This window comes from Motacilla alba, chromosome 7 (assembly GCF_015832195.1).
Source record: "Motacilla alba alba isolate MOTALB_02 chromosome 7, Motacilla_alba_V1.0_pri, whole genome shotgun sequence".
Lineage (NCBI taxonomy): Eukaryota > Metazoa > Chordata > Aves > Passeriformes > Motacillidae > Motacilla > Motacilla alba.
Window position 1 is genome coordinate 33,262,996 of NC_052022.1, and position 565,054 is coordinate 33,828,049.

Here is a 565,054-nt window from a genome sequence, read left to right on the forward strand (position 1 = left end):
CCTGTCACTGGTGTACAATGTGGTTATTTTACAGGGTGATGCACATAATGCACATGTGACCAGGTATCATGGGATGTATAGAAGGGTTGATTAAAACCGTGCCTTTCCCATATCTGGGTTACATTGATCCTGAGAGAAAATATGCAGCTTAAAATCTCTGTGAATGATTAGCTTGACAAGTTGCTTCTGTGGTGCAGCTCAGCAGATGAGGAGGCAGGAGGAATAAACACCAAAGTTGCTTATTCACAAGACATGTCCTTCATTTCTGGCAGGGGTTCACTCATGGCTTTAATAAATCTGCTCTGGACATGTTAGCAGTGGCATGAAAATAACAGAGCTTGATTTCAGCCTGGGAATTATTATTTTTGAGTATATTTCCTGCCATTGAAGCCAATAATTATCAGAGTCTATAGGGTGAGAACAACATGCACATTTTGAGAAGAGCCAGTGAGAAGAGCACAGTTCAGTTAATCATGATTGTAGGACTAAACTGGAATCAGAGTTTTCTTTTTTGTGATAGTACAGTTGCCCTTTCCTTAGTGTAAACAGCAGAGCCTTATGCACAAGATGCATTCCTGAATGGTTGCTGTGCCACAGAATTAGGGAGGGAGACACCAAAACACATCATGGCCAGAAAACTGCTTCAGTGTCACTGACAGCACCAGTAGCACAGAGGTCAGCTGCAAAAGTCCTTGGGCTTGACCCTCTTTGTGAAAATGTTCTTGTTCTCTGTGTTTAGGGAAGAGAAGGGGGAAAATACATAGCTTTTTTCCCTGTAGGGTTGTTGGGTGAGATGCATTTGGCTGCCCCTCTGACTTGCCACGCAGGGAATTGCAGTTCCCTGTCGTGAGCACTGGGTTATTTAGTGCCTGGTTCTTCCCTTGCTTTTCCTCTGGAAAGCTACTGCCCGTGTTCCAAACCTGGAGCTGCCTCACTCAAAGCCTTCCTGGACATTTGCTACGCCTCAGTTTTTCAGGAGAAATATGTGTAGATGCAGAATTAGCTGAAGCCACCTTAGGAACAAGCAGCAGCTGTTTTGGTGGGCAGCTTCTCTTTGGTTGCAAAGTAGGGCAGACGAGGACATAGGAAATCCTGAGGCTGAACTACTCCCTCAGGATTTTTTTTTTTTTTTTTTTTACAAATGAGCCTAGCTTATGCTGTGAAACCCATGGCAAAGACTCCACATCAGCCCTGACTGAGCCCACTGCTGCAGTCCAGGTTGGGGATGGCAAACCAGGTCACTGCTTCCTTCACAGAACAGCTTAAATGCCTGCACGCAGCCCAGATAAGCCTTGTCATGCAGGAGAGATTACAGGCTCTGAATTAAACCTCCTCTGGCCTGTAGGGTGCTCTGGGCCAGCCAAAATGCCCCTCACCTACTTCAGGGCTTGGGAGGTTGGACAAGTGATAATGAAGGGAGATGAAGGAGGGATAGAAAAGGAGTTTCAGGACTAGAGCAGCAGAAGGAAGTCACTTGTGACCCTGCTCTTGTGCCCCTTTGCCAGGCAGGGCATTGTGAAAAGCACAGATATGTTACTGTATGGCTAAAGGCAGCATCAGGCTGTCACAGGTGAATAGGGGAGCTGAATGCATGTGTCATCAGCAGATCTCATATCAGCACTTGCTGGATTTTGCGTGCTGAACGCTGCAAATCTGACCTTCCCATGCAGTTATCTAGGGTTTGAAATAAGTCAGAAGATTGTGATCACTTTATCCTGTATGATCCATTTGGAAAAGTGATTGTCTTTGTCCTCCACATGGACCTGTTTCTATCCCAGGTGGTGTGGCTCCTTCTGGCCCTCTCTTTGCTCTTTGTAGGAAAACCTGCACCACCTTTTTTTTTTTTTTTTTTTTTTTGGTCCCAGACTGAGTATTTGAAAGTTTACATTGGTCACCAGGTTTTACATGCAAAATTCCATTTTTTTTTCCAGCATTAACCTCTGGGAGATTGTTTGTCTGAGTGGCAGGATAACCAGTCTCCATTGCCCCAGGGACTTCATGAAGAGGATCATAGTCTCTCTGCTGCCCTTCGCCAGCTTGTCCTGCTGCCCCTGGCCTCATGGAACCTTTACCACTTGCACTCTCACTCTGACATTTCCTGAGGGCTTTCTTTCTGATACAGGTACCCCTCCTGTTCAAATCTGGGCCCTGGTTTGCTTTTTGCCTTGCAGCTCTCCCTCTCTGCTTTCTGCTCCTCTGCACCCTGTGTGTTTCCTGGCTGCTTATCTCCTTTTCTTCCTCTCATTGTTCCCCGTTCCTGCAGCTAGAGCCAAGCCTCCTGCCACTGCCTGATGATGACCAGGGACATTTGCTTCCTCCCATTGCCTCACATCCCCTTCCAAAGGGGTCTGTGAGGATCAGTTACAGGGAAATTTAACGTATCTGTTGGAGAACTTCAACTGAAATGTCCAAGAGTTCTTGGTACGTTGTTGATTTAATGTAAAATTTCCCACACCATCATGATTTAAAGTCAAATTTCTCACAGCATCCCAGAGTGCCAAGAAATTAAAAGTGCTGGAGCTGCTGAGACAAAGGTCTGGCTTTTCCTTGCCTGTGTGGGTGGATGAAGTGTTCCTCCCTAGCTTTGCCCCTGGAATTGACTGTGTCTGAAATCAGAGCTGAACAAAACAACTCAAACAGCTGATATTTAATACTTCACGCTGTGCAACTGTGCATTTCCTAAATGTCTTGGTGCACGATTACAGATTGGAAATGGAAAGCTGAGTCTTATTAGAAGTTTGGGGCAGCCTTAAATCCCTTGGCTTGAGGCACCCTTTGAGGCCTAAATACTAAATACCAGGTAACCCATTGTGGACAGTTTCTTCTGGAGCCCAAAACATGGCACAGGGTGTTCTTAACACACTACTTGAGGAAAATCAAGGGCAAAAAAAAATGTTAGTGTTTTCCAGCTGCATTTCAGTCCATGATTTTAGCCCATTTTTTTCCTGTGAGAGGCTGAAAAGCAGTGGGGGTCTGGAGGGGAAGCAGAGGCCTGGAAAGAGTGCAGGTTGAAAAGGGATGGGAGGCCAAAGAAGCGTGGAGGACTGGAGGGCAAAAAGTGGAGGCTGAAACTTGGGGAAGAGGCTCAAGTACTGTGGGACACTAAAGAAATCTTTTTTGTGAAATGGAGTCTGAGAGGCTATTGAAAGAGTAGAGGAATAAGGAGAAAGCATTAAATAGAGTGGAGGCTCAATACAAAGCCCTAAAGGGGCTTTAATATGAGGCCCTAAAGGAATAGAGGGACAAAAAAAGAGTGGGAGACTGAAAAAGAACAGAAGGGTCAATGTAGAAGGTAGAGGGGGAAGAAAGTGTGGAAATGGAGTAAACAAGGCTGAAAAAAAAAGTGGAGGCTAAAAATGAGAAGGAGGCCAGAAAGGAAGTGAGGTAACAAAGAAAACTGGAGAGAAAAAAAGTAGAGGCTGCAAAAGAGTAAAACACACCAAGAAAAAGGTCAGTGAGAAATAAAAATGAGTCAAGAAAAAACAGAGGCTGGAAAAAGGTAAAAGGCCAAGAAAGGGTGGAAGAGAGGAAGAAATGCAGAAGCTGAAAGGACAGAAGGACACAACTGTTTTGGAAGCAAAAAACCCCAAAGTATAGACCAAAAATGTGGAAGGTGAAAAGCCAAAGGGAGAGTCTGGGGAGAGGAGGAAGAGAGGGGCAAAAAGAGGTGGGAGGCCAAGAAAGGGGAAACTGGAGATGGAGACCAGAAAAAGGTAAAGGCTGGAATGGGGAGAAAGGCTGAATAAAGGGTAGAGGCCAGAAAAAAAGTGGAGTCTGTGAAGTGGGGGGAGCTTAAATTGGAGTGGGAGGGTGAAAAGGGGTAGAAGTTTGGAAAGGGATACTAAGTTGGAGTGAAACTTTAGGAGGGAAACTGGAAGCTGATATGTGCTGAACAGCCAAAGAGGGTGAGAGGTCTGAGGAAATGTTTAGGCCAGGAAACAGTGGAGGTTGAATTTTGTGGAAGATGGAAAATTTCTGGGTGGCTGGAGCTTAAGTGGAAGCCAGGAAAAGGTGGAGGCTTAAAAGGAGTGGAGGCTAAAATGGTGTGAGAATCCAAAAAGAGGTGGGAGGCTGGAAAGCAAGAAGTAGCTAGATAAAGGTGGAGCCCTAAAAGTGATGGGAGGCCAAATCAGAGCAGGAGAGTGAAAGGGTTGGAAATGTGGAGGGGAGGGAAAGGAAAGGGGATGGGAGAGGCAAAAAAAAAGATGTGGAAGTTTTAAAAGAGATGGGAGGCTGGAAAACAAGATGTTGCCAAAAATGTGAAGCCCTAAAAGTGGTGGGAGGCTGGAGGGAAGTAGAGGGCAGGAGGTAGTGGAGGCTGAAAAGAGGGCAGAGGGCACAGAAAGGGGCAAGGTGAGGCTGAGGAGGTAACGGAGGGCAAGACAATGGAAGTCAGGCATGAGCAAGGCAAGGCAAGGCAGAATTTAAATTATCGTCAAAGTATTCTAACCTCACCCCTTCCTCTGGAGTGTAATTGGGTAATGAGAGAGCATTCTATTGGAATACCAGTAAATTGGATACTTTTTCTGGGTGAATATTACTTTCTGATTGACAAACTTAACTGGTGTTCTCCCGGCTGGCCTGAAATAGGTATTTCAGACAGTGGCTTCCCAGGTGTCAATTTAGGAACCTCTATGTTCAGTGCAATTTATTAACAGTTTTCTTTTTAAGGGGAAAAGTTTGCTTTTTCAGCTTGAAAGTATAAAAACTACCGAGACAACAGTTTGCTAAAATATTAATGTTAGATTTTCATTGTAGATTGGATATTTTTCATCGTAGATTGGAGGTATGCTAGCTTGTGCCAACACTGTGCTGTTAACCTGTGACTCCCAACAGCTGCCACAAAATACAGGTAATTCAGTCATTCAGTCTGAAGAGTTTCATTTAGCCATGCCATGCACAGAGATTTGTACCTGTGCAATTCACAGCAAATTGCTGTGAATAGTGAGGATTATTCAGTGTGAGAAGTATTTTCCATGCCTCTGCAGTGATAACAGAGCCATTGAAATACTACTTTTTCATTATTTTCAGGCTGTCTTAACAATTACAAGCAAAGTATTTTAAAAGCACTGTTCTGCCTGTGGGTTTTGATAGCTGGTGCTCTGCATTTGCTGCCTTGCAAGCCTACAAAACAGAGGGGTGTGGAAAACTCCTACTCTGGATTTACATTCTGGACCTCCAGTCTTGTGGCCCACCACCTGCACCATTCCTGGAGAAGGGGGTGAGGTCTGGTGGCCTCACTGAGGGTGTTTCCCTGTGTAGAATTTCCCTGTGTACAGGTATTTCCCTGTACAATCATGAGCAGCAAGAGTTGAGCTGAGCCCAGGATCCTGCATACTCTTCACACCAACTCCCAGACCATAAAAATTCTCTCAAACCTAGATATTAAAAACTAGAATCTTCCTGAAGCATGGGCTTTCTTTAGGTTACCTGTCTACTTTTTTTTTAGCAGGTCAACTGTTGTTTCTCATCCACTCTCACACTGAGAGACAAAAGAATGTGCCTGTCTATAATTATTAAAAAACAGTTATCAACTTCTAGCTGTAATTGCCTCCAAAATATCATGGCTAATTAAAGATATGCCCAAAAGTGAAGGCAGGGCTCCAGCTGCTGGGAGCAGTGAGACATCAAATGCCACCAGCTGTGGCCCATTTCTGGCCCTCCTAGTAGTCAGGGGAAAAAAAGGAGTAATTAGAGGAGTTTGGTAAAATGAAATAATATGGCATAACTGGGCTTTACCTGCTGCAATAACACAAAAAACTATTGTCTTACCTTGGGATGGACTATACTGATTTAGTTTTTGTTTGTTTGCCTTTTATTGTGTGTTTGGGCCATGTGCTTTAAGCAGGAGTAAAGGTCTGCAGGAATAAGTGTCCTCTGATAGAGATTTTATCAACCTTGCAAATGGAATTCTTGAAAGTTACCCAGAAATAAGCGCCAGTTCTAATCTCATTAAAAAAAAAATCACCAGGTTTGGCTAACAGCTGTGTGATGCCTTGGTTTTTCTTGAAAAAAAAATACTTAGTTCTGTGATTCTCACTCCTGGTGAGAGCTGTACTCAGTGCCAAAGGATCTGCGTGTGAGCACCAGAGCTGGGCCACCTTAACAGGGTCAGCTGAAGGTTTTGCTCTAAGTTCATGCTGCTGCTTACTTTTGTGACAGCATTACTGAATATGCTGAATTGGCATTTGAAAAAAAAAATACTTCTTGTACCTTTTCCAGGCCAAATCTCTGCTTAGGGCAGGTGTCTTCAGGTTAGAAATGCAAGCAGATACTCTGCATGGAGCAGGAGGTATTCCCCAGAGAATACAGATCTCCCTGATTCCCCTCAGCTTCAGAGCACTGAAGGGCAACTTTCTTCTGGCTCTTTCAAACAAGGTTCTCTATGTGCCCTTCTCTGAGTGCAAATACTGTTTTTTCAGCAAATGCCACATGAAATTGTAAAGTGTACCCTTAGGAACTTTCAAACCCAGCTCTGCATTAACACATACCAACAAAAATCACAGTGCAGTCCTGGTTTTAACTTTGCAGGGATCACTGGGGAGTTTTAGCTGTTATTGCAACAGTGGATCTTTGTTTCCAGATGTTTTTGAGGGTGGGAATCTTAGGAACAGTATAAAATCCTTATAGGAACGTGTTGATGGTAGAGAGTTGTGCTGCAGGTTTCATGTAGGAGTTTGCTTTTAGTAGGCTGCTGGTTGTGTAAGACTTATTGTAAGAGGAACAATGAGTTTTAATCTGCAGGATGCAAAAAGAAAAAAAAAAGGACGTTAATTTAGCATGAATTGATGAAAACTGGGTGCTTTGAAAGATGTAGAATGAGGGACAAAGTTAAGTCGAGTTGTCTGTGCAGTGAAACTGGTGCAAAAAATTAGTGCAACGTGCTCAAAGGAGGACTGTGTCTTCCTGGTGTGTTTCCCAGTATTCTCAAGTCAGATAAGCTTGAACTTCAAAAAAATCAAGACTATTTGAAATAATTTTAGAAAAACTTGGTCTTTGGCCTTAGCTTCTCTTAATGACAAATTCTTTTCTCCCTCTAGAGAAATCTTGAGTGAAAGTGGGTCAACAGGAATAGGTAGCATTGAAACTGGCAAATTATTATGAGGATTTATTTTGGGACCTTATGGGCATTAAACTGGCCTTCTCTAACAAAATGGGCATTCTCTAACGTGTTTGGCATTGCACTACCACAACTCCTACCAACACTGTGCTCCAGAGGATGCAGTTTAAGGTGCTTTAAGGCTCACATCACTTAGGTGACCAGGGTCTAAAGGGACTAAATAAATGCCAGCAGCTCTTATTATCATCATAGCTTGGTTAATAACTGATCTCTTTAATTTTGAAGTAGTACGCATCCTAGTGATGTGATAAACGCAGTGTCAGGACTGTGATAAAATGTGTTGTTGGAAAAAGTAAAGTGGGTAAGGAGTCAAGCAAAAATGGGTGATAATGACAATCTTTGATTAAAAAAAAACTTTAGGATCACACTTATGCCTGTAAAAGCTAAATGAAGTCTCTAGGCAGTCTGTAAGCTCTTTAAAATTCAGAGCAGAGTAGGAAATGATGGTATGAGGTAGTTAAAAATGCCATGGGTAATATGGGTCTCTAGGGTTTCGTAGGCCTTGGTGCCTAGAGCTGAGAATCGAATTTTATCGTTTAATGCAATAACACCCATTATTTAGTGAGAGGGGTTACACAAGGTCTCCGGGTTTATCAAAGCCACCTTGTTAACTTTTCTCAGGACACCAAATATCTGTGCTACAGATTGTGAACCACAAGGTAAGTTCCATATAAGCCAAGAAAAAAGGATGGTTTATAATATCCTGTTAGTGTATATTCTTCCTCTGTCTTCTTGATTACAGTTGTCACTTGTTGATGTTCATGATATTCTTGGAATAGTAGGGTTGAGTTTTCCAGGATGTTTTTTGCAGTACAAGTCTTTTTTTTAAATGCTGCACCCCATTTGTGTTCTGTGAGGTTTTTCTGTGTGTTTTTGTTTGGTTCGTTGGTTTTGTTTTAAATAAAGTCGGTCATACTGGGAATATTATGACTCTTAAATGAGTAGAAAGGACAAGGGTTTCTCCTTTCTTAACGCCCAGAAACATCCATGGATTTCTCCTTCTCAAAATTTGTCAACAGGATACATAAAAGATCTGCAACTTTTAAACAAATTGAGTAATATATTGGTTAAAAATGCATTTAAACTGTTAATTCCGTGCTGTATTATCTTCAGTGGGGAAATTAGCATATAAAGCAGAAGTGCCTCACATTTTCCAAGGTCTCATGAGATGCTGTTTATCTTGCTTCTTTCAGTTATATTTTGAAAGATTACCTGAGCCTTGATGTAACTCGTGTGGAGGCTCTCCCTGGCTCAAAGTGGTTTAGAAGACGAGTTGGTCTTTGTGGTAACAGCATGTCAGGTTGATAAGAGAGCACTTGTTAAGAAAACACATCTACTTTTTGGCGTGGGCATTAAAAATATGTTATCTGCACATTCCCAAACAACCTCATGAAAAGATCTGCCCTTTAGATATGAGGGGAAGACTGTGGGTTATGCTACCAACGAAGGGCTTTGTTTGGGAGGCAGTTTTCCAGGGAGAATGCCTACCTTTGTGTTTCCTTTTCCACATCTGCCTGGCTGCCTGCTCCTACATGTGTGATTCATTCTCCAGAGGAGATGTCAGAGCTTCATTATTTGCCTAACTCAATGGGAGTACAGCCAGATCCTCTTGCTTGAGTCATCCAGATGATTATATTTCATACCTCTGGCTTGTGACATGAGGGCTTGGAAGAGGTAGGGAAGGGAAGAAAAAAACCCCATGCTGAGTGCTCCTCGCCCTGATGGCCCTGCTAGGAGCCCATTCCCAGGGGTTTCTCCCTGCCTTGCTCTTTATAATGGGAAAAAAAAGTTGCAAAAGGGATTTGTCCCAACACTGAAAGGGGGAATTTTTGTAGTCTTGAAGAAATTTATTGGCTGACAGAAGTGTTTTGTACCAAGCTCTAGAATTGTAACATTGCTGATATATTATTGATGGGGATAGAGCAAACCACAAAATATTCTTTCTGAAAGAAATTGTGAGCTCAGTAGAGTCAGTCAGTGTTTCAGAGCAAAAGTCCTTTATAACTTGAAGTTAATTTTTAATTTATTGTTGTTGTTGTTGTTGTCATTAAGTTTGTATAAGAAATAGATTAACTTTTTAAATTTCACTTTCTTGGTTTGACCACAAAAGCAGGAGTTGACTGGAAGCCAAGGACTTTTAAACAGTTCCATGAATTGGGAAATTCCAAACCCCAAAAGCTTCTCATTCTTCATTCCTTTCATTTTTTCAAAAATAATGCAGATATGTCCCCAGTAAAGCAGCTTGTAAAGAATGTAAAAATCTCACTCTTGAGTACCAAAATAGGATGGCTCCAGAAATTTGCAAACACCTTGCCATGCAAAGCACCTCATTTTTTTTCCAACATACTCTACGAGGTTGGCTCAGGGATGAATCCAAAATGACATTTCTGACCTCTTTCATGCTGAATTATCCTGTTACCTGGTTTAGTACAAGGGTTAGGGTGATGGTATCCAGTCAGAAATGCAGTATGGGCATGAGAAGACCTAGGGTAATTATGGCAAGAGAAATTGGAAGAAATAACTTCTTCCAGGCTAAGAGTCACATAGAAAAAAGTTTTTCTTGAGTTTCTGACATTTTATGCAAGCCTTGAAGCTTCCCTCTCTCCCAAAATAAAGCAAACACAAAACTGGATTGATCTTCTAAAGCAGTGATGGGGATCATCACTATGGTTTGAGGGAAGTGACTACATTCAATGCACTGGAGAGCTGTGAAAGCAGCACGCTCCCCTCCTGCTTTATCCAAAAATAAAGCCTGAGTCAACATTGTGATGGCTCAAGGGCAGCAGCATTTAATGGAGCTGTACTGGATTTTTCCCTTAGTGCTGAGCAATGACATGTGGCAGGAGGAATTTGACACTGAGCAGTTGCTGAAGATCTACAGCTTTCCTCATTTATTCAGGGAAGAAAGTAGTAATTTTTAAAAATATGACTATGGCTTGGAAATTCAGCTATTTAAATGGAGATAGAAGATAGAATGGGCACATTAATACTTTTAAGATAACTTAAGGTGAAATTATGCAGACAAATGACAGGAGCTAAGGAGGATGAGGAAAACCAATCCTTCCAGTCTGTGACTTCTCTCCAGCATTTTCCAGATGAATTCTGCATTGAGCTGCTGGAATAGCTTCACCCTCAAAGCATGATACAGATATGGAAAACCCAAAAATACTGAGCACAGGCTATTTAGAATTTTGCTTGAAATATTTACTTCTAAAAAATCCGATGTTACTCTTTCAAATTTCCTTCACTTGCTTGCCTGTAGCTACATCTACAATTTAAAGTGATGGATCTAAATGAAGAGCCATAGGTATGAATATATTACAACATGCAATTAACAGCTTTGTAGCAGCTTTCAATGTGAATATTTTCTGAACCTCCACGGACCTGATTCTCTCTCAAGTGCTCTGTTTTCATGGCGTGCTGATGCTCCAAATGTCCTTGTTTAAGGATCTCCTAAATGTGGTAAAACAGGCGTCCAGCTCCTGCCTACTATGAAAGTGGGAGAATTAGATTTTTACAGCTGTTTTTGTCCTCTTCTGAGATGCCTTCTCTCTCTCTGCAGTGTGCTGTGGATTCTTTTCCCTGATGTTATTCTCACAACCCAGGAGATGTCCTTGCTTTCCTCTGCAAGGTTATGCTTTCCTGTTGCCCAAAAAGATGGTTTAGGGACTCTTCCAGCCTCCACTGCAGTTTATCTTCAGCAAACAAATGCTAAAGTCTGTGTGGATAAGTGTTAATTTTCTTGTTTGTTCTAGTGCAAGATTGTTTCATTAAACTGAACCATTGAAATATTTATTCATTGGGGTTTGCTGAAGTTTGCATGGTTGGTTTTTGCTTGGTTGGTAAATTTCAAAGGGTGGATGCATAGATCTTCTTAATGTCACTCCCTTGGTCTAATTGCTGTCCTGTGAAGGATGTCAGGTGCTGAGTCTGAGGAAGATGCAGCTCAGAACTCTGCATCACCCCAGTGTGAGCATTACTCCATGGGGGATGCATAGCTGCAAGCTCCATCTCCTAGAGTACTTTTTTCCACCATGTTTTTAAATGTGGCTTTTGTAAAAAGACTTCTCTAAACTCTTTAACACTTCTCAAAGCCTCTTCAGAACAAGAACAACAACAAACCCAAAAACACAACAAAAACCAAAAAACCCAACCAACCAACAACAACAAAAACAAACAACAACAACAACAAAAAACCCAACAAAAACCCCACAAACAAACAACAACAACAAAAAAGGTGAGTTTTGGAAAGTATTTTTTCCTCCCCAATACAGCTAGCATTTCACCCCACTTTAATCTTCCCAACAGTTTACTGAGTTTTAGGAAATATCAAACTCCTTTTAGAAGACAGAACAACAGATTTTATTTGACCTGAATAAGGAAAGGCAGAACAGCTCAGGAAGCTTCCCTGAGTGATTATTAAACTTTCTAATTACTGTTTAGCCCATATAAACCTCACAGCTAGAGTTTAAATATTTTGAGAGTTGAGCTGATAGTGGGAGATTAACTGGAACAAGTGTGTTATTAACTGTGGCTTAGACCCTGCATATTTAATAATGCAGTTAATGTCACAGAAATCATCCCCAACTCAGTCCTACAGGAAAAGCTCTGTAGGAGCTCTCTCACTTCACTGTTGAAAGCTGTGAAGAGGTGGGGGTGGAGGTTGGACATTGACAGAGAGGAGGAGTGTCCAGCTGGCAGGTGGGGCTCTACCAGCTCTCCCTGCATGATGCTGATCCCAAGGAAAAGCTCAGGGGGAAGCTTTTGGCACTGACGAGAATGAAGTGTGCATAAATCCAGTGAGAAGAAGGACAGGAAGACACTGACAGCTCCTTTGGCCAGAGCATGGCCCTGACCTTCCAAGGGTCACTCCATGAGCACCTGGCATTGCTGCTTTGACTCCTCTGGGGCTTTTTTAGCCTCATAGACTGAAGTTCCCACTCTTCAGGCTGTCTCTGTGTGCTACAGTTTCTCTAAATAACCAGTGGAGAGAAGATGTTTGTATTTGTTTAATCCACACATGTGGAGAATGCAGCAAATCTCTCTCCTGGTCACAGCTTACGTTTTAATGTTCATCTCTTGGCCCTGGTTGTCCCTTGTTTCCCCTTTCTCCTGAGCAGGCATTCTCACCAGTCATTATCTGAGGATTATAGAGGAGTCCCAAATGTGAAGCATTACCTGACATTATAGAAGAGTCCCAAATATGAAGCCAATCCAGCAGGTCAGAGGCTGGTTTCAGGCAACCACTGATGTTACTAGCCCTAACAGGAAAAAGTCAAGGTAAATTAGTGTGATCACATTTGCTCTTTAAGGATCTGGTCTATGAGTAGGTGTGAGAGGTGCAGAGAACATTACAATGAGTCAGTAGGACCTTTTTCCTTGGCACAAGATTACTCATGGAATCACAGAAAGCTTTGGGGTGGAAGGGACTTTAAATATCATCTCATTCCACAACCACAATTTCCACTCGACCAGAGCCAGTCCAAAGCCCCATCCAGCCTGGCTTTGAGCACTTCCAATTACAAGTGAAGAAGACAAAACAAGACAAAGAAAACCCTGAACTTTTTTTTACTGTTGCTCTACAAATTTCACGTTATCGTGGGTTTCTGCAAATTTCACTTCCAGTCTTCTCGCTGATGTGCTTTGAATGCCTTTTTCACTCTATGCACTTCATTCTATTTATGTGGTTCTCCCCCTTCCAGCTATTCTTTGAGGATGTCATCTCCTCCAGAGACTGCTTTGCCAGCTGACCATCCCCAGCTAGGACCAGAGCAGTGCTTGGGTCAAGTGGAAATTTACCACTGCTGTCATTACACTTGCCAGTGCTGTGTAAATATTTACTATATTTACTAAAGCTGCTTTACTATTAGGAAAAAATTCTCTGCAGGTGGTGTTCTGGAAATTACCTGACCAGTGTGTTTCCTGCCACCACCTCCTCCTGCTTCCACCCTTCAGCTATTAGCTAAAGCTGGGAGCCTCTTGCAGCTCTAAGGGGGATTTGCCCAGAAAGCTGAGTCACAGAGAGTATGTGTACATATCCCTTTTCTGTCTTGCAACATCTCAAGAAATTGTCTGCCTGAGCTTTATTTATATTATTTATGATGTGTAAGAAGGAATTCAAATCCTGACACCGCTCAGGTGCACTTCATGTGTAAGGAAATGTAATCTTAAATATTTAATGCAGCTATTTAAAAACCAAATTCATATTCATGTAGCGCCATCTGTCACCAAGCCTCTGCAGCTGCACAGGACAAGGGCTTTTTTTTTTGTTTAATTGAACTAACATAACTCTTGGCAGCACTTAAAAATTACTTCTTTAGGGGGAAAGAAAAGAAAAGGAAAAGGTTTCTTAGCTCTTATTTTACAGAGTGTTTTGTAATGCTGCATCCAGCTGTGTGAACAGTGAGTTTGGTGAAGCTTATCTGTGCATGTATGTGGAACCCAGACTCAAAGTGGGCTCAGCCAAGAAATCTGAGACTTCTTTTGCCTTGCTCAGGATGTGGGAACTCTTCACTTTGTCTTACCAGACTCAGGCTGGGATGGATGGAGATGGGCAACACATACCAAGCAGTCTTCATGACTTCAGTAGAGTGCCAGAATATCGTCAGTATATATTCAATATGTTGTCCCCAGTATCCACAGAGCAAAAAAACCCCTTTGGCATGAGTGCAGCAAAGGCTTTCCTGCTCCTTGTACCTTTCTGATCTACATGTTTACCAGCCTCAGGTTTGTTCTTATATTCCCAAGTTTTTATCCTGTAGACTGCTGGGCTGTGTGTGTCTCTTGTAGCTGGGGAGGTGGCTTCACCTGGGAGCACAGCCTGACTCTGCACAGCTCTTACCTGCAGGTTTGTGCCTCCTGACTTTCAGATCAATTCCCTGTGACTTTCCAACCAGGTTTTCCAAGCAACTACATGGGAGGCTTGTTCTCTGCCAGGTATTCATGATTGCATACCTAGTAAATGATTGGCATGGAGAACTCATGGGTGAAGTATTAACTCTTTGCTGTTAGTAATTTGGTGAATACAACTAGCAGTTCCAGATATTATATCCCCTGATTCTACAGATGCAATGTTTCCAGCAAAGCCACTGCAGCATAAAAATTTAGTTGTGGTTTGGTTTTTTTTTTTTTTTTTTTTTTTTTTTTTTTTGAAACCCTTCAGGTAATTTTGCCTGTGTAAGCATTATCTACCAGAAGTCATGTGAAGTTGCAGTTGTATTGGCTTGATCTCAAAATTGGAGCACAATTGGCAATTTTAATCTTTTTATCAATTGGTGCTGCTGTCGGGCTGGGGCAGCTTCTGCAGCTGCTACTTTTGTAAGTAGAGGCAAAAAAAGCCAAGAGGCAAAGGCTAGAGAGGGACTCTGCCTGAGGGCCTTGACTTCTAAAGAGCCCAATAAAAGTGGGATCAGCGATAGGGAACAGCTCCCACTCTTTTTCTTCCTGGATTTTCGGGTCTCTGGGATGAGGGAGAATCCCTGGATTTTGGGGTCCCTCATTCTTGAATTTTTGGGATTCAATGCCTGGATTTTGGGGTTCCCCATCTCTGGGTTTTAGGGTTCCCTATCCCTAGATTTTGGGGATCCCATCCCTGAATTTTTGGAATTCAATCCCTGGATTTTGTTTTCCTCATCCCTGCATTTTGGGGATCCAATCCCTGGATTTTTGGGATTCCCCCCATTCTGTTTTCTGGCCTCAGGGTCTTAAATAGACCATAATAAGTTTGGGCACAGACAGATAAGGAATACAATGAGCATTTTGGGTTCCTCGGGAAACACACCATTAAATCCAATGAGGAATTTCTTAGCTTTGCTGCTGAGGGATGGTCCTGAGGGGTGACTGGTGGCCCTTGCAGTGGTTTGGGCACCCTGGCTCGGGTCCTGTCCTTCAAGTCCTGTCCTTCAGCAGAAGCTTGCAAGATCTCCTCCCACAGCCTCACAACAGGCTGTGATTTTTCATTTCCCTCTGGAAAAGGCCTTCTGAACATGTGTGCAGAGATTTATTATGCAGACATCCACAGAATGAGAATAAACTAAATTCCCACAGCACCAAACAATGTACTGTTTGGGGTTTAATGAAGATTTCTTCTCCCTCCACACACCAAATGGATGCTATATAGTTTAAATTATGTATAAGTCCATAACAGAATAATCAGTGCTAAATACATATGCACACACAGAGCACAATAAATTATGTATCTTGCCTTAATATTTCATGAGGAAGAGCCATGGCATGTATTGATTTCATTTAGACCTAAGTTCAAGAGAGCATTTAAACACATTTCTATTTTTAAATCCATGAATCATCACAACAGGACTGTTCAGGTGCTTTCAGTTAGATGTGTACTTAACAACCAGGCTGAATTTGAGCCATAATGGTAATCAGATTAATATTTTGAACCAGTGCCCAAAGAAGCCAATGGGAGCCATTTAATCAATTTTACTAAGCTCTTGCAGTAAGATTCATTTTTTAAATATATTTGTATGCATATCTCTCTCCATATAGAGATATATAATGAAGGAAATGGAAGGTAGGCCTTTACTGAGAAACTGGAGTCTGTCTGAGCCTGCAGTCACATTATATAGTCATGAGTTTCTGCAGCCATCTGAGAAATCAAGGCAAGCTATCTGAAAATGCCACTGGCAGCCACTCACTCATTCCTGCAATGCCCAGGACATGCCACGCTGAAGGCTGAACACTCCCCTGCCCCTGTGAGTGAGCCAGCACCCTTTGGGTAACAGGAATTCATTTCTAACAATGAAATTGTTGGGATTTATTTTCTGTCCTGAAAGATATTTGGGGGGGTAAGGTTTAATGGACAAAATATTCAAAAGCACTTCCATAGCACAAGAACTTAAATCTCACTGGCAAACTTGGAGCTCTGATGGAATTGGGGGGATTGGGGGCTAGCCTGAACCACCTAGGGAGAAAGGTCTTCCAGCTGTTTTTCTGCACATAATGTCCATGCTGCTGGTGAATTAGCTTGTTTTGGGCACTTTTCCTATCTTGGTCTTCTCTAAGACAACTATTGAAATGCATTAATTGAGAGAGAGAAGTCAGAAAGGACCAATATATCTGATCAAGAAAACAGTTGCATTAAATAGAGCATTTAATTTTGGTCCTGATGGTAACACGCAAGAAACTGTATTTTCTAGAATGAATCTGCTACACAAACATGCTCACACATTATTTTCTTGTTTTTGTAGAAAAAATCAGGTCACAACACCTGTGGCTCTGCTCTGAGCCTTGCATTTCTTCTCCTGGACTTACCCAAAATTTCTCACTGGAGAATGTGGCTACAAGTAATACCATCATCTACAGGAAGACACAAAAGAAGCCCAAGCATAACCTAAAAGCCTAGTGAACTCATTTCCACTAAATTACCTTCTGCTTTCTTGCCCTTTTCCCCTCTCTTTCTCCCTCCAGGACATAGGCAAAGCTGGTGGTTTTGCCTTTAATACTTGCAAACTACAAGGTGACAGCTTTTCTCTTTAGGTTTTTGTCAACAAGCAGAAATAATATTCAATGTTTCCCAATGAAAGCATCCTATGTGAACTACCTCTTACAAAGCAAATTATATAGCCTGTGTTTTATCACTTTATTCTATTACCAGTATTTATTAATAGCACGGTGTATTGTGCTTTTGTTTATTTTTAAAGCACAGCGTTTGTAGTCAAATCTGTGTGCTGGCTCACACATTAATATGGAGGCAGATATTGAGCCATTCTGTGTAAAAAATATCACCTCTCACGGATCTTTAATACTGCTGTGCTTTGCTTCCACAGGGTGTTCTTGCAGTGAACTGAGAAAATGAGTCTGGACTTCACCTGTGGTACAAAAGTCTGGGAGTTGATTGCTTTTTCTGGCTGCTGGAAGAACCAGGTTAAGTTAAGGTGGTTTCTTGTGTGTTAGGAAAAGAGTAATTTTCAAATTGTGGCCATCAGATTCTGAATCTCTGACGGGTCCCAAACATTTTGCCTCAAAGTGCTCAGCTATAACTTCTGAATCCAGATTCAAACTACTAGGCAGTGGGGTTTTTTTCAGTTGGATAGGCCATGTGAATGGGATTTAAATGATGATATAGCAATGTTTAATCAATTTCCACTTCCACAGTCTTTTTATTTCCTTAGAAAACTCATATACTGCTACTTTTTGTCTCATCTGAAAATGGCAGAAAGCTGAAATGAATTATTTTTCACTTACCTGGAAGGGTTTGTAATGCGTGGAGTTCACAGGGTAGCAAACATTTAGTAGGTTCTCATGTCAAAATACAACTTTCTTCAGTTTGCTTCTGTAGACAAAAAGATATTGGTTTAGATTTTAAGGATTTATTTCATATGTCAGTATCTGTTAAATATCCTGTAGAAGAAAATCTGAGAAGACATCCATTTGTAGATACAGTCTTTTTTATCTGTAGCAAAATACAAAGACCTGCAAGCAAGCCAATATTTAATTGCATTATCTAATGGCATCAAAATTTAGTTATGGCTCTCTTTAATAAAATAAATTTGTAGTCTTAGATGATAATTCTAGAATTAGATCACGTCACACCTTATAGCTGTCAGTTCACTTTGTGAGATGAGCCAAGTCTTCCACACTCACTGCAAAAATGCCCTTCTGCTCAGAGGCTCTGAGTTGAAAAGGCTTTTTGAGAAATGGCTAAACTTGATGCATTGTTTAAATTACAATATTTTTTACAGTCTTCTTCCTAACAAATAAATTACTGTGGCTGTTTTAGACCAGCAGATGGATAATACAATGGAAAGTACTGAGTGCTTTGGGAAAGAGTATGAGAACAGAGAGAACTTTTGGAGGTCCTGCTCATGGCAGGACCATGGCACTCCAGGCTCAGAGATGCCAGGGAGTGATCTGACCCTGTGCCTGCAGCAGGTGCCAGTGCCCAGGAATTTGTCTCTGCCTTCTTTTAGTCCATGCAAGTTTTTCACCTTCACAGAGTCCTCTGCTGGCGAGTTCTGCAGATCAGCTGCATCCTTTCCAATAAAGGTGCCTCCAGCTAGGGATAAAATAGCCTGAGGCTGGTGTCACTGGTAGAGCCTGTGTAAATCCTGCTGAAAGCAGGGAGAGCTGCCCCCTCATTGATGCTACCACCAACTCCTAAATGTGGGCTTAAAACTCAAGCTTTAGCGTCTTTCCTGTAATGGGAAGATGTTGTGATTTCCACAGCAATAATTAATGTCTGAGAAGGTGAAAGGAACAAAAAACGAGCTCTAGAAAGCGGTGAAATAGGGTGTCAGATCAGAATCCTCTCTGTTTCTGCATCTGCCACCAAGTTTCTGACGTGCCCATCTGAAAAGGAGACAGAAATGCTATTATGGACCAAGAAGTGACAGAGATCCCAGCAGGTGGGCACAGGCTGCCTGGCACACTTTTGTCTTTGGCCTCACAGCTGCTTTGGAGGATAAGATGGTGGCTCAGTGCCCCTTGCTTCCAGCCTGGCATCTTTGTACTGCTTCTGCCTCTCCGCCAGCCATTTCCTAGGGCACTAGTGTGGCATTGATTCATAAATGTCTGCAAGTGCTTTTTAAGAGCAGAATGAAGATGCTTTAGAGAGAGGAACACTTGCCTGTTGGGCAGCAGCACCTCAATGCTGCAGTTTTATTTGATGGTGCATGTACTTTGCTTCAGGAAAGCTGCCAAATGGCATTTTATTCCTACCTCAGAGCTCTATGCAATTAAAAAAAAAAAAAAAAAGTGAATTTCCATGCTTTTTTTTTGGCCAACAAAGTGCCTGCAGGTTTTACACAGCTTTACCAGGCTGGGATCAAAGCCTGAGCTCAGATTAAAAAGCACCGTTGGGACTGATGATGTTTGTGCTTAGAGTCAGGGCTTTATCAAGCGGCTCAGACTGGGGTGAAGGCAGCCACCACCCAGCCAATTTCCCCAGAACCAAATGACAGAATTACAGTCTGATCCTCAGCCCAGGACCCCTGGAAGGGGCAGCTTTCTCCTAAACATTAATGTTAATAGAGGGGTTTTATTCATTCTTTGCCATGATTCCTCTTTAGCCTCCAAGCCAGGTGTGGCAGTCCTAGGACCAGCTGTGTTAGCTGTGTTTGAGTTGTAAAAAACTTACTCAGAAATATTTCTTTAATCTTGCTGATGCTCCTCCACTTTTCTTTCTGCAGCAAACGAAAGGCCATGGATTTCCTGCCATGCAGATAATTTTTTCTAGGTTTGTTTCTCGGTCAAAATGAGTGTAGACCTGTTGTCCTAACCTCACTGGCAGATTCTGAGCTCTTTTGGCATTGATCTGAAGCACACTGAGGGCCCTAGAGGTACTCCCAAGCTTCAGAGTGTTACTTTCCTTCTGAATTGCCACATTTCTGCCAGACAGCTTGCCCTCGTCACATCATTTGGACTGCCCATCTGTTGCTTAGCTACAAGAGTAATAATAAGAGCCCAAATGATAGCAGAGTGGGCACTGGAGCATTTCAAATATGACAAGACCCAAAGGATGCTCATCAGTGTTTGTGCAGGAATATTACATGTCCTGAATTCTGAGCTTTTAGTGACCATGACTGCTAGCTGTAACTTACACAGTTCTAGTTGCCAATAGCTTGGCTTTTGCTGGAGCTGGCTTGCTTGCAAGCTGTGGCCAGAGACATTGATTTTAAGGAAGGTGTGTGCTTGGGGGGAAATTGCTGAACAAAGGTCCTTGGAAGAGAGGAATAGGATAGAAGAGGAGCTCCTTGGGGGTTTCTGTAAGGGAAAACTGTGATTGTCAGGGTCAGGTCCCAGTTGCTGGAGTCAGGTTCTGCAATGCAGTATCAATGAGAACTGCAGAACTAGCCATAGCTGCTAGGGATTATTACTGATCTGTGGCCACAGCAGCAACACCTTTCAGCTCTTCCCTGACAGTTTGTGTAAGTTTTGATTCCAGTTTGTTTGTTAATATATAGCTTCACAAACTGGAATTGCATTTTTGCAGCCCTGCGAAAATGAGCGGCACCAATTGCCCAGGACACATCTTTGGTTCTCTCAGCAGCTGTGAGAAAGACACTGTGCTGTGCTTCCAGCAACATCAATTAATAGTCTGGAGGTGAGTGCTCAGCCCAACAGCTGAATTTAGTAACAGTTCATCTGCATGCAAGAGAAGGTTTCTCTGAACCTCCCAGCAGCATCTTGTAGGACTCATACTTCAGCTTTGTGGTGACTGTGGCTAGGGCTTGTATGGAGAGGTAGCCTGGGGAATGATTTTCTTGAGGTTCAGTGTGAGTCATCAACAGGAAAGAGAGATGAGAGCCATCAGCTGGACAGTGCTGGACCATCCCCAGAGCAAGGTCTCAAGGAGAGGTTGGAATGGCTTTGTGCTTAAGAGCTTTGTTGGAATAACTGGTTGTGTTGGTCCATAGCTCAAAAGCAACCAAATTCCTGCCTACACCTCCAGTTTGATGCCAGACCAAGGGGACTTGTGGGAAGGGCAAGGATTGCAGTTTTGGTTTTCTTTTTATCTTGTCTCCAAAGATTGCTCTTGGTGTTTGCATTGCAGATGTGAGCTTGAGGAGACACCACAGCTGACCCTAGAAGGAGCCAACTGCTTTTCCCATGTTTTAAGACACAGAAATTACATGAACAAAACCTGATCAGTTAAGAGGAGCTCACTATAAAATATTGTGTGATGGATTTATGGTTCATATGTGGTGACACAGTGTTACTGGGAAAACATGCACCACGGGTGATTTCACATTGCTGTTATTTCTTGTTGACAGCTTAAGCATATGTGTAAGTAACGAGGAACAAACCCCTCCTATGAAAGTGTTAGTGCTTTTTGACCCCTAAACTCAAAAGCAAGGAAAGCTCTTGGTGAAATAGATGGTGATGTGATCCCTTTGGAACAGCAGGGTAAAACCCCAAAACTTGTAATCAAGTGGGACAACGTTGTGCTGTTGCCTGATAAGGTACTGCACTGGTGGATGGAAATTCAGCTCACAGAGACTTGTGCCATGTACATGTGCAGTTTATGGGCTTGTTCTAACATCAAGAAAAGAGTCAAAGTTTGGAACACTGCCCAGGTTTTTCACTTGGTTTCCTGTGCTTTTGCTTGCCTGTCACTTCTAAACCTGTTTTGCCTCTCACTTAGCAGTGGAGTTGTGCCCAGATAAAGGCATTACCAGTTAAATATTAGTTTCACAACGCACACCTGTTGCTTAGTCCCAGGGTACCACTCAAAGCAAATTATTCTGCTGTGTTACATTGTCTGTAGATCACTCCTTTTTGCCTTTTATCCTTGTTGTTGTTCTTCCTGCCGTGCAGAAAGCCAAGGTGTCAGGCCATTAGGAAACTGAATTATTAAAACCTCATATTGATTTTTCTTGACCATATAGCTGACGTTATCATGCAAGGACCTTGCCTTGAGCTATGCAGGAGGGCTTTGGCTAAACACTTGACAGCTCCCCTCACTCCTTTTCTTCATCACCTCCCATCTCTTTCCTACCCCATCATTTCCAAGAGGAGGAGGTTCTGAAAACCATTATGCAGAGTCATTTCATTTCACTGTCAGGCTCCCTTTGCTAGCAGCCACACAAATGATGGGATTTTTCCTTCTCTTCACTCTGGAGGTACACAAACAGATCAGTCTGTTTGCTAAAAGCTTCAGCACACCACAGTGTCCATGGCAACACACCAGCCTGCGCAAGCATCTGCAGATGCTTCAAAAATCAGAAATACCAAGTGATGACAAGGAGTTGCTTCATACAATGGATGTTTACAGGTGTCACAACCATCTGAAATACTTCCTTTTCCACCCATCAGATCCTTGATTATAATGTGTTTTACGTTTTCCTTGCAGCTCCTTTGTCAGAGTCCAAGATTCAAGGCAGAAGTAATCCTTCTTTCAATGTTTATTTGCTTTGAGGTTTTTTTTAACATTTAGATCACTGGCTGAGGTACCTTATGGGAATGAGCACCCCAAGCAACACTGTTAACTTTCCTCTTTGAACTGAGTTGGAGTACAGGCTTTTCAAATGATAAAGATCCACAGTTGTAATCAAAAAGGAAGTGGTCTGTGTCAATCCAGCTAACAGAAGTAGCTGTGTGAGTGCTAGGCTGAGTGATGAATTTGACCCATCATGTTGCATGAATTACTGGTTACTTATAGTGATGACAGATTTAATAAGATCAATCACCCATTTTTTGGAAATATTTTAAGTTTATCCCCCCGCTGGCATGGCAGAGATTATGCTAGAGTGTTTACAGGCTCTGGTCTTCACTGAACCTGTGGTTTGTTCAGATCTGCTTTCAGGAGATAACATTCAGGTAGTTGCAGAACATGTATTGGTTCACTAGACCAAGCCTGCAGAAACCTCTGGAATTCAGAATGGGTAACTCATGTCACATCTCTAACTGACAGACACTGTTAAGAGTCTCATGCTGGTTGTGGCCCTGGCTAAGGAGCAGTTTTATAATATAGGAAACCAACAGGCAGTCTTCAGGTGTTCAGGACCACCCTCCTCAACTCAGGGAACTACTGCTGCCCCATGAAGATGCTTATCCATCAGGCCAGGGCCATTCTAAGCCCAAACTGGACAGCTGTGTTTGTTGCTCACACAAAGGCTTGAAGTTTGGTAATGGGAAAGAGCCCAAGTGCATACATGCTTAACCTCCAGCCACAGTTGTGGTGGGAAAAGATCCCCTTGTTCTGTCTCTAATGTTTCCCTTCTCTTAAGAAGTAACATCAGTATTTTATTCATGGTAAGGTGAAAGGAAATGTAAAGCCCAAACCCAAGATGAATTATGTTGCCCCATATTGTGGTGTTAACTTGACTAGGCTAATCTGTTTTCAACTGGTGATTAAAGCTTTAGGCTTTGGAAAATGCAGTAACATCTGCCTGTTTGAGTGTAACAAGAGGATCATATTAAAAGGCCTTATCAAAATTCCACCCTAATAAAACAAGCTATCAGTGCATCAGACCACTGGTGAGCTTCCATGTGCAAGCATCTCATGGATTCTTTCTCGGGTCTTCAATCCTCAGTAACTCCTGTTGGAACAATTCAGACTTTCCCCTAGAACAGGAAATTAAACCTCAAAAATAGTAAATTCCTTGTATTACCAGTTTGACTATTCAGTAACTTACAAATCATATTTATTTTGGAAAGCTAATTTTTCATGAAGTTTTGCTAGAGATTCAATGTGCGAAGAGATTTCACTACATAAAACTTCCTGTGTGTTCTGTTCATATTCTGTTTGGTCCTGTAAGTAGGCAGTGGGGTGTTTTTTTGGTTTTTTTTTTCATTCAAAGACCTGGTAAGGCTGAATGGTGCATTAGTTTTATTCCCCCAATTCTCAAGATAGATAAAGAAGGCAACAGTTGTAGTAATGAGAAGCTACAGATGGCAAAACAAGTAACCCAACCCGAAACTTCCTTGCAATCATCATTCTTTAACTAGAAAATGCCAAGAGCAACAAACCTTATTTTCTTAGAGAGTTTGGGTTAGGTTTTTTTTTTTTTTTCCTTGTTGTTTATATGGAAATTTAAGAGATGAACTATTCTTGTTCCCCAGAAAATGGGTCAAAGCAGTGAAAATTGGTTTAGGTTAAGAACTTCCTACAGCTGAATTGTGTAGGGATCAGTACTCCCCTTGCTTCATTTTGAATACATTTAAAAATGTTCTGTGAGATGTCACAACAAGTCTGACACCCAGCTTTCTTCTCTTCAGCAGAGGAATCAGACCCATAACCTAAATTTCACAAAGCTTCAAGAGCTGAGAGGAAAAAGTAGCTGGATTAGGTAAATGACAGGGGGAGAAGCTCTGCACATAACCATGAACCCTGTAAGGGAACCACTTCTGTCCATTTTTCACACTGGTTCACGGGGGACTCTTTCCTTTCAATCCCAGCAGTGAGAAATGAAGGTGTCTGCTGCACTGCACTCTCTACTGCAATTCTTATCTCCTTGCAGCCCCAAGAGCTGGTTGCCCAAGTATTTTGTACCCTCTCTCTGCTTTCAAATTATTCTGCTTCTAATGCAGAGACTGGCTTTTGACATCAAAAGCATTTAGCAAATTAGAGTGCAGCTCCCTGAAGCTAATTCTTCCATCATAATTCACATGGGTACTCAGAGTCCCTTGCACAAAAAGACCAAAGATAACTAAATCGACAAAGGCAGCACTGCTCTTGTACAAGTCCTTCCACTGGGCCAGATCTCCCCTTGGCTTAAAGCTTTCCTGTAGCAACCTGAGACATTTACATTTACAAACAGGTAGTATCTCCAAATAATGTTTGAATGGTAAATGTAATCAAATGGGAGACAGGCAGAAAAAGGAAGGCTTTTACATGGAAATGTTACTAAATGAGCTGATGAGATACAGCTGAGTTTCTTGTCAGAAAGAGAAAAAAAGCCTGAACGTAGTTTGTGATGCAAATGCAGGGATAAGTCCATTCTGGTTTCAGTGGAAGCTTTTATTTTGCTTAGTCGTTGATCAGCATTTGAAGCTCTTCAGCTCGCTTTTTCCCCCTGTTGGGCACTAGAGGGACCCCAGAGTTTTCCAACCCATGAAAACATCCCAGCATCGCCGAGGCGGGAGCCCTGCCTTTCCCGGTCACCTTAACCGAGGTGTTTCCGAGGAGAAAGGTGGGGAAAAAAACTGCTCAGCGTGCCCACAGACTGCAAATATGCCAGCGAGAGTAATGTGCAAGGGGACCGTAGCCATACTCCTTTGTTTCATTAACCTCAGTTGTGCTCGCAGCTCTTCCCATCATCAATAAATAAGAGCTGACTTTGTCTTGACTGCTCTGATTGCTCAGCTAATGTGGTGACATCGGCGCCAAGGCTTGAGTCATTGTGTTTTTGAGAAATTAAATGTTTCCTTCCCCCGTCTGAAGTGATGCCAAAATACCTAGGTTGCCACTACTGCATCCCAATAAACTCTCAGGAGAGCAGTGGGGAATTGTTACTTAACTATATAGTAAGAGACAAAGTACTGACACAAATTCCTTTTCAAACAGCATTCCCCAGACAGAGTTTCAAATTAATCTGTTCTGAAGACAACTATAGGCAATTTAATTCCTTTTTCTTTTAGTAGGCAGGCAAAAAATCCTCTGTATTTGACTTACGAGACTTCCATGCAGGGATCCACAATTCAGTATCTCAAAGCTATACTATAAAGCTCATGGTTTATGAGGTGATGCAAGATTTTTTTTTTCCTTTATACAAAAAGAAATCTTTCCCCACTATCGCTTAGTGGAACGATGCTTTCTGATCTCTGCATGAATATTTCTAACAAAAGTATGTGCATTCATTTTAATAGCTCTAACATGAATTAAAATATTTTTTTTCTGTCTTAAAACATCTAGTGTCAACACTGCTGCTGAATATTTCAAGTGAGGTATAATGTAATTTGATTAGATAATTATCTCAGGGAAAATGGTGACTGCCATTTTTTCTGTGCTTATTTTTCATCATCTTTGATGATTGTTTAAAGGAGAGATGCAACTGAATGACTAACTTCTAAGACTCACCTTCTCTCTCTCTCTGTCTCTCTCTGCAGGCTGCTGCTGAAAAGAGACAGGCTGCTGCTGTGCTGCATCTGAGCTAGAGGCGTTGATGCTCTGTCACACATGGAATATTCTGAGCATGTCTCTGGTTACTTACACCTCCCCTCTGATCTCTAGGAATGTTTATGGACAGTGCACGGTGTATTGTACGTGTGTCTTTCCATTAAGACATCTTTTCATCCTTTTCCATCATACCCACTGCAGTATTTGTTTCCAATGAAAGTATAGACCGTCCTTTCCCCTCCCTCCCCCCCTTTTTTAATATTGTAAGATTTAAATTAATCTAATTTCCATTTGGATGAAGTTTAACTTCTTCTTCTTGATCAAGTCAACTGCTCATTCCCTCTCAGGGCTGCTTCTGATTAGGCTTTATGGTAAGCCTGCATTCACTTTATCTCGGTGGTGAGAGGAAGGGCAAAGTTCCTGTGCTTGTGGGGAGAACTCCATCAAGGTCTTTGCATGGACACCTAGCCCTCCAAGGAGAAGCACAGGAAAAAAAACCCAGCAGGAGAAAGGCACTGGATTGTCTTCAGGGTGCTGCAGACACTGATGCACATGCCCTGAACCAGTGTATTTCCTCCTGGCAGCCTGGGAGAAAGACTGACTGCAGCAAATCCATTTTCTCTGAAAGCGTCTCTGGAAAGATGTACATGGTGAGTGACAAGCAGGGAACATGACGCCTTTGTCACTTTGGCAAAATCCTGCTCCCTTTGCATGGCACTGATTTCCAGATGAAATGTGAGAAAACAGCAGCGGTGGGAAGTTCTCTCAAACAGCTTGGGGAGGGCTCCGGAAAAGAACTGGAAGAAATGTTTGTAGTCCTCACTCTTTTAAATGAAAATTTCCTGATTTACAAATATATAAAAACACTTAACAAAGTAACTTGGCCTTCCCAAGTCACTTCATTAGCACTGACATGCCCTTAACATGGAATATATGTAGCAGTTACTGAGGGTATTTCTTTGTGAATGAAGAAACAGACGCAAGGGCGGGACCTCGGCTTTCCCGAACTGCATTTTGACCACTCAGTCTAAGACACAGATGGCCCAAATTACAGATATGAAATCTTCTAGATAACCTGCTAAAGCCCACAAAAAACCCCAAGTGCTCGGTACTCCTGAAAATCATGCTTGAAATCAAGCTGGCTACCCAAAATTAGTGGCATTTGGGAAAAAATGTGGATAACTTGCTCACAGTGATGCAGCAAAATGCAACGAAACTCAATTTAATGTTTAAAGTTTTTCCACTGCAGTATGGGTGCACTCTAGGTCCTCAAATATATTTATCTTCACTGAATCAAAATATGGTACCTTCAAAACGTTGTTACAGGCTAATACATACATGGCATACTCAGAATTTTTTGGTTAAGATTCTGACGGACTGACTTTTGCAGTCATGAATTATTAGCAAACTAACATTTGCTTAGGGAAATAGAGGAGGTAAGAAAGCAGCATTTTACTCTTTCATCCCCAGCACGGGTGGGTTGAAATGACGTGGTTCTGGCTGTAACAGGTGAGATGAGCTGATGCTGTAGCCCTACCACACCAGCGATGCTGTGGGAGGAATGACTTTGGAGTATAGCAACTGTAATGGACACCCTGAGGGGGACAGTTCAGTTGGAGAATGTGGTAAGTGACAAAGTAATAGGATATCTTTTATTGCCAGATGCCAGGAAATGGCTGGAAAGCCCGGCCCTACAAGTGAGCAGCAGCGCGGCGTCTGAGGGTGTTGTAGAGGCGTTCCTTCACCGATCTCACTATTATTTGCTCTCCTTCTCCAGATGAAAAGGAGGAATTAGACCGAGCCGGACTTGGAAGATCCAAACGAAATCAGGTGAGGGGCTTTCGGGAAGGTTTTCCCCCAGCAGCGGGGCAGGGCAGGGCTGGACGCGGCCACCCGAGCGGGCCCGCGGCCGGGCGCGGGCTGGCCGTCCCGAGCCTCGGCGTCTCTGCAATGCAGGGGCCGGGGCGGGGCGGGGCGCAGCGAGGGGCCGCTCCTCCACCTCCAGAGGCGCGGGGGCCCTGCGGGAGCGGCGGCGGGGCCGGGGCGGGGCCGGGGGCGGGTCCCGGGGGCTCGCCGCGCGCAGGCGGCCGCGTCCCGGCGACAGCCCCGAGAGCGGCGGGGCGGGTCGGCTTGAGCCGGGTGCCCCGCGTCCTCTGCGTGCCCGTCGGTGCCGGCAGCCGCCGTGGCGCTCAGGTGAGAACCGTGTCGAGCCCCGTCGGAGGAGGAGGAGAAGGGCCGGGCGGGGCGGGGGCGCGGGGCCGGCGCCGCTGCGGAGTGCAGGGAAGGGGGATGTGTGTGTGTGTGTGGGGGGGGCAGCCGCGCGCGCTTCCCGCCTTGCGGCTGTCGCGAGCCCTTTTTGGGGGCGCCCCGGTCCTGAGGGTGCTCCCCGTCCGTCCTTCCGTCCCTTCTCTGGGCCCTTCAGTCCCGGACCCAGCCCCGGAGTTCTCCGCGGGTCGCCCCCGCCCCACCTCCCGGAGGTAAAAATGGAGCGGGGCGGCCGCGCGGTAACGCCCGTTTCGCCTTCACGGGGGCGGCTGCCGCTGAGGGCTCAGAGCATCTCCGGGCTGTAAACCCCTCCGAGGGATGTGAACCTCTGTCCTCTCCTGCCCCCGCCCCTAAGCCTCTCTAAGGGGATCTGCGCGGCTGAACAAAGGACGTTGTGTGAGGCGAGGGCTGTAAGCGCTGTTTATTTGCATCGGGGGGGGGGGGGGGGGAACCAACGACCCACCTAAAAAAATGATTCCCTGTATTGCGTGGATCAGGGAGGAAAAACAGCCGTGCACGGGAGCCCGGCGGCGAACAATGCCTTTTTATGTAGGGAAAATGCTGTGAAACGTGCCTGGCTCGGATGGCTGCAGGTAGGAGCCGTAGGCGTGTGCCGCGCTGCGCTGCCGTGGTGCTGCACCGAGCCGCCGGATGAGCCGGGCTCGCCTGCATCTGCCCCGTGCCACCCAAAGGAGACACTCCGACCTGCCCTTTGGATAAGATGTGCTTTGTGGAGCACCTTCGGGAAAGAAGGGGGTGTGCCGCGTGCCGGGAGAATTGCTCTCCGTACGGAAAGATACCAACATGGTCAATTTCACTGGGTTAAGCAGGGACTTTCGGCTTTCCTCCGAATAAAAATGTTCTCTCGTGGTTTTGGTGGGTTTTCATATAGGATTCTCCCTGAGACAGAGTTGTAGGTTTCCACTTGTCAGTGAGCATTAGCATAGAGGATAGCATTTTAACATAGCTATTAACATAGCATTAACATGCAGTGGAATGAGATGTATGCACACATATGTTACAAGTCTTACTTATTCTAGGTCTCTAGCCTCGGTTTTCATAAGTTGTCATGTCTCTGTGGTCGTGCCAATAAATCATACTCCATCCTTCCTCAAAAAATCACTTGCTGTCCAGCATTTGTGCTGCTTATTGTTCAGAAAACCTGTCCCTTTTGTTTTCAGAAGGGTTCTTCCATGCGAGATTGAACCACACATTCTTTTGGTTCTGTTTCCTCCCATTTTCTCCACAAACCTTTGATTCCTCTCCATGAAAGAACCTGTTTCTTTTCACCTGTGCTGGTTTAGACTGGCAGGGAATGTCTGTACTACAGATCTCATAGCTGAAAGACTCAAGAATAGGCTCGGCTGCAGAATGTATTTATTTTCTATAGCTTCTTTCCCTTCCCTCCTGACTGGATGGCGTCAGCATTGCCTGGGCAGAGAATGTGCTGAGAGGGCACGGCATGGTGAAGTTGCCTCTGCGTTACGTCATAGATCACGAAGAGAAGTGATTAATGAACAGTGAAAGACTGGGCACTTCCCCTGGGCGTGCTACAAGCGCTCTTCAGTTAGGGTGAAGGCAGTCCAGTTAAGTTTGTGGATGGTTGTTCATTTCTCCCGCTGATGTTCTGAAAGGCTGATATGTACAAAGGAGCCCGAACTCACCTGTGTGGTGCCTAGGACTGGGAACCACCAATGCCTCACTGTCTCTTTCATTTGCAAGATACTGGTGGTGCACTCAGCAGTGGGCAAGACCTCAGTCTTCATGTGGTACCAGTTTCCTGGAGCTCAGGCATTTACAGGTGAGCTAAATAGCACACTGAAAATAACCCCAGTGGCTTAGTGAGGCCGTTCTGCGTGGTAATGAAACATGCAGGTGAGCCCTGGCACAGGGCTCTGGGAGGAGGGATGATCTCAGCAGTGGAGCATGATGCCATAAATTCTATCTCTTCTCATCTTTTCTTATCTCATCAAAGGACAGGATTTGGTTTTTGGAACTTTTCAGTTTGTTGCACCCATATTGCACATTTCCTGTGGGTGTTTGAGAGAAGCCAAAGAGCTGTCATCCTGAGAATTAGAAGTTGCTGTTCTTCTGTGGAGCGTTTTAGCACACTGGAGGGCAGGTCATTGTGCTTATAATGCAGTTTGTTACGTAAAGCAGCATTTGCAGCCTTGATTTAGAGGACTGATGTAATTATTATGGTATGTTATATCATACCCACTTAGCTGTGATCTTTAATATGTGTGGATAATAATGAAATAGTTGTCATTTAATGACCCCTGAGGTGCTGTGCTTAGGCAGGAGCGATCTGATCACAACAGTCCCTAAATGAATTGCTGCATTCTGTGGGTTAAGAATTCCCTTGCTGCCAGATGTTTTTTCCAGAAGCATACCTTGCCTTTCAGCCTGTCATGCTCCTTTCTGTACGAGTTACCCTTTGCTAAGCCATATACCTAAATTCACAGAGGAAGCATTTGCTATGTGTGCTGAGCTGACAGAGTGGGCTCTGGCCCCTCCAGCTCTGGCACTGGGCTCACTTAACAACTGTCTGTGGAAGCTGCTAGAAATATCTAACCACAGAAACAGGGCTGAGGCCCGTTGCAGATTCTGCTGGGCTGTTTCAGCTTCACCTCCCAATGTGGCATGTCACACACCTGTGTTGCAGACAGTTTTGTTTTCTTAATGGGGTTGGAAGAAGAAGAAGAAGTCAAAAAGAATTTAGGTTGTGAGTACTTTATGACGGAGGCTTTCTGAAAGTCACCTTTTGATTACTAATGTCTCTACAAAGGTACGACAGAGCTTGTAACATATCTGGAGCAGATGAAGGATCTGAAATCTGATCTGCCATGGTAGGACAAATGATAATCAGCTTAAGAAAGGAAAATAAAAGCTCTACTGGTGCCTAAAGCTGAGTTCCTTGCAGATCTTTTGCCTACAGTGCAGGCAGTGGCTGTGCTGAGAACTGATCTGGTAAAACTTCTGGCTCATAGTCAAGGAAAAAAAATCCACCCCTTGGCTTTATTTGGGTTTCAGAAAAGGCATTTCTGGCTGCAGGACACTGGAAGCTGAACTGAAGCCTTAACTAGGAAGGGATTATGGAGTGTTGCACTTAACATGCACACAAATAATGACCAGAAATTTGGAAAGGTGTAACAGGGGTCCGAAGACGAGGTGACTTCCTGAGGTCCTTTCTAAACTGAGTTTGGGTTTTGTGCTGTCTTCCAGCCCACGTGTGCACTTGATGAAGAAATAAAAGCAGGCATGTGCTGATAGGTAGAATTGTTCCTTAAGACTCAAGGATGCTTGTTTTGGTCCATCTGTATTTATTCAGTTCAGACACATGCCCAATTGTGCTTGAAAGTCAGCTTTAGGCACGTTTAAAAATTAAGCATGTTTTTACAGAAAAGAGAATGTTTTTTATGAAAAGAGAAAGGGGATAAATTCATGGTGTGTGGGCTCAGTGTTGTAAACCCCTTGATGACATTTAGAGACACCAAGTACTTCCAGAGAAAACATGGAGATGTGCAGTGTTCTCTGATATCATGACATGGCTTATCTCTTCCCAGACACACGTGCACACGCTAAGGCAGAGTATGGGTGGGTCTTGACATATTTAGGGTTGGTGCTTTTTCTTCCATCCTTCTGCTTCATGTACAGGTGTGCTCATTAGCAACAGTTCTGCACTGCATCTCAGTTAATAAGAAAAAACAGCACGAGACTTATTTCCATGGGGTGGAGCTGATTTAGAGGATTGCTGCTGGAAAACAGAGATGGTTTAAGCTGCCTGCCTCAGTAAAGGAAAAAGCTTTTATTTAGTGGGAAGGTTTAATAACAGGTTATGCTACTAAACCATACAAGGGTGCTTTAGAGGGGTGTTCGGTGTGACATTTGTGACTGCTTTCTAGGTATCAGAGGAAAGAATTGATGTATCCATGGGGTTAATTTGGATTGTTGTGACCACATGGGTTACTGTACTAACTGTTAAGAGGATTTGAGGTCTTGATTGACCCATTTTACTTTAACACTAATTGTTTGCTGTTGTATTAAGGAGAAAAGATGAGCTAATCCTTATGGTTTTACACTCACTGCTGTTTTTCTCTACAGCAGTCTCGCAGATGAAACTGATCTTTGTTCTTTTGTCTTGGTTGGGGAGGTGGCAGAAAGGGATAACAGACATCAGCTCCAGAGCGTTAGTGTTTGTACTCAGTAACCTGCATCTTTGTTAGGGTGCCAGTTTGAAAGGAATTATGGTGAAAAGGTGTGGCTTGGTCAATTCTCTTTGTTTTCTGCAGTCTGTGAGACAGGTTAGTGCTGGTTGATAGGCTTGATCAGTGTTATAATACGCTATTTCTCTTCTAGCGTTTTTAAAGTACACGTTTTTCCTAACTTTCTGTGATGTAATGAGGCTATTTATTTCACCACAGAAACAATTAATGTATTTTGGCACATGGTGGTTCCAGGTAAAATATATATGTGTTTCATAGAGTATAAGGGAGACAATGGCCTTATTACAACCAGCAGGGTTAAGTGGTGAAAATCAGAAAATCAAAAACCGTGATGAGTTTATTGAAGCTGTGCCTGACTTGCACCATCTGGGAAGAGACAATGCCATTTGCAGCTCTGTTTTCTGATTATCGAAAATCTGGGGTACTTTATGAATTCAGGGAAATAATCAGTTTACACCTGACAATTCTTGAGTTATGGATTTGTAGGTAGAATTAAGGTCCTCTAGCAAATTTTCCTCCTTCATTTAGGCTTGGCACTCATGGGTACGAGGAGGTGAGGAATATTTATTGTCTTGTGTCAAGCCCCCAGCAAGAAGTAGAAAGATTTCTTTCTTTTAGTACTTCTAGTAGCTCTAAGACAGTTAGATTGCAGTAGCTTCCAGTGAGTTGAGTCTATGAAAAGTTACTTTTCTCTCTGTGAAACTTGTCATTTTATTCCCTGAGAGAGTTTTAAATTAAATTTCAATAGCTGTTTGCAAAATTAGCTGTATTTAAATGATATGCAACCTCTGAATAAACAAGACAAAACCCCCCAAACAAACCAAATGCAGTTGTCCAATCATGTCAGCTAACTTGGCAGCATTTAATTATAGGACCTATTGATTAAATTAACCCTTTGTTTTCACTTTGTTTTCTGGAGAGAATGATAGTTTCTGATTTAGAACTAGGAAATGTCAGTTCTGTCTTTAGGAACATAGATTATCTCTTAGGACAGCTGCTTGGCTATGCAAAACTTGACGCTTTTCCTGAGATTCTGGTCTTGGATGAACAAAGCTAGGAAATGTCTCAAAATGAAAACGTATTATGAAGGTTCTGAACAGAGTTTGGGATGTGGTTTTGAAACTCCTGCCTCGGTCCAAATTTGAGCCAGAGATGAACAACAGAGAATGCTGTAGACATTCAAGAGTGGCCTGTGTGCTTCACTGCTGGGCCAGAATCCTGTATCTGCTGGCTGTGAGCAAGGATGGATTGGCCTCCTTCCCTGCGTGTCTCAACCATGGCTGTTCCTGGAGGAGCCTCAGCTGAGTTTGAGGTACAGCTGAGTTTCTCTCCTTTTGTTCTCCTCACTTTGTGTAGAAGGTACCTGAATAGCTTGTGCAGCAAGGGCAATTGCAAGGTGCCAGACATTAAGTGCCAGGACACCCTTTTCTCTGGGAAGGCTCAGAGTCTGAGAGGGACTGTGAGGAAAGCATTTTTTCTGTGTCTGCTATGAAATGGGCTGAAGGTGCATGTTCAAAACCCTTTGACTTTAAGGAGGGTTCGAGTGTGGATTTGAGTTCTGGTTAGCTGGAAATCTGGTCAGCTTGTTTTAGCTGACCAGATCTTCTCATGCCAAGTTACTCTGTTTTCCACAGCAGTCTCTCTGTGACTAGGTCTGAGCAGATAGATCTGATCCCCTCATGGGGACTTCTGTGCCAGAGCCTACTGCTAACACTTGCTAATGTTAACGTGCTTTTACTGTCCCCGGCTGATTGTTGGACAAAGAGACCCCATGGTCTTCTAATGCCCCTCCCTGCCCGATTCTTGCAGCTGATGTGTGATGTCTAAGGTGTGCCTAGGCATCCCTTCCATTTCTGACCACCTGATATCTCTCAGACAGCAAAGCTTCTCCTTGTGTTTGAAGTGCTGTGGCTGTGGCTTGATGACCAGCAGCTCTATGTTTGTGTGTAGGTTTCTGCTGACAGAGGACTCCTGCTGCCATATCCCTGGCTGCTGGTTCCTGCTGTGCTCTCAGGTGCTGGGCTGCTCCTCTTGCAGGCTGTGTTACAGGGTGTGCCAGGCAGCAGCCTGCCCTGCCTGTTTGCAGCAAGACTCTAGTCATGCGTGTAGGCATTTGTCTGCTTCCCTTGAGTATGCTGAAACTAATACTGGCTTTTGTTTCCATCAGCAATTAGAAGATTATTCAGGGAGGCTGAGGAAAAAAAAAACAAACCTAAGGGGTCAAAAAGGAGCCATGCAGGGGTGGAGCTGGATGGTTTGCAAAGGAGGAGAACAGACCTTGCTCAGGGGGTGGTCTGGATGGTCGATCATTCATATCCCATCTTTCTTGTCCATCTGTAGCTTGGGGTGGGAGGGCATCACAGATGAAGGCAGATGTGATGGCCCTAAGCTGCTTGGATATTCTATCATCCTTCAGTGCTCCCCTGCTACCTGTATTACAAAATACATAGTGCAGGGAGGTAGCCCCAAGAATAGAAGGCATATTTCTGAAATAAGAGTGTCAGCTCCTCCAGATTTGTATGAGAGTTCGTGGTTTGCACTGTTAGGGCAGTGTTTGGGCCAAAGGTTGCTCACAGCATGCTCAGAACAGACCTGGAGTCAGTGTCTCTGTTGCTAGGAGTCCAGAGCAGACTTAGGTATTTAGGGTTGTGGCTAAGTGTGTCTGGAAGGATGTGCCCATCCTCTGTCTATGGCGACATGATTGATTTGATGTGCTATAAAGAAAATCTCTTCTAGGAAAATGGCGAAGAAACATAAATCAGGCAGAAGAAATCTATATATTTATTTTGTTTTAGGGAGATAAAAAATATATATTTCTTGAAGTAGTGAAGGGAAATTTGGCAAATTTGTGAGAGTTGTCTTGGTTTGAAAGACAGGCGGGAACCTCCCTTGGAATAGAAAGTGTGACCCCTTTCTCTCCAAATTATTATAACTTTGAAATTAAGTGGCTTTCAGGCAAAGATATAGGAAAAGGAATAACAGTTCTTTACTAATACAAAAAAAAAAAAAAAAAAAAAAAAAGTATGACAAGGCAAGCAGCAGCAAACCCAGTCCCGGCCTCTCTCGGCTCCCGGGCGCTTCCCCTTGGCTGCAGTTCCCGTCGTGGCCGCCAGGGGCGCTGCCGGCTCCCGGCCGGGCGGGGCGGTGCGGTGAGTCCCCCGCGCCTGCAGGGGGCGCTGTGGCGCGGCTCAGCCGCTTCCTGGCCTGGGTAATGGCGGGCGAAGCCGCGGCAGGGGTGGAGGAGGCGCTTCCTTTACAAACCCATGGGGCAGCCGGCCCCGGTGCCCCTCTGGGGGGTGAAACGAGATGTAGCAGGAACAGCAGACTCAGGCACACCCCAGAGTGACCAAAAAAGCATAGCAGAAGCTCCTCAGCTGTAACAGGAACCGCGGAGTGTACTGGCAGGCAGAGGATGCTGAGTTGAAGTGTAATGGAAGAGCCCAAAGCAGCGGCAGCCAGGGCTGGGCAGCGGCAGCCGTGCTCCTGCAAGCAGCCAGGAGAGGCTCCCTCTGAGCTGGGAGGCGTTTGTGGTCCCAGGTTTTCCCCTGAGGCACCCCAGAAGATGGTGAGGGTCCTTTCCAGTGTGATTGGGTGTTACTGAGGTCCCAGTTCACTGGCTGCTCTTATGAGCAAAGGCTCACCCATGGTAAAGAAGAAGCAGTATGAGAGTCCACAGTGGCAGTGAATTCTCCCCGTGGCAGTGAATTCTCCCCATGGTAGCAGCAACTTGACCATTCCCCTCCGATCCAGGAGTGAGCCAGGAGCTGAGCCCAGCCAAAATCTCACCCTGTCTTTGCCCTTCCCAGGGAAAAAAAAAAACAAACCCAGCTAAGAGTAGCCAGCTGCACCCTGTCCCCCACCATGGCCACTTCTTTTGCCTCCTAAGAACCAATCATTATCATCTCTGAGGCAACAAACAGGACAAAAGTCCCTGAGAGAAAGAGAAAAAAAAAAAAGAAAAAAAATCAAAAAATCCTAACCTCCAACAAGAGTAATTAGAAAAAAAAAAAAAAAAGGCAAAGCAAACAAACCCCTGTGTGTGTGTCTGGAATGCTTAATAACCTGATTCATTCCGAAAAGTAAAGGGTAGAGTGTGGTAAATAAGCTTTCATTCCATGTTGTTCTGCAAAGTTAAGCTTTTTAGGCTGTAGAGAGCTGGTTGCGCATCTGAATAAAACGCAGCAGAATATTGAATCTAAAGTATTTCTCACTACTCAGGTGCTGTCTGTTACAGCATATAATAAATTTATGCTTAAACTTCTGATAAAACGCAATTTGTATTATTGCAAATTAATATATATATATAGTTTTATACTTTACACGTCGCCAAAAAGAGCAGAAGTGATTTATAGATAATACTTATTGTCTTTTAATTTAGATAATTTGTAATGGTGGGCTACTAGTGTTGCTTAAACCATTACCAGTATTTTGAATGCACTATTAAAAATTCTTCTAAATTTACCTTTCAATAGAAATAGTTGAGAACGTTTTTTTGTGGAATGCTTGATAATTACATGCACTTGGAAATTTGAAACACGTTTCTCATTTTACCTGATTTATGATATCGATAGTTCAGATGCTGGGATGTGTGTATATTTAGGTGGTAATGCTGGTATCGGGATGCCAGCGCTGCCCTGCATCATTGCCTGTCATTCCCGATAGGCACAGTCAGCCAGGCCTTTCCTGCCAGCCAGCCCTGCAGACCGTGAGTCTCTTCAGACCCTGACCTTCGGGTGGGTGCTGACTTGTGAAAGTGCTGCCAGTGTTGTTTGATGTGCACTGAGCAGCTATAATTATAGGGATTTCTGTCTTCTGATTCCTCTGGACTAAGACTTTAAACCCTGTATTGTAAGTTCAGGCTTTGTGACACTTATAGTAACTAGTATCTGCTGAAACAATGCTTCATTCAACGCTTTGAAATCTTTTTATGAACTCAATTCTACTTTTTTTTTTATTTTTTAGCACAAATGGATTGGTACACTGCTATTTATGAGAGAGTAGCCCTTGACTGTAATTAATTTGTTTTATAAAAGATGCTGACAGTGACAGTATTTAGTTGGTGAAAAGTGTGTACCTCTCTGAGCCAGCAGATGAAAATGCTACTGGCTATTTTAAGGCAGATTCTCCTTTTGGGTGGTGTCATCAATTTTCTGTTTTATTCAGTGATGGGAAAAGAGCAACTTGGTGAATGTGCAAGCTGTACTTAAAGTAACTTGTTTACCCTTTAAATTAAGTATTTTAGGACTGACTTCTTTTACCACCTATTGCAAGCAGGAGGAGGGAGTAAATACTTGGAAAAAAAAAATGAGCAAAACGAATGTATTCCGTACTTCAGGACATGAATGCATCTTTACTGCCAGGGTCAGAAAGACTTTCCTGCAGGAACTGTATTGCAGGTTTGGCATTATGGGGCTTTACTCTGAAATACTCTGTGGTTGGCACCAGGGGATTTGCCCTTACTGCTCTGCCAAACTCATGTGAATTTAAGTACAGAAGTTTCAGTTACTTGGAGGATTTAAGTTATTTTTGTTTCTAATTTGTTTTATATGCTGATAGAAGCGTTTAGTTTTTTTTTTTCTGAAGATGATGGAATTTTCTTCTGCATTTCAAGTTATTGCTGGGTCGGTCTCAATGACACTGCTTATTCCAGTGTGCAGTGGAACAAGTGAGTTGTTTGTCCTGGGACAGGGAGAGAATTAATGTTTTACCTCTATTTTGTGCTTGAGTTTTCTGTAGCAGTGTTTTTGGTGCCTTTTTCTTGCTTGCCTAAGGGAGAGGGAAGGTAAGTGAAAAATAAGCTTTCCTCCAGTGAGAAAGTGATCTGTGGGCACATTAAAAAGGCAGGAAAAAAGAGATCAGGGAAATGTGCTATATTTTCACTTGAAAAAACTAGCTATGGAGACTTGTTTCAGCTGTTGGAGGTAGGTTCAGAGCTGACAGGTCAGTAGGAATAGAAGTTGCCTGTTCCAGCAGCTGTTGAACAATAGATAAAAAAGAAGTGGCTATCTCCTTAGGTTCACCTCTTGTCACGATCCAAGCATGACATAATTTTCTTTAGGATTCTGTTCCTTTCATGCCTTTGCAGTTGGAAAATCTGGTGGATTTATCTGCCCTACTGCTCTTACCTGCAGGCAAAGGTTGATCTAGATTGAAGTGTAATCCTCCCAGATTAATGAATAAGCCCTGCCCCCTGTCTGTGTCACTAAGCAGATGAGTAGCTCTTTGAAGAATGTTTTGAAGCTTGTGAAAATAATTTCTAGCAGAAACTTGCATTTTAAAAGATATTAAAATATACAGATAGTAAAGTGAACAAGCAGGTAAGTGTGCCTCAAGAATAAAGGTACTATATCTCTAGCCACTTGTTAATATTTCCCTTTCTGTGATGGATTTACTTCGTAGCTGAACTTGAAAATCCTTCACAACTGGCGCTGGTGCTGGGCAATTTCCCCTTCCAGTGTAGGTCTGTCTGCATTTATCTCTTTTGGTTTGTTACCTTTGAGTTTAGTCACTCATTTTGTATTGAAACATGGCTCTGGGCAGAGCTCCACTCAACTACAAAACCTGCTGCAAGAAACTGTGGAAAAGGAGCATGTGATATTCTTCTGCTGGATTTTATTTTGAAATGAGATGTTGCTTGTTTTCTGAGGAGCTTGGGATCGTGGGCAAGACATCTGTGGGATGAGCAGTGCCTTTGAGCTTGGTGGGGCTCTGGGGTAGTGATGAGAGTTGCTGGCGTGTCCATCACAGGTGCGCTGTTGGTTTTGGTTTTAGGTTGTCCTGTTTGCTTAGGTCTTGATCTGCAGCTGAACTGGAGAAGCTCTTCTGGGCTTGGAAATTATTCCTGTTGCAATTTCCTGGGCAAATTTTAGCTTTGTATCCACCAATAAATCGATCAGGGCCTGTCATGTCCCCATAGGCAGTGAAGGCATAGGGTGGCTGTGGACTGTGCTGAGAACTGATGGGACAGTGGCTCCTCGGAGTGCTTGGCTGCCCAAGGCCAGCAAAGCAGATTCCTGGCTGCTGGGCAGAGCAGGCATTTTTGCCCTGAGCAGCAGCTGTTTCCATTTCGTAACCTGCTAATTCCCAAGCACAGATGGAGCATCCTGACTCTGTAGAGTTCCCCAGCACAGACTGCTTTTCCATACACTGGAGGAGTCACAAGGACTTTTGTCTTTGCTGTAAAAATGAGTTTTCCCTGTCACGTTTGAGAAATACTGACACAATTTTTCTGTGCGTGCCACTGACCCTGTTACTCGTACATAACCAGTCTGAAACATTCCTGAGAACTGACCACTGCAAGTAAACAAATAAATATTTTCTGGATTTGGCCTGAAGAGAGATAAGGTGGAACTGGGATTCAGGCTGTGAGATGCCCCTGCTGAACACCATGGCAGCAGAGAGAAGCTTGTCTCCACCTGACCTTGGGGGGAGGAGATGTGATGTGGCAGATGCTCTGCAGAGAGGAGCCTGGTGGAGGAGTGCTGTTGAGTCTGTGCAGTTAATTGTCACAAATGGCAGCTGAACAGGGACTTGAATGGGCAGCTAGTGGCTGCACCAGTGATGATGCTCAGCTGAACTTTACAGGGAGCTGAAACAAAGCTCTGAGGCTGAAACAAAGCCCATGGTGCTAGTTGACTTTTCTGCAGGATGGAGGGTAAGCAGCTGAGAATTATGGGGAGTGATGTATCCCAGGAACAAAAGGACGTCCCAAAGACGATGCAATTGATTTTGAAAAAGCAGGTCAGGAAAATTGAATCTACAGATTTGAACAGACTCTTGTTACGGGATAAAGACTGTGATCTGACTCTAAATAGCAGCAATGTTTTTGACCCTCAGACATGGGGTGCTTCAGGGCACCAAATTACGTGGGGTGACAGAGCGCTGGCACAGCTCTTGGGTCCATGGCGGGCAGCGTTTGAGGCGCCCATGGCACATGTGGCACCTGGAGACCAGAAAAAGGAGGATGCTTGTGCCGCCTCGACAGTCGCACCGGCCCCTTCTGCACCACCACTGAGTGAAACACAACCTTCTAATCATAAGCTTGTTGGGGCTGTGGAAGGAGAACTGGAGAATGGCCCCTTTGCCCCTCAATCCTTTTGATCCTGGGGGGCAGCCTGATCTTTTCCACCGCAATCTGCATGTTGATGGGCAGTGGTGAGAGAACGAGCTGCTGCAGAGGGGGATGTGGATTTATTGCATGCTTTTCTGGTCGTTTACCAGCCCAATCAACCACCTAGATGGAAAGGCTTACCTTACAGTGTCATAAAAGAGCCCGGCAGCACTGCATCCCTGCTCCCTGCACATGGCAGGATTTACCTGGGGAAGGGAAGAAGCACGACCAAGATGAACTGTATCCTGCTGACTGCCTGCATTGCTCTGATTGCTTCTTGTGATGGATGCTCCTGTAATAATCCAGATTTGAAAGTTGTCCTCTCAAGCTGAAATTACACGAAACCATTAACTCTTTTCTATATTGCTTATTTTCAGTTCGGGTCTATAGGCAGAAACATTTCCTTGTAATTTTGTTTCCCAAGGTTCTGTCTGTTAAATCACTGTCTCCATTCATGGGCAGGATGGTTACCACTTATTGGGTGTTTTGATCTGTCTGCCTGTTCATGGGGAAAATAACCTCTTGTGAAGTCATGTTATCTTGTGGAGAGCCTGGGCAAACTCCAGTGAGTGATGTGAGGGAGATAAATTACAAAATGCTAAGGAGTTGAAATGGCACATATATTTTACTTCCTCACCCTAGCTTTTGGGTTTTGCTGAAAACAGTGACATGTAAACTTAACACTTTAGGCTCTGGAGAGCTGGCAAACTGATGTTACACGTTTCCTGAATTTGGTAGGTTGAAATACGTTCATGTTATGATTGATGCCTTTTCCATGTGTAGTTTTGCTTCCACCCTGTCCTGGTTTCACCATACAGGTGAATGTGCAAAAGACATTCAGGCATTCAGCATCGTTTTTTGTCTGCTTTTGCAGACAGAACAGGTACTTGGAGTACCTCTCTCCATAAAGACCATTAATGGGCCAGCCTATACAACCAAACAGATAATTTTTAATTTGTGGGGAAGTGCTATGTCACGGGTATTCTGCATTCCCCTATGGGTCAAGCAATTGTTGAACAGACCCATAGGACTCTCAAGTCCATGTTGTTATTATAAAGTCCATTTTGAAAATAAAGTTCACAGGATCTAACCACGCTGATAGTGACAGGTTGTGTTGCTCCCTGAAAGAAATCAAATTACCCTGGTTGCCAGTCTTGCTTAGTACATTTAAAATCACCTGTTTTCTGTATAAATGGTACTATTATAAAAACTGCTCCTACCTTGGAATTTTTTTAAATTTTTTTTTTGTGAAGGACGCAAAGCATAGGGTCACAGTGAAAATGTTGCACTTCTTATTAACAGTCAGAAATAGTCCTGGCACAGTCTATTGGTGACAGTCACAGGGACATATGTGTGGTAATAAACAGCCCTTCTAGGCTTTCTGCTGTGGGCTCTGAACTTTGCTGTGCTGCAGCTGACTTGCTTGCAAAAAAAGCCCTTGTCTGTGTCTTTAATGAGGGACTTTCCTGAGGTAGAAATTGAGTTCCTTGGAATTAGGGGAGGAGGAGTGATGTGTATTGTGAAGAAAGGCTAAGCCAGGAAACACCTGGCAACCAGATGGCCCCTAGCATGCTGCACTGTACCCACACCTTCATTAAGGATTACTTTGCCTGTCTCTGGGTAATAGATTTAGAGGTTTGGGGTCACAAAGAATTAGAAAATTGTAGCCAGTTGCAATTAAACATGAGTTATTTTTAGAGGACAAAGAACTGAGCTGAAAGCTGAATTAGAGCTACTTGAAATGTTAGGGCTCAGATACTGGGGTGGTATGTTCTAGGTGACTGACAAAGGAGCCCATGCACTCCCATCACAGGCACAAAGCCACCCAGGGTGGTGACAGGTGGGCTAGAGATGGCAGAGCTGTGAGCAATGGCAGTAATGTGCAAGTGACAATGTTCTACTTCTTTAGGACAGCTGGCCTTAGGTACTTCCCTCTGAATATTCATGTGTGCAACAGAAAAAGGTTACTTAGACTATTAGTAGAACTGTGGTTTGCACTGTGATTTGTATAAGCCTGGCTCAGTATCTTACACTTATGTTTCACCTGCATTTAATTTTGTTTTGTGTTTCCCCATCGAAGTGCCTGCAGTCCAAAACAGGCAGGCTCAAGGTTATAAACATTTCAGGTGAATTATAAGAATATTAGTAGGGAAATAGACACCTGGGCAGAACAGTACACAACACCATTGTTTGCGTTGTTGACTACTTGGCAGCAGTTGGTGGCGTGTGGGGTCAGGAATTCAGGCTGCTCTCCCTCCTACATCCTCAGTACTCACCTGCCTACTCCAGCAGGTGAAAAGAGTCATGGCAGTACTGAGGTGTGAGGGTGTGTTTTGGCTGTCTCACAGCTGCTCCGGGAGATGCCTTTTCTTGAGGGAGCTGCTCTGTGAATAAGTGTGCGCACACAGTTTGTGGTGATGGGGAGTGGGGCTGCAGCCTCATCCCTAATGGGCTACAGCTGTGCAGGACAGGTGAATGCTATTGAAGGTAACGAGCCAGGGAGTGCCCAGGGGCACTGAGCAACCACCAAAGGGAGCAGAGGGCACCCAGGTGCAATGCATCAACAGGAGGCTATAAAAGGTTGGGCTGAAGAACAAGAAGGGCAGATGCTTGCAGCCTTCTGAAATGGTGAGGTGTTACTCTGTATGGACTGAAGCTTTCTGGAATTGTGTGGTGATACACTGTGTATGGTGGCTGTCTCAGCTGCGACATGTGCTGTGACAAGTAAGTGGCTCAGATCTCCTGGTTCTTGCTGCATCCAGGCCTGATTGCTGCTGCCTTGCAGCTCGCTTGCTCATTTACCTGCCTTGAAAGGTTTTTAGCTATCTTGGGAGAATAACACACCCCAAAGAAACTTTGCTAGTCCAGGGGCCATGTAAATGCAGGTTGCCTTCCTTACAAACACTTTGGAACATCTTCAGGAAGTTTGAAGGTTGTTCATTACTTTCATTCTCATGATGTTGATGCAATAATAAGAGCATTGCTGGCTTTTATCCTGTATATTCTTTTGAGCAGCTTCTTTGCAGGGAGTGTATCTCTTTGTCAGTTTCATGTTAAAATGTTTGTAAGCACAACTTGAAAACACTTGGAAATGGAACACTAATTTAATTACTTGCAGCATTGATATCAAAGCTTATTGTGAATTTATTGCAGTGAGTTCTGAGGAACCCAACTCAAAACCTTGCTTTTATGTATTGCTTCAGTTTTTAAGGGTTAGTTCTACAGCTGAAATCCTTGTTAAGGACAATCTTAACTTCCATTAAAACTGAAGTGTTTGTATTTTATTAAAAACAAGCCAATAGTACTCTACCACATGGTATGGGGCAGCCACATAAATATGGAACAACTGTCTTGAAAGGGTGGATCAAGTTATCAGTAAGACTTTCCATTTTCTTGTTTCCCTGAATCTGAAAGGCTAAAACCAAAAATATTCTTTTGCTGTGTGTTGATGGTGTCTTCAACCAGCGAAAACCCCACAGCAACAGCTTGGAAGGAAAAGCAGGGGGAGTGTGCCTGAAGGATTTACTGTGCTTCTTTTGGTTTTCCCTTGAGAAGAGCCCAGCTGTCTTGAAGTTGAAATTAAAATGTAAATCCTAAATTAGGCATAATTAGGGTACTTCCTTCAGACAATGTGTGATGCAGGCAGCTTTGGTTTTGGGAGTATGCAGGTTTTTTCAGCGTTTGAGCAGTGAATGAGGGAGGAGATGATTAGCAATTAGGATATTGTGTTGGTGCTCTCCAAAGTTGGGACAAAAACCAGAAGACGAGTTCTTTTTCCCCAGGAGTCCTGCTGCTAACGGTGTGTAAATCTGATGAAGACCTGTAATTCTAAATGTACAGAGTTCCTGCTCCAGTAATGCATTGGTATTAAAATGAGCAGAAGGTTGTGGTGTGGGTCTTTGTGAATTTTGTGTGCATTTTGCAGAGTTGGAATGGAGAAGTCGTGGGATGTCTTGCCTTGGTGGAGGTTACCCTGGGCCTGTCAAAGGGCTAAAGAGCTCTGTGAATTGGGTTGCAAGGTGGCTTGCCTTAGCTAGGAATCTTTACTTTGTCTCTGCTGGGCTCGGCTTAGTCCTTGGAAGAAGCACATTTTGCAGAAACATTTGAAGTGGTAACGCAGGCGCAATAACCTCATTGTTGTCAGGGAGCTGGAGTTATTTCTAACACTGTGTGGAACTTGCTGGAGGCATGAGCATGTATGAAGCACTAAGAGAGAGTTTTGGTTGGAATGGGCTTGGGGAAGCAGGCTGGGACTCATTCCCATCTGGAAGCTGAGTGACTGTGGTGCTTGTTATTCTTCAGTGTTGGGGTTTTGGCACCTGCTTTCACACTAAATCAGCTGTTGAGAATGTTGTAAAGGTCTGTAAATGCCTGCGTAAAGGTGCTTAGAGCTCTCTGCTTGTGTCTGATAACGTCAGGCTTCTCTTCCCTCTCCCTTTCCCTCTCCCTCTCTCTTTCTCCCCCCCCCCGCCCCTTTTCTTTCTTTCTTTCTTTCTTTCTTAACTTTTTTTCCCCAGAAGACTTGTGGTGTAGCGTAGGGGATGTAAATGACAAAACAGTTTCAAGGCTTCAAACTTATAACCAAGTAATAGTAGTAATTAGTGTTTACAATATTATTTTTGCTAGGGAATGTCATTAAGTTCTCTTTGAGGTGTGTCACACAGACATTCATTGTCTAAAGAGGTTGTAAGTGGTCTTGAGTTTTATGGCTAAGGCCAACATCATTTTTCAATCCAGAAAAAGACCTCTTTCAGCCTGGCTTTTAAATAGTGTTATAAAGTGGTCTTGTGTGTGATATAATCATGGTCCTGTATATTGATGTTTACTTTGATGGCTCAGAGACAAAAATAATATTATAGCAGTGCTTTAAAACAGTGTTTTTTCACATTGTTTAGCAGATTTTTCTTTTCCTTTTTCCATACTGAGAAAGCAGTTGTTCAATGTTGATTTTGCCATGTAGATTTTTTTTTTTTTTTGATGACAACTGGTGAAATCATGCTGTTAGTCAGATGGAAAAGTGCATCTTTATAAAATGTCATTTGAGATACTGGAAAATGCCTAGCTGGGCTAATGCTGTCGCTTATTCTAAGCTGATAGCTTAGATACTTCCTGCAATTTCCTGGAGTCATATAATGGTCTACTTTAAGTCCTGTATTTGTGAATCTTGAGCTATGACTCAGGGATTTAATTTTTCTTTTCAGTTTGGGACAGAGACTAAACTAAAGATGATTTTCTGCAAGTGAATCTACAATTTTGTAGAGAATTACTATGTTTCTGTGAAAGTTTTAAACCAACTCAGTCCTTTACTGGAGAGTTATTCCTGCTTCTTAATGCCATCTGTTGCTTAGAAAAATTGTTCAGGAAGTCTTTTTTTCCCTTCCGAAGTGCTAAGGATACTAAAAATTTCTTACAAAACTGATCTGCATTGCTGTGAAGCTGCCCAAGGATATTCCATACTGATCAGCACCAATCCTTTTACTGATTTGCAGAAACTTTTCATTGTACATCCTTACCCATAAAACCATTCATGCTTGTGCATGTCTATGTGTGCATGTATATGACTCCACTGAGCTGCATGGAATGCAATATCCAAATACTGCTGGAGTCCGATACTTGGGTTGTGTTAAACAGAAACAGGATCCACAGGAGGGACATGACTGCCAATATATGGGAGCTGTCACTGGACAGTTTTCAAGTGAAATATGTTCTACCTGCAATCAGTGCTACGTCGTTCAGTTTGCACTGATACGCATGAATCACAAAACCCTTCTGCATACTGCATTCACATGCCATGATAATAGCTCCTGCACATACAGAAAAACTCTAAACAGGAAGCTTTTCTATGGCAGCAATGACTTGCACAGTAAGAATAATGTAGTGCTGGATTGGGAAATGTAAAGAATGATAGAGTAACCTGTACATGTCTTTTGAAATATGAACATTCATATTATAACCATCTTTATGATCAATTGACAAGAACTATTAAATGATCTTATTAGATTCCTGTTTTATCCCACTTGCCATGCTGAGATGATTTCTACAGTATAAATTGATAAGTATGCCCCTTAGTGCTTTTCCCTCAGTTACTTGGTTGTATGAATCATAACTGTGAGAACCTTAGATGGAATAAATAGGATTTGTTTCTTCTGTAAAGGGCAAGGTTCTATATTCTGCTTCCTGATGCAGGAGAGGCTGATGTCAGCTCTGGTTGTGAGGTTCAGGTTCTTGATTGCCAGCTCTACTCTCCTTAAGGAAGGGAGCTGTCCTGCAGAACTTTACCAAGGGCCCTGGATATCAGGATGGGTCTGCTGTTTCACTGTGGATTCATGAGGAGAGCAGGAAAATAGGGTAGAAAAGTGATGATTTGTAATCTAGAGCCTGTTTGATTTACTGAAAAGAAGTATGTGTTGTTAATTATCAACTTCCATTGAAAGAGCTTCCAAAGGCAGATTAAATATTGTGGGGAGTTGTCTCCTACTGAGACATTCTTTACCTAGAATCCTCAGAAGAATTAAATTCTGCTTTATATTCAGTTGGGAAAGTTAGTACAGCATCCATTTTATAACAAGCCTATTGCTTTCATTTTTTCACAACAAAGCTTGTGGGTGGGACAGTAGTAAATTGGATGAGATTGTTAGTGATTTTTCCATCATTTTCTAGACTGTCCTACAAATGAGCAGCATAGAAACCTTGCAAAAAATTATGGCATAATTACTGATGTATTGGGATTTATGAAGGGATTCCTTGCAGAGCAAAGACAATGTGTAACAAAATTTATAGCCTGCCAGCTGTAGATCTTTTTTTAAAGGGAGAAAGTGGAGATCCTTCAGTGTCACTTGTACATTATCACATGTAACTTGTATGGTGACTTTTGGGAAGGATGAGGAAGACTTCCTACCTGTTTAGACCATGAACATATGCTGGCAACATATACTTTTAATCTAAAACCACAGCTATGTCAATATGCATGCAAGTGAGCATTCATGTGGGTTTTGTTCTGTCCTCATTGAAGCAGCAGAGAGAGAGAGAGATTAGTTTGTGCTGTTTGAAACTGCAGTGTTTCAAAGGTAAATGACATTTCTATTCACTATTCTACAGACTTGATAGTTCAACAGTTAAGCCTGGACTGTAATCTCTGGAAGTCTTTTTATGAGAGTTATTTTGCAGTAAAACAACATCCTTTACAAATCTTGATGTGTCAGTGGAAGGTCACCTGCTCTAACACCATCAATCAGGATTTACTCTCTAGGTGTAAGTGAAATCTGCACCTGAATTACTAATTGTTGGACATTAGATATTTTTTAGTTATATCAAAGTTTCATTTTGGCATTTTCCAGTCAAAGACAAAGTCTGGTTCTGGGTGTTTTTTCCCAGTTGTGATTGAGGTTTTTCTCCTTTAGCAAAAACCATGTATCTTGTGGCATCAATGCCAGCCTGTTCATTAGGGATAACAAGGAGCCTGTGCTTGTACACTGTTGCAGGATTAGCTTCTAAAGTGTAGTTATTCCCTTTCCTGCTCTCCAAACAGTGCGCGCCCTGCTGTGGCACTGTCCTTGGAGCTGTCAAGCCTTTGGGGCAAAACCCATCCTTTGCTCAGAACAACCTGTGTTAGGAGAAAATCTGTGGGTACAAATTTCAAAATTGTATGTGTATTATAAAAAACGCAGGTTTCAGTCTGCTTTGAAACTGACTCCTAAATATGCAGGGAGAACTGTGTTGATGCCAAGAGATCTAGAGAGGAAAAGCATGCTTGAAGTGAGCATTTTGCCTGTGTTCTGTGGTCCTGGACTCCTGTGTTACTGTCTGAGGTAGGTGGTTGTGTGTCTCTTTGGGCACTGCTGCCTTTTAGGAGAAACAGCACTTCACGGCCCCTCTGTCCTCCATGGATGTCTGGGTGATTTTGCTGTTTCCTTCATGGTTTTCATCTCAGGAGTATTATTTTGGTGCAGGTTCTTAAAGCCCTCACACTCTTCCCAGATATGCTGGTGATAACACCATGCACTGTCCATGTACCTGTACAGACTTCCTGATTCATAAATGTTCACTCGTTCATATCGTGGACATTAATCCATAAACCAGCTCCAACCAGCAGCTGAATTGGGGCCATATTTATGGGGGGAACCAAGTCTCTCTTTGAGCACAGGGCACCCAGAGGAGAAAAGGGCAGGTCTTAAACCAGTGTGTAATTTAATTGTTTTGGTTTTCTTGATGCCTTGAAGCAATGCAATGCAGGTTTTTGGAAGTTGACATAACAAAATACTGGGATATGCTGCCAAGTCCATGGGGGTGGAGAAAAAAAAAGGAGGTGTTACTGATTTTTGTAAACACTTGTGTTCTCAAGAAAGAAAGAAAAAAATGAACAGACTTTCCCAATGGTTCTCTGAGAGTGTAAATGCCACAAGTATTTTGGTTAACAGCAGAAATGGCATTTCCTGTGCTGTCTTTATTGCTCAATTGCCTTGTCCTAGTTACATAAGTTGTAGTTTATCAACTGGAGCAGATGCATAGAAAACCAGTTGGAGAACTCTACGAGTCATTCATCACTTTCTCACAATTTCCAGCTGAATTACTCATACTCACAGTTGCTGTGAAAAGAGAGCTCAGGTATTCTGCATCAAAGCCTTGAAGCTGCATCCTTTCACCTGTAAACTAAATATTTTTTGCCTTATATTTGATTATATATAGGTGGAAAACTAGAAAATAAGCACAGACATCTATTGTTTTCCACAGAGAGAAATCTCAAAAGTTTTTAGCAATTATGCCATTCTTTTTCATCCTTGATAAAACCTTATTTCTTGCAGTGGTTGGAGACAAATTAATTGTCACACTTATATTTACACCTTATGTGGTGAGGGATGCTTGTCACCAGCCTACATCAACCATTTGCTTTACAGCAGTATATTGATCAACCAATAAAAAAATAGAAAACATTATAATGTTTTCTTTATGTGACCAAATCTAAAGAAGATACTTTTTATCAAGAGATTCTATGTGTAGACAATTAATTATGACAGATGTGTAATTTACCAGTGTTCAGGTAATTTTGAGTTCTTTAAAAGAGGGCAGTGACTTTTAAAATATTTGGCAGTGCAGAGTGTGGCCTGGAAGTGGAGACTCTCTAGTGGGTGTTCACTTTGATTTGTAGGAGAAGAGGCTTAGAACTGCCTGGACTCATAGCACTGTTTGCTCTCCATTCTGGGCCTCTTGTTAGGCTGATACAAGATGGCCCTCTAAAGATGCTGAAGTTTTTATTAATCTCATTGTTGAGTGCACTCTACATTAAAAGAGTGCTTTGCTGTTCAGAGCTCTGAGGTGCTTCAGAGCTGGGGCAACATTACTTGAAAGAGTAATGACCAGCTCAGCTCCAGGCAATCAAAGGAAGGAGATGTTGGAAGAAAACAAACTAAAAAGTCTAGCCCCAAATGGAGCAGAGGACACAATGTTTAGAATAGCAGAAGTGTGGGAATCTCTGAGGCTCACTTTACATTGCATATCTCTGTTTGTGAGGGCAGGGATTTAAATTGTGTAGTGACTTTTAGTGAATTGGGATGTGAATGGAGGAACATGCTTGGTTTTGCCTCTTTCTGCAAGCCTGACCTGAACCTTCTTGCTGGTGGAAGCTGTTAGCTGTGGAGCTGTTGATCCCAGCAGCAAAACCAGCCTGTTGTACTAATCACGGGATCAGGCAGGGGAACTGCTGGGTCTTGTTTGCTTAAATTGGCCTGGTAGTGCCTTTCAATCAGTGGCACTAGAGTGAATAATAAACTCAAGATGTGTCCTGGTATCTTCATTGTAGGCCATAGGTCTTACAATGTAGGTTTTTAAATTACTGTAGATGAAACACCAGGGAGATTGGTTCTTGAGTCCCTTGGGGACTATGGAATTGCAAATGAACTCCTCACAATTTACTTAATCAGAGCATGTATTTATTTTTTTCAGAAAACCTTCTCTTGTGACAAAAGTTCATGGAGCAGCTAATTGGAACAGAGGTACAGCTGGGACTCTCAGCTTCCTTCCCAGAGCAGCAAGCTCCTTTTGTGCATTTCTGTGCCAGCTCTCTATGATCCACTGATATGTAAGGACTTTACACTGAGCCTCTGTCAGGGGCAGATGAGCTCAAAACTCCTCAGCACTCACTATGGAGGAAAGCTACTGTGCTGACAGAGTGCCTCATAGATAATGTGGCTTGCTCCCAGTTTCTAACATGCTCTTCTTTGTTCTTCTGAGAACTCTCCTGTTCTTCTTCTATCAATAATATTTTTGTTACTGTTAACTTGTGTTTCAAAAAAAAAAATTTTCTACTGTTTTGTGATATATCGTAAGGTGATACGTCTCCAAGTTCATTGGATCTGTGGTGTCAGCTACAGTTTGTATAGTTTAGATTGTAGGACAGCTTTAGAGCATGAGATCTTTCCTGCTAGACTGAAAAATCGAGATCCTCAAAGAAGATGAGTACAAATGTTTGGCTCTTCTGTGAAGTGATCTGTTGCCTTCCACATGCTTGCAGGTGTGGATGTAGGTGCCAAAACCTATCAGGCTGATATTTTCAAAAAGATCTGAGTGAAATGTAGTGGGAATTGGGATGCAAATCCTGGATTTCTTTGTACACAAGCCCAGTAAATCATGTGCATCCCATGGGGGCTGGCTGCTGCCCCTGTAATGTGTTCCCTCAGGTAATTCCAGTGGAATGCTTTCCTTCTGAGCAGCTCAGTGTCTGGGTGGGTGACTGCGTGGAGCTGTGTGAGGTGGACATTCAGGCTGCCCAGATGCCACCTGGCTGAGGAACTTGCTGTCCTCCTCCCAGTTGTCCCAGAGGACTTTGACCCTGATGTTGATGTCCTAATTCCCTCCATGCAGTGTAAGACCAAAGAAGATAAAAGCTCTTAGGTCTTGAGTACAGGGACAATGTTTGTCCTCAAAAAGTGTGTTGTTATTTCAGCTCAGGAGATGGAATGCGGGAAGAGGCTTTAGTAGTCTTAATAGTAAAGTTTTTGTTTTTAGAGAAAGAGAGCCGGAAGTGAACGTGTCACTCAGTTTGCTTTTCCTAATGCTCACTAAATTTAATCTTCAATGTATTTGCATTATGTTCAGGTTATCTAATGAACTTGCAGTTACTCCTTCTCTTTTTTTGTCCCCAATTCTCATCTCTGCTATCGTCACCATGAAGAAAAGCATTCTGTAGCGATAGGTTTGCTGCTCTAAATGAAGGGAGTTCTTTTAACAAAAGTTGATTTAGTGTCTGAAACCAGAAGAGCCATGGTTGGTCTCCTGGATCAGGTGGCTGTAGTGATGAAGACCAGCTGACACAGGAGCTTTTTGTTTTGTTCTTGGAGACAAGTATTCTTCTGATAAAGAAAGATATGCAACTTTAGGAAATCAGGAATTATAACTACTTTAACATCTGGTGTCAGCCAAAAAACGGAGTGTGCTCAAATATCAGAATATTATTTTTCTGTAGTTAAGACTGTGTTTCCATCGTAAAGACTTCTAGTATCTCTAGGGATTACAGGATAATAATAACTTGGCAATAAAAAAAAGAAAAGAAAAATTTGCCAGTTGAAAATTGGCTTCAGATATAGTCTCCTGAGTATATTTTTTTAACCATATCATAACAAAACCAAATTGTTATATTTAGATTATATCAGATAAAAAAAATTCCTAGCAGTCTGTCATCTGGGGTTGGTTCTTTGTGGTGAGAACTGCCATCTCAAAAGGAGAGGTTCTGTTTTGGTGTTTAAAATGCCTGATGTGGTCTTTTTTTTTTTCTTCTTTTTTTTTTTTTAATGTTTTGTTTTGGTTTTTTAATAACGCATACTTAGCTATCCTGTAGTTGCAAGCAATCTGTGTGCCTCCAAATTCTAGCTCTGCTGGAAGTGCTGGGAAGTGAGGTTCCTGGGTGGTGTTGCTAAGTCTTGGCACACACACGTCTGTTTGCCCCTGTGTCTCTAACACAGGTATGCTTAAAGTTGTGTCCTTGCATGCCATGGCTGTTAGTGAGGGCTGGCTTCTTCATCGTGCTGTGACAGTGCCATGTGGATGCATGTTCATGGATACAGATCCTGATCCTGTGCTCTGGAAAGAGCCATTCTGGTTCCACTGGGGCGCTTTGAAAAGGAGTGGATTGCTCTGGGAAGCTGTGACTCCTCAGTGGCTCTGCCTGCTCCACTCCCCCTTCTTCCTTTGCCTTGAGGGGAACCAATGCCTTGCACAAAACCTAGTGATTTTCAGGAAGTTATTCCAGTCTGCTTTGCAATAATTCTCTCTTTGAGTGAATTTGTTTGGTAAATTAGCAATAGTGTCTGACATACTGAGTGCAGAGTTTCCTGAAGGGAAAACAAATATTAATTTAATATGAAGAGTTAATTTACATGTTTCTGTTTTGAAAACAGATTTTTTTCACTGTTCTGGAAGCTGGATGAATAGTCCTGGAAGCACAGAGAAACAGGAATGGGAAACATGCAGTTTGAGTGCAACATTTGCCCTGTGCAGAGGCTGAGCTGGATACTTCAGCCTGGCACTTTGGAGTGGAACTGCTGAAACAGTCCTCTCTAAAGAACAGATCTTAGAGTTTGTTTTGCTTTTTTTGGTAATAAATCAGTTGTGAATCCTTGTTTGCATTATTCATCAGGCCTCAAAGATGGAAGAATAGCTTTTAATGAATTAATGTACTAATATTTTTCCATCAATACCTGAGTCAATTCCTGGAAGGCAAACATCTCTTTCCATTTGAGGTGTGTGACCATTCAGACCTTGGCATCGTTGCTGATGCTGCCACTGAAGAGGCCAGCTGCATGGATAATGGATCCCTAGGACCTGGCTTTCTGTCTGTCAGCAGCTGGATTGCACCATCATGGAATTTCATGCAGGCTATTTGCATAAGAGTTGGGTGAAGCAGCACAGTGAGTGAGGCCTGGGTAAAGATAGCTCAGATAGGCACTGCTGTGATACCTCCCAAAATAATAATTTTTTTGTTTGTCCTCTTCTTGGAGCACATGTGCTTGTGGCAGAGGTTACTGCTTCAGCCGCTGGTGCCCATTCCTGGCTGAGACAACTCTGCTGCAGGCTCCCTCTCCCAGTTTGCTGAACTCAGTAACTGTGCTAACTTAGCTTCAACGCATTCCTGTGAGTAGCTGGATTGACAGCTTGTGGGGAGGCAGCCCCAGAAGGAGATGGTGTGTTTGTGGTGATCGGGGAGTAGTAACTGGAGAGCTACCAATGCATTTTCTTTTGTAGGCGGTACGGGAAGGCCAGTTTTTTTTTATTTTTTAAAAACTGTGCAGTTTAAAATGAGCTCTCCGTTTGGAGCAAGTGTTTGCATTTGAGCCCTTGGAAGTGCTTGTGGTCAGAGGCACCAGCAGCACCTGCAAGTGGACACCTAGCTAATGCTTGGTCCCCTTTCAGTTTCGTGACATCTTGGGAAGGGAGATCAAAAGACTTGGGAAAACTGGTGGGAATGAGTGGGTGAATTGAAAAGAAAATTATTTGGTCCAGCTTCTAACCGGAGAAAGATGTTTTCCTCTCTTGTGTAGACAGAGTACTTTCAGGGCTTTGCCCTTGCTGGCTAGGATCCGTGGGCAATGTGCCAATCAAGGGCATTCTCTGCTGTTTTAGGCACACAGTGGATGGTGATTGGGAGTGGGGGCTCATCCCTAATGAGTTATAGCTGTGAGAAGCAGGTGACCAGTATTGAAGGTAATGAGCCAGGGAGTGCCCAGGGGCACTGAGCAACCACCAGAGAGAGCAGAGGGCACACAGGGGCAGTGCATCAACACGAGGGCTGTGAAAGGTTGCACTGTAGATGCACTAGAGATGCTTGAAGCCTTCTTTAGTGTCAGTTGTGTCTCCACTGTTGCCCCAACAGTAGACCAGTGGTGATTCATAACTGGATGGGACATTTAATTTCTTGCTGGCAGGTTAGGAATTTTTCCTGTAGTTTGTACCCTCTCTTGCTACTAGGCCTTCTCTGCAGATTTAGCCTTGACTTGCCCCTGTGCAGGGATGAGATGCTTGCTGGGAGCAACTGCATAGTTTGTGTGTGCAGGTTTGAGTGGTTGTCCTGAAAAGTCTGACAGAGTCAGATGGAATTCTTAGGTTTCACTGTCTGACCAAAAGATGACAGTGATTTGTTTAAAGATATTCTGACTGCTTAGTTACATACTTTATTTTTAGAGGATTCCAGTCACTTCAAGTGAGGGATCATAAATAGCTAAAATGTGTTCCTTTTCCAGACTGTTACGTAGCTAAATGGATTGCATGACACTAGACCAACCTCTCCAGCCATTGAGATGCTCCTGCTGCACAGAGACTCGAGTTTGTTTTCAGAAGCTAGTGAGGGTTTTGCCTTTCACTCAGGCTCAGTTTTCTGAGTCACTTAGTGAAGTTTTACTATGTTTTCTTCTTGGAAGGGAGTCCCGTCACTGAGAGTTCAAATGCTTGCTCCTTTTTGTGTGAGAAATATAGTCTGTCACAGCAAGCAGTGTGGGTAGACCTGAACTGCATTTCTGGGAAATTCCACAACAGTGGTATAATGTGCCATTGGGAGCTACTGTGCTATTTCCTAGTAAGATTTAGCTCTAAGCTGGAGTTATATCCATAAAATACTTTTGTTCAGATGTAATACACTGCATCAGGGTGTTTCTTGCTTTCAAGACAAGCAGTAAAGCATGGAATCTCCAAACTGCTTCACAATGGGAACAGAGGTCTCACTGCAACGTAAGTGAAGAGCAAAGGTTTGACAAAGTAAATCAGAATTTCTGGTAAGAATCTTTTTATATCTGTCTTTGGGAGTGCCACTCTGCAGAATTGTAGTGCTTTCCTGTCTCAGTTGCACACAGGTGCATTGTTTTTAGCTGAAACATGCTACAATCCACCCTTCAGACAGGTGAGCTCTGGAATCACAGCTAAGTATGACGAGGGCATGTTATGGGCAGTTTGAGGTTCTCCAGTGTAAAACCAACATTGATATGTACTGGAATGAATCCAGTGGGTGATTAAGGGGACTGTGAGGTTTGAGGACAGACACAGAGGGAAATGTTTTTCTCCCATCTGGAAATATTTTTTCTTCCATCTGTTGAGAGTGGAGGTTATTTGGGAGTTTCAGTGCTGCCTTTAGCAAGCTTGTGGGTTGGGAGGGTGTAGAACAGGTGCTGCCAGACTTTTCTTGAAGCTCATGATGAAGGAGCCAGGGCAAAGGGTGGATGTTGAAACAGGGTAAATTCCAGGTAGATATAAAAGAACCCCTTTTGTATCATGAGGGTGGTCAAACACTGGGACACAGACACTGAGGGGTTGTACGCTCTTTAGTCCTGGAGGTATTTTGAAGCTCAGCTGATGAAGTCTGGGTGAATGCTTGGGATGGGTGCATAGAAAAGAGACCTCAAGAGGCCCTTCCAGCCTGTCATTCTGTGATTCTAGATCTGTGTGAAGACTGTGGCCTCTTGAATGGAAACTGATGAGGAGGATCAGATGTGCTTGAGAGTAGTCAGCTCTTGTGTGACCCATGTGTTGAGTTCTGGCATTGACTTTGAGTGTTACAGGTACAGTAAAGCAGGTGTGCAAGTCCTCCTCTCATACTGGCTCATGCTCTGTTGCCATTCTGGTTTGGAGGGTTTGCTGTAAGCTGTTAACAATAATTTTGTGTAATTAAATACCTACTATTAGTAGATATTTAGACTAGAGACCCGACAAGGTAAAGGCCTTGTCAGGCCTCAAAAGGGGAAGAAATGATGCCTTAAGTTTCAGCTTTCACATTTTCCAGAATCTGTGCTGCCTAGGGGTGTATCTCTGAGCTTCATAGTAAGTGTTAGTAGGTTCTCTTCACAGGTAGGTAGACAACACAATCCTTTTCCAGCTTAAGACCAAGGACAACTGTTACCAGCTTCAGGCCGAAAGGTATAAACAATGGGGAGCTGAAGAAGAGCAGACAAGGAGGATGGGACTTCATAACCTGAAGCTGTAATTGGACAATAACTCCAGTGTGCAAATGGACCAAAACCTGTGTGAGACCTCGTGACCGGTCATGCATTTTGTGACCATTTTGGATCTATCTTGGGTGTAGCCCTGGCCAGGCTCTTGTACTGCCCAAGGTGTATCCTTTAAGGCCTCTCAGTAAATACCTACTTCGTTCCTTTAGCTCTGTCTAGTCTCTGTTCCAGGTTCAGCCTCTCAAGGCATCAGATGTGGTGGAGTTGTGAGGAACAGCAAAGAAACACCAGCAGATGCACAAAACTAGCAGAGTAGCTTTCTGAAGCAGACTAAGCTTTCCCCACTCCTATATTTGTGTACTCTAGCTGCTTATTAAAAGGACCCTCTCTATGTGATGTTCCTGGCCTGGCAAAGAATCTTTCTTAAATGCCACGGAAAGAAAGAGCTCTACTGCTTTTCCTCAAGAGAGAGAGGGCACAGCAGCCCAAATGGGTCATCAGAAAATCATAGCAAAGATAGGAAGAGGGTGGTTTTATTTACAACACTTAACAATTTGCCTGCTGAACCACCACATGGTCCACGGGCAAGTCATGGCCAAAACAGATGATTCTGCACAGCAGCTATTCTGTCCGAGCATCAGAATGTGTCCACTGACTGTAGGTTGCTTTTTTCCTCCTTTGGCTAGTATGTGGGAAACAAATGTTTCTACCAAGATCAAGCTGCTGGCTGTTTTTATAACTTGTGCCAAGGTTAAATGTCTTCTGCCTGGTTAAGATTAACTTTTATGAGGTAGGATGTGAAAAGTGAATGAACCTGGGAGAAAAACAGGAGCAATACCAGCTTCTGGTTTGTGTCTCAGTACCATCTTGGGAATCTGCTATGGAAATGTTTAGACTAAAAAATGTCTTTCTATAACAATTGAAAACATCTTTCAGAAGCTCTTAAAAAGTGTTTGAGATAAACAGCACCTTTCATTTCTGGCTAATATCAGACTATTATTGAGATTTATTGCTTTCACAGTGGTCTCTTCATTCCAGTGCATTACTGTGCTTGGGCTCTCTGCCAGATCTGAGCCCTGCACAGTGTCCCTTAGCAAATGAATATGGCGTGGGGACATATGAACGTGGGTTTGTGTGACCATCGCTCTAAGAGCAGAATTTCACTGACCCCTGAAATTTTATCTGGTAGGTTCAGATCAGACAAAATTAGTCAGTATAATTTCCCTGCTGCTGAAAGCTTCGCATGCACTGCAAAACGGAGTGTGAGATAATCTACCCTAATGTATTTCCTGAACAAATCTCCTTGCTTCTCTGTCTTGGGGAAGTGCCACAGTGATAATTCTCTAGATACATTTGCTTTCCATCTGTCTTGGTGAGTGAGAAAGGGAGATGGAGTTGGAGATGTGAACTTTGTTTTCGAGGTCTCCCAGGCACCGTTACCTGTAAGGCAATATGTTGTTAAACAACTCAGGGGCTGTACCACTTCACCTTTCTCAGTAATACTGTGTTCTTTGGGAGTAAAATATTTGTTTGTTTCTGCTGTCCCAGTGTTATTACTACACAGTAAAGCTTGATGTGTCTTTTGCATTTGTATTTACTAGATGGATCACATGTAGACAAGGAAACCAAACCAAAGCCAGCCAAACCAACAAGAAGAAAATGAAAACATCTGTGTCTGGGTAGAGAGGTTTAATTACTTCTCCCCTGTGGTCTCTTTCTTATCCTGCTAGCATTGCTTTGGTCAGTATCAAAACAACATACCTTGTAGTTTCCTAAATATGTATTTGGGTATTGCCCCACACAGCAGCTGTGGTGTGTGATTTGCTTGTGTGGGACAAGGGCCTGGGAGGTTTGGGAGGTGCCTGTGCGCCTGGATCTCAGCCTTCACCTCCCTGCAGGAACAGCTGGGAGCTGTGCTGCTCCCTTGGGAGAGCGGGGGTGTGTTTGGTGTCTTTGAATCAGAAACTCTTCTGAAGTTCTTAGAGTATTTCTGATGCACCATGACTCAGATGAGGTCCTGATTTCATCTGTGGCTCCATGTCATGTCTAGTATGAAAAAAAAAATTCACACTTGGTGAGTTGTTGCATACCACTAAGCTTTTCTTAACAGGATGTTAAGTTTATTTCCATTGATACTATATTAAGACACAAAAAGAACAGTATATTGCAGCCAGTAAAATTGGTCTGTGAATGGTAAACAAACCATAATTTTTTAATGTCATGATACTAAATTAATTGCATCTGTGTGGAATAATCCTTTATTTTCTGTATTGCTGTTTCTGGTTTGCTATTTCTTTCCTGCTATTCATTGCTTAGTCAGGTACGGTAGCTTTGTTTCACTGCCTTTGTACTACAGGTGAGGTTTGTGCACAAAATAATGAGCAATGAGTGGAACTCATTTCCTTTAGGATTTGTCTTTGCTTGCACAATTAAATATGTTCTAAAAGGCTGAAATACCTAGTATATTATTACTGCCACTACAAAGCAACACATGCTGCTTACATGTTTAAAAATCATTACTTAGGGCTAACTGAATGACAAATTTCTTCCCCCATACTGGGTAAAAGTCTGAAAATATTAGAGTGTTTATTACAAAAATACCCTGTGGAACTACTGATGGTTTAGATTTATGGTCTTTTAGAATGTTACTGATACCTTAAATAAATAAACTGTGTGACTGCACAGCTAAACATATGTTCTGCTGATAAACATATTTTTAGATGTTGATGTTCTTGTCTAGGACTGACAGAACTGCACCAAATATGCATCCCAAGTTTGTGAGAAGATTTATTGTCCAAGGAGATGGGTAATTTTCTTTGGGCCACTGTTACTTTGATCTGCTTGGAGCCTTAATACATGAAGCCAGTTGGGTTTGAGGGTGTAAATATTGCTGTAAATGAGGCAATAATACAATTCCTGTGAGAAACCTGATGGATAGTTGATGATCATTAATCAGTACTTTTTTTCTCGTTTCTAAACAGAGTGGAGAGCAAAGTAGAGTGTCCATCAAATGAGTACAGAAATTGTTGTTAATCCTTCTGAAGTGCCTTCTGGTGGTAATGAAAACTGGACACACAATTAAAAAGAACCAAAATAAAGTATTTGTCCAGATGAGAACTCATGAGGAAGACATAAACAAGGCAACATTAATGGGGCTGTCAGAATTGTCTGTAAGCCAAAGAGCAGAGAATAAAATAATTCTAGATTTCAGCAGCTAATTCAGGACAGAACATCACTGAGGGCGGCAAGCCCCAAATTTTATCAGTATTTAGGGTATGTTCTGATATGTCCCAGGGCATGTATTTATTTACTGTCTTTCTTACTGAACTTGAAGATGTTTAGCTCCTAAAGCAGAGCTTTTTAAGTTCAGCCATGTGGAAATCTTAGTGTGTGCAGAGAGTTGTCAAGTGGAGTCTGTGGAGTTGCAGCAAGGCTGAGAAACGTTTCAGTGTGATTCTTGAAATTGGTACTTAAGTTTTCCTGTGGCTTAAGTGATGCTGGAACTTAAGTGTCCTTGCTATAAAACGATTTAGCAGAAACTGTGTGTGTGTGCTGCAAGGCAAGCTGCCTGGGCTAGGCAGCATAATTACTTGTGGCAAGATGTTGTTCTGGGCATCAGAGTAGGACAAGGATGGAGGAGAGCTGAACACTCATCCAGAGTTACAGCTGTGCCCTGCTGTCCCCACACATCAGTAAAGCATCTGCTCTCCATTGTCCCCAGCCTGCACCTGTACTTCCCTTTAAGGAGGACATTTGCCTTTCAAGGGCTGCAGAAGGGGGATTCTCCCCTGAGCTGGTCTTGCTGTCAGAAGGGCTGAAATGTAGAACTTTGGCTAATGGTACTTATTAAGAAGTGGGCTGGAGCAGCTCCAGTGTTAATAGCAGAACTGTGAACTCTGCTCCAAATGACTGAGGACCAGGTGTGAGGTGTTTGTGTTAGCCTGGGTGGGTAATGAGGTATGATGTTGTACCAGCTGCTCACTGCACTGTACCATACCCATTCTCTCAAATTAACCCTTGTGGCGCATCTTTCTACTGAAATAATTCCTCGTCAGAGGATCTGCAGTAGCTGTTTCCCTTCTGCATTGAAATTTTTCACCTTTTTCTCTATGGACTGTTTTGTTTATTTGGTTGGGTTTTCTTACTATGTCATCTCCCTATTCCAGCCCCTTTCTTCCTACAATATTCGTTTTTTAGTCGCATCCTGTTGAATAGTCCTGGCATTCCACAGGCTGAGAAACATAGCACATGGCTGGATGCCCCTGAAAAGAGAGGTCAAAGAGTAATAAATGATGCACAGTAGCCCAAATATGCCAGACAGCCGTGGACACCCAAAGAGGACATTTATGATGTTATGATGTTTTAACCTATTGCAGGGTCTGATTAAATTAATGTCAGTCTAAAACAGTTGATATTGTATCTGCATTTGAAAGGGGAACGCTTTCTCTTTCAGACACTGCATTGAGTTCCTCGTGATCTTTACATCACGGACTTGCCTGAAACTGTTGACATCACCAGACACAGTATATGCTGGCAAACAAGAATGCTTTTTTTAAAAAAATGTAAATCAGACCAGGCTGATGGTTACACTTTAAGGGTGGAGAGAGAAAGGCAGTGAGACATCTGTGATTTAATCCCCTTATCATTGTTTTTGTGGCAGTGGGAGCTAGATGAGAAGTCAGGTTTGCAGGGACAGCTAGTGAAAAGTTGTGTGCGTGACTGGGTTGTTGCTGGGGTTTGCTTTGCACTGCCACAGCTAGTTTTACTTATGCACATGCCACTCGGGTGTGTGCTGGCCAAGACCACCTTCTAATCAAAAACAAATCCAGTTCCAAAGCTGGCATCAGCAATGACAGACTCCCTCCCTGTTACAATGGAAGCAGAGCTCCACATTATGCAGCAGATGTTGCCCACTGGATGGCAGATGCATTTAAAATCAATTGTAAAACTGGATTTGGGATTTTGCAAGTTAAATAGAGCAAGAACGCGTGCTGTTTGATGGTCTGTGTGCTTTAAGATGGAGAACAATATATTTTTGACAGACTGGAGTTCTGTGAAAGAGTAAAAACAAGTTTTGGAGCTCTGCTCTCTGAAATTGTACACTAAATTGCACCGGGTGCTGGAAAGACAGGTTTAGTCCTTGTTTTGTAAATAAACTCCACGTGGGTGATCGTATGCACCTACTTTGCTCTGTGATGCAAAGATCCCTGATATTGTCCAAGACCAAGAAGTGGGCATGTAAATGGAGAGGTGAAGACAATCAGGTTGTGAACAAACATTGCACTATTGCAGCTGTAGAGCTGCTGGGATGTCAGATGTGTTTCTTGTCCCTGTGATCAGAGTAGCCACCTTTGGATGCTGTCACACAGGACTCTGTGCTGGTCTATTCTGCTGCCAGAGTGACTTGGTGGCAGAGAGATAGCTGGTGCAGTTGTGCTGAGTTGGGATGTTACTTTGGTTGTGTTCCAGACCCAACTTTTGTGGTCATATCGGTGCCAATATAGATTATGTTGCAGTAGCACTGCTCTGGTTTTGGTTTTTTGTGGGTTTTTCTTTGTTTTTTTGGTTTTTTTTGTTTGTTTTTTTGGGTTTTTGTTTGTTTGTTTGTTTTGTGGGATTTTGTTTGTTTTGTGTTTGTTGGTTGGTTTGTTTGTTTTGTGGGATTTTTTTGGGTTTTTTGGGGTTTTTTTCCCTTTTTTTTTTCCCTTTTAGTTTTGGAGGTGTATGCTGCATGTAGGGGAGAAGTTCAGGCAAACATCAATGTCAGTTTTTGGGAATTGAGAGTTGAAACACTTTGTACTGGTACATTTCATTATTTCTCTGAAATAACACCTAAACTGAAATCAAACTTCTTAAAGAGTCATGTGCTGGAAAGACCATTTTAAGGTGTAAACAGTGACTGAAAAACAGGGCATATGCAGTACACAGTGCACTTCACACCAAGGCCTTGAGGTGGAATGGTGGTGTGGCATTCTGCCACTTCTTCTGTTTATTTTATCTTTTCAAGCAGCTGTTGTTCCTTGGAAATATTTTAATTGTGTCCTTTTGAAGTATGATTTTGATGATTCGGCGATAGGTGGAAATAAGATGCTGTACCATATTGTGGCTGCCTGAATGGCTGAGTGGCTGTGCTGGTGGGAAAATGATGGAAGGATCAAGAAATGACTACTAAGTAGAATATCCCAGCTGTCCCAAGCACTGAGACTATAGCATATGATAGAGGCAAAACCCCTGTGTGTTGCAGAAAAGCACAGAACATAAAAGAAGTTATCACTTAAATGTATAAAATATAAGATAAATACACTTCTAAGAGATGTCTTATCTTTCCTTACATTGCTTCTCATTTGAGAATGGGAAGGAAAACTGTGATCAGGTTCCCAGCTCTTCAGTGTTTGCTTTGAGGAATATCTGGTTCTTTCTGCTGCATTGTGTGGGTGGAGTGCCCTGCTTTGTCCTCACCTATTTCCAGCCTGGTAGAGATGCCATGAAAAAGAAGGCTGAGGAGTCATTATGACCATCTCTGCCACCCTACCATTGTACTTCATGGAGATATTTTCCTTTATAATATGCTACTGTATAATATACTGAAAATTCTCATAGGAAAAAAATATCCCAACCAAAGCGCTGACATCTTTTATAGTTTCAAAACATTCCTTTGGGAGAGAGGGCATGACAGTTGTCAAACATCTCTTTATGGTGAATTCAGTGGCCTCAAAACAAAGTGAAAAGAACAGAAGGAGTGAATAAAATGTCTTTCCCCAGAAGGCTGCTATTTGCAAAGGAAGCTCTTGTAATATATTGCAGATATTAATCTCCTTTTAATACTGTGATGTGTTTAAGAAAAGAAAGGGAGAGATTTCCATTAGGGAAACTTGAGATCTACAGAATAATTTCCAGGAATGGAATATAAACCAGAAAACAAAGATATACATCTGATCTGCACAAAACTGAAATGGTTGGGAATGTTTTCAGAGTTTGTCATGTTATCACAGGAGATAATTTAGAAAAGAATCAAAAATATTTGTGTCTGATGGACAAATTTTAGAAGTAGTATTTTATTATTTATTTTGTAATGTAAATTCTTTTTTCTGCAGCAGGAGGTATTAGTGAATATCTTCATTAAATGTTACCATATAGCATTGTTGCAGAAACTAATTTTAATTTTATTTACCTTAATGAGGATGGCTTGAATAATATAAGCAGACATTGAAAAGGATGGGAGGCTTTCACTACCAGAATTTAGAAGAAATTTTAATTTTTTTTTTCCCTTTGTTTCTCCTGAACTACTTACACACTGTTTGCAGTTTGAAATTCCAAATGTTTCAGTGTCTGGTGAAAGGAAATCAAGCGACCCCGAAGGATAAAGGAGACTTGACTCAAAATTGAAAGCTTTTTGCTGTTTTTATCCAATGCATTTTTCCAAGACTTTACCTGTTTTAATCTGCAGGCAAGACATAATTGAAAAAGAGTGTGTTCCCATGGTTGTTTCATTAATCATGATGAAATAAGATTTACCAAAAAATTAATCCTCTTGTATTTGCTTAAAAGTTTTAAATATGTAAATGGGCAGTAAGCCTATTCTGGAGAACACAGAAGAGGTAATATTTTTATGACAGCTACCAAGGCAGCTCTATTAATTAGCCTTCTCCATTACAGCAGGAAAATACTGAGCAATTTGATTTTTTTTTTCCCATGGTATCTGCAAAAGAAGTGTATTGTGCACTTTGTCACAAGGATACTTACAAGCACAGGTGTTGTTTTAAAAATAATAATAAACAGAATTAGGCCTTTTTTTTTTCCTGGAAAACAGCATTGAAGTTTGTTATTGTTGAACAGAACATAATATGAAAATTCTTTATTTCTCCTTGTAACATGCAGTTTGAATTGTCAACTTTAGTTATTCTGATTGTTTTTCCTTAGCTGTTGTCTAAATGTTTAATGGTGAATATAATTTGTCTTTTGGAAATTGCATATCAAATTTATAGGCTCCTCTTCCTCCCATTGTGAAGCATAATTCTTGTGTGTGTGCTTTCTTGCAATATCAGGTAATTTGAAAGTCTGTTCCTTGGTATGGAACTTCTACTTTAGTAGAAGGGTAAGGCTCTGGAAACTCGTGGTGAGGTATTTGCAATGAGAGAATGAAATCCAGTGATTTTTGTTGTGTTAAATATCTTAATAAGATAAATATCACCAGTACAACATTTTTTTAAATTGGAAGATTGCTGCTTTAAAATTAGTGAAGAATTATATATATTATAAAGTATTATATTATAAAGTATTATGAAGTATTATTTATATTATAAAGAAAAACTGACGTCTTTTTCTTGCAAGGTGAAGAAGAGAACAGAATTATCCACAAAATGGCAGAAGAAAAGCAGATTCAACTTTAAAATTTTTCACAAGAGCTGTGTGATTCTTACCAGCATTGCATACCACTAGAGAGCTGTTAAAAGTTTGTTTAATTACAGGATTATCCAGGCCACAAGGCCTAGATAACTCATTTTTATTTTCCTTCAGAGGCTCTTGCTCCAAGACAGAGCTGCCTTCCTGGGTGCTTTGTGCAGGTAAAAGTTGCTGCTGTGTGTTTTGCTGGACGGTTGTGGCCTCTGCTCTTGTAAAATCCATAGGGATTTTCAAGGCATCTGGGAAGGGAGGAGCAGAAAGGATATCTTGTGGTTCTTCTATAATATCTATCTATATAGTATCTGTTTATATCTATGTTTGTGCACAGTAACTCCTCAGTGGCTCATCCAAACTTGCTACATGCAAGGTAAAGATCCTTCACACAATTTCGCAGCACATTTTAGCTTTTTTCCTTCTTGGTTGCAGAAATTGCTTATATTTTGCTTGATGAAGGAATATGGTTTACAAGACCCAGTTCTGGGTCATATTTTATGTGTATCTTGTCCTGTTACCCTCTTCAAAAGGCACAGAATATTAGAAGGTGTACTTTTTTTTGGGAATTTGTATTCTGTGGTCTGTATATGCTACCGTGTTTTCAGAAATTCCTCCCCTAAAGCTAAGAAGTCTAAAGAATTGGTGTAACTTCAGCCATTATCTTGGAAAGCAAATGTCATTTTGTCTATTTATTTTCTAATCTGACAGGAAAAGAAATCCTTTGATGTATTCCCTATATGCCATGTTAAGCAGGTCTTCTCTAAAGGAATCCTTGTTGTAGCAGCTCAGTGAACAATTCACATGATTTCAGAGATAGGGATAGAATATGTGGGTGAGTATTTTAAGTGATGGTTGGTAACCAGAGCTGGTGTCCTGGATAGGTGTGAATGGTGAAAGCATTAGAGTTAACACTGTATAAGATGATGTGAATGGTTCCCTTGTAAAGATAAATCATGGAAGTGAAGAAAACCCTGAGCAATCACTGGGGTTTTTTATTTACCCATCTCTTAGTCTTCAAGAAAAGGACAAGTGAAAATGTTCCCTGATGGGGATGATGAGGTGTGTTCTCTTTGCTCATCTCATTTACCTTGGTTGGTGTTTTATTTATGGTCTCAAGTGGGAAGTTGTGTCTCGCCTCAAGGCAAGTAGTTTCTGAGCAAATGGGAGTGACAGAAAGCACACAGGCCATGGCCACACAGGCAGCTCAGGTGTGCTGACATCTTACTGATTGTTGTGCCTGCCTGCAGCTCCACTCAGTTCTGCTGCAGTGATGTTAGACCTGTCATGCTATTGTGGTGGCATCCTCTTCTGTGCTTGGCAAAGTAACTCACCTGTGCTTAACAGGATCTATCCGTAATGATCAAGAGACCTGCAGGTAACAGTGGGTGCTGAAGCTTTCTCTTACTAGAGCTATTCCAGCTTTTTCATCAGCCTTTACCAGATGTTCTCTCCTTAGGGCAGAATTATCCAGTGCTTTGGTTCAGTTACCATTATTGCTGGCGTATTTGCCTTTGAGCTAGGGGCATTGCAAAGGAGGCCCTAGCCCTACAGACATCATCAACTCAATGTACCCTTGTTTGTAACTCTGAGCGTATTTGACTTGAGTGATTTTTGCCAATTTCTGCATGGTCATTTGCTCTGTTGAATGTTCTTTCTTCCGTGGCCAAGTATAGAAGAGTCCTCTCTGAGGTACAGCCATGTAGGGCTTTAGCACAGATATTTTGCCTCCCTGATGTGCACATCCTGTGTCTGCCTGAGGACACCATGGATGGTAGGACTTTGTTGCAATCAGCTTCAGGGGAAAGCAATTTTTATAATGAGCTATGAGTGCTTATACCTTGAATTTTGTGAGGTGGAAAGTGGTTTTGTGAGATGAGACGTCAGGGCTAAGCAGAGAAATCATGGAGTTCTTGTGCCTTATCTGTTGGATGGTGATGATATTTCCCCTCAACTGTTACAGCACTTGGCTTACATCTGCCCCAGTGCACTGCTGCTATTTCAGTGGTGTAGAGGAAAGGTTCTTGGGGATTGCAAGAAGACAGTGGGAAATCAGAGGAAAATGTGCAGAGCAAACAGCTGAGAAGGGAATGCTGAGGGAGAAGTCTTGGAATAGCGTAGTTTGTCCAGGTGGATGATGACAGGTACTTCAGCACTGACTATCCTAGCCAGAGACACCTGATTTTAAGTACTGACATAAGGTGGAGCAAACATCCATATCAAGGTTAGCTGACAGCACATGTGCTTCCTGATGTATTCCATGTTTTTATGCAGGGGCCATTAATTCTACAGTATTCCTGGGGTCTGTGTGTCTGGGTATGATCTCACACTTAACACATGAAGGGAGGAAGTGGGAAAAATCCTAACACTTGGACAGAAGAGCCTGTGTTTATTTGCTCTGTTTAGTTTTCAAACAATTTGTCACTCTGGAGGCTCTTGACTGCGTGTCTTAGAGTGTGTCTGGCTCAGTTAGTCTTTACCAAAAGGGTCCAGCTCCCCAAAGCCACTGCATGTCTCACTAATGTTACTCAAGAAGACTGGTGAAAGGATGATAGTAGGAATTGGTTTGTCTGCTGAGAGATTGCAAAAGGCTGCACAGTAAATTGAGAATGGTGAAAGGGAGGGGAAGTGTAAAACATAAAGCCAGTATAGTGCTTTCAGAGAGAAACTGAAAATTGAATGATGTGACTTAGCAGTAAGAAGAGCGAATTCTTCTCTGAAGAACTGCAAGCTCACTGTATATAGCAGAGAAAAATTAGTTTGAAGTGTAGAAGGGGGCAGTGAGACTGCAGAGTCATTAAGTCATGTTTTCTGCAGCTCCCATGATACTGGGCTCTGTTCAGCAGAGTGAGCTGCTGGAGACAGACTGAGCAGCAGAACTGTGCCCCTGGTGCAAATGTCCCATGTCCACATAGCCGGCAAGAGAGTTTTCAGCCCTTGTAGTGTGAGGTGTATGTACCTAACTTTAGGGACTGGTATAGCACCTAGGAAGTGATTTATGCTTGCAGTGTGCTCTTACAGCTTGTTGGCTTACCACACCTCTGTGAAGCGCATGCAGGTGATTCTGCCTGTGGTTTGACATTGATGCTTCTGAGGAAATTGCAGACACTAGGCTTTGCATAGAAAGGATTCGGCATCCAAAGTCCTTTTCTTGTTGTGCTGTCCTCTGCATTGCTCTGTTAATGATCTTACTGCTGCTTTTTGAAACCTGTAATTAGAGTGGGCTTTTTGATTGATGGGAACCAGCATTAAGGGATTAATAGAGTAGAACTGAATATTTTGTGATCCTTGAAGTGTCAACATCAGCATGCATCGGCACATTGCTGATTAGCTTGATTTAGTAGCTGGCAGCCAGCACAAGGCTTTTTCCTGAGATCGTGTGCACTTCAGCCACTGCAGAGGGACTTGGTGTCAGAGTTACTATGCTACAGGATTAAAAAAAAAAAGAGAAATCCGTGGCTCCGTGCCTCTTCCATATCAATTGACACAGCAGAGGGCTCAGATCAGTGGTGCTCTTGGTTTCAGCTCAGAGTGGAAGGGGTAGTTCTCGTTCAGTGGCAGTCTTGTGCTTGTAGAAACCAGTGTTCAGAAAATAATTTTAGAACCTACTATAATTGAATGGGATGTTGAATTTTTAATATGTTTGCTCTTTAGATGTTTGTGTCCTGGTTAACTTTCATTTTCCACCCACTTTCCGTTATTCTTAAAAAAATAGTTTATGTAGTTACTTGGAGTGTGTGTGTATATATATATATATACACATATATATATATATATACACATATATATATATATATATATATATATATATATATATATACACAAATACATGCTAACACATCTATCCATGCACACCCAAATACTGAGGACCTGAACTTGTGTACTTATAAACAGTCTGCTCTCCTGCACGTTGATCCTGAATATAGTGACTTCAAGTGGTCTTTGCCTGTGTGGTTAGGTTAACATTGCACCACCTTCCCCCTCTTAAACCAACACGTTGTCTAGAATTTTGACAAGTGTATTCTAATTTATTTAATGCTGCAGCTGTGCTTGCCTGCTCACAAGTGCTTTCCTTGTATCTTTTGGAAAAAAAAAAAAAAAAAGGCTGTCAAAGAGATTATTCCAGAACCAAAAAGTGTTAGTGGAAATGTTGCATGGGATCCCTTCAGCCCTGTGCTTGGTATGTCTTGATTTTACGTGTGGTTATGTGATAAGACCCACGGAGGTTAGCAGGGCTGTTTAAGTGGTGGAGGGACTATTTTCATGAATCACAGCTTGCTGTGCTGCAGTCTAGTTTCCTGTTTTTTGCTTACAGAATTGTGGCCATCTTAGGGCTATTGGGGCAGTTTTCTGAATATCTGCTTTGTGTGACCAGTCCCTATTAAATCAAATTCCCCATTTTGAACTCCTTGAATGTTTGAAAATCTCTGTTCTGAAAAAAAAAGCTTAAGATGAATTATATATGTAGCATTTTGAAATGTACCTAGACAAGTTGTAAGCTCAGCACCTATAATTACAGTGTTCCAATCCTGAATAGAGGGTTTCAAAAGAAGATAACATTCAAAGCTACTCATTAATTGTGTTACTGAGCGTCAGCCCTTTTAATAAAAGAAAAAGTGCATTCTTCCTTCACTGTAATACAAATACAATAGAGATAATGTCACTTCCGAAGGAAGGATGATTTAGAACTAGAGTGATGCTTGTGCCTACTAATTAAAAGTTAATAAATCTGTAAAAAATGGGATTTCTAAGCCAGATTTGAAGGAGTTTGCCATTGTTACTTGTAATGCAGGTCCCTCTGGTAAGGCACACAGAAAGCCCTGTGTGTCCTTGCCTTCCCCTGTTAACCTTTTGAGTGGGTAATGTCATTAATGTGCTGTTTCTGTGATGCCACTCTCTTTCATATATGGTCTAGGAGGCCACCAAGGACTTTGTATTTATGTATTTTATTCAGAATTTAAACACCCTATTTACTTCAAAGGTTTTAAAATGAATTCTAAGTTCTGTGCACTTCCACATGTGTTTCTAGTATGGCTGTAGAAATAGACAGAGTGCTGGTCAGCCCTCGCAGCTCAGACAGTGCCTCTTTTGTCATGCTGCAGCACAAAATGTTACACAGATTCTTAATGCACTCGACCTCAGTCACATCAGATGATGTATCACAGAGCAAAAAAGGCTGTTAAAGGAACCTTTTAACATTGCTGAGTCAAATGGCTCATTTCAGGAAACACTGGAAAAAGGGGTGTTTGTGCAGTCTTTGTGGCAGCCTTCTGCATACATATTACAAAGCAGTCTTTAATTATGGGATCACATTATTGCTTGTTTCTGCAGCACTCTTGCCTCATTAAGCACATGTTCCTCCATTTGGGAACAGCCACCCGGTTTTTGCTTTTGCTTTTCTCCTGTATCTTCAGAACATGTCTTAATTCTTTCTGTTTTCTGCAAACTCTGTAAGACTGCCCTGAAAATACTGACTTTTCTGTATCAGTCATTCTTATATTATCTTCGGTTTAGGAATTCATATATTCGAGCCCTGCAGTGAATGGGAGGGCACTTCCACTGTAGAGGTGGAAAAAATAATTTACATGTAGGTAACCAGTGGAAGCTGCTTGGGGTCACTGTGGAGTCATGAGCACTGTGCTCTGGCTCTGTGTGAGTAATTTGGGCATGGAGAAGGGGTTGGTTACCAGAACCTGGCTAGAGGCTGGGAATGACACAGTTGTCTAAACTGTGCATCAGGAAACTGGAGTTTTGACTGTTCAGAAAAGTTAATTCTTTAACTTTTTCTTTTCTGGTATGGCAGAGTATTTTTACTTTATTCAAGATTAATATATCAACCTATTTGAGTATTAAAAGCCTAGGTTACCACAAATTGAATTGATTCATTATCTAATTAAAATAAGATTCCCCAAAGAAATCCTTCCTGTGACTGCATATGACATGTAGAAACTCCAGAACTCTCATTGATTTCTGATACGAATGTCTTAAATTGAACTTGATTTTTGGAAGTGAGTGTCACTCTTCTCTGTATTATTGAAGCTTTGCATTTTATTCTTTGATTTGCTGTTTGTTGAAAGGAAGCTGTCTATGGTGGTATTGAAAGAGGGGTTTTTTTAACTATTAAACCTTAACCAGTGCTGCTCCTTGACTTTTCAAAGTTGTGTAGCTGCCATGAGCCTGTTTGAGAGCTCTTAGCATCATCTGAGACTGTGATAGATGCCATCTGACTTGAGGTCTGTAAATGCTTCTAAAGACTTATATGGAACTTGCAATAAATCACTTAATTTCTCTGTGCCTCAGTAACTCTTCTGTGCTGGGATAACTAATCCTTTGCTGTATGGTGCTAGAATAGGGAAGGTGAAGATTATAGGCTAGGAGGTGTTGGGACATTAAAATAGTAGGAGCCTGTAAAGGGGAAGGGAGGCTGTTCATTTAGTACTTCCTCTTGAAAAGTTGTGATTGGCAGGGCTGAAGTGTGATGATGTGGTTGGGAAGTGGTGGTCAGTCGTGAAGCTCCAATTGACTTTGTGGGTTCAGGACCACATGTGAGAGTAACAGAAAAAATGCTTGAGGACTTTTTTAGGAACATGTAGAGTCTCAGCAAAAGAAAGCAAAGATACTTCTCAAGCATGTTTTCATCACTATGGAGAAAAGAATAACTCACTTTGTGGTTTCCCAGCACAAGTGTCCACGATGGATCCTTAACTCCTGTGAACTGGTGGCATTTCCTTAAATTTTTATAGAGCTATGCTGACCTGTCCTAGCTAGGAGTCAGGCCTTTGAGTGTGAAATCTGATGGAAGAAGAAAAAAATTTCAGGTAATTCTTTTCCTCACAGAAAGCTTCTGACCATGTCAACTCTTACAGTGTTGATGTCAATAAATTGAACAATTTTGAGAGCAGATACTAAGAGGCTTTGGTTTAATGTTACTTGCAACTGGATAAACTGAATAAACTCCTGGGAATCAGAACTGCTATGAGGAAGACATTGCCTGTGAATGAGTATGGGGAACAATTAAAAATTTGCAGGCTCTTACTAACAGAAGTACCTTGTCGTGAGGATAAAGGAATTACTCGACTAGGAGGAATGGTAACAACACTGATCTCTCTTCAAAGTCAGGGTTTTTTGTTAGTTACATGTTGTCTTGCACTGTCGGTACCCTTGCAGTGTTTTGAGTTGCACCCTTGAAAATGTGTTCAAACATTAAAAGAATGGATAACGGGATCATCTAGAAAACCAAACAGAAGCTCTGAGGCTCTTTCACTGCAGAAATGCCAACAGCGCTCGCTGTATTCTTTGTGTGAATTCCTGTCCCTGAGACTGGCAGATTAAAGTTGAAAGGGTATGTGCTCCTGGAAAACTAGGCTCTTGGCTTCCATTAAAAGTGTTCAATGTGTATCTACTCCCTTTTTGCACAGCAGGGAAGGTGCCCTACAGATCTGTTGTGTTACTGCTGCTTCAGTTCTGAGCCACAGATCATTTCTCATGTGTAAACAGTCTTAGATATTCTGGGGGTTTTAGAACTCATTAAATGTTCCATTTCACTAGAAGTGGTAGGAGAGGCTATCAAAAAGTACCATAGCAGAAGAGGAATGGTCTTAGGTCAGTTAGAGATAAAGTGAGCATTGAAATTTGTCTTTTTCAGGAAATGGAAGATTATTCTGGTCTTTCTTCGCAGAGACTGCCATGAGCAGGCTGCTGAGCCAGTAGGCTTCAAATGTGAACCCCAGTCCAAAATGTCATTTAGCTGAGTGTACCTTCAGGGCCAAGGCCTTCAGAGTGCAGCCACAGACAGCTCCTGCAGCGCAGCTTCATGGCCTGTGGGCAGGTGAACAGCCAAAATCTTGGGCTGTCCATTATCTTCAGTGAGCAGATCAAGGAACGGTAAATGCACAGGGCTGGAAGGAATTGTAAGAGATACAATGCAGATCTTGGTGGTGGCAGCAGGTTCCCATCAGAGGATATCTCCATCCTGTTAACCTGGTTCTTTTTTGCTGTCCAGTGAAGGCAACTGACAGCTTCAGAGGGTTCCTAATTTAGTTGGATTAGCCTAAATCGCCTTTGCAAGTCTTTCAGACATGTTGAACAACTGCTAGCTTTATACTTTGTAGGATTATCTCCTGGGCTAAGGCATGTCTGTGTGTCAGACAACACTTAGCAGTATGAGGCTGATGGCTCTGACAGAAGAGCTCTGGAGAACCTGTTAGGAGCAACCTCTTCAGTGGAGGCTGAATATTCAATTGTTCACCTTGCTATTACTGTGGGGTGTGACTTGCCTCCACCTAGGAGCCAGCACAGCAGAGAGGAATGTGGGCTTGCACTGGCTGAGCAGTGTTATGTACCTGGGCTCAGCCTGTTGGGTTTCAGATATGTTGGTGGATGAAGCTCTGTGTGGAAACATTTCCTTTTTGCTGCCTCTGCTGCAGCACTTTAGATCAGTGAGCTCCATGGCACTGATTTTGGATGATTTTGAATGTGATTAAATACTTGTGAAGTCTCTCAGCTCAGTGTTTTTCTGGCTGCTCACACAAAGCATTGCAAGAAAGTGAGCCTCAGGCTCACTAGCCCTACCCCCCTGAGCACACATTCAACCACCTCCCCCCCCCCCAAGAATATAGGATATATGTGCTGCCCTTTTCCAGTATATATGCTATATTGTAGCAGAAAGGTAGGTCAGACCACTTTGTTTTGGTTGGTTCTTTACGGAAGTAGATTTGCTGATGTGGACCATCTGTCTTTCAGATATTTATAACTAATTCACAGTTTGTTTTGGGAGCCTGAGTTAGGCTGACAGGTCTCCCAATTCCCTGTGTGGTTATCATCCTCTTTGCTTTTTATGGTGGTTGGTGGTTCTGTGCTTTGTTTTAGGCGGTGTTTTAGGTCTTCCCTCATTTCCTGTGAGTTCACTGTGTCAGTGGTTTCATCTATTAGTGAGTGTTGCTTTCAGTCTGTTGATTGCTGTTTTTTTAATGATAAAAAATTTTTAGTAAGATTTCATTTCAAGTTGACTTTCGTGCATAATTGCCTTCTTTAAACATATTTCTGTGGTCAACACTGTAGTCAGTTGATGTCCCACCTTTGTTTTACCATAAAATAAGTTTTCTCTGTATTTTTATTCCACTTCTAGCACTTTTCTGCATTTTGGCCTCCTCTGAAGCCTTACTGACCTCTGTGGAGTTGCTTAAAATCTGTCTTTTTTTCTTTGAGATTCACTGCCCTTAATCTGCTCTACTTGTTCCTTCCTTATATTTGAACAGTTGATGTTGTCATTTCATCATCCCCATTACCCAACCCATCTTCCACCTTCAGATTTCCAAACAGTTTCTCCCTTTTATCCAAACCAGCTCCATCTTCTGAAGTGAACTGTCCCCAGGGTGTTGGAAGATGTATCCAGTTATGCCAATGTATTTTTTTTGATAAGCTGAGCTATCATTATAGTATGTGCCCATCTCTTGGGGCAGGTGTATACTGGACGGTGGAAAACACTGGATAACTTTAATTTCCTGTGGGATCTTACTGGAAAGCAGTTAGTGAAAGACTTTGGTAGCCAGAGCTGTCAGTGTGGCTCCTTGCAGGAGCACCAACTTCACATAAAAGCTGACACATTAGGAAATGCCACTATAGTTGCAGGAAAATGGTAGATAGTTTTGTTCAGTGTAGACTTTAAAGACAGCTCCTGATTTTATCATCCAGCAAGTATTCAGAAGTCAAAATGCCAACGTGTCGCGGTGCTAATCTTGTTTTCTCTGAGTCAAGCAGTTGGCATGGTATTTTATTAGTAGTCTTTTCCAGAATATGTCCCCTGTTCACCACAGGCTGCATGAGTCAGGGCTGTGATTTGGAAAATCTTGATGTTTTTAAAGCGGAGTTAACCGAGTGAAACTGTAGCAGGAGTGTAAATGGGTGTCTGATTGGTGTTTCATGGCCATTTTAACAACCAGTCTGTTTCCCTTTTATTGTGACCACAGATAGAAAGATGAGTCTGGAGTCTCTAAGGAGTAAATAATTGTGGACCAAGCTGTAAAAATACTGGAAATTCTGCTTGCTGGAGGTGCTGGAGTTGTGTGCTTGTCCATCATTTGCTCCTCAGAAGCTTGAGAAAAGGGATCCTGCTGGTACCGTCTCTCCTTGTCTCTTGGTTTGGATGTGAACTGGGGAGCTCCTCAGAGGTTGGAGGGTGCTGAATGGGTTTTTGCTCAAGAGGGGAGTATTATGTATGAGTTGTTACCTGGTGGTGTTTTGCTGACCATTACTAACAGTGTCTGGATGAGTAGCATTTTCCTAAAGAATGCTCAGTCTTTGGTGCATGGCTCTGCACCTGGGGGTGGTACCTTAGATAAATATCATTTAGTGAGTCTAACCGGCTTACAGCTGATTTTCTTCTCAGACATATGGAATTAACCAAAGATAATAAGATCCATGCCTGGCCAGTATATTGTAAGAACTGACTTTTCATTTGCTGGTGTTGAGAGGAAAGAGGAAATAGTTGAGCTTGACTTCCCTTCTTCTCTTCTCCTGGCTACACCTCCATCTTCATCCTCAGTTATGACAGCAGTGTGCTGTGGAGACTTAAGTCTTTTTCTGCTTTTGGAAAGTTCTTCCATGCTTAAAAGAAGGAGGGAAGGATGGGATCCTTGCTTTCTGCTCATGATTCAGCTGCTGATTCCTGTTAACTTTGGCAAGACATTGAGTCTGTCCTTCGCTACCTTTCTGTGAAAGTAAATATTTTTCTTCTCTAGCTTTGGTGAAGTCAGAGATGAGACTCCCACTGCTTTCAGTGACACCCCCTATGCTTATGGATACAGAGAGACATAGTAAAGTTCCCTAAAAGTACAAGGTCCTTTTATTCCTGCTGACTTTTATCTTCTCCCTGTCTTTCCCTTGTGAAGCAATGAGTATCTTAAATAGCTTTGTCCAGCTGTGAGTTTTGTTACCCACATGTTGCAGAAGTTAGTTCTGTAGGTAGCGTTTGTGTTGATTGAAGATGATAGGCTGGAAAATGATCCATTTGTTGGCTGTTGACATGAAGCTGGGTAGGGAAGTCTGTACTTCTTCCTTCTCAGGCAATTCAATCCAATTTGTAAATGCCAACAAGTTTGCAGTTGATAGGTGCTTCTCCCTTGCCTAGCCATTCCCAGGATTTGCAAAGCAGTAATTAGTCCTTGTTTATGCTATTGTGATGATATTATACCCATTGTTAGATGTTTAGCAACTCAGGCACAAGGCAGTTAAGGAGATGCCCAGGCTCCTGCTGTAAAGCAGCTGTAGCACCAGAGAATTCTCTGTGACTGCTCCACAGCGCTTCCCTGCTGCAGATTTTCTGTGGTATATGATACCACGTTACCTGATACTGAATTAATAGGTCCCATCAGTCTGGTCTGCAGCTTGTAAGCACATCGTTTGTTACTGTGCAGTGTAACTGTGGGATTCCTGTCAACAAGGAAGCTTTTGGCAAATTAGGTTGTATTATCTGCATCGTTTGCTTGCTGACTCCTTGTACTTAGGGCTGTTGCTGTTAGCGTCTTTTCTAATTTTTGGCAAATCACCCCCAATGAATCTAGATACATGAAAGGTGTTCTGCCCTCAGATCATCTTGTTTCTGTAAAGAAGGAAGGGATTTAATTGTTTCAATGAAACTCTGATCCTAACAGACACCATAATGTAGCCTGTGCTTCAGAGGATTTAGCTTTTCCATGGATATTCACTTTATATACAAAAACAGGCATTCTGGAGGCCTGGGCTCTTTGGTAAGATGTGGTCTGATGCAAATCAAGGCATGGAAGCTATAATGGCAAGAGAGGTTCTAGCCACTGAAAAAGAGCATTTGGTGTGACTTTGTGCATGTTACTAAAAGCAGAGAAGGAAGGCATTTTCTTAGCAACATGTTGCAATTCATGAGTCTTTAATTCATATAATGAAAACAAAGCTTTTCCCTTTAACAGCTGCCACTAACTGAGAGCTTTTCTTTTGTTTCAGATTGTGGAAACCTGAAATAAAATATCCCGTGACTGACAAGGTGACAACAACACCGCAAGGTGGGTTCTCTGTTTTTGTTGGTCTCATATCAGTCATTCCAGGGCTCTGGAAATGCTGCATCTTAACTTTACTGGGATGGATTGCCTAATCAATCTCTGGGGCTTGTTCAAACAAACCCAAATAGTTTGACAGGACTCCTCCTATGCCTGCATGTACATTAATTATGTATTGTAATGGTGTTTTAAACCAAGGGAATACGTACATTTTCTGTGCTGCATGGTGAAGGTGTTTATGGCACAGATGTGGAAACAAATGAAAATAAAAACACATTTGGGGTTTTTGCCAACTTTTTTGTGTAGACATATTTTCTGTAGGAAATTTCCTCTTGTCATTGTGAGTTGAGCTATCCAAAAGCTGCTGCTGCTGAGCACAAGCACTGCAAGTTGAATCTGTGACGTGGCATTTTTTTCTTTTCACACTTCAAATTTAGAGTTCACAGTTAGCAAAAACTTCCCTGCAACATGTGCTGATCACTTGTGTGTTAGTCACCACATGCTCACCTTGTCTGAAGATTCGTTGCTCTGTTTTGTTGAAATGTTTTATTGAGGTTCTTTATAGGATATGCACATTTGCAACACAGCCCAGATGCAGAGAGATGCTGATCCCAGGATTTCCCACTTGCATCCCTGGTATTATCTGTTCAGAGAGGAGTTTGTGTAATGGGTGTAGACAGCTTTTAGTTATTTGAATTACTGAAGTGAAAAGCACAGAGAGCTGGTAAATACCATTTTCACTTTGTCCATTGGTTATTTGAAGAAGAATTACTTGATCATTCTTCTTCCAAGAAAAGTTAAGTTTTCAAGCACCTGGTTTATCTGGTGACACTGCACAGCCATGATGAAGTTGGATTTTGTTCTTGGGTTTGGTTTTTACCTTTTCTGTAGTTGGCTCTTTTCTGTCTAGGGTGGAGAACGGAATAAAAACTGGGACATGCGTTGCCTGTATCTGCGTGCTGGGGGTGGTTCTGGTGACAATAATGCTGCTCTTACTGCAGTCTCACATTTCTCTTTTGAAGGTCATAGTTTTTTCTTTTGTGTGAAGGCGTGAGTCTTTCTGGAGGATGTGTCCACAGCCAGAGAGTGAGCAGCAGTATTTCAGTGCAGAGCAGCAGTCTCTCTGCTGGGTATTTCAGAGTGTGTTTCTTGTCACCAGCTCTGAAATGCTGCATTATAGCTGTGATGGGCTGCAGTGCAGATGTACCACTTGTATTTCTCAAGATGTTTTAAAAAATTGTCGCAGTCAAGTAAGCCTCCTCTCTTGCAGTGGGAGAATCAGGGGAGATGTGAGAATTTAGCAAGGCTCCTGTTGTCATTGTTCTTGAGTGGGAACTGCCAGGGGCCCTGCTCATGATATTAATCCTTATCCAGTGAGAAGTGGTCTTAGCTTGTGTTTCAGTGAGGACATGAGGTTTCTTTTATCTGCTCCTTATCAGCCTCTGCATGTCATTGAACTTGATCATTGGGCAAAAAGTTAGATGGTCAGGAAGAGATATGTCTTTCAAAGCTGTAATAAGGTCAAATCCAAAAACCTAAATAGGAAGGAGCAATCGAGGATCTGAGCTAAGAGTGTAGACAGAACTGTTTGGAGGGTGCTCTTTGCAAAGAGCAATAGGGGAGTTGAGGAGAATTCATTCTGCATTTCACTGTGCTGGTCTGTTCTTCAGTAGTCTTTGTGGCAATGTTTGAATGTGCTGTCTGTTCTTACCAGAGATTTATTACAGCTGATGTGTGTAACCAGGAAAGTCAGAGCAGGCTGGTGAACTTCAGCTGAAAGGAGTAGGCAAACTCCTGTCTGCTCACAGAATTGAGCAGTAACCCAATTCTTCCAGCGCCTAGAATATTGGTACTTTCAGCTGCATTTGAGCTGCTCACAGTTTATCAATAGAAGCTGTGTTCTTGCATAAAGGGAGAGCAAAAGACCTTCTTGTAATTAAATGATCAGTTGTCTAAATCTCATTGTATTAAGCTGAACACTCAGTACAGACTAGAGGAGCAATCCTGCACCAAGGCTGTTTAAACACATTAAACTTTTTTAATTTTATTAGCTTTTGTTCTTCTCTTTCTGTCTTCATGTGAATCTAGGGCACATGCAGATCATGCTCAGTTCTCTTTTTCTGTCTTGCTAGTCTTCCTTATAACCCTCTCTTAGGCGTGTACACAACCCATATAATGGCACAGAGAAGCTCTTCACCTGTTTACTGGTCTCAGTCTGTTGCATCACTTTCTGAACTGCCCCAAAGCACCTTCTTTGCTCATCAGACAGCAGTGTATCTTGCACAAAGGAATGAAAACAAGACTGTTTGTCTTAGGCTTGTCTCTGCAAACTCGGGCATGTGTTGGACATAAATGTTACCTAATTTTTCACACTTGAAGGGCAATAAAACCCCAATCCTAAAAAGAAAATATTAAATGTAAGCAGAACTGTTGGGTTTTACTGAGAACCTGGGGGAAAAATAAAGGCAACAAAAAGATGGTTTTATTTCTTATCGGAATATTTCACAGGAAGAACCTAAGTGTACATAATGGTACCAAAGCCTGTACTTATTCATGGTGAATTTCTTTGTGGTATGAACAAAAAACAGAAGAGAATTTTATCAGAAGCCTGAAGACCTGAATTGCCTAGCCTAGTATTAGGCCCTTGTATGTCATTACTGCTTGCAAGCAGTGTGCTTACCCTGCTCACCTCCTGCAGAGAGCAGAGACTGTAGATGAGCATCTCAGGAAGCTGGGAAGGCAATGTGGGATTGAGCCTTTTTCTGAAGAACCTCTCTCATTCCACTGACTCTAGAAGAAGAATAAAGAATATGTAGAATGAAAAATGAGTGAGTTGGTGTTCTTAGAAGCTCTATAAGCAGACAGAGCTAGCCTTTGTGTTGTTTTTAACATTTGCCTTTGTGTTGTTTTTAAAATATACAAGAACTGGCATCACACTGTGGAGTCATTAATACTTCTGTCTTTAAATTGCTGCTGTTCTGGGCTGTTTCTCTTGTACAAGTGATCTGCTGTAGCCCAGCAAATAAAAAATTGTAATAAGGCACCTGATCTCTTGGAGAAATCTAAGTTTCATCCTACCAGGGTATACTGGTTCTCTAGTTCCCAGTGCAAGGTTATGCACCTCAAGTTGTTTTGCAGAGCTGCTCATCTGTACCCACCATTACCATTCTCTCCTGCTAGGAACAGATAGTGTAAAGGGATTCAAGAGTTCAAATTGCTCCCACAGCAGAGGCTCCTGAGGAAAACAATGTCACTTGTGTCACAGAGGAGTGAGAACAGTCCACATGGTCAAACAGCAGGATGCTATCCTTGGGCCCTACTTCTTTCTCTGTGACAGGTTTTCTGTATGATATTCTCCTTGTGCTAAAATTAAAAAAAATAAAAGAGAAAGCCAGACCTTCCTGTTGAAGGCATTGACATTACATCCAACATCCTTTGGAGAGAATCTCTTTGAGAGAGACTCATGTGAGGCAGAAGCTATTTAGATGAAGCCTTCACTATTTATGTTGAAGCAACTTGATCTTGCTCCAAATACCTGCCAGCATTCCAATTGATTGGAAGCGTTCCTTGTCTTGTTCTTCCAAGTTCTCCTCTTGTAAGAAGGAGCCCTGCAGTGGGGTGTGGGGCAGAGGGAGAGAGAGTTTCTCCATGCAGAGTTCTCCTGTGGTGTTTGCCCCCAGCAGCACTTTGCTGGGATGTGCAGCACGCTGTCTTGCACTCTCAGTGGACAATCCTGCTAGTCCTGGGCAGTGGGAGGGCTGTGGTCCAGCCAACATGCTGCTGAGTTAGAGAAACACATGACCTGGGCTGCATCCAGCAGTTCAGGATGGAGGCCATCAAACTGTGACATCACCAGCCCCAGCTTGTGGCCTTGCAGAACTGTGTGATGCTCCCTATGTTTGTAGGTGGAAAAGCAGGAAAGATGTTGGTGTGATGTCTTCTTCCCCAAAAGCTTGTGGATGGGATGGGGACCAGGGGAGGAGAAAAAGTGGGAGATGCTGAATGAAGCTGGTGGCTGTAGAATTTCTGCAGACAAACCAGTTGGCACCCATATGACTCTGAAGCAGGTGTGCTTGTGGTATGAGGTCTAACAGACCAGATTTCTCATTGGCATGGCTCTACTCAAGTCATCACAAGTATGTTGTTACTGCACAGCAGCAGAGCTGGCTTGTTGGTGTAGTTCTCTTTCAGGTGCATTTGGGTTACATGTCCAAACTCCACTTCCTGGAATAATCCAAAGCCTGAGATTATGAATGTACAGAAATAGGTTTTCTTTTAAGGGCCACTTTTCATTCTCTGAGATTAAATATGACACATAAAGATGCAGTTTTGTGAGTAATAACAGGTGCCTGGATTACCATTCTACCAAACACCAGATGTGAAACCCAAAGGCTAGCAAGCTATTTATTGAGTATCTAGCAAGCTGTTCTTATTGATGCCAGCAGCTCCTGAGTGCTAGTTAGTTAACCAAGTAAATGTTGGTGGGTTGTTTTTTAATGGCTAATTCCATTGCCAGCAGTGTCTTCAGAAAAAAAGAAAAAAGAAAAATGGAAGGAACAGGTGGCACACAACTTCCCTTTTAAAAGGAAACAGCATATTGTAGAACTGCAAGCATCTGCTTCTACTTAATGCTTTGCCTTCAGTCACTCTGAGATGCCATTCATTTATGTGGAATAAATTGCTATACCAGCTAGTAGGCCCTTACAGTACTCTTTAACCTTATTTTATTCTGTGGGGCAAAACCACATTCCTTACTACCTCCTGCAAATCATACCAGGAGGCTGGAAGGCAATAGGATAAACAGTTTCGATTAAATCCTTCTACAGAGCAGAAAATAGGAGTTTTGCTTTTGACTTCAATGGAAGTAGGAGCCAGATCTGTTTTGTGATGTGCAGCAATGATATCTTCTGAGACAGTCTTGAAGAAATGTTATGCCCTTTAATTCTAACCTGAAAGGTTTAAATTAAGCAAGATAAGTCTCTTTGGAGATTATTTGATACAGCAGGAACAACAGGTAGGTTTGCAGGTGAATGGTGAAGACCTGGATAACAGTTTCTATTCCTGAAAGATTTTTTGGTATGTGTTTTATTCTCCCTGGCCCCCCAGGTGTAGGAGATAAAGATAGTATCTACAAGATTTGCTTCACTTACAACCTTGGAAAAGAGTGGCTGTAATGCCTTTACATCTTCAGTGTCTTTTATTATTGGTGGGGAGAGAGCATTTCAGTGTGCGTAGCATTCAGAGGCAGAAGCTCTTCTGTTGCTTAGAGCCCCAACTCATATCCTGTTTGTAGATTTTTATCTCCATTTCTTATTTCTTCACAGGTTTCTGGACACATTACCACTTAACATTTGATATGTCAAAAGTATTTCTTCCAAAAAAGCCACTCATAGGTTTTTTTTGGTTTTTTTTTTTTCCCCTCCTGGTACCAGAAATAGTAGAACCAGGGTTACAGCTACTCAATCTGATAGGGCTGTATGAAGTGTCTCACTGGAGCTCTGCCTAAAGGCAATGTCAGATTTTCTGGTGTGGCCAGGTCTGTAAGATAAAAGGGTTGACATCCTGAGGAAAAAGAGATTACAGTCGTAGGAAGAATCAGTTATTTTTCTTCCAGTTCTTAAATGCTGCAGGCATAAACATGCCTCATCATCTAAAGGTAATGCAGTTTTTGCTTTTGTGTTGCTTCTCACCTTGGAAGCCTATGGTATTAATGGGAAGCCATTCACCAAATTCTTGATTTTCAGGTGGACTGTAGAAGTCACTTCATTTGTCTGAGCAATGCATCAATGCAGGAGTTACTGACTTTAAAACTTTTGTGTGAAACCCAACTGGTTTTGCTTGGCATGATTTTCTTTTGCTATTATAATACAGTGTGTATATATATATGTAAAAATATATGTAAATAATATATTATATCCAGTTGCTTTATTCTGTGAATGAAACATGTAACACTTTTACGAATACACAAATCATACATCCTCTATTACATCTCTGGATATTTTTGTGTAGCTGAAACAACTTTGTCACGTTTATAATTCCTAGGCTGTTAAGACTAGTGTCTCAAATCCTGATAAAATCAAGTCAACTCTACACTTCTAGGGGATGGAGTAAGGTTTTGATTCTCATTAAAAAAGAGAAAAATACTTCTTTAGAAGTCCATATGTTGTCCATATTTACCCACTGCTGGCACGCAGGGCTGCTTATGCTTTGCTGTGTTTCTCCATCCCCTAGGTTTGTAATCCCAGTGCTGTGAAACTTGGTGCTTTACGTTGCCAGGCATTGATAGAAATGCACTTTTCTCACACTTTATTGTTGTGGTTGCTTTGAGCTGAGCTTCCTAAGACCCATCATCTGAATAATAGTCAATAGGAATGAAAACATGAAAACCTCAATCCTTAGTTTTTAAGTGCATTCCTAGGAGAGATTTAGTTGTGGTATGGAACTGTAGGCAAGAATTCAACTGATTCATGTGCTTTTGGCAGAGCTGTCTCACTCAGACTGGTCTTTCTAAATATTTCAATGAGAATCTCAGAGATAGGGGAGATTCAGTGCTTCACAATGGTGCTGCATTTGAAATCCAGAGCTTTATAAGCTTCTGGTAATTTTTTTTTTTTTTTCTTGAGGTACCTGCTGAACTAAATAATAATCCTTCTATGGAAAAGATGATGGGAATATGTGTGACAGGGTTAGGAGCCAGGTGGGTGATGAGGCTCTGTGTGGTTAAATGTTTACATCTCAGAAAGGCTTTTGGACCTGGTTTGGAAAAACACCACTCAGGGAATAGAGCCTGAACAAAAATTCTTGCTATGGAGGTGGTGTGGGAGGTAAAGGTGCAGGAGTCACAAATGAGTTAGAACTCAGCCAAGACTGTGGGTAGAGGGAAGCCCCTGTTCTCTAGCAGTGTACAGTGTACAGCTCTCTGTCTCTGCTCACCTTGTGATGAGGAGGCCAAGTTTAGAAGCCAGAAAAATGCTATGTTACTCTTTTGTGCAGGTATTTTTTTCCATAGCTGGGGCAGTGAGGAAGGAGCATGCTTGGAGATCCAGTCCTGAAGTACAGAGTGTCTCCATTAGCAGGCTCTGTTAGTTTTTCCAGTTTGCATCTGAGGAAATGAGGAACATTAGGATATTAATGTTATTAATTAGTGCTGGCAGTAAGTAGGCAAGTCTGTGACCCAGCTGGGATCAGATTCCAAGCTCCTGAGCCTCATGCAGTGCTTTTTTGTTTCTTCCACCAAAGTGGCTTTTTCTGTTGTACATCTTAATTAGCAGCTTAGCCTGATCTAACAACTGAGAAATAGCTTCATAGTGCAAACAATAACAGTATGGGCAGATATGTGTATAAAATTGTATTTTGTTTCTAATTAGAGCAGGGGTGTGTGCCTGTGAGACACTTTACATTGTGCTCAGAAGGAGAACATGTGGACTCCAGCCTGTCAAGTAGGGAACTACTGCTTTGGATGAAAAGTTGATGCTTTTTTCGGGCCAATTCAAAGGCAAGCTTCATATGTGGGCCATGGGAGCTGGGCTAGAAAGCTTGGACTTTTAAGTACAATTCTGACTGACTCTGCCAGTGTTATGTATTGACAATTATGCATATTCATAATAAGCAGGAGGATTATTATGAAGCTGAAGCTCAGGATTGCTGTACTCAAGCTCTTCATGTTAGAATGCAATTGTGCATGTTGTATTTGTGCTAGAAGCCTTGAAGCAACAGGGCCAGATGCTTTTTTATCTCTGAAATTGCTGATGTCCATTGATTTCAATGGACTTGCACGCCCATGCAGTTACAGCCAGCAAAACCAGGTCCCGAGTCTCAGAAATACACCATGAAGATACTGAACAACATCTGTAGCATAGCAACAGGAAGGCCTTTATGCCTTTCTCATTTACAGCTGGTCTTGCACCCTGGCAGTAATAGTGAGCATATGGTGGAGGGTTTGCTTTCTTTTTGGTCAGGCTGGTCAAATTGTTTGGGAGTGCAGTGCTGACTAAGTTTAAAACAGCCAGGTATGGTGCAAGGACTCAGCTCTGAGGAACCTCATCTTTGGTTCAGTGCTAAGGTTTGGGAAGACTTCACACACCAGCATGACTCTATGACTTCTGCTTGCTCTCCGTGGCCTTAGCCCATCTCCTGTGTCAAGTTTGGCCTTCCTGATTCCATTAGAATTTGTGCCAACAGGGTCTGGCACATTTCCTCCTGGGCAGTGCTGTTGCATGCCATATGGGCAGCAGAAGGCCCAGGCTGCCATCCCATGGCAGGCCCTTTCTGGGAATGAAAAAAAAAAAAAAGTTCCTTTTGTGCACAGCAGAGAAGGAGGTGCTGGAACTGGGAGAATAATTGGGGGCTGTGAGCAGAAAATTAAGTGTTCCTTGGGACCAGCCTCTCTGCTTCTGATAATCAGCATTGAGACCTGAGATCAGTGTGGCACCTGCTGATGCAGCTGCTTTTTGCCTGCTGTCAGGTGTCTCAGAGTCTTATGCAAATAAACCATTTAAGAAAATGAATTCCTTAAGTCAAGCCATTCTGTAAAGAATGTCACCAGATTCTGTACCAGCCAGTCAGACACCTGAAAGATGTCCTATATTTACACAAATGTAGCAAGTGTGTTTTCCCCAGTATCTTTTGTGTTTTTTATGTTATTTGCCTTGAATTTCTTTGGAGGCAGAGTGGGAAATAGCATGAGTGTCATGACTATGTCCTGTAGTTATACAACCAAAAGAAGTAGAAAAAAGCCTTCTGTGTGTCTTCTGCTTCTTGGGATTTATTAGGTGTCCCTGTGCTAACAGAACAAGATGGGAAATTGCTTTCAGTTTTCATCTGTTACCATGAGACATGGAAAAAGCAAGTCTCACAAGAGTACTGTAGTGCAAGAACTTGGCTTTTTAGTTTCTGTTCATCATGGGCGATTCCCTCCCTTTGTTTAAAATGGTTTTTTGGTGTCTCAGTGAATCGACAAAAGCGATTCTGTTTTCATAAGTGCAGTACCAGGGAGAGCACCTTACATGCAAAGCGTTCTTCAGAACAAAATCTGGAGCTGAGTTTGAAGTGTTTGGGCTGTTCCTACAGCAGTGCTAATCATTAGCTAATAATAGAATAATTTGCAGTTCAGAGAAATGCTGTAATCTATTCATGCCTGTGGGAAAATATTACTTTCAATGTGTTCTTTGGGGCAACTGCAATCATTCGAAGGAAGAGAGGTTAGGAAAGTGTGCTGTGCTGCATGTCAGCTGAAGCAGCTCTTTGTTTTCTTGGCTTCTCCACTGATGTACATTACAAACCCCTCCATTCAGGAAGATGATAAAACCAAATGTGCAAACAGAAGCAGCCTGCCAGTCATCCTACCCAGTTGTGTGGATGAACTCAAACTGCCGGAGTGCTTGGGTTACCCCTGGCTAGAAGGGCCAGAGAGCAGTCAAAAGAGAAACCGGAGATGCCCAGACCCAGCTCCCTGCTGGTGGGAGAACACACTCCAGGACCCTCAGAGTCAAACTGTTCTGTGTCGTGTGGTTGCAAGGAGGGCAGCAGGTGTAAAGATGGGTGGGCCTTGCAGCCTGTTTGCTCAGGCAAGAAGGTTCATATTCTGCTGAGCCATGCATGGAGAGCCTTCTGAGCTGGAGGAGACCTGTGGGTTTCATGGAGAACCACAAGTGCCATTTAGACCCTGCAGGTTACCTGGACAAGCAGTGTGGTTGGTAATTTCTTTTGAAGTAGGGTCAAAGTCTGATATTTTTTAGCCAGAAGTCAGGAGCAAGATGTTAGTTTCCTTTATTGCTGACTTCATCCACCCTTCCTCCGTGAGTCCTCATGGCTGAGGAAAGGTCTGACTGGCACAAGGGGGCTGCTGTTGTGTATGGAACCATTTCCTGTATATCTCATTGAGAGGATGAGTTTTGAAGATGCAAGCACTCCTCTTTGGGAGCAGTATTCTTAGGATGGATCATGGATGCTGGCCACTGATGTAGTTGATGCAGTCTTTTTGAAATCTCAGTCTCTTTAGGCAGCTAAGGGATGAAGCTGCGGCTGAAGGTTACCCAGGTCTCCTCAAAGTTACAGAGTATATTTGCAGGAGAAGCAATCTGCACCTCATCTTTAGAATTAGTGTCAATGCAAAAGAGAGTAGGCAAGCCTCAAACAAGTCTATTGTGGTTATGAATCATGTGTCTGGGCACAGCAACTGTGATTTGTGGTTTGAGGGCATTTTTCAAGTGCATGACTCTGTGGATAAAACTTGCTCTTGCAAGGGGAGGAAAAAAAAGAAAAGGACATTTAGATTAAATGGAATGACTGAGACTTGGACCAGAAGTTTTAAAAAAAAGCAGTGGGGTACTTTTCTGTATTAAACATCAGTTTAGAGTCTTTGAGCAGGAAAGCCCAAGATTAACTGTACAGGTCTGGAAATATTGCTGGCCTGTCCCCAAATCCTGTGGTTTCCCTCTTGCACAGAGCCCTTGGTAGCCATAGCAGGGGATGGATGGCATTTTGCAGAACCTTCTATCAGTGGGCAGCATGACCCAGCCCTGCAGCCAGGTCAGTGCAGGCTGAACCTTTCCTGTGAGGTTAAGGGGGTGGTCAGTGCAGAGTGGACACTGTCCTGCCTCCACTAGGCTGTGTCTGCCTTCATCAGGAAGCAGTATTTGCTCCCTAATTAGCTATATACAGCTGTGTTAGTTGGAATTCAGGTATAAGTTCAGTCATGGCATATGTGGAATTAGAGATAGAGAAATGGGGTGAAAGTCTGAGTTTTGCCTTTGCAGGTGCAGTCATAACGAAGGGAGATGTAAGGCCAGAGTGTTTTTATACCAGCTTTCACAAGGGCAGCACATCTCAGAGGGCTGTTATCTACCCTATGAGTCTGAAAATTAGGCTCTTTGGAGCAGGGCATAAGCAAAAATGATGCTGTGTTAATGAAAGAGTTTGGGACCTGGTCTGGTTGCATTGCTCTGGGTCTGTTTTCCAGGCAGATAGAGAAAAATATTTTAGCTGTGAAATCCTAAGAAACAGCCTGCGAAATGTCAGTGCTTGTATTTCTAGAAAGGCTATTTTCTTCAGCTCTGGTTGATTTTTTTCTGCAAGTATGCTAAGTCTTGAAGGTTTATGTGAATTTGGTGTGTCTCAATACAAATGCCAGTAGACTCTTTGCATGGGAGCTGTCACATTCATCACTTTGACTTAAAGCTGTCTTTAATCTCCTGTTCAAATCTTGCTCTCCTCTGGAGATGTTTTCTGATTTCCCTTGATGAGCAAGTATTGCTGCGGACCCTGTTCTCCACCAGGGAGCAGTGGATCAGGGGGTATTGGTGAGTTGGGAAGTGGACACTGCTCTTGCCCCCATACACATCTTGTGTTTCAGAGACACACAGCCTATGTGTTTTATGGGGCATTGTGTCTCCTCTTGGTCTTGTGTAATGTGGTTGTGCTAGGTCATGCTTTTAAACCACAGAATTTCTGAGTGCTAATTGCAATTGCAAAGGAAAGATTGCTTGGATTATCAGCAGGAAAACAGTGAAAGACATGACCTTTCTTCTGCTCCTCAGGGTAAAGCAGAGATCCTTGTAGTGTTTCTGCTTTGAAACAAACTGGTAAATAGCAGGAATGTTTTGATCTATAACTGGTTAGCTGCTGAGGTTTTTGTGTGCTTCCTAGGTGCTGAAGGAGATGGAGTGGAAAAGACATTTCATAGGTATTAGAACTTGAAATGAAAAGTCGTGTAGAGATGTAGAAATAGCTTATTCAGGCAGGAGTAACAAAATCTAGGAAAGTTAGGCCAAATGAAGCGGTGCAGATGAAAATGTTGCCTGAGCTCAGAGAGCAGGCTGTGACTATTTACCATGATGAGGTTAGATGGGGATGGTGTGAGCTGCAGGGAGTGCAGCAGCTAGGAAATAAAAATGGCCAGAAGGTCAGTGCTCAGAGCCAGGTAAATGAGCCATGCCATAGGACAGGGCAGCGGCAGTGCCAGAGCTGCCTGGAGATGTAATTCCAGAGGTGACATGTTCTGGTGGTGTCCTTGTCAAGGAGAGCAGGGCTGACAGTGCCTGGCTGCAGCTTGTGTGCTAGTTTGAATTCAGAGGAGTTGGGTGTGATGAAGTTGCACTATGGTCTGCACATAAATGATGTCTTGAGAGGCTGCCTAGAACAGAGGCTAGACAGTGTTAGAGGAATAAAGCAGGTGTTTATTAAAAGGCCTCCAAAGGATACACCTTGGACACTACAAGAGCCTGGCTGAGGCTACAGCCAAGATGGACAATGGGCCACATGTTTTCACACTTTTATAAGTTTTGGTCCATTTACACGTTGAGGTTAATTGCCCAATTACAGCTTCAGGTTATGAAGTCCCATCCTCCCAGATTGCTCTCCTCAATTTGCTGTTATTTATATTTCTTGGGCCTGAAGCTGCAACGGTGTCCTGGGTTCTCAGGCTGAAAAGGGATTGTTTTGTCTGACTAAACTGTGAGGAGAACTTGCTAACACTTTATATGAAGTTCACAGTTATATACTAATGTGGTACAAAATCTTTGTGGAAAACATGAAAGCTAAAACTTAAGGCATCATAAAGAATTGGTGAAAAAGTTCAGGGTTCTGCCATGACCATCTTTTTTTACAGTTTTCATACTTTGCAGTACTCTGTAGCTGTGTATGATACAGGAGACAACTTGTCTCTCCAGGTGAGTGGGAGTCTAGCAGACATGAGCCTTGTGGGGGTCTGAAGGAGCCCCTGACCTGCCTGTTGATGAGCAGGGTGTAAAATTGTTTTAAAAACTCTTCAGTAGAGAGAGACACTATGTTCAGCCCCACATTTTGTAAGAGCATGTAGTGTAAACAGCATTGGTTTCAGGTATTAAACGCTACAGGTGAATAAAGGGAGAGACAATGTCTTGAGAATCTTGAACTTTGTCTTCTAGTAAACATAACTTTCAGATCCCCCTTTCTTTTTGCTGGCTGTTGGAAGATGGATTTCTGTTATCAAACATGAGTATGACCTGAGTATTCTTCCTGAGCTTTCAGTATTGATTTCACGACAAGTACTTGGGAAATACACAGTTCCACATGTTATGGGATACTTCTTTGAAACGTTTTTCTTTTAAAATAACAAATGGAGCAAGATACTTGTTAGAGTGCTATAGGAGCATTTGCTGCATGATTGTATTATGAAGGGTCTAAACTAGGCATAAAAATTACTTTAAAGCCTGGCTTCTGAGTTAGTGTAATTTTTGACCATTAGATAATTCTGAGTGTGAGCACCAGGAAGGTGACAACACCTCCACATTCAGGAAGTGAGTCTGACCAATTCGCCTACACTTCCTGGACTGGGTGTTTTATGTGTTACGTGTTTGAATTTGCAGTTTTATATAACTTCTTCCCCAGACCAGTCCTTGCTTATGGTCTGGATTTTGGCCTTCACACCTATGTCTGCAGCCCAGTAGACTTCTATAATTTAGCACTACTGCAGGTCCCTCACTGTTGTGCTGGCTGCAGGAGAGCCAAGCTCAGCTGCAGCATGGGATTTGCAGGACAGCAGTGGGAGTGTTGGGGGAAGAAGGTGCTAGTTAGTGTGTGTGTGTGGGGAGCAGAATATGGTCCTTAACAAGCACAGAAAAAAGTGCTGGGGATGGGGGAGTTACTGAGTTCCTAGAAAAGCTGATGATTGGCTTTTCTAGGAATGATAGTTTAGAGCCACGTAATGGAAGCAGTAGAACCAGCCTGAAAAATTGGCTCATTGAGGTCAGAAAAGCTCAGCAAGTGGTAGAAAAAAGTCCTAGGTTTTCTTGTTCTTTGTGAGTGTGGTATCAGGATTGAGTCTAAGTTTGCTGTGCATGTGTACATGTGTCTGTGACCACGACTGGCTTTGAACACAGTGATGCAGAGCACAGTGTGATGTCTCTGGATCTTTGTCCCCTGGCCAGCAGAAGGGGTGAGTGGGCTTCAGGCAGGCTGTGCTCCAAGCCCAGTTCTGCTCTTGATTTCCAAGCAATGTAACAATACATTTAGCATGCTGCAGAGCAATGCAGCAAGTCTGCTGTCCTTAGATGCACGGTAGTAGTGTTGCTGTTGGAGGAACTGGTTTCATAAAATAAAGGTTTTAGAGAAGAGTTGGCATGATTTGAGAGAAGCCTATGGTTTACTGCCTGCAGAGCACTGAGGAGTAAGTGGTAAAGCTGCTTGGAGTCCTAGCCAGATGATACAGCCAAATTGTCATTATCATTGCACATCACAAAAGCTGTTTGGGAGGAGATTTAGCTGTTTTCATTCATGGCTTAGACCAACAACAGCACCCTGCAATAGCAGCCACATTTGTGCAAACATTTCCTCATTCTGTGACAAAAGCACTCATTGGCAAGTTAGGAAATGTTTGTATTAAAAGGCTTTGCCTGTAGCTTCAGACCTGGTTAAGTAATATGCTATTAAGCTCAATTACAGTGGTACAGTGAAAATAGATGCAATATTTCTTCAAGGAAAGAGCATGTAAAGACCTGAATGAATGAGGTGTTATGAATAATGCCCCCTTATATGAGTAGAGCCATTGAAGTAAGGGGCTCTGCACCACCGTTTCATGGTGTTTCTGTTACTGTTTTGTTGACTGAAAGGTTTTGGTGTTTTTATTTTAAAACTCGGTATCTGAAACTTGCTAATGCAGATGAACAAAGTGGACAAAGCATCTTCTGGAATCCTTCATGCTTTGCTGGTATGAACTGGAAAAAGACAGCCTCTCTGTTCCCTTTCTTCCCAGCCATATAAGATTGCAAGTTAGGTTGTCCTGTGATAGCATGCCTTTTGGAGTGAGTGTAAAATCATCCTGTCCCTGCATGATGCATGTAATATGTGGGAAAAAAATTTCTATCTAGTAACTGAGGAGGACAATTTCCTGTAAGCCAGTTCTTGTGGTCTCTGGTCTCCAGCCAGATCTATTTTTACTGTCTTTTTATTTATTTTTTCCCCTTTCCCCTAATTTATTTTTTCTTAAGAAGAAAAAATTGTTGCTATCATGATTCTTACATGCAGACAGACTGCAATTCCAAAAGGCACCAACAAAGCCCTGAAGGTAACGTGTCTTCTGATCACCTTGAATTAAAGCTTTTGAGCCACATCATAAAGTCAGCACCAGTGCATGGGAGCAGAAGAGAGTGAACATTTGCCTGTGTTGTTTATCACTGTTGAGCTAAAGCCAGGTCCAATTAATTTGGTATTACTGTAGCCAAAAGTGTTTTGCTCCTGACACTTAGACTGATGCCCCATAAGGATCTAGGGGCACAGAAATAGTTGCCTGATAATTCACCTGACTAGTAAATAAAGCTGAGGAGACTTACTCTAACAAGAGAGATTTACACAAGAGGAGTCTGGCACTGTCCAGGCTGGTGTAAGTGAAGGAAGTCTGAATGTATGGAGAGAGCGAGCAAATTAAATGGGATCCAAATAAAAGCTTGGAGGGTAGAGATGTGAGAGGGGAGTAATTTAGAATAGCCATTTTCCACTAATGTAAATGGAAATCCTGGCTGCAGCTATAGAAATGCTGTGCTGCAAGTCATGTGTGTGTTTAAAACCAGTCTCAGTCTGTTTGAACTTTTTTCCCCGAGACTTAGGAATCTGTGAATCTTTCAAAAAACAGTTAGCATCAAGCAGGAGGGTGAGATATGAGTCTGTGATGATAGAAATTAGGCTTAAAAGTCATTCTGATAGCCAGATTCTTAGGAGTGCCAAAGGAGAAAGGCAGGGCAGTGCTGTGGCAGTTACTGTTTCACAGGTGATAGTGTCAGCTTTGGAGTGCTTTTTCCCCCTCTACTTTGTAAATCTCGTTTGTGGACTGGGTCAAGAAAGCTGCACATTCTGCAAGCAAAAAGGCAGAAAAATGCAATGTATGCATGGGGCAAAGGGTGGGTTTCCTAATCAAGAAGTGAGAATGTGTAAGTTGGTTCTTGAAAACAGGTGCCCTGGTTAGTACCCGCAGTGAGGTGATTATGTATTTAATTAGAAGTATGCCTACTTCCCCATAGGTAGTAACAGTTGACAAAAGACATGGAGAACTTAGCCTCATTTGGAGTCATTTGGAATCTGAAACACAGTTTGTACAAGTCAGATCTAGCAGTAGTTGGATTTTCCTCCCATTACATTTGTGTGTTGAATGGTTGTTGGTTATGTTTTAGATGTTAACCTGGTTACTCTAGCATGAGCACATCTGGTTCTCTGATCTTGGAAATGGGAAGTATTTAAAAAATTGCCTTCAGCTTTTTCCTGTGGTTTCTGGATACTGATCCTCAGAGCCACTGTGACACTTGTTAGTTTTCAGTGAACAAATGCTTTCATGTATTTTTAAGAAATAGATTATATTCAGAAAAGCATGAGCTGAAATGGCCTTTTTGTGAAATAAGATGTTGGCAAATTTTTTGTGCTACAATGACAATAAATCATCATTGGCAGATTCAAGAGGAGGTGTGACTTCTGCCCTCTTGACAAGGTGCCGCTATTGCTTTGAAACATTGCTGGAGGGTGGGAAGTGTGTTTCTGGTCTTCATTGGACACAGCTTCCACCTTCACAGCAATAGCACTGAACTAACATTTTGTTGCAGGAAATCATTTGGTTATTACATGTTACTCCTGACTTCAACTAAATACTGTTGGGTAAACTGGCAGTGATATTTGCTGTGAATCATCCTCACTAATGAACCTATTTGATAGACAAACAATAGTTATTAGCAAGGTGACATTTCTGTTCTGAATCACTATGCCTTTTTAGCTTTATTGTCTTCCATGCTCTATTTTGCAAATTACCATTGGGCTGAAGGGTCTCATTCTTTTCCTTCTGGAAACAAATATGTTGGTGTGATTGGAAAATACCTTTAATAACAGGAGGGGCTCATTGTTGATTTTGCACTCCAAAGGTGTTTGCTTCTGTTGTGTTTTTATTCTGTTTTAATTTCACATTTAAATAATCATGAATGACTGGCAAACCTTGAATCAGTGGTATTGGAGGTCCTGCAGGTAGACTGTTTAATGGTGTTTTTGAAGTGAGGAACATGGACATTAAACGATAACGTTGATACAGTTGTTTTGGAATGCTCCTATCTCCCATTACTTTAGGAAATGATAGGCTTCTTCCCTCCAGAAAAATAAGGAAATAGAGTCCTAATTTTCAAGTATCGATTCTTGAGGACTGTATGTAGGAATGAAGTTATTCTCTTACATAAGAGCTTTTTCCTAGGCTGTGGCCTGAAGCCTGAAAGATCAATGTTGCTGTTTGTCTGTCTGCTTAAACATCCTTCTTTTCTTGGCTCCTGGTTGTGCAGAATAGGTGTGAGTGAACTCAGTTCCTGTCCTAAGATGAGCCTCATGGTCAGTGAAAATGCTGAGTGAATGGAACAAAATGTGCAAAAAAATATTTAAAATGGAGATAATCTATTACATTGTCTGGAGTCCACTATATCTGAGGATGGGGTACAAGACTGGAGGAAGCACTGGTCATTCCAACAGAAGGTAATGCTTACATCCCAAGTATCACCCACGTGGTGCATTGAGAGCATAAGGAAATATGTTACTTTTAGAAAGACATCTCTCTGTGTAACCCAGATTGCATCCCTCTAGACAAAAAGGGTGCTTTTACCCCAAGGAAAGGAGTTTACAGCTGTTTAGCAACATGTCAGATACCAGAGACAGTTCCTTTCCAGTTGCAGCTGAAATGCTTGAAGCTTTGGGTGGGACATGCTTGGGGTGTGTACAGGTTCATCTATGCAACTTTGTTTTTCCTTGCAAAATTGAACTGCACGCTGTTGTCCCTATCTTTGGAAACACACTGATTCCTTGTTTGACTTTGGAATAGTTTAGCTGTAGCATTCTGCCCTGCTCCCCACTCTGATTTTAAATGTTCTCGATGAGGCAGAGGAACGAGCGCTCTAGGTAAGGCATACAGGATCAGTCCAGGAGATGCCTATGGATGCAGGTGTGGACCAGGCAGTAAAAGCAGATTCTTTAGAAACTTGAGAATTAGCAGAGGAATTAAAGAGGTTTTGTGCTTCTGTAAGTGAAAAGAAATTTGTGCTAGTACTTCCAGGGCTGTCCTAGTGGTGGTTTAACTCATGAGGAAACATCAAAGGCCTTGAGTAATTGCATTCTCCAAAGCTCCTTTCAAAAGCAGAAAACCATAATGGAAATGATGCCACAAAGGCTCACCCAAATGGGTGGTTTTATCTACGCAGTTTCTGGCCTTTAGGCAGCTGTCCTTCCAGTTTAATAATACTGAGTCATACCTTTTGTTTCTACCCTTCAAGTCACCAAGGAATCTCTCTTGTCCTCTTCTCATGCAAAGCAAGAAAGGATTGGAGACACTTTGCAGACAGGAGAGCAGGGAAAGTTTCATCAGCAAGGGGACCACTCCAGCTGGTGGTCAGTCTCAGAGCAAGGCATGCAGTGATGAGACCTGTGTGAGGAACTGAGTTTCTCAGCAGCAATGTGAATCACATCCCTGCTTTCCCAGTGTGTGTGGGGCACTTGGCAATGGGGTGGCTTTGCTGGCCATTTATTTGCTGGAGACTTTGCTGCTAAAGCAGAAGAGCTTAAGCCTGGAGTTTTAAAAATCACAGTCCTGTGTCCTTTTTATTTCATTATCTGCTATGCATCTTAGACTTTGTCTTGTATCCTTTTCCATTTTTTTCTATTTTCTTTCAGTTTCTTTTTCTCCTGATCCCTTTAATGGAAGGGGTATGTGTAGTAGTGTAAGTTTTAGCATTACTTCAGAAAACAGGTAGGTTTGCATTTGTATGGGAGACTTCTATCCCTTCCTTGTGGTGTTCTTGTAGTAGGACAGCAATTGTGGTTTAATAAATAGAACATGAAACACCCATGTTTTGCTCAGCCTTTAATGACATGCAGTGTTTTATACAAGCTATGAAACTTGATACTGCCTCTTTCATTTAGGTTTTGTGTGCTTGCTTTCTTTGATGTAATTCAGTTGACAGCAGTGGGGTTGTTCCTGATTTACACTTAGAGAAATGAATAGGCAGTCAAGAGCAGCGCAAGTTCACACCCAGTTGTGTGTTGACTCACTTGCTCATTGTCTTCTGTGTAGCAGAAAATGCTTTTAGGGTACCCCTGAGGAATGTATCCAAGTAGAGCCAAGTTTGAGATGAGGTGTGAGTTTAGCTGAGGGCTGTGCAAAGCCTGGGATTGTCATATGATTTGTAATGAAGGTGAAAATTGATGTTTTCATGTGGGAAAGGACTGACCATTCACTGACCTGATGAATTAACATGCAGGACTGTGGTTTTTAAAATTGCATTTCTAATTAAACTGAACCAAAGGGTGGTTTTAGCTGTCTTCTGGACAAAGAGTTGCTGCTATGAACATGTGCATCCCTGCTTGTGCACAGCAGTTGAACAAGGGAAATCTCTGGAGGCCCCTGCCAACCTCAACTGGTTGGTGGCTCTGTTCTGGAAATGCACAAGGACTTACACTTCTATTGGAGTAGTTTGCTTTTTGCTCTCCCTAGTTTTCTGACAGTGTGTTTCATTTGGAACATTTTCAATCTGTGAAGTTACCTCATCTCAAATTCCTCCTTGCCTTCTCCTTCCCTCTGCTGGGCGCTGATCTCAGATGTTGATGTTTCATCACTATGGTCTAGGAAACTGTTGCCTTTTTACGGTAGTTCTTGCACCTTAGTTCTGATTGATTTTGGAGTGTGAAATTAGATGCAGGATCTGGCACATCAGGCCTCACTGTGTCACACCAGAGCTTGGCTTTATGCCTGGATCAAAGCATCTGAAGTATGCTTAGGTGGAGCCATCTCCTCCAGTCTGCTGGTGGGCTGTCAGTAGCTTGCTTTACCTTTCCCATGTCAAAGCTGTCTAGATCTCATTTATAGTCTGGGCCTATGGCTAAGATGCTGAACATTACTAATCCCTTTGTCCAGAGAGCTTGGGCTGGAGCATCCTCTCATCCTCAGCCAGGGACTTACAGTATAGGTGATGGGTAAATCCAGTCTTGACAGCAGGCTCTTAAATGTTGGTGTAGCTGTGTGCTCAGTGTCTTCTGTTCTCTGGGACTCCCTGAAGACAGCTTGATCCTCCTCTGTGTCTTTGTGGCTGTTTTCTCTTCAGCCAATGCTCTGTTGTGTCCTAGTTAGCTTTTTCTTCTGTGTACACAAAAACTGCAGGGCTCTGAAAGAGAAACATCTTGCTCTCCTGTGTACAGCATTTCTGAGTTAATAAACAGAGATGTTGCCGTTGCTCATCTAGGGGAAGAAGTAGCGCTAAAACTGGTGAAGTAAGTTATTGTTTAGGGCTGTAATTAAACTTCCAGACTTTGGTGTATTGACCTTTAATTGCCTAAGGTTTGTGCCTGGGAATTCAGAGCCTTTTTTTCCCCCCTTTTAATTAAGGACTCTTTTGTTGTATGGTTAGATGAATGGGACCAGAAGCAACTAAACCAGCCAGCAAACCTGCCAGTGACTGATGGGTTTGTTGTGAAAACTGTCAAATAGTTGACACACAGCTCAGATTGCATACAGTGCTCAGTGCCAAAGTAAATCATATAGTCTATTACCCTTGGGGCCTGTAGAGGGTGAAATACAGAGCCTTGCTGGTTGGAGCACCTGTAGTAGCTCAACATATGGAGGTATATGTGTGGAGGAGGCTTCTAAATAAATGCCAAATGTCAGATTGGCTGAAGGGAATGTAAGGGAGAGGGGTAAGCATCTTATAACTTCAGCTGTGTTGCCATGGTGCCATGAGCCAACAAACTAGAGCAAACCCAGGAGTAATCTATAATTGAGAAGTATAGGAGAGGCAAAGTGGCATTGCTGTTTGCAGAGATTCAGGTGTATGATGCTGAACCTGATGCTACATTTGTTGTGCTCAGTCCTGCCCTCATTCTGAAGAGTACTTACAATTGACTTGCTGCTGGTTTTCAAAGGCTCCCTGTCCCTTGAAACACATTTGTTTCATTTAACAGCAAGTTGTTGACCCCTGCCAACAGCTGATCCCAATCAGGGGTTTTGGTGTACTGCACAGACAGGAGATACACGCTGCATCTGGTAACCATACTGCAAAAGCAAAGCAAATCTTGGTCTGGAACTTCTGGAACTGCTGGTTCTGTATTTCAGCTGCACTTTGGAAGCTGGATAGTCCTGAAAAGACATAACAGTAAAGCCTGGAGTCAGCGATGCCACCAAGCGCATGATTTAGTCTAAGTGCTTAAGTGCTCTAAGTGAGGATGGATAGCCCAAGTGCTTAAAGTTATACAGATGCTTAAATGCTTTGTAAACTTGGTGTTTAAGGGCTTTATCCCAAAGGATGCTGTAGAATCTTCCACTGAAGTGAGTGAGGATGAAGGAATCCTCGTGCAGTGCCAGCAGCTACAAGAATTGTGTGAAAGAAAGAAAGCATGTTATTGCTATTGTGTTTTTGCATGCTTTACCATGAAAAAAATAATCACCAAAATTACTTCTCGGTTTGGTTTTAGTTTTGGGGTTTTTTGGGGGGCTCAGGGAGTGCATGGCAGACTGGAGATGTACACTATGATAAGTATTTGGATAATTTAATTAGCATTAAAACTTATTTTAATTATAAAACCAGTATAGGTGGAAAACGGAGCAGAATTCCACAGCCAATCCATCCTTTTGAGGTCACGAACAGCCCTTTTAATTTACATAGGGTTTTACAAGAAGCGTTAAAATAGGAAGCAAGTATTTTCATTCAAAATCGTGTCTATGATCCATCCTTTACAACAATTTTCAAGCTGGTGTTAAACAAACCGGGGTACTTGCCTTTTAAATTACTTACAAATGTTAATGGAACTGTGCACTTTGTTTTACTTGTGTTTTAAACATGAGAGATACTTTACAACAAACAAAACATTCCTGGTATAAAATGTTGACTGCCCACCACATCTAGGGTTTTGCTCTCTAGCCCAAGTCATTTAAAATAATAAAATAATCTTCTGCTTTCATCAGAAGTTGCAGTATTTAAAGTAGTAGTCTCTGTCTAGAGAAATTGTGTATTTACACCATGTAAATGAGGAACTTTGTTGTTTTCCTCCCCATTTGATATTTAATGATGACTGAAACAGCAGACTCATTGGGACAGAGATCTTCCACTGTCTTTCAGTAATACTTGCATTTTCAGATATTTTTTTTGCCACACAAGTTGCTGCCCCATGAAAACAAGTGTGTATAGCTTCAGGCAAAGCAGCGTTTTTACCTCTCTACAAAAGAGTCCTGGAGTTGCTAGAAAATCTGTTTGTGATATGTTTTTACTGCTCATTTTCCACAAAAACATCACTGCTGTGTAACACCTGTGTATAAATATTCTTGCTGTGTGTTTGTACAAGGCAGACCCATTCTCAGCAGTTAGCTTAAACACTGTTGTGATCAAAATAAGCAGTAATGAGGTTTGTTTGAGGTTTTTTTAATAGGTGTAACCTTTCACAAAGCGGTGGTGGGGAGAAGCCTGGTCCTGGCAGGAATGGGAGAAGCTGTAATTGTACAGGGATTATAAAGAACATAAAATTCCAAGGTGCAATCACTTCTGCAGAACAACTGAGCACCAATAGGAGCTTGTTTGTGGTTGTATAGCTGGGTTTTTAGTACTGCTGCTGAGACATGTAGGCTGTGCCAAGCCTTGATGTATAGAAGGCAAATCAAGTCATTCCTCATTGAGCAAATCGTAACTCCACACTCCCTACAGGAATGTTTTTCACATTGGTGTGACTGGTTCAATGTGAGACATTTCAGGAGAGAAAAATTCTGTGAATGAACAAAATGTTTCAGCTTCATTGCAGTTTCTCTTTGATTTGGGGGGCAGGAGTAGCAAAACCCAAATAAATAAACGAGGAAAAGAGCTGAAAGTTTGTGGATGTTTTTATGCTTGCACTTTCTTTTCATGTTTTTCCCGTTCAGATACTGTGTATCCCTTGAACTCAAGTATTTACCTCTTTGTTTCTAAGGCTCAAAGTTATATGCAAGTGGAGGAAAAGGGCCCTGCATTTTCTTTCCCTCCTGCCCACCCCTCTGTACTCTGCTCAGTGATTTTCTGTGTTCCTACAGATAATAAACGTAATTGTTTTCCTTCTAACCTTACTGGAAAACAGCCCTCATTAAACTCCTTAGTGGGAAGAGGGTTGGCTAGGATGCCAGTGTGTTAAAGGGCTTCTCTGTCTGTCTGGGAGGTGCCTTATGTAAGGAGCTATCACACGGGGACAGACGGCGCCTTGGAACGTGACCCTCGCTGGGATCCCTCATGGAGATCGTGCAGCCACTCCGGTGGCCCTGGGAAAACAAAGTGCTGCTTCTTCCCCACCGTCCAAAGTGCATCTGTGCTCTCCCAGCTTGGAACTACGTGTTGGTGTGGCCTTTCTGCTGCCTGCTGGGGTGACATTGGCACAGAGCTGCCTCCAGCCCTTTTACTGCAGACAGGCAGTGCAAGGGAGACAGGACTTTATCTAATACCATCCCACTCCTTGAAGAAACGGCATATATAAAGTTTTTCTGATGTTCTCCTAGCTGCTTTTTCCTACCAAACAACCCTGCTAGTGCCTAGAAGATGTTCATGGGATTGCTTCTGAATTAAAACTTCGTGCAGTGGTGCACTTCTTGCAAAAGTACCATCCAGCAGACATGCACTGTGCTGCTCCTGGAAGCAGGATATTAGCTTGGAGGGAATGTAGCAGGACAAAATGATGGTGTATTAAATTGAAAATCACAGCAATGGAGGGGAGAGGCAGCTGTGTTGGGAGCTGTCAGAGTTGCAAATAAAATGATTTGGCTGGGTTAGGGAAGTTGGTTAGCCAGAAGTTAGAGCTTATTCCCCAGTCCCTTGGCTGTAGTTCAGAGGTGCAGTGCATAGAGTGGTGCTGCTGCTGCTGCTTAACTTTTGATTCGTTGTCCTTACTGATAGAAAGTTCCTCCAATACTATTTAGATTTTTAATGCTATAGTGACCTGTTTTTCATGTCCACCGCATGTGTTCTCTGTTGTGCATGGTAATCTTGTAAATATTTGAATATGGTACTTTAATCTCTGCTGTTATCTGAACTTGTGGTAATTTAGTCTTTCTGCATAGGTCTTGCTCTATTGAAGTAGAGCTATTTTCATTGCTGCAGCAAACTGGATAGCCAAAGGGAATGAACTCTAGATAATCCTCCCAGAGAAATGGTTCTTGGTCTGTGGTGGTCAGGGGAGGGCTGCCCTGGCTTTGACAGCTGTGCTGAGCAGAGCTGCAGCTGTGGGACACAGGTGAGGAGGGGATGCTGCTGAAGCACCAGTGAAATCAAGATGTGTCTAGTAATGGTCTGAAATCCCATCCTCAGCTGTGCTCGGTTCAGTGGTTCAGCAATTGATTGAAAATCTGAAGGGTTTTTCTGCCCTGTCAGCTTTATTCTTGGCCACATCAAGTACTCTGAGCAAGCTGCCTTGGAGAATTCAGCCTTTGGGTGCTTCTAATTCAGAAAACGGATTTTCTGGAATGTGAATAACATGTTTGTGTCCTTGTATTTCCCTGTGGTTCTGTCAAACTGAAGTTTTTAGTTTTTGGCTTAGAGAGGCAGCGAGAGGTGGAAGAGTTGAAAAAAAGGAAGAGCTGCATTCAGTTCAGGAAAAAATGTGGTCCTTTGCTCCATCCTGGAGTGCCCTGAGCAGTGATGATCCTGCTGCTTGTCCTGCAGCCTGACACAGGCTTTGGTGGGCATGGAAACGAATGAGCACTTGTTCACCATTGAGAGGCTTGTCTTTCTCTAAGAGGAGAATAGCCCTTCTGCGGTGTAGCAAACCAGCCTGGACTTGGGCATTAGGAGTTTTGCCCCAGGCTGCAATCCTTTTGATATTTATGGGGTTTTTTTTTATATCGACATGCCTCACTCTACTAGAGAGCTACAGGATAGCGATTTAACAGGAAGTAGGCTGTGTGACAATGTAGCACTACTCAAGCAAACAAGCTACTTTGCACTCCGTAGCAGTTTACTTTTTGTACGTGAATTTCACACAGAGTTCTCATGGTCTTACGCAGGGCTCTGGGGAGGCAGCAGAGGGAATCACAGGGCCACCTCGCTATGCTTCTTATGGTGGTGAGTTTTATGGGTTGAAGGCTGCTGGTGCATGTGTGTGTGGCTGTGGCCACGTCACTGTGAGCTTGTGGCAGTCTGGGCTTTGAGAGCAAACCTCAAAACCGTCTGTAAGTGAAAGGAAGTGTGTGTGTCCTGGGCGAGCAAGCTGTGGGGGCTGCTGCATGCTGGTGCAGCTGCACAGCCGTCACACCTGAGTGTAAGGGAAAAAGGCTGCTGCAACAAAGTGATTCACATTAATTTAGCAAGTGCTCCTGAGTAATTTGGTGGGCTGACACCAGATTGTGACAACACATGTTGAAGGGTTACTGGTATCATCAATCAGCTTGTGCTTGGCTCCTGCTCTGTTGTGGCTTCTCTTGCTCTAGTTCTCTTGAAGAACTGCATAGCTGTAGTAATTTGAAGTTTTATCTTTATCCTAACCACAGGAGATAAATGAGATGTGGTCAATATGACATGTCACATTCCCTTGGTCCCTTCACTGGCTTCTCGTTTGCTTTAATAATGGCTATAAATCTAACAGTTTCTGCTTCCACACACAGCATACACCTGTGTTTTCTGTCATCCACGGTTATAAGAAAACAGGTAGGTGAGGCCAAGATATAAAAGAGCAATTTATAAATGGCTGGTTAACAGATCTGTGTTTCTGTCATGAATTTATGGTGGTGTAAGAGTGAATGACAAATTTTGTTTGGTCCATAAAACATGAGAATAGAGCCAATTTGGACATGTAGCCTTGTAAAGCACATAATGCCACCTCTGAAAAAACACTGGTTTCTTAAACACATGTGCATAACGTGTGCTTCTGAAGCTGCTATTTGTACAGGGTGTTTAAGAAACTGTGTCAGGTATCTTCCTCAACAAGTTTAGTTTGTGTTCCTTACCCCTAAGTTATAGTGCTCTCATCTGCTAAAGTCTTAGTTAAGTAAGGGCAACTTTCAGTAAGGTTAGCTTTGCATTCAGAGTTATGGGTATGTTGATGCTCTTCTTGAAGAAGGAGGCTGTTTTTTTATTAATCCAGTGTGTTATGAAATACTCTTTTAGGCAGTGATGTAAACAGCCATTAGCTTTCAGTAGTAGTTAGAAAGAGAGGTAACACAAGTCTTTGCAAACTAGGGCAGGCACAGATGAGTGAGCTAAATTGAATGTTGGCTTATATGAAATGATGAGTGGAGAGTGCTGGTGTCCCATGCAGTCTGGGTCAAAGACACACCAGTACAAGCAGCTGTAGGGACTCTCCGTCATTTGAGATGACAGAAGTCCTGTGCTTTGAAGCCAAGGACTTGGAGTCCTGATTTTGCACCAGCATGAGAATGAAACATCCACGGTAATTTTATTTATCTGCCTGTGTGATGTTGATTCACAACGTTGGCATCAGGCTGTTGGAGTAAAAGTTGTTTGACTTTGGACACACTTTGTACTCCTGAGAGTACAGAGGTGCTGCTTCATGTGTGATTGTACAAATGGAACCCTGATGTGTCTGGGTGAAACATAAGTGTAGAGCTTATTTCTAACAGAAGTCAGGCTTCTGTAAAAAAAAAACAAAAACCAAACAAAAACTTACCCTGCAGAAATGAAAGAATCTGGTCCCGGGGTCCACCCATGAGAAGCATCCAACTGCTTTTCAGTAACATGATGGACATAGAGCATTTGGCATGACAGCCTGGTGTGAGGAGGCACTGCCTCAGGGAATGTGCTAAGTCTCTCAGCAATGGCGCAGGACTCTTCTGTGGCTGAAAACTCTGGAGAGAAGGAATAAAGCCAGTCAGAGTCACATGTCAGTGTTCTGAGGGTCCCTTCAGGTAAAGTTTATTTCGCTTTCTAGGAAGCTGCGGTATTTAATCTGACCTGAAGCAGCAAACAGATGGAGGGATGTATTCTGTCAGAGAAGAGAGCTGTATTTTTGGCTTTCACTTCAAGCAAGAGATTTGTAGGTGGCTTGCTTAGTGTTCTATGAATTTGATGCTCTCTATATTTCTAAACTGAGCCTATCTTTTGTAAGCAACATAATTTTACAACCTCCTTATGCTTAAACTACTTCTTTGCCCAGGAGTTATAAACAGGTTCCTTCCAAATTTGATTCCCTGTTAGACCATACGTTCTGCTGCTGCAGGGAGCAAGTCTTTCATGTCAGTCAGTCAACCCTTGGCTTGACTGGGAGTTACTTATATCCTCCAGTGGAACCATGTAGTTTACTTCACAGATGAGCCAGTGTATTCTGGTTTTGTGTTTACATATCTGGAAGGCAGGATTCTTTCAGGGTTCATTTCTTTATAAGGCTTTTAACTGAACAGAGGCTCTCTCCTGTTAAATTGAACTCAACTTTTACAAGTTCATATGTGTGCAAATTTCCCCTTCCCCCAAGACCATGGCCAGTTAAGAGGAGGAGAAAAGTGAACATTCTTGGGAATGTTTATTCTCCTTGTATAATAGCCTCTTATAAAATAGAAATAAAACTAAAATTGTTGCAATGCTGCTTACGTGAGTAACAGTCTAGGTTGGGGCTGAAAATAGTTGGTTCTCCCTTTTTTCAGGGTAAACTATTCAGCATTCCAAACTGACTTGTGCTGGGAGCAGACATCACCAGCAAGGTATTTCCTGTCTCCTTTTGCCAAATGCTAATAATAATAACAACAACAACAATAAAGATTTAAAAAAATATACTCAAATCAGAACTATGCCACACATGACTTCATTTGGCAGCACAGGGCTTGCTCTACATAACTTCTGGCTTTATTTTTTTTACTTATATGCCTGCCAGGAGCTTCTGAATTAATTTGCCCTCTTCCCACTCCCTGTCTTTCCCCCTGCTGAAGGGAAGGCATAGTGGATCAGACTCTGAGCCAGAGGAACATATGGGATGGGGGAGCTCCACCTGACCAGTTCAAGGGCTCTGCTGTCATGTGAGGGCAGTGCCTTGGTCACTGAAGCTGAGCTGTCTCTCCCCCTGAGCTTCATCTCAGGCATGCTGCCTCTCCCCAGCACTACTTCTCGAAGGTTTAATTTCTTACTGCCTTTTCTGGTGGTTGTGTCTCAACTTGGGCTTCCTTCCCAGTTGAGTTTGGCCACACTGACCATAAGAAACAGGTGCCCACTTCTTCTTCCCGAGCTCCTTTGAAGAAAGAAGAGTAGAAACCTGTTTTTTTTTTTTGTGGAGCACAGGGTGTCTATTCCTTTACATGGGTGCCTAATCCATGACAGATTCTAGTCGTGCTCTGAAATGTTTCAGATCCCTTGATCTGTGGTTAAATCAGGAGAAAGGAAATAAAATCTCTGGTACTGAGTGATGAAGAGAAAAGGGGGTTTGCCTGTAAAGAGTAAAAACCTGATACACAAGAAAGCACAGCCTTGCCAACAAATTTCACTGTCACTGGGAAAACCATGAGAACATTTCTGAAGTTTCAGTCCTGCAGAGAGTAGCCAGGAAGAAATGAGTGGGAATTTCTTTTTCATTGAGGGCAAAAGAAGTATGTGAAAGTATTTTATGTGTGAGACTCTGAACTGCCTCTGCGTGTGAAATGGTGGTACCCTGAAGAGGCTGGCTTAGATTTGTGGCACGTTAAAATGAAGTAACAGTTTCATGGTAGTTGATAGTAGTTTATGACACATCAGTTCCAGTTTCTGCTTTGTTAAACATTTTTAAAGCTGCTTCAGTGCACCCAGCTTCCCTTCCTTAACTACTGGGAACTCTGTGAATCCCTGGCTTGTTTGTCTCCAGCTACAGCTGGAAATGCTGGATAGGTCCCAGCATCCCATTTTGCCTAGGCAGCACCTGTGTTTTCTGAAGTAAAATCTAATATACAAATATGAATGTAATTTCTGGAATCAGAAGCTGTGCATCCACTGATCCTCTGTGTATGTGTGAATTGTTGGGTTTTTTTTTTCCTTGTTAAATTCGTTCTAGAAGAAAAAGTTTCCAGTGGAGCCCAGTTCTGATGTGCCTGCACAGGTTAAAAGGAAAGAAGTAGCTACTGTCCAAAATCACTTTCTTTTGGCATGTGTTGCCTCTAGTCCTTTGTGATCTCACCTGAAGGTTTTTATCTGATATTGGTTTTGGATTGAGTCTGCATTGTTGATGGTGCATTTGGCTGTAAAGATGAGGTTTGATTGATTTTCAAGGGTAGGAGAAAATGGTGTTCTTGATAACCATTGCAATTTCAGGTAAAGTATGCTGACACTGATGTGTGAGCAGCTCAGAGCAATAATAACTGGCTGACCTGACCTACCTTGGCTTTAAAATGTCTAATAAAACTTACTGTGGCCTTGTAAAGAGATTTTTCATTTTTGTGTCTGTATGCTAATGGATCTCTAATGTACATCTCCCTAGCTTTGCATCAGGATTAATAATCAACATCCATACAAATCAGGTTGCTCCAATTATTTCTCCTGTTAAGACTTGGACCTTATTTTTTTGGCTTCTTAGGGTGGAGGGGCTTTCAAGAGTGGGCTAAAAAGCCGTATACCTTCCCAGTTTGTACCAGAGGATGATAAAAACCCATGTAGACCCTTTTCTGTGCATTTCCAGGGGCAGCACATGATTTGTGTGTCTGCATGACATTTTATGAAAGCTCAGGGCAACAGCCCTACATGATTGATTACTAAATACCTTGGTAGCTTTGACAGGGAAAACTGGGCATCTCATGGCTACTTCAGAAGGGCAGCAGCAGGCTGGAAAAACTGCAGAGTGCTAACTCTCCCCTGACCTGCTGTTCCTGCAAAGTTTCCACCAAAGAACTCTCAAGGAAACTGAGTTTTATTTCAGAAAACCAAGGAAAAATATGGAAGAGTTTGGAGGTGTCAGTGCTGGAAGTGGGGCTTGCCAGAAGTAGTAACAGACCAAACTTGTAAGGAAAACAATGCTGCACAACGGACTGCCAATATCCCCCCATAATCTGTATCAAAAATAGATTTTGCAGGCTCCAATTTTAGCATGATCCATTCAGTAATTCATCTGGCATTCCCATATGTTAGGGTGAGAGGAAGGTGGAAATAGTGGGAGTCAGGGAAAAAGACACTGAGTGATCCTTATGCCATTTCAGTTCAGTTAATTGCATGTGTTTAAAATGTTGTAACGTGAGCAGATGGGGTGTTTCACAGTTATGTGCTCTGTGTCTGGATATATATATACACACACACACACACATATACATGAAGTTCTCTAGCACTTGATTCCTGCGCTGAGGCTTTACCAACAACAATGGGTGAGAGGATGGCATCAGTGGTGGGATGGGATGAGTGATCTAATATTGGTATCCCCAAAGCCACGTGACATGTGCACATGTTCAGTGAGCAGTCCCAGAGCTTGTGGCTTGCATTTGGTGACAGCCTCAAAGGTTGTCTTGTGTTTTCTTGTTTGAAGCCACACGGCTCTGAAATCAATAAACAATTTTTTTTTTCAGGAATCTGGGCTTCAAATGTGCCTAGTACTTTAATATCAGGGTAGTTTCAGTCTGGGAATAAGTTCTGGAAGAAGGAGTGTTGTCCCTGGAAGCTGTGTATCCTGCAGAGGTGCAGGAATGTGGGGTCCTTCCTCTTGCTAAGATTGCTGGAGCAGCCCGAGGGCTGCATGCCAGTCAGCTTGGGCAGCTCTCTGGTTTCATCTGGGATAGTGGGTGTTCTTCTGCCCTTGCTGAAATCCCTCTTCAGTCCTGACTCTGCAGCCTCCTTGCTCCCTTCTGCTGGCAGCATCAGTGCTGAGCCTGGGATGGGTCACCAAGTCACCTGGCTGCTTTCCTCAGCTCTTTTCTGGTCTCATTCCCTCACTTCTGTCCCTTTTGCCTGCCCTGCAGCCTGGCCCCTTCCACACAGATGCTTTTGGGGAAGGGGTAGCCTCCTCTCCCCACAGAGCCTGCCTTTCCTGTGCTCCTCAGCAGGAAGGTGGCAAACAGGCTCTGTTCCTCCTTGCTGCTACAGCCCTCGAAGGATGGAGTAAAGCAGATGGCAGCAGCATGAATGAACAGCCAGCAACTGAGGGAGCCTGTTTGTCAGCTTGGGCTTCGCTCTGCCTGGGTTTCCCATGTTTGCCAAAGCTGGGCTTTTCAGTTGGAGCCTCTGCTCCTGCTGGGATCTCGTTGGGAAGATGAGATACCCCTCCCCTCTCTCCCCAAACTCTGGTCGCTAAGATCAGCCTTGGCTCAGATCAGCTCTTCCCTGAGAGCAGCCAGGCTTGCAGCAGGACCTGTGCCTATGGCTGGGCTTCACTTCCTGTAATGTAATTTCTCTGAATCTTCAGGTAAGACACATCTTCTATTTAAAATCCACCTTTCTTTTCTATTTTTCTTAACAGATTATTTGGGGTAGTCTTTCACTTTTAAAAGCTTGAAGACACCTGGCTGAACCCAGGGGTTTTGCTTTCTTTCACTTAAGCGAGACTGGTAGAGGTATTCTTGGTTGATTTCATCATGAGCTGTAGGTGATTTGGACCCAGATGCTCTTTGCTTGTTGGGGATTTTTGTGTATATTAGTTCTAGGACCAGTCCATACAACACTTGCTCTCAGTTTTCAAGCTGCATCCTCTTTGCATTCTTTCCTGCTTCCCCTCCACATGGACTGGGAGGTGTGAGGAAGGATCTTGTGGCAGCCAAACCACTGTGCTGTTCTCAGAGATTCCTGTGTGATGCAATACCAGCTGAAAGTGCCTCAGCAGGTGCCCACTGAGATATCACCTGCAGCTGGCAGGTGTTGTCCATCTGTATCTACGCATGTGGCAGTTAAGTTGGTACAGGTGAATGCAGGACCTCAAACTCTGGGTTTGATCTGGAGCTGAGGTCTCAAGCTGCTGCTGTGTAGACAAAATGGAAACAATACAGTAACCTTCTGCCCTGCTGTTGGGTAAGAGAGGCCAAATGTGTAGTGAAGCTGGGTTGAAGAAATACTTCCTCACCCAGTTTCTGGAAGTCAGGGCAGAAAAGCAGGAGCTGGGCTGAGCTGTTGCCTCTGGTTCCAGGGAGCTACTTGGTGCCTTACAGCCCCTTTCCTCCTCCCACCCATTATTTTGTCTCATGCATTAATTTCTTAGCAGGTGCCCTCACACTGGGAGAGCTTTCAGTACTGAAGAGTCTTTGTGGGCTTCAGAAGGAAAATAAGAATAATTGACTGGGCAGTATAGGCAAGGATCAGCTGTCACTACCCTTGGTATACCCAGGGGAAATAAGGGGATTCAGTCCAGTGCCATTCAAGAATAAAAGATTAGTTCAGGATGAGAGAATCTTTTGGTCTTTTAAAGGGGCAAAACCTTGAGCCACAGAAATTAAATAGCAACGTGTAGAGTGGTAGTTGAATAAAAATAAAATGAAAGCACAAAAGAAAAAGCCTTAAGCTCTTTAGTTTATCTTACTCTCTAAGTTCTCTATCAGATGGCAAGCTTCTGGATATTAGGGGCATGCAGTCAGGAGATGTTTTATCTTCAGCTGATACCTGCCTTTGCACTCTGCCTTCCATTCATCTGCTGATCACATGTTGCAAGGTAGAAAGCATTTTCTGGTCACAGTAGCTTGTTTTTCAAGCTACTGAAGTGTAAAATCATTTCTACCGAGGCATTACAAAATAAAATAGTTTCCAGTTATTTCTGTCTTGGCTGCATGTTGGAGTCAATCTGAACCAATGTGTGTGTTTATATTTATTAATAAAATATAGCTTTATATAGCGAATGGTCCCACACTTAGTTTCTCCCTTGTTCAAGGGAATGAAAAGAGACAAGGAGAAAGGCTTTAAGGTAAGAGATGGATGAAAGCCAAAGTCAGAGAATTTTATAGATTTCAGCAAACAGGTTGAAGAACAAGGGAAAACAAATGGAAAAAAAAATGAAGTGTTAGCAATGTGAGTGTGTATTACACATTTATTTAATTTTAAATTTACTTACATTTGCTTCTATATTTATAGCACAGAAACATTTCAGAATTATTCTAAATCTCTGAGGAGAAGGCAATGTTTTCTCGCCTGAAAGCATCAGGTGTGACCCCTAGGAAGGGCCTCTAGATTTTCTTCTGCCGCTGTTCCCCAATCTTACATGCACAGATCTCTGCTCGGATCTCTTTTTCTGTGGGGTTCTGCCTCACCGCCTGGCTGAGTGGCTGTTACAGCTCCTGCCATCCTGCTAATGGCAGTGGGGGTATTCAGGGGATGGCAGGAGCAAAGCCAGCAGACCAGAAAATACCATCTTTGTGTGGAGCCGGGAAGAAGTCCCAGCAACGTGTGAAGGGTTGCAGGAGGATGCCCTCCTGCTCATGGCTTCTGTTCAGGTGGAGCTGCAGACAGGTTGAGCCATGCTCTGTTGCATTTTCTGTCACACCTTCTTGCTAGTTGCTCCTCATTGAGTTAGCTGTGGTGCGTGATGATGTTACAGCGTAAATCTGAAAAGTCCTTGATGGTTTGCATTGTCACAAGCCCCACACTGGGTCTTGGGAAGGTTTGCAAGGATAGCTTTAGGGCATCAGCAGTTAATTTGGAGTTGGTTACTCTGATAATGTGAGCTTTTGGTTCACACCAGGGTCCTAGTACTTTCTGGAAATGGTGTGGCATTGTGCATTGGATTTATGGGGTTTTTGGTTGCTTGGTTTTGTTGCTTTTTTTTTCTTTTTGTTTCTTTGTTTTTGACTTTTTCTCCTCTTGAGAAATTTATCTAGTCTGATGTCTTTCTGTTTTTGGAATTGTAGCTTTTTATTCTTTATGAGGAAAACAATCAATTTCAGTCTTACTCAGTTCCATTAACATCTTTCCCCTCGAATATGGCAGCAAGCCAGTGAAATTAATGTACTGTTTGTTTGTCTCTTAGTGCAGTTCATTTGCTCAAAAACTGTCTGATGCAGAACTCTAGGCCTTGAGCTAGAGGCTGACATGAGTGTGCCTGTCTCCACTGCTGATGGGCCTTTAAAAGTGGAAATTCCTGTGTACAAGATTCAGCTCCCAAGGAGGGATACCCCCCGTGTTTTGCTACTGATGTTGGTCCTGTCTTGGTCTGCAGGGCCAATTTCCAAAAGCAGTGAAAGCTCAAGCTCCCATCAACTATGTGCAGGGAATCATCAGTTAAGAAAGGCACAGAAAACTGGCTGCTTGTTGATATTCATCCTTAAATGATTTATGAGGCTAAAAAGAGTAAACAAGTGACACTTTATATTTTGTTACAGCAGTCTCTTATCCTTGTTTAGTATTATTAGTGGAGAGCTTGTGTCCAGAAGGGTGTTTGGTGACACCATCAGCTGAATAAGGTCTTTCAGATGTGTCTGTCTGCATTAGTAATGAGAATGCTTGCTCTTGTCTTACAAAGGAACCATTTCTTTAAAATATAACCTCCTCCTTCCCGGTCCCTCCGCAAATGATTCCGTCATCAGAATTCTCATTACAGCCGCCTTTCATCCCTTTAACGTTGGATGAAAATCTCTTTGTCTTCAAGTTCCTTCAATTATTAATGATTCAGTTGTATTCTTTTTGCCAATTGGTGCAGAGAGAACCTTGGAGCAAATGTGTATTAGTTATTCCATTTATTCTCTCCTCTTCATTCCTTCTGTGGTCTTTCTTAATAGTGCTCTTCTGCTGGTTCCTCACTCACAGGTCATGCATCATTGCATGGGTTTCTTTGCTCAGATATAGGAGCCATTGTGCCCCAAAGACTAACTTTATTTTTGAAACCTTCTAAAAAGAGGCAGGGAGCCTTCTTGCAAATGCTGGGAGCATCTTTATTTTTCAGTCTTTGTGGTGGTGTTAATAAGTGGTCAGACACCTTTATCTGAAGCAGTTGCACCCTATGGACCAGGTGGAAGTCTGGGGCATGGCAGGTCACAGACCCAGTAAAATTGTTGGTCCAGATCCTAAAGTACAATCTGAGTGGCATTGTGGAAAAGCAGGGGCCAGCCTTGGTGCTTTCTCCACCTCACTGAGATCTTGCAGCAGCAATGAGGGAAGGAGTAGATGGGGTTCAAGAGCTACAGGCCTTGTCCTCTGAGAGGCTGAGCTGATGTGGTGGCAGCCCTATAGGAGCTCCCCTTGGCATTCCTTTTCTGGCCCCAGTGTCCCTGAAGCTGTAGGCCCTTAATGGCAGATTAGGGCTGAGATTCCCAGCACTCCAGCTAGGAATTAGAAAGGTGTGCAGTGCTTTACTCTGCTTCAGCAGTTCTCATTAGGCTTGGGAAGGATGGAGAGAAGGCAATGTAGATTAGTCCTGTGGCCAGCTGGGTTTTGCTGAGCTGTACCAGTTGCCCAGTTAGAGAAACCAGATGCCTTCAGGACAACAGGATCCTTATTCTCTTCAAGGAGGATGCCAGCCTGTCTAGGCACTGCTCTTGGTGCTCTTTGTATAAGAATAAATAGTTTACCCTTCCTCAGTTGCAGGGGTTCTAATGACCACACACACAGATTTGCTTTTGATTAGCCCAGTGAATTACTCTTTTATTCCCCCTTCCTTGATCCCCCTCAATCATCCCCCCACTGATTTAGAATGCAATTGTTTTCTTCCTTTATCTTCAAAAATTATATTATCTGAAATATTTTTGTTACTGCTTGGGTTTTCTGTACTTTGGAGAAACCTATCTGACATGTGCTTTACAGGGAAAGATTAGAAGAATGTTTTCCCAAACTCTCCCTTTTGCTTATCTGGACTCTCCCCAGTTTGCCAGTAGCTATCTTACTGTGCAAACCCCACATTTTGGCATTTCTCCAGCTGAGACACCACCACCAAAGAACATGGAATAATTATCCCAGTGTTTTAGGGATAGCATCCCCATTAGGATAAACAAAACTGTGGTTTGTCTTTTTTTTTGCCTACAGTAAGCCTTTTCCTGTCAAACTAGTGCTGAGCTACTTACTCCTGATTTGTCTAGTTCTGTGTTCGAGGCCTTGTCTCTCAAAACGCTGTTCAGTCCTTTTTTTCTTGATTTCCTGCTTTTAGAACTGGGAGCTGCTGTGAACCAGTGATCTTGGTTTTGGAAGATGCTTTCCTGTGACAAACTCATCCTAACTTGGGGTAAAACCCAAATTTTATAAAAGCAAACTCAGGACTGGTGAGATTGGTTTGTTGGCATTTGTTATTGACAAACTGATATTGCCAGAAGTATTTTTTTAAGTTGTGCTCTTGCCCTGTAAGTATCCAGGTACTTGTAAACTGCTTGGTTTATTTTTTTCTAAAATCTTGCAAAGATGGCATTTAACTGATTGGTTTGTAGTTTTCCACAGCTTCAAGAGACCTTTCAAGAGAGAGTGTGGGGTTTGGGAAGATGTTTGTGAAGATAAAGCAGACTCTTGTCTGGTTTGTTCTGAAGTCTGAAATACTCTTCCTGGGTCAAGGAGGATCCACTCAACTTTCTAAGCTGCATCTGCCTTGTTCTGAGTGTTTATTAAGTCGCTCTTTCCTATTCTGACCTGAAGTTCTGCTTCTTTTTAAAACAATCATATGCAGTAACTGCACTGTTGCTCTTGTGAAAATTGAGCAATGTTGAGTATGTTGAGGTGTAGCCTTCTGTGCATCATCTTTGTTCTGCCTCTCTGCTGAGACATGGCTTGTCCAGCCTGCATTTCAGATCATACAGATTCTTCTTTTGTTGCCTTTTATGTTCCTGGCTAATCAAAATTCAGTTTATTCCTTAACTTTCCTGAGTATATTCCCATAGTTTTGCTTTCCCTTGTTTATGGGATTTGTCTCTGTTTTCTGCATGATTTTTATTTCAGTATTCAGGCTCTTAAAAAGCTTAGCATATTCTTCCTATGTTCTTGTAGAGTTTGTTAAAGCTGCTAAATACTCTTAGTTCTGCCTTTCCTTTCTAGTTATGTGTATCTCTAGAGCCTTGCACAGAGCATAAACCCTTATCTTTTGAGCTGTCTGCCAAACTGAATGGAAGTCTTCCAAAGAAACTCAGGTAGGATGGTAGAGAGCCAAGACTGGCAACTCCTCTCTCTCTCCATCCTCCCCTCTGCCTTTCCCCCTTGCAAATCCAGACCATATTCTCCTTGGTGCCCTAGAATTGCTGTGGGATCACTTCTCTGCTAAGCAGCCCATCCTTTGAAACCAGTGTCAATCAGTGTCTGGATGGCTTATGGTAGCAAGAAGTCCTGTGTCAGTCATTGAAACAGCAGGAGAAGTTTCCTGACTTCCTGGCCACACTGCCATTTGGGCCTGTCATCTAAAATCCCATGGATCAAAGTACCACTTCATCTGTAAGAAGGTTGCCTCCCTTGAAGTATATGAGATAAGTTCTAAGGTCCTTCCTTTATCCAAAAATCCCTTTTGTCTAATGACTTTCATGTTTTCTACCCTGTTCTGATAAACTGGATTTGACTATCATCATGTTACACTTCCCAAAAGTCTCCCTGGTGATGGTGATTGGATGTGGCACCCTTCACTTTGTACCCTGAGCTCATGGACAGTGTGAGTGCTGTGAAATAGCTACTGTCTCTCAGGGATCTACCTGGTCCAGACGAGAAAATTAATTTACATGTGGAAACAGCTTTAAAATATTTGTGGACAGTGCTGTGAGACCACGGTGAATGAAGGCTGTGTTTAAGTTGCCTAATCTAAGTCTCCAGTCATTAAACCCATTTTGATGTGGTAAGTGCTGTGGGGTCAGTGGAGCAGTGGCTGGCTTGAATGTGTATAAGCAAAGAGGGAATTGGAATCATTGTGTTAACCACAGGAAATCTGCTTTTATGATGATGAAAACAAGAATCAATCATAAGTAGCTAATGAATTAGCCTGCGGTATCTGCTGTGTTCATTTCACAGTAGATGTGATAGTCAGAATCCATTAAGAAACCCTTGCAAGGGGGTCCTCTGCAAAGGCACTATTTGCAAGGTGCAGTGCACGCTGCCAGCCCTCCTTACCTCTCTCTGAAACAGAGTGTGCAGTATCTACAAGACTGTGCATAAATACAATTTCTGATCCAGGTTGGAAGGGCTTCTGGTGGTTTTAGCAGGGCTTTGGAGGTTGGGTGGCTGCTGCCCGTGGTTGGTTTTACTGGAAATCTGCAGGCTGTGCAGGGCAGGCATTGGGCAGGCTCAGCCCGGCTGCCCATGTCAGGAAGGGATAAGCTGTTACATCATTCTGGCAGTGCCATGTCTGAGCCCATGTGGGTCAGGCTGGCGGCCAGCAGTGTGCTCATAAGGCTGCTTTTGTTGCCTGTCCTCTGAGGTGAGCAGAGAGCTGCTTCCCCTCGGCACGGCTCAGCTGCCGGGAGCTCTTCCATGGGTTTCTGCCTGACTGCCTTCCTTACATAAAGTGTTGTTAAGTGAGAAGCTGTTGAAACCAATTGTGCTACATGTTACTACATGTTTCTGCAATTTCCATTGCCTGTCTGGTTGGTTTTGCTGTCGAGGAACAGCAGTTAGCCGAGCTAACCAAATTAAAAAAATATTTCTTGAAGGGAAGTATGGACATAAGAGAAAATAATCATCTGGCAGCTTTTAGGAAGGCTGTACTTAGCTGCTAGAGAACATGGTTCTGAGAAAAGATTGATCTTTAAGTTGATCTAAATCAAGATTGAGTTGATCAATCTAAAGATTGATCTTTAAGCAAATACCTTTTCTCTGGAAGGGGTAACAGATACCAACCTGTTTCAGGCAAGCCTCTATTTTCAGTAGTGCATTGACTATATACGACTGTCCTATTGACTGAAAAAAACGTTTTCCTAAATATAAATGGTATTTTAATTGAAATACTATCCAAAACCTGTGATTAAACAGCTAAATCTGTGTATTTTGCATTGCAGTTGCTGCTTTATATGTCTTCAAGACCATGCCAGCTTTGTTTATATTTTACTTGCATGTTTTGCTAAATCTGCTTCAACAAATGATTCATTAGTTTAGAATATTTTATTTATAAATTCAGTATAGAATAATAGCTAAGGCTTCCATTAAACGTTATGACGTGACATTTAATTTAAAAGCATTAGGTTACCTGATTAAGTGAAGTGCAAACTGATACATTAATAAATTCTATTACAGTAGCTGTGATATTTTACAGTAAGCAAGTTTTTGCCTTGACTCATCACCCCACTGGTAGGCCAGGAGAGAGAAAAGGTGAGAACAAGTGGTACAGATTCTATCTGCAGTGTTTTCTTAGTCATGAACCATGTGATAGGATGGAGAAACAGTTGGTGTTTCTCTTAGATGCACAGCTTGTCACGTGGACACCCATCAGGACAAGGGCTGTGTGTTCACGGGTGTGATCTTTGAGCCTCCCACTAATGCAGTGCTGCCTGCACAGCCCTGTCTCACAGCCTTCAGAGCCACTCCTGCATGTGTGCGGTGCAGTCATCTGCTTTTGTGGGAAGTCACTCTCAGGTGGCATTGCTTTCTGCAGGAACAGTGACATCAAATCAAATTGCTTCTGATATTGGGGGAAACACAGACAATCGGCTGAAAATTTGGGTGGCCTTCCAGGAGCAGTGCAGTCACAAGGCACTTTTGGGCTGTACCACTTGGGACACATCAGATGTCTTCACAATGTTTCAGTGGTTCTCTGAGCTGGAGGTTTGCGTCTGCCCTGTCAAAATCTGGGGTGTGATTGCTCACTCACCTCTTTGCTTTTCCTTTGTGGATGGATTTTGAAGTTGGGGTGTTTGTTTTTACCCAGCTGTCAGTGACAGTAACACCCCAGAAACAGCAGGCTGAACAAGCAGTGAGATGAAGCTATTCCCCATCCTAGGCAGTACCCAGGACAGAGGGAATGGTTTATTTTGGGGTGACTATACAAAAACTCGTGTTGCAGCTGTTACTATTATCTCTGCCACATATACATACAAGATTTAGGGCCTAACAGACACATACAAGGAATTTTGCTTTCTTATTCTTTTGTTCTGACTGGTCTCTAAGCTAGAAATGAAGGGTTTCCTCAGAAAGCCAAAGAATTTGGGGCCTTCAAAGTGTTAAGTGCACTATTGGTTGTTCTGAAAAGCAGACCTGGGAGTATTTGCATATCCTACATCTTCCAGCTTGATTTTCGTGACACGCTGGCACAGAGAGAAATAGAAAATCCTTTTCTAGATATTCCACATATCAATTATTTAGTTGAGGAGAGTCAGCTAGGATTCACAAAAGAGAGATCATGCCTGAAAGTATCTGTCTGACACATTTAAAACAAATAAGCTGAAGTAGGAGAGAGAGAGAGGCCATAATATGCCTGGGATTTGAAGACTCATTTATAGAATCATGCTGCACAGAGCCCCATGTTTTATCAGCTGGTGTGTCAGTGGATGCAAGTGAGCTGGTCACAATAGGGGATGGTTTTGGCTGAATGCTGGGAAAGGGCAATGCCACCAGTACAGGCCTGTTTTATTGGTAGCCTGGGAGGAAGGAAAGATGAGTCCTGTAAAGTGAATGCTGGGAAAGGGCAATGCCACCAGTACAGGCCTGTTTTATGGTAGCCTGGGAGGAAGGAAAGATGAGTCCTGTAAAGATGTTGGCATCTGCTGTGGATACAAAGCTGGTGGCACCACTGGTGTAAAGGAAATAGTGTGATTGAAGGGCCCTGGGCCGGCTGCATGAGGTGGGCACATCAGCTCCTGCATGCTTGTACTTTGAGGAGAAGACTAAAAACAAAACCAGGGTCCTCCTGCATCCTGAAACTTTCTAACCTGCCTTGAAATCCTTGTTACCTGCAGAGGCTGCTAACTCAGCCTGTGGTTTTTCATTGCTGCTCCACATCATCCCCTGTTTTGTCACTAACCGCAGAGAGGAAGACAGTGACTCCAACCTTACAGCCTTCCTCACCACATGGCCCTGGTGAAAGAGCCAGTGTGCTAAACTGCATCTGCTTTTCTTGAATTAATTAATGCTCTTCTATTTTTTTTCCACTGCCTTGAGATGGGGAAAAAATAAACCCAAGTTTTTCCCTCAAATGGATGGTAAAATAGATAGTCTGATGTTTATTACTACTGCAGAAGATCAGACAATATTTATAGAGTCTGGTGAAGCATTTGTCTCCTCTCAAGCTCTCCAGAAGGCAGTCATCCCTGTTTCAAGTGCTAAGACAATAGTGAATAAAAAGAAAATTCCCTGTTCCAGGGCTATTTTTACCAGAGTGGTGCAGTTCCTGTTCAGTAGACCTATGCCTCTTAATCTACATCAGTGATGATATTGGAAGCTATTTTAGGCATTGCATAAAATGTTCATCCAGTCTTTGCTAAAAAAGAAGCAACCAACCCACAAGTCCTTTGTTAAACACTGGTTGCAAGGCTCCAGCAGTGATTTGGGTAGAAAGATCTTAGGCTGAGGTTGTGGAAGCATCTTGCTTTGTTTGGGAGCAGAGGTTGTGTGTGACCTTGGGAAAGCCCAAACTGATGATTGTTCTTTCCTCCCCCCGCCTCCTCATTATCCTGAAAATGAGAACACTACCTTTATCTATTTAGGGTTTTGGCTCTTCTAATTCCTAATGGCAGCTGTCCTCTGTTTTGCCCAGCATTTTGCACAGAAGGACCCAGTTTGCAGCTGGGCAGTAATGAAATTGAGTTCATTACCTTGTGTGAATGTGATAATGAAACGAAACGCACCTGAACCAGCAAAATCTTTTAGAGTTTAGGTCAGGCCTCAATCACAGTGGTGAGATTTACTGAGATGGTAAATGTCTTTACTCCTCTTTGAGAAGTACAATGCTGAAAATGTCATTTAATAATTTCCAGGATTTTGACTTGTCAACTTCCTTACATTTGTATTTTCACTGGTTTGGGATGCAGTGATTTTATGTGATGAGTTTCTTACTTCTGTGAGTAAGCCAGCTAAGCATGAGGTTAAATCTCAGACAGGGCTGAGTGTTCTCTGTGTTCTAGCATCTATCTGGGTTAGGCTCTTCATCCCTGTCTCCTCCTATGCCTTTTGTCTTGTTAGAAGTATTTTTACAGGTATAAAAACATGTATCTCAGGGCAGCCAGAACAAACTTGATTATTAAGATGGTTTTTATTTGCAGTGTCTTAAGATGAAACTATTTGCCATGGGCTGTTTCAGCAGCCACTGTGTCTCTGGAAACGCTGGCATGGGCAGCCTGAAGGTGATTTGGGTAGGTGGTTGAAGATCCATCCCTAGGCTCCAGGGTCTAGGACTCACGCTGGCAATGTGTATCCATCCCTTGTGAGCCACAGGAGTTCTGTTAGGAGCTTCTGAGAGAAATTACAGGACAGTTTTCAGGCCTTCTTATTCTTCCACCATCCCAGCTCCATGATGTTTTTGCTTCCCGAGCTCCTGGTTGCTTTGGACAGTGAAGGGGAGCTGGAGAAGTGAGGGGGAGATTGTAGCAAGGCTGTGAAGAAGCACCAAGTGGTAAATGGTGGAGCTGAGGAAGACGAGGCAGGATTAGAGTTTCCTTGGTTTCTGCAGAGGATGATCTTTGCAGTGCCAGCAGCAAGCACCCCTTCCCATGAGTCACAGGAAGCTTTTTCACAGGAAAGGTCTAAGAATTGCGTTAGTGCCACTCCAGCTTGTTTTCTGCTGCTCCTTCCAAAATGCCTTTTTGCCACCGTGTAGTACTTGCTCTACTGTCATGCTTGTCCCATGCAGCCTGCCTTCCTCCATTTCCTCATCCTCCTCACTGCTGTGGTGGTTGAGAGAGTGGGGGAAAACTGTCAGCTCAGGAAAGATGCTTATAAGTTACTAAGATCTGTTTATAGCAGTGAGGGTGGAATTTCTGCTTGATGCAACGGTTGATGGATGTGTGAAGTCATCCTGTGGTTGCGGGGGAAGGCAGAAGGGAATTGATTCCCTTTGTAGCCCACTGCCCCCAGAATTTTGGGAGACAACCCCTGGAAATCAATGGGGAATTTGTTACTCCTTCCTGTAAGCCCCTTGGTGCACTCAAGGGTAAATGGGGTTTGTTGGCCCTCTCCCAAATTTTGTGGTGGGGAGATGTTTCATTTTCCTGTTGACAGCCTTCCCTGTCAAGTGCTGTGCTGTCACAGGGACTGAGAAACACCAGGTTACTGCCGGGGAGTGAACCTAGTTGACTTGTGTGTCCTGAGTGCAGGGAAATTTAATCTTGTCTTCAGTCCTTAAGAGTGTGCTGGGCTCATTGGTTACTCCTGACTGACTGCTCCTTCGCCGTGTATGCTGTTTTATTACAAACTAAAAATGCTTGAAAACAAACCAGTTCATCTTTTAATTTTTATCATATTCTTTAAAAAAATTCAATTATGTTTCACTACCCTTTCTTGACTACCCCACCCAGCTCCTCGCAGAACACAGGGTGATTTCCAAGTTCACAGGTTCCTTTTCCTACTGAGGTTAATATTGTCCTAAAGAAAGCCTCGGAGTAAGGAGATGAGATCAAAGCAGACACAGCAACTGAATAGTGGCAGTAAAACTGAAGTCCTCACTTCACAAAGAACTTGTTTCTGAGCTGAACTGTGCAGTGAGCCCTCTTATACTCTTGTATTAGTCCTGAAGGGTCCTTGCTTGCCCCTGCAGTACTTCTGCATTTTCCCTGGTTTTATTTCCCCTCGGTGTGAATAAGCAAATACAAGGCTGAAATAGCAGCATAGTCAAACTGGTTCCAACACATGAATAGCACTAGATAAAAAAATAAAAGGGGGAAAGCCAATTGCCTTCTTGATCTGTAAAGCAGAAAATACAAAATCCTTCCAGACCTCCTTTTTGCCATGTACCATCCATAAACCCTGTTTGGGGTTTGGATCGGCATCACGGCAGAACCCGGCTGCGCTGCCGCCTGTGTGCAGTGCAGCCGTGTGTGTGTCTGGCAGCAGCACAAAAGGAACCAGCTGATGATATTCACAGCAATAAAGGCCCGATTCCTGGGGACACACTTGGTTGGATGCAATTAAAATGCCTGTCAGGCATTTGATACCAGCAGCCCCTTGACAAACAGCTTCAGCAGCCGCGAGGTGCAGCATCCTATTGTAAGTGGATGATGGCGGAGCTGGCTGCCTTGGCGTCGTTCTCGAAATTTCTGTGGCCAGTGAACTCCCTCTTCCTCTCCCACTCACCCTCTTTTCCTTTTCACCACTGCGGGGACTTCTGCTAATTTGCAGTTTTCCTTTCCCTGTCGTGCACATGGTAGAGACGAGCTGGTGGCTTGCAGACTGCGTCTGGCTGGAGACAGGCAGCGAGCCGATGGATAACAACACTCCGGGAGAATGATTATGCAGCAGTTATTTAAGGATAGGCTTTTGGGGTATGGCAGCATATGAGCTGGTAATGATTTTATTTCAAAAATGTCAGCTTTGTTTGCTTGTTGAGAATTTGAGAGAGTTGTACCTTTATGCTGAAGCTTTTTGGATTTTGTCTGCTGTAGATTAAAATCTGTAGCAGTGCACGCTGGATGAATTCAAATGAATAGGTAATAAACTTCTGTGGATTTGTTTGTACATTGATGCATGCATAGTATGTGTTATATGCAGACACACCTTCATATACTGTATGGATATGTTTATGCTTTTTTTTTGTCTTTCTATGATAGAAGAAAAACTTTTATCATAGCTAAAAACTGTTTTTAGCAAAAATCCAGTGTTTTCAGGGTTTTTTTGCCCCTCCCTTTGTTTTGTATTAGCAGATTCTTCAGTGTATAGTCTTGGACGCAGCGCGCTGATTGGAATCTTCTTGTTCAAAGATCGGAAAGGTAGGATGCCTCTCTTTGAATGTGGGAATGAATGTGGCACAGGGTGTGGGCTGCTCTTTGTTATTTTGTTTTTCCTTTTTGATTTAAACAATAGTTGGTGGTTTCGGGGGTTTTTTTTGCTTGTTTGTTTTTGTCAGCTTTGCAGAGATTTTCAAATTGTTGTGCCAGGCACTGTAAGTTATTTTTGATGTGTAAATATATGCTCTAGGTAACTAATTAGCCCTTTTGGCTGCAGCTACCAAAATGTGAGATACAAGCCAGGATGATTTTCTATTGTCTTGTGTTAGTACAGCAAGGATACAAGCTGCCCCCTGTCATTTGGGGTTGTCTTAATACTGATTTTAGCATCAGCAAGGACAGGGTTAATCTGGCAGGCTTGTTCCAAGCAGGTACAGTCTCTCCCAGGAAAGCAGCTCATGGTTCCAGCAGCCTGTCAGTGCTGGGTGAGCATCTGTCTGATGGCTTTTTCACATACCACTGGCACTTCAGAGATTATGTCTGCTATCAAAAGGAGGAAAGCAAGCTGGGTTTTTTGGCAATGTCATTGCTAATTTCCAGGAGTAGCAGTTTGTTGTCCTCTTCCCCTAGTACCTTTTGGCTGTGGTTGCTTTAAGCCTTTGCCTCTGTAAAGGAAAGAGGGAGGTAAAATGTTACAGAATACAATCTCTAAGTTACTTTGTATTGGACTTCCAAGTGTGTCAGGTAGCTAAGGAATACAGATTCCATTGATTTGCAGTGAGCACTGTGCTAAAAAAAAAAAAAAAATCCAGGCAGGATTGAAAATCTGCTCCCTTCACCTTGATGGAGAGAGGAAAAGGTATATCCATCTTGAATTAACTTCTCAGGTGCCAGTTCTCACCCAACACCTACCAAAGCAGACTTTATGATGATCTTCTCTGTTATGGTGCCCTACAGGTGATCATATTTCTTAGGTCTGCATTTAGACCTGGCGGGAATGTGTACAGTCACAATGTGCATGTGTCTTTTGTCTGAAGTTTTGGGGGGGGGCTTTTAGAAACCTGAAAAAAAAACCCACAGAATTTTTTTTCTGGAAAGGTGGTTGTGTTTCTCTCTTTGAGAAAGCCTGGGCTCCTGAAATGGCCATTGTGGATCCCCAGACAGGGAGGAATCCCAAGCCAGAACCTGGGCACTGGCAAAGGTGTGGGCCACTGCTAACAGCAAAGCATGCCTCAGAAAGGTGATGAATAATCAATATCATTGAACCATAGGACTGGTTGATAGATGCTGTTTCCTGAGGGAAAGCATTGTGAGTTTTTCCAGATATTCTCTGTCCTGTTTTCTTGCATACAATTCTCTTATTTGTTTCCCTTTTCTACACATCTTTCCATTCTCTTGGCCCTTGTAGTTTTTCTATCTTTGGCAGAAGGCTTTTACCTAATAGATTTTCCTGGCTGAAAGGAATTCTTTACTTGGTAGTTAATCTTAGCTGCTTTTAATACTGTTTCCTCCTGGTATCAGTTATCACTAGACTCATTGAAATAGAAAAGCCTGTCGTAAATAGTGTTTAAAATGCTTCAATTTGTGAAAAATGCATTCAGCTGTTTGATTTTAGCTAAGAGCAAGTCCCTTCTCTTCCCTCTACTTTTAATTTCACTTCCACTGTCCAAGGCAAGAAGCCAAGCTGCAGTCGCATTCTGATTTCATTAATGTTTTACAAACTGTCTCAAGGACTAATGTTGCTTGCTGGGCTTGATGTCAGAATCCAAGGTTTTGCTGCAGCATTGGAGAAGGGGAAAGGAAGGCTCTCTCACAAATAGAAATGTTATAATAATAGCATTGTTAGCAGGCAAGTAGAACTGCCTAGTTTTTAGGTGGATAAAGAGTCCAATTGCCAATTTTTTGGCAATGTGATTGCTTCAGATCCCAGCAGATTTTCATCTTCTATGGAAATGTCCCTTATCTCCTGTGCACAGCATCTTATCAGTCCTCTATGGTATCCTAAAAACAAAGAAAGGGCATCAGCTGGTTGTTATTAAATCAGAGTTGGTGGAGACTGGATTTTTTTACTATGTATAAAAATATGTGTATGTTTCTTGTACTTCTGATTCAGCAGTCATTTTGGCCTCTCCTTTAATCTGGGTTTTTAAGATTCATGTTACAAGTCTTTCCTTTGGGCTACAAAGAAGAAAATGAGATGTTATACTGGTAAAAATGGAAATTATTTCAAACAATGTAATTTTCCTGATGAAGAGGTAAGGAGAACTTAGGCTGTAAAAAGAGGTTTAATTCTAGATTGACAGAACTTAAAAATCCCGTGGCCACAGGAATCGGAATATCAAAAAGAGATCAAAGGAAAAAGAATATCAAAGGAAAAACATTTTGTTAGCTGATACAAAAGGCAACAGAAACCAGAGTGTGCAGCAGCAATGAGGTGTGCTGGATTAGAGTGTGTGGGCTCCGAGGCGTTCACCCAGGGTGACGTGATGTTTGGCACCCACCTTCCATTAAACATATGACATGGTGACCAAATGAGCCAAAGGCATCCAGAGGGAGCACGTGGTGCCAGTTTATCCCCTGGGCTCTCCTGCAGGGAGCAGCTTCAGGGATGAGCTTGGGCCTCTGTGTCTGCCCCTGCCCTGAGAATGGTGATCTGGGTTTTAACCCTGCTCCTCCTCACAGAGGAGGTAAGGAGGCTTTATGACTGTTCTAGGCTGGGTCTAAACATCCTTGCTTTGTTTGCTGGCCTTAGATCTCCAGGATTGGTGTTGTCTTGTCCTGTGATTACATGGAACAAACATGGTGGTTTGAGCATTGGACTGAATGGTGCTGACTTTGATTTATGTCTTGATTTTCCTGCTGTTTTACTGATTAGAAATACTGTCTCCTAGGCAAATAGTTTGGTGGCAAATAAGGGTTCTCTATTACGGCTTTTCTTTCAGCTGCCATGTGAGCAGGGTCACTTGCAGGATCTGCTTTTTCTGCTTGGTTGTCAGTTTTCATGGGACTTGTGAGAAGGCAGCTACCTGAAACAAAACAGGCTGAAATTGGTCAAGGGACTCAGAAGTTACTAGCTGCAGAGAACATAATCTACAACAAACTTTCAGTGACTAAGACTGGAGCTGATACATCCTGATGAAGGTTCTTTCATACGCATTTGCATCTTGTGTCCTCTCCTCTCATGCCAGAGCTTCCACTATTCCAGTTTCTGTGTGGCTGTGTGCTGCCAGCTGGGCAGGGCACAGCGTGCTCTAGAGCTGCTCTGGCCATTGTGTGTGTGTGTGCTGCCTGTCTGGAAGGTCAGAGGCACTGAGTGGTGAGGTTGTGGCAGTGCTTCATGCAGAGGAAGAATTCAGCTTAATTTTTTCTAGGAAGAAAAGTTTCCTTAATTCTCTTTCAAGCTACATTTAAATATTAAAAGCTAGGCATAGTTAGACAGCAGAAGTTTGGTTTAGTAATGTTAGAAAGGACCCTGTGTAACCTGTCAAGAAAGTAATCATTAAAGCACAATAATCCAATGGAGGATGAACTGGGCCAGGAGCTGGGCTGACATGGCCTCAACTGGAGGAAAAAGGTGCACCTGATTAGGTGCAGGCCTGTGGTTCCTGTGAATGGCTGTAAAACTGCCAGGTTAATTCCTGAAACTTTGTGTCCTCTTTCTCTTCCTTATTTTCTTTGTCTCTAAGACAAATAAATGCTAATGTATTTCTCAGGAGGACTATTCAGCTTTGCTAAATAATCGAGATCCTTGGCTACAGGAAGCTGTGGAATTTGATCATGAGACTTAGTTTGGTGTATTTTGTCTTGGCTGCAGTACCAAAGGTGTTTGTGGTGTTACTGCAGAAGCAGTAACAATAAAAAGATTAAAATGCATTTACTAAGATTTGATTTCTCCCAGCTTCATCCATCAACTTTTTCTTCTTTGCTGTATTGAATTACATGATGATCATAGAGGTCAGTGGTGACATTTAAGATGTTAATGAATAAATAGTAATCAATTAATCTGTCCCATTTCGTACAAAAGAATGGCTGTTTCCTGATGGACACTCAGCTGGCCTACCAAAGCTGTGAAGGGCAGAGTCTGTGTTGCCAGTAGCATGCTAGGAAAAAAACCTCTGTAGCAGCAATGCTGCTGACTCATGCTTTACAACCCTGGAACATTCCCTGACAGGCTGGAGGTGCAGATTAACTTCCTTTCCCCATCCTGGTCAGGGGACAATTCATTCCATTATTTGCCACCAAGTGAAGCCTCTAGATAGTTATGCACTGCTGCTGTTATCACTGACCTTTTATGGGGTGCATTAGCACGGAGCTTGCGAGAAATCACGGGCAATTTATTTTAATACTTTGGGTGTCAGTCGGTGCTAAATCACAGAAGCTATTTGCATTTATTTTCTGAGTCATCCCAGTTCTTGTGATAAGGTGATTTTTTTTCAGTGTATATGGTTAATAAACTGCATTTATCTCTACTTTTTCTTATTTAGTGTGTATATTTTGCTTAAAAATGCAAATGCGTGCCTTAATTGGCTAAAAAAATGAATCAGATATAAGGAGGTGCCTTTCTTTGCCTTTTCATTGTCAAGGGGAAGGGGTTGTGACTGCTGGAGACAGGAATAGAGAGCAGTGGGGGAAAGATCAGAGGTGTGTATTAAGTGACAGGATAAAAGTCCCTGTATCATCCAGTTGCCTCTGTCTCTGTGGTTCCCAAGTTTCTTCCTTCCACATGCCCAAAGGGACCTGAGCACGCTGCTGCTCCTCAGCATGGTAGCATTTGATACTGAGAAACTTGATCTTGTGGTAGAATTCACAGCCCTGAATTTGTCTGGGGAGAAGAAGATACATGGGACAGCTCTGGGGACCTGCACATCCTCAAACATTTATTTCAGGTGTTTGAAGTACAGATGTGGAAACAGGGTCACGACACATCTCTGTGGAAAGTTCCTTGACAAATCACTGCTGACTGCAAGTACAGGGCAGCACAGTCCAAGCATAGGTAGTACACCAGAGAGGAGATTCTGCTGAACTGGTTTCTCATTTTTGCTCTGGAGAGAGCCCCTGGTTCTTCCTGCTCTGTAGTGCCAGGAGCAGTGTCCACATGCCTGTACATCCCTGTGTAGCTGGGCTGTAGTGTTGGTCAGGGTGTTCTAAGGCTCCACGAGAGTTTCTGGCAGCACTGCACAGGCCAGGGTGATGCCTCAGGTTTTAGCTTTTATATTTTTCAGATTCTGTGCTGCTTTAGTGTGTAGTTCTGAGCTTCATATTAGGGCATAGTAAGCTCTCTTCACACAGTAGCTAGACAAAATAATTCCTTTCCTAGTTGGGCACCAAGGACAACTGATCCAAATCTCAGGCCCAAGAGCATAAACAATGTGGACTGAAGAGAGAAAAACAAGAAAGATGGGACTTCATAACCCAAAGCTATAATTGGACAATTAACTCCAATGTGCAAATGGACCAGAACTTCTAAAAGTGAGAGACCTTGTGACCAGTTGTCCATTTTGTGTCCATTTTGGTTCATGTTGGGTGTAGCCCTGGCTGGGCTCTTGTGCTGCCCAAGGTGGATCCATTGAGGCCTTTTAATAAATCCCTGCTTTATTCTTTAACTCTGTCTAGTCTCTATTCTAGGTCGGCATCAAGGGACTGCTGCTCTCTTGCAACTGTGTTCTGCACCTTCTCTGGGCATTGGGAGGGGCTTTATTGGCATTCCTGACCTGATAATTTGCAGTATAAGATGTCAGTGGAGTTGATTTGGAGTTTCACAGGCTTAGTCTCTCTTGCCAGGGAGGATTTTCTAGACCCACATGCCCCTTGCCCCTCCCATCCTTATTTTTTAAAATACTTGAGGCTGAGGTATCATGGAAAAAGGGCAGCAGAAGTGGAAAACACAGGGCTGTAATGACATGGAGATTAATCAGCTCTGCCTTTGCGCAGTCTAGTCCTTAAAACCAGCCTGCCCTGCTGGGCTTCAGCACTGCAGCCACAGTCCACCCCTGGCAGGGGCTAGAGAAGAGACATAACATTTCATAATTTAGGACAGAACTATCTGCTTTAGGATTTCCATAGTTGCAACAGTTTAACTGAGATCTGTTGAAGGGTGGATTTACTTTCATTGATCCAAACCCCTTCTCAGTGCTTTTTAGTGGGATTATGGTGGCCTGGTGGATGAATTGGCATTAGACTCCTCCATGCTGGCAATGGGGTGTAAACCAAGTTTATGATGAATCAGGATGGCTGATACCTGTACTGATAAATGCATATTAAATCTGGGCTTATTTGTTGCTGCCTTTCAGTGTATGCCAGCCAGACTGTGTTGCCAGGCCTTATCCTGGAGCTGCAGCCGGGTGTAGTCCTGGCCACCCACAGAGGGGCTCAGCCCCTCTCATGTCAGCTATCCAGTGAGGACAGACCCCTGACCCAATGACATTCTGCTCCAGTGGCTTCCCCAGGCTTCTGGCAAAGTCCAGTGTAGTCTGACTGTTGATCCTGTGTCTTTTTAAAATTTATAGGAAATTGGAAGTACACATACTTCATTTTTCAGTGAAAGGTGCAGTTGAATGTGCAGTGAGCTCCTCACTCATAATACATACTCTGCTAGAGCCAGTGTGCTGGTCCTATGTGTATCTCTGAATCTCTAAATGATAGGACAACCTTTGAGTAATCTTTTCTTGGGTTTAGCAAAATGATGATAAAACTGAAGGAACATTAGAAGCCAAAGAATGAGTCAAGATGGCACTCCTATATTTTTTTAATACACATAATAGAAATTACAATTGAGAACCTCAGTAATGTGCTGGATGTCCTCAGAAAAGATAGAAAACTAAGATTTAAATCCTGTGATCCCACAGTCCTATGCATATACAAAAAGGGCTGACCTCTCCAGAACCCACTGTGTTCCACAGAGATTTGTGCTCAGTGCCTGTTGCTGTGGGCTCGCTGTACTCAGAGCTGCCCTTGATGTCCCCTTGAGCAGAAGCTTGGTTCCTTCTTGGGTGGATGTGCAGTGCCTAGGAGAATTGAGTCCTCTTCTTGGACAGTTGCCATGAAGTATGGCTGCAGTGCAGCTAAGCATATTAACAATCCCTAAAGTAAGAATTGGTGCCATTATTTGTAGTGGTGGTGTTATATAATAAGAGCAGCAGTTACTTGTAAGGTCGGAGCGAGGCATGGGCAGAGCTGCTCACTGCACCAACCTTCCCTGAAAGAAATGCCCTTGAGGCTCTGAATGAATGAGCTCACTCTTAGGTTCGTGGTATTTAGTGTCCATTAGTAAACATGTCTTTCAGCAAACACTTGTGGAAGTCATTATGGAAAGGTAAATTCAAGGCTAATGTATACAACTACTAAAAGTAGATTTACAATTGTATTCTAGCTAGTGTGTGTAAAAACTTTAAATGCCAATGTGTGGGTAACAAGAGGGAAACTTGAGCACTTTAGTGATTAATTATAGAACAAAAGAGATGGAAACCATGCTCCATGACACAAGTAAGGCATCCATGCAGCTCATAGTTTGCAAGTCATAAATAACCCCCTAAAAGAGCTCACTAAAGAGTAAGAATCCCCAAAGAAACAAAATCAAAAGAGAAGAAAACAAACAAAACAAAGGCAGAGTTCTCTGTGGTTGCCTGGCACTATCATCTGAACTGATGCCTGTCTCTTGGTTCCCATTAGTTCTGCTGTGTCCCCTAGGTGTTGTGTTTTGCAACTCTTGGAGTGGGTGGGTAGGTGTAAGAGCAGAGTAGTCAGAGATTTTGATCTTCATAAACCTGTTAGTTCAATGTGGTGGGATGGCCCTTAGTTCATGGAACTGGCTAGGTTGGATTCTTGGGAGTGTCTGAGTGGGCAAATTGTTATTGTGGTGAAGTCCTGTTATTTTCAGTGTTGTTGTCCTGTAACTTTTACCTCAGAATGTTATTTACAGGTTGAGCAAAGCCTAGAGCCTCCCTTTCCTCATGTGCTGTCACGTCTCATTTTGTGCGTCCGTAGGAAATGCAATGTGTTTAATTTTACTTAGCATATTGAATGGAGGGAACCAGAGCAGAAGGGAGTGTTGAATCTAACAGTTCCTGCTCCTGGGCATTTGTGCTAGGCAGCCCAGGTGCAGGTCAGAAGGCTCTGCACAGCTGTATTGCTGTGGTTTGCCTGCACAATTTGAACATGGATGTCTTCAGGCAGGAGGGTCTTCAGATGACCAAGGAAATGCCTCCTGATTCTGCTTTGCCTGTGCTGGTGGTGATGTTCTCCACCACATCTGTGCCTTTTGCTGAAGGTCATATTAGTTTTTTCTTTTCTCAGTTGTAGAGAGATCTGTGCAGGAAAAATTCCTCTTAACTTCTGCTGCTGTGTTTGAAAAAGATTGCATGGAAGCTTAGGGCTTTTCTCATATCCTTTATAGGCAACTTGGCAGATGAGTGTGATTCTGCTTCAGAGATGTCTTGAGCACCATAGCCACCTGTGGTTCTGCTTCAGAGATGTCTCCAGCACCAGAGCCACCTCAGTTACCTTTTGGATTGTGATTTGCAACTGTGCTACAAAATACTTCTTGGCCGTGCAACTCAAAACTTTTTTGTTGTTACTGTTCTTCATATGTTAAAGGTTAATCAGAGCCCAGCAGGCCGACCATAAGTATTCAGCCATGGTGAATGGCTTTGAAAAATATTTGTGATTTCCCCCCTAAAATACCAACCTGTCACTAACAGTGGAGAAAAGTAGTGAGATGTACAAAAGGGGACACAGTCAAATCATTGCATCTGTGTCCACATGTTCACCTACACTTTTTTAGTGCTTGTGTTTGCATTTTTTCTGGAGCTCTCTTTATTACAGATAGCCCTTGTAATAACACTGTTGTGACCTACAAAATTCCTTTCTGCAGTATCCAAATGGGCACGAGAAATACCAAAACAAACTCTTCTATCTAATATCAATGAAGGAGTGCTGGACTTAGAAATATTTTTATGAGATCTGTTGCAGTAAAGTACCATGGACAGACTAATTCCTGGAACAAATAAGCTTCTTCTGTAACCACATATGTGTGCATATGTGTGCATAATCAATTACAATATAGAAATTTATATAAGACCACGGTGTCAGGAGAGGAAGAAAATCACTCAGTTTATAAAACCCCAGTGTTTGTAATGTTTTAGGGTGGTTTTTTTTAAAACTTTCTAACTTTCTACCTTTGTCAGAGGGGAGATGATCGTTTCTATCTTGTCAGTCAGGTTATTTAGGTGTTCTGAAATATTGTTACTGACCTAAATTTAAAAAATACTCTTACTGGGCCTAGAGTAGCAACTATGGAACTGACTATTGACTTGAAAAACTTAGACAAGGCTTGCAGTGAAGGATAATCCCAGATGCGAGCATCTCCTTTCCACATGTATTTCTGTTTGAGTAGTTTAATAAATGTAATAAAAAGCCCAAATTGTTCATGCATTCTGTCAAAAATATGTTGCCACCTGTTATGAACAGGTTTAAACACAGAAGAGCAAAGAAAGATAAGTCTCTGTGTAAAAAATGGAAAGAACTTTGAAGGTTCAAAATACTCCCCAAATCGAGATTAAAACCAAACAAGGCTAAATGTTGATGCCAAAAAAATGATATCTTTTTATTTAATAGTAAGAGAGGCAAAGAGAGAAGTAGAGACAAGTTAGAAAAAAGCCAAGGTTGGATAGGTCATCATCACACTGTACTTTGCACCAGTTTTGCCTTCCATATTATGGGCCTCAAGGTGAGCTACTCAGGGTCCATTACCTCATGTAGTTTTCAGATGTAAAGAGTGATGGTGATAGGCAGATATAATGATAATGAAAAAACACTTTTTGAAGCCTTTCAGGTGTTAAGCAGTCATAAGATAAAGGCTCCAAAAAGTGCTTTGTCATTATTATTAGGCTCTTACACCACCTTTGGATTCTTGTTATGATGCTGATATGCTTTCTTGCAGTTTAGCTCCTTCCTCCTTAAATCAAGAGAAAGAAATAGTTGTGCAATAATAAACTATGCTGTGAGAAAGTCATATATTATGACGAAGCTTAAAAAGGGTTTTGAGGATTTCCAGCCAGGAGTGTTTATGAGAACTGAACTCATTTTGATTTCCCAGCAATCCTGTTTGCAGAGATCATCAGGTATCTATAAAGATGAAGTGGTGCAAGGTGTCAGAAGGCAGGAAGCAGGGACCCTCAGCTCCTGCAGGAAGCTGCTGGCCGTGTGTGAAATGCTGACTGGAAGGGCTGTGGCTGATGGGCTGCCTGCCAGCACAAAGACAGTGGCACTGTCTCTGCAGGTTTGCTGTAGGAAGGTTAAGCCTATGGATTGAAGTAATCCTTACAATATTAAAAGCCCCAGTCTTGCAGTGTCTGTAGGGGAAGGGCCTGTCAGATAGCACAGAAACTTGCTGAGATATCTCTGATTTTCTCTCACCAGCCCCTCCAATGTGTCCCCTGCAGTTTTTTGGTTGTCTCTGGCTGTCGGTTTGTCATCAGCAGCTTTTCCTTTTGGTAAAATGCTCCCCCACAGCAGAAATTGGCCTTGGAACTGAGCCCTTTGGCTGCTTAGTGGAATTAAGTCTTTCACTGATCCACGTCAGTCAATATTCACTGCAGCCCACTGGCTCTGGCTAGCCCAGCTGACACTGGTTTCCTGGTCCTTTTGCCCTGCATCTGTCACTGACCCTGGATGTGCAGAAAGTTTGTATCTCTGAAGTGAAATGAGCTTTTTTCTTTTTTTTATTCGGTGCTCTGCTGTCCATGGCATCTTGTCTCAGAACCGCAGTGAAACACTGGGCTTGCCTGCCCCTTTTCCAACACAATGTGCCCCTGCCTTTCCCAGAGCTGGCCTGTTTTGTCCCTGGGTCTGAAGCATGTGTTTGCAAGGCACAGAGGCGTAGCTTATCGCTGCTGGGCAGGAGCATCTGTCCCAGTTTCTGCTCGTGGTGTGCTTGATGGAGAGAATGGTGAATTGCTAAATGAAAGCATGGAAGGAAACCCCATGACCTCTGCACCTGTTTTAGGTTAGAGGGCTGCATGGGACAAGAGCCAGCCTTTGAATCAGCATATCTCGAGCTGGGCTGGGCATAGGAAAACTACTTATCTGTTTAAATAGACTTGATGGCTATTGTGTGGCTGCCATCTGTCCTATTTCACACATGGTAACTTTGTTTTATTGTCACCTTTAACCATGTCTTACTAGGTCTCTAAACTGCCGGTCAGTCTGTATTCATTATTGAATAAAGAGGCTGCCACTTATTTTACCAGAAAATAATCTTACTACAATAGTGGTAAATGAGCCTTTTCGCCCCTATTTTGGCGTGAGTGCCTTTCTGCACAAGAAGTGTGATTGATAGCAGGGACCTCACTGCAGCATTTATCATCCTGATTAATCACACCACTTTAATAGGGCCCTTTGCTTTAAACAGAAGACAGTGGCCATCTAAACAATAGCTGGAGCATTAAGCATTGAAAGCCAAAATGCATGTTATGATTTTTCTTTTTTTATATTGTGGGGGGGGAGAAAAGCAGGATTTCAAGGAGAAGGAATGTTGGGTGTGGAGGATGCTTTAGGGAACGCTGTAAAAAGTTTGTTAGCAAAAGTTAAGAGGTTTGAAGGCGTTTTCAAGTGGGGTAACAGTAATAAAAATGTAATGGCAAATGTGTAATGCACCATAAACATGGTTTGTTGTGCCAGTTCAAATCATCTAATCTTGCCATAAACTCCTGTGTGTGTTTGTGTGCAGTCAGCTCTTAAAGGCTTGTCTGCATGTGAAACCTGTACCATTTCACCCATAGGTGTATTAAGGGGCTGCGGATAATTAAACAGGTGTGCACTTTCTTTGTTGTATGCCCAAGAAAGACTGAAGTTTTCTTCGCTCTGGGACCACACCCCTTCTCAGTCAATCTGGCTCTTAGGTCTGTAGAGATTTTGGTGGTATGTGACACCCATGTGGTATCACTTGGGTCTGATGGTTCATGTGGTTTCAGGTTTGACATACAAGTTCCCTTTTGGGAGGGACCTCCCTCCCTGGCAAAGGGGTAGGGGCTGGAGGTGGTGTTCAAATACTGAGCTGCATAACAGCATCCAGAATGGTGCATAACAGCATCCAGAATGGAAGCAAATGCCTTCTGTGAGGACTATCTCACATTCCCACTGTGCCTCTTCAGCTGGTAGCTGTCATTGCACTGTGCACAGCTGTAAACCAGCTTGGGATAGATTTCTGAAACCACCTCTGGGGTCCTAAACACTTCTGATGTAATAGAAAGATCCTTCTGAGCACCCTTTTCTGAAACCACCCCTTGGGCCCTAAACACTCCTGATGTAACAGAAAGATCCTTCTGAGCACCCTTTTCTTGAGGATAGGGGAGCCCCGGATTGCATAAAGCAGATTCTCCGCCTTTTCTCTCTGTGTTACTTGTGAGAAGTGTGTGATGCTGCCAAGAGAACATGGTTCAAAGCCCGCTGAAACTCAGGTGAGAACTTTCATCAGCTTCACTGAGTTTTGGATTGGTCACCTAAGGACCTGCTTTGATCAGTAAGGAGAGTGCACAGGGCAAGTTTAGGTACTGGCATGAGAAGTGCTGCTCTTGCTGTGGGGCTGTTTTCTGCTGAGGCTTGCAGGTGAAGACAGTGGCCCTTAGGGATCCCTCCCACTGCTGAGGGAAGGAGAGGCAGGCTGTCTGCAGGACACAAGGCAGCTGAGGAGGAAGGCATGCCAGATGCCAGCTCAAACAACATGCAGAGTGACTTGTACAAAGTGGAGCTTAGATGGCATGACCTGCTTGACTTAGAACACCACTTCACCTCAGCTGCAGTCAGTCTTCTTCAGGGGAAGATGGAGTAAACATGCATTTTTTAACAGGTGACAGGTGAGATAAAGATGAGGAAAGTTAATTGGAATTGTCACTGCAGAGCCTTTTGCCAGAGGCTGGCATTGTGCTGAAAAGTGACATTAATAATGTTGGCAGGATGGAACAATCTATTGTGTAATATTAACAACTAAAATTCACCTTCTAATTATTCACTTAAATTGAAGTAGGAGAGCTTTGGCTTGCTTTGCTTTCCAAACTGCCATTTCCTCCAAAGTGCTCATGACTGCCACAGACAGTACTTTAATACAGCCCTTACATCTGAAAAGCTCTCAGCATTTTGCTGGGGATGTCTGTTCCTTGGTTGATCATCTTCAGTGGAGTAAATTAGTATAATGACCCATACATTATTAATCAGCTAAGGTATAGCTAAGGTGCAGTTGGGTGTGAATGTAGAGGTGATTGAGTGTGTGCTCTTTGTATAAAAATTAAGGTGCTTTAATTAATGTATTTACATCATTATAACAAATACTTGGTAATTGTGCTGGACCTGGCTGAATGTTAAAGGTAAGAATGGTGGGGGAAAATACCAAAAAGGCTCTTTAAAATAAATTGTTACTTACAAGTGGTTTGATAGCAACACACGGCTGGGGTGGCTCAACCTAAAACTTAAATTTACACTGAAATGCTTTCATTTTTCTATTCAAACAAATTTGTATGGTTTTATTGACTGGTTGCAAATGGTACATTAAAGCATATGCAGTCAAAATGGTGTATACTTTGGGGATGGCTTTTAGCTTCCTTGTGTGTGTTTCAGTATTTCCTATCATGTTAGAAATTATTATTTGCATTTGGGCACCTTTTCAGCTGTTGGGAGAGGGCTGAAAATTAGTGCAAGTTTTGAGCTCATGGCATTTGTAGGGCAGGCCACAGTGAATATTTCCCCTCGTACTTCCTTGTGAGCTTCTTTAGCTGCTGCCACTTGAGGATGGTTTCCTGTTAAATTGCCTGTTTCACTTTTGGAGATGATTTTCCATGAGTTGGTACATTTAATGATCCATAGGAAGGAGTAATGTCATGGAAAAGACTTCTAGTAGGGATGCACATCTCATTTTCAGAGGTGAAGCCATAGCTGGCTTTTAAAGGCAGTCACTGTTTGTATACACATGTGCTGCAGTAGGAAATAGGCTTTTTGTGCCCTGGTGGCACTTAGTTTATCACCTGTGGAAGCCAAACCACATGCTAGCCCTCACCATGCAAGATTTTGCCTCTTGTGTAGTGTAGTTCAGTTTTTAGTTCCAGTAATAAAATATCTTTTGCAAGTTTTGTTGTTTTGTTTTTTTTTTTTTTTTTTTTTTTTTTTTTTTTTTTTTTTAATGTAACCGGCAAGATTAGGGTGGATTGTTTGTTTATTTTAACTAGTTACCTTATTTTTCCTGGGAATAACAAGACTGGAACAATTCACAGTATGCAGTTTATCCAAAAGAATAGGTCCCCTTTTCCAACCCCTCGAGGCATCTTAGCACCCGTTAGTCTCTTAGCATTAAATAGCCCTGTGGAGCAGTGTTAGCAAGACTGCTTCTTCATAGGCTGTTAACAACTGAAAAGAGCTGAAGCAGATTTATTACAAGTGTATTACACTTGTATTTATTTCATATAAATACAGTAAATTGTTCTGTACTGTTATTTTACATTTTATTTTTACATTTTTTACTTTTTTTTACATTTTTATCATTATATTACAGTGTAGTTATTACATATAAATACAGTAAATTGTTTTGTAGTATTCTTTTCTTGCCTTGAACAGTTACCTTCATACCAAGAACGTGTTTGGTCTTTACTTTGGCATTTCTTCATTTCACTTTTTTTGAGGTTTGGGCTAATTGGTTAAATCCTCTTGATCGTTTCAAGCTGTTACTGGTGAAGTGATGAGTAAAATATACCATCTCGTATATCCATCTGAATTGAAAATACCCTGGCTAACTTTACAGAGCAGGCCATTGAGATACTGGAATATGGCAAAATTGTCTCCACTAGTTACTGATACGTAAGGGGTTCTTTTCACCCAACTGTGCAGTTGCCAAGTAGAGGTTGTGTGACAGCAGGAGGATGTAGCCTAATTGAGGCAAATTGATTATTTATTTTGTGACACCGAGCACATATACTGGGTTACAGGGGAATCATTCTGACTTCAGTTTCGCAGACTTTATGGCCTCACTGTCCCACGTGTTCAGGATGAGTTGTGTCCGTATTTACTTCTGGTGGAGCCTGTTGCTGGGACACCATATGTCCTACAGAATTCAGACACACATTTTAGGTAATGTTATATTGGTGGCAGCTTCTCCTATCAAGTGCATTTTTTTTTCCCCTGAGTGAAGAGCACCTTGTTGTAGTTTTGTCGTTGTAAGTCAGACTACACTTGGTAGGAAGCCTTTGAACTTCTCTATCTCAGCCTTGGTTCTTGTGTCCTAATATCCCCATCATTAAATTGGGATGTGGCACAGCTTGGAGCCCCTGCCTGTGGGCTCTTTGGCCAAAAGACAAAGATTGTAGGTTCCCTCAAGCAATTTTGGGTTAACACCACCATGGGGCTGGGGTTTTGCATAGAAGACCATGATCATCAATAAGGAGAGCAAAATACAGCTTTAAAAAAATATGCTCAGCCAAGAGGCAATTCATTTCAAAAACTGCTTTAATTAGTTTGTAGGGGGGAGCTACTTCACATGGCATATGTTTTCTGGGAAATGGTCCAGCTCAGTATTAAGAGGCTACAAGAAAATTGGCACTAAACATATGTGGATGCAAGGGGCTTGAAGGAACGAAACCTTAATAAAGGCCAGTACTGTCTGATTTACCTCAAGGAGGCTCAGTTCAGGTGCCTTTTAGTTTCCAGGAGTACTGACAGTTCTGTTGCCTTAAATAAGTATGGTATTGGTGATCAAATTTTGAGTTCTACCTGAAGTGGTAGAACTGAATATGGTTTAAGGCCACGCTCTCATCTGACAGAGTCTAGAGTTGTGCCATTTAGGTCACTGTGCTTGTTTTGAGCTGAGCCAGGTCTGGTGACAATATACCTCTTTAGGAAGAGAGAGAGCACTGGCCAGGTGAGCGTAGAGACATGCAAGTGATAGGTGTAGCTGTACTGATGGGGCACAGTTGTATTCTTCTAAATCCAGTGATGTCATCACTGGATAGGGAATCACCCTTTCTTTGGAAGCTCAAACCCAGTCCTGTTCCTGTAGTCCTAGAGCATCTTCCCCAAAACACACTTAAGAGCTGAGGAGACCATGTCCCAAAGAAGGGAATGAGTATGTGTGCAGGGTGTATGTCACCTGACATTCCCCCTCCTTACCCAGCTGGGTCCTCATCCAGCAGGGAAGAGAAAACACACCATGCCATGGCCAGTCCCATGAGGCAGCAGGTGTGCTTTCTCTTTGGTGGAGAAGGTGCTGTTCAGCAAAATGCCCTAGTGTGTGTCTAGAAGGAAAAGTGAAATAAGGAGTGGCTGTCCATTTGTAATCGGTAACTGAGCAAAGTTTTCATTCCTTCCATACCACTAGTTTGGCTGTTGCCTCCTTTAATCTCCAGTCAATGTTTTCTGATCAAAATGCAGCTGAAGAGTGTCCTTCACTCTTCAAGAGACGTGGAAGGAGGAGGTGGACAAAGCTCCCTGCCACTCCTTTGCTCATTTCCTGTTTTTGTGTATTTCCCCAATTCCTACAAAACCCAGAGAAATCTGTTTCTTAATGCCTTAGAATAAGAAGGAGCAAAGCACTGGGATTTCTTAGTTTGCATCCAAAATACCATTTCTTCTAATCATCTCAGAGCAGCAGACATGAAAGCTCCTTCCAGAGAGATGTCACAAAGGTCACACGTTTTCCTTTGAACAATGAGCAGTGTTTTAAAGAAGCTTAAGATAAACTTCAGGCCTATGGCCCATATGATGTGTTTACTGCATATAAAGACTACAGCTCTTAGCTAAGCAGGAGAAATGATTATGTCACTAGAGCTTGGATTGAAACTCCAAAAATCTTGCATGTGCTTTCCTGATGTACCATAGAGCCTGTGCATGTTTTCAGGCAAGGCCTTTTATCTTACTTAGCTTCAATTCATAATCTTTAAAAAAAATGGAGACAATAGCACAGTACAACGCAGTTCTTAACTATTTTTGAAAATGATTCCACATAAAATCCTCAAAAATCAGAGGCAGGGAGCAGGCAATAGTGGAACAGCTGGGGAATGGAAGAACAAACATAGATGACTCTCCTCTTGTGTAACTTGCATCTGAATGTATTCTGCACTGATGCTGAAGGACAAGTTGTTTGATTATTACAGAGAGACTCTGCATCATAATACAGGTACACAGGAACAACTGGGGTTTCCTTTTCTCTCTTTTGTTTGTCTATATTTGGATATAAACTATTCAAGGATCAATGCCTTTTCTCAGTATGGGCACTGCCTACTTTTAAGGGTTGCCACTGTCAGCCACAGCCTTCGTGTGTTAAGGATGTACTTGGCATTTGGGTATAAACTAGAAATCAGTAGAATCAGATCCTCCAATGTTGTTGGTGCATGCTCTGCTGGTTAGAACCATAGAATCACAGACTATTTGGGCTGGAAGGGACCTTGAAGAGAAGTTGTTCCAGCCCCCTCTGCTGTGGGCAGGGACATATTCTGCCAGACCAGGTTGCTTCAAGTCCTGTCCAACCTGGCCTTGTACTCTTCCAGGGATAGGGCATCAACAACATCCCTCGACAACTTGTTCCAGTGCCTCACCACCCTCCCAATAAAGAATTTTTCCTAATATCCAATCTAAACCTCTTCTCTGATAGTGTGAAGCCATTCCCCCTTTTCTGTCACTCACTGCTCTTATAGATAGTCTTTCTTATTGGCTCCCTTCAGGTACTGCAATTAGGTCATCCCAAAGCCTTCTCTTTTCAAGGCTGAACAATCCCAGTTCTTTCAGCCTTTCTTCACAGGAGAGGTGCTCCAGCCCTCTAATCAACTTGGTGTCCCTCCTCTGGACTTGCTCCAACATTTTAGAGTTGATAGAGCTGTGGGATACAGAACTCGGAGGCAGTCTGCTGAAAAAAATGAAGCCTTTGAGGCCCTGTGGTTGAAAGGAAATCCTTTTTCTTAGAGTTGGGGTGCCTCAGTCCTGGTTCTGAGGTACAAAAAGACAGCTAGAAACAGGTGGGCTGGTTTGGAGTGAGATGGGGCTCAGTCTGCACAGGGCTGTATGACCTGACTCCAGCAGTGGTTCTCCAGCACTGCAGCTCTGTGCTCTCAACCAAGGGAATCTGTGGCTGTAGTATCTGGCAGCCATTGCCTGGCTGATTTGTTGCTGGGATCTGGTGGTACCTTTCATATGTACAGGAAAAGCTGCTTCCTTTAGCTCTGGAAGCATACGGAGCTTTCTGCCTTTGCACAGCAGCCATGGAAGTTTGCTGTTCCTCTTGGCTGAGAAGGTTTGCATGCATCACACACCTTGCTTATGTTTCTCCAGCACAGAAGTTTGCCCTCAGCAGAGCTCATTGCCTTACAGGTGCTCACCCAGGATCAATCCCTGAACTTTGGACTGAGAGCTGCAAGTGTTGTCACATCCTCCTGCATGTGACGTAAATGGCAGGACAGTTCTGGAGCTGAAAGTAAAACCTTTTCTTCTGGCGTCATGTTCAGCAGGGTGATCATCCTCTTCTTTTAAGGAGATCTATTATGTCTTTACATTTATGGAAATAATTTTTGAGCTATAGGGTGGGGTTATAAAATGTTAATAGCCTCAAAATAGAATGCATGGATTTTGATAGCAAATGCATCAGCGCAGAAATTGAGATTCTCCTTATTATGTTTTTCGTTGCTGTCAACAAATGTTTTTAAACAGCTTTTTACTTTAAACAGCAATGTAATGTTGTCTCCAGATCTTGGAAACCATTTTCAAATGTGTGAATTAAAAGCGTGGATTTGCAATGTAAAAAAAAATCTCCCAGGAGGGCAGAATTGCTGGTCTCTGTATAACTGAGTTTTCTTTTAAGTCTTCCCACTATGTGTGACTCATCATTGTGCTAAAGTACCCCAAATCCTTTGTTACAAAAGGTTGCAGCTCTTGTGCTCAAATGGGTCAGTAATCTTTGATTTCAGGCACTTTCCTTAATCTTTATTAAGGTATTTCTTAACAGAGCATAGTGTTTTAAGAAAGCTCTTATGTGCTTTTGAGTAATGGCCTTCTGCTTTCAAAGACCCACAAGTTTTGCATGCTAGCTCTAAAATAGAGGCAAGTTTGCTATGTGAATAAGGGAATAGAATGCTTATTTTGAAAATTGTTCCAACTGGTGTTAATGGCTTTGCTGTGATGCATAAAGTCCATAATCTTAAGGTCAAAACACTGGTTTTGACTTGCTCTGTCTTCATGAAAATGTTGCAATTGGTGTTGGCTTTTGTTGGAGAAAGCATGGCACTGTGAGGTACTGCTGCAGCCTGGTGCTGGCAATCTCCAGCAAGGGAAGTACAGCTTTTCACCATGCAAATCATTTCCCCAAGATTGGTCCACTTAGGGTAAAGCATTGTTATTTTAATGCATTTTGATACAATCAGAAGCATGTGGTGCTGAGAGAGAATAGTAATTTTCTTTATGGGGATTTAATTTCAAGAAGTTAGGAATCTGTATTTGTCCAGCTTTTCTTGTTGGCTTGCACTTGCTAAGTGTTTTCAGTTGCACCATACAGTTCTTTTAGGGGACCAAATAAGGCATCTTAATTCTTTCTATTGTGTTACCCCATGTTTTCTCATCTCCTTAGCATTGCCTGCTTGCTTAATCAAAAACAAATTAAAGTGCAGTACTGGAACACACTTTAGAACTGCTAATAAATGAAGGGAATTAGCAGAGAAAGGCTGATAGAAAATTAGGAGGAGGAACATTTTGGTTGGCAATATAAGCTGTGCCTCCTGCAGTGCTGGCTATCAGTGTTCCTGGTGAGTTTGTCTGATTTTGAGCCCTCAAGCTGCTCAGGAAGCTCCACACAGCTTCTGGCTTATAACAAAAGTAGTTAAGAGTTTGTGTTATTTTTTAAGTATGTGGGGGGGGAAAAAAAAGGACAACAGTTCCTCCTGAACTCACAATATAGTGGTGTTCCACTTCTGGCAGCTTCTAGTTATTTTAACTTTGTGAAAGATGTGGGGTATTTTATTAAAGTAAACAAAGCTATGTGAAATGAGTGCTCTAAAAGAAAAACACTCCTATTTTTCAAAAACCCTAAGCTTCAGTAAGAACACAGAAGTGTGCATTCTTTATGGGCACTCAGCTTGACCTCAGCTATTTCTTAGTAATATACATCCTGCTGAATTGGGTTTTATGAGTTATAGCTTAAGACATTAAATATAGACCATTTGGTTTCCCAGGAACTGCATAATTTTGAAATAAACAAGTGTTTTGAATATATACATTACTGAGGAGAGTCCTTACAGCAAACTCATCTCCCAGGTGGAAGCTGGTCAGTTTATTCTGTCTTGTCTCTGGAGAAAGTAAGAAAGGCCTTGTTTCCCACAATTAGGTTTGGAGTTGATGCTGAAATAGGAAGTGGAGCTTAATGGAATCTATCTACTCAAACAATTCTTTTAACAGAAAAAAAAAATCTATGTGTAAAATGCGAATTTTTTGAGGGGAAGAATTACTTTCAAACACTTTCTATTCCTGAAAATTCCTTCCCCTTTTTCTGATTTTAAAATGTGTTTTTCAGACATTTTGTAAATGGAGGAAAAAAATTCATTCTGTTTGGAATAGCTCAATTTTCTAAAGGAAATCTCGAAGAAGAAAAGCAAGTAAAACATAGCTGAAACATCTCATTTGGCCTAGTCTGAAATACTTAGGGTTTTTTGATATCTTGAGCTTGGATTGACAAAACATTTCTGAAACTGTAGAGGACCTGGCAAGGCAATCTCTGCCAGCTCTGGGCATTGATGAAGGAAACCCAGGGGATTCCTTCCTGGTTTAGTGCAGTAAGGAAACACCAGCTTGTGTTTCCAAAGGCCCCTGAGCCCAGCTGAAATCCTTCTTGTTTCAGCAAGGCTCACTGGCTCCCAGTGTGGGGTATGGAATGGGATTCTGCTGCTGCTGGAGCTGAGAGGGTGACCATAGTGTGAAGGGACCACTCCAACAGCCATCCATGTACCCAGCACGTGGACAAAACCAGTCCATGGTTTTTTAAGAAGTAAAAGAATAATAATTTAAAAAATATGATAGGAGAAAAAAAAGTTAACAGTCAAGTGGTTACAGGAAGACTTGTGTCTTTACCTGTATTTATGGGCGCATTGTTTTGTTCCAGCTCTGCTGCCTGCATCCTATGTAAAAAGAGCCCTGAAAATAAATAGGATTTCTTGTAAGAGCAGACAGGTGTTGGAAAATCCCAGGTCTACAGAGACTGGACAACTGAGAGGTGTTTTAAGAGATTTTATTCTGTTATCAGTCTCGTAGAAGGGTGAGACATGAGAGATGTAAAACTCAACACCAGTCTATCAGAAGCCACCCTATTTCCTGGTTTCAATACCTTATAAATATTTTTCAGCCCACTAGCTTTTGCCACACAATGCTGTTAATAATTCTAACACTAATCACCTATTATTTTACCACACATGGTCTTGCTACAATGCATCTTTCACAGTTCTAATTCTCCAAAATATCTGGTCTTTTTGCAAGGCCATCTTTTGGAACTTGTTTCTAGTTCAATCTCTCTCAACAATCTCATCTCTATTCCATGGCCTTCCCAAGTCAGCGCACCTTATCTCAGAGTTTGCATACAGATGTACAAGACTGTGTGAACTTTGTCAGATTTTGAGAATCCTTTACAAATCCATTTCTCACATCAGGCAGAACGGATTGATGGCAGGATGCACTTGCAAGTGACCACGAGCTCCAAACCCAGCTGAGAAGAGTGGTGGCTGCTCCAAGCCATGGGGCTGGCCCTGTGTTCCCAGACTCCTTGTGAATTGCATAAATGGAGGGTGACATACTTGCTGAGTATAACGGTGTAAACTCTGTGACTAGAAATTGTTTACAGATCTGTTTTGGAGAGAAGATTTGAACTGGGCCTTTAAAGCCTCTTAAGGAGCACTTATTGTCTCTTTTAGACCCTCTAGCCCACCTTGAAATTGTCTGTTATGGCATCCCTCTGCCCAATCCAAACATTCTATTTACAGATTTATTACCTGCATGTAGTAAGATATCTGTGCCTGAGTACTTATCAGCAGAACCCACCTTTACTGCAAATAGACAAGGGCTTCCATGAAACTGGGACAGCAGGAAAAGAGGCTTTGCCACTATTTTTCTTGTTTATTAGATACAAAAGTCAGAGCTTGGGGATTTTTTAGGGAATCCAGGGACTGAGGCTCTTAAGGATGGAGAGCTATCACACTGTAGTCTGTTTGGACAATTTTCCTGCTGTCACACCGCTGTGGCTGACATGACTGTGGCACTTGTGGAAGCCATGTCCCATAAGCATCAATCACCTTTCAATGAAATGAAATTTGGTATTTCTTACCAAATGCATGATGATAGGCAAATGTCACTTGAGTTTGCTGCTCTTAAGAGCTGAGCAAGGACAAGAGAGAAGACATGAGGAAGGAAGGGAAAATACTGAAGGAGGTAAGGCTGGATGTGGATGTGCTGGTGCCAGCCATCCTTTGTTCTGGGGGTGATAATGTGACTGCTGGCGAGTCCTGTTTCACAGTGGAAACATCTCTTCCTGGCTGATTCTGGTATCACGTTGTCTCTGGCATGGAGCACTGCTTATTTGCATAGGTCAGCAGCAGGTTACTACTTTTTCCACAAAGCAGGATGCTTGATAAGAGGAATTTTAAGGCAGGTGTAGTTGCTTCAGCAGTCCCTGGCCTGGGAGGGACACTGCTTTTGTGAGCATTGGCTTTGGTTGAGCAGAAAATTAAGTGATGCTGTGTTTCAGATGTGGCTTGGATGTGCTGTGAGTGGTGGTGGGCATTTCTAGGGACTCTCAAGGAGCAGACCTTCAGGCAGGCCTGGAGGAAGCGATGGCAGGGGATGTCTGAAAAACCCCCAACAAAGCAAGCAAAAAGCTTTCTGTTTTCAACTACTGAAGGACTCTGCTTTGCTTAATTCTCCTTCACCCTGTGACAGGTAACTTGTGCATTCCAGATTGCTAATGGAGATAAGTGGTTTAGAAATAACAGAAATAACAGGTTTAAAGCCTCTGGGAGATTTTGCTCAGCAGTTGTATATAGGAAGTGCATGTATTACAGGAATATGTGTTAAATGGGCCTCTCAGTATGATCCTGAGCAAAGCTCATATTATTCTGTGGTTCTTCCCAAGGCAGTGCCAGTAAAACTTCCAGCATGTGCCACGGAATGGGGTCAGTACTGCAACAGAACTGCTTGGCTGTAATGCTCTAAACTGGGGAGAAGGAAAATGCAGAAATGCAAAGTATGGTACAAAATTTTCTCTAAAAAGGTGGGGAACACTGGTTAGCCTGTACTGCATCCCCTGTCATGTTCGCTCCGAGGTGGAGGTCTTCAGGCAATGTTTTTATACCATTTGTCTTTATCTTGGAGGTTTCTGGTGGCGCATAAGCTGTGACACTGGAGCTGTGTCTTCGAGGATGTGTTCTGGCAAACGTTTTCTGGGTGCCTTCCTCACTTAATATGGTGCTTTGGGCTTCTAATCTCAAGGACACCCATATCAGTGCAAAAAATCTGCAGCTAAACTCAGTCTCAGGGTACTGCACAGCTTTCTCTTGACTCCTCAAAGTTAACTTCAGTGCACTTGGAATTAGAGGTAACATGGAGCCAGCTGATTACAGAAACCCATGTACTAGCCATTGGCTATCGTGGCCTCCCACTGCAGTCCCGGAGCAGCCATGCATCCTGAACCTTTGCCAGTCTCTTGCCATCATTTCCACTGGCACGCTGGGAAAAGGCTGCACTTGGTTACTACAGGGATATGGAGCTACACACCATTGTTACACCTTGGCTGTGCTGGGAGTGTATGTTCAACCTTATCATTAGGTGGAGGAGCTGAGAGACTTTGGTTTTGATCCTGTCTCAGGCAGTAACCTGCTTTGTTACCTACAGAAAGTCTCTCAGTCTACAATCCTGTCAAAGGGGATTTTTATTTTTTCAAGAGAATCATCTGAAGTTTTATTGACACCCTTAAATTGTATAATATCATGTGGAGAATAAGAAAAATGAACTCATCCCCAGCCAAAAAAGTGATATATTTCATTGTCTTATTTTGTATTTCCATCACATCTCTGATATACCCAGTTGACTCTTGGGTTATAGGATGTATTGAGGAAATTTTCTATCTGCCTGGACAGGAAAACCTTCAGGATAAACAGAACTGGTGGTCAAAAATGAATACTCAGACAAGAGGATGGACCCAAACCAGTGCAGCAGTTCTTGCTTTCTAACCCTGTCTCATATGCTGATGCCCTTCATTTCTTACTGGCATAGGACTTGCCCCAGCCCAGTCAGTAAGGCAGAAGGCTGCTGTGCTGTTCTTTGGAATATGGTTGTTTCATCTGCCTTGTCTGTTCACCCCCACTCCATGTATGGGCTGTGGATGTGTCCTAATGCTGTAGGGGAAGGAAACACACCTTTAATTTTGGACAAGAGAGCCTGGAAGCCAAAACAACCACAAGCTTAGCACAGAGCACCATTTGCTGCTTTCCTTCTGTGTGAGTGTCCTAGAGCTCTGGGAGGAGGGGCTCAGCAGCAGCAGCTGAGAAAATGCCCTCACTGAGAGCTGCTGAGTTGAAGTGTGTCCCTGGAGTGGGGCAGCATAGACCTGAGGCCAGTCTGTAGTGTGTGCTCATGCCAGGCTTGTCCAGTTGTGCAGCATCCTTAAATCCGTGCTTAGCAGAGCTGCAGTGGCTCTGACCAGTCTCATTGCTTTGTCCTGACACTTCATCCCAGCTCCTGAGGTCCTCTTCTTCTGTCCTCTCCTCCCTGCCTGTTTCCTCCCTCTGAATTACTGTGATGACTGAGGAAAAGACTCTTAATACTTGCTGGTTTGCACCAGCTTGGCTGTCAAGATGTTTGCAAGGAGATGAAAGGCAGTGGCTGATTTTCTCTGTTGATTGTGTCTGTCACTCACGAGTGAAAGCCCTTTGCAATCTTGGCACGTCCTGGCTTTATTTGTTGCATGAGCTCTGCCTGGGAGCAGCCTGATTTCAACACATACTCTTGGATTTGCATCCATGAGCTAACTCAGGGCTAAGGGTTTTTTAGTAAGTGCTATTAGTCCAAAGACAGGTTAAAAGTGGAGTTTAATAAGATGCTTATAGTACAATATCTGTATTATGAAGTAGGTTATTATTTTTTATTTGCTGTTCACTGAAAAAAAGAAAAGAAAGAAATTGTAATAACTTCTTCAAGCTTCTTAGTAGTGTTTTTCATTATCTTGGTTCTGAGAGGGAGAGGGAATGTAAAGTCATGAATTTAAAGGTCTCCAGCTTCCAATGGGAGCTCCTTTTTGGGGTGCTGGATGAAAGTATGAAAACATATCAAACATATCTTCTATGTGTGTGATATTGAGGTGAGGATGGTGTGTCCCTAATAAGTGGAAGATTTCTTAGTCCTGAGTCTTAAATAAATATTTTCTCTTGGATACCAACTTGTAGGGTTGGTGGTTTCTGTTTCACTAAATGAGTATTAGAGAGTCCCTGTCCAGAATCTCTAGTGAGCTTTTCCTGTCCAGCATGTGAAGATACAGCTTGTGTCCATACAACCATTTCATGGGTGTCTAAAATAGCTGGGGCCTTCTAAAGTAAATGCAAAGACTGTAGTACATTGCTAGCCAGCATCTTCATTAGCAGACAGCCTTTCTTCTGGAGGTAAGATCCTTCAGTGGAGGGAGATGGCTGATCTGTGCCCAAGGTGGGTGACAAGAGGAACTCAGGGACTCTCTCGGCTTTGCTGACAAACTGAGAAAAAAAACAGGCTGGCAATTTATCTTGCAAGTCTCTAAAGCCATCATAAGGATTTATAGGAACTCATTATACAATAAATTATGGATATAAAATAGCAGGTGGTACATCTTTCAAGCAGTATGTATTAAAATTCAAGTTGACAAGACCAGGAAAACAGCCCCCAGACCTATCTTCAATAACTACAGGGGAAGTAAGCTGTGGTTAAGAGAAGTGAAGTGTTAATGACAGCTCTGTGCCAGTAAACACAACAAAATGCCTCAGTGGTAATTGTCATCAGAACGATTTCCTTCCCTGCTAGTTACAAAATCAGATAAACTATTAGAAACACCATTGTAAAACCCAGACACCATATATTTCCATCGAATGTAGCAGTTGTTTCTGTCGCTGAGATTCCTGAAAAAAAAAACCCTTGGGGTTCTAGCTGGGCTGCTGCATACAAGCTGAGAAAATATTGGCATGCTCATTTTATCCTTTGCTATCCTTGTCCTTCTGTGTTTCCATTCTTTAATCCTTACTTAGTGGCAGCCACTAATGCAGCCGAGTTACTTCTGCGTCAGGAGGATCAGGAAACTGTTTCCTCTCAGGCCAAATGTGCTGACACTGCTAACCTTGATTTCTATAAATGATTGAACAGTGTCTCCTGTCTGCTGTGTATTTCAGGCTCCACTTAGCCAAGATTCTTGAATGCTGAGACAGCATTTCGTCTTCCCCATCTCCTCCTCAGAGTCATAACCAAGCCAGGCGTTGTCTCCTCTGCCTTCATGACTGTGAGCTGCTTAGACTGGCAGTATGTTTTTCCCCATGAATAGACCTTTTTCAACTTGCAGGGCTTTAAAGTTTTCTTTTAACTGTTGAAAGATTTGGTGTGGATGTTTTTAGTGAAAATGAGTCACCAGGCAAGCAATGGGAATTAAGTGCTGGGAGTAATCCATTTTTAATGCAGATGCAGTGCTGTAGTTTTTGGAATAAATAAATTTGCGATGGTACGATCAGCACTGCTTTTTTTGTATCATTAAAACCTTTTATAAATCTGCTTGGTCAAAGGAGAACATGCTAAACTGGCTTTCAGAGGCAACATGTTCCAGGAGTGAGGGAAGTACGGAGTTATGTGCTGCCCAAAGCCAACTCAAACTGGTGGTGAAAACCTCAGTACAGGTTTCTCCTCAGTCAGTGTGGCTCCGGAGTCTTGATTCTCAAGTTGAGGCAACGTCTACTGCAGTCCTTCCTGAATTTCGGGCTGCATCTACAGCCATGGTAAGCTGCTGGCTTCTGCTGCTGGTCAGGGATTTACAGCAGCACAACCTGGCCTCTGCTTTGCCTCCTTTAGCTGCCATGGTTTAAAGGCATTTGCTCTCTGCATCAACCTTAGCTGAGGTTCAGATATATTGGACCTTCATTTCCTAGCACTTCGGAAACTGAATAGTAATAAATGTGTAGTGAATTCTGCCCTGCAGGTAACCAGAATATGGTTTTTTGCATCCCTTTGAAAGATGTCTGTTATTTTAAGCCTCTGCTGCCAAGGGGAAAGCATTGGGTGCATGGAAATTAGGAAGGAGGAGGAGAGTGTGGAGTGTAAAAGGAAGAAGCTGTGGGGAAAGGTTTGGTGCTGATAGATTGGATCCAGTTGCAGCATTGTTGGGCAAAGCACTAAATGCTGAAAAGTAATTTGTGGCAATTTAGGCTTTTATCATAGCATGTATGTTGCTCCTGAGGTACCTATAGCAAAAGACAAGCTCTCAGACTGAAGAGTTAATAACCTTAAATGTGCATTTCTGCAGGCAGATTGCTGAAGCTAATGGAGATCTATCTAGATATCTCTGCAGGGCAGAGTCAGGGCCTCAGGTGGATGGGCTGACCCTTCAGGACTACAGCACAGCTACTTTCTCAGGAGAACAAGTGGAACAGCTTAGGAAAAGAATGTACTTAGTCCTTACAATTTTCATTGCAGGTGACTCTGCAGAACAGCTGTGTTGTTGGGTTGGTCATACAGAAGTATTTCAACACACACAAACCCTCAAATGAGAAAGGAAAGCAGCTCCTGAAAAAGACAGATATATTTTTTTAAATTACTACAATGTATGAATTTATCAATCCTGTTGGTTTTAAGAGTTCTATAAGAGAAGTAGAAGTAACTTTAATGAAGAATAGTTACAAATACCTTGTGCATAAAATAGAACCTCAGTCCTCTGTTGTGTATGTGTATGCCCACTGGATTTTTTTCTATCAGTTTTTGTAGGTAGAAGTCAAAGTGTTTACCAACAAGAAGAAAAGGCAATTCCTGCTGGATACAGCAGAGGAAGTAGCATGCTTGATCCACAGACAAATGGCAGAGCCAGAATGAGCAAATGAGCAGGTTTCCTGGACTGTTTGATGCTAGGTCACAGTGCATCCAGCCTAGAGCTGTCAGCCTTTTGTTAGTCTGCGTCAACAGAGAATCTGTGTGATGTACTTCAGTGGAGGAAAATGTGCTGAATGCACTTACCAGGCTGTATTTGACTTCAAGTTTTCTTCATTGTGATAAGCTTGCATGTCCTGACCTAGGTTTCCATATTCAAGATAGAAGATATTAATCACAGCTTCTTGTTAGGAGTGTTAAAAACAGCTCATCTGTTTTGTGCCCTGTCCCTTGTGGAAATTGTCACTTGGAGCAGCCAAAGTGCCATCCCCTGCCATCCTGGCTCTAGGGCATCAATAAACCAGCATGTCCCTTCATCTGAGCACAGAGCTTTTCTAAAGACACTGCCAGTTTCAAGTAATTCCTTATTGGGATAGGTTCTTCTGGATTTTTGTCTTAAGCAACAGGGTTTGGAAGAAATATAAACAAAAAGAAACCCTTCCTAATATATTGTGCGCTGTGATTATTGGAAGATGCTTACAGGAAGTGGAAAACCCCATTGATGTATCTGGTCCAGGCACTTAAATGTTAATTTCTTGCTTTTTGTTTAAATGCCCTGAACGTGGAATTGTGAGCATATCTGTGTGGGTGAGTGTCTCTTCTGTTCTCCTGCAGAAGAACCTTTGAATCATCTCGTTTTCTTCCCTTCCCTTTTCCTCAGCAAGAGGTGGAAATGGTGTTAACAGCCTGAACCCAGCAAATTCATGGGGCAGCAAAAATGCTGCCCACTTCTGGCATCTGTATTTTGATAGTCTGGTATTTTTGATATTCTGCTGGTGGCTAAAATCACATTTATTGCAGTGGACTTTTAGCAGACTACTGGGACACGTGTTTAATGGTGGTAGAATAGATAATGAAAGTGCAAAGCCAAGTTTGTTTTTGGTAAAAATGCCATCTGACCATCTGGCATACAAGTAGCAGGTGTCTCCATGCTTCTGTTAATGTCCCTGTTGAGTGCCTCTGTCTCCTGCCCCTCCCGAGAGGGGTGTTCCACCTCCTCTGGTTCTGGCTGTGTGGCCTTATGTAGCAGTGGTGGCCCATCAGAGGGCTGTTGGGATGCCACGTGCTGAACCCTCAGCTGTCAAGAACATTGATCTTTCTGCTGAGCCAGGGAAAATTTAATTAGCTTATTTTAACATTCATCTTTGTCCTGTGGGTTGGTGGAGCTGATGGTGGCTGGAGCCTCAGTTCCACACAGCTCATTTACTGTAACTAATTATTGCTTGTAAGTGGATGGTGCACTCAGCTGGCAGCCTCTGCAGTAAGGTGGAATTTATTCCATTGCAAATTTTTCATTTATTTGCTGTCAGAGCCATATGAAACCTTCCCCCTTCAGGGCAGCAAAATCTTTCTGTTCTTATTGGATGTTAACTGGGCAAACTGATGGAAAGCTGTAGTTAGCACTACCCCATGCCAGTGATGTGGTACAGACAAGGTGATTAATTCAGGGACAAAGGATGACAGTCCAGGAAATAAAAAGAACCTGCACTGCTCTCTAGCTTAAGGTTAGTTGCCTTTGTGAGTAGTATGCATTATGATTCTCTCTGATTTCACACTTACATCTTACTTTTTGTCATTACCTTCTATCCTTCTTTTTAATTTGTTTTAGTTGTATGTTTCTTACTACTCTGGCTCCTGGGAATACCTGCCCTATTCTTGCTGAAGCTTTAAAACAGTGAACTCTCAAACAAAAGCATTAACTTGAGTCATATAGCCTATACAGGGAATTAATTTCTGAACAACTGAAGTCAAAAAATTTACAAGTGTCTTGGCCATGAGAAGCTGCAGTCATAAATATAGGTGATAGTACTGGCTGGCTTCATAATACTTTAATACTTGGGGACGCTCAAGGACATGTGGTGAGGATGTCGCAATATGACACGAAATGACGACACGGACACTGCTGCTCTCCAGGTGAACAAAAAAGAGGGACCTTTATTTTCTGACTCTAACATTTATAGTTTTCTAAAAGTGACAGTGGATTGAAGGGTGACAGTGCCACCTCTCCAATGATACTGGACAGACCAAGAGTCCATCAATTCTCTCCTCTTCCATGAAAGAATGCAAAACATAAGTTATTTACAGAACTGTGTGTGAGAAAGTTGGTTACAAGAATGCAAACATCAGAAGGCTTAGCAAAGTCTTAAAAAATCAGGGTGACAGAGGAGACCCCTTTCACCCTGATGGGAGACACTTGGGTTTCTGCCTGCTGCTTGCACCTGGAATGTTGTCCCCAGTGTCCTCTGGTCAAAGACTTAGAGAAAGGAGAGAGGATGGATGGTGGGACATGCAGAGGCTGTTTCAGCAAGCTAACTACATGTACTGCCCAGGCATTTCTCTCTGATTAAAGAGGGTCACAAAAAGGGCGCTACCATCTGTGGGAACCTTTGTGCCTTATCCCAGCTAAACTTAAGACCCTCTGCTACAACTTTGGCAAGAGAAACAGTTTAAAGAAGAAGTTGTAGTAGTTCCCTGCCTTGGTATCTTCAGCTGTTTTGAAGTGTGGTACTGGGAAATCAGTGAGGGACTCTTGCTCTTCTTCCATTACTTTCTGTGCATCTCAGCAACCATTTTCCTCCACTTTTCCTCATTCCTGCTTGGGATTGCCCTGCAGCAGAGTCTCTGCATAGAGCAGCTCTGACAGTTCTCCCAGTCTGGAGGGAATCTGGCTGGAATTGTGCTGTGCTCCATTTCCCTTCCCTGATGGACAGGTTTTTGGAGTCAGTGCCAGCTTTTTTTAGTGCTGGCCTAGGGAGTAAGCAGCTCCTTGGTGGTCCCAAAGCAGGCTGGACATAACAGGGAATCTGAATTGGGAAATAAAGCTGAGAGAAAAAGGCTCAGACAGAAATGTGCACATAAGATGTAAGGACATTTTATAGTCCCTTACAATGTTGAGTTTATGCTAAATTTGCTGCTTAGAGACTAGTGAGCATATTTTTCTATTGCTTTGTAGGAACAGAGGGTTTCCCTTGTTTAACAGTCAGACTCAGCATCCCATCGTCTGCTTACCCAGGTATGACCTTTTAACTTTCTGGCGTAGTTTAACAAGCAGGCTGCTTCAACAAAATAAAAAGGCTTGAGAAAACTTCTCTAACTCCTGAAAAACTTAATTTTTCTGGGGCTACTTCCTGTTTTTGCATCACTCTTACTTTTAAAAAGTAAGAGTATTTTAAGTAGGTTTTTTTTTTAAAGCCTCCTGCATCTGATGGGAGCCACTGTATCTGTTGTCAAAGCAGCTGTCTCGCTTTTGGCTTAGCAAGAACCTGTTTACAGCCCTGGGTGGAAAGGGCCTAAGATGGTGATGATACAAAGGCAGAGCATCTGAGAGAGGTGACAGTGCCCCTGCACTCTGCTCTGGTTTGTCATATCCTGCTGCTGCACTGAGTTGTACCACAGAGAAGATGAGAATGATTTGGCAGAGTAATCACAAGCACAGATTCCAGATCTCCAAAATCAAAAATGATTGGGTTGGATCAAAGAAATGCACTTTTTCTGCTTTTTGAAAAGAGAAAACATTCAGGAGACTCCTGTCCCAAAGAATAAAAACAAGCATTAGAAAAAACCTGTGTCATTTAGATGAGCAGATACTTGTTTTGTCAGTATTTCTGTATGCGCATGTATTCATTCATTTGGATTTTCAGTGGAATTCAGTCGGATTTTCAATTCAGTTGGATTTTCAAGTGAACATAGTTTGTGTGTTTTCACAAGCATGAAATTTAAATGCTAAAGACAAATACTGAACTCCAGCAAATGGGAACAGAGTTTGATTTGAAAACTCCATCTGAAGCATAAGGAAGAAATGCAGTGTGAGCAGGGTGGCAAAGTGCTGGAGCTTCTGCTGGTGTAACTTGGGCAGGATGGTGGGGGGAAATGCTGCCATTATTTTGGGGAGAAGTGGTGTGTTTGCTCTGGCCTTGCAACACAAGCAAAAGGAAGGTTTCAGCGAGCACAGATGCCTGTGGAAGCTCATTTAACCTCTCAGCCCAACAAGCCAGAGGAGGTTCAGACTCTGCCTCCTTTGAAGAGTAGCATGAACACATACACGAGCATGAAAGTTTTATTCAGGTGGTAAAAGTACCTGCTTTGCCTTGCCACTAATAAAAAGGAAGGTGCTGGATTATGGCAGTTTAGGACACATTTCTGTGAGATCATGCTTGAACAGTGAGCAAAATCAATCTCCTGTATTCTCCTTGAGTAGTCAGTGCCATGCTTCTGAGGCTGCCAGGATACTTAAAGATGAAAAAACTGAAGGATCAAGCACAGGTTTAAAGGAAGACAAGCTGATACTACAGGATGAAAAGAGGTAATAGTGTATGGTGTAGGATTTGTGTGGACATGCACATGTGCACTTCTGTGTGTATTTATTGGGTACAAGGCTGCTTTTGGGCTTGAGCTATTATAATCCCATAAATCTATCAATTTCCCAACCAGCCCCTAGTTTACTTCTGCATGCAGTCTCTCCTGGATTTATGAATTTGAAGGAAATTGAAATAGAGAGTCATACTTGGCTCTCTGCATTTGTAGGCTGTAAAAAGCAGACACATAAGTTGATTTTCCACATGTGAACTTTTCTCTCTCACAAGCCATGGCACCACAGGGCTGACAGGGGCTGTTGGGGCACATAAAGTGTGTGTGTGCCAGCCTCTCCTGTCTGCGAGACATAGGATGTGCCTGAGGGTTAAGGTGCTTCTTGTTGTTTGCTACTCTTCCTCCTGGAAAGCTCAAGCACAGGCAGCCCAGCAGTTTTGGAAGGAGCCATTTGCCATGTGGGCCTCAAACTGTGGGAGGGCAGGAGCCACCCCAGCCCTGGCATTTGCTCCCATCAGGCTCCTGTTAGCTCCTGGAGGCCGCCAGCACATCCAGCACCCTGCAGGCTCCTGCCAGCCTCTGCCAGGCAGGAGGGGCACCAGAAGCAGTGATCCTGCACGCTTCAGGAATTTTCCCATGGCCTCAGAATACCCTTGCAGCAGGGCAAGTACTAAATGAAGGATTAAATTAGCCTGTAAGACCTAAAGTACCAGGCAGTTTTTATTGCAGTCGCCATTTCACTGTTGGTAATGTTCCAGTAGTGATAAAGTAAGTTCTCAGTTGTCTGCTGTGCACGTCTTAAATGTTCTCTGCAGATCCCACCCTTAACTGACAGACCTAAATGATTGCTCTTGGAATAAAGAGTATATCCATGGAGTGCTCCATAGCCTCTTGATGCTGCTCAGAGGCCACAGAGAGTTTAAGAAGTTGGCATGTCTGAAATGAAAAGAGACAGAAACAACCATAGATCAGAAATAGCATTTTCTTCACAGGGTTGCTGCATCAGTGATCAGAAAATAAAATACATTGTAAGATCCTGCGAGCATTGCTCCTCTCCTGTGTCCTTTGTCTCTGTGTGACTAAAAGTAACAGTGAGAATTTGCAGTGGAAATAATGTAGCCCAGGTGTGGGAAAGGGAAAGCTGTGACAAAGGAGGTGGGGTCAGCAAAAGGAGATGTGTTTGCCCCCTCCCTGTGTAAGAGCATCCTCCAAGGCTGGGCTGCTGGACAGGGAGGAGGAATAACAGAACAACAGAACCAGGAAGGTGGCAGAGAGGACATCAGGAGTGGGTGATAAAGCTCTCTGAGCTGGGATGTCAGTACAGCCTGTTTGCAGCATTTGGAGCTGAGGACTCAGCTTTGGAAGAGTTGCAGCATTCTCTGATACTGTGGTTTTGCTTCTGGGGCTGCTGCAGTGACTCCTCTTGCTGGTCACTGGGCCCTGTGGTTCCCTGTGCATGGTGAACAAACTCAGCATCTCTTCTGACACAAGCCTTTTCTCTGTGTGAGCTGTCTCTCTGAAGGGACCCCAAAACATGAAGATGCCAAGAGCATTTACTCATCTGGGGCTGTTTCTAAGCAGGAGAGGTGAACTTTTAACACCCTTGTAAGGCTCTGCCACATTGAGATTACAGGTAATTTTGAGTAACCTTTTGAGTGTAAGCATTGTTTGGATTTATTTTTCTGCTGTGAACCTACTAATGCTCAGAAGGGGAGGCTTGGAGATGGGGATGGAGCTTGGCAGGAGCCATCTGGAACAGAGCCTTGAGGGCAGCAGGAGGTTAAGCTGAGCATGCCATGCACTCAGGGAGAGCATTTGTGTACTGATACTTTGTTCAATTAGGCTGGAATCCCTTTGGATATAGGCTCATCTCAGATGATATTTGTACAGAGCATACGTACACCACAGCTTGTATTTTAGGGTTAGAAATTTCCCTCATCAATGAGTGAATTTAACATTATACAAAAAGATGTCAGTGAGGAATGATTAGAGCAGTTTTTAGAAAAGATATATGAATTGATACTCACTAGAAGGGTTTCTTGTAGTAGCTGCAGAAGAAATGTTGGTTTGGTTTCTGAGGAGTAAAAAATTCTAGTGGTTCTTGTTATTTTATTTTGATTACTTTGGGGTTTTTTTTGTTTGTTTGTTTGTTTTTGGTTTTGGTTTTTTTGGTTTTTTTTTTTTGCAGTGATTGTTGTAGCACTAGGGAAAGTTGGCAAGTGGGCAGAGTGCAAGGTGAAGCTTAGTGGCATTATTGGTGTTGTTTTCTGTTTTCCCATGCAGTTGGCTTGAGTGTCTCCTGCTTGGCACTGGGAGGGCTGCAGTGAGGCATCCCCACCTAGGTGGTTCTGACATGGGGCTGAAGGAGGCTCTTACTGACACAGTCAGTGTGGCACCCATTCCTCCTTTAAATAGGAGCCTTCCTCTTAAAAATAGTCTCCTACTAACCAGTAGACTGTTCTGCAATCTCACTTGCAAGGAACTTTCAGCTTCCAGGTCAAACTTACCAAAGGTCCCTGTAACAAACTAGCCTTTGGGATTTCCTCCTTTGTGTTTATCACTTAGCATCAATCCATCTCTTTCCTCCTTTGCAAGGAGGGCTGTCATCAGCTTTGTAATCAACTTCTCTTCCCTCCTTTCTTGTGGTTGTCCTAATAGCCATTATCTGCACATTCATTCATTTGCCGACACCTGTTTTGAACACAACCTCTTTTGTATAATCTGTTACTTGTATCTGCGAACTAGCAAAGGTAGAGTTTGCTACATTTTGAAAGGATTGAGACGTGATCATTAAGCAGTGGGAAGGACACAGAATGTCCTCTGTTACTGTCAAATCATGATGATGAGGTGGTGGTGTTAGTAATACTGCTGTGTAGCAGAGACTGAGTCACTAGTAGATGCTTAAAACCTGTTTACAGCCAAGAGGCAAAGCAATTCAGGCAGAAATTGACAGGTTGCCTGACTTGCTGCAGCTTTTCAGCAAGCCTCTTCCCAACTCTTTGGATGCAAGAGGTGGGCCAGAGGGACCAGGAGGGGAGAGGAAGAAGGAAATGTCATCCTTCCTTTCCTCTCTGTTGTGATGAGTCACAGAGTTTAATTTCAAGGTAAGGAAGGGAAACAGGTATCCTGTGTGTTGCAGCTTATGCTTGATTCCTTTGTCAGGATCAGCAGCCAACCCAAACACAGAACTTTTCCATTTCTGTGGAGTACTCAAGTGACTTTGTAGAGGGGAAAAATTAAGGAAGTGATGGTGAGTTGCTGAGCTTCATTTTGGTTCTGTGAACACTTACTGCAGTTGTTTCTGCATCTCCAGCAGTCAAGTCAACATAATCCCTCCTGTAGCTCAGGAACCAGTTCAGCGTGCTAATGCTGAACGTTCACAATTGTGAGTTTTGTCCCCTGGATGACATGGGGGGAAAGAAAACACCATGGAATACAAGCTCATCTCTTCTAAAGGCGGTTGAATTTTTGCTGTGCACATCCTTTTTGAAAACTAATCATCTTGCTAAGGATTATAGCTTTACAGCTATGTGAAAAAGAAATTGCTTGCATTTGTAAAAATTACAGTTTCAGTTTTCAAAAGTCCTTGCTGAGTGCTGCACATCTGAACCCTTCTTTTACAGATGTGACTGCTCTGGGGGCCAGCTCACAAAGGCCTTGTATCACCTTTCTCCTCCAGTGGTCTGACATGTCCCTTGTTCATCTTCACAGCAAACCCTGCTGCTGTCTAAAGCCACCTTAGTCCTCCTGCCACGTTCTCTTGAACTTTCCTGTGGAGCATCTGGTTCTGGCTGGTGTCAGGACAAGGATGCAGCACCCAGGGATGCGCTTGTGCTTCTCACTGAGGGGGGAGCTGGAAGTCAGTGCTGCCTGCAAAGCAGCTGGGGGGGAAATGATCCTGTTCACACATAATACCTGTAAAAAGCTTTGTAGTGCGAGTGAAAAATTCCTAAGCAATCCTGCCTGTAAGTTCAGCGTTAGGGAACCTGGCACTCAGAGTTAAACCTTCTTTAAGTGTAGTGAAGCAGTTATGATAGCAAGTATGCTTTTGAAAGAGATAGTGGGAATAATGGAAGTTCTGTGAGCATTTTCCCTGAGAGAAGTTTGAGAGGCACAGATTTGCTGCTTGTGAGAAGAACAGATGTTTGAATCCTCATGTTTTTTTCCGGCATAGTTGATAAAACCTTTCATAATCATGACCAAAAAATACTGCAGTTGTCATCCTTAAGATGAGTCATTTTTTTTCTCTTATTGTTAATCTCTCTGAGACTTTGGGCCCTTCTGAAACTGGAAGTTATAATTCAGTCCAGTTTCTAGCCATGACATTTTGGACAGCTGGAATAATTACACAGGGAGGGGGGTGTAATACACCATGCAATTAATGGTCAAGTGAGGTCTTGATGTGAGAAGTGGGATCCTCACGTGGCTTGTCTCTTTGTTGTTTTCCAAATCACCCTTGAATTTTACATCAGAAGACTTCAGGACATTACTGTAAGATTGCTAGTTGTTCTGCCTTTTGCCATGTCTGTGTGGGAAATCTGGGGTAAATTGCAAGGCACTTTGATCAGGAGTATTCCTTCAATGACTAATTCCTAATGTTGCACTTACCTGCATCTCTGCAGGTTTCCAGCAGCATACTCTGAGTTACAGCTCCCTGGTATTCTTATTTTCAGTTATAACTTCTTTGGGGCAAGAAAAAAATTTTTTTTTTTTTTTTATACAGTTACTCTTGCATCATTTTGGCTGATAAAAATCATAAGAACATCCACTCTGTGCTGAAAACAGAATTAGACACAACAGGAGTTTGAGTCTAAGGTTAATAATGGTGGCATGCCTGGCAACTAGATACTGTGCACAACAGCTTTTGCTGTGATTCTTCTTAATGCTACATGATTCATTGCTGTAGCTATCATAATATTAGTGGCTAGGTGTCCAAGTCTGAATTAGATCACTCTTGTGTTAGATGCTGTGTGCTCAAACAGCAGAGTTGTTCCAGACCCCAAGGAGCTTACAGTCAAATCTCCACAGAGGCATGGAGCTGTAGGCAGCCAGCAAGGACACACTGGTGGGACAGTATTTGCCAGTGTAATTAGTACCTTAGAGACTCCATAATTCATGCTGGGAAGTTGTAACCTCATAGGATATACGGCTTGCAAGGGATCAAATCCTGTTTTACTTGGGGGGTGTTTCAATTTAAAATCCAGTGTACAGTGAGTTGTAAGAAAAAGGAGGTCAGCTTCACCTCTTGTTTGTCTCTGCTGTTTTAGTATGTTTTCCATAGGGAATGTTGTTTTCCCTAATACAGCAAAAGTCTAGTTAGTAATGCAGCTCTATTTCTGCATATTGCTCTCTGTAGCAAGTAACAGAAATGGACAAAATAGTTCAGCTCCATTTAAAACTAATGTAAATATTGGCCTTACAACAGAATTGGACCACCCTGCTGCTCCTTTTCCCCCCTAGGTTCTGAATGTTCAGATAACTGGCTTCCAGCTATCAGTAAAACCATCAAATAAAGATGAGAAAACCTATTTCTTCCTGGCCTGAGTGAGGAAGATTTGGTAAAGTCATGGAAGTGCCTTGTCTTGCAGTCTGAAATGTATCTAGACCTTCCAAAGTAAATCTGTACTTTGAAATGCCTGAAGTCAGGACTTTCTCTTGGTTTGAGTTCAGCTCGGTGCTGGAAATGGTGTAGCCAACTGAACTGTTTTTAAATAAAAATAATGGGTAGGTGTTTTTTGTCAGTATGGGGGGGGGCATTAAGTGTTGGCTCTCTGCTTAGAGCTTGTGATGTTTATCACTACTCCACAATCCATCTCTACTCCACCTCTCCAGCCCCTGTATTCCCTTCCTGTGGTACCATGTACTGCTGGTTTTCTCATCTTCTTGGCACCCTGTAGAAGATTCCCATACTCTACTGTGATCTTTCAGATTCCCAGCATCTGATTATTCCTTTCATACCCACTTTACCTTACCTGTGTTGTTTTCCCTTGTTCTTCACTGAATTATTTCCATTTACTCCTTGGACCTTTGGGATTTCTTGACTTTTCTTTGCATTTTCGCAGGAAATTTTTATGTCCTCTCTCTCTGCAGTGACTTCTCTCTCTCTGTAGGTTAACCAGCAGCTGTTTCATCCTTACCCTGTTTGTGCTTAGACATTTAGTTTGGCCAGGAAGAGTATGTGCTGTGGCTGCATGTGAGCTCCACATCTACTGAGCAGACCACCAGGACACTGCCAGGCAGGAGAAGTACAGGCTGAGCTCTTCTCCTTGTTCATTTTGTTTTTTGTTTTTGTTTTTTTCCTTTGTAGAGGCATTTATCCTCTCTCTCTTTTATCCATCTGTGGATTTCCTATGGTGGTAGGTAGGAGCTTAGAATCTTCTGTCAAACGTGGTAGAAATTGGCCAGTGTGAGTGACAGTTGTGAGTGTGGATAGACACAGCAGACAGGCAGAGACAGGAAACAGGAACACAAGTAGTGTAAGAGAATTAAGGAATTTGTGTCTTCACCTGTATCTTCAGCTAAGGTGACCAGCAGAACCAAGCAGGCAGTTTACAATACTGGTTTGACATCAGGGAGAAATCTGAAGGACCTGTTTTGTATATATGGAGGCAGATTGCTATCAGGGACTTAGTGCATCCCTTGTGCTTTATGTTTTCTTAAATGAATTCTGGGACTATATTGTGTCACATCTTAATTCCTACCAAAGACAGTTCTCCGTACAAGTATTTTTAGAAATGAGCATCCATCAGAAGAAGAAATGCAGTAAGCTTTATATAGATTCCTGGAGGAAAGATGTGGGAAGTGCTGTGGAGTATCTGTGAAAGAAGTCATTTAGAGACAAGCCACTTGGTCAGGCCAGCAGCCCTATGGAGTTGAAATAAAAATCTGCATTTTTGTTTGTTTTTATGATAATACCAACAGCAGGGGACTCCTGTGTGTAGTTTGTAGGCTGCAACCTTCATCAGAGACTTCACATCCAAATTTTAAACTGTGGCTATTCTGTCAGTCCTGGCTGATGATGGAGAGTTTTAAGGGATCAAGTTAGCTTTCAGCACCACCAGGGGCCTGAGCTGAGCTTTGAGGCGCCCAGGGACTGGAGCTGTTTGGCAGCCAGAGTTCAGGGCAGCCTCTGTCCCCGGAGCTGTCAAGCAGGCACACAATGCCCCAGATGCCTCTGTTTCCCCCGTGTGCTCTGGTGTCAGTGGCCAGTGTTGCAGCCCTTCCTTTTGAGTGTGCTTTTTGTGGCTTCAAGTTTGTTGCGCTGCCTTCAGGCAGATGCTGTGTCTGATAGATGTCCTTCCTTGAGCAAAACTTTCTGAAACCTGGATCCAAAGGCTTTGGTTGGGAGCCGGAGCATCCTTGCACATATGGAGGAGAGAGCCCTTGCCCTGAAGGGTTTGCAGCATAAATAGGCAAATTACACACCATGTGAATGTTGTAGTATTTATTTTACAGAGGGGAGAATTGAGGCATGGGTTTGTTTATTCATAAGTTCAAGGTAATAGTGCCAGGTGAGCAGCAGAGTCCTGGACTAATTATAATCTTGGATCTCAGTGCCTGAACCACAAAACTGCTCTGCCTTTCTAAAAATCCTTGTGATTGTAGGAATATCTGTATTACACCACAACTGTATGAGCGAGAAGAACTCTTGTTGAGTGAAATAATCTTGAAGGCGCTTCCATTGGTGCATGAAATTCTTCATCCCTTGATCAACTTTAGCAGATTCCATGCAGGTAATGCCTAATGGAAGAAGACAGATTACCAGAAAAAAATAAATTAACAATAATCCATAGAAGATGTGAAACAATCATGATCTTAGCAGCCTGTAGATAATAAGAGGGAAATCTCTTCATCTAAAATTCCTGATGTTACTAATCTCCTGGTAAATCCATGCCCATGAAGGATAAGTCAAGCTTTTTCTCAAACACAGAGTTCTTTTGTCAGTGGGAGGTTTGGTTGATTGTAAGCATTATTCTTCTCCTATTTGCAACTCTATGGGGGCATGATCCCAGAGTCACTGGGATCATGAAAGAGAAGAGGAAAGAGAGAAGGAGAGGAGGAAAAAGAGAAAGAAGGAGAGGAGGAAAAGCAATAGAACATTATGCCATTGAGCTAAGGGGCTGTCTGAGCTGGTCCTGCTGGCCTAAAGTGGCACAGACACTGTGCTGTGGGTCATCAGTGTGAAAGTGGGCTGCATAGAGATCAGCCATGGCTTATGTCATTCTGATTGTTGTGTCATCACCTCAGCCCTCTTGTTATATCTCTTTGCACCACACCTCACCCTCCTGTACGAGATGCCCGTGGTTTTCTGAGTGTACAGGGTCACGTTTTGCTCATGTTTGCCTGTGTGGTGTACAACCCATGGAAGTTGGTGGGAGTCAGTTCTGTACATGTGCAGGAGCAGGAAGGGGTTGACATGGAAGCTGCAGTCACTAAGTGGGGTACAAATTTGGAGGTGGGGTAAGTCAAGGTAGTTCTCTTGACCTCAGTGAAATAGATAGATGCTCCTTAGAATTCTTCCCCAAAAGATGGCTGACAGCAATCTAAAAAGTCTCTTTTAGGATCTTGCCTGGTGGGGGTGATGACACTCTCCACATCTGATGTCCTAAGTTCAAGCAAATACACTTGTATCTTTTTGCATGGCTGAGAGCCTCTGGTGTCGCTGGAAGATGTTTGTGCCTCCCTCAGCCTAGGTGGTGCAATCCCATGCAGCCTGTGTGATTTGGATAGGATATCTCTGTCTTTAGGGTATCCCCTGCTGCTGGTGCATGGATTTGTTCCCTCCTCTGATGTAACTCTCTATCATCTGTGATGCTTAACTCATGGCAGGTGAAACTACAGCTGCACCTGCACACATTACACATAACATTCAAAATGGAGAGAGCAGCTCTTAGTGTTGTGTGAAGATGCAAGTGAAGCACTAGGAGACCTGCCTGCTCCGCTGAAGCTATCTCAAAGGTCTGCTTTATCCCCCTTGTTTCAACTCAGTTTACATTTTCCTTTTGAGAAGGTGGTGTCCGGGGTTTCTGGCATAGTTCGTGTTCATGCCATCCCTCTCTCTCTCTGGCTGATAGATTTTTCCTCATGGAGCTGCTGCTTTTGAAGCCTAAAGGATGCCTAGTGCTGCAATATGGATGATGTTGTGGAGAGGGTGATTGATCTTTCAGGGGGAAATTAATTCTGCTCTCACCTTCATTGAGATACAGTTTAGGTGGTCTCTTAATTACAGTAGCAATCATTTCCCTCCTGTGGAGGAGTAGATATGTCTTTTAAGAGAGAGCTCTGTGACTCCTTTTGAGTAAGTGCCCAGTGAGTTCTGGTCAGAGGTGGGAAACGCTTTCCTTTTCTTGCCCACCACTGCCTGCAGGCTGTTCCTACAGTCTGCATCAGCTGTGGCATTTCACACATCCACTGCTGACCAAGCTGCTTGGTGTGGTTTGTTGCTGGTTTTGTTTCAGCCACAGTCTCATTATCTGATTTGTCATGGCTGAAGGCTTGGGGTGCAAACTCTTGGCTCCTAGTCAGACTGCAGGAATGCAGTGTCCATGTCCATTAATCCAAACATAAAGCTGTAAATTAAAAAGGAAAAAGAAACAAGCAAGAAGCCTAGAAGATACAGTGTTATCACTTGAGTTTCTAGAAGTAAATATTCATAAAAATCAGCATAAATGTATAAAGCTAACAAATTGGTAGGATGAAGGGGAAACCAGAGGGTTTCATAGCTTTGATTTATCTCAGATATCAACAAAAAACCCTTTTGTCCTGGGTGGTTGTCAGAGTTGGCCTCACATTTAACATACATGTGATTGTCTGGATTTCAAATCAAACCAGGTATCATGGTGCAGAACATGTATGTGTACTTTATCTTCCTTGAATGGCGTATTGTATAAAAGTACTGGACAACAACCGAACCATCAGCTAATTTTTTTCCTGAGTAAAGTATTCAGCAAAATATATCTCTCTGGGTGTCTCTGCTGCCTCTTACTGCAGAAGGCTGGGGAGCGTGTGAGAATGCTGCAATGCAGCAAGTGTACTACCACTGATTAAAAGTAGATTTTTTTCATTTTGTTTTGTTTTGTTGTTGTTTTTACCCCCTTTCTGCAAGCTTGTGGGTGGCATTTTAATCGAGTTCTCATGGTAACAAACATAATTTAAAAGCACCAAAGCCTACAAAATTAGGCTTTTTTCTGTATGTGATTGAGGTGGGTGTTCAAGTCATTACAACTGCAGTGATGCTGGTTATTTCAGGGTTTCTGGTGCAGAGATGACAAGGGAAGTAAAATGGAAGCAGGTGGTGCTAAATGCAGAAAACATTCATCATCTTTTTACCAGGTTCCATTGTTGTGCTCTCTGTAAAGAGGGTGCAATTAAAGTAGTGTGTAATGTACTCCTTACGTTGCCATTTCATTCTTTCAGATGCATTCCGGCATCACAGTTATGCCATATTTGTATTTCCTGAGGGAGGCAGTTTTAGTGGCTGATGTTTTGATTCACTATTGCAAATGTGAGCCCCCATCAAAGCACACATGAAAATGCTTGAGAAACTGTGGAATTCTGTGTGGAGTTATCATGTATTTCTCATGTAGGAAAAGACGCAGAGAAAAAGCAGCAAGAAGGGGTTAAAATGAAGCCATGAAGGATCTGATTTGAATGCCTAACCTCCTGTTAATGAATTAATCTTGAAAACACTACATGACTGAAACATGCTAACTCACAGAAGCCAGTGGTCAGTCTAGTGCTTTGCCGTGTGTGGTGTAAATGTGTTGTGTTTGATGCTGTATTGCACCCAGTAATTTTATAGTGCCCTGTGTTTGCAGTCCTGCGAGTACACAGTGACCAAGGCAGTGCAGCTCAGTAATCCTGTGGGGATGTTAAAAAATTTAAGATACAGCTCACTCTAAGCTGCTGAGGAAAAAAACCCCTTGATTTACAATGAGAAAATGTACTGGGTAGTTCCAGCTCTTAAATACATGAAGTTCCATTTTTTTGTGGTTTGGTGTTTCTTTTGTTTTGTTTTGTTATTACAGCCTGCTTACAGGACATGAGATGTGAAGGATTGAAGGATTTAACAGTGTGACACCGCAAATATTCTTGCCTAGTTTACTTGCAGAAGAGTTATATCGTTGTCCCAGGAGCAGTCAGGGATTGTTGATGCATATTGGTGATTTCCCAGCAGACATGCCTGGCTCTGTTGGTAGGACCTGAAGCCCACACCTTCAGAAAAGTGTTGAAAGTAGAATTTTCAGAAGCATGAGGATTGCCAGAATGCTGCACTTAGGGGTTGGGTAAGGATAGAGACATCTTGATACTAAGAGAAGAAAGCTCTCCATGTCTCCCTGGCTTTTCACACAGGTATTATTGATCTGTTTTGCTGCAAGGCTGGATTGGCTCGGCTCTTCCTCCTGCTCAAGAGCATGTTGAGTGCATAGACTTCTTCCTGCCAAGGCACTGGCTATTCATTTTATTGTATAAAAGTCCAGTTCTGCCCTTTAGTGCCTAATTTGGCTTTGCATTGGCACTGCACAATGATTTGCAGAGATTGGGATGTCCAGGGGCCTTAATGTATATTTTATACCATGGCTGCTGCACTGGGCTTTGCTGCTGCCCCTGTTCTTATGATCAGGTGTCTTGTTTGGCAGTTGCTGAAATGGAAAAACAAATGTTGGGAGTTAAATTGCAATGATTTTTTTAAAATCTAGATTTTGAGAAGAGGTGGATTGAGAAATTTTCTTGTACCATGTCTTGAGAATATTTTCCCTGTTTTTATACCACTGACTGAGAACTAGTCTGGGAATTTGTGTAGAAGACTATGAAAGCTGCACTGATCACCCCTAATGCGAGCTCTTTCTGTACTTTTCTGGCTGCAGAAGATTGTTCTGGTGTGATAAGTAGAGCTTTGGACAGTGTTCATAAATCTTCCTGTTGGCTTTGGAAATCTTTCACATTAAAGCCTCCTGGGGTTTTGAACAGGTAAATCAGTAAAAAAAGGAGTAAAAGGTCAAGAGCCAAAGAAAATAAAGCCATGTTGGGTTTCATGCTAGGGAATAAAGAGAGCAATGAAATATTAACTATATGGAGAGAAGTGATTATGCAGTAACTTCCTGTCACCTTTGTGTTCATTTAGTATTGATAGAAACCTTCCGTTTAAAATCATACTTTAGTAGTTTCTTGCTGTGGCTGAAGGAGGAACAGCACCTGCATTTCAGAAGCTGCAGGTGGATATGAGCAATGCTGCTTGGAAGTGGTACAACAAAGTGAAGTGCACTGCATTCTTCAAAGCAGCCTGTCATTTGAATTTTTCATGTCTGAAACATCAACATGTTTTTTAAATGGTAATTTTTTTTTTTTTTTTTTTGCTGATCATGGACTTCATGTCAAATACAATGAAGTGGATGTTGTAGTCTTTATTAGCCTGATGTAAACAATATGCATGTCACAAGTAAATCCCTCTAAACTGATCGGAAATTTGAACAAAATTGAAATGTCTTGAGGACTGCAAAAATTTGCTTCAAGAAGAATCTTCTGCCTTTTTTTAATATTCACAGAGGAACATTGACAAAGCACCAGAGTAAATCCTCTCTGAAAATCTTTGCCAATTGGTATGCACGCAGTAGGGTTTGATCCTAGCAGTGCTTCAGGAAAAGGAGCTTTTAGGATTTCATTATTCTAGTTTGTGCTGCAGCCCCTCTCATGTGAAGTGTTTCAAACTGGTAGCAGCTAAAAGGACAGCAGCAAAGGCATTCTTTTTATAATATGGTAAGTATATGGACAGTAAGTATTCTGCCAAAAAAAAAAAAAGTGGTTTTCATAATTTCTTGATCTTTGACAGTGCATATATAGGGTACCCAGTGATGCTGGAAAATACTTCAATCCTCTACCCTGGAAAAATGCCTCCAAATGTCACATCAGCCTAATAAATTGCAGACATCAGCTGTGGGGTGGGAGGGAACTATGACAATCTGTGAACTGATCAGGAAGTCTATCCCTGAACCTGTATTTCTTCACCTGCATTTTCTTGGCTGTAGGGGTGTTTCAGAGATGGGTGTAGGGCTGGACATGGGCTGTGTGCTGAGGCACATCTTCTCCTGTGTCCAGAGAGGGGCTAAGAGGAGTGAGGCTGAAGAGGGACACATTGAAACAGTTGGTGCAGTTCGTTTGTATAGTACTGAATTTGCTGCCTGTTTATTCATAGGTGCATTCTCACAGTTTTGAAGGGGAATCCAGTGTTTGATGGGAGGGGGTCTTTTGTCTCACATGGTGCAAGTCTAGGTGCAGAGAAAGCAATGGTGGTTTATTGCTTGTGATAATTTTTGGAGTTGTGTGTGGGGGTCTGTGAACTTCAGAAAAAGGTGTCCTGATTTCTGCATGGGGTCTTCTGCACGGGCTGTTAGAAGCCTCAGTGTGACTTTTTGCACTACATTCTGGGCACTGCTCAGGACAAACCTCATCTCAGGGCTCAGGCTGAGTAAATTCAGGTAATTTTATACCTTTGAGACAGGATCTGGGACAATTGTCTTGCTGCCTGTTACTCAGCACCGGCTTGCTGAGAGGTAAGGGGGAGGCCTTGGAATGTTGTGTCCCTTTTGATGGCCAGGACCTGCCTGGGGGTGAAGTGGCATGCTTCGAGTCCCTGACAAATGTCAGTAAACTCAATACTTGGTGTTGTCCCATCTAGTATCTGTAAAAGTGCTGGTTTTGCTGCATCTTTTACATCTTCTAACACAGCTCAGGGGAGGTCTATTACCTGGTCTTCTGGCTTTGTGAAATCTCCCCAGCTAAATGGTCTAATGTTAAGTGTGTCTGTCCATCTTCTTGGGCATAGGCCTTTAACAGTTGTTGTAGTTGTTTTTTCCATACTCCCTCCCACAAGATGAATTCAGTGGGGGGGAGAGAGAGTAGGATGTACATAAAATGCCTCAAGTCATGGGGCACCATAACATGGGCTGCAAGCACAGCATTTAGCAGGTTTTTAAAAGAGGGTGAGTTCCTCCCATGATCTTTTGCAGCTTTAAAATGTCTGCCATTTCCCCGTGGGAGATGGATTCCCATGGTGGGTTAGCTCCCCTGCGATACTGCGCTGGTGCCACATGAATTTGGGACACCAATTCCCAACACCCCTTCTTTACTGCTGCTTTCTCATCCTCTGCCATGAGTCTTCAGGCTCATCTTCAAACCTGGATGAGCCCTCACTCTCCTCCCCAGGAGAGGAAGTTTGCCTCTTGGCAGAAGAGCGGGTTCTTGGGCTGACCGGCATGGCCGTTGTTCCGGGCCTGTGGTGGCCAAGATGGCTTCCTTCCAGTCAGCTCCAGGTGTGCCTCCGGTGGCGTGGGAAGCGGAAAGGGTGGAATCAGAGGATAGGGCCTGCCCTGAATGGCCTTGTATCAAAATGGTGGGGTTCTGGCTGTGTGGCCCAGGGCGGAGGATCCCGACGCAGGGGGAGGACCCAATGAGAGAATGGAGAGCGGGAGTGAACTCAACATGGCAGCTCTCCCTCACGGGGTGGATGCCATTTTCTAAACCATAGGAAGGAAGGTAGGATTCAGGGATAATAGGGTGTGGGTTAGGGTGGGATCCAGAGTGGTATGGCCAGTACAGCCCTGGGGAGGGAATGGGAATGAGAGGAGATGGCAGACAGCAGGTGGCTCACCTGTGCCTCATCGCAGGTTCCTTCTCCTGTCCTGTTCTCAGGGTGTTTGGGGTTAGGGACGTGGGGGGCAGAACATGAGAACTGGGGAGAAGTCAGCACAATGGGCCGGGACCACGTAATAAGTTACACAGACTCCATGCATTTACAGAAGGCTGATCATTTTCTTTATTCAGAAACCCATACTTTCATATCCTAGTTTGCTACAGGTGGGCCTAATTGGTCCTCCAATGCAAACACCATCACCATTGGTTAATTAAGAAACCATCCTTTGGTAAAGACATCTCCATAACACATTCCACATGTTCACAATACCATGTGCAGCAAGTCAAGATAAGAATTGTTTCTCATTTTTTCTCTGATCTTCTCACAGTCTTTCCCAGAGCAATGCCTGGGAGAGTTGTCTGCTGCTCTCTGTGACCAGAGAGCTGCTGCCACAGGGAGGAATATCAGAACTTTAAACGCTGGAAACAGCCCCATAAATCAAACGAAAGGTAGGGTAAAATTTAGCAGCTCTTAACACCCCTTGGGTTTGTAAAAAATGAAGTCTTTCCCCAACAGCATCCCAAAATGCCAACCGGCAAACAGAATCAACAGAAATGTCTGGAAATTCCTTAAATAACCAATGAACAAAAGAGCTTAAACTCCCCTTACGAAAATTTTTCCCCTCTAAAATCAGAACTTTCATAACCTACACATGGAGAGAAGCTCTGGCTCAGACACTTTGTGGTGGCAGTGCCAGTGGAAAAGCCCAGAGATTATAGAATCCACAACAGGAGAAATGAGCACTGCGTTACTCTCAGCAAGAGGGACCCAGAGAGTCCAAAACCATTCCCTCTGAACTTCCAGAATTCAAGCTGACTTTTCCTGAAAGCCATTCCAGCAGCACCAGGAGTTGGGCAGGAATAGAGTGCAGATCTGAGTGGCAGGCAGCACTCTGCTGAAAAAGAGTATGTAGCAAAGCCTTTGAGATGCCTGTGTTGGGAGTTCTTAGCTTTCCCACGACTGAATCTGTACTTTCTTTTATGGCCAAGAACTTGTGGAAGCAGAGAGTGAAGGGCAGAAGAGACAGCTTTGGTAAAAGATGTGTGGGGAAAGGTGAGAATGGAAAAGCAGTGAAATAAAGGCAGGTTGGAGAGAGAGGCTGAATGGGATGGAAGTCCAGGAAGGAAAACTGGAAGCTAATAAAGGATTGGAAAAGTGCTGCTTGAAATGAAACCTGCAGGAGAGGACTTGGAAGTGGATGTTGGTGTGGGAAGGATAACACTGGCAAAGTGTGCAGTGGTGGAAGCTGCAGACTGGACAGCAAACACAGACATGCCATGGGTGAGGGACTCAAGTCCATGGGGCAGTGGCTGGGCAGCTGGTGCAGTAAGTACTGAGAGAATCCAGACAGAGGGAATGGGAAGAATAAAACATGTTTCTTGAGCTAGGCAGTAGCCTATATATGCAGTAAGATACCCAGTTAGGATTATGCAGTTATCCCTGTTTTATTTGACAGCTCAGCTCCTGAGGTGTAACTGGGCAACTCTAATGGCATTTCAGATAGCTCTGTATGTGTGATAGGTGTTGATGCACCTTTAGACAAAGTCTGATTTGTGACAGTTGCTTGTTTTGCTCCTTTTGCATTATTGGCAAATAATGTAAATTATTTTTAGTATGCTCTATCAACAAAAGCAGAACAAAACTTTTTATTTCTAAACAAATGAAGTTAAGCACTACCCAGATGTGTATATTCAAGGCTGCCATGGCTGAATTTTGTTGCTGCCTGATAGATAGTGATTTATTCTGTAAGTTTTGTGCCCTGAGCTTTCAGAAATACACTACTTTTCGTCATGAAGCCCTGCAGAAGTCTAGCAGTAATAATTAGCAAGCCATAAAAATCGACCTGATTTGTGGGAAGCACTGAAGAATGCAAGGAGACATTTCTGTTCAAGGAGCTAGGAACAAAAGCGCGTGGTTACTGACCCAGTCATGTCAGACCTAAATTTTGAGGGAATCCCAAGTGATAAGTGTTCTGCAGTCTGAATACTGCCTATTCATTCAGCCCTTCTGGCAGAGTGAATGAATCATCTTTTCAAGCACAGACAGCCCCTCTGGGTCAGAGTCGAGGTCATTGGTGGGACATGTGTTCCAGACTGCTTGCCCTACATGAAAAAAAAATATACAAGACTTTGCTTGCACTGTTGGAGCTTTGAGCCTCTCAGCTATAAAACATTTACGCACACTGTCTCAGCAGCCCTCTTATCCAGTGGCTCTGGATACATAACCAGGTCCTTCTAGAAGGGCCGTTTGTCTTCCTTGCTGCCCATGTGCTGTTCCACTTCAGCAGAACAAATGTTCTGATTGCAGAACGTTTTTCTCAGCTGATCTTCCTGGTGATGCCCCCCACCTGATAATTACCTCTGTGTCACTGTAGTCGCCTCAGTGCTGCCTCTGGATTTTTAACATGAGGTGATTGAGTTAATTCCACAGAATGAGTTGAAAGTGGGCACCTCCTTTCTTCATGTAGTGATCCAGCTCTGTGCAAGTAGCAAGGCCTGGTCTGTAGAGCCTCTTTTGCTGCATCAGCAGAGGGATATCTGGGATTAATGTTGTGTTTCAGTTAGAAACTTATCAGACCAACAAAGCTGTTCTTTGCTAGAGCCTGTCTGATCAATAGGTGCTTTTCAATTGCTGAGCAATGGTCTATGTCATACAGTGTTCTTTCATTAGAAGTTGTTAAGCATTGTGATGCTCAGAGAGGGGATGTGACATTTCATCACACTTAATGACCTTTAAAAATGAATGACAAGAAACCACACAATGAGTTAAAGTCAATATTAAAATAGCAAACAAAGCTGTTAATCCACATTAGAGCTACATGTTAATTATGTGATAAAAACATTGCTTTCCCCAAAAAGGCTCTCAGATTGCAAAACCATGGGAAAAACAATGAAAGGAAAATTCAGCAGTTTGCTTTTGAACCTGTGTACAATTCCATCATGCACCCCCTGCTATACATTCAATACAGTGGAAAGAATCACTGCTGTATTTTTTTGCAGGGAGCCCATCACTGGTGAGTTTTGTTTGATGCACTGTAGCTCTTTGGGGAGAGAGGATTGTTTGTTTTTTCTTCTCTGCTTATCTTCTCCCTGCACTTGTGTGCATTTTTGTAAACATTTATCGCATTCCCTTCTTTCCCAGGATGAAGAGTTAGCATGTCTAGTCACTCCTTTCACAGAAGATTCTCTAGGACTTTTATCATCCTTGTTGAGCTCTCTGTACCTTTTCTAGGTCTCCTTTATTTCATTTGTGATTAATAATTAATGTTTTCAGGCATCCTAAACAAGCATCAGCATTAGTGCTGCTGACGGACTTTGCAAAGGAAATGTACAGAGAAATTCAAGATAAATCCAAGATCCAGGTTGGATCCTGGGTACCATTCAAAAAATACATCAGAAGTCCTTGAGTGCATGTGTGAATATTCTGTGTCCATCAGTGCATGACCTATTGTACCCATTGCGCTTTTTGTGCCTTCTTGGCCTTTCAGTGGAAATCTCTGGCTGCAGTCCATGGAAGGACACAGATAGGATATTTTCCTTGTCCAGAAAGTCACCTTGAGGCTACCTTCTGTGTGCAGTGCTAAGTGTTGGAAAGAGCATGATGATGTGGATCCTTGCAGGCATGAAGGCACCTGGCTCCGATGGAAATCACCAGAGCTATGTCACTTGCATTGGGAAAATGCAGATGTTTGGCCTAAGCTCTGTGGAACTCCTTGCTCCTTCTTCACCTGGAGCAGCTCATGCTGGCCACTGCTAATGGCAAGAGTCTAGACTGGATGGTTTGATTAGAGATCAACCTAGCTTTCCTCCTTCTCACCGTTTGTCTCTCTGTATTTAAAAAAAACATGCACTCTGCCCCATTGCTTGGGGTTTTCCAGACCTTTTCTTACCATTCTTGTCATGCTGTTCCTTCATCCAATGCAAATTTCTTACCTTTCCCTACTCCCTGGGCCTGGGCTTGTTCAGTACCTCACACAAACTCATTCACTCTGCATCTTCTCCCAGGAGAGTGCCACTGACTTAACATTCACCAGCTCCTTGGCACTGGGGGGCAAGAAAAGGGGTGGCAGCAGAACAAGGTTAAACTCAACCTGTAGCAAGAATCAGGTAGTTGCACACTACTCCTCACAGGAGTTTAGGGAGGAAACAAGTCTCTGGAATAGATCTTTGCTGTGACAAAAAATCCTGCAGTTAAGATTTCAGAAAGGCTGAGTGACTCAGTAAATTGGTTCCTGCTTATGCTTTAGATACCTGAATTTGCTAAGTTCAAAAACACAAGGAATTAAAAATTAAACTTCTAAAATATCACTGTGGTTCCAGTACAGGCTGAGACATATATACTCCTCTTTCAGTGCGCTGTCCAAGAGCTCAACTGAAACTCTTGAAGGAAAAGCTTTGTCTGAAAGCAAGAGCTGAAAAATCAGCTGCTGTGGCTCCAAGTTCCTTCAATACTGTCTCTGTCTTCCCTGCCCTCTTGTCTCCTTGCCTGAACAGGCTAGAGAATGACTGCCTGCTTTATTTTCTTTTGTAGGTTGGTTGAGTAAAGATTTGGCAGGGTAAACCTATGATAAAACTATACCCCAAATATTGTGACTTGACTATCTAGAGCATTTAGAGCACAGAAGATTTTCGGTATTCTCATTTTGAGATAGGGAGGGATTATCTTATTTGCCAGGGTATACAGTCATTGGTCATACAAGTGGGTGGCTGAGTGTGGGTGGACAGCATATTTTAAAGTCATACAAGTAGAAGGGTATATTTAATTTAAAAGAAGTTCTTTATTTGTAACATCACTAGTTAGAAAATAGTATGAAGGGATGAAATAATCTTACCACTTCTGATCAAGGTTTTGCAGTACAACAAACACTTTTCAGGCATTCCCTAGGAAAGAAAATTCTAGCACTAACTAATCAATGCCAAATTTGTTGTAAATATAGAAATAAGATGAATTTGTGGATAACCTCTCTCTCAATCAGTTTTCCTATGCTTTGTCTCCTTATTTCTATGTATATTTTTACAGTTAGAAGCTTTGTGCCACAGCCAAAAGCTTTGACTCCTGTTGGCTGTAATGGGTTCCTGGGCCCTCAAAGTTTTCCTGACCATGAAACTGAGAATCAAAGCTGCTTAAGTGAGTCTGGCTGGAGGGACCTGGGCACCAGCTTTCTTTTGCCTGATGCTCTTTTTCAGCATGAATGAACAATGTTTCTGGTAGACAATGCAAAGCTTTTACTTCACTGTGTGCCTGGCATGATTGCCCGGTGTGTCTGAATGTTAGGAAAGGAAGCTCAAAGCACTCTCAGCAAAAGAATAATCTGTTGTCCTTGACTTGGGGAGGAAACTTCTTTCACACCAGCAGGCATTTTTACCCAAACAAGCTGGAGCAGCTTGAAGATCCTTTCCTGTTATCCCCTTCACGCTTCATTTTAGCATCATCATTTTTGTGGTGCTTGTTCAGTTATAGAACAATTAACCATATTCCTTTAATTCAGCATATGGAAGGACTGAATTAAGTTAGGATGGCAGCTGGATCAGGAGCTCCATCCTTGGATCTCCTTCTGGGTTCATGACCTTGGAGAGGGTGCAGAGAGCTGTGTTTCTACTGTAGGCTGGTTCCCCTGCATGTGTTTAGAGGGAAGAATCTGCCAGAAATTAACCCAGGGCATATGTTATGCCATTTGTAGTAGCTGAGATGGTGATGTTCCCAAAGATAGCATCTGGGTTTTTTCAAAGATTGTGTTGTAGCAGGAGTAGAATTAGTTTTCAAAGGTAGGTAAGACCTTTGAAAAATCAAAATGTGCAGACACATTTATAGAGGCAGCATTTTTTAAAATATAATTAAAAGCTCACTGAATAAAGACAAGATCATGTGTCGATGTGTCATGCTTGATGAGATCTTGGTGAAACCAGAAGAAAAGAGGGTTGTGTCAATAAGTTACCTGTGCAGAGAAGGCAAAGACATACCAGTGTACTTAAAGTGCTTTATTCTGCGTAAATGAGATTCTGTTGTGTGTGATTTTGCTTAGCAGACGAGTCTGTATCACCTCTGCTGAATGGTCCAGTTTGCCTCACCTGCGTGAAGAGCAGCTCACCTGCAGTTGGCAGGTGGAGAATATACAAGTAATGTATTAGCATATTTAATAAATTAATTTTCACTGCCTAATGTGAACTGTCATCCATCCTGGAATCTCTTGAGAGAAGAGATGCAACATCAAATCAATGTGTCTTAGTAAGGTCAGTGTGGGGAAAACAAACCCTTAAGATTTTCACTCCAGTCTTTTTGTGGGTTACCTGTAGCAGCCCCTGTCCAAGCACAAGTGCTGATCAATTGTAACCTGAGAGCAAAGGAAGCACGTAGCTCTGCAGCCTGTTTGTAGGGTCTGTGGCAAATACCCAATTTGGCTGGCACTTCTTCAAAAAACAGGTTTGAAAATGTGAGGTGAGAATTAGATGACTGTACTGTGTAGGGTCTTTCTGTACCTGTGCAATAAATAAGAAGATGATGCCTTTGTCTCACCTGTTTATAAGCACTGAAAGTTATAATGGAAATTGGCAGTGGGGAGGGGAACCAAGCATTCAATATTCATCTCCGTTAGCCAGCCAAAATTTTAGCAGGCCAAACTCATGGAATGTTTGCAGCATTGGCAGTGCTTTTAGTCTGATATCTCTGTGAGTATTTCTTGTAGTTTTACCTTGTTTTCCCTAGCCTGCAATGGCTATATCACATTGTACACTTCTTCCCTGGCCAATGAAGGATTTTCCTCCTTAAATAGTATTTTGAGTACTCTGGTCTTATTTAGCCCATCCTCCAGCTCAGCCATGGTGTTGCCATGGATCTTCAACTGTCCTCTTACTGAGGTTTGAGGTGACTGTGGTAAGAGGGAAACATGAAAAAAAAATTTCTTCTTTTGGAGTCAGATTTCTTGGGTGCAATCTGAATCATCTTTTGCCTTCAAAATCACCTCCATAAACTAAAGGTTTCCTCAGATTTTCATTGCTTTTTGAAGATTTGTTTGTAAAAATGGGGCAAATATTTTATAATTATTTTGGTAGGATAAAACACTCTAAAAGTACAAATAAGGACTGAGTTATTGAGTGTTTATTTCATTAAGCCTTCAGTATGGACCTGAAAACCTTTGAAGTGTACCACAAAGAAAGGTTTATTTTCCAGTTAGATTATTGCAGTATTTTAAAGAACAAGGGGGTTAAAAGAGGGAAGCTGTGCAGGGGGTGACAAAGTATTTGAACTGGGAAAGGACTCATTGCTTGGTTTGCCTACGCTGAGCAATCCTGTGTATCAAACCAGTGAGTTGAATTCCCTGTGAAAAGCCCTAAGAGGGCCATGCCTTTCAATGCTTCCCTGTCTGATCACACCCCAAATGACTTCATCTGCCACAGCCCTTGGAGCTAGTGCTGTTTATTTGTGGTGGGTTTTAATGTGCCTTCTGCACTGAGGGTGAAAAAGCTGATGTAGCCACAAATGTTGGTGAATCTTTTTTCTCTGCCAGAACAGAAGTCAGAGCCTTGGCACAGGTTGTTTAGATGGCTGCTGGCTAAGGGCTGCAGAGCCTCCTGTTCCAGACGAGCCTGCCAACTGCAATGCCTTGTCTGAAGTGCATGGTGCCCCTTTCAAATTGTGCTTGGTGGAAAAGTCAATGCAGTGTGTCTGACTCAGAGATGCTCCCCTGAGGGGAACCCTGTTCTTGTTCAGGCCTTGTTTCTATGACTCTCGTGGGAACAAAAAGCTCCACTGAGAAATCTGGGAGCTGCCAGGAAACTTCCTGGCTTCCCAGAAGCACTCCTTCCATCCTTCAGTCCCTCCTGCTCCCTTAAGACAGGGGAGATCTCAGGCAGGATTGAGCAGACACTGCCTCCTCTGTTTCCTGATCAGGAGACAGGGCTGTCATGGTGCCTCATTTTAAGATGAGGACTGTATGCAGTTTAATCCAGGGACACTTGTGTTTCCTTGTGTTGACGCCTGAACTAACTGCCGTGGCTGCTTTAGTGTTTTTCCCACCCTTATTGTGGACCAAATTTATCAGTAATAAGTTCTTGCTGTATTTCATGTTTCAGATATCCCTTGTAGTTGTCATGGTGCTGTTGTTATGGTTACCATCTCCTTCACCAGCTAAAATACCTTTCCTGTATCCTGCAGGAAGCAATTATGATAGATAGGAGTGCAAGGGTTTGTTGAAAAGGGTTGGTGTTGAAGCAAGAAGGGGTGTACAGGGATTCTTTTTATCTAAAAGTGAGCTCTAGTAGGTTTTTCATTGGGTTTTTTTTCAGTCACAAGCTGCTAATACCATGATGTCACCATTTCAAGAGAGAAGGGCACTCAGTTTTACATTTCTGGAGTTTGAGTAAGTTGATACACGGTCCCTGAGCATGGGATTGAGGGCAGCCCTCCAAGCTGGGCACAAATGTCTCAGAGGGGAGCATCCAAGAGGAGCCAGCTGAGGTGCTTTGCAGCAGCCCAGAGAAATGAACACCTTCCCAAGAGAGGAAGGAGTAACAGCTGAATGGCTCCTTCACCTGTGCCTGTGTTCTGCCTTGGGACAGAGCTGCTTCCTACCAGTGGAAATGCAGCATCTCATCCCTTCTGTACAGCACCTGGGTGCACACCTGGCTGAGCGGGGTCTGCAGCTCGGCACAGAGCAGGGCTTGGTCAGATAAACCCTTCTCAAAGTGAAAGCATTTCCCTTTCTATAGGAGCTGGGCAGTTTGGGCAGTGGGATGACCCACCCTGCCCACCTGCCTGGCTCCACTGGTGTCCAGCTCACCTGCTGGGAGCTCTGAGAAGGGTTTAAATCTCTGCTGTCACAGGCCTGGACACTGCGCAGGAAGGATCAGAGGACTTGTGTTTGCTGTGCCAGTGCTGCAGATCTGATCCACTGCTTTTGAGGCTGCAGCCATCCCTCATTCTCAGCTCTGCCAGGCATGCAGACTGTGGAAAAACAATTTTTCGTTTTCTTCATCTTCCCCCAGTAAGCTTCCTTTGTTCATCCTCTGGTGCAGGCATCATCCGTTATTTTCGTCTGTTTTGTAGTCCAAGGTACAATCAAAAGGATTGTTTACAGAGAATATGTGGCTGTTGACTAACTGTTTGCAGTGTGGAAATGGAAAAGCCTTTAAAACCCACCAAATGCTAGTACAAGTGCAAGGAGATGAACACTGCCTGCATTTTTAAGGGATGCAAGGTGGTGTGTAAGGGGATAGTCTTGCTCCTGTTGCTGAGAAAGGGATCTAGCTGAAAGCTAATAATTCAAGGAGTGGACAAGGAAGAAATAAATCATATTTGTTCTAAAATATCAGATAAATTTGTTCATTGTTTATTTGGCTAGAGAGGTAAAGTGAAGAGAATGTATAATTCTCTCTAATAATATTCCATATTACTGCAATTATAGCACTTTGGCATTTAGCATCAAGTGTAGTTCTGGTTAATTGTTTTGTGGCTCACATCTGAAAATAATCACATTAATTTGAGAGATGTACGTTAGCTGAAATGCAGGAGTGAAATGGCATCCAAAACTGACCTTTTTGTTTTGTTGGTATGTGGAGAGTCCATGAAGACAACAGCGTTGGTAAGGTTTGCGTACTGTATACTACAGCCTGAGCTTCTGATGGTGGCAGGAGGTTATTGGAACTTGTCCATCTAAATTTCCCACCTTCTGCCTCTTGTTTCTATTCCAGCCTCCTGATACATCCCTGCTTTCCTTGGCTCTTTTAGATGTAAGTTGTTAGTAAGTTAAATTTACTGGAAAATTCCATTGGGACCTTTTAAATCACTGTGTCTAGTATTTAATATTTAGATCCACCATCCCTGTTGGACAGCTGGTGTGTGGTCATGAAATTTCTTTTGTTGTATTATTTACTAGTGTAAGTTCAATTGCACCCTATTTGTGTTTAGTGTAACTAATTTTGAAGATATCTTAATTTCTTCTTTCATTCTTGGTGCTTTTCTTCCTGCAAAAAATTAGGAATATGTCACTTCATTAATTTATTTTCTCTGAAAGAAATTCTCTGAATTTCTTAAATTTCTTTAAAAAAATCTCTTATAGGAAGTCTAGCTGAGGAGTTTTGGAAGCCCTAAATACCCAAGGTCATTAGCCATATCTGTGCACTCCACATTGTGGAGAAATGCCCTCCTCTCTCCTGGATCTGGACTTGGAAGCAGCTGATTCAGTGTTCTGGTGCATCTGAGCTAAATTGCCCTGTGAGAATTTGGTCCTGGAACCACACACAGGGCACGTCCCCTCTCCTTCCCACTGTGCTCAGGATCTGGCCATACACCCTGCCAGGGTTTGGTTTCTTAATTAAAGAGTGTATTGTCTCTCCTTTCAGGAACCTCCAGTGGTAATTTTTGCCTGAACTAGAATTGAAGCTCTTCCTCCACGTATCCAGGTGGCTGTTTCTCTTAGTTGATGAATTAGCTCCCCTGAAATCAAATATCCTCATTTCACTCCGAACAGGCTCATAGATACAAGAGCAGGTGAAAACATGGCTTGAAACAGGAAGGCAGTCTATTTGCAAAAGTCTTCAGTATTGGCCTAATTCTGTTGTCTTAGCAAGTAAGAAATTTATAGAAAATTCATCAGTTTATGTGCAAAGGCAGTGTTAATGTAACACTAAGATGATTCTGGACAGCTAGCATGACAGGAAATTTAAATCAGCATTATCCTGGGTTTTGCATATCATGCTGTATTACTGTGGGTCATTTGCTATGCGTAGAGTTCAAAGCATTCAGGCTTGGTTCAACCCAGCTGTGGCAGCAGGAGCTGGTGTCACATGAAAGAGCATATGGATTATTAAATATGTGTAGAGTGCTGCAAAAGGAGGAGGTAACTGCAGAGTCAGACCACGTATCCCCCACGAGATTAGTCCCTCTGTGTTTAAGTATTTTCTGTCTCTGTACAGTTCCCAAATGGCTGAAAAAGCTAGTGGGTTCATTTTTATCATAGTTTCTCCTCCAGGTTATTAGTTCAGAAGATAAGATGTCCAGTTCAGATCCATAATGCTGTTTCCTCAGAGCACTGCTTGAGTTACAGTGACGTGAACTTAAGATTTGTCAGGGATCTCTTCACTGCTGCTGCCAGTGGAGCACAATCTCTCCAGACAAGCAGTGGCTTCAGTAGTGTCCTCCATGTCACTCTGGACAAGGAAAGCCCTTTTGGGAGGGCTGTGCATGGCCCATGGACATGGGTCAGTATCACTGATGTGATCTGGGTGCTCAACAGCACCCATGTGATCCCTCTGGAAGGAGGGGACGTTTCCCACCCCAGTCCTACACTGTGATTTCATGGGTGGCCTTGATCAACTTCAGGGTGAGGAGCATCCTGGGGGAGCAGTGTTACCTGTGCTGTGTGGCTACCACAGCCTGCCCCATGACTTGTGGGCATGGAGTGGGCCAGGATGGATTTGGAGTAAGGGGCTGTGCTGGCGGGTTGGTGTAGCCAAGGCTGGTGCTGTCTGTGAGCCCCACTGCCCTTTCTGCTGTGGTCAAGCACCTGCCTTGGTCACCCCCTCCTTACCACTAACCTTCACAAAGAGTGAGAACTTGCTGTAAGACTGCTGCTGTGTATTCCCTGGTAAAGCAGTTCTGTTGTAATGGTTAGCAAAGAAAGGCTCATAAAGATCCAAATCAATTTTAACTAAAGCAACATGACATTTTAGAGGACCGGCTGTGCCTTCTTATCTATGTCTTTTTGAAAGCCTTCATTGCAGCTTATGCAAAGAATAAGAAACTCGTGGTAAAAAGAGGGACAATTTGCTTCCCTGAAGTGCAGTGTTTCCCTAGGTTGTCCAAATTATTCCAGATTTTTTCTTGTTACAGAGCTATCACTATTTAAATTCTGCTGAAGTCTGGCCACTTCAGTATTTCTGCCAATATTTACATTACCTGATTAATTTAATTCCATTGTATGCTAATGAAATGAAAGAAAAACAGCTCACTTGATGGTGCAAAGCACACCTGTGTATTCTGGATTTTAACCCAACCTGTGGATGAATCACAGCACACAGCACATAGTCATTGCTAAATTGCTGAGCACAAAGATGCATTGTGTGACTCACTCCCTGTTTCTCTCCTACCATTATAAACCCTGAGAGCACTTGATGAATAACAGAGAGGCAAGAATGGATTCATCCATGCTTTACTCTGTAACCATCTTTTAGAAATACTGAGCCAAATTCTGCCTCCAGATACACGCAGCTCGCATTGAAGTCTGCCCACTGTATTTATTTTTAAAGATAAAAGCACTTTTGTTATTTTCACTGGGGACTTCTGTGACACAGTCCATTGTGAGGATGTGAATATTCTTCCTCAAGAGCTTCAAGTGAAGCAGGGAGTGTCTGCCTGGAACCAGGAAGGATACTTCAGGGATAATAGCTTCCAAACTGTGGTGCTGGAATAGAACCATTACATTTGTCCCAGTGATTTTCAGAGCCACATTCTCTACACTTGGCTCTTTCATAACCCTCCTGCTGTGGCTCTGGGCTCCTCTCATGGCTGACCAGGGGCTGAACTGGTGAAGCTGGTGGGCAGGTTCATCCTGCTCCTGGGTCTTGCTCTCAGCTTCAAAGCACACTGGGTTGGTGAGGGACGCCTTGAGTTAGGACTTGGGCTTTTTCTTTGGTTGTTTTTTCTGGATTTTTTGTGGTTTTTTTTCCTGAGCTTCCCCAAGGGACATAAATGATAATTGCCTCCTTTTTTTCCCCCCAGAATAGGATTTGTTCTGCCCTCATATCCCTAATGTTGGTGGCTTTGAATGTGTGCTGCTCATTGCTGTAAAAAGGGAGACATTTGTCCCATGGCCTCATGCTTTGGAAAGGCTCTGATCAGAAAATGTTTTCTAGAATCGTGCAGTAAACAGATCTAGAGGCAGAGGTATAAATTTTTTTGTTTGTAGGCGGGGGGTTTTGCCCATCTTGGGCTGGTGTGATGTGAGATGGCTGCTTTAAAGCTCTGTCTGTACAGGCAGAATGTCTCCGTGTTGAGTCTCCTGGTAGGGTAACAGAGGTGGGGAAAGCAAAGGGATGTGGAGCGTGTTTACTTTTCTCTTACCTCTGGTTGACTGAGGCTTGTCTCCTCTCTTTGTGACACTGCTCATCCCATCGTTGTCAGCACAGCTCAAAGGAAAACCTGGGCTGCAAAACTTGCTCACTGCAAGTTTCACCAGCTCCTTCAGTCTTTATGCAGTTAGTTACCTCCAGGGAATGGTGCTGGGGTCAGGGTGAGAGCGGGCAGAGCACTTTGTGAAACAACATGATTTCACCATGAGGAGGAAGAATTATTAGTCCTTTTTGATAGGGAACTCCAGTTTGAGTCACATAGTGTGAATGAAATCTAATTTTCTGATTCACCGTGGTTTTTAAAAAACCTACAGCAGCTCTGAAAGCCATTATTAATAAATTATAATGTCTGATCAGAAAGAGGTCAGATTATCAATTATGAATGATTATCTGGCAAATAGCCTTTTCTCATGTTTAGAGGTTTTCTTCAAACTGACCTGACGTTATAGAAACTAGTTTCTTTTTCTGGTTTGTTTTTGTTTAATATCTGTGAATACACACACTATCTAGTTTGTGCTGCCTTTTCTAGAGTGCTCAGCCTCTGTGATATATGGCTGGTCGACTTCATTAAGCTCACTGCTTTTATGTTATTTTCTCCCAGGGAAAAAAGGAGGTGGCAAGTGCTTTTGGAAAAGGCCTGCTGGTTTCCACTTTGAAGTAGCTCACTCAGGACAGGTCGCCTTCTCCTCTCCAGAGGCTACTGTATCATCAAAACATGATTATGATTTATTGCCTTCTTAGGTTTAATATTCAGGAGCTCTTACTGCATTTATCTGTGAGGAATAGCCAAGTGCTGTGGCTTATGCAGTGGCTTCTCCTTGGCTTGGACAAATGAGATCTAACTAACAGGAGTGAAATATGTGTGAAGTAGCAAATAATGATTAGTTTTATTTCTGTACAAATACTGATAGTCAAAAGAGAATGCAAATGCTTGTGTGAGAAACAAGCTGTTCCCCATGGACTGTTTTGGACAAAATGTTGGACAAATGTGTGTGAATGTTCACATGGCAGCAAGTAAGAGGAGATGTAACTGGGGTCAAACAGCATGGATGTTCAGGAGCCCAGTGCACATTCCCTGACTTGGCTTCTGTCGTGACAAGTAGCAGATTGTGTGTGCTGGAGAGGCCACATCACCTTGTGCTTCTGTGCCTGACAAGCACCCCCTCGGTGTGCTGCAGCAGCATCTTCACTTCTGGCAGTTGTGGCGTTCTTCCTTCTTTACCCTGGGAACAGACCATGGCACTGTGATGACAGACTCACTTCTTGTTAATTGGGATGATATTTTAACTGTAATTAATGCGTTGAAATCAGATTAATGAATGGGCAGCCATCAAGAAGATGGTCCTAATAATTGCAAGGCATGTGAGAGTCAGGGAGGAGTTGACCCATAATTTTTACTGCTGGTGGTTACTTTTGGGTTTTAATCAGTTCACTCACAGCTAGGTCAAACACACAGAGATACTTCTTTCCTCTGCTGGACCTGAATTTGCCAGCAGCCCTGCTGGTGACGTGCTTGTGCTGACAGCCAGGGACACAGTCACCCACCTGGAGCTGATCTCTCCTGCTCATGTCGTTACAGGCCACGCGGTGAAGGCAAGGAGCCATGGCTGAGGATAGGAAAGACGAAGCCAAGGCACCCCACTGGACTTCAGGTCAGCTAACAGAGGCTTCTTCACACCCACATTCACCTGAAATTAAGGATCAGGGTGGCGCAAGCGCTGGACTGGTCAGAAGTGCCAATGGATTTCCATACCGAGAGGATGAGGAGCTGAGGCTGGGCAGCCATGAGCAGCCAGGGACCTATGCTCAGACCAAAGAGAATGGGATCAACGGAGAGTTGTCATCAGGGAGCAGGGAGACTGCAGGTAATGCACCTCGATGCCCTGCTGCAGAGCACAGGGCTCTGCAGACCCTGGGGCTTTCTCCAAGAGGAGATGTCAGGTGGAGTCAAGCATGCCATGGGGGAGCTGACATGAGGAGGATGTATGTGCTTTGGAAGGGCACTAGCTCTTCCCTGCAAGGACTGCATCTTTACCCAGCTATGTACTCAGGATTCTGGGCAGGGCTCTGAGAAGGCTTCAGGAAAGGCTTTCTTTGTAAATGTGGCAGGGTCACCCATTAAGGCATGTGGCAACAGGCTGGTGCAGAGCAGCTGCTCGGGTCCTCTGGGCTACCTGGGAGTAGGAAACTGCCCAGCTGTTGTGCATGGGTGGCTCATGCGTTTGTGTGTGCAGGAAGGATGGATTCTCCTCTTATTGCTCACAAGTAGCAAGACCTTCTTGAAACCATGTACTGTTTGCAAAATAATGCATTGCTCATTCTGGCTGGGAACACCACAATTCAGTATCAGCATTTATTCATCCTTGCCCAGCCATATTTCACTGGATGCTCACTGGGACTTAGTCTATTTGTAAACTATGTAAGGTTTTTAGAATTCAGCTTGTTATTTGCAGGAAAAAAGAAAAAGAAGAGTGTGACTGTGTCAAAATGAAATATGCAAAGCAAGTTTCCTGTTTTAGAAGTAAATGCTAATTATCTTTGTGCAGAGTTCCCACTCCAAACCCCAAAAGCACAGTGCAAGAAGAATTTCTCTTGTATAGACACAACTGCCCTTGATGCATCCATTCATGCATGCTAAAGAGATCTTTCTAGCAATGTTTTTTTGGCTGTTGACAGCATTTGGAGATGCTATCCATAATTTCTCAGAGGCTGGAGAATTTTAAGCCTCCTGGACCATATAGTCATTTCATGAGCAATTGTGCTGGAAATGGAGGTATCTTCTAAAAGTAAATATGTTTATATTTTAAGTCTCTTCTTGCAGATTTGCTTTCAAATTTTGGGCAAGGTGAAGGAAATCATGTGTGAGCATTCAGGCGAACGAAGTGTTGATGACTGGGGAGATGATAACGCGGCCTTGTCTCTTTGCTCTAACCCAGCTTTATTCTGCATTTAGCCAGCAAATAGAGACTGAGTGCATTTCTCATCTTTGCCACAGATTTGTCACCCCATGTTGGACAAGTCCCCCATATATTTGCAAAAGTGGGGATTACAGGATGAAGAGGAATTTCCTATCCTTAGAAAGGAAGGAGAGAAATGCTTTTCTCAGGCTCTCCGAAGCTCAGGTTCTGAGTGCTGGTCACAGAGAGATCCAGACATTTAATTGAGTTTGCAGCTAATGGGTGACAGGAGGAAGAAAACCACTGCTGGCCCTCAGCAGGCATTACAGTAATGCCTTTTCATGTTGCTTTTTGAGGCAAGTGGTTAAAAGCAGAACAAGACAAAGTGAGGAAGCATGTTCTAGGGCATGCAGTAGTGCTGGAGGCACACATTTGCTAAGGGAACAAGATTACTCCTCATCCAGGTGAAGTTTGCTTCAGTCACCACTTTGTGGCCTCATTTCCTCCTTCCCTGCAGTTTTCTCACTGTCTTCCCAGACTCTAAGATCTCTGGTGTGGAGACTTACTGTCAATATGTACAGCTTTTGGTTGGGAGTCTTAATATAGCTTATCTCATGACATCTTTGTCCTTGAGAACTGGAAAAGTCCCTAGAGCTGCTTGCCTTCATGCCTGAATTCCTGGCTCTCTGGAAACTTATGCACTGCACACCGAGGCACTGGCTAAGCTCACATTTAATCAGGGCAATGTAAACCTTGTAGGATACTTCAGATACATTTATTTCAATATTTTTTTCTCTTTTTGAAGGAGAAACCAGTTAGCAACTTACTGTAGTGGTAGAAAGGGACCCCAGAGTGTGTTTTGCCCCTTCAAACTAGTATTTACTAGCTGGATGTGCTAAATGCAGTGTGGGGCAGGACTTCTAGATTTTTGATGTTCAATTCAGAATTTGATCTTGAAATGAGGATTGTTATTCCAAACAAAATTTAGTCATCTTTGCTCTGTTTGTCTGTGTTTGTTCAGCGGGGTATTGCATGAGGTAGGGTTTTTAAATGCCACTCTGATACACATAATTATCAATAATGTGAATCATTTAATCATTTGTAGTAGCTTACTGACTCCAAACATCTGAGGAGAAAATGCACAGGAAGCCACGGTCGATGGAGATAATTAACCAAGCTGTGGGTTTGAGTAGATTTACAGGGATTTTATTTTTTCTGATACAAGTCCAGCACTGTAACCTAGGAAAATCTTTTGCTTCTCAGCCTTCATGTTGGAGTCTGTAAATCCCCAGCAACTGCCACAACCTTATGCACAGCAGAGCACTAGTTCAAACAGGGATTTCCCAGGCAGCTGTCCTTCACCCAATCCCTGGGGCATTTTGAGGTGTTTCTCCTAAGGAAGGGCTGCTGCATCTGGCTGACCCAGGAGCTGGGATTTAGCCACAAAATGGTCCTCTCCCAGGGAGAGGTGTTCTGTAGCAGGGCAATTGATCCTTCAAGGCACAGCAAAGCACCCATTCACAGGGCTTGTGCTGTAAAATCAGAGGGCTGTGTGTTAAGGGAAAAGTTAGGATAAGGCCACCAGGACAAAGACACCTTATGCCCACAGTGATGCAGAGGCAAGGGATGGTAGTGGGGGAGGAAGTGACAGTTCTCCCTGAAACACATCCAATCCATCACTACAAGTGACATTTTTAGATTTGCACAGTTAAAATTTGCCTTTGTATATATAGGTCTCTCTCAGTGTCTAAGAGTTACGGAGTCTGACCTCAATGTTTGGAATCCTCTGAATCTGGCCGTTGTATTGCCTTTGATTGATCTGTCTCAGCATCGTGCTGGTAATGGCTGCATGATGGAGACACATCAATGCCCTCCTTTCAGAGGGACCGATAGGAACGTGGCAGAGTGCACAGAGCTCTGGGCAGGGCAGCCTCGGGGCCTGATCCAGCAGCCACCCAAGTCAAAGGCAGATACGTGCAGGAGAACAGGCTGGGTTTTTTGACATAGCCCACAGGAAGCTATTAGAGGTGTGATATGAGTGTGGGTGGTAAAGCACCTATTTCTTTTTGTATGCATTTTGGGGATACAAATTTGTATATGTACTCGGGCTGATGCCTTGTCAAGGCTGACCTAGAACAGAGGCTGGGCAGAGATAAAGAATAAAGCAGGGATTTATCAAAAGGCCTCAATGGATCCACCTTGCGCAGCACAAGAACCCAGCCAGGGCTGCACCCAAGATGAACCAAAATGGTCACAAAATGGACAACTGGTCACAGGGTCTCTCACTTTTAGAAGTTCTGGTTCATTTGCATTTTGGAGTTAATTGTCCAATTACAGCTTTGGGTTATGAAGTCCCATCCTTCTTGTTTTTCTCTCTTCAGTCCATGTTGTTTATGCTCTTGGGCCTGAGATTTGGATCGTTTGTCCTTGGTCCCCAGCTAGAGAAGGAATTGTTTTGTCTCCCTACTCTGTGCAGAGAGCTCACCATCCCCTAATATGGAGCTGAGAACTACACACTAAAGCAGCACAGAATCTGGAAAATATAAAAGCTAAAACCTGAGGCATCATTTCCCCCTTTAGAGGGCTCGACAAGGCCTTTACCTTGTTGAGTCTCTATTCTAAATACTACTACCTACTAATAATAGGTATTTAATAACAGATAAGTATCTATCTACCTCTGGCAGACCAGCTGAGCCCTGTGCTTCTGCCAGACACAAATCCCACGCTGTTCTGGAGGTGCTTCTGAAGACACCTTGCCTTTGGTGCAGTCTGCAGCATCCCACAGCCTGAGACTACTGAGTTTCAAGGTGTTCTTCCTGCTTCATGCCTGTGCATGTCCCTTCTCACTTGCACACACAGAACATCTTTGGTGAAGAGCATGGAATTATTAAGAATGGAGACCTGTAGGTTTTGTCAAGCCAAACATTTTCATGTTGTGTGAAATGTGTAATCCTCAGAAACTCACTCTGAAGTGGGCTGACAAGGAAAGCTTTGGACTGGACCCAGTGGTAGAGCACAGGATGTGCCTGAATTGCAGTGAAACATGGGAGTGGCAGCCTTTTCTTTGCTCACTGGAAAGTTGTGGTCAGCTAACTGGGAGGAAGCTGTGAGGAGGACTACAGATGTGCTGCAGCATTCTCTGGGAACCAGCAATTCAACATAATCCATTTTATTTGAATTGCAAGAATGTCAAGCTACAAAGGTTTGGTTTTTTGCACTTAAAATGCATCTGCTTTTTCAGTGATGCAGTCAAATTAAACCAGTCAAATTTATATAATTGGGGATAATAGTGGTGAACATTGTGAAGCATTTTCTACAATATGTCTTTACATACAGTGACTCAACTGATTAAGTGCTTTCTTCATTATATGCTAAATTCAGATTTGTAATTGGAGGGGGTTTGGATTACCCACACTGTTATTTGATGAATTATTTTTTTGACAGATGAAGAGAAAGCATTTCCTGAAATCCTATTACCACAGCCTCAGGACAGTGTCTGTGTCCTGGTGGCAGACAGCGTTAAGGACAGTAACATGTCATACCAGAGTGACAAAATGTAGCCTTTCATTTACTGACAGTGAACTCAAACCATGTGGGATGCCAAGGGGCTGTGGTAGGCTGTACAAATTCCCTGACAGGGCACAGCAATCCCGCTTTTTTGGCTCTGGGGTCATGAGAAAGGTGGGTGAGAGGCAGCCCATGGCAGATCCGTGAGACCTGTGAGGAGGAATGAAGAAGAGACAGTATTGGTCTGAGGCAGAAGTAAGGGGCTGGGCAGTGTGGGCAAACAGACTCAGCAGCAGGAGAGCTGGTGAGGTGGAGGCTACGGGGGAGCAAAGCAGGGGTGGGAAGAGGCAGGGGGAAAAATTGTAAGATAAGCTGACAATAGAAAAAGGTCCAGTTTTATCTGCTGATCCAGGGACAAACCAGTTTTTGTGTGATGGCAGATACTACCCCAGAGAGGAGGGGATTCAGATAGCAGGAAACAACTGAGGAGAAAACTGGGAAGGGACAAACCACATTACAACTTGGAATGTAATTTATCCTAATTCAGCTCTTTGTTTCAGGCTTTGGAAAGCTGGATTAATGGGTATGTGGAACAGACTTACTCCTCTGACCATCTACTCTTTTAAACAAGTATATTTCTATAAGGTGCAGAGAATGTGAGTCTGAAAGACTGCCCTGTCCCAGCAAGTAGTGCTTGAGCAGGGTCCCTTTAGGTTAGCTATGAAAAAGAACCCAAAAAATGTGTTAAAGGCAGGAATTGTGCTTGTTTCAGCCTTCTGCTATGTGTCAAGGAAACAGTCTGTATCCCGTTCTCTTCCATAACCTTGCCTTGTAGTAGCCAGACTCCAGGTAAAGAGGAATCTTGTTCACAGCCCACATCAGCACAGCACTGTTAGAAAATCACCACGGTGGTTAAAAAATCTCTATGGTGCTTTGTTGTGCAGGCTGAGGGCCCTCAGCCCCTCTAGACTGGCCTGGAGCAGAATGGCAGCTCCGTGTTTGGGGTCACTAAATGCAACAGCCTTTCCAGGCTGAAATGCACTGAGAGCCATAGCCTGGCCCCATGGTGTGCTTGTGGTTTGTTCCCTCCTCTAGTGACATCTCATTTAATCTCCTCTTCCTTCCTCCCTCTCTTGTCATACAAGTGGTAGTATTCTGATGGCACTGGCAGTAGACACACAAACAGGCCTTCTTTGTGTGGAGGCATTTTTGTTCTTTCCAACAGGACTACTTTTGTCAGAGCTTTGCTTTTTCTTTGGCTGTTTGCGCTGGCTGTCCTGCTGCTGCCCAAGTCCTTGTGGAGCTGTAAGCCCCCTGATAAGCTCCCTGAATGCCTGTTTCCCAAAGGAGCCTCCCAGCCTCGCTGTCAGATGTGCATTTTCAGCAAGCAGTGTGTCTTGAGCAGTGCAGACAAAATGCACAGAAGGATGCGAAATCAATGACATTGAGAGCTGAATGTGACTGCTGGGTTTGTCCCATTTCTGTTATTTATTTTACAGAGCTGGAAGAAGGTATCTTACTTTGTCATTGATGGCTCCCATGGGAAAGAAGCTGTTAATTAGGCATTTTGATCTCCCTCCCCTTGCCCAGGAAATATGACAGTAATTACTCTACACCATCATCTCTGCCAGTTTAGATATAGGCAAACATACCAGGCATCTGAAACTTCTCTTCTCTGTGTTAAGTGTAGTACAAGTGTCATTTTCTGGGGCATGTTACTGGAATATTATAGACATATTCAAAGTGTGTTGCTGAAGACTGTGTGGGTAGGGGCAACAGAACCCCTCTGGAGAACTTGTAGAAAATGCTGGGGGTTTTACCTTGCTGTTAACCTTGCTATAAAGGAATCAAGGCACAGAAATTCCATCTTTTCACATTCCCTACCCACGTCTATCTTCTCCCTGACTGTAAAATATTCAAGAACTACTATATAGACCAGTCTCTGTGGGTTTTTCTGTGGCTGGCCCTATCAGTCAATCCAGTAAGACATCGCTTTTTGTCCAGTCATAACCTCTCTAAGGGGCTGGCTCTGCCCTCCCACCTCCTCTTAGGGCTTCAGGAATCAGTCAGTGATGGACGTGTCTTGGTAGGAGCTGCAGGGTCTGGCACAATTGTGGGCAGAATGCAAAAATTGCTGTCTGAAAAGGGAGCAGGGTGAGATAACCTGGTGTGCAGGTGCTGCTGGTTCCCATGGCTGGGAGTCAGCCACTCAGAGGCCATCAGCCATCAGGCTTTCCTAACCCTGAGCTCCTCTGGGAGTGTGTGGTTCAGATTTGCTTTTGAAAACTGTATCTCAGCCCAGGTGCAGTAACACCACCAGAGCCCACTGCTGCATTGTACCACATCAGTGCTGCCTTTGGCCAAGGGAAGGCATCCACCAGCCATTTCCTTTGGGCTCCCTGTTGGTGTTTCAATTCACTTTGGTGTTTCCTTGTTACAATACAAGCGTTACAAAAGCAGCTGCGCTTCCTTAAGAAGTGACAGCAGAGTGCCTGTGAGCATGTTGGCTTGGCAACCAGCACGCACTTGATGCTGTCAATGCTCCCAGAAAACAGATTCTATCACCTCAGAGATGTAACAAGGAACAACAAGGCTGGGATATGGAAGAAGCATCTTTCATAACATGTTCCAGCCACACCTTAGTTTAGATTGTATGCCATGAGCTCTGTTTGTCAAAGTTGCCTTTTGGGAACATCTGCAGCCCTTTTTTGAGGGACTGCTGTGGCCAGGAGAGTTATTGCTGCTGAAAATGTCAAATACTGAAGGCATTCTGGGAGTTTCAGTTTTGCCTTACCTCTGCTTTTTGTTTGCCTCTGCCCTCCCTCCCCACCATCCATGTTTAAGTAGCTGTTCTGATGAGGGCTGTGAATGCAGATTTCCCTGTCTCTCCTGGTGAGATCTCCAGCATCCAGCAGTGGCATTCGCTGAGTGACTGCTGGGGCAGCTGTGCCCAGAAAGCACATTCTGGTCTGTGGCCTGTCCTCTTCAGCTGATAAAGTGTGTGCTAGGAAACAGCTTGTGCATTTATGAATTACATCAAGTAGCCAGGACTTGTAAAAGCCAGGAGAAAAGGCACAAGGGTGGAGAGAGCTACCCCAGGTGAGCCAGGAGGTCTGTGCAGAGCCATGGAGAGGTGGCCCAGCACTGTGCAGGACTGTGTGCCACCTCCCCACAGGCTCCTGCCCTCTGGCCTGGGCTCAGTTCTGCCCCTTGAGAGGGGTAGAGATGGGGTGCTTCAAAGGCTCATTGCTGTTGTGTTTAAAGGGTCTATCAGGGTCTCCCTCACCATGATGGCATTATAAAGGACATTCAGAAACACGGGGCAATATTTGGCACCGAGCAGCTTGGGCTGGTATTGCTGGGGACTGTGCCAGCATATAATGTTTCATTCCAGTTTTGGTCTGAGGGCAGAAAGATTTGGAAGAAGGTTCATTACTAAACAACAGAGCCTTGTTTTGCAGGCACACAGCTACTCTTGTTTTGGGCAGAGCTGAAATGGCATCTTCTTCTCCAAAGTCACCTTGGAAGGGAAGCAGCAGGTTCTTAGGTGACAGCAGGGGATGTGCTGGTGAGCACTGCTGGCCCCATCTCCAACGCCCTTGCCCTGTGTCATGAGGGCAGTCATTAACCCACTCAGCCCCACACTTCACAAATCCTTCAGTCCCTTTTTTCCACTGTGGAAGCTCAGGTGTTGGGTTGATGCACTTTCCAGCCCAGGACAAGGTATCCCCAGGTCCTGCCAGCACACAGGGTGGGCATCAGCCCTTCCTCACCCACTGGGCACGGGTTGAACTCTTGGTGGAGAGGAGGTAGGTGCCATCACATCTCTCACAAAAATGAGAGTCACACAAAGTCTCCTCCAGGCTTGCTGATTCCCTTTTTCCCCCCGTTGCCATGCCAACGTGGCCCTGCTTAAAGTGAGATCTCTTTCTAAGCTCCGCTGAGAGAAAGTATGTAGCCTAGGAGATTATTTAGCATTCAGGAGTGCACAGGCTCCCTGTGACGTCTGTGAGCCACAGTCAGGCTGGCTGACAAAGGAAAGGAGGATTTAGTTTTTTCCCTCTTTTCCTCTAGAATTTGCTTCTCAAGGTTAAGGGAGATAAGGAAGAGACTGCAAGCACTTTGTGATTGGGACCCCACTCTGTAGTCCTCACTGAGGCACCACTTTCTTGGAAATGAAAAGAAAATATTACTTTGGGGTGTATTTTCTGTACAGAGTACCAGTATGAGAGAGATATATATGCAAATTCCTTGATTTGACTAACCACAATTAGCTACTCTGTATTAAAATTGGAAAGCAAAGGCAATCTGGGTTTTAATTTGAGTGAGAAACTCAAAGGAAATAGTAGAAGGAAGCAAGGGACAGCTCCCTGTCTTTGTCTTTCATGCTGTTTTAATCTCTAAGGTTACAGTATAGAGAAGAAACCATCTCTTCTCTTGCTGTATTCATATCCTGGGTAAGGCCAGCAAAACTCAGTGTGTACTAGTGTTTTGGTTAGGGTTTTTTGTTCTGTGGAGTTGCTACTGGTAGATTAACTGCTCACTTGAAATTCAGTCCCTCGTATTGATAATACAGATTTGCTTGCCTTTGCCAGCTGAAGAGATGGAAATCAGCACAAAACAGCTGGCTTTGGCTGGCAGCAGAGCACTGATGATCCAGTGCCTGTCCCTACCAATGGCTGATCTGCAAATTCAAAGACACTCCAAGTGAGATGTCTGTGTGATGGTGTTTACCCTGTTATTTGTTCTTCGGCAGAGTCTGAGCAAAACATTTGCATTTTCTCTGCTGTTTCACAGACATACTACAGAGCACAGTGAGTGGTGCTTGGAAAACCTCTTCTGAAGTGATGATTTAGAAATGCAGTTTTGGTCTTTTTGTGGGGTTTTGTTATATTGAGGCATTCCTCATGGCATGCAGAAAGTGCAGGAAACTCAAGGCACCCCAGCTGTGTACATTAGATCATGGGAGTGAGCCCTTCTCCTGTGTGGAAAATAACGTTCCAAAACTTCAGTTTTTAGTTGCATGCAGTTTTGTTTTATGGAAAATAACTGAAAGATATCATCATTAGCTTCAGGGCAGGAAAACAGCTGCTTCTCAGAGAGTCATTTCACTCAGGACTGAGTAGATTGAATAGTTCATGGAAATCAGTTTCACTGGGAAGCACTGTGCATTTTGGGAGGGGAAAATAAACCCCAGGTACTTTGCTTTTTGTTTCTATTTCCTTCCTTGAGACTAATTCATAATGATACGTGATCAGTTTGGTAGAGCTTCCAGCAACCCCTATAACCTCTGGCAATTGGGATAAAACTGATTTACAGTCTGGTTCTCTGCCTGTGCATCTGTCCAGACAGATAATTCTGCTCCTCTTTATAAATGTATCAGCTGCCAGTGCTGTGTAGATGTGGCAGTCTTGCTGATGTACTGAAGTTGTTTTCATCCACAGCCTTGCACCACATATGAGGAGAGGGAATGGGATTCAGTAGTGACTGTTCCTTTTTTACCCCAAATTCAGAGTATGTGCTACATCTGGGGTAACGCAGCCTGCAGAGGTTGTTGGTGAGCTGAAACTAATCCCTAGCTGTTCCTGTGTATGAGTTGCTTTCTTTTTCCTTTCCCTGTCATCCTTTCTCTCTATTTAAGAATATGACATCCTTCTCAACGATTGCTCTGTCAGCTCTTCCTTCTCTTTCTCCTTGTTCTCTTATGTCGTCTCTTTTTTTAAAATCTTGTTCTCTGTATGTGCTCCCAGCTTTATCCCAGCCACCCAGTGTAGCTCCTCTGCAGCCTGGAATTTCCACAACTGCTCCTCCTTTTCAGTACACTAAGGAGCTCAGCCTCTGGATGCAGCTGTCTTGGAGGCTGCAGTGGCCCCAGCCCTGGTCTCAGCTCTCCCCTCAGCAGCTGGACATCTCCAGCACTATGGCTGCAGGAGCTTGCAGGTGTTTAGGTGCCCAGAGAAGACAGCTTTGGCAAAAGGGGAAGAGATAGTTCAGAAGGTCATTGAACCATAGAATGGTTTGGGTGGGAAGGGAACTTTAAACTCATCTAATTCCAATTCCAGGCTGCTCCAAGCCCTGTCCAACCTGACCTTGGACAGTTCCAGGGATGAGGCAGCCACAGCTTCTCTGGGCAGCCTGTGCCAGGGCACTGAAGATGCACTGAGGGCTTTGATGTGCATCTCTCACATTTTCCTTCTTCAAGAGTAGGTGCACATTTCTCTTTCCCAATCACATTGCACACACAGCGGTGTGAGCTGGCAGTCCCCAAGAGTGTGCAGGCAGTGGATGGGAGCAGGATTCAGGGATGAGTCCTGGTCAGAGGCAAGGCTCCCTTCAGCTGGGGCAGGGCCAGAAAAGAGGGGGAGAGATGAGAGAAGTGCTGACCTTGGCTGAGAACTGCTGTGAAAGTTAATTTGTACACTGTCTATGGGAGACCTGCACGTGCTGCTTTGGAAGGGTGCAGCACCATTCCTCTGTTGGCAGGAGAAACACACCTGCCTTAGTACAGGAGCAGGCTGGACTGGGAAGCAGGGCTTGGAAGAGATCAGCCATGCAGCTGCTGCTGCAGTGCAGAGCTGGGCTGGAGCAACAGCATGAGCACTGAGGTGAGCAGGGCATGGCATTGCTGCATTTCATGTGTTAAATATCTCCTAATGGGTTAAAGCAGCATTCTGTTGGCATTGACAGGTTGATCTTCAGTCATCCTGACCAGGCACGACTAAATCCCACACAATATGTGCACAGGTTAATGTTAATTTTAAGCTTAAATCCAGCAAAGTTTCTATAGCATACTGTGAATCCTTTTTAAAAAAAATCAGAGAAAGCACTGTTAAAAGTGTTTAAAATAATCCCAAAAGGAGCTAAAAATGAACTTTAAGGGATGCATCACCTCCTTCTGTAGGTGGCTGATGCTTCATTGACTTTGGTAGAGGTTCTTAAAAGTCGGTTCGTTTAAAATGTTAACTTGTGCTGAAGCCCAAAACTAATATTGATTTAAAAGTGAGTTACCCATTATGTGTATTTACTCACGCTGAAAGGATGAAATATCTGGTTCTTTGTTTTGAAGCCAAAGTGATTTCTTCTGTGTGAGTCCTAGGGAATTAATACTTCTGGGGAAAGATAGATATAGCTGCTTTGTATGTGCAGGTGTTGTTTTGAGCTGATGCCAAGTCTCAGGAAAGGCAGTGGGACATCACTGCATTGCCCTGGCTGAGGGTTTGGCATTGTAAGCTTCAGTATTGCTCTAAATGGTGTTGCCCATGCATCAGACAAAACAGAACTGATAGCTTTTCCCACCTCTGATTTGGCTGGGAAATGCTGACAGTAAATATTTTGTTCCAGGCAATAGACTTAAGAAGATGGACTCAGGGGATGCACAGGAAACAAGTATTGCAGTAATGAGAGCTCATTTTTAAAGTGTTTCATTATTATACTGACATTGGTATGACTCCTTTTTAACAGACTTACATATTTCAGGGGAAACTGGGGAGGGAACTGGTCCCTTGGTGTTTTGTTCTACAGCTGCTTGAGTGTGGCAGAGGCCTCTGCCTAATAAATGTGCTAGGGAGTCAATGGAGGGGGCTCGCTGGAGCTTTCAGAACAGCTCCTGGTTCCCAGCATGAGTCACTTCAGGTTTTGCACTGTGTGCCTTGGAGACTTGGACCATGTGTCCAAGTCTCCCACTGAAGAAAGCGATCAGGGAAATTCAGTCAGAGCAGGGGAACTGAAACACTCAGGGAACACGTGGAAGCAATCCAGGGACAGGCAGCCTGAGCTTCCCTGCTGCTTCCTTGAGTGCTGCAGAGCAGCTGAGGGTGCCCAGGAAAGCCACCCTGTGTTTGTAGCAGAGCACAGCCAGGCCAGCACTGCTTGGCCGCAGCCAGGACTGCAGCTGTGCACCAGATTTACTCTGATATAGAGCAGATAGCACAAGAATCATAGAATCACTGAGGTTGGAAAAGACCTCCAAGATCATCACGTTCAAAAATGTTAAGGAGCTGGGTGGTGGTAGTTCAGATTTACAATCTAGAGTGTAAGGACAGCATAGGAGGGGCTGTTGAATACCCCAAAGCACCCCAAAGAGGTGTAATGCATTTGCAGTGGGGCTCACCAGGGAATGAAGCTGCTGTGCCAGGTACTCGGCTGTAGCTCACCTGTTCCTGCTCTTCTCACACAGTGACTGCAATACATCTTTCCCCAACATTAATCTGAAGGTTTGTACCTTGGGAATCCAATGCATTAAACTGTCAAAGCTCTTTCTTTCCCAAAACACAGACCTTTTCTGGCCTGTTCTGCTGGTTAGCTGGTGAATCCTGGTGATTAAATTAATCTGTCGCTATCCTCGTGGATGCTGCAGTAGCTTAAAGTCAGCGAGTTTATTAGGGAAATGATACTTGTCTGTTGTGTTGTGGCTGCATTTAATTTAAAAGCTGATGTTCATATTATTTGCCTTCATAACTCCTGCCAATTATTGTTAATATTGCCAACATCCAGATCAAGGACCTACTTACAGCAAAATATTTACACTCACAAAAGCCATTTGAAAGCCAGTATTTGAATTCTGTAAAGCCATGTTATGGCTTTTTTTCTTCAATCTCAAGCACTAATCTGCTGGCACTTTTTGGGGTTTATATAACTTATTCATAATACTTTGATAGCTGCTGTGCATTTGTCTTTTAATCTGCATGCAAAAAGGCAGTATTTAGAGCTGTCGTCATCCCAGAGATCAAGTCCAAGGTGTATCCTTGGTTTTTCCACTCCGAATGCCACTGGGTGATGCCTGCATCTTTTTTTTTTCCTCCAACATTTCAGTACTCTTGAGTGAAACAAGTCATCCACCAGCTTCCAGGAGAGCTGTGCATGGATTCAGGAGCTGTCCTTAGGGGACTGGCTAATGCCTCTAAACAAATCGAATCGCTATTTGGTTTACAGCCCGGCTGCACTCGGAGCTGCAGGACCTGGGGGGGGAAAATCCATAGGTCCTGTTTTGCTTTTCAAATCATCAAAGATAGCAAATAGCCATTTGGTATCTTCTCTTTCTGCAGGAATATGTGGGGTGTTTTTCCTCGCAAGGCGGTGCAGGTTGCTTTGTGCTTTTGTTGTTGACTCGATTGCACTGTGCCAACAATTAGTGCTGGTTACCTTGGAAACTGCTCTGAATCCCACTGAGGATTTTGACAGGCACATCTTGACTGAAATTGCTTTGTTTTCACAATTCTGCAAGTATACATGTAGCTAATCCTTTTGTTGTGCTCTGCCTGTGTTCTTTCCGTAAAATGTAGCAAAATTAATGAAACATATTATTTTATCCTCTCCATCTCATTGCAGCTTTCTTTAATCCCTTCTTCTGCCTCAGTGCTCCAGGAACATTAATTACCCTTTTCTTTAACTGAGCTCACTGTTTTTTCTTGGTAGATGTTTGATGGGTGACCCTATGAATGTGTGTGAAGTTTTGACACAATTTGCAGTCTCCTTCTTTCTGTCCCTCCTTCCTGTCATCCCTTTTCTTTGGTTTTCTCCTGGAGCAGAAGGGGCTAGAATGCTTGGGAGATAATTGAAAGCAAATAAGAGCAGGGATTCTGCACACTACTCATCAGGCAGTTGGTTATTTGTGTCTTCTACTGAGCTGCAATCCTTTATTTGGAGAATTGGATTTGAAAGTGTTCACCTTACCTCTTCCTAGAACAGGAATCCTTCCCTCTGCTTTCTAAAAGAACAGTTTTATTCCCTCAAGAAGGATTCTTTCAGTCTGGTGCATAATGCATCAGTTCAAAATATTCAGCTCAGAAATGAGAATGACCATGCAGCTGAAGCATGATAAGCTTCGTTGATGCCTTAAACAAGTTATGCTTTACAGAGCCCAGGTGGCATCTTCTGTGGCCACGGGAAACCCAAGGTCTTGCTGCCACCCCAGTGACATTGGGTAGAGCTGTTGCCCGAAACAGGAAGGCATGATGCTGCTCCAGTCTGGGAGGACTGTCCTGATGAAATTGTGGAGATGCGATAGGCATTTCATATTAGGAGGCACTGTCCCCGTTGCTGTGCAAGGGGTTCTCAAGGTGGGAAGAAGCAGTAGATAAGTGGGCCCTGTGATCTTGCTGAATGGCAGTCATGGAACACAGGTGGCTGCAGGCAGGAAAGGAGAAGAGCTGAGGAAAAAAATTCTGATCTGTCTGGAGCAACTCTGCCCTGAGAAATCACTGACACTGTGACAGGAGGTGACTAGCAAGCTGTTCTCAGGGCAGGCTGTACCAGCTCCCAGATCACTGCCAGCAGGATCCTTGCATCAGTGCCAGTCACATACCCGTGAGGCAGGGAGAGGCTGTGAGCCCTGCCCATCCTGTCAAAACCAGTCCTCAGAGCGATCATACAGCATTGCGCAGAGGGATCGGGGAGAGAAGATAAAAGGCGCTGCTGGATGTGGGCTGTCAAAAACAAACAGCTGAACAGTTTCACCTAAATGGTGTTCACAGCAAACTCAGCTTCTCCATGAGTTGTCTGAGGTTGTGTAGGTTGGAAGAGAAATAGGAAAAAGTGCTAGAGGCTGAAGGGCAACCATTAAAAGGGCACGTAAAGAACAGACATCACACGTCACTGTGGAGATGTCTCACAGATCTGGTTTTTGCTCTTGCCTTTATAGTTGCAGATTCAAAAAAACCCCAATTTTTTAAAACAATTTTGTGGAAATGTTTATGTCAGGGCCTGAAAGCTCAGACACCTATTTTAAAGGACTTTTGCCACCGTCTGTATATCTGTCTCTGGGGCTGGTAAACATGTCTGTTATAAAAGTTAATGGAATGGAAAGCTGTCATGGGAAATAGAAGTATTGTAGGTAATGTGCCAGTGGAGACATCTGCAGTCCAATGACAAATGCAGCAGGATCAATAAGGAGTGAAGGAGAGCTTTGAAATTACATCTTGGCCTTGCACAGGATCTGATCCCAGATCAGCATCGTGCTGTAGCCAGTTTTTGGCATGTGACCTCATATACCATCCCCTGTCTGAGCCTCTGTCCGGGAAGGGGACCTCAGGTATCAGGAGGGAGTGTTGGAATGATGAATTACAGGTTGGAATTATACCTGCTGTGGTGTAATTCTCGGTGCTAGAGTGGCTGGGCTGCGGATTGGGTGGCTCCTGTGCCCGTGGGTGTGCTTGTGAGAAGGGCAGCAGCCTTTGGAGACAGCAGGCCTTCCAAACACAGCCAAGAGAAAAGGCTGTGGCTCCCCATCCCAGCTGGTTCAGCATCCTCTGTGCATCTTAGTGGAAGGGGTTTGTGTCCCCTAGTTCATCTCTGGGACACGGAGATTCCTGATCTCCTGATTTGGTATGCTGGGGTTTGTGAAAGAATTGGGCTGACTTCCAAAACCAGGAGCACAGAGTGCTTAATTAGTTTGAGTTTTAACTTTGGTTTAAATTAGTGTAGTGCCCCAGACAGGGCTCTGTCCTCTGAGCAGGGCAGAGCCCTCTGTTCCTGCCACAGAAGAGCTGTGGCACTGGCAGCAGCTGGGCAGAGCTGAGCTGGCAGCCCTGTTGGAGTGTGGTCCGAAGTGACCTTTGAGGGAGCAGCAGAATTACCATCCTGGTGTGTCAGTCCCTGGCCTCACAGCTCAACCTGCTCCTTTCAGGGCTTTGGAGAGCTCATGCTGAGGGTTTTCAGTGTGTTTTCTCTCTGTTATGGACATCCCATTCAAGGGCTGCCTATACCTTAGGGTACTGTATTCCCTAAAATCAAGCTGTGAAGCTCCGTCTGTGTCCTGTACCATGAACAGCTGACATCTTGGTAAAAGGAGCAGCATTTTACTCTCTACAAAATGCAAAGAAAAGGCATAAGGCATGTTGCTGTTATTTGTTCGGCTGGAGTCTAAGGTAAAGATGCTCCTTGTTGCTTTTAAGAAATAAATCTATTTGTTGGAACTTGTTTTGTATGTTAATGCCGTTTCTGTGGCACGAAGTAGAGTCAGAGAGAGTCTGCCTGTTTAAAGAGAGGGAAAATAAATGTCTACAAGCAAAACCATGTCTAGTGAATACATAGCCCAGCATCCACAGCATTCAAGCTGCATAATTTTCCCTTTTTTTTTTTTTTTTGGTCTTGTTTTGTTTTTTTTGTTTGTTTGTTCTTTATCATTAGGCTGCCTTGAACTTTAACTGAACCATAAGAAAACTATGAAAAGTCTCAATAGCAGCCCTGTGAGGATTTGACTTACCCACTGGATCTTCTATTTATAGTGTCCATTAGTACAGAGAAGTCTGTCCTTTTGCAGCAGTCATGTATGGCAAAAGCACTGTTCTGATGAACTGGCCGTGCCCCCTGTGTCACCCAAAATATCCATCAGCAGAGTGTTCAGAAATAAGCCTTTCTTGATTAAAGAACACCGCCAAACAAAACAAACTGAACAAAACATACAAGCCCAGAGGCCACTTTTATTTTTATTTACTTATTTTGTGTAGCCTGAAATAGAAATTTCTATTTAACAGGAGACAACCTTTCACCCTCCTGCATAGCTCCCTGGGGAGCATCATCTTTGTCCCAAGCACATTAAATCAGGAAGAGAGCTGAGAGGGTGAGAACTGCCTTCTGAGCTTGTAGAGCCCATTTGTACTAGAGAGCCAGGCTGGGTGGGAACAAGTATAAATTCTGTTAAAAAGGAGGCAGTTTTTAATGATTTGTCTTAACCCTGCTGGGAGGAGGGTTGCAGTAGCTTGACTGATGGAAAGCAGTTGACCAAGGGGATTTCCTTTGGATGTGCTCCAGGGTACTAAACCTGATATAGGTTTGCATATTCTATATCAGAAATTAATTGGAGCCTTTCGTTTTCATGTGAACATAAGCTTCAAAAATGGATTCTTTTACCAGTCTTCCTCATTGAGTCTTGATTTGTTCATCTGAGCCAATAGTATAGTCTTGATGATGTTGCTTTGGTCTGTGGTGTTGTGATTAGTAGCTTGGTGGAAGTTTTGACAGGAGGGCCATGTGTTACATCCTTCAGGTGGCAGCAATCGGTGCAGGGTCTTTTGTCTGTGGCACTCAGAGAAGCTCTGTGCTGTCCTCCATGCTCACCAGAGCTGTCAGGGCAATGCTCTTTCCTGCTCTGAAAGAGCAGAATCTGTACAGGGATACACCAGCTATCCAAGGATGCTTTCTGGAAGAGCAGTTTGTCTCTCCCCAGCCCAAGGAAGGTGCTGCAGCACGCCGTGGTGTGGGGAGGGCCCTGTGTGTCTGCAGGAGGAGGATGGGCCACGCCGCACGTTCCTTCTCCCAGGTTTTCCCAGCTTGTGCTCTGCAGGCTGCCTGTGCCTCACAACACAGGGAGCTGTCAGGACCTGTAAGGATTCCACATTTGTGTCCAGTCCACTGGTCTGCAGCAGCAGCACCGTGTGAGAGTCTGGGAAGCGTCTGCTTTGTGTTTCTCACGCGAGGAAGGAACCAAGAGGTGGCAAGAAGCACCCCCAGCATCTGGCAGGTGTGGAAGCAGCCCAAAATGAGGTGCAAAGCCCCAAAATGATGTGCAGGCCCCTGAAAGGCAGCTGGGAAGATTGCTGGGCTTTAAATCAATATCCCTGTTCTTTGATCTATAGGACTGGCCACGTGCATGACTTGATTTGGTGGGGTATGGTGCTCCATTTGATCTGCTTAACCACAGAGGGGACTTTCATCTCATACTAGGGATGTGTTGTTAAACAGAAGAGCAGAACTAGAGCTGCTATTCGTATTCTCCTCCTCCTGCAGGCACCTTTATCATACATAGCCTCATCTCAAAAAACAGTTGATTTTTTTCTTCCAATGTGGAAGGCTGCCAGAACTTCTCACCCCTGACAGTAGGAAAGCAGCATCTTTAGATTTCTGAATTTATCCTCAAGTTTATATCCATGTATTTAAAATGTTTTTTCAAATTCATGTTTTTCAAATCAGCTTGTTTTTTTCATTGCTTGGTAGTTGTTCTGGTGTATTCCTCCCTCTGCTTTTGCTGTTGGCAGCAGCCAATGGAACTGTTGCAGTCACTGCCCTCCAGGTGACCAGCCAGGAGTGCAGTAAATTGAAAGGTATAAACACCAACAATTAGGAATGTTCTTTGCCAGTGGGTGGGGATTTTTAATATCTCATTAAATAGTTTGTGTAAAAGCAAGATTAACCTAGCACTTTGGTTTTAGACAAACATGGCTGTGGTAATTCACATCTGTGGTTTTTTTGGGAAAAATGATTTGCTTTTCTACAGGACAAATGAAGAGGAATAGTTTCACATTAAAAGTACAAGGGAATTCTGTAAGAGTAACTGTGAAAATAAATCATTATTATTCTAATGGACAGTCCCTTATCAGAGTGGTTGCTGTGAAGTTACATGTAGGGCATTGATTTAAACATACTTGCCCTTCCCAGCCAGTTCTTGCCTGAAGGATGTGGTAATGGGAGAGCAGAGCTTTTATTCCTGCCCTCGGGATGGTGACTAATGGGGGCTCTGGCACGAGCAGGGTGTATTGACATGTGCCATTGCAAACCTCTGTCTCCACACCAGGGCTGGAGAAGCAGTAAAGTTTTGCTCTGTTCCCAGGTGTGCCCAGCTGTGCAGCTGGTGGGTTGTGACTGTGCAGCTTGTGGCCTTCCCTGGGGGTCAGCTCCATCTGTGTTGGAAACAGCTGTCAGACAGCACTTGGATATAGCTGGAGAGGGAAGGGGTTTATTTCCACTGAGTTTGGCTGAGAGAGAGAAATATATTGATTAATGACTAAGGGAGAGCAGACTCACATCCAGATAAGAACCACACACCCTTTGCTCTCTGAACGCTGCTGGACAAGCCCTTAACATCTTGATTTGTTACATCAAAGGCACCTGATTTTCCAGAGGGGAGGAATCTACTCTGGTTGCTTCCACATGCAGCTGTGTGCCTGATGACATTTCACTGCACCTTTGAGTGGGTCTGGAGTCCAGCTGAGACAGTTTCTCAGTTTGCAAGAATTCACTCCTTGAATGGTCCTACCACTACATTCTGCTCACCAGTTGCTCAGCCCCTCTCAGGTGTGCAGCACCCTGTGGGCAGTGGGGAAGAGCAGAGTGTGGGTTCTGTGGCACCCAGCTCTGTCAAGCAAGCGGTGCCTGAGTCAGCTCTGTGCAATGAGCAGGTTGGGGGCCAGCAGCAAGGAGCCGATTCCCCCCAAAAAAGGTCATCTCTGTCATCCCTCTGCATGGTACTCAGACCTACTGCTTAAATAAAGCTTTGCGTGGCAGTCTTCAAAGGGGTGAGGAAGATGAAGTATTGATTTTAACCATGCAGGAATGTTGTTTGGCCCTTCAAGTCCCTCAGCAGCATAGATGGCTGTCTGGGAAGTGCCTTTAAAGCATACTGTGTGCTGCTGAAGAGGAATTAGAGTCCAAAGGGCATGGTGGAATGCAGCTGACTTTGTATATTAAATGTCAAGAAATTAAATTACTCAGCTGCCCATTCTACCCATATGAAAAACAATACCTACAGACATTTTTTGAGACATTTAATAGATGATCATCTTAAAATACTGCAGTTGCTGCACATTGTCCCTAATAGAAAGAACATTTAATATTGATGCTTTGTGCATCCTGATTAGGGCAAGCTCCTGATTTTTATAAATACTTGGCATTTCCCACTGAAACCTTTGGAATATCTGGTCCTTCTCTTTTATTTTTAATGATTTCCTTATATTTCAGGAAAAAAAGATTGCCTTTTAAAAATTGATTACGTCTGCCTCTGGTTTTTTTATTGTTTAAGCTAATCTTTCTGATTTTAAAACACCATTCTGATTGGCATGCTTTTCTTTCTTTTTTTTCTGACTTTGCTACTGCCACAGAAGAAGTGTCTGCGAGGATAGTACAAGTAGTAACAGCTGAAGCTGTAGCGGTCCTGAAAGGTGAACAGGAAAAAGAAGCCCAGCACAAAGATCAGCCTGGATCACTACCTTTAGGTAAAATGAGACAAAGAATGTTCCAGGTATCCTTGTGTCTGCAAATGTCTGTATGCTTATTAAAAAAATGCAGTTCCAGCTGTCTATTCACGTTGCTTATGGTTGTGGTTGTGAACCATAACCACTCCTGGATAAATGCTGGGACACAGGATTATGGCAGGATCCTTGTATTCTCGGTTCTTCATGGCCCTGTGACTGTCTCATTCCCTGTTTGCTCTAACAGCAGTTCTCCACCTTGGTTTTGACTCATGGTTGAGTAGCTCAGCCATGAGTGTGTTTGGTGGTAGGGTTTTGTCATCGTGTTGGTTGGGACTGTTTGTGTTCAGCCATGTGAAGGATTAAAAAACCATCTGAAGAGACAAAGATGGAGTGACAAATAAAGAGAAAGTGAGGCTTTGCTGCTTGGGTGGCAGCTGCTCAAAGAGATGGAGGGGGAGCACCTCCTCAGGAAGCAGAAATGAATGGGACACACCAGGTTGAGAGCACCAGGCAGAGTGAGGGCAGATTGTGGAAGAAGGAGTCACGTGGTAAAAGCAAATTCCAGCAATCTATACTGGAAAGGGTAAGAGTGCCACTGATCCATGCTGTGTCTCCATCCTCCTGTTGCCTCCTTTGTTTAATATCTCTGAAATATACGTGTGTGTGTGTGTGTATCTATAAAAGAAGGTAGGTATACAGCCATTTGTACCTAAAGTGCTTGCTCTTTGCCAGAAAACTTCTGCAGTAGCTCAAAACATGTCCAGCAAAGGCCAGAGAAAGGACATACTTCATCTTGAGGTAAGGAAGTCATGCAAGCCTGTCCTGGGATAGATTCTGCTGAGTGCATGCTCATTGTGATTAAATCAAAACAATGCCCTGCAGTGTTTTCCCCACAGGTAATCTGCTTGTTTTGGTGTAGTGCTTGGCCTTGCCTAGGAATGAATTAAAGTCAATGAGTAATTTAGAATATTTGTTGGAAATTTGGTTCCCACGGTTTTTTGCTTCATTGAACTAACTTAGAACTGCAGCAGGGAGATGTGGTGCTTGGTAATTCCCTTCTTTGCAGAGACTCAGTTTTACATGGAAGACCCCAATCCTCCACATCACTTCACTCAGGCCTCGGAGAGGCAAAATGGGCATTCAGTTCCATCTAGTCAGATAAGTAATTGAAAAGACATTGTGAGAAGTATGTCTTCAGTTAACTGTTGGTGTTACAGTTGCTGTGGTCAGATACATTGTGATGACTTTATAAATACTCTGTCCCTGGACAGCACATCTTAAGGACAATTCACATATGGTCTTTTCCAAATCACACTGGAATCAACAGGAGGAAGCCTGGAAAATTCTTTTGGGGCTTTGAAAGTGCCCTGCCTGTGCTTGGAAAGAAGCCCTCAACAGTAAACTGAGATCTGCCTGTTGAAAGGTGCTGTTGATAAGGCAGATCTGTTAAAGCAGATTTGTTTGGTGGTTTTTGGGTTTTTTTTAAACATTGGTTAAGCCCCAGGAGTGGATCTGTTTCTAAAGAAAAAAAATTCTCAAAGTGATTGGTATGAGATCAAATGCAAAGGTCATGCTGAGTTCATTTAAGAAGCTTGTTTAGAATTTCAACATACTTGAATTGAAGTAATTGAAAAAAAAAAAAAGTTATTTTCAGTATCTGATCTCATGACTGGGAATGAATGTAAATCCCAGTCCAAGTGCATCCAAGTTTTCACTGTGCCTTGCTCAGCTGAATCACTGTTATGTCACAGCTGATATAAGTTCCCCGTGCTGATATCTTTTGCATTTAGACAAGCAATATTTGCATGTGTTCTGTGATTACCTTGAATGCAGCAGAAGAAAAATGTGTGCAGAATGGAGTCTTTTCATGTGCTCAAGGTGGATTAAAGAGATTGGGTGCCAGTTTCTGATAGTCGGTGTGCATTTATAATACCTCTGTACTCAGTTGCTTTTTTGTTGTTGCCTTGGGTGACTGAACACTTTTTAAGAGGCAACACTGATTTAAAAGAGTATCTCGTATTTGATTTTCATAGTGTGCTCTATAACTAGAATTTTGTAAGGAATTCATACCATTAGAAAACAAATCAACAACAGAAGAGTAAATCCTTTTATTATAATTTCAAAAGTCCATGTATTCTGCAAGGATCTGTCTAAAAATCTGGCAGGAATGAGTCCCCATCAGATAATTCCTCGGCTGGGCAGAACAGGCTGACTGCAACTTACATCATGTATTGGTCTTCCTGGAATTAATGAGTCTATCTCATTTTCACTGTTTGATTTCTAGCAGTTGAAGAGTCAGCCAACCTGCCTCCTTCCCCACCTCCATCACCAGCTTCTGAGCAGACTGGAGTTCTGGAGGAAGGTAAGGGTCTCCTGGACATTGCAGAGCAGTGCTGTCAGCAGAGGGATGAGACATGAATCTAAAGGATGGGGAAATCAGAAAATGGAGATACTTTCTGCAGTGGAGATACTTCTCATGTGGAAAAATAAGGCATTCTCAGCAATGACTCCCCATCTGCAAACCAACTGCGGTGCATGGATGAGGTAGATGCATGCACAGAGGTAGCTGGGGGATATGCTAAGTACATCCATGCTAAAGAAAAAGAGATAGTGTTGTTCACTTTTTTGTCTCTTGTATGCAATATGAGCCACTGCTGTTCCAGTGTGGTCACCAAAACTATGATTAAGTATAGGTCATTGTTTGTTTCTTGGGATGTGTTTGGCTGCATTTCTAATATTACCATTGCCTTTTGGTTTGGAATCTTAAATGCATGAAAGCAAGGAGATTCAGAGCTGGATCATTTCTTTGGCCCTTGACCTGTAATTCATGCTGCAGTGCCTGCATGTGTTGGAAGTTCTGCGCACAAAGTGCAGCAGTCACATTGTAGTCTTACCAAGCAAATTTCTATTCTGTTCTGCACGAGTGTTCAGTTTCAGCAGCCCATGATCACTGCATTTTCCTCCTGCTGAAACCTCCTCCAGCAAAGAACTGAAGTGTTGCCTTGATGTTAGGCAGAGGCCTGGATCCCAGCGAAGCTGCCGCAGTGTAGGCGTGCGCGTGAGTGCTTTGTTCAGCAGAAGACAACTGCTGCATCAAGGCCAGCAGCGTAGGGACACAGCAGTGTGTTCAAACTGAGCTGTATCATGGGGATAAGAAGGATTTGGATTCAGAATCTCCAGGGGACTGTCAGTTGAACTCTGCCATGTCAGTTACATTTTTATGTCTCCACTTACTTCCTCCTTGGATTTTCTTTCAGCATTTTCTCTTTCTTTTTGTTCCATAACTGCATGAAAATAATTTCCTATCATCTGCTGAACAAACTTTGTTGGTATTTTAACACAGAGCCTCTCTGGATTTTGCAAGTGGATGGTTGCTATTTCACATGCTAGCATTCTCTAACTCGGTTAATGAGGACACTGCAATTAGGCGTGTTCCATCACGCAGTCATTTTTGAGACAATAAAATTACATGCTGTGTTAACAACAACATTTGTCAGTCCACTCTACTGCAAGGGCCCACTGGGTGTGGTTAGTAACAGTTATAAAGAACTTGAGTAATTGATTGTTGTTTTGTTTGGGTTTATTTTTTTTTTAAATCTGCCTGTTGTGTGTTTAAAGACAATACAACAGTTCCTAGACTCATCACACAGAGGTAATGGCAATCAAAACTGTTAACTAAAAAAAGAACTGGTAAGGCATTAGCAAAGATTTTTAGAATTGTTACCAGGCCTTTATCACTATTTTTTAATACATAATTCACTTGGCTAGTCCTGTGTATGCTTTTTGATTTTTCATATCATGGTAAAGGACTTGTTCTTCTGCTTCAGGCCAATGTCAAGGTTCTTCCCTTAGCCTCAGGTTTGGCTTTGTGTGCTGCTTGTATCAGGCGTATATTTGCATGTATTTTAGAATTTTATAAAGTACTTCTATTGTTTAATTGACAGGACGTTGTGGATTGGCCCCATAGCAAATGGAAAGCATTTTGCTAGTTGTACTAACACAGGAAGGTGGAAAACACTCCACAACTTGAGGTTATTATCTACTGCCAGACCTCAGCTCCCAGCTGTGCAAATGAGTCAGCAAGTCACTGAACATTGTAGCTTTTCTCTTTCCTAGCATGTGGAATTGAATTAATATAATAGCACTTACCCTGCAGAGGTGGTTACAAGGGCTGAAAGGACAATGCTTGGGAGATGTTTCAATGATTTACACAATGTCATGGTTTTTAATAACTTTCCAATAATTTTCTTTACCTTAGTCGAAAGAGACTTTTCCACAACATGGAAGATTTTGATTCAGTGCTTCATTTTTGAGAGCAGATGGCTGTTTTTTAAGGGAAGTACAGATAAAAGTGATGTCCTGAGTCTTTAATGAACTGTACTGGAAGCTTCTTGTTTATGTCTGGCTCTCAAGCCGGAACTCACAGTAGTGTTGTTTGAAGCAATAAAAGGAAATTGGGAATAATTTCACCAGAAATTCATTATGTTGCTTTTTACCAAAATATCAGTGTTGTCAGTTCAGTGTAGTAAAAATGGTAGTAAAAATCTTGTGCTCTGCTCTGTATTAGAAGATACAGTCCTTATTTTCTGTGGCTAAGTTCAGTTTTTGCTGACCTGAGTGAGCCAGACCTGTCAATTTTATTCAGGTAAAGTTTCCGTTCAGAAGAGTTTGCCTCAGTAGGGTTTGACCCAGTTTTCCTGTACTTGTTTAAACCTCCTGTTCCCTATACCATCTGGCAATCCATCCCCATGCATCTTTACTTTGTCCATCTTTCTGCTTAGTAAAATACAGTTTATTAATTAATTGAACAAAGAAGGTGAGCCCTTGGTGTGCCTGCCTCAGACCTTTTTTTTCCCTTCTCCTAGAAGCTCTTCTTAATGCACTTGTCAGTGTGTGTCGCATTGCTTTGAATCCAAGAGACTTCTTCAGTCAATGTAGGAAGGAAATCACTGTTGTAGACTGACAAAGGTGGATGTGGCCAGCCATGCAGCAAACACAAATTAAAAGGGAAAAAAAAAAAAAAGGTAGGAAAGACAGAGAGGTTTGTGGGTCAGGTTTATTTCATGAGAGAAAGGAGTCGGTTGGATGTAGGTTTCTTTGATTTGGCTGCAGGAAAACATTCCAATGAACCTGTCCCTTTTTACTGCTGCAGAAGGTAAGAGAACTGATTTGCCTTATTGAAATTATTATATTTATTTCAACTATAATAACATAATTTTGTTCAGGAAATTAAATTGTCCCTAGCACCCTCTAATCCTTTTATCGATTGTATCTGCTCTTGCAGGACTGACGTAATATTCTAATTTCTTGGCATTTCTTTTGTGCTCTGTGCCTTTTGATGATGGTCAACAATGTCTTCATGTAAAAAAATTTTAAACATTAGAGAAAAGAAGGGTGCTTCTGATGGACTGCCTTTCCCTTTGAAATAGTCAGGTTAGCCTTTCTATACCAAATAAGAATGTTTTGTAAACTGAAAAGAATCAAGTGTTGTTGGAAAATGGATCTGTTGACAGTGAAAATTACTTCTTGAAAGGCATTCTCAAAAGATACAAGGAAAGTAAAGCAGAATTAGCCTTTGTGAGAAGTGATTTTAATCTTGGACTTTAAAATGCATTAGGGATTTTCCCATGTATTGAGACAGAAAAGATTAGAAGGGACTGTAATAACAAAGGATTTTTCTTGTTGCTGAAATAAAGGCATAGCCTCCTTAGAAGGCATCATTATCCTATTAATGAAATTATCTGCCTTAATTCTGAAAATATCTTTCTTTAAACTGATAAAAAAACCAATGTAAATCTGTAAAATAGCCACAGATGTAACAGCCCCAAACAGCAGCAGGCTTTGCACTCCTGGTGATTTTGGGCATCACAATATATGTATTAATTAATCATTTTTACTGCTGTCAGTTCCTGCAGTTTTAAGGAGCAGAGGCAAGGCCTCTGTTTTCTTTCCTACAGTCTGTTCAGAGCCTAGAAAGAAGGGATTTTCAGCCTTGTTTGCAACAGTATGGACAAGTGCTGGGATTTCACCTTCACTCTTGTTGATGCATTTTGCTTTTGGAGGGCCCCTGGGTAAATAAACCCACAGCTGGAAGGAGAACCTCCCCTTCTGCACATCTTCCTTCTCTGTGTTCAGCTTCTTGACCATATCATCCTTTCCTTCTTTTCTTCATGTCCCAGTTCCAGCTGAATAGGTGGCAAGTGCTTCTGTTCATTCAGCTCTTGTCTTCAGTAATTCATGGGCTGCTGTGAGGGCACCCTGCAGAGAAGGGGGAGTTGAAGTTTTGAACCTTCTTGGATTTAGGAGGGAATTAATTCCTGGTATCTCATGCCCTGAACTGTGGGCTTACCCCCTGTAATTTGCCTTTTGCGAACTCTGAACCGCCTCAAATCTGTTACAGAATTTTGTAGATGTTTCTGTGGAGAAGAAATCCACAGGTTCTGCTCTGCAAGAACAGATTGAAATGATTCCCTGAAACCTTGTTTTTGGTTCTTAAGGGAAAAATGGGAAGCTTGGGCACAACGCTGTGCTTAGCATTTCCTACTGCAGTGCTCTGCAGAGCTTCTTGCTTGGCAGAAGTGGGTTGCCAGGTTTTCCTTCCACACCTGCCTCTTTTAATATTGCATGAACCCCTGAATATGGGGGTTGGATTCCACTACAGAGGAGAAGCAGCCAGACTGTCAGTGGTTTGTGTACTCTTTGTTCCCTGAAAGAAACTGTGAATACAGTTCTCCTAACTGACTTCCATGTGGGGTCTTTGTGCACACAGCATACCTTTGGTCCCAGCCAGCCTCAGGGCTGGCACCAGTCTTAAACATGGACCCATGGAATTAGTTTCTCCTACAGCAATCCTTTCCCAGGCAGAAGAAATCCATGCCATGCCACTACAGGACACTTGCTGCCAGTTACTTGAAAAAGCAGAGGAGCTTTTTGTAAAGACACAGATGTTGTTTTTTCATGATGTACTGTAAAAAGAAACTTAAGGCTTACTATTGTTTGCCAGGAAGAAGGTTAAAGCTCTTATAAATGGGATTGTTGTGGATCAAAATTGTTTCCAAGGCTTGGGTAATTGCAGTTAGGATAGCATTCCTGAGCCCTCTTGGTTTGGTGTCCCACAAAGAGATCTCTTATGCTGCCTGTGTTAAAGCCTTGCTTTCTGACAGTGTTGTGGATCTAAGAGTGACAGTTTTGGGGCTCTGGGGCAAGTCCTGTAAGTTATAATTGCCTTTAGAAAGGCCAGGGACACAAAGTTTGGACTTGTACTTGGAGCTGGTAGGAAATTCAATGGAACAGCTGCAGCTGCTTAAGGCACCCCGTGAATCAGTGTTCATCAAACTACCAGGTGTCATACACTGAGAATGAACTTAAACATCTTTTCTCTAGCACTAGATGTTTAGTTTTTCATAGCTTTACTCGTGATGAGGGGATTCCTCAGCCTACAGGAGGTCCCAAGTCTCCCCTCTAGGCTTGCATGGATGAGGTGGTAGGCCAGTCATTTTCATTGGGTAGTGTTATTTTTCTTTGTCTTGCAAAAACTGCCCCTCCCTGTACTTGTCAGTAGCTGGTGTAGTCCCACTAATGTGATTTTCTGCAAGGCTACAGTGATGGGAATAAGCCTGTCATTCCAAAGCATTAGCAAACACTGAGGGGGGAACTAGTTCACCCATGGAAACATGACACAACAGCATAAAATATAGGACTAACATAGACTGCTGTGAGCAGCACTTTGTGGCCTTTATCAGAAAAAAAAAAGGTAGATAGCTATTTGGGGAAGGTTTTTTTGTTTGTTTAAATGCTATTTGTTTACAGGAAAAAGAAAAGTGGGGAATTTTGAAACAGGTGCAATGAAAAATAAAGTCACCACTGGCCAAAATGTAAGCTGGTTTTCTTTTCAATTAAAGAACTTTTTAAAATTTTCACTTTTAAGTACTAAATCTGAATATTATGAGGAATACAACTATGTCAGGACACTTCAGAGGTTTTTAGTACAGTCAGTCAGGTGTGTAATACATATGAGTCTAGTGTGAGTTGTGAGATGTGATTTGTGCACAGCATGTGCTCTTCTAAGTCATTAGTGTGTAGTTTTGAAATTCACTTACTCCTAGGATTGGTTTCTGATGTTGATAAACCCAGCAGAAAGGGCCAGGTACATGCTCCATGTGTTAAAATGCGCAACTGCCTCATTGCTCCATCCTGCATTAACCAGTAGCCTGGCTGGTGTCATCCACTCCAGCATGGCAGTGGCTGGTGGTGCTAGAGCATGTGTCCATCCTGCTTTATTTTTCCCTGTGTGTGTCTGTCTGTCTGTCCTGCAGCCTTTGTCTGTCTGTGTGTGTTTGTAAATGCAGGGGCGGAGGATAAGGTGGGGCTGCTCCAGCACTGCCCTGGCTGTGGGCCTGCTGCCAGCAGGGAGCGGCACCTGGCCCCCTCCATTTCAGTGTCTGTGCCCAAGGAGGAGCCCTGCAATTCAGATGAGGAGTACTATGAACACCCTTTGTTCAGCTCGGAGTGGACTGGCTCTAGCACACACCCCAGTGCCACAGTGAAGAGCACAGAGGTCTTGTTGGGCCATGATGAAGGTGAACTGAGCATGGTCCCATTCGGTTCCTCTTCCCCTCTTTTCACCTGCCATCCATTCCATTCTTTATGTGCCTGGCCTTGCTGCCTTCTGGGGAGGGAAACCTGGTTGTGTTTTTCCCCAGATGGAAGTGGTGCCCCTCCAAGAGTGTCTCCATGTCTCTGCAGCATGAGCAGCTTTGAGGTCAGTGTAGCTGTGGTTCCCACTTAAATCAGGGATCTTGTTCTTCAGGCCTAGCTTAGAGCAGAAGCAGAAGGAGCAGCTAGCTGAAAGAACTGGAAGATAATTTGTTCTTTGTGCTAGAGAAATACTGCCAAGAACAATACACAGAGTAGGACACAATGGGGGAAAAAATATGTCAATACCAAAGATAGCCCTTTAAAAGGACTTTCATTCTCCAGCAGGTGAAGTAAGTAAGTTTTACCCCAGTGTACACAGGTAATTTCAGCCCATATTGGGTCATGTTTGATTTCCAATTGTTTTGTGGACACACTCCATTTGTATTGTGCCAGCTGACTGCAAACACAGAGGGGAAAAAAGCCTCTCTGTACCTCCTGTTTCTATGGCCTGAGCACATCAGTAAGCAGTCCTTTATCAGTAGGGGTTATGTAAAAGGAAAACCAAGGGAGAATCTTCTTCACTGGCTAACAGAACAGCTGACTTCTCGAAGGTGAAATAGTTGATGTTTCATTTCACAGCACTCAGTCTTGCGAGCTGAAGTCAGAAATAGTACTGGATCCTCTAAAGGTTTGTGTCTCAGGAGGATGGAGCTGTCTCCCTGAAACTGGTCACTGGCTGGCTCATTTAAAGAAAACCAGGGTTGTTCAGAATTAACAGGATAATTACAGAATTAAGAGACTAATACTGTAACAGCATCAGAAAGAGATCAGCACTAATAACTGAAGATCATGTCAGCATATCTAACTGAAGGTAGGGAGATAGAAAAATCACAGGGAATAAGCCTTACTTGAGCTGTGTGCCTACAGCAGTACATAACAGCCTGATTAGTTCATGGGAGCTTCCTTTCCAGTCATATCATCTGCCTCTGGTGCGAGTGTAAGATCTCAGAACATCCATATGGAGGAGAAAAAAGGCACATAAGCTGGATCATGAGTGGAAAGATGAACATTATGAGACCCTGAGGTCCTCTCGGCTGGTGAGAGCACAGTGCTAAAATGCCAAGATTCAATCCCTGTATGGGTTGGTCACTTGAGAGTTGGACTTGATGATCCTTCTGTGTGTGAAGGATCCTTCCTACCCTTCCAACTGAGACTCTTGTGTGAAACAGCTGTGCTTGCTGGCCAGCAGTCTGTTTGGCATAAGAGTCTGCTGCACAAAGAGAGGCTATATGATTCTTTTGTTAATTCAAGGAAAACTTTCTAGTTTGAGTAATTATTTTTATTTATGTGGCTTTGTTTTAAGTGTTCCAGGAAATGAAGGAGTACTGCTCAGAGTAAAATAAAAGGCTTTCCTTAGCATTTTTAAATTGAGATACAAAAGGTACAAAAAACACAAAAGTTGTTTTTTTTGTACACATACAAAAGTTCATAATATCAGAAAAAGAAAAGTAAAGCAAGTTTTTCAAGTCAGGGTCTCTTGTAGCTGAAGACCTGTTGATCTGCAAGGCTGCTTTTACAATCTGCCCACATGCAAATATTTCTGCAATGCTCAGGCATTGGTCGGGGTCTGATTCTGAATCTTCTGGCTTCTGTTCATTTAAGATACAGTATCTAATCTTAATTATTTTATGTTATTAATAATGTGTTGTTATTTACATAGTGATGTTTTCTCAGCCTCAAATAGTGTTTATGTTCCTTAAATCACTCTTTTAAGGCCATAGCTGAAATGGATGATTGATTGTCTGGTTTTTACTGGGACAGTCTCAGGACAAAAACAAAGCCCTTGTAATTCCAAGAGGATGGATGCAGAGCTTCCAGATTTGAAAACGCTTTGTTCTAGGTCTGATTCAGCAAAGTATTTCATCATGAGACACATTTTGAACTCAAGGATGTCATCAGGTTGCCTGCAGCGTGCTGCTGGTCAGCTCCTTGAGTACATTGCTGAATCACAGGATTCGCACTTAATCCTTACTTCTTACCAGAGGGACTACTAATAGTGCACAGTAATTTTTATCTGAGTAGCAGTGGCAGGAGTGCAAGCCTGAAATGGAGAGTTTTCTAATAATTCTTCTGCCATGGCTCAAGCAAAGACTGTTCTACTGTACTGATCCTAACAGCCCATAGGCTGAGTGGTATGTTTTAGAAATTTGGATGAACAAATAGTTACATTGCATTCATTGATTTGTTTGACTTAATTGATGGTGAGGAGCCTGGGGATAAGTGGGGAAACAGCAAAGAAAATGAAGAGTCCTTACGTTAAAATAGTGACTTTCCCATATAGATTTCAGATGTCAGACAGACAGTGCAAGGGAGAAATTGTTTATAAACCCATTCAGTGCAGGAAACTTGGCAGAAATCTTGCAAAAACCATTAATCATTAGCCATGCATAAGGCCTATTATGACTATGAAAGGTCTCAGTATTTTGCCAAATCCAGGATTCATACAGCAGATTGACTTGCTGGCGTTCGGCAGTCTGTATTACCAAGGTCAGCAGAAAGAAATCAATGCCTCATACCTTCCTCCACCTCAGCTGAATGTCTTGTACTGGACTAAACAGCACATTTATTAGAAAAATATCAGTGTACTTTGAGCTCATTGATGCATTAGTGTTGTCAGAGCCATCCATCATTCCATTCCATTTCCATTTCCAATGACTATTTGACCCACTGTCATCCTTGGGAGAGGTATGCCTGTAAAACACTTTTAGCTCTCATCTTGTGGCATAAACATGCTTGTCTGGGGGGAGGCAGGCTTTTGGTTTGGTTTTATCCCTGAGGAAAATTCAGTTCCGTGGTGGCTAAAATGAACTGGGTACTGGCAGTCCTTTACAGACTTACATTGAAAATATTGAGCTGAAAGGGTTATGTAAATGCAGTCCTGAAAGGGTTATGTAAAAGCAGTCCTGTTCAGCTGTGTGCTTGGTGTTTACTGTTGGTGGGCATGTCCCCTATTTTTTCCATCTCCAAGAAGAAGAACCAGTAAAGAGTCTGATGGCTGTGGAAGTGAAACCTGCTGCTCTTCCTGGGAAGCAAGTGGGGAAAGAACACAGGCCCCTTAAGCCTTTGGACCAGGCAAAGGCCCTCTGCGAGGGTCAGTCGGATTCTGGTTCAGTGTGTCACAAAGAAAAAGTGCCAAATGTGGCATCCAGCAGGGAGAGTGTGACCTTTGTGGTGGGAGCACTCCTGAAAGGCACACCCTCTTCCTTGGCTGAAGAAGGTGTGTCCTCTTTAGGTTTGCATGTGTTTGCCGCCAGCAAATCCTTCTCCAGCTTTCTCCAGCGCTTTCCAAGCCTGCTTCATTTTCTGTTTTTCCCATTTATTAGTATGACTGCTCTTGTTATTATGCTTGAAGAGTGTGTAGTGGATAATTTGATTGTGTAGGTGCTGTATGACAACATGGTTTCCCACCGCTGCGGCTGATTCCTGAGTTTTTTACTTTGCCATGATAAAATATTGCTTTGCAGCTAAGCTTATTCCTCTGTGTAAGCCTTTTTTCCCCATCTCAGATGTGTTTGCCAGTCACATTGCTAATCTATGTATTTTTTTTCTTTTTGGTGCAGAGGTTCATCTGCATTTCTTTCAAACAGCAGATTTGCCGCCTTTGACTATGACATAAAGATGCTTAAACTGTAGAAATGTTTTCATTTGCAGTGTGCAGGATTTTTGTTTGGTTGGTTTGGTTTTTTTGTCTGTGCTTCGGTGCATTCTGGTTTAGCTTCCTTAAAGCTATTGCTTCTTATATCATACCCTTGTCATCCATTGCAGTCCACCCCTCCTCTCCTCAGTCATTGCCAGAACTCTTATTTTTTGCGTGTGCCACTTTATTACAAATTTTTAACCCTGCTGGAATGCCCTTCTTAGGCAAAATCTCCATCACTTCCACTGGGACATTTGCCTTCAAGGTGAAGGTTAGGACTGGGTGCACTAGGTGAAGTCTAGACTTAATCTCTGAACAAAATGTTTACTGCAGTCATCTTTCAGTACAGAACTAGGCTTCAGTATTTTTCTTGTAATGGTATTTCTCTTCAGCCAGTGGAACAAGGTGTAAAGACATCTTGTGTGGATGTACCCACTCCCTGCCTGGCTAAGGAATGCTGCATTTTAGGAGGCTTGTGTTCCGAATGGCCCAGCTGAAGAACACTGAATTCCTTTGGCAGTCAGAATATGCTTTGATGCCATTGGTATTGTTTGCTTGCGCTACAGGAGGACGCAGTAGGATACATGGAGAAAAGCAGTATTCAGCTGTTTAATTTCTGTGAAACCAGGGTGACATCAACCCAGTGGCCATGCTTTACACTTCATGGGGATTGCAAGTCAGTCACCACATGTTAAAACATAAAGGAGCAAAATTACTGTAGGTGTAGATTTCTAGTTTGGTTACTTGTAGATTTTAGAATGGCAGTTGCTTTTTTGACTCGGTATTAGCAAATGTAAATATTTAAATAATGAGCAATACTTTGATACTAATTGTTCTAAAAACAGTCAGATTCATCAGAGCAGAAAGATGCCTCCGTGGACTTCAGATCTGAAGAAATTCAGAGTTGGCTCAATGCTACTTGTAATAAGCTTTAGAAAAAACTTAAAAAACCTATTTCACAGATTAGTGCAGAAAGATATGCCGCATTCTGTTGTCATTCTCTTCATATTTTCCATTATAAGACGATTTCAAGGAGATAGGAATCATTATCTTCCACAGGACATTAAAAAAGATCAAGCTATTAATGATTAACAGAGTGGGTATTAAAAAAAAAACTTAACTAGGTATTAGCCTCTGAAAATAAAGTGGCAGAGTATAAGAGTAGCCTTTTTAGTTTAGCACCTGATCTAGAGTCACAGAAACATGCCAAGTATTCTTTGACTTCAGCTACAGCTGTAGGTGAACTGGCCATTTTGAAGACCAGACCTTCAAGATCTGGAAGTATTAATAGGTCTGTTGCTGATTTCCACATGCTGGCTTGGTGACAGCAGTGAGATTTTGGTCATTTGACAAAGAGCAAGTGTTATAAGCTGGTACGGTTAAAAAACCAGCCTCTTCTGAAACTTGCAAAACCCTTTGCAGGCATTATCTCTAGTTTAGGCTGCGTGAAGAAGAAAAATGTATAAAAATACATAGGAATGTATAACTATATATGTTTTAAATATCAGCAACACACAAAGGTACCACTGGTTCCTTTGAAGTTGCAGACTTCAGTAATTCAAAACTAACACAAGCTACAGAGTCCAGCAAAGCTTCTAATGAAGTGAGGTTATTTGTGATTTTGCTGTTGTATACAAATCATGAAGACAAAGAATTTACATGAAATCATCTCATTTCAGTGCTCACATTTATATGTGTACAACTCACATTTTTCTTAGAAAACTTTATATATTGAAAGGAAACTAGTATTTAACGCTTTAAAGCAGATTTCTAGGTGGATGCCTTGCTGCATGCTCACATCTTTCTCCCTTTCCATTCCATCATTCATATTAAAATGTTGTAGGCCATGTGACTTGCCTGCCTGTAAGTGCTTTAAATAATTTTGCTATAAAACCCAAACAAATTACTTCAGATTTACTTGCAGCCACGAAGATGGAATTCCGTGTCCAGGAGGGCACATGCCCTTTTGCAGCAGAACCATTAGACACAAAGCAACGTGAATCTGGGAAGGACAATAAGACTGTTGAGCAACCTAAATACGATGCCTTAGTTCCACAGTCAGCAAAAACAGAGGCTGCAGATAAAAAGGATTCAGAGAGCAAAGACAAAGAAACAATGCTTTCACCTCCATCAGAATGGATCTTGAAAACTGATTCACAGAAGAAAGGGGAAGCCAGTTTTGCAGAACCTGCTGCTAAGCCTCCTGCTCCTCAAGAACAAGAGCACTTGTCATCTCAGCTGCCTGAAGTGAGCAGGGCAGAAGAAAGGACTGCAGGTGTGCCCTCATCAACCAACGAAGTTATGGCTATCAAATTTCAAGACAACCTCAAAGATATCCAAGGTGGTGCCATCAGCCATGGTGAAAGTTCTCTATTGCTACCAGAACCCAAGGCAGAAGCAGCCAAAAGTGAACTTCCTTCAGGCCCATCTCCTGCTCTCCCCCAGGAGCTTTCACTCAAAGACAGTTTCAAAACACATCAGGAACTCACTGACCAACTGTTTGCCAAAGACCTCAGTAAAGATGAACAGATCCACAGAGACAGGACATTATCTCTCCAAGAAGTCTCAGCAGTAACTGTAGATGGATTGAAAACTCCAAGCACCCCAAAAATCCCTCCATGGGGAGAGGAAAAGGACATGACTAAGGATGAGAGCGATGAAGAGGAAAGGTACGACTTCTATGATAAAGGGGAGGCTCGAATATTAGATGATGGTAAAATTACCACAAAATCAGAAGTTAAGACAGTTTCCCCAGACAAAACAGACTTTCAGAAGGATGGTGAAGCTAAAAAGTCAGCTGATAGTCTCAAAGCAGAAAAAGAAACGGACCAAAGTGGGCTCTCAGCAGCAGCAGATGTGAAAAAGGAGGCACAGCAAAGCACACGGGTACCCCCAGCTAAGTTAAGCCAGGAACTGACCCTTGAGAAAACAGCAGAGCACCCTGATACCGCTCAGTTATCCAGAGTAACAGAGAAAGCCCCTGAGGCACCAGGTTTAACCACTGAGAAGACTCCTACTCTAGAAGCTTCTCAAGACAAAGCTGTTAAAAAAGATACTGAGGAGGGTAAGACAAGTCTTGCAGCTCCTTATCAAATGAAAGAAGAGGAGGATCAGTCAGGAATGTCAAAGTATTTTGAAACCTCTGCTCTGAAAGAGGAAGCCTTCAAAGCAGATGGTCTGAAACAAAGCAGTGATTACTATGAGCTAAGTGACACTAAAGAGAGTAAATATGAGCCTTATCAGAGAGGTCCTCTAATACCTGAAGATGAAGAGGAGGAGGAAGAGGAAGAATTACAGACAGAATTAAATCAGCAGCAGAATGTGCATGCTCGTGAAATGGGGTACAGTACCCTGGCTCAGAGCTATACACCAGACACATCTGAAGAACCCAGTTCTCCAACAGAAAGAATGTTCACTATTGACCCCAAAGTGTACGGGGATAAGAGAGAACTTCACAGTAAAAATAAAGATGACCTAACTCTGAGCAGGAGCTTGGGACTTGGGGGGAGATCCGCAATTGAACAGAGAAGTATGTCTATTAACTTGCCCATGTCCTGTCTGGATTCAATAGCCCTAGGATTTAGTTTTGGTCGTGCACATGATCTTTCTCCCCTCGCTTCAGATATTCTAACTAACACTAGTGGAAGTATGGATGAAGGTGATGACTACTTGCCAGCAACCACACCAGCGTTGGAGAAGGCCCCCTGCTTCCCCATTGAAAGCAGAGAGGAAGACGAGCACACAGAAGAAGAAAAAGTGATGGTAGAAGAAAAAGTCCAGCCTGAGACCTTGGCTGAACCATCTTTCCAGGCCAAAGATTACTACAAAAATGGGGCTGTCCTGGCTCCTGACCTGCCTGAAATGTTAGACTTGGCAGGGACAAGATCTAGATTAGCCTCTGTGAGTGCAGATGCTGAGGTGGCACAGAAGAAGCCAGTTCCTTCTGACACTGTTGTGGAAGACAGCAGCACAGCCCTGCCACCTGTGACAAATGAAAACCATGTAATTCTGAAAGCTGAAAGTCAGCTGGAAGACTTGGGCTACTGTGTTTTCAATAAGTACACAGTACCACTCCCTTCTCCAGTTCAGGACAGTGAGAATTTAACGAGTGAAACCTGTCCCTTCTACGAAGGCACAGATGAAAAACTGAGACGTGGCCTCGCTCCTGACTTGTCTTTAATAGAAGTGAAGCTGGCAGCTGCTGAAAAATCAAAAGAAGACTTCCTCAGTGAAAGAGATTCAGGTCAGCATGGTGAGTCCACTCTGGTGAGGGACTTTGAGGAGGAGAAAAAAGAGAAACTGGATACTGTGCTAGAAAAAAGTGAAGATCAAGCTGACTCTAAACAGGTCTGTCCCATTAAAGGAGCAGAACCAGAGAAGACAAGAGCTGAGGCAGTGTTAGAAAGGAAAGAAGAAAGCGTGGCTAGTAAAGTTCATTTACCTGCCGATACAATGTATGACAGAACTTCTGCTTCAGAGATAGCAATAGAAAAGGATTCTATTTGTTTGTTGTTGGAGAAGGAGAAGACTCTAAGTGTTGTTCCTGAGATAGCTGAGATAGCTGAGATAGAAGCTCCAATTAAACCAGATTACAATGCAATTAAACACGATATGGAGGTAGCTGCAAGGAGAGCTGACCAAGAATATCAGAGTAAGTTAGACACTAAGATCAGTGAGGTTGTTTCTCTTCCATTAGGGAAGGACAAAGCCTCTCTTAAAAAAGCAGAGCCTGAACCCAAAGACACTCAGCAGAAAGAGGAGACCATCTTCTCCAGAGAAGCAAAGGATGCAGATGTACTTTCCAAGATGGAGCCGAGTTATGCAAAGGACAGCACCAAACTGTCAGAAATTGAAATTAAGGAAAAAGTAACTAAGCCAGATCTGGTACATCAAGAGGCAGTTGATAAGGAGGAATCCTATGAATCTAGTGGAGAGCATGATCAAGCCCAAGAAAGTTTGAATGGAGAATCTGTGAAACCAGAGGATATCAAAGCAGAACATCCAAAACCTCCCGTGTCTGGGGAGGAGATGCCTACACAGTTACCAGCTAAGGGGGCTTCTGTGGAGCTCCTCTTTCCAAAAGCTGAGCCTCTCCGGGAGGAACCTGCTGAGGTTCAGATGGAGAGCATACCACAACTTGTAGAAGGAGCTGAAGAGACTCTTGATAGAGCTGTGAAACCTACAGAAACCCAAAAGCTGCTGCCATGTGAACTGGCAGCTGGAGCCCCGAAAGAGGAAGAATATGAGGAAGAAGAGGTGGAAGCAGGGCAAGAAGCAAAAGAAGAGGATAAACAGCATCTTGTATCAGAAATGCCCCCAGAGTTTGGCGAGCCTCGTGCAGAAGAAATGGGAGCCAAGGGTAGCCCAGAAGCCCTGCCTGAGCTGAAAGGCATTATTGAATCAGTAGTGACAGTGGAGGATGACTTTATCACAGTGGTGCAGACAACAGTTGATGAGGGTGAATCCGCTTCTCACAGCGTGCGCTTCGCTGCTACTCAGCAGGAAGACATTGAAACAGGAGACTCCCAGGCTGAGGAGGAGCTAGATCTTGAAGAAGTGGAAGTTGAGCCCAAGGAAGGCTCCCGAGAGGCTCCTGCTTCACCCCAGAGAGAAGAAATCCTGCTCACTAACTACAAAACAGAGACGTGCGATGATTACAAAGATGAAACAACAATTGATGACTCCATCATGGACACAGACAGTCTCTGGGCAGACACTCAAGGTGTGCATTATCCTTTCTGTTTTGTCTGTTGAATATTTTTACTTCCAAATCATAATGATTGAAAAGCAAAATTATTTCAGTTATAATAGTAATCTCAGCATGTTTCAGAAAAATGGTAAAAATAGTTTGCTTTTTAAAAATTAATCGTCTGCTCTGTCTTCAACTATTTTTTCCCCGCTCCTCTGAAGTATTGTTAACATTTGTTACTAATCTTTTGTTTGTTGTTGTAATTTGCTCTGATCCTACAGATGATGATAGGAGCATCATGACTGAACAGTTAGAGACTGTTCCTAAAGAGGAGAAAGCAGAGAGAGAATTGCGAAGATCATCTCTTGATAAGCATAAAAAAGAGAAACCTTTTAAAACTGGGAGAGGCAGGATTTCTACTCCTGAAAGGAAAATAGCTAAAAAGGAACCTAGCACACTCTCCAGAGATGAAGTGAGAAGGAAAAAAGGTTCATTTCACACTCCTATTACAATTTTTTTTTTTATTTTCTTACTATTTTACAGTCTGGTTACTCTGCTGTAGATTATGTGCACCATGGCATTATTAATGGTAGTTTTTTAATGAGATATTGTACAACTATGTGAGAAGCCATGTCCAAGGCTCACTGGTCCTATTTGATTGTAGACATCCCCACTGATTACTGGGTAATGCACCAGTGCTTCCCCCTCTTCCAGCATAGGATTTGTTCCCCTCGGAAGAAGCAACGCGTTGGGTTGGAGTTGTGGGGCAGTGGGCCTGACACTTGACATATTGATCATATGAAATGGTTTGCTGGGCTTTTTTCTGATTCTGTGTTTTTGTGTTCTTTTTGTCCATAGCAGTGTATAAGAAAGCTGAACTTGCTAAAAAAACTGAAGTTCAGGGCCACTCTCCCTCCAGGAAAATAATTTTAAAACCTGCTATCAAATATACTAGACCAACTCATCTCTCCTGTGTTAAACGGAAGCAGACAGGTGACTGCGTTCTGTTCAGTTATGCAATGTGGCTGGCAAACATAGACATTTTCTTTTGTAAATCTCATAGCTCTAGCAGCTTCTCTATTTTTTTTTTCCTCCAAGAGTATCAATCTTCACAAATAGTATTGCTTTTTAGTGTCTTGTACCATTCTTCTTTTATTCTTTCTTTCTTTCCTGGTATTTGTTTGTTTGATGGAGGCCATGATCATGTATGCTTGTCATTGCTTGGGCCTCCAAGTGCTGTGGTTGTAACTTGGCATCGTGCTTAGAGTGTGGTGTTCTAGGAATCTCTACTCATCTTTAATTTGTGGATGATTTTTTTGTTATTTTTATTTTTTTTTAAATTATGCTTTATTTTTTTTCTGGTGGGAAAATGTTGGCAACTTAAACCATGGTATGCGTTTCCATTATTCTGCTTTTTTACTCTCATGCATAATAAGAAGTGTTTCAGACTTATATTTTGTTTATTGATGTTATCTGCATTGACAATTCCCAATCTGTCACTGATGTTTATGCTATACAGTCAAAATCCACAGGGAGAATCCAGCCACATGCAGCATGGAGCTGAGAGAGAAGAAATCTGGGCTCACACTGCGAAATGCATTCCAAGCAAAAAAAATCTTAATATTTGGTAGAGGAAGATGAAAGGAAGAAAGAAATGATTCCTGTTACGACTTCATAGGTGTATCACTATTTAGAGGACCAAAATAACTCTTCCAGCATTTTCACATATTATTCATGGTTCCTGTGAGTTCCAAGTGGAAGGATGAACATCTTGACTTTCATTGTGATCTTAAAAAAAAAAAAAAAATTGCTAAAAGAGGCCAGGTTTTCTGTCGTGTAACATAGCCAAATGCTGTAGTGTGGTTGTTTGGAGCTAGGGCTTATAAGATAAGAAACAGGCACAGCAATGCAGAAGTGCACAGGCATCTTCTCACGGCTTAGAAATTAACAGGAGGATTCATTACCCATCGTATGGTTAAGGAAAGAAATACCAGAAGTGTCCCCAGGCAGTCATTCCCCTGCAGTTTTGCACCAGTCCCTCCTGTTGTGAATGCAGACCACCCCCTCAGGAAGGTCTGAGCAGTGAAAATGCAGTAAAAGGATGGTTTAGAGCAGGTTTGGTCTCCTGCCTCTGCTGTATGAAGTGTGGATTGTATCCTGGCTGTGTTCCATTGGGACACCAGAACTAACGATCCCATCCCCTTGCTCCTGTGACAGAATCTCATCCTTTTACTTCCCCCTCTCAGGAGAAATGGAACCAGGAAAGGAAAGGCTGGTTCAGTCTGCTCTATGTTGCACCGATGTCTTCTCCGCAGTTTGCAGTCTCTGGGCTGTCCTAAGTTGCACTCTGAACCAGAACTACCCAAAAGGGAGGAATTGTAAAACAGAGCTAAAACATTTCTCCTTGCTATCTCTTGCTGCTTGCTGAAGCACAGCTTGATAGCTCAGAAGTTACAACCCATAATTCACATGTTCTTTCAAAAGCCCCAGGGGATTCAGTAAGCTGTGGACATGGGTGGGGGAGAGGCATTGGCTTGGTAGTGTTCTCAGCTTCATCCACACTTCTACAGCTGTGTGGTCAGAGCTGTCGTGCCCTCAGCTACCAGGGCATGACAGCTCTGACCACAGGCTACTGACTCTACCACTGCCCCCTCTGAACTGTTCTGACCCTTAGGATCCCAGAGAGAACTGAGTCATACCAGTGGACTTGGATGAGAAAATCTTCCCTGTGCCTGAAACATGTGCTGCCTTGGCAAATCTCAGAGGTTTTTCTCTCTCACTGCAATGCACAGTGAAGCAGATGTATTAGTCAAAGTGAGAAATATAATACAAAAACCACCTCCCTTACTTAAGTCCTCCCTTATTTAAATCCTGAGGTGGAGAACAACCAAAATAATGGACCCAGACCGATCATAAAACTTTCAGAAATGTGGCTTGAACTTTCAGCTCTAAAGCTGAGGAGCCGAAACCATGCCAGAAAGTGATCAAAAATATTTCTTGGAATGTTTCAGCACACTCATTGTTGCTGGAAAAATTACAGTATGCCTTATTTTCTTCTACCTCCCATTTTTATACTTCCTGATGGGACTTGGGAGAAGACCACGAGAAAGACTGTAATGCTGTGTGATACTCTAAGAGTGCAGGTGGTCGTATGTTATCTTACATATCCCTGAGCTTGATTGTGTCATCCAGGTCTCTCCAGGATCTGGAATCTAGAGGGACATTGTCTCTCTCCCATTTTCTTTTTATATGAAATATAGCACCATTTCTTGAAGCCAGTTTTGACTGCCAGTGCATTCTGCTTGGAGTGGTCTTGTCAGCTTTAGTGATGCCTGGGTAATGGAGCTCCCCAAAAGTTCTTGGCAGTGTAGTCTACAGAGCGTTGAGTGTTTTGCAGTCAATTAAAATCTCCACACAGCATTTACCATTACTTCAAAATGAAGCATGTCCAGTCATAAGATACAGATATCTACCAAAAGAAGTTAAAATGTGCTTTTGTTTTGCACAATCGCCCAGAAAAGTACATTTTTCCTTTAATGCCCCTCAATACCTGAAAAAAAATTCCCATGTCACTGGTAAGTACTGGGAAGTACCAGTAACTTACAGCACCATATCCATGAGGCAGGGACTGGTTTCTGAGAGACTTGTCCTTGCCATATGAAAAAGAAATCCTAAGGCCAACCCTGATGAGAGAGTTGGGAAGTCTTTGCCTTGGCTGGTGTAGCTCCATGAGTGAAACCCCCAACCTGGCCTGGGTTTTGTTGGTGGCTGTCAGATGCTACTGCAGGTGTGTTATCAGAGGAGTGTTTTTGGAGGCAAGGCCAGGACAGTGACCTGGCCATGATATGCTTCTGTTTCTTGTTTTCAATTCTGTGGTTGCCCCCTGAGCTGAAACTAGTCTGTAGGGCCTGTAGAAACCTTCTGTTCAGATGGAGAAGTTCTGGTTGTTACCAGGCACATTGGCACAAGTGACACAGCTTTTTTTTTTCCAGCTCACAGTGGTGACTGGTTAGGGTTGAATGAATGCCAAGGGAAGGAGGAAAGAAGCTGTTTGTGGTTATCTAGAAGAGATGGAAACCAGACCCAAACCAGCAGTAACAGCTCTGCTGTACCCACCTCTCTTAAAAATTCAGAAGAACTGAAGTAGGCTGTTACATATTCTTTTCCTCCTCACAAGTTCTCTCTCCTACACCTTGGACTAGAGTGGGTAGTGTGACAGAAAACCAGGGATAACCTCACCACGCCTGGGAGCTGCATAAGAGAAGGGAAAAATTCACCTAACCTTTCCTGTATGAGGAATTAGGGGTGGTTTAAAGGTGGAAAACAGTTGGGTTTCTAGCAGAAGGTTGTCATTTGTGATTGTTGTCCTACTTCTGCTTTTACCAAGGGCATCCTGGCACAGGTACCAGAAGATTTCATGTTAGTTGTTAAGTGGCACATCACTTCCTAAGCAGCAGCCTTGGGGTGAAGCTAATAACCTGCTTTCCAAAAAGCTGCCCCATTCAAAAACCAGTGTGGATGAATTTGAAGTCCAAGAGAAACATCTTACCTCAAACCTTGTTGTATCAAATAAATGAAATACTGCATTAACATTCTTGATGTCCCAGATAAACCTTCAATTTCCAAATTCTTGAGAGCTTAGTTGACCATGACACACTGACCTTGTTGACACAACTGGGATGAAAATTCAACAGTGAATCTCTCTCTATCCATTATGAATGTTGGCTAATATTTTGAAAGTGGTGACTACAGAGGCCTCTCTTAAAATTTTAATTTGTGGATGATTTAAAGGAACTTGATTTTTAGAGGACATCCTGAAAATCAGGATGCTGAGTTTTCTGAGGATTGAGCAGAAACTTATATTTGTCAGCTATTTCTGGAACATTTTTCGTTTATAGACTTTTAGGAGCATGAATACAAAATTTCATTTTGTTCAAAACACATAGGATATCATTTTAGCTCAAGTAAGAGGAATACAGAAAATGTTTAAGGCAAGTAAATGTCTGCATACAGTTCACTGAGGGTAATTCACAAAGTACTTGCTTTGCACAGTAGTTTCAAGGCCTTTAATTGGTCTAACAAGTGTACTGAATGGAAATGCTTATTATTACTGTCTTTAACTATCAAGTCTTTCTTTGGATTTCTCAGCAGCAGGTGGTGAAACAAACCAGGCTCCTGCTGTATTTAAACAAGCAAAGGAAAAACTCTCAGTGAGTAAACTAATCTTATTGTTCATCTTTATAATCTCCTTTTGCCCTTATTTCTCATATTTTTTGTCTTAATTCAGTAAGTAATTGTGTGTTCCATTTAAAATTTGTTCGCCATATTCATTATTCATTTAAAAGGATAATTAAAACCACCTTTTCTGAATAACCTTAGAAGTCTAGTCTCAAGGGGTAGATGGTGATAGTTTGGAGACCCACAGAGGGCCCACAGACTCCAAACTGCAGGACTTGAAGTCTGGGCAGCATTTTGAGCCAGACCATTCTGTGGGATAAGCTGCATATCTTGGCCTTTCCTGCAGCACCCAACTTGCATTGTCACCTTGCTGGACTGCTGGGTGTTACAAAACCAGAAGGGGGAAGGCAGAAGCCCTCCCCCAGGACTGCTGGATATCTCCTGGTGTGCCATTCCACAGCCCAGTGTTCTGCAGGGGCCATGCCTGTGTAGGAGTTACTGGCCAGCAGAATTTACATTTACTGCTTTCAGTATGGCCACTTCCTGGGCCACTGTCTGTGCTATAATATATCAGATTACAGCCTGCCTTGCTTTGCCTTCAGCTGCTCTACAGCCTTTTCTGCTTCCTGTGTCTGGCTCTCTTAAGGAAAGACTCCCTTACTCCTTGCTGACCCTGCACTGTTTCTGTTCCTTCCCTCCAAAATCCCCAGGAAACCAACCTCCATTCACTCTGCCCTATGCAATTATTTTTGCCATGACAGTGACACATGCTAATTCACAGCTGCAGCACAACACTTTGTTATCATAGAATCATAGAATATGTTGAGTTGGAAGGGACCCATCGGGATCATTGAGTCCAACTTCTGGCCCCGAGCAGGACCATCCCCCAGCATTAACAATTAAAAATTTCTTTAGAATTTTTCTAAATTTCCTAATATATTTCCTAGTGTATTCCATGGATGATATCTTTTGTTTGTTCAACCAGACTCTCAATTCTTTGGGGAGCAAAAAGCTGTGTCACATGAAGTGCTACACACTGTTTATGAATTGTAAGAAACTGGTAGTGCTGAGAGCACTTTTGGAGGCTGTGGAGGAACCATGGTTTTTCAGGTCTGACCCATTCCAGCTCAGAACTGGGAAACTATTAGAGCTTCTTTACAAGTGACTAAGGTCTGGGCAGGTTTATGGGCTGAGTCTGAGCATGTTTTATTACTGTCTTCTCTTGACAGACCATCAACACTTGCACAAGAGAAGCCAATACTTGCCCATTTTCAGTGTTTATGTAGTGCTCTAGTACAAGCTCTGCAAAATCATTCTGTGAAATTATCTTTCTGTATACCTTTCCTATTCCTGCCCCTTATGTTATAGCACACGTCAGAAAGCTGTCCCCTGCTTACTTTCTCTCCCTGTTGCCTTGTCTCTCTGGCTGCCACACTCACTGCCTCTTGGATATTTTCTCTTCTGTGCCTTACCTTTGCCTCTGCTTTTATAAAGACCTCTCCCTATTTTTGTCGTTTTGTTTCTTTGTGGTTTTCAGCTTTTATGTCCTTGAAGTTCAGCCTTTTCCTCTCCACTGGTAATGTTAGATCATCCAGCCTGGTCAGTTTTGTTATTCATGTTCAGACTGCAGGTTACACAGACAAGTTCAGGAAAAGCTGAACAGTTCCATCTGCTGGAAGCAGCTGTGTACCTGCAGTTCCCAGTGAGGTGATGAAAACCTGTGCCATGTGTTAGGAACACCTTGAAATAAAATGAGGGTTCTGCATCCCCACTTCAGCAATCCCTGAGAGTCACATAGATCTTTGTCCTCTGGGCAGCTGACTCTTCCAGCAACAAAAATTAAAACAGAGGTCAGAGGTATTGCTAACAGAGACTGAGTTGTCCTGCAGGGATTGAGACACAGTTTCTTTGCTTGCTCAGCCAGCTCTGGGCAGATTCTGCTGCTATACCTGATGCTAAAAAGGGCCTTGTTACCTACATAACATGGAGGGACTCTAGGCTGTGATAACCAGAGCTGTGCAGTAGCTCAAGGCCATGCCTTTTCCCCACCTGTTCCATTGACAGATCTCAGTGTTGTCCATCTTTAGCATCCACATTAGATACATGTATTCACAGAGGACACTGAGAAATATGAGTGAAAAGTCTTTGCACTGTGATTAGAACCTTAATCTTCACGAGCTTTTCAGTCTCATTATAGGGGTAATTTCTTGCATGCAAGTTGAAAATGGTGAAAACCACAGAATGAAGATTTGGGCCTCAAGCAATGTGTGCTTAGTTCTATCTCTAGTTCAGAAAGCCAGGTGAAAGGTGCTTGCAGAATGTCTGCTTCTTGGGGCCACCCAGCATAGATACCCTGCTTCCATAGAGTTTCAACATCAATAAATACCTTCATGGATTTCTAAACATGATCCAAAGTTTCACAAATGGATGAGACCCATAAACTGAACCGTGACAAACCAGTCAAAGTCTGGAAAAGCCTTTGATTTGACAGAAACACATATTCTCTAGTTTCTGTGTAGAATAATTATTCACTGGCTTTCTTCTGTTTGTTCTCAGACAGTAAAATAAGTATTAAAAAAGAAAGAGGCATAAATATGCTGCAAAACTCATTATGGGAATATGTTCTTGCTAGTAAAGCACTTCCATCCTGGTGTCTTGTCTTGCTGCTTGGTCTGGAGGCATCCAACAGAACTCCTCTCAGCTGCACTGTGGGACTGGAATTGGTTGATACACAGTTCTGGAACTCAATCGTGTGGGTGATGTCACAGATGAGATTCAGCACACCAGCCTCAGTATTCCATAGGCTGAGCATATAGCCTAAGCCAGAGGCCTGTCAGAGCTGGACAGCCCATTCTTTTCTCATTTTCTAACAACAAAAGTTAAAAGCAGCTCATGTACCTTTTCTGAACATAGGGAAAGTCTAGGGGATTGATTGAGATCAAAAGCCAAGTTCAGTGCTAAAGTTCAGTGCAAATCCCAGGAAGACAGGCCCATTGGGATTGTTCCTGTGAGTAATTTCATGCTAATATGACTACAGAGATGATCAGGACTTCCAAGGTAACACCTTTGCAACTGCTCTTTGTAATATCAGTCATACTTATGGAAGAAAAAAGGTGTTTCTTAAGCAAGTAGCCCTGTTCTGTTTCAAAGAGATTCCTTTTGGTAAAGCAGTAACATGCTTCTAAATATTAACAAAGATTTTCTGTCTGTCCTGTTGGTGTTTAATTGTTCTTTCAATGGGATATTGTCATTGTTTGGTATCAAACAAGTATTTGTTCACAATAACATACCATGTCAGCCTTTCAACCATATATGCTTTCCTCATCCCAGGACTCCATACTGCCCGTATAAATTTATGAATTTCTATGGAGTGACACCAAATGCACAGAGCAGTATCTGGGGTGTGTTAGAGATTTTGTCTGTACACAGTGGCAAAAGAAGGAATTACTGTTGTCCTCCTGCTGTTGTGGGAATACTGGTGTAACTTTTCTTCTAAGATTCCCACTGTTTTATACTTGATCTAGCCTGGAGGGATGTATTTCAGCTTTAAAGGGCTGGGATCTCTTGGTGCTCCTGTAGCTTTGCACTCGTTTCTAATGCAGCAGTTGTACCAGTTAAATGCCATACCTGGCACCATTTTTTTCCTAATAACACAAGACCCAAATAGCATCTGCAGAAAAAGGCAGATTTTTAGAATTGGTAACTCTGTCCAGACCAAGTTTCAGTAAAACAACACAAACTGAAACTTCCATGATTGTCAGATCTGCGTAGACCATTACCAGACACAGGAAAAGTATTATTCATAGCTTGGCTTTTTTTTTTTTTTTTTTGGTCCATGTTGCATGTGTTTTCATTTTGTTCAGCTTCATGTTGTGTTTTGTTTGTTTTCTCATGACTAGACTGCCTCTTTGTCAAAGATTCCTGCCTCAAAGTCTAGAGCAAAGTCATTGCTTCCTCCAAGACCCAGCTCAGCTTGCTCATTAACCACTAAAAGGGCCACATGTCTGGATACAGACAGTTTTTTTGTTCGGCCCTCCTCTGCAGGCCCAAGAGACTCAAAATCAGATGCTAAGGTAAGGTAGCAGAGTTGGTGGAGAGAGTCAGAGATGCACAGGTGAACTCCATGAAACGCATTATCTGCCCACTGAATTTGAGTACTTCTCTGCGAAGCTCCTGTGGGATTACTTACATCCAGTGGCAGAAAAATTAATTAGCAGGTTACAAGATGGATAAAAATGGAGATACTCCAGAGGAAACATAAGTGAAGTAATAAGTAGAAAGACATCTCTTCTTTCTGTTGATCATATGGATGCTACTTCATTAACTGCCCAGAAGTTACAGCCATTTGCAAGTGGGTAGGTGGTGAAGAGCAGCAGGACTAACTTGCCATCCAAGTTTAAAAAAAATGTAATTTTTGACCTGTTAATATTCTTTGAAATCAAATTCAGCGTCCAGCATAGCAGGGTGCAGTTCTAATTACCAGCAGTAGGGGATAGAATAGGGCAGAATCCAATGCTCAAGGACCAAATTTAGTCAATGCATAAGACTTTGTGAAGAAGTTGCAGTAGAAATTTAAAAAGATGATTGGCAGTCCATTCCAGCTTCTCCATGTTTACATTTAACTTGGTTTTTTTTCAAATCTACATTATGGTGAGTTAACTATCCCCATTTAAAAATTGGTTTTGCCATTGACTTACATTTTTTGTTTAATGCCATACTTGGTGTGTCTTTTACTGGTTGGGACCGTCATAATTTGTCTTTAGGAAGAATGTCTGCTTATACTGGTCTGTCTTTGGCTGCACATCCCATAAGCTCAAAAATATTCTAACATACATGTCCATTGCCTTAATGGTAAAGAAGGATTTACTTTACTCTGGTAAAGAGAAGGTATGCACTGATTTCAAAAAGTAAACATTTTATTATAGAAGGAATTAAACCAACTGGATTTATAATCCCACACTCGGGGAAAAAAAAGAAAAAAAAACCAACAAAACCTGTAGCTAAAAATTTATCTCCATAAGAAATGTACAAGTTAGTGTTTGAATATGCAAAAACCACACAACACCTACCAATCTAGTGTCTGGACACCTAGTGCAGTTACTTTGCAGGTAAATTCACATAGGAATTTCACACTTGAGCTCTAGAGAGTTCTTTTACTTTCAATTTGCACTTAAAACCCCCACTTTTTTCCTTAGTAAGAGCCAGCTGTGGGATCCGTCCATATTTAGATCCAAGAATATCCCTAGATGTCTCGGGATAGTCATCAGATGTTTGGATGCAGTAAAGAAGCACCAGGGAGCTAAAGCAAAGCATGGAGGGTGACTGATCCCTGCAGGTTCCTGTGTGAGGAGCAAACTGGGCCCACAGAATTAGGTTTCCCCCTCTTGTGTGTAGATAGGGGAAATCTTAGGACAAAGAGTGAGTTTTGAAAACTAAACCTTCCTTTGTTGTTGTGCTGCTATTAGGATGGAGTAAGCAAGAGCCCTGAGAAGCGTTCATCTCTACCAAGGCCTTCCTCTATCCTTCCTCCTCGCCGAGGTGTTTCAGGAGACAGAGACAGAGAGGAGAACTCCCTCTCCCTCACATCTTCTCTTTCTTCTTCAGTACGACGGACTACCCGTAAGTTGTCTCTTTATTTTGCATATTAACCTTCTCCTGCTTCTGTGCTTGTCTCCATCCTCAGTAGATTTGTCACATTGCACAGCCTTTGACACAGAGGAGTGGGTCTGGGGTGTGCTGTTGGAAATTAGAGGCCACAGACTGGTTTTGTTCACATGCCAAGTGTCTGAAACCAGGGACAGGATGCACCTGCAGTGCCCAGAGCAAGGTTTGCTGCCCAGAGTAATTGCTGATATTAGAAAATGCCTTTGCAGAGAGCTCAGAGCTGGGTGAGGCGTTTAACACAGGGCATTTACAAATAGCAGCAAGAAATAATGAGTCAAAACTGAAGCAGACAACCTGAAATATTCTGACGGGTCTTGGAAAAGTGAACCTGATAGTTACAGTCATTTATTTGCTGCCTCCCAGTAATTATCTCCCTATGCTCTACTCCTAGGGTAAAATTTCTGCTGAGAATTGAGATGTTAACTAGCAGAGTGACTCACTGGGGGCAGTGAACGAGCTAGGTTCCTTTTATAAAGACCAAAGTTATCAAATCACAAGCCAAAATAAATTACAGGACAAAGACAGTTTATTAAATAACCCCAGAACTTTTAGTCAGGCCTGAGAACCTACATGTGGCTTCCTGCTTTCCAATTGGAGTTCCTCTGCCTTCTCTCTTTAGAAACCAATCTCAGCCCTTTTTAAGGCAGATTAAGGGAAGTAGATGATTAAATTCTGAAAAAAAAGTCCTTTGAAATTCACAAGTGATGCTCCAAAGGTAAAACAGAGACCCTTTGAAAGCAGAGTGACCTCCAGCTGCCACAGCAGCCAGCCCATTCTCCTGACCAGGAGCAAGAGGCCATTAAGCATTTGGCAGGTGGTGAAAGGCTGAGGAATGAAAAGTAAATATACCAAACCTGGAAAGAGATGGGAGAAAAAAAATCACTTCCTGTCTCACATGGTATAGTGAGAAGCTTTAGGGTCGGTTGGGAAAGAAACCTTCAGGGAAATGGGAGTGGAGTATGTTCAGTCTGCCTAATGAATCATGTAGAGCAAAGAGTGTCTCCTGAGCCCCAGGGACAGGAGTGCATTGCGTTTGGGCCACCATCATTGCACAAATGGAATGATAATACTTAAGATAAGAATGTGTTTATTCCCACTGGATGCTTTTGAGAGGCCCATTGGATTTATAATTTCTGAACATTTGAAGACTGAAAACATACATGCACCCATTTGGCATCGGGGTTCCCAGGTTTTGAGAGTTACCTTGATCTTTCTCTCCATAAGTATTCTCAGCAATATTTTACTTTGGAGATATCTCAGCTTCTGTTTATTTCTGTTTGAGAGTTAGGAGCAGAGCTGGCTGCAGAAAGCACAGCTAGACTAATCCTTGTGCCCAGTGAAAAGGACTGGCAATGCCATAAACACTGAATGGAGCTGCTACAAAATGATATAGTTGGGGTTTTTTTTGCTTGCGTACAACTGTGACTTTTTATCAAGGTTGCCTCTGGTAATGGCTTTCTTTCACAGCACTAATGAAAAATAACAATTGAATGTGAGGACATCTACCCATCCACACAGCAGAGCTATAGCTTGTACGCCAGTTGAATGCCCACCTGGGGTTCATCTGCACTTTTCCAGCAGTGGTATGAAAAACAGCTCCAGCCAGGCACTCACACCTTTTCATTTCAGGAATATCATCAGAATTTTTACTGCTTTCTAGTTTATTGCCCAGATCCACTGAAATTGGTTGGATCAAGTCCCAGAGGTTGGATTCCAAGGATGCTTCTCATCCTTTGCCCAACATGGAAATAAATGTGATGATGTGCCTTGTTTAGGCAGCTTTGCAGGAAGCAGAGGTATTGTGGGAAGCACTCCTGTGGTACAAAATGGAGAGCTCAGCTCAGTCACTCTGGGGGTGTTAGCTCAATCTCTCACGGCCAGGTAATTCCTGGCAGGTTGATTAGCAAAGTCAGACACAGAGAGACCCATTCCAGCTGCTGTTCCAGCAGCAGCAGCACTGCCATCTGAAGAGCTGTGTCTCACTTGGCACACAGGGATGCACTTCTGGGATTATAAAGGGGAGAAGAGCTTTACTTCTGTGGCTCTAAAGCTGATTTGTTTTTGTTTTTTTTTTTCTTGAATGAAGGATCAGAGCCAATTCGTAGCAGAACGGGAAAAAGTGGAACTTCTACCCCCACTACTCCTGGCTCCACTGCCATCACTCCAGGGACACCACCAAGCTATGCCTCCCGTACCCCAGGCACTCCAGGGACACCCAGTTACTCCAGAACTCCCCACACTCCTGGGACCCCCAAATCGGCAATACTGGTACCTACTGAGAAAAAAGTTGCCATAATTCGCACTCCTCCTAAATCTCCAGCCACTCCAAAGCAGCTACGAGTTATTAATCAGCCTCTACCTGACCTCAAGAATGTCAGGTCCAAAATTGGGTCAACAGATAATATCAAATACCAGCCTAAAGGAGGGCAGGTAAGGATTCCACTCTTAATGTTCACCCATATGTTGTTTACTCCTTTGTGTGCACCTTTGTGATAGGAGACATTTTGAGTTGCCTTGTAAAGCTACTTCTGCTCTCCAAATCCCTTGTTTGTTTAAGTGATGTTAAATGGCAAAGAAGAGCACAATCTTCAGAACTTAACTGTGCCTGCTGTAGGTCTTCCAGGGAAAAAGAGCAGGCTCATATTTTAAACAGTGAGATATCTCTAAGGTGTTGATCCTGTTTTCATGGTAAATTAGCACATTCAGTACTTTCCAGGATTTGCACAGTAGCCAGTTACTCATAAAGTCAAGGAGATAATGCCTCAGCAAAGGTACTTGTGCCTTTATTTTGACAGGTGTGATTATTTTGCATGGAGCTCCACTCCATTTGCCATACCATGTAGCAGATGTGGGTGTGCAGGGGCTCCAGCAACACAAATTCAGACTGTGCTCCTGGATTAGCACTCCTCACGCAGGCCCAGCTGTTGGACTTAGGGCCCAAAGCCAGCACCATGGTCCCCTGTCCTCCTCCTCTCTGTCCCTCTCTGGACTGTAACAATTATACAAGAACCAGGAGGCCACAGCGAATTGTGGTTCTTTGTAGACACCATGCCTAGACAGCTGACTTTCCTTAGCAGCTCTGAAGAGCTGCTCAGAGTCTTTGCTGAGCAGTGAAGGATGGCACAGGATGGCATTTCACTGCTGTGGGCATTACAGGGGAAATCTGCTGGGTGAACAAAATGTCACTGAATCTAGATCATTTTTTAGTTTCAGTGGTATGTAGCCACTGAGCTGTGGGTTGGACAAAGAGAAGCTCACTAAGTTTTTCCTTTATGTCTCCTTTATGCCATAGTTGCTCAGTCTAGACAAGAAGTTTTAGGATAATTCTTTTCCAGTATCTACAGTTGAATTTTATAGGGTCTGTGAGAGCAGCACATGAAAGCTAATTTCATTTCCTTGTGTCTGCTCAGTTCTTTAATGTCTGGCAGCAATATTACCCTGGCTGAAATGAGCTGTTATCTGCTATTTGCTTTAAGTGATGATACATGAAACAAACAGAAAGCTTCTTGTTAACCTGAACTGGAAGTGCTGATAGCAACAGGAAAAACAAACAGAGAAAAACCCAGCTTATGTTTGGGCAAGTTAAGTACATAAACATAACATGCAAATCGCTAAAGGAGTACAGATAGGCAGCCCAAAAGTGTCATTTCAAGACAGACCATCCTTTTACCAGTGGTATATTTGAACCTGGCACAAGGACTTCTCTTAACTTTGAGCTGTTCTGGAGAAAGCTGCACTCTGAAACTGCCAGAGGCTGGGTTGCAAAACTGAAGAAGCTCTTGAGGATGTCTGAATGCCAAATAAATCAAGAGATACAGTGCTTCAGCCTGGAATTTTAGCGAAAGCTCATCAGACAGCAGCCTGATTTTCCTTCAGCTCTTATTTGCTAGGCACAGAAACAAAGAAAAGGGGAGAAATCATTCCTCTTGATGGGGGTTGTGTGAGTGTGGTGTGTGCAGAGAATGCTTTTAGGGGAAGAAATAAGCTAGCTTTGTGCTGCATTAAGCTCCTACTAGGAATAGATGGCTTGAAACATATTTTAATTGGTATTCTGCAGTGGGGAGAAATGAGGGCTTCTCTGCTCTGTGATGCAGCCAGGAGGTGCTTGTCTGGTTTTCTCTTTATGGTACAGTATGGTGAAATGGATCATTACTGGCAAAGCTTGGAGGAGACTTGCTCATGGGTATGTCTGCTGGGCTTCAGATGGATTTTCACACTGCATCAGCTGTGGAGGAAATGCTGTGCTTTCAAAAGTAACCCATTTGCATCTGTTTTTCTCAGACAGCCCAAGGGAAGCATGGGGAGCTGGGAGAGGGTGTTGGAAATCTGTTTCAGATGCTAAGACTGATTTTTTTATTGTGGTTTTTTTTTTGGTTCAGATTTTTGGTTTTCCTTTTGAAATTCTGTCTGTGGATGTGGTTGGTACCATATCAGAGTACAGAAATGCACTAATTGAGCCTTTTCATTCCTGGCAAGGCAGAGTATTTAGAATGCTTCATGGACCAGCAACCAAGGATAAAACTAACCTAGATTTGTCTTAATTTTATCTTATAATGTATACCTAAAATCTCAGCCACAGGCAAGAACTTCAGTGCATGTGAAGCAGCAGAGCATCATCAAAGTGAATGGAGCTGCACAGACTAGAATTACATGCATAAGCTTTAAAATGCCACTAATTATAGTGATAGGCACCTTGTAAGATGACACATAGAAAAATGAAATATCTAAGCCATGCTGAAGAATGAAATGTTCCTTGAAAGTTTTTAGGAAGATTAAGGAAGGACTTCACCATCTTCCCTAAATTGTAGAAAACAAAGTGCAATTAGTAATGAGTCAGAAATTTTGAACAAATGGATGACACCACTATTCAGTAGATGCTTTCCAAAAACCACAGAAATGCTTGCAAGGAGAACAGGCTTGTGCATTAAGGGATAAAACAGAGTGGCACTGGTAAGACATCTCAGAGGTGGACAGACAAGGAGGCTTGAATGGGTATCTTTTGTTAGTTTCAAAATCAGTTTGGATTGATGGTGAATTGATTTCTTTTCCCTTGTCTTCTTTTATATATTCTCTGTGTTCTTTACATATACATTTTGTCTTGGTTTGAAAAGACAGGTGTCTGCTAAGGAAGGCAGGAGCCTCTCTTAAAATGGAAAATGTAAACTCCCTCCCTACAAATTATTATAATTTTGAAATTAAGAGGCTCTTGGGCAAAGATATGGGAGTAGGAATAACAGTTCTTTATTAGGAAAAATAAAAATAAAACTGCAGTGATACAAAACAACACTGCCAGAGTCAGAACAGGAGCTGACCCCCTGTGGGTCAGGGTGCTGGCAGCAGTGCCATTCCGTGGTGGCTGCAGCCCTCCTGCAGTGCCAGCTGTGGTTCTGCTGGAGCAGGGATCCTGGAGAAGGGGGCAGATTTCATCTAAACATCCAGGAGTGGTGTAGAATGGGCCTGGACTTCCTCTGGGAATGCAGAGGGAAAGGCTGCTGTGGTGTTCCAATATCAGATTATGTCCAGGTAGGAATGTTTGGCTCCTCCCCCTGGGCAGATGGGATGATGGAATTTTATCAGCCATGCAGGGACACTCACTGGCCCGTGAACAGCAGAGATCTCCTGGAGGGAGGATTGGTTGGGGAAGAGATAAAGAAAACTGCCCCACCTGGTTTTAACAGGTGGCCCAATTAACAGAAGATGACTGCCCCACCTGGTTCTAACAGATGGCAATAGAATACACACCCCCCCCAGCCACATCTTGCATTTCCAACCTAAGACAATTTGTAGCTCTGTATCCTATTATTGTATTTGTAGCCTATCTCCAGTACTTTTCCTGACCCTACCTGATAAGCAGAAAGACAAAACACATCCCAAAGTTTCTAAGCTGGGGGTCTGAGGCTCCTAGCCTATCTTGGTTCTTCCTGGGAACCAAGGTTGAGGCCAGCTCTTTGAGACATATTTTTATAAACAGTTTAGTCCCTATCTAGAGTAGGGGAAATTTGAAAAAGAATTGAACTGGGGGGATTACCTCACCAACCATGCTTCTAATTGGGGATTCTTGTCAGATATGCTACTTTGCAAAAACCTATAAAAAATTATTACACATTATGCTGTGTGTACAACTTTGGTGTTTTCCACCTGGTGAATTGTGCACCCAAGGATCCTTACAAAGGTTACCCCTTTTTACCACCCTTACTGTGTCTGGCTCCTGATTTTAGGAGCAGTGGAAAGGCATCAGGATGGCAGGAGAGATTCCACCCCCAACACACACCCCAGACCCCCATCATCATGATCTACAATGCTGTCTGCAGAGATCAGTGGGCTTCTGGCATGTTCCCTGCCTCAATGATAGCGTGCCAGGGTGCAGTCAGGAGAGACACAGACTGGTCTGGTTGGTGCACCAGAGCTGAACACCTCCTGGAGAAAGGGAGGTCAAAAGTTCTCAGTTAACTTCCCCTTGAGGTGGCATCTTATAATTCCTCCTCTTTCTGCTGTTTCACGTCTTTGCACCACTTTATGAACGCTCGCAACTGCCCACAATCTGCCCACACTGCTGAAGTGTGTCTATAAAGATGGTGGAGAGCAAGGCTTCACAAAAAGTGCAGTCTGAGCTGTTGCTGGATCCCACTCTCCTTCCAGCACATCATGGGCTTTTTCTCCAGTCCATAGTAACAACATAGTTGAATCAAAACCACTTAGGCCCAAGTTAAGAGGATGTTCTTGCACAGGTCAGTGATGAACATAAATGAGCTTATAAGGGCCAAACTCGGTGCCTTCCCCAGCCAGAGGAACCTGAGGCAGCTGTACAGGGGGGTGTGGATTGACATGGAGCATGGCTGTTGTTACATGATGTAGCTGAGAGACTGGGAGGCAATTGTTTCCACACTGTTGGCTTCACTCATTGGAATAAGTTTGTGCATTTGTCAACTCAACAATTCAAAACTGTAAAATAAATTAATCTCTGTCAGGCTGCTCTTGCTTTCTTTGTACATTTCCAGGTCTGGGGATTTGCAAGACATTAGAAGGGATTTGTTCTGCACTGAAAATTAGAAATTAATTCACCACTTGTTAATTGCAGCTCTGCAAACATGAAGAGAAATTAGGAGTTTCAGGTACACCTTCAAAACTCTGTCAGAGCTCAAACCTGTAATTTTTAAGTTTATGAAATTTAGAATTTTGGCTGAAAATTGTAGAATGGACAGAAATAACATCTTGCAGCTCCAGTGTTCAGGCTGCACTTGTTTAAAGGAAGGCTTGCCTGGGTACAGTATGTACAGTTAAGCCTTGAATTATTCTGGATAAAAAGCTAGCTGTTCTTCCTGACTCATATTTTAGAAAAATTAAGCAATCAACTGCCAGCCTCTAGCAAGTTTCAGAAGGGCTTTTTTGAGGAAAGGTGTTTGGTTGCTAGAAATGAGCAGGGAATTAGGACAGAGTAACATCACTGCAGTACCTAACCCATCTGTAAAATGTGCACCCTGCCTGTGGCCAAACTGTGAAGCACACTCAGAGGCTCCCAAGCAGTCTCATGGGCTCTAGCCACTAAGAGAACTTCTACCCACTGCAGTAGCTGTATGTGTCTCTCAGTTTTTTGTAGGCAGTGAGCAGCAGTGCCCTGATTTCTGCCACTCAGATGCTCAGTCTAGGGCTGAAGGTGCCACTTTCTGGAGGATTCAGTATCTTTCCACCAACTACAGTTGGCAGCTTAAGCAACCAGTTCCAGCTCTTAGCTGGCTAATGTTAGAAGAGTCAAATCCCAGCTGTGATGGTACCGTGTGGTGTTGTTCTCTCATTAATAACTATGGGGAGAAGCTGTATTTTTTTTCCTAGAGAAGATTGAAATGACCCGGACGTAAATTCCTGTGAAAGTCTGAGTTATCCCAGCAGCAAGCTCAGCAAAGGAGGTGTTTCCAGCTGAGCTCTAAGAAGCCTAAATTTTGAGAAATAAAATGAGAAAGGTTGTTGTTTTGGGAATAATAGTCAGGGAATATGTAATCTGGATCAAAGCTGTTTCACCATATAATAGTGTTCCATTTTGCAAGGAAAGGTTAGAAGAGGTTTGTTTTGCTAGACAGGAAGGGCAGAAAAGAAAAGAATAGAAGGTTTTATATTGGAAATTTAGATTTGAACAATAAAATGCTAAGGGACATATCTGCTGAATGTTGGGAAAGCCAGCTTGCATGAAGAGATGTCTGCAAGATATTTTTGAACTTGAACTGAACAACCTAATTGTCTTCATTATGCTGGAGTAAAGAAGTTCCAGAGGTAGTGGCTCACAACTCATCTCAAAGGCACAGAAACTGATTTGGAAACTGATACCTGATGCTCAACACTTGATATTTGAAGCTAATAGTACTCTTTCTATGAGTGGGAACTATTATGTCAAAAATTTAAGCATTGGATTCTGTATTTTAGCAAAATCTGATAAGTTTGCTTGTTGTTGGGTTGTTGTTGTTCTTAAAGAGAGTATTAAACCAAGGATTTTGTGTTTTAGGTGAATTAATTGCACTCCCGGGATTTTTTTTTAATTTGGTGTGAATCTTCAATACTTTCTTGCAATTCTTTTGATCAGCTTCCCAGCTTTAGTGAGGAGTGTGATTACAGAACATGCTACAGTTCATCTGACAGGGATCTTGCACTTCCTTGAACTCTCTGTTAAATTCAGCTGTTGACTATTGACTGTAAACTCTTTGGCATGGAAAATGGTTATTTAATTTTCTACTTCTATCATAATTATGCAGACCCTCTAAGTATTTGTCCATAGGTTTTTCCTCCCCGATTGGTAGGGAGATGCCTTGTTCAGCATGGCCATCTCGTTAATTACTTTAGTACAGTGATGTGAAGGTAGGTGTAAAGAAGCTTGTCAGTCAGCCACTCTTGTCCTGTGCAAGGATTCAAGACTTGGCTGATCACAATATTATCTGCTCAGTGTCTGCCTCTCAGTATGTTTTCAAAGTCAGAAATGAGTGTACCTTGCTCACCCTTTACTACGAGCAGGGTGAGAATGGTACATTATTTTGCCTATGTCCAGCACAGCCTTTTATTTTGAATATCACTAGCTTCTGGACTGGCAGCCTTGCCTTGCTGGTGTGTGTATCCACTTACTCCAGGAGTGCAAAGGCTGAACATCATCACAAGCCTTGTCTGTAGGTATGGAAAATCTGAGGCACAGTCTTTCTCTTCAAGGACTTTACTAGGCCAAATAAATACCCTCTGTCTCCCTTTTCTCTCCCTGTAGCCTCTGGCAGGAACATGAAGACTGGTATCATCTGTCCTTGGCAGCAAATTTATCTTGGCAGATAAATTTGGAAGCACTTTGAACTCTCTCTTGATTCTAATCAGTTTTTAACCTTAACCTTACTTCCTGTGCAAGACCAATTCTTATCTCACTTGAATACGTGTGTTAACCTGGAGATCAAACACTGAAATTATGTCTAGTTCCTGGGATATAGCTTAGTCAAAGTGCTGTGGTAAATAGAAGAAACCTTTCCTTTTTGATAAGCTATTAGGAGTCTGGAAGCTTTTTTCAGTGTCACAGCTCCACAGCATGTTCAAACAGCAAGTAGAGCCAAACTAGAGTATTTTTAAATGCTTTAGGCAGTATTTGTGGCAGAGCTTCTCAGAGGCCCTAATTGCAAGGCAGGGAGAACATAAGCCATCATTTCCTTGGAAAAAATATTTAGAGCCTGTAATATCATCAGCATCACAATTTTTGTTCTTGAAATATCTTTTTCAATGTATATCAGTGTAGTATGCCATAGAAGGGAAGCTGTTTATGGACTCTGCCCAGATGTTGGTAAGTTAGGGGCTTTTCCTCTTCTTGTGAAAAGCAGCTGAACTGAATTATTCTGGGCAGCAATGGAATATAATTCTTTCTCTTCATAAGCAGCTTTTGGACATTGTTGTTGTCTTCAGCAGTGAACTAAACTACTAAATACAACTGAACTAAATTCTCTTAGGCATTGCTCTGCTTTTCTCTCAGTGTTTCTACAAATTTCTGCTCATCATGAACACAGTGGTGTCGTACTGGCAGAGGAGGACCTGCACACTGTTGTACATGGAGTCTTTGAAATCCAGCTCATATTCTGCTTAACAGGAGGCATATATCTGACTGGAAGACTCACAAGTGTTGTGTCTCATAGCCTGTGTTCTTCTTCCTGTGCCAGCAAGCTTAACCCAAAATTATTCCCTGTGCTCAAGTGTAGATGTTTCCCTTAGACCACAACCCACAGCTGCTCTGATTGTCAGGCCACTGAAGGAGTAGGAGGGGAACCAGTTAATTGTGCTGAGTACAGAGCAATATATGCCTCATCTAAATCAACTCTGACAAAAATACCTTCAACACTTGTTTTCCTTGCAGGCTATGCATAAACGCTCCACATTGCCCAGAGCTCTCACAGGCAGCATTCCAACTGCATGGGTGGGTGTTGGAGTGCACTCTCCCAGTCCTGCTGGGGACTCTCTGGAATCAGTGGGAGTCACTGGGGCCATGCTGTGTGCATGTTGGCACACAGTCTGCCTTGGGCTTCAGTTCTGGACCATTGCTGAGGAGTCAGCAGAAGACAGGGTGAGGGGAAGGTCTGTCAGACTTCCAGGGCTTCAGACAGAAGCCAGTTTTCTCTTGGGCAATATGGTTTTATAGAATAAACATTGCATTGTCTGTAAGGCTTTAATTTTCCACTGTGGTTTAATTACATGTAATTATGACAAGTGCTGAGGAACCTCTGCTTTGTCTTAATCCAAATGCTGACTTACAGGCCCTTTCCAGCATACCTGGGCAAACCAGTATCACATCAGAAGAGAAGGTACCCACTTTATACTGGCCGGTTAGAACATGGGTTACAAAGGACTCTGTCATGACCTTATCTTGTTGGGATTTCTAGAGAGTGTGGATAGAAAGCAGTCGTGTTTCTGCCACAGACTTTCATTTTGCCACACACAGAATGTTCCCTTTCCTGAATGAGAGCACGAGCGGGCTTGATCTTTCATTCAACTTTCAGCACAACTGAAGTGCATATATCCATCCCTACCACACCTCCACCCACACACAAGATGTACATACACATTTGGAACACAGAGAACCTTCCTGGTGAGTCATTGTGTTTGTGCTGCCTCTGTTGCAGGCAGCTGCATCATCTAATTCCTTTCATCAAGTGCCATCATGAAAGTTTGCCATTTTCTTGTAGCTGTGCTCCCTCACGTGGCAATTCCTTGCTCTGATAGTTAAAGATTTCCCTCCAGATGCCAGCTTCAAATGATTAATAGTCAGTTTATCTTCTTTGTTTGCAAGCCAAAATTTCTCTTTAGCCCAAGTGCTTCCTGTCCCTTTCTGGTAAGCTCCCTTTCCTGATTACAATGATTTCCTCAAACAAAACTGCTCCTGCAGTCACACTGGCTGGCAATCTCAGCCTTTCTCAACTCATTTGGAACTTGTTGGACAATTTCAGCCAGTGCTGGCAAGGGAGCAGTGGTGAGAAGTACAGGAGGTCCCTCCACACAGAGTGATGTCTGTTGACAGAGTATGGAATAGGGACTCAGCATAACACCATCGCTGGGGTAAAGGCAGTGAACTCAGCCCTTCTCCACAATCAGGGACAGCAAACACTTGGCTGGTTGTGTATTAGCCTGTTGGCCCAGTCTAGCAGACCTGGGAGAAAGCTTAGGACAAAATGCTGGCTGGAAAGGATAGGGCTTGCTGGAATATACAGGATGGATGAATTAAGCAGTTTAAGCCCTACAGGAAACAAAGCTCTGTTCGTTTGTGGAACACCTAGTTATAGAGGGTGGTTATGATTTAAATATGTGCAGGGATACTGATATATCCCAGGAAAGGGAGAAACAGATCATCAGGGAAAACCTGAATCAGTTCAGTTCTTCGCTGTGCCAGATGAGCAGCAGAATGCATGCATGTCCCTTAGCTCTCTCCAGCCCTCAGCACAGGACACAAATGATGCATAAGCCTCCTGCTACACAGGGGCACATTTCACCCAGTGAGATGGAGAGAGAATTGAGATGATTGGTTCTTTATACATCTGCTAGCTGGGTCCATGGGCCATGAGACTCACGGACTGTCAGACTTCAGAGTGCAAATCAGCCTTTAGGCACTTGATCAAAGGCACTCTTTCAACTTTTCACCTTGCTTGGACTCCATTTTAAGCTACATGCCCCCAGTGCAGAGGTCTTGCCATGACCCATAAGTCAGCATTTTCAGAGCAAATGAATCCCTGTGGCCATAGCTAAGAAGTGCTGCTGATCCATCACTGAGAGACATGCTCAGAAAGTGCCAGGAAGGCTTTCCTTCTGTTTTGCCCAGTTATGTCTGGCTGGAAGCTGTCTGAGAGTCAGATCTGAATACACATCTGATGTGTGTTTCTGTAACTGATGTGACATGTGTCTCTTGTAGTACTGGGGTACATTTTTAAACAAACATCATGTTGAGAGAAAGCACAAGCATGAACTTCCAAAGGCATTTGCTTTCATGTTCCGGTGTACATTGGTTTACTTGGACAGATAAGCAGATCAGATGGGAGGGGGAAAGACAGAAATCAGTTTGACTATTGAAGATGCCCTTCTGAAGGTGACCTACCAGTTGTGTGGGTTTGGCTGGTGCTGTCATCATCGGTGTTGCTGAGCATGCCATCACACCAGATCTTTATCAATTAAAGTGAGGTATTTGCTTTAAACTAAAATGTTTAAGTTAAAAATAATCTTGAGATTCTTGATTTAGTTTTTATATGTAATAAGAAGGATCCATGAAACTGCTTGCTATCAAGAACTTCTTCATATTAGCTGCAAAGAGTGACCCTCTGAACATTTCTTCTGAGAGTTTACTTGATTTAAGGGTGCACTCCAGTACCAGAGGATTCAACTCACTATCTACATGTGCTGTTATCCCCACTGCAGGAGCCAAAAGCTGCAAAACCTGATGCCCCTGTAAGAGGGCAGATAGTCTTTTCTTAGTCTGGAGTGGTGAGACACAGAGGGAGTGATTTGTCTCAGATTTATCAGAGAGCCTAGGGCAGTTTGGGGACCTGAAGCCAGGAAGCAGAACCTTCACAGGGTTCTGCTCCCTCCCACTGAGTGCTTCAGCTGCTTTGTCCTCCCAAAGTGGTGAGAAGCTGTAGTAAGGAACCTCAGTGTGCATTTCCCTCTGTCTTATCTCAATATTAGTTAGTCACTGTAGGTTTACCTACAACAGCAGCCAGCAGGGCTGTGCTAAGTAATCTGCCTTATAGAAGGCTCTATAATTGCCATTTAGCAAAACACATAGTAACCCAAATTCTCTCGCTTTCTGTACAGGAAAGAGTGTAAATTCCTATTGTATATTAATACATAAAAATAAAATCCAATGTAGATTTCATAGAATCCAATAAAGATTTAATATTTAACCCAGAGAAAGAATATCCTGCATGGATGGTGCTCTGATGCAAAGAAGGCAGGTGCAGCCTTGGATAGAAACACCTTCTCACCCACCTGAAAACTCTATTACTGACTAGTTTTAGTAATTTTGTTGCTCCCCTTTTATGGCACTCTGAGGTCTGTTTTATGTATGTAGCTGCTGTTACAGCTGTAGGGCAGAAGGTGGGTTGAAATAGCTCAGGGTTTCAGCCTGTGCCTGTGCTGGCTGGATCTGGGATTTCTGCATCAAAGGCTGGAGTGCTGAGTTGTGGGAAGCTGGGTTCCCATCTTCTTGTGGCCAGTTCAGCAGAAATACTGAGCATCACTCAATAGACCCTAGGACAGGCTGTCCAAAGACTAGACCCAGTCCAAGCAAGCATGGAGTTCTTTAATTTTTTCAGGGAAAAGCCACCTCTCATACCTCCCAGTATAGAACTTTCCGCTTTGTATTTCACCACCACTTTGTGAGGTAGAGAGAGAGCAGCGCGATATATTTACAGATGCTGTGTGAACATACTAAGAGATTGGCAGGGTTTATTTTCTCACATTTCAGTACAAGTGTCAGAAGAAGGAGTCACTGTAGGAGGCAAATTACCCTGGTTTCCTTGTCCTGCACCCCCAACTGAGTGTGTGTATGGTATATAGTAAGTTACCTCCAATTCCTTTTAGGTTAGGATTTTAAACAAGAAGATCGATTTTAGCGATATTCAGTCCCGGTGTGGTTCCAGAGATAACATCAAACATTCTGCAGGGGGAGGAAATGTAAGTAGCATGGACATCCTGTGAACAGGCACTTCCACTGTGGTGAAGCACCTCACACAGGCAGAAGCCTCTGTCTCCCTTCCTCTGAGCACTGCTTTCCTTCTTGCTGCTGTTTCACATGTGAGTTTGGTCTGGCAGTCGAGTGAGCTCTGTGTATGCAGTGGTGGCCTCCTGATCTTTCCCCACAGAACACAACACATTTTCAGAACTTGGACAGGGAAAGGAAATTATGAAAGAAGGGTTATCTCTAAGTGATAAAAGAAGGGTTATCTCTAAATACCCAAGTGAAAGTGCAGTGTGAGCCAAAATGTTTCAGTGCCTTTCTTTCGTGGGAGCAGCCCAAGAAAGTAATATCCAGAAAGAGACTGCAGCTCACAGTGAGAGTCCAGCCTCCCCACTGGGCATTTTCTATGCACCAGTCCTTCCTCAGCTAACCTTTCAGTTATGTGCATTCAGCAGAGGGGAAGAAGAAAAATAAAACAGGAGGACAAAGAAAGCTTAGAGAAGAGGGTGTGATCAGCCAGCATGCTGAGTGATGTCACAGCATTATTCCAGTATAAGAAACTGAGGTGGCCAGCGTTTGACCAGACACCTGCTGGTTTTATTGGGCACACTGGAATAGCTTAAGGTGGCTATGACTGTCCTGATGGAAATGACCACCCCTCAGATGGAAGAGCTGATGGTGTGGGCACGTCTGATCCAGGCAGGGTCAATACAGCAGCCGTACACAGTGCTGGCCTAAGTCACTGGTGGTGTGGTGAGCAAGCCAGTGGCATTGCAGTTACCCTGGAGTTCCTGGCTGGCTTCTCAGGGCCTGCCAGCTCAGTGCCTGTGGGCCACATCTTGGAGTTACTTGGGAGTGCAAGCACGATGGGAGTGTCACTCTGTGGCTGTTCCCAAGCTGGGCTCAGCACTGCCGTGGCAAGGTGGCAGCAGGAGGAGGGAGGGTGCCTGACCTGCTGCTCTCCAGCGAGCACTGAGCCAGCTGGCTGAACCTCAGCCTGCTCAGGTACAGCTGCAGGAGGCACATGTGTAGATTACTCAGACGCTGCATAGTGGATTGACAGGAAATGAATGCCTGTTATATTTTTCTGCATGCAGAAAAATACAAAACAGATGGTAGAGAAAAAAGCAGTCACCAAAATATCCTAGTTGCCAGGATGCATAATCAAGACAGAAGCAAATGGGATGGGTCCTGCTGTGTGCAGGGCTTTGGAGCACCCACTCTGAAAGGAGGAGGCTCAGAAACATTTTAGAAAGAACCCACAAGCTGATCTCCTTTATCCTCCTCTTCATTTTGCTAATAGTAAAGCTTAACCCAGCTTTGTCATCTCCCTAGGTGGTAGGTTTCCTCTTTTGTGGCATGGTCTGTTTTCTACTAACCATTTCTCCTTTTACAGTGGTTTATAGAAGCCTCTCACTCTTTCTCTGCAGGGCTTGGCTTTTTGTTTCTTTTTTTGATTTTATTCTCTCTTCATTCCTGTAATTTTTTGTATGTGTGCACTTTTGACAGGTACAAATTGTAACCAAGAAGATTGACTTGAGTCATGTGACTTCCAAGTGTGGCTCACTCAAGAATATCCACCACAAACCAGGTACTGTAGGAATTTATGGGTTGTGGGAAAAAGCAAGGACCTAATACTGTTATTTGAGCTCAAAATCATGGATGATACTGTTCTCTTTTACAGTCAAAGAGAAAATAAATACTCTTTAGTAATGAAAACACATTAAATTACTTAACTAAATATATAAAGACATAAAGGTATAAGACTACCTAGTTTAGAGAGGTGATAAAAAGAATAATGCCAAAGGATGGTGCTCTGGTATGAGATTGAAATACAGGCTGAAGTCAGTGAGATACTTAAGCATGTGCTTAAATGCCATGAAAACCAGCAGGACTGCAGCACCTGCTTACAGTTTAAATATATGTTGAAAGTTTTATATTTTACTGAACATGCAGAGCATTATTCTGTGCTTCTCCAAAACCATTAGATCTCAACTAAAAGGGAAGTAATGTGAGGGCACTCTTGCTTCAGGTCACACTTTCTCTTGTACCATTTCAGTTTCCTAATCTGTGTTTCCTTTTCCTCTGCAGGAGGTGGGCGTGTGAAAATTGAGAGTGTGAAACTGGATTTCAAAGAAAAAGCTCAGGCTAAAGTTGGTTCACTGGAAAATGCCCACCATGTACCTGGTGGTGGTAATGTCAAGGTAAAGGAACAGCTGTCAGAAAAGGCTCCCACTGTGCTCCTGGCCCAGTGAAATTTCTAGAGCTGTAAATTCAGTGATGACTCTGAATTGAGTAGGAAACATCTGTCTGTCCTCTTTCAAGCACGCTCATATGCCAATTTGTTCCCTTGGAAATTTGGAATGACCCATCTTGCCTCTGCATCTAAGCTGAGAGTGAAATGTCCTGTAGTTTGTGCACTGTCTTTTCCCCTAAAGATAAACCTTGTTTGGGACTGAGGGACAGCACAGCTATGATCTGAGAGGAGGGAACTCCATTATGAAACAGGAGGAAAACATCCTGAAAGTAAAGTCACTCCCACAAACATTTGAAAATACAGATTTTGAAAACAAATCATAGTGCCCATACGATGCTTATGAAATTTGTACAGCTAGGAACTTCTCTTAAAGCATCCATCAGAGACAGAAATGGTAAGAGAATGTAACACAGTATGCCAGTAGCTATTAAACAAGGTGAAAAATTCAATTTTCTGAGGAGCAAAGAAGCTTTGATCCTTCTAATAGTTTTTAAAAGCAAGCAAAATAATGCCAAATGATTATCTATAACCAGATAATTTAGTGAACATATAATGTGTGAAACTCTTTATTTTCCTGGAGCAGATTGACAGCCAGAAGCTGAACTTCAGAGAGCACGCCAAGGCCCGTGTTGACCACGGGGCTGAGATCATCACGCAGTCACCAGGCAGGTCCAGCATGGCCTCGCCACGCAGACTCAGCAACGTCTCATCCTCTGGAAGCATCAACCTGCTCGAATCACCCCAGCTTGCTACCCTTGCTGAAGATGTCACAGCAGCCCTTGCCAAGCAGGGGTTATGAATTTGCTCATTTTGCATTGTATGAAGTAATAATATTTAGGCATGAGCTCTTGGCAGGAATGGGCTCAGAGCAGGTGTCACGTTCATTCTTTACCATGTCTAAAACTAAGTTACATCCCAAGACTTGTAGTTACCATACAGTTTAAAAAAAAATAAAAAAAGAGAAAAAAATAAAATTCCATACATGCAGAAATTGGCCTGACCTCCATTTACAACAGGAAGACACTGGCTTTATATGGGTATACAGCGGTATGTTACATTGGACAATTATTGTTGCTCTGCTCTGTCTTGCATGGAGTACTGTAGTATGATAAAAATGCATTTTTACCTTTCATGTGCCTGAAGGCCATCCACCTCTTTCTGAAGAGCCTTGTTGATATCCCAAGTTGCTCATTTCACAGTTCTTTTGATAGATGGGGAAATAAAAAAAGAAAAGTTGCCCATTGTAAGTTATTACAGGTTAAATTAACAGTCTGCTTACCAGAAGGAAGGGCATATAGGGAAATTCAACTTTAATTAAAAAAAAAAAAGTTACTTTGTATAAACGAGTAGAACAAAAGTTGAATTAAGTTATTAACTTTTTTTGAACCTGGTTAATTATGTCAGTGTATAGCTGAAAAGCCAATAAATTATTTAAATAATAACTAAAAACACTAGCTGAAAACATTTGAATCGTGCTTTGGGAAGTGATGTAAAAAAGCTGCTGAAAGCGAGCACTCATACCCCAACGGACTTGTGTCTGATTAGAAAAGTTGGTTAAGCAGCTAGATTTGTGTGCATACCACCAGTTCCACATTCTTTCCATCTGTTTGATACAGTATTATAGATATATATATTTCTCTGTGGCCATTTGTGATACGCCCTCCTCATATACTTGAATATTCTACTTCTTTATTCACAGTATCTGTGTCTCTTGCACCCTTTGGTGTTGCAATTTTAGGTATGTAAAAGTAGATGTTAGCAGGGGGTTTTTTCCCTATTCATAAGAATACATTTTAAAAAGATGAAAATTGTAGCATGAAGTTGCTTTCTGTAACAACTAAAAGCCGTGACCCTGTTTTAGTGACAGATGCAAGTCTATTCTGTGATGCTAGAAAAAGGATTCCTTCCTTCTTCCCTTTCCTCCCTTTCTTCATAAAGGAATGATTTTTGTGGGGTCCAGTTGTTTGTAAAAGAGTCTCCAAAGAAGGCTGAGTTTGGACTATGGATTTTTTAAAAATCCGCAATAGTTTGGTTCTTTCTTTTGTTTTTTCCTTTCTTTCTCTCTCTCTTTCTCCCTTTCTTTCCTTTCTCTTTCCCTCCCTTCCTTCCTCATCTTTTTCTTCATTCCCATAGTAACAATGAATGTTTGATTTATTGTTTTTCTTTTGCTAAAGTTGAAACACGGAAAAAATATTAAGATGTTGTTTCCACTCCTTTAGCGATGTCTCACATGTACACTCAGGCACTCAGATAACAGTGATAATCATAGCAGAGATGCCTGTAAATTACAATACATTAATAAATAAAAATCAGCTCCCTAGACTGGTTGTCATAGTGATTCATCAATTAAATAGGGCATCTTAAAATCTGAGCAAAGTGGGATTATGTTGACTATAAAAAGTATAAGAAAAAGTGTGCATGAAAGATAAAAGGCTGACACACAACCAACAGATCTAGTGGAGTTACCTGAGAGAACACTGGTGATGGGGATGATCCTCAGCAGCAGATCATCACCTGCTGATGCCCTCTGTACATGAGACATTAAGGAATGACCAGTTTACATTCTTGCAGATTGTTTTATCTTTTCCTTTTGAAACCTCCTAACTGAACTTTGCACTGTCAGTTGAGCTGTACTTGATATATGTATTAGGTTAATGATGTGTTTTGGAAACTTTCGATCTGTTCTTTTTCCTTCTTAATTTGTCTGTGCGTGTGTGTGTGTTGGGGTTTGGTCTGAAAAGACTCACAGAGATTTTTATGTCTGTGGAGATTCTAAAAATTAATGGCACAGGATTCCCCATCATTACATTCAGGTAGTAATGCAGTTACTGGGCAGTAAATATTCAGTGGACCAAAGTGGGGTTTTGGCTAAGCTGCTACAGCAGTACAAACACAACACAGAGTGGTTAAATCTCTCAAATTTCTACTGAATAAGAACTTCTGATAGCCCCACAAATGACATTTCAGCTCTGCAAAAAGCTTTTTCACACAATAAAGTACCTAACACTAAGTCAGTTGTTTCATACAAAGGACAGTGAGTTTTGAACCATCCCAAGTGCAATTGGAGGATTCTGATTTCTGCCTTGTATTTGTTACACTTCTGCTTAAAGTAATCCTAAGAATTCACAGTGTCAAGTGAGGTGCAATAAAATCTTCTTCCCGTTTTTTCAGAAAAACATCAGACAGAAAGGAAAACTGACAGTATTTATATCACTTTGCTCTGATTATGCTATCAATTAATATAAATTAGCCTTGCAATGGTTTTTCTTTCTATGCCTTTTGCCAGTATAGGAGAAAAACTATGGTACTCCTGAACCTCTGCTCTCTGAACCTGAGCAGCATCTCATGGGAACAGTGTTAACCTGAGACTCAAGTGGTTTCATTCTGCTTTTAAAATTGGCCTACTCTAGAAAATAAGGCTTAGTTAATCCACCTATGAGTCCAAAGTTAGAGTGTGTAACACACCAAGTCATTTATTTCATGCATTAAAATGAGCTTTCTTGTTTTGACTGAAGCAAAGACCTTTGTAATCATTATCATCCTTCCATAGAAAGAATGCTAGAATGCTGTGGAGTTAGATGAAAAGAAATTAAGAGTTTCGTGCTTTTGAATAATAATTTAAAAAAAAACAAGTTATCTTACATGACTCTAGATGTTCACTGAAAAGCTCATATTAATCTTAACTTTCTCAAGAAGAGTGTTCGTTTTAAAAACAACAGTTTGTAAATATGTAATGCCCACTAAAGAAGATAGAGCCAGCTTCCTGGAAACTGCATCTGTTGTGTTTCTTTTCCACAGGCATGTTGAGCCAGCAGGTTTGTTGGGTGCCTGAGACCCAATTGTGTAACAAAGCAGAGGTAATCCAGACAAAAGGAATGGTGAAACTTTGTTTGGGTACCTAGGGGAGCACCCCAAATTGAATAATCCATTGGGTTGTAGAGATGAAAGAGTGCTTCTGCCTCTTCTGCAGAGTTCTGTTTCTATGTAACCACAAGCTGAAACAAATCAAAGTCGAGCAAACCTCTGTCCAGCAAGAGTAAAGGAAAAACTAAACCTGATGAGGAAAATTGTGAGCCCACAAGGGCACTATATATTTTCACTGTACAGCAGTAAATGGAATTAATAATTCAGTCCTCTGCTATGGTACAGTAGTAACCTCATCATGACTGCTCACACGTCTAAGTTTGCCTAAACACATGACTCAAAGGGAGTCAAAAGGCAGCCTGTGTTGACTAGCACATGAGCAGTTTTTTCCATGCTGGACTAAATACTGTTTGAAACCCAAGTATACGTCCCTTCAAAGGCAAATGCCTTGAAGAGTAGATCACATTAGCTGTGAAAATCAGTGCTGGTAGATTTCTAGCCTAGGTGTCTGTGAGTTCACTCACTAGTCAGATTGCTAAAGCAACTCCCTCTGCAACTCCAGCAATTCCCACTGCAGGAAGGTAAATTAGTTTCACACTGGGAAAAGTCAAGCGTATAAAAGCCACTTCAACTTTAGCAAAGAGAAAAAGCCAACAAGTAAACATGCTGTATGCTGGGATATCAAGGAATACAGTCTGCTGTTACAAACCTGTGTTTTTTCTGATAATTCTAGAGCCTGTTACCATAAAAGAGGCATTTCTTGAATGGCTGGTGGTAGGTAGTTCATGTTTTTCAATCCGATTTGCAATTGTATTTGTTGCTGTATAGTGATTGTTTTGCAAAATAAACTCGCTTGTCATCTAATTGCATGTGTTAGCTTCCTGTGTTTGTGATCCAGCTCCTCCTGAATCCATGCCCTGCACATCCAGCACCTGCTGGTACTGCCCTCAGTCTGCACAGGAGCAGTCACAGAGGATATAGGTGTATTTTTCAGCCAATCCCTCTCACTTTTTGTATAAAAGGATCAGTTTTTATGGCTTGCATCCTCTTCTGTGGATCCGTATCTCCCTGCTGGGTACAAATTTCTTCTCTGAGAGGGTGATTAGACATTGGAGCTGGCTGCCAGGGAAGTGGTGGAGTCACTGTCCCTGAAGGTGTTTAAGGACAGCCTGGACGTAGCACTTGGTGCCACAGCCTGGTTGGTTCACAGTGTTGGCTGGACTTGATAATTTCAGAGTTCTCGAGATGATCTCCCAACCAAATCAGCCCTGTGATTCTGTGGTCAGGACCTGTGATCCAGGTCCCTGGATCAGGGACCCCTGAGGGTGCTGTGTAGCAGCATCCTGCACAAAGCAGCGGAGCCCGGGCACAGCAACCCCTCAATGCGGCCACACACCGGCCCTCAGGGCCCTTGGACACCAGGGAAATGGCGGCCTCTAGCTGCCAATGTCGCACAGCCACACACCGGCCCTCAGGGCCTTTGTACGCCAGAGACATGGCAGCCCTGGGCTGCCGATGTGGCACAGCCACACACCGGCCCTCAGAGCCCTTGTACACCCAGGGAAATGGCGGCCTCAGGGTGCCAATGTGGCACAGCCACACACCGGCCCTCAGGGCCCTTGTACACCCAGGGAAATGGCGGCCTCAGGCTGCCAATGTGGCACAGCCACACACCGGCCCTCAGGGCCCTTGTACACCCAGGGAAATGGCGGCCTCAGGCTGCCAATGTGGCACAGCCACACACCGGCCCTCAGGGCCCTTGGACACCCAGGGAAATGACAGCCCTGGGCTGCCCATGTGGCACAGCCACACACCGGCCCTCAGGGCCTTTGGACACCAGGGAAATGGCGGCCTCAGGCTGCCAATGTGGCACGGCCTCCTTGCCTTCTCCACCCGCCTGCCCTGCGGTCCCCTCAGCCAGCTCGGCACAGCCAGGAGCACGTGGAGAGTGCTGGGGTGGTGAAGGTGACAGGAGTTGGGGCTTGGGAGTGAGCTTTTGGGTGTGTCTTGGAAACTTACTGGGAAACAGCAGACTTTGAGGGGTGCTTGGAGTGTGTCATCATGGATCCATGGTGGATGCTCAGTCCCAGCCTGAACTCAGGCCCAGGGGAGCGCGGCTCTGTGCTCTGGGTGAGACGGAGAAATCATAAATCAGCTTGGAAGGGACCTGAAAGCTCATCTCATTCCAACCCCTGCCACGGGCAGGGACCTTCCACAAGACTGGGTTCCACCAAGTCCTGTCCAACCTGGCCTTGGACATTTCCAGGGATGGGGCAGGCACAGCTTCTCTGGACAGCATTCTGCTGAGAGTACTGCTGTGCTCTGGGCAACAAACACCAGAGAGAAAGTTGGTGTGCTGGCATAGACCACCAAAGTGTGCTGGGTGTAGGTGAAGAAGAAGGGATCACAAGGGATCACAAGTGACCTCGCCCCTGATAAGTCACAGCTGTACTAATTACCAAAGAAGAGCAGCCTTGCCCTTAATGGATTGCAGCTGTGACTAATAAAGATGAGTGGGTTGGCCGGCCAGGGAGGGCCTTGATAAAGAGGAGCCCTAAGGAAGAAAGAAAAATCCAGAGAGACACAAAGAAGAACAAAGTAAGGGAGAGAGTTGCTGCTGCTGCAAAAGATCTGCTGTGAGGTCAGTCTGGGTCTGATGGAGTTGGAGCCTGCTCTTACTGAGCCAGGTAAAAGCCTGTGGTCAGAGGCAGCAGGGAAATACTTGCAGTCATATTCCAGCAGGAATAGCCAGCAGTCAGAGTCTGTCAGAGAAGCCAGCAGCAGGAGTTTGCTGTTGTCAGAGTCAGGATGGCTAAGCTGTAAAGGAAATTAAACCAGGACAATTTTCATGTTGTTAAATTAGAGTCTGGGTGTGGTGTAGGAGGGAAATACAATTGAGTAGAGTGCCTTAAGTATCCCAAACCTTCAGCAAGCTGGACTTCACATGCAATGCTGCAGTGTTCCTAAGTAAATGCTGTCAAATGATCTGGAGGAATGATAAAGTGCCATTAATTATCCAACAGCAGCACCCTCCTAAGCATGCTTAAGTACAAGGCAGAACTAATGCATCATCTGTCTGTGGAAAGGGAAAGGGTTAAGAAGCTAAGAACAAAAGGGTAAATCATGATTTAAGCATTCACAGCTAGAATAGTGGTTGAGGACAGCTGGTAAGAAACTGTTTTTCCCTTTCAAAGTGAACAAGGAAGAGATGATATTTCTGTGATTGTTGAGTCTTATTAATGGCGTGTGATAGGTGATGTATTTCATAATTTGCTGGCAGATTGCGGTGTTGGAGTGTAGGCACACAGTTTGTGGTAATTGGGAGTGGGGCTGGGGCCCAGCCTCATCCTTAAGGGGCTACAGCTGTGCAGGACAGGTGAATGCTATTGAAGGTAACGAGCCATGGAGTGCCCAGGGGCACTGAGCAACCACCAAAGGGAGCAGAGGGCACCCAGGTGCAATGCATCAACAGGAGGGGTATAAAAGATTGGGCTGAAGAGCAAGAAGAGCAGCTGCCTGAAGCTTTCTGAAGAGGTACAGTGTTACTCTGCGTGGGTTGAAGCTTTCTGAAATTGTGTGGTGATCCTTTGGGTATTGTGGCCATCTCAGCTGTGGCATTGCTGAAACATTGGAGCTTTGAAATGAGTACAATTTGTGAACATAATCTTGATTAAATACTTGTTATTGAAAGTAGGGAGGCCCAGGAATCCTGCTACAATGTTTGTTAGAGGTACATAGCATTTGTCCATCCTGTGCCTGTCTCAGCTCATGGGGTGTTCCTTGCATTGTACAGAAGGAGGGCAGAAGGTGAGATATTGATAAGAGGTAGCAGGCCTTCCACCTAGAGGTATTTGGCCATGCAGCAGCTCCAGATGCTAGGATTAAAAAACAATGTGGCCCTGGTAGAAGGATTCCCAAACCTGGTTTTGTGTAACCACCCTTGCTCTGGACAGAGAAGCATGCAGGGGAGGAGGTGCTCAGCTCTCTCTGAGGCATAGAGAGGAAGGCATGTTTGGTAACTGAGTGGATCAAAAGATCCATGCTTTCTTCTCTAGGAAGAAGGTAAAAAAGGTTGGGTGGGGCAGCGTTTGAGGGGAGGAGGTTTATTGCCTTTTTTTTCCCCCGAAAAGAAGCAAAAGTTTTTCACCTACTGCCAGAGCATGGAGAGTCCTGAGCCAAGGGATGCTAATCTGACAGTGAAAGCTGAGGGGTTTTGTTTTTGTTTTTTTTCCCTGTCTTGTCCAGATAACCCGCCCAGGTCATCTCCAGGATTTTGTTCCCTCCCATCCTGTCCTATTCTAGCAGTGCCTGTAATGCATGTAACTGCAGTTAGATGTCTATGTGAATACGTTTTGCTGCTTGAACATTATGCAAAGGCAGTAACTTACTGTATGAGGTGGGGCCTGTGTTTCTGCTCTGTTTTGAGACAGAATTCTCAGATGCATGAGTGCTGTGCTACTCTGCTGGTTCCACCTAAATGTGGCTGAGGGATTAAATATCTACCTGGTCTTGTGGAATCTGATCCAGCTGAACTGCTGCACTCCACTCCTACCCAAACTCATGCAGCAACAGCAGCAAAACATGTCATTTTAGGGGATCCTTGTAGTTTTAGGGATTATTTATCCTTGTCTCTGAGCACAGTTGTGTTGTGTTTGAGCAGGGCTAGCTGTGAAGGAGACTTCTGAAGAATCTTAGTTGAAATGTTTTCATGCTGTTCAAAGCCAGGGCTTTCCTAGGCTTCTCTCAAGTTTTACATTCCTTCTCCCTGACAGACCCATATGGGAAAGGGTAGAACGAGTGACATCCATCAGTGCTGATCTTCTATGACTGGTTGTCCCTAGAGAGAAAGGGTTTTCCTTCATCATGGGTCTGTTCAGCCAGGACAGAAGCCCGCTGGCAGCCAGTGGAAAAGCAAGATCTTGATGGTGTGGGCAAATGTTTTTTTCCCCGCTCTCGAATCTGTATTTAGGAGCTGTTTGCAGCTTTGCTCTTGGAAAGGCTGCTGCACAACAGGATGGCTTGACATACTCTTGAGAGCATGGATTCTGCACAGAGAGTTCAGATAAATAAGATGTGAATTTTTAGGAGTGTGTACAGCAGGGATTGATTGAGAGTGGGAACTTGGAGAGCATAACCATGGAAACAAGTGCAAGGCAGTGAGGTTTGAGTAGTTCCCTGCTCTGAGAACTCCTGTATAAGGTGGGAGCTTCGTGCTCAGGTTCTATTCCACGTTGCCACTCTGTGCTATGCTGCCTGCCTTGACTGTTCCTGGATCAAGACTAAATCCTGCTGTGCTGGATTGTAAACATAACTACCGGATGAATAAAGAGTGATCAAGCAGAATCCTGTGATCTGGAAGCATGTCAGACTCCTCCTGCCTGCAGTAAGAGAGGAAATGGCTGGTTCAGTGTCATGGGCAGCTGGCATGGGCTAGGAGTTGTTGGAGTAATGCAGAGCTTTCTCCACTTTTCCCTCACCTGCTTTGACTTTTTGCAGTAGTCTTGATCTTTTTGCAGGCAGACCAACCTGTGTTTCTGTGCCAGCCCAAGATGCCAGTGTAGGCTAGAGAACAGAGCACAGGTGAATTTTCAGGACACTTTGCTGTTGTCCTACTGCAATGGCCTCTCTGAAGAATCTACTTGTTTCCTCCCTACTCCCACTGTGCAGGAGGGCAGGGGATTAATTTGCAGGACTTTGCTTTTGTAGCATCCACAGTAGTGTTAGTATTTAGGTGTGGTCAAATCCTGACTGCAAACCTGAAAGCTTCTGCTGCCAGCGGAAATTCAGTATAGAGAGAAATAAAATCTTCCAGATGGCAAAATTTCTTCTTCTCTTACACATGCAATTCATTTTACTCACAGAGATACAGATTGCTTCAGCTTTGTGTGCCCTTTGTGGTGGTGGGCATTGTCTCCAAAACAAGGTGAGAACAAAACTTAAAGTACCTTTGCCACCTCCTGGGTTTAGTGCTGGTCATGGCCTGTCTGGATTTGAGGTCTGCATCTTCATATGCAGTTATTTGTTTCCTCTAAAGAGTCTTCATATAAGCAACAGAATGTCACTTTTTTTTTTGGTGAAAATTGTTTGGGATGAATTTGCATTGGTCTTGCATTTTATTATATTAATGTTTAAATAAATATTAATTATTTGTTGCAGTATACTATCATCTATATTCTTAGGTAGAGAAGGAGAGCTAATTTAACAGTGCCTGAGAAATATTTCCAGCAAACCTGACTCAAACAAGTGCTTGTATTAGTCAAATCAGTCTGGTGTCTGATTGGAAGCACCAGTAAATCTGCTTTGGCACTTCCCATCCTCTCCACCTCTGCCTCAGCTCTTCTGTGTAAGAAAAATCTGTGGAATAACTACCCAAAGTTCCTCTGCTCCCACCACCTGTTGGATTCGGCCCTTCTCTGACCCAGAGATGGGGCAACTGAGAGGTGTTTCAAAACTTTCATTCTATTTTCAGTCTCATGTGAAGGGTGAGACAATACAGATGTTGTAATTCACGCCATCACAATTAGAAGGCAACTATTTCCTAATTACCATGCATTATAAAAATTTCTTGGCCTATCAGCTGGAGCTATGCCATGCTGTAAATGCCTTAAATCATCTAAAATTACCTCTCGTGGGTCATAATACGATGCGTCTTTCACAGTTCTATTTCTCCAAAGTATCTAGTCTTATTTGCAAGGCCACCCTTGGAAACTTATTTCTAGTTCCGCTTCTCTCTCGAAAATGTCTGTCCTATTCCATGGCATTTCTAAGTCAGCATTTCTTACCTCAAAGTTTGCATACAGGTGCACACCGTGTGACCCTTCTGTCAGGCTTTGAGAATTCTCTACAAACCCATTTCCCGCAATCACCAGTCTGCACTTTCAGGAAGGGTTTGTGACTTGCTTCCCTTCTCTGCCCATTTGGGAAGGAGGGGGAGGGTATAGGAAGGGGGGGGTAGAGGGAAGGAGTCGCTCTCCCGACCCGGCGGGCTCAGGGATGCTGCGGGGCTCCCCAACTTTGCGGCGGCGCAGCCCTGTTGCTGCGGGCGCGGTGCGGGAAGTTTGGCGGGCGGCGCCTCCCCCGGCACCGCCCGCTCCGGGCACGGGGAGCTGGCCACAGAGGGAGGTGCTGAAGGCACGGAGGAAGCTGAAGGACGCGGACATCTTCGCTTCCCCCCGAATTTCCTCCCTGCCTCCTGCAGCCATCTTGCACCAGCGGGGCCGAGGGAGGGGGCGGGCTGCGGGCGATGGAGGGGAGAGGGTGAAGAGTTGCGGGGAGCCGGCGGCGGCCATGGGAGATCCCGGCTGGTGCGTCTGCTGAGGCTGCAGCAGCTGCCAGCGGCGTCATGGTGAAAAGGAAGAGCTCCGAGGGCCAGGAGCAGGAGAGTGGCCGTGGCATCCCTCTGCCCATCCAGACCTTCCTGTGGAGGCAGACCAGGTGAGAGCCGGGCGCTTGGGATGCGGCTGCAACAGGGCAGTGAGAGTGTGGAGGGGGGTGCGGGCCGGCTGCTGCCCAGTGGCGGGGACGATGCAATTATTGCTGCAGCTGCAGTGTGAAGCCGTGGGGAGAAAAAAAAAAACAAAACACCAAACAGAACACCCTGTTGGTTTTTTTTTTACTCCGTATGGAGCAATTAGTGTGTATAGGATGTGGGAGGAGGTCTCAAGGCAGCTTAACCTAGTGGCAGTCCCAGGCAGCTTCTTGCTTTGACTTTAAACCATCCATGTCTGCTCCTCTATGCACCTTTCCCTTCCTCCCTGTCCCGTGCTCCCCATCCCCTCCATCCCCCATCTTTTAAGGGAACTCACGGAGCCCTTGTAGCAGAGGCAGCATCCATCAGTGCTGCAGCAGACCTGCAGCTGTGCTTCTCTCTGTATTTGCAGCCCTCCTGGAAGTGTAATCTGCGCTGTGAGACGCCAGCATGCAAACAGATTTGTCCAAGTCTCCCCTCATTGCACCGGGCTGGAGAGTGAGGGATTGGAGATGTGTGAGGGGCTAGGCGAATGTGTGGCTGGTGCTTTATGCTCCTTCTGAGTCCTGTCAGCCTCCTGTCCTAGCAGGATTCTAAATTGAAAACATTGTGGGGGCAGTGGGGGAGGTTGGAAGATTTGAAGGTTGTGGCTCTAACTTAAGGCCTCAGACACAAAATCCCCTTATGCCACAGCCAGTGTCCTTCAAAATAAAGTAAAAAAAACCCTGCAATAAGGTGACCTGATTATTTTTTAATATTTATTTTGATCTCATCCTGGAGGAGAATGGTAGAGGATGAGTGTTCTGTACATACTGCATACAGGCCTGCACTTCACCGTGAGCCTTCCACACCAGCAGCTGTGCAGAAAAAATATTTCATACGGAGCTGGCAAGTTGATCTCTGGCTTAAAATAGAGGCAAGGCAAAGTTCAATAGTATTTAACAAATTTTATACAGAATATGTTGAAAATCTTTCACTGAGGTAAAATGGCTGAAAATTGTCTGATGGAAGATTTTTATCCCTGGGAATGTGTGGGCTGAATTAAATACCTCTTGACATATTGGGTGGGGAGAGGGGGCACTTTTTCTTCTGGAAAAGATAACAGCATTTGTCAGACATCATCAACAGGTATCTGAACATAGTTTTGGCTTATGTCTTCCTTTACAATGTGTTTCTCAGCTTTTTGATGATGTTCTGACATGAGAAGAATGCTAAAAATAACTGAGAAAAATACTGGGTCTCTAATGCTGCTTCTCCTTTCTTTCAGTGCATTTTTAAGACCTAAACTGGGGAAACAATATGAAGCTTCCTGTGTGGTATGTACATGTGTTTCTTTTTCAACACTTGTTAGTAACTAACTTTTCATGCAGATCAATCTGACCACAGTGGCTGGTCAGCAAGCTTCTCAGCTTGCACCAGAACTGGGTTTATTCCATTCAGCTTTATTTTGTACTTTTATCACATGAAGAATTTGATATTGTTCCCATTCAGAGAATCTGCATATTATGTCCATCTTTAGAGAAAACAAAAAAAAAAATTATTTGGCTATTAGTAAGAAACATTTAATTAGTAAAGCTGTAGTATGAAATAATGACATAGACAAACTGTGCCATGACCTAACCTTGCAGTTCATCTTGTGTGGATATGCTTTTTTGCATGAGACTGATGTAATTTCAGTTTGTGATTGCCAGAGGTGTTTCAAGCTTATAGTATGGAAAATCTAAACAATATTAACAGGCTTTGAACAGTACTTTTACAATTGTGCAACGTGGGAAACGCTTCTACTGGAAATTAAAGGAAGCAGGTCTTATCAGAATTATTGAGAAGATGCTGTTATGCAGATAAAAATAATTCTCATTTCTAAATATACTTCAAATAAAGCCTCAAGTTACTGCCAAAAAGGAGGAAAAAGGGAAGACATGAAGCAAGTTCAAAAAGATGGGTATCTAGAGAACTTCAGAATTCCTTGAATGCTTGCTGGTCTTTGGATTACTTAAAGTACATTAGTCGGTTGCAGCCAAACTTGACAGAGTGGAAAAATTTGGTCTGGACAAGTATCTTAATAGTTTAAAGTTCTTAGGTTGCTCTGCAGCAATTTTCTGACTTCCTTCTCACAAGGCATTATGCTGGAGAAGCTTTATCTGTTGCTGAGTCATTTTCTTCGAAGAAATCCATAAATTTTTCAGAGTTTTTGCTAGATACCAGATAGAGGAGTGCTGGCTTAGTGTGTTGGTGAGTAAACTGTTCAATTCTAGCATATGCAGCAGTGATGACTGGTTTTAATGCCCACTGACAGTATCTGGAAAATGGAGCTTGTTATTTTACATCCTTTACCAGGAGCCATGCCTTGGAGCACCTCTAACCTGGGGCTGTGGCTTCTTCTGTGGGCTCGTACCTGTTATTATTGGGTAGAGGGGCAGAGCTCCCTGTGATGTACCTCTCTGCCTGTAACTTCCTTTTCTTCCTGCTGTGCTGTTGCCATCAGGTCCCCGAGGATAATTCCAAAGCACCTTTCTTCTGTGGGCACATACTGGAATTTATTAAGTGTAAAAAAACAAGCTACACCCAAAAAACCCCTAAAAATAAATCACATGCTTCAGCCAAGAGAAAGGGAGCTCTGTCAGCAGGCATTTCATTAAGATCTAATAAATTTCCACTTCTTGGGTGAAGAACTTGATTCTTCTCCAGTTCTTAACATAAACATTAAGTTGTGGTAGAAAATTTTCAAAGGTGGAACTGAGTTTTGAGGAATTTGTGGGTTATAGGTTGAACTGACACATTTGCTGCCTTCTGCTTCATGCATTTCCTCTGCCTACAGGTGTGCCCACACAAACACATTCTGTATTATCCAGTGGGGCAGCAGAGTGCTGCATGCATGGGTGGGACAGGCTTTCTGGAACTTGATAGGTACTTGACTTACCTTTTGAAACCTCCCGCTCGCTATCCAACACCCCTGTATTGACTAGTGTGCCTAAAAATCCTGTGCACCTGTTCCATGATCTATCCTTTGGTAATTCTCTAGTCTGAATTGCATGCCTGTAGGCTGAGGCTTGAATTCTTCTGCTCTGGTTTGCACTGGCCGTGGAAAAACTCAAATGTGAATTTGCAGGATCCTCCAGAAAAAAGTTTCCTTCTTTTCTGTTTTTTTTTTCCCTGTTTTTGGAAATGTAATTATGTATTTTGATATTATAGATAATTTAAGTAAAGTGATAGAGCAAAGTTCAGAAGGAGGCCACCTTTATTTTATCCAGCCAATGGACATGGTTGCAGAAAACTGAATTTCTGTGAGTAAAGTGTTTGGCATCTGTGTTTCACTACTTGTGAATGTTTATACTTTTGCTATGTTTATTAAACAATGGAGCCTTACCATCCCTTGTGCCATGAACTCCCAGGTTCCTGGATCTTTCCAGGAACTCTTCCTTGCTCAGTGGACCTTCCCCAGACTGACAGTACTTTCTGCCTGTGCTTCAAGCTCTTTCCAGTCAGTCTGAAGTGACTTAGCAGTGGTCTCAGCTTTCCTCCATGATGCAGGCTGAGCTTTGGAAGGACAGGGCATTAAGGTCCCCTCCAAGGACACAAGTCGAGTTCAAGAAGCACTAACCATTTCTCTGTGTTTCTGCCATGGTCCTTCTGTGCCTGCACTGGGATCCTACAATCCTGTAGGGATACTCCCTGGCACTCCTGAGAGGATGTAACAGGAGGTGCTGAGCTTCCCCAGGGAACCTCTGGACAGCCTCTGTCAACCCCTGGCTGCCCTCTTCCTGCCTTATGCAATTCGCTGCAGGTACAGCTTCCCTGGGCCTAGACCAGGGGAAATTCAAGCAAATCTGTTTAGGAAAACATGACAAAGGCCAGCCAGAATGCTGCTGAAATGGGAACAGATAGTCTGAAGATGCCTAGACAAGAGGTACAGGACAGAGCAGACAGTGACCCACAGGCTGATCCTGGTCACAAGGTATTTGGCAGCACCTTTGGTTCTTGGTGGACATGAAGGTAAAAGGAGAACAGCAGCAGTGGGAAAGCAGCCAGACAAGGCTGGCCACCGTTCCCTGTGAAAACAGCTGTCACCACGAGGCTAAAAGGAAAAATGCTTGTGTAAGTGGTCCTGAGGGAGCTGAACACACACACAGAGCCCTGCTGAAAGGGACTGTTTCTCCAGCCAAGGCACCAGCTTCCCTCACTATCCCCTTGGCAGATGTTCTTTATCTGCCTTTGGTGTGGGGGGTGTTGCAGGCTTGAACGAGCCTGCTATTAGTAGGTAGTTGTTTTCTTAGCCAAGCTGCAGCCCTGAGCCCTGAGGCTGTGGCTCTAGACATACCCAGAGCATGACAGTATCTGTCTTCTGACTCACTCACAGGGAGCTTTAGACATTCTCATTCAGCCTTCTTATTTGAGCATGGAGCTCCTCACAGCTGTGGCAGCAGTTGCTTAGTTCATGCAGGGTGAAAATTAGGTCTTCTGCCCCTATAGCAGGTCCTGGAAGAGAAGACCCACAGCACATTGAAAAGGAGGCTCAGGAGCAACACAGGACCTTGAGTGTCTGGTAAAGACAAAAGCTGCACATTTGTGGAGAACTCCAGGCAAATTCCACAGGAAGCCTTGTCCTTGTCCTGCAGTTCTGCAGAACTGCATGTTCCTGCTGGGCATTCAGTGGTTTCCTTACAGCATTTTGTGTTTGCATTTTTCCTGGCAACATATGGTACTTCTGTCTCAGATGCTTCTGATCAGATAAGCTATTCCAGAAGCTAATCTTTCATTGTAGTACAGAAATATTTCACTTTCTGCTCAGGCCTAGAAAGAACAGAAGAATCTGATGGTTAACCACATAAGGAAATCTTCACGAGGGCTCAGCAGCCCAAAATCTTGTGATAAATACAAGCCTAATCTAAAGATAGAATTGCCAGCTCCTTAGCTGTATCTTGAGTTTCTGAAGCATACTGACAGTGGGTCAGAGCTTGCAGAAGGCAATTGCTGGGGAACTTTGTACCTGATGCCGTTGAAGTACCCAGGAATGAGACTTTGAATAGAAAGCCAGGGGAGCAACAAGGTGTCTTCTGTCACGCTTCAGAATAGGGTTGGTGTTCCCAGTGATGTGGTTTTTTTCTCCCCTTGCCCTACAAACTGAACAGCTTTGTCAACTCTGGAAGACTGTGAGCTTATGGTTTGGCTTCTGTGCTGGAGGTGAGATCATTCAATTCAGTAAGGTCAGCACTGGTGCTTGGCAGGCCTTTCAGGGAGCTAGTCCAGCTCACCAGCACAGGTAGGAACTGCTTACCTCTGCACTGACCTTCCTTTTGGCTTGGTTGAGTGAAAGATTCAGTGAGCCCCAGAGGTAAGGGATGAGTGGAAATAGGAGTGTTTGGCTGGAGCAATGACTAAGGAGTGGTCCCTGTCCTCTTTTGATTTAAAAGATAAGTAAAACCTTGTGTTTTTCACTGGCTCTTTCAAGTTTTGTGGTATTTGTAAATATGCACCTCTTGTTCTTCTTCTAGGGATGCTTTGCTCCCCCGTTTTGTTATGTAATAATCCATTTACTGGGATATTTACTCTAAACCTCTGTTGTCTTTATACAGAATCAGGCCTTACAGTGGGTGCTTTTCTCCCTGTCCTGTCTGGGCTTTCAGAGCATCAGTATCCCTTCATTTTGCCCCCATTCCTGAGCTGATAGGGTTGAATGGCAGGGGACTTTTCCTTTCACATGCTGTGGCCCCTAGCAGATCACTGTAAGGGTGAGTTGAAGCATTCCTTCTCTGGTAGACAGGCTGTCTGTTCCTGGTGCTAAGAAACACTTGTGGCTGATAACACCACCCATGGCACATTATTTTTGACTAATCCTCAGGAAGCCGGTGTTTTTTTCCATGTGTTACAGCAAATGCCCTCCAATTTCAACCATTTTTGGTCCACAAGGAAAGTGTATTACATTTTGTGACTGCAGCCTGGTGTTTCAAGTAGGTGGGCAGTGTGACCTTCTGCACACTGTTTGTTGGCAGCTCTGATGGTTATTGTCAGTATTTCAGGGTCCAGTCTGTTGGCATAGTCCTAGTCCTCTCTAATGGATAGATGTGTGTTTCTGTGCCTCTGAGCAGGACTGGGTACTGTAAAAATACAATGGTGTGGCACTGTGCTTGCACCAGGACACCCAGCCTCTTGGTAGAAGAGCTCATGTCTGCCCACACCAGCAAACAGGGCCACAAAAACTGACAGAACAAATGTGCCCAGCTGCTGGCACGGGCAGGAGGGTGCCTGTTGCCACAGGTTAGCGTGCCATGCTTGGGAGTGGTTGCTCATTCAGGAGAGCATGTTTTGACATGCTTGTTTTGCTCTTCTTCTTTGTAACCAAGTTCATTCTTATTACCACCCCCTCAATTAAAAAAAAAAAAAAATTGAGAAAAAAATTGGAATTACTAGTGTTGCAGGAAAAGCTTTATGAATCTGGAGTGAGTCTTTGAAGCATCTTTTGGGCAACAGTTTGCTCAGAGCTTGATGAAATTGGTGAGATAGCAAAGAGGTAGCCGTGAGGTTAAGCTGGTTTATGGAAAGGATGTGCGTTGTCATTATCTTTGCTGTAGGTACTTCAGTGAAGGAATATAACTGCACTTGTGACCTATAATGGGATCTTTGTATCTGATCACAGCAACAGTTTATTGAAACAGTTGGAGCAGCTAACAATAAGGAGCTTCCTTAGGGATTTCAGTGGTAGATAGCCTTATTTTGTGTTGATTGAGGTGGAAATAATGAACTTGCTGCAGCTATCAGCTCTGTAAGTGTTCACAAAACCATTACATCATAACTGGACCAAAAAAATTTTGTACACTGATTATTTTTTGTGACAGGGTGTGAAAATATTTCTTAAGGCCCATATACCTTTAGTGGTTTGCCCTTTATGTTACAGTAAACTGAAAAAGCATGTGTGTTAAAGAATATCCAGCACTCAGCTCCACAAATACAGGCTTTCCTAGCTCCTGTGACTTCTAACAGGATTACTGGCCTTACCCAGCACAGCTGCAAGTCTGGCTTGATGTCAGCACTGACTAATATAACAGAACTGAAGAAAGTATCATCTGTATATTGCAGAAAATATATTGTGTGGTCCATTCATTTCTTAGTCTGTATGTCCATATGTCTGGGGAGCTTTAGTTATAGTCTGTATTTTTCAGGACAAATGTAAAATTTGCTCCAGTTACACAATTAGAGATTTTAAAAGAGGATGTTTATGTACTGGAAGGAATGTGAAGAAATAGACATAATCTCTTTTTTTTTTTTTCCTTGTTCTTACTTTTAGTCTTTTGAAAGAGTTTTAGTGGAAAACAAGCTGCATGGCCTTTCTCCAGCTCTCTCTGAAGCCATCCAGAGCATTTCTCGCTGGGAGCTTGTCCAAGCTGCTCTCCCTCATGTGCTGCACTGCACTGCAACACTGCTCTCCAACAGGAATAAGCTAGGTCAGTGCTCGTGTGAGCTTGTTTTCCATTATTGAAGCTATCAGTGAAAACGTGACAGATTGCTGTTCAGGGTGCCAACAAATTCCAAATCCTTAGAATCCTAATTAGTTTCTCCTGGGGATTGCCTTTCTTGATGATTGCCTTTCTCTTTTGTGGGAGGGTAACCTGTGAAATCTTCCCCAGTGAAGTTAGTGGTCTGATGAGCTAAAGAGTCAGAGTATTCAATAACATTTTGCTAGTTATTTCCCAGCAATATTAGAATTTATTTTAGCACCCAGCAGGCATAGATTCCTTGAAGGAATATGCATTTCTTTCAAGGCATGCTGCAGTGGTCAGTTGTAGCAGGTACTTTTAATATCTTCTGTTTTGGGGGGTTTTTCCTCCTATTTTTCTTTTTATTTGGACCAATGCATGTGACTCTCAGCAGATAGTCAATCAGAGAGGCAGATCCAAATCTAGCTTACTTGACTTACTTTTGTACTGATTTCAGGAGTGATTTCAGCAGGAATTTGCTTCCTGGAACATGCCAGTAGGGAGCATTAACATGACACAGCTTCAGCACCTTGCAGTGCTCACTGGCATTTTGTCTTATTCGACACAGTCGAACAGACAAGACTGTTGAGTTAGTTTCTTTTGGGACCACTCTGTGTCCATGCTGCTGTCCATGCCCTGCAGCTGACATTGCAGAGACTGAACTTCAAGTGCTGGGAAATAAATGGAGGCTTCTGATTGAAGAGGTTTAAAATAAAATGAGACAGAATGCTGGTGCTTTTCATGGTAGAGTTTTAGTTTTCAAATGCTTATCTGGGAGTTGGATGTCCAGCCTCCAGTGCAACTCTGAGCACTATCATAAATGGAAACCCTGTGAGATAATGTGATGGGTTTTTCCACACAGGACACCAGGATAAGCTTGGAGTAGCTGAAACAAAGCTGCTTCACACTCTTCACTGGATGCTGCTGGAGGCTCCTCAGGACTGCAGCAATGACCGATTTGGAGGAGACAGAGGCTCCAGCTGGGGAGGGAGCAGTAGTGCCTTTATCCACCAGGCTGAAAACCAAGGATCACCAGGACATCCCCGGCCCAGTGCTGTGACTGATGAGGAGGAGAATAACAGGAGGAAGTTCTTCCAGAATTCCATGGCCACAGTAGAGCTGTTTGTGTTCCTCTTCGCTCCCCTCGTCCACAGGATTAGAGTAAGTGGCACACTGATGGGGTTCTTGTGCGGCGACAGCTCTGAGCAGGAAAGGAATGATTCTGCCTTTGTGGTTATTTAATTCAGCTCACAGTGCGCACTGGGGTACTGCTGGAAATATTTTACAAATCCAGCAGAATACTGCTGCCATTGGGAAGAAATTCTTCCAGTGCCATGAACAATCACCACTGCATCAGACAGGCCCAAAGACAAAAATACACAAAGTAAGCCATTCTTAGCCTTTGGGAATGGCAAAGATCTGTGGCCCCTGTGAAGTCTCTGGGATCCTGAAAACTGCAGAAAGGATTATGAGCTTTAACTTGCTCCAGTGATTCTCAACCGTTGCTCAAAAAAGCCTGGCTGGATTTTCAGGGATTCCACGGTGGGGCTGCCACTGGGGTTTGTTGTTGTCATTACTAATCATCTTGATGCTAATTAGCATGATAGTGTTACAAGCATGGCAGTGGCAAAGGCAATGGAGCATTCCTTTGTTCTGAAGTGTGAAGCAGGCTGCAGGCCTCCTATCTACTGGGGTTCCTGTTAGTTTTATTTTTAATTTATCAGCTTTGCAGAGTGATGTGATGAAAAGACATTTTCTTCGTGCTCTGACTCCTGTCTCTGGGAGGCTGCCATTTAGCCTTTGTGTTTCCAGCTCGGCCTTGGGAAAGAGTAGGTCCTTGAAAAAAGGACTATAAAGTCATGAAATGATGGGGCTATCTGTTCTAATTCTGCCATCTATGCTGCAACAGTAGGAAGGAACAGGAGATAAAATATAATCTTTTGATTAAGGCAGATAAAAGCAAGAGTGGAGAACTATATTCTTTCTCTACTTCTGCTACTGAGTTCCTGTAAAGTAGTGTTTAACTTATTTAGCCCAAAAATTTTCATACTTCTTTACTAGTTGTCTGTAGGCTACTGGGACAGGACAGGAAGAAATACTGAATTCTTCCCTGCACTCTGCACAAAAATGGAGGCTGCTGTTTGAATAAATGGAATGAAACTGGGGGTAAACCTTGGCTACTAGAGACTGGAGTTCCAATCTTTAATATTAATCTTTCTGGTGTGTTGTTTTCAAGATGTGGTTAATAACAGTACCTCAAGTTTACCTTGAAAATCTCTGAGATCTCTGGAATACTGTGGTGATGAACATTGAAAAGCCAATTAAAACATGCACATTTCTGTCATCAAAATGAAGTGCAGGAAAGGAGTTAAATGAGGCGTGTAAGTGGCTCACTAAGTGAGCAGTGTCCTCTTGATGTCTCCTAAGTCTCAGGAGAAGAGCACTACCTGCTCAGATAGCCAAAGTAATGCATGGGCTCAAGGAAGATGACACATGTTTGCATAGACAGACCTAAACTATTGAATTCCTGACTTCTGAGAGGATTTTTGTCTTCAGCAAAATGTTTTTAAATCAGGTTTTGGGGGCTGCATGTGGTTCTTTAACTGCATAGCTGTAGGTAGAAGTGTTGGCACGTCACCACCAGCTGGCAGCGCCAAGTGAAAATGCAGTGTCACTGCTAGCAGCTCTGAAAGCTTTGCAAGTTGCTATTAGTAGAAACAGTAATTAAAACCGAGCTTGTGAGTTGATTATGGTGAGAGAGCACTAACAGAGGGTAGGGAATAGAAGGGCTGGAGAGCTACAGTGGGTTCCTGCTATTCCTGTAGCTGTGTCTGCATCATCCATTCCAAATGCCGAGGCATCTGGGGCTGTCTCAATAGCAGAGTGCTGTGCCCCTGTAATTATACCACCAAAACTGCTGTTACCATGTTTGATTGCCACATGGGGGAGGCTGGGGCTATACTGACATCTGTGTCTCCTAATGTAGATCTGCCGTGAGGCCAGGTAAGTGCATAGCTGCACCTTGATCCTGCTAAGATTTACTTGTGTACTAATTTATATGATTTCAGCTGCTTGCCTATGTAAAGCAGTGGTAGCACAGGTGAAAGTAGTACCAGTGTCTCCATGTATTGACAGAGTTCAGGTACTAACAATGCTAATGGTGACACAGTAATGTTTACCACAACTTCATAGTAATCTGTTACATGTTTCCTCAATTTCTAAGTAATGTTTAAATATTTAATATTCTTTTGGGGGAAGAAGTTCAAGTCTTAGGGCATAAATCCTAAAGTTGAGGTTGAATACTAAATAAAGTGTTTATGTATAATTAAAAGGGATACTCTATGACAAGAATGGCCTTTTCTATTACAGTTTAATGTCCTGGGAAAACCAGGGCTCATCGACTAGGATAGAAATTTCATTTGAAAAAAGCCTTTGTGTATTTCTGGACTGAAATTTCCCTGTGATTTTTTACTAGCCATAGCTGACATGTATAGAGTGTGCTGAATACTGTCAGTAGCCCTTGAGTTAGCATGTACTGACTGGACAAGTGAACATGGTATCCCTTATTTCTTGTAAGAAATGACAGGCTTTGCAGTCTGGAAACAACCTTCTGTTTTTCCCTTTAGGAGTCTGACCTGACGTTCCGGTTGGCTAGTGGCCTTGTCATTTGGCAGCCCATGTGGGAACACAGGCAGCCTGAAGTTTCTGCCTTCAATGCTCTTGTAAAACCCATCAGGAACATCATTACAGGTCTGTGACTTTGCTGTGGTAGTGCAGCCAATGAGATCTGGGAAACCTTTGCCTTTGTTTGCCTGATGCTGCCCTTGCATTCTGTACATGAAAAAATATGTTGATCCTGCAGGAACTAGTCAAACCTCAGAGTAGTTATGGGATGTTTCCCCTCAGAGTCCATTGACATTTGCATAATAGTTAAATAGGAGATGGGAGAACCATCACAAATAAGAAATTTGTAACTATTCAGTGGTTGTCATTTCTGTCAGCCTCATGTCATTTCTGTTAGCCTTATCTTCCTTAGTTGCTGAAGAAAGGTGAAGACATTATCTCACAGCAGCCTGACTTGAGTGAGGAAATCTATCCTAAACTGGCAATGGACAAAAATGAACAGTGAAGAGCACACAGGTGGTTCTGCCATCTAAAATTGCATTTCCAGCATGTTAAGAAATCAGAAAATGTAGTTTCAAGAGAGTCCAATGAAGGCCTAGGTTGTAAATTCACTTTTGGATACTGGAAGGGGTTGCTTTTCCTTTGTGCTTGAGCCATAGTGAGATTGGAGTTGGGTGCTTAGGCTTCCAAGGTTTTGACTTCCAAGTTTTTTTGTCTGACCTAGTCCTAAAAAATCCCATTTTTGCTGTTATATTTTAGACAATAGCTTTTTGTAAATCCTGCAAGATGGTGAAATTGCAAGTAAGCTGGGTATACTGCCGTAGCATTGCTTCTAGTTGGAACTAATGCATGTTGGAACTAAGCATGGAACTAATTTTCACCGTAATGAAAATGTAGTGCACTAAATTAGATTTTTCTGATAACAGATAATTTTGGATGTCGATTTTTGTTCTGAAGACTTTGTAGACCTCATAGGAAAGTCCAGAATTAAAAAGGTTCAGATCTTCCAAATGATTTAAAACAGTCTTTTACATTTTGCTCTTTGTCCCTCTGCTTCAACTTCTAGAATTAAAATATAGTATTTCAGCCCTGGAACTAACAAGGGTAATTAGTCCTAAGTTTTCTTTGAGTATTGGATTTTTTTTCTATAGGTCTATGAGTGGTCAGAAAATCCATAAAAATAGTTTCAGAAGTGAAGTCTGGAAGGAAAATGCTTTTTTGTTTTGAAAGTTTTTTCAGTAGGACAGAAATACTAATTGGAATGAGGTCTTTTATGTCTAGGAAGATGCTGCTGTCTTAGCATTTTCTCAAAGTGGGGAAAAAAGAAAGTTAAATTTACTTAAATTTTCCTTCAAACAACAAATCAAAAACATGTAATGAAGAAGCTTTGCAGTATTTGTTTTGCAGTCAGTCTGATTCACAGTCATATCTGCACAGCTTTCAACAGGATTTCAAGAGTTGTCATCCTAGTCTGTGTGATACCCTTGGTCTGCTGCAGTATTTACAGATCAAACTTTGTGTGACATCCACGTATTTCCTGTGCTGAAGGCGTTTGGCAAATTGGAAATCACAATACACTCTGTGATGTAACCTAGAAAAGGACCTGCATATATGTACAAATAGGATGCAGAACTCCAAAATAAAAGACACTACTCTGCACAGGAAAACACAAATGATGGTGAATTGATTTAGGATTAAATTTATATTCAAATTTAATTTTAAAGAAATAGAGATTTTCAGTAGACAGTATTGTTGACAACACAATAGAAAGAATTGGAAAAACTAACACAGTCCTATTTTCTTTTTATGGCTGTGACTAGTGCCTAGGAAGTTTGCAGCAGATAGATGACTGGTTTTGTTTTCTGGTTTATCCTTTTATTATAATACTTTTTAATAGGTACATTATAGCGTAGGAGGCATTTCCTGAAATGTCCTGCTTTGACTTCTTTCCTCAGCCAAGAGAAGTTCTCCCACCAATAATCAGAGTGGGACTTGTGAATCCCCTAATCTGGACAGTGGACGTACTGAGGTAAATTCTGTGCTAAGATTTGACAATCTTGGATAAGGTGCTGAGGGAGGGGGGAGTAAATATTGAAAGAGATCTTGCAGTTACCACCCTAAAGTATTTCATCTCCAGAAACTAGAGTTATTCACAGCTAAGGCTCCCAACCTTGTTTGCAGTGGAGCCAAAGGGTGTGGGGTATAACCTTCTGGATCTCCTTGGCCTTACCTTGTCTTATAGGATGGAAGCCTGTTCTTGTGTATGGCAGGAGGGTTGCAGCCTGATTTTACAGTCCCTTCCATCCCAAATCATTCTCCTGGGCAAGCGAGCTGTACAATGTACAATATACCCTTTTTTGTACAGTGCCTTGTATTGAGAAGCCCCAGGTTTGATCAGTTTTTCCATGGTTTTGTGGTGTAAGTAACTGTCATATCTAAGCTCATAAAACTAATACGGGAGAGATAAATATGTTTATATACCAATTTTCTTTTTTACAACTCTCTGAAGGGACTGCAGGTGGTCTGTGAGACAGCACAGCCAGACCCTGTACCTCCAAAGGCTTCTGGTTCAGCATGTCATCCTGGAAATTCCTTGGAGGGAAGTGTATCCTCCCAGACCTCCCAGGAGAGAAGTTCTGCACATCCCAGGTACAGAGACCTTCAGGAGAAACTTGGGCTCATGTGGTTCACTGGTGGTGGTCACACAAGTCCATCTTGCATGCACGTTTGTCTGGACACGCTGAGGGTGCTGGATGTTGGTATCAAATTCTTAATTTGACATATCTCAGTTCTGGGTGATGAAAAAGATGGCAGCACTTGTTACTCAATGCTGGTTTCTTCAGAGAAATCTCTAGCTGGCCTGTTGGAATAGTTTCTTTGGTCTTTCCTAGAATGTTGGAATTAACTCAACAGTCAGGTTCACCCCTTCTAGGCTAGACTCGCCTTCAGGCAACTGGTGTATTATCTGGCTTCCTTCTGACCAGATTTTTTTCCCCCTAGCTAACAAAGTAGCATAGCTATGCAAACATCCTTCCAGCTTGTCCTGCAGTGCTCAGGCTCTGGTTTCCAGCTTGGCACTAATAAATTCATCTAGATTTGGGCACATAAAGGTAGAAGTAGATTTTCAGTAGTGCTGTGGACACTTAGTAGTGCCATAAAGTAAATCAAGATGATGAGTATTTTCAGAGATTTTGCTAAAGGAGGGCTGTAATTTTAAGTCTCTATGGATTTAGGAGTGTCACTTGAACACCTGAAAACTCTGGTCCTGTTGCTTATCTCTTTTGAGAAATGTCATATCCAAAACACTGCAGTCTTAAGGGATGGCTTCATTACAGTGACAGAAATATAGGATGGAGGGATTTTTCTGAAAATCAGCTAGGAACAGCTCTGATCTCTCAAATGAGAGCTCAGGGCATCCTTTCACTGATGCAAAGGAAAAAGCTATTCCTTAAGGCTCTCATCCCATCAGGAAGCTTCCCCTGGGATTTTTTTATCAAGCCTGTTGTCAGTTCTGGATCTGTATTTAATTTGTATTAATATGAGCCAGTAAAACTGAAGGTGGGGACAGAGCTGCCTTTCTGTGTGTGAACACTACTGCTCAGAGAGTGCACAGCTGTAAAAAATAAGCAGCCTTTTAAGAAGACAGAATCAGGTGATCAATTTATCAACAGGGTCTGGTGGTTGCCATGGGGATGAAGCTTCAGACAGGCTTTGAAGAGAGCATCATTATGCCTCCTCATTTGCAGAACTCATTGATGAGTTAAAACTGTACAGGGAGCTTTGGTTGCCAGGCAACAGATAACTGTGGAACAAATGTTGTTTACTCTGCTTACCAACAGCCAAAGTATTCCTTTGTCCTTGGCCAGGGGTTGAAGGAAGGGTGCATTTCCACTTTCCCTGCAGTTACAGGCAACCATGAGCTGATTATACAAGCACTAGATTTTCCTCTAAATGAACTACTGAGTTTTATTTCTGGTTCTCCAGAAACTGTCTGAACAAATGGCTTGTTCTGATCCTAGCTGAGTGTTGCTCCTCCACTCAGTGTAATTCTCCATATAGAGGTGATTTCAGTTTAATCCTGAAGCAAATAAATCACAGCCCTTTATCCAGCTGCTACCTTGAACAGGCTGACGGGGAAATAGACTTTGCAGGAAGGCCTTTAGTTACAAACATTTTATAAGGAGAACATGCCTTGCTCCATCCTGTGTCGTGCCTCAGGTTTGCCTGTGCCACAGGGGAGCATGAAAACTGCTTATTTAGCCCCATACACTGCTCAGGGTCCTGCAAAGACCTTTCACAATTGCTACTGGGATGACAAGTATCCCAGCAAAGGAAATAAAACTTTGAGTATACTTCTGGGTTTTTGCAGGCTAGGCCTGTGTGGCACAGTCTAAGCTTTGACAAAACCCCCTTTCACATCAGGTTTATGGGGAAAATGTTACAGCATATTCCCATTTCACATTGTTTTCTGTCCTAATTCAATTTTTCAGGTTTTTGTGACAGCTCATTTCAAAGCTGTCAAACTTGCAGCCTTTTTACCTGGAATACAGCACTAGGGGAGAAACTTTGAGTATGTGTATTTCCTACAGTGTGGCATATGCTTATGCTGTTGCCAAGTGCCTCCAACATTGGCTTGTGGGGCTGGCAGCAAACCATCTTCTGCAAGTTTGAGCTCTGGATCCATGTGTTGATCCAAGCCCAGCCTTGACACCTGCTCCCTGTTTGCAGGCATGTAAGATGGAGCAGGGTTCATGTGATTCCAGCTGGTGTCAGTGTTCCATGCACACTTCTTTCTCCTTTGCCAGTTCCATACCTGCCTTGGGGGCACAGGGCAGAGATCCAGCACTTCAGCACTCCGAGGTCCCAGGGATCAGTATTGCTGCTGTTCCCTAAGGCTTTCCTGGACCATGGCCTTGGACCCATCTGTTCAGAGTGTGGTGGAGATGGGGATGACCTGTCCACACTGTTTGCATGCTGTTTTGCAGAGTTGAGAATAAAAATGGTTTTTAATTTAAAAAAAAACAAACAAAACACCAGCTTGATGTTCTTGTGATGATTCTCACATGCCTGAGAATATAGGGCATGAAAGCACTCTTTAATTTTTATAGAATCCCAAAATCCCAGAAATAAGCAGGTCACAGAGGTGTGTTTCTAATATAGAGTGGAAACTGTCAAAATGTGTATTCATCAGACAAAAAAAAAATAAATTCCATAGTTCCTGCACCACCCCCAGGAATTCACACCTTCTCTTACCATGTGATTCTCATTCCTGTGACTCCCTTTCACTTGCTTCTTTCTGACAGATTTTCTCCTGACAGCTAGTGACTGTCCAGAGGGTAGATCAGGCCAGTTGTACTCTGCTGGGAGAAAAGTGGTATAAAAGATTAGGAATAAAAAGTTTGGGGCATTTTATTGTGAAAAGATTGGCTATGAATTACTTATAGATGCCTTTTGTTATAAACGTAATTGCCAATTAAATCGAATCAATAATTTGTGAGAGCCAAATTATGATAAAATAACACATTATGATAAAATAACAAAATTAAAATTTTATTTCACATTCAAATGACAAAAGCTGGGTCAGCCACTAACTGGACAGAGCCTAGCCCGGGACTTAGGCTCTGGGTGACACACGTACCCAGCTCTGAGCCCCTGTATGCGTCAGAGTGGTCGTGGCACACCATAGCCGTGTCCGAGTCCAGTTCTTATACTCTTTTTCTTGCCACAGGCCAGGATGTCCTTTGTCCTTTTCTTAATCAAGTAAGTCCCAAAGCTTCTCTGGTCTCAGGATTAAGCTATCAGATGGAAGACGGTCCAGTTCTCGATGTCTCGGGAATAATTCATTGGCTTCTTGTCTCCTGCTAGACAGAGCTTGAGAGCCGCACTTACAATACAGAAAACCCACGTCTGGGAAAATATACAAGTTAAACATTCCTTTACTGGTAGTCCTTTGCATGTTAAGGGATTTCTCAGAATTGAACGGATTACCATCGGATCCGTCATCTCCTCTGGCTGTCTGTAGCCAGGTGTGCCACTAATGGCTGACTCTTTACTTAGTTAAAATTTCTGAAATCCTGTGCTACTTCCCCTTCTTCACATGTAAATGTAGCAAGACTATGTGTGGTATGTGTATGACAACAGGTTTCCCAACCCCTGAAAGCTACTTTTCTTTAGCTTTTGGGAACTTGCCTGGGCAAGCCTCCTGTGATAGTAAAGAAAAACTCCAATCTTCTCATAACTAACCTTAGCTTATTTCACTATGTTCATATTTATAACTATATTACATTCAGCACATCACTTTATTTACCTATGAATTTTGACACATTTATAACAATCCCCCACCTTCTATGTAAACATTCAAAATTCATAGAGTTATTCTTATTGCACTATTTATCCTCACATTCCCCCCCAAAAAAATCATAATCTCCTTTATCACTAAAAAACCTCCACCTGAAAAAAAGAAATTCATTATGTCTCTAGCCCCTACTCCTCATCCCAATCTTCAGATGGTACTCCATTATATATTTGAAGTGTCCTCTGGTTTTCCTTTGCTTTTTCCTCGAATCTGGCTAAAGCCTCTGCTGTAAAATCATCTGAATGTATTTCTTCCAATCTCATGATTTTTGATACCTGACCCGCTTTTCCTGTGGCTGCTTCTGGAGTCAAGGGCATGCCACTAATCTGTATACCCTCTATGACAGAATGGATGAGGCTGATAAAACAAGGAATCAAACAAGGTAAAAAGAGGATTCCTGCAACAGAGCATAGGATAAAAACATTAATTTCTTCCACCATGCTCCATTAAACAAGTTATCTCACCTTCTACTAAAATTCGTGCTTCCACCCATATTCTTTACCTTCACCTTCCAAAAAAAAAAAAGAAAAACAAAACTGATTCTCAAGTTTTCTTTTTGTTCTTATCCTAACTCCTTATCCCAATTCTTAAAAAGCACTCCATTGTATATCTGATAGATGATGCTACCTTTTCTTACTCTTCCTTGAAATTTTGTAAAGCCTCCATTGCAAATTGTCTGGTTCCTTTTTTTCTTCAATTACATTCTTTTGGATACTTGATCCACTTTTTATTGTGGCTGCCTCTGGGTCTGTTAGGCATAGCTCTTTTTGCTTGCTTTTTTCACTCACCAATACTGGGTGAACTAATCTGATGAAACAGGAAATTAGGCAAGGTAAAAATCTAATCTCAGCTATTAAACATAATATTAGAAATACTGATTTCTTCTACTAAGCCTTATAAAATATCTCTACTACTGTCTGCAATCCAATTAGTCTGCTTAATAGGTACATGGAAGCTCCACACCTCCAACTCCCATCCTGGGTCCAGGCAGCAGGTCCATAATATTTGATAATCCTTTATTAAGGCAAATTTCCTCTTCATTTTTGGTTCTCTCTTGTGATAGGGAATTTGCTATCTCCCTTATTTCTTTTATAAAGGTTTTAACTGAAGGTACCCTCAATGAATTACTCTGCTTGAGAAAGAGTAAAAATTACTAATCTGATAATTCTTAAGGTATATGATCTTTTCCACTTTTGAGGCAGTTCGCTATATGCTTTTCTTCTATACATCCAATATAAATTATCCAGAGCTTTTTATTCTACTTTTGTATTTCCTTGGTCATTCCAATATTCTTTCAACTCTGCCATAGATTGGTAAGGGTTAATTCCAGAGCCTTTATTCTAGCAAAGTTTGATCTTCCCAGTGGGCCTTTTTCTCCCACTCCAATATCCTGAGGTTTCTGAGGTTAACTATTTTCTAAAATAGTTAGCATTTTCTATTTTTTTTTTTTTTTAAATTGCTCTGAGATTAAACCCCCACGCTTTCTATGGTCACATTCCAGCTGCTTTCAGTCCTCCATAAATCCAACAGTCAGTTAGTTTTCACTTGGTAGTAATTTCTTGCATCAGATCTATAAGCAAATTCTTATCTGAGGCAGATAATCTTTAAACTATTATATTGTTTCTCGAGTTGGTTTTATTATTTACTTAAAGTTCTTAGCCTTTTTCTGCTCTATTTTTTTCTTTTCTCTAAATCTGACTCCTGTCTTTCTAATTCTAAGGCTTCTTGTTTCATTTTACTTTCTGGGTCTAACTTTTCTTTATTCCTCAAAAAACCAGAAAACTTTACCATTTTGTGAACGCATCCTATTGTCATTCTCTCCTGCAAGATCTAGGATAATAGCTTTGTTACGTGCACATTTACTCTTAACCTTTAGATTCTTTCTTACTCAGTAAGATTTTTCTCCATTGCATACATTTTGAATCCATCATTATAACATAGCTTATTAACTTGTAGATATGCTTACAAATACTGCCTCCATTTTTCATTCAACCCATATTGCTCTATTACATTGATTACACACAGGAATAAAAGTTTCCCCACACCCTGCTTGTATAATTGTAGGTGTAAGCCTCTGACTGCTGGCCCTTAGAGATTGCTTTTTGGAATAATGCATATTATCTTTTTCGTTTATGTTACAGGTTTCATACTGCGTGCTGTTTACACTACAGTATTTTTCTTAATCTGGCTGCAGTTTCCTGGGGTGGGGGTGCTGATATTTCTGCCCTTTTAGTGCTGGGCAAAACTTGCAAGTGCAGACTACCTGTACAGCACATGACTAGGCTCAAGCCCATCATAATTACCCACAGGTGTATCCCTCTGCCTTTGCCCATGCCCACTGGGTTGCTGCCAGCAGTGGGATAAAGCCATCTTCCCAGCAGCAAGAATATCCTTCCAGGGTTTCATATCTGGACTGAGCTGTATATTGCCTCTTAAAGGCACCCCAGCACACCCCCTTGAATAATTTGACTGTATCAGCCTCGCAGGGTATTTTATTTGACCTTTGGCATTCAATAGCTAAGATTTAAACCCTTTGAATCCAATCTTCTCCTTATTCCCCTTTGAAACAAATGATACCAATCCAGAAAATCAAATAATTATTAGGCCCAATTCAGTAGCAAGCTCTAAGACACAGCTAGTCAGATATTACTCATCTTTTATACATTTACTTTCTTTTAGCTAATTTCCAGGCAAATCATTTTTGACACTCCTTAACTGTATTTTTCCACAGTTTCTCAAGCATTTCCCATGTAACAGGAACTAATAATTCTCATCCACAAAATAAAGTTATTATTTCTGCTGTCACATGCTATATCTGGATAGGGGGACCTACTTGTCCCCCGACACTCCCTGCAACAGGAGCATCTGTTCTGTGAACTACAATACCAATTTTTTCCACAATTTAAACATTTACATTTTACCCGACTAGCATGCCCAGTGTTTGGATGGATCAAGCAGGGTATATTATGAGGCACTGATCTAGGTTGTAACTCTCCCTCCTCTTTGTATAAATCACAGGCTAAGGCCAAAATACGAGCATTTCCTGTCCGAAATAGTCCAGATCCCCCTGTTTGTGGTGGCACCGTCCCTTGCCAAGGTGGATATTGAAGGCATTTTAAAGTCTGTCCAGGAGGTATTTGAAACCACTGATATAAGCTTGGTCTCACTTCCCAGTCAGGTGTCATCCTGTGTGTGTTCTCCCAATTCATGATTACCCCTTTACCGTTGAAAGTCAACTTTGTATCACTCAGTTCGGCTGCTCTCATCCACTTCTCAGGTTCTCTCATGGTTCCTCTTGATTGATGAGGATCCACTCTTATTCCTTGGTCTGGATCACAGTTATATTCATAAGTGTTGCCTGCAAACAATCTTAAAAAGATAGTCTAAAGATGTGTTTTGAGGGAATATTATTTCCATTCAGAGTTCTAGTCATTTAACCTGCTTTTCCCCTGCCTCATAGGTAGCATGTTCAAAAAAATATCCTAAACTTTATTTCACAGGGTGACAACCCCAGGCTTGAATCATATATTGCACTCTCTTCTTTGAACTTGAGGAAGTTCAGTCTGTAGACCTTGCATACAAGCCTTTTGGCTCCCATTTCCTTTTGCAGTAGGCAACCCAGATCTCATGACAGTTTTTTACAGATCAATAACATTCACAACCAGTTACTTATGCAATTTATACCTTACCTTATTTCAGTTTTTCCTTCAATATTTCTTGCAACTTGAATCTAATTAGGATTTTATAACCTCTTTCAGTTTTTCCTTCAATATTTCTTGCAACTTTAATCTAATTAGGATTTTATAACCTCTTTCCTCAATAAGTTTACATATTACAATCTGAATATTTCGCTGTTTTTCTCAAATATGCACAACAAAGTATAAAATTTATGCATGATGTAGCTTTCCTTTTACACACTGAATGTGGTGTTCTAAATTTCCTTCCCTTGTTTAAGCATAATTCCTGATTTTTCCAATATACCACCAGCTTACTTCCAAAACACCATAACCGTACCAAATACAGCACAAATTTAACAATTAGAGACAAATGGAGACTGGTTCAACACATATTAATTATAGGCCACAATACACTTTGGATCTTAAACATACAAACTTGACTGGTTGTTATCTCCATTAAGCCTTTTACCGAACATTTTTGACAATGACCTTAAAGGTCTCCTCTTATTTTTAGTAATTTTATTTTATTTTCAATTTTAATTGCTCAATTCTTTTTGTAAATTACCAGAATTCAAACTATTCCTCCGTAACACCTCATAGCTATTTTAAATGTCTCCAAAAGCTTTTAAAGCTTCTAAAGTTCCTTAAACCTCTCCAAGATTTCAAAAAAAACCTTCAGAAAAAAACTTCCAAAAAACTCCAGGAATAAGCCTTCTTTAAATTTGAACCCTGTATTAATCCCTCTTACGTAGTCTCCCTTTTCTAAACTCCACCAAAAGTTGTATACTATTTCCAGATGCGTGCACTCAGCTAGAAATACATACTCCTCAATACCACCTTCTCCACAAACCATCATCATGTACTTTTAAAACACTCTCTATAACCTCCATTTAACTTTTCCAGATCATCTCCTAATTTCACCAAACACAAAATCATTATAACCCTCATAATTTTAAACCGTTCAGATATTTCCTCTGAAGCTTCTTCTATGGCCTCTCCCACAAACTTTTAAAAAGCTCTTGAAAATTAACCTTTTTATACATTTCCCAATTACTTGCTTTTGTTATTCTAAAAATCTTAATACACCCACAGTCTCTGAGAAAATGATTACACAAAACTTGGGTGTTCTGGTGCATGTTCCCCTAATGTTCTCTTAAAAGGTTTGATTTCTTTTTCTTTTCACTATACACTCCTTTAATTTTTACACTGCTTACAACATCTGCTTACAGCATCTTAGACATACCAGCAGTTATCTGATCTCCCCTCGATTGTGAAGGAGGCACGACTATAGTTTCTGCCACCCAGTCTGGATTTAACTTCTTATTAATATTACGAATCTGTACATTCACCAGTTTGATCTTACAGAAACTTACGGATTTAAACTGCAGGGAGAGGAAGATAAATTTGTTGGTATCTCTTTTTAGTATGATCTTGCCATCTTCTACTCCTCTCTCTTTAAAGAAAAAAAATCGTCCTGGGTCTCAGGACAAATTAAAACTCTATTTTACATCTGTACCTTTTGATTATAGTATCTCTGCAATTTTAAGAGATACACCCAACAGCTGCTGCGGCACGAAAAGCTTTTGTAATGCAAAAGCAGCAACTTACACCATTTTAAAGAGAGCACTTGAATACTTTTAAGCTTTTTATCGGTTGACTTGTTTACTATTTCCAGCCGAAATGCTCTGTTCATCTCAAAAACCTCGCTCCAGCCAATAACCCTATCCTTTAGTCAGTGTTTTGAAACAACTTCCCAACTGCAGTTTCAGCCCGCGCGTCTCCCGGCTGGTTCACCACGCCCTTGGGCACTTTTACATTTCTCCGGCTCGAGATATCTTTTCCCTCCCCTTCCCGCTGTGCCGCTCGCCAGCCCGGGCCGCACCCACGTCGCTTGTTTGCCCGAGGCAAACAACCAAGAGAAAAAAAAAGCCACAGCTTTACTTCTCAGGCGGGGGGGCTGCAAGCTGCCGCGCCTGCCTGCGCCGCTCCGATTCTAGCCCACTGTCTAGGCTTCACCGAGGCAGCCCTACTCGTTGCTCGCTCCTACACCCTCCTGCTGCTCTTTCTTAGTCCCATACTTACGTCGCCTATTAGGACTCGATTTCTTCTTGATCTTCTTTCCAGGGTTTATTTTTTGCTTAGAAACTAAAATTCCCTGTCCCACTGGCGTTACTAGTCTTACAGCGAATCGCCCTATAAGGTTTTCCTCGCCAGTGCTTAGGCTCTCAGACTCTTACCAGGGGGTTTCACCGTGAAGCCCTCCCCCAGGGTTTGGATACGCTCCTTCCCAAACCCTCCCGTGACCAATCTCCTGGACTCCCCGCTGTGTCCTGGAGTTGACGTGTGTGTGTGTGTGTGTGTGTGTGTCACTCGCTTCCCCGTTGCCCGACCCCTTCCCTCGCTGGAGAGGGGAACAGTCGTCGGGTCCCCACTCACGTCGTGATAAAATCACGTCTCACACACCCACGCTCAGTCACCCTCACTCAACCATGCAGTACTTATGACTCCTTTTCCCGCGTCGATCTCTTCGTGCACATAGACCTTTTACAAGTGAAAACAACTGTCCGCGGCTTGGAGACATTATTCTCCAAGATACTGAGAGCTCTTATAACGGGCCTGTCCTATCCCTAAGTCGTGGCTTTTTGTTTTTAGTGTTCTGAATCTAATTGGTCTTTTAGAGTCTCCCCGAGCCAGCGGGACCGCCAAGCGCTCGGGCTTGGCGAGGCGCCTCCCTGCTGGGACGGAGCTTCTCCAAAGATCCGCATTAAATCACTGCGGCGGTCACCATTTGTTGTAAATGTAGTTGCCAATTAAATCGAGTCAATAATTTGCGAGAGCCAAATTACGATAAAATAACAAAATATAAATTTTATTTCGCGTTCGAATGACAAAAGCTGGGTCAGCCACTAATCGATCATACAGAGTCTAGCCCGGGACTAGGCTCTGGGTGACACACGTACCCAGCTCTGAGCCCCTGTATGCGTCAGAGTGGTCGTGGCACACCATAGCCGTGTCCGAGTCCAGTTCTTATACTCTTTTTCTCGCCGCAGGCCAGGATGTCCTTTGTCCTTTCCTTAATCAAGTGAGTCCCAAAGCTTTTCCTGTCTCGGGATCAAGCTATCAGATGGAAGACGGTCCAGTTCTCGATGTCTCAGGAATAATTCATTGGCTTCTTGTCTCCTGCTAGACAGAGCTTGAGAGCCGCACTTACAATACACAAAACCCGTGTCCGGGAAGATGTACAAGTTAAACAGTTCTTTACTGGTAGTCCTTTGCATGTTAAGGGATTTCTCAGAAACTGACTATAGGCTTGAACGGATTACCATCGGATCCGTCATCTCCTCTGGCTGTCTGTAGCCAGGTGTGCCACTAATGGCCAACTCTTTACTTAGTTAAAATTTCTGAAATCCTGTGCTGCTCCCCCTTCTTCACATGTAAATGTAGTCAGGCTATGTGTGGTATGTGTATGACAACAGGTTTCCCAACCCCTGAAAGCCACTTTTCCTTAGCTTTTGGGAACTTGCCTGGGCAAGCCTCCTGTGATAGTAAGATATACCCTAATTTTTCATAACCAACCTTAACTTATTCTATTATTTTCCACATCTATAACTATATTACATTCATCATATCATGTATTTTCTCATGAATTTTGACACATTTATAACACTTAAAAATCTGAACTTTGTAGAGTCTCATTTTTGAAGCTCACTACAGATGTCTTGCTTTTGTGTGAACTAATTTCTGCAGTACTTGTGGAATTCCATATTAAAATCCATCAGGAAATTAATAGGGCAATAAAATTATAGTGAGGGCTTAAAAGGATGCTTTTCTCTAGAGCACCTCAGCAACAAATCACCATAATTGTGAATTTTATTTATATAGGAATCAATTTAATTAGCTTAAAAGGTTAACTAACTTTGCTGCCTTGCCTGTTTTTTCTTAAGTGATGCCTGATATGTGCAAACATAAACCATTCCTAAATATGTATTACTGGTATCAGAACTGGAGATGCTCAGGGGTTGTCTGTTTCCTGGTGAACAAATTACTCAGCACAGGTAATGGAGGCTTATCTTCAGATCCCAGTTTAAGAAAGCATCCCTATCCAAGAAAACACTTAACAGCATGTACTGGAGTCCTCTGGGCATCTGAAAGCTAAATATCCACTTAGGTGCCTTCAATAATGCTTTCCTCAGTTAGGTACCTTAATCCCAAAGGACTTTATGCAGAGAGCTGAGTATCTAAGAAGGCCTGAGGAATCTGAGGACTAACATTTCTACTCTGCTTTTTGGAACAGGGTGTCCTTGGTGATTCCCCCGTGCCAGAAGTCTCGCTATGCCACGTACTTCGACGTGGCCGTGCTTCGCTGCCTGCTGCAGCCGCACTGGTCTGAGGAGGGCACGCAGTGGTCACTGATGTACTACCTGCAGAGGCTGAGGCACATGCTGCAGGAGAAACCAGAGAAGCCACCTGAGCCTGAGGTTACGCCTTTGCCAAGGCCCCGCAGCAGCTCCATGGTGGCTGCTGCACCCTCTCTGGTGAACACTCACAAAACCCAGGTGAGTGGTTGCTGTTGGAAAGAAAATAAATGCTGTTGTGGTGATGCTGTGAAGTGGTTGCTGAACAGGTAGTGATGGGCGCAATCCCAATGTCGGATACCTGCGTTGATTCAGAAAGAGACCCTGAGAACATTGAGTGCTTTGAAGGCAGAACCTGATGCAGAGGGTCAGAGCTGGTGACTGCTGAAAGCTGGAGTGTTGATTTGGGATAATTCATCTAGGGTGAGCTGGGATAACATTACTTTTTAATGTGGGAATGTACTAATGCAGTTATCAGAAGAAATGGTTACCAGTGCCTTTGCATTACAGTCGAATGGTCAGGACCCACTGAGCTTCCCTGGTGTACTCCCTCACATGAGAGAAAAGGAACTGTGTTCAGTACAGCACTGCACACTTCAGACAAACACTTGTGTTAAAGTATTGAATTAGGCTTGGCAAAAAATGCCAGTGAGCAAAAACTCTCCATGTTGTTACTTCTACTGTTATGTTTACATACCTTCTCTATTTGCAAAAAGATAGTCTTAGTAGAGAAACTGTCCTAATAGGTGTCAAGTCTTGCTCCCTGTTTGTTGGACAATGAACCCTGTACTCCTGTCCTTGGTGCAGTCTTTGTGTTTAAGCTTAAGAATTTTTTTTATTTTGTGTTGTTCACCTGCTCCAGGGATAAAAAGGGAATGTTGTTGCAATTTCAGTTCATCTACTTGTGGATTTGTGCTACTTTTAGGTTGTGCCCTTTTTTTCCTGTCATGTGCAGCAAATACTGATTTATTTAGTTGATGGAACGGCCTTACAAAATTTAGCAGAGATTCTGTTTTTGCCATCTGATTTTATGACACACTCAAATAAAAGACCTGTCTATTTTGCTATCAAGTGTCTTTTTTTGAGTTGAAAATCTCAGAATTCTTGGTGTTCTTCCTAAAATTGCTGCTTTTGGGGCCCTGACAGATTTTGACTGGAAGGAAAGTGAAATATCTTTTTTCTAGTAGACCCCAGATGCTCAAAATCCAGAAGACAAGCAAAAACAATATAAATATTACTACTGTTAGTTTTAGATTTCAAGACTTTATAGACATTCTTACCATTATTATGAGAGCTGCTGGTTCCTTGTGGTTCTACGGGCTCAGCAGCAGCAGTATTGTTGTGTTATACTTCAGTGTAATTTCTATAATATGATTAATCCCTGTAAAAGCTTGACATAGCTCCATTAAGACCAGGTGATAAGAATTACTATTCAATCTTAATCTGCCTGTGCTTGGAGACTTTGTAGAATTGCTGTGTGTGGAAAAAAAACCCCCTCCTTAATATCATCTCCTGGAGGGGAAATTGAAATACATTGCTGTTGATGTGTTTCACTGTTTCCATGCACGTACTGCCCCTTTGCTCTGGCTCATAACAACCTGGTTGTTTTGCATATTTGCAAGTTTAGCTCCCAGTGCAACAGGGAGGGCAGTCAGTGGTTTGCAGAGGCACTATGAATGAGATTGTCTTCCATGGGCACTGGCTGCGCTAGTGTTGCCCTGGTTCTTCTTCCATTCACAGGCTTGGCTAGGTCTTGCTTTTCTAGGCTGTTTCCCTTGCAGAAGACTCCCTTGCTCTTCTCTAATATTGTTCTGTTAAATCCATTTGGCAATTCCACTGGGTACATTGTGGCTGCTAATATGAGGACTCTGTCCAGGGCATGCTTCTCTCCAAGGCTGAGTTTGAGTGCTTTTGATGACCTCTGTGTCAGACCAGAGAATTTTTGCCGTACTTCATCAAAATAGAATCCCGTTCCATGGTTCCAATTTGTTAAACAGAGCAGCTGTGATGGAGGAAGTGAAATGGTCTTCCAGGCAGCAAAACTTTCAACTCATACCCCCCTTCTTTGCAACTTTGAGGACTGAAACCGGTGCAACCACAGAAGCAGCTGGGATCTGGTTCATCCCAGCCAACTGTAGGAAGTTTACTGCTATTCTTACATAAGTCTCACCAAACAAGGCTCTCTAGTTCAAAGCAGAGAATGCCACCTCCCAAAGGCTGGGATTTGTCCTTTCTGTTAACACAAGGGGTTGTATGCTGAGGCTTCTCAAGCTTGTCTGACACAGGGTTATGCTTAAAGCCTGTTTTTTTTCAGTCTAGACCTGAAATTCCTAACACAGTGTCATCATTTCTACTCAAAGGTGATCAATAACTTCTCAAAAACATTGACACTCTGTGTTTCAGCAGGAAAGATATAAAGGGGCAAGCAAAAACTGAGTGAAGAAAAACACATCTGCCTGCAAATCCCATCATGGAGCAGTAGATTTTTGTGGCAAATCAACATTGTTTCTGTTGTTTTGCAATTTATCAGAATGACTGATAAACTGATGATCCTGCACCTCCCTGAGCCTCAGCAATGGAGTCACCATCCCTGGATGTGTTTAAGAAAAGACTGGATGTGGCACTCGGTGCCATGGTTTAGTTAAGGTGTCAGGGAACAGGTTGAACTCTATGATCTTGAAGGTCTCTTCCAACCTCGTATGATTCTGTGATAAAGGAAACCTGTGTGGCACTTGTATGCAGTGAATTCACTATTAGGGCAGGTGTAGGACGTGGAGCCTTCAGGCATTCACAAGCTGCTACAGTCTTGCACTTCCTTTGCAGGGGGAAGAGACAAAACTTAAATTAATCATTGCGCCAGTGCAGCTGTAGTGCTCACTGCAATGCTGATGGAATGCCAAGAGTCTCAAGTGTGACATCCTGAGAGCTGAGAGAAGTGCTAATGAGCTGGTGCACATACAGTCATGCAGGAGGAAGACAATAGGAACAACAAAATCTAGAGGAGCAGCCCCCAAACCCAAACTATTTTGCTGTCTTATCCATATTCAGCTTATGGTAATTGCCATGTGGTCTACTGCATAGAATAGCCATGTGTTTAATCACTCTTCAACAGGATTGATTCATTAAAATGCATTGTGTACCACACTGTAGATTTAAAGTAATTCTGTAATTTGCTTCTCTGGTGGTGTTTGATTGATACCTACTCTGTGCAGATATCAAAGCTGGGACTGTGTCTGTGTGTTTGCGTGGTTTGTGTTTCAGTAGGCCCTCCTGTCTTTTGATGATCATAAACCACCTACCAAACACTGACTTAGTAACCAATGGACAAACATACTTAATCCAAAATAATTTCATACAATGTTTTATAGGCAGAAGGAGCCAGAGAGCTATAAAGGCTAAGAAAAAAGCTATATGGAGTACTTGCTGGCCTCACTGTTGAGAGCAGCTAGGGTTGAATCCTGATTTACTGTGTATTGGATTTTCTATGTGACTCCTCTGAATCTTTAATCATACATGCGAAGTGGTAGATAAGCATACCTTTGTACTACAAACAGTGGTGAGGAGGAGACTTGCTGCCGTGTGTCTCCTACATTCTTGTCCTGACAAAATTAAGAGGGAGGATTCAAGGGTAGTCTTTGATTAGCCTGAAGAGTCTCTGAAAAATGTGTGACCCCCAATATTTGATACTGCAAACACTGTAACTGGTGTTAGACTTCAGCTGCAAAGGCTTCACCGGGTTCTTCTGGACCTTGTTGAGTATAAAACTGCACATTTGTGTGCTGCAGAAGCTGGCTCTGCCATTTGCAGTCTGTCTAGGCAGAATTTAAACCTGTCATAGTGGTCACTTCGTCTATCCCTGACATATGGCTACCTCTGCATTGAAAGCAAAAAGGTATTTTAACATGACCTGCTTTTTCAGCTGAATATTTCTGGCAGGACAGCAAAGAAAAAAGAGCATTCAATTGGAAAAAAGCTGGTATTTAGGCAGAAGAAAATTACCCTGAGGGAGTTTGGTCAGGTCAGCTGCACAAACATCTCGTGGAAGGTTGGCATTAGATCTTTATTGAGAGCAGATGGCTGGAAGCTGAGTTTGTGCCAATTTCCTTCTTTGCAGCAGGCAGGTATGGCATGTGTTGTTTGATGCAGAGGTGAGGTGAGTGAGCTCTACTGCAGCTGGGGTGAGTGAGCCTCATGGTTTTTGCTAGTGTGGGACATTCTGTGATATAGGAAGGGGGGAAGTTTCATATGAAAAATGATGGACAGGGAGCCCTGTTATTGTAAGCAAAGGATGTTTACTGATTTAAAAGTCTTAGATTTCTTTGGTGAGTCAATAAATTTTCTGAAAGTTAGGTTTCTTGAAGAGTTGCTTATTTGCAGTTTATTTCCAAAATATGTATTTAAAAGTGTATGTTATTAAGGGCATAGATCTTAAATGAAACACTTTGCAAAGGGTAACCATTATGATTGCTCATGGATGTAAACCAAGATCTCAAGGACATCATCAGTTACTTAGAGTCATACCTGGGATCACAATCAAACATGTTCTTCCATGCCACCAGACCAGGCTGACAGCAATGCCTGAGGCTTTCCACGGTGCGCTCTACTTTTTTCCTTTGGTGACTGAAAGGTTAGACAAAGTAAATAATTCTGGAAGTTTGTGAATTTTGATTCATTTATTTTTCTTTAAATGTGTAAATGTTTTTGTGTCATGAATTGGAGGTCTTTTTCTTCTACAGTGCTCCTATGATATTCTAGGAAGTAGCTCCTTTTTCAAAGCTGGTTATCCTCTGTTTCTCCTTGTGCTTGTCTTCTTTTGGGAACTGCAGGATCTTACAATAAAATGTAATGAGGAAGAAAAGTCACTAAGCACAGAGGCATTTTCCAAGGTTTCAATGACCAACTTGCGTAGACCAGCAGTTCCAGATCTCTCCACAGACCTGGGGATGAACATCTTCAAAAAGGTGAGTGAAAGAAAACCGCATTTTAATTTACCTATGATTCAGCACCTCAGTGTCTTCCTAAGTAGCTGCTGAAGGTCTGCTTGGACTATGTATTTGTGAGGTCTGCTTGGAATATATATTCATGCCCTATGTGAGATCATCATCTCTTTTCAGTGGAGTTGATTGTTAACTGTATGTTATTATATTGGTTTTTATATCCACATCCCAGTCATAATACTGAAGTCTGTATTCAAGAAATTGTCCTGATGAAACTGCATGAGAGGAGGCTACTCAGACAGTGCTGAATTTTAGGTTCCAGTGCTCACTGTAATTCCAGCTAATTTAATGAGTTCTGATTTTTTTTTTTTAACCTCGTCTTAGCTCTGGGTTTCCAACCATCCATTCCATGCTCAAGGTCAAAGAATGTCATAAAATTATCCAAGGGCATCCATCCCAGCCTCGGGCAGGACTGAAATCCTTCAAATGCTCACAGGATCCCAGCATGCAATTACATTCTGCCATGGGAAATGGCCGAGATAAAATGCTCAGAGTGCAAAGTTATACTTGGGCAAATCTATCTGTGTTATCTTTTTCCCTGAAGTGGTTGCTCTCCATGCCTCAAAGCTTCTTAACTGCTCCTGTATCTGCTGCTCTTGCTGCAGTTCAAGAGCCGCAAAGAGGACAGGGAGCGCGAGCGCAAAGGGTCGATTCCGTTCCACCACACCGGGAAGAAGCGACAGAGAAGGATGGGGGTGCCCTTCCTGCTCCACGAGGATCACTTGGATGTCTCCCCCACTCGCAGCACCTTCTCCTTTGGCAGCTTCTCTGGAATTGGAGAGGACCGGCGTGGCATGGAGAGAGGAGGGTGGCCAACCACCATATTAGGTGAAGTATTGCTGTGTCTGCCCCAGGCTCCATGCCGCTCCTGTCGGGAACATTCGGAGAACAGCAGGGGCTGTTCCTTCATCCAGTCCTTTTGTCACCCTGTGCTCCTGGTTCTCTTTGCATTGCGCATCTGTTGGTAACTGCTCACAGCAGACCTTGAACGACTTATGCTCCAGTTCACTTTTTCTCTGAAAACTTCTTTACTGGAATAATAGCTATTGTGGGAGCCTGTAGTGATCTCTGTTCCACTTGAATACCCTTTTTCCTGTGTGGTAGCAAGCACTGCACAAGCATTGCATCTTCAGATAGATTCAAAGAATTTTTGCATTTCTTTAAAAGAGAAATCTTTGCAGAGGTAGCAGTATCATTATTATGACAATTATTACAATTATGACAACACTATGACAATTGTTAGCAGCAGTGTCATTAGTATCATTAACAGTGCCGTCAGTATGCCAAAAAAGTTCTATTCACAGTTTTCCTGGAGTGCCTATTGGATAGAATATAAATAGGATATTTTCTTAGTAAGGCTTGTACTGTTTTGATATTGCAGAGGTAGAGTGTTTGAACCTAAAAATTCACTACTTCAAGTTTGTAAGTTCATTAAACAGTATTTTTTGTATCCTTGAAGAATTTCCTTTACCTTAGCACTCCTCATTCTAATATACTTATTTTTGGGGGCAAGGGGAGAAGAAACTAAATTCCTCTAGTATGCCACAAAGGGTGGAGTCATACAGTGCTGACCAGCTTATTTTCTTGAAGGTGCTGGTGGTTAAGAATGCAGGCGTCAGCTAAATCAGTATGTGCTGAGGGGATGAAGAGCCTTGCAGAGAGTTTGGACCATTTTGTCTCTATGTCAATGAACCCACATGAGGGATCCCACCATAATCTTTGGTTCTGCTTCACAGCGTGATGGAAAACCTTGATTTGTACAGACTCCAATCCTTTAATTTTTAACTACAGCTGCTGTCTCCAGCCACCCCTCAGGTAGCTAAACAAAATCTCCATTTCTTGTTGTTGCCCTAGGGAAGTTTACCAGGAGGGGAAGCTCTGACACAGCGACGGAGATGGAGGGGCTGAGCGCCCGGCACTCGCACTCCCATCACACGCTGGTCTCTGAATTGCCAGACCCCTCCAACAGCCATGGAGACAACACAGTCAAAGAAGGTAAATTTAACACATCAGGACAGGTGTTTCACTGAAATATCAACCCCAAAAAGTAGAAGATAGAATTACTGTTTCTACATATATGTGACTAATTGATTTTTCCTTTTTAGTTTCCATATCTCTTGAGGGTTTTGGGGTTTTTTTGTACTATGAAGAAAAATGTTTCAAACTATTCATGTTTATCTGGAGCAGCTGTTAAAACAATTGGTGGCCATCAGCAGGGAGAAGGCATGGTTTGAGGTTTTCTTGCCTTACCACAAGACAAAAGTGTGAACAGAAACTTGGTATTGCTATCTTTAATGGTTTCACGGCGAATTTTGTGATATTTAATGCCTCTGTGCAGTCAACAGCTGCTGGATTTTGCTGGAAATCACAAGATTTTTTTATTTAATTCTCCTCATTCCAGTTGGAGGTCTGGCCTGAAATTTACTGAAAGTCTCCCTGAGGCCCCTGTGTCTTGGAGGCCTCTGGAGAAATGGCAATACCAGTGTGACTGCAATGGCAGAGACAATAGATGGGACTTCTGATAGGGCGGAATCCTTCTCTTGTCTCTGCCTGGGCTGAACACAGGGATTTAAGGGACAGGGGCAATGGCACAGGTCCCTGCCTGGTGCAGTGGGCACATCTGGGCACATCTCATCTGTGGCTGCCCCACCTTCCTGGGTGCAGGATGGGTGTGGGGCTCTGCTGGTGGAGATGAACGAGGACCTGGTTCATCCACCCTGGAGGTGTGGCAGAGGTTAAGCTGGCCCATGTCCTGTTGTCAAAACTGCTGCTGTAAAGAAAACAAGATGGGTCACTGTCAGAGGAGGCTTCCTTCTTAAGGAACAGGAAGACCAATATGGAGATCCAACCCATTTCTTAGAGAATTCTACTGCCTCCCTGGGGCCCAGGTTAAAGATGAGAAGAGAAAGCTTTCTGTTATCCATTATTGATTTTCCTGGTAGGTAGCAATGAAATTACAAGTAGTCCCAGGGTAATCAAGAGAGACTTCAGGGTTTTGGGATGACTGGTTAAGGTAAGAGAGACAAAAATAGTGTTCTCCTGTATCCTTCCAGTCATAGGAAATGATGGGGGGGGGGAGCAGGAAGAGCCAGAAGATCTGGCTCTGTGCCTGATTGGCAGGATTTTGGGGGTTTTGATCATGGGTTGGTTTACATGACATCAGGCCTGTTGGTGACAGGCTACTCTTGATCCAAAGTGGGAAAAGGGTCTTTCCACAGGAGTTATCAAGGCTCACTGAATGAGCTTTAAACTGGAATTGAGGAGGGGAAGATGGTCGGTCTTGATAATCTGAGAGGTCTTTTCCAACCTGAATTATTCTGTGTTTCTGTGTAGGATTTGGGTATGGGTTTTTGTTACCCATTTTGAAACGAACTAAGCAAAAAATCAGTGAAACAAAAAATCTGCCCTTGGATACTCCTCAAATTTGGTCGCTCAGGATCAAAATACCCTAGTGCAATCTTTATTATCTTCACAATACAAATTTCAGTGAATGCGATGAAAAAGTCACAGTTGCCAGAAAGAAATTCTCTGATACAAGCAGCTAATTCCTGCCCTGATCCTTGACCAAATTGTGGCCTAGTTCACAGTCCTGCTGTTGGCCTTAGAATGTTTCTCCTAATTAATATGCCAGTTCAGTGCTAGCACAACTGCACAAGCTGTCAGGAAATGTGATTGCCACTCTGGCGAGTTGCTATGTGCATAATGTAACCAGTCCATCACTGAGTCATGGCTTATTAAATGTATTAGATGTCATTAGTTCATTAATTAGAATATATTTATATTTAATAGCCAGAGGAAGAGGTTCTTTGTCGTTCTCTAGCCCTGTTACTTTACTGTCTGGCAGATAGTGGTCTAAACAATCCTGTGGGTGTCTTTCTACACTGGAGGGTATATATATACCTTCTATATGCACTAGAGGGTATATAAACCTACTTACAAAGCACTAGGTGTGGGAAGTTATGAGCACTGGGGCCTGGAAATCTGCATGAGCTTTGAAAATATGAGGCATCCTAGATAAAAATTTGCACTTAAAGCCAGCTTGATAACCTGAGCAATTCAAAGTTCCTCTCTCTGAGCACTGAGCTTAAGACTGCAGTGCCTTTCTCATCAGACAGCTATGCATTTTGGAGATAGTTTAGACTGTCACAGGTACTGTTTTTTTCAGCTCATGTGATGAAATTTTCCAGATTGATACAACTTGGAAAGCTGTTTCAAATTTGTGCTGTAGTGCTGCTACCTTCACCCCTGCTTTTCAGCTGCAGAGTTCTTTCTCTTTGCCTTGCAGGGACACTGCTGCTTTTAAAATGAGGCACTGGATTAATGCAGGGAGAAAAATCCTTTTGGATTAGATTTAGAATGTCTGAGTTGCCTGATCTACTTGACTGCCCATTTAACATCAGCTTGAGCTGCCAGAGAACTGAACTGCTAGAACAAGCTTGGGGTTGTTCTAATTTACACTGTGTTAAAAGAAGAAATGAATTTACCTTTGCTCCCTGTATGCATGATAGGAGTTAGGAACTTGTGATTTCTTTTAGCGTTACAAACCACTTTAAGAGCTGCTCCCTTGAGACAAGCTCAGCCTCAATCTTCTATTCTGTAGCTCTAGAGATAGAAATTTATTTACAGGTCGCTGTTTTCCTCCCTGCAGTGCGGTCCCAGATCTCCACCATCACTGTGGCCACCTTCAACACCACCCTGGCCTCATTCAATGTGGGGTACGCCGATTTCTTCAGCGAGCACATGAGGAAGCTTTGCAACCAGGTGCCCATCCCTGAGATGCCCCACGAGCCGCTGGCATGTGCCAACCTCCCACGGAGCCTGACGGACTCCTGCATCAATTACAGCTGCTTGGAGGATACGGATCACATTGATGGAACCAACAGCTTTGTCCACAAGAATGGCATGCTGGATCTCTCGGTAATTGGCAAGGAACGAGGAAAGCCAGGTCCCTCTTCTGTCAATATAGCTGTTCCATTGAGATCAGGGGTTTGATGGGCTTTTCCTCCACCTCTTTATATGACTTCTCTCAGCAGTATATAAAGGTCAGTCAGATACATTTGTGCATATCCTAAAAGTCTCCTCTGAGAAACTGCAACTCCTCTTACTCCTTGCAAGGAGCGCATGTGCATGTGGAATGCACACATCAGATCTTGAGTGGTATTAAATAATGGCTGTGTTCCTGGGGCATGCACCCAATTCCCTATAAAATAGTCTAAGATTGAGTAGCACCTTTCTTCCAGCACCTTAAACCTCACTTTTTCTGCTTTCCCCTTAATGATTTGCCGGCTCTTGGTGCACTGAAGCAGTGTTCTCAGGCTCACAGATGACATCTCATGGTTTCCTTTTCAGCCTGACTGTGCCCAGCCTGTGGTTTGTTGTCTGACATCTAGGTTTTAGGCTTTTGGTATTTAGGGTTGTGTATTATTTGCTCAGAGTTTGTACTGTGTCCGCTGTAATGAGTTTCTGGAATCTAGAATTTCTATGTATTTCTAGAAGAGGAAATAATTCTGGCTTTAAATATGATGTTTGAATCACTCAGGTGGTCCTGAAGGCTGTTTACCTGGTTCTGAACCACGACATCAGTTCCCGGATTTGTGACGTGGCACTGAACATTGTGGAATGCTTACTGCAGCTTGGTGTGGTGCCCTGTGTGGAGAAAGTTCGGAGGAAGAGTGAGAACAAAGAAAATGAGGCCCCTGAAAAGAGACCAAGTGAAGGATCCTTCCAGCTTAAAGGGGCTGCTTGTGGTTCAGCCTGTGGCTTTGGGCCACCTCCAATTAGTGGAGCTGGAGATGGAGAAGAAGAAGGAGGTGGTGGAGGAGGTGGTGGAGGTGATGGAGGTGGTGGAGGAGGAGGAGGGCCATATGAGAAGAATGACAAAAAACAAGAAAAGGTTTGTCTTGCTTCTCTCTTTATGTGGTTCCAAATGTACTCTAATGTCTAAGATTGAGTATGCATGTGTATGCAACTGCCCTTCTGTTTTGCTCTGGTGCTCACTTGGGGTTCTGCTGAGGAAACATGATTAGCAATCAAGCACTGTAACTACTGCAGAGGAGCAGCTGCCAAAAAATGGAGTTTGTGAGCCTGGCATGGACATTTTCAATATCTTGACGAAGTGTTTGCAACCCTCAATGACAATGTTTTTTTCAGGCTATTATAATGTTTTTTTTCAGGCTTATTATTCATAGCTTGTAAAGGAAAAATGGAACCCAGTGTGTGAGCACATTTTCTTTTTTATTTGATTACTAGAAGTCTTAGATTTTTCAGTATTGCTATGAGAATTGGACAAGAGATGCTATATTGCTGACCTCTGAAGCTGCAACTTATAGGAGCATAATATCGAAGACATTCTAAAAAGATGCTTGGTTTTCTACTCAGCCAAGCCAACTCTCTGTTTTTCAGGGTTAATTTTTTGAAGTAAGTTCTGAATGGTATGCATAGCAGCATGTAGGGACTTCACGTTTATGGCACAACATTTTGATGGGAGCTGAAAAGGAGGCGGCTGGTCTCTAAACTTGAAAAATAATTGGAGTAAACACTTCAAAAATAACAGCTCAGTAATGGAGTGTCTGAGATGAGAAATGGAAAGCAGTTTGTCAAAAGTAAAATGCTAACAAAATGCCAGTGGCTGTGCCAGGGTTACCCACTGTCCTTCCCTCTGTGACCCTCAGGATGAAGGCCCATCTGTCAGCACCCATAGGCTGGCACTCACAATGCTGATCAAAATTGTGAAGTCTTTGGGCTGTGCCTATGGTTGTGGAGAAGGACACCGAGGGCTCTCTGGAGATCGCCTGAGACTCCAGGTATTTCGGGAGAATGTAAGAGAATTAAAGCTCATTAAAGTGTCCCCCCCTGTACTGCTGAGATGGCTGCCTGCCCCCTCTGTAGCTTTCCCTGTATTGACAGTAAATGTGTTGCTTTTTGCCCCAGCTCACAGACTGTGTTGCAGCCCAGCCGTAGCAGATTTTCAGCTGTAGTGTTGCCTTCCAGTCCCTGGGGCTTTCTAAGGGCACACCTGGGGCCCAGGGTGCTTCTGGCCACCCCAGCGGATGGGTTGGGACAATACATGGGAGCAAATTCCATGTGTGAGCTGGTGTTAGTGATTTTTCACAGGACAGTACCCCAAAAGAGTATGCTACTTACGAGAGGCGCAGCTATCTTGGGTTGCCTATGCAAATCCAAAAGTGTGAGGTGTAAGTATGTCCACCTTTGCTAATGGTGATTATGACTGATTGCTGCTGGGCTGCTCCATCAGCTCCTGATGGTTGGAGTGCACTGTATTTGCACTGTACTTGTTCTATTGTTCTGCAAGGACTCACTTGTGCCCTTTTGAAGGATACGGTGGGTCATCACTGTTGATTCCTAACATTTTTTGGTTCTGCCCTAGTTAAGACATTGGAAAGTATCCAGAATGTAGCCCAGACATCAGATTTAATCCAGAGGAGTTTGTCTCCTTGAGATCAGTCCAACTCCCTGTTAAATGGGAGCCTTTCAAGGGCCTTCTCAGTGCATGCCTCCTCCTCACCTTGTGTGCTTTTTTCATGCACAGAAGGGGGCATTTTTCATGGCTATAATGAAAGTTTACTAATCCCATGGGATGTGTGTGAACCAGATTCCTCTCCAAGGCTTTGGTTTGCTTGAGCCGTGCCAACAGAGCTATAATTAGGTTCTGGGCTCTGAGCTCTGAGGTTCATTTCTCAGAGATGGATTGGCTGCTCTGTGTCCTTGCAGTGTTCCTGTGTTAGCTAGATTTCCAGATACTGCAGGAGTGGACACAATTGGCCCAGATAGGGTGAGAGAGTCCCAGTGGTAGCAGTAGAAAGGTTCTGCACAGAGCACTGGTTGAACAGGTACCATATTCATCACCATGTCAGATAGATTTTTCTGTTGGAGCTGAGCCATTCAGACCTATGCATAACATTGAGTATAAATGAATATGTCTCTTGGAACCAATGTTCCTATCAGGCCCATTGAATTGAGGAAAATATTTTTCTACATGTGTAAGTCTGCTGCATTTTCTGTGTGTTTGTCTGGCCAAACTGCTTTGCATGCAGCGTTTGTGTTGACTGCGTGGACAATCATGTCTGAGTTTACTGGAAAGTTAAGCACCCTATTGTAGATAACAGGAGAGTTCATGTTTCCTGTAGAGATGATATTTTAGATTCTTTTAACTCCAGACTTCATGGGGCCCCAGTAGGATGGATAGTTTTGTGATAAGAAGTTGACAATTAATAGCTTTTAAGCAAAAAGTTGGTGTTTCATATCGTGTAAATTGGTCATTGGGTATTGGGGCATTCATTAGGTTGGGTCTGAGATGGGGGGTGAAAAATCAGATGCCTGAGGCTAAGAACCTGTTCCACCAAGGCACTGAGCATTGACAGAGGTGGTGCATTCCCAGTTCCTTTACATCCAGTGGGATTTTGCTTTGGGGTTTAGCAGAGGAAGAGAGGACAGGAGATACAGCTGGTAGTGGCTTTATCACCACCTCAAACAGTGGCACCCAAACTGGTGCACTCTCTTTGGGGCTGAATTTCTTGTTGGCTCCAAAGGTGAACCTGTCCTCTTAGGGGACCATTCAGAGACAGCTAAGTGCAAAATTACCTTGCTCTTGCTAGCAGAACTTGAGCATGTGCTTTGATGTGATATGATTTGATGGGCACTGTTGTAGGCCCAGAACTGCCTCACGAAACTGTACAAACTGGACAAGATGCAATTCCGGCAGACCGTGAGAGATTACGTGAACAAGGATTCTCTCAATAACGTGGTGGATTTCCTGCATGCTTTACTGGGATTCTGCATGGAGCCAGTCACTGATAGTAAGTACTCCTGGCATCAGTCACTTGGGTATCTTAAACTGTGCCATCAGAAAGAAGCCACATTCTTGTCCTTCACAAACTACAAATTGTGATTTGCTATTCTCAGAATATATAAACTGAATCCTTAGCCAGTGGGGGTCAAGGGAGTTGGACCTCTTTGGATCTGACCACCCAGTGACCTTGCCTTGAGACCTTGTAGCACACAGTGCCCCTGAAATTGAAGGGCTTCCTTTGATTCATCCTACCTCTTGTTCACGGCTCTTCACAAAAGAGATTTTCATTAAACCATGCTTCAGGCAGGAAGTTTTCCGCTTCATGACCTGACAAGGCACCAGGTGGAATAGCCTGTTTAATACACAGTTTATTCTGAATGGAGGTATAATTGAGCTTTAAAACCCTCTGTGGTGCCCCAGAGCTTAGAAGGTGGCACAGTAAGCAGCAAGGACTGCTTGAATGAACAAGAATATGGACACACAGATGCATATGCCTGCACCAACAAATGCATGTGCATGTGTGTACATAGGGGGGTTTGAGGATTTATTTTTAAGTTAGGAAAATTATGTTCTATATTAGAACAAACATTTATGTTTGGTCACTGCATGAAACAACATTTAAGAGTGACTGTTTTCAGAGTAGGAATAGCTCCTCTGAAACACTCAGGGAGTCTGACTAATTTATTCACCTGTCTTTGATGCCAGGAATTTCAGAGAAAGCATCAAAGAACATTATGTAGCCAGCTTTCATGAGGAAGATTCCCATATGACATTTCCCTAAGTATTCATCAATTATTGACGGGCTTATTCTTTGAAACATGACGGCTTATACAGCTCTTGAAAGTATTTTCTCTCATCTCAGGAAACTGGGATGTTTTTGTAATTCATGTAAATGCGTAATGCAACTTTTTTGAGTCTTTGTGAAAGCTTGGTGCTCTTGTGCACCTTCCAAGAAAAGCATTCCTATAGGTTCAGAAGATTTTTGTTTCATGGGTGTTGTCACTTTGCTGCTTAATCAAACACCTCTTATCCCTTAGAATGGTAACTAGAAAAACTGGAGATACTGTTAAAATTTTAAGCCTTATTCTGCACTTCTTTATATAAGAGGTGCGGATGGAACAAAGCTAGAATTGTCCTGATATTTTCAATCCTTTTTCATAATACAGCTCTTTCTGGGAAATACTTCCATACTTATCATTCATTTTACCCTTTGCTTCTGCTATATTTTTTGTGGGATGGGACTGTGAGAACTGAGCATAGGCAATTAGGTGGAAACTTGTCTCATGTATCATAATCCCTTCACATGTGTCTTTAAGTCCTCTCTTTTAAACTGTTCCCAACAAGATGGCTTGCTTACACTTGAATTCTACAGATAAGGCTGGATTTGGGAATAACTTCACCACAGTGGACAACAAGTCTACAGCCCAGAGTGTGGAAGGTATTATTGTGAGTGCCATGTTCAAGTCATTGATCACTCGCTGTGCATCCACTACACACGAGCTCCACAGCCCAGAAAACCTGGTAAGCCCTTGATACCAACTTAACAAAGTGATTGTCTCCCTGTACTGGGCACTAGTGAAGCTGCATCTCAGAATCTGGGGACACTCAGAAATTTTTTCCCTAAAAAATGGAAATGGGGCTGGGGAAGAGTCTGGAGCACATGTCTTACGAGGAACAGCTGAGGGAAACAGTTGTTTAGCCTGGAGAAAAGGAGGCTCAGGGGAGACCTTCTTGCTCTCTACAGCTTCCTGACAGGTTGTATCAAGATGTGGGTCAGTCTCTTATCCCAGGTAAAAGTGACAGGACAAAAGGAAATGGTCTCAAGATGTATCAGAGGAAGTTTACATTAGATATTAGGAAAAAATTTCTTCACTGAAATGGGAGGTCAGGTATTGGAACAGGCTGCTCAGGGAAGTGGTGAAATTGATGCCTTGTCAAGGCTGACCTGGAATAGAGGCTAGATGGAGTTAAAGAATAAAGTAGGGATTTATTAAAAGGCCTCAATGAATCCACCTTGGGCAGCACAAGAGCCCAGCCAGGGCCACACCCAAGATGAACCAAAATGGTCACAAAATGGACGACTGGTCATGAGGTCTCTCACTTTTATAAGTTCTGGTCCATTTGCATTTTGGAATTAATTGTCCAATTATAGCTTTGGGTTATGAAGTCCCATCCTTCTTGTTTTTCTCTCTTCAGTCTCTGTTGTTTATGCTCTTGGGCCTGAGATTTGGATCATTTGTCCTTGGTCCCCAGCTAGAGAAGGAATTTTTTTGTCTCCCCACTCTGTGAAGAGAGCTTACTGTCCCCTAATATGAAAAATATAAAAGCTAAAACCAGAGGCATCAAAATCACTATCTCTGAAGGGATTTAAAAGATATAAATGTGAATGTGGAAGCAGGGACATGGTTTTTTGGTGGACTTGACAGTGCTGTGTTAATGGTTGGATTCAAGGATCTTAGTGGTCATTTCCAACCTCAGTTCTGTGATTCTGAGACCATAGCTGCAATGAATGCCTTTCAGCAAAGTCAAAGGCAGATCACTTGGTTAACCACGTGGCCCTCTGGTGCCAGACTGTGTGAATTACTGAACAGCAACTTGGTAGATCTTCCCAAGGTTTAGACAAACTTTCAATTTACTGAACACGTGGAGGAAAGGAAGGTGTTGCTTTTTGCTGTGTATGTGCTGTCTTCCCAGAGCAGTCAGTAGACTGGATGACATGAGTGCTCTTCTTCCAAAGTGGTGTACTCTAGCAGCTCTCAGGCCCCCTGCTTTATTATCAGAAATTAGGATTTTTCATGGAAGCAAACAAGAAATGTTCTTGTATTCCATCCTTACAGCAGACCTGTGGAGACAATGAAGTCCAGCTAAAGGGGCAGTAGTGCTCTATGAGGTGAATGGAGCAGGAGAAGGAAAACCACATTAATGCCTTAAACCAGCAGTGTAGTCTACCTCTGTCCAAATCCTCTAGTTCTTTTGGGTATTCCTCCTTTGGAATGTTTCTTGTAAGAGATTATTTGGTGGCATACAGAAAAGCATGCCCCATTATTGGACCTAGCTTAGGAGCACCAAATGTAAATTTTTCTTATAAATTGTGTTTCTTCCACACCCTATTTTAGTGTGAAAGGTGAAACTTATCCCTAAGGGTACACTGTTAATTGTGCCTGTATGAAGAATACAGCATGTAGAGCAAGTCTGCAGATTTGTTGTTGTTTTGTCATTCTTTAAAGTCAATCTTGTGGTCAATATTTTACTTTTTTAAAAAAAAACCTTATTCAGGATACAGGTGCAATTAAGAGCTTGTTGGGTGGTTTTTTTTCCTTTGTTCCTTGCTGAGAATTTTCAGAATAATTCAAGGTCTTTCAGGAAAGCTCACAGATCAAATATCAAGCCCTGTAAAGCTGTTCCCTCTATCCCTTTGCCCTCAGATATAGAGGTGATTTGCACATCACAGATGTGTATGAACGTTCAGAACTAAAAAGGGCCTTGAGTGTAGGAGGGAGGTTGGGGAATGAGTGAGTCATTCCTCTCTCTTCATGTGATGTGAAGCTCTAAAATAATGAAAAAAAATCCCAAGACACCCATTGATTCTGAAAAAAAAACATGCAATTGTTTGCACTCTACATCCTCTCACATACACCTGAGGTATTTAATGCCTTTTAAGTTTGTGGTCTACATGAATGGCATAAAACAAACTTTAAGTCATCTTTGTAGCTCCCTTATTTCACAGGTCTTTTAGCCTCTGGTACCTCTCCATCTGCTGTATCCCATTGCAGCTCATGTTCCATAAAAATGCTTCTCCTTGTCTGTTTCTTCTGTGTGCACCATGAGTTTCCAGCCAAAAACCCCAAACCATACTCCTGAAGAGTAGATCACACAAGAGCCAGAGGAGAAGTAATGACCTGGTGAAGTACCTTAGAAAGTACTGACTCTCACTGCTTCTTTAGAAACTGCAGACTGAACTTGTTTTGTTTTTTTTTCATGGTGTCTTGCTGCTCAGGGCTTGTACTGTGATATCCGACAGCTGGTCCAGTTTATCAAGGAGGCTCATGGGAATGTATTTCGTAGAGTGGCACTCAGTGCCCTCTTGGACAGTGCTGAAAAGTTAATACCAGGAAAAAAGACAGAGGAAACAGAGCAAGAGCCAAAACCTTCTGGGAGCAAAAGGTGGGTGTCAGGAGGGAGAAGGTAAATGACTGACTTGCATATGACTCTATGACTATCTGTGCCAAGCACAAATATAGGAAGTCCCAAGGGATTGTTTTATATTTATAGCATGTCAGTTCTTGATGTACAGACTTTTGCTGTGGCAGCAGCCTCCTTTAAAATTTAATGATCTGAGACTGCAACAAATTTGCAGAGAAAATCATTGGCAGTCTGATACAAGAGGCATAAGAGAACAGGAAACATTGGGATAAGGAGAGGTTAAGAGAACTAAGAAGCATAGTGTCACTCCCAAAACACTCTGTGGATGTACATTTTAATGTGCATCACATCCTTTGGGATGTGTACCTGTTTTTCTGACAGGCAAACCCTGGTATGCAAAGCAAGTCCCAGAAGAAATCTAATACTGACATGCTTCTTTATCAAAAAGAAATTTCCTCTGGTGCTTTGAGGAATTTGTCTTATTAAAATGCTGGCAAGAAGGATTAAGAGAGTTGAAAAAGTCCTGAAAACCTTGACTTTGCTGCTAAGAGCTGATTGCTTTTTTTGGGAATAATATGTGAGTTGCTAAGGAGGCGGTACGTCTCTAAAGCTACTTTGCAGGTTTCCATATCCAGTTCTATGTGTTGACCATGAGATGGGCCATCCATTTCCTCTGGCTGATGATTTGTCTTGTCTGTGTAGGTCTGAGGCAGGAAGTGTCATCATTGACAAAGGCCAGGCCTCAGCTGCCCCTGATGAATGCCGGAGTTACGTCTCAAGCCGGCCAATGCAAACTCCAGAACAGTAAGTAAATATTGAATTGTTCAGTGTGTTCGTGCCAGCAGCTCCCTTCTGGGGTTGGTGCAAATGGGCAGGATAGCAGATTTACCTGTTTGGATGGTACAGCAAACTGTTGAGTGTCTACACAGGAGCTTCTGCAACCAACTGGGTAATGCCTGTTTTCAGTGCTGCCAACTGGACCCATCCTGGTTTTGGTAGGGAAACAGCAGAGGCTTGCAAATGACAGTGCAGGAGATTTTTCAATATTTTGCACCATGGTACCAGAGCAGTGAATAGCAATTCCTCAGAGATTTAACCACAACTGTTCCCCAAGCTTTGTTTGTACTCCCAAGTGATGTTTTTATTAATTTTCAGCTTCCAAGTTGTTGCTAAAAGCCATTAATGCTTCAGTGAGAGCCAGCCTATTCCTGACTGCCTTGGGCATGTTGTGTCCAAAGACTGGTGTAGTTCTCTTTTCAGTACAGGGAATCAACCTGCTGTTGGCATTGTACAACTGAGATCTATGTCCAAAGAATTCTGCCATTTACTATTGAATTAAACTTAGACAATACTCTTAAGAATTTTAGAAAATTCTACAAATGGCCACTGGTCCCTAAGTAATTTTTGGGCAAGTCCTTTAACTCCTCTGAATACGTGTCTATCTTGTTAAAGAGCTTTGAGAAGCACTACATGAAGGCATTGCTTGCTCAAGGGCCCAGAGCTCTACATCACACATTCTCCTGCCTTAATTGAGCCTGCGAAGTCTCACTATTGCTGAGACAGCAAGGATAACACAGCCTTTTACTGCTCTGCAGGATTGTAACAAGTTGTTCCTCTCTGAGCTCTGCCACAGCTGTGGGACATCTCAAGAATATAGTAAAAAATGTTGTCCCAATTCCAGTACTTAATGAGCAGGTTCACAAATGGCTGTCATCATGTCCTAAAGATTTCTGCTACAAACGCTTGTAGAAATTACTAATGTGGTCTTATAAATGTAGTTCATTTTGACATAAAGAATGTGGTTTACTTTCATGTGTAGAAACTAAAAATTTGTATGACCTGTTCAATGAATGTTATGAATGGAGAGGAGAGCTTAAACAAGTCCTGCCTTTGACTCAGATTTTGGTAGTACCTCTTTTTAGGGGCAGCCTGCGCCCCAGATCATTCTCACTCCTCAGGTTCTTAATAACAGCCAATTACATATATTCCAAAATTAATTATTTGTTTAATGGACACAAATTTAACTTGCATAAGACTGTAACTGATTACTTACTATGCAGGATAAACAAAAGAAACAACTAGTAGATGAACAATTTGGTGCAGTATAACAATAACTATATTACAGCTAGAGAAAAAATAGTTTCGATTAGGATTCAATGTATCTTACCATCCAGTTTCTGATGGGGCATACATAAAAAATCTTTTGCTCTCAGTTTCTGGGAAAGTAACCACCAAGATGCATCCAAGCTTGGGGAAGGAGCCTTACAGGTTTCCAGGGAGTGTGTAGGAGACTTCTGCCTCCATGAACATTTGTGTAGCTTTTATAGTTGTCAAGTGTCTCTCAGTTAATGATTGCTCACTTATCTCTTTACATCTCGCTCTAAAGGTGAGGGGTGTTCATTGTCAGCTGGGGTCTGATAATAACCAGAGATAATTCCCTTTTGGGCATCTGTCTGGCCTGGGTTATGTCACCCATGTGCACCAGCTGATGGACAGAGCAGATAAGCTGACTGGCATAGAGGGGAGATGATGTTCTGCCACAGTGGACAAGCACCTAAGGGCAGAAAAGATGGTTATTTTGTGTCTTGAACAACATTGAGTGTGTCCTCAAGCTTATGCCCCACTAAGAGCAGTATATTTGGAATTGACAATGAAACAACCTCAAGTAATTGAGAGGTTAAGAGGGTGCTGCAGAAAGGAATGCTCATTTCCCTGAGCATGCAAACTTCACTGAAGTGCAGTTCATGCTTTGCATACCTTCTGTTCCAGTGATGAGCAAATCCAAGGGGCCAATCTGGGACGCAAGGACTTCTGGAGGAAGATGTTTAAGTCACAAAGTGCAGCAAGTGATACCAGTAGTCAGTCTGAGCAGGACACATCCGAGTGCACCACGGCACACTCTGGAACCACCACAGACAGGCGCTCCCGCTCTCGCTCCCGAAGAATCTCCCTCCGAAAGAAACTCAAACTTCCCATAGGTAAATGTATGTCTCTTTCTATTCTATATTCATATTGCATGTGCAGCTAGACATAGCTGTCTTAAGAAATACTGCAGCACAGCTCCTTATTGTCTGTATATTCTCCCAAAAGAAGCTGTGATTTGCTGCTTGCTCCATTTTCCAGATGTGGAAGTGAGGCAAAGGGAAATGTAAGCAATTTGCCAAAGATATCAGGGGATATTTTTGTCAAAATAGATTAGTGAAACTTTTCCTCCAAAATAGCAGGCAAGTACTGAAATCTCAGAGGCACTGTTCCTGTCTGTAGAAGAGAAACATTCCAAATTAACATTTATTTGACAGAGAATATATCCATTACAATTCCCAGGACCTGGCCTTGCATGGTAGTTAATACATGTTACATGAAAATGTTACCTTATGCTTGTCTCTCATTTTCCCACACCTTAGTGTATCCACTGTGGAGAAATAGGTTATTCTAGGAGGAATGCTTAGATTTGTACTGAGTGGCTCATTCTGTAACAGGGAATTGGCTGAAGCGCTCCTCCCTCTCTGGCCTGGCTGATGGAGTGGAAGATCTCCTGGATATCAGCTCTGTCGACCGTCTCTCCTTCATCAGGCAGAGCTCCAAGGTAAATGTGTCAGGCTGGATTACAAAGAGCTCAAAAAGGCAGGATCTGGCTGGTTTTAGCTGCACATGGGAACATTTTTATTCAATATGGACTTTGCAGCTAGCAAGACTGTCAGAGAAATCACCAGAGTAGAGCCATGGGAATTTGACACTGGACTTCTGTACCTCAAGGTGAAGACTAGGTTAAACTTACACTGTACTGGTCAGTCTGCTCTGCTGCACTGAGAGGGAAGTGCAGGATCTGTCAACACACTTAAGCTTTACTTTTTTGGTCACGCTTCTCCTTCCTTCTTTATCCTTCCACAGCCTCTCAAGACAGACCAATCCTTTAAGCAGAAAGCTTAAAAGATGAAGTGCTTCAGCGTATGTAAATCTGTGCCCAGACCCAGCTGTGTTACTCTGGTGACCCTCACAGCCTCCCTGTAGATGTTTGTGTCCAACCAATGAGTGTGTAACCAAGATGCCCTGCTCTGGCCCAGGCTGACCAGCCCCTCTGTCCCCGCACAGGTGAAGTTCACCAGCGCAGTGAAGCTGTCAGAAGGAGGGGGGCCAGGAGGAGGCGTGGACAACGGGCGAGACGAAGAGGAGAATTTCTTCAAGCGTCTTGGTAAATGGCGCACCTGCCGAAGACACCCATCCAAGCTCCATCACACAGAAGAAAAAGATGGTTAGAAATCAGGGCTCTCGTCTCCTTTTTGCTTTCTTTTTATCATTTTTAAAAATATATTTCTTTCTGTATTTTACCCCTTTCCCTTTTTTCCTGCTTTCTCCATGGTTTTTGTCTCCATTGTAGCCTTCTCCGATTTTTTAGTCTTTGTAACTGTTTTCTTTCCCTTCCTTCTTGCTTTTGTTTTGATTTAGAAAAAAGCTGTGGTAAATTTTTTTTTTCTAAAAACAACCAGACTATCCAAATAAATTATACAATACAACATTTGGGCTTTTAAAATCAAATCAAATTTGGTCAATACACTTGAAAAATTGATACTTGCTTCAAAGCACTCATTCAGTTCAAAATTAGGTGTGTAAATCTTCTGTTGTCCAATACAACGATTCCATCCGTTTTTTTGTTTAGTTTTGTTTTTTCAATTTGTGGCTATTTGACAGTTTTAGCAAATATCAGCACAGAAATGGAAAACCCTACACAAACCTTGTTGTAATTATCTCTTTTCTTCTGTGTTTGCATGTCTAGTCTCTGCATACCATTCGTTAGGGATGCTGTCCCTTTTTCTTAGCACACAACATAAGAATAAAAACACTCCTTTTCTGTTCCACAGAAGTGTATTTAATTGTTATGTATTTTCAAAGTCAGCAATGTCTGAAAAGTGCTTTTATGAATAATACAAGGTCATGGTATAATCTGTTTTAAGATCTCATGCAGTCATTGACATGCTCATGTTGTCAGCTCAAAGCACATCCTTCTTGCCAGGGGGATAACCTTGTATCTTGAAGTTCTGTTACTTTTTTTTAAGGCAACACAACTGGATTCCCAAAAACACACAAAAATGAGTCAATTTTGTTTTTTGGCATGATTTCTGTAGTTTTATAATATGCTACATTTTCTGGCATTATGTTTGGTTTTCTTCTGACATTACACTTTGACATTGCATTGTGTGTATTTTGCCATCCCCTGTCCCAGACCTGCCGTGTAATGCATATAAGGCATCTTTAAGGCCAGTGATAATTGCAAAATATAAGCATATCTTGTCCCTGTAAGCTGGTGATTATCTGCCACTGCTGAGTGGTGGTGCCTTTCAGTTAGCTCCTAGATGAAAAGTATTGTTCCTTTGTGGGAATGCATCAGTTCAGCACCTTGTTGTGGTCTGGTAGCATTCCCCAGCAATGGAAGAAATTCGTTTCTTCATCCACTGCTTTGTGCTGAAGTAGGTATGCAATACTTCCACCATATTTTAAAAATGGTTACAAATGGCTGAGGGGCAGTGAGAACTTTGCAGACTGCCACAGCTGTTTCTACAGTGTGCCTGCGAGATGACCTTCCTATTTTGCTGTAGAAAATGATCTTTTTTCATTTTGCTAATACAAGAGTAATGAAAGTTTATGAGGCAAAGTGTGACACTTAAGGAAGCCGTATCACTGTATCTACAAGGGTCTCTGATACTCAATGAAAGCCACACAGCTTTAGCAAAAACAGTTGTATCTTCCCTCTGTATGTCTGTGCTTGCATGTGCACAGTGATATCAGCGTGAGGCCCGGTTATGGTGGGACAGTTTTTAACCCAGTAGAATTCTACAGCAGCAGTACACCGAGCCTTCAAATTTGCAGTGCTTCCCAGTCTTCCATACAGATCAATTTTTCTGTGCTTAACTAGGACAGAATAAAAGCCTTTTAATGGCAGATGGGTGTACTGTTAAATCCCTCAAGATCTGATCATAAGCATTGTACTGGAACCTCTCTCTGCCTTCTCATTTTTGTCATTCATGGTGTTATGCTATTTCTTTGCTATTGTTTTTTCCATGTGATATTTCCTCCTGTGTTTTTGGGGTTTTTAACAGTAGACCAAATTTAAGACGTAATGGATAAAAGAGAAATAAATTACATTTAAGATTGTAAAATGTAGAATAATTTGTGACAGCATTTATGAACTGTAATCTCCAGCATGATTTATCATGTAGACCACTGGAAATTCTGTGTTATAGATGTATGTAAGCATACATATGTGTGTATCTGTATGTGTGCATATGTATACATATATCTACACATATATATTTACACATTCATGTGTAAAAATATTTATTTTAAAGTAAATATTTACTTTACCTGTACCTCTTTTTACCTACACTAAGAGCACGTAGACATGTATAGAGTTACAGTGCTTTTACATGAGACCCATAATGTTTCTTTGGGAACTTACTGAAGATGCTGTGAGTGACCACAGAAGTTGTCAGGGTGTTCAAGGCACAGCAGCTCGAACTTGCTCTGAAGGATCAGCTCATGGTAACAGAGGGAGCAACTGTGGGGCAGGAGCTGGTGTGTCCTCCTGCGTTAGGAAATGGTCTCTGCTCTTTGGGCCTTTGGGTCTTCTGCAGGCCTGAGTCACATGAATTAGGTCAGAGAGGGCTGCCCTGATCACAGCAAGGCTACTCCAGGATGAGCATGGCAAGGGACAGCCACCAGCTGCCTCTGAAGAACTGTCTTGTAAAGCTTCAACAAAATGCAGGAGATGCCACTGAGCTCAGAGGGACAGAAGCTTTGCTAGCTCTGTATAATGTGTGTTAGGGACATGCCTTAGGCGAGTTTCTGCTCTTTATCTCATACAGGCACAGGCTTAACAGGGCCCTGAACAGGGAACATTTGTTTGTACCTCAAATGAATTAGTATTATGACAGTCATAGCAGGGAGGCTCAGATAAGGTGTAAAAGCTATAAGGAAACAGAGGACTTGGAAGGATGTTTGTAACCGCTTGCACGTGTAAGCGTTCTACTTGTTCTTTCCACTCTGTTTGATCATTTCAGTGGAATATTTTCCCAACATAGGAGCATTTTGTTTGCTGATAACTAGGTACAGCTTCACTGGAGAAAAAAAAAGACAAGGATTTTGTAAAGAAGTCTCTTGAAATTTGATATACCTCTGTCTTCAAGGGAAAAGTGAAGATCTACATTGTAATTTTCTGTTGTGACTTTTTTTGTGGCGCATAAATGCTTTCCAAGTAATTGTAGGGAGTGCACGCCCAAAAGAACTTTGAGTTTCAGCGATTCTTCTTTCCTGAAGTAGACAAAAAGTCCTGTAGAGATGATATTTTTACTCTTGTCTTTCAAATAATCTATGTTTAAGGCCAATTTTGAATTCTCCACTCCGTGTTCTCTTCTTCAGGGCTTTATCCTTCAGCGTTCTGTAAACTTCTGTACTTTCAGATGTAAACAGGAAGAGTATTATGAGCAAAGACAAAAACCCCCCAAACTGACTATCCTTTTTTTGACAAACACTTTGGCCTTTAAACAGCTTTCCTTATTCCTAATCTCTGTCTTTCTGCCATTCTCTCAACTCTATCATTACCAACTGCATAATGATCTTCTGCACTAGAAGTGCTAACTTGGTTTAGTTGATTTAGGATGTGAACTCTATGTATAGAGTTTAAAATTGTCCCCGAGGTGGCAGGCCATCTTCATTTTTGGACTGAACTTTTTTCCATCCCAAAGCATACAAGACCCTTCAAGGGAGAGTGGCTGGAATGATGATATCTAGGAGCTGAGGCCAGTCTCACTTTTCTCTTCACTCTTGTGGTAATTGCAGATGTTTACCTGAAAAAAGTGCTTGAGTTTCACATAGACTACACATTTACTACACATTTACTGCTGATTTTTCTGTCCTAGTAGATGATGTATTACTAAATTGATCCATGAGGAATAAGGGTTATGCATGCTGTGCTTTAAACCTAAAGGCAATAGAGAAGTAAGGTAGGAGATTATTAAGGAAAAAAAAAAGTCTTTAAGCAAGATGATCTGTGTTAAAGAGGTGGGGAGGAAAGACAACATCCTAGTTCACCTGTGTTGGAGTAGGTCCTGGGCTTCCACACCGAGTATGGTGGAACTGTTCTGGGCAGTTATCAGTATGACCAATGCCAGAATCTGACTAGTTGTATGTCTGTTTCATGGAAGTCACGAATATTGTAGAAATAAACCAGTTATCTTCAAGATAACACAAGGAGAGAAAGGGATTTACACTAAGACTGTACTCATCGAGATTTTTGTTCCCCATTTTTTACTGGTGAGAGACTGTGTTCCCTTCTCTCTACCCCTCCCTGCATCCCCTCTGTACTCTCTACCTCTTTAGGTTGCCATAGCTTTGACGATCACTTGACCTCCAAACAAGAAGGAGGAAAGTCCAAGAATGTTGTGAACCTGGGAGCCATCCGCCAAGGCATGAAGCGCTTTCAGTTTCTGCTGAACTGCTGTGAACCAGGCACTATCCCCGATGCCTCCATTTTGGCAGCAGCTCTAGATCTTGTAAGTCGTTATTGCTCTGTCGTTTCCTGCTGAGAGCATGTGCATATGTGGTGGTCCACTGTCATTCACTAATGCTCTTCGTGCCCCACAGACAGAATGTAAAGCATCACAGCAATGCCAGGTGGTGGTGGTGTTAGCTGGAGCTTTAGCATCTGTGACTGGACAAGTTTGCAGACAAAATGGATCTTTTTTTTTTTTTACATGGCTCCCCATAACTACATTATTGCCAGTGCAAAGCTTGTATTGTTGTCTTCGTACTTCTCTCACAGATGCTCTGTTTCTGCTCCTAGTGTCAATCTACAGAATAAGGATTGAAGATTGGATAGCTACTTGGAGAGGTGCAGGAATTCCACTCTCGAGTTCTGACAGAGTTATAAGTACATTAGGCAACACTGAACTATTAGTCACCAGAGCCAGTCAGTGGGAAAAAATTGTATCAGATTGTGCGTGCTTTTAAATGTGGATATTGCTGATTTGCCAGTGCAAATCAAAGAAGTGACACAATTCAATCCCTTCTTCCTCATATTCTGTATCTCCTTCCTTCTTATCCTCGCAGTTGTGTTTTTTTAACAGTCCCTCCCATTTCTAAAGCTGTGGCCTTCACCCTGTGATTCATGAGCCAGTGGGGCTCTGTGAGGTGTTTATGACAAACAAGGAGTGTGACAAATACAGCTGTGAAAAAACAGCCAAATATTAGCAATTTCTCTGCATGCTGCTTTTTCTTCCTTATGTAAGTGTTTGGCTGTGTGCAAGCTGAAAAAAGATTAAAAGATTAAAATCCACATGCTCTCTATCCCTTTTCTTCCCACGCCCTACCTCTCACCTGTGTGACTGCTGTGCCATTTGTGCTCAAATTCAGTTTTTTTGCTCACTGCTGGAGGTCTCAGGCTCATGGTCACTGCCTTCATGCTAGTGCTGTGCCCTGACCTTTGCTGCATTGCCTGCTCCATGGCCGTAGGGATGTTATGCTTTGTGCACCTCTCCTCTGTATCTTCATCTTGACCTTGCACCCTTGGTCTGCAGATCCAAGCACGCCTGCATTAGTGTTGGTCTGGAGTTGCTGTTGTTGTCAGTTCCCATCCAGCTCTTCTGTTTGGAGTGGTCCTCACCCATCTTCCGACAGACACAGGTTCCATTCACTGTTCCCCACACTTCCTGCCAGAGATTGTTGTCCCTCTGGGTGGAAGCTGTGGATGCAGTGGCTGACAGAGTAGCCTTCCTGCTGGCTCTCACCAGTCAGGGTTGCAGTGAGCTCAGAAGGTGGCTTGCAGCCTGCTGAGTGTGTGACACCCAGCTTCAGTCTTCAAGGCTTCCAGGCTGCCACCCTGTTCCAAATTGTAAACTAACACAGTAAGGTGTGAGGTGCATGGGCAGGAAGGAGCTCATTCCTAGCAAGTTTGTCACCAGGAGCCTTCTGAAGATGCACGACTCTGTGTTCTGATTAATCAGATGGTAAAATGGGGTTTGGCAATTATGTCCCTATTGCCTGTAAATGTCTTACTTAATTTTTAAATTTCCCAAATGCCTAAGCACAGACCAGCTTACTCAGTGCCCATGCATGAAGTCAGCTGGAAACCACCAGTCAGAGGCAACTGTTTGAAGATGTCTGACTTCCAGAGCTGACTTCTACAAACTGTAATGTAACCATCTCTCCATTCCACTGAGTGATGCAGAAAATGTTGGTATTGGAATTTCTTAAAGGTCTTCAGCTAAAGATGAAGGAAGCCTTGCTCTAATTACAGCCTTGGGAGACTGCTGTCCAGGATTGTGTTACTATGTTACCTGAAGTGTCCTAATTAGACTGCTGTAAATGACCAGCTTTTCTTTGCCCAATATAACAGTGTGTGACACCTGCCAGCATTACTTTTCTACAATAAGATGTGTGAGCTCATTTTTTGTAACATGTAAATCTTGTATCCTTGTTGAAATGCAATAGTTGTACTGTTTTCTGGTAGGATTGTGTTTGAGATGACTTACAAAGTACTGGGACAGTAGAAGCAAAGTCTAAACTGCAAGAATACTTGTTAACATCCTGACTCCATGTCACCCTGGGTCTTAGGCAGACTGGATTGTTCCCATGTCCTTGTTTCCATGGCAGAAATATTTCTCTGTAGAAGTGCTTATGATTGGGAAGGAAGTCAGAGACTGCTACAAACAGGTCCCAGAGTAAAAGACTGGGAACAAAACCAAAGAACTGTGTCATGGATTGTACTTGACCATGTTGTAGCTATAAACAGAGAGGTCTGAACTACTTGAAACAGGCAATTCTCCAAGACACTGATTATTAATTTACTTGCAACCTGTCTTCATGTATCTGCTAAGACAACTTTCATGTCAGACTCACTTTTGCTTAGACAAAGCAGAGCTACCCAGTCAGCCCCTTCTGAGAGTACTCAAATTTACCTTGGCATCTGTTAAAAGTATGTTATTGGTATTACATGCCTTTCTTTTCTGTCTTGAAAAAAACAGAGCCAAAAAATGAATTGTTGCTGAAAGTACCATGTGGACTTTAAGAAGGGGCTCGAGGAAAATTACCACTGATTGATTAGTGTCATAAAAGTCATTGTTCATGACAACAAAACTGGACATAAGTTCTCTGTAGTGATAAAACTGCAGAATCAGGTTTACATGACCAATAATGTGATGCTGTGAAATTCCAAATCCACTCTGTATTTGGTTCCTTCCACACAGGTCATTTGCTCTTTAGAATAAACCAGGTTATCTGTTGAAAAAATTCACTGGGATGACTTAGTTCACCAGTTTGTTAATAATTCAATCTAAATTTATACAGTAGAGGAACAGTTTTCATGGTGCAAAACAATATAGTAGGTCTAATGTTCAAACTGGACTTGTGAACAGTTGCAAAAGCATGGACAGACTTGTGAGAGTATTGCTGCTGTGTCAGGTTTTGACAGTGACCACGGTAACTTGTGTTCTTTTCAGCTGCTCATCACCTGCCTGATTAATTTCTCTCCATTTGTGATGTGTTTCTCTGTTGTGTGAATCCATCTCTGTTCATTCTGTCACATCTTCATCTTTCTCTTGCTGCTGCTGCTTCAGGTTTCTCAGAGCCTCAGGTAAGCAATCGCAGGGAGCTTGTGCCCTATCATGTTCCTTCATACAGGAGGTCTTTGCAGTGATTTTTAAATAATATAGTGATTTTTAATTAATCCTGCTCCTCCCCTTTGCCCCCCATCCTATATATCCTCCTTTAACTGTGGTAGTTGGGTGCTTTCATCATGTTTACAATGCTTTTCTTTACAGGATTCCAGTATGCTAAGAAATTTTGACTTCATTGCTAGTGAACTAAACCAATAGTAGACTAAGGCTGGGGCTTTAACTCTTCACTTACGTCTCCATGGTTAAGGTTTTACTTTGTGAGAATAAAAGAATAGAATCCTCAACTATTCTGTGTTCCATATTGCATGTGATCAACCAGTAGTTAGTAATGTTTTTCCAGTGCTAGATGCTTTTTTTCTTTCTGGTTAGTGAGTGTCTGCATTCAGACTTCTGCCTTCTTCATCAGAACATCATGGCAGCTTAAATCTTCCTCTTCAAGAGAATTGCTTTTTTTTTGCCAGCATTTGTAAAAATGTGAGCAAAAGCTGCAAATGGATGTTGTGTCAGTAATTTCTTAAATCAAACTTTAGGAGCATTGGTCCAAATTTTCCTGTTTTCAGTTTTTGATTAAAACACTCTCTGAGGCTCTATTTAATAATGTTCAACAGAGCATCTTACAGGGTCTCAGGGACTGTCTAGTATTTATAGACCACATTTGACAAGCCCTTCTCTATAAGTAGCTGCTGATCTGCTTAAATTATTTAATTAAATCTGTCAGCAACTAAAAGTGTGTAACACATATTTGTGCTCTGTGAAATCCCTCTTAGTGAACCTTTTACAGCCAGCTGGTAAACTGTAGACATTGTTCTATTAATTTTGCAGACTGCTGATTGCAGGAGTTTTGGTTGTGGAAATTGCAGGAAGAAAGGGGAAAATTAAATGGAAATTAGGAGAACCATTTGCTTTTTAGTCCCTTTCCATGTCTGTAAGGATGTTATTTTGGCAGTTTAGACTGCTGGGGAAAAAAACTACTCCTGAGTCTAAGCTACCCTTTAGGAAACAAAATGACTGTGTCCATTTTTTGAACATTCCAGGAAGTTTCAGAAGCATTCTTTATTGGTCTAACGTGTGTCCTGCTGGGTGATTTAATACAAACTAAGATACACTCAATATAATTTCTGCCATTAAAGTGATTCTTCCAAGCCAGGGACAGGAGGATTTTCCTTTGGAAAAAAGTCAGTCCTTTCAAAACTCAGCTGCCTGCTGTTATTTTAGTACCGAATTGCCTGACACTTGCTTAGGTGATTGAAATTTGGCCAGTGAAATTTTGTTGACTTACACCAGAGTAATGTATTTCTGTCTCCACAGATATTAATTGTAACCCCAAAAGAGTGCTTTTCCTAGTTTTAACAAGCCTCCATTTATGCTCTCACGCCCAAGATTCAGAAGCAGAACCTAAAGTGGCAGATGCTAGGATTTGTGTGGCCGTGGTGTCATTTGTTCCTGCAATATTTGCAACCTCAGTAATTGCAAAACTGAGCTAAACTGAGCTAAAACTGAGCTTGTTTGTGCAGTAACAGTGCTAGATGCACGCTTCTGCTTTTGCAGCTAGGTGGTTTCTGAAGGAGAGCATCACAGAGGGGTATAATGTCCTTTTTAAGTTTATGTTGTGCTTCTTTCTGCCCCTCTAGTGTTTGGACTGAGCAAGACTGCTCAGTGTTTATAAGCTTGCTTTTAGTAGCTCGAGAGGTGAGATTATGCAGAGAGACTCTGGTGTCAGCTTTTCATGGAGACACTGCTCATACTGTGTGACTCCTTGGCAAGCTTGCAAAGCAATTTTTAAAGCACACAATACTCTAATGTTCACAGAGCTTCTCCAATGTGTGTTCTTTTGCTTTTAAGGTGATTTTTTTTTTTTTTTTGCAACCATTTCAGGAAGCTCCTGTGGTGGCAAGAGCAGCCCTGTTCCTGGAGTGCGCGCGCTTTGTGCACCGCTGCAATCGTGGCAACTGGCCCGAGTGGATGAAGGGCCACCATGTGAACATCACTAAGAAAGGGCTGTCCCGTGGCCGTTCTCCTATTGTGGGCAACAAAAGGAACCAGAAGCTGCAGTGGAATGCAGCCAAGCTCTTCTACCAGTGGGGAGATGTGAGTGTTTGCTTCTCTTCAGCTTATATTAAAAAATACGGCAAGATATAAAGGTAATTGGATCCTATACAGGATTTCAGTCCTTGTAAGATGGGATTTCAGAAGTCTTCCTTCCAACCTGCACTTGACAACCTGCCAGGATCCCCCCTTCTCCTAAGGGAAGTGACTTTGCTAGGACATGTTCTCTCCGAGGGTCTGTTTGGCCCATTCTCCTTTTTCCAGCACTTGTCATATGTGAATGTCTAAGGAAGAGGAAAAATGTGGGCTGTGATACTCCTTTCTGTTTTTCATACTTCCAAATATATTTAGCCTAGGGCTCCTTGAACTAGGTGTGATGCTGTATATTTAGTAATGGGTTTCTCTTTGCTGTACTTAATTCAGTTTCTCTTTGCACCCATACAGACTGTTAGCACTTATAATTCTTTGGCAAGGAATTCTACACAGCTACTATGAGTCATGTAAAGAATTGTCTCTTTTTATTTGAATCCTTCAAGTTTTATTTGATTGTGATCTCTTACCATGCAGGAAGGAGGTAATTGCCTTATCAGGCCCACTTGCAATTTCCTTGTAAAGCCCCCAGGATATAATTGCTGAACATCTGATATGTATACAGGTTACTTCTCACAACTCAAAATAGTGGGAGAAGTTCCTTTGACTGGTTTCAGATGTCTTCTTTCTGTTAGTGAGCTCTGTGCTTCTCACCTCTTCTAAAAACCAGTGATTTTTACAGAGAGCACCATGATTCCCATCACCCCCAGAAAAAGAAGACATAAAATCCAACACCTATGGAAATTTAAAAATCATGTTCTGCCTTGCTGACTTGAATTCTTGTAGGTTAAACCAACACGTGCTTCTCAGTGGAGCACATTGTAGGGAACCTCAAAATAAAGCTGACCATATCAATACATTCCCACCCCAGAACAGCCCAGGTGGCAATCCAACTTGGCTCTTAAAACCTGAGCTTAGTGTCTTTGCAGATCTCCTCCTTCCATTCCTAAAGCTAACTCAGAAAATGCCACCTGGTCACCCTGATCTCTGGTAAAGTCTCAAAGACAGGAGATTACCTTAATAACAGCACAAATACCAAAGTTCCTTGAAAAAGCAAATAGGGTGAAGGTATTTGCTTCTATATTCCATGAAGTCACTGCCTTAGCCTGACTCCTTTGAGAACTCCTTTTAAGTGGAGAGCATATGATCATATAGTCATAGAATCTTTGCGTGCTTTCAGAGAGCCAGAACTATCCATCTCTGTTTGTAGATGCTATGCTTCTAGACATTCCCTTTTCTCAGATTCTAAAAAATAATGAAAATAAGAAAGACAGTAACTATTAGAAGCCAGTTAGATTCCTCCTTGGCCATCATTTTTAGTAACTGATGTACCTGACCTGGAAAAAGTCCAGGAAGGTTTTCTTTTCATAATGTCAAAAGTGTTACCATGTGATTCAAGGTCACAAGAAAGGAGCCAGGGAAATCTGATCATAGGCCACTTAGCATAATTGTCTTCCCCTTAACTTTAATGGTATCATAAGACTCATCTGGATGCATTCTCCATTCCAAAACTAGTGTGTGATTGCTGTTGCTTAGGAACATTTCAGAAGGGAAAAGCCTTACATTTACTAACTGTAAGGCTGGATAAGATTTAGAGAGTGGTTTTAGAGTGTGGATTTTTTCCTTTTCTTGCAAGGCGTCTTGCCGTTCACTCATATTTCTGATTCTTCTCACTGAAGGCCAGAAGAATTTATTTTCCCACAGCCTCCCTAATAGCCATCAGAGAATCACAGTAGTGAACCCTTTCCACAGGAGGTGAGACTTGGACTGCCCATGGCAGGGATGAACCTTTTGAATCAAAAGACCTGATTTGTTCTGCTGTCTTTTGAAATAATACAATGTTAAATCTATTCTGATCAGGTTAGTCTGTCACTTCCTTTGACTGCTTCTGTTGAAACAACTTTTGTTTTTGCTTCTCTGTTTGCTAAAAAAACCAAAAATACAGAAAACACATGTCAGGAATTCAGTGCTCGTTAAATGGAAAGCTGTGGGATTATGTCTTACTGCTTTAACATTAGGGTGGGCTACACAGCATAAATAATATATGATTAATTACTGTTTTGTGGACAGGCATGCGGAACATTTCTTCTTTAAAATGCCTGAATTATGAAAGGCAAAAAAATTGAGATGTGTGCAGTTCCTTGAGCAATGTACAAACTCAGAGATAGCTGAGATTGACAACTATTTGTGTCAGCATGCAAACCACAACAGTATCACTTTATTCTCTTTATGTAGCAGAGTCTACCCTTTCCCCTGTTGCTGTGTTTCAGAGGAAATATTTAACAGCAAGAGTAAGTGACCATTTATGTATTTCTGTGTCACTTCAGCCACAGTGGGAAAATTGTATAGTGCTGGCATGACCATCAGTTCTGACTTGTAAATTATTTAGAAAACCTCCTTAGTATCTTTGTATAAAACTATCCCATACTCAAAAAAGCCAAATGGCCAGTGCCTGATGAAAACTCTGTAATGTAAAACATCTCTTCCCTCACAAAGTGATGATCTCACAGGATAAAGTTTCACATACTTATCTGTGCTCATGTACGTGCAGCAAAGAAAATCAAGACAGTTCTTGAGGGCTCTCAAGTGTGCTAGCAGGAAAGCAATCTCCTTGCTAACACACCTTTACCCTTGCTAACACACCCTACCTGGAGTTTGCTGACAACACCACGAGAGCTATTGACATGCTGCTAGTGATGCTGGCAAACAGCCATGACAAACAATCAGTTCAATCAATCAGTTCAAACAATCAGTTGCTGCAAAGTGTAAGATGGAAATCTGACTGGCTCTGCTCTTTCCACGCATCCTCTGTACACCATTACCCTTGCACTTTCCCAGCTCCTATAAGCATACTTTCAGCTTATTTTTGGAAATTGCATCAGGATGTTTCTCCTTTGAAGATGGAAGCAGGCTTTCCCATGGGTATTTAACTGTCTTGGGGAGGATATAAGGACTGTTACTGCTTTCCTAATTCACAGCATGTTTTCTGAAGCAGAAGACCTACATTCTCAGTGGAAAGACTTAGCAAAAATCTGGAATAAATGTATCAAAGGAACAAAAGTGGAAGAAAAACATACTTCATAATGACCTAATCTCCTTCTGCCTGTTAATGTGCCAGTTTGGGGGGGGGGGGGTATTGTTAACTAAATTTACTGAAAGTTTTCATCCTGAAATTAGACATTTGGAAAACTTTTGTTGAAAAAAAGGGGGCAATTAATCTTCTGTCATCTGTCTCTCCCCTTTAGACAGTAAAAATAAAGCCAGGGTGTTGCCCTGTTCTTCTAAGTTCTTCTAAGCTTTCTGATGTTTACATTCTTGTAATGGAGTTTTTCATGCATTTTTATGTAAATAATTGTTGTTTTTACATTCCTCTCTGGAGGAGGAGAAATGTGATGGACTGTTGGTTTGTCCAGTGTCATTGGAGAGGTGGCACTTTCATCCTGCAATCCACTGTCACTTTTGAAAGTCTGTAAATATTGGAGTCAGCAATTAAACTGCCCTTCTTCTTACCTTGGAATTCCAATGTCTGTGTCGTTTTATTTGGTGTCCTACAGCGACACCAGGCCATTCTGGTTGGGCTGAAATTCTCACCCGCTGTGCTTCTCTTTGTCCATCTGCAGGCAATCGGTGTCCGCCTCAATGAGCTGTGCCACGCTGAGAGTGAGAGCCCTGCCAACCTGCTTGGCCTCATTTACGATGAGGAGACCAAGAGGCGCCTGAGAAAGGAGGATGAGGAAGAAGACTTTTTAGATGACAGTAAGGAGACTCCCTTTACTACAAGAACCCCCGCTTGTAAGAACCTCTGCTTTAGGAGCACTTAATATTTTTTCTCTTTTCATTTTCTTGCCACCCAGCTGTATTTCCCAGTCCCTCACTTTCAGCCCTGCTTCCTCCCCTGTTCTTTTTGTGCCTGGATGTAAAACATGACAGATGTATAGCAGTAATGAAAGACTTGGATGAGAAACCGGGGGAAACCGGGCAGGGAGCTGCAATTCCTGCACACAGAAACTGCAGTTGTAAGCAGGGTCATAATTTATTTCTTGAGCCTTGCTGTCACCTGAGTGTCAAAAGTGGTTCAGACTCCATTCCTCACAGTTACTTCTGCCAAAATATTTGTATAAGATCAGCCACTTTTCAGTTTCTGAACGTTGAAGGGTCAACTCACCTGATGTGAATTGACAACTCTGCTAAAGACTTTTAAATCTTGACTTCAGTATGGTGCCTGATTCTCAGGCAGAAATTAAAAAAAAAATCATTAAAAATCTGTATAACAACAAGAAGATGAAACCACATACATTTGTGCCTGTGTGTACATAAGGGTGGAAAAGCTGTGACAGATCACTGATTCTGAGTGCCTGTATAGACATGCAAGTTATAGCAAACCAAAATAAATTGTCAAAACACATCCTGTTGTAGCTGAAGGTGGTAACAAACATTATGTGCTCTTCAGACCATTTGTGTATACGTGTATGCTGCAGTTTACTGGTGCTTGTCTGCCTGTACTGTTGTTCCCTGTTGGATGTAGTTTTTATCTTCTGCTTTCTCTTCCCATGGTTCTGGATTTGTTCTTAGCTCTGCATGAAGACCCACTTTGGGCAGTGATAGAGCACATGGATTGCTTGCACAATTACAGAAGCCTGACTGCAAAGGAAGCTACCTTTTCTAGTTATTGGGGTAGTAATTAATGATAATAGGAAACAACTAGTTATAACTCCATTTATTTCAGATAATTTTCTATATTTGAAAACAGTTCTTTTCCACAACTGCAAAAGATTTGACTGAGTGCAAAACTGAAAGGAAAAGAAGGATATCTACTTCTTAAACTGCATTAGCCTTAAATGGCATGTATAATGTGTACAAAATGTCATAAACTTGTGGTTAGCTTACTAGGTACTTCAACATAATCTACTATAATATAATCAGTGTATATAATCATGGGATTATCAATGTATATAATATTATCAATGTATATAATGTCAATGTAATGCAGTCTAATATAACAAATAATACAATATAATATATAATCAGTATAATATAGAATATAATACAATGTAATACAATACAATATATACTTAATATAAAATATAATGTAATATAACAATATTATATAATCAATATAATATATCATGTAATATAATGTAGTATTATATAATCAGTGTAATTAAGATGTTAATATTATTTCATGTGCTAGTAAATACATGGTTTGATACTTGATTGATTCTGTTTCTTTTAGTGTAGGAAAAGTAGCACAGAAGTGTGGGGTTTCCTGTTTTTCAGTGCAGCTTGCATCGTGCACCATATGTGACAATGTCCATCACCTCTTGGTTCCAGATCTTGCATTAACTCCTTGCTCATGATGGAAATATTCTTTCCTAGGCACTGTGAATCCTACCAAATGTTGTTGTCCTTTTGCACTAAAAATGGCAGCCTGTCAGCTTCTCCTGGAGATAACCACATTCCTTCGAGAGACCTTTCCCTACATGCCCAGACCACGCACCGAGCCTCTTGTGGTAAGTGGACCACACACACTGGAGAGGTCTTTGCCCACAGAATCCCAGATTCCAGGCTCTGATGAGAGGTAGAGTGGGGTAAAAACTCCAGTGGATCTCTGCAGGGAGAAAGGAGCCATTGTGTGGTGAATAGGAGATGGTCAGGGTACATGAAATGGGTTGGTTAAGAAGGTAGGACCATGGAAGCACAACATGTGCTGCTGGAAGTTAAAGGAAGTTTCCAAAGAGAGAAGAGGGATTGAGGAAAAAACAGGTGGGGGACTTGGGAAGTGTGGGAGGTAGACTATAGGAAGTGACAAGCTGAATTGTTCACTCACTGTTTAGCAGTGGCCAGGGGTCAGAACAAGGCAGTTAGGAAAAGGGAACAGAATGGTTTGAAGAGAATTTGCCAGAGCTTTAAAGCTGTAGATTGGTTTGGATCAGACCCAGAGAATTGCAGGGAGAATGGGAAGAAAGAAAAGAGATAGGGACAAAGAAGCAAAGAAAGAAAAAAAAAACCTCCTTGAGACTCAGAGGCAAATCCTGGCATAAACAGTAAGCTAAACAACTGCTTAGGTGACACCTAATGCTGTGAATAGCAGAACACATGGAAACTGATTTTCAGTGATTCATTCTTGTGTGGATTTTCTTATGTCTAATAGTGTGGTTTAACTTTAACTTGTTGTTTCAAAAAACACACATGCACACAGTCATCTGTTGACAAGTTGTGAGAAACACTGCTCACTTTGAAAATTTAAAAAGGTTTCTTAAGCCTTAACAAAAATACAACAAAAGGACTACATGAGGAAAAATTTGCAGTGCTGGGAACTGCCATATGGGGAGAACAGAGGACATCTAAATTGCAGTAGCATAACTATACATCACTAAAGCTTTTCTTAATATTCACACAATAGTTATCTTTTAATTGCGAGAGCCAATCACCTCATTATCCGTCTATAACAAAGCTGAGTTGACTGTGACCCTCAGCTTCAGAGGTGGTTAGCATAGAATGAGATGAGAATTGAATGGCTGACATAGTTTCAGCTTTTAAGCTAAATTTCTTTAAGAAACCAGGATAAAAATTATAATGAAAAAATGAGAAGTTAAATCTCCATGAAGGATTTAGCTCTACTATCCTGGCTTTTGTTAATGACAGATCAAATTTTAGTCATGGCAGTTAGGCTTGACAGGCTGATTTATCTGGATGGTATTGTAATTAGGTTCTGAAAATGAGTCCAAAGGCTGTAGATGACCTCTGATGAAGTGGCTCAGCCCCAAGGTATGCAAGAAGGACAATTTTAAAAAGCAACAAATTCAGCAAAATCCTCCTTAAACACACTGGTGATATTACAGCATAATTAATGACTGCATCCACAAGCAGGATAATACCATGGTTTAGAATTCATGTCATTAAGTAGTTAGGCTTGGAACTAAGAATATGTTGAATAATGAAGGTCAACAGAAGTCAGTGCTTTTATGTGAGCTAGAAGTGCAACTGGTTAATCACTTTCTAGACTTGTGTATGGGAGACAAGGAGGAGGAAATACTCTGTGAGCTATAGGTGAAAGAAACCTCAAGGGTGCATTATGTAAGAGTATATAAGAAAAAGTGGCCAAAGAGTACTGCTTCTAAATTTGTACAGAAGAAAAAAAAAAAGAGGCAACAATAATCCAGATTAAAATGCTAAGTCTGTATTTTTGGAGTCATGCTTCCTTTCCAAGAAGATCAGGTACATAATGTTGTAATCCATGTAGGGGGAATTTCAGTAGAGCAAATCTCACTTCCATTGGTGTTTGTAGGCATAGCTATTCCATAGATAGGAGAACAGACTTGGAAGCCTTGAAGAGCTGAAACATTTGCAACTGAACTAGTTTTGATGAGCTGGTTTAACTACCAAGAGAGCAGGCAGACTTGACAAGGCTGTGGGCTGAGTGAGGTCCTGTGTGTGGGTCCTGACTGAAGTTTCACCCGAAGGCCTTTACTGATCATGGAGCAGGTATCAGCTCATTTTGCTCATAGCTGGAGCCATTCCAAACCCTCCTGGATGTATTCTTGTGTCACCTGCTCTGAGTCACCTTGACTTGGCGGGGGGGGGGTGGACTAGATCATCTCCAGAGTTCCCTTCCAATCCTAATAATTCTGTGGTTGGTAACTCTTCCATCCTGGCAGGTGGCTCAGCCTGCTGCAAGGCAGTTGGCTTAGGTGTGATTAAAATAAACCCCATCTGAAGCAGTTCTTCCTGAAGAGCTGAGGCTGTTCAGCCTGGAGAAAAGGAGACTCAGAGGTGACCTTATCACTCTCTACAACCTCCAAAAAAGTGATTGTAGCCAGGTGGGGTTGGTCTCTTTCACCAGGCAGCACTGTGACAGAATGAGAGGACACAGCCTTAAGCTGCACCAAGGGAAATATAGGTTGGATATTAGGAAAAAGTTCTTCAAAAAGGAAGAGTGATAAAGTACTGGAATGGCCTGTCTGAGAGGTGGTGGAGTTACCATCCCTGGATGTCTGTAAAAAAAGCCTGGATATGGCACTGGATGCCAGGGTTTAGTTGAGGTGTTGGGGCTGGGTTGGACTCAATGATCTTTAAGGTCTCTCCCAACCTGTCATTCTGTGAATTCTGTGAAGCTTCTCTAGTTGCAGTGGGAGCTCATGCTGCTGGCACATCTGTGTGGTCTCCATTCTGCTACAGGACCTGGAGAGCTGCAGGCTGCGTCTGGATCCTGAGATGGACCGACACAGGTATGAGAGAAAGATCAGCTTTGCTGGGGTTCTGGATGAAAATGAAGATTCAAAGGACTCCCTGCACAGCAGCAGCCACACCCTCAAATCTGAGGCTGGCTTCGAGGAGAAAAAAGGTTTGTCAGAACAATAAGGCTTTTGTACTCTCAGGGCTTGTGAAGTGGCGCTTGGTTTTGTGTTTTCATTTGCATAGACTGTGTTAAAAAGCAGGCAGCCATGGAGTCACGTGGCTTTGGATAATTTCTGAGACGCTTTTGGCCTTCAGGGTTCAATATAATGAATGTGAGAAGCAAAGATGTTAAATTTTATAAAACAGTGCTATGACTGAAATCGATCGAAAGCTTTGCATAATTGCTAAAAAGCAGCAAGCGTTGTTTGAAATTGCCTTTTAGTGGGAGGCTGAGAGAAGAAGCATCACTATTTGATTCATTGTAAAAATAAAGATCAAAAGTGATGTTTGTTTTTTTTCTGATCACAGTTTTTCACTTTGGGGAAATCACAGATAGAAGGGAAGATTGGTTTTTTTCTGTGGAAAATCTGTATGAGTTTGGAAGTCATGGCATCACAACAAATTCGTGTGATTGGCCTCTTGAATTCTTTGCTACCACATGAAAAATACATTGTGTGGCTTTTGATGGCTAGCAGATTGATGTTACCAGCATACTCTATACTGTACAAGCAGACTTCAAGCTCACTGTGTTTGCTGAGAATAGCAGATCGTTTCCATTTTTGAGCCATCTCATGCAAGACTCACATTCTATCTGATGGTACAAGTGTTGCAATACAATATAGTCATTGTGTGTGTTTGCAATTAGAGACTAAACTGCCAGATACCTCTAGATCACCCTCTAACAGGTTTCCTAGAACTATTTACATTCTGTCTCATAGTAGTATTTTACAGGCGCAGGGATTTGAATGATAATTTTGATGACTGCTTGAAAAGGATAAATGTTTAATGATTGTTTCACAACAGTGAGGTCTGTGGCTGGTTTTCCTCTCAGAACTGTAATGTCTATTAATGATTTGGAGGAGCTTTTATTGACTTCTGCAGGCTTTGGATAAAGTTTGTGTTTTCAGCTGTGACCTTGCCATAATTACTGGAGAAAATACTAGAAATGCTTCCAAGACTTGTGTGGTGTAAAACTTTCCCCAAAATTGTGTGTCTGGTGGGCCGGTTACTTCTGTGCAGATGCACCTAAGAAAGGTGGGCTGGATAAATTGATGCTCAACCTCATTTTCTCTACTCTTCTTATATTGGCAGCCCAGAAAAACACACAGCCTTATGGTCTGTCTGATAGTCTTAAGATGTGTGAGATAAGATGTCTCTGCCTATTTAGAGGAGAAGAAGTTAAGGTTGGGGTTGGGGTTTTTTTTGAGGATAGTTATGAGAATTGCTTGCAACCATTTTTAAGCTTTTCAAGGGACAGTCTTGTCCTCTGGGACATTACCTAGGTGGGAGAATACCTTCAAGCAGACAGTCCTGCTGGAAATTGCTGGTGAAAAGTCTCTAACTATCCCCCTTTTCTTAGAGACAAAGCTGACTTAGCTTTTCCTTTGCATGTTACTGTGCTACAGATGTAATGTATTTTTGCAAAGATAGTATTGACTTTCTGCACCCTTTTCTCCATTAAACATTTTCCTGCAGTTTTGAGTTTTCTTTCCATTTTGCCTTTTCCCTAAACTGTCATGTAGTTTTCCTTTACTAAAGCTGCCTCTTTACTGTATTTTAGACATGGGGAAAGTGACTATGGTAGGAAGGTTGAATCTTAATGTACCTTAGCAATAATATAATTCCAGTATTTTAGAAGCTTAATAAATGCAAGGTAATGTTATATTTAAAAATTACAATAATTATGTTCTTTTCTTTGGCCGCAGCATATTCTTCTGGGAACCCACCTGGGCCAAACACTGCATATGCAGAGGCATCTTTCATTATCTACACCTTCCTAGATAAGAAAACGTTGTTGTGTGAATGTAACTAAATTTTGCTTGCCTGCAGTGAGAGGTTTCTTTATCTCAAACTCTTTGATGAGTACTAATTGGTTTCCCTTCATTTTTCTGGAGTGTTAAAAACTTTGCTCTCATTGCTCCCCCCAGGCATGGCTTTAGCAGCTCCCCAAAAGCCACGGGTTTACTGTATAGAATCTGCTCCAGGTAGGTCTGAACTACAGACACTACAGCTAGGTAGCTGCAGGCTCTCAGATGATCACAGGTACTCCTTGGGTGCCAGAATGGGATCCTGCAGACTTCATGAAATGCAGTTACATGTGCTTAAGCAGTTTGGGATTCGTGGAGCTTGATGTGAACATTATTCGAGCAGCAGCGATGGCTGAGGAACTTAGCATGGTCACTTGGAGGGAGATTCTTTGGTCACCCAGCAGTGGTTTGCCAACTGATTTGTGAGGACTGAGGGGTAGCTGCAAAACATACCCAACTGTCTTTGACCAGGGTGCTAGCCACTGGAAATGGGAGTGAGAACTCTGTTCTGGAGGAGCTGGGAGCAATCTCAGGAGTAAAGGTGTGTTTGCTTTAGCTTGAAGCCAAAATACAATTCCATTTAAATCTTTTGCTTAGCTACAGTATCCAAAAAGCTATGTGCTGTTCATTCCCAACCACGCACCAAAGGTAATTGATCACACGTGGCCTTGCCTGGTTAGATCTGCAGTAAAATGACTGAGTGTTGCAACATTTGGACTGACATACTGCCATGTACTGCCTTTGAGCTAGGAGGAGAATGAAAGTGCAAACAGTTGGTGCTTTAAACATTGAACCATTCCATGTCTGTGCTCATCAAAAATGCAGAGTGTCAATGGATGTTGTTAATGCCTGAAAGCTGCTGATTTGTCTGAAGGAGAAGATCTACGTGCTTCTGTTTCCTCTAAAGCATTCTAATGATGAAGAGTAACATGCAGAGACACGGATTTATGCAAACCTTACTTCAAAGAAGCCTTGTGTGCTAGCCTCATGGAGCAGACTCCCCTCTTGCAGTCACACATGCTGTATAAATAAATCATTGCTCCTACTGCAGAGCTCAGTGAGGTTTACAGAGCCCAGGCCCATGGGAAAATAGGTTTGTCCAAGGTGCCTTGTTCATGCTTGGGATTTAGCCAGCTATCCATAGCAAGAGGTGATGCTGCACTAATGTAAACACTGAGGACTGGCAAAGAAAACTGCAATTTACATCCATTGGGCAGATCCTGCTTCCTGGCAGGAATTGATTCAAATTGGTGTGAATTGTAGGATTTTCTTTGCTTTGGGTTTCTGTTAGTGCAGATGACTCTACTTGCTGGTGGTTGAACAAGGGCTAATTCCAAATACAGACAAGGCCTGAGGTGATGTACCAGATCTCCAGCATATGAGGTGTTGACCACATTTTTGTGAAGCATCTTTACTCCCCGATTGATCGAGCTGCATTGGCGTTGGCTTTGGAGGGAGCCTCTGACCCCACATTCCTTGGCAGAAGACGCTGCAATACAGGCTGGCAGCAAAGGGTTGGGAGGGCGGGGAGGGCCAGGATCTCTTTCTTTTTTTTAAATGGGGAAAAATTAAGGGGAAAAAAGTCCTCTTTTATTCTTTTAATACAGTTCCCAGCAGGAAGATCAGGATAGGAGGCTCCCGCTTGCTCCAGATTAAAGGAACCCGCAGTTTCCGGGTGAAGAAGGGGGGTTCCCTTTCCAGCATTCGCCGGGCCGGCAGCCTAAAGAGCACCAAGTTATCACGGCAGGACTCAGAGTCTGAGAATGAGGAGCTGCAGCTGTCCCACAGCAGGGACACTGTCACTGATATAGGTAACTTAGATGAGTGGGTGGAAAGGGAGGGGACAATAGGAAGGACCCTAAACTCTTGATGTGATTGCAGCAGAGCTAGAAATGACGAGAGATCCCCACTTCTGCAGGCTAGGAAAAAACTAGAGCTCTCTTCAGGGACTGCCTGGACTAGGGCCTGGGAGGAGCACGGTACAAATCCTGGGTGCAGTGTCAGCTCCATGCACAGGTTGTCAGTTCAGCACTGTGTTGAAGCATGAGCTCTTAGAATGCTGGCCTGCCAGCTGAACGCTTGCTGTCTGTAGGGGAGCACATGCACCTGTGTACATGCACATACACACACACCCCTAAATCACAGGATATCATGAATACATGAGGTGATATGTATATATGATATTTTATTGTCCATAGCAACAGATTGGCTGTATGTGTGTATATATTTATATATATAAACACATATATATTTAGGCATGTACTTCATATTCTACGTTGGATATGATGTCATAAGCATGTCTGGTGACATGTAACACATGTATTCCTATATGCAGAGCATAACATTCACATGCTGCACACTATATTTCTACATACTGGCATATAGATCTGTTTTTCTGGTTTACAGCTGCTTTCCTTAGTATTTAAAAGGTGGATGTCCATACATTTATCTTAGGGAAACAAGATGTGCATCCTACTCTGTGAAATCTCCATCACAGTTGAATTAAAGGGCTTCCCTTCACTATTGGTGTTAACCAAAAGCTGTGGATACATTTGGAGCTGGAATAACCTCCCGAGTTTAATGGTCATTTTTATGTTACCCAAAAGATGCTTCAGTAGGAGAACATGGAGAGTGGGATTGTCAGTTCTGTAAACTTTGATGAGTCACAGTTCACTTAAAGAAGAGAAAAAGGGTAAACTAAAAGTCTTTTCCAGCCAAGTCTTAATATCATTAGTATTAGTTTTATGGGAGGCCTGTAGGGTATGAAGTGGTTAGGGGAAACACAGGGCTCAGTGAAATTCTCAGGGAACTCTCTCCCTTGGCTGAGTTCTGAAGTGTTGTAGTGTGCTGGAATCAGGATTTTTTTCCCCTTTCATCCCCATGACATTAGCAGTTTCTACGGGCAATTAGCAGGGACTTTTCCTGTTGGCATTTCCAGTTGGATGCCACTTCTGGTTGGATTTTTGTTGACGTTTTTAACCACAGAGCCCAGTCAATGCAGATCACTACACCAAACATTTGCAGCACCTGAATGGTGCAAAGAACTTGTTTATGACCGTTTTGGATTATCCATTTCCCTTCCATTAAAGAAAAAAAAAAATGGAGGGACAAATGTTTGCTCCTGACAAGATGGCCTATGGGTCAAGTCCAAATAGTTCTTGTAAGTGTCAAGCCAGCGCAGGACTGGGGAGGGATGTCCAGATGCAGTCTTTCCAGTGTGACCTACTCTGTGTACTCTCATCTGTTCCCACAAGGCTGGCCTGGCTTACAAGTGCTGTCCCTAGTCTTAAAGCACATAGGGAGCAGTAAAAACAACAACCTTTTGGGTATTTTTCTTTTGAAGAAGGGAGCCCTTGGAGTGCGAGCGAACCCAGCATTGAACCCGAGGTACTGAGCAGCACGGGCATGGAGGAGAACTACCACCGGAACATGTCGTGGCTGCACGTAAGTACTGCCAGCAGTGCTCTCAAGGATGGCATTTTCAACCAAAACACCTTTGTCTGGCAATAACCAGATCGCAGTTTGTGCTTTTCCCATATAGCACGAAGGGTCTCAAGTGTAAGTAAGCTGCGACCTTTGGAAATTGTGTGTTTGCCATTTCTAAAACGGAATTAAATCCCCTTCTCTCTAGTTCATATATTTAATTTGTTTTCTCCCTAGGTGCGCAGGGACAGCCATACTGTCTCAGCTGGAAAATACATTAGCTCAGTACCTTATCTCCAGCATGGCTAGTAGTGTGTGTTTCAGGGAGAGCAACAGAATGGGCTACAGTGTGAGCTGGGCTTCTAGGAAGTGGCATTTTAGAAGCTGCTCGTGTAAGCCAGCAGAGCCTTGTGTAGTCTTGACTCTGCCCAGCAGACAGGGAGTACAACAGTGCTGGTGTGGTTTGGTCATGCCGGGTCTAAGGCATCCCTTTGGACAATCTCTGTGCCTGTGATTTAGACTTGCCTGAAGCCAGGTGGGCAAGTCTGCATTGCTGTGCCATGATTGATGGTGGTGCCCTGTGTGAGCACAGACATTGGGCAAGTCTGCATTGCTGTGCCATGATTGGTGGTGCCCTGTGTGAGCACAGACACCCTTTGACTTCTGAGTTGCCTTTGGGAATGACAGCTGTCAATACTGACTTGATATCTTCATTTTCTCCTCAGGTATTTCACACAGACTGCTCTCAGCTGCCCCATTCCTAGGGGGTGTGGGCAAGAACAGGCTTAATCTAATACTTTGATGTCAGAAACAGTTCTTGATAGTTGTCTTTTTCAGATGAGGCTGGCAGGGCAGGGAACTTGAATGCCATGTCTTCCAATCTAGTACCTCAATCCCTGGACTACCCTGCTTTCTGCCAATACTCTAATGCTCTTGGTAATGGTTACATCTCATTTGGAAATTCCAGTGTACTAAACTGAGTGTGTTAGACATATGTGTATTTATTAGATGCTGCATGGACTCATGAATTCTGAAAGACACTTGAGATGTTTGTCTCACTTTACATGAGATTAGTTTGCATAGGAGGAAGGAAAATTTGAAAAATCACCAGGTACAGTGAATGACACACAAGTACCAATATTACATGACAATGCTGTTTTTTTTCCATTTGTTAGAAAGAAGATTTGGGTAGATGGTCACTAAAGCTACAGGCAAAAAAAAAAAAAAAAGCCTGCTTTACTTAGTTGCCACAAGCACACAACTCCAAAGGATCACTGGTTCAAATTGCTGCCATGAAGGCACCAACATTTCCTTTACCTGTCCTTTAGGGAGCCTGGTGTCCTCACAACTCTGTGTCAGTGTACATTACAGAAATTTATAAGAGTGGACCAGAGGCTGGTAGAAGCTCCACAGTGCTGCTATACAGTTTGCACATTGATACAAATATTGAGTTATTCTTGATCGACCCTGAAATTATGGGAGGCCAGAATAAGGAGGCAAACACAGGAATCCCACAAACATTACACAGATTTGTTTTAGATTAAGCTCCTGTCATTTTTAGAAGCTTCAGTATTTTAAGGTTGAGAATGATGTGGCAGCCTGGAGAGAGAGCCAGCAGACTGCAGCTGCACAGACAGACCTACAGTGGATGGAAAATGGGGATAGCTTCCTTCTGGTAGTTCTGGCTACTTCTGCACTGGATTGTGGGGGGAAGAGAAAGATTCATAAAGGTCTTTTAAGACCTACAGTGTGAATGGCTTGGAGATGCCTGTGTGCTTTCCTCAGTGCTAATAAGAGGCTGGGTTTGTTTGTAACGTGAAGATCAATGTACAAAGGGCTGCTGGCCTGAGCTTTGTTCCTCTGGCAAGAAACCATCTGAGTTACACCAGAGAGTGGTCACTCAAGTGTAGACTTGCCAGGACTATCTTTAATTAAGTAGCTTAGACACTAATACCAGTGTTTCTGCAGTAAAGCAGGGCTCAGAATAGCTAAATTCCAAAATATTTACCTGATTTTTAGGTAAGTTTTACTACTCCTTGCTGCCATATGGCAACACTAATAGAAATAGCAGCTGAACCAGCTACTATGGAGCTGGGCTGGATGGGTCTGCCCCATGACATGCAGAGCAACTGACGCAGCTTATTTCTACCTGAGAGCATACTGAGATATTTCCCTCTGCACCCCTTGAAGGAAACTAACCCCCAAGCATGGTGGGTTTGCAGCTTTACTGACAATTGGCTAGTTGATGGTTTCCAGTCCAAGCTCTCATCTCAGAGTGGTGATATAATAGCTTTTCTGCAAACTGAGAGGATGCTGTTTTCCTCAGCCTTGACCTTGCCACCAGCTGAATATACACACTTATAGCTGCTCTGTTCCTTTGCTTTGTTAGCACTAATGTTTCTTTAGCCATGCCCAGCTGGTTTGCAAACCTCTTGTCAGTATGAAGACCTACACAGACAAATACCTTTTTAAAGCTGTGTTGACCTTCACACCTCCCTCGCTAGGCTGAGGAGAAGCTGGCTTGACTGTCCCAACCACTGCCTGTGTAGCTCCATTTTCTGCAGGTAACTGTTTATGTTCTAATTTCCAGGTTATGATCCTGTTGTGCAACCAGCAAAGTTTCATATGCACACACGTTGACTACTGTCACCCCCACTGCTACCTCCACCACAGCCGCTCCTGTGCTCGCCTTGTCCGGGCCATCAAACTGCTCTATGGAGACACAGTGGACTCCCTGAGAGAAAACAGCACTTTGAACAACGTGGCAAGAGGCAAAAAGCAAAAGGAAGTGAGTAAATGGAAAAAGCAGAATGTTTTAGGGTTTGTCCAGACAGGTCATGATTCCTTTGAAAACTGCGTGATGTACTCATACAGTTCTTTCATGACAAAATGAATACAGATTTTCCTAAGCTTGGCTTTGCTGTAGAAAAACCCAGCAGTTAAGTCATTCAGCATTATGTAAGGAATTTAATCTGTGTTGAGTGGGGTGAATCTTAGTTGCTGATAAGGTCATTTAAAAAGCTTACAACCTGACTTCAATTTTAGTGCTCTTTTGTGGCCTCTACTTACTACCCTGTGGATTCTGTCTCTCTTTGTTCATGGTTCATGTTTTTCTTATCTGTTAGTAAGAATTACTCTTGAAATTCTTGTAACGTCTTGTGTAGTTTCTTTTTGTTAGGTCTGAGCTCTCGGCTGTTCCAAGAATTGTATACATTAGTCTTTAATGTTTGTCTCCTTTTAACAACTCTTTCAGCAGGGTATTCAGACATCTTTGTGCCTTTTTATATGTAAAAGTGTACTTTTAGCTTTAGTGGAAATACATTTCTTCTTTCAGGAAAGTGTCCACCCAAGCACCAACTGAATTGTGTCAACATTTAAACCACAGCAGGCAGACTGCAGTTATCCTGAATAATTGTAATGGCAGAGCCATTCAATTGCTTTGCAGTAACACTGAAAATAAAAATGTTCATGAAACTGTTATGAAGCTTTCAGAGTCTGTCATCCCTGGCAATGGCATATGAAGGGGAAAAATTCATTATGTTTCTTCATCAACCAGGAGATTGTTTGTTTCCTGTCAAGTTAGAAAATTGAGGGATGTTTTCATGGAATAAAGCACAGAGCAGGTGAAACAGAAGCTAATGTTTCTGCTTTCCTGAAAACTGTAAACCCCACATTTTCCCTCTAGCACAGAAAAGCACGAGTTGTTTAGAAGAGTGGCAGTCATTTCCTCTGCAGAAGGCAGGCAAGAAATGAGTAGCTGCTACGTTTCATGAAAGGTAGCAAAAGAACTGTGCCTTTCTGTGGCTTGTTTCATCTCCAGCTTTGAATTGCAAGACAGAGATGTGCATTTCATCATACATCCAACCATCAAAGCATTTAAGAAACAGCAGGAAAAAAAGAATTTGAGAGGCAGTCAGGTCGCCTACAAACACGTGCAGGATGTTTGCACAGACCTCACTTGCAGAGAGCAAATGACAATCTTTGCTTTTTTCATAGTCCAAGAAAGACATGGAAGTGTGTCCAGAGAAGGGAATGAAGATGAGGAAGGGGCTGGAGCACCAGGAGTAGCTGAGGGAGGTGGGGGAGCTCAGCCTGGGGACAAGGAGGCTCCAGGGGATTTTCTCAGTCTCCAAAACTGACAGGAGGATGCAGCAAGGTGGATGTTGATCTTTGCTCCAAGGAAACAAGGGACATGACTGAGAGGAAATGGCCTCAGGGCCAGGAAGTTTAGATTGAATATTAGTAAATATTCAAATATTGAATATTAGCAAAAAAACTCCTTCTCTGAATGGCTTGTCCAGCCCTGGCACAGGCTGCCCAGAGAGGCAGTGGAGTCACCATCCCTGGAGGACTTTAAAACAAGTAAGGAAGTGAGCACTTGGGGATGTGATTTAGTGGTGGACTTGGCAGCATTAAACTACTGGCTTGACTTGATGATTTTAGAGGTCTTTTCCCACATCAATGATTCTATGATTGCATGAGAGGAATCATTCTGTACACTGAACACTTCCACTGGTAATTTTTTTTTAGAGAGAAGCTGTAGACTTTTTGCCTCTAACCTACTTAACTAAATACATGGGTGTGCCACTAGTGAAGATTACACAGAGAATATTCACATTGTTCATTTGGTTTACTGTCTTCTGCCTTAAGATTTTATTGGGAAAAGCATTGTTAAAAATAGAAGAAAATTGGATGAAATGTGTTGTCTCACTGATACTAGGCCTGTTGCCAGCAAAGAAGAAGGCTTTGTGCTACAGCTCTGCTACCAGATGGTTTCTAGTATATGGAAATTCCTCTTGTACATAATCTCCTTTTCCACATTTTGAGAAATATAAAAGTGAGCTCCGCTTTCTTTTTATTTCCTTCCAGTGCTCAGACAAGTCATGCTTGAGAACTCCTTCTCTAAAAAAGAGAGTGATCGATGTCAACTTGGAAGGGAAGAAAGACTCTGGAATGCTAAAATACATCAGGAATCAGGTACTGATTGTGCCATATGCCAGTTAGGGAGGCAGATATATAGGTGCCAGGTTAAAATGCAACAAGAGGGAAAATACATATGGATCTCCAAGCCCATGTGAAGAGCTGTTCCTGAGTATCAATCAGTTCACCCCTACATTTTTTCCCAATCTGACTAATACTAAATTTAAACCTCTTAAGGAAACATGGTCAAAGAATCCTTTAAACATTTAGCTCCATTAAATCACAGTCTGCATCTCTGGCTTTCCATAGTGACATTTACACCAGAGCTGAGGACACAAAAAAACCCAAAGAATTCAGAGATATGTTTAACTGCAGCCTGTCAGTTTACAGTATTTGTTTTCTTTCTTCTTACTTGTTCAAAGTTCCTGAAGAAGCAACAACCTCTTCATAAGCCTGTTCTTAATGAGAGTTTAATGGACCTGTATTGCTGGTTGTGCCCCGCTTTGGGAGAGTTTGGCTTTCCTTCAGTGCTCTTTTTTGGTGTTTTGGTGATGTGAGGGACAAGCAAAAGACTCTAGGACCTAGCTTGGAAACACTGGCCTTTCAGTATAGGCTGAAGGCCATGTTCCCTCTATGGAGCATTTTCTGAAATGGATGAACCTAGAAGTTATTGGTGGGTAATTTGCAGACCAAAACCAGGGTAAAATCACTGAGTGTGTTCTTCCCTGTGGACAGTTTGGTCAGCCCTTAGGCATGGCTTGGTTTGTTGCAGGTGATGAGCCTGTCCCCTGCCCCTCTGTCACTGCTGATCAAGGCAGCTCCCATCCTCACCGAGGAGATGTATGGGGACATCCAGCCAGCAGCGTGGGAGCTCCTGCTCAGCGTGGATGAGCACATGGCTGGGGCAGCAGGTGAGACAACCACACCACTCAGGATGGCTGCTGGGGCTGCTCAACTCACAGGACTTTGCAGTTTTGTCGTGGAGGAATCTGAATGGCACCAAGGGTTTCTTGAGGGCTGTTTTCATAGACCTTTGTGTGCTCTGTGGAAAAGAGCTGGTCAGAAGGATCAGGAGGGCACTCTCTCTGAAGCCCTGCATGTGGTGGATGTGTGGAGAATGTCAGAATTAGTTTTTGTATTCAATTGGGTTTGTAGGCAGAGGAAACATTGTGATTCAGCCTGTCCAGAGTCCACTGAAGCATTCTGTATGTTGCCTCATGGAAATGTTAGTACTGATGCCTTGTCAAGGCTGACCTAGAACAGAGGCTGGACAGAGGTAAAGAATAAAGTAGGGATTTATTAAAAGGCCTCAACGGACCCACCTTGGGCAGCACAAGAGCCCAGCCAGGGCTGCACCCAAGGTGAACCAAAATGGACAACTGGTCATGGGGTCTCTCACTTTTATAAGTTCTGGTTCATTTGCATAATGGAGTTATTGTCCAGTTACAGCTTTAGGTCATGAAGTCCCATCCTTCTTGTTTTTCTCTCTTCAGTCCATGTTGTTTGTGCTCTTGGGCCTGAGATTTAGATCATTTGTCCTTGGTCCCCAGCTAGAGAAGGAATTGTTTTGTCTCCCTACTCTGTGCAGAGAGCTCACCAACCCCTAATATGGAGCTCAGACCCACACACTAAAGCAGCACAGGATCTGAAAAATATAAAAGCTAAAACCTGAGGCATCAGTACAAGTTGAGAGCTCATACCAAAACTGACACAGGGAATGAGAGTGAAACTGTCATAGCTCCTGTCAGGCTGTAAAGCACGATGTACAATTACCTAGAACACATCACTTAAATGCACATTTTTGGTCCCTGAAGTGAGATATTTATGTGTAACAGATGCTGTTAGGACAGCAGAAGGATGAAGAGCCTATATGATATATAGGATATTTATTTAATGGATTCAGATGAAGAAATAATCTGCCTGATGCAGTACTCCTTTCCCTGCTTCAAGTCCCTTTCTGAGGGAATAATTTTGGATACTTTTTTAACTTTATGATCTTAGAGGTCCTTTTCAACCTTAATGATTCTGTGATTCTAATAAAAAAAATTGCCTGCGTCACAGGGGATTGGATGAAGCTTTGCTGCTCTTCCTGAGCTGCTAGCTGGCTGCTGCTGCAAAGCAGCCTCTGAAATACACCTTCCTTCTTCTCCCTTTCCTTAAGGGAGGATTAAAATCCATTTGAGGTTCTGTAGTAGCTTTGTTTTAGTAGCAGGTGAGTACAGCCCAAGCATAAATTGCATTCATTGAGGTCCAACCCTGAAAACCCCCAGTGTTGCCATACAGAAACTGGATAAAAAGAAAAGGCAGAAGCTGGATAAAAAGAATGCCTTGATCATGTACTACAGCACCATCTTCTGACCTCTCCCAAGGCTCTGTTTCTGTTCTTGGCTGCTTCAGAATGAACTCACCCTTTCACACGTGTCCTTGTTATAGCTTGAGAAGATCAGAGAGCAGAAGGAGCTCTCTGAAGGTCCCCACAGATTTTGAGCAGCACCAGGAGCCCAGGCAGTCAGAGAGTAGCCTTGTTGTCCTGCAGTGGTCATACTGCCTTCCATAAACACTGCTCTGGGGCCTGGCACCTGATGAATAAGCATTGAAGAAAACATTGGCAAATGTCTTCTTGCTCCTGTGGAGGAACAGCCACCAAATCTAGAGAAACTGTCTTCAGTGCTCTGCAGTGAGCTACTGGTCGAGGACGCCATGGATTCTCTGGCACCACTGAGCTCCCCAAGCAACAGGAATCCCTCTGCTTCTGCCTCCTGCAGTGCCCCTCAGACACCATCCGCATTCATTGGTCTCCATCAGTCTGTACTTTAATATCTGTTTGTATTCAAATATGATCCATTGAAGCAACCATGGGTCAGCTCAGCTACTGTTATGAATGGAGATGGGAGCTTTGATAAGTCCCTGCCTTCTGCCCAGGCCTCTGGCAGCAGGCAATAACTTTATTGGGGTGGCCAGCACCCCAAAACCCACCCTCTCTTGCAAGTTCTTTAATAATGACTGATTTGGTCCGTTACAGAATAAATTATTTATTTAATAGGCACAAAATTAACAGATATTCTATTTTAAACAGACTATTTGCTACACAGGAATAAAACTGGTAGAGAACACACAGTGCATGATAGAGGCACCTATATTACAGCCAGCAAAGAAACAGTACAGCTTAAGATCCAAAGTACTTACCACCTAACTGATGATGGGGTACACATAAAATCTTTCCTCTCAATTCCCAGGGAAAGTATCTGTGGAGGCATGTCTGACCTCACAGGAGAAGATCCCCTGTATGTTTCAGGGAGTGTGTAAGAGACTCTGTCTCTGTGGGGTCTCGCCCCTGGATTGGGGTGACCCTGAAAGATGGAAAAGTCCGTCCTCCAACCCGTGCCTTCAAAGAAAGACTCTCAGTAGTCTTCTGTTGTTGGGTCTCAAGGTTGTTTATTGTTGTTTATCTAAAAGATTTTTTTCTTGAACTGCTGTGGCCCGTTCAGCAGGTCAGACAAAGGCACTCTGCCCTCCCAGGGGGCTGGTGCCATCTTTTATATCACACATTACGTGTTACGTGTTTATACTTTTTCCCCAATGCCTACTATCTATATTGAATGGTGACTTTCTACTCTAAACCAATCTGTGAGTGCCAACATCACCAAAGACATGGAGGCTAGGAAGGAGAAAGAAGGAGGACAGGGCACACCCAAATCCCTCCATCTTAGAACTCCTGACCCCCATGTACAAAACTTGGACCCCTGCGTACAAGGCTTAAACCCCCCTGTACAGCACTCAAAAATCCTTCCTTTCACTTCGTGACTACTTCTACTATACTACCTAAACTTTTGTGTGTGGCTTGTAATTCTTCATACAGAGTTGGTAATTTGCTCCATGGGCTAAGATCAAAACCCCACGTGTGTCTTTGGCTGCATGCCAAGGTCTCAGAGCCCCCTGCCAGCGGCTCGGGCCATCCAGGGCACCCAGAGGGATGTCCTGGGTTCCCACATGTCTCTGTAGAAATTCATGTAGCTTTTATAGATTGTAAAGCTGTCTCTCAGTCAGGAATTCGTAGCTTATTTCCTCCCATCTGGTTTTACACTCAGTTGTTTATTTCGAGTTGCACTCCTGGCACCAGGGATAACTCACTGCTTGACCTTTGTCTGGCCTGAGTCACCTCAATTCCTCATGGAGGGGGGGAAGGATGTCTAGAGCTGTGCACCAGGTGGTGGACACGCCAGATAAGCTTTTCTGTTGTAGGGGGAGAGTGTCCTGCCTCAGTTACCATCATGCTGTTTTGCACGGTCCTTTGTGTTGCTCTGTTTTCCCTTGGAGACAGATTGGGATCATTGGCATGGAGCCCACTGAAATAAAAACTGGTTTTACCCATGAAAATATCCAGATGACTTCTACTGGGGCTCTGTCTCTTGTTCCAGAGCTTCTGTTAAAGGCAGAGTTTCTGTTAAATCAGCCTTGATTAATCAACACAGGAATCACTTGGAAGTGGCACTTTTGAAAGCCAAACTCAGTCCCTTTACTTCAAGAGATGTTCTTATTTTAAACAAGTCATGGCTGAGAAGGTCACAGGTGCACTCTATTTTAAAAAGCAGATTTTCCAGAAGAATTTACAAGCTTCAACTGCAAAGCTTTGTGGCTCCAAAAGGTGGAATCACATGTGCTTGGTTTCGTGAAGCAATACAGTTTTCTCTAGGCCTGGTCGATTGGTAATCCTGTTTATGGAGCCGAGATGGGCTTTCTTTTGGTGTGAATTCTTACACCTGCAGATTTTCTTTGCCAAATAAACACATTAGGGAGAAACACAGGTGATCAGCTGTTCTCTCCCTGCAGCTGCCATGTTCCTGCTGTGTGCTGTGAAAGTGCCAGAGGCTGTTTCTGACATGCTGATGTCCGAATTCCATCACCCAGAAACTGTGCAAAGGCTGAATGCCATTCTTAAATTTCACACACTCTGGAGGTTCAGATATCAAGTGTGGCCAAGGATGGAAGAGGGAGCACAGCAGATCTTCAAGGTAGATAAGACACATGAAGCTTAATGATGATATAAAGATGATATTTACAGCTTGCCTTGTGGGATAGATGTGTAATGACAGACTGCCATGAAATTTCCTGAAACTCTGTTTAGGGGAAAAAATGATTGTTTAAGTCTCACTAGTGGGGGAGGTGATATGAAAAAGTCCTGTATAAAACAGAAGACTAAAACAGGGACTCAAGTCAGGAGATTTGAGAGAAGATGTGTGTCATACATGGTGCTACAGTGCAGTGAGATACAGCGGTGGGAAAATTGGCAGAGTTAATTTATGTCTTGGGTACTTGTGTTCATGTTTGATTAAAAATACTGACAATAATAGTTTGCTGTAACGAAATGACTTTCATGGTTTTGTTTAGATTCCTCCTCCAAGTATAAACTTCACTCTGCCTTCTCCTGTGCTGGGGATGCCATCTGTGCCAATGTTTGACCCTCCCTGGGTCCCTCAGTGCAGTGGGAGTGTGCAGGATCCTATAAATGAAGATCAGTCGGTAAGCAGACATCCTGGGAGTAAGCACTGCTTCTTCTCTGTAGAGGTGTGTGGTAAATGAAGCCAAAAGATGTGGATTAACCTCTGTGATTGTCTTTCCCAGCTGGGAAAAAAATCTAGTATAATCAGGGTAGGACACAGAATTTTCTACATGGGCATCAAGCTTTTCTGTTTGTTCACTGAGGTACTGCACTGCACCTCATATCCTTGTGAGAGACACTGACTTAGATCTTAGGAGCACACAGCTGCTCTCTCCCCAAGATTTTTTTTCACTAGAAATGCCTGAGAGACAATTTAGTCTGCACTGGTTCATATCGTGTCTCCTGGGAGGAGTTTGCACCAAAGCTTATTGTAGGTTTATTTCCAAGAAGTCTCCTGGTGAATCTCTGTTCAGCTGGCACTAGTCTGATTTATATTTAGAAATTGAGCTGCTGAACGTCACCGAGGTGAAGCCTTTGTCAGAAAATCCGTGTGCATCTTAACTAACAGCTTCAGGCTGTGTTTCTTCTCTCTTGCTCCCAACAGAAGTCATTTTCTGCCCGAGCTGTGTCACGTTCCCATCAGCGAGCGGAGCATATCCTGAAGAACCTGCAGCAGGAGGAAGAGAAGAAGCGCCTGGGCAGGGAAGCCAGTCTCATCACTGCCATCCCCATCACTCAGGAGGCCTGCTACGAGCCATCCTGCACACCAAGCTCTGAGCAGGAAGAAGAAGGTGTGCTCTGGGACCAGGAACTGCATTCCAGCAACCTGAGAGCATTTCCCACAAACACAGAGCACTGCTTAGGGCAGTGATGTCCAAGAAAATTGATTTTTAGTGTTAGAAAGGTCCTAACCACGTCCATTTGTTGAAGATTCCAAGTCATTGAGAAAAAGTGTGTTTGAAAATTAGTACCAAAAAAGAGACAAAACCTTGAATATATTGAGTTCTTACTGGGTGATAAAGACACTGACCCCATCTTCCCCAGCTTCAGGGAGCTTGCCAGCATTTAACATCTCAAAGCTCCCAGTTTATTGCAGGATTTAACACAAGAGAATATGCAACACTAGGAATGAAATCCATCTTTCCTAACTTTAACTCTTTAATAATTAAAGGGTGGAAGGAATTGCTCTTTGGCTGTATCTGTCTTAAGAAAATAGAACTTAGGATATGCTGAATTGCCCCTGGGGTTCTCTACCATTGTGGTGAATACTGGGGGAACCCAGGTGACCAGATCAAGCTCATTACCAAAGTTTGAGACAGCCAAAGTTGCATGACACGAGTCACAATAAGCTTAGTCTGTGGGTGAGGAGTTTTATTGGCCCAGGCTAACAGAGCACAAAGACTTCATTAAAGGCATTCCGAGGTATGTACTATTAGGTGAGTAGAGAGTTGATGAGATCTAAGGATACTCTGGAAAATCTGTGAGCAGAAATCCTAGTTCTTAGGAAAAACTAAGCACCAGCAACAGTGATGGTTAACAGGGAGTGGATGAAAAGAAGTATACAGCCAGCTCTGTTAAAATGTGATGCACCAGAGCACTGAACACTCTTGTGCACCAATGTTCTGCTGTTTCCCAAAGCATGAGCCAATTACCTATCTGACTGATCTTTACAGCTTTTAAATTGTGTCTTCTAAGTGTTACCTGACTTGACTTTTCAGCCTTCTGATTGGGTTGCAACTGCTGTCCTTCAAAAACTTCCTTGAAGCCTGCTGGCTGGATCTGGATTGACATTTCCTATTCTCTTTGTCAGTAGAAGAAGTTGCCAACCTGGCCTCCCGCCGTCTCTCTGTGAGCCCATCCTGCACCTCCAGCACCTCTCACAGGAATTACTCTTTCCGCCGTGGCTCTGTGTGGTCAGTGCGCTCAGCAGTCAGCGCAGAAGGTGGGTGACTTCACTTTGGAGTATTCCCTCCTAGGATTTCATTCACTGGAAGCTTTCCTATTGACCATAAAGCTCTGGTGTTCCCTTTTGCCAAATATATTCCCAAGCATGAGCTCCTTTTTAATAAGTTACTGCCCTTCATTATTTTATTCACCCCTGCTGTCACAATACTTTCTCTTGCCTCTCATGTTCTTCTTGGAGAGTAGTGCTACAGGGAGCACTCTAGCTGGGAAAAAAAAAGAGATTTTAGCAAAAGGAATTGGGTTGCCTACAAGAAAAGAAATGTAAATTGAAAAATTCCTTATTTACAGTCAAAATTCTTGATCAAGAAATCGGCTGGAGGCTCCATTTCTACTTGGTGATAGCAGCAAACCTGTCACGGTTGCCCAGTGAAGAGTGTTCTGAGCTTTGTTCTGCGTGTAAAGCCACTAACATAAATGTTTATTTAACCTGCCTGGATAGCAGCACAGTGCATTCCCTAACTCCTCTTCCTCTCACTGCTCCAGATGAAGAACACACTACGGAGCACACTCCAAACCATCACGTGCCCCAGCCCCCCCAGGCTGTGTTTCCAGCGTGCATCTGTGCAGCAGTGCTCCCCATCGTCCATTTGATGGAAGACGGAGAAGTCCGGGAGGATGGAGTAGCTGGTATTGACCTCCACTAAACTTCAAGGGATTGTTGCTTAAGGGTGGCAGAACCTGTTTCAAAACTGTTTGAATGTAGATTTGCAATAGAAATGTATCTTTGTAGGGTTTTTCCTTTTTATTTTCTACATAATTTGTGTTTGGGGTTGAGAGGATTTTTCCCTTTCAGGATCCTAAAAAAGCCCCTAATTCAAAAGAAATATTGAGAAGCTGAAAATAAAATCTGGTGGGAGGATACAAGGATGGTAGGAGGCCTAACACAAATGTTCTTTGAGGAGGAATTGTAGGAGCTGGGCTTGTTTGGTGTGACTCAAAGGAAACAGAGTTAGAAGACCACTGACTTAGAGTTCACAACTTGGGAAGTTCAGTTTAGAAATTATGAAGGAAGTTAATCACCAGGAGCATAATTTCTGTTGATTCTCCATGCAGAGGGGTTATCAAGCCCTGGCTAGTCATACCCGTGGTTACCATACCTAGTGTAGGTGACAGCCCTGCTCCAAGCAGAGCTTGGACTGAAGACCTCTGGAGATCTATTCCCACTCTTATTTTTGCATTCCTATGACAAGAAGAAAGCCACCTATACACAGCCTGAACATCTTGGTCATGGTCTACGATGTCTTTGTAAATTAATAGTACATTTCCTTGTATTTGTTTTCTTGAAAGTGGTAATACATGGTGGGCTGTTCTGCTTCCTTCATCTCTCGCTCATCGTGTCAGCTAGCTGTGCATTTAACTTCCTGTTACATTTTTTACTCAGTTTTATCTGCATGTAGCCAGCCCTCTAAGCAATGTATGTGTGATTTTGTGATCAGGAGCTGAGTACTGAAAACAAAATACAGAATAATTCTATGTTGTTGTTGACCTTCAGAGAATTGCAAATAATTGCACTTCAGAGAGTTGATCATCAACACAATTCCCTGCTATCTAATACTGTTCACCAACACCAGATCTAATCGTTCTGTGAATCACCATAAAATTGAACTTACGTGTGTGAACAAAACAAGTCCATGAATTTATATCTCTGTTGCTGGATTTTGTCCATCTGGAGTTATGAATCCAAACAGTTATTTCTTTATCAGTTGTGAAGTGCTTCCTGTCATATCACCAGTGGTTAGGGAAGGTTCAAATATTAGGCCTGTGATTATTGTTACTGGGATCACTGCACTGGTTACCAGGAATTCCAGTGCATCAAATGGTGTCTTGGGTGTTCAGTATAAAATATGTCAGAGGAAGGAAGAAGACTAGGAAGGCTTTTTTAAGTATAGCAGTTCATGGCTTTTCCAAGAGATGGTTCTGACCTGGTTTCCTTTCTCTCTCACAGTAAGTGCTGTTGCTCAGCAGGTCCTGTGGAACTGCTTGATTGAAGACCCCTCTACAGTTCTGCGCCACTTCCTGGAGAAGCTCACCATCAGCAATCGACAGGTACCCTCTGCCCCTCCCCTGCAGGTGACAGAACTCAGAGCAGGGCAGCACAGCTGCCAGCAGAGGCACTTTGTGGACATCACTGGAGAAAGAACATTTGCTATTATAATGCAGCATGCCATCATTTGGCTTCAGTCTTTGTCCCCTGGTGTAAACAGGACACAGCTGATTTATCACCACTAAGCAAAGCTTTTGCTCCAAGCCAAGCTTTTAGCAGCTGTTTAGTGAACATGGCATAGGCAGTGTTGCCTTCACTCATGACACTCTGTTCCAGGTTCTCTGAAAGATGGGGTGGCATTGTGTCTCTGTGGCTCATTAGACTGCTTCCAAGATTTATGGAAGAAAAGCATGCTGGTTCTGACCGTGTGGAAGGCAGGGAGACTCTCCATATCACTTTCTCAGCTGCATATTTGGTGGATGTTATCAGTTGTATCACTGGCCTCAGCTTACAAGCCACTAAGAACTGACTCTAAAATGAATGTTAAACCTGAGAAGTGTCAAGAAAGGCTGTCCTTTTGTTCCTTGAGCAAGCAGGTGTTGGTAGACTTACTATTCCTGAGACTTCTCAGCCATCACCACAAAGCTTTCATTTAAGGTTAGAAGGTTGTGTCTGTTCCACAGAATTGTTTGGGTTGGAAGCAACTTAAGTATTACATACTCCCAGCCCTCCACAGCTGGCAGGGATACCTTTTACTGCACCAGGCTGCTCAAACCTCCTCTGAGTCTCCCCTTAAACACTTCCAGGGATGGAGCATCCTCACCATCTCTGGTCAGAGAGGTTGTTTGTACAGTACCTTTGAGAAGAAAGCTGTCATCTGTCCAGCCTCAGAGGCCTCTGAGCCATTGCAAGCTGTTGTTTCACCATCCCTTCATATGACCACAAGTACAGAACACAGAAAACAGGGGTATTTCCCTACAGGTGTATCACAGGTGCATGGATTGTCCTGTGCATATCCATGCCTACAACACTGGCTCAAATCTGCTGTTGGGGGTTGGAGGATAAGGGCCATAGAAGACATTTGTGGTACCATCTGTCTCTCTTCAGCTGACAATGAATGAGGTTCTGTCCCTTCTATAATCCCTTCACACCATAAGGAATACCTTAGTCTACATTTAAGGCAGGCAGTCTCCAAAAGAAGGGAAGATAGCTTCTGCCCACTCCTCCCACCCCACAGCCACAGCTGTTGAGGTGAGATGAGCTAGATTTCACAGGTCATCTAGGATAACCACAGGGACAGCAGTGTGCACAATCAGTAGTGTTACAGTCAGCACAAATTGCAACAGGAGGTACTGGCCTCTCTGAGGAAAAATGGGAAAGACACTGGTCTGAGTGCAGTGCCCTGGGCCTTATTTTGCAATATGTGGGAGCAGTAACAGGTGCATAGTTTTACTTCTTGTGCTGAGAGACAAAGCTGAAAAAGGGACTGTGAAAAATGGGGACAAACAAAGCAAGAAGGGATAAAAGGGAGAAATCTGTTCTTCACTTTTTGGTGGGAAGAAAAAACTTTTGCTTTTCCTCCAGGACGAGCTGATGTATATGCTAAGGAAACTTTTGTTGAATATTGGAGACTTTCCTGCCCAGACATCTCATATCCTCTTTAACTACTTGGTGAGTAGCTTGTGGGCCCACTGTGCAGCCCAGAATCTCTCCTCTGCCTTCATGTGTGCAATAAATGCACTCAGTTCTTTCTTATATAGCTCATACTTGCTCCTGATTGTGGGTGCAAGCCACCAGGCTTCCATGAGCCTTTCTGGCCTTCTGGGGAGAGGAAAAGGAACCTTTATGTTTTCATTTAACCCCTAAGCAACCTGTCATGGATTTCTGAACTGAACCTCAGCCAGTGAATTGAAGACAATTAGAAGGGTCCCAGCACCAGAAACCTTTAATTATTTTACTTAATTTGAGTTCAGAAAGTGCTTTGCTGATAGACAGTCCTCTTGGAGCAGATCTAGCAGCTTCTTTCAGGACTGTGGACAAATGTAGTTAGGAGGTGAAGCAGACAAGGTGTGTTCTTCTCCAGGGAGCCTTCTGTAGTTTGAGTTGTTTACATGGCAGCACTTCAGAGCATAAAGAATAGGAAATCTCTAACTCCAGACATTCTCCCTTCTCCTCATCTGCAGTGGTGCTTAAGGCAAAAGTACTTTTTGCCCCCAGTCCTCATGATCTCTAGAAAAAAAGGAAGAATATCACAGGCAGATTGTTCTTTAATACATATAAAATTTCAGGATGAAAGTTTACTAAGTTTATCCCTCTGAATGAAGAAAGGTAGAACAATACTGTTATTCTGTGTTACAGAATATTCTGTGTTCTGTTATACAACACTCTGCAAAGTGCACAACCTGATACTCCTCTTACTTATTACCTGCAGGTAGGATTGATCATGTATTTTGTACGGACTCCATGTGAATGGGGCATGGATGCCATTTCTGCCACTCTCACCTTCCTTTGGGAAGTGGTGGGTTATGTTGAAGGACTCTTCTTCAAGGATCTCAAACAGACCATGAAGAAGGAACAGTGTGAAGTGAAGCTGCTGGTGACTGCCTCAATGCCAGGTATAAGAAATAAGTCTTTAAATCTCCTTCACTTCAAAGTTTATGGCCTACTTTACCAAAAATAAGATAAATCAGAACTGGATCAGAAAAAAAACTGTTACAAATGGCTGCATATTTTAAGGCAGTTTTCCTTCCGTTTAAGTATTCAGTCAGTAAATTCTACTGCTGATTCCTTGAGATTCAGAAAACCACTTTAAGAGCTCTAAAAGGAGCAGACAGAAAGTGAATTAAAACAGTATTTCAACCCAGAGCTTTGTGCCAGTTGGGCTTTGAAAGACTGGAGGAGTATCGTTGTAAAACTCTACCATTCAGACTCTGGGCATCATGAGTCAGATAAGAGACATTTTAGTGATAAACTGTCGCCCTGATTTTTTATCCTATAGTAACAATAAACATGTTTGATCTTTTGTATCTATTTCTTCCTCAGAGCTGACAATTGCTGTTAAAGTCAGCTCATCCTTTAAGAACAGCTCAATTTCTCATTAAACTGGGGAAGTGGGAGAATATGTTAGCACTGCTTAATGGTTCCAGACAGGACTCGCTTAGCCTGCCTGTCCAGGAATGAATTTCAAGTACCACTCTTCCTCCATGGGCAGTGTCTTGAAATTGAGTTAATTAAAGAGGCCAGGGAGAATGCAACAACTTCTCTTCCTCTAGGCACAAAAACCCTTGTTGTGCATGGACAGAATGAGTGTGATATCCCAACGCAGCTACCAGTCCACGAGGACACACAGTTTGAGGCTCTGCTGAAGGTAGGAGTGAGTGTTTGAGCTGGACAAACTGCTTGCATTCACCTGCCATACTTGGATGCCAGCAATCCATTCTGCCTGATCATCCTGTCCCAGGGTCAGGGAGGGAAATTCTGCTCACAGGCATGTCTGTGTCCCTGTGAGGGGAACTTGGTTGCAATAAACAGGATCCCACATTTAAGGGTAATAGAAATGCTCTGAATTCACAGAAATCCCAAACCTCACAAATGCAACTACATTTGGAGACACCGCAGCTTATTGGGTATTTGCTGCATAATTTTGATAAATACACAAATAATTTAAATGTTTGGTTTTATCTACACTAGAGAGGAGAGATTGATCAAGATCAGAGTGAAAATGATGGTTCAGTAGCCACAACAATATATTGGTATCCAGGACCTATGCAGTCACCTTCTCTTTCTGCCAAAAATTTCCTGGGTGGTTTTAATTGAGCCACATAGAAAACAGATTCGTAAAAGCCTTCAGTTTGTCTGACTATGTTAGATTTTACTGGGAATCACATCTCAGTGTTTTGAAGGGTCAGAACTTCAGTGTCTCTGCATACCACCCATCACTAAGTCTTGATAAATACCCAGGCCCATATGGCTCATACAGTCAGATAAAAATGTGTGATATCAAGATAAGTAACACCAGTCTTCAGGATTGTGAGGTCAGCGTGCCTTGATTATCACAAACATACTCAGGTACTTCATGATTAACCAAAGAAATAAATAATTAAAGCCACAACAGAGTGCTCTGATTGGGGCATGCATGTTTGTACCTTTATGGATTATTAGATGGATATTCTTCTTTTGCATGTTGTGGTATTTGTACAAAACAACTAAAAAGTAACAGGATATTTTGATTTCTTTCTTTTCAGGAGTGTTTGGAGTTTTTTAACATACCTGAAACTCAGTCTTCTCATTATTTTTTAATGGATAAACGTTGGAATCTCATTCATTACAACAAGGTGAGGCAAAGATCAAGTCCCCTGTGACGTTTCATCTTGCTTCTTTTTAAACATCAGGGTTATCTAAAGGAGAACAAACATCCTATAAATGGAGTTCTGTCCTGTGAGCATCACATCTTTAGCTGTGTGTGGTGAAAGATTGGAATTTGAGAGAAGAGGGAAGAGGCAGAAGACGAGAATGTCTAGTTTTCTTAGAATAGATAAAATTTCTCTTCTGTTTGTACTCTTTCATGATGCCTGACACTGTCTGAAAGCCCCTGCCCTTCAGAAAGTGCTAAAGGGCCCTTTTTTCCACTCTGTTGAGTGATGCCATAGTGATTGCATTTGTTTAAAATACACTTTTTTCCTTTCCTGGCAGACCTATGTCCGTGATATTTATCCTTTCCGGAGGTCGGTTTCTCCCCAGCTCAACCTGGTGCAGATGCATCCAGAAAAGGGTCAAGAGCTCATTCAGAAACAGGTAACTCACTGCCACCAAATACCTCTAACCAGAAACAAACCCTGAAAAAATATTTTTTTTTTTTCTTTTAAAGCCTTTCCCCCATGCTGTATGCAGATCAAGAGCTTTGCTGGAGAAGTAGCAATCAGGGTGAAATCTGCCTTGGGGCCATAGATTCTGTACATTTTTAAGGAAGATTAGAGTGGGATGTGAATTCCTCCCTCCCCAACTCTGTCCAGCCAGTTTCCTTTAGGTGGATCATTTTGCAGAAAATATAAAAAAAGATGTGCAGGAATGTGCTTAAGCATTATGCATTTAATATTAACAGTTGTGTTTTGGTAGCCAAAAATCAGCTATTGTCGTTGTGTTCTTACTGAGAGTAAGAAAATACCATCAGAAGTGGTTATAAAAGGCAGCTATAAAGCTGCTTAAGAGCTACCAGCAGCTAAAATAATGGAAAATAAAGTCAATGCCATCTTATATGTGTATGGCACATAATAGGACAATATTTCATGTGCTGCATCTGTCAGTAGAAAGTCAATAAAAATCTGAAATTACTTGGGATCTACTTGGTTGCTTCTCTAACAGAAATTACTCTGGTTCTAGGAGGTGCCCACAAATAAATGAGTTTAATACACTCTACATGATCCAAAAATATTTAAATGGGCTTCACATTTTTGTCAGGGTCTTATTTTGCTTTCCACATTTTTATATTTAGAGCACTTAGTGCCCAAAATACTTCTAAGATAAAAATTGTATCACACATTTCCTAGCCTCTCTCTAGTCCTGCAAGATGTTGCTGGAAAACATCCAGCTTCAGCAGAGAAAGCAACACTGTAGGAACACCCACTGAGCAGCAAAATAAGTACTTTTTAAATTTGGAAAAGTACTTGCTTTGTTTTATTGGCTACTTTTCTTTTGCAATTATACAAATACTTTCCATGGCCAGATGTGTTATCTTGTTGACTCTAGTCTAAGGCCCTGAAGAGAGGAAATACAAACACGTGGCTTTCAGCTTGGGGTTGGTTTCTCTGACCACCTTGGGGCTTACATTAATCGACAGAAAAACCCATGGCAAAGTTGGAAATTGTTTCCCAACCACTTTGGGTCCTCCAGAAGACTGAAATGGAAAGTGTTGTTAGAACCATTTTTGCAAGCACAATCCACCTTTGAGACCTGGGCTGGAGAAGAGTGGCACACAAATTCTGGTGAGAAGGTGCAGCACCAGCCCTGTGAATTTCACCATGATCCTCTGAGCCATGAGTGCAGCATCCCTTGGATCAGAGCAAGCCATAAAAGTGAACCTGCTGAAGTGCACGGACGTTTTAAAAGTTTCTGGATTAGGGTGATGTAGATCTTTGTCTCTTTTTCCCTGCCAGGTGTTCACCCGCAAGCTGGAGGAGGTGGGGCGGGTGCTGTTCCTGATCTCACTGACACAGAAGATCCCTCCAGCCCACAAGCAGTCCCACGTGTCCATGCTCCAAGAGGACCTCCTCCGCCTGCCGTCCTTCCCCCGAAGCGCCATCGATGCCGAGTTCTCGCTCTTCAGTGACCCCCAAGGTATGGTCCCCTGGCAGCTCTCCTGGAGGGCTGCACAAGGCACAGAGGGTTTCAGTTCATGCCTCAGGTTTTAGCTTTTATGTTTTTCAGATTCTGTGCTGCTTTAGTGTGTGGGTCTGGGCTTCATATTAGGGGATGGTGAGCTCTCTTCACAGAGTAGGGAGGCAAAACAATTCCCTCTCAAGGACAACCAATCCAGGTCTCAGGCCCAAGAGCATAAACAATGTGGACTGAAGAGAGAAAAAGAAGAAGGCTGGGACTTCATGGGCTGGAGCTGTAATTGGACAATTAGCTCCAATATGCAAATGGAGCAGAACTTATAAAAATTTGAGATCTCCTGACCAAGCCCTCTTTTGCTTCCATCTTGGAGCCATCCGGACAGAGCCATGACTGTAGCTCTGGTACTACCAGGGTGTGGCCTTTGAAGGCACTTCACCAAATATACTCTTTATTCCTCTTAACTTTGTCTAGCCTCTGTTCCAGCTCCTTAAGGCATCACAGTGAGTGCTTCATTTGCCTTAGAAACAAACAGGCTTGCAGATTTTCTGGAAGCTGATAAATCTCTTCCTGGGGAATCTGAGACAGAGCTGCTGGTTTGTGGGCACAGCAGCAGAAAAGGCTTCACTGTTGGAATTCTCCAGGCAAGGCTACTTGCTTTGGACCCAAATGAGAACAAGTTTTAATTGAGTATTAAAGTTATGCATGAGACTACCTAAAAAGGATTGCTCAAAGTCCTTTTACATCTGCTTTGAGGAAGCAGTCGACATCCAAGGAAGACTGAGCAAAATTCTGCAGCAGGGATAAAGAAACAGTTCACACAGAAACTTTGCTCTGGATGTAAAGCAGGGTTTCCAGCCTGATGTCAAATAGGTTAAATAGGCCATTGTTGCACTGTGGTAAGCATTGACAAGTTCTGTACCAGCCCTGAAGGCACTTGATTTCAGAAGCATTATTGTAACCCTGCCTCAGTTTCCTGTAATGTGTGGGACACCTGGGACAGAAAACCTGAGCATAAATCTGCACAGCCTCTGTGTGGTGCAGATGATGCAGGCACAAGCTCAGATCTTCCACTTTTTAAGGGAATAGTGTCCATTGAGCAGATTATTGAGCTATGTGATATTTATCCTTCTTCATTTTCATATTGATGCTTTCAGTCGAGGTTTGCTCAAACCCTGTGGGCACTTCAAGAAACACAGGATGGGTGAAATAATTTTTAGAAGGCAGAAGAATGGTCATGGTTGGATGGTTCTTTGAAGTGAGGTGAGGCTGGCTGTGGTGGACAGAGCTGACTGCTGTTGATTGCTCTTCTCCCCTGCAGCTGGCAAAGAGCTCTTTGGTCTAGATACCCTTCAGAAAAGCCTGTGGATTAAGCTGCTGGAAGAGATGTTCCTTGGCATGCCCAGCGAGTTCCCATGGGGGGATGAGATCATGCTGTTCCTGAACGTGTTCAACGGTGCCCTGATCCTGCACCCTGAGGACAGTGCCCTGCTCAGGCAGTACGCTGCCACCGTCATCAACACGGCCGTGCACTTCAACCACCTCTTCTCCCTCAGCGGCTACCAGTGGGTGCTGCCCAGCATGCTGCAGGTGAGCCATGCCCAGGAGCCATCCTAGGGAATGCTGCTGTGTCCTGCTGACAGGGAGCAGCTGCAGGTCAGACTTTGGCAGGAAATTCTTCCCGTGAGTTCTTCCCTGTGAGGATGGTGAGGCCCTGGCAAAGGTTGCCCAAAGAAGCTGTGGCTGCCCCATCCCCATCAGTGTTCAAGGTCAGCTTGAACAGGGCTTGGAGCAACCTGGGACAGTGGAAGGTGTCCCTGCCCATGGCACAGGGTGGAACTGGATGGGCTTTGAAGTCCCTTACAGCCATCCTGTGATTCCATGATGGAATTGACAACAGGGAAACTTCAATCTGCTGAGTCCTCGTGAGAGCTTTTAGATTCCCCAAGAAAGCAGCAGTGGGATGGCCCGAATTAGCTTTCTATTTCCTACTTGAGTAAATTACTACATTTTCTGTTCTCCATTGTAACTCACTTTCACCAGGAGCTAAATGTATTTCCACACAGAAATGTGAAATTTCTGGGCAATTTTTAGACCTTGGGCATCTCTCCATGATTTTTGCTTCAGGGGTGGCTGAAGTTTGGGAAATAGTTGAAATATCTGGATTTACTACTTGCTAATTGAAACTAAATTATGTTCACTTTTTAAGTATGAAAATAACTCAGAATGTTTATGAAAAACTGCATGTTGTCTTTTCTTGTGAGTGATGACAAATATTGGAAGTGTCAGAGGTGGAGTTTCTCATCACTTCAAGATGAACAAGCGGGCCTCTTTTCCTGTTGATTCTTGACCAAAAAAAAATCAGCTACTGAAAATAAAATATAAAAAATAGTTATTTTAAAGACAGGATTATTTCTGTAGGGCTCAAAGGCAGTATCTAGAGATTTAGTCTTATAATGCAAATTGAGAAATGAAGAAACATGTTACATGTTCATTTTCACATAGTTAACAGAGAACAATAATTAGACCTAATGGTTACTTTAGTTAGCTAAACAAGCTCTGTAATAACTGGAAAGTCTGATATCCTGCCTTACATGATTAGATAAGTATGAATTGGATCCAGGTCAGCAGTGCATGGGTTTATTAATGAGAAATAAGACATTTGAAATAAAACAGCCTAAAAACATAATTTGCAGTTCTCAACAGTGACCATTCAGTCCTGCAAATGATTCTCCCTTCATTGTCACTTCATATTGAGAAAAATTAGTTTGTAATTCTTTCCTATCCTCACCTTCAATTATTGTCAACGACTGAATTATTAAAATACCACTCCTGGGAGGTGAAAAAGCAATCCCAAAAGAAAATGCAAGTGTTTCTGAGCTTGTTTGGTTTTGCAGACTTTAATTTCTCTGTGCCAGGCACTCAGTTTGTTTGTGGTCAGTTCTTTTATCACTTCTGGGCTGGATCCAGCTGCTAATTGAAGCTCAGTTCCTGATGCATACACACACATTTCCCCACACGGCTCTTTTTGGTGCAGGTTTTTCCACTTTCCTTGGTAAAATGCATATACAGCTAATTATTTCCCTATTCTAAGGCAAATGAGATATTGTGGTAATTGATGGGCCTCATCCCCATGCTAGAGGGTTCTGGTTGGATGAAAGCTATGCTAATTTCCTCAGCCTACCAGGGCACTGAGAAGTCTCTGCAGAGGTCTCACACGGAGAAGTTGTTCCTGGGAATTCATAGTGTTTACATAACTGAGAAACAAATCCCACAAATTGGCAACATATTCTCTGCATGGTTCAATGGCCAGCCCTGAAAGAAATGCCACTCTAAAAAACTTAAAATATTTTAAAAGTGGGTGGCACTATCACTGTGTTGGAGGACAGAGTAGGAGTACAAATTATCATGAGAAACTAGAGATGTAGTCTGAAAAACAAGAGAAAACCCAAACTTAGGTTAGACTACTTTTGCATCATCAGCCAGAGAATATGGGAAGGAAAGTGACTGATTTAGTGGCACCTCTGTTGGACAGAATGTTGGAATTCTAGATCTGAAGCCAGACATCAATCAACAGCACCCTTCTGCTGAAGGATAGAAGAGAAAAATATCTCAAATGCCAATCTGGGGTGACTACACAGATTTGTATCTTGTGAAAAACATGGAATAATTCTGCTTTCATCATCAGCGATCCTCACTGGAAGTACTGGCTCTGTCCAGCTCAGAGAAACCATCACTTAACCCAAGAGACTGCAGGAAAACAGGGATTTTCATGTAGAAAACATGTCTTGTGAGAAAGGACTGGAAGATTTGATCAACTGAAAAATAGGAAGATTCAGAAAGAAAGCACTAACTAGCTTCTAACAAGTAAAGTGCTACTAGGAAGGAGAGGGAAGGAATCAACCTCAATATGTAGGACAAAAAATATTGGACTAATAATGAGAGGAATGTTCAAGCATGAAAAGCAAACTTTTTCCTAAGGATATTTTGTCCATGTGTCTTGGTTTGAAAAGACAGGTGTCTGCAGGAGCCTCCCTTGGAATGGAAAATGTGAACTCCCTCCCTCCAAATTATTATAAATTTGGAATTCAGGTTCTCTCAGGCAAAGATATGGGAGCAGGAATAACAGCTCTTTATTAGGGAAGAAAATAAAAATAAAATAAACAATGCAGTGATACAAAACAACACTGCCAAAGTCAGAATAGGAGCTGACCTCCTGTGGGTCAGGGTGCTGGCAGCAGTGCCATTCCATGGTGGCTGCAGCCCTCCTGCAGAGCCAGCTGTGGTTCTGCTGGAGCAGGGATCCTGGAGAAGGGGGGAGTTTTCCTCTGAAGCTCCAGGGCTGCTGGAGATGGGCCTGGTCTTCCTCTGGGAATGCAGTGGAGAAGAAAGCTGCTGCTCTGGAAATGCACTGGGCAAAGGCTGCTGTGGTGTTCCCAGGGTCAGATTTGTCCAGGCAGGAATGCTTGGCTCCTGCCCTGGGCAGAGCATCTCCCCATGGGATGATGGAATTTTATCAGCCCTGCAGGGACACTCACTGGCCATGAACAGAAGAGATCTCCTGGAGGAAGGATTGGTTGTGGAAGAGATAAAGAAAACTGCCCCATGAACAGAGAGAACTGCCCCACCTCTGACACATGGCGATAGAATGCACAGCCGCAGCCACACCTTGTAATCTAAGATGCCGTGAAATGCATTGCCAGGGAGGGGTGGTCCAGTGTCCATCTTTAACAGTGTGTTAGACAAACCCATCAGGATGTAATTGATTGAATCTGGGCTCAGGAGGTGAAGAGTTGGAGCAGAGCCTCCATGTCCTTTTCCACGTCCCCAGGTGTACTCTGACTACGAGAGCAACCCGCAGCTGCGCCAGGCCATCGAGTTCGCGTGCCGCCAGTTCTACGTCCTGCACCGCAAGCCCTTCATCCTGCAGCTCTTTGCCAGCGTGGCCCCTCTCCTGGAGTTCCCTGTGAGTCAGAGCCATCCTCCTGTCTCGGGGGGAAGCCTGGGAGTGCAGCCACCCCCCATCAGAGGTCACAGGCAGAGAGCACTCGGTACTGCGCAGAACCAGGTCACCACTTATTTCTGCACACTTCTGTGCATCACTTGATGGAGCAGGGCACTGAGATGGCAGGCTGTTGGTGTCCAGGCCAGTAAATGTGGTCTCACTTTAAATGTCTGTGTATAAATATATTATAAAAGGACTTACATGGCTATTTACAGAGTTACAATGGCTTATAACTCTTTAAATGAAAATCCTTTCTTAGAATCCAGCAATAGGAATTAAAAGCTTAATACCAAGTTTTAGTACCTGTGAAGTCTCAGACTAGATTAGTCATGTTTTGAAATATTCATTAATGATATTCTAACATTTTAGGCATGGTGATGGGATCTTAATCTGAAGTGGGGCCCTGTCAGCACACCCATCTTTGTCCTGCACAGGGCAGCAAAGATCTGTGTGCAGTTTTCAGGTCCTGATCCCACTGTAGCATCAGTCTGTTGAGTCAGGCAAGGCTCACTGGTTGAAAGCATGAGCTCTTGAACTCCATGTGGACCCTTTGTTGAAAACAAAAGTTGTCCACACCTCCAGATAAACATTCCTGGGATGACATGAATGTCTCTTGTTGGAGCAGGATGCTACAAACAATGGATCCAGCAAAGGAGTGTCAGCTCAGTGCCTGTTTGACCTGCTGCAGTCTTTGGAGGGAGATACTCCAGACATTTTGGACATCTTAGAGCTGGTGAAAGCAGAAAAGCCTCTCAAGTCATTAGGTAATAGTAAAGCACCCTTTATTCACTAATTCTGGTTTATTGTTTATTGGTTCAACAGACATTTGATGCAGCATGATTTCTTCAGAGCCCTTATCTTCCTTAGGAATGTCCTGTCTGTCTCCTGTGCCTCATGGGGCTTTTAAAACTGGCTTTATTACCATCACCTTTTTGATATTTTCTGCAGAAGGGGAATTATTAATTAATTTTATTGCAAAGCTACTTTTCCTGCTTAAAGCCTTCTAGTCTGAGACTAGCCTCTGGCATTTTGAATTTGAGCACGTGTGAGTGAAGAATGAAGATGCCTGATAAACTGTATTGTGCTGACAGGATCAGTGTCATCCTCTGCTCTGCTCCACATGGGCAGGAAACAAAAGCATCCTCTCCTGTGGGCAGACTGGGACCAGTGGATGATGATGGATACAATTCCGATGATGGATACAATTCACCCTCCTGGGGAGGGTGTTGATATATCATAAAGCAGAATATATATAAGGCTGTATGGTGTATCCAGGACATTCTGTCTCTTGATAGTTACCCATGCAATGCTGCATTTAAGAATTTGGCTGCTTTGTGATTTTTGCTGATTTTTATAAGGATCTTCAACTTGTTGTCCAAATTTGCACTTCTCTTAAATATTAGTTCTCTTGATGCACTGTGAAGCCTGTCTGGCCCTAAAGCTTTGTAATAAAGTGGGATTTTATGATCCCACTGCACAATTATATAGAAAGTTTTAATATGAAGTGGTACAGAAACAAGATATTTCTTCCCCTTTGTGGATTGTACCAAACATTTGTATAAAATCTTGGAGGTTTCTGTGGAGAGCTGTTAAAAACATCTCTAGAAATTCTCAAGTATGAGTTGATGATGAGACTGTAGGTAAGTATGTTGTGTGTCTGGTATCTTCCATGTGAAGATCAGAATTATGATTTACATGTTTTAGGACCTTAACTTTGACTTGGGCTCCTGCATAACAAAGTCACTTCTGAAAACAGGACTATAATTCTACTAAAAATATTATTCTAGTACAAATACTATTCTTTCTGGTTTCTTAATGCCCAGAACTAACTAAGCCCAAAGCGATATTTGTAGTACGTGACTTAAATGCTTTTGAAATCATTTTCTGAAATCACTAGCAAAACAGAGTCACTTCTGTGCTGGCACCCATGTGGCTATGAATGTAAAAGGGGCTGGATTTTTGAGAAGTAAAACTGTCTTCTGCCATCAGTGGTGCATCAGCATCACTTTTTGTGTGGTTGGAACATCTAAGAAAAAGCACCAGGAGCATACAAATTACCATTAATTTGACATGTGTCCTTGCCATATATGAGCTTAGGACTTAGCTTTACACGGGTGATGTTTGAAACAGGACTCTGTAGGTATTTTGCTCAGCTGCAGGTGCCCTGCTCAGAGCTGTTGCACCTACTGAGTTCTTGGGCAGTAGGGTTCAAGTAGGAGTGCAGCATTTGTTTCTTTAACAGAGAAAGATTTTTATCTGTCCAAAAGCTTATTGGGCACTGTTAACATGAAAAGCAAGCAATAGGAGAGGGGGGAAAAGGAAATTTGTTAGCTCCTTTCATACCTAATATGACTGTGTGATAGTCTCCTCATATTGCTTTACCCTCTCAGACTTCTGCTATGGGAATGAAGATTTGACCTTCTCCATCAGTGAAGCCATCAAGCTGTGTGTGACAGTGGTGGCTTATGCTCCTGAGTCATTCAGAAGGTAAAAATCTGTGGTCTTGATTTGTGCACACTCAGAAAAGGCATAAAAGCTGCATATGGTATGTGAAAGCAAGGCTGGCAATTGGAGGCAGAGCATAAAGAATTCCAAGTGTGGGGCTTCTCTGAGGCCAAGCCTCTGCCTGTTACCCCTTCCTAGGGGTAACACCAGCTCCAAAGTACATCTGTTAGTTTGCAAGAGGGAATCTGGGAAGAAAAGAGTCTTTGGAAGGGAAAATGCTTGTTAGCAAATGGATGACATATTTGGAAGATACCTGAAAGCCCAGGGTTTTATTATTATTGCTATTATCATTATTATTATTGTTTCATGCATCATCTAGTTTCCCCCTGAATTTCCTAATCCAGTTGTTTCTTTGGCTCAAGACTTCTAGTGAGAAGCAATGAATTCATTGCCTAGTTACAGATCCAGGGTCTTCAGATAGAAACCTAAGCCTCTACCTAATGTGAGTTCAGGAATGACAAAACAAAACAAACCAAGAATTGTTATTTTTCCAGCCTCCAGATGCTGATGGTCCTGGAAGCCCTGGTTCCCTGTTACTTGCAGAAGCTGAAGAGACAAACCTCTCAAGTGGACACGGGGACAGCAGCTCGTGAGGAGATTGCTTCCATGGGTGCCCTTGCCACCTCCTTGCAGGCTCTCCTGTACAGTGTAGAAGTTCTCACCAGGTAACACACGTGGGCCAAGGGGCTGAGCCTGCATTCGGTTGTCTGTGCAGGGACAGGGAATGCCCAGGAGGCCACAAGACACAGCTTAGCTTGAGTTTTTCAGACTTGGTAAAATTAGTGCAGGCTCTCAGAGCAAAAGGAGGATTTCTGTGTGCTTGTTAGATTTAATGTGTAGTGTGCTGTTCACCTTCTCTTTGCAGACCTATGACAGCCCCACAGATGAGTCGATGTGACCAAGGCCATAAAGGGACCACGACAGCAAACCACACCATGTCAGCAGGTGTGAACACCAGGTAGGGCTTTTCTTTTTTCATTTTCTGAAACAGTTTTGTTTGGTTGGTTTGGTTTTTTTAGTAAGGTAATATCTCATTGCTCAGAGTGCTTGGCCTCAGACAGCTTGAGCGAGTGCTCTGGGTACTGTGGGAGAAAATAGTCATATCCAAAAAGCACATTTCCCACGACTGCATTTCTGATTGTAACCAAAATACCCAAGACTAGGATTTCTAGTTTAAAACAACAGAAGACCAGAGTATCAAAATGGAGGACACACATCCTAAATGATTCATTCCCCTTTCTGCCCTCTAGGAATATATTGCTGAAGCTCTCTCATTCACTGCTTTGCTTCCTGCTGAGCCCAGTGGCAAAGTGGCCAGTGGGCAGAGCATGCTTGGCCAGCAGAAGGGTCAGATCCTTCTGGCCTTGTTCTAAGGGGCTGAACACCTGTACAAACTCAAACTGCCTACCAGTTGAGGCTCTCAGACACTGGCATCCCCTCTAGTTTTCTTTTGTTCCCTTTCCCATTTCCTTGTACATTCCCTGTGGTCTCTTCTCATTGGTCTGGGGTTTTTTGCAGTCACAGATAGCACAGGAAGGGTAAGTGACAGCTTGAGAGAAGTCAAAAGAATGCCTGGAAACATTCTTGTCCTTCTTAAAAAACCCCAAACCCCAACAACACATCAAAGGACTTTCTCACAGAAGAAGGAAACAAAGGAGGACATGGCACCAGTGAACTGTAATTCTGCTCCTTGGCTGTAGTGGCCATTCCAGTTGGGCTGCTGCAAATTAAACAAGGCCACTGACAATTTACTTGGTCATAGAGGAAGGGCTTAATCCACCCACAAGCATTTGGGACTGTGAATTTTTTTTTTTTTCAGCAGGCAGCCCTGGTTTGTGCTGACCTGGAAGGGGAATTGTAGCCTAGCAAAAGCTGGAGTAGCTGTTTTTCTGGAGTTTTCCAAGTTATTACCTATCTTTTTTCTTTTTTTTTTTTTTTATTCAAGGGATTTAGAAATCAATTTCTGCGTGGATCATCCAAGGGTGATTATGTCAGTTTATACATATGTACACATCTTGGTTGGTTACTCCTGGCATGAATCTGTTATTCTTTAAAATCTATTCAGTCGTGGTTAAAACATGGCTCTGACTTTCAATCCCTGATCTGAGAAGCAGATAAACTCCAGACATGACAAATCAGCAGATAAACCTGACCTGCTGAAGTCTGAAGTGCACATATGCCATTTATTTAATTTGCAAGATTGCTCAGTCGAAGGAGAATAAGGTGTAATGGAAAGTAGCACTTTATTATCTCTCTGCTGATTTTGGAGAGCAGCTAATATGTACCTGCTGACAGACAATGTAGACATTCCCAGTGCAGTGTGACTCAGGCATCTTGACTTACATTTCCAGATTTTTCTCGTTATCAGACATTCAAACTCTGATCCAAAATATTTTTGCACTGCTCCAGATTTCCTGCACTTGTTTCTTCTGCTGTGTTATCACTGCAACAGACATCTGCTAGCAACAGCAGGAGCCTCACAATGTTAGAATGATTACTGTTCAAGCCTTGGACATGGTAGCCAAGTGGTGCAGGGTCTATTAATGCTTGCTCAAAAAGAGGTAACATGACAAAATGACAATAAAACAAAATAAAAAAAACCCAATAAAACAACCACAACAACAATAAAACCCCACCAAACAACCCACTCTGATGTATTCTTTTCATTTGGTGAGCTCTGGTTTTGTGAAAGAGACTGAGCACTGGGGTGAAAATCAGTAAGAGAAATCACTTGAAAGAGAGCTATGGTTTTTAAGCCTGAATTTTTCCTTTCAGAATAAGGCAAACAATTCTAGGAATATGTTTTTTTGGATGGAAGTTGGGAGATAAGGGCAATTCAGTGTGGTCAGTGTAGGCATTGTTCCAGTGACACAAGATACCATCCTGACCATGGTGCATGAACCTCTGGGCTAGCACAGTGTCGCTTTATTTTAGTGCAAGTTTAGGCACTACTAAGTTGCTGTTTGCAACCTCACTGTTTCTGTTTTCCCAGGTACCCAGAACAGGGAGCCAAACTGCACTTTATCAGGTACAGTAAAATTTGATCCCAGTCTCCCCTGATGTGTGATGAATCGTTCCCACACACGGTTGCTGTGACAGGCAGCCTTTTGTCAGGCAACGTATCAAAGGATACTTCATATAGAAAATATTTACATTTTTAGCAAGACTTGGAAGAGTATAACTTCCCTTTTTTTTGTTTCTCAATTGCAGATGCAACTACCTTTCTTTCAGTTGCAGAGGAAAGCAGCTGTTGCAAAAAGAAGATGAAGAGATTGTTGTAATCTATCCCTGATGATCCACAGCACATAACACCCTCTACTGTGTCTTACTTTGTATCCTCCAGGGAGAACCTTCACTTAATGGAGGAGGGCCAGGGTCTTCCCCGAGAGGAGCTGGATGAAAGAATTGCCAGAGAGGAGTTCAGGAGACCACGGGAGTCGTTGCTGAACATCTGCACAGAGTTTTACAAGCACTGTGGTCCGAGGCTGAAGATTTTGCAGAACCTGGCTGGTGAGCCCCGAGTGACTTCTCTGGAGCTGCTGGATGTGAAGTCCCACATGAGGTATTCCACAGGCATTCTGCTTTTACTTGTTCATTTCAGGGGGATTCCTTTCTTTTAGCTCTTTCTTTCTCATAATAGCAGATGGAATCGCTTTTTGGTTGTGTAGTTGCATGTTTTTGTCTGAAACATGCAGAAGCTGTTTTGGTTGTTCCTTAGATTGTACTGATGCTGCTTGTGCATAAAGAAGGTTTCTTAAGCTTTCCTCTGGTCTCATTCTGACCCCCATCTGAAACAGCTCCCTCTGATGTATCAGGACAAGATAAACCTGTCTCTGCAGGGCAAGGGCTGGGGAAGTTGCCTACCAGGTTGAATACAACCTTTATCCTCTCCAGTGGCACTGTGCATCAGAGCCAGCAGCTCACAAGCAAGAAAGGCAGAACAGCCACTTTCTAAGTGCCTGAAATACAGGGAAGGGTGGGACAGAGGGCATTTACAGGCCCAGCACCTCAGCATGTGATGCAGCAGATGCACAGGTCTTTTCCTGAAATGCTGCACTGAGTCCAGCTCACAGGCTGGATGCTCCCTGCAGATGGTTTCACATGATGCTGACCTGGAAGAAGTTGGGGGTAGGGCCTCCTAGCACTTTGGGCCTGATTCTCCTGAGTTTCCTGTTCATGGTAAACACAACATAAACTGCTACTGAGAAGCAATAACTGGGACAAGAGGGAATAGATGTGATTATTTTGTCAGTTTTTCATTTACACTAGCAGCTGGCAAATACTGCTCTCTTTTCAAGAGAGGAGGTCTCTCATGGTTAGAGCTTACAGCAGTAAAGCTGACACTGATTTACAGCAGATAATGAGTTGTGCTCTGATTCCTTTAAGTCTCCTGGAAAGTGATAGAAATAGCTGCTTTGTCAGGGTTGTGACCTAAAATGCTTAATCAGAGATATCTCTAAATAAAAGCAACATATCTCAATCATTACATAAATTCACAAGTATCAGTGACATGACTGACAGGATTGAACCACTGTAAGACAAACACAGCTCTACATGGAGATCAGATTGATCAGAATGTGATGTGACACTCATGGTCTTGACAGGCTGGCAGGTGCCATTTCAGAGGCTTCAGAAAACAGGATAATGTGCTGGTCACTTCAGACAGCATTCATCTCACCCAGTTTTAGCCATTTAAAATTCAAATATTTAGTCTGCAAAAGTCATGAAGATCATTTTGCACTCAATGGAAAGGAAGATGTGCATCCAGCTGTTTATCCCAGTATTTCAGGAAGATAAAAATTTCCCAGATTACTTGTTTCTGCTAGGAAGGAGCTAGCAGATTAATTGAGTTTGATGTTTCAAGTTGGATGAAATGGATCTCACACTTTATTATGCATAAGGAAGTTTTTATGTAAGTTTTTATGTATATCATTGTATGGAACTGGTATTGTATTGCTGGCAAGAAGCTTAATTATGATAATTTAAATTTCATAGCACTTTAGAAAGCAGACCTACTTCATAGTAGGACAAAGCAGTTTAAAAAAAGGAATAATAAAGAAATACTGGATAGAACTCCAATTTTATATCACTTTTGGTTAATCTGAGGATCTTGTTGCCCTTGATATTACTAGGCAGATTATAAAGAGAATAGAAATATGTTCCATTAGTTGGATGCATTTCAGAAAAAGTCCCCACAATATGGATTGTACTGTAATCATCCAATACAAAGTCTGTTATGTTTCATGGTTTATTTCTGGTCTTTGCTTACCATAAATATCCAAGTATTTCAGTAGATTTTCGTCAAACTGCAAGTGTTAAGTCAAATGCTGCCATGATATTTCATAGTCAATACAAAAAATGCCATTGGCAAGGCCATCTGGGATAGTGGGAAAAGAAACAGCAACACAATCTGTAGAGGTGTTAGGAGAAACAAATAAAAACTGCAGGGAGCAATCCTACAAAGGACATGCTGTGTAAACCTATGGACACTTTATTTTTAAAACTTAACACCTGAAAATCACACAGTGATACTTCCTAAAGTGGCAATGCTGCAAAACGAGCACAGAACAAAACCAAATCACTCATTAACTGACAAACAGGTGATGCTGAGTCTGTGTTTCACAGGCATTTGCAATGTTGTAGTCTTACTGCCAGCATAGGTACTTTGGTTTTAGCTACCCAAATCTGTGATTCCTGCTGTTCCCTTGGTGCATTTAATGTCAATGTAAAAGTAATATTTAGACCATTCATGTGTTCTTAAATATAAACAGTGATTCCATCAAAACAGTCTTAACAGACCAGAACTGTGGTATCAGATCTAAGAGTTTAAATAGCAGCACATTTGACTTTTGCACCATTTTCTTTTCACTAGCCTCACGAATACTTATATGCTAGTTCATTGGCACATGCCTAGAAATGTTGGAAGCCTGGATGCTGAGAATTTTAGACTTTCTGTGCTGACAGATACCAACCCCCAAAAGAACACTGCGTTTGACCTGAGGCCGTGGAGAAGGCTTCCAAAATTGAATGACAGAACCGGGATTGTGGGTGTGGAGTTTGAACAGAAGTGTGTAACATCACATGGTAGAAAACTTAGAGTTTAAGGTTTTAGAATATAGTAATATATATAAAGCAAGATGGAGGTTTTAGGGTGAAGGCTGGCCCTTCTTCTTTACCTTCTTCTCCATGGGTTTGGGTGGTTTTGTGTAACTGGATAAAAAAGTCCGCATTGCAGGCGTGGGTGGTTGGTTATTGGGTTAAAAGTAAAAATAATTTAGGTGTCTTTTCTTAATTGGACAGTTTGTCCTTAAATGGCCTTGTAGAGAAAGAGATGGGGCTCCATTTTTACTTTGTTAGAGGGAAGTGCTGTAGAACTCATGGCTTTTAAGACTGTAACATAGATAAGAACAAGTAAACATCGGAGTCCCAACGAGAAATACCATCTTGCTATTGAATCCCGACCTTGGCAGAAAAGAAGCAAAAGAATGGACACAGCAATGCAGGTTGTATTTACTTTTGTCCCCATGCCCCGTGGTTTCAGACTGGCAGAAATCGCCCACTCCCTGCTGAAGCTGGCTCCCTACGACACGCAGACCATGGAGAGCCGCGGGCTCCGGCGCTACATCATGGAGATGCTGCCCATCACTGACTGGACAGCTGAGGCGGTGAGACCTGCCCTGATCCTCATCCTAAAGAGGCTGGATCGTATGTTCAATAAAATTCACAAGATGCCTACTCTGAGGTGAGCAGGTAGTCTGGAAACCCTCTGAGGTCCGTTTCTGATGTTGCAAGCCTTGAAGTGTGGGTACGTCATCTACTGTCATGTTGCAGTGAGCCTTTACAACATACCAGAAAATGACAGGTGTTTTATCTCTGTAAGTGTGCTTATGTTGATGTTTTTGTGGTGTCTTCTGGTAGCAGCGTGGTTGTTAAGAACTAAAGAGAGAACTCCCAGAAACGCCATTTTTCTTTCCCGAAAAGAAGTCTTCAGATTTTTTCCCCATCTCATTGCCCTTTTAATTAACTGCTGCTGTGAGTTTTTTAATGGGGAGTTAGGCTGTAGTAAGAGTATTTCTAGCATGGCAATACTGTTGTGTCCTCTGTAAAGACAAAAATAGTCAGGAGCTATGCAGTAGATTCTGATTGCTCCCTAGTAAAAGGCAAAGAACTGCATCAGCTGCTCCAGGTCCATGCCTAGTGGAAGCCTGGTGATCACACAGCGGCATTATGGTACATACAGCCTTTGGCAACTTCAAGAAATATTGACTGTGGAGCATCCCTGTTTGGAGGCAGTGGTACAAATCCAGCCTGGGTGGTATAAAATCACTCAGACCTGTGAATTTTCCAGTGATCTGTGTGAAAAGAGGCATTGGTCTTGGTCACCCTCATGGGCATATGTCCTCAACTGCTTGAATGGCACTTCATTGGCAGTCTCAGCTGAGAAGCCAAATCATGTTAGAGAACATCAGAATTATGTCCCAGTGGGAATCAAAGATGGAACAATAATAGGGAGGTGATATCTTCTTTCTGGCATCACTATCCTTTTCTTTGGCTAACCTGCTTCAAAAAAATCCACCCTTCTAGGGAATTCAGAGGCAGACATTTTGGTGCTTCTCTCTCCTGTTGGTTTGATTCTTTGCCATGTCTTGCCTGTTTCTCATTCATTCCTTCTTTCCCCACTCATACTTTCTTCTGCCTCAAAGGCAGGTCGGGGTTTCTGTTCCTGAAGATCTTTCTTCCTCATGTAAGCTGAATGAACATCCCTAAATTAAAATTCCTTTCATATTCTCTCTCTCTATGCCTGTACCTAGGCTTGGCTTAAATTACTCTTTTGTCCACAAAAGGACAGCAAAGCCACTGGACCAAATGCAGCAACCAGATTGGAGCATCACTGAGTCAAGCAGTCTCTTTGGGATGGGTCTGGGTGCAAGAGCCCAGGAGCCATCCCTTGAGGTACTCATGAGCAGAATCTTACACACTGCCTCCTGTGGGCATCCCACTCCAAACCCAGTGCCTGCTGGAATCACTGGGTGTGTAAGAACAAGAACAAACCACTATTCTGGGCGTTTAGTTTCAGTGGATGCCCAAAGGTGGGATTTATGTTGGTCTGGAGAGGACCAACAAGTGCATAGCAAACACTTGATTCCCCATGTGGCTCTGAGAAGTCACCTGAAAAGCTTGACTGGGGTATTGTTTAAGGCTTGAGCTAGCAAGCTGTGCCAGCCTTTTGTCTTTCTGTCCCAGTGCAGATGCTGGCTTGTGAACTACAATGACTGCAGAGAGTCAGGCCCTGAGATGAAAGGTGTGAACCACTTTGATGTTACCTATGCTCTGTCTGCTTACGTTAGGAAGGGAAATCCTTTCAGCATCTGGCATAATCCCTAAATTTTGTTTTTGTGAGGAAAGCAAAGTGTCAGGGAAGAAAGGATCCTGGAATGAAGGACTTCAATGCTTCAGGAGGTGGAGATGAAGATTACACAGCTGGGCCAGTTTACATTTAGGGCAGTGTGTCTGGGAGTGACACTGCTGGAGCAGCCAGAGGAGCTGCAGAGGAGCTGCAGAGGGCACTCAGGCTGATGGGGTTTGTTCATGCCAGCAGGAACATCATGAGCCACAAGAGATGGACTGCATGGTCTCGGCACAGCACACCTTTCCCCACACAGGCACACCTGAGGCCACTGTGTGGCCTCCTTCAGTCACAGGGAAGCATCAGGGAGAGAAATGCAGCTGCAGTGAGGGGTTTGTGTCAGCAGCCCCAGCCCGCTGTGCCGCGTCTCTCGTCTCTGCGCTGTGCTCTGTGGCTCTGTGCCCTCCCGCGCGGTGGGCACAGCGCTCTCGCTGTGGGCACTCCGTGCTGCTCCCGGACATCCCTCGTGGCTGTGTGACACGTCTCCTCTGTGGGCGTCACTGTGTGTCGGTCGCCGTGTCTGGGCGTCTGGTGGGGGGCAGGAGCTAACGGCACCTACTGTTGTATTGCAGGCGCCAGGTTGAGTGGGAGCCTGCCAGCAGTTTGATTGAAGGGGTTTGTTTGACACTTCAGAGGCAGCCTATCATATCCTTCCTGCCTCACCTTAGGTCTCTGATCAATGTCTGTGTCAATCTGGTGAGTAGCCGAGCGGCAACCCCATGAACCTTTGCTAAACCTTCCCTCTGCTGTTGGTTTCTCTGGACTGAAGATGACGGTTTATTCCCGTTCCTGTCATTTTACCTGTCCCCTTTACCGCTCACAAGGGGACTCTGCAGGTGACCCTAGAGACAGGAAGGTTCATTTTTGAAGTGGTGCATGGGGAGATACAGTGACCGACAGCAGCGGTCAAGCGATTCCTTTTCCATCACTTCCCACGCACCACTTTGAAGATCCACCTTTGCCAGACTGAGCTGAGAGCTGAGGGCTGCAAGTTGGAGAGTGGGGTGGTGGAGACTGCACACACCTGGTAGAGACGGGGAGAGGGTGGCACTGGGGATACCTACCGTCCCCAGTGGGGAGGGCCCTGATGGCTCTGTCACAGGCCAGCGGGTGCTGGATAGTTAGAAGGGTTTACAAGGTGAATTGACTCCACTATTTCTAATGTCCCTGGCTTGATCTAGTACAGGTTTGCACTGTACAATATTCAGATCCCTCTCTTAGTAAAGTTTATGCCCCTAAGAGAGTTACAACAGACAAGTGATATGGGCAGAGTTTGCCTGGTCATTCAGTGGTGGACCACAGTGTTTCTGCAGCTGTTGCACTGGGGGCAAGCCCCCACTTTGATATCCATGTAACTCCAGCCACTTGGGCAAACAAGCATGCTTTCATTCCATGTGCAAGGATATAAATTCTGCACTAGAATTTTACTGTTATTGGGTTTTATAACATTTTCTCCTTAGAACATAAATGTTATAACCTTATCTTGCAGCTTACCAGAAACATTTCAGGATTCACCAGTGCTCTGAGGGCCTTTAAGAACAATGATCATTGGCTAAAATGCAATGTCAGGTTTTGCCAGGTTCCTGTCCTTCAAGTCAATTCAGCACTCATTGCTGCAAGGGCAGGGAAGCTCCAACCTGTCAGAGCCCACAGGACTTCTTCCTTGTCCAAACAGAGGTGGCAGCTACCTGGCACTAATGCAAATCTGGGCCCTCAAATTACTTAGGAGTTGTTACATGGGGAGTTTGCTACACAGCTAGCTCAAGCAGGAGTTTGGAATGGCCTTGCAGTTTGTCAAGCAGGCATGGCAGATTAAATCACCCCAGCGAGCTCTCCAAGGGGCCCACAGTAAGAATTAGCCAGTGCCCTGAAAATAGCAGAAAGCTCTGCAGTGCTGAAGTGCAATCACTGTGCTTACGTTCTGCTGGCCGGGAGCACCAGGGAAAGCTACCAGGAGCACATACTTACTGCTACAAGTATTTCACCTTATTGCACTGGGAGCTGTGGGAGCACTGACTGCATGGTGTATCATGTGTAGACCATGAAGCCCAAAAATCAATCACCCAGGAAGATGGGGAAATAATCTCGATGATAATCTATAGTGTGTAAAGAAGGAGCTCTGACTCTTTCCCTCCTAAATTGTCCTTTGGTTTTCTGGCAAAAAACTGGTTACTGCCTTTTTCCCCAGGCTGAATTTGGAAAAGAAGCATGCATTCATCTCTCGTCAGCTTAGGTTGCTGCCAGGTACATTCTCCCTGTTCCTGTCATCTAGATGTGTCTGGTCATGGTGATAAACAGGCATATGCAGGTTTGTGATTTAATTCCTCCTGAGGGGCACATCCCAAACAGTACAAATAACTCTCCCCCAGAAGTGCTGTTTCCCTGTTTATTACTCAAGGAGCTCCAGACAACCAGGTCACATGCAGGTGACTGCTTCAGACATCTGGGGTCAGTCAGCTGAGAGGAATCATGCTTATAGTTCCCCAAAGCAGGCTGTGTTTGAGAGGAATCTGAACATTGTACAAAACCTGGCTTGGGTCAGACTTAGGACATTATTTTTCAAGCAAGGGAAGGGAAAAGATGTCCACTTTCAATGCAGACTTTTTGCTTTGATGACAGATTTTTATTTGTTACAGTTGTCAAATGACATATCCTCCAACTCTAGCTGTTCCACCAGTCCAGTGCTGGTCATTCAGGGCTGGTACTGGGTACATTTCTAAATGTACCGGGTTCCCTGTGCACTCCTCCCATCCATGCTGGTTTCCCTCTTTCCCCCTCCCTTTCCCTGCTAGAACACCGTCTCCTCACCGGCCCCAGCTCCTGCAAGGACCACTGGGGGGGCTGGTTCTACTAGATCCACCCCAACTCAGTGCTCAATGAAAGGCACCTCCATTTCACTGACGTTGGAGGATATGGCATGGATGAAACTGTAAGTAGCCAGTCGTGGTGATGTGCTCTGTTTGTATTGCAGGTGATGGGAGTGGTAGGACCCTCCAGTGTGGCTGACGGATTACCCCTTCTTCATCTCAGCCCTTATCTCTCGCCACCTCTGCCCTTCAGCACAGCTGTTGTCCGGCTTGTAGCATTGCAGATACAGGTGTGTCTGCCCTGGCCCACGGCCAGGCCTTTAGAGCTTCTGGTTGAGACACCAACTCAGCAGTGCTCTGTTTGCTTTCTGCAAAAGCTGGGCAAAAACTGTGGAACGTGCATCAAAAATTAACGAGAAGCGACATGTAAATTCTCCCTTCTTTCTGAAGGCTTGAACTGAGCTCAGAACTCATCTGTTGGGGCCAAGTCCACAGCAAGCATCCATCAGCTTAACACTGCCATTGAAGTCCAGGGAGTTTGGCTGATGGATGCTGTGTAAGGCTCTGACAAGCAGGTCAGGATTCTCTGCAGGATCTAAGGAGTTAGAGTAAGGCTTCTGCTACAGGAGGATGGGCCCTGGCTTGGGTCACATCCATGCAACCCTTCCTGTCTTCCTGTGGGACCATGTGTGCAACTGAGAGTGGAGTTTGTGCTCTTCTGCTCTTCCCTGAGCTGGTCACACCGTGTGCCAGCACAAAAAGCAGGGCAACTTGGCTTTTCAGCTGCTGACGCAATGGTATCCTTGTTGCCAGAATGGAAAAAATAAAAGTTCCAGGCTTTTGGGAGAATTTCACCACTATTCCTTTCTCATAGCAGCACTAAAACTTTTTACAGAGTCTTTCTGCCTCAGTGCCCCTTTCCTTCCCCACTGGCATGAAATTAGTCTGAATGGTGACCAAAGAAGGGACAAATTTCCTTATCTAGCTCCAGCTTGCCTTTTAAAATATGCATTGGTACATGCAGTGGAATACTTAGGCAGGTATTTCTGAGCAGCAGGGTGGCTTGGGAAGGAAGGCAGACAGGGACCAACACACAAAGCTGTCGCTCAGAGCATGAGGTACAAAAGGATTTTCTGGTACAAACTGACACAGAAGGAGAACAGATGTCTTCCAGCTCTGAGGTAATGGTTCTTTAATCAAAACAAATGAAAATAAAAGGCTACTTTCACCTGCTGTGAAATATTATCTACTAAAAAACCCAAAATAGATACCAATTTTTTTAAATTATGGGGAACATTTACTATGCTCTTTTCCCTGTTCACTTGTTTGTGGGCTTAAATGTAATGAAAACCAAACATGTCAGGAAAAACATGAGCCATAATTCCCAACATTTCCAGAAGAATAAAAAACAGAAGTACTTCACACCCCATCAGAAAACATCTCCTAGAATTTCTCAGCCCAGGTCTGAAGCTTGAGGAGTTGCAAGGTTCAGTTGCATTTCACAGCTAAGTCTGTAGCAACTGGGATGTTGTAAATGAGCAAAGGTTTTAGTGACAGCCATCTGAATTACCTCCTCTAAAAGAAGGTGAAAGACCTTTCAATTTAAGCTTGACTGTGTGCCAAGAAGTAAGCATGCATTTTGTTTCTTTTTCAGGAGTTCATTCTTTGTCTTAGGGAGGATGACAGGGCAGCACAAAGCGAGGCAGAACAAAAATATATTTTGGGAATAGCCTCCATGTTCGGACAGGAGGATAGTTAGATAATGTCATTTGTGCAGTTTCCTCTGTTCCTTTTTTTTATTCTCTGTGTCAGATCCTGGTACCACTCACAGCAGTGCAGAGCTCAGGACTAACACTCAGCTGACTCCTGTGGGACACATCTGATTTTGTTAATGATAACAGGAGTTAGGAGTGCAGGCTTCTTACGTTTGGCTGTGACACGAGCAGGTGATCCCTGTGTTGCTCCGTGAATTCCCTTTACTCCTGACTAAGTGGTCTGAGGGCATTTCATTCAATCAGGTTATCAAGGCTGGTGTGGTGCTGTGTGAACAGGGATCATCATTCCCTGCAGTGACTTGTGTGTGTGATCTGCTGATGAAGTCGTTTAATCCTTTTTTATTATTATTACTGCACAGGCTTTGAAAGAAGATTTCCCCCTAAGCCATGTCGTCTCCCCATTCACCAATCAGGAAAGAAGGGAAGGAATGCTTTTAAACCTACTGATTCCATTTGTGCTCACAGTAGGATCTGGAAGCAAAGGTCTGACTAATTTAACAAAAAGAATTTTTGTCCCCCTTTTCTGACAACTGATGTTTGCACTTTCCCTGCTCTCTGTGTTTTTATTTTTATCTTTATTTTTTAATTTGGTTTTCTGTCACTGGCAGTATGTCAGCTAAGTGCCCTTTGGGTCTGAGACTGAAAAGAGCCCCATTGGGATTAGTTATTATTTCTTCTCTTTATTTCAGCTGTGCCTTGGTTCTTGAGTCAGGTCTTACACAGATGTGCTCTGCTTTTGAAACTGGAGGGCAGGGCGAGACAAATCTGTTGTAGCAGAAGTCACAGAGGGGAGCAAAGGTCACAGAAATTGTGTGCCCCCGTGGATCACAGTTTGCCCAATCCACGCCACTTGTCTTGCACAAGTCCTGCTCCTTGCTTTCTGCTATAGAGGGTCTTCACTGGTAAATCCCTAAATGAAAGCAAAGAGTAAAGGGAGAGGGGAATGCCAGAAGGAAATGAGACCACTGAATGGGACATTTCTTCGTGCTGTGGAGCTATGTTTTTATGTGTTTGTGTTGGTGCCAAAATAAACTTTGCCTTTGCTTGCAGGAGGAGAAGCACCATAACAAGGTGTGGGGACGGAGTTTTGGCTTAGGGGACATTTGAGATGTGCCCCATTTTGGAGCTGAACAGGGTCTGGATCTTTTGAGTGCCTATGATGGGATGTAGCCTGATCTTTCTCTCTCTTTCCCCTCCCAACGCATCTCAGACAGCCCCTGGCTGGAGCAGCCTGAGGTCCTGCTGCTGCTCCAGACTGTTATCAATATCCTCCTGCCACCTCGCATCATCAGCACTTCCCGCAGCAAGAATTTCATGCTGGAGAGCTCCCCCGCCCACTGCTCCACCCCAGGGGACGCAGGGAAGGACCTGCGCCGGGAGGGGCTGGCAGAATCCACCAGCCAGGCTGCCTACCTGGGTGAGTGAGGGCTTCTGCTCACCACTGCCAAGAGACAGAGTGCAGAGAGGCTGCAGAGAGCACCAAAGAAAACCATCTCAGACAGGAGCTAACTGACCTCTTTAGAGTTGCTTTAGGCCAGAGCGTGAGGTCAGGATTATCTCTGGAGTACGTGGCAATGTGAGCAGTGTCTGCAGCTGGAAGAGGAGCAGCACAGGTAGAACTCGCTCAGTTTTCATACTGCCAGACCTCAGCAGAAGCCACAAAGGCGACTCAGGCTGCCCATCAGCCCCTGACAGCCCCACTGGCCCTTGGCTGTCTAGGGCGAGACGTGATGGAGCCTGTCTGGCTGCTGGCCCCACACACGGTCCTTACTGACTGCTGTGCCCTCTGCTTGCTGTAGGGTGCTGCAAGGTAGTACTTGTACTACCTACTAGAGTATTATCTCACATCTGACCCACAGGTGAAGGACAGAAAAAAAATAATTAAACTGCAGATGCACCATCACTGAGGGCAGTCAGGCCCATACAGGGACAGTCTAAAGCAGCCCTTCAGAAACAGCTCCTCTGTTTTCTGGTTTTGTGAGGGCATTTATCTGAAGATTTATACTTGGGGCGTAGTTAACCCGTATCTGGGGAATGGAGTAAATCTGATGAAAAATTGGCAGTTCACCACTGATTTAGCCCCCCCACCCATACAAACCATGATACAGATGTGTAATGGCTGAGAAGTCTTGGCCATCCCATTAGAAAAATGCAGTAATCAACTTCTCCCCAACAATTCCCAGGCCTTGCTGTTTTTACCAGATCAGGGGAGCATGGAAAGGGGGAGAGTCCTTGTTTCTCCTGTGAGCCAAGTGTTAATCACTGCCAATTTAATGCAGAGCATTGTTTTGAACTTGATTGCTGTTCATCCCCGTTTGTAATGCCGTGCACTCGCTGTTGTGAATTACTGCTCTTGGCTTACTGGACCATATTTGTATTTAAATTGCAGTGTGGCCATGACTCATGCAGCTGCCCTGCTGGAAAGGTTCTTGTCATCACCCTATAAATCATCTGCAGATTATTGTGCTCGCTGGGTGACTCTTTGTGTGGATATGCTTGGTCAAGGTTTTTGAGGTTGTCTGATCAGCCAGGGCTGTATTCCTCCTCTGAGCTGCTTTCAAAATATCTGACTCTGAAAAGACAAAATAACTCTGCAGGGAAGTGAGAGGGAACTCCAGAGCAAGAAAATACAGAGGAATTTAAGTATGAAGTAGAAAAGCTTCTCTTGAATGGGACTGCCAGTCCTGATCCTGAGGTCTTTTCTGCTAGAAGGCTGCTTGCTCTTTCCCGGCCATGTTTGGAGAGGGATGGAAAATCCAGTTGTGACTCTGAGGTGTGCGGGGTGCACATAAACATCCAGGCAAAGTGTGCCTGTGTGGGTTTGTGCTCACTGTGGGCCCCCTGTCCTGCCCCCAATGCTCGTGAGGGACACTGGTGACATCTCTGACTGCCCTTTGCTGGTGTGTGTTCCCCTGTAGCCCTGAAGGTGATCCTTGTTTGCTTTGAACGCCAACTGGACAGCCAGTGGTACTGGCTGAGCCTGCAAGTCAAAGAGATGGCCCTGCGGAAGGTGGGAGGGCTGGCCCTGTGGGATTTCCTCGACTTTATCGTGCGGACACGGATCCCTATCTTTGTGCTCCTTCGGCCCTTCATCCAGTGCAAGGTAACAGTTCCTTTGCCTCCCGATGTGTCACTCCTGAAGGCAAGCTAGCCCTTATTCCCCAGCTGAGAACACAGGAACAGCACTTCTGGAAGAACTCCATGTAGTGAGTGAGTGACCTTTCAGAAGTTAGTAGGCCTATGAACCCTTTGAAATGAAATCACAGAGCTTTTTCCTAGCCAAAACTACAGAGGATGCCAGTCATCCGGGAGCTCTGATCCATGGAGTACAGCTAGTCTTAGTTCCTCTGCAGGGGGAAGTGCATGTGGACTTAATTCTACAATGAAGACATTCAGAGCATGTGGAAGGAGTGTGGATGTGCTGAACCTGGGAGGGCGTTGGCAGAAATCTTCTAGTAATCTCTCTTCTGCACAGAGCTGGGCAATACAGCTAACAGCCAGGAAGGACCTTTTCCATCTCCTGGATGAAGGTTCTGACAGGACTTTTGTGGATGAACAGGCAGCTGCTAGGCTAAGGTATCTGGGGTTTGAGTTAATCACAGCTCCTTGCCAGTTACCAGGCAAGGTAGAGTAGCACATGGTACTTTATTTAGCCTAGCTTCTCTTGGACAGACTAAATCGTCATGGAGGAAGAAAGTGTCTCATGACAGGATCATAAGCTTAGCATAAGGGAGCCCTCCATGTACCCTGTGCCTCTGAGGTTTTGATCTCTGTTCAGTCAAAGATAAGATTTCCTCTGAAAGACAGGTGGAAACCTCACAGATGGGAGTCAAAACCTCTTGCCTACAAAGCCTGCTGGCTGCAGGCTCGTGCTAGTCTGGAGACTAGTCCCAGTTCCCTGGGCACCATCTCCCTGCAGTGCTAACCCATCCCACTTTTGCAGCTGCTGGCGCAGCCAGCTGAGAACCACGAGGAGCTGACTGCCCGGCAGCACATCTCGGACCAGCTGGAGCGGCGCTTCATCCCGCGCCCGCTCTGCAAGAGCTCCCTCATCGCCGAGTTCAACAACGAGCTGAAGATCCTGAAGGAGGCCGTGCACAGCGGGTCTGGTAAGGAAGGCAGGGACAGCTCAGGGCCATCAGCCCAGGCTGGGACAACTGCTTGCCCCTGCAGGAACTTGTGAGGCAGACCTGGCCTCTGCCTAAAATGGGAATGGGGCAATCCACACACACCCTGCCAGCTTGCCCCTGGAGCTTATGCTCAGCCTTGCCACTGAACAGCCACTGAAGTCCCGGTTAGTTGTGAAATGCACCTATTTTTACACCAGTCTGAGTTCCCATTCCAGTCTCAGCTGGCTTGTGCAGCCCCAGTGCAGTGAGCCCCTCCAGACCACTGTAAAGCCAAAGCTCCTTGTGCTGAAAGCTCTGGCTGTTCAGCAGTAGCAGATCTTCCTCCTCCTCCCTCCTGGTCTCTTTGATTTTTGTCTACTGTGACATCCAGATCAGCATGTCTGAGCTGATGGGGCACTTCAGAATTCTCTCCTGCACAAGGGGAGACTTTTCTCCAGTGACAGCCACCCCTGTTGCCACGAGATGGCAGCCGCTGCTCACACATGGAAAGCGGTTTGTTTCTGTGTTTAGTTCTTAGGAAAACAAATTCAAAAGGAAATGCTTCAGTCTTTTTTCCTTGGCAATAATTTGCCTTGTTTCTAAACGTTGAAGCTGATCTGTAAAATACAGGTTGTGAAAATCAAGCTGCATAAGTACCGCAGAGATTTTGGAAAGGTGAGCTGAGCGAGGCAGCTGCTAGTGTTTTATCACCTCTGACACCCCTGTCACAGTGTCACAGAATCATTAAGGCTGGAAAAGAGATCATCAAGTTCAACCTTACCTGATCACCACCTTATCAGCTAGACCATGGCACCAAGTCCCAAGTCCAGTCATGTCCTGAACACCTCCAGGGGTGGTGACTCCACCACTGCCCCGGGCAGCCCTTTCTAATGCTTAGCAACCCTTTCCATGAAGAAATTCCCCCTGTCCAGCCTGAGCCTCCCGCGGTGCAGCCTGCAGAGCATTTCCTCTTGTCCTGTCAGGAATTTCTAGAGGGTGGGAAGGTCCCCCTGCCCCATTAGTCCAGGCCTAACGAGGTGCCTGAGATGAGAGGAGCGCTTGGCTTGCTGTTGCTCTCCAGTGCCACCGGTGACTTGGGTTTGGCTTTCCCCCTCTTGCGCAGCTTACCAAGGGAAGACATCAGTCAGCACAGTGGGCACCTCCACGTCTGCCTACCGCCTGAGCCTGGCCACCATGTCCCGCTCCAACACGGGCACGGGCACGGTGTGGGAGCAGGACAGCGAGCCTTCCCAGCAGGCCTCGCAGGACACGCTGAGCCGCACCGACGAGGAGGATGAAGAAAGTACGTGGCCAGATACGAAGCCCCAAACACTGAAGATGTTTTCTTGATGCCCAGAGGCCGTCTGGGAGGGGAGCACAGTTGCCCTCGCGTTCCAGTGTGAATAAAAGGCCCACAGGAGCATGAGGTTGAGCAGGTGGTACATGGTGTTGAAGTTTGGGGTGTAAAATACCTCTTCATTGCCTTCTGAGCTGTGGCAGGGCAAAGGGGAGGGCACACGGAGGTTTTTGGTGCCTGAGACCCAGGCTGATGTGCAATTGTCAGTGCTGACGAGGCACTGGGCAGCCAGGCCTCTCTCTGGCCATGGTGACAGTGGGCAGGGGCTGTGGCTCTGTAGTTGGGATCCTGTTCCTGCAGGATCCCCAGAAGCATCAAACAGAAGGAGTGAGAATGGGGGGCTCAAAAGAAAGGCACATGCAGTTACAGTGGAATTGCTTTTTAGGAAAGAACAGTTTAGCCTGGAACTTTGCAGGTTCAGCCCAACTTAATTTCAGCTGGAATCACCACTAAACTTTGTACAATCCACCCACAGCTGTACTTATACATGGTTCAGCTATTTACTCACTGTGGCAAAACATGGCTTCAGCCTCAGATTAATTCTGAGCCACTGTGTGGAACGGTAAGTGCCATCTTCTTGACTGAACTGTGGCATTATTTCTTCAGCCCTACCTTGGATAAACACTGCTGTAAAATATTTCAGTATATCAGAATTGGAAAAAAGGTCAAAAAAGAGGAGAGAAAATTACACAAAGTCACCCTTTTGTTCTCTTTACTTGTAATTAAGTTGCTGTGGCAAAAACCACAGTAAAGTAATTTCTTTTTGGACACTTGTAAAATTTGAAATAGCACTGAAAGTTTCAAGCAGTCCTGGTTGCAGTCCAGCTGTCTGCATAGTTCTCTTGCAGTATGAAGTATTTGAGTCAATTTATCCAAATTTTTGCTGACATTTTAAAATGCATGTCCTAAAGAGTGTTGGAGGGTGTCAGTTCTGCATTTTGCTGTCAGGTGTTTTGGCTTTTTTGTCACAGTGCTGTGCTAGATCATAGCAGCAGTTCATTTCACAGCAGGAAAACGTCCAGTTCTAACCTTTATGCTGGAAACACTGTATATTAACAAGCAATTTATTAATCGCAGGAATTAATCCCTAGTGGAAGCTGAATTCTGCAGACATGTTTTCCTGAGAGCCATTTAAAGAATACATAAACCCTGCCCCATGTTTGTCAGGTTCCTCATCCTGCAGAGGTTTATGTGTACATCTTTCTGCAAGGTGGCTGTAAAATCTAATAGAATATTCCAATTTGCAGGCTTGGGCTCTTGGTAAGTGAATGCTGGGTACTCCTTTGGCATTCTGGTATCTCTTGACAACTGTTGAGATGCAGGTGGGGTTTGGGTGGTTGTTTCCTCTCCTTTCCTGTTTTTTCTCTCTTTCTAGATGACTCCTTGAGCATGCCCAGTGTGGTAAGTGAACAAGAAACATACCTTATGGGTGCCATTGGGAGGAGGCGGTTCTCCAGCCATCTCTCCAGCATGTCTGCACCTCAGGCTGAGGTGGGCATGTTACCCAGCCAAAGGTAAAAACATGGGCTTTTCACCTTTCCCATTTTAATAACGAGAGCAGAAATGGCCCAGGTACATCAGAGAGGTGGGATGGTGGAATTGGTGCCAGCATAGTGATGCTAAATTTATTCATTCTGAAATAGTGTTGGACCAAGGGTGCAGGGTTGGAAATAATGATTTTCCAGGGTGATCTGTGTTGTGTAGGGTCCATAAGAACAAGCTGTCATCCCCAGCAACCTTCCTCTTAAACAGTTTCAGAAACACTCTGCGTTATTATTTTTCTCTGCTACCACTGAACAGCAAAAGGAAATGTGGTTTTGGGGTATTCATTGAACCAGGGGGCCATTCCCAGTTTGTGTAGGGAAGTGGGGAGAAATCTTAAGAAGCTGGGAAAGAGGGACAGAGGCAGTTTGATTTACTTTGTTTTCTTCCATGTGTTCTTTGTCCTTCCTAGAACAGTAACTAGCTCATCACAGAAACTAAATGCTATGTTCAAAGATGGGACTTAATACTGTTTTCAACCTGAAACAGTTGTTGACACAAATAATTTTGAATACCTTATTCCTGGTTGACATGCAATGGTGAGAAAGAGCCTGTTGGGAAACATTCATCTTTAGAAGATGTGGAGAGAAGTTTTGCATTTAAATATGATTTTTTTTTCCTAAATAAGCAATGTTTATGGTTTTATTTGTCCGTGACATAGTAGTTATCGAAGGATATCTGACAATGGACCTATTAATTTATGTTTTTGAACCCTTAAAGAATATATTCTACATTATGTCTTGACCACCTCTGGAAAATCAAACAACATTGTTCCTTCCCAATTCTTGCTTGGAGTTAAAGAAATAACCTTGATAGATGAAGGAAAATTAGCAGTTGTGGTACCTACCAGCAGAGATAGGAGAAGTGATTTACAAGAGAGGAGTTACACAGATTTTATCTGGGAGTTTTCACAAAAGGACTTACAGGAACTCATTTGACTCTTGAACGCAGTTGGTTCAGTCCCTTTGTTCCTTGAAAAATTAATATGCAAGACTGCATTTTCCTCAATCTTTCACTACCATCTTCAGTGCATAAACTTCATAAGAGTCACAGCTGACTGAGAGCTTTGTGCTATCCCAAATCATGGTGATGCTGAGAAAAAAAAAAAAGACTAATTAACACAGAGCTTCACTCTCTACTTTTTAAGTGTATGGTATAGCAGGAGAATCACTTTTCATCTGGGCAGGGGAAGGACCAGCTCAGCAAGCATAATCATAGTCCTCAACATCATGCCCTGTGAGTTACAGAGGGTCTCTGGGCTTTCAGACTGCCTCACAAATGTAAGCTAATTAATGCTAAGTAATATTATTACTGCTTTCCTGCTGGTAACCCAGCAGACTACTTTCCTTCCTTCTTTCTTTCTCTTTCTTTCATGTTTTTCCCATGGCCTGAACAGGCTGCTCCTGCCCGATGGCTGCATTGGAATTGTGTCCCTTTGCCAAGACCCTTGCCAGCTGTTTATTTACAGTTTCATTGCACTGTGAGACCTTGTTTCCCAGATGTTTGTCCTTAGAGTTGCACCAGAAGGAGAGTGGTCTATAGCTCATGGGAGATAGATCAACCCTCCCTCAAGGAAGAAGTGGCTCATGGTGAAGGGAAAAAAGCTTTCTCTGAAGCTGAAAGTAAACAGAACTGAAATAAACCAAAATGCTGCAGGAAAATAGCTTTGAAAGCAGTTCCCTGCCTTATTTCCTTTAGAAACACATCCTGTTGAACTTCTCAGCTCCCCAAATCTCAGCAGAGATGTAGAAGGCTTCGTGCAGTGTGAACTCTCTCTAAGGACTGCTGCTGTTATCAGATGTTCTTTCAGCTCCTCTGAGTCATATATGTGCCGTTGAGCGTGTGAGACCAATTAACGTTTCCGTCCTCTTTTTACTCCTTTTATTCCGTTGATTTTTTTTTCCCTTGAAAACAGAGACAAGCGCATGCTTTTTGCATTTTCTTTCCCTAAATTCTTAATCTCCCTGCCCCTCCTGCAGTGAACCTAATGTCCTCGATGACTCCCCGAGCCTGGCCACTGAGGGCAGCCTCTCTAGGTACAGTGTGAACACTACCTGTCTGTCAGTGTGTGTGCTGGGAAACGAGCTGTTTCCAACCTTCTGTCTCTTCCCCCTCACCTTTTGTCACTCTCTCCATCTCTGTCTCTTGTGGCTCATCAATATTCAGGCCTGCAAAGTCAAAGGTGTAGCAACCCACCTTCAGTTTTCAGCTTTGATTGCCAATAACTTTGAGAAGGCTAAGGAGAAGGGGAAAGAAAAAGCTGTAGTGAATGAAGCAGCAGGCTGGCCTTGGGGTTTTCCCCCTGTTTAACAATTGCTTGGAAGGCATGAGAAAGATGATCCACGAGGCATTAGCTGTATCCTGTTATAAGCATTAGTCTGAAGGCTTATGTAAAATGGAGACATCTGTTTTTTTCCATTCATCTCACAATGCTGTCACCACAAAAGACTTAGTATCAATCTGAGTTTTTTTACCATTCACTGATAAAACTAATTCTGGTAAGTCCCGTGGAATATAGTGTCTTGTGGGTGCTTTACAATAATTCTCTTTAATTTTGCAAAGCATTTTCAATTCTCAAATGACACCTTAGAAATCTTGCGGGTGGACACCATAAATACATATCTGAAACAGCTCTGTTAGTGCTGCAGTTCAGGTCTAGCTGTTCCTCATTACCCATGGACAGGGGAGCAAACACAAACGGGTCAGGAGTGAACTTAGAAGGGAAGGCTGCACCTTTAACACCCAGATCCGTCATGTTAACCATTCTCCCTGCCCTGCTGCTTTGCTCCTGCCTCTCAACCCATCCTCTTGAGGCTGGAGAGCTGTTGTTAGTCCCAAGAGCATCTCTGTTTCCTCCCAGGAGAACACGGCCCGGTACATCGGCAACACGGAGGGTAACTTGCCATTTCCTTCCTGCACCAGTGGAAGCTGTGGATATGTTGAGAGGCATTTGTGTGAATGGTTTCTGTTCCATTGGCTTGGGTTTTGATGTTGGTAGTGGCTTTTTGGGATGGGGACAGGCTGCTGTGTTTGTTTGTTCGCTCTCCTGAGCTGACAAAAGGAGAGTTTATCATCAGTGCGGTTACCACACTGAGCTCATTCCATGCTACATTGGTGTCCTTCGTGTGCGTGAACCCTGCTCTGGCAGACTGGTCTGTGATGGGTTAGGAAAAGACATCAGCTTCTTGGCAGAGACAGGAGTGCTGTTACCTGCTTTTTTGACAAAGTAAGATGGACTGCATGGCCATCTGAGCTAAAGAGGTGAAGAGAAATCACTCAAAGAACGTCCACGTTGTCCCTTTAGCAGCACTAAAAACTCACCACAGTTTTTGAAGAGGATAAAGGGGAAGGTCTGTATGTGAGCTAAGGCCATAATGGCCTGATGCTTGGTTACATCAGTGTTGGTTTTGAAATGTTTTGATCTTGTTAAGTAGGGGGTAGCCACTCCTAATTACAGTGCTGAGGCTGAGTACTATGAGACACCTGAGTCAATAAATGTGTTCAAACACAATAATTTATTTTGAACCCTGAAACATAATCAGCTGCACAATGGGTTCCTATTAATTCCTGTCCCAAAAATTTTCTCTGGGGACCAGGACAATATCCTCCGCCCTGCTCTATGGTACAGAGATCTCCTGGAGCAAATGGGTGAGCAGATGTACTTGGGAGTCAGTTCTGCTGAGGTTTGTTATCCTTTTCAAGGAGCAGGCACTAATATCTTAAGGAGGGGCACCAGGGCTGCAAAGCCTTAAGAAGGAATGAAGACACTGCAAATATGTCTGAAAAGATTAGGTGAGATCTGCGTGAGGAGGAAAAGACGTTTCAACTGCATTGTTAAATGTGAAAATTGGATTCCTCCTCCAAAGGACAGCAGTAATAAAGCAGATGTTGCAGAAGCTTATTGTGCTGTGGGGATTATAGGGCAGAGTTAATTTGTTTTTACATTCAAGAACATTGGTTCTGAACAAAGTAGGCTTGAGTTTTTCTTATATAACTTTGATTCTGATTTTGGCGCACAATGATAACTTTTTAGGATCACCTAAATTCATAAGCTGGTGTTTAGTCACAGCTGAGATAAAGAAATAAACAATACTTACTAGGGACTAGACCCTTATGGCAGGGAGGAGTGTTAACTAAATTAAACAAATTGTGACAAACACAAAAATAATAAAGTCTGTTTCCTGTTGTTCTATAGCATTTAGACGCAGCCTTGGAGAAAAGCAGGGAAGGCAGGAAGGGGAGAGCACTGAAGTGCTCAGCCAGCTTGGGATACAGGGCTGAGGAGCATCTTGATCTGTTGTGGTTATAATCCGAGAGGATATTTTCCCAAATCAGAAAGGAAGAAGGTGAAGCCGCTGTAATGGAAATCTGTTGCACAAACAAATTTCTCTCTAATGTTTGTGCCTATCCTAGCATCAGATTGAATCCACATTGCCAGGGCAATTGCAGCAGCAGATTTAATGCTAACTGGGCTGGGATGTGTCTGGAAATACAATATATTTAACCCATTCTCCAGTGCCTTTGTCCACCAACCCTCTCATTCATATGTCTAGGGACACCAAGTGTGTGTGCTCTACTGTGATGGTGTGGCAAGCATGTACATCTCTTTAATAGACATTGAAACTATTTGCTTCCTTTCTTTTGTTCTGTTTTGTTTGCTTGTTTTTGCTTTATTTGCTGTTTGTTTGTTTTGGTTGGGTTTTTGTTTTTTTTTTTTTTTGCCTGCATGGTTAGGTTTTTTTGTAATTCCTGAGCATCACTTCTTTTACGTGCCAACCTGACAAAGTTTGTTTTGCCCCACACCATGCGTCATTCCTTGTAGAGCTGGAAACATTCATCCATAAACTTGGATTGGTTTGAACTTTGAACCTCTGCCCTCTATAACAGGAGTAACATTAGTGTGCAAATAAACCCCTGACAGAGATACTCAGAGAATGACAGAGCATCTTTGTGTTGGGCAGGAAAAGAAACCTTGTTTCTTATTCCCCAATAAATCTGGCTTATGTCCTTTAGAAAAACTCTTCTTCTAGATCACATTGCCATGGGTGGGGGGGAAATACACTGTCAGCTGAAAAGGCACTTGATTTGGTGTTCCTTGGCTGGGTCCCATGGGCTGTCAGAACAAACAGTGTATTCCTGGTCAGGTCTGGTAAACAAGGAGGGACAGAAAAGGAGGGAGGGCAGGCTGCACAGAGCCAACCCTCTGCTGCCATGCTCCTTTTCACAGAAACATAATGGGTAGTTCTGTTCTTTAATGTGAAAAGAAACCCCCACAAACTCTCATGAAGAGAAAGCTGATAGCTGAAAATGCAGTCACTCGTCTGAAATTTGTGGTCTTTATCATTCTCTCTCTCTCTCTCTTTCCTTCTTCAAAATGTGGGGATAGAGAGCAAAAAGACAGCCTCAGCAGGACTGTGCTGTGCACAGGCAGCTCTGCAGAACTCAGCTACTCTCAGGTCCGCCCTTTCCCTGCAATAGGTATCTGCAGTATTAGCTTGTAGATCATTCCAGATTATACCAATTTGTGTAATGATTCAGTACTGGAAGTAAACATCCACCAGCTCGCTTAACTCATTTCACTGATGTTATAAGCCAGGCTGAAAATCCCAGACTCCAGCAGGAAGACACCAAGTCCAGCTTTTTTCTGCTTGCCTATTGTTTGTCTCCAGTGCATGGGAATAGTTTTTCTCTCGTGTATAGCCTCTGTGCCCTCACACAGTCCACGTTTACCTGTTATCTAAGGCCTTTTTCAGGTGTTTCCATATCACATGTGAAGTGAGTTTGTTTCAGCACTGTAAACAGTTTTGTACTGAGTATGGTTGCAGTCTTTCTGCTACAGACATGTCTCCTTCCTCACAGCACTAAGAGTTACCTTTCCTTCATCAGAAATTGTAACAGTATTCTCAAAGCTAGGCCAGCAGACTTTTTTTTTTCAACAACTTTTCCAGTTAATTCCTACTTCACTCACATAGTAGTAACCACTGTAGAAACTTCTAGAAATTCAGAAGAATAAGTTTTTCTGTAATCCTAGAAACAGAAGATTAAGGAAATTCACCAAGCAATTTCAAGTAGTCTGGATCACAAATATAAAGACTAATTTAAGTGCAGTCTCTGCTTTAATAAGGAATGATGTGATGCTTTTGGACTTACCAGTCACATGTGCTGCAGTCACTGTCTGAGTCAAGAACATATTCCTGCTAATAGGAGGTAACTCTAAGGGCTCTGCTTATCCCTAGGCAGGTGTTTGTGTGGTGTTTAGGATGCTTGCTATGTAAAGCATGTCAGTGTGCTATGGAAAAGCTGGGATATATGTTCCAGGGACTGGTGATTTCATTTGGAAGATTTGTCTAAGGAAAAAAAAGGACTCAAATATATCTTGGGGCTTTTTGGCTTTGAGCTTGCTGAAGCTTTTCCTCTTTTTCCAAGGCAGTGCAGCTGTGGTGAGATTGCTGAGGGCATGCCCAGGATTATCAGACTGTAGTCTGTCAATCGAAAGCTAAACAGCTTCAGGGTCCCAAGATGTCTCTCTCCTTGAAGTTGTCTCCCCTGTAGAACTGATAGAAACACATGAATATGGTTCGGTGCAAAGTCTGGCTTTAGTTTAAATGCAAGTAATGAAGGAATAAGGCTTTGAGGTCAGGTAACCAGACTTTGCCCAGTCTTGGTTTGAGAGACAAGTGTCTGCTGAGGGGGGCGGGAACCTCCCTTGGAATGGAAAATATGACCCACTTCCCTCTGAATTATTATAACTTTGAAGTTAAGGGGATTTCAGGCAAAGATCTGAGAAAAGGGATAGCAGTTCTTTACTAACATGAACGCGTGTCTGACAAGGCAAGCAGCTCCGAGCAGAGCCCAGGCCCAGGCCCAGCCGCGGCCTCTCTCGGCTCCCGGGCGCTTCCCCTTGGCTGCAGTTCCCGTCGCGGCCGCCAGGGGCGCTGCCGGCTCCCGGCTGGCCGGGCGGTGCGGTGAGTCCCCCGCGCCTGCAGGGGGCGCAATGGCGGACGGGCTGGCGGGGAGAGGGGCTGCGGCAGCGCCCTGGACAGCGGGGCGCGCTCGCCCAGGGTGGCAAACACGGCAGCAGAAACTCCGCAGCTGCAGCAGCAGCCACGGGGTGTCCTGGCAGGCAGGGGGTGTGGGTTAGAGTGCAGCAAGAAAAGCCCAAGGCAGCGGCAGCCAGGCTCCTCCACGGCAGCTGCCGTACGCACCCTGTGGGAACGCGATCCCAGTCTTTTCCCCTGAGGCACCCGAACAGATGGCAAGGGTCCTTTCCAGTGAGGCAGGGTGCCAGCAAGGTCCCAGTTCAATGGCTGCTCTCATGAGCAAACGCTCAGCCAGGGTAGCAGAAACAGGGCAGGGCTGGGCCCTGACAGCAGCTCCGCTGTCCTCCTGCAAAGCCCAGAGAGCTCGGAGCCACACCAGCCCCTTTTCCCCAGCCCAGTTCTCATGGTATCTCTGCCCCTCCAAGAGAAACCCCTCAGTTAGGAGAGCGGCCAGCTCATGGAAACTTCTCTTGTCTCTCCTAAGTATCAGTTGTTATGGTTTCTTAGCGACAGATGGGAGAAAATTCCGTGAGAAGGAAACAAAAGGAAAAATCCTAAACCCTAACAGCCCCAAAGCAGAGCATGAAACCCTCCATGTTCTGTTCTGCAAAAACCTCCTAAGGACAATCGATAACTTCTGCCAAAGTGAAGGATGAGCTGCTCAGAAGACAAAGCTTTTCAAGCCTCTCCACAGCCATCCTCCATGTCTTGTCTGACCGTGTCCCTAGGTTTGTCTTCTTCCTCCACCCCTGCACGGTCAGGTGATTAGCCTGACCATGTTAGTCGTACTGACAAACTCCAGGCAGATCCAAGGGAAGTATCTAGAGAGAAGAATGTTGTTTTCCTTTAGATTAATGCAAGCCAAAGACAAAATGGATTGCAATACTGAAGCTTGAACACTGTGTATACCAGCTAGGGCTGGAAGTTGCTTAGATAGGACATGTTGCTCAGTGGATTCCAGTCTGGCTTAAAAAAAGCAGCTGCCTGAGTAAAAAAGTCTGTCATAACTCTTAGTGACTATTGTAGTCATAAGTGTCTCAGCTGAAGTGTTTTGTGACTGCTAAATGTCCAGTGTTTGGAGGAATACATTGCTTTGACAAAAATGAGGGGAGGCTGGTATTTTTATATTAAGTAGGTTGAATGGTCAGTTGAATGGTAGAATGAGATGGTACATAGCTGAGTATGTTTCACTGCTGAAGTTTCTTCTAATGCAGGTTTTCAGGTATTTTGTGCCAGTATATTAAAACCCAAAAAGCTGTGTTTATCTATTATCTATCTATCTATCTATCTATCTATCTATCTATCTATCTATCTAATTTTTGTTTACTTGTCTCTTTTGTTTGTTAGTCACAAAAAGACTTGAGGCTGCAAGTGTTGAGTGTGGGGGCCTTGTTCACATAACTCATGCATCCATTATGTGAATGGATCCTTTGTCACTTTGCGTTCGTTTTTTGTTTGTTGACTTAAACTCAAATTAAAACCAGGTGACAAAATTGTGATGAGGCCATGGAGTCTTGTTTGGGAAGGGAAAAAAAATAGCTTTTACAACATTGTCCTTGAATAAAGGAAAAGCAAACAAGAAGGCTTTTGAGCTAGGAAGCTGATGTTCCTGCCTTCACTGGTGTGGCAAAGGATGCAGAGAAGCGAGTGCTGCTCAGTGGGATGCATCAATCAATGACTGAAAACTGAAATCTGCAGTTATTTGTATTTGGATGCTACCTATGCGTGGCCAAGTCCTGAATACCATGACTCCACCTCCCACCCTTTCCTAAGCCCCGGAAGCCACAACCCAACAGACATGTCCCCTCCCATCCTTCAAAGATAGTGCTGCTCTTTGAAGTGACTGTGCCATTAGTGGTTGGTCAAATTTTTGTTTATTTATTTACTTTAGTCCCAATTGCCAGGACACCTACTAGTTATGCAGCGTGCTTCTGTACTTGGCCTAATGCTGTCAACATCTAACAGGGTGGCAAGTGTGCAGAGCGAGCCAGGACAGCAGAACCTGCTCCTGCAGCAGCCCCTGGGGCGGAAGAGAGGCCTACGGCAGGTGAGGACACGGGCAGTAACAAACAAACCTTCTCTCTGCTCTGGGATTTGCTCTGGCTTTTCTTGCATGGGGCTGTTTGGACATGATGTGTGGATGGGATGTGTCTCTTCTACCTAATTTTTGCTATACTGGGGCAGTCCCTTGACTTAGCAGGGACCATAGCACACATCGTAGGTGTGAATCCCTAAGAGAGGAGGTGCCCTTTGTTTTGAATTCCTCAGTCTTGTCCTCTACAGGCTTTTTTCTGATTACTATTATTACATTATGGTCACACAGCCTGCCCTGTGTTTGTGTTTCAACACATTCAGTGTTGAAACTGAAAAGCCACCAAGCCCAGAAGCTCATATGAAGGAAATGTGTGAGCTTGGAGACCATAAAACACGTATCTGCTAAAAGCAGAGTGAGGGGACATCGGAGGTACAGACAGTGGTGTTCTCCCTTCAGAGGAGAAGCCGTGTAATATGTGACCACGCATCAGCCTAACTCTCTGTTCCAATGTTCAGCTTCGACGCCCACTGCTGTCACGTCAGAAGACTCAAACGGAGCCTCGGAGCCGTCACGGAGCTCGACTTTCAACCACCAGACGGAGCATCCAGCCAAAGCCTAAACCCTGCGGTAGGGCACTGCTGCATTTCCAGAACCAGCACTGCACAGTGGAAAGTACAAAATGATGTGGTTTGAGCTTAAAGAAATCGTAGGTTGTTCGTAGCTTTTATTAAAGTGAGGTCCCTGCAGCTTTATAGCTTTTCCTATCCACCCCCTTTTCCGAACTCCACCCCCTCAAAACACTTTGATGGTTTCTCCAGAGGTTTTCAAGGTCAAACAGGACATGGACAACAAATGATCTCGTTTCCAAGAGTTACGGAGAATTTAGGGGATGGGTTTCCTCTAGTCAGGATGCCTCATCCAAAACCTCCAGATGTGCAAGTTTGGAAGATGCTATTGAGAGCAGTGGAAAGAAGGACGTGGCCCATCATAAGCTTAGCAGTAGAGAGCTCCAAGGACTGTACATGGAAATGAATGTAGGACTGTTCCAGTCTGTGCTGTACGTTTCCAGCAGTCAGCACTGCCAAGCTGTCAGGTGGCTGTATTCTGCACCATCTGAAGTGAGCAGTGAGCTTTGGAGGAAACATCTCCAATAGCAAAGGTTACTTGTGAACTTGCTGGCCTTCAGCAGGAGTGTGCTGGGGCAACACCACTGCTAGAGATGTTTGAAACATAAAAGTTAACAAAAAATAAGTAAAACCAGGAATGGGAATATCAGTTTTACTGTCAAGTTGTTAGTCTAGCTGTCTTTGCTCAGTGCTCTTCTGTTATTCCTGGCTAGTGGACTGAGTCTGCAGGAATGAAGGGCTACCTGTTGCACTTTTTTCTTAGATTTTCAGCAAAATCTTGGGCAATTCTCCTGTCTTTTTGCATGCCAGTTTTTCTTTTATATTTGAGGGCATCACATGGGATTTCAACTCAGTGTATTCTTCTGGAATGGAAAGATGTTATGGGTGGTATTTTTCTCACCAAGCCATGACAGGGATAGGTGTGCTGGCTGGACTTCAGGAGATCCCAGAGTCTTGCTGTGGCTGCAGTGGAAACGCAGGAGAAAAGACTTTTAGATTAGATGCCAATTAGGCAGCTTATATAAAGATGGAGGGAACCACAAATCCTATCTTAGTTGTAAAACCCCCCACGGATTCTCTCTCTTCTTTTCTGGTGTACTTCTTCCCAAATTTTAACCCTGAGTTTCCTGGGCTCTGTACCCTCCAGCGGAGCAGAAGCGGTCGGTGACGTTCACCGAGGCCCAGCCTGAGGCAGCCCCAGCCGGTGCCGCGGACCCGCCGGTGCAGCAGCCGGGCTGCAGCCGCAGCAGCCCCCAGGCCGCCGGCCAGCAGGAGCCCCTCAGCAAACCCGGCCTGACCTCCTCGCCTGCCGTCGTGGTGGCTGATCTGCACAGCCAGGTAACGTGACGCTGCTCGGTCTGTAGCCTGTGTCCCTCCTCTGCTCCGTCCCAGGCACGCTGGGGAAGTGCCGGATGCAGTACAGCACTGGGATGAAAGCTGGCAGGAGGGTAAAGACAGCAAACTCCCCTTTAGGCTGTTCTTTAGGCTGTTTGCTGTCAAGCCCCTGCTTCTGTAAAACCATTCCTTTCCAGGTCAGTGCAACAATTCTTAATTTGAATATGTGTCTTCCGCATCTTCCCTTTCTGTCTTCCCGTCATGTACAGTGTCCATTCTGGACCCAGTCACCGAGGCAAGCTGTCCTCAACAGGTTTTCACAGCTTGCTCCCTGAGAGATGCCCCCTTAAGGAAGGAATCCATCAAAGCCTCAGGACTGTTTAAACACCATACTGCAAAATAAATTGCTTGTCCAAGATTTTTCTGTGTTGACCCCCTCTGAGCATGGTGCCAGTACAATCCCAGTCATCCCTTCAACACATCAGTGACACTGAGATCACTTTTATATGCCCAGATATCCAGTGTCATTTGAGGTTATGTCCTTTGCCATGCACGAATGAATGTTCTCGATCTTCAGAATCATAGATTGAATCACAGAATGGTTTGGACTCATTCCACCCCCTTCCGCTATCCCAGGTTGCTGCAAACCTGTCCAGCCTGGCCTTGAACACTTCCAGGGATGAGGCAGTCACAGCTTCTCTGGGAAACCTTTTCCAGTGCCTCACTATCCTGAGTATAAAGGATTTTTTTTCTAGTATCTAATGTAAACCTGCCCTCCATTTGAAGCCATATGCTAAGAAAGATTAAATGAGGAAGTGTCAATGACTCAAATCAGATAACCTTTCTGATCTTTGACGTAAATTTGATTCACCAGCAAAACTATATTGTTAGGTATAATTTTGAGGGATTTATAATGTGCAGGTGCCTGGCTCTTTATGGTAAAATGCATATCTGAATGAGAAAATCCTTTATAGACCTTCCTTTCCTTTTGTCCCCCCTCTCCCTCCTGCTTCCTCTGAGCCTGACCACCAGCTGTCCTCAACTGCAGAGCGAGGCACTCTCTGCTGAGGAGGAGAAGGAAAAAGAGGAGGGCTTGGAATCCCGGCCAGCCACAGCCCAGAGCAGCCCAGCCCCGCAGCTGTCCGACCCCGAGGACTACGCTGGCCTGGAGACCACCAGCCTGCTGCAGCACGGCGACACCGTCCTGCACATCAGCGAGGACAACGGCATGGAGAACCCTCTGCTGGCCACGCACTTCAGCTTCACACACGTGGAGCTCGGGGAGACGGATGTTGATCTAGATGAATCTCATGTTTAACTCTTGGGGAAGTACAGGAGTGGGAGGAGGAAGGAAGTGTTTACCTTTCCTTAGAGTTCCCTCTAAATAGTAACTAATTAAAATAAGAGCACTTTATTATCCAAGAGCAGGAAATAGCTATCAGCTGGTTGCTATAGACTGCCAAATTTCTACTTGTGAGATCTCTTTTCAGTTCAGGGCAGGACCACAGGAACCAAGAACTGGTACAGAATTCTCAGGATAAGGGTGTGTAGGCAAACGTGGTCCTTAGCGCCCTGATCTGGCAGCCATGTACTGTGATCAGCAGCCTCACTGGGTAATGGGCTGTTGGACTGTGTGAGACAGAGAAGTCTCTTCTGAGACTGTGCCTGAGATTTATTTTTGTAGTGTTTCTGAGAGCAGGGCTACACAGCAGCTGAATCCAAGGCTCCTACACCTTGAAAACAGTGACAGAAAGTACCAATCTAATGCTTGATTTTCTCAAGCCTGGGACCATTGCTTCTAACATGCAGAGCAACAATAAGCACCATCAAGCAATTAGCTTTTTTTTTTGGCACTGCAGACTTCAGCTGAGTTTCCTTTTGTCTGTTAGTTCCATTCCACTCCGTAAAGTATTGCCCTTGTGCTACAAAAATATTTGCTCTGTAAAAACTAAATACAGTATACAGCGTGAGCAGGAATGCATGTGCTGTCCACAGACACAGATGGGCAGGGGCAGAGGGGTCTGCAGGTGGTATAAATAACCCACACTGTCCTGCTTTAGTGTACTGAGCTATTCATCTCCAGAGTTTAAAAAAAAATACCCCAAGAAACTGCATCTGGGATGTGTGGACCTTTTGGCCCCAAGCAACTGCTCCCCGATGCTGTTGGATGTACGGAGAGGGATTTAAAGTAAATATTTATATATGGTATTTTCATGTTACTATATATATATAAAAATATATATGTACATTGTAAACAAAAGATGGATATTGCAGGGCAGAAACTTGATGAAAGAATCTATTTTTGGCATGCTGAGATTGTATTTTAAAAGGTTCCATTTTATGTATGTAGCGTTCATGGCTGCAAGTATTAGATAAATGTATGTAACATTTATAGAAGGTGGAGATCCCTGGGGGGGATCAGCTGAAGTCACAGCTGAGTTAAAGGGTTTTTCTGCAGCATCATGGAATTACACTGAAATGTGAATTTAGCCATTAGCTGCTGACAGGCAAACTGCAGAATAGCTGTGAAACAAAGCATGAAATCATCAGCAATGCCCAAAGAGACCCTTGGGAATCATACACTGCCTTTTTTGGCTCATGTTAGACTAAGTGGAGTTCATAATCATGTCGTTATTGTGCAGAGGAAAATGTTTTGGATCATCCTGAGAGTATCTAAGCTGTGCTCGTTACCACTTTGGCTCCTGAGGGTCTGCAGTTTGGACACACGCATCATAAACAGCCTTACTAGGGAGGGAAATGGTATCCTTCTAGCCATCTCCAAAGAAAGGACTTGCGGCTCTCCTCACGGGCTGCTCCTACTGCCCTGCAGACAGCTGCCCTGCTGCTGTAGTGCAGCCCAGAGGTTTCCTGGGGCTGAGACCATGAGCCACACAGCGGGCAGCAGGTTTCAGCCTGTGAAGCCCACGGAGCCTTAGGCTGCGCTGCCTGGCGTTTGCCAAATGCTCACATCAGACAGGAGCTGTGCGCACCGCTCTGGGCAGGGAACTCGCGCACATTAAACCTCTGAAGAGAGCAAAAGCCATTTTTTGTCCCAGGTGCTGAGCATGCTCTGCTACCACTCCGCTGGTGAGAGAAGGAGAATCTCAGCATGTCTTGGGAACAGCAGGGCTGGAAAAACAACTGTTTTCATAGTGCACCACCTCTACCCCCCACATATATGGGGCTGTATAACGTACAGGTGGTGCTCTAATGCAGCTCCAAAGGGTTCTTGGTCTTGGAAGAGAGGTGATAATGTCCCAACGGACGTCCTGGATAGCAAACTGTTTCCTCTGCTGATCAAAACATGCTGTACTGCTTTTATCTCCTTAGTGAGTGCACTGGAGCCTGTGCCAGCTACCTGTAGGATGCTGCTTTAGATTAGCTCCCAGCTCAGAGGTCTCTCCAAGAATTGCTAAATTCCAGATGTTAAGTTCTGTTATTAACACTGACGCACAAATGAGAAAAAGCCCACAGCTTCGCTTTCAAGTCCCCAGGTAGGCTTGGTCACTGGCAGTCTGGGGGGAGGAAAGCTTCAGGCATGAGCTGAATAAATGGCTGGGACACAACACACACACAATTTGTGGTGCACTTACAGAGTGACCTTTTCTGCAGAAAAGGAGGAGGCATCTTCCTTAATGAAAAGTAGAGGCCTTCCCACAGTACTCTGCTCTAGAGATGACAAAATAACTGTGATTTCCTTCATTTAATTCCATGTATATAACGTTCAAGTTTCCACTGTCACAGGTGAATCCACAGTAGTAAGCCATAGCAAGGACTAAAATGCCTCTTTTTAATGTCTACCCTACTAGAAATCAATGCAACTTATAAATGAGGTCATCTGCAATTTAGTTTTATCCAGGTGGCTGGGCTTTGGTTTTGTGGGATGATCGTTGAGGGATGGCACAGACCGGCCAGCCCGTCAGCCTGACTTCCCATGCATTTTACTGTCCTATCAGTTGCATTGAGTGCCGTCCTGGTGAGTGGCATAGCGAGTACTTTAGCTGCTTTGTGCTGTCCTGCGGTATCTCTGTAGCAGACCCGGTGTTATTTCTGCTGTGAACACCTACGATGCTGCTTTACATAGTGTTGTCAGCCGCCTTAAGCGCATGTCGTGTTCGGCAATGTCCGGCCGTGCCTGTCTTGTCCACGTGTCAGTCGGTCCCTTTGCCTCAGCATTTTATGCAAACGTTGTCCCGAGGATTAAATACAAAGGAACGACGGCAAAGGACAGAGTTCTGTGTCTGAGCCTCTTGCGTAACACGGTCGGTGTCCGGCGCTCCGAAGGGTTTCCATACGCGGTTTTGTTCCGGGATACCGGCAGCGCTTGTTAATGGTTACCCATCCGCTCCCGGGCCCGGCGCGGGGCTGGAGCTGTGCTTTGCGGGGAACAAAATACACCTGGATGGGAACTTCAGTTCACCTACACCAGGGTTATTACCGCTATTATTATTAATATTATTATTTCCGCCTGTTTGAGGCCGAGGGCGCGGCTTGAGGGCGGAGCGGCGGCCCCAAGATGGCGGGGGCACCGCCCCGGCCCTCCCCCGCGCGGCCCGCCCGCCCTCCGTCCCGGCAGCAGCCGCGGCCGCAGCCATGGCGTCGGGGTGTCGGATCGGTCCCTCCATCCTCAACAGCGACCTGGCGGCGCTGGGCGCCGAGTGCAGCCGCATGCTGGACTGCGGGGCCGACTACCTGCACCTGGATGTAATGGACGGGTAACGCCGGGGACGGGCGGGAGCGGCCGGGCCGGGCCGGGCCGGGGGCGCGGGGGGCGGGCGGAACGGCCCGCTCCTCCCGGCCGCACGGGGTAACCTGCGGGCGGGCGCGTCTCTCTCTTGGGCCCCAAGACACTTCGTCCCGAACATCACCTTCGGCCACCCCGTCGTGGAGAGCCTCCGCAAGCGGCTGGGCCAGGAGCCCTTCTTCGGTAAGGGCCGGGGGCCGCGGGGCGCTGCCCCTCCGGCAGGCGGGCCCGGCCCCGCTGCCCGCTCGCTCTCCTCTTGCAGACATGCACATGATGGTGGCCGCGCCAGAGCAGTGGGTGAAGCCCATGGCGGTGGCTGGTGCGAACCAGTACACCTTCCATCTAGAAGCGACGGACAATCCCGGGGCGCTGATAAAGGACATTCGGGAGAATGGGATGAAGGTGAGGGGAATACACACTGCACTCTGCTGAACTAACAGCTGCCTTGCTGGCAGGTTCTCTGCGGTGACCGGCGATAGGACCTGAGGGAACGACCTGCAGCTGTATCAGGGGAGGTTTGGGCTGGATATCAGGAAAAGTTTCTTACCCCAGAGGGTGGTCAGGCACTGGACAGGCTCCCCAGGGAATGGTCAGAGCCCCAAGGCTGCCAGAGCTCCAGGAGTGTTTGGACAAGGCTCTGAGTCACAGGGTGAGGTTGGTGGGGTGTCTGTGCAGGGCCAGGAGTTGGCCTCGATGATGAGCTGTGTAGGTCCCTTCCACCTCAAGGTATTTTGATTCCGTGATTTTATGGAAAACTCATTGTGGCTGCTTCAGGTGGTCTAGGATTGGCACATGCAGCCCTAACCCACTATGCATGAAGTCTCCAATTTTAGTGAAGAAAATCTGGAATTTTTAAATAAAGCAGCCTGTTCTTCCTGCCATTACACAGTTGTGTAATTACTTCCTAGGAATCTGTACTGAGCTCAGGCCAGTCTCGCCCTGACATGCCCTTGGGTTTGGTTTCCTTTCCTGCAGGTTGGCTTGGCCATCAAGCCTGGCACTACAGTTGAGCACTTGGCACCTTGGGCCAATCAGATAGACATGGCCTTGGTGATGACAGTAGAACCTGGGTTCGGAGGACAGAAATTTATGGAAGACATGATGCCAAAGGTAAACTGTGTTTCTCTTTCATTATTTATTGAGAGCTAATTAACAGTAGTGAGCAGTGAAGTTGATAAGCCTTTTCTAGAAGTATGAGAAGCTGTAGGGTGGCAGCTCAGTGCTCAGCCTTTTATCTGTTTCCTCAGGTTCAGTGGCTCAGGACACAGTTTCCCTCCTTGGATATAGAAGTGGATGGAGGAGTGGGGCCTGACACCATCCATAAGTGTGCAGAGGTAAGAGGTTGCAGCAGAGCAGCATTCTCAGTCACTGTGCTGAGAGACTTACCAACTCCAGAAATAAAGCTTAGGAGAAATTTTTAGTTTTCAGAGGGAACTGTAAAACACATTCAATGTCGAAATCTTTTTGAAGTCTAATTTTGTGCCTTTTTTAAAATAGTGGCTATTGAAGCCTCCCCTAAGCTAAAGAAGTGTTTCTTTTATGCTGGTTTAAATAAGAGCAATGTGATGAAGAAATTTGGGGAAGAGCTGTGTTTTCTGAACTTGATTTGGGGTTGCGATGTCACCTGTATCCCACCTGTTTGCACAGCAGCCCAGAATTCCCACCTGCAGTGTTTTCCAGGCAGCTGTAGGCAGGGGCTGTGCTCCATGTGACTGAGCAGTGTTTGCTGTCCCCCAGGCAGGTGCCAACATGATTGTGTCTGGCAGTGCTATCATGAAGAGCGCAGACCCCAGGTCTGTGATTAACCTCCTGAGGAACGTGTGCTCAGAAGCGGCCCAGAAGCGCAGTCTGGATCGATGAGACCTGCCCAAGCCGTGTTCCAGAAGGCTCTGGCCGTGCAGGAGAGCCCTTCTCTCGTGCATAAGCAGGGGCTGGATGAACACCAACTACGGAAACTTCGTGCTGCTGAACAGAGGAATCATTCCTTCACTGCAATGAAGCAAGCAGCAGTGGGAAACATTCTCGCTGTCTTTCGGGGTTGGAAATGCAATGGTTTGAACCCGTCTCTTGATTTTGTGGAGGCTAATTTTGTGGCACAACCTCTAATGCTGGCTGAACTACAGTCAGTTTGTTGCTTGCTAGAAGAGTGTAGCATCACCACAAGAATCTCTCTTGTGGAAGACTCTTAATCAAACTGCCTTCTGCTGTCTGTATTTTGTCATTTGATCTGTGCATTCCTACAAAACTTTTTCCACTACTGCATTAAACACCCTTTCCTTGGTGTGTTAAGTTCTTGAAGCTGACTGTCATAAATAAGTGGGTTTAGGAGTTAGGGAAAAGGCAGCTTAAGAGGGCTAAAAAAATCCCAGTGATGGTAGCAATGTTCCTGTCCTTTGCCTCTATTGCATTGGAAGTACTTGGCCTATGGAAATCCAGCATCAGATAAGTCAGTGCAGCATCTTTACCAGATGATGAAGTGGGGAATATCTTCTCACTTACCTTTCAAATAGCCAGTTAAGACAGCTGTGTCTGAAATTCCTGGAAGTGATGGAATTCCTCAGAAGAATGTTGCTTTAAAACTCTTCAGATAAGTAAAAAGCTTTTTCTTGCTGCACAATCTCCTTGGTTTGTGAGTAAATGTGTGAGTAAATGACTGAGATGGTAACACACAGAAAGGGTAGTTGCTGAAGAGATATGTAGATTGAAATGCCTGGAGATGGGTCTGTAGAGCAGCTTGTGGAACCAAATAGTCATCAGTCCTTCAGTCTGCTGTGTGCACAGGCCTGGCCTGTTTGGACACATGAAAGGTGAGTTACAGTGCACTGGAGGAAGACTGAGCAGGCCCTTTTTAGGCAGACCCGTGTCCATGGCTGTAATTAGCATTGTTGGCTCGTAAATATTTCATGGTAGTCTGTGTGGCATTTTTCCCTTTAAGTTGCAATGACAGAAGGGTTGCAGACAGTCTGCTGCCTTGGGGGCCAGGCCAGGAGGCTCAGCAGCTGCAGCTTCCAGGGCCAGAGTCAGCTCTGTTCTCTTTGCAGCAGCTGCTGAGGCAGTGCCAGGGCTGGTGCAGCCCCTGGGAGGTGCCCCACAGCAAGGGGCACTGCCCTCGGTGAGCAGCACGAGCTAGGGCTAGTTCAGACACCACAGGAGTATCTCAAACTGCTGAGCTGCCATGTTTTCTCTGTGTGGTTAATGTGAACAAAAGTTGCTTCCCGTTCCCACTTGCAACCCCATTTGGGAACTAGCACAAGAAAAATGGAGTTGTCTGGACCTACTGTACTGAGAGATATTCAGAAGAGGTTTGCCAGAAGCAAGCTTGGCCATGAAGGCTGTAGTCCCAAGGGCTGTTGGGTGTGCGATAGAGAGGCTTATCCATGGTTCTGGAAAGAACCAGTGTAGAGTTTAGTGTATGCATGGACAAACAGTCATGGCTCTGGGAGCTAAAATGCAGGCTGAAATGAAAATGCTAGTTCAGGATGTGGAGTGGCTTTTCATGCTGTTGAGAGCAGTAGGCCAACAGCTGTAGTACACTAACCTCCTGGAGTTGAGTGTAAACTGGACTGGAAGGATAATCAAACTATTTCTGCTTTTCTTCTCATTAATTTGGGGGTGGCATCCAAGTCATGCTAGTTCATTTATGGTACTAGGCTTTGTGGAGCCTTATGGTATGTGCTCTCTTCATAGGCTGTAGCCATTTTATAATTGTTTTAAGGATGGTAAGCTTGCACTTGCACTGACTCTTGGGTTAGGAGTCCTGTGGGAGAGATGTTACACTCGTAAAGTAAAATTACTTAATTGCTTCTGTCTGAATCCCACTCAAGTGGGTTACACATCTAAGGTTAAATCAGTTAGTGACCATGTCCAAGAAATGACAGTGATGAATGATTCTTGTTCTGTAATGCTTAAGAATGTCCCAGTACTGAAGTGATCTCTCTGGGGCCTGTTTAGGCCTGTCCTCCTGTACTCACTAACAAGCCTCGAGTCCCTGCATGCTGCCAGGAAAACCCAGAGAGCTGCTTGCATGGTCTCCCCAAGGCTGAATAAAGCCCAGGCCCATGAGATTGTGCACTCCTCTGATAAGGTTTCAGCAGTGAGGGAGAGCACAGCCTGTTGTATTGAGGCATGTGGTCCAGAGTGATCTGACAGCACAGGTCTGTCTGAACTGGAAAACAGGATGAAAACAACTTAGACAGAGCCAAGTCACACTGGGCTTGCACATGTGCTGCACAGGGTGGTACAGCCCACAGCCCCAAGGGAGATAAAACACTGCAGGAGACACACGCAGAGCTTCGTTTTAATAGGGTTTAAAAATTCTTATTTGTACTTACATGCCATTAAGATCCTGGATGCAGAGATGAAGCATTTTAAACCCTCACAGCAGCAGGAAGCAGAACATAAGTGGTGTTAAAAAAAAAAGCCTCAATTGAACATGGTAAATAAAGCACATGGAAAATGGCTTTGTGCAGCTGCAGACACCTACTTTCATGTGTGAGGGGGCCCTGCTGCATTAGGTTTTAAGTTCTTTTTTCACAGTCACTCTCTTAATACCTTCAGCCACAGCAAAAGGAGCAGCACTAACAGCTGTTTTCATTGCTTAACAGCCAAAGAGAGAGTGGGTTTTGTCTGGGGTTTGATTTTCTGTTTAAAACTTTGAAAAGGAATGAAAACAAGCAGGGCATTCTGCACATTTTATGGCTTCAAGGATGAGCCTGGCCCTGAGCCTGCTCCCACAGAAGGTACAGCTTCCTCATGACACCAGCATTCCTGCAAAACTGACCTGCCTGGAGGTGGGAGCCCAGCTGTGCCAGGCCGTGGGCTGCAGGTAGGAGAGCAGCCCACCAGTGCTGATTGCAGCTGCCTGTAGTAGAGGGACAAATGAAAGGACAGGGCTGGTCCTGGAACCAAGCTGAATTCAGCAAGCTTTTTAACTCTGTGCCAGTTCTGAAAGGGAATTGCTGAAAAATCAGGTGTGTCTGGAGCCAAGACACAGAGGAGACAGAGAAGGCAGGGCACAGGTCTGCAGCTTCTTGAGAACCACCTCCCTTGCCATGTGCACATCCCTGCCAGCTGGAGGGATGCTGGAGCTGGGCAGCTGTGGGGAAATATCCTGCTGAACTGCGGGCAGAGCCCTGTGCACCACCCATGGAACAGCCCTGTGCTGGCACAGGGAGGAGGAGCAGCTCAGGCACTGTTCTCCAGCAGCTTGGCCAGCTGAGAGGCAGCTGCTGGAGAATAGATTTCTGCAGTGAGTGGACTGGGGTAATGACCAAATAGACATTTTGCTTCTGTCTTGGGCCTGCTCAGCCTTTCTCTTACTACCCTTTTTATTGCTGTCTCATGAAGCAATAGCAAGTTCCCACAAGGGCTGGCAAGAACACAGAAGGCACACAGCTAACGGGTTCCCCTTGCTCAGACCACACCTGCCTCTGCAGCGGGCAAGGACCCAGCAGCTGCTTTAGCCCACATCAGGCTGACCCTGCAGCCACACGATGGTTTGGCACTGCAGCTGGGACCTGAACTGCAGCGCAGGGATGCTCTGCAGGTCCCCAGGCTAACCAGACTGGGATAACCCAGCTCCTCTGACACGGGGGGGGTCCTTGGCCTCCTTTTTAACACCCTTCTGTTTCCACCCTCCAGTACAGAAACACCCTCCTGTAACAGATTGGAATGTATTTCCACTTCCTGGCAGCTTTAAGGATGTGGAAGGCAGCTGCCCTGGCTGGCTGGTTACTTGGTCTGTCCCCTCTCCTAAAGTGCAGGAGCTCCTCCCTCTGCCCCAGGGATCAGACAACACAGGAAACCCATACCTTACAACAAAGCTGGGTGAGAGCTGGTCAGATCAGGCTTATAGGAGTAGATAGGGGTATGGAAAAGACCTGCAAAACATCTGAGACACTGACCTTTCAGAAAGAGCTTTCTGGAAGCAGATGCACATGCAGGGCAAGAGAGAGGGCAGCACACACCTCTGTACTGAGGCACTGTACCACAGCAAAGCTGCAGTGGGTCTGCAGGCCAAGCAGAGCTCTATGCCAAGAGGAAGTACTGCTGCTACTTCTTCACTTCTAAAAAGCCATCAAATTCAGACTATATACAACATATATAGAAATAACTTTTAATTAAAAAACCAACCTTGCATCAAAGATTATTGTATCAGACATTGAGGCAAGATTCAAGTTTAAGACAAACCAGTGTTAAAAAAGTGTTTAAAAAAATAATCAGAATGTGCAATAAACTACAATGTAGCAATAGGATGTAGTGTTGAAACTTTACTGAACTGTTTTCATATGCCCAGTGTGTATTTCCTGTCATTTTGACCAAAAAAAAAAAAAATTGACACTAAAACTGGGTCATCTGTCCAGTGCCATTCCAGATATTACACATGGAAGAAAACTGCACAGAGACTCCTATTAAATTGCCTTCAACTGTCCTACACAGAAAAACTGCCTGTTGATGGATTACACCTACATTCAATGTTTAATCTTTGTTAATACCTCTTGGGATTGCAGATACATTCCAAGCTATGCTATTCAGATGCAAGTTTTAAACAACTTGCCTTTGTTTTCTCACTGTGCATGCACTGGGAAATGAGAAATCTATCCAGAATCACAATGGAAAGCTTTGGGGCTTTTTTTTTATTGCTCTTCAAGACATCAATCATCTTTTCCTTTCCAGCTAGTCACCAAATGTTGGCATACTTACGAGACTCTTACAAGGCACTGTAGAGAAATTGGAACAAGACTTTAACAGATTAAAGCAAAGTATTATGAGCCTCATTAGCTACTGAGGGACTAAGGAAATAAGATGATCCAAACCACAGCATTCCATAGGCTGTGTCACTGATTTGGCTCGACCCCTCTCTCCTCCTGTCTCTCCCTCCCCACAGGCCCAAAGCAGAGACCCTGCTTCCCCCTGTGTCAGATACATTGACTGTGCCAATGCAGTAGCTACTTCTACCTTATTGCTTGAGGATTTCACCATGAAACGTGCCCTGGCACTACTGAGAGCCATGACTTAAGCTAGATGCAAGGCTTCCAGGTGCCCTGGTTTGAAGTGCTGGTTCTCACCTCCCCTTACCTTACACGTGCAGTTAGAGAGACAGGTTTGTGCCCTATGGTCATGCCACACAGGAGAATAATCTGAGGCTAATGCTTATCCCCACTATTTTCAAGTAGTTTTTCTGTGTTCAGTTGAAGTTGCTGGATAAGGTAGACAGCATCTCCTGCTGCACCAGAGTCCACCAGAACCAGATATGCATTTGAAAACAAACAAACAGAAAAGGATGAGTATTGACAAATGTGGCAATATGACAACAGAAAGTGAATGGTGCCAGCAATTTATGTGCGCCCACTCCCAACATTGGGAATATTAGACTTCCAGCTTGAAATAATTACTTTCTCTTGGGGTTCAGGAAGAAGAAAGTGTTGTCTTTGGGATTTATCCTGCCTGTTACAAAGCAAGAAAGAAAATATATTATACGCAGCTAACATAAAGGTTTTGAATTGTGCTGTCATATGCTGTGTGAACGAGAGATTTTACCTTACACTTCTCTCCACCTTAATTGGCTTTCTTAATGAACCACATTATTCCCTGTCACCTTTGTTTCCTTGTACTGTTGCTTCCTGGGCAAATGCTTTTGCAGTCTTCTGACTCTTGGGTAGATTGTTTTCTTGGTGCATGGCCATTGTCTGGCAAAGCAGTGGGCGTGCCTGGAGTGCAGGAAGAGTTGCTGGGGAAAGTTGCACTTGACATTTCATTCTGATTTGTTACTTGATCTTGGCACAGTAAAGCTTCTACCTCTTCATCGTTTAGTGGAAAAACTCGAAGTTCCCACAGCCCAGACTGAAAGGAAGCACAAGAGTAGGAGTGAGGGTGAAAAAAAGAGTATAGAGGATAAAAAGGGATTTCAGTTGAGTCTGAACTGATTAACTGTGTGCAGAATCATATGCTATCAAGTAACAAACGAGTGTCTTTCTTTACAGTGTTTGCAGGGCTCTTCAGATAAAGAATAACACTGCCAGGCACCAAGATGTAAGCTGGCTGCATAAGTGTTTCCAGTAATAATAGACCTACCCTTGAGCAGGCAAGGAAACTCTTTTCCACAGTGCCAGACCATCAGGAAGCCTGACCCCCTAATGACCAGGCCTGCCTGGAACCTTGGCCAACATCCCTGACAAAAACCCCAGCCTGAACCCATATTTGCCTCAAAATGTCCTTCCATATTTGCCTCAAAAACATGTGCCATGTGTACTGAGCGATGAAACTTGTTGACAGGTCTGGGGTTAATTTACAAAGCACAGCAATGTAGTTCTACAGGAGTGCTGTGTTCAGTGCACGTTAACCAGGCTGACAGCCTGAGATTCTGGTCAGTGAGACAGGAGACTATCTTCACGTTTCTTTGTTGTCACTGCAGAACTGACCAGAGCTGGAAGCTATTGGAAGCTCACCCACCTTCTCTTCCTGGCTCTCCCTGCAGAGTGGTGCCATCCCTGAACAAACAGAGCCGTGGGCTTCCAAAGCTGGGTCAGGAGCAGGGTCAGCAGTGCAATGGTCTTTCTGCACCACGTCCTGGCTGTGTCGACCATCAGCGTTTTTGCTGTAAGATCTAGTGCAGAATTAGAAATGAGTTTTAAGAGCTACTCCCTCACCTTTCACATTGCCATAAGCAGTTCACATTTTCTTTACAAAGTGTTCCATTTCTCCATACATGGTACCTCCATTCTGCTTGCTTAAACCAAAAGAGCAGAGGAAAACTGGTGTGGTTCTTGACCTTGTTGGCTGGAGCCAAAGCAAAGCACAACGTGGAGGAACTGAGTGGATAAAATGGGTGGGACAGGCACACTCTGGCTGCAGACAGCTAGTGACTGTATCTTGCTCCACATGCTCACCAGAACTGTGATTTTGGACAAAAGAAATCAGTGAGCCACATGCTGTTCCACTCAGGAGAGCAGCCTCACCCACAGCAGCCCGTGGGGTCCAAACTGCACTGTCAGCACTGTGCCAAGTGCAACTCAAGAGACAAGTCCTTGGGCTCCTCCTTACCACTTCTGCTCTGGACTCAAGCGCAAAGCAGTCAAAAATGTAGTAAGATTAAAAATTTTGATCTCACTTTTAAGAGAAATATCAACTAGATAAAAAATAGTGGCATGCATCTGAAATGCCAGGTGGAATCCTGACCTTGCTCATGTCAATGAGCAGTTTCCTTCTGAATTCAAGCAGCACTAAGATTTTACCCCGGAGTTCAGTTTCAAAATTAAGGTACATACAGAACTTTTTCTTTCAGTACACTTTCTAAAGTGAGGAGGTTTTATGTTCAAAATTGCTTAAAATAAAATTCCTCAATATGGCTTAGTTCTATTTTTATCCTGCATTAAAAAAAAAAAAAAAAGCTATCTTTGACTATTTATTCCTAGTGTCATGGTTCACCTTCAGACAAGAGTAGACACAAGCATATGATAAATACCAGAAAAAGTTATTCCAACATTTATAGGCTGCTTTTTGCCCTGGCAGACTGTAAAGTGATTTATGGGAATCATTTTCTCAGAGACAAACTGTAGATGCTGCTTTACAATGTTTGTTCTGATGTACACTACTTTTTGCAAGACTTTTAGTGGTTATATTTAAATCTGATGAGTTCTGCACCAGATGGCAAGCCTGTGAGAATGAACAATTCACACAAGGACCTTCTAAGTGTAAGGCCCCTGGCATAGCCCAGGACCCTTCAGTAACACATCTCTGAACACCTTGGAGTTTCATCTGAGTCAGGTGGGGGAAGAAGGACTTATGATACACTGGGTGGCTAAAGTCATAGTAACTGGGAGTGGCACAGTGTAGCAGAACTCTGTGTTCAGAGAGGGAGGAAGAGATTTGTTTAGTGATGCCAGGTAACATGCCCAATTTCTGTAAGTATACATGCCTCAGCACTGCTTTCCCCTACCACCCACAAAGTTCAACATACCTGGGACTGTCCCTGATGAGTTAATTAACGAATGCCCTCATTTTCAAACTCCTGTGACAGCATTTCTGCCACTCCAGTACCACAACCCACGCCAGGTTCAATAGGAAGGCTCTGATCAAAGCCAATACACCTGCCTGCTGTTCCTCCTGGGCCAGCGGCTCTGCTCCCACAGCGACCACCTGGCACGCTCTCGTTCCTCGTACTTGGTGTGGCGCAAGGAAAAGGCTTTGTCTGACAGGTCTTCCACCTGTAGGGAGACACAGGAGAGCTGTCAGTGTCAGCGTCCCTGGAACAACACCAGCCAGTGTTATACATATCAGCATTATACGTAATTCTGCAAAGGTCTACCCAACAACAAGAGAGGCAACCCAATGCATGCTTTCACTACAAAGGCACATTTATGTGCATTCAGTTTCCGAGAGCTCTGGTGTATGGGATGCTGTCATTTTAGCTCTTATTTCTTTACAAGTCTGTTGTTGATCTGAATGGATACAGAAGTTATACCCCCTCCATGCAACTAACACATTTTTCTCTGTGGTGAGCAGCAGAAAATTTAGACGACGAGTATTCCTTCGCAAATCAAGGCAGTGTTAAAAGTATGTAATAAAGACAAGCAAAAATTCCAACAGTTTCCAGAGACTGCTTTAGTTGCATGCTGGAAGGCAGCAGGATTTGCCCAGTGCTCTTTAGGCACTGAGAAATAGGTTTGAGATCACCAAGGACTTTGATAACTCCACAGAGAGGAACTCGGTGAACCTGAGGTGCCACATTCCTGCTGTGAAACCAAGCAGAAAATGGCTTCTGCTTTGAAGATACTATTTCTTACCCAGTGGTTTGCATGATCTCAAGTGCAGCTTAAACCAGTCCTATTGCAAGTACTTTACCTGCTCTAATAAAACAAGAGCCATATTTTAAGGTAAAAGATTGCACCCCAGCTTTCACTGTGAAAGTACCATCCGTGTTTCTCTGATGGCAACACACCAGAAGTTTGTTCCTTAGCCAGGGCTGGCTGAGGAGCACTTTGCTGCTCCTCTCCCTCACTCCCCTGATGGCAGGGGGAGTTCTTGGCTGGATCCCTCCAGTACAGCTCACTGTTATTTCAAAGTGCTCCAAACCATTCAAAGTTCACCTAAAGAGCTGAGGTTGGCAGGAGCATTTGAGTGCTGCAGCCATGGATTTTATGCCAGCTAGTCCCAACTCAAAAGCTGAGAAATTCTTGGAAAGAACAATTCCTGGTCATAGGAGCTGTGAAGCTGCACTGCCAGATCAATCCTAGACAAGAATTATACTAATAACTGGGGGGGGGGGGTCATGAAAATAAACTGCCTTTTTTTTTTTCTAAAGTAAAATCCTCAGTGGTGTTTTACCAGTGACACCATTTATCTTCCAACTGAGCCTACAAAATAGAAAAGCAAATGCACTTTGTTCACTGCAGTGTCAAGCAGTGCCATAGAGACCCTGGCAGTGCTCCACTTGGTGTGTTTCTGTGGAAGCCATCCCCATATCAAGTCTCTCAGCACTGAGCTGGTTCACAGCCATAAGGGGTACAATGACAAAGTATCACAACCAATCAGTGTGATCCCAAAGGCTTCATTTTGATTGGAATCAGACACAAGACCCATCTGCAGAACTGTGGCTGCCCAGGTGCTCCTCAGCCCAGCACACGACAGGAACCTTCAGACAAACAGGCTGCTTAGTTTGCTCATCTCATCACTCCTTGCTGAAGGCTCCTTCATTGCTTTTATTTATGTTAAACACAAACCACTTTGTTAGCTGCTGGTTTCCTTTCATGCAAGTGAACTTAATGGGCTTCCTCCTCTCTCTGAAATTCACCAGCTCTGCCACTTGGAGAGCATCCAAACAGGGCTACATCTCAGTTCACATTCTGTCTTTCCAAGGTCAATGATGTATAGCATGAAAGTGAGAATTTTATTAACTACAAAAGTGTTATTCCCTTGGGGGAAATTCAGGGTTTTTCTGTGCTCAGATTTCCTTTGAAGTGGAAACAAAAGATAATTTAGAAAGAAAAACTTAGGAATTTGAAAATACTTTTCTTAGCAAGTTGCCAAAACTTTTCATGCTGGGAAGAGATTTCATTTTTAACAAGTTTCCATTCAAAAATCAAAGTCCACGTTCCTCTCCAAGTGAAGAGTTTTGAAAAATACAGAAATAAGTCTTGTTTGTTTTCCATAGCTGGTGATAGCATATTTAACTACTTGTTTATTTAAAAAGAGTTCTACCCTCTTCTTTTCAACAGTACATTTTCTTATTTAAAAATTATTATCTGTTCTATGGATAAAAAATTCATTACATCAGAATAAAAGGTCCCTACTTGGTTCACTACAGCCTCTGCCACTCCCCAGCATTTCCTCCAACAACTTTAGATTAATTTAAAGTTTTGTAACTGGAGAGATTTGGTGGTTTTTCCTCACTAAGGTTAGTTTGAAAAAGGACAAAAGAAGTGTCATTCCTCAGTGCGTGGATCTGGCAGGGATGTTGAGAGAAAAGGCTGTGGGGAAGGCCTGTTTGTGAGGCATGTCTAATGATTTCACTCACAGAAAACGAAGCTTTGGATTCCCCCATGACGCTGCAACACACTGCGCAATAATGTTGAATAGCACCAGGAATATTTCTGAAAGGTTCTCAAAACAACAAAATCTGTGTTTCACTCTTTGGCTCCACAGGAAACTCTGAGTCATAGGCCATGAAAACACTTATGCAAAACTAATTGCACAAGCAACTACTCCGAAGAATTTTTCATTACTAAAACAACTGCAAAATAAACTTGAAAGTTACAACTGAGCCTTTCCAGAAGCTTTGACCTGGACGAAACAAATTAAAACCAAAACAAACAGGAAAACCTGTGCCACACCCTCCCATGCCTTAAAGCAATAACACTGCAAATTCATACATGCAAACCAGGAAACTCAAATGTTTCATTTCCAGAAAGTATTTTTAGAGCAAGTAATAGAGCAGACATAGATAGTAGATTAACTTTTGCATTGCCAATGTTGTTCTTATAAGGAAAAATTTCCAGAAACAAAAAAGCACCCATAAAAGGTAAGCTTTTTGTTCTCAAAGGCACAATGAACAGGCCTGATTCCAAGAAAGTGCTGAGTTCCCATCCTTGGAAGTGTGGCTCATGTGGAGCACAACAAATTGGGGACCTCTCCTTTATCTCTAACTTAGTAAATGCTGCATGCAGGTCTATTGCATGGATATGGGTGGTTGCATAAATGAAGAAGGCAAAGAAGACAAAGATTAAGACAACAAAGACAATGAAGATAAAGAAGAAAAAGGTTATCCAGTGGCAGAAATCCCTGACTACTGCTTGACAGAAGAACTGAAGCTTGCCTTGACTTTAGCACATGGAAGAATTACAAGAGTGTCAGCATGCGTGCAGGTAATGGTGCTGTTTCCTGATGTCTTTTCACAAGCTTACTCAGCAGCAAATGTAACTCAGCTCAAAGCTAGAGGAAGTTGAAGAATTATGATCAATCACCTTTTCTCAGTACTCTGAAAAACATCCAAACTAGTTAACACGATCCCAAAAGAAAGGGGGGAACTGGCAAAGGATGATTTACACAAACAAGACCATTAGCATTTTTGTCTGTCTGACATCTCTCCCCCTCATTCCACCCAGTGGCTGACAGATGATACAGAAGCAATGGGCCACAGCAGGAGGCAAAGCTGCTGCATTGTTAACTCAAGTAATTTCCCGGCCACAGGATGAATCATACAGGATTGAGAGTCATGCCAAACACAAATGTACTCGGTGGGCTACTGATTCAGACATTAGCCCATGAGCTTCAGAGAGAAACCCTGAAGTCCCTTCAGCAAAATACACTAAAAGCACAAGTGATCTCTATCTGAAATCTAAACAAGAAATCCACTGATTCCATGCAAGCTCCTTGAAGCCCTGAATGCAAATCACTGTTGAAATTCTTTACTCCCCCCAGACACCAGGATAAAGACAGCAATGAGCAGTAGATGCTCAAGGGACAGATTGCCCTTGCTGCCTTTATTAGTTATTCTCCAAATGGTTTAATTAAATATCCTTGCAGGAGAATTCTCCTGTGTGTGGAATTTGACCTTCTTGGTACAAAGGAAGGACAGGCATGCTTCCTGCTAGCTGGGAGGGTACCAACCCAGAAGTCAGTGGGTGGAAGTCACATAAATCTGACCACAGACTTCACAGGAATTTCTCAATTGCACTGGAAAAGGCAGGGACAGAGTAAGCTTTTCTCTTCCTTCTAACCCAAGAGTATGCTACCAGGTAAATGCAACTACGCCAGGTAAGGAGTTGAGACCATGATGCTCTCCTAAAAGAAAGGTTATGGAGCAGATAGCTACAGACCTATAAACCTCTGAGGAAGCTTGTGCCTTTGTGGAGAGCATAATTTCTACCCCAGGGGAGTGACATAATGATTTGTTTACTGAGTTTAATGTAACCTTCTGCACTGCTACCTAAATGCCATCTTTTTCTACTGCTATAGCATCTAAACCTCTGCTGTAGAGATTCTCTCAAATAGCAGCTCAAGAACAGATATTGTGGATAAAGGCAGGAATACAAGCCCTACAGTTACAACTGGTGACAGTGGCAGAGACTGGAAGAGATTAAAGACGTCCAAAGGACAGTAAAATTGACAGGTTTCTGGAAAAGAAGCCACAAAAAGACTGGAAGGACAGAAAATCAGCCTAGAGCCCAGACTTGCTGGCACATTCACCCCAAGGTTAGGAAATGCCTCAAACTCCTGATTAGGGAAGAAAGGGACCCCCAGCTGCAAAGTCCATGGACATTCCCTGAAGAAAAAGGTAGATTCTTATGTCTGGAGGAAGCAAAAACTAGCCCATGATGTGCAAACTTAGCTCAACAGGCAGGCAGGAAATGCTGATAGGTTATGTTGTTCCTGACAAAGCAGAAAAGTTTGTTCCCAACAGGACGGCTGCAGGAAAACAAATGCTGAAAAGAAAACTTGCTGGACCCACAGGCAAGATTTCTGATTACCAAAGAGCAACGTGCCATGGGAAGTGGCCTTGGAAGGAGAGGATGAGAGGGAAGGACAGCACGGGTGGCCCCAGGAGACAGTCACACTGGGACAGGCAGCATTACAGTGCTGAGGAGCAGGGAGGCAGAGCCTGACCCAAGGGACCCTTCAGGAGCACGGACTGTGCAGCAGCAAGGGGCAGAAGAGCCAGACAGACAATGAACAATATTAATGGTATACTTCCATTTCTATCTTCCACTGAAGGGACAAGACACATTTTCACAACCTGATACTTAATACTTTATTTTTGAACATTGAAACTTACTGTTTTGTATGAAGTCAGTGTTTTCAGAAAGTATGTCCCTACTTTAAATAAACCTAGTGGTTTAATTAAAATACACCTTACCTCTTCTTCATCTGTTTGAGATTTTTCTAAAGGTTGAAGTTCAACAACTCTCCAGCTAGAAATAAGACAAGGAAAATCAAATTAAGTTTAAGGTGCTGATAACAGATGGCTGAAATTTTTTTTCCTTTCCCAACAAGGTATCTAACCTTTCCTTTTCCTAACTCAGTCTTTAAGATATCCAATACAGTTTTAATAATATTTTTCAACTTAAAAGACAATAAAAAAGCAAATACATATTATGGATTTAAAATACAGAACAAGTACATTTAGCACTTCAGGCAATGTGCTACTAAGACACTGAAGTAAGCAGAGGAGATCAATTACCCTGGTTTTGAAATCTAAAGATGTTCTCTTTCTAAAACAAAGGAGAAAAAGCTCTCTAGAATCATGGATTGTAGGCCTACACTGTATGGAAAGAAATAAGCTTATTCTACTGTATTAGAATGGCTAAACTAAAAAAAAAAAAAGCTAAATTAATTTCTGTTAATTCAGAGAAAACAGTTTACTACTTTCTTATGAACACACAAAAAAAAGACAGCAGTCTCCAAAAACCAGTTCAGAGCTTGTCAGCCTTAGGATATATTAAAGGCCATAACTACAACTAAGATGGTATAAATCCATTTCTATTTTTAGCCAGTCTGTGCATCTGCCACACCCCTGTGTACATCAGACTATTTCTCTTGTGCTATCAGCTGTCCAGTCTTCCCACCACTTTGGTCACATGAACTGAAATGCACAGATAAAAACCCAAGTGCATGAAAAGATCATCTTTAATACCATAACATTTTCTAACTCCATGTAAATTATATTCTTAGTTAATGTTCTCATGTTCATTTTCATGTCTCTGCAATTCAAGGGGTTGTGAACAAACCTTGGAGTAAGGATTTCTTTGTACTGTAGTTTCTCCAGCTTTGATGGTGCCACCAGTGACATGGGAATAACAATGTTGTCTATATCATAGGAGCTCTCACTTCTCAACCTCCTCCTGGAGTTATGCTGAATAATAAAATCAACACAAGAGGATCAGCTCAAATCACAGGAAACACATTTTAGCAGAGAAACATTAGAACTTCACAAGGAGAAAGCCTGAACTTTAATGGAAATAGACTATTCTAAAGTGCTCATTTATGTGTTCTTTGATGATGATTGATTCCAGGGAATAAAGGAGTATGTGTTGTCTAAACTGTGTGGCATGCACATTTAAACTCAACTCTGCATTAAAACATGACAACTCGCAGAGCACCAGTAGGTTTAGCAAAACCATGGGACCTGAATCTGAGTATCACTGTGAACTTCCCATTAATTCCAGTAAAACAGTGTGTTTCTGTACACTGAGGCAGAGTTCTGCTGCTCCTCAGTAAATTATATACCAGGGACTCCACCTGTATTTCTGCACAAAGGGTTTTAAATAGGGAAACTGAGAGTTGACAAATTTTGGGACTCTGGTTGCACCATGAGACCATTTTATATAGCTGCACCAAGAAAAAAGGGTCCTAAGTGCCCTAGTGTAAAACTGGGAACATAAATTAGAGTGTATTTAATGAAATTTGGGGGGGGGGAAAGACACAATGTCAATAAATCAAATTTACACTCCAGTTAGATGATCTGCAATATTCTTTTATAAACAAGTACACATACTCAATCTGGAATAAATTGTTAAGGTAATCCACTTAATTCACTGTAAAAATGCTCTGTACTGTGACATGACACTAAATCAGATGTAAAAGGCACGTGCCTTTGGACTATTAATTTGCACAGCTCTCTGTTGATATTTCAGCTGAGACAGTGACACATTTTTGGTTTACCTGTGATGAAGTGCTGTGAGAGGGCCGAGACATGGCACTGACACTGCTGGAGGGAGTAAAGCTGTTGTGGGACTCGGGCTCTGCATGTTGGAAGGAGAATGCCTCAAACCGAGCGCTACTTTCGCCTGTCATAAAAACAGCAATAAATGAGACATACTGGCTGCTGGCTATTAGACTGCAGAAATTTTTCCACACAGTAACAGTGAAGTCATTTCTAGAAGCCCACAGTGAGCCACTTACAATTTACTGGATACTAAAAAAAGCCATCTAAATAAAAGCTTGCTATTCATCCTGTCATTGTTGTTCCACAAAACTCATCCCTTTTATTCTACGAAGGATTTCTTCTAATGGAAACAGCCTCATATGGACAAATCCTGACTCTTTTTCTCAGGAGCTGTCATAGACTACACACAGAGCAAATACAATCTGACTTAGATTCCCCCTGTTCCCCAGCAGCAGTTGGGGTGCATCTCACAAGTTCTCCCTTACTGTTTCTTCCTTAATAAATGATAAAACTGGCAGCAAGGGTAACAAATAAAATCAGTTTAAATCTCCAACCCAATTAGCAGTTTCTTCTGATTCACTGCTCCAGACAAATTGTAATTCCTGTTTACTCCCATTCAGTCCCAGTATAAGCAACATTTAGAGGGATTCAAAATTTAACCACCTGTTCCACTTTCCCTCTACCTAATTTCCAGTAAGAAAGGAGAACTCAGACTTAATACACCAATGAACAAAAAAAAATAGTACAATCCAACATGGAAAAAGAGGTAAGACTGATCCTAAAGACTGTATTGCACAGGCTGGGTCAAGGTAATGAACTACCATCTCCCAGGCAGCTCTGCAACTCCCTGGCACACAGCTTTTATTTTTGGCCTTGTTCATTAGGCTGACCTTCCTCATGGATAATTTCTCCTAGACAGAGCCCAAATTAGGAATAAATATGTAGTACTACACCCATAGCACTAATAAGCTAGAACTTGTGCTTCTACTCATGAATGCACCACAGAACAGTTTTCTGGCACTGGGATGATCCTCATGATAAAATACTGCTTTTTTGGTTCCATTTATAAAAAAACCTAAATACTATTGTCAGAAGACTAATGGTAACTTCAAAAGATTTATAGCAAGATGTTTTCTCTCTCATTAGTGCTCTCAAGTAACTCCAGCTGTTGATCTCAGCGTTCATGACTACACTTTGGGAAACTGAGAAACACTGTGTCAGCATCCACCTCTTGGGGACCAGCAAGTGGAGCAGGTGGCATGGGAAACAGGACCACTGGTGGAGAAAGGGGAGAGGGCACAGCACCCCCTTGGAGACAGGCACAGAGGGCAAGAGAAGGCTGTACAGCAAAGCTAGGGCTGTACTGCCCCAGGGGAAGGATTCAAAGGACAGCCCTCACCGAAATCCAAAGCAGTTTTCAGTGTGCCCCCACACAGCTTTTATTCTCTCCTAAGACTTTCTAATTATTAGGGTGGTCTTGCTTTGGGGCTGTGGATTGCGGGTTTTGGGGTTTGTTTTAATTCTAGATCATAATTTTTTATTAATTCATCTCTGCAGTAACTCCTGTATCTCCAATTCTAGTGAAAGATTACAGTTTTGCCTGGATATGCACCACCAGTTAATTTTTCCACAATGTTAACTGATCATTTATACCTTTTCATTTTTTCCTAAGGGAAATTTTAAACTAATATGCTCTTGCTCAGCAACTTACTTTCTTCAATTGTCTTGTGAAGAATTTTGCCAAAGGTTTTCCAGAAGTTACATAAATGAATCTGTAACAGAATCTGTTAGGCTTTACATTCTAACAGCCTGGAGAGGTAAGATGCCATTTATCTTTACAGTGGTATGCTAAATTTTGTATCCCTACATTATCACATTATTCTACAGAACTTTTAGGGCACTTCCTATTAATTTACCAAGTGCTGAAGTAGAGATTCAGTGGCTTAAAATAGAACAGTAACAGGGGTAAAAACACAGTAAGAACTGGCTATCCACAAGTCCTCTTAAAGTCTGGAAGGTATCCAGAACCACAAACTACAGTACACAACAAATGAAATATAGTAGAGAAAGATGCCAGGAATAGTAAATGTTTCATTGGGCACATGACTTAACAGAAAACTTTGCAATGTTTGCTTCATTGACTACTATTAAAAAAAACCCCTTTTGTACTAAAAATGACACCCAGTATTAGAAGAACACAGTTGAACTGCTGAGCAGTTTCCTTTAAGAGCACTCCAAAAATAAAATACAGCAGCTTGGCTCATTCTGTGTGTACACTTAAGAAGAAAGATGATTACTATGCTTTAAAATAGCAAATTATTTTCGTGGTGTTCTAGGTCTGTTTCTTCATAAGTTTCACAACAGTATCCTTTTTGGAGACAACTTTTAATTCTCAGAGCCCAGTGATATTCATCCAGTACATACTTTAGAAGATGTAATAGCCTCTTGCAGTGCTTTTTTTCTCTTACCTACTGCTGTCTCACTTAGATGCCTTTTCTTTCTTCCTTCTGACAGCTGCTCAGGTGTTCCTAACACCAACTGAGATTTGGAATTAGACAAACAGCCAGTGCTCCACTGTTTGACAGAAGCATGTGGATTGTAGTCTGTAACAGAAAAAGCAGGTATCAAGTTGAGAAATTACTTTTCATTGGTACAATTTACAGGAAATCTCAACTGCTGAACTATTTACAATAGCCCCAAACTTCTGATAGGAATCCAAATAATAACAGGACTGCAGTCAGGCACCTGGTCCAAACTCCCCACACTTGTAGTATCCTCCTACAGCTCTGGTGGGATCATCTCAATGCAATTAGGGAGAACCTGACACTGTGCTCTGAGAAGAGATTCCTCTTCCACCTAAAGCCATATTTAGTTACCTTCTCTGATAACCTGCTTTGTGACAAGTTTATAAACCTCTTCATGGCAGAAAATACTGACAAATGAATGAAAAACAGCCTTGCAAATGCTAAAACATTTTGCTTTACATACCATTGTCAGCAGATACTTTAAACTCTCCTCCCAAAGATGAGGTATCAGCAGGTTCTCCTTTGATGTCATCCTTCCTTAATAATGTTTCAAAGTATATGTGAAGAGGAATATCTAATAAAAAAACAGAAACCCAAAGGAACAGTGTCTGTATTAGAAAGATGGCAACCTCTGAGCAAATGAATTATGCATCATCACTAGAGCACTGATTCACCCATCACATTCAACATAATCTGTGAGCACTATTGCTAAGGACTGAAACAGGCTCTGGAGGGTATTGAGTGAGAATAAGACTGGGGTCTTCCCTGTTGACCAGTTCCTGCACAAAACCCAGCAGAGCAGCGAGCACGCAGTGCACTTCTGCAATGTGAAGAGGCTTTGGTTCAGCCTTTTGGGTACAAGTCATTAATGCTTTTGGAATTTGTTACTGCTGGGAGCCTATAGGTATTCTAAAGGTACATTCCCTCTCTGTCTCCCTGGAAAGGTCTACAGCAGGGCAATGCAATTCATTTTCTGATAGGAGTTCTGATGCAGAATTAGCCTGCAAAACATTTCAAGTGGTAAGGAATCTACCCTCTGCTGTAAGGCAGGGAGGCTTAAAAAAAACTACCTCTCTGAAAAGCCTTTCTGGAAAAAAAATACAAGAATGAAGGGAAATTTAATTGAAAAAAGTGTCAGTGTAAGAAGTAGGATTGACAGCTAGCACATTCAGAATGAGAAGAGGACTGTGGGCAGGCCCAAGGGTGGGCATTAAACTACATATATTTATGCACAGTTATAGCCTCATGTGCCTTCAGGACAAAAACTTTCAACATATTTTGCTAAATAAAAAGAACCATTTTCTTTTCAATTTGATATGGATCTAACTTGATTGCTTTATCTCAACACCCCAAGGTTTTTGCTGTGTTTCCTACTCTGCTTCCAAGTTAAACAAAGAAGGTCTGAAAGGTGTGTTAGTCACAACATTTAAGTAACGAGAGAACCAAAACATTCCTCCAATTTTGCTGATTTTTTTTTAGTGGGGTTTTTTGTTGGTTTTTTGTTTGTTTGCTTGCTTTTTGTTGTTGTTTTTGTTTGGTTGGTTTGGCTTTTTTTGTTTTGTTTTGTTTTTTTGGCCTGGGAAACCACCTGGGTGACCCAGATTTTTTATCATGTCTTCCTGTATCTTCATTGAAAGGGCAAGAGTGCTCGTTTCAATCAATCCACAGCCTAGGTGCAGAAATACCAGAAACCCAAACTTCCTAGATACAAACTACAATTTTCCAGTTAACTAGGTGCAAGTTGAAGGAGGTGCTGTTATGTTAAAGCAATACTGCAACCACTGACTATGTTTAGTCAAGATCCTTGGTAATTTGAAAACTGTGAAAGAAAGACTTAGACATAGGGACAATTATGCTTCCAAAACAGAGTACACTAGTGAGCCAGTCCCACTGCACTATTCACTAGATTGTCTGCAAATTATGGTTCACCTTTAAAGATGAAAAACCAAGGTGAGAGAACTAGATCTGAATCTTGGAGTTGAATCCCTTTTTGCACACACACACATGCAAAAAAAAAAAAATCAAACTCCCAGAATTTCAAAATGAAACAATGTATTTTTAACATCTAGAGAAAATGAATGCAAAACTCTTTTCTTTTACTCTGCTGACAATTTTTATATATAAAGATGTAGGCACAGCACAAGAATATTTTAAGAGAATTTATTGCTCTGGAAGGGGATAACCAAGAAAGCTGCAAAGAAAACATGAAATGGAAGTAGGCTACAACTTGGAAAATTTCTACCATGCATTTATTCACAATAATTCTTTCACATGAAAGAAAATGTCAAATAGACTAGTCTTCATGAGGAGCTAGAGACAGCAAAGTGCACAAAGTAAAGCATGAATCTAGCTCCCCCAAATGTGAGGACTGCATTTGAACAGGAGATAGCAGGCCTAGTACTTCTTCCCTGTCCCAACTATTATTACCAAAGCTCCTGGAAAAGAGAACAAATATTCCTTAAGAAATATGCTCTTGATACTGGAATGAAGCTAAAAACATTTTTTCCTCCTCCATCCTGGCAAAGTGTCCAACAGTAGCCACAGCACAGTCCAAAGCTTTTTCGGATTTTTATGATGACAAAGGGTTTTTTGAGAAAACAAAAGCTCCATGTTCTTGTTACACACCCCAGGCTCCTTTACCAGGGAGGTAAGAATGAACACAAGGGGCACAGACCTTCCTTGAACAGATGTCTAAACTCCTGGGGTCCAGCTGTGCTGCCAGAGTCACAGGGGAAGTGACAGTGTGTGTAAAAGAAGAAAGATTTAGGTGGTGTTTTTCTGTTCAAACGGAGTTCTGTTGACTGGGATGTTTGCTGTTGCACTCTTGTGGTGAGCGTTCCATTTCTCCTATCTGCTCCTACAACAATCTCCTCTTTAATCCATGCACGGGATGCAAACTGCCAGAGCTGAGGCTTCCTCTGGATTCCATGTCCACACTTGGGTCTTCTCTACAGGCCAGTGACAAGCTCTCCAAAACCAAGCCTTAATTAATTCCTGATTTCCTAACACAAGGCTGCAGTGTCTACACTGTATTTCTGGGGTTTGATTAAAGATTCAAACAGTTCCACGGAATTCCCAGCTCCATCTCCAGAATTGTTCTGTGGCAAAAAAGCTCCCTAGAGCAGTGTAATTCCTGTACTGGTCAGTAACTATCTGGAAATAGGTTTTTCCTAAAACTAAAAAATCCCACAAAAATTCAATCCCTTCTGCTGCATTTAGGCTGCTATTTTGAAGTCCCAAGTACTGCCAAGTTGCACCTGCACTCATTTCAGGGCTGAGTCAGAGACAACATCCTCTATATTACTGTCCAAAAAGACTAAAAGATCAGATGACAAGAAACCATAAAACTTCCAAGATAATCAAAAAGGCTGACTATCCCAAAAATAATTAGAAAACCTAAAGAAAGTTTTTTAGACCTAGTCCAAAGGGCCTGAACACAAAGAAAGTTGCTTATGAAAACAACACAACCATGGTATTGTGCTGGCAAAAGCACCATCTTTAAAAGACTGACCCTGACTCAATTAGACACACCATGAAACACCCAAGCACACCTTTTTTCGTGACCAGTCTTTCAAGGCTTTAACACACTGTTGGTAATGAGAAATCTAGAAGGTGTGTTTTTCGAAAGTCAGGATCAAGTCAAGATTTTCATTTAGTCTAAACTCATGTATTTTGACAGTGTGAAGTTTTCTGTTAAGAGAACTAAGTCCTAAAAATCACTGAAAAGACAAGTTAGTCCACAACCTGTAAGCACAAGCACTCTGTTAAGTCATGGCATTACTTACCTGAAGGGAATGATAAGACTGGATGGAAGGAAGAGTCCAGCTCTTGCACATAATCGAGGATTTTAGATTCTGTGCTGTATTCACTGCTGCTGAAAGTGGAGGCTGGCACCACACATGGCAACTGAGTTTTATATGGAAAGGAGGCATCTCTAGATGGAAAAGTCTGCAAGAATACACAGAAACAAAGGTTAACTTTTCCTTTACTCGTGTCCTTCAAATTAGACCAGAAGAGCGAAAAAACCCAACAAATCAACAACTCAGTGAGTGACACACTTTTATATGTGAATGGAAAGAATATTCTAACAATCTCCAGATAATCTAAATATGACTTACCTTCACTAACTGTGGACAACAGTGCACAATACACAGAATACAAACTGCTCCTTCAATTAGGACCAGGAAACAGCTGTCAAAGCTTTCAGATAAAACGTAACTGTTTCCAATCATTCTTTTGATCTATCCAATGACAAACAAATACCCCTTAATATTTGATTCTAGCATAACAGGTGTGATATAAATGCACAAACAAACTTAACACCAGACTAGATAGAAGGTGTCATTTATTTACCCCCTTAGTAAGATTCTTAGCATCAGTATCTTTAGGCACCTTGAGCACACACATTTTAATGTAAGAAACTATATTGAACATTTTGAGCATACTGTGTACTTACACAAACTAAAAAGGCAAAGTCTTTACCTTGCTATAATTTAAACATCAGATAAGCAAACAGAAAGAAGACATACAGCAATAAACACAGAGAGGGATGCATTAAGAAGTGATTAATAGGCAGTAACAGGAATTGCTAGAAAGAGGAAAGGTGCACAGAAATTAATTTAGCTGCTTGGCTGCAAAGCTTGTTTCAGTATGGAAGGTAAAAGGATGGATGGCACAGAACTGGTGGATGGGAGGTAGCAGGACTGAGGCAAAAGGCAGGGTGAAAATGGGCAGGAATAAGCAGCAGAGTGCAGGCCACAGACTGAGCTCTGAAAGACAGAAGGAAAGAATTAAATGTGATGATACAAGACAGCAGCAAATAGTAGTCTGTGCTTCAGAATGTGCTACAAAAAGCACTTCAGGGAAATAATGTGGCATAAGCTGCTTTCTTATTGGATAATTGGGGTAGTAACCCCAAAGACACTGACATTTTTAGAGGCTTCTATAGGTTTCTGATATTTTGCCAAATGCTGCAGATCCTGCAAATGGGAATGGAGAGAAAGGGATACTGGAGTACTTAGGGGGAATCTCAAGCCCTGCACCAACAATCACATTTATCAAGCCCTGGGAAACAGTTCCAGTGTAAAAACCTGTAAGAATGAATGACATTTTCTCATGACTTTTTATGGAAACATGTAGCATCAAAGGTGAGACTCAAAGAACATTACTTGCATTTTCTGTACTTCTGCTTTCTGAATCAAAGACAGCTCTTTCTCCTGCCCGAAATACTCCAGGCTGCACTTTAGCATTGCCATTCATTAATTAGTGATGCAGGGATTATATCTACCACATCAAACTCCCTCCACTTAGTCAAAGCAGTCCTTCTGCCACACAGCATCAATATTCACAACCCACATCATCTCAGAAAATATTACATTAAGAAATTCTCCTTTCTGCTCAGTTACTGAGTTCTCTATGCTGGTACTGTATCTCAGAAACTACTAAAATCAAGTAAGCATGTTATGATGCTGGAGCAGAGAACACAGTGATGGGGGGGGGGTGGGGGGGGGAGGTTCCTATATTTAACTTTTTTTCCCCCCCAGGAAAAAATCAGCAATCCTAAATCCACCTTGATCTCCATACACAGGTGTACGCACAAGTGCTTCTCAACTTGGAAAGAATTCTTTCCTAGCCCAGGACTCCTTCAAATCAATGTTCTCTTATTTTCCTGTGACAGACATATGGGACTCTTCATCTGTTAAACTTTAAACATCCATAAAGTGTTGGCAGAACTGGGTCCTGTGTTTGGAAACACTAGAGGGATAAATGCTAAAGTAAACTCAGTGTTTCCCATTATATGGATCATTACACTGAAGCTTAAAGAGCTTTTAGGTACTTGTTGTACCTCAATGCACGAAGGACTTGCTTTTCAAAATTGCACAAAAGCATATTTCTTGTTGATATTTGGGGTTTAGAAATGAAGCAATTTACTAAGTCTCTACTCTTTAAGCTGCAACAGGACCTCTTCTGCCTGTCCTTTTTTTTTAAATAGAAGTGAATCACATTGCAGTAGATAAATCTCTTACTCATTGTTTAAAAAGAAATTCCCAAAAACTGATCAGTAAAATTACCTAGAAAGTATACAGATAAGATCAAGACATTCTGACATCCAGACCTTTAGTCCTTACTCACTTTTTCTTGCTTTAATTCACTTTAGCCCCAAACACATCCTGATTATTAAAGCTGAGCCAGTTCAAAAACATGCATACATGGTCAAACAACCTCACAGTCAAAATCCATTTTGAAACTATATTAAAAGCCATTTGCCAATATCAGGAATTTTTTTTCTCAACTTGCCTGTGGTGGGAATTACAAAACCTTATGCCTGAATGTGTGCCTTGAATGCTCTGGCATCAACACCTAAGTAATGAAATCTTCATTAAGCCAGTTTGTAATCCAAAAGAAAATACAAACTTCGTAGAAGGAAGAGCAATTTTATTTAAATGCCTGTGAAGCTACTAGGGAAAAAAAGCTAAGAAATTTGTCAGTGTCTGTGTTCGTAGCTACCAGATCTGGTTTAGATTTCTGATGGAGTAGTCTTCCACTGGAAAATGCTGAATTAGTGAAATCATTATGTTTCTCAGAAATAGTGACTTAATAAACTCTTGATAAAAAGATTTCAGAAGCCCTTATCACTGGAATTAAGGCATTTTACTCAAAGAAAGTGATTCAACTTTTATTGAAATAAAATGGAAGAATTGTTTATTTATCTCCCCGCTTTCAATTCCAAATAGAATACAGTCTACAAACCAATTGCCTTTTACAGCAGTCAGTTATTGAAACTTTACACAGCAACAAAAAAATCCACCAAAACCCCGCTGAAAACAAGCCCACATGTATATCCATTCAGCCATGGCACTGTAACACCAGGGCACACAGCTTTTAGGAGACAGGCCCCCACAGCAAACCTGACCACAACACCAACCCTTCAGAAAGCAAGAGAGGTTACAAAACTCTTATCAATCTTCTCCTTTCCCCTTGCTATACTACACCTTGTACACCTCCTGAAACATTTTTATTCATTACTGAAATAGAAAACTTCATGCTTCCTGAGCTCAAGCAGATATGAAGGATAATGTTACATAAAATTCATTATATTGGAGAAAACTCGCTGTGTTTAAGAGGAAGCGAGGAGTGTACAAGCTTTAAATATTGAAATAAAATAGCATTTCTGGTTTAAACTTATGAAATGGAATGGTGTCAACCAACAGACTCTAATTCTCTAGAGTATTATGAATTTTGAACTTGGATTTTTCCCCCTTAGTACTGTTTCACTGGGTTACAGAAAACAGAGCAATTAATTTTGATACTCAAAACAATTCTTGTGCTTGCTTGTGACAGACTGATGCATTAGACAAAGTAGAATTGGCTCATGGCTCTGTTCTTGAAGGGTCAGAAGGCTGAACTCTACTGGCCATCCCATCCTTCTGCAGAGGAAAAAGTGTGAGTCTATGAAACATGCCATAAATGAAAGGAAAAATGATCTGTGCTCCCATTTAAAAAACTGTGAAGTGAATTCTCATTTTGTGGTTTCAGCTACTGTTCACTAAAACTCCTACCAGTTTTGGAAACATGCCCAAGTGTAACAGTACAGAGAGCCACAGTTCAATTACGCCACTGTGCCTGAATCCAGGAAGGTAATTAAATTAATTCAAATACACTCTGCTGAATACCTGTCACATCTGCTCCTGATTACTCTTATTAAGCCCAAAAAGGCAAGGAAAAATGCATTTATTCTCTCTACAAACACACTCTCAGGAGTTTTCAGCAATATCAAAGAGCTATCTCCCTCCATATTAAAAACTGTTCTTCAGTAAATGGGTAGCAGAGATTTAACTATGGGACTCAAGAGAACCTCTGCGTGGGTGGCTGACAACTCACCTTGGAACACCAAACACATCACGCAATGACCAACTTTTAATCCTGTGCTGTGTACAGATCAGACTGATAGAGCAGCCTGCTTGCCTCAGTGCTTCAGCATCTGCCTTGAGGACAGCCCACTCCTCCACGGCCTCCCTGCTCTGCTCTCAACACCCTGCTCTGAGCAGAGCTGTGCCCCTCTGGCAGAACACACAGCTCCAGGAAAACTTGTGTTTCACAGTGGAAATGTGCAGGTCTCAAGTGCAGAGTGCTTTGGGCAACACACAATACACAGACACTGAAAGGTTAATCTGAAAGCCCCCAAGAGCTTCTTTCTTATTAACAGGTAGTGGGAGAGAGGGTGGGAAAAGCATCTAAGACATCCCTACATGGGAAGGTGCACAACAGATGGTGCTGACATACACACACACATCCCTGCCACATGTCAGACCCTCCCTTCCACATGAAGTCTTTATAGAAGTGCTTTCCCATACATGTCAGGTACAGGGATGCAAGCTGCCCCAGGATGTGAAATTCATCTGCCTTGGCCCCTCTAAAGCTGCCAATAAAGGTAAACTGGCAGATCCTACGGCAGAGATCCTTTTTTTCCAGGAAGAGGAGAGTTTCATAAAACACTAATGAAAACTTACTCAGCATCTAAATTGTCACAAATTCAGATTTTTTGAATCAGTATCCTACAAGGAGTGACAGCTTCTACTGTTCCCAAGTATCACCCACCTCTCCTAAGCATACATGGAGTTTAGTTTCTTTAATCTTGCAATAAGCCAATGGACTTTCACCTGCTCTGTAGAAGAGCATGCTGTCTTCTACACCCTGAAACAAAAATGTTTTGTTCAACTAGAAAATCAATTGAAAAATCAAGGTTAGTGCTCAATCTTTGACCAGTTAAACCAAAAGAAAGAAAGATATGTTGACCCACAGGGATATCTATCATCTCAGAAACACCATGCAGAAATTAAGAGTAGACATGATCAGTAAAACACTACAGAGATGTCACTACACTAGAAGTGCAAGACTGTGGAAAGCATGAAGGGTTTTCATTCTGACAAAAAAAGGAGAAAAAAGAATTCACAGGCTTACTAGCTTGCCATAAGCCTCAAAGGATGGATCTAGTTCTACTGGCAGTATCACAGACTTGCAAAGATAGAGATGTTTGTCCCCTTCCTTTCTGCCTTCATGCCTCCCTCCCTCAGAGACAGAATTCTTGTCACACATTCAGAATAGCTGAATGTGTATGAGAAACTTTTTTTGCCACTCAGTTTTTAATGCTTTTTAACTAACAGAAGGCCTTCTTTTTTAACTTCCAGGGGTAAAGCACCAATTTAATTAACTATTATTTTCATGTACAAACTTGGTAACCAAGGGATTCTCCTTCCCAGACCACAAGACTGACATATCCACAGAGGTACCACACCACTTGCACTGAACCAGTTTGCAGGAGACTTGGCAACAAAACAACATTTTTTCAGAAGTCAGCAATGCCAGGAAACTATGTTGAAGCAGGTGGTGGAGCCAGTATCTAGGGATACCAAGGAAGAGGATGACAACCAGTAGACTCCACCCAATGCAACTTCTTTCCTCCCAGTACAGACCCCTAGCAAATAGCATTGCTATTTAGGAACCAAGATAAAGGCTAGGCATGCTGGATAAAATACAAATTATATGTGCATATATGTGTATTATATATAAATAAAAATATATACACACTCTTTCAAAAAACTTGAAAATCAACAAGACCTGGGGAAAGACACACATGTATTTATGAAGCAGCATCTACAAAAAATACCACTGGCACCAGACATGGACTGGGAATGGTCCCGAACACAGAAATCACAGAACCAGCATAAGATTTAAATCAAAATAAGAAACTCATACTCTACAATTTAAATACTTTTCTCCTATCTGCTTTGGAGCCTTCTGGACAAGCACTCACTTTTTTTTTTTTTTAAACCACTAAATGAAAACAGATATTCTTCTGCTCTTACTTAAATCCCAGCTGAGATTGCAGAGAAGAAAATGTGGCAATATGCAACTGCAAGAGTTGGCAACATCATACCAACTGTTTGCCTGTGGTATCTAAAATGTAAGCTTTTGCACCTCAATTCCCAACTTTCAGGGTGCTGGCAGCTTTGTAAGTTTGAATTCTGTTTTCTCCACATGCCTCAGTCCCCACAACCAACTCTTTCTCCAGCAGATGGAATACAATTACAACAAGAATTTTCAGATTAAAAAATCCCACCATGCTCTACAACTCTGCAAAGAAACAGGAACAAAATTGAGAGTACTCCAATCTCACTGCTCTATTGACTCTTACCTTTACTTAGAGCTATATAAAGCTTTTATAGATTAAGTCTACATAGCATCAATGACATCTCTTGGCAAAGCATGACTTGAAAAAAGCGGAATATCCTTTGTTAGGATATTAAATGAGAAATTAACAAAATGTACTGGGCAAAACAAAATCCTTTTTATTAAAAAAATCCTGCAGCAAGTCACACAGATAAAACAGCGAAAAAGAAAACTTCAGGGCATGTCAGCTAAGCAAACCTCTCTGAGAGTTTCTGACTGGTACAACACTTGTCTGCTTTTAAAACTTTTAGTATGTCACAGATAATTTAGTTCCTTCAAGTGCAGACAAAAAAATAGCAGGGGACAGAGGTACAATTTTCCTCACTACAGGAAAAGCATTTGCAGGAGCATGAGAGACTGGAGAGCCTGGGGTGGGGGAGGAAGGCAGCTATAAACACAACAACCACTGAGAAATGATTCAATAGGTGTTTGTGTCTTACAGTCCTGACACTGATCTGCCACTTACAGACCTTCTGGGTTTTAATGTTCAGATACTTCTGGTCTTCTTTCTTAGCATTGAAACTACATAACACACATTTTATAGGAGACAATGACCCAGAGGTTTTGACTTGCCAGCTGTAACAGTGCAAACGAGGGGCAGATCCAACATTTTGAACACAGCACTCTCAGACTTCCAACTCCCCCCTGCAAACATTGTCTCCTCCTACTAGAACACACCTGCAGCTCTCTCCTTTGTGCGGCTCTACACGCAAGTTTTATCATTCATTCATTCAAACATCATGCTGAAGAAATGCACCACTACAATCACGTCCTCTGGACTGAAGCACAGACTGCAATCCCAAGATTTGCTGTGCATGACTCACAATCAAGAAATGGCCTAAGCTCTCACAAAGCTCTTTATTAGATAAAGAAGAAAGATACAAAACAGATTCCAGAGCCAAATGATGACTCAGGGATCATCCTGTGGTACTTAGTCATTCTGAATTGGGGGACCAGCGGATTTGGCCCCAAAAGCTGTTTCAAGTTCCTGAGGATATGGGATGGTGACAGATAAACCAAACACCCTGCATCCTGTTTTATTTATCTGGGGTCTATCTTGCCAATCTGGAAGGTCTTCTAGAGTTTCACAAACTTCTGTATTTTCTTATAGATACTACCTTGTGTAAGCATCATATAACTAGCACAGCAGGGGAAGGTGTAGTCCTTTCCAGAAAAGAAACAGCAGAGGACAATATAGGGCATCTCTCCACAGGCAACAGGAGGCTTCTAGGTCATACACACTCATTGTAAATGTATGTGGCATGGCAGTAGATAAGAGAAAAAATGTGGCTGCCTTCCCAGTGACCTCATGAACTAACAGATGGCATAGCAATTCAGTTTCATACTTTACTTTTCCTAACATGGATGTTAGGGGGGTGAGGGGGGAGAACGAGCTTCCCAAATGAATCTGAAGAGATGTGAGGGATGACACTCTGAATGCCATTCAGACGCACAAAGGCTACAACCATTCATTGCAATCAAACCCCAACTGCAAATTCCTCAAAGCCATCCCAGCATTTCTTCATGTCCCACACATGCAGGTCTGCATTTTGCTGTCATTTTCTGCTCAGAATTCTTTAGTCCCCATCTTGCTCAAATTGCTCTGCAGAGCAACATTTTCCCTCAGCACTGCCAGGCACTGCTCACTGGCTGCTCAAACCAGGCACCACCAGGAGCTGCAACATTCAGGAGATTCAGTTTGCTCCTCTGATTTTGGCAAGCTGCAATTCGTTCATTCCACATCTGCTGCAAGACTCCCAGCTTGTTTTCAGGCCAGTGACGTTAAAGAAATGGGGATCTTCACAGATTGTGGTACCAGGGGTTCTATAAATCTTGTCATATATGCATATATTTAACAGGAATTTTATGCTATCATCTCTTTCTTACAAAAGTTTCATACCTATTTGGTGTTTTCTGGTGAGCAGCTCCTCTGAGCACATCCTTCCTCTCTCACCAGGTAACTGACTGACTCCAGTTCCCTTCCTGCTTCAGGGTGTGTCCTCTTGACAAGCCAACCCACTCTTTTATAGCTCCTGTTGTTCTTACTAGTTACAGCTGTGGCCTGTTGAAGTTAGGCCTTCTCCTCATTTTGATAATTAGCCCAGCTGCAAATCCTTAGGGGTAAGATTACTTTATATACCATCTCCATTCTATCCCCCCACATATAAATATGTTAAATTTGAGGAAATATGGGAGAGGCCCTTGCCAGAGAAGGCACACTAATGTTACATTAAAAATCCAACTATTTCCTATATGCTAAGAAGTTACTCATTTTTTTTTCTGTGAAAGACCAGAGGAAATTTGCTGGACTACTCTGGGGAATTTAAATGCATTTTCAGAGAAAACTAGATATCAATCCCAGAAATCATTCCCCATTTTGCATCCTTACCCTTAAACATCTGCCTAATCCAGAAGCCAGCCTGGGCTGATGGCCAGTGCTCTTTCATTACAGGATGAGCAATCTCATCAACAACTGGGTAACCAAGCGTAGCAAGTGCAGGACTAAGAAAGTGACAGGGCCTGTTAGAGTAAGATTTGTTGAATAAAATGATACACTGCTGATGACTCTTCATTTAAAACCTTGACACCGATTTAGGTTTAATTGTCAGAATGTGCTGGAAATGTCCAGTCTAATTTTATCACTTATTTCCTTAGCAGAATCCCTGATCCTCTGTTTTTAACCAACACTGCGTGAGAGGCTTTGTTCCCTGCTTTACCTTAATTTTCAAAACTTAACTGAGTTTGGCATTTGCATGATGACTGAAGCTGACAACTTGATTGCTGCCATAATTTCTTATTTTCTCCAGGAAAAAGAGCCACAGAATCTGTTTGTAGCCCATGATGTAGTTCTCCACATTGCCTCTTGGTTAACTTTCTTGTGGAAAGGACATTCAAAAGCAGAGTCTAAACACAGAGTTTGGAGCTGAGAACTGCAGTAAGCATAAACAGCATTCCCTACAGGGCTGTTTTACCCCACTGTCTTTGGGACATCTCTGCACTTTTGGTACAGAGACACCAAAGCTGGGTTCATATGAGGGACCAGAGATGTCAAGAGTATGGAGCAGACACACAGTTGCACCAGCTCTGATACTTGAAGCCTTAACTAGTAACCTAAAAATGTACTTTTTGCTTGCAGTCTACAGCCAAAGGTTAATCATAAATCTTTCTTTGCAGCCTACAAGTCAAGGTAAACTACCAAGCATGCAGAGCAGCTGAGCTCTGTATCTGGTTGAAGGTAAAAATGTAAACTCTGCCTTGAACTCCTGCTGTCAGGCTACAGACATGGAGTTCCTGATCACAAGCCTTTACTGATAATCTCAGAACTTCACTAACTCTGGCCCACTTCTCAGAACACAGAGACATAGGTAGTGCTTGTAGAAATATGAAATACTTGAACCTGCAAGACAGCAGGCTTCCAGAAAGCCCTGCTATTTAGAAACTGCATCTGGAGTGAAAACCCTTCATTGTTTAAGACAAAGGAAGGGAAAGTCCTTGAGTCTCTTGCTAAGGAGCTCCCTCCACAGCTGCAAGAAGCAGTTGGAGGCATCAGCCACAGCACGAGGTCTCCAACCTCTATGACAGGATTGCATGGCTATCAGTAAGTCCAAGTCCACAACAGCCTCCTTGGTCAATGCAAGGAAGATGAAAAGGCTAAGCACCTAGGAGAAGGAAGAGCTCCCAGCCTCACTCACCATCCCCCTGGCCCAAACCTTCCAGGCAGGCTGCCAAGTCTTTAAGCCCCACTGCCAGGAAGCTGGGAACTCAAACAAATGAGAAACTGGACAGTTTTTCAATAAAGTATCTTGCTAAAACTAGGACGCCTCTGCCATTTTGCAGAGAATGCTGAATCAGCACAGAACATCCTTGCGTGGGAAATTGCTCCCCAGAGCACTGGCACACTTAGCAAATCCTAGACAGTTAGCTGAGGAGACATGGAGATTTCCCTCAATACTACACTTAAAAAGGCAAAGTAAAATCAAGAAATTAAAACCTCTTGGGATTAGCACTGCTCTGAAGAATGAGTTCATACTGTCTCTGCTCCCAAATTAGACTGTTTCTTTAATCACCACAGCTAAACTCATTATATATTCTTACCAGCAATATGCTATTAATATCAGATGAGAGCAGATAGCCTTGCCCTGCACAAGACAATGTGTTTTTTTTCCGTTTTAAAATATTAATTCCTCTGTAACGCAGAAAATTCTAGGAGTTTTAAAGCACTCTTTGTATCATGAAAAAGGCAATATAACTAACGAGCAACAGCAAAAATGGAAACAAGATTAAGATATTGCAATTCAATTTCCTAGAAAATAATGTGCCACCAGCTGTGTAAGCTTTCCTGTAGCTAAAACAAATATTCTGAAAACAAATGGGTAGATGCTTTATACTGTAGCCTGTCTCCTGAGCAGTCAGACCTCCAAAAGAACTCTCAAGTTGCCTCTTAGATTGTACAAGGGCTTTAAAGACAGCCATAGAACACACTGATTTGATAAGCAGGACTCTGAGCTATCTTTAATTTTTATGTTCAGCTCATTAACTCTGAGCTCCTGCAGACACATGCAGTACTGCCACCACACACACTCTATGGTCCCTGAACGCAACAAATCAGCAGCACAATGTGCACCATTCCTCTGGCACGCCAGGCAAGACACATGCTGCCTCCAGCAGCTGGACTCTTTGGTTTTCTCTCCCAAACAGGGAGGTAAGGGCCCACCTGCTGATTCCAGTGACAGGCACTGTGCATTCTGTAGAGTTTCCTCTTCTGGAAACTGTGAAGTGGCCTTGTTCGGGCAGATGTGCTCACATTAGTCACAGAGACAGATCTGAGCCTTGTCCTGTCTCTTCTTCTTTTCTTGATGTGCTGATGGTCAAGCAGCCAGCTGCTTGAAGAGGAAACCTCTCTGTTGTCTGAAGCTCTGCAGTTTCATGAATAATGAGGAGAGGAAATACAAAACGTCAGATATGCTCCACATGCACAGGCCAAGATTTCACACACTGATTAGCATTAGCTATCTAATTCTAAGAGAATTTTATAAACACCACAAGGTTTTAGCATGCTGTTTCAGACAATTGTGTATGTGCTTTGTTTGCTAGTTAATTACTTTCATATCAGGTCAGGAAAGGGAGTTTATCATTGTTCTTCGCCTTTGTGCTCATGGAAACTAATGTCAAAATGAAGCTAAGCCCTCAAGTATATATCAAGTTTTGTTTTTTACAAATTCAAGATCTCTCTAATATTTTTAACACATATGAATTTCAAGTTACAATAATTTTTCCCTGGATACTGACGTTCCATTTAAGACAGCAGTCATGCTAACATAAAGGAGACCTACAGTTCTGTCCTAATACTTTCAAGATTTTCTGGTTTTGCTCAAGAACTGAAAGTAAAGCTTCACAAACCAGCGATCGTTCAGCACAGGGTTGCAACTCGCTGTGAAGCATTTGCAGCAAAATTAGGAACTCTGCAACTTCAAGTGTAGAGAGTCAAAATCAAGTGCACAGATGTGGCCAAAAGCAGTGGAAGCCCCTGCATGTATGTGTAGAACAACCTCACACCATTCTCACCAACCTACAGCCTGTCTGGTGACCAGAACAGGCAACACTACAAGGCAAGAATTTAAAACACTCTCCCACTTGGGTGGGAATGACTCAATGGGAAGAATGAACTTCCCTGCTCTAGGTATTCCTGATTTTATTTACATTTGATTTATATCAACATCTGCCTGCAAAGTTGAAGGCTTGCTGCAAGAAGCCCTCCAGTGTGCTTTTACTTTTACAATACTGAAGACCTTGATCACAGCTCTGGACTGTCTGAGCAGTGCAACTACACAAGGTATTTTGGCCTTGGTTCATAACAGGTCATCTATCTGCACAAATAATTATTTTGTCTTATGACAAGTTTTATTAGTAAGGTTGTGACGCAATAGAACATGAAAATGAGTTTATTACAAGGTCACTTATAAATCTTTTTTGACAGGTGGTATTCTTTTACCAGTATATTTTTATTAAATGAAAGGGCTTGTAATGGAAGCGTGATTAAATACCATCCCATGCTGTGTTGGAGTGGTAACAAGGCTTTACAGGCTTGAGCTGTCTTCCTGACACAGCAATATAATCCAATAAGCAACACAGACACATGAAAACAACATGCTAATTAACAGAGGGGATTGTACAAAGCATTTAGAGGAACATACCAGTGAGCGCCAAGAAAAAGCCCAAAATACTGAGGCATGACATTCCTAATGTTAACACTGGATTTTTAAGGCTTGAGAAAGAAATACAAGGTTTACAGTCCATGGAAAAGATTTCTTAAAATATTCTCTCTGAATTCTCAACAACACTTTCTAAGTCAGATGGTTCCAAGCTCAACTTGTGGATTTCCACATACCTCTCCCTTAACTGAGAGACAACTTAGACAGATAAATTAGAACAAAAAGCTCCTCAGCCTGGCTCTTCAACTTCTGTGATTTCTGCCTTTGTTCTGGTGGTCTGCCAAGGCCCTTGGTAATTTCCCTGCAGTCTCTGACATCTGCTGTGTTTACCCTCCCGTGCCTTGCAGCATTGCACCACTCCAGTTTCAGATGAAGAGATCTCATCTTCGTGGCCTGGAGCTCCAGTACTTGGCAGTGGGGTTTTCCTGACACTTTTGTAAAAGGTTTCCCAATGAAGCTCTGAGTTACCCATTTGGCTTGATCTTAGTCTGAGTATTTTTCAAAATGTGATTCCACAGAACAGCAAAATGAACCACGACCAAATGTGGAAGTCATAAATTTGCCAGAATGCTCCTTTCAAAGCTCATAGGCGTGCCTTTCTTGCTCCTAACCTTACTTCCAGATGCAAGCCTGCACGGCCAGCCATCAGACAGGCACTATTTGTCCTGAAGAATTAAATTTTTCCTTCCTGTCCCTTCATAAGAAAGCGGGTATCACTAACTTAGGGAACTGCTTCTGTGAGCATCTACCTTCATGTAATGCTTTGGGCTAATCTTGGCACCTAGATTCAACTGAGCAAGGAAAAGAACACACAAAAAAATGAAGGCACTAATGTAATTAGGCCTTGACAGATGGCAATTCAAGGTTACCCACATTCAGTCCACCAGGAACTGTCCAAGCACCTCCACTTCCACTGAGAACAGACCATGTAACCAACTGTACTGCAACCCCACACTTACCAACCCCAGAGCATCTCATGTTTAAACCTACTTTAAAATGGACAATTGTGGTTTTCACATCAACAGCCTAAGGCTAATTTCAAGAACTTACTTAAGTGAAAATTGCTATCATCTGTTTTTTTCCCATCTCAAAAATAAAAGAATCCCCTTATTTTCTATTTGATTTTGATTTCTGCTTCCTGAAATACTGAATACAGTCAGAATGAACTCAAGAAAAACCAAGGGAAGAAGCAGCTAAGAATTAAGTTAACTGCAGCACGTTAATTATTAATTAATAAGTTAATTCAATTAATTGAACACACAGCTACTACAACAACAAAATACCACCAAAAACCTGAAACATACTCAAAAAAACCTCCAGAAGTAGGAAGCAGTGAATTTCTCTGCAGGATTCTCATGATAACTACTCTATTTTACACATCTTTAATGAACATTATTTATTGGCAGATTTCAAAACATTTCATAAGCAGTAAAAATTTAAAATTAACTGTTTAACTCATGTTTAAGACAGCACCTAGAAAGCCCTAAAATCTCTCAGAGTCCTTTCCAACACCTACCTTGCCAAACTCCAGTTTAGAGCTACAGCACTGAGAAAATCTTCCAAGTCCTAACATTTTTCTTTGGACTTTTTTAGGTCATGAGTAGAAAACAACCAACCTTGGAGAGTGGTCCATGAGCAAACAGTGTGTTACTCATGAAATGGAAAGACTAACTTTGGACTAATAAATAAGGAGAGAATTGGCTTGAAGTTACATCATTAGAGTGTCTCATCATGAAGTTAACTTCACACACTCCTAATAACATTTTTAAAAGCAGGAATTCTACCTCATATGTCTCATGAAAAAGTCAGATTCAAGACACAGCCTAAATGACTCTCTTCTTCCACATACCCATCTCTATTAGCAAATCCTATTTCAGGGCCATTTTCAGTCCACATCTGAGAGGAACCTTCTGATTTTCTCCTACATCATCCATAAACAACTGATACACCAGGAGCAGGGATGACACTAGCCAGGACCCCTTCATCCTTAAATTTAGGGCAGAATCACACAATCACTGTGGAACAGAAGGCAGCTAAAGAGGCTGCCCATCCAAGCTGCTCACTATAATCTCTTTGTGGGAGGCTGCAGCCTCTGCAGCAAAGCTGAAACAGACGGTGTGGCCAGCTCTTCTTGGAGTCAGGAGCCAGGGAATTATGTTCTGCTGCACACTCTGCCATAAACACCCCAGCTCTAGCTGGAAACAGTTTCTAAATCCACCTGATCTTAATTAAGGCATGTGAATAACAGCATCCTCAAAAATCACATTATAAGTATCCCAGGAGAAATATCCAACAACCTAGACCTTTGTAACCGTATTCAATTACCTTAATATTGTTTTGAAACTAATATTTATTACAGCCTGTTCTGTACTTAAAATCTTTGAATAAAAGATAGAATTACTAAGCAGTATGGACTAGCACTGAGAAACATTTTTCTAAAATATTAATTTCAACCTGTAGTCATCCTGAAAGGTAAGTCCATCCAGAACAAAATACCATGAATGGAAAATATTATCTCCAAATTCCTGAAAATGTGGGTGGCAAAGATAAATGTGGCCTTTTATTGAAGACTGATCTGCTTAAAATTAACCAAGATACCACCCTGACACTGACCCCTGCTGAGACACGTGACATTGCTTACGTATTCTACTAATCTAGTTTGTCAGTTTTCCAGAAAAAAAGTTGCACGTGTTATGACAGAATGCTTTAAGTCTCAAACAATCACACTAAATGTGTTCCTGTATTCTTTCACTACTTCACAGACTAATCTTCCAAGTACTTAAATAGTTATAGCGACTATACATTTATGATGTCTTTAGGAACAACACAAAACCCTACTATTTTCAACCTTACAATCAAGACCTGACTTCTCTTGAAGCCTGCAGAAAGCAGCTCTTTTTTTCTTATTTAATATTGTAATGATTATTAGTTCCATCTAGATAACTTTACCAAAGTTATCTTACCTGAAGGAGATACCATTGACCAGCTGTCTGTGTCTACAGGTCTTGGATGAAAGAGATGAAGAAGCTGGAGACAGATTGAGTGGAGCAATTAGGCTGCTGATGATTTCACTTAGTTGTGCACTCTAGAAAAAAATTTAAATTAAAGGTAGTCAGACTTAACCAGACTCAACAGCTCAAAGGTCCTGGGCTCTTGTTTTCCTGCTTAGGCTTTCAGTCTTGTACATCATGGAATAATTATATTTAGTCTCTTCCTGTGAATAACCATGGTGGCGTGGTTTTCTTTCACAATTATTATGTTCAACCCTACCAAAACCCAAATAAACCACCAACAAAACACCACCACAACCCTGAGCATTGTTTATACACTTGAAGTAGTACCCTGAATACATCAGTGACCTCAGTATTGTAACCGAAGGTCTTTAAAAGGAAAAAAGAACCCTGAACACTTTACAGCTGATATTACAACAGCTGCAGCCAGAGCTGCTAACTGGCCATTTGACAAGCATTTCAACAGGGGAAAAAAAAAAAAGGTCAACTGTCTTTTCATTGTACATTTTGTTCACTCAAAGTATTTTTGTTCTTAAAAGAATCCTCTTCATTGCTTATTACAGTTTGACAAAGGTGTTTTTATAAAAGGAAGTGTAACTACTTGAGGACTATTGTAATGACAGACAGAATGGGTAAGATCTTTGGTATCCTCAAAAATAGCAACAAAAGGCAACCACCCTGCCACCCTGCTCTCCTGCAAAAAACCCTGACTTTCAAAACTGACCCAAAACAAATGAAACAAATGTAGCCAATTTGTTAAAACTAAGAATTACTCCTTCCAAAGCAATGAATTGTGGACTGACTCCAAAAACATTTCACAATGATTTTTTGTTTTAAATGTCAGACCTTAAAGGCTATTCACACAATAAATGTAGCCTGCTTAGAGGAAAATGTGTTCTGCACACTGAACAGAAATTAAATGTATCTGAAATGGCACACTTTTTCTTTTTAAAAAAAAACAATCTTTTGCATTACTTTGCTGGATTTTCATTCAGAACTAAGAATATTTAAAACATGAATTGCTAAAGTTTATCCAGTAAGTTCTCCTTACATTTTGAATTTACATTTATATTTATGCAGAAAGAGGAAGAATTTTTTTTTGTTTTATTACAACTCACATACTTTCTGTTAACATTTAGGTGATGTAGTCAGGTTAAAATTTCACATCAGAATAAAAAATTCAGGGATGGATATGAAAGCATAGAAATAACAAGTCAATTATAAAAGAACTGGGCAAAGCAAATAGGATGCCAATAAAATAGTTACCAGATTGATTTAAAAATCTCAGCAGAATTAATTCTGTAAGGAGCAGTCTCTACTGAACATAAGAGTATTAAAAAATAGGCAGACTTTCAAAACACAAGGAAAAATGTACATGTAGCTATGAAAAGGACTTGAAAACGGTATTAATAAAAATTGCCAGCCTTAGTCACTTTTATTCTAAATGACTTTCCTTTTGGTTCACAAGCAAAATTCCTTATTTTTAACAAAGGAATACTTTAACATCAGACTGAAGAATACTATGGGAATATCTGTAGATGTTCTTCAGGCTGCAGCATTGTTGCTCCTGACACTGAACAAGAAACTCAGACTTTCAGAGTTAAGAACATAACTGGTAGTCAAAAAGGCAATCAAACCCCAAGGCTTTTAGTGGTGTAAAAGGGAAGAAATCCAAAGTGTTATGTGAGATGTGTTAGTCTACTTCCATGTCATTTTCAGATCATCAAAGTTCCTGCACCCCTTGGACCAAGTTAGTGGCTACTTACTTGGGGACCAGGAAACAGACACTATCCCTTGAATGATCAAGAGTCTTACTGAAAAGTGTGTTTAATTCTCCAAGCCACCACTTAGAAGAGAGGCCATTCATCACATTCTAAAAATGCTCTTTGGGTTATCTTATGCAATTGCCAGCACTGAGCATATAAATTTCCTGTTTCATTGCTTCCCCACTCCTGCCTGTGATGGACAAGATTTATCAACCAGAGGAAACATTTAAAGAATAGGAAAGTATGACTATCAAATAAGAAAAACTGGCAGAGAGATTCAGAAATAGGCACTAGTACTTAATGCCATTACTTATATCCCTTTTAAAAAATGTGTGAATGACCAGGAGTTTATGTAGAGCAGCAGAGCAACAAATTAATGCCCCACAGTGGCTTTGTTTTACACAAACTGCATAAATTCATGCTGTAAAACACATTTCCAGTATTGATCCTACCACATCCTTTATGTACTTTCAAGCAAAAGAAAATCTTACTGGATTCTACATAGTATTTCCTGGAATTAACCGTGGAAACAGCCATTTTGCACACTGCAAAGCAAAACTCTGCTCACAACTACGTCTCCACTGGACCCGGTGAGCACCTGGAATTCCTCAGCTCCAAACCACAGTCCCACAGTGTTTGAAAAGGCAGATGAACAATTGTATTCTTCTGGAGCTCTTTTTTTTTTTTTTTTAATTTCAAATGCAATATATCTCTGCTGTCAGCTGATCTCTTTCATCTCACATAAAGCTTTTCCTGAAACAACCTATGGAAACTCTTCACTGACCCGACTGTAAAGCAAAAGCAGGTTTGTGGATGGTTCTTAGAGGCTGTTATGTGTCCCTTGGAGGGAAACAATGTGGTAGCACAGACACGTCACAAATAAAAGGTTAATTTGTAAACCTGCTGTACAGAGTAGTTATTTAAGCCCTTCAATTAATCACCACCCAATCCCAGGACTGCAAAATATCTTTCTTTCTGGGAGTCATCACCCTGGAACCTCCCTGTTTCTGAAGTCAATCATTTGGCTTTACTGATGATGTGCGGAAAGAAAAACTCCACAACTTGTACAAGTTGTAAAGTTGGTATTACTTATTTCAGTGCTGTTCCCCAAGGACATGCACACTCCTGAAAATTCCCCAGTTCACTTTATGCTTTAACTTGTTGCATATGAATAAAAAACATATGAACATGCATTAAACTGCCTTATCAATTTTATGAGCCTGTGTAGTTTTTCAGTCATGTTGTTGTAATGTGGTGTTTGCAACCTAGATTCAATTTTTTTGTTTGTTTCAGCCTCAAGGTTGGTGGGGCCTCTTCTTATCTCTCTTTAGTTTGGATGTTTGCACTATTTTTTAAGTAGTCTTGAATCTCTTTTGTTCTCTTCACATTCATATTTTCTGGAAAAATCCCTTCACCCAGGATTTTCTCCTGGGAAGCTGAGAAGCCTCAGAAAAAGGAAAGCAATAATTATCTCACGTGCTTCTCCTGTGTTTTGCTCCTTTGCAATTTGTTTGGACATTGTTTATCCACTGGTGATTATTTCATTGGTTTCTGCTGGGAATTATTTTGACTTGTTGGCCAATCAGGGTCAAGCTGTGTTGAGGCTCTGGAAAGAGTCACGAGTTTTCATTATTATCTTGCTAGCCTTCTGTAAGTAACCTTTCTATATTCTTTAGTACAGTTTAGTATAGCATTCTTTAATATAATATAGTATCATAAAATCATATATTAGCCTTCTGAGAACATAGAGTCAGATGCATCATTGTTTCCTGCCACAGGGCACCCCGCAAATACAATTGTTCTCTCTGTAAACCTTTTTGTGACTACACAAGTTAAAAGACTAAACAAGCAGATTCTAGCTAAATCTAAAATTGCTTTCTATTCCCAGTTAAATTTCCAACCCCCTGTTTCAACTGCCAGCTGGGTTTGGTTTTACTTTACCTGTTTTTCTATGTTTCGTAAAAGCAGAGTAGGGCTGCTGGGTGACATTTCAAAGTCATGCTCCGGCAAAGAATCCTGGCTCTCAATGGCAGCTTGGGAATTCCCTGTGGCGTTTAATAAAGCTTCTTGCTCTGTCAATTGGATCTGCTTCTTCAAAATGTCTTTTGGAAATGGGAATTCTTCTAAGACCACCATCCCCTAGACAACAGCAATTGAACACTGTTGGTTGACAACAGATTAAGCGTCCGAAATAATTTTTAAGGGGCAGTCAAACCTGGCACATTCCTCTTAAATCCTCCTGATGATTTTTGAGCACTTAGCTAGATTTTAAATACACTTCACAGCTAAAATATGGAAATAATAGGCATTAAAAAAAAAACCAAACTGCATCAGTTATGCTACTCCTTGTAACAGCAATCACTCCAGTGCTATACCACTGCTTAAATATCCGTGCCAAAATTCAAATCAGAAATTCTTACTTATTAGAATATTATTATACGATAATTTGCCTGCTGATTTAAGAGGAGGTTTTTCTCTAAAAAATGATCACCCTTTGATTAGAACTTGGTTTTAGTCTTTGCAGTCAATAAACTCTGCTGGAGACATTTTAGAGTGCTCTATTTCTCTTATTCCTATCCATGTTCTATGCACAACATCAAGGCTGTTATTTTTATGTAGCAGAAGTTACACAGTTCTAAGCAAAAGGTTTTTAAAATTTAATAACTGTTTTTTTTAAGGTGAGCATTTTTAGAGTTTCATAACCAGAAGTAACTTTCCTAAATATTCTAGCACTGTCACTACTTTCCAAGACCATTTCCACAAATGTGGTCTCAGATATGGTGTACCATCTAAAGTACCACCTAATAAGATAAATATAACTTTATATGGTAGGGAAATAACAGAGTTTTATAAATAGAACTAGAAAAATAATACCCCTATTGTGTTTTTCACATGACAGATTAGAAAAATGGAAGCCTCTAGTATAATCCTAGGTAATGTATCAGTTGGTTTAAAAGCATAAAATGTTCAACAAAATAAAAGCAAAATTAACCTTGTGACAGCCAAACCCAGTCCTCGAATAGTTCCTTGGTTTGTCATTATCTTGAGCAAATAAATTTAATACCAGAAACAGCTATCAAACCTCTCCAGGCTTTTTTCAAAGAGAAAGGGAAAGAACTTACTTGCTTTTAAAGTACTAACTGTAACTCAAATATCAAGTAGATATTAAAGGAATGGGATCATTATAATTCTGCCTCAAATTTGTCTTTCTAATGAGAATATTCCACTCAATCAAAGGCCAAGGAAGACTGCCATAATGTGAACACAAGGAAACCATACTGCTATTTCTTTAACCAAGACAGACTTCGCCCAGGTTGTGGCTGTGGAAAACTAAGGATCCTGTAGTTTCAGCAAGACCTTTACGGCTGCCTCAGCAGCAACTGGCCTTAAAACATAAAAACCAGTCTCGAAGAGACTTCAAAGAGGAGACTAGGAGAAAAAGTGAAATTGTCTTGCTCTCACTGTGCCTAACTTATTCCACTGTTTGAATTATAAATTCAAAGCTGAGAATAAAGATGTTCTCTAAAAATAAACAAAGGTGCTTGGAAATTTGGTTTAATGCCTAAAAAGGCACAAAGATTCTGAATGTCCATCAAGTCAGAGGTAGATTTTCCACATAGATCATCACCTGCACTTTTCCATTTACAGCAGATGGACACAAACCCAGACCAGCAGCATACTATGGGCAGTACATTCAAGGAAATTCAAGTGGAGAACTAATTTTTGTGTGCCACAACAGGAGGACAAGCTACTTCAACAGCTTTGAACTCCTTTAGAACTTATTATATTTAGGTCTTTTTACTAAAAGGATCATAGGTCATGACCACAGAGAGTCTAAAATGTCTAAAACCAAAATTCTGAGGTCAGAGGAACGGGAAGACACACATTAAAAGTGTTGAAAAGAGGGACATGCACACACCCATGCTTCCAATGGAATTTTATTTTTTGACATTTTAGAAACTTGTTTACCAAACATGGAAAGAGGAAAGCAGAAAAGGAAGAGGGAAATTGACTGAGTGTATGGAACGGGAGAGATGGAATAGGCACAGAAAAAAGAGGAAGAGTAAAGAATTAGAAGACTAATACAGGCTATATTACAAGAAATGGGTTACAATCCGTAGTTTTTGGCAATGACTGCCTTCCACCCCAAATGGAATTGTTTTGTTTTGCAGATATAGATTTTTTTTTTAATGAAAGCACTCTCAAAGATCCAGAGGTGCTACTTCTGTGTCTGTAGAGATGGAGAAGACACACTGTAGTAGGCCAGGAAACAGCCCACAAGTTACTCATGTCCCTTCCTATTGCATTATGGTGCTCAAGGAGTGACCTTCTCCTTGAAATTGCTGATCCCTGGATATGAATCACATTTTTTTTTCCAGTCAAAGCACATAAAAAAACCTCTGAAACCATTAAACAGCAAACAAATTCTAATGATATTGTGTCATTCCTTTGCAGCCACTAAATGAAAACAAAGAGCTCTTCTATCAGCCCACATGTCCTTCTGTAGCTGCTGCGCTGGTGTACTATAAACATGTACACAAAAAAAAAATCCCATCTGAAGAAAATAGGTGCCTGCTTCACTACGGGACACAATGCCAAACACTAAATACCACAGTTGGTAAAATTCTCCGTTCAGAAAGGAATGTCACTAAAAATCTCCACCAGAAAGATGACTTGGCTCCAAACTAACATACCACCCAAAGAAAATGTGTGACTAAAATCATGTTTTTCCTCTTATTTCTCTGATATTTATTTCTCAATCTTCTGTAGCTCATCTGACCTATGGCATCATAAAGGTTGACAGCTTTTGGGTTTAAGGGTATCTGTATTTAGGACAAGACCAAACCATGGGCATTCTCACCCTTCACCAAAATATAAAATCTCCTTACACAGAGTCTTAAACAAAGGCTCTTCATTTCTTTGTAAAGAAAAACCTGACTGGGGACAAGCTGGATATGAAAGGAAGGGCTCTGAGGGCAAAAAGGAGAAGCTGGAATAATTCTTCTTTATTTCCTCAGAGGGAAATGCTCTCTGAGGTGATTTTCCTCTCCTTTTAAATTCCCTCTAAGTCTCATGTTCCTCCACATACACTGAAGCATCTTCTTGCTCCTCTCAACTGTGCTTATGTGACCTCAACACACACCAGAGAACCCACATGAGGCTCACTGATGAAGAGTCAAAGAGCCCTGCTCTAAAACCCTCACTATCAAACCACCTCACACAGGTTTGGCTTCTTTTATGTCAGAATGACCTGAGGAACCCATTAAATTGATAGTTAGATTACTAATGGTTTAGGAATGTCACTTTCCCACCAACTAGGCAGCTCAATTTACAAAAAACTAGTACATGAATGACACACTTTGGAATTTTAGTAATTATTAATCCTTGACCTGTTCAAAGTGCTGTACAAACATTAACCATCTAATCCTCAGAATAAACATGCACTTCAAGTAACAAAAATCCCACCCTGAAAGCCCACAGCACAAAAACAAATAACTGACCATGCCACCTGAAAAGGCAATCTCACCTCTCCTGCAGAGGGAAAAACCAGTGATAAATACAGTACTGAGTGCTGGGCCCCTGAAAGTCACTAACAAAATCCCTATACAGATACAAAGGCAAGATTCCCAAATCACAATCTTATGCTGGTGCTATATTTTAGCTCCTGATGTCTTTCCCATTAAACTCTGCAGGTGGTAGCCTGCAGAGACACAAGAAGTCTAGGACAAAAAAAAAAAAGAACAGCAACAAGGAACCAAATACATAATTACAAGAAACACTGTCAAAAGATGATTTGAAAAGCCCATTTTTGAGCTTACAGACAATACCTTGGTGGCACGTATTTGCCTGTGAAGGTCAGTTAGTTGCTGGATTTTGTATTCTAGTTCTGAAATCTGGGCTTGAAGCCATGTCCAACGGCTGCCAATTCTAGCTCTGTCTGCAAGCCACTTCCATTCAGAAGTATAGCTGCTGTAAAGACAAAATGCTGGTTAGTCCAAAAATAAAGATAACCACATTTGCACAAGAACATTTTTGACAGCTGCTCTGCCTCATGTTGCAAGCATCTCAGTTGCTTTCAGAAGATATCTGATTATATCCATCCAGTTTCACATCAGCTTATTTCTGTAGCAACAAAACCTGCCCAAACCAGCGTAGTCCATGCTCACTGGCTATTCCCACACTAAGCTAGTTTTTTGTTCCGGATTATAAAACTCAGAGCTGGATAAACTACCAAACTATATCAGTTAAGGCTGATTACAGATGTGTAAAGAATTCCAGTAACTTCACCAGCAAGAATCCAAAGTCTTACACCATACTTCCTCCCACAAGCTTTCACAAATATTGTTTGCTAACTACTGGAATCTAATAAAACATCATGCAGCAATGACCAGCTAGATATCAGGTCACTGCCCAAAAAAACCCAACCAAGTAGTCTAAATTTCTTTTATTCAAGCTTTTTTATAAATATTTGTGTCAGTTTAGTTTAGTCAGATCACTCTTACTACTATTTAAAATAGATGCTTTTTGCAATACAAAAAAATATGCCTCCTGGTACTTGACATTGTGAACACCTTAATTTTATTATGCTAAATTCATCACTGGTATCAGCAAATATTACTCAACCTACATATTAAACAAATGAATGAGGAAACCATACCATGCAACACACAATCTTAATATTCAATAAGTTTAAGCAACACAGACAAGACAATGCAGTATTTTAGTATGTAACTTCCACCATTAACTGAGTTCATTTATTTATAGAAAGCAACTGGTGGCTTTTTTCCCCAGTGAAGCTGTCAAGTAGTTTGCCACAGCCGACTTAAAAAATTGTAAAAACAAAAATCAAACTTGTAGAAAAGAAGTGCTTTTCCTCAAGTTATTGGGATAATGACTGGATCTAGATCCCTGATGACACTACTGTAACTTCTGCCCATGCAGAATACATCATCTCCTGTTCCCCAGGCAATGAAGGGCACTGAAGTATCACAAAAGAGACAAGAAATAGCAGATGCCAAATGAACTGGCATAGGAACATAATACAAGTGTAATTGTTTTGTGCAGAATTTTGTGTCAACCATCTCAACAACAAAGAAAGATAATACAGCAGAAGATGTGAGACATGTCCTGGAGAGTAGGGAATCATCAAATCTGATAATCTTAACATTTTCAAGGCTAATATTATAAAACACAATATAACTCAATATTTCAGAACCTTCAGTCTAGTTTAGCTATCATAAAGAGTGAGGATAGAAACTGTCTCTGGTAGGTCACCTCTAAAATACATAATCTTCTCTCTTTTTAACATAAATTATCCTCCCATGTAATTTATCACCAGTTTAAACTCTCTCATACACAGAAAAAAATGAACATATGAAATTATGGTGACTGAAACATCCTATTTAAATACAAACTACGAGGAAGAAATCTGGGTTACTATCAAAAAGAAACTCAAAGAACTCTGTAAATACGTATGATAATAAATTACTTGTATTTTACATATTCTACTAGCAATTTTCTCCTAGAAAAAAGGCATATGAAATAATCTTGTGAAAATCTATTTTTCTAACCTCTTTTTATTTCTCTTTGTCTTCCCATTATTACCAGCAAAAAGTAAAATTCCCAATTAGTTATGCTTTAACTAGGTCTTCCTGACAAGGATTTCTCTGGGATTGACAGCTTTTGCATGTTTGTGCTCCTGAAAGTCATAAAATACACTCTGCTGGGAAAGGGAGGCAATCTGAATTCCAAGTTTTTAATTAAATGTGTTCACACAAGCATGGTGGCTGGAATAGTTAAGACTTGTCTCAGGACCCTGGTCTGGCAAAAAAAGCTAGTCCTAAGAAAGAGATGCTTAATGAGTCTATAAAAATCCCTTAGTTAATAATTTTAACCAAAAAAAAAAGTTAAAGAGGAATAAAGAGGATAAGGGAGAAAAACCCAACTGGAGTACTGAGGTGTTTATTTCTGCTCCTTTCTCAAAAGGTAATTGAGGAAATGAACAATGAAATCCCACAAACCAGGACATGGTAAAAAGAAAGCTGAGGTGAAAGGAAATAAATCACAGCGACAGATTCACCTCCCAAACTAGATCCAACAGTCTGGGGAGAAGGGTGAGCTACTCTCAAACAGACTGAGGAGGAGAGGGAAGGAAGTGAGAAGAAAAGTAAGGTGTCCTGTACACAGCTGGGAAACAAGAACAGAGTGGAAAGGGTCAGAACTGGCCTTATGCCACCTACACTGCATGAAATCAGTGGGGCATAAGGGAATCCACAACCAGTAACAAACCACAGCTGACAGCAGAAGGAATGTTAAATGCTGTAACCTCTGTATGTTACCGTCTTACACATAAACAAGAATCCTCTGCAAAGTTACATCACAAGTTATTTTTCAAAAATGGTTGCATTTCTTTTTCCACTTAGACATAGTATTTAATCTTGAATTAATTGCATTCACTGGTAAACATATTAAGTACATTTTAGCTTCATTCCAAAACACTATGCAGGTATTTCTTAAGGCTTTGAATTCTATCAGATAATTTAAATAACAGCATTTAATTACAGTGTGTAACAATGTCCTTAGGCCCCTCTCTAAGGAAAGGTTTCCACCAAACTAAGCACAAACATTTTATGCTCGGGCCAAAGGAAGCAATTTTAGTTTCTGTGTCTCTCCAGGCTGTCCCATGCCCAGTGCCAAAGACTTGGGCAGCTACACAGTAACATGGATTAGAGAGCTGCTCCTGGTTCATTTTAATTTTAGGAGCAGCATGACTGAAGCAAGTTTAAGTTTAGATCTCTTTCCCAGTTTTGATGTGTTGCGCACAGGGTAAGAGACAGAAGCATTGCTTAGCTCTGTTCCCCTCCCTGTCACTCCTATTTGTTTGATCTTGTATTATTTTTAACCACCTTTTCCTCTAAGCCTATTTCTCTACAAATCTTTTAGTAAAGCTTGTAACTCCTGAGGAAGATAAAATCACTGTGAGCTATCCTCACACTCCTTTGTGTTCGCACACAAAGTAGTACGGTCGCTCAAGTGACAAATGATAACCTATTTCTGCAACAAAAAAAATCCTAAACCGACCGTGAAACAAAACCCAAACCTACCCCCAAACCTGGGTAAATTAAATCTCTTCCTGCTAGACAGTAAAGTTGAACATTCACTCGGTAAAGGAAGTTGCTTCAAGGTGGCTTCAGAGAATTCATTAACTCTGCAAACCCAGAGAAGAAAAAAAAACCAAGCACAGTTACAAAAATAACCAGGCCTGTCACCAGAGGAGGAAGTCAGAAGCAGGTGCTAAAGTAGAAGCTCCTGCTCCTGTTTTCTGTTGGGAATGAGACAAGAAAAAAGATGTTTCTGTCTGTCCCACTTCCCGTGTGCTCCCTTTGCAAAATATCTTTGCTTGATTTCTGTGCTTTTGACTCTAAGATCATACACCTTCATCAGGAATTCTAAAATCTTTCTTCTGCTAGCGACTCAGTATAAACCATGTTACACTGGTAAAGTTTCTCATGTTCAGTACTGTAGTACAGTGGAATATTACATTTGCATATAAACTTACTGCTCTTGCAATGACTCTAAATCTGCAGATGACCTCCTACATTCATCCAGAACTATTAGAATTGGAAGAGAACACATCAGCAATGCTGATTTTGTATCAATAAAACATCTCATTTAAATTGCCCTAAGAAAACATGCTGGAATTGCATTGGGGGCAACTTGTTGCCATGCAAAATACCTGCCTGCATTTCTATTTTGGTTGGACTGCAAGTCAATCCTGCACAACTTACAAGAGAAGGAAAGAAAAGAAATGCAGCAGAACAAACGAGGCACAACGAGCATAAGACAAATGCAAAGTATGATCAAAAATATAGCTGGGAGCAGATGTTCAGGCTGTACTAGGGCATCCCAAAGTAGGGGAAAGAGTTCGGCTGGGGATCATCAGCAACAGCAGAGGCAGTGTAAGTATTTCATGCTACTTGCTTCTGCAGAGACTGAAGAGGCAAGTAAAGAGCACTAAGTAGTGCTACTGCAGGCAGTACTGCTGCTGGGACTGCAGGAAGTTTCAGCCATGACCTAAGGACAGAATGCACAGATGAACCCCTTAGCACTCTCACCTTCCCTCAAAGAGAAGTACTGAGAACAAGCCATGTTTTTACATAACCAAATCAACACTGCAGAACACAACAGGACTCTCAGAAGTATTTCCAGTGCCTCCATTGTGTTTTGGGTTTGATTTATGTTTTCCCAATAGCTAAGATCAGCTTGTCCCAAAAAACAAATGCAGGCAAACTAGCTGAGCCAAAAAGGGAGCAGCTAACCCAGATAATACTGCTGCACTACACACACTGCTGGCTGGGGCTTGTGCGTAGGTTTGGGGTTTTTTTGGTTATAGGAGACAAGAAGAGGTGGAATTTAAACCTCAGAGGCATATTTCATTTTTATAAACAAACAAAACAATAAGCCTGAAAACCGTTCATAAATGATGGAGAAACTCAGTGGTGTTTAAAATGCACAAAACACACAGAACCTGGAATTGACAGTAAGTATCCAGGAAGGTTGGTTCAAGCAGGTATGATGAGCACAGGAAGGAGTATTTTAGAGTGTGCAGCCCTGTGACCATGGCAGGATTCTCCACAAGCCATCTCATATGCTGAAAATTAAAGCAAACTAAAGCCTTCCACCTTTGTAACTCCCAGTGAGAAGAAGCACCATGCCCTGCCATGACATGCCTGCAGGGACAATGGCAGGATGCTTCCTGCTAAACAGGAAAGGAGCGTGCTTGCAACAGACCCACGTCAAAACTCAAAAAACCATTTCACAACCCATGACACTGTCACCTTTCAAAAGGCTTTAAAAACACCATCATTTTCAAGTAACAATACTCTTAAAAGCACACAAGCCAGAGAGCAAGGCACTCACATGATGTGGGTGGGAAAAAAATCCTCCAATTCCAAAATTCTTCATTAAATATAAGAAAGGCAGTTGTTCCTGACATCCCCTCATGGCATTTCTGCACAGTCTCTCAAGGTGGGGTATTTTACTCTTTCTGCTAGGTGATGTTCCCTTTGGTTTATTTAATCCACATTGTTCTGGCATCCAGTTTTCAGATGATATCTCTAAAGTGACCTCCACCATCCCTGCTGGTTCATCCCCTCTCACTGGGCTAACAGAAGCCTATTGCCAATCACATAGAGTGAAGTATTTGGGAGCAAGGAGCAGCTCATAAATCAGAGTGACCCTAGCCTCAGGATAAAGAGCTGATCACCCCCCTTAGTGGGAGTCACTAAAAACAATGGCTGAAGTTTATTGTTTTTATGAAGGACTGATCTCCAGAAACTGAAAAGCAAGAAGAAATCAGAAGGTTCTCCAGTCTTAATTCCATCCAGACATCGTATGACTCACCATGAACTTCATGAAACATTGGGAAAAAATCACTCATCCCCCAATTCTCTGGGGAAGCTCACCCAGTTGTATAAAAATACAAAATACTCCCCACACAGCACTCTATCACAAATGCTCCACAGCACACTAGTGTGGTGGGGGTCCCTCCAGGACTGGAGCTGACAGGCTGTGAACTTCCTCAGCTGCCCCTCATTTTTCACCACCATGACACTCAGTTCTCTGACTCCACATGGTAAAGCCCAAAAAGCAACTGTCCTGAATACAAGTATTTTCTTGCAAGCCACTAATGTGGGCCCAGGGCTTCTGATACCTTTGGTCAACATGGTGGAGAAATTCAACACATCCATTTTTCTTCTCTCTGCAGACACTGACAGTAAATAAGACATTACCTACAAAGACTAGATTATAAAAAATATTCAAATTAGGTGAATTCAGATATGCCTGTATTTTAGATAACCTTATCTTGATTTTAGTCATGAGATAAAAGTGTGTGCCCACTCCCAACCAAGCCTCCAACACTTGTAATAGCTGAACAAATATGTCCAACTATTAAATGACCCGTAAATGCTTTCTCAAGGACTAATTCTTCCAGAACACCTACATAATGTTTGTTTTCAGAATGAACTAACTTCAGTTGCTGTTGAAGCATTAATTCCCCTGGATCAGTTAACTGTTAAACCCCTAATAAACACATAACTAAAAAAACCAGTGTGTGCTGTTTTATGAATGCAATCTCTTCTATGCATTCCTCAGCACAAAAAAGATTAAACCCAAACCGTAGTGATTTTGGCCGACCAACAGAATTATGGTTGATCTACATTACACTAAAAACCACTATTTACTGTGGCAGTTCACTCTCAGCCTTTGCTCACACCTTGCAGAGCAGTGTGCTGCTGTTTTGGAACAACCAACACCAAACCAAGCTATGCACTACTCCCCACCCCACTCCTACTCCAAAAAATCAATCAAAGGAATTTCTCTGGTGCTCAAAATTAGCTTGCAATCTTTGTGAAGATCTGCAGCTAGGTCATTCTTCTGGATCCTACCAGGTTGCTACCGTATCCTTTGGTGTTTAACAGGAATTTTTACCTGGCAGACATTTTCCTCTGAAACACCACACAGCTTCCCAAAACATGGGTTATAGTTCTCCCTATCATCTACAGACATCAGCAACTGCTTATTACAATTACAATTTCTGGCATGCATGCCTGGTCCCACCATCTCTGACACACTGAGGCCATTCAATATTTTCAGAATTGCATCCAATAATGCATGTTGGTACCAACACATAACACACACCTTATCCTCCCTAACAAAAAACCTGTACCCAGCACTTCTGCTACACCATCAGACCTGAGGAATTTATGCAGTGACACCTGAAATTATCAACCACAGCTGTGATTTTTCTCTTGAAGAGAAAATTTATGGGGGAAAAAAATTAAGTAGCAAGGAATTAAGTAGCAATGGAATAAAATTTTTACATCTTCCACAAAATGAGAAGGGACAGTGGGGAGGATAAAAGAGAAAAATCAATATTCAGAGAAAAAAGGCTGCAGGAGAAAACTTGAAATAGGAAAAGGGGAAGTCTCTGTGCTTAGATACCCTAGAAAGGGAAGGCTTTCAGAAGAATTTCACTGGTGCACTCCATATGCTCCCTATTTGACAGGAAAATCACATCTTCCAAACTGATGAGATGCCACAGACAGTATTTGCCTGCTCCAGGGCTCCTGCAAAGGATCACACTACTGCTGCTGTTCTATATTAGACTGAACTGTTACACTTGCACTGAATTGTTAACTCAATTTGGGGACAGAATAGTTTAAAAATTCAGCTTCTTAAAGGATCTGTTAGAGTGCTGAATATTTCCAATGGCTGGCTTCACAAGCTGGTAGGTGCTCTTCACCTCCAGCTCTGTTTACATAATTCTTTAGGGCTGAGTTAATTATAAAAGGCCAAATGGGTTAGGGAAGGTGGAGTCAGCCACAATATTAACTGCCCAGAAGGAAAAACCTGCAGAAGGTAAACAACCTGCAGCATTTCCTCTTAATAAAAAAAAAAAAAAATCAAAAAAACCCAACCCAACATGCTGAATATTGAGTATCTGCCAATGGCTTTGATATAAATATTTTAATATTAATTTTTAAGGTTCTACTGTCTGCTCCAGCACCCCAACAGGCTGTACATCAGTTCAACATGAAGCAGAGAAGCAGGTAGTGCTAAAATGCAGAGAAAGAAACTTCAAGAACAGCAGGGCTGCCTAGAAACAAGCTTCTCTTCTTGCCTTTGAAATGGCACAACATCAATAGATTAACACAAAACACCAAGAACACAGGCCTAGAAATTCTCCCTAAGTATTACACAACTGCCCTTCAAAAAGAAACCAACTATTTTCTGTACATCTGTAGCCCGTTCTCAACATAAGGCAGAACTTAATACTCCTTTCAAGACCTGTGCAAATGGAACTTTATGACAGCACACAAGCAGCATATCAGTGCTGTCCAGCCACTGAAGCTTATTCCAAAATTTGTATGTATATTCTGAAAAGGAAAAGATGGGTATGGTATTCATATCAGCTCCAATTCCATCTTATAAGGTGGTGTATGTGTATATATATATATATATATATATATATATATATATATATATATATATATATACACACACATATATATATATATATATATATATACATGTATGCATATATAGTACCAGATTCCAATGTAAAATCTGTAAGAACCATATTCTTTTTGAGACATTTTGGATAATTAACAGTTGAAGCTGGAAGGCTCATGCCAGATGAAAAAAACACTGAAAATCAGCAGCAGGCTTTTGGGAGCGGAGGGGTTGCAGCCCTACAGAGCAGGACAGGAGGGGCTGTGCTAGGTGGGGAATCCAGGACAGAGAAATCAGGTGAGACACAGCAGGAGCAGCAGCAAAGGCACCACCACACACTGATGTCCATGTCCCCTACATTCAGCAAGGGCTGGGGAACATAATGAATGTATGTTTGAACAGTTTGGAATCTGGGTGTTTTCAGGAGCCTGGGATTGAATTTCACTGAGTTTTTCTGCTGCTCAGTCTACCCCTTGGGCTGGGAATAAAGGGAGTTTATATTACATATATTCAAACATGGACCTTCAGGTTTATTTGTTTTTCCAAGAGCAGAATCAGTAACTAGAAGTTTGCTAACTGAAAATTGAATTGATTTAAATTCCCCAGCAGAAAACTTCTTTTAACTCACAAGAGCTAGGCAAAGTGTGTGGATGAAAATAAAATAATTTACAGCTGTTTCAGTAAAAAAAGAGCACAGGTCAATATATTTAAATCCAGCATCTAACATCACATTCCTAACCCATATTTAGCAGTATGAATGAAACCCTGTTACAGGAGAGCATTCCTATTTTGGGAAGTCTTTATGCACACTTTTTACTTCATGTGAAAAGGAAAGCACTTAAATTATTTCCTGTATCAGGGGCCCATGTATGCTGATTTTCAAAGGCACTGAGTGTATCCCTTTGAAGTAGATTCTCACTAAATCAGTGTTAGCTGTAAACCAAAATAACATTGTCCTTGCTTTACAAGAAGTTATAAAGACAGTTCATTGTTGTTTGTAAGCAAGTATTTTAATTAAAACAAACACATTTCTCAGCTTAGTGAAAGAAAAAAGCTAGCCATAAAACACTGATTAATCAGCACTTGACATCAAGCACCAAATTCTTCTTGTCTCCAATTTAATTAAGCATACAAGGTTATATATGCACACACATGTGCCTGCTCATTAGATTTTGCTATTCTACTACACTATCTTGACTGTGTATTAAAAATTTATTAAGAAGAGTAATGCCAAGTTTTTATTTAGTATGAATTCAACACCCATCTACCTTAAAAGAGTTGAGATTCCCAGCTCCAAGTTTCCCTTGCAGGTTAAAACCTGTCAAACCTTCTGCCTTTCACTAAAACCTTTCAGTCTGCCTTCAGCAGCTGCAAAAATATTAATGTAATTACAGGTTAGAAATCAGGATCCCCACTCACAGGAGCATTGCTCTGGTATTGTGAGAACAAAGTCCTGCTCAACAGCAAGTTTTTATTGCTGCACATGAGATCTCTAAAGCAAAACAGTAAATGCATGTGGGGCCCTGAAGAAGTTATTAATTCATCTTATGGAAACCCAACCAAGTGAGGTTAAATATATTCTGAGATCATATATGTATCCTGAGAGTTAAAACAGAAGGTAATGTAAAGCTATCTTTTCTTTCATTCTCCTCCCACATCCCAGTGATAGGAGCCAAGAACTGAGAAAATTGAATTCTTGAAAAAGCAACATATAAAACATTCTTAAATCAGCATATTATTTGCACCAATGAATTTATACTTATTCAAAAGCCCTCATAGTAATCTTCCATGCAAATAAGACATTTCCTGGACTTGTAAACTAAAAAGGTGTTAAAACCAGGAAACAAGTGGGATTTGTGCCTAAGAGCAGCATTTTGTCCTGGCAGACTCTCTTCCTCCCCTTCCCAAACTCATAATTCAGTTCTCATGAAGTGAAGGCATGAAGTGAAATTACAGCTCAGTGTGGAAAATTAGGACCTGACCTTGCAAAAACAAACAGCTTCCCTTTATAACGTGGCTCCAAGACCTGCAATAAACCCTGTCCCTTAAGCAGTGCCATGTATAGCCAGGCCCACAGAACTGCATTGATGTTGCTCCGTTAGCCACAAGAAAAAAATGCTAGGAAAAATGGAAAATAATCTAGAACAAACAGATTAAATCTGGAGATACTAGTCATAATGTTTTCTTCCTTCCTGTATTTTCTCTGCTTAATGCTCCCCTCCCCATCACATGTTTGTACTAAAAGCAGATTTCCCATCTTCTCTTTCCAACTAGCAATCTAAGGGGCAAAAAAATAAAGGAGAAAAAAAAAAGAGAAAGATTTACTATCTCTTCACATTCATTATAAAAGTTTCCAGGCACAACAAATCCTGTGGGCATGGAAAAATATAACAGTGCCTCTTCGTCAGGCTTGAGGTTGCTGGAGGATAATCAGTAAAACATGTCTTTCAGAAATCAGAGGGAAAGGCATGAAAACATTTCAGAGGGAAAATCCCACCAAACGACGCAAAAGGATTGTATTTGGACAGAGAAAGGAGAACTGGGAAAACAAGGCACAGGATTTGTCATGAGTGCAAAGTGCTACTTATTTTGCAGAAAAATCTACTGCAAGCAGGTTTTCTGTCTAATTGATTAGAGGCATGTACTACTGTTTGATGGAGTGAGCAGCTGTTTCTTCAAAGAACCGCAGTGATGTGTTTGATTCTGGAAGATCGCATATGTAGTGTACACAGAAGAAAAACTCTGCACTCTGCAACTTTAAAGGTTTCCCAAACGACTACCTGAGCATCAGAGCTCTTTGTGGTACATTGTATTTCCTAATACATCAGGAATAGACAACAAATACATCAGTAAGAATGAGGAGTTGGCCTAGCAGGATACACACTGCTGCCAGAGTGGAGCTGTATTATTGAAAAACCTTTGAGCTCACATCATCATCCAATTCACCTTGTTTGAAATCTATAACTATTTCTATGTATAATCTTTCATCTTCAGGAACCACAAAGATCAACAAGTTTCAAGTAAATCCAGCTGGTGAAATGTTGTCTGTGTTGCAAATCAAGTGTTAGTTATGAATCCCTAAAGGAATTACTCACGGTCAGCTTTGTGTTGCCTTCCTTGGGTACCCTGCTCTGGTTTCTAACACCTAACACTGAGCCAGAGAGCAGCACCTAAAAGCTGCCTTTGAGAAACTACAGAGAAGGACTACCACATCCCCTGAGAGAATTCCCTATGCCCAAAAGAAGGAACGGCCTAAAATACAACAAAAAGTACTGCTGGAAATGTGGTGCTATGAAAACTGACAGGTTAGAGACATTCATGAGCTGACAGGAGTAGCAAAATGACAAAGGTCCTGAAGACAGCCAATTGTTTTTTCATATTTCTTTTTAGTAGACTCTCAAAAGAATAAAATATGTTTTGATTAAACTCTTGAAATGAGATGAGCCTTTCCAATTACTCTAGGAGCTAGAGAAGTTTGTTAAGTACTGTGAATTGCCTCCACCAGCAGACCAAGGATCTCTCTCTTGTCTTGAGGACAGAATGTATGTAATGCAGGAACAACGGTTTAAATATCTTACAACAGCTATTTGCAACTGAACAACAAAGGTATTGAAATAGATGGATAGAGACAATCTTACTTGAGCCACAAAGCACTGAGATACAGCTCAGAAGAGCTTATGTCAATACTCATTGGGAAAAACTCTTTTCAGGATAATGAGAATGAACAGGTTCAAAAGGCTAAAAATAACTCCAGGTTTGTTATGTAGCATGAGGAATTGGAGCTGGAATCAACTTCTCCCTCCTGATGGGAAACAGACTGTTCTCATGCAGACATGGTAACTGCAGGTTCCTCCCTGCCTTGCACATTGGATTGATACCTCCTCCCCCCACAAAAAGAATGAGAAACACCACAGTCACAACAGTGATCAGTCACCAGCGTGATTATACCCTCAAATTAAATGCAATCAGTACACTGAGCTATGGGCAGAACCAAAACATTCTTTCCATTCATCACTATATTATTTGAACTTACAGTAACTGCAGTTAAATATTATGAAGATTATCACAGAGGAGTCTGGAATAAAAGCCCTCACTATGAAAATTAAAAATGTCCATACAGGTGAGGAAATGAGTATTGTCTCACCTACATGATCCCATTGTTTCTGGAAAGCACTTTAGAGCCAATTCCCAAGGAGAGAAAGGCAATTCAAAGCATGTAAATCCACTCAGCAGAAATAAAAATGGATATTAACTTTGTTTCTTTTGTCCAGATGAAAGGCAATCCAGAAGGCCTTAAAGTGGCAAGGAAACAGCAACTCTCACCAGCTGAACTGGTGAATAACTGATTTATCTTTGTTACCTCCAAGAAAAAGGGCAGCATTTTAGCCACAAAGGCAAATCTTAGGCTTGGAGAAATAAGAAAAATATTCTGAGCTGAAGATAATGATAATTTCAAATAAGAGACAGCCTGTCTCACTGCATGTTAATTCAAGCACTGCCTCAGCCTAGGCACACAGACAAGACTTTTGCTTAATTCAGGCAGTACTTTTAACTCTGAGCTTGCTGGCCCAGCAGCACACCTCAAACTCCAGTGATTCCCTCCCTGCCAATGCGGCAAGGCTGCTGTTGCTGCTGAACAACTGCTCATCAGCAGGAACATAAAGAAAGGGAGAAGAATAAACAACCCAAAATAAAAGGCCACACTGAGTCAGACCACAGATCATCTTACCCAGTTCGGCTGCCTCCCAGCAATAGCTGAGATAACAATGCTACACCAGTGCAGGCATGGAGGCAGCAGCGCTTCTCCGGCAATATGAACATTTCCTCAGCTCCCAGCAAGAGCAGCTTGGGGATTTCCTGAGCCAAAGGCGACGGGTTTGCACTTAATAATCCTCTGTGGATATTTTCATCGGTGCAACAAAGTAAACTGAGTAAGCCTTAAGTGGAAAGATAACTGCCAAAAGCCACAAGAAGGAGCAAAGGTAAAGGACTGGCAGGGGGAGTTAGAAATTCAAGTGCCCCTAGCAGGAAGAAAAAAAGAAAACCATCACACAAAACTTTGGTCCAAGTTTTACATTATCCACTGCTGTTCAAGAATCAAGAACTTCTCAAGAGTTTTCTTTTTCAGTTCCTGTAATCACAAGAGAAGATTCCTAGAACAAAGATATTAGAAGTTCAATATTTCAGTTAGAAGAATGTGGATTCTCCTATGCTGGGGAGAGCCCAAATGATGTTTATTATTAAAATATTTCAAAAGAATAATTATTTTGCAAACTCAAATATTTAAGGTATTTCTAACTTAGTTGGCAAGCCATTATGCTTTGGCTGGACTTCAGCATAGTATTTACCATTCTGACAACACGTAAAAAAAATGAAAACATTTTCTCCTCTGTTTTTCAGACCTACAGAGCTCAGCATAACACAGCAGATTTGATACAGCCTTGCTAGACTGAAACTATAAATATGTAACAGGGCAAAGCTCTTCCAGTTTCAGAAGCTTACTTGGTTTCTTCTGAGCATTATGCTTTTCAGGGAGCAGAATGGGAAGTAAGTGTTTTTAAGTATTTTTTAATTTATTTTTTCAAAACACTCTCTAACAGCAGAAGGTAAAGGGAAAGACCAGTAAACACAAACCCTGTCCTGACTATCTACAGGAGCCCATGAGAAATGTGGGTATGATGAAGTTCCCACCAAGCTGCTGCATTTGTGTGCAGCTCTCTTCTGTGTATCACAGTCCTGACTATTATATCCCAACAAACCTTAAGACATGGTCTCCAGCTTTGGGAAGAGGAAAGCAGCTGTCCTTTCACTGCTTTCTAAAGTTTCTTGACTGAAGAGATTGTGTTAACAGTGTAGCAGTAGAGAGGTTAAAAAAAAGGAAAAAAATATTATACCATTATCTGAGAGCAATTTTACTATCTCCTCTTACCCAATATTGATTTGCAATTTGTATTGACAGGATTCCTGCCAACTTAAGACACTACTAGTTAATGATAGGAATTCCCCTCTGGTTCATCCTGAAAAAGACACCAGCAATAATAAAAACTCCATTGCTAGCTACATTCATAGTTGCAAGTGACTTCAGGAAGTAAATTAATATTTTTAAATTAAAAGTTAAAGAACCAAACTTTTTCAATATACCAATCACCAAATACTGGATGGCTTGATACCTGCATCAGATGACAATTTTTAATTTTTACTCTTTATCACAACATAGTGGATTTAAAGATCTTAATACTGACTAATTCTTAATAACTCCAGAGTAAAATTAAAATTATTTTCATTCTGGCCCCAAGTATTTACAGCGATCACTATTTGATTTACAGCACCATTCAAGTATTAGCAGTATTGATGCAATGCAAAGTGAGAGAGTGCAGTACAAACTCTAGTTCTCTGCAATCCAGTAAAGCAACTGCTCCTTAAATGCATTAATTAGAAGTTCCTACTTTCTGCCAAACCCAGCTCACACTGTCAGTCTTGCTGATTTCAGTAAGACTGTCTACTGAGTGAGGTTACTCACACAAGACGGAATCTGTAGGTCTAGACCCTTCCATCCTGACTTGTAAGTAAGCACATGAGTCTAAGCAGGAATTTAACACTTACGCTTCCACAGTCTGTTCCTCACCATCTTCATCTGAGCTGCTACACGTTGCATCAGAGTCCAGGTCCTTCTCCACACGAGACAGCAGCCCTCCAGTAGAAAGTGCAAAGCCCCGGATTTCACCTGGTGCGACGCTAACTCCGTTCTGTACATCCACACCCAAACTACTCTCCGAAGGAGTTGTGTTGTTTTCCGGCCAACCTTCAGTGCATCTGAGGGAGCCACTGCTCAAAAATCTAGCTGGCTCATGGAAAACCTTCATTCTCTGAAGCTGATGTTTCACAAAGCATTTCAGCTGCTGATCGCAGTGTTTGATAACGTGCTTTGCCAGGAGCATTTGTAAACGCTTCTGAGTTCTTTTGGCGCGACTGATTTCCATTTGTTGCTTAGTGACACACTGGAGTAAGCGAGCATACACCTCCTCCTGGGTGCAGCTCAAAATCCCTTCTGAAGGCCCGTGAAGAATTTGGTGTAATAAATCCCCTTTTATTGTTTCAGTGCAGACTTCCAAAGCCCTACCCAAAACCCCATTCTTCTTGTACCATTTACCATTTAAAAGTTGCATTTCTTCTGCGTTACTGGATTCAGTTACACTTGAGCCTGTAAGTCTCCGCATTCCTGCCAAGTTTGGAGATGTGGTCTCTGAAAACGCTGCCCCTTTGACCTGTTGCTCAGGTTCTGAGTGACTAATGTGACCAAGTGATGTGTCAGCCCCATTATGTAATGACTTTCTCATCTTGGAGCAGCCAGGCTCTCCTGCTTTTGTTTGCTTACCAGTTTTGTTGTTAAACGCAGAATTTGTACTCATTAACAAGACAGACTGATAGCACTTGGAGGATGGTGGGGAACCAAAATGCTGCACACTGAAGATATCATTCCTGAGGTTGGGCTCAGCAGTGGGGAACCCCAGGACTGAGCAAGTAATCCGTGCGATGGAGTCCTCTTTTATCTTCTCTTCCACTGCTCTGGAATTTTCCATGCACAAAGCTGTATCAGACTCCATAGCTCTAGAGGACAAAGAAGGTGACAAGTGGATACCATGACCTTTTGTTGTTGCCTCTCTGAGAGCTGGTGTCATTATAGCTACGGTAGGTAGTTTACAGCAAACCTGAAAATAACATGGGCCATGTAAATTTCCTCATTTTCATGACACAGTACAAATACAACAACTCTGTTAGACATTTCATTCTCTCAACGTCATTCAAAAATTCCATAAAAAGGGACGTTATCTAAAGAACACAGACTATGTTGCCTCCCAAGTCAAACAAGAACACCCTTTCTGTTTTTTATTTCATTCAGAGGCTGTTCCATCCACAATGAAAGCCTTTACATCTCAGGGGAATAACTGTTCATACCTCATTTCATTTTTGATTCTATCAGGCTGAGAAATAAGACCCAAAGAGTTCAGGTGTGTCATCTAACCTTGTCCAAACTAAAAAACATGACCTTGAGCAATGTGACTAGCAGCATTGTGAGAAATGTATTTACTGTAAATCTATATAAAGAAAGCATTTGATGAACTGTTATATATTCTTATAAATACACATTGGAAACCAATCAACAAGGCTAATGCTTTCAAAATAGAAACCTCTATGTTCTAATGTTTCCTACTAAAAAAGAATTCTCTCCTGTGCCTTAGGATATCACTCTTTATTCATCAGGCACTGTCTGTGTAACACATACAGATTATTTTTCATAACAAATTGAGAAATGACAGTTCTCCTTGACAAATCCTTTTGCTTGTGGCTTGCCAATTAACAAAGGGCCCCCAGACTTTGGGATCAGAAGACCAATGTCAACCTTCACTCCTTCTTGTCAGCAGCTATGCTGCCAAGTCATACTGTATGTATTCCACACAGCAATCACTTGCACAGTACTTACAGCTTTGTTTAGGAGATGATTAAATAAACCAAATGAATGATTTAATTGAACATGGCCTGCAGAAGCCTGAAAGGTAAGTTCCTGTCAGCTCTTCATTAAGAAGCTAGAGACAAAATCAGAAACCATATGAGAGCAGTAGCAAAAGTGAGTGCAGCACAGCAAGGCCACAGTAAATTCTGTTGAACTGTGTACTAGTTGAGCAGCACTTCCCCTGCCCTCCTTTTCATGTCTCCAGTTTCCTTGATCTCCACAGCAACTGCCTAGCTCAGCAATTTTCAACGCACAGATCCCATAAGAGGTCAATGATTCTGAGACTACCACATATGGATCTTAAGAAAAGATCTGTCTGAAGCCTTAGCTTGTTTACAACTACAGGTTTTTTACACTGAAGGTGCAAACATTAAAGTGAGATGTGGAAACCTAGGGAGCTGAGAAATACCAGCTTGGATACTTGGCTCCTTAACCCTCAAAACATGAAGCAGAACATAGAGAGCCACATGGTCCAGTACTGCCTTACCACTCTCTGTATGCTTTATTCACCTTTCACTGCTCCATGTGTACCTCATCCACAAGGTTTTCATCTCTGCACATCACCCTCCTAGCATCACCAGGTTTGGTGGTCTTACTGCTAATTGCAAATGATACCATCAAAATCCCCAGGATTTTAACCTTTATAAATAAGCAAATAACTTCAGCCTTAAGAGGAGCTCAGCACAAAGTCCTCCCAGTGGACAGCTGTTCAGGAAGTACCCGTTCTAGGATCAGACAGGGGAATGCACTGTTGAGAGCTGGAGCCCCAAATCCTAAAGCTCTGGTGACTCAGTAATGCTCTCAGCACCTGGCTGACTTGTGTCTTTCCTCTTGCAAAAGCTAGCAGGCCTGCAAATTTGTAAATCCAAAGGAGAGTGAATTCAGACATCAAGGCCTCCCCAGCCCTAAATAACTACAGCAAGTCAGAGCATAAGGAGAGAATACTGAACACTTCCCCTGTGGGGTTAATGTGAGCTCAGGAGTCCCTGTGTTTGACCTCTCCCTGAGAATTCCAAGAGGCTCTCCAAGAAGAGCACCATCAGCCTGGGATCTACATGCACCTAGCAATGTATTTATAATTGTCCCAAACTTTACCATCTACCTCCCTTAGTCTGAGTGGTTCAAGAGGCACAGGTTGCTCCTCCTGAAACCCAGCAAACATCCACACACAGTGCAGCTGTTCAGGCAAAAAAAGAACTTTGGAGATGTAGATGACATACTTCCATGAAGATGGAGGTTATTCAAAGAACTGGCAGCACAAAACATTATGTATGGTGCTGTCTTTTAACTCCATCACATTTCCTCAAATACCCTTTTGGTACAGTTTCAAATTTCCAAAATTGCAATGAATATCATTACCTATTTTTCTTCTTTTTTTTTTTAATCTGGGGGACTTCTTTTTAACTCTTCTAGGGGAAAGAGGGGAAAAAAATCAAAGCACCCTCATATGGAACACAAATATTGAACTAAAGAGCATTGACAAATCACTCATTTGGAGTGCCTGACCAAGTATGTTTAAACTACAAAGCAGGTAAAAAATAAATAATATTATTTTAAACAGGGAAATCACAATTAACAACCCCTTACCCAGCAACTTGGAAATTTCATACAATGTTTCTGCCCTGAAGACAGTGTGAGGCATTCAGGTGTGCTCATCTCACTACAGTGACATCAAAAAGAACTTTTAAAAGCTGGTACTGCCACAATGTCCAGCCCTTAGTACTTTTCCAAGAAGTTCACACACACACACCCACACACAAAAAAAAAGTCATAGGTACAGGAGCCAGACAAAGTATCTGCTGCAAAAAAATTATAAACAAATTTTAGTACAAGTACTTGGCTTGACAAAAGTTACACAATTTACATTTTTACACATTTATTTAATTTTGGCAGAAAGCCGCAAAAATCATTTAATTCCACCCATACTGGAAGTGAGTTTCCAGAGCAAGACCGTCTATCTTGGAGGGGGGAAAAATAAAGGCAAAGAGGGAGGGAAGATAAGTACTGCAAAATGGCATACCAGAAAAGCATTTTCCCGCTGGGAAAAGCTTTTTTGTCATAGGCAAACCATTTCACAGATTTCTTTTGCATTGTGTATTACCTGAGGTTTCAAAACCAGCACAGTTAAAATTCTGCTAAACTGGCAAACAGCTTTTCATCTACTAAATAAACACTCCACTTGAAAGAGTAAAAAGTACTGTAAAAAGAAAAACTGACATTGAATAAGTACTGGGGAAGGGAAGAAACAAGTAGCAGATATACACAGTTAAGCAGCTGATGTTTAAAGTGACTTTATGCTTATCCTCCCCTAATGCTTTAATTACCCAGGAGGATCTAGCTGGGAACTGCAGTTTACCACAGAAGGTAAACTACCTTCTGTAGACGCTCTCGTCTACCACTGCAGCTACAGGTTCCTAACCCCCAGGGGCTCCTGCTCCTCTGCCTCTCCCTCTGCCGATTTCTTTGTCCTCCCTTCACACTTATACCCTTTCCCTGCAAGGCTTACCTCAACAGAATCTGCCTAAATCCTGAAAGGAGCGTCTTCATGTTGTGATTAGCAGCACCCTATTAAAAGAAACACAACAAAACCCAGCCACAACTCAGCACACAGGGTGGCACTCCCTCCCTTCCCAGCTTTTGTTTACAGTCCTTTCACTTTTTGACTCTTCTCCCCCTTGCATAACGCTATCACTTTGGTTACACAACACTGCAGACAGTGTTCTGGGGGATTTTTTGCTTGGGGGGAGGATTGCTTTGTCTTTTAGTGGATTTTTTTGTTTGTGATCTTTTCGTTTCCAATGACAGTAAAACTCCACTCGCAGGAGGCTTTTTAAAGCTCCTCTGTAGCAGCCTTCTCTCCTTGTAAATTGAGTCATTTTTCCTCATCATAAACACCTTCAATTTTCTGCTTAATAATGAGATTCCTCGAGACCAGAAGGAGATTTTAACGATTATTTCTTTTTGTTTTGAAACTCGGAAGCCTACAAACAACATCTCAAATGAATATGACTGTTTCCAGTCATAGATTAACAGTGCTTCAGATAAGCCAACTTCCACTGTTTATTCCTTGCATAGATGGCATTTCAAAAGCAAAGTAAAGTCCCTGACAGCAACCAGCCTCTGGTGAAACACCCAAAATAAATCTCAGCAAGAATGCTCAAAAATACTGTATTTCAACCTGTTTAAAGGCCTCTTAGAGACAACCTGCAGAAGAGAGGGCAGCTACAAAAGCAAACTGAAACACAACTGCCAAAACCTGGTTTCCTACAGCTTTGTGCTGTTTGTCCTGTAATCCCCAGCCAGCTCCTCCTGGGCAGCCTTCCTGATAATCACTGGACAAAAATAAAGTGCTCTGGCAGGCAGGCACTGCTGCAGCACTGCCTCAGCAGAGTGCAGCACGCGGGACCTGAGCCTGGCCAGATTCTGCCAGCCTTGCCTGGTGGCAGGCATCCCTCAGCCTTTAACTGCTCAGCCTTTAACTACCCCTCCCAATTTTTGGAAAACCTACAGGACGGTAGTGGTTTCTAAAAACAGCAAGAACAGCTCGATAGCACAGTCTGAATTTTCTCATGGAATAGTCTGCAGCAACGAGTGTAAAAAAGATATTGGTCCCACTGGGCATGTCCTGGAAAGGAGTATGAAAGGAAAAGGAAAGAAGCCCATGTTTAATAACACACCTGGGACCAGCCTTTAGCAGTGAAAAAAAAAAATCATTTCAGTAGGCAGCTTTTGTTTGCACTTCAAAAGCAGACCAGTTACTCATGATGTGTATTTAAGCATTTTAGTATTTTGTTCTAATAATAGATTGGGAAAAAAACCCATAAAGCCAAACAGGATTAGTGGGGAGTCTCCACCTTCAGCAGTGCTCACTGTGTGCAGGCACAACTATCCAGACAAAACACTCCAGTGATTTGTACACCCCAGAAGATTCCTGCACAAATTCCTCCTACTTGAAAAAAAAAAACAAAAAAACAAACCAAAAAACCCCACCAAAATACAGCACACCCTGCCCCCAAAAAGGATCTCTCTTTGAACACTAAGAGATCTCCATTTAAGGCAGACCACCCAATTTTATTTTTTCAATCACAAAAAACATCCAAAAGGAGGCACTTCAAGTGGAGCTCATCAGTACTAACTCATGGTACAATCCACGACTCATTAAAATATCTGAACAGGTTTGTTCTCCTCCTTGTGCAGATCTGCTTCTGAACAGAGACTCTATATAACTTCCAGGTTTACTACCCCATCACCAGCTAATTCTTCTTCAGTCTATAACATCATATTTGCAAAGCAACATCTGAAGTAGTTTTTAATAGATGCTAAATGCTTTTTTGTAGTACAACAGGTGACTCTGTAAGAAAGCTGCACATGTGTCTCTAACATAAACATCTGCAATCCCTTCCAGTATATTTCCTTATAAATTCTGTATCAACATTTCAGTGATACTTTTGAATTTCAGCCTTTAAAGAGAGGGCTAGAAAACCTGGTCTTAAATGAGACCCACTCAGCTCTTAAGTGTCCCCGCGATTTTTAAAGATTTTTTTTAAACCTTCTGATGTTTATATTCTTGTAACAAACTTTCTCACACAATTCTGTGAATAACTTATTGTTTTGTATTCTTTTAGGGAGGAGGAGAAATTTGATGAACTGTTGGTTTGCTCAGTGTCATTGGAGAGAGGTGGCACTGTCACCCTCCAATCCACTGTCACTTTTGGAAAACTATAATGTTGGAGTCAGAAAATAAACTTCCCTTTTTTCTCCACCTTGAGAGCAGCAGTGAGCGTGTCGTCATTTCTTGTCTTATAGTGACACTTAAGACACTAATTAAGATGACTGGAATTTAAGTTCCTCAGAACATTCCCCAGGATTTCAAGCCATGGACTAATACAGCAGGAGAGTCCTAAGGCACACAGACTGCTTTCCGTGTAATTTTTAGTATTTCCTTTTTATTGAACTAGCGCAAAAAGGAAGTATTTACCCTTTGACAAAAGGCATACTTTAATAACTTGGATTTTTTTTTAAGTGGTTCACATTGCAAACTGGAAATTGAAAATTCCCATTTTTAATTTGCTTCCCATTAGAGAGGGCTAGGTACGGAATACCTCAGTCACTGCTACATTTTTGTGAGGGGGGGAGATGCTTCATTTTGCAAAAGGCGGATGGAAAGTCTAGCTCAGGAGCACAGAGGAGCTCTCAGGGCAGGCTGCAGGACCTGGATGAGAGCTGCTCCCCAGAGCTTTGCTAACTGCTCCATCCGAAGCGTCCAGCCGTGCAAGCGGTGCGCAGCCTGGGGTCCCCCCGAGGCACGGCACGCACGGCCGCCGATTCCAGCGGGAAGTTTCCATCCGCGGTTTAAATCCCGGCTGGGACACGCGGGGCGGCCCCGCCCCCGCCCGGGCCCCGCCCCCGCCTCACGGCCGCCGGCCCCGCCCCGCCGCGCGCACGGACCGTTACCCCCGCCCCGCCCCCACCCCGCGCATGCGCACCCGCCACTCCCGCCGCGGGAACCAACCGCCGCCCGGCCCCTCCGTGCCCCCGCCGCCTCACGGCGCCCCGCCGCGCCGCGCCCCGCGCTTGCCTTCGCGTCCGGCGGGCTCTCCGCAGCGGCACCGGCGCCGGCGCCGCCTCAACCCCGCACGGCACGGCGCCCGCCACGGCTCACACTGCCGCTCTTGAAGAGTCCGCGCCCAGCTAAAGCGCAGCGCGGCGGGGCGGGGCCTCCCCCGCTCCTCAGGGGGAGGAGCGCGGCCAATCCGGGACGCCGGGGGGCGTGGCTCGGCCGGGGGGCGTGGCCTGCCGCCATTGGCGGGGCCCCGCCGGACGCGAGGACACCGCCCTCCCCTGGCCCCCCCCGCGCGCCGGGGCCGTGTGGGAGGGGAGGGGGCAGCGGGGCTTCCCGCTCCGCACCGCTTCAAGCAGGGGAAAAGAGCTGAAAAAACCTCCTAAACGCACACAGCCCGAGTTACTATCCCAAATAAACAGCCCTCAAGTTCACCCGCATCACACTGCCTCCCTCCGAACGCCCCCTCAGCGCCCTGAGGTGAACACGGGCACGGAGGGAGAAGCCCCGCTTCCCCGCGGGCTTTGAAGTAACCGCAGACAAGCGTGAGATTGCATAGAAATGCTTTATTATGTTTATTTGACCAAAGTAATTAAAATAAGGCATTCCGGGTTAGATGTAAACATAGAGGTCAGCTGCACGGCAGGTGGCTGCCGAACAGCGAGCAGGTGTATGGCAACAACAGCAAGAGCGTCGAGTTCTGCTTCTCAAGGGGAAATACAAATTCCAAGTTACATTAATATTTAATTTTATTTGTTATGAATATGGTTTCTCTCGAGATTTGATTCTGAGAAGCAAGGCTGGGATTCAACACAATGGGTTCAAGTCTGAAAGACCAGGCTACCCAATGTTCCAGAGATAAAATCGCTTTTCACTACTGCATCTCCTGACACCCAGAGAACTACTCTGTGTTGTACAAAGACATTTAAATTTTAAGTTCATTAAATATTACATATCCTGCGTGTGAGCACACTGTTATTACTAACATGTGCTTTAAGTGTCACTTCCTTTAAAGAACACTGTACAGCATATTTATTTTACTTACATTCTGATGTCTGATTTTATGCCATATATTAATATAGAAAAGGATTCTGCAAGACTCTGCAAATTAGTAAGCATCTGCCCTACTTGTCACTGACAATGTCTCTAGCAATAAGTTCTTTCATTATTTCATTGGTACCACCATAGATTGGCTGAACACGGGCATCCACAAAAGCTCTGAGGGAGGAAAAAAACAAAACAAGGAAATATGACAAACACCACCTCAGAATGACCATATAATAATAATAATTAAAAAAGAGCATTTTATCTTGAGAGATCCCTCTTTTCAAAGTATACTCTTCCCATTGATAAAGCAGCTCTGATTTTCTAAGAGGCTTCAACTACCCAGAATATTACAACTTTCCAGAGGAACTGGGTCAGCAACTCTTCCCTGTTTGTTTATAGTGTAAAGTCTCCACTATTGCCTCTAATTAAACAAAAAAAAATAAATAAAGCCCTATAAACCCAGACTCCTGCTACTACTCCCCTCCCAGTTCTTGTTCCTGGTGACAGCACACAGGATGATGACAGAGCTTCTCCATCTCCATTCTGCTTCCTCACACAGGAGCAATGTGGCATTCTCTGGAAATCTACTTCTTACTGGACCTCAGGGATAATAAAACCCTGTGTGGGGAACTACCCACAGACAAGCAGGGGCTCAAGGACACCCCAAACTGGCCTTCCTTTACTGAGGAGTGCAGATCACTCACAAATTACACTCCATGGAAACACGGAGGAACAAGTGATTTTTAAAGCAACGTTTCATACTCGGTGTATTTTAAAGTTTAAAAAAAATCTGAACTTCCAAAGTTAAAAAAAATAGTTTACTTATGACAACTGCACAGCAGTCCTGTGTTTGCTACTTCTACAGTCAGATTACCACCTCTTTGATATATTTAATGAAAACAGCACAAAATCTCTACTTCGTGTGTCACATGGCCTGTACAAAAACTTCACAGATAATACATGAGGATATATACAAAAGCTCCATAAATGTCTCTAAATTCACGAAGTCAGAAAAGAATGGGAATGACAAATTTGTCTACATTTAAATCTCTTAACTTTTTAATTTTCAAAGGTGTAAAAAAGCTGAATGTAGCCAGTTATGCTCTTAATTACTTGATACTCAGTGGTAGAAAAAACATGTTTTCTTCACCCATTTGCATTTAATTTCAGATAAAACATAAAACTACCTCCCCTCATTTCTACTTTTTATAGTTTTGCTTCTGTTTTTTCAATTAAAAAAAAAACAACAAATTTTTCTTTTGTGAAAAAAAAACCCCAGACAATGATTGCTGAAACGATTTTGAGTTATTTGGGGAATCATAACAAAGCTTTCCTGCAGACATCTGTATGGTGGATTCCCTTTCAATTAAACATGATGAGAAAATGAACAGTAAATCACTACTAACACTAACCAACTAGCACAGAGGTGCAAAGGAACTGCCTCATTTGACTTTGCTGGTAATCTTTCATCACACAAATCTGAAATGTTCCACTTACTTTGCAATTGGATACTCCCACATGTACCCCCATCCTCCGTGCATTTGTACACACTGGGTAGCGATGCTGTTCTGGAGATCAGAACACCTTAAACAGCCAAAAGGAAATTTGCTTTTACAAGGACATCATGTTGCAAAACATTACGAAAGATAAAGGTGTGTTAACAAGACAAAACCAAAATATTATCGGTAAGAAATGAGTACTGTTCAATTGAATGCATTAAAGGTTTAGTCCCTTTATGGGAGAGCTTTTGGAGAAGGAAAGGTTTCAAAACAGACAGGCTTGTTTACCTTTCTCACAGGCCAGGAGAATCCTTTTGTGAAGCAAGTTGATACAGTCTTTTTTCTTGCCAAATCACTCAGCTTTGTCAGAAATTAACAATAAACCAGGCTTCTTCCCCCACCACTGCCATTAGCAACACACCAGGATACTCTTTGAGCATAACCATCACCTGGGCGTAATTTATTTTCTGCAATAAACTTTCCCAATAGCTTTTTCTGCAACAGCCTTCAATTCTGAACATACTGCAATTCTCCAACAGCATTTGTTGACTACAAAATATGGATTTAATAGCAAAAAATTTTTTTTTTTTTCCAGCACTGGAAGCTCACTCAAACTGTAGTTAAAAGACATGAAAAAAAAACCACTTTCTAAGCATACAGCTTTCAGTGGCAACAGAAGAAATGAAAATGAAAAGCTAATTGCTTCTCCTGGAATAATGGTCTTTTCCCCAAACTATCCCCTCATTCATTTAAATCCTTACAGTTTATGGTACCAAATGTAATTCTGCAGCTGTGAGTTACTGCAACTGTCTTTCCTAAATATATTCTCAAATTCAGAATTTTAGGCATGTACCACAACCCGTCACCACAAGAAAAACCAAACCAAAACAACCCTACAGACCTTTTCCAGATATGAAAAAAAAAGATGCACAAACCAGGTTTTAAACTCCTTCAAAGCTCTAACTCAAGTCATTGACTATACAAAAAATTTGAGGGAAAATTCAAAACTGGAGAGAATGTTCCAATACATGAGGGAATAAAGCAATCCTACGTTCAAGCCTTTTCTAGACCATTTAAGTGAGTCTTATGGAAGGGTTACAGGGACACCACTGGGGAAAGAGGAAACCCACAACAAATCATGCTGGTAAACAGCTGTGAAAATGAGGGATTTTCAAAAGCCTTACTTAGGGAAATTTGTTGAGGAAGTGAGTCTGCATATCTCAGCTGGCATTAGTTGCTTCCTCCTCCTCAAAATGGAATGCCTCTGCTTCCTGGTACCTGGTACTTCTAGGTGATCACTGCCAGGAATAGCACTCAAAACCTTTCCTTCCATTTTAAATATTTCTGCTCATTTCCTCTATAGTTATTTTGAAAAGCCTAAAAACTGTAAGTATGTGTATCTTCCATAAATTTCTTTGCTTGTGTCTCATGTGGTTTTCTTCCTCCCATCTTTGCAACGAGCTATAACTATACACATTCATCTACCACTACCTTAGATGTTTCCAGTTGTTTTGCTCTGGTAGAAAACTAAGTTAACATATGACACCACCAAGTATGGGGTGTGGGAGAAGTAGTCCTGGACAATATAGGAAAGCACTGTTCAGTCTCAGTTACAGCAACAGCTGTAGCAAACTATTTCTTCCCAAAACCAGATAGCTTTGAAAACTGGCTAGACCAAACAGCCATCCTTAAATAACATTACCTAAACAGTATCACAGAGCTTCAAATATATTTAAATTTGGCTCCAAATACTCAAAATTTTGCTTTAAAAAACAAAAAGCCATATATCCCATTAAAAAAAACAACAAAGAAAATGAAAAAAACCACCCAACAACAAACTGCTACTAATAAAATGCAAATTTTTGTCTAAATACCAGTGGAGCACTTGCTTTCACTTAAAGCTAAAGCAGAGGCATGATCTTGTTATTAATGGAAGCCTATTTTAAAATAGGCTTTTATAAGCATGCCTTTATTTTGAAATAAATGTACTTTTAAAAGTATGCCTTTATTTTGAGATTGATTTAGTTAAGCAACCCTGGTTCTCGGTGTAACTCTGATTTTTGTGGCCCACCCCATTAGAGGTAAGAGCATTCAAGTGACACTCCCAATGACTGTGAGCACATACCAGTACTTTGCCATGGAGGCTGTGGCAGAGTCCAGGCGTTTGTCTGCATGCAGCTGCAAACAGTTGTCCATAAAAGCTCGGCCCACACAAATCTGAGTTTTTATTTCGGCCAACTTGTGCTGTACTGTCTTGTTTTGGAAGCGGATAGAGAGGGGAGAGGAAAGAAGAACAGCGCAGTTTAATATTTTAGGTAGAAAACAGCAGCATTTTCCAAAAGGATTGCTGTTAGAAATCACTACCTCAAACTTTGGCTCTGCACATCACAAGACACCACACTTTCCAGACAATTATGTATTCACCAGTCCCATTAGACAAAGTTACTGCTCTTGACTTCTCAAGGTCAACTCAAAACACAAATTTAAGAGAAAAAGCACAAGAGAAAGGGAAAACAAATTCCTAGAGAGCATGTGGCAGAAGGCCCAGAGTGCTCTGTCACTCTCGACTCCCTCTGGTGATGGAATGTCCTTTCACTCTGTAGAGCCACGAACTTTCCCAATTACTAACATTTCACCATCTACTGAATGCTTTTTCTATGTATCCTTCAGAGCTCAAGTGACATGCAAAGAGACTGAAGCAAAAACTAAAAGGAATTTTAGAATATCAGAAAGTTTTTCAGCACTGAGTGCTGTCCCACTGGAAAAGAGGTTTAGATAGAAGAGGTAAAATCCATCATAAGGTTATGCAAAACCAGACCAGGCAGGCATTCAACCATCTTCTTGTAACTCTGGTAGGGAGGGGATAAAAACATCACCCACTAATAAAAGTTCTTTCTTATTTCAGTTCTAGAAATATATCTTTAAAAAAAAAAAAAAATCTTGCTTTCCTTGACAATAAAGACACTGGACCAGTGTACTATTACAAGGAAAGAATTCATTTCAAATGCTGCAATGTGGCATGACTAAATGATTTAGCCCAAGGCAGAGCTCTAATTGGAAAGGATTATTTATAACATGCACACTCAAGTCATCAGCAACAAAAAAAATGAAACTGAAGAGATATGCAGAAATTCATTATTTTGGCAAAAATAATATACTTTATGAAAGTTATTGTCCACCTGCTGGTGGCCTAGCCTTAAAAGGGAGATCAGTTTGGAGATCTCTGCACAGTGAACTACTAAAAATAGGAAGCATCTCCTACCTACATTTAAACAAGTTCAAATATAGTTATTTTATTTTGTGTTTCAGTCACACAGTGAAAATTCCATCTCTGGAATTATGGATTCCTGAAGGTTAACTTTAAAAACTATGAAGGTCATAATCCCCTGAAGATATCTAGCATTCTAGCCTCTAAAAGCTTCAGCTCTGGTGCTCTTCACAACTAAAGATTTGAGTTTGACAAACAAAGTCTCAAGACGCAGAAAGGGTTTTTTGTTAATTATTTCAAAAGTCTATCAAAAAAAGAGGAAGCCAACATCTTGAGCCCATCGGAGTCAGTTCTGTCCTATAAACCAAACATGCAGGAGCATGGCCTCCTTCAGCCCTAACAGCTAATGTTGCTGTCAGGAAAACTGTAGTATAGCAATCCTGTGGAAAGCAACATCTATTTTATGACTGCAGCTAAAGAGTGTAGGCACAAACATCTCAAAACTCAATTGCCTACTCCCATCAGGAGTGAGCTCTGCCCACAGAGCATGACCCAACACTTACACATGCACTTACACAAACACCCAGACTGCTGCTGGCTGAGGAATCTCATCACAACATTTATGAAGCACCTCCACAGTACTCGGGCAGCAAGGTCACTGCTGGGAGTCCCCCTCCTCCAGGAGCATCCAAAAGAATTTTTCTGCAATGCTCTGTGTGCAGAGGAACACAGTACCTGCACAGGCAGCCCCCAGGATTGCAGGCACAAATAGAGGCAGGTGTGATGCACCCTGTGATGAGGACCTCTGGCAGTAAAATGCAAGCCTCAGATCAACAAGGGAATCGTTCTCCAGCTGCAGCAAGGAGCCAGGATACCTCCTGCCTACCTTTTTCCTTCTAAGAAACAGCACTGCTGGGAGGTTACCTACCCACGTCATAAAATATATACATTAAGGCTTTTCTGGTGCTTCTTTAAAATTATTCTCCTTGCATTTCAAAAATGAAAAACAGGGACAATGAAAGCTTTGAAAATGACCCTTTCAAAACAGCCCAGTAATTTTCATTTGGTCCCTACTTCACATACACAGCTGTACAGCAAGCACACACTAGAATCTGTACACGAGCAGCTCACTTCTAACTCACCTGCAAATGTGCAATTGTCTTCCCAAAAGCTTTTCTTTGCCTCACGTAATTCCTTGTTTCTTCAAACATGAATTCACAGCTAGCAAGAGCCATATCAGCAATCAGCAGTCTTTCCTTTTGAAACACAAATTACAGAATGCAGTTGAGTTAGTCCTGCATTTCTCCACATCAGATGCACAATTAGGACACAGATGTTCAGTGCTCTTCATTAGGGGAGTGGGAGCAGAAGCCACATAAAATATCAAACCAGACATACTGCATTACTGAAATTAATGAGTTGGACAAATGCCTTGCTGTCTAAAGCTCACTTTTCAGCCTTTACTGGCGTAATGTTCCATCACAGTGACTCAAAAAATAGCTACAGATCGACCACAGGAATCGTACTGACTGAAAAATTCACATCAGATTCTGTTTCAATTATTGGCTTCCACTGCTCAGCTAAAACAACAACAACTGTATTTAACAATTTCAATAGGACAATGCTAGGGGGAAAAAAATCCTACCAAAAAATTCTTGTTTTTCCTCCTTCACTGCACAGTGAAAAACAAAAACTACATGCAGAACAATTTTTTTCTGGCAACACTGAAATAGTCTGATGCATTGAACCTGTTCATGGAGACATCTACTGAAAGCATTATAAGATTTCCTTTGATCAGATTTTGTATTTACTCACAGTATAATATTAAAAAATGTGAGCCCTACCAAATGAGGTAAATATGTCACAGCTTTGACACAGCACAGACACATTCTGGAAAACAACATTGCCTCCTTGTCCTCCAAAATAATACCAAAATTTAATAAACTGACTTGTAAAGTAGCAAGGTATTTTGGCAGCTAAACAATTTCTCTACTTTGTTGTATGAGCAGAATTCCATGTAACTTTAATATGCTTCTGCTTGCAGAAGAGTTAGAACAGCAGTGCTTGTTTCTTGAAAGAGAATGCCAAATGAATCAGAGATGTCCAAGCTATACCTAAATTACTAAACAAAGTGCTTCCATACTAGAAGTACACAAGAAATCTGTGGTATGTTCTTTTTAACACACTACTCTCAGGTTTTTCCAATAGCTGGGTTGCTGATTAAGAGATCTGTCTTGGAGCTGGTGGGATATCAACACTTTTAGCAATGCCCAAAGAATTCCACACCTAGCACTGTGTGCTTCAGTTAAAAATCAGCAGTGTCAACAAAACATTGCAAGCAGGACTGTCAGAGACTGGAAAAGATTGATGTCTTCAGACATTTTGGGATGCGTGTGTGGGGGTAGGGGGGCAGGATGGGCTCTGCTCTGCCCACCACAGCCCCAGAGCAGCCCAGCCCTGCAGTGTCTGGCAGTTGTGGCACATTGGAGACAGTGCCCCAGTGTTGCCTAAGCCAGCTCCTGAGTGGCTGAGCGACCATAGCCCCATCTGGGAGGGCCAGGGTGGCTCTGGGGTTCAAAAGGCTCACAAGGGGAGCTTGTCTTGACCCTATCAGCCTCTTGGAGTCTCTACCTCATCATCATCACTGGAACTCAGGAGTTGGTAGTTACATGTGTGTTTTTCTGTATTTTTTCTTTCTTTCTTTCTCCCTTTCTTCTTCTACTTCTCTTTTCATGGAACATTTTGGGTAACGTAACATTGGACAGGTTTAAAGGTTGCCAAGTTAAACAGACTAAGTTAATGCTAAGCCAAGTGTTTTATGTTAATTAGATGTTGCACTACATCCTTTGTCAAAGTTCCTTTATTTTCTACATTTTGCCAGTAAACTTGTACAATTTTGTCCTCTTGAGAATATCTGGCTGCTTTTTCTCCTGTGAACTTAACCCATAGAAATGTTTTGGGGTTTTACAAAGGCATCCCGCTTCAGCAACCCAGGTGGCTCACCACAATACACGAACTTCACAACTAATGACAAAATCTGTCTCTGTATTCTTCCTGCAGACAGCAAACACTCACATTCCCTTTACCTGAGGCAGCTCAGCCATCAGATAGTAGAAGCCTTTGTTCTCTTTTCCAAGCAAGGCACTGGCTGGCAACCGCACATCTTCAAAAAACAGCTCTGCTGTGTCCTAGGAGGGTTTGAAAGGCAACAGTTGAGAGTTTTGACATTCTCACCCCATTAAACTAATTTTTTCCTACTGTTTTCTTGCACCTCAACTTGATATCCCAGATTTAGCCTGGAAGGATCCTCCAGAAGTCATCTAGCTTACATCCTATTCAGAGCAGCTCCAGAAAAACAATCAGCTGAGGGCCTTGTCTAGTTAAGCTTTCCAAAGCTCAAAAGATGAAGGCTCTAGGGCCTCTCTCAGCCCCTGTGCAAGTATCCAGCCACTTTCCTGGTGGACCTTTTCTCCTGATACCTACTAAGAATTTTCCTTAACTTGTAACTTGTCTCCTTTAGCACTCTCCTCCTCAAAGAAGGATCAGGCCCCACCATCTCTATAGCTAAACACATCAGTAAATTCCCGTTCTTTCAGGCTTCTTCCAAGTAAACACATCCAGCTTCCTCAGCCTCTCTTTGCACATCACAACCTTCAGACTTCCACAGGCAAAATCAGGATCTATTACATTGCACGTTTGTGCTCTGAAGTCTAACAACTAGAACAGAACCATAGCTCCATCTTATATTTATATAGCAGTTGCCAGGCACTAAGTGGGTTTAGACTTTCTCCAAATCTTTTGCATCAGAGGTTGTGTGAACTCACTTGAGCTTTCAGGCCAATTTTGTTAAGCTTGCGTCCTTTGATGAAACCTTTGGTTCCATTTTCCACCAGAAAAAGGCTGATCCCATGAGCAGGGGATCGGGCCTCCCGGTCTGTAACCGCAACCACGATCACCACGTCGCTCATCCAACCATTTGTGATGAACACCTGTAAAAAAAAAAAAAAGGAATTTAGAATAAAGCAAGGTGGATAGAGGTTAGAAGAGATCACCAAGTAGCAGAAAGTAAAATTACATTGACACTTTCAGAGGTGAACTGAAAGGCAAGGTTCAAGTGTCCAGAAGAATTTCAAGCTTTTGATATTAAGTGTTTAGGAACGAGACAGACGTTAATTTGAGAAGTATTGTGTGGGGCGCAAGTGTGAAGTTAAAGAATGCACAGATCTGTTTCTTCTGTCTGTCCCAAGATAAAGAAGGAATACAGTATCAAATGTAGATATTAAATAAACACAGAGGTTCTCTTGTCTACAAGTTACATTATTTAGGCATAACACTCAAAACTATCAACAGCTTCTTGCCACAACTGTTTACTACTGCCCTGCAGAACAACTCATGAGCCTGTCAAATGGATCCATCTAAAGTCCAGCAAAAGAAAGCTTTCTGTCCTGTGTGGCTTCAAATGAGTGGCATGGGCACCTTTGTAGCACCTATGCATATATATCTGCTTGCACACATTCTCAGCACTGAAATTCTGCTAAGACCAGAGGTCTCTATCAGTACTGTTATCAGCAGCAGTACAAAATAAGATTAAGACATTTTAGAGCTTTCAAAAAAAAAATGTTCTGTTGAACCTACACTCCCACTTCAACACTATTTCTGCCTTCTTATTTTTCATTATGGTAATGAAAAAACTTGACAACACAGTGAAAGCATCTGATGGAGCTGTTTTGGTTTCTTTCCAACAAGACAGCAAGCTCCTGAATAAAGACTGCATTGTGGCAAATCAAGTTTTCACTCAGGCCACAGAAGATTTCACAGCAGTAGTATATATATTTTATTGTTAAACATCAGTACTAAGAACCATACTGCTCATACTACACAACACATTTTTACCCCCCTCTCCTTCACAGTTTAAGGGAAAATAAGCCTTTTAATAGGCTTATTTTAAAGCTACAAAAAAAAAAAAAAAAAAAAAAAAAACCTATGTAAGCCCTCCCATAAATCAATTTGTTAGTTGCATGCAACAGACATATCTCAAGACCTATAAAAAAAAGGTAACTGGGAAAAAAAACCCACCTACAACATAACCCACACAAAAACCCAAACCAAAAGTAAAAGGATTAGGAGGAGATGCTGAGAGCAGTGCACATCCTGCTGCATTCAGCTAAATGTGTTCAGTTCCTAAAGCCCACGAGCAGTATGTACATCAGTGCACTTACCTTACTCCCATTAAGAATCCAGTCACTTCCATCTTTTTTTGCGTATGTCCGTACTCCCTGCAAGTCACTGAAACAGAATTCAAAAGGTCCTTCAAAAAACCATTCCATAAGCTGCAATTTGGATCTTGGATTCTACCCAGTAAAAAATAGGGTAGATTTTATACCATCCAGACATGGGCTCAGTGAAAGAATAGTGAGACACCATGAAATAGCTGAGTGTAACAGAAACCACAAGCAGGGTGTGGAAAAGGATGATAAACCTATGCAATCATGCAGGAGCATGGGGTGCCATTTCCCCATCCCTGCTTGTGGGAGGTGGTGTAATGCAAGCACTGACATCAACAGGTCAGCATCCACTTACACAGTACACCTCTCAGACAACAAATGCCAGATAAAACCAATCCTCTTCACAGGCTCAATCCTGATCAGCAGGCTCTGTGAAAAGCCATGAGCAACATCTGCCATTTGCAGAAACCTCACACCAATGGGTTTTGCACTTCACAAGTCCCTCTCTCTTTTAGAAACTGGTCAGGTCAGCAGTGTCTACTCCAAATATGTGCTGGGCAAGGAGGGACATTTCTCTGAAAGGATTCAGAGGAAAGAAAAACAAGGTGTTCTGTTCTACAGAAAAAGCTAATAGCAAAGCCAAGCCTTCTTTACCACAGTATGTGATTTCCCACTTTTTTTCTTATGTTGTAAGTACGTTCACACGCAAGCAAGTTGATAACTATAAACTCAAACTGCAGAAGCAAATACAAAGCATATTTGCCCACAACGAGACAATACAGAAATGGATTCTGAGCTACTATCTTGAAAGTACAAAGCTTTAATAAAGTAATCTGTAACAGGTTTTTCGAGTCTTGCCTATGATGCGGGATAGTCTAGTCTGTAAAGTAACTAACCAGGAGGCTCAGAATGTTTTTTCACTGACAAATCAACACACAGCAAATAATGTTGAGACCATTGTTTTAGTATTTGGCTTACCTGCCAGCCCCAGGTTCTGTCATGGCAATAGCTCCAATGCACTTGCCTGCAACCATCTGAGGGATGAAGTGTTTAATCTGTTCTTCAGTGCCATAGTTTGCAATGTAGGGCATGACTATGTCTGAATGAAGGCTGAACCCTGGGCCCGTGCAGTTAACATACATCCTGGAAAAAAAGGGGAGGGGGGGAAGTTCAGAAAAAAGTACTACCAAAGACTTGAATACTGAAATTGCACTGTTACAACACAGAGACAATTATGAAGAGAACCCCACTACACAGAAGTCTCAGAAGTCTTTTACCATTATTTATAGAAGTTAATTTCACAGCCAAATGGGTACATAACCTGCCAGGCTATTAAAAAAGCTTCCCCCAGTCACAAAGCCAGTGTTACTCAAACAATGATCCAGAATACTTAAAACAGGAGGGATTTACATATATGTAAACTATCCTTTCCACAGGAAAGATAACATCGTTTTCTGTAAGCAAATATACTCCACAATTACGATAACTTATGGAAAAAAAAAATACAGTCACAAACAATATGATGACTGAAATTCTTCCTGAAGCATGCAGTACTCACTGCTCCTCCCAGACAATGGCTGAAGAGAGAATATCTGCTCCAATGCCTCCATGCTTTTCAGCAATAGCAACACCCAGCAAGCCCTGCTGTCCAGCTTTTTCCCAGAGCTCCCTGCTCACTTGGCCTTCTTTCTCCCACCTGTGGAATGAACACAAAGCCAGGGTCACACACTGAACCCCCCACGTGCTGCTGTTTATCTGTCACGGCTGCTGCTTCACATTGGAACACCAGCAGACAGTGTGTTCTGGAACACCAACAGACAGCTCTACGTCACGGCCAAGAAGCAGTGGCTTAACCACACTTTCTAATCTTCACAGATGACACCGGCATTGCAGGGACACCAACTGAAAAACAAGTTTGAAATCCTGCTTCCAATGTGTAACCTGACAAGATTTCATTAAGACTTGTTATGACTCTTACACCAGACTGGGATTTAGGCAATTTAGCCCCAGCCATCTGGATAATTACAGGCAGGTCTTGATCCTCCTAACATTCCATGTACAAATGTACATTTACCCACATAAAAATGAGTATAACACATCATTATATTTCATCAAAGATTTCAACTCTACTAATGAAAAATGCTTTATCAGAACCAATGATACCGTATTAGTCAGTGTTGTATAAAAATCTGTCCCTGCACACTTCTTATGAGTCAGTCCTGTATCTTGGTAAATTACTGCTTTAAGGTACTTCCAAGTTTGTGTAAACAGAGAGTTGAGGCTTATCTGCTGACAGCTGGCAAACTTTAACACCACAGAAATCACCTATTCTTGGATAATTACTGCCTCCTTATGGGGGTTTGCCTACACAGCAGGGGTGGCCATCAATGGTCCAGGTTTTTGTTGTTTTTTTTTTTTTTAATGCCTTTATTTTCTAATGCCACAATTTAAAAAATGATATGGTAAACAGATTATATCAGAGACATTCCTCTGACCTGTGTGCAGCAGAGCTATACCATAGCTATTTACCTGCAGTCAATCAAGTATCTTATCCTACACATAAAACAGAACCATAGAATCACAGAATGGTTTGGATTGGAAGGGACCTTAAAGCTCATCCAGTTCTGACCCCCTTCCAAGGGCAGGGACACCTTTCACTAGCCCAGGTTGCTCCGAGCCCTCTCCAACCTGGCCCTGACTACTCTCAGTGATGGGGCAGCCACAGCTTCTCTGGGCAAGCTGTTGCAGTATTTAAGCTGATTCACAGAGCTGTTGCTCCTACACTGGAAATCTTAGATCTCTTTTTACCATCTTCTCTTTCCCCCCGATCCCTACTTTCAGGGACGTTCCTGTCTCTATTTCACCCAGCACCAGAGCTTCTCCTCCTCCCAATAATCCACAATTGCATTACTGATGCTACACTTGTCTCTTCACCTCGGCCCAGACATTTCATGCTCTGTGCCTGAGGCGTCCTTGTTTCCTTGAAAGGTGTGAGAACTGAGTGGTTCATAGGCCACTGAAGTGACGCAAGAATACAAGCTGAACTTGACACAGCCTCCCTGAGAAATTGTTGTGTCAGCAAGATGGCAAATAGCATCTTCAGCAACCTCAAGCACAGCCAAAACATGTCCACAAACCTGCCCTGGAAGTCCTTCCAACACAAAATGAGGGAAGACATTTGGTTTTATGGACAGAATATGACTGTGCAGTACACAGCATACCACTGGAACAGCATACCACTACAAGGTTGTGGTTTGAGGATAAAAAAACCCCAACTGTCACCAACCCTGCTGTAAGCCTCCTGCTGCTCATTCCTGCCCCAGAGCCATGATCTTCCACCCACACAACTGAGGCACCTTAGCTGTTTGTGGATACACACTTGAGCTGTGTAAAGATCCTCTCATCCAGCAGGGCAGTTTCAGAATAAGCTCTTCACTATCCCTTGCTGTTTTCACTTCAAGTAAACTAGAAATTGCTTCAGACGCTACTACAGCTTGACACTTTGGTTCAAAACCATACCCTGAGTTAATTTCTTTCTGTTTCACCACCATAAAGTGATTGGATATGACTAAAATAAGGGCTGAACCACGCTCCAGCTCTAGTTCAGTGGAACTGCAACACTTCTACTGGGTACAGAAAATGCACATATTTCCACAGAAACAAAAGAATAAAGAAATTCAAAGATGTTTTGTGCAAGTTTCTTGGTAATACATAATTCACCTCACCATGCTATATGTAATTGCATGTAGCCACAAAATCTGCTGCAAGAGAGACAGTGACACATGATCAAAGCCTTTTTCAGTGACCATTTCCCAACAGTGTGGGAACTGAACTGTCCCCCAACTCTACCCCAAAAACATCTGTGTCAGTTAATCCTAGAGGCAGGGAAACTTTGCTGCAACTCTGCAAACTACATTTGTCTGCTCATGGGCCTAAGCTGAGGATGCCTACACTGGAGCTCAAAGGATGCATTCAATTTTGATTATGTACCATTTTCCTTCGTGCATGATTTTCACAGGTTTGTATTCATTTGGTAAATTTGAAATAGAAAGCTTGTACATGAAAACGAATAACCTGATACCCTATTGTAGCAGGAGTAACACCACAGAAAGCATTCTGGGGGAAAATGAATTTTGGCAAACCAAAATGTTTAGGAGGTTATCTTACTCTGCATGAAAAGGCAGCACTTCTTCCTGAAAGAATTTCCTGGCACTCTCCCTGAAGATATCATGATCTGATGAGAAGATCCTCCGAATGCCTATGTCAGTCAAAGTTTTAGCAGAAGATGGCTCCAGACGCTTTGTGCCATGCTGTTCTGTCTGCAGAGGGCTGAAAAAAGACAAATTCATGCATCTGTTAGGACACAGGCACCCTATCTGCCTTTTAAAAGGGAGGAAACTCCTGTGTTACTAAACACAGCTCACATCCCAACTCTGGCACACCATGAGGTCTAAAGGATACCCAGGATAAATACAAGGATACCCAGATAAATACTAACATACACTGCACTCCACTGGGCTATTAATGGAGGTAAAGCAAGGCTGGTTTGTTTTTAACACTTCAAATAAATTAATAACAATAATAATACATATATAAGTAAAAGAATAAAACTGCCCTAATGAAAGCAAAAGAATACTTCAATTAAAAAATAAGAACTGAAACAGTGGTAAATGTCAGTAGTAGAAACCACAAAAGGAAAGTATAATTATGAAATAAGAAAGAAGGGGTTATAACACTTTTGTAGGGGTTTGGAACATCAAGGATGACATACCACTTTAAGGCTGAAAGGAAAATTCACTTCTCATATTTGTGCATTGGATTCTTTGACTTGCTTTTATTGTATTGCCCTGAAACATCAGAAACTTTAAGTACAGAGCGGAGTATATGGAAAAGGCATTCACTTTTCCTTTCCCAAATTATTCTGTCAGTCTCTCAGTTCCCCTGCACATCACCTGTGTGTAGTCCTACAGAACTCAGCTGACCCTATGCTTATTTACTCTGCTACAGAGACAGAAGTCTTTATTTATTACCACGTGCATTTACTCAGGCTCTGCCAGTGCAACAATCCCCCTGAAACACAGCCTAATCATACTACATCTAATCATACTTGGAATAAATAGGATTCAGCAACTTGCTTGTCGAGCACTTTGCACCCTCAAAGCCAGACACACAGCGACTCCCTCAAAAGCTCCACCTTATTTTTAAAGATGCTGAGTTTTATTTAAGCCCGACCTTTTGTTCAACTGCGGCTCACACCCTACATGTCACACGGGGAAGGGCCTGGCTGCTCCCTCAGTACTGGGGAAGACAAGTGGAAGGTCTGGGAAGGTGCGATCCCAGCCCTGCCTCTCTGCTGCTGCTGCCCGGGGGAACGCGGTGCCCGGGCAAGGTCGCGCCCGCTGTCACCTGCTGCCAGCACGGGACCCGCTGCTCCCGGCAAGTGGAGCAAAGGTCGGCACAGCACGGCGAGGGATGTGCCGGGGCTCGCCCAGCCCCAGCTGCCTCCTGCGGCCCCCCACACACACACACAGCGCCTGCAACACTCCCGTTACACGCACACAGACCATGCGCACCCACAGCCTGCGAACACCCACTGAGGCGCGTACACAGAATGGACAGCGCACACACCCAGCCCCGAGCAGCTGGGCAAAGACACTCACCCCGCTCTTTACGGAACCCGAGCTCAGGGGCGCTCGGCCACCCTCACTGCCCTCCGCCCCAGCGCTGCCCACCACGGCCGGTCCCGCTCACCTGGGCTGGGCGGAGAAGGGCCGGCAGCCGGCGGCCCTCAGGAGGCCGCGCAGGCGGAGCAGCCGCGCCGCCATCTTACGGGACAGGGCGGGACAGGACAGGGCGGCACCGCCGCCGGAGCCCCGAGAGTTATCCCTGCGCCCGCCCACCTACGGCTGGCAATCTCTTCCGGGCAGGAGGCGGGAGTACCGTGAAACATCAGTATAATTAATACTTTCCTAATGTAGCTTTGCAAACGCGCCACGGAGGGGAGCGGGAGCAAAGCCGGACGAAGGGGTTGTGTGCTGAAGGCCGCTCGTGTGATGGCAGCCGGCGTGAGGGACGGGCCGCTGGGCCACGGCTCCATCCTCCTCCTTCTTTCCCCTCAGGAAAGAGGGTGTCCCCCGCCCTGGGGCGGCATGGCGGGAAGCTGAGCCCCAGCCCTGAGGGCTGCCCCTCACTGGGCCTTTTCGCCATTTCTCCTTCGCGGGCCGGTCCTCCTGCTGTCAGGGAGTGTTGATTGGCAGAACCTGCCCACCAAAATGATTTAGCACACCTTTTTTTTTGTGTGTGGGTTTTTTTTGTTTGTTTGTTTATTTTGGGGGTTTGTTTGTTTGGTTTGGTTTTTGGGGGGTTGCTTGTTTGTTTTGGTGTGGGGGGTTTTGTTTGGGGTTTTTTTTTGATTTTTTTTTATTGGTTGTGGTTTTTTTGGTGTGTGTGCATTTGGGTTTTTTTCTTTTTTGTTTTTTTTTTCTTTTTTTTTTTTTTTTTTTGAGTGTTGGCTCTCTAAATTAGGTAGTTTACTACGCTCGTTTGAAGGGGATTTCCCAACATTGAAGTGTTGTTCTCAATGTTCCCCATCGCACAGCACCAATTCACACACTGAGGCAAGGTATTGCTATTTTTTTATTTTATTTTATTATTCTAGCTTGTGTAAAGTAAGGAGCTAGGTGGTAACCCATAAAAGGCTAGCTCCCCATTCATCAAAGCTTTACACTACTTATTGACTTTAACTGACAAAGGCATACATTTTATTACATAGCCTCTTCACTGATTAGTACTCAAGCCCCTATTTGCTAGTTATTTCTCTCACTTCTCATGCAAATTAGTCCTCATGTGCAGTTCTGTGAGATACAAAGCTGTGCTTCGTGTCAGGTACATACAGGCAGCGTGTGTGCTTGTGATTGTGATATGTGTGGAAACTGATCATGGGACAATTAAAAGGATGAATTCTAATAGATAACTGAGGGAGTAAAGCATGGAAGAAGGCCTTTGAACCTATCCTTTGTTTGCAATTAACCTTTATAGCATCTGAATTAAAGTTTTAAGGATGTTGCTGCTGGACAGGAACTTTTTGCACGTAACTAAGCATTAAACAGCTTTGCAATAATAACCTTTTGAAGTATAATTTTAGAATAGTGCTTGTAGTAAGGAGCTTTGAAAATATAAGTTTAGAATATATGTAAAGGAAACATGCTTATCTCAACACCTTAGCAAAACAGTAAAAAGCAGCTTGAGAAGGGAAGATGAACATCAACCCAAGGATGGATAGCTTCGACCAAGGGAAGCTGGACATCACTGCTATGAGATTTATAGTCTTTGCAATTAAAAGGTGGGCCCACATCTGGAGTCTGGACCGCACCAGCTGGGAGGCCTCTTTCTTCTTTCAGAAGTCAGACCCCACCATCTGGGGATACTCCTTTCTGGGGTACATCCTGAGAAAAACTAACTCACAACAGTGTAGAGAATTGTGACGTAAAAATTGGGAATAGAAACTGCTGAGAAAAGCTTATGTGCACCCCTATAAATATCTGTACGCCCCAACCATCGGTGTGCAGCTGGAGGGAAAACTTCCCCCCCTGTACCCAGCGCTGTTTTGCTCATACTTTACCACATTAATTAATAAATTGATTGCTGCTTGAATATTGGCCTAGTCAAGCTTCTTATTGATAACAGTTCTTCCCTCCGTTTGAGTCTGGAGTCTATTTTGAGTAGGTGGTCGATGAGCCAGTGATCACAATCTCCCACTGCCAGAATTACCTTTCCTCCAGTTACTGCAATGCTCATAACTGTACTGATTAACAACTTCAAAAAAAAATTCAAAGTTTTACTCAGTTATTCACATCTGCTAGAGCAGGCATTTCTTTAGAGAAGAGCAAACCACTGGAAGTGGGGAGAAGGATAAAGATTTAATAGTCTGCTCCTAATTCCTCATCCCTTTGGCTCCTGAGGTCACCCTGCTGCAGGGGGCACAGTCTTGACAGAAGATACTCTCCCCAGTCAGCCAAATTGGGAGAGTTTTGAGCCTTAAATGCACATCTTTCCCCAAGAAAGGAGCTCATATCAGTTTATTTTACCTACAATACCCTGACCTACAAACTGATAGCTATAACTACGTATGCATTGAGATCTGATAACTAGATCTGATATCTAGAAAGTACGTGTTACCAATCATCATGAAATATGGGGTTAAAATGATATACAGTTCTCATGACTGGGGTTTTACATACTTCCCTCACTTCCTGTGTGGTGAGGTGGAACTTTAAGGATCTACCCTCTGGAGTCATAAGATGGCACAAACAAGTTCAGCAAAAAGGAAGTTTTGAACCTTGATGCTTGCTGAGAAATAAAACAAAAAATACTGAAAAGGCTGAAAGTGCAAAGCAGATTTGACCAGAAGATATTTTTCAAACCTTCATCATTTTAAACTAATACTTTATTGGGAGTGAACTGAACAAAATCTGTTGAAAGAATGCTTGTGGTTTGGGCAGGTTTCTTTAATATCGATCCATACTCTAATCCTGTTGTAAAGTTTTTTAACACATATAAAAAATATTTTCAGCTACTGTGTTCCTGCACCTTAATCCGGGAGATGGCACTAGGGGAATAGCTATTCCTATGGATGGGCGTGTCTGGAAGCAATGCCTTTCGACCAGGGACGGTGTTTACAGCGTCACACATCGGCAATACACAGAGCTGTCTGTGTTGCAGACAGAAGCATCTGCATTACAAAACCTGTGGTTGCAGCCTGGAAACTTGTCCTGTTTTTTTTCATTTGAGAGTCTGAGCTCGTATTATTATTTCAGACTAGGCAGGAGGGAACCATGCAGGAGCAGTTGAGAGGGAAGAAATGAAAAGGAGATTGTTGGGAATTGCTGAAGTTGGATGCCTAGAGGTAAAATTTGGCTATGTTTGTGAGGTCCAGCCTCCTGGAAAGTGCCTTCCTTAAGCTGGTGTGGGTTCCTGGGTAAGGCCAGCACCTTGCTCATAGATCTGTTAGCAAGCAGGAGGCTGACAGGGAGATTTGCATTCCCAGGGATGCCAGGTCAGCCACTTGACAGTCTTGGTAGCTTTGTTGTAGTGAGAAAATCTGGCAGGACATATCCCATCACATCTGCACTGTGACAGAGCTGAGAGATGGTAGATCTTGTCCTAAGCCACAGAAAAGTGAACTTTGTCCAGGCTTCAAGGATCTGTTTCTGGGATCAGGAGATGTCTTAAACAGACAGTGGCAATCAGATTGACATTTGGCATTCTTTGGACAAGAAGAGTGGCAACAAAAAACAGGACATTAGGAACAACCTTTTTCCTTTTTTAATGGGCTTGCAGAAAACAGAGTAAAAGTAGATACTGCAACTGGACAGAGAGTGCAAATGCATTGTTGCTCCTTACAGATGCTGTTTCCTGTTCAGGATTGTGCTTTCCTTGCAACAGCCTGATGGGTCTTTACAGAGAGGTCTCTGCACCTCTGTTCCTCCTGGAGGTATAGTAACAGGCTGAAATCTCTAATTCTTTTTTCCTTTGACACTCCAAACTGCACAGATCTCTGTTCCTCTGTGATAAACACTGTGACTCCCATCATACCCAGAAGTAACAATATCCACTCCTCTGCTATTAGAACTGTTGTCAGCATAACAGTCAGAGAGCTCCCCTGCAGTGTGTACAGCCCCGACCTGAGGACTTTGTGACATTTGGGCTTTGCTATGAATTGGTTTCGTTGAGCAGTCTCTTTTCAGTCACCCATTTATGGTTGTTTTTTTCATTATCTCCAGTGTTAGTAAGTCATTGCTACAGCTGGAAAGGATTATCTTCAGTGTCTGCATTGCTGTGAACAATGTCTAACATGTTTGCTGCAGTGAGTATCATTTAAAGCATTATCTAGCTGAAAAAAATGGACATGGCCTTGCTAGATACCAAGTTAGCTGATAAAGGAATTGTAGGTTACCTGGAGAAAAAGTGTTCCAAGTTCTGTGGCTAAGACAGGTTGAAATGAAAATTGGGTTGTATTTTGTCAAACTTAATCTGAGAAACATGTATTCTCCAGACATGAAGACTGTACAAGCATATTCAGGTAAGAACAGCCATATAAAAAGAAATATCTGTTTTCAAGAAGAGATAATTTTTGCAGCCTTTCATTCCCACTGCAAAGTAAAAGAACTTTTAAAGGAGTTGAGCAAACAAGTCTCATTGTATGCTTCTTTTCTGTCAAATAATTCACCTGCATATCAAATAATTCCATGCATATTCCTGAGCTGGGATATCATTAGTCCTATTAGGTCTGCAGCAGCATCTGTTGCTGTGGAAGGGTATTCTCCTCCAGGGACAGGCATGTTGGATTTTATTTTGATAACAGACAACTTAATGTGAAAACTACCAGTGAATACAGCCCTTGGATGCAACTGTCCTAATTTTTCTCAGAGCTTTTTTGTCATGCGCTTGCCTTTGAATGATGTTTGCTATCTAAGGTACAAATCTGAAGTGGAAGATCTGCTTATAGATATGTTATTCTTGCATGATCAGTCGTCGTGAGCAGCTCCCTGACAGCTGTTGCCACCCTGTGCCAGCCCTGGGGGCGATTTCTGTCTCTGTGTCAGGGTAAGGGAAGCTCCTGCTCCGACAGCCATGGTCACCTGTGCTCCTCTCTTTTGTGGTGGTGATCGTGTCTGTAAAGCCAAGCTGCAGGATCTGACCAGAGGTTTTGAAAACACAGCAATGGGCAGCACTGGCCCCTCTCACAAAGCACTTTATTTCCTTTTTAGACTTTCAGTCTGTGTTGCAAAGAGTGAGTCCAACTGTTCATGTCCAACATTCATGATATGAATAGCCTGGAGGTTTGGTTTCTGAGTAGGTTATTTAAAGCTGATGTGCTGTCTTTTTTCAAGAAGAATACAGTGCCAATTTAGCATGGGTGCCCATCAGGGGACCTCCATGTTCTTCGTCCAACTTTTTTGTGTTGGCATTATAGTGCAGGGAGAGCTGGAATAAGATGCAGAGCTCTCAGCTTACTTCTCCCTTGATACGTGACTCTCCTTAGTGTGCCTTCCATGGGGTCACACGATGTCAGTCATGTGGGCATGCCATGATGTGACAGAGACAGGCAGCAGTGAATGGTCATGTCTTCTAGTGGGCATGGGTCTCTGGTGACCAGCTCTTGTTCCTCCATCCTGGCAGAGCACCACCACAGTGCTCTCCCTCTCTGACCACGTGTCACATATAGGCACACAGCTGGAGGGAGAGCCATCTCCTTCAGCCTGTGCCTAGGAGCACCAGGGAGATCCCACAGCCCTGCAAGGCCTGGGTGTGAGGTCCAGCATTAGCTGGGAATCAGCAGAAAGAGGCACATGGGAGTCTCATGAGCTGAGAATCAGACTTGGCAGGTCTGAAGGTGATGTTGGCAGGTGATATCTCACCATGGGAGTGATTTTTTTTTCCCCTGGGTCTTCCAACATGAAACCTCAAACTAACGTGTTTTGAAAAGGTTGCTAATCTAGGGTGCTGTCCTGAAGCCTGTGCAGGCATATCTTTGTCTGTTAGTTAGATAGCTGTCAGCAGTTTTCAGCACTCAGCAGTGCCAATTTGGAGCTTGACTGTATGAGTTGCTCAGTAAATTATTTCAAAATCACTTCTACAAAAGCTGAAGAAGAGCAGCAGTTTCAGGGAGCGCTCCCAGTGAAGACAGAAGTTACACATTGAAGGCCTGGTTTCCTCCGTGGGAAGAATTTGTTGAGTCTGATACCAAAGAAGGAAGCTTCAACTACTCAGGTGTTTATTAGCTGGCATGTGGCACAGGGTAAAAGCTCTCACGGAGGGCTCTAAAGAATTCAAATTTTCAATGAAGTTTGTCTCCTGATGGATTTTGTCCCATGTAAATCAGCTGCAGACCATTAAAAATGCACTTGATTTTTGAGCAACATAGAGCAGCAATTTGTGAGTACAAAAGGCACGTAAAGGCACTGTCTGAACGCAGCAGACATGAATATACTTGAGGTGTTGCTGAAAGTTGAAAGCACTGCATGAACCACGGCTGCACAAATAAGGCATTATCTCCCAGAAAAGGACTACTGCCTTGATGTGTAATAAGTGTAGTTGTATTAGGATGAAATTATACTTCTGTACTTTTTATTGTGTCGGAATCAAAATGAGTGGCATCCTGCGTTGTGGTATTAAATACTTCTAATAGTGTTTTAAAGCATCTCTGTTCAAGCAATATTGATGATTGGAATTTCAGACTTCATGTTTGTTACTGGTTTGGTATTGAGGAGAAAGCCACTCCATTTGGCTGATTTAATAGAGCTCAAAAGACAAAGAAAACACTAAGATCAGCCCTCGTGAGCTACTTTTTCTTCAGAAGTGCCATGTAGTTTTGAAGCTAGGGTTTCCTAATCCTAAATTCTGTAGCTTTACTGCTCTTTTAACAAGTTTGGTTTTTTGGTTTTGGGTTTTGGTTTGGTTTTTTTTTGTTTGTTTTTTTTTTTTTTTTGGGGGGGGGGGGTGGTTTTGGTGGGGGGGAGGTTGTTTGGGGTTTTTTTTGTTTTTTTTTTTTTTTTTTTGTAATTTGCAGAATATACATGTATAATTTCATGTACCAGTCACTGGGTGTTTGGATACAGTAGCTCTAACGAGTTACTCAGTATTCCTTCACAGGTCTTCGGCTGCAATCCAGTTTACATCACCCTTTACCTAAAAACATTCTCACCAATTCAGAGTTGGTGGTTGTCTCGGTTTTGGAGACAAATTTCAGGAGAAAACACCCTGGAATGAGTGTTCCTCTAAAGAGAAAAGGGCTTCAATAACTCCCTTTTCTCCTGCCTATGAGAGTAAATTGATAATTGATACCAGTGGGTGTAAGTGAAAAAGAGAACTGTTTATTAACAAGAAAAAAGAGTGTGTCGGGGGGGAGTCCCTGCAAGGCACAGAAAAGGCTGGAATAAATGCTAGATATGAACTCCTAGAAACTTCCCCCACACCCCCACACACCCACCATAGCAGAAAAAAAAAATCCAAAAAATCCTCAAAAAATGCCTGGGGAAGAAAAAATATGTGGGCTGACAGCATGGCCTGGAATACAAAATGGTGAGTGGTCTATTTTGTGTCTGGGAAGGGGAAGAGGAGTTCACATAGCAGCCTGGAGCAGAGCAGATGGGAAACCTGTTGAATTTTTAGCGCGGGTCTCTTCCTCACAGCAGCCAAAGTTGGTGCAGTTTATTGTCCTTTCTCATTTGGTTCAGCTACTCCAAGGCTGCAGGTTCAGGGCAGTCCCACTGGCTCCCTGGATGGGCCAAAAATTAAAACAAGCCAAGCTAAAAACTATTCAAGGGAAAAAAACCCAAAAATGTGCCAAGAGGATTTCCAGTACAGCCTCCAGACTAGGGGAAGGGAAGGGAAAAAATACTTCTTGCTTCAAGTTAGCAAAAAAACCCCAATCCAACAAAAGGAACAATGCAGCATCCCCTGTCCATGCTGTCCAGAGCACACTGGAGAGAGAGAGATTGAACAGAGCCCGTGCCTGGTGATCCCAGGCTCCAGCCTCGCCCTTTGGTTCATCTTAAAGATACCACAGACATTTATGGGCATAAAGCGGATTACTGGGGAATAAAGTATCATCATAAAATCACCTCAAGTGTGAAAGGAGATTGAGAAGTGTGTGTTCAAGCTCATGGTATGGACTCATTCCCATGTTTTGCAGTAATTGTGTTAGATGCTGAGACTGATAGCTGTTTATTAGCTGTGGCTGGGCCTATTAGCCCAGACATATAGAAAAGCGTGTTTTCTTATCCCCCATGTAGCAAGAGGTTGAGAATTTGTCTGTGTCTAAGAAAGTAACACCAAATTTGGCAGGAATAACATGATGGAAGCTACGACCCAACTGTGTAAATTAATGTAATGGGTTTAATCTACTCTGAGGGAGGAAGGATTTCTTTAACAGGTGCTATGCTGCTTTCAAGAACAAGAATTAGGCAAGCACCTCCCTAGCCCAGGGGTAGGTATTGGGCTCAGAGAATGTAGGAAGGCATGCTGGGATGGTTATATTCCTACTGTAGTGAGTAGCAAGGCTTCTTTGTGACTGTGGGGTTGTACTAAGCTTGCATGGCCTGCCTTCCTTGCATGCTTGGTTTCACAGCCTTAGCACACTTGCAAAGAAGGTAAACAAGTCCTGCTCTTATGAAAACGTTTTTCTTGCTGGGTGGCCTTCATACCATATCCATGTTCAATTAACTGCTGGTTTTTATCCTTTCAGAGGTGAACAAGAGGTACAGTAAGATTATCAACCTTTGCTCTGAAGAACAGGTACACTCCTGGATGACTTAAGGGACAGACCAGAAGAAACCTTTTCAGTTAAGCAGAAGCAGAAGTGTTTTATTTGTTATCTTCTAAAAACTGACTTAGCTTTTGAAATAGGCAGGATGGTTACAGATGAGAAACTCTGAACTGAAAGCGCTTTTAAAACTAATGAAGCAGTTAATAAGCACTGTCATTTGCATGAAGGAGAACAACTTAAAAATGGTAATGTTCAGTATAGCATGGAATGAAAAATATGTCTGTTTTTGTGTCACAAGGAGCCAAAGAAAATGCCTTCCTGAGCAAATAGTCTGGAGAGCTGAGAAATACAAAAGAGAGAACTGATTTTGGTTTTGTGTCTCTGAGTTGGTAAAGCTGAGGAATGCAATAGCCTAAGAAGAAGCCCAGCCTATGGTTTCAGGTGTTTATGGCATGATAACATACAGAATGTTCTGGTTGTTCCTTGAATGATGCAGAATTCTAAACTGGGTAACAAAAGCATAGGAAGTAATTAATCCCTTTTATCTGGAAGGAGGTGTTTCTTTCTCTTATGGTTGGAATGGCTGGTTTTGGAATTCCAAAAATTCCAGGGTTTTCTTGAGCCTTGGAAAAGAGTTCAGTTATTGCAATTGGAAAGAGATGCTTCTCTTCAGAGAAGACAGACTTCTTAATGAGTCCTGAGTACCAGGAATGCTGGAAAACAATCTAGAAACTTTGTTTGCTACCTGGAGCTCTACAGGTTAATGATAAGGTGGATTGCAATTCCTTTTTAGCAGCTATTTTAAGGCTTTCTTCTGTCATAATTTCTTGTAAAGATTTAAAATTGTCTCACAGGCTCTCTGTAGCCTCTGCTCCACTTAATACCAAGTGGTGGCCCCAGACACACTTAATGTTCTGTAGGGTGGATGAGTGTTATGTTCTTAGGACTGGCTAATTAGTGAGGCTCTAGGAAATTAAATACCACCATCCTCAGCATAGCTGTGGGCAGAGACCATCACTGTCATGCACTGTATGCAGAGGATGTGACTGAAGGAGACATCCAGTGGGGCTGTCTGTGACAATAAAGTGAAACTTTTTGATGTTGTGAACTCTGTGCTGTGCTGACCTTCCTACGAGGCATACCTGACTACAGGGTTTCTTCATTATTTCTCTTCCTTTATATCCAGCTATTAAAAGTTCAGCATGGCAGTGCTCTTGAGATTTTTTTTAAAAGGGGCTTGTGAAACTCTGCCAGTTCCAGAAGGGCTTTGAATTCGGTAACACTTTTATCATGAAAAGGAGCTCTTTTTAAATGGATTGTATGGCAAGGCCTTCCCTTCAGTGCAAGCATTCTGTGGCTGCCAACTGCAAATCTGCATGAAGTGTGAATCGAGTTTCAAGACCAAAACCCTTAAAGTGTGATTGGCTTAAGTGCATGAGACTTTTTTTTCCCCCAACTGTAGCAAATTATAGGTGCTTTGTTTCTTCACATTTCCACATCCAAGCATGCTTCACAAATCTCATGGCAACCACAAGAGAGACATTTACTCTTCTTATTCCATGTGGAGCGTGGGGTTTACTTGTGGTTTCTTGGTTCTTGTAGAGAGCCATGGAAACACAACCTCCAGTGTGGTGAGGTAGAAGCATGTTAGGCACTCCTCCTCACTTTTGGTTTTCTTAAGGATCTGCCTTCATGGAAAATGTGCTACATAGCACTGGCCTGCTAGGTGATATCAAAAGAGGTTGGAAATTGTTCCAGCCTCCATGCTCTGATGTACACTAAAGGCACAACAGTTAGTTCCTTTTGCTGCCTAGCAGACAACAGGGAGGTGAGAGGGGAAAAGGTCAGCACAGGGAAAAATGCAGCAAGAAGTGTTCCAGGTGGCCGTGGAGAACATAACTTGCTGAGCCAGTGTGAGGTACTGATTTCAGCATTGGCTCTCTCAACACTTAGTGCTGTCTCTCTGTGCTGGTCCCTCTCATGATGTTCTCCTCATTGACCAGTTTTACTCACAAGACCATGAAGAGGCCAAGTGAGCTTCAAAGGATGTTTGTGAGGTTGAGCACGGGCTGAATTCCCTGCAGACCCTGGCCACAATTCATCCTGTGACATTTCTCTGTGCCTAAATGCCTTTCAACCAGCATGTGACCGTATTCTCCAACAAAATAAATGATGCATGTAAACTAAGGAGACATGGTGAAAGTGAATTTTTCTGTTTAAAAGTGTAATCACAAATAACTGTTATCGTTGCTATTTCTTTTAACCAGTGTGAATAATCCCTCTTGAAATACTTTTCATGCTGCTGAGGAAATACTTGGATGTTTTTTATGGCTTTTATCAATCTGCCTCATTCATTTCTTAGCGTAAGGCCTTTCTAGAGGGCTGGCAAAAGCCTTTCTTTTACAACAAATAGTTTGATTTAGGAGTGCTGCTACCCATTATTGCTACATTGGTGGAGAAATTATAGTTTATGAACTAATCTATAGCATCCTCCCAAACCATAGATTTTGATAATGGAAAATTCAGTTTAGTGCTCTAATGAACCATGGTCTGATAGGTACTGTGCCAATTAGTCTAGAAGGTAGATGTGTGTGAAATTTGATATTTTCAGCAACATTTGGCACTTCATTTTCAAGTAAATGTAAGTGCCTGGGTAAATGAAAGTATTGCAATTTTTTGTTATAAAATAAATGAGAAATAACAGGTTACTAAAGAAGTATCATTTTTCTGTTAAATGTCTGAGCACTTCCTTGTATCCCTGTAAAAGTCAGCCTCCCTGGCATAAGAAGGGAGTAGATTTAAATCTGTGGCAGGATTGCATTGACAATAAGATAGTGCTTGTGTGGTGGTTTGAAACCAGCTGGGAATTAAATTCCAAATAAGCTGCTCCCCTTCTCCTGGCCCCTCTGGTGAGAGGGGGACAAAGGTAGAGACTATGGATTGAGATAAAAACCAGCAATAGGATGAAAAGTTAACAAGCAACACTATTAATAACAAATGTATGCAAATAAAGGGTAATTTAAACACAGAGGCAGAGTCCAGAGTGCTGGCCATTGGCAATTTCTCTAAGGAAGAAACAGAACAAAATGGCACATGTTCACCTTTTTTTCCCCCTGACTGATTTAGTGGTATAGAATAGCAACCTGGTCATACACACTGGGCTCTAAGCTCCACCCACTTCTGGAGTCTTGCAAGCAAAACTGGAACAACTCAGAAGAAGGGTGCTTAAATGTGTTGTGTTTAAAGTTTGAGATTTGGTTGAGAACATGCTGAAGTGGAACAATTGTTCTTGTAATAATGGTATGCCATGCCTTAAGAGGGGAGCTATGTGAAAATGGAAATCTTTTGCCGTTGAAGCAAATTTACTTCATTTTACTTCGTTTACTTCATTACACATTACATTTGTGGATTTTGTTCACATAGGAGTGTTGTGTGTACTGTGGCTTTTTAAAAATACCTCAGTTCTGGTGTAAAGACAGATAGGAAGTGATGTGAGCAGCCAAGTTTGCCTGCCAGAAAGATGTCTTTGCTAAACTTTCTTCTCCTGGGTTTGCCCTTGCACCATGAGGGTCAGGGTAGCAGATCTGTGTGAAGGACACAGGTGATGTTATGGCCTGTTGTGCTTCCTCAGTTTCTTGGTCTGTAGGTGGGAGGGACAAATGACCCGTGTCTAGCAGCTCCTGGAAATGAGCAAAGGGAGCCACACAGAGAGGATTTTGAGGAGACCTGTGTGAAGAATCTTTGCCCAAATGAGTTTGGGGCAGTGGGTGGAGCTCACTGTGTTCAACACTCCAGTGCTGTCTCTTGACACATCAGGAACACCTGACCTGCTTTGTGTTGTTGTCCTGGAGAAATGCTCCGTTCTGTCCATATGGTGTCTGTTTCTGCACAGAGCTGCATCACCCACTGGCTGGAACCCATTCTTCTAAAATAAATTAAAATACAGCCCAGACTAGGGAGAGTGTTGATAGAGTGCAAAAACAGTTCTCTTTTTAAGAGTAGCATCTGTGTTTCTGGTACTCAGCTCCTGCATGTAAGAGGCCTTTCTGTTGATAACATGGTTGACACTTTTGGGTCTAGGATACCTTCAAAGAAAAGCATTGTGAGTTGTGGAAAACAGCCTCTGCCTTTTCCTAGACAGGGACCTGGACCCTTGAACAGTGCTAGATTGAGGGACATTGCTCCTCTTGCACTTCCCTGCTGTCTGAAACCCGTTCTGCTCTTTGCACACGAATCCCCTTCTTTGAGAAGCCTCTTGGCTATCCCTGGCCTGGCGGAAGCATCTGTGGAGATGTGTGATAGCGGCTAACTCAATGAATGCAGCCTCTGCCAAGAGCACAATCACATCCTTGGAGCCAATCCTTGGAACCGCCTCTCATTAAACTTTCTGACACTTCCCCTTGAGTTCTGTAGGCTGCCCTGCTCCCCGTGCCAGTTGCTGGATCTAGTGCTGTGTACCAAGGGCTGGTGATTCACAGCTTGACCTTCCTCTGGGAATTTAGCCTTGGTCCCAAGGAGTTAAACTGTCACTTGGGTGGAGTAGTGGAAAGTATGCTCATTAACCATGTTCTATTTAAAATACAAAGCAAATGTAGTGATGGCGAGAGGTATCAGATAACAGAGACTGAGAATTGCTTCTTCTGTTCAGAGCCTGAACAGATGCAGGCTGGCTTTCCTTCCTCAGCTGCTGGGGTCTTCAGTCACTCTTGGAGGGGTTGGTTGTGCAGAGTATTTCTTTCCTTAGGTGAACACAAAATGTAAGAGCAAGCAGCCTTTTGTGAGGAGCACTCCCCAGGAGCAGAGCTCTGAGTGATGCTTGTTTTAATAGTATGGAGGCAGTAGGTTGAAAAAAGGTCAACCTTTAAATGGTTTTGTGGCAAAGTAAGAGGTTTCTCTGCTTTCCTACACATGAGACACCAAAGCTGTTGATGCATTTCCACACTGTGTTTTCAGATTGGGTATGATTTCGATGGGATTTATTGATGAAATCAAAGCTGATTGTAAGACAGTTTTGTGTGTTTCTCAAAAAAGCCCCAAAAATCCCTTGTCATTAGGTTTCCAAATAATCTTGTTTCTTCATTTTCAAAATGGATAAATAAAAAGGGTTTATGTTGAAGCTGTTACTAGCTGAAAGAGGCTAGTAGTATTTAAAGTATTTGCTTTTCTTTATAAATGACTGAGTTATTTAATATCTTATGAAAATGTGAACTTTTTTTTTTCAGATATTTGTGTGGATTTAGGGTGGAAATTGTTTAAAATTACTAAAACCTTTGGATAGCATAAAAATCCACTCCCTGTACAGCTCTATGAAATACTCTGAGGCTTGACCTCAGTTTAGTAGGAAAGGAGTATTGTCTTTGTTTTCATCGGTTTTGTCTGCAACAATTATTTGTACTTTAATTTTTTAGGAGTGAGAGTAGTGCAATTAGTATTACCTTGATTCCTTGCAATTAAAATCCAGATAAATACTGTCAGCCTCATTATGAATCATAATCTGGCGTTTTGTTTTAAACAAAAATTTGAATGTGAGTTTTTAAAAACTAGTGAGCTTAAAAGTTTTTCTGCTTCTACAGTGATGAGAGGTCATCTGACTTTGTTAGTTGCCTGAATCCCGAATATTTTAGAAGTTAGTAAAACTTGCAATTCCCAAAAAAAAAAAACCCGTTATGGAAAATTCAGCCTTTCCTTTAGGGCCTTGTCCAGCTTTGGACTAGTCAGGTTCTGTGACTGTATGTCAGTGCAGCATTGATAAAGCAGGCTGACAGCATATACATACATACATGCATATATATATATATATATATATATATAAAATGAAAAGTTGGTTTGGTTTCCAGTTTTTTGCTTTCCCAATAACTGAGGTCCACAGTTTCTTGGAAAGAGAAACTGCCTGGAGCATGAGTGTATAGGCAGGATGTTGAGGAACAGTAGAATGTGTAGCAGTGTTTTGAGTCTGCTTATGTATCCTGCACTTTCTAAAATTGCCCTTTCAGGACGAAGTTTAATAATTCCTTTTTACTTTTTCTTCTGTCCATTTTTTTTTTTTCTTTTTTTTTGCATTTTGAGTGTAGCAACCTCAACCCTTTGTAAGCTATCTGCTGGCAGAAGTCTCTGGGCAGGGTGTAATTCACAGGTTCATTTGGCCCTGTGTACCAGCATGGTGAGGGTTTAAATGGGAGATTCCTTGGGAAGCCTCAGAAAAGAGGCAGCTGTTGTTTGAACGGCTGTGGTTTATTCTGGTGCCAGCCACCCCCACTGCACCTGTTGGCACTTGAATTATGGCCATTTCGTGCATAGCAACTCAATAAGGCAAGGTAGGATTTTAATAGAACAGGCTGATACCCAGATGGGGATTAAGGCAGTTTCATGAACACTTAAGGAAGAGAGAGGAGCTCTCTTTATTTAAGGGCAGGGATGTAACAATACTTCCCTGAGCAATGGCTATTCCCACTGTTGCTGCAGCAGGGGTAGTTGGCCTCTTCTTGCCTGGTGCTGGGCCTGTTCCCAGTTACAGAGCATTTCAGGGTGGCTGTAACTTCTGATTGCTCTTTCTAGTTGTCCCTGTAAATAAAGGCAGCAGGTAGGATTCTTTCCTGAGAGGGCTGCTTACCTGCTGTCACAGCAGTACAGAGATTTTGCTGGGAAAAGTGGCTCTGCACGGTCCCCTGCAGCAGGGCCACCCTGCCTGGTTTTGGATCTTGCCACCTTTGGAGCTGTTCTGACAACAGATACCAGGTCTTCTTTTCCCAAAAATGTTGTAAATACTGAAGCTGGTGACAGTGCCCTTATTAATTACTCCCCTTCCCAGACCCCAAAGAAAGAATTTTTCATTAAGATCAAGTGAAGTGACCTACTGGAAATGTCCATATTTATATTTTTTATAAAACTTTATTTTGTGGTATACTATGTACAGGGAAAATGAATTAACTGCTGAATGCTGTTTTGAGTGGGTTTGAACAGATGGGAAAAAAATACTCCATAGCCTCAAAGTGACCACAAGGATTTATGGATGTTTTATTTTTCCAATAAATTACATTGTTTCAATGCAAATAACATGGAAAGAGAGGGTTGGGATGGATGGACCCTGGATGGTAGAGTTTCTTCCATGTAGTTTGCTTTGGTAAAAGCTCAGGTTTTTCAAATGAAAGTGTAGTGACCAAAGGTGATACCCATGGATGTGCTGGTAAAAAAAATGGTGGGGTTGGAGTCATATCATCCAGTTCTATGCAGTTTCCATGTTGATGGTGACAGACTCAGTAGGAATTTCAGGCAAATCTTGAGTGCCATCTGGTCTTTCTAATTTTGGCTTGTTCTGGGAAGGAATGGGAGAGTTGTATTTGAAGTTAATGTTGGCTGAAGAAACAATTGCAAAATGACAAACTGAGCCCTTGATTTCTGTTTTGAGGTGTTTGTTTCATACGGTTGGGAATGTGCATTTTCTTGGATAGAATAACTGACAGTTCACACAAGCCCACAAAAGTTTGTTTGCATTTTAAAGACAGCTGCTGTTTTGGGGGGTTTTTTTGTGATTTTTGTTTGTTTGTTTGTTTGTTTGTTTGTTTTCCATCCTCTGAACAAAATAGTAGCATATAAAGGCTAGGGGGTGGGGAGGGGTTGTTGTTTTTATTTTCCCTTACTCGTAGAAGTGCTAAATAATTGGGTACTTTTGAAGCCCTCTTTCGGCTATTGATCAATATTTTTCTGTGACAATATTCTTCTTCAGATGATTATTTTGTTTGAAGATTATTTCATTCTCAGTAGCTCACGTGAGTATTCAGGCCACTCTGTCTTAACAGAAATCTACAAATTATTGGAAGGCTTTGCTTTGATTTCCATTTAAAAACAATCTCAGTTGTGCTTGTAGGATAAATGTCTCAGGTTGTCAATTTGCATTGTGGTTGAAAAATTTACTAAACACCAGTGAGTTACAGAGCTGTTAACAAGAGCAAGGAACCTGTATTCCTGCTACCTTTGCTTTTGGACAACAGTCTCATTTTATCCTTTTCATATTGTTGGGAGGATGTTGGTGTCGTGGTTTTGCAGCTTCTGTCGGCCATGGGTCTATAGAAGCCTTTATAGACAGTGAGCAGATGAAGTTAAGCATACAAATGAGGAGAACATACCATTTGGTACCTGGAGAATTCCTCTTAGACTGACAGGATGTGCTTTACAAATGCTGTGGAAAAATGCAGATGTGCCAGTTAGAAGGAGCAGCAAATTTTACCTTGGGAAATAACTCTAAAATTAACAGCAGTTCGTGAGCATTAAAAATATGTTCCTGGTTGGACTTGATCTGATATGATGATAGAAAATTTTAAGTGTTTAATGTTGTACAAATCAAGCTCTCTTCTTGCTTAAGTGTAAAAAGACAGCAGCTATTGGATACAATCACTGCAACTGCTCTACAGAAAGTCAGAGCCCAGAGATTTGGTGTTGACCAAAACAGCCTCTTCTGCTGTGGCTGAATCGAGTCTTTGCATGGTGTGACTGCAGGGTGAGCATATTGCCATGGCTGTTTTCACACATAAGTCCTGTGACCTAACTCAGCTGGAGCTTTGTCTGATTTGCCTGAGAAGCTAAAAGCCCACTGTAATGAAACTGTAAGAGAAAGGAGAAATGTAGGATGGATGTTGAGCTCTTGCACTTACCCTCATAGTTGATGCAGCCATTTGAGTCCTCCTGACCTTTCATGAGCTCGTCTACTTCTTCTTCTGTCATCTTCTCACCTGGGAGTGGAGAGAACTTGTTGCATTCTTCCACACACAACTGAGGCTAAAACCTACAGCTTTTCCAAAGGCTTTTCCTATTTTCTGAGTTAGTGAAAAAACACCTACATATGACATGAACTTAATTAATTTAACTTTCTTCAGAAGACCAAGACATAAATGCCTAGGGATTCTAGTTATTCCGACAGAGTAAAGAAATTTCTACACAGCAAATCCTCTACTTTTGTGCATTTGTGTTATGTCACTGAGATGTACAGACTTTTCTCTCTATTCATCAAATAACAGTCACTATTAATATCTTGTCTGAATTTAGATGTCATAAGCCTAGGCTTTTCCTGTGGTCTTTAGTAGGAACCCCAAAGCTCTGTTTGCTTTCTTTGTGGATTCACAGTTAGAAAACCCAAAGTCTTGTCTGACTCGGTAGCCTCCTACCTCTTCAGACTGTTTGGACAACCTTTCCTTCCTCTCTCACGCCTCCAAAGAGCAGCAGCTTTGGAAGTGCTTGCAGAGAAGACGATCCCTTACCCAGAGTAGCCAGCACATGGCGGAGCTCAGCGCCCATGACTGTGCCGTTGCCTTCCTTGTCAAAGACACGCAGACCTTCAACAAAGTCTTCAAAGGTGCCCTGCTCCTTGTTGTTGGCAGCTGCTTGCAGCATGGGCAGGAACTCTTCAAAAGTAATCTTCTTGGCATTCATCTCTGGGAAAAAAACACCAGTTGTTACATGCTAGGTGTTGTAAGTGTATTCCTTAGGCATATTTGCCCTCAAATGTGGGAGAGCTCTCCTTTTCACAGCTCTTTGTAGTCTTTACTCTAGTCTTTGCCTCAGAGGTTGAGAGTTCCTTTGCAGAATCTAGATTCTCTTATCCTACGAGTTAGTTTTCACATCCATGATGCTTCTCACATGGCTTTGTTTGCTTGTGTGTGCCTGCTGTATTTTTCTTTCAGAAATGAAATTTGCCGTGTGAGTTAATGTTTGAAAAGATTTGGGGAGTGAGGGAACTGCAGAATACAAAAATCAAAAGTCAACAAAAGTCAAACAAAAATCTGGAGTGCCAGCAATGGGGAAAATGTAACCAGAGTGGGATGAGGTGACTTAGACAAGATGCTGAGGTTGCTCACATGTTACTGACGTCTTCAGGATCTCTGATGTGGTGGCAGAGTCTATTAGCAAAATAATAAACTTAGTAAAACTAGGAAAGTACATTGTTTTGGGCTGCCAATACTAAATTTGGGCATGTCCACATGGAGGTTTAAGACCTCCAGAGCTTTGTCCATCTAACCTCTTTCCTCTTATGAGCCAAAACTTGTAGTCCTCAGTAAGAACTTCCCCATGTATTTATTATTTTGGTTTGGTTTGGGGTTTTTTTTTGTGGGGGTTTTTTTGTGGTTTTTTTTTTTTTTTTTTTTTTTAGCAAGGCTGCTAAATAAAAGAATTTTTTTTCTTCCTCCATCCTAGATCTTTCCATTGCCAGCCTTCACCTGAACAGCTACAAAATATAATAGATGGAAATAGATGGACAGATATTGTTCATTATACTGTTGTTACAAAACCTATTTTACTATGCAGCTATATCAAAGTCATTGTCAGTTATTGCTGGAATCACTGAAAGTTGTGGTGTGATTTCACCTCTGTGTTAGTCCTGCTGGTACCAAAGTTTTCTGAATTGTTCCTCAAAGTTGTCTTTACCAGGCCAGAGGATATGAATATAATTTAGCCTGCCTTAATATGGTTCTGCATGACTGAAATCAGGGATCACCTGCTTCTAGGTCCTTGTTAAAATCAAGAGATGATAGTATTTATCTTTTTTTTTATCTCTAAAAGGGAGGAAAAAGAAATAAAAAATGACTGCAGTAACAAATGATCGATGCATGCTTCAGTGTGCCCAGCTTTGTAGGAGCTTTGGGAAGACCATTCCTGACTGAAATATACAGGTGGGCTTCTGGTCCCAGGACATGTTTTGGCTTATGCAGAAGTCCTTGCAGTGGAAGGACCTGAAGAGCTGAGTATCTGTTGCTAGACATGGACCCACAGCTCTCCAAGTAAAGGCTGGGGCACTAATGGACTGTGAGCAACAATGAGTGTGTGCTGTACCTACACTGAGTTGACACCAAAACAGTCCTTCTAGAGAGTTCTCCATGTCTTAAACAGAAGGTTTTCCTCTATTCCCCATCAGCATCATTCCCCTCCAAAGGAATGAGTGAAATACCATGTATTGTTGCATAGTCCCCCCCACTCCCCATCACAGCAAGAGCTCCCCTCTCTCCTGCTGTGACTGTTGCTGTTGCCTAATTGCTGCTCCCTAATCTCAGGAATGGCCCAAAAGACTGTAGGGCACTTACCCTCTTTGCTGGGGTTTCCCAGAATTTTGTTGACCTCTGCATTTGTCGGGTTCTGTCCCAGTGCCCGGATGATATCGCCAACCTGGCTGAGGGTGATCTTGGCATCACCAGTCCTGTCAAAGAGGAGGAAGGCCTCCTTGAAGTCTGCAAGAGAAGAGCAACATTGAGCCAGGCAGCTCCCTTTTGACAAAGATGTGAGCCTGCTGTCTCCTGGCACTGTTCCACTGACTCCAGGGGAGTTAGCCAGGGGAATCTTTGGCCCATAGTCCCAAGAAAGACTCCTCCCCTCTGACATTTCGGTTTCACTATTTTTAAACTTTTATATCTACCTTTCATGTCTTTCCTGGCTCTAATAGCCATCAATAGCTTTTTGATTGACCCTGTAGTTATTTCAAGTACAGGGAAAGAGAAGTTCTCTACCAACACTGTCATTCAAGAACAGGTTCCTTCATGTGATGTAGCAGCAGATGGTAAAAATGTTGTTATCCACTCCACCTTATCTCTCCAGAGAACTGGGACTGTCAAGAGCCTAGCAGTGCAAAACCTTTGCCCGCTTCAGTGGGCTCTGCCTGCAATCCCAGCACCTCAACTACACAGTGCTAATAGGAAACTTGAAGGTGGATTTCAAATGCCTTTACTGATTTTTTCCCTTAAAATTGCCTTACAGTGTGATTTCCAAACATGTTTGTTCCCTCTTTTTTTTCTATTCTTTGTAGTTTGTCCCTGCTTCTTACAGATGCATGAATATTCCACCTTTCCAGTGGAAGTACTCATGTGGTGCTTTTTCCTGTGCATTTCCAGTGTGTTCACTTTGTGACTTCACTTCTTTCAGTACTGCCAAGTGATCAGTGTTCACTTATTCCCCCTTGTTGGACAAGACCTTTGGGTACAGGCATTTCTCCTACAAAAATCAGCACAGATAGTTGCCTTCATTCCATTGCCAGCCTTCATCTTCTGTTGTGAAGTTCCATGTCAATCATATTACTCTATTTTTTGGCTTTTTAGAGAATTTGAATAAAGAAGTGTGGCTTTAAAAAAAGAGGAGGGGACAAAGGTCTGTGTGGCTAAAAAGTTATCTTTGAACCCCATATGCCACAAGCATCTTGGTTTGTGCTGTTGATCTCTTCTGCACTGCAGTGTCTGATGATCCTGTGCTTTAACTCCCAGTAAACTGAGTAAAATGTCTTTTCCTTGGCCATGATTCTTATCCAGCAGCCACACAGGCTTTGTGTTCCACAGCCTGTGTAATGTTCATTCTGCTTTGGGGCAGGTTTAGGAGTAAGAAGCCACATTTCGGATCATGTCTTCATTCATCTTGTGCTGGGAACATGATGCAGAGGTATTTATGTTTTTGCTTTAGTCTTCCTTGTGCCACCTCGGAGTTGTTGCTGGCACCTAGTAAAAGTGCTGATACACAGTGTCAGCCTGCTAGGCTGTAATCTAATACATCTGAAACTAATCCTCTTACTGTCTCATGTGAGACACCTATAACCCTTTGCTGCTACCTAACCCCTTTTTTTGCTGACACCTAACCCTTTGCTTCTCTTTCCTTCCAGCCTTTATTGCAGGGTATGAAATGATGGCTTTCTGGAGCAGTGCAGAGCTTCCTGATATCAGCTCCAGCAGCTGAGATGGGTGGAGCTGTAGTGATTTATACCATATGATCTGATCTTTCATCTGCTAAATCAATGACATTTAGCTGCAGTGAGGTATAAAACAATGCCAGTGTGCTAACAGCAAAGCCATCAGGAGAGTTTCACCATTTTGTAAATCCCATCAAGTTTTATGTTCACTGGGTTCTGAACACAGCTCCCCAGCTTGGAGAAAAGGACTGATTAATTTTTGTCTCTCAGGCATGCATTTCACTGCAATATATATTTTCTGTGGGCTTTTATTTTTAAGTTTTTATTTTTATTTGTTTAAGGGCCAGTCCTAGTTTATAGCTCTGCTGGAGCAATCATGTTCAAAGTCTGCCTGAGGATGGTACTACCCAACTGCTGGTGCATCAGCCTGTGCAGATAGAAATAGTTACTGAGGTTGGGCATATCTGCTCCGGGGAAGTTCTCCCTCTCTCAAGTAGTTTCTGTTTGTTCTGCTGCTTGGTTCAGCCATTGTAAAGTTACAGTAGCTGGATGATCTGAAACGCATAGGGAAACCGAAAGAAATATTTTGCTTTGAAAATATTGCCAGCAGCTTTGAATCGAGGACATTTATCCATAAACCCACCCAATCCTTCTATAAAATTTTCAGAATTAAGAAGTAAGGAAGAGTCCAAATGCCTTCTTTTGCGACCAAGAGAGTTTGGACTGCAAGAAGAGAATTGTTATGAGTCTCACTTGCTGCACTGTACCTCTCCTTATTGCTTTGATGGAGTTACCGAGAGCAGGCTCATCTTCACAAAGTTTAGGGCTCTCTCAAGACCTGTTTCTAGCTATTCCACTCCCTCTGAATTTCTAGGAAATCCTTGTGTCTTCTTTTCTAAACACTTTCTTCAGTCTACCGTATGTGCTGCTGATATTTTGATTTAAAAATATTACCTGATGTAGCCCCAATGCATCTCTTAGCCTATTTGAAACACGTAAAATTAGATTTCCAGAGTTTCAGTGAGAATTATTGTTTATGTCAGATTTTTTTATCTCTTTCTTGAAGATTAAAGCAAAAAATTTGGAAGCTGCAAGTTGCTTGTAAATCAAAGAATACAGCAAGATGCTCAAGAATTGCAGCATATCCACACCATTGTGTAAGCAGCAGTTTACACAAGTCACTTCTTTGCTGACTATTTCCACACTTAAAGAATATTTTTACAGTAAAACAGCCTCCAGAACACCTCCTGGCAAAAGTGACATAGAGAACTCTTGCATCTTCTGTTCATGTGAGATTGCAAAGTCACTGCAGCTAAGTTAAATTGTCAGCCCATTTCTTCCTTCTGTTGTCCTCCTTCTGCCTATTTCCCCTGGTTCTGTCAAGTTCAAGACTTATTTTCAGCATCCTTGTGAAGAGCCAGAACAGAAGCACAAGTGAAGAATGTTCAGTAGGCAGAGATAGTGTGTTTCCTCTTTGTACCATGGTATAAATGTCTCAGTTCGGACAGCATGTAAACAAACATCCAGATAAATTACATGTAGATCTACAGCCACCTTCTTGATCAGCACATCATCACTGCTCTGAAGTCAAGAGTGTGGTGATTTATATCAGATGAAGTCTGAGCTCATTGCTTTATAAACGTTAATTTCCAAGCCTGCAGCTCTTTTTGAACCCACACACGTGTAAAACGCATCAGCTCTCTTGTAACTTACCATCCTGTTGCTCCTTGGAGAACTCGATCTGTTGGAAGGAAATCAATCACAAAAAATAGCTTAGGAAGGGGGGCTGGGGGAGAACCTGTGTGTTTTCTAAAGCATCCAGCTCAATCCATGAGTCATCTTCCAGAAGAGCAAAAAAGTGGCCTGTCAAATGTGCAGAAGTAATGCAGATAGCAAAAGAGCTGTTAAGGCTAGTGAAAATATTTAGCATTTGGTAGCCCTTTTGTTCCCCCTCCTGCCCCCTGTTAAAGTTTAACTTTGATTTCACTTACCATTGATTTCATCAGCAGAGAAGGACTGCAGTTGGGGAGAAAAAGAGAGAGAAAAAAGAGAACTAGTACTGCTGAAAATGCACTGAGAGAAAGTAAATAGCACGAAGTACCTGGGTGCTTTCACTTCTGTCTTGCCTAATGTAGTTAGGCCATAGCAATCTAATCTAGCAACTTCCTGCATAAAAATGCACCAGCAAGTCTATTCTTAAAGTTTTCATTAAAATCTACATCCCAGGGAAAGATAGAGCTGTGGCAAGAAGCAACAAAAATAGAAAGTCTCTTAACTAAAAAAACCTAATTAATTACCATCAGGTCTATTTACTGGTTTAGCATAGATCCATTTTAGTTATTCAATTTGAAGTAATATTTCTAAACAAGCAGCTCTTTTTCATTAACAGAGAAATTAAATTATTCCCTTAAAGTTTATGTCTCAAATTAGTTTTTGATGGTACGTTGTTTCATAAAGTACCAGTATATGCTATTTGCTTATATAAAAATATGGCTTTTCCTCGCCACTTTAGCTGGTTGCATTTGATTTAAAAACACTTAGGAAATTGTAACCCTTCTGTCAGAATCTGTGGGAGCTGCACCACTACTGTTGCCTGGTTCAGAACTGGAGGCTAACTGGAAAACCTTACATAGTCCTTTAGGTTTTAACAGGAAAACCAAACAAACCTAAACTGTCTCCTGGACTGTCCTTCCCCCACCCCCTGAGACCTAACATGGGCAAGAAGCCCTATTTACTTCTGTAAAATACACTGGCTGGCTGCTAACTATTAGCTTTCCAGTGCACCCACCATGGTTGAGTTGGAAATGCAGAGCAGCAGACAGGCAGGAAGGATTAGCTGGGAGGTCTTGAGAGTGGTCCTGCTTTCCTTGCCTTTCTTCCCCTTATTTATCCGGGAGCGCTGACGGCATTGCCTGGATTAGGTGTCAGAAGGAAGAGGTCCCTCCCCTTGGCGAGTTCTTTAGCTTTCTTAGGGCAAAGTGACAGGAGGCTCCATGTCTTGATAGACATCTTATGATGGCTATTTTTAGGAGGCTGAAGAGGGGCAGGGAGTGACAAGCAATAAGTTTGATTCATGTCAGCACTTTCTGGGACCACACCATCAGGAGGAGATATTCCTTGTCCAGACCTACCAAGACTTCCTTATAGGGAAGGATTCTATTTCTCTGAGAAGCTGTAGAGTCAGGAGCAGTGAGGGTGAGGAGCTGCCTGCTTCCACACGTGGCTTGCAGGATGTGTGAGATGCAGCTGAATGGTCCTCATCTCTTAGCTGGGCTTTGCCCAACCCCTCCCGTGGATAATCCAGTGCCCAACGTTAGATGAGTAGCACTGCTGCCTGTCTGCTCCAGGGGTTCCAGTTGCTGACACTGAGCAGAAAAGTTATCTGTCAACAGAGGTGGTATCCTGCTGTGAAGCTCTTCCTCTGCGCACTCTGATCACGTTTTCCAAATTTTTACCATTTTAAAGGGAAAATTTATCTGTGCAGTTTGGAACCAATTGTATTAAGTTAGTGGCTGATGTGTAGATGTACCCTGCAGGGCAGTGGGAAATCTGCATTCATAGGAGCCTGGGATCTCTAGGATACTTTTCCTCTGGGGCTTGGGTTAGGCAGGGCACCGGGGTGCTGGGTTTAGAGCTCCCAGGTGTGTACAGAAGTGGTGCTGCTCAGGTGTTTGTGAGGTTGAGGCAAAGGAGAAGTTGTGATAGAACCTAAGGACCCCAAAAGCCTTTGTGAACTGGAAGGATGACTGTTCAGGGTGGGGAAAGGGGTACCTGCCTTCTGGGTGGCAGGGTGGTCATGGTGGGCCTACAGGCAGGGAGCAGGAGGTAGAGGCTGCAGCTTCTTTAGTAGCAAAGACCAAGGCCCACCATGCAGCATCCCCCAAGACCAGGTCAAATGTCTGAATGGAAGTTATGGCATGTAAAAGGATTGGCAAACTTTGCTCCAAGCTTCTTCCATTCCCCGTTGCCTCAACAAGATCAAAAATGTCATGAAGCCAGGGTGGGAATAGTTGTGTGACAACAGCAGACTCCCAGTTCTGAACTCAAATCCTGCCTTTTAATTTCTGTCGGTTGCCTCTGCTAAGCAGTCACTGCTTCTGGTTGTCTAATGATGAAATGTAATTAGTGAGAAAAACCTTCTCCTATAGCTTGCTTAGTTACCCTGAAGAGAAGCATAACCTTTACCACTGTGTGTTTTCAGTATGTTGAAAAATCTGAATGAGACAATCAAATTCAGTCAGATTATTTTACTGTTGTTTCTAAACTGAGCAATCAAATTAAGTGGATTTGAGACACTAACCTCCTACCTCCTATTAAAAAAAAAAAAATAAAGATGCACCTGCAAAGACTTTTCTGAGCTTGCCATTGTAGCTGGAAAATGCTCTGTTTGAACAAATTATTTGCAATTCTTTTAGAAATATCTGGAAATATACTGAGTATGAAAAAAGCTCTGCTGACAATTCTTTGCTTTTGGTTGGTTTGTTGCTGGGTTTTAGTGTTTTTGGGGGTTGTTTTTGCTATTTGCTGTTTGTCATCCCCTGTGGGAACAGGGATGTGTTCACGGTGGTGTAGCCACAATCAGGTGTAGCTGTGTAGAAAGGGGGCTGATGGTTTTGCCCTGGATTTGCTGACATAGGTTTAGCACAGTTCAGAGTTCCTGATTTACACTGGCTGGGGCTGGAATTCAGGCAAGTGAGAAAACTCCTCGAGATCTTGGCCATCAGTCCCCATGCATTAATAGAGGAGCTTTTGAAAGACTTTGGCAGAGCTGAAATGGTGTCTGGGTCAATGTAGCATTTTGCTTTTTGTGGTATTTTCTTTGTGCCTTCAGTATCTTGTTCTCCAGTGCTGGCAACTAGGAAATGTTCCCCTGAAAACAGATCTGAATTTTTTTATTTGTTTGGTTTTTGGATTTTTTGTTTTGGTTTGGTTTTTTGTTCTTGTTTTAGGGAAAACTTAGATTCCTTTTCTTGAACAGGTAGGTTCTATGTTTGGCTACAACAAAACTCATTCCAAAAGATGACAAGCAGAAAATAATTGGAGTGCATTTGTCTTGGGCATAAACCCCAGATATCTGGATTAGTCATCTGGCTTAAATGGGCTATCAAATATTATCAGCTGAGAGGGTCTACATGTAAGCTGATTGTCTTTTGACCACATGGGAGTTTGGCTCAGAGTTCAGATGAGGAAAAACTAGTGCACCATATCAGCCTTTCATTTTAGTACTGATCCTTGAATAACACCTCACTAGACAGAGTTTTACTGGGGAGGAATATTCTAGCACGAGCATGTTGCATTCACTTAAATTAAGAATCACCGTGCTCTAAGACAATAGGGGGATTAAAGTGTACTTGCTTTCAGTAAGAGCAGCTACAAAATGGCCTAGATGAAAAATATTTCAAATACTCCTTGAAAGAAATCAAAGGTGAGATTTCCAATTCTAAAAGAAGCTTTCAGAAAATTCAGATGTGACAAAGAAGTATTTTGCAGTGATCTGGTCTTTGTTCTGATCTTGGCAGTGTTCTCTGCATTGTCAGAGGACACTGAGTCTTGAGGCTTTAGGGATGATTTTGATATTTCAGGGAGCTCAGTTTAAGGAAAACTGAATGCCCCACCCTTAGCAAAAAGAATGAAAGGTTCAAGCAACTGCAACCCACGGGAAAGATCAGAATGACCTGGATTTCTCTAACTTCATATAGCCCTTATTTATGGGCAGAGTTATTATCTAGAGAGCTATCTGTGCCAAAGAAAAGGGTGATGTTTTGAGTTTGGATTTTTAATTTGTTTTGTTCCTTGCATTGTTTGTGACTACTTTCTAGTCATTCTGTTGCCAGAGGTATTCTGACCAGGTCCCAGTTAAAGGTGCGCTGGTGGGGTTGTATGCAACTCTTTTTCACCAGCTAAATGGAGACCCAATCCACAAAAATTTCCAAATTATTAACAAAGTTCCTGATTTCCCACAAAACATTGATTTCTGTGCCTTAGGGTCCCAAGCTTTGCAGTGTGAGGCTGTGCTCACCTCTTTAGGCTGATGGGCACTGGGACTGAGCACAGCTGTGCTGAGGGGCAGCTGCCCTGTGCTCCCTGCAACTCAGGAAAGGTCTGGACAGGATGGAAAGCCCTGGGAGAAGGTGCTGCTGGGAGTTAAAGCATGAAACTGCTCCGTTTGTTTATTACCTTTTGGATGAATGACAAGAAGTGAATCATCTTAGGAGTTTATTAGAGAATTACCAGCTATTTAAAGGAAAACTCTGTCTCTTTAAAAGAGACTAAGACATTGGATATCTTGGAAAATCAGAGAGGAGAAAATTTGAGATTCTCCTAGAATAGTCATTGTATATTTAGCCTCCTCTTCAGGACTGGAGGGGTTTTTAAATTATTATGTTTTTATGAAGTTAAGATAGGATTGAGCCTACAGTAGTTTATATACCTGCTCATTAATGTCTGCTCCTTGATTAATACAGCAGCACATCTTTTTTAGTAGACATTACACAGGATTACACAGCTTCCAAACCCCTCTGAAAAGCATGTTGTCCTTTTCCCATCCCTCACCTCACTTCCATAACTTGTGCAATCAATGCCATAGGTTTTAGAGAGGCTGCTTCTCAATTAAGTAAGAATTAACAACCTGATGGATTTAGCTGCCTGCCGTATGAGGCAGAGAAACATTAGAAGAAGAAGAGCTCTTGAGAAACGGAGGTCTGTTTGGAGAGCAGAGCTGCCTAGAAATACAACTGAAGAAAGAATAAAAACAACCCCTGTCAATACAAGAGAGAAAATTACACGTGTGAGATACTATGAGGTTTGAAAGAATACGTCAGAAACATCTCTGAGTTTAAATGACTTGACTGCAGATTAATTTGACCTTTTTCCTAAGCATTTTGTGTAACTTTCCAGTTTATAGCTTTTTAAAACGTCACAGTTACTTTGCAGCTGTGCAGAAACTTTTGGATGAGCCTTGACGTTTAACTAATGTGCCCTTCTGAAATGTCTGGCTGTGATATGTGCTCTTGCTGCACTCTTGATCACATTTCTTCAGCTTCAGGGGGGGATAGTGCCTTCAGCTGTGCTCATTTGTAAACATGTCCCACTTCCAATTGCTTTTATGCTGGAATGTGTATAATCGAGGGGATAGACAAGATGTGAGGCTCTGGAGGCCTGCTTTTGGAGGGATTTCTTGTTTTAACATGCCTCCCAGTGGCACTGTTAGAGTATTAATGTAATTTAAACCCTTGCTACTTGACATTTAAGTGCTCTGTGGTAAACCAGCCAGCTGAAAGTGCTTCTTGGCAGTGGGTATAAGATGTAATAAAGTCTTCGTGAAACAAGGGCAAATTTCCAGGTTGCTTGTTTCAGATCTCCTTACAGACAACTTCTTTCTCTGCTTGTCATTGGCTAAATTTGTCACCTTCTTCTTGCCTTATGTAAGATTAACTCGAGTATCTTGTTACTATCTTTTACAACATCTCTGTGCTCTGAAGGCGCTTGAAACAGTATTTTAGAAATATTGTGGGGTTGTTTTGATGGGACTAAGGCTCTGCCACATAACTCCTGTTAACACTTGGAGTTACCCTGTGAGCTCCTAAAATGTTACATTTTGTGTAATTTGCTTTCCACTATTTCTACCAAAGTCTGCCATTCACCACGGCATCCAAAGGCCATATGTGTTCTTTTTAAAATGCTGCTAAAGCTGTGAATTACTAAGAATGGACCTTGTTCAAATTTAAAAAAATTATATTTTTCAAACAAATTTTCCAGTTAGCAACATTAAGGAAAAGTTTTTACCAATATATGTGGGTAGTCTCTACTTTTGATGGGCTCCTTGCTTAGCCGCAGTTTAGGAAGGAAAACTGTAAACAAAACTAAGCTGTGGGTTTTGTGTGTTGTTTCCAACAGCGTGCCCAGGGGATGTTTGGTGTGCAGCAGTCCTTGTCCAAGGTGCCTCTCCTGGGACCTTTATGCTGTGCCCTGCCTGTCCTGGGTTTGTCAGCAGCATGGGCTGTGACATGTCACTGGTGAGGTCCACAGAGCCAGGGGCTGGGGCTGTTCTGGGCTGGATCCTGGATGGTGCTGGGTCAAAGCAGTAGCAGGAAGCTGGTCTGGATGGCATCAGAGAGGCACCTTTACATCTCTTAAGACCAAATTCATATTGACATTGGTCCCCTTCCTACCTGTAAGGACATTTGTGACTGGTGACTTTGTCCAACAGACCACCTGTCCTAGGGCATCCTTCTGGAGTCATAGCTGGAGATAGATCAGGCATAATTTGAAGACCTGAGCCAAAAGTTTCAACTAAAAAACTGCTGTCTCATAAAAAAGCCCTTAGCTCTTTTGAGCAAAGCCACTGTTGACATTCCAGCTCTCACTCCATGGCTTCATGTGGAGTTTGTCTGCAGTACAACAGCTCTCCAAGTGCTTCAGCTGACATTTGCAGTGCTGCTTGCCCTCTAGCCCAGGAGCTTTCTCTCAGTGCATTTTAGTGAGTTTCTCTCTCTCTGGTAATATCCAAAGCAATATCTCTGCAGAGATGACCTACTCAAGTAGTGAATGTAACAAGAAATAAGGATGCTTGGAGAAACACTTTTTACTGCCTTAAGAGCTCTGCAGTTAAAAACAATCACAGGCTTGCTTCCATGCAACAGGCATCATTATCATGCATCACACAGTTACACAACATTTTAGCAAGTCTTTACAAGTCATAAGCCTTTAATTGTTTTTCTTCTAAACATTTGGGTGGCTGATCTGCAGTTGGGCATGGCATAATTGATGTCCTGGGAATTCAGTCTGGAAAATGCAGGCATAGGAAGCCTTGTGTACCCCTGAACCTCACTTCCAGTGTGGACACTTGCCCAATCTCTGTCTCTACTCAAGAGAAGATACTCAGCTGTATCCTTGGAGTAAAGGACCTAGTGTGACACCAGGTCAGGGCACTGGATATTCAGATCACCATCTGCAGAACGGAAGCCTGTGAAGCACTGCCCTCAGCATCTTCAGCATTTGCATCCCAAAACATCCTAGTTGATTTTATGAGCCTGGGCTCTGTCCAAGGGCTGGTTACGTGTGCTGGGAAGGACCCTTAGATTTCCACCAGAAAACCAACATACTTTTCTTGTTGGTAATACAAACTAAGCTATACAGATTTGTGCAATGGGAAATTCATCCATTTCCCACTGCCTTGGTTGCAAAACCAAGCAGGAGACATCTGCATCATTCATGTTTCATCCCAGTTGTTGCAGAAATAGACCCGCAGTAGTGCTTTTCATGAGTTAAACATTTCTTTTCACTCAGGCTTGTGTGGGAGAAGAAGGTTGATAAAACACACAAGCTCTGTTTTTAGGAGTGTTCTGGGCCATAGTTTTAATTGCAAAATTCTTGGGGGTCATGTAAGAAAAATCACCTATGTGATAATTTTGATTTTAGTCATGGTTGATTCCTAGTGATGGCTTTCAGCTGCTTCCACTGCCCAGTTCTCTTCTCAGTTATTATTTAATCTTTAACTTTTGTGCCTATGCAAATCCAAGACATGTTAGTAATAAGGAAAATTGGAAACATAAATTTGGTCTGGAAAGGCTTGTGAAAAGATTGAATTTTTATGCTGTTCCCTGAGTAGAGGGAAATAGGTCTTCACATTTCCATTAAAAAACATTCTTCATCCCTGCCTTTACTCTCTTCCTGTGGCTGTTATACTGCAGCCCAAGGTGAGCTGTAAAAGGGCTGACTTAGAGATCTGAGTCTGCAGTATTCCTGTTACTCGGTTTTATAGTCAATAGATGCTGCTGAAAAATAGAACATCTTATATTAGCTGCTGTTGGCACTAGCAAATCACCAAACATTTGCTCTAATTTGGTTAATTTCAAGAGATCAATAAAGAACAGAGAAGAGTCAATGGCCTGTCGCAACTTTATCGCAGCTTCTGCTGGTGATACACAAACCCAGCTTGAGTTCCCTTAAGGAAGGAGGGGAAAAAGCGCCAAAGTTGCAAAATGCGTACTCCAAAAAGTCCAGAAAACCAGATTCCCTGAAGATGGGCCAAGAAGGGCATCTGAGTGGGGAGGTACCACCAAGAGAATCACTACTCATGTTTGTAAACCACCATGTTTGTTTTGGAGGCTGTTATGACTTGTAATGCCAACCAAGAATGAAGCGCACAGCCAAATGTGGCTTATTTGCCTGCTGGTTGGGCGACTCTCCCCTTACCCTCTCCAGCTGTTACAAGGGGCTTGGATGTGTCTATAAGAGCTAACAAAGCCTTTCTGTGTGTTTAGCTGCTGTGTGGCTCCCCAGATCCTCGTGGCATTCAGCCTGACATTCCCAGCCACCTCTCTCAAGCAGCAAGCTCTGGCATGGCTGCTAATTCCCTGAGGGGGGAAGCACAGCCCAGTGGATCCCCGTGTTTAAAGTGATGTGGGTTTTGTCTCCATGTCTGGTAAATCACTGCAAAGAGCCCCGGGTCAGGATTATTCACTGAGTCCCAGACAAAACCTTAGTTTTTAAGTACTCCCTGCCTCCAAAGTTGTGCTGGAAATGGTGCTGTAATTTTTACCACGCTGAGACTTTGGTGATTGAATGGAAGGACTGAGAAAAAATTGAGGGACTGGGCTAAGACTAAGAAAACTGATTCCTGACTCTGCCACATATCCTAGACAAATTACTTATAACCTGAAATTGTCTCCTTTCACTGCCTGAACTCTCAAAATAGGAAAAGAAGTAACAATCCATGGTGGTTGGTGGGAACCCCAGCAGAAAATATTTTGTCTGCTATCTTTCAAAAGAAAGACTTCCTAAATTCTATGGTTTTTTTATCAGTCTGAATATGACAGAACCTGGAGAGTTCTCTCTGTTCTACCAGGGTATATTTCTTGCTGCTATTTCCTTTGGGTAAAGGAGTGAACTGCAAAGATGCCTCAGAGTGCAATTTGACATTTTTTAGCTGATAATATATTATTATTTATGTAAAGATAGATTAGATGGGTTCAATGGAATTGAAAATTCTATTTTCTCCTGATTCACTGGACATAGAAAGCTATCAAATCATATTAAGTTATTTAGCAGGAAATCTAGCTTGGTTCCCCATCATCTAGTACAATGTGAGGCCTAACCTAATTTTCAGACAGTATGCTCAAAACTAGTGAGTTTTTCACCAATTCTTCAAAATTCTAAGTATTTCAAAATGTCTTTTTTCCCTCTTCTCAATGGTTTCGGTTTCAATCTTATGAGAAGATAAATACTTTTTTTTTTTTAAATACTGACTACATATTGGGAAAATTAAAGTAAACTTGGAGAAGTTTCACTAAATGGCTTAACATCTCAGGACTATGTGTATTAAGGTGTCTGAAATACAATTCATCATGTATAGGTCCTATTAGTAGTCTTTGTCCTTCTTTTACCCATAATAGGCATGATTCTTTATGTAGAATTTAGCAAATTGGTCCTGGGACCAATCAGCTTGCCAGGTAGGTACAGAATACCTATTTATAGTCCTACTCAGAGAAACTAGTCTGTCTCTTCATCTTGTAACTGCTTAGTCTCCCTCTCCTCTTTCCTAAGTAAAGAATCTCCCAAAATTGAGGAGTTTTCTTCAAAGGGTCAGCGCAGCAGTTAGTGATGTTGGTTTACATGCAAAATCTAAAGACACCATGAGAACAAATGACAGTACAGTCAGAGGGAAACCTCCAAAAGACTCCTTCTCCTTGTTGCTTTCAATTTGCAGCAAATTATAAATTCTCTGCAAACATGTAAGGATGAGAGGAAATCACTTGAAATGCTTCCATCCTTGGCTTTCTTGCTCATGGTCTCACCAATGTTTGTTGTACAGTGCAAACGAAGAGAAGATAGGCAAAACTGCCAAACCTCTCTGTTTTAAACTGTTTTGTTTTGTTTCTTTTAAAGATAAGCCATATTGATCTCAAAGCACGTGATCAAAGGGTCGTCAGGTGGTTTAAAAATTTGGAAAAGAATTTCAAACTATAAAAGATGGGGTTTTCTACAGTGCTATGGAAAAACATTGTATCTCATGTTTCAATAACCCTATTCTTGTCTTCATGTACCTACTTTAGGGTATTTTGGGGTTTTTTTTTGTTGTGCATTTATTTTAAATTTATCTTTACCAAACAGGTGAGACTGGTATCAATTGAATAAAAAGTTCCGAGGTCCACACTCCAACATTTGTCATCCCCAGGCTTCACTCCTTTGTTAAATCATGCACCATGCCTTACACCCTACAGCTGCTAAAACAGTCAAAAGCTCGGGCAGCTCAGCAAATCCGTGGGCTGGGGTTGCTCATTCATTTCCCTGCAGTCCCCAAACCGGAACCGAGCTCAGGCCAGGCTTCAGTGCAGCTCTCAGGCAGGACTGTGCTGCCTGTCCCCTGGGCTCCCCCAGCCCACGCTCACCCATTTACCTTGATGCTCTTGAGGTCGATGGCAGGTTCTTTGGGCTTGGCTGGTGCAGCTGCAGGTGCTGGCGCCGGCGCAGGTGCCGGTGCCGCGGCCGCCGCTGGTTTCTTTACGTCCTTCTTTGGTGCCATTTTGTGTTGCTTAAACTGGAAAGTAAAAGTGCCCTAAAAAAAAAATGTTAAAAAAAAAAACCCAACCAACCAAACAAAAATCACTTGACAAGTGATTCCTGGGAGAGGAGCAGTGGTCAGAATGAGCTACAGCCTGTACCCTGGAGGTGGACCCGATGTGCTAAACCCTGTAAGGGCATATATATATTTCACTTAGTGCCTCATACAGTCCTGACACATGCAGCTGGATTGGACAGCCTGATAATCAAGGGGGATGTCATTCTAGCTAGAGCTATAAATGGAATATAAGAGTTCAGGGCTTCATGAGATCAAGGGACTTTTTTCCCCTTTAAAACACGGACCACCTCCCTGTCTTTTTTATGCACGCAAAGGAGAGGGAAATATAACCAGCCCAGTTTCAGATCTGCTGTTGATCTGAAATTTGGATATGGATTGAACGGTCATTTTTCTCATCAGAATTTTAGTTCTGCTTAAGTAATAAATCTTTCTTTCCTTCCCTCCCTTCCCCTTTTCCCCCATGCCTATGTAGTACTCCAGGAGGATTCAGTTTCAAACAGTAATTTTGACTTTCATGGCTGGGGAGATCATATTTTTCCAACCCCATTAGCTTCTCTCTTTACAGCCCTTCTCTCCTCCTCTGCTTCCTTTTTGTTCAAGGAAGTGTTGCTCAAGCAAAGGCTCTGGGCGTTTAAAAATAAAGCAGACAAATACGGAAAACACCGCAGTACCTTCAGCCAAGGCATCTCTCCCTGACCTGACCCTGGGTGTCTTTCAGCTGTTCTTGCTTTTCCTTTCCATCACATTAAGACTGTGTTTAAAACTGAAAACCGCTTCCTTTAATCTTTGTCTTTGATCTTCTTTTTCCTCTCCTAGGGTTAAGCTGTGCCCTTATGGAACAGAGGATCAGCTGGATGTTATCTTCCCACAATGAAAGGTTTCCCTTTGTAATGTATTTATTTTTGTGAACTAGCCATCAGGCAATGGAGGCACTTCTGTTTTCACCTGTTTCACCTGCCACCCTGTGTCCCTTGTTTATCTTTCTACCTCTCAGTCTCCTGATGGATGTCCCTGCTCTCCATGCTCTCCAAGAGACACAGCTTTCAGGAGAAGGTGGCTTTTGTGTTTTCATTAGACTTTTCCATGACAGCAAAACAGCTTCTAGCTCTTTAAACTTGATGATTTCCCTGAGTCCATATGATTGAGATTTTCCACAGAAAAATCCTGGAGTACTAACTGTTCCTCCCTTGTCTAGCAATCCCTCTCCTATTTACTCTTCAGACTTCTGAAGTTTTGTGCTAGTAGGTTCAAGGCTTTTGATGGGGCCCATGTTTCTGTCTCATGAACTATAGGCAGAGTGTTTTGTACTTAGAAGTTAAAAGCTTGAAGGCCTGGACATCCAAAATCTGGCAGGATATCCAAGCACTTGCCTTTTCATTTAATGTAATTTTTTTGGTAAGTTTACCTTCCTAGGTAAGCTTACCAAAAATATGCATACCAAGAGGAGGGATGGAGGGTGGCTAAAGGTGTACTTTCATGTAGGATCATGCTCAGATCTCTGCTTTGCTACAGCCCGTGACCTTGAGCAAGGGACCTGTTGGAAGTTGAGTCATCCCTTTTGAATCAGTTGTCCTGTACTGATGGATAGAATTTGAAGTCTTAGCTCAGTCTCTGCTTTAGGGAACACAGACTAGGAAGGACTTTATTTCCTATTTCTCTGCCTTTGGGCCTGTGATGCATGAGCTCTGCTGGCTGCCTCCAAGATGCTTTATGGAGGGATTCCTGCTCTGCTAAACTGTCTGGGAAAGTGTTAGCATGGACTCTGCACTGCTGCTAATCAGCAAGAGCCTGTGGGCTGTCATTCCCAAGGGGCCTGATGGGGGCATCTCTGGTGATTCTGATGCTTTATATTGCACAAACCAAACTTCAGTGAATCCAGCAGCAGAATGAATCCCAGAGGTGTAACTTGGAAGTAAATAGTCTAAACCAATTTTTATGCATCACTGCACCTGTGAGAACTTTCATTGCAAGAGAGAATTGGTGATGATCTAATCATTTCTATGATCACCTGTGATTTGCAATAAAATAAGCCCAAAAGCCACCACCAAATATAGTTTTTAAAGGAAGAAAGGATTTCAGGAATGAAGAACAAGCTTAGTGGGTTTTTTGCACAATTGTGGCCTGTGTAATAATGTAGATGTGTCTGGATATGCTTCATTCTGCCATTAAAGGTGGTTTTGTGATATCCTGGCCCAAAATAATTGTATATTTATTGGCTGAGAAGACAAAACGGGCATGGAGGAGGATAGCAAATCCTTATTCTAATTGCTGGGTTAAGGATTTGGATCCAGTCAGTTCTCTGTGTTGGGACAGGACACCACAGGTTTATCTGCCTGGCAAGCTTGGATGTGTCCCAAGACATCTCTGGGAACACATCAGATATGTCCCCAGGGAGAAAAATCATTCCAGGTGATGCAGAGATGTGTCCCTGTGGCATGCAGCTGTGTCAGGAGACGATTAGGTTGGGTGTTAGGAAAAGGATTTTCATTCAGGGGGTGGTCCAGCACTGGCACAGGCTCTCCAGGGTAGGGGTCACAGCACCAAGCCTGACAGAGCTCAAGAACTGTTTGGTAATGCTTTTGGGCACAGGGTGTGATTCTGTGCAGGGCCAGGAGTTAGACTCAGGGATCATTGTGGGTCCCTTCCAACTCAGGAGATTCTGCGATTCTGTGATCTGGCATGGGAGCTGAGGTTTGCAGTTCTCTGGCAGTGCTGTGCCATCTCACCCTAGGCTGTGGGTTCCAGGGGCTGCAGCAGGAAGGCTCCTTTTTCACTTTTAGCAGGCACTTTTTGCAAGCAGGATTGCCAGAGCAAAATCCCTTGCACTTGCTAGGACTTGCCAAGATCAGATCCATGTCCCAGGGAAAGCAGCAGCAGCTGGGAATGAGAATTCATGGGCATCTGCCTTCTTGGGTGCACAGCTCCTGGGCAGTGCATGGATGCTGCTCTCCCACAGAGGAGCTCATGTTGAGGGGAATGAGCAGTGATGAAGCTTCAGCTTTCCCAAGGGCCCAAAAAATTCAGTAGTGAGAAAGGTGTTGGTTGGAAGCCATGTCCTGTTAGCCCCGCTTCTCACTGACACAGGGGGCTTGCTTGGGGCTTGCCTGGTTTTTATGGGTTTAATTGGTGAGGACACAGTTCTGGCCAATGCAAAACTTCTATGCATTTGGGCTGGATTTAGTTGAACCAACATAAGGGAAGTGTGTTTTACATCCAGATCATTGAAGTGATTCATTCTGACACTTCTCAAGTGGAATGTGTTCCTCTTGTCAGGCTAAAGTCACAGAGAGGTGGTATCAATTGCAGCACCAAAATGGGAATGGGAATACCTGGGCTGCACTTCCTGTGTGTTTGCTCTGAGATCTCTGTCTTTCTGGTCCAGTTTTAAAGGAGAGCTCTGTATTGGGCTTCCTGTAGCCCAGGGAGTCAGGCTCCTCTTCAGGAGGAGGGAGCTGATGGCTTAAATGCAAACTGTGAAGTAGAAGACAAGATGCTCTATATTCTAGGAGATTGAGCAAGCCCTGGATCTGTTGGAAGAAAAGGTGAGTGCTGTTGCTTCTGCTCTGTTTCATAATGAAGTCCCTTTGAGACTTTTGCCTTTTGCTGTCTAAAATACCTGAAAATGCAATTAACTTCCTGTTAGTTTAGTGGAATTGTTAGTGAGTTCATGGCAGTGTACCAGATCAAGCACCAGGGGAAGTGTTGGTTGCTCTGATGGGGGTTTGCTTTCAGGCAAGATGTGAGAATACAGACCATTTACAAACACCTAAGTACAGTCAGCATATTCCACTCTTTTCCTGGAGACTTTCTCCTGTCCCATGCACACTCACTTGCTATAATTTCAGCTAATGTGTTTTCTCTTTCCTGTGATCAGCTCCTGTCTGACACCTGTTGCTGTTAAATATTTGCTGTGTTCCTCCTCTGAAGGCTGGGTGCCTGCAATGTCAGCAGGAAAAATTACAAGTGTACATGAACCATTTGGCAGGCAGCAATCTCAGAAAGATTGCCGTGGTCTGGAGCTGTCCCATGGCACAAACACATATTTTATTCAGCCCATAAGTGAGAAGTGGTCTCATTTTTCCTTGTAAATACAAAGATATTCATGGAGGAGTCTACTGAACACAAACAAGGAGAGAGATTCAGTGAAATTTAACATCAATATATGCAAATGATATTTTTTTTCCAACACCAATTTAATCGTACATTTTGGAAGACTGTTTGAAGCCAAGAACCTAATAAGATCCATGAAGGAACTGGGTATTTAGGCAGTTATCAGGAATTTATGACTTACCATAATTCACAACAGATTTGGAAAGAATATATAACCCATTTTACTGTGCTTGAGCAGTTCTTGACCTGATGGAGACGGGATGCATTTTTTCCACACCAAGATGCTGCAGAACTCCTTGTGCTCTCTTCAATGTGTGATTTTTGCCATGAGAAAGAAGGTCTGCTTGTCTGGTTTAATCCTTGCATGTTTCATCGCTGGTTTTAAGTACTAAGCCAGGGATCCACTTCCATCAAACCTTAAGGTCTCAGCTTCAGCTGTAATGCTGACTGTGTGCTACAGAGTGCCTAATTAATCTGCTAATGATTTGGCTTTTCAATGTTCACAGCATGGAAGCCACTTTCACCAAAATAGCAAAGCCTTTTGCTGTGCAGGATGCTCAAAGCTGCAGAACATCCTGATAAGCTGTAGAAGCTTGGGTAGAAGAGAGTCAAGCCCAAAAAATTGCCTGGTCAGCATGTTTTACAGATCTTGGCCTTAAGAGCCTGTCAGGAAGGTGGTCTGGGAGCAGGGTGGAGCAAGGGAGGAGATCTCGAGCTGACTGCAGGGGTGTCACCAGCAGGCAGCCAGGAGCAGCCCCGTGGGATTTGCAGGTGGTGGGAAACAGGGCAGTGATGGGTAAACACTGGACAGAGCTTTATATAATGGCACAGAGATTGGATTGCATGGACAAATGAGGGGCTCTGTTGGCTCCAGGGAAGATTTGTCCCTTGGCTCCTTTAGGTGCTACGTAAGGTGTTGCTAGCCTAAATGCAGCCAGGGGCACGTAGCAGTCACAGGGCAGCGTGGGCTGAAGTCAAACCTTGCTGAAGGAGCAGGCAAAGGAATGAGCATCTAAAGAAGGGGAAAGAAGGCACCAACTGGTGCGCCACATATAGCACATGGCTGACTTAGCACTCGTGTCCTTCTGCTCAAGGTTTTCTAATTCTGTCCCAGACGATGTCAGCGTCCCCCAGCAACTGGCAGCAGCACATACAAGGCGTTCGTTCCCTGGAGAGCTGGGGAGCGTCTGTCAGCCCCCGCCCTGCCCCGGGAGGGCTGCCTGCAGGCGGAGCAGCTTCCTGAAGGTGTGCCTGCTCCTCAGCCTTGCCCGGGTGACCTGGGGGCTCCCTTCAACCTCACCTTTGGGCAGCTCACCTTCCTCATGCCGTCGTTCCCTGTGGAAGAAAAACGTCACCCAAGTGCTCTTTGCTTTCCACTGTCCTGTAAAGCTTCCAGTCATGTTCTTGGCACCTCGGTTTCCTCGGCATGAGCACCAGCTTATAGATCACTGAGCAAGCAGGCTCTGAAATGCGAGTGCCTGGCTGAATGTAACAACAGTGCGCGTGGGCGGAGGGCGATGGAGGCAGAATGTGAGCATCCAGTCCCACCAGGCAGGACCCTCCACCAAGGAGAGCACTGGCTGGCAGGCCTGGAGAGGTGCTGTGTAGTCTGAAACATAACCATCAGGCACTGGATAAGATGTTAAATTCTGCATGCTGTCTCACACTGCGCAGGATAAAATTCCCTTGGTGCTGCTTTGGGCAGCTGGGATTCCTGTGTCTTCAGAGCTCCACAGCCTGCATGTGAGCTGCAGAGATTCCCTTGCCTTTTCCTTCCTCTCTTTTCCCTGGAGCATGCAGCAGAGGGTTTAAATTACTGCCATTTACAATGATCTGTCTTTCTTGGATCCCATATTACTCTACTAGGAGATGCAGTGGCTTCAGGCTTGGAAAGGGCACGGAAAGATAACTCAGTGTCTGGCCCAGACTCCCCACATACCGGCACTGGAAGGTTTCATTGTGACTTATGGGGCATCAGCCTCTTTTCTTTCACTTTTTTCCTTGTCCCTCTCTTTTTTGACATGAAATGCTCCAGGTCTTGAGTCAGACCAGGAACTAAAGGATTAACTGGCTTAACGTGATTTGGTTTAAGTTTTGCTGATTTCTTTTAGGGATCATCTGGGCTTGAAATCGAACAAAACTCAAAGGGCATATCTGTTTTAGGAAATCTAGTACTTTCACAATCTGGACCTCATTTTCCCTTCAGTAATTAGTAAGACTTCTCAATGAGGTACAGATAGCTTTCAAAACAAGGAGCTTGGAGATATGAGCATCATTCTCTGAGATCATATGTTCTCTGTCCTTGTCACTGGAATCCTGTCTTTGCCAAGCACACAGTCTGCATTTGCTTAAAGCTAAAAGCCCAGACACTCCAAAATGTGTTTAATACACTGGAACACCCTGTTTTCTAATTACATACATGATTCTTGCTGTTGTGTTAGAATTTAAGTGGTATTTAGCTCAGTCTTATACAACCTTGAGATGGCCCAGCAAGAATGAAGCTGTAGGAACCAAAATTTTTCAGCTATTTCCACGTTTAGGAGTAAGTGTTTGGATTTGTGAAACTTGTGTAGGTTTCAGATAATATTTGTGCATTTTTAATCATACCCACGAAGATGATTGTCTTTAGGGAAAGATGGCCATAACTACATCATCATATAAACATTCACATTATACATATCTCAGAAAACTGTTTTAAGAATATAAGTAGCATTATCAAAGCTTATGAAACCCTGATAGAAGTCCCCACAAATATCTAGAATGTATCTGCACCACAGTTGTCTGGGAGGACACAAATGAACATACAGCATTTGATGAGCTCCCCTTTTCTCATGAATCCCTATGACAATGTTTCTAAGCATCCTGTGTAAAAAGTGTCTGTATTTAGAGAATTGACATGGAAAGATGGAGCTGACAGTTTCAGGCTGGAGATTTGGGAGTTCGAGGTTATTGTGTCTGGTGGCAGTGTTCCCTGTGGCACTCCCAGCTGTGGCATCCCTCTATAGTTGGTGCTGTTCCTTTGGTCGAGCCTCCCAGCCATCCCAGCTCAATGCTCTGAACTGACATTGTTGTGTACCATTAACAGGTGCTTTCTGGTGGCCCTGTATCCTCTTGTCCCAGCAGGATGTTCATTCCCAGTGCTGAGCCCATGGCTGGAGAGGTGTCTTCCACCCAGCAGGCAAAGGAGGCTGCAGGCAGGGCCTGCCAGGCTTTTCTTGCACTTCTCCAACCAGTCAGGGGCAAAGAGCCTTCTTTCAAAAATGTGACAAGATGACAATGAGGGTCCCTTAATGCTTTTAGTGGGAGAGGGGAGACTCAGAATCCAGTCATGCTGCAGTCCAAGGTGAGAGAGCACACAGTGTACTTCCTCTTTTTCAGGGAGGCAGGAAGGTCTCACTGCAGCCAGCCAAATAATGGATGAACCTGGCCAAGCTGTTTAAAACCAGCTGTGATGGAGTGTGATGGAGATTGGCCACTTGTGCTGTGCTCCTAATGTTTGTGTGTTCACTCTGCGTGTGAAAACAACCTCGGTGAAGCACTGCAAAATCTTCCCAATGAAGCTGCTCCTCAGTGCAAGCCTGGTTTTTGGAGAGCAGTGATGTAGATGTAAGAAATGTCTCTCCTTCAGGGTCTGTCAAGAAGCTGTGCTGGCTCTAAATAGACTGCTGCTGCTGCACTCCTAATTTAGCTGTAGGCAGGCAAGTGACATGGTAAAGCTCAAGAATGTCACTTTGCTTCTTGTGTGACCTATGAGATCAGAGGTTTTTAGGAGATACACAGTGACTCTTGCAGAAAGTGCTGCTGGATACAGGAGGTGGAAATCCTGTGGGACTGGGCAAGATGTCAGAACACAAGGGATAAAGGACCCTCTGGGAGGTTCTCTGGCTGTTGGGAATGACTGAGCACCCTGAACACCCTACAAAAGCTTTGTTTGTGCTGCCTGGAGTTTGGCAGCCAGTGCAGGCTGCCTATGCCTCTGCCTGCAGCCCTTGCAGTTATTATCTCTACAGTTGCAATTTCAGATAAGACACATGTAATCAGGTGTTTGGTGGTCTTCTAGAGTGCAGTATAAATCAAGCTTATATATCAGCCACTTCTGTTTGAATAGCTAGCCCTGAGAGCTTTTCTCCTGCTTGTTAAACTTCTGTCAGCGTCAGATATTTGCAATATGAGATGCTTCAGAGCTGCCACCACGAGGCCGATGACATATTTTAGAAGACTGTTACTCCCAAAAGTAGTTCAAAAATGCCTGGTATTGTTATTGAATACTTTTCCCCAAACTCACCATCCCAAGCAACTCCATTAAGCGGATAGAACTGCAGCAGTTGGCTGTGGGCTGCTCTGTGTGTATGTGCAGGTTTTCAACTCTTTGCTTAGGAAATCACTTCTACCTTTCTGTTTGAGAAATATTACACCTAGAAGTGAGAACAGTAAGTGCAGCTGAACCCTTAGTGCCAAAGCTGATTTGGGTAATTGTTTATAGCAGAGACAGTTTAAGTCACTGTTGTAAGTACAGTGGAAGGCAGCTTCACTTCTGTAGTTTTGGGGGGCTGCAGAATAGGTGGGAGATTGGGTCCTGAAAGGTTATGCTGCCATGCAAGAGTTGTCTAACACAAAACCCAATGGCATGGCTTCTTTAAATTAGCTGTGCTGCAGTGAATGCAAGCCAGTGCATCTCCTTCAGAATAATCTGTGAAATTGTTTCATGTGTGTTCATTTTTGATTTGTCCTTGTGAATGTTACATACAGATGATGACTGATTTGGTTCTTTTATTAATTTTTATTGTGTTTAAGTGAGTTGGCAGGGACAAAGGTGATTGGTCAGATTTAAATTGCAAACTTTTGGGGACTTAGTATTTGTATAGCAGTTTTAAAAAGACACCATCTTCTAGTTTCAATGCTGTGCCCTGAAATGAGTGTGCAGGTTTCTTATTACAGTAAAATCATTATAAGATAATTGGGGGATGTGAGAATCAGGGCATCTGGGAATATGGCTGTGGTTATCTAACCTTTCCCTTGGTGGGTGTGTCTTCCAAATGATGGGAAGTATTGTAATGTTAGCAGCCTCCTGCCAGTGCCTCCCTTCTCCCTCTTCCTGGGTTGAATGTCAGTTTAGCACAGCCTTTTTAGGGTACCCTGAAGTGGAGGGCTGTTCTACATTTAATAATGGCATAATAACCAACCTGAGAGGTGTGAGGCTGGAATATCACATTTGTGCCTGCTGTTGTTGGGGGTATCTGTCTTCCAGTTGTGGTTTTTATGATATGATCTGAAAGGAATTGAGACTCTCAGCTTCTTGTAAAATTAGATGAAGCTTATGTTTGTCACCCTGATTTTCTAAGACTTTGCTAAGCCTTCTGATGTTTGCGTTCTTGTAACAAACTTTCTCACACACAGTTCTGTAAACAACTTATGTTTTGCATTCTTTCATGGAGGAGGAGAGAATTGATGGACTCTTGGTCTGTCCAGTGTCATTGGAGAGGTGGCACTGTCACCCTCCAATCCACTGTCACTTTTGGAAAACTATAAATGTTGGAGTCAGAAAATAAAGGTCCCTCTTTTTTGTTCACCTGGAGAGCAGCAGTGTCTGTGTCGTCTTTTCGTGTCGTATTACGACATATGTTTCTTCAGAGCATCACTGTAGTCTCTTCCGTTTTCTCTTTGCATCATGTTTTCCTTTTCTTTTCTTCTTTTTTAACCTTCTTGCAGTTGCAGTTCCCTTTTGTTGCCATTATGGAGGCAGAACTTTTATGTATCCCTTTGAAAAGATATTTGCAATTTTTACAAAGATTTTGCCTAGTGTTTTTATAATTTTAGCAGTAATTAAAAAAACCATAATCAACTCTTTCTGCTGTGGGTTTTAACACTTTATAAAAGTATGCTGGTAATCCTGGGTGGCATGTTTGCTTCTCTGTCTGAGGGTGGTGAATGCTGAAAAGCACTTTGCCCCCACTCTCAGCGCACAGAATTTAGCAGATCTGCTTGCTTCACAGCAGAGTTCAAAACTATCATTCCTCAGCTCCTAATTAACTTGACAAGTCTTTCTCACCCCACAGTCCTGTCCTTTCAAAAGAAAGGAGAAACCTGAAGACACATCACAGTTGTGAACCCTTCTGGTCCCTCTGCTGCTGGGAGGGGAGGAGCAATGATGTGTTTGCTGCAGGGGGATCAAACAGCTGAAGAAAACAGCCCAGCAGAAAGTGGCAGGGGCAGCTCCTGGTAGAAGATATCTGCCAGAAGGAATGTCTTGTTGGCAGCTTCAGCCGCTGAAGGTTTGTTTTCCCTCTGATGCAGACGTGCTTTCCCTGTCAGCCTTTGCTCAGTGATGAGGATGGTAATTGTTTTTACATGGTAATGGTAATTTATTGGACAAGGATTTCAACAGTCACTGGTGATTTTGAGAGACTTTGTCTTGGGTTTTCAAAAGGTGATGAACACTCTCCTCTCAAAAACAAAACAAACCACCCTGTGGCCTCCTTTCATGGATTTTTAAGGTGAACTTTGGAGGGTCCAAATCAAAGTGGCTCAACTCACTTCCTTTTGAAAATCAGTTACTACAGATGGATTTCTAAAGAGCAAGTGATGGCTAAGTCTGTTTCTAATAATGTCTCTGGAACCCCAAGCGTATGAATTATGCTGTACATTGTGTGTTGCATGATTAGGATTTAAACTAAGGAGGAAAAGATCCTGATGGGAAACAGTGGTAAGAGGTTACAAGCAGACACAATCATAGGCAGGCAGTCTGGTAAGGGGTTCAAGGGAGAGCTAGGAAAATGTGGAAACACAGAATTTTGGTACCCAGTACCTTGAAATGGTGTCATCTGCAAATACTGGGATGCTGAATTGATGGGCACAGTTAAACAAGGGTCTGGCACAACTTTTTTTGTTCTGAGTTTTGGGAGCGATTCAAGTCCGCACAGTAGCCAGATGATGGGGCCTGAATCCCCATCCCATGAGACAAAAGAAGGTGCTCAACCCCCGTGGAAAGCAAAGATATGGGGAATTTCATTATTTCCAGTTCACTTTAAGAAGATCACAGTTCCTTTTCCAGTTTCCTCTTCCAGGGTTTGAAAATTATTCCAGTATGCTTTTGTTTTTTCTTAATGGATTTAATCCCAGATGGAGGATGGTGCTTTTCTCCTTTCTATGGCCATTGCAAACTTCCAATTGGATTTTTGTGTGCTGTCTTTTCTTCCAACCCCAAATTTGTGCCCGTGCAAGGCTTCCAGCCCTGCGTCACGTCTAAAGGTTGTGTCCAGTGATTTAGCTGTGCTGCAGACAGGTATAAAAATTATAACAGAAAGGTCTCATAAAATCAGGCATGCTCTGCTAAATTAATAGCTGGCCTGTCACTTCTTCTAAGTGCAGCTAAGTACTTTGCAAGTTCTCATGTGAAAACATCTTGAAAATGAGAGTTCATTAACACAACACACAACAATCTATTTCTGGGGTGAAAAGCAAGTGCACCTGTATAAACAACAAGATCTGTCCCATGAGAATAGAAATGAAGAAAATATTTAAACAATTCAAGAATAGAGTGATTTGATGGACAAGTAAAATACTTTTTACTAACCAATAGAGTAATTGGCAAGAAAGCTATTAACCAATTACAGTTGCACATGAGGTTTGTAAAAACTGGACAAAATGAGTTGTGTGAATAAAGAATTGGCTTTCCCTGTGTGAAGAAAATGGAGTCTCAGCTGACTTATCACAACGTAGTAAGTAATGTCCTCAAGAGCTATGGGAAACTAAAAGTCTTCACAGAAGTGCTTCATTTCCCAAATGAAGAAATGGGGTGCCTGGCCTGCTGTAGAACTGATGGCCAAGAGATCCTTGCTGTTTTTAACAGCTCTCTGAGAGTCTTGGCCAGTCTTTGTGGTACCCTTAATTGTAACTAAGTTTCCACAAAGGTGGGTGACCTTTGCAGCAGTTAAGTGAAGCATCTCGAACTTTCATGGTCCTTTGAAGGAGCTGGTGACAGTTTCTGTGCATTCCTTTTGGTTCATACAGTGTGGCCTTGCTTGTGTGCAAAGGACATCCAAACAAACACTCAGTCCAACTCCCTGTGACCTACCTTCACACAGCACATCTCCTGCAAACTTCCAGGGCTGGGCGTTGCTGCCTGGGAGCAGTGTGGTTTTCTTCCCAGCCTTCCCCCTGTAGCTGAACTGGCAGGCCTGGCCAGAGGCAAGGAGAGAAGGGTTCTAAAGGGCTGGCTAAAGTTCTGAAAGCTGGCAAGCTAAAGGGCTGGCAGCTGTCTGAGATTCACAGAATTCACAGAATGACTGGGTTGGGAGAGACCTCCAAGATCATGGAGTCCAACCCAGCCCCAACACCTCAACTAAACCCTGGCACCCAGTGCCACATCCAGGCTTTGTTAAACACACCCAGGGATGGTGACTCCACCACCTCCCCGGGCAGGCCATTCCAGAAATTTATCACTCTTCTGTGAAAAACTTTTTCCTAATATCCAACCTGTATTTCCCTTAATGCAGCTTGTGACTGTGTCCTCTGGTTCTGTCAGTGCTGCCTGGAGAAAGAGCCCAACCCCACCTGACTAAAGCCACCTTTCAGGGAGCTGGAGAGAGTGATGAGGTCACCTCTGAGTTTCCTTTTCTTCAGGCTAAACAACCCCAGCTTGTGGGGTTCCCCCAGAGATGTGGGATTCTACCTTCTTCCTGATGACTGTGAATCCAGCCAGAGCTCACCTTGCCATGGTGGTACTTTCCTGACTTTATTACAGGAAATAATCAATGGCAGAGCATGATGATAATGGGTTAATCAGATGAGAAATGATTCACAGATTTCTTCCTTTGGGAAATGAGGCACTTCTGTGAAGACTTTGTTTCCCAGACTCTCTTTTACATGACTCATAAAGGCATAATATTGGAATCATAGCATTAATTTTGCATTGCTTTGTTCTATATTTCTGTATTTGGAGTTTTAGGTTCTGATTTCTTCCTCAGCAGCTTTTAAGCATTTTGTAAGTGTAGTAAAAAATGTTACTCTTTGCAGTGTGACAAATGCAAAAGAAGCATCTTCAGATTTCAAACTCTGTTTGGGGTCTCTCTGTGATGTACCGCATCCAGAAATAATGAGAAACTCTGCATCAGAGATGCTGGAAAATGAGCAAAAGAATTGAGAGAAAACCGTAGCAGAGAGCAGCCAAATGACTCATTGGAAGAGCCCCAGCTTGGCTCTTCTGCTCATTTGCAGGCAGAGGAAGGAGACTTGTCTGCTGAGTCCAAGGCAAGGCTGTCTCATCTGGGCACCTTTCAAACCACCTCCAGACCTCTAAGTCTAAGAACTAAAAGTCTAAGTCTAAGTCTAACTTCTCTAAGTTTCTTTCCTTTTGAAGAAATGACAATGTTTAGGGAATTGCCAGAGTGTTATGTAGAGATGTTATCAGCTTGAGTCAAACCTTCAGTGGGTTAGACCTCCATCAGCTCGAAGTGGATGGAGGCTTTCTCCTAGTTCCCAGTGGAGTTCTCAAAGCTGCCTTCAAAAGTGCTGTGGGGGTGCTGTCTTGAGCTGATTGGACAGAGGAGACAGTGGGACCCCATCTGGAAATGATGTGTCTGGATGGGGCTTTTGAGCAACCTGGTCTAGTGGAAGGTGTCCCTGCCCACAACAGGGGCTGGAACAAGATAAGCTTTAAGGTCCCTTTCAAGCCAAACCATCCTGGCATTCTGTGACCTTCCCCTCAGACCAGAAGTGGTGGCAGGATGGCACATGAAACTTCCATCAGCTGAAATCATTAAAGGACTCAGCTCTGCATGGGCACAGCATGAACCATTTACAGTTGAAAATGTGTTGAGGTTAGTAATGTAGGAGGGTTTTCTTTTTTTCCAAATGGTGCAATTCATTGGGGAATGTATCCATCATCTGTCTAAGGAAGATCCAAGCTGTATGTGGATTGTTCAAGAGTTTTGTTCAGGGATAGCTAATCTATTTTTTAACTGAATACTTTGACTGCAACCTCCATACTCAGAGTAATGTGATTCATTACTCTTGGCCTGGTTTCCTAAGAAGGAGAGGTTCTGGTATTTAACTTCCTTATCCATATTTCTCTATTCTCTCAGTGATATCTTTTACTACTTCTCTTTTTTTGTTTTTCTCTAATTCCAGCAAAAAAAAAAAAAAAAAAAAAAAATAGAAAGAAGGAGGGAAATTTGTAGGAAGGTGATTGTCTTCCTCATAGGTTTCGTGACAATTGCAGCTGGGAAGAGTCCCAAATCAGACCTTCTTGCAGTAAAATAGCTATCATATGTAAACCATTAAAAGCATGTCAGACCATATTTCTGTCATTACAGAGAAAGTCCATTTCCTTCTTGCTGACACCACCTGCCCCAAAACTGCAGTATAGGGACTAAGTGCTAATATGATTCTCCTGAGGTTTACAAGGTAGTAGTAATTCCACACTTGAATTGACTGTTCAGAGGAAGATAAAGTGATTATTGGAATAAGTCAATGAGATTACTGCTGCTGCAAACCAGGGAACTGGCAGAGTGAATATCATAAAAGAGGATGATGATGATGATTGTTCTGTTTTAAAAAGGGTCTGTGTGCTCTCAAACCCCAGATTCATGTGTACTTATCTGGGATCCCTACATTAGTCTTCTCCATATGCTCTTAAAGCCTGGGGTCAGCCCTGCTGGAATAGGATATTTCCCAGCCTTGGGTGGAGTATAAACACCTTGGAGTTTATCTCCTGTGATGATGAACCACCAGGGGTTCCCGAAAGCTTCCACTGGCAACTTCCCCCTTCTGGTCTGGAGCCCAGCTTCTCGCAGATGAATTTGTCAGGCTTGCAGGTATTAACACTACAGTCTGATGGGGTGGTGAGCCCGATTCTGGATACTGCTGTGCTGTTCCTGGGTGTGGCTGTCACCTAATTGCCACCTACTGTAACTGTCACCCAGGTGGGGTTTGTCCTCTTTCCCATGGTGATAAATGAGCTATGAACTCCCAACAAAGGTATCCTCGGATGTAGGATATAATTCTATTCCAAGTTTGTATTTTATGGTGATTTTCTTTGCGTTTCTTAAAGTTTATTTCTGGAGGTGTACCTCTATTTTTTTCAGCCACTCATAAAAATCTGATCAATCCCTTCCTGTCCACTACTGGGAGTGTCAGGTTGGAGGCAGAACACCTCATTTACAGAGAAAACTGTTCCACATCTCTTCTGGGAATAGGGGAAACCCCTGCAATTGAGGGCTGCTTTGTGTGTCCCCTGTGAGGAAGCTGTTTGGCACCACTGTGGTCTCCCCCTCACCACTTAGGGGTATCCTTAAAGAGGGGGATCTATAATAAAACTTGACAAAATGGTGGAAATATGATCCACTCCTCAGTGTGATTAAGGCCAGCAGTCATTATGTGGAACATTTGCTCTTGCCTTGTATGCAGCTCTACACTACAGTGTAACTATTTATGGGCCTGGCTCCAATGGGATTTATGGAAAGCCAAATACTCCCCGTGGATTCGATTACCGCCTGCGAACGTTGCAAATGCTGCAGCAAATTGCAACTGCTGCAAAACGAGCCTCCACAAGGGCTGCCTGACACGTGTCCTGCTAGCAAGAAATTCCCCAGCCATGAGGAGATGGAGTTAAATGGCTCCTCACAGTCCTGCTCTTTTTTTCCCTTCTTAAGGCTTACGAGTTTCACTGGTTTTACTGCTGCCTCGGTGCCTTCTCCATTTCTGTCTGTCTTCCTTGACACACAGCGAGCAGAGCAGTGTACTGTCACACCCATGGCCAGTCATTAGAGGGTCTGTTGTACTTTTTTTGGCCAAATTTGTCATCTTTCACCCTCTGGGGAAAATGAAGGTGCTGCAGGGCATCTGACGGTGAAGGGTGGCTGCAAGTTCTCCTGTCCAGAAGAGAGGGTGGCAAAACCAAATGGCTTTTGTGACTCTGAAGTTGAGGGATACATGAAAAAGAACTTTAATCTTTCCTTTCCTTTCTGCTGGTACTCTCAGCATCCAGAATGTCCAAATCCTGGGAATGGGTTGTTCTTGGGAGGTCCTGGACTTCCTCCCTGTGAGCTGAAGGAGGGTTCAGGTTTCCTTGTGTTAAGGAAGGAAGGGTTCAGTTTCCTTGTGTTTCCTTGGTTTTGCCTTCCCCCTCACACTGTGTTTTGCCTTCCCCTTGCTGTGCTGCTGTAGAGTGGATTTGTGAAATGATTCGAGGTAAAAGCTACCACCCTTGTTCCCCAAAAGTGGCAGCACGGAGACAGAAACAAGTGGGTGACTGAGGTAGGGAGAGGTAAAGCAGAAGTGTCTGCAGCAGAAGAAAGTGGCAGGGACCATCAGGCTAAGGGTGACAGCTGGCTTGGGGAACACTTGGGAATACAAAGCTTTGTGGGTGAGGCAATAGCAGACTGTCTTGAATCAGCAGCTCTATTGAGAATTGTTTTGTTCTGCTTTTCCCCAACAGCTTTTGAGGAAGTGGGTTTGATACTAACACAGGAAAAAATCCTGCAGGATTCAAAGATTCGCCCATTCTCTCTGGACCTCACAGCAGCCATGCATTGCACCTGCCCAGGAGATTTTTGTGCTCATCCTCTGCTTGGAAAGGTTAATTGTGCCAGTGGGGTGGCACGAGGCTGAAGGGCTATGCTCATCCCCAGACTCCAGAGGCCGTGTTTGCAGTAGTGCCAGCAGCCTTTATGGGCTTGCAGAGCATTACCCAAGACAAGCACCATCATTCCTGCAGTAGCAACATCCCTGATCCTTCCTGCAGAGCTGGGAGGGAGCTCTCTGAAGCCCAGCTGGTATGTTGTGATATATTGTAATCTTTGGCAAAGACAGGGAGTGTAGGAGGAATGCAAATACATTTGTCCTAAAGGGAGAGTGCTGGTGTATCTGTTTCCAGTTCATGGTGAGGGAAGGTTTGATGAGTAGCATCCTCAGTCTTGGAAGAGTTTGCTTGCTCTTTCAAAAACACACAAACAAACCCTCCCCTCCACCCCCCAACCCAAACAAATTAAAAAAAGAAAAATAAAGCAGCAAAAATCTAGCTGTCAGGTATTGCTGGGATCCAACCAAGACTTGCTTTTAAGGTCAGGCACAAACAAGCTTATTAGCTAGGTCTGAAATTTGACCAACTGTTCAAAGTTAAATAATTCCCCTGACTCGTCGTTTAGCTGTTGCAGAGGGGCTGGATCCTAAACTGCTCTCAATCAGTTGCAGCTCCAGAATGGGCCCACATAAAGGTAAAAAATACCTTTTGCCAAGGTTGAACTGTATGGAACGGTATTGAACTGTACTTGGTAAGTTGAGAGGCACAGCTGTGGAGATGCTGCAGTATCCATTCACAGCAGCTGTGACACTGAATTTGGGGGTTTAAGTCTATGCTGGCCTGGGCTGTCTGCTTCCTGCTGCATTAAGAGTGAGTTTCCATGGTAGCACTGCACTCCAGCTGTTCACACAGTTCCCCCTGAAAACCTGAAACAAAGCATGGCCTGAGACCCTCCCACACTCCTTCAGGCCCAGTTCCTTGCCTTGTGCTTCTCTGTCCTCATGCACCACCAAAGCAGGGGGATTGCCTGGAAGTTCCCAAGGCTATCAGCAGCTGAGGGAGAACAAGGTTGCTCCGGCCCTGTTGGGCAGAGATAGCACTGCAAGCCCATCTACAGCAGCCATTTCAGCTCTGCCTAGGCAGCGCTTTTCCCTTGACAAACACCCCAGTGGTGAGCCTTGGCACCCTTACACGTATGCCCAGTTGGATTTACTTGATGCTCTTGCCCTTCTGGGATGTCCCCAGTCCCTATGGCATTCTAAGGGGAGGTATCTTTGGTGCAGCAGACTTCAAAGAGTGAAGGGCAACACCTGTGGAAAAGGGACTGTTTGGCTCTCTATTCCCTGCAGGCTGGGACTGGTTGGTGGCAGGGCTTGTGTAATGTCGTGGGGAGATAAAATATTGTCACCCAGTGTGTGGAGTGTTTCCTTAGTAACCTGAGCATGAGCTGTCCTCCCCTACGAGGAGCTTGGGTGGCTTCAGACAGGGCTGGGAAAGATTTCCTAATTGTGTTTTCTTTTCCCCAGGGGTGTCTGCGGCTCAGAGGCCGCGCATTTCAGAACGGCTTCCGTGATTCTCACACGTCTCATCCCGCAGAGTACACAAACACAGCCTCTCTCGTGTGGGCTTTTTTTGTGAGTGCCTTTCCCAGGAGCCGAACCCGAGCTCTCCCGAGGTGGGACTGAGCAGCTGAGGCGTGCGGGGTATGTGCCAGCAGTGACAGGGTGGCCGCTGCTGTCAGGCTGCATTGCCACCTGCTGGGGACACCAACGCCCTTCTGCGAGGGGTCCCCTCTGGCATTCACATTCTCTGAATGGAGACATAATTCTCTCCCCTAAGATTTTTCTTGGGGAAGGCAGTGAGAACCCCAGAGAAGAAGAGAAAACAATTCTTATCTCTATTCACTACTCGTTGGTCTGCACATGCGGAATGTGTTATAGAAATTGTTTGCTTGAAGTGATTTGTTAATTAGACACAGGTGAAAGTTTGAGTGATTAGCCAGTCACTCAAAGCTGTGTCTATCAGTGACTGTCTGCAGTCACGAGTTTTTCTTTAGTATAGTATCTTTTTAATATGTAATTTAGCATAGTGTTATTGTAATAGAATGTAGCTTAATAAACCATTTGTTCAGACTTCCTGAATCACGGAGTCAGAGCACGTTACTCCCTGCATTGGGGTCACCCTGCACTGATAGTCCCCAAGCTAGCACCCTGCTGGGGTGAGCCTGGCTGGGCTCCAGCCTGTTTCCTCAGGTGCTTAGTTTGAGCTGATCTGCTGCCTCTTGCTTTGTTGGAGCTTGTCTTCAGGCACTAATAACGTGCAAGTTGTAACTCTGGGGGGGTTAAATTTCCTGGTTTGGGTACTGGTCTTTAGGTTTCTTTCACAGGTGCAGCCAAAGGAATGCAGGGGACACTTTGGCCAAAGGACTTGGACATTCTGGGCAGGAACAGGTGAGGAACCTGTCTCGTTCTTCTCAATGTGTTAAAAAAAAAAAAAAAAAAGTATTTAAAAAAATACCCAAAGCCTCTTGCTACAAATTATCTTTATGTGCTGGGAACTGGCCTGGAGCAGGACCTGTGATCTTTTTGGGACCCAGCCACGTTCCCTTGGGTGTTGCCATTAAAGAGCCCCACTGAGATTTGGCCAAGCTATTACACTGAGGTGCAAAAACATGGACAAAACAAAACAGGGGAAGCCAGAACGATGAGACAGTGATGCAGTGAGGCCTGGCTGGATAACTTGTGTAAGCCAGCAGCTTTGGGGCCCACTGGCTGCTTCTCCCAGAGCCGCTTTTGTGGATGTGCCACCCTTACTCTCCACCTGGCTCAGCTCCAAGCCTGTCAGGTAGAAGCAGTCTGTTCAGGGGCAGGAGGATGAGCTGGAGTTTGTGAGGCTGAGATCTCTTCTGCCATGCTTTTCCTCTATTAACTCTGGCAGAGCATTTGCCACACCAAAACCCAGCAGCCTGCTCCAAAGTGGTTTCAAAGGGAAACCAATGTGCACCAAATCCCTGCAGAAGCAGTTCATAAATGGATTTATCAGCTCAGTGTGTCTGACTGCAAAGGCTACAGGGGCTGAGGACAGCTCATGGCAGGATTTTTCGGCAGAAAACTTTAAATAATGTTAGCCACTGATTTAGTGTCTGTGCTGATAGCTGTTAGTGGGCATTTAAAAAGTTAATATGTAGGAATGAGAAATGAAGCAATTTAGACGGAGACAGCACTATCTGTTGTTCTCTTGCACTGCCTCTATGTCACATCTTTGATAGCTGAGGCTGCTGTCAGCTCTTGAGAGCTGAAACCATGCCGGGCTCTCGGGGGACATGCACACATACAGATGGCATTTGGTTAACAGTCGTTGGGATGTTTTTCATCTTGCTGATCACACTTGTATACACAGGAGGTGAACACAAACTGAGCCAGATGATAATAGCATTCAAAATATGGTTTTTACTTGTTTCTTGGGAATATAGGTTATTTTATATACTTTTTATTTTTGGTTGTTTTTTTTTTTTTTTGAAACAGACCACCACCATGGACAAACACAACCAGCAACAAGTGTCAAATATCTACACTTCTGACAAAGTCCCTCTCAGGTGGCTTGTTGAAACAGGACCACTTGAGTTTTCAAACCTTGTCTTGGTCCTGCTCCCTCTCCTTGGCACAAAGGTGGGTGGAAGTGGGCAGCACCACACCAAACCCCTGCATGAGAAAGGAAGGGTAACCAGAGAAACTGCACTATGCTGTTTTTTCATCCTCACTGCTGGACCCCCTTTCTCAAGACCTTTACCACAAACCTTAATGGAAACTATAGAAAACCAGGTTGTGTAGGACCTCAAGCAACTTAATATATGCTTGTGCTGGAGGGCAGGATCACCTCTACCCACAGCACTCCTGACAGCTTGGTCTTAAAGCCTCTGCTGGTTCACAGTCACAGCCTCCCTGAGGTGCCCTGTTCCTCCTGTCACTGAGCAGGAGGTGCTTTTTTAGGAGGATCCACTTCTTCCTTTTGGTGGCCAGCACTGCACACAGGTGTATTTTGGTGCAACCAACAGTAACCTCCAGGACTCTGGTCTCCCACAGAGGGAGGGTGTAGCCTTGGATGGAGACACCAGTGCAAAAGGATGCCCTGGGATGAAAGCACAGCCTGCAAGGGAAAGCCCAGGACTGGCCTTGATGGATTGGAGATGAGGGAAACATGTGAAATACCCTTAACATTCAAGGTGGGTGGAAGGCCACTGAGCCTCCAGGAGCTGCCAGCACAGCACAGCTGTTGTGGGATATGTCGATCTCTTCAGACATGAATCCTGGTCACAAAGCAGGAGGTAGAAATAACCCAAAGTTCGGTTGTTTCAGCATTTTTATTAGACAGTGCTCCACTCAACAGTTGTACACATGGCCCTGATGCTCCCCTGACCAGTGCACAAACCTTGGGACACCATGCTCTCATGCCACCATGACCCAGGCTGCACAAACCATCTCCTTTTCCAGAAGCGGTGCCCAGGAGAAACCCAGGCTCAGAGCAGTGTCCCTGCACTGCCATCACACCAGCCAAGCTGGGAGGTAACTTCAAGTGCTGTTTGATGAGGCAACTCCTCTTTGCTTCCCAGTCACCTCCCTGTGCTGCTTAGGTCCTGTGAATGATAGGGGATGCCTGCTGCTGTGTCCACACGAGCCTGAGGCTTCTGACAGGGATGCCCACCCTCAAGGAGATGAGCTTTTCTGCAATTCAGGCTGTCTTTTGATGGACTTTCACAAAGGCAGCAGGAGTGTGGGCTTTAAAAAAACAAATCAGCCTTCCAGGGCTGGTTTCTGCTCCTTGCCTAACCAGGAGGTTCTCGTGGGGCTCCCTCTGCCACTGGGGCTCAGCTGCCCTGCATTCAGGCACGTGTGAGTGTAACCCTGCCAGCTTTGGTGGCACTGCTTTGCCGCTGCTGGCCCAGGAGAGTGGCTGTGCTGCCCTACTATTTCTCCCCTGCCCTTCTGGGACTTGAGGCACTCAGCAGCTCAGCTCTTGAAAGATCAAAGCCCATGGCCACATTGGCGCAGGCTGAGGAGCCGCTCTCAAACAGCACAAAGCTGTGTGACTGCATCTGTAAACTTCCCTGAGCTCAGTGTTTAGCTCATGCTCAGTGCTAAGAAAGTGGTTTACAGAGCCAGGCCCCCAGTTTCTGCAAACTGGTGCAGCATCAGCTAAGAATGGAAAGCACATTTACTCCCTGCAAGCACCTGATCTGCCTGACACATGAAAGCCAGTTAACCTAGTGCAGATTTTCCAGTTGGGGAGATGAGTGGTTGCAAATCAAACTACGACAAGCAGTAGCAGGGCAAACAAGCGACTCAAATGATCCAGGTTTAGGAAAGCTTATAAAAGAAAACATGTAAATAACATCTATACAGTAATAGGTTAAACACTGTCAGAACTCAGTGGCATACGTTTCTTTTCCCTTGTTGCTGCTGGTGGGCACCTGGCACCACCTAATACACAAATTTAAATAAAGACTGCAAAATAAACTCTCGAAGCTAACAAGAAGAGACCACAAAAGCAAGCATGCTTAGCTCACTTTTGGACTGGAGTTTGCCATTGGATGACCAATGGAACAGCAAGGTTTAATGTAAGATGGCAGCGGATTACTTGTCTGTCACTGGAACAAATGCACAGAAGAGCCATACATAGCCTTTGCCTTTAGAGCAGATAGGTGCAAACTCAGGACAAGCCTTTGGCATGTCAGCTCCAGCTCTGCCAGGTGCAATATGATATTAAAAATATACATAAGACTCCACAGTCCATCACATTCACTTCACGTGGCACAGGCCAGATACTGAACCATCTGCTCTCTGGGTGCTCAGAAAGAAAACACTTGAAAACAACTTCCAGGGCAATAGTCTCAGTTTTCCATCTGTTGTTCTCCAAAGGCAGCTAAATTCCTGCAACTATTTGTTAGCACAAAAAGAAGTCAAATAGCCCAGGTTACATTCAATAGAAAACTTCTTCCCAGGAAATGGGATACAGGAAATAGCAAAACTCCGTAGCCAACAAAATACTGTACAGTTCTCCCTGCTCCCACCTGCAGCCCTGAGTTTTTAAGGGACACCAGCAAAATCTGCATTCTGTCTTTTAAACTAAACAATGCAATGAGACGACTAGAAATGTTAGAGAACTCGGCATGCCCTCAGGAGGATGGATTTACGTTCAGTTAGGTGAACAACAGTGAGTCTGGAAAAAGGAGAAAGCAGCCTTGAACTGCATTTCCAAGTGCAGAAGGATACAGGGCAGCAAACTGCCAAGCAGGATTCAGATTTAGAGTTCAAATGCAGGGAACTTGGCCTTAGTAGGCACCAGCAGGTCAGCAAGAAAGTAAATTGTTCCAGCCATTCCTGAGGATGAAAAAACAAACTGTACTTCAGAGAAATTCCCTTTGGGCACCGTTTTTCTCAGTTATCCAGGGAGTGAATGAGTTACGAAGACAAAAGAAAAGGTCCTAAATATTTTTCAAGGTCTGAGCCCAGGTATCCCAAGCAACTTTGGTACCTCAGTGGGGAAAAGCATTTTGAAGTTAATCAAACGTTGAAAAGCACCTGGCAAAATGCCATGGGGCTTTTCCCCACTCCAGCTCCCTCCCTTCTGCTTTGCCCATCCACACGTTCAACACTGGGCAGCTTTGTCAAACTCTGGTCTTTGACACTGCTGCCCAAGGTCCTGACTGATGGAACTTCTGCTGTCCCTTGGGCTGCAACAGCCTGGGGATTTTAGGGTTAGCTGCGGGGCTGGCTCCTTCAGCAAATGCCTGCTGATGGCAGATTTGGGGGGAGCTGTTAGCAGGAGGCACAAAGTGCCACAGGAGCCACCAAGGCCCATAACAGCAGCCCCGTTTGTTCCTCACCTTTAGAATCAAAATGGAACACTCATGAAGGATTTCAGTCCTTAAAAAGGTACAGAAAAGAGACTGTCTGAGAAGCCAGGCTACAAATAACCTAAAGGAAGCCTGTAGCCACAAAAGAATTCTCCCTGAGAATGTAAATTCTCCCTGAGTATGTAAATCTGTGTGGAAGGCCCAAGAGGACAAGATGCTCCAGCTAAGACATTAGCCAGTGCTACAGGGAGACTGCTTCTGGGCAAGGGTAGAAAAACCCAGAGGGTACAATTTCCTTTCCATCCTCTAGACTGAGTTTTGCAAAGACTCCAGTGGAGCTGGTATTCTGTTTTCCTTGGTTACTAGAACAGCTTAGATCCAGGAGCAAAACACAAGGCTAGAGACTGAGATTACCTTCAAAGAGAGAGAATGGAGTGTCTGGAGTCCGGCACCCATGCTGCCCATAGCTTAAACACCACTCTGCAAACTGACAAAAGAGGTACAAAAAGTGTTCACATTTGGGTAAAGGCAAGTCTTGAGAAGAAAATACTACTCCTTGTCCCCACACTACCCCTGGCAGAGCAAGGTTCCTGAGGGAAATCCCTTCTCTACAGGCTGTCAGACAGTGACTGCACTGTTGAAGGACTACTCTGGTGCAGCTGGTCAGATCTAACTGTGTGTCTGCACCACTAGAAATTGGGTTGCAAAGGCAAAGGCAGTGATGTAGAAGGCAGAAGTGAATAAGGCCCTCTACTGCCTCACACACACTCTTACCTTGCAGGCCCTGTAGAGGTATTTCATGTTCTGAGTGAGGTTGTACAATGCCAGGAAGGCATAAGCATTGCCAGCCGTGCCGTGGCACAGCCCGTAGCCTTTCTTCAGCAACCCATACTGCCAGATCACTTCTGCACACTGAAGGGCATCATTCAGGTACTGCTGCTCCCCAAAGACCTGTGGAGACAAGACACTGTTGTCCTTGCTGAGGCAATGTCCTCCAAACAAAGAGCATCCCTGTGGGATGCAGAGGCTTGGGTGTCCTGCTCAAGTGACTCTGCTGTTTACTTTTCAAGGAGGTTATTTTTGGTGTCATGAGTGGGGATGTAAGACCATTACTCCACGCACAACTAGTTGTCACCATCATCACCTGCAACAGGGCAGGCCACACAACTGATGGGTGTTTTCAGAAATGTTTTCTGAAAAGACTGATTTCTGTATCAGAGGTTAGTGTGGGGTGATTTCACTGTAACAAGCCATCCTACTTCCAAGCAAAGAGGGGGGGGTCTCCCAGCATCTTCTCCAGAGGAAGTTTCACATTTAGGGGTCTCTGAGGGGTGTTTGCAAGGTGTCTGGTACCTTGTATGCTTGGAGAAGCATGTAGATTACACCTGGTGCTCCATGGCACCAGTGGACGAGGAGGTCTCTGGTGTCACCGATGCAGGGAGGGTAATTCCCAGATGGGAACTTGAGCTGGCAGACATAGTCCACGCTGGGCTTCACTGTGTTGTGCAGCTTTACTTGGCTCACTCCAAAGCCAGGCTAAGGGAGAGAAAACATTTAAATCAGGGAGAATTACCATTCTGTCTGTCCCTAAAAGACCCAAGGTCTGCCCAAAAGGTGGAAACAAAGTCAACTATGGCTACATTCCCTCTTGTAAATGAAGTAATTTCTTTGCTTTGGGCTTTCACACTTCACAATTACCCACTCGGTCACTGGCTGCTGTGCCTTTTGGCAGGAACTTATTTCCAGTCCTACCCTCGCATCTCAGAAACAAAGACTGTTCCTAGCATGTCACCTGGTCCTCTAAGCAAGAGAGCTTGCTGCTGCTTTTCCAAAAGTTGAGGAGGAATAGCTTCAGGTCTAAAATCAGTATTAAGGATGATTCCTTGCACCTAGAGCATCTCAGCCCTTAGCTGCTGAGCCAGCCCAGCTGGCAGGCTGCAATTCTGAATCTTCACAGATGTTGCTGGGTGATTTCAAGAGGCTGATTTCATTGCTGACCTCATGAATGCAAGGGAGTGGCTTCAGCATCCCAAAGACACTGCTCCACCAGAAATCTGTGCAGTTCTAATTTTCCATGGCAGACTGCAATGGACACTCTCATCTAAGGATCACACTGTTCTCAGGCTGGTAACAGGAAAACTAACAATCAATACTTGTGCTGTAAAACTATTAGAGATAAAAGATGTTTTCCTCTCCATATTTCACACGCTTGCTTCTCCCAAGGCTTTTTGTGCATCATGCTTGGCTGATCCAGGCTCCTTTTACTTCATACAGCAGAGAAGCATAAAGCCCAAGAGTATTTTATGGAAGACTCAAAATTATTTAAAACAGCCACTTGGAAACAAGCTCAGGGACTTGGTACAAATTTAGGCTCACAGCACACTGCTGTCTCCCCTGCTCACAGCTTGCTATTCTGTGCTCCTGGGCAACAACCACCTTGCATCCCCCAAATCTTCTACTCAAAAACCACCAACCACCTCTTCCTCTCTGAGCAACAGAAAAGTTATATTCACAGGACTTCTACTGCTCCTGTATATGGCCTTTAACTTTGACAGTCCTGAAGGAAGGCTCAAATGCTTGAAACCTGGTGGCTTCCTTTTCCACCTACTCTCAGAGTTATGTCTAATAAAAGATTATAGACCATTTCTACATCAAATAATTTGTGTTGCTCATGGGTGCTCTTAATGCTTTAAAAATTCAATGTTATTTTTTGCTGTTATTTTTCGAAGTGCTTAAGCACTGTAAATATATGCACAAAGGGACCCACATAGGGGAATTATCACCCTCATTTTTTTCACAGCCAGAACAGGGAATACTGACAGAGCTCCAGTGAGTTGTGCAAAATAGTAAGAAAGCATCAAAGCAAAGGGGTACTGCACCTCCCAGCCTCTTGTCTTGCTCTGCCTGCTTCAGGCACTGCAGAACTCAGTTCCTTTATCAAAGTCTCACCTCTTTCACATTTAGAAGCAGGTTCTGCTTTGGATACAAAGGCATTTCCCACTTTCCTACTACGAGCACAATTTTTTTCACCATGCTTTTCTCTCAGGGATTCTCACTCTAATGATCTGACACTGCACAAGTAACCACTTCAGAAAATGCAGGGAGTCAGCAGATACCAACAAATATGAACAATTTCTCCCCAATTAACATGAGGGGAAAAATCAGACCCAGCAGAGCTACAGGCCTCCATTTTGTGACACTGCTGGTTAATGCAGGTCATGTTTCTCCACAGATCTCCAAGGTCAGAGATTCAACCTTAGATTTGAAGAAAACCTTTAAAATTGGAGATGCATGATAAACATGTGGGTAGGTCCATCAGACAAGGTATCTTTCCCAGTTTGACATTACCAAGAGCCAATTCAAATGCTGTTCCTTGTTCACAGAAATGTGAAACAGCTTCTAGAGGCCCTTCTCCTCGTGTCTCTTACCTGCATGAGATAGTAGTAGATCCCAGCCAAACCATGGGCTGCTCCTACATAGTACTCCTGGTACCACTCAAACATCAGTGGGCTCTTTGCTGTGAAGTTCCTCTTTTTGGCTAAGTTCTCTCCTGAGGCTACAACTGCTTCGCAGACCTGTGAAGGGACGGGAACAAATGTGGTGGAGGGAAATGCTGCTGCCCTGGACACAGCAAAATGAGTATTCTGACACAGAACAAGATTTGTTTTTCTGCCCAAGCAGAGGGTTCAATGAAATGTATGCCTGTCCAGTACTGCCTATGGATTTACATGGACAGTGGTACTTCATCCCTTGGGAAGAAAAGCAGGTGTACCATGACGTGGTTTCTCCCTTATTGCCAGAGTTCTTTACATCTAGCATTGATTTTTACCTGCCCCAAGATGAGTTGCCCCAAGGGAAGAGACAGATAACAAATCAGCAAAAGGCACAGTACCTGCTGAATGTGACTCTGAGGGATCTTTTCCTCTCCAAAGTGCTTATTCACAAACAGCAGTGCAGAGAGATAGCCCATGCGCCCGTAGAGGAGCTCATCTGGCACTCGTGGGTCAGCCTTGTGTAGGTGCAGCAAACTGCAATGAAACATTCATTGGGGGAGATGAGAGGGAAATGCACTCAAACATTACACTCAAAGCCATGTAAACAAGCACTAAGGCTGGAGCTCAAAGCCATGGTTCATTTCTTCCTGCTGCTGTGCCCTAGGAGCTGTCAGGCCAGGCTCTGGCTCTCAGCCTTCCAGCTGCAGGAGGTGTGGAATCACCCCTTCCCTTCTGCCTTTTGTTTGGCTGATTGCTTCAGTCTGCTCTGCTCTTCACAATGCACTCATACTATGTGCTTGGGTTTTTTAGGAGCACCAGCTTGGAAAGCTACAGGAGGGGGAAACCTGGGCTAAGAGAAATGGTCAGCATAAAGCTGCTGACTGCTCAGGAAAGGCTGCCCACCATTATCTCCTTGTGATGTTACTGGCAAGGTGGACACTCTGCCAAAAATCACCACTTTCAAATTATAGGGCTATCCTTTTAATTTGGATGCCTAAGGAATATTTCAAAGTCAAACCAGTGCTAATAGTATGTGGAAAAATCTCACCCCTAATGCTCTCAAGTCCTGACACAGAAGCCCCTTCCTCTCCATGCCTACAAATAGCCTGGACTATGCCGTCAGGTGAGGAAGAGGTGTCTCCATGAACTACAAATCTAAGTAAGAGGTGGAGCTACACATGTTGTTTAACATCAAACTGCCGTGGCACATGGAAGAAATATCCTCTAGGGAGAACTGAGCAGCAGTGAGGGCAGCTTAGCAAGTGGGAGTGCTGTGGCTGGCTGAGGACAGCTTGCCTGGCACCAGGCTTTAGCCCACAAGTGCAGAGTGAGGTCTGCTGCAGTCAAGTGTTTTCTTTGCCACTTTTTTATTATGATATTGCAAAGCTGGTGATATTCCTGTAGTGTTAACAGAGACTGACAGCACTTCACACTGGTGCTTTGTAGCCCAATTCACTCTTGATGCAATTTTTCCTTTGTTTTACCTCTCATCACACTTCCAGAAAGACTGGATGTCCTTCCCTGTCAGGGCAGCAGGTAGCAGTGTGATTGGATTTGGCTTTATTTTTCTGTTCACCTGTAAGACAGCAATCTGAATAGTGACATCACTTTTAAAATACCAGCAGAAGTGACTTTAAGGCTGTTCCCTGACTGCTCCCAGCTGTGAAACCAGCCAGGGAAAGCTTTGTGTGTGCTGAGCTTCCCTGCCACAGCAGTGTGAAGAACAGAAAAGGTGCCTTGGCAGCCTTGGCTCCATGGGCTCCAGGGACTTTGCAACACTGTGTTGCAAAGTAAAGAAGGAACCAAATGCCTCAAGCAGAAAGGATGCTGGGCTGTGACTCCTCATGGCAGGAGAATTTTTTTCCCTTGGCACTGGACTCAAAGTGAGCAGGGATTTTGAAGGAGAAAGGAAGGAGCAGTGTCCTTCATTTGAAGGAGAAAGGAAGGAGCAGTGTCTCAAGGTGGACTGGCTCTTGTACCACTTGGCATGTGGACTGCTCCATGGGGGGGTTTCTTTCTCACAGATGAAACCCAAGAGACAGATGTTACACCCAAGGCATGGGTTCTTCTCTCAGCTGCAGGAGCTGGAAGGAAAGGCCTGCTGCCTCCTCATGGCGCCTGTCACAGAGTCCAAGGAAGGCAGATAAAGAAGGTTTCCAAGGAGGTGTTTGGGCAAATCGACTCTGCCTGGCAGCAGGCTGGCCAGAAGAGAAGCTGGCTGGTGATGTTGTTCAGCTCTGAGATGTCAGGAAATGTCAGGTGACGTAGGAGGAATGGATGGATGTGTGAATTGTAATACCAGTGCTAGGGATTTTCTCAGTTCTGGATATGATGTCTTTTTATGGGGAAATCTGGAGCAACTGGACCAATTTTCTTGTTCTTTGTGCATTACTGCTTTGCCTCTTAACTGCTTTTCAAGCAGGATCATCAGGAGAGGAAGCCTGCCAGGAGTTTCTGCTGTTTTTGAAACGTGGTCATGCATTCAAAAGGAGATGCCTGGGATGCTGCTGGACTGATTGCATGCAGAATGCATTTCTCAGGTGTGTGGGGGAAGTTGTGGTCTCTGAAAGGAAGAGCCACTCCTACTCACATTATCAGCCTATCACCTCAACTGTCAACAACCAGCAGTTTCTGGACAGAGGGAAATCAAGGCAGCTGTAGAGCAAAATGGGATTTTTGCACACCATTGGCTCTGAAAGCAAAGCTTTGACCCTCTGAATTGGTGGGAGGTGACAGGAAAAAGAGGGCTCCTAGAACAAGGCTCAGATTTTCACAGGCTCTTGGAAAATAGGCTGCCCTGAAACATTAGTCTCTCTAGAGCATAAAAGCACATTTTTTGGTCATGAACTCATTTAGGAAAAAGCAAGCTTCTGTCTCTTCCACTGCAGGTAAAACCTGGCTGATGGATTCTCTCCACTGGCTCTGTAAAGATGAGGTGCTTTAAAAGATAAGAGGACGAAATGCAGAGAGGCCCTTCTTCTCCACAGCTCTGATAAAAGTGCTCTTTCTATGCACTTGCACTGCACAGCGTACCAATTGCTCTGTAACTAAACAGCATACTGAAAAACCATTTAAGAGTTTTGATTTAGGGAGCCACTTCTCAAAGAAATACTCTATTTTAAAGGAGCACGGTCAGGCTAACTGCTTTGGGAATTGGTGGCAGAGTAAGGACAGTATAACTGTTCATTTGAGAAAGCCACATTTTTCTGTTTTTCTCTTGCAGAAAAGAATGAAGAAACCAATTTCCAGTGTTCTGACTTCATTATACCATTAGATGGCAGTGCAAAATTAATCACAAGATTCCATTCTGCCACCAAACCACAGGCAGAACAAGAGGGATATGGGGAGGGGAGACCTCAGCAAGAAAACATGAATTAGGGATTGTTTTTACAACCTGGGACTTATGCACTGACCACAACTGACCAGTATTCTTTGATAGATTAATTCCCTTTTTGTTAACAAATACGTTAATCTTAGTGAGATTTGCCACTCTGCCAAAGGAAAATCTAACCCACAGATTATTATCAGAACAAAAGAAGAGTTCTGTCCTCAGACTGACTGTATCCACATAAACCAGAAGCTATTCTTAGTTAAGGGAGTGGAACTTGGTGTCCAAACCATACAGACACCTCTGATTCCCACCTGTGGCTTTTTTAAATTGCAATTATGCATCACTTTGTCATGGCTGTTTAAGGGCAGCCAGTGTTCTGAAGCATCAGGAGTTTTGTCTTCCTTGTGCTGATCAGGTTTGAGTGGAAACTCTCTACAGGGCTGTTTCTCACCTTCTTAAAACCCACCTCCCTTAACTGAGAAATGCTTGCAACTACATCTCCTTCACTATTTTCCTTCCTCTGCCACATGCTGATCTATGACTGCTTGTTTGTCCTTTTCTTGTCTTGAGTACCCAACAAAAATGCATCTGAAAACAGTCGAGGAAAGGCAGGAAATAGAAATAAATGAATCATAACCAGCTGCATTCTGCAGTTGAAAGGGATGCTGTCAATCTTAGGTTTAAGTCAAAGACAACTAATAAAGAACAAGTGGAAGCAAGTACCAAAATTAAATCTAATAATCTTACCACATTTTTCCTTTTCATCAAAATGACTGTAAAGCTAAATTAAAATGTTCTCAAAACCCACCAAACCCCACCTTCTGGTTTTTTTTTTTGTTTTTAATTTTGGCATTTTTTTCTTCCTGTGTTTATCAGAATTATTTTTAAGATGGCAGTACCAGCTGAACAATATCCTTTCTTCCCAGCTTGCAGGCTGCCACGCAAACGTGTTTGTCCTTAAACCACCTCTTTCACCAGGGCAGGAAAAGTTTGCGCTGCATTGCTAAGTTACTGGACAATTTCTCACACAAGACTGCAACAAAATGTATCCACATTTGTCAGAGAGTGCCTCATACAAGCCCAGACCAGCTCTGTGAGCAGGAGGAAGGTCAGGACAAAGACATAAGCAAGGCTTTTACCGGATGATGCAGTCTTCTGCCTGCTTCTGGTTCTGCAGCTTGTGGTAGACAACAGCAGCCACTGCCAGGGGCCCGGCATCGCCGCACAGGAAAGTGATGGATCGCCTGGTCAAGCACCTCAGGCTCTTCTTCACGTACTCATGGGCCACCTGAAGGTAGGCTGGGTCTCCATACACGTCAAACAGGTGCAAATACAGCAAAGCAATGCCTGCAGAAGGAACAGAAAGGTTGCATCCACTAGAAATGTTTGCTGTGTTACTTCAGTGAAGCTAAAAGTCTGGCCTGGCCCTCATCTGGGGTATCAGCCTGACAGACAGGCTTCTCAGGGACATAACCCACAGCTTCCTTTCCTGCTTTGTCATCTCCTTGTAGCCTGATGCTGCTTGTGAGTGGATGGCAGGTCAAGACAACAGCAGGGTCTGACCTAGGAAAGCCTGGAGAACAGAATTGCATAAAAATTTATATACAATTACATACAATTTTCATATACACTTACATATACATATATATGTAATATTGTATATTTTCATATACAATATATGTACAATTTCATATACAATTCTTTTATATCCAATTACATACAATTTTCATAGCAAGGAGCTAAAGATGACTCCTAGACAAACCCACCTAAATCCATACACTGTACCTGTGACTTTTGCTCAACAGTGAAGGGGGGAAAAATAATCATCTTTGGGCAGATGGTGCTTGTGACAGAGCAGAATTGAGTGGTCACCCTCTCTATCATTTCCCCATGCTTAGGGCGTAAGGGATTGGGTCACTTAGCTTGGACTGGATTTTTTTAAGAAGTGACACACCATCAGCACTGAGAAACAGCATCCTTAGGACATCCAGACATCCTACTTGACCATTTTAAAAAATTTTGTTCTCCTTCTTTTTTAATTCCTTTCCACTGGGAAGCACCAGCAAGGTTGTTGCAGTTCCCTGGACATCATCTCCTACTCCTGAGCAAGTCCCAAGCCCTACGGCAAGGACTGGTGCATCCTAGAAAAAAAGGGACCGCCCAATTCTCCTCTGCAGCATTCACTCATGAGATCAGCCCTTGTCTGAAACACAAACAGCTGCCTGGAATACTGGAAAAGGCTGCATGGTCCTCACTAGAGGTTTCCAATGGACTGGCCAGCTACAGAACCAGTTCTGCTACTGAGCAGTCACATCAATTGCTGTCCTTTGCCTTCAGCCAGCTCTTGAAGCTTTCAGTAGGTGAATGAGGAGCTCTCAGTAAGTCTGTGCCTGATGGTCACACTTGAACCATCCTTCTGATCTGGGAGCCATCCCCAAACCTGCGCTTGAAAAAGCTACTGGCCTACATCGCTTCGAGAAGAGCTGATTTCTCCCCTTAACAATGACCATTTCTAAGAATACTCAGGTCCTGCATTAGGCCTAAATTAATAGAGCCAATCTCTGCAGATTTTGATGTGTTAAGGTCAAGGGGGCAAGCATGCTGCAAAATTACAGCCCAAGGTACTGAGGACAATTTCAAACTTGGATAATTTTCTCATTTTGCATGGGTAATCTCCAAAGCTTCATGTTACAGACAATTCAATTCCACGTGTACATTATGTATAAAATTTCCATTTCCTGCTGAAGCTAATAACCTTGTCCTCTCTCTAAGCAATTCAGTGCTAGCAATTCTAGAGAGATCTCAGCTGTACAGTGCCATCACTCAAGTCTGTAAGGATGTGGATATGAAGCCCTTCTTTAAAGGGGAACTCTCCTTTTCCAGACAGAAAATGTCAAGTGACTCTCCTTGATTTATTCAATATCCAGCACATCTTCTAGACTCTTATTAGCCTGATGGCTGTCTGAGCACAACTTGCACTCTTGACTTATCTGCTTTAATATACAACTTTTAGCTTTGTAAGTAGTTTCTATTCCCACTGCCATCACACCACCCTAATTATGCACATAAGTACCCTGCCAAGACCACTGCAAGGACTGAATTCTTAGAAAGTAAATCTCAGCATTGTTTTCCTCTGATTTCTTTGCCTGTCCTCTTTTAAAACATTTCTCACCCCCTATCCTCTCAGGCCCAAGCATCTTTGGAAAGACTCCAAAAAACCACTGACCTGTACTAAAGATGAAGCTGCTTTCCCAAAACATTCACTTTCCCTTTTTATTTAAAACTGAAAGGTATTATAAACTGCATCCAAAGCCAGTTTTCTCAATTCATTCCTGCTGTCATTTGATACTGGCAATACACATGGTACCCATAAAAGCTGTTTGCTCACCCTCTTCTGTTACAGCTGGGCAGAGGAGAGGGGGAAGAAATTAATGAAGGGCTCATGTGTTGAGATAAGGATTGGGAGAAAAAAAAACCACTCTAAGGGCAAAATAGATTCAAATTTAAAGGTATAAAGTAAATTTATTAACAGAGTCAGAGGAGGATAATGAGAAGTAAAATAAGCCTTTAAAATACTTTTTCCCCCCAGGCCCTCCCTCCTTCCCACTGACAGCACAGGGAGACAGGGCATGAGGATTTTGGTCAGTTCATCACTTGAGATCGTCTTCTGTTCACTCAGGGAGAGGAATCCTTTCTCAGCTATGCTCCCTCCCCCGGGAGACAGTTATTCCAAAACTGTTGTAGCATGGGTCACTTGTCCACGGGGTGTAGTCTTTTAAGGACAGGCTGCTCTAGTCTGGAAGCAAGGGCCCTCTCTCTGTCTCTGGAAGCAGGAGCCCTCTTGCTCTGTTTCTCTGGCATCCACCCACTCTGGAATAAGCACTTCTCCCACAGGCTGCGAGTGGATCTCTGCATCCCCTTTGAACTTCATGCATTACAGGGGCACAGCTGCTTCACCCTGGTCCTCACCACAGCCTGCAGAGGAATCTCGGCTCTGACGCTTGGAGCACCTCCTCCCCTTCTTTTTCCACTGACCTTGGTGCTGCCGTGTTGTTTCCCCCATATGTCCTCACTTCCTCCTCCTTTCTGACTAGAAGACAAACTGCTGCTTGTAGTACCACTGTCAACAGGTCCCACCAATTCAAAGATTCCTGCAGGATCCTGTAGCACGGAGAAGTTGATCTCATCCAGGCTCCACATCAGGGAATTGCTCCCCACGTTTCCGCTGCCGGTCAGGCAGCCCTGCCACCCTCACGCGGGCAGCGGCAGCCGTGGTGGCACTGGTGCTGTTCAACGCCTCTCCTCGTGTGGAGAGGTGGTAAAAAATAAAATCAAGGCATGATCCGTGGTCTCTCTGTTTGGCTCATGTCTCCGTACACGTGGGGTGCAGGGAAGGAGAAGCCGCCAGCCCGGCCCTGCCCTTTCAGCCTCAGTGTATTGCCACAGGCCATGCCAGCATGGCAGCAGCCGCAGGGCCTCCCCACCCCTGAGGAAAAACTGCCCTGCTCTGTTTTGATTTTCTTCTTAACTATGTCCTCACAGAGGAGTTACCAACCTCTTTCATTTACCAGCGTGTCCATCTTCAGAGCCATCAGAGATTGGCTCCGTCAAACACGGCAGAAGCTTCCAGCAGCTCCTCACAGAAGGTACCCCTGTGGCCCTCCCCTGCTACTAAAAACTCAGGCCATGCCAAATCAACACAATTCCTCAAGGAATTCCTTCCTCCCAAACTGATCAGAAGGGGGCAAGCAGTGCTGCCATCAGCTTGCTGGTCCCTCTGTTGCCACCTGTGAGCCCCAGAGGGGACAAAGCAGCAGAGGAGGGCAGGCACAAGCATGAAGAGGCAGCTTTGATGGGTGTATGTAGAGGGACACAAAACAAAGTCACCTGGGTGGGGATAACTGGTATTAACCTGTGTGCCAAGGTGCAAGCAGAGTATTTCAGAGGCAGTATAGATCAGAGACAAGAGTATTCACGTGGTGACCTTGGTTCAGTTAAGGCAGTGCTGCTCTGCAGAGGCTCTTCCACAGCTCTGCCTCGCTCCCTCTCCAATACCCTCCTCACCCCAACAGACTGGGTAGGTTTGTGACTGACTGGCTGTTTGGCATGCTTTAAGTGGTATCCAAACATGGCATCACCAGACACATGGAGCTAGGTAGGCTGTGGATCTGCTCCATTTCTGTGTGCCCTGGAGGTCTGATGTTCAGTGTCCCACTTGGAAATGTGACCTAATTTTGTGACCTCTGACTGTTTCCAAGCAGAACTGCCATACAGTGGCTAGCTGTGTCCTGCTACTGCCAAAGATGTCTGGGCTTTGTCCTGTTGATTGTTTACTACTGGACCTTTTTCTCTGTACTTTCTCAGATGTCCAAGTTTTTTGCTTCTTGCCCCTGCTGCAGAGCTGAATGAGATGAGGAATGCATCAGGGAGCCCTTGATGGTACAGGGTTGCACTGAGCACGTACTGCTGACAGACCAACAGGGCTCTGCTGACTGCAACAGCCACCTCCAGCATGCAGAAAGCCAATACACAGGAGCTGAGTGTCAATGCCTGAGATGCTTGCCCACTGCAGGGAATCAGGAGGCCAAAGTCAGTCCTGCGTGTCTCACAAAGCCTGCTTAGTTAACACCTTCACAAGGACAGCGCCTCTCTGCTCTCACCCTCATGCAGGCTAAGTGCAGAGGGCTACTTTGCATTAGAGATTTCTTTAGAGTGGGGCAGTGGAGTTACAGACAAGCGTGCCAGTTGTGATGACCTGACTACAGCAATCATTGCTTTCAACAGAGCAGGCACGGCTGGAAATACCAGGTAAGGTCTTGCTGGTGAGCTAAAGCTCTGCAGTAGGCAGAAATGTGAGCTAAAGCTCTGCAGTAGGCAGAAAGAGAATCTCATCCATATGACCATTCTGTTGATCAAAGAGAAGCTGTGTCTCAACTTCTCTGCAAGTCTAGACTTGCTCTTTTGTTGGCCTGCAAGCAGTTTGCTTTGCAAGCAAGTTATGCTGTTAGACTGCTCTGAACATGCCTCCTTGCCCAGCAGGAGCTGAGCTGTGCTTCTTCTAACAAGGAAAGGAGGTGGCCACAAGAGGATATTTTGTTCCAAACCGACCACCTAGAGTTATAAAGATCTCAGAGATCTAGCATTGACCCAGGGCAGTAAATCAGCCAGCAGCCTCAAAGCAGGATGTCAAACACAGGGGGAAAAAGCAGAAACCTATCTCTGCACAGTGATGAAGCCTGATGGCTTCTAGTGAGACAGCTGATGCCATTTTATTAAGTCAGGCATGGGGTAAAAGAGCATGGATGGCCCATCTTTATTACCCAGCTCAAAGGATAATTAGTATCTTTCCTGGTGCAGACACATGGGATGCTACCTTGCACTCCTAAATGCCTGCCAAAGCCACACTGCATGCAACAGTGAGACATCTCTGAAGTCCATGTTCAGAACTGGTTGGGGAGCCAGTTTGCAGCTTCTCTTCTGACTGCACGATTGATTATCCAGGATGCCTAAGCATTTATCCTGCCATAAAACCTGGGTAACAGAGCTTCTTCTGTTAAACTTTTTAACCCATCACAAAATCCTACAACAGGCTAGGTTAGCAAGGATTAGTGTTGATCTGCTCCAACCCTCTGAAAGGAAGGTCAACCTCAAATTTGCATGCCATTGCTCTGGCCCTTGTCCAGTCAAACACTGACTATCTCCAAGAACAGAAAATTCACAAAAACTACCTGCCAAGCATTTGGCAGGAATGTGGTTTATGTGAGTGACCCAAAGCACTCTATTATCTCTCAGCAAATGCAGCCTCACTTTCTCCTGTTCTGTAGGGATTATCTGAGGATTTCCATTATTCTGAACAGGACTAAAAGGGACACAAGTTCTCTGGGTTCTGAGGTTAAAACACAACATATTGCACTAAAGCAAATGAAAAGTGTTTTCCCAGAAGTTTTTCTGAACTAGTTCAGCTGTAATTTCATTCTTACATGGTTTTCCTTTCAAAAGACAACTGAGCCTTGCTCCTCATCCCTACTTGCCAATGGCCAAAAGCTGTGGATGGGGCCAGCTGAACTTACTGGGCAGTTTCAGAGGCTCTCCATGACTAAGACATTGCCAGAAATGGGGATGCTTGCATGGGAAGCAAATTCCAAGTGAACTACCACAGTGTGGAGGAAGGTGAATCTCTCCCTTACACACCTCATCACCTTGGAAAGATGTAACAGTCCAGTAGGCACTGGACTCAGGAGCATCCTGGCTTCTGCAGTCACTTGCAGACAGGAGTGAATTTCCTTCCATTCCCTTTCCATCAGCTATGCTCCCAGTCAAGACAGTCTTTGGAGCAAGGCATTTTGCATTATCACAAACACCAACAGGCATCCAGGTATCCCTCAGTGTCCTCAGGCTAATCTGTTTGGAAATGGATGAGGCTGCTGTGCTTCTACCAGAAACTGAACTGCTTCTGACTCAGAATTAGCTTAGAGCAGATTAGCTTCCCTCAGTCAACACCATGATACCAGTGAAACAGATTAGGGAAAAAACTCTTCCAGCAGTCTCCCTAAACTGATGAAAAGCCAAAGCAGAACACAACAGCTGAGGCTGGTCTGTACCCAGGTGCTGCCTATGGGGCCCTGATCTCTCTGGGGAGCTGAATGAGAACGTAATGAGCTGATTCAAATATGTTTTGAGGGCATTCAGCCATACACTGGATAATCTTGATCCAAAGTGTGTTTTCACTGCCTCTGAGCTGAAAACCCGAGTCCTTCCTTCTCTCTGCTCCAACTTCACGTGCCAAGAAGCCGTGGCTTCCCTGGCAGGAGCGCATGCTGGGGGAACAGGGCTCTGTCAAGTGTGTTGGGAAAGAAAGGAGCCCCAAAGTAAAATGCCAGCATATGCTGTGCATTACTGAGTGCAATGCAGTACACTCAAGTACATCACATTTCACAGAGTTAGTGCCAAGAGAGACATATTTCACATCTCCCTTATTAGCGGCCACAAGAGTGAGGGTTGATTTCAGACTGCTGGGCAATGATTCACATGAGGAGATACTCAACAAGCCTTTCCTACACAAGCAATTACAGGAAAAAGCTGCTGTCTTGGCCCAATTAATTTTGTCTCTGGAAACCAGCTCTGAATAAATTAATATAGCTAGAACTGGAAAAGAAGATAGGATGACAAAGTTACAGTGTAACATCTGCAAACTTCACCATGCTGGCTGTGACTTCCAGGAAATCTGTCCATGGATTTTTTCCTATTAGCCAAGGCAAGAAGGCTGTGTGCCCACTGAGGAATGATCTCTGGGAAGAAAAGAGAAGAATCCCTCTTGAGAAACTCCCTTCTGAATGAAAACAAGCTGAAATCCTGAACCAGAGTTCTCAACCAGTTTTTCATAACTGCAGTAACTTTCCATCATGCCTTAGGACCACCTTCAGAAAAGGAACACAGCCTCTGGGGAAAAGTGTTTTCCTTCTCCCCAAGAGTACTCCTAACATCATCTCCTGAATTTTCTGGCCAGAGGCAGACTCTGCAATCATGACTGAAGACCACCTTTACCATAGCAGTTCTCACCAGAGGGGACCCCGGCACAGGGTCACACAGACTGGAAAACTGAACGTGTCTGCCAAGGTGAAATCAGCCAGCACTCAGCAGAAATGTATAAATTCACTGGCAGCAGAAGCAGAGTGCTGCCAAGACAGCAGCTGATGAAATCAATGTTCTCCCACGCTGGAATTTAATACTGGCATCCTAGCATTTCTTAACTGCTCTTCAGTGCTCTCAGTGCCTGTCTGCCTTACTAAAATTTTGAAGCAGGCATTTCTATCACTGCTGTCATCAAGCTGCAATGTTAGTTTAGCACCAACACACTGAACAGCACTCTCATAAGCAAACTGTTGGCATTAAGTTCCACAGCACCCACAGACAAGCCGGCCACACCCAGATTATACTGTAGAAAGTTGCCATTTAAGACTGCAGTATACTGCAAAAAGAAAAGCAGCAGCACCAAAAAAAATCTTGCAGCAAGCATGAGATTGATTTCAATTACCCTAGGGTCCCTGAATGGGGCCTGGCACATCACAGAAGGCAGGAGAGATGTCAAAGCACACAGCAGCAGCTGAAGCTGGGGCACAGAGAAAGGTGTGTCCTCCCTGGCACCAGCGGGTAGAAACAGGGAGGCAAAGGCAGGGTACATTTCCAAGGAAGGAAAACCAGGCTGAAAATGTAGACTAGGAGAAAGACAAGCTCCTGGAAGCTTTGCACACGCGTTAGTATGAGGAAGGCTTCCACACTTTGTTTTACTCACATTAGTATTTCTGCTCCTTCTGGCAGGCACTGGAGCAAAGCTAGCGCTCACTAAGTGGAGTGGCACTACCTGGGGAATAGGAATGGAGCAATCTTCCAATCAGACAAGGTCATCAGATAAAATACAGCCCGAACAGAAAAGACAGACATTATCTCAGGCCATTAAGCTCACTGCTGCCAGATGCAAGGGCTCCTTACAAGTAAATGACTTACCACGTACACCTGCCTACTTCATGGAGCAGCAGATGGAGCACTGGTTTTGTTGTCATCATCCCCACCATGCTTGGATTTGGAGCCTGTCCCTTTGTAGGCTCCCATGCCTACTCTCAAACAAGTGTTGGCTTTCTCCGTTGTGTAAATTGAGCACTACTAACCAAGACTAGACCCAATCCTGCCCTGTGACACTGTGGCCTTCCCTCTGCAGCGTGAAACCGGCCTCAAAAATAGGGAGTCCAGAGAAAGACATCCTCTTGTTCAAATGGACTAAAACGTGCAGAAGTGCCATTCTTGACATGGATCTACCGTGACCATTCCAAGGGCCAAACCCCCACGGTCTGCCAGGACCTGATCTGCTCCAGGGAGCTCCTGCTCCATGGGATCCGACCCTACCTGTCCAGCCAGTGTACGCGGTGCAGTCGTGCGGGTCGGCGGACTTGAGGCCCTTCTCCATCTGCTGCAGCAGCTCCCTGATTTTGTTATTCAGCCGCTGCGTGAATTCGGGGGTCAGCTGTGGAGAGAAAACCCACCGAACGTGAAGGCAAGGGGGTGGGCACCGGTACACCGGGCAGCCCCGGGGAACCGCGTTTGGAAACAGACAGGTCTCTGCTCTACGCGGCCGGGGCAGATCCCCAGAGCCACCGCACCCCAGCCCCGCTCACCCGCCCGGCCGCGTCGAAGTAACCGGTGGCCAAGGACTTGTCATAGTCCGCGTAGGGGTTCGGGAGCGCCCGCTGCGCCATCATAGTCCCGCTCGGCTCGGCTCCGCTCGGCTCGGCCGCGGCCCGCCCCGGCTCCGCCCCGGAAGGCGCCGCTGCCGCCGCTCGCCCCTTCCCGCGCCAGGGGCGGGCTCGGGGCCCGCGGCTGCTGCCCGGCCGATGCTATGGGTGTCAGGGCCTGTTGCGTTACGTTACGTTGTGTCTGCTTTAGCGAGCCCTGCGGAACTGAGGTCCCTTGCAGCTGATGGTGCGGGTTTCATGTAGTTGATCGTCAAGGGGCCGGCTGCAGCTGGCCCTGTGGGGTTAGGGTCCCTCTGCTGCTGGGTCTGTGTGCTTCATGCAGCCCTTTGCAGTATAAGGTCGCTCGCAGCTGGTCTTGTGGGGCTTAGGGACACTGTAGGGCTGAGGGTAACTGTCTGTCTGGCTTAGGGAGCCCTGGGAGATTTTGGGTCCCTTACAGGTGGCCCTGTGGTGGTTAAGTATTATGTGGAGGGCCCTGTGGGGTCTCGTTCAGTTGGCTGCATGCAGCTCGGAGGCCCTGTGGGGTTAGGGGCCCCTCACACCAGCCTCGAGTGGATGGGCACCACACGGGTTTGGCAATAAGCTGGTGCTGACAGAGGGTCAGCCCAAGGAGAATGTGCTCCATCCTGCAGCCCCCAGCAGGATTTCCTCACTTGGGGCAGGACCCAGCCTGGATGGAGGACAGCGACTCTTCCTTGCTGCACCTTGCCGAGCTGCTGCATCTCACCCATGCTGGCTGAGCTACATCTTCCTCATGAAGAGGTTAGGTCCCCATGACTCATAGACCTGGGCAGTGCTTTTCCTCCCAAGTGCAGCCTAACTGTGCTGCCATGCTGCTGGGGGTCTCCTTGGTGCCCTCATGGGGCAGTGTGCCCTTGTGCAGCCACCCAAGAACAGTGCACTTTGTGCTGCCAGGTAGCATTCCTTGGGCTCACCGGTCCTTGTGTGCTGTATTCCTCAATCCAGGCCTTGCTGCTTGGTGTAACACTGTGCCCAGCTCCCTTTTTTTCTGACCCTATGGACTTGAGATGAGTTGCGATGTCCCTGCTTGAGGTGCGGCTTGCTGAAGTGTGTGACAGGTGCAGCTTCGGGGCTCCCCAGCACTTCTAGCCCTGCAGGCTTGCATGTGTGTCTGCTGGGGAAGCACAAAGGCATGTGGCTGAGCTTGAAGCTCTTGGTGGTTTGTCAAGGTCTAAGTGCAGTGATACTGCCCCTTGTAGGAGCTGAATCCATCTGGGTGGGTTTCGGGGAAACCGCTGCTCTAAGAATTTACACACTGGTGACTGTGAACACCCTGAGAATACATTAGGCTGCTGTATTCATTCATGCCTGTGACAGTTGTATTATGTAAGGGATTCTGGTTTTCTGTCCATATGTCCATTCTTTATTACAATCAATAAAATTAGACCTCAAAAGAAAAAAAAAAAAGTAAACTATTTCACGATATGGCGAGAAACAAGCATAAAAGAGGGAATTGCAATTATGTTTGCTTTCAGTTCTTTTTTCACTCAGCTGTTGCTTGTTTAGTGAATTTCAATCATGTAAACATTGCCTTGCATTCAAGGCAGGGAGATGGTCTGCAGTTTTAGTATTCAGGGAGGTGCCTCTAGCATCAGCAAAAAATAATGTGGAGTCTTCTGCTTAAGGCCAGATTCACACTCCTATATTATGGTCTTCCCTCTGCAGGTCAAAGCAGTATTCACTGCCCTCCTTCCCTCAGGCACAGTTCAGTATTAACTTCCAGCATTAAAGCACAGCATTTCAGCTTCACTCTTTTTTTGATTCCTCACATTAGTTTTTTCTCCTGATCACTTAAAAGACAAAGATGATTCTCCCAAATTATCCGGCCAAGGAGTTACGTTTCAGTATATTCTTTTCTAATTGGTCAGGGTCACTTTGGCTTTGATGCACCTCTTGCTGCCCAGGATGAACCCAGAAATCCAGGCTGCAGCTGTCACTCAGAGCCCAAGTAAGAGAATCCTGATTCATCCTTAATAACCTGCCCATGCAGGGGGCAGAACGGGGAATGAAAGAAGGAAGTGATCTTGAGAGGAAAGCTGCTCCTGTGTTCTTGCAATCCTGGGCTGTTTGGGAGTGATGGGCCTGTTTGCTTTGTTTGAAAAGGGTCATGCTGCATTCTCTGAAAAAACAAAGAAATTAAAAGCTGTTAAAGCAGGTCTGTTCAGAACACATCTAGAGAGGAATTGTGTGTGGATGCAGCTATGAGAGCACAGGGAAAATGGTGAGAAAGCAACCTCTAGTAGCCTTCCTGGCAGTCCCGTCACAGTCAGCCCCAGAAAATCTGTCTTTGAAGTGACTTGCCATCTGGTTGAATAGATGTCCCCAAAGGGTGTGGTATTTTCTGCTCCACAACATTGTCTAAAAGACAAATCCTTACCAAATTTTAGCAACATAACAATCCTGGCTGTTGGTGGTCCCAGCTGGACTGGTAGCATATCTGTGGATTACGTGAATGAAAGGGGTGTTTCACAGTCCTCCTTGAAGAAAACCTCAGCATGCCTGGGTGTCTGCTCCCTCCTCATTCCAGTGAGGATATGAAACCAAAATCTCTGACAGATGTTACAGCTGCTTGCATACTACATGGCATCCTGCCTGAGGGCATACTGAAACATCTCCTTCCTGAGAGGAGCTGTCTCCTGCTGGAGACCGTCCTTCACTGCCTGTAGGGATCCATCAGTTCTGTAAACTCACCTGCAGCAGATCTCCATGCAGCAGGTGCCCAGGGTGGGCAGTGTGGATGCAGACTCGCAAGTGGCCTTTCCAAAATGGTGCTTTGCCATCTGCCCCGCCTCCACAGCCTCCTCTCAGGGTCACAGCGACCTCACACAGCAGGCTCCATGCTGTGAGCCAGATGGGCTTGGCATGGTAACCCCACAACAGTAAATGTGAGGGTTGCTTGCTCTCCTTTGCAGTTGCATGCTCTGTGTGAGGGAGTGCAGTCAGCAAGGGTAGAGTGTCCTTTGCAGCCTTGTCAGCTAGAAAAAGGAATTTGAGAGGCTGTGTGGAAGTGCTCCACAGAGCATGGTCATCCTCAAGGTATGTTAGAAAGTCCTGGAAAAATGTACTGGCAAAGTACTTGGGCGGTGGGAGGGGTTTCATGTGCTGAAAAATTGCCCAAGGGATGTCTCAGCAGAATACTACGTCACAGAACTACTGCAAGACAAGATTTTTGTGGACATTTAGGAGATGTAATTCAAGTTGTGGCATTTATCTCCCCATCTCTGCTTTGGTTTGTTTCTTTTTGGTGTTGGCTTCTTTGTGTTTCTGTTTCAGACAGCACAGAGTAAAAGTGAGAAGCTTCCCAGCTGTATTCATTAGCCTCTCTTACACATTATTTATTCAGCAGCAGCATATCTGAAGATACTGTATACCTAAGATTGATGTCCAAAGAGTCCTACCACATATAACAGATCAAAATCAAAGATGCCATTTTCTTCATTTTAAATAACAGTTTTGAATATCAGATGTTGTTTCTGCCATGGTGCTCTGTGTAAACTAGACATAACTCTAGAAACTTTGCTATTCTTTAATATTAGAGCCACAGCTCCCCATCTTTGATCTCAGTAAAAATGCAAACTTACATCAAGAAATTGAAGGTCTTAATACCATTCTGAAGCTAAGTAGCTTGGATTTGGAAGGTGAGGCAAGTGTTATATCCCAGCATTATGAGTGGATATTTTTTCCTTTTAGAGGAAAAAAAAATCCTTTTCTTTTCCCTTAGGAGAAGGGAAAAGCATTTTATTTTACTGTATTTTTTTCCATTTTATGGATGGCATTGGTTGTTTTTCTTATAGCAGCTTGTATGAAGACATCAAAGGCTAAGTATTGGTCTCAGAATTTGACCTGTTCTGGTTGATTCTGCTGATAGTATTTCTGGGGAGCAGAGCTTACCTGTATCCTGCCTGCTCTTTATTGTGGCCCGGTTATTAAGCCAAGCATTCACTACAGAGAATTCTGACTCCATGCACAAACACAGTGGGGAGCTTTGAGCTAGTGGCTCCCACTCAGATCTCGGAGCTGTAGTAGGTACTTCTGTGAAAACACTGCTCACAAGGCAAAAGAAAAAAAAATAAAAGTAGGAAGGGAAAAGAATGCAAAACTAGGAATGCTGTTAGATGTGTCTGTGGCTCACCTGTATCTCATGTACTGTGTTATGTCCTGATTCACCTCAAACAAGACAGCAAAACCAGAAGCAGGAGGTACAAGTCATAGGACTAGTCAGGCCAAAAAAGGGATCATCAGCTGTGTGGAATGACTTAGGTGCAAGGACTGAGTAGCTAGGCCAGGACTGTTCAGGCTGGAAAAGAGGTACCTGAAAAGGGCTGTAGTGGGTGTCTGTAAAGCCTTGAGCAGTGTCATGAGTCTGAGCAGGGAAGGGTGACCTGCTGCTCTCAAAGCTAGCAGACATCAACTGCAGCAGCTCTCAGAGGTGAAGGTTATTCATGGGGCTACGCTGTTGCAGGTTGTCAAGTACAAAGACACAGCTGCGCCCTTGCACTCCCACTCCTGGAGAGTTTGGAGGCTGTCCTTGTGTTCCCTAGCACACTGCCCGAGCATCCGACACAGCCTGGGCTCTGGAAGGGTTTGCTCTGGGCTGCTGGGCCTGCTGCCAAGTGTTTCTATTTTGCTTTGTGGCCCGTGAATTTGGGCAGAGCAGCTAGCAACCTGTCTGCGTGTCGGCAGCAGCGGCAGCATCCCGCTGAAACTAGGAACACATCCCTGATTGGAGTGTGGTGGCTTTGTCCGAGCTTTCGGCGCTCAGCCACTAGATGCCTCTGTCCCACAAGGAAGGAGCCGGCTGTGCCTGTGCCCTCAGCCTGGCACACCGGGGAGGCATCCATGCCCTGCTCCGTGTGGGACAGGAGGGGGTCAGTTGCTGTGTAGGGAGGAGGAAGCAGTGGTTCTGCACGTAGCAATCCTCTGTGATATTTTATCATTTTCTCCTCCTTGTGAACCGTAAGATACGATATCCCCCAAAGCAGTAGGAATCCATCCTATTTTAGCAAATGAAAGAGAGAATTTGGAGAGTAGACCTGATTGAGAAGAAGTGATCAGTAAGGGATACATATGGTCAGGAGCAAAGAAAACCGGTCAGGAGACTCCGAAAAACTGGACAAAGAACTTTGTTTTGGTGATGAGGTAATTTGGAAGACAGTAGGGGTTGTTGAGACTTTGATAGAATTTGATCCCTGGGTAGGACTGACATCAAGTCTGATTTCTTTTGCTTTGCTATAATGACTAAAGTAGTTCTGTGCAGGGCACTTTCATACTGAAACCTCTCTTTAAAGTTCAGCAAGAGGGTCAGATGTGATTGCCAATGTGTGGATATGACTGATTGCTCACCCTGACTGTGTTTGACATCTGCCTGAACCTCCATTCACCTTTGCATATGTACAGGATGAGCTGTGGTAAACATGACTGCTGATTTATTTGCTTAGCTGTGTGAACAGTTTGGGGTGGCAGTGACCAGGGTCTCTGTGACACTGAGAAATGCAGTTAGGCTTTGCAGGTGCTCTAAGGACTCTGAGGGGACCTTATTTTTCATTTGGTACCTTTTACCCCTTCTTTGAAATGGAACCTGCTGTTGCTCAGAGTGTACAATTCTTTTTGTGGAAAACTATTGAATGTCATGTTTTTAAAGGACTTTAAATCCCAGGTGTCTATAGTATCAACAATGGGACACCCAGGCAGCATTGCAAAGTCTGTCCTGATACAGCAATGATTTGGCACCTATGTCAGTATCTTGGTATTTATTATCCACATCCACCTTTATAATAATAGTTTTGTCTAGGTTTGTCTTGGTCAATAAATATGTGCCATTAGGTCCTGGTTTGCCATCCTGCCTTCTACTATTTCTCAGACATCCTGTAAGGTAATTCTCAGAAGATCATTCCTGGATTTTCCATCGAGTTTGCTCACCTTGGTTCCTGTGCCTTGCTCCTGCTAGGCTTTGACTATTTTGTTTCTGTGGCCCTTCCCATCACTGGAGAGGCAATTGGTTGATGGCTCTGAGGAGGAACTTATTCAGAGCTTCTCATCTCCTTCAGGGAAATTACAGAATCATAGAATAAGCTGAGTTGGAAGAGACCCACAAGGATCATCGAGTCCTACTCTCTAAGAGCCACACCATGTGCCTGAGGGTATTGTCCAAACACTTCTTCATTTCTGTCAGGCTTGGTGCCCTAACCAGAATTTTCAGCCTTTATGTCCCAAAGGGAAGGCAGCTGGTGAGGAAACAGAGATTCTCATTCTGATGCAAAGCCAGTCACAGCAGGGAATCCACAGTCTCCTGCTTCTCAGAGATTGGCTGTGATAAAATCTGTGCTCAATTTCAGCCCGAAGCGTTTTCTTGCAGCTAGTGTCCTAGCAGTCTTCCTATAGCTTACAGCTTCCCTTCCAAGCACTCTCCCCTCCTGCAGGTAGCTAGTGAGTCACACACCTACAAGGCACAGGTATGCATTCATTAGCATCATCCAGCACAGCCCCTGTGCCGCTGATAGCTGTAATTAACAGTGTCAGTGCTCAGCTGCCCTGTGACATCTAAATAAACTACTTTAAATCCTGCCCCCAGAAATGTGTGAGGCCATGTAATCAGTCCAATTTCTTATAGTCTCCTGTCTCTTGTGGAATAGAGGCTGTAAACTTATTCTGAACTCTCTCATGGTTCAGATGTTCAGAACAGCTCTTTGCAAAGACTTTGTCTGCAGTGCCCCAGAGGCAGTTGTTGCTTCTTGGAGTGAAGCTGGATTTGGAGTTACCTTGAATGCAGGGGATGGATCTGACTGTCCTTTCTGACACAGCTTTAATTGTGTTGACAGTTTTAGGACTGAGCAGGGACTGGAGAGTGAATAGTTATTAACATAAGAAAGCTGAAGTGGTGGTAAAGAACCTTTGAGGCTTGTGGGTATCTCAACAGGCAGGTGTGGTAAAGGTCCTTTTCTTCAGCTGTGGTGCTGGGTTTGGTGCTGCTGTGTACTCCCCTGAGGTTTAAGCACAGCACAAAAAGAACATGGATCAGCAGGGCTTTTCCCAGATGACCCTCAGAGAGCTCTGCTGAGACCAGACTTCACTGACCCTGTCAAAGTAACTGCCCCTGACTAAAACACTGCAGAAAAGCAGGCTTGGATATGCACATGAGAATATTATTTCATACATCAGATGTGTCCCTAACCCCACAGGATTAATGTTTCTCTTTAAAAAGCCAGCTGCTGTGCAGAGGGCTCATCCCAACTGGCACAGGGCCAGCACAGCTGCCTGTCACTCAGCCACAAGCCATGCTGGCCCTGCCAGGACACAGCACCACTCTTTCTTCTCTGGGAAGTGACATCTCTTGATGGGTCACTGCCTGGAACACTGGAACAGAGCTTGCTGTGTGTCAGGGAGCTTCCTGCTCTTCTTGCATCTGAGGTATTTTGCCCTGGTTTTGGTTTCAGGGGGGCTTTTTAAAGCTAAGCCATTAGGGATTGAAAATATTTTTCCAACTGATAATGTTGCTCAAAGCAAAGGGGCAGTGTCTTCACTACATTCTCAGCCTCATGGTTTCCTACCTTCCCTATGCACTATTATAGGTGCATGTAGGGGGGGATAAGGGAATGCAGAGCACAATAGCATTTCCAGTGTGGTGAGCTTGAAAGCTGGCAACTGTCAAAACATACAGAGTTTATCATTCCTTATTTTGCTTGGATGATTCTTAGTTATTGCTTATTTGCCCTTTGGAGAAACCTAAAAGGGGTGCATTGTGACTTTTCCTGGAGGATGCAAGCAATGAAAAGATGAAATTTAATCTCAGTTCACCACATGATCCTTTGCAAATTTGGAAAGACTATATGTTAGCTGACTGGCAGTATGGATAGAAATGTTGTATGGGACCTTTACTAGAGAGCACTGTGGCTGATGCTATCAAAATGGGTGCTGTCCCAACAAAAGGGAAATCATAGCTGGAAACAGATTTATTTATGTCTTTAGTTGCATCTCTTGGAACCCATTTCTCTGGAAAAAAGGCAGAACTGGCAAGAGAAGGCAGTCTGAATTGCCCCAGCTGAAGCTATGCCCATGGCTGATACTGGGCTAATGCTTAAACATAGGTCTCCCTATTTCTTCCACAACATTCTGCCTTTATTTTTCCCCTCTGTGTTCTCAGCAGCCTTTTCTGCCTCTCCCACCCAGTTACTGACTCTTCTTGTGCCTGTAAAATTACAGTCCATCTGTTGCAGGAAGCTGATAATGAGAGGATGGTGGTAAACAGAAAACTGGAATAATTCACAATGTGTCAACACTGCTGTTCTACCTGCTGGATTGCACAGGTAAATGTATTAGGGTCAGAGTCTGATGAAAAAACCTGCATTGGACAGGGTAAAGTAATGTGGTAATGGTCAGGAAAGGAGAAGGGCTAGGGCAAAGCCAGAAATTTGTGCGGATAAAGGCTTTAAGCTTCACAGGAATCAACAGAATAAAAAAGTTTGAGTCTTTTTCAAAGCCTTTTCCAAAGTCATGGCTCGAGACCAATTTCTTCTGCTGTTGATGCTGGAAATCAGACCCAAGCTGCCCAAAATGAGCATCTAAACTCTTCAAAGCACACTCCTGAGTGTGCCACAGCTGCAGGGGACTGTTAGGGGCAGAAGGGAAGGAGAGAAAATTCAGCTCTCTGGAAATGTTAATGTTAAATGTGATTGCAGGAGTGTGTGACTGGCTGACACTCTGGCTGGAAGAGGAAAGAGGTAATGCTTGGGTAAAGCATTCTTGGGGTCTGCGTCAACATTTCCACTCACCCTTTTTACCAGCCAATATTTGCTTTCCACTATACCAGTATTCTGTATTTTTCAAGCCCTATTTCCTCACACAGGTCAGAAATTACTAATCAAAGCTCTTCTTGACCATTTGTGGCCCATCTAAATCAACCCCTCATTTTTGCTGTGGTCTCCAAAGTACATGCTGTTACTGAGATCTCTGTGATCAGAGTAAGGAAAGGAAATCTTCCCAGCAGCACTTAGCTATTGTGGATTTTTGTCAGGTTTTTTGTCACACCCATTGGACTGGATGTGGTAGTTCACGGTTGCTTTGGTTACAATGGGTTGTAGTGTGATGGAATCCATAGGAAGTAGAAATAAATGAATTGATTTTTGTTTATTTACAGCAGTGGATAAAGATGGAAAAGTGAGTATTTAAATTATTTCAATCAGTACAGGAAAGTGAACCAGCTACCTTTGGACCACTCTGCTTTACAATTTAATTTCTCATTTTACTGAAATCTGCTATAATTATAGCCACATCTGTTCATGAAGTAAACTGTCTGAAACTATCTGAAAACTAAACCCTGTGTTTACGGCTCTTAGTCAAAGTAGGCTCAAAACCTCCCACATATATTTGATATATTCAGGCCCCAGCTTTGACTGTTGTGGGGCTGAGTCAAATCTACAGATGTGCATGTTTTGGGTTTTTTTTCTGACACTCCTGACCCTGGCAGTGCAAGGAACTTGATCCAGGAAGTTCAGAGCATCACCCAGACAGGCATTTTTGGTGTCTCCAGCTCTGTGGTCAGTTCCTGTGCTCTTTGAGGTGGAAGACTGCATGCTTAGAGGAAGAGGGAAAAGCATCTTGTGTTCCCTTGGCCTTTTCAGCGTGAACTAGAGCTCCCTAGTTTTCCTCAGTAATCACCTGCTTTGTCTTTCCTGAAGCTGAAAGAGACAAAACCATATTCAGTATTTGAGATCCTGTCTTCTTCAAATGGACAAAGAATTAGGATCTGCTGCATTGGGATGTAGAGTAATTCCGTGATCCCATGGGTTGGTTGATTTAAATATTTTTGAACATTTTTAGGTGTCAGAGTGCAATGGGTGACAGGGACAAAACTGTGCAGAATATCTTCAGGGGAAAGACAGCCTGACTGCATCTAAAACCTCAGCAGTAATCCCACTCATGTGTCAGCCAGTACTTTGTGCCCTCTTTCAAGATGTGCAATGAGAG

General features: G+C 43.0%; 7 protein-coding genes across 74 annotated transcripts; 3 read left to right on the top strand and 4 right to left on the bottom strand.

Moving 5' to 3' along the window:
* The first annotated feature begins 27,653 nt into the window (after nt 1-27,653).
* Nucleotides 27,654-253,647, top strand: MAP2 (microtubule associated protein 2). Of its 50 annotated transcripts, none has more exons than XM_038143105.1 (19): nt 27,656-27,830; nt 76,532-76,590; nt 120,611-120,744; nt 121,103-121,168; nt 152,217-152,276; nt 182,904-183,189; nt 203,541-203,654; nt 205,918-205,995; nt 217,880-221,689; nt 221,938-222,144; nt 222,515-222,649; nt 226,805-226,866; nt 230,734-230,907; nt 232,300-232,453; nt 234,585-234,928; nt 246,566-246,658; nt 248,172-248,253; nt 248,754-248,866; nt 249,503-253,647. In XM_038143105.1, the coding sequence occupies exons 6-19, from the start codon at nt 182,928-182,930 to the stop codon at nt 249,716-249,718; spliced, it is 5,844 nt and encodes a 1,947-aa protein (XP_037999033.1). In that variant the 5' UTR covers nt 27,656-27,830; nt 76,532-76,590; nt 120,611-120,744; nt 121,103-121,168; nt 152,217-152,276; nt 182,904-182,927; the 3' UTR covers nt 249,719-253,647. The 50 variants fall into 50 exon arrangements, with proteins under 50 accessions (XP_037999057.1, XP_037999058.1, XP_037999053.1 ...); XM_038143104.1 differs by having other exon boundaries at nt 120,611-120,724; XM_038143125.1 differs by lacking the exon at nt 120,611-120,744 and having other exon boundaries at nt 27,655-27,830; nt 182,904-182,976.
* Nucleotides 253,648-259,797: 6,150 nt separating this feature from the next.
* On the top strand, nt 259,798-394,805 carry UNC80 (unc-80 homolog, NALCN channel complex subunit). Of its 11 annotated transcripts, none has more exons than XM_038143434.1 (65): nt 259,798-260,217; nt 261,519-261,567; nt 267,534-267,690; nt 268,586-268,884; nt 271,350-271,473; nt 273,303-273,376; nt 273,857-273,996; nt 285,674-285,935; nt 290,561-290,695; nt 291,337-291,559; nt 292,586-292,726; nt 295,380-295,648; nt 296,271-296,624; nt 297,403-297,549; nt 299,400-299,547; nt 300,913-301,061; nt 303,538-303,704; nt 304,386-304,487; nt 306,453-306,667; nt 307,163-307,269; nt 307,776-307,935; nt 312,057-312,229; nt 317,225-317,437; nt 321,106-321,241; nt 322,862-322,995; nt 325,664-325,829; nt 329,298-329,501; nt 331,034-331,134; nt 333,704-333,901; nt 335,983-336,090; nt 336,806-336,944; nt 340,864-341,045; nt 341,422-341,553; nt 342,078-342,264; nt 343,284-343,415; nt 343,922-344,065; nt 345,384-345,484; nt 347,007-347,093; nt 347,854-348,037; nt 348,695-348,789; nt 349,667-349,756; nt 350,115-350,216; nt 351,575-351,755; nt 353,074-353,342; nt 356,584-356,718; nt 357,383-357,521; nt 359,148-359,244; nt 359,757-359,927; nt 360,128-360,220; nt 362,255-362,290; nt 362,606-362,824; nt 365,804-366,004; nt 368,242-368,365; nt 370,641-370,766; nt 372,611-372,734; nt 373,462-373,668; nt 375,170-375,354; nt 376,195-376,360; nt 377,484-377,663; nt 379,093-379,231; nt 381,239-381,295; nt 388,265-388,346; nt 388,850-388,961; nt 390,108-390,298; nt 391,344-394,805. In XM_038143434.1, the coding sequence occupies exons 1-65, from the start codon at nt 260,126-260,128 to the stop codon at nt 391,611-391,613; spliced, it is 10,026 nt and encodes a 3,341-aa protein (XP_037999362.1). In that variant the 5' UTR covers nt 259,798-260,125; the 3' UTR covers nt 391,614-394,805. The 11 variants fall into 11 exon arrangements, with proteins under 11 accessions (XP_037999362.1, XP_037999363.1, XP_037999367.1 ...); XM_038143435.1 differs by having other exon boundaries at nt 343,287-343,415; XM_038143439.1 differs by having other exon boundaries at nt 307,776-307,875.
* Nucleotides 394,806-394,835: 30 nt separating this feature from the next.
* Nucleotides 394,836-397,656, top strand: RPE (ribulose-5-phosphate-3-epimerase). Of its 2 annotated transcripts, none has more exons than XM_038143454.1 (6): nt 394,836-395,010; nt 395,143-395,222; nt 395,302-395,441; nt 396,015-396,149; nt 396,287-396,373; nt 396,777-397,103. In XM_038143454.1, the coding sequence occupies exons 1-6, from the start codon at nt 394,889-394,891 to the stop codon at nt 396,897-396,899; spliced, it is 687 nt and encodes a 228-aa protein (XP_037999382.1). In that variant the 5' UTR covers nt 394,836-394,888; the 3' UTR covers nt 396,900-397,103. The 2 variants fall into 2 exon arrangements, with proteins under 2 accessions (XP_037999382.1, XP_037999381.1); XM_038143453.1 differs by having other exon boundaries at nt 394,837-394,999; nt 396,777-397,656.
* Nucleotides 397,657-401,140: 3,484 nt separating this feature from the next.
* KANSL1L (KAT8 regulatory NSL complex subunit 1 like) lies at nt 401,141-464,212 on the bottom strand. 7 transcript variants are annotated; one of them, XR_005257641.1, is made up of 16 exons: nt 464,051-464,212; nt 456,564-457,669; nt 441,773-441,914; nt 437,886-438,083; nt 434,131-434,252; nt 429,670-429,871; nt 418,511-418,673; nt 415,189-415,299; nt 414,669-414,803; nt 412,197-412,321; nt 411,263-411,387; nt 410,392-410,446; nt 405,132-405,244; nt 403,491-403,644; nt 402,579-402,881; nt 401,141-402,485 (listed from the first exon to the last, which is right to left on the bottom strand). XR_005257641.1 is itself a non-coding variant. In XM_038143448.1 (16 exons), exons 2-16 carry the CDS (start codon nt 461,017-461,019, stop codon nt 402,633-402,635), a joined length of 2,940 nt encoding a protein of 979 aa, XP_037999376.1. In that variant the 5' UTR covers nt 461,020-461,037; nt 464,051-464,212; the 3' UTR covers nt 401,141-402,632. The 7 variants fall into 7 exon arrangements, 6 of the variants coding, with proteins under 6 accessions (XP_037999376.1, XP_037999374.1, XP_037999377.1 ...); XM_038143448.1 differs by adding an exon at nt 460,979-461,037 and having other exon boundaries at nt 401,141-402,881; nt 456,564-457,568; XM_038143446.1 differs by adding an exon at nt 460,979-461,037 and having other exon boundaries at nt 401,141-402,881.
* A 366-nt stretch (nt 464,213-464,578) lies between these two features.
* ACADL (acyl-CoA dehydrogenase long chain) lies at nt 464,579-480,921 on the bottom strand. The gene is made up of 11 exons (XM_038143452.1): nt 480,763-480,921; nt 479,179-479,340; nt 476,570-476,707; nt 475,990-476,154; nt 475,006-475,072; nt 473,611-473,775; nt 472,873-472,974; nt 470,929-471,042; nt 468,704-468,831; nt 466,577-466,663; nt 464,579-465,250 (listed from the first exon to the last, which is right to left on the bottom strand). The coding sequence occupies exons 1-11, from the start codon at nt 480,834-480,836 to the stop codon at nt 465,157-465,159; spliced, it is 1,296 nt and encodes a 431-aa protein (XP_037999380.1). The 5' UTR covers nt 480,837-480,921; the 3' UTR covers nt 464,579-465,156.
* Nucleotides 480,922-496,270: 15,349 nt separating this feature from the next.
* On the bottom strand, nt 496,271-514,621 carry MYL1 (myosin light chain 1). 2 transcript variants are annotated; one of them, XM_038143312.1, is made up of 7 exons: nt 514,333-514,621; nt 503,646-503,673; nt 500,350-500,493; nt 498,532-498,705; nt 497,929-498,006; nt 497,404-497,456; nt 496,271-496,592 (listed from the first exon to the last, which is right to left on the bottom strand). In XM_038143312.1, the coding sequence occupies exons 1-6, from the start codon at nt 514,456-514,458 to the stop codon at nt 497,428-497,430; spliced, it is 579 nt and encodes a 192-aa protein (XP_037999240.1). In that variant the 5' UTR covers nt 514,459-514,621; the 3' UTR covers nt 496,271-496,592; nt 497,404-497,427. The 2 variants fall into 2 exon arrangements, with proteins under 2 accessions (XP_037999240.1, XP_037999241.1); XM_038143313.1 differs by lacking the exons at nt 503,646-503,673; nt 514,333-514,621 and adding exons at nt 503,924-503,948; nt 504,721-504,853.
* Nucleotides 514,622-535,486: 20,865 nt separating this feature from the next.
* On the bottom strand, nt 535,487-555,150 carry LANCL1 (LanC like 1). The gene is made up of 9 exons (XM_038142885.1): nt 554,993-555,150; nt 554,724-554,841; nt 545,963-546,170; nt 541,891-542,026; nt 541,427-541,573; nt 539,352-539,534; nt 538,773-538,949; nt 538,413-538,485; nt 535,487-537,522 (listed from the first exon to the last, which is right to left on the bottom strand). The coding sequence occupies exons 1-9, from the start codon at nt 555,074-555,076 to the stop codon at nt 537,446-537,448; spliced, it is 1,203 nt and encodes a 400-aa protein (XP_037998813.1). The 5' UTR covers nt 555,077-555,150; the 3' UTR covers nt 535,487-537,445.
* Between the last annotated feature and the right edge of the window lie 9,904 nt (nt 555,151-565,054).

Bases quoted from the DNA above. Each gene is read 5' to 3' on its own strand.
- MAP2 (XM_038143105.1), top strand. From the start codon at position 182,928: ATGGCTGAGGATAGGAAAGACGAAGCCAAGGCACCCCACTGGACTTCA. The intron at 203,655-205,917 runs GTAAAATGAGAC...TTTGATTTCTAG, and splicing joins GCCTGGATCACTACCTTTAG to CAGTTGAAGAGTCAGCCAAC. The intron at 248,254-248,753 runs GTACTGTAGGAA...TTTCCTCTGCAG, and splicing joins GAATATCCACCACAAACCAG to GAGGTGGGCGTGTGAAAATT.
- UNC80 (XM_038143434.1), top strand. From the start codon at position 260,126: ATGGTGAAAAGGAAGAGCTCCGAGGGCCAGGAGCAGGAGAGTGGCCGT. The intron at 351,756-353,073 runs GTATGGTCCCCT...TCTCCCCTGCAG, and splicing joins GCTCTTCAGTGACCCCCAAG to CTGGCAAAGAGCTCTTTGGT. The intron at 362,825-365,803 runs GTATTCCACAGG...CCGTGGTTTCAG, and splicing joins GATGTGAAGTCCCACATGAG to ACTGGCAGAAATCGCCCACT.
- RPE (XM_038143454.1), top strand. From the start codon at position 394,889: ATGGCGTCGGGGTGTCGGATCGGTCCCTCCATCCTCAACAGCGACCTG. The intron at 395,223-395,301 runs GTAAGGGCCGGG...CTCCTCTTGCAG, and splicing joins GGGCCAGGAGCCCTTCTTCG to ACATGCACATGATGGTGGCC. The intron at 396,374-396,776 runs GTAAGAGGTTGC...GCTGTCCCCCAG, and splicing joins CCATCCATAAGTGTGCAGAG to GCAGGTGCCAACATGATTGT.
- KANSL1L (XM_038143445.1), bottom strand. From the start codon at position 457,639: ATGACACCAGCTCTCAGAGAGGCAACAACAAAAGGTCATGGTATCCAC. The intron at 441,915-456,563 runs GTAAGTGTTAAA...TTGTCTTTACAG, and splicing joins GAGGAACAGACTGTGGAAGC to CAGCTATACTTCTGAATGGA. The intron at 434,253-437,885 runs GTAAAGTAAAAC...ATTTTTTTCTAG, and splicing joins TACGAAACATAGAAAAACAG to AGTGCACAACTAAGTGAAAT.
- ACADL (XM_038143452.1), bottom strand. From the start codon at position 480,836: ATGGCGGCGCGGCTGCTCCGCCTGCGCGGCCTCCTGAGGGCCGCCGGC. The intron at 479,341-480,762 runs GTGAGCGGGACC...GTCTTTTTTCAG, and splicing joins CCCTTCTCCGCCCAGCCCAG to CCCTCTGCAGACAGAACAGC. The intron at 473,776-475,005 runs GTAAGTGCACTG...TTTTTTTTACAG, and splicing joins GGATTCTTAATGGGAGTAAG to GTGTTCATCACAAATGGTTG.
- MYL1 (XM_038143312.1), bottom strand. From the start codon at position 514,458: ATGGCACCAAAGAAGGACGTAAAGAAACCAGCGGCGGCCGCGGCACCG. The intron at 503,674-514,332 runs GTAAATGGGTGA...TCCTTCCAACAG, and splicing joins TCGACCTCAAGAGCATCAAG to ATCGAGTTCTCCAAGGAGCA. The intron at 497,457-497,928 runs GTAAGTGCAAGA...ATTTTTCCACAG, and splicing joins TGGCTGCATCAACTATGAGG to CATTTGTAAAGCACATCCTG.
- LANCL1 (XM_038142885.1), bottom strand. From the start codon at position 555,076: ATGATGGCGCAGCGGGCGCTCCCGAACCCCTACGCGGACTATGACAAG. The intron at 546,171-554,723 runs GTAGGGTCGGAT...TTCCTTCTGCAG, and splicing joins CGCGTACACTGGCTGGACAG to GCATTGCTTTGCTGTATTTG. The intron at 537,523-538,412 runs GTAATCTCAGTC...TTTCATCCTCAG, and splicing joins TCCATTCTCTCTCTTTGAAG to GAATGGCTGGAACAATTTAC.